This window comes from Oryx dammah, unplaced genomic scaffold (assembly GCF_014754425.2).
Source record: "Oryx dammah isolate SB20612 unplaced genomic scaffold, SCBI_Odam_1.1 HiC_scaffold_6, whole genome shotgun sequence".
Taxonomy (NCBI): Eukaryota; Metazoa; Chordata; class Mammalia; order Artiodactyla; family Bovidae; genus Oryx; species Oryx dammah.
In genome coordinates this window covers 16,876,399-17,359,073 of record NW_024070190.1, presented here as the reverse complement: position 1 = coordinate 17,359,073, position 482,675 = coordinate 16,876,399, and the positions used below count along the sequence as shown (strand labels likewise).

Below are 482,675 nucleotides of genomic sequence, written 5' to 3'. Positions count from 1 at the left end.
GAGCACGTGTCCCAGTGGGCAGCTCCAACCGTGCGCTCTGTAAGCACACACGAGAGACGGATGACGTCACAGAGCACATGTCCCAGTGGGCAGCTTCTGCCGAGTGATACTCAGTGGCTCCACCCCCAGCAGGACTCCAGTCCCAGTTATCTCACACTGAAGCTGAGAACTGGATCTGGGGGCTTCTAATTCAACAACTGGGGAGCAGACTCTGCCCTAATGGGCAAAGAGGAGGCCCCACTCAATATCCAGTGCAAACTCTGTTCACCAAAACACCAATCGTATCCCCCGCCAAGGGGACAAAGACCAGCACACCCTAAGGAAAAGACATGGCAAGCATCCATACCAAAAACAGCCCTTACACCAAAAATATTAGACTCATGCAGGCGACACTCCCATATAAAAATAGCCCTTCAAGACCACAGTGGATAACTGTTTTTCCTAAGTTCAGAGTCAGAGAAATATAAGAAAAATAAAGAAGGAGAGGAAGTACCCCAATAAAAGAACAAGAAAATCCCCTGAAAGAAACAATGAAATAGACCTTTCCAGTCTACCAGGACTTGAGTTCAAAAGAGGGTAATAAAAATACTGAAAGGATTAAGAAAAGCTATTGATAGAAATGTTGATCACTGTAACAAGAAACTAGGAACTATAAAGAGGAGCCAATCAGAGTTAGAAAATACAACTGCTAAGATAAAAACCAAGCTAAAGACAACCAATAGAAAGCTAAATAATGCAGAATAAGTGATCTGAAAGACAGAATGGAAATCACCCATTCAGAATGGCAGCTAGAAAGACAAATTAAAAACACACACAATACATGAAACTTGTGGGACTATATAAAGTGTGCCAATCTACGCATAATAAGGGGTTTCAGAAGGAGGAGAGAGAGAAAGGGGACTGAAAGCAGCAGAAGTTAAGACAAAGGGAGGATTCTAAAGGCAGCAAAAGAAAAACAAAGAGTAACAAGGACGTTATCAGCTGATTTCTCTGCTGCAGGACAGAAGGGTGTGGCAAGATGTATTCAAAGTCTTGAAAGGGAAAAACCTGCAACCTATATTGTCAGGATACTCTAACCAGCAAGATTATCCTTTAGAACAGAAGAAGAAGAAATAAAGAATTTCTCAGGTAAGCAAAAACTAAAAGAATACAGCAATACTAAACCCGTTGTATTAATAAAAGAAATATTGAAAGTTCTTCTCTAAATAGAAAATAAGCAAAAATCTTTAGGAAAGAGAAAAATCAAATCAGGAAAAGCAAATATAAAAAAAAGATTGTATAGAGATCACTTAAAAAGAAAGTACAGTACATAGATTTAAAAATTAAGAAATTTTATGAAAGTGATTATAACTACAATGAACAGCAAAAGGATAACATGAAGATGTAAAATAGGACATTAAAATCATAAAATGTGGGGAAGGAGAGTAAGAAAATTAAATTTTTTTAAAGAATGTGTTTGAGCTTATATGACTACCAGCCTAAGCCAAATAGATATAGTAATGTGTTAACATACTTGAAAACCAGGATAACCATAAATAAAAAACATATAATAGATTCACAAAACTAAAAAGAACAGAACTCAAGCATAATGGAAAATAAAACCATTAAACCACAAAGGGAAAACAGAAAAGGGAAGGAACAAAAAAGAAATACAAAATCAGCTGGAAAGCAAGCTTTAAACTGGCAATAAACACATACCTATCAATAATTACCTTAAGTGTCAATGAACTGAATGCTCCAAACAAAAGACAGAGTAGCAGTTGTGGTTTAGTCGATAAGTTGTTTTCTGATTCTTTTGGGACCCTATGGACTGCAGCCCGCCAGGCTCCTCTGTCCATGCGATCTCCCAGGCAAGTGGGACCCCATGGACTGCAGCCTGCCAGGCTCCTCTGTCCATGCGATCTCCCAGGCAAGAATACTGGAGTGGGTTGCATTTCATTTTCCAGGGGAGCTTCCTGACCCAGGGATCGAAACCATGTCTCCTGCGTCGGCAGGCAGATTCTTTACCACTGAGCTACCTTGCATTTCTTTACACTAACAATAAAATAGAGAAAGAAAAAGGAAGAAAATAAAAACCCTTTTAAAATTGCATAAAAAGTACTTAGGAATAACCCTGACCAAGGAGGTGAAAGACTTACATGCTGAAGCTATAAAACATCGATAAAGGAAACTGCAGATGACTCAAAGAAATGGAAAAATAGCCCATGCTCTTGGACTGGAAGAATTAATATAGCTTAAATGGCCAGATTACCCAAAGCACTTTACAGATTTAAAGAGATCCGTATCAAATTACCCATGAAATTTTTCACAGAACTAGAACAAATAATCCTAAAATGTATACTGAGTCACAAAAGACCCTGAATTACCAAAGCAATTCTGAGGAAAAAGAGCTGAGCTGGAGGCATAACCCTCCCAGACTTCAGAGAACATTACAAAGCTACAGTAAGCAAAACAGCACAGTATTGGCACAAAAACAGACATATGGATCAATGGAACAGGACCCAGAGCCCAGAAATAAACCCACACACCTACCGACAACTGATCTTTCACAAGGAGGCAAGAATATGCAGTGGAGAAAAGACAGTCTCTTCAGTAAGAGGTTCTGGTAAAATGGGGCAGCTACATGTAAATGAACAATATTAAAACAATCTAACACCATACACAAAAATAAACTCAAGATAGATTAAAGACCTACATGTAATACCAGACATTATAAACTCCTTGAGGAAAACTCAGACCACTCTTTGAAAGAAATTGCAGCAAGATTTTTTGATCTGTCTCCTACAGCAATGGAAGTAAAAGGAAAAATAAACAAGTTGGACCTAATTAAACTTAAAAGCTTTTGTATAGCAAAGGAAACAAAAAGACAACCTACAGAACAGGAGAAAATATTTGCAAATGATGAGACCAACAAAGGATCAATTTCCAAAATATACAAACAGCTCACATATCTCAGTATTAAAGAAAACAAAACCCCAAATCTTAAAGATGGGCAGAAGATCTAAATAGACATTTCTCCAAAGAAGACACACGGATGGCTGGCAGGCACATCAAAAGGTGCTCAACATCACTAACTATTAGAGAAATGCAAATCAGAACGACAGTGAGACACCAGCCCACACTGGTCAGAAAGGCCATCATCCAAAAGTCTATAGATAATAAATGCTGGAGAGAGTGTGAAGAAAAGGGAACCCTCCTACATTGTGTGTGGGAATGTAAATTGGTACAGCCACCATGGAGAACAGTGCAGAGATTCCTTAAAAAGCTAAAAATAGAGCTAGCATATGGTCCAGCAATCTCATTCCTCAACAAATATCTGGAGAGAACTCTAACTGAAAAAGATATATGCTCTCTAACGTTCATAGCACCACTATTTACAATAGCCAAGACATGGAAGTGACCTAAACACCCAATTACAGATGAATGGATAAAGAAAGCAGACAGGACTGTAAGCCTCTGCCTCCTCGGTGCCAAGTCCCCTGGGCAGGCCCCTGCCTCTCCCTGCCCACCTGCATCATGAGTACAGGGGCACGATTGTACCATATATAATATATATGTACCTCTATACACATATATATATGACGGAATATTACTCAGCCGTAAAAATGAGTGACACAGTATCATCTGCAGCAACATGGATGGGCCTAGAGATTATCGTATCAGACGAAGTCAGGCAGAAAGAGAAACGTAATTTCATATGATATCACTTATATGTGGAATCTAAAATGATGCAAATGAATTTATATACAAAATAAAAACAGACACAGAAAACACACTTATGGTTATTACCAAAAGGGAAAAGGTGGGGGGAAGGATAAATTAGAAATTTGGGAATAAGAGATACACACTGCTATATACAAAGCAGATAAACAACAAGGTCCTACTGTATAGCACAGGGAACTAGATTTGATATATTGTATTAATCTATAATGGAAAAGAATCTGAAAAAGAATATATATGTATACATGTGTGTATATTCATATACATAAAACTAGATCACTTTGCTGTACACCAGACACTGAGACAACACTGTAAGTCAAGTATACTTCAATTTTAAAAGATGTCAAGGCAATTCAGCAGGAAAAGGATAGTCTTTTTCATAAATGACATTGGAAAAAAATAGACACAAGGAAAAGAATGAATATCATACACAAAAACTAACACAAAATGAAGCCTAGCCCTGACATCTACTTCTGCTTTGTTGACTACACCAAAGCCTTTGATTGTGTGGATCACAACAAACTGGAAAATTCTTGAAGAGATGGGAATACCAGACCACCTGACCCGCCTCCTGAGAAATCTGTATGCAGGTCAGGAAGCAACAGTTAGAACCAAAGATGGAACAACGGACTGGTTCCAATTTGGGAAAGGACTACGTCAAGGCTGCATATTGCCACCCTGTTAATGTAACTTATATGCAGAGTACATCATGCAAAATGCAAGGCTGGATGAGGCACCAGCTGGGATCAAGATTGCCGGGAGAAATATCAGTAACTTTAGATATGCAGATGACACCACCCTTATGGCAAAAAGCAAAGAGGAACTGAAGAGCCTCTTGATGAAAGTGAAAGAGGAGAGTGAGAAAGTTGGCTTGAAACCCAGCATTCAAAAACAAAGATCATGGCATCTGGTCCCATCACTTCATGGCAAATAGATGGGGAAACAATGGAAACAGTGAGAGATTATTTTCTGGGCTCCAAAATCACTGCAGATGGTGATTGCAGCCATGAAATTAAAAGACGCTTACTCCTTGGAAGAAAAGCTATGACCAACCTAGACAGCATATTAAAAAGCAGAGACATTACTTTGCCAACAAAGATCCGTCTAGTTAAAGCCATGGCTTTTCCAGTGGTCATGTATGGATGTGAGAGTTGGACCATAAAGGAGGCTGAGCACCGAAGAACTGATGCATTTGAACTGTGGTGTTGGAGAAGACTCTTGAGAGTCCGTTGGAGTGCAGGAGATCAAGCCAGTCAATCCTAAAGGAGATCAGTCCTGAATTAGAAGGACTGATGCTAAAGTTGAAGCTCCAATACTTTGGCTACCTGATGAGAAGGACTGACTCATTGGAAAATTCCCTGATACTGGGAAAGACTGAAGGTGGGAGGAGAAGGGGATGACAGGATGAGATGGTTGGATGGCATCACCGACTCGATGGACATGAGTTTTAGCAAGCTCCAGGAGTTGGTGATGGATGGGAAGCCTGGCATGCTGCAGTCCATCGGGTCTCAAAGAGTCAGACACGACTGAGTAGCTAACACTTTCACTTTACTTTTTCTTCAAAATATTGTAATTTCAGCACATAACCAATAAAAGATTATTGATGAGAAAAAAAATTGCTGGACACCAACTTCAGGAGCTAATACTTCCTCCTTCATGTGTAGCGGGAAGAAGAAATATATCCCCTAGTGAGTCTCTCAGAAGTGCTGGGAAGCTCTCCCTCTCTATTTCTTCAAACATCTCTTCCCTCATGACCTTGACTGAGCAAACAATCCATCCCTGAAACAATCCTGATGGTTGTGGAAAGTGGTGCGTGGATTACCTAAAGCCACCTGGTCTCATCTGCTGGGTGGCGCTGGCTCGCACCATGCCTCTGGGCTGGTACAGAATAGAGGAAGATGCTAAAAGAGATGCCAGGGCGCTGTGATCAAGAAGAGGGGAGAAGTGCTCTAAAAATACAATGTCCCCTGCAGGGTGCTCGAAGGGTAACGGAAATGAGACTGACCCCTGTGTGTGTGTGTGTGTGTGTGTGTATGTGAGAGAGAGAGAGCATGTGTGTGTGTGTGATAACGTTAGTTCTTCCTCTTGGATGTGTTGATGGCCCTTCTTACCTTTCCCAACCCCTGCCCTTCTCCTGGCCAAGTCTATGTCCCAATCTCAGCTCTGCTATCTCAGATCAGAGGCCTCCCTGGGAGACTGCAGTGGGGCCTCTGACCTACCTATGCCAGGCGCCCTGGGCAGGTCCCTGCCCCTCACTGCCCCCTTGCACCATGGGGGAATGTATCCATGTATGAGTGTGGGGGCAATGATTTGCATCACGAGGGTTCTGGTTGGAGGCGTGACCTTCACTGACCTCAGCCTGCAGCAGAATGACAAGGGGCATGGGCAGCTGCTTTGAGGAAAACGTGGGTGGAAGGGCTGGCGCGGTGGGCTCTGCCCTCCAGCTGGGGGAGAGGGCCAAGAGAACTGCTCTCTAACCACCCACCCCAGCCCTGGCCTGCCCCTCACCTAACTTTCTTGGCAGCTGTGTTCCAGGGCAGGCAACAGCCCAGTTAAGCTTAGCACAGAAGGGGCACAGCTCCCCTGCCCGCGGCATTGTGCCCTGAAGAACAGTCCTGGAGAGCAAGCTGGGGGATGTCTCAGCCAGGAGCAGCTCTGGTTGGCACCGGCCACATAGCCAACGGGCTCACTGTAGGGGTGGGTCTGGGAGCACCAGGTCTTCCTGGATTCAGGCCACTGTGCCCTGTACCTGGGCATCACCTCACCCACAGGCATTACTAATGACAGCTAGCACTTAGTAGGCAGTGGCTATAGACCAAACAGTAAACATTTCAGTGGGACTGTGGCAGAGTTTAACACGGTGAAGGTGTGGGGATTCAAACCCAGACTGCTCTTGCATTGCCTGCCCTCCCATCCTTCGTGGTCCTAGACTGGCCTCCCCATGGGTTCACCCTGTGGCTCCTCATTCATCTCCTAGCGGGCTCCCTGCTGCCAGCGGGTGTGAGCACAGGGCCCACGACACCCATCACCGGGAGGACATCTGGGCCCAGGAGGCAAGGGGCTGGCCCAGGTTTCCAGGAAAGCTGCCTGGGTGTTGCCAGGCCAGGGTCTGCTCACCTGGTATGGGGGAGCTGGACGCCTCCATTTCCCAGAACCTGTTCGGAGTTCCCTCTTTTTAAGACACTGCCTGGAGGAAGCGCCGGCTCCCTGCCCCCTCTCGTCACCCCGGAGGCCCTCGGTGGCCTTGGCCCTGCCCCCAGGCCCCATGTGACCAGCGGGCAGGGGAGGCGGGCAGGACCAGGAGGAAGCTGCCCAGGACGAACATCGTCAGTCGGATCCAGGCTTCCCGGCTCCTCAGGGCCTCTGGGGATGGCGCGCTGATGGCCGTCCTTGGCCTGCTAAGAGGCTGCCGCAGCCTCGGCTCAGGAAATATTCCACGGGTGCGGCTGACCTCTGCCAGGAAAGGATGGGGCACGGCGGCTCGCAGTCGCGAGCCTGGGGGTTGACTTGGTGCAGCGCGCCCCCTGGTGGCCACCCTCACGCACTGCTTCCCACGCCCCTGGACCTCTCCCTCGCAGCCCCATCTCTGCATCCCTCCCGGCCTCTGGACCCGCAAACGCCGACTCGCCCCACCCTCGTCTGTAGCCTCACCTTTCCTGGGGCCAGGGGCGGCTCGCAGGGCATACGGGCTTCCTGGGGCTTCCTGTGCAGGCTTCCTCCGAGCAGAGCCCCTGAACTGCGCAGAGCTGATCCAGTTCTGTCTGGCGTGAGGGGAGGAAGTTGGAGCTGGAGAAGTCATTAGCAGGGGAGGAGCCCGCAGGTTGCAGAGGGAGGAGCTGGGCCACTTTTCGAAGTTCCAGCATCACCCAGATCTCCCCAGTCTGTGGATTGGGAAGCAGGTCAGAAACATTCCGTCCATTTCCCAAGGTGACAGTTGCATCTCTGAGACTTGAAACTAAGGTCTGCAGCTGATTGCGAAGCTTTTGAAAATCAAGGCTGAGGAAGGAAGTAGGCGGGTGGCCCTCCGTCTCCTGCCTCCTGTGGGGCTCTGGTCGGCAAAGAGCCCCCTTTGCCGAGAGTGGATTCAGAGTGGCCCCTCACTCTTGTCTTCCCTGACCAAGGCAGGGGGAGCTGGCCATGGACTGGTAGCCCTGGAAAGCCTGATTCGGCATCTGGGCAGAGTGGGGGCTGGGGTGGCGGCTCCATCATTCCAGGCTCAGGGAGGGGACGATGGCCAAGGCGGGTGATCTCTCACCCTAATCACTGCGATAACCTCTTGCCAGCCCTCGGGGACTGCTGTGAGTGGGGTGGGCTGGGCCATGGTGGAGACGCACCTCTGGCACAGGTAAGCAGGCCCATGACCTGGGCAAGGGCCAGAGCTCAGGGATCCTGAGGAGCAAGAGGTCATGGCCTGCTCTTGGCCTTCCTGGGGGGACTCAGCTGGAAAGCAGCGGACCGGGCCTTCTCTGTGCTTGCACCGAGGCGGGGTAATGCTCTGTCCAGGCCTTCTGGGAGAGGCTGGAGCTGGCATGGAAAGAACGAGGCTGTAGGGGTCAAGCAGCATTGAATTTGAGTCCTGTCATGGACACTTCCCAGCTGGGTTAGTCACACTGTCTCTCTGCACCCCATTCCCAATCTGTAAAACAAGAATAATAACATAGCTGACTCCAGGGTCTGTTGTGGGGATTGAGGATGTAAGTCATGCAGAGAACTTGGTGCTAGTTCTCACAGCCGGGAGGCCTCAGCACTGAACAGGGACCCATGAAGGGCTGGTTTCCTCCATATTCCTCCATCTTCAGTGGCAGCATTAATTAAGGCAATGTTTAGTTCTTAAATTGGGTTTCCTGCACAGTTTAATAAACTCCGTATTGTAATTTAACACAATAAATGAAAAAGTAAGCCCTTTTTGGAAGGTGGGATTACCACTTTAAAGTCAAACTCTCCCAAGTAATTTTAATGCCTGAGTTTGAATTTGTATTTAAAATCAAATTGGCAGCAGGTGGCACAGAATGTGTCTGTAATGTTTAGCATGCTGGGCCCTGTGAAGCAGATCTCTGAGGGAGCCAGCAGCCACAGTGTGGGACTGTTCTGAGACCTCCTGGGTGACTGGGCGAGGACCCACACCCTCAACAGGAATCTGTGCCCATCACTGAGTTAACTGGCTTCCATGAAAGGAAAGGTTCTGTGTAGGGGCTCTGTGGGCCTGAAAAGCCCCAGAAATCAGGGTGACCACACAACAGTCCCCTGGAGGCCTCTGTTCAGTGAGCCAGTGAACTCCAGCAGTCACAAATTCACCTATAAAGACACTGTAAGTCACATTTCATTAAAAGTTTCTAGGGGATTTTTGTTTGTTTGTTTTTTACCCAGCAAAGTTGTTTGGTTTTTCTAGTTGCTATAAGTTATAAGCATAGGAAGGCTACGTATTGTTTTATGAGTTTAAGTATTGAAGTTGATGCTGGAGCCCAGAGATTGCTTCCCCCTTCTTTTGAAGAGGTTTCCCACTATTAGGTAGAAGAAACACTGGAACAAGGGGCCTTAGTGCCCCAACCAAGAGGGTCACCTGAGAATTATGGTAAAGCATCTTCCTCTCTCGTAAGGTTTTGGGGACCATTCCCCAGTGCTCACGTTGCCACTCACATGCACATCCCAGCTTAGGAGTCGGTGGTGGTTCAGTGGCTAAGACTCTGTGCTCCCAATGCACGGGGCCCAGGTTCAACCCCTGGTTAGGGAACTAGGTCCCCCATGCCACAGCTGAGAGTTCATGTGCCGCAATGGAGGCTGAAGATCTCATGCGCCTCAACTGGAACCCAGTGCAGTGAAACAAACAAGCAAATACTAAAAAGAAAAGAAACACCAAGCCAGTTATAATGTGAAAGTGTTCGTTGCTAGCCCACCAGGCCCCTCTGCCCATGGAGTTCTCCAGGCAAGAATCCTGGAGTGGGTAGCCATTCCTTTCTCCAGGGGACCTTCCTGACCCAGGGATCAAACCCGGGTCTCCTGCACTGCAGGCAGATTCTTGACCGACTGATCCACCAGGGAAGCCCAGTTATAATACGGGTACCGAGTAATCCTGACTGTAATTGGCAACTGTGGCCACGAGGTGGCGGTCTCCACACACGGCTTCCAGCACTCCTGGGCTTTTCGGCTCAGCCGCCGCCAACCTGAGGAGGCCCTTCTGCGGGGGTGGGGAGGCTCTGTGGCCTCAGGGAGCTGAGGGCTCACCTGCATAGCCCCTATGCTGCAGGGAGACGCGTGCTCCTGGGGGAGTTCAGGGCTGGGACTAGGGGAAGGCGCGTGAGGCGTGTAGGGTACACATTTTCAGGAGGCTGTGTGTGCCTCCCTTGCTTCATCCAGGCCCCGGGTCCACGGAGCTGGGATGGGTATGGGAGAAGCCACATGGGCACCGGGAAATGGTCCCCAAGACCACAGCGCAGAGGAAGAGCTTTCCTGTAGCTCTTGTAGCTGGGCACTGAGGCCTGCTGCCCTCGGGGTGCGGCCAGCACCGTCAGCTGTGCTTTCTGGGAGGGATAGCAGGAGGCGCAGGGTGCGGCCCCACCCCAGTCCCGCTCGAGTCGGCGCCAGGGGAGGCGGGCAGGCGGAGGCGGGCAGGCTGCGGCGGCTGCGCACAGCGCCGCCCTGGAGGCCCCTCTGCTGGCTTGCAGCCCTCCGCGGCTCCGCCGAGATAGAGGACGAGCGGCTGTGTTCCAGCAGAAGCACCGTGGCGCTGGCAGCTGTGGCGAAGCTGGGTGAGAAGAGCTGATCAGCGAAGGAAGCACGGGATGTTGGCTATACCGGTGGAGGAAGAAGTCAGCGAACATCTTGGTAAGTCTAAATCATCCTTATGTATAAAAGAAATGAGAGTAGCGAATCAAGGTGGGGGTGTGAGGAACAGGGTGGAAACAAAAATCACATAAGACACGGTAGCCAATTCTGAGCACCCGCAACAAGACGGGGAGAGTCGGAGCGCTGAGACTCCGGGTCCTTGGGCTTTGCTCTGATGAGCACTGTCCAATATGGATACAGGTGAGCCACCCATGTAATTAAAACTTTGTTAGCAGCCACCTTCAAAAGAGAAGGAGGTGGAATTAGTTTATTTTATTTTATTTAATGCAATATATGCCAAGTTTTATAATTTCAATATCTAATCAATATAAGTATTACTACTGAAAGATTTTATATTCTTTATATACTAAGTTTTCCGAGATCTGGTATGTTATTTACGTTTATAATGTAAATCTCAGTTTAGATGCTAAATTTCCATTGGAAATATTTCACCTATATTTAGATTTCACAAAATTTAGTGTTGAAAGAGGTGATTCATCTATCCAAATTGCTTCAAACCTTTGTAAAAGCTTTTCAATAACTGTATTGTATATCAATTTTAAAATTGTGAGTTAAACTAATTAAAATAAAAGTAAATGGTTTGGTTGATCCCGTTCCAACTGCTAAATAGCCAAAGGAGGCTAAGCCCTACTGTATTACACAATGAGGCACTAGACATTTTAAAGTCAAATACGAATTTGAAGAGTAACAAGTGAACGAGCAGAATGTATAACTTCTAAACCAGTAGAGGGAGATAAAGACAGAAAAAAGGACTAATACATTCAACAGGAGGAAGAAAGGGAGGAAAAAAACTTGAAAGGACAATCATGGCAAATGAAAACCCCAAAGAAGAAAGTAAAATACAGGTGTAACTATCAGTATCATAGTAGATGTAAATAGATTAAGCTCACATATTAAAAGCTACAGATACTTAGGTTTGATTTTAAAATTATAGCTGTATGCAAAAGACTTACACTATAAGAACACAGAAATACTGAAAATAAATGAATTAAAAATGATACACCAGCCAAATACTAGCTACAAGAAAACTTTGTAGTAATACTAATAGAAATAAAATAGAATAAGGAAAGAGCTTTATTGAGGACAAAGATTGTCAACACAAGATGATTAGAGGAACAAGTCTCAGAGATGCAAAAGTCTTGAACCTATAAACACCTAATAGCAAAGCCTGGGAGGTAGAAAAGCAATCAGATGAGCCAGTTTCCTGGTTTTGATATAGTAGTATATTTACTTGAGATGTAGTCACTGGGGGAGACCAGGGGAAAGGTATTGGGAACTCTGGATAATTTTTACAACTTCCTGTGAATCTATTATCATTTCAAAATGAAAAGTTTAAAAAGTAGAATATAAAATAGTGAATACTCACTAAAAGCAACTATATACATTCCTAATCTATTATGTATGCACATAGAAAGGTCATCTTAGGATGTTAAAACTTTGCTAATGTATATTGTTTATCATCCTTTTAAAGATTTCTCTAAAGATCAAAAGGCAAAATGCATATGATAATTAGTGTATATAATTCCCCTTCTCCCATCAAGAGGTGGGACATGATGCTCTGAAATTTCTGCACATAGCCTCTAAGAAATCTGTCATCTTCATTTTCTCTCCCTGGGAGTTCAGCTGCCCTGTGGTTTAAAGCGTGTGTTCTAGTCCAGTGAGTGATGAGAGGCCATGTGGGGAAGGAAAAGTTGTCAGGAGCACCGAGGTAGCAGTCTTGTGAATAAAGATTTTTGGATATTCCAGCCCCTCCCAGCCCCCGAGTGAATGCAGGCGGTGGCCCCCAGCCCGCACTATGTGGAGTGAAAGAGCTGCCCAGCTGAGCCCTGGCTGCTTCCTGTCCCATGGAATCGTGAGAGGCAATAAACAGCTACCATTTTAAGTCATTATATTTTGTCACACACCAGTAGATATCTGAGACACTCTTCAATAAAACTTGGAAACATTGACAATTAAATGTTTGACTGAGCACCTACTGTTTGCCAGGTTCTGTGCTCCAGGCAGGGGGCACAGAATGAGCAAGAAAGAGTCCCTGACTCAAGAGCTCACAAACTGGAAAAGCAAGGAGGCAACGCTAACAGCGATTTGCAGAACAGACGCAGTGGGGCAAGTGTAAGGTGCTATAGGGGCAGGGGAGGAGAGAGAATCCTACCCCAGAAAGGCAGGAATGGGGATAAGACACCTCTCCCTGTTGCTCCACCCTGCAATAACTGCTAGGGGCATTCTGTGACATGTCCCTTCAGTATATTCTGTGGACAGATTTTGCCACGAAGGCAACAATAATGCCGGTTATAAATCATGCTGAAGACTTGCCATATCCCAGGTGCTGAGAATCCCCACTGTCCTCACACCCACCCATGAAGAAGGGTGTGGCTGGGGTCCCTCGTGCCGATGAGAAAGCTGAGGCTTAAGGAGCTGAAGTGACTTGCCCAAGGTCAGGCAGCTAACGAGGTGTGGAGGCAGGACTCAACCCAGGTGCTCTGACCCCAGGGCCGCTCTCACAGCCATAACGCTGCCAACCTGCTCCTCCTTGTTCAGTCACTGTGTGTGTGCTAAGCCACTCAGTCGTGTCTGACGCTTTGTGACCCCGTGGACTGTAGCCCTCCAGGCTCCTCTGCCCATGGGATTCTCCAGGCAAGGATACTGGAGTGGGTGGCCATGCCCTCCTCCAGGGGATCTTCCTGGCCCAGGGATTGAACCTGTGTCTCCTGATTGACAGGTGGATTCTTTACCACTGAACCACCTAGGAAGCCCCAGTCTGCTCCTTAGGTAAACATATAAATCAAGCATTTCATCATGGTACCAGAAATAACTTCTGAAATGGCATGTTAATGACTGTATAACAGGTTGTTTTAACGTCTCCTATAGTCAAACAGTTTGCATCATCTCCAGCATACAGAGAGTATTTGCACGCAGATGTTTGCTTTTGCGTTCATTTATGTCCCCACTTTTACTCCATTATTTTTAGAAAGATTTGAGGTAGATATATAAGAAATGTTTTCTGAATAGTGGGTCATTTCCTTAGGAAAGATTCACAGAAGGGTAACTAAACTGAAGTTTGGAGTTTTCTGAAAAGAGGATCTGAAGGAAAAGGGCAGTCTCTATGGGTCCTAGCCACACAGCCATGTCCACCCCAAGCAGCGAGCGATCATTCCCACATTTCATGGTCTCCAGAAGGACAGAAGGGTGCCTCTTCAGAGGATCCTGCCATAGAGAGCTGTAATGAAACTGCCTGTCAGTGTTCCTTCAGAACCTGGTGAACCTGCAGCTGAGGTTTGAGAATTCAAATGTGCTCCCTGGGCTGGTGCCTCACTGGGTGTGAACAGTAAGCAGAAGCGGCCTTGCCTCCCGTCCCGTCCTCATACTTCAGGGTCAGGCCAGCCTCTGCAACGGCTCTGGCACTGGCAGCTTCCCGTGGTCTCTAGGGGAGCCTGGCAGTGGGGGACCCTGTGCTGTCTGGGCTACAGGTTCTGTTGGTAGTTGGTGGTGGGGGGGCAGGGACCTGCCTTCAGAAGCAAGCCCTTCCACCACGCCTGCACATGCTCACAGGTGCCCCAGCGGGCCAAGGGGGAGGGACCGGCAGTCCCGATTTAGAGATGTGTGGGTGAAGGCTCAGAGAGGCGTGCCCTGCCCGGCCAGCACTGCTGTTTCCCAGCCTTTATTTCCCTGTCCTCCATGAAGAGCCCTGGCTGTCCTGATGAGTGCTATGGTCCCTGGGACCACGCTAGCCCTGGAGCATGGGAGGAGAAGGCGTTTCTCTCCATTTTCTCCTAATTTCCTATGTGATATAACGGTGGAATCAGCGAGCCTCTGAGATAGTGGTGTGCTGGTAAACGCTAACAACTGGCTCTTGAACAATCTATCTGCCTAAGTTTATTATAAATTTTACTGATTACCACATAATTTAGAAATAATAAGGAAATATATGATTTTCTATTGCAAATTCTATATGGCCAATTGATTCTTATAGAAAACACTCATTAATTTTTGCCAAACTCTTGACTATGTAGCCAAGGTATGGTCTCAGTTTAAGCTTATTTGGCAAATGGAGTTGCATCCTGATACACAAGGCTTTACCAGATAATTTCTAGTCATTAAATGTAATATGTACATTTCTCATCCTCATACAGATTATATTCCTTAAACAATTTTCAGATTTAGCACTATGTACATCAGAACTTTTCTCCATTGCCAATGTTCTGAGTGACTTTATTGAATTGGATAATTATTTTCAGATGCTGGAAAAAAATATTTTCTCAGTTTTTTAAGTGCTATTCACAACACGATAGCTATTGACTCAGCACAATTTAAATTTAATCTACATTACTAATACAGAATGCTGAGCTGGATGAAGCACAAGCTGGAATCAAGATTGTGGGGAGAAATATCCATAACCTCATATAGGCAGATGACACCACCCTTATGGCAGAAAGCAAAGAAGAACTGAAGAGCCTCTTGATGAAGGTGAAACAGCAGAGTAAAAAAACTGGCTTAAAACTCAACATCCAAAACTAAGATCGTGGCATCTGGTCCCATCTCTTCATGGCAAATAGTTGGGGAAACAATGGAAACAGTGAGCGACTTTATTTTGGGGGGCTCCAGAATCACTGCAAATAGTGATTGCAGCCATGAAATTAAAAGACGCTTGCTCCTTGGAAGAAAAGCTATGACAAACTTAGTGTATTTAAAAGCAGAGACATTACTTTTCTGACAAAGGTCCATCTAGTCAAGGCTATGGTTTTTCCAGTAGTCATGTATGGATGTGAGAGTTGGACCATAAAGAAAGCTGAACGCCAAAGAATTAATGCTTTTGAACTATGGTGTTGGACAAGACTCTTGAGAGTCTCTTGGACAACAAGGAGATCCAACCAGTCCATCCTAAACGAAATCACCCTTGAATATTCATTAGAAGGACTGATGCTGAACCTGAAGCTCCAATACTTTGGCTACTTGATACGAAGAGCTGACTCATTGAAAAAGACCCTGATGCTGGAAAAGATTGAGCAGGAGGAGAAGGGGGTGACAGAGGATGAGATGGTTGGATGGCATCACCGACTCAATGGACATGAGTTTGAACAAACCCCGGGAGATGGTGAAGGACAGGGAAGCCTGGTGTGCTGCGGTCCACGGGGCCACAAAGAGACACGACTTAGCACAACATTACTAAGGCTTTCTCCACTACTGTCTTAAGGTCGGTCAACAAAATAATAACTTAAGCACTTGTTGGCAGCATTTTCCAGTTTCCACAGAGTAAATTCTCCCACTGTGACCAGTTTAAAAAATACCAGCGTGACATCACTAAGTGCAGAGTTGGGAGGTGTGCCTCAGGCACCATCACAGAGCATGTCCAGCACGCAGCTGTGGGAGGCGCTGGTGGCCTCAACATAACCAAAGCAGATGTCACTAAATGAGCTGACTCTGAGTACTTACTACCTTTGTTTTAAATATAATTGTCCATTGATAAGTTTCTGTAACATGTAGTTAACTGTGAAGTTTTAATAACACAGGAATATGTTCCTTCTCTCTGAGTCAACCATGTTTTTTTTGGTTCTAGAGTGAATATTTGAAACCACAATATTGTCAATGTGGTTTATTCATTTTCTAGTTTTTAGAGTCCGTGTATTGATAAAGCAAGGAAGATTCTTTTAGTTAGCTAACAGAAATATTTTAAACCATGATGATATGAAAACAATGATATAAGAAGCAAAAATAAGGGGAGGAGGAAAGAAAGAAGACTAGGTCAGCTAGTATCCTTGTCTTGCAGAGCACCAACCAGTGTTAATGTAGATCACGGAAAAGTGAACATACTGTTCAAAGTCAGAAAGGAGATTATAGAGGGAATCGTAAAAATTCAGTGAACAAAGCTGGAAAGGCAACATTTAGAGGAATAAAATAAATATATAATTACAAATCAGGAAGGCATATAGGAGAGGGAGAAAATAGTGTAAGCATGCTAATTTTCTTATTTTTCAAGTCTGCAGGTCTAAAGTTACAGTCTAAAATTAATCCTAAAGGCAAAGTGTTAAAGTTGTAATGGTAACCATCAGAAGATCGAAAAGCAACTGCTTTTAGTCATTATTTGGGCAAAGGGGAGAACGATCATAGACAAAAGGGAAAGTACTTTTTATGTTCTTATAGACTGAATTTTACTTCCGTGTGTAGGTATAATTTTACAAGTAAAAATTACAAAAAAACCCCACATAAGTACTGTTAAAAGCAGTGGCTCAGATGGTAAACAACCGGCCTGCAGTGCAGGAGACCCGGGTTCCATCCCCTGGAGAAGGGAAGGGCAACCCGCTCCAGTATTCTTGCCGGGAAATCTCGTGGACCGAGAAGCCTGGCAGGCTCTAGACCACGGGGTTGCAAAGAGTCAGACTCGACTAAATGACTTTCACCTTCACTTTGCACTGTTAAAAAAAAAAAAAAAAAAGCAACTTCTGGCCTGGCCTATATATTTTGCGGTAATCCCTTTTACAGTATAGTTTGCTTTCGACCAATATGCAAACATCCCGAAAGGCCTGAAGTCATGTTCAATCCCTCTTTCCAGTCTCCAGGGGCTCCACCTCTGCTCACCAGCCACGGGGATTCTCTTGTGACACAGGGGAGTGGCCACGCATGTTCACAACGTTCTGCACATTTCACCTAGCCATGTGATGCAATCTTATAAATTATTCTTCATGACCCTGAATTCGTGTGCATGGAAAGTCCAGGGTTGTTAGACTCCTTATTCAGAGCCCTACGTTTTGGTGGCTTATTATGGCAAGTTCCTGTTTTGCTCGTCTCTCCTCCCCTCCGGGAAACGCTGTGCTTCCCCGAGAAGTCCATGCCTAAGGCTCCCACCTTAGAGAACCCCACGGATCCCAGTACCTCCAGCAGGGGCAGTATACAGCCTGGAGGAGGGGGGGCGGTTTCCCAGAGATTTAGGGGCAGGGTGGGGCGAGGAAGGACCCCCTCCCCACCACCCCGCCCCTTGTTAGTTCCCTGAGGTCCCTCGAATTGTTCTCTGTAGTCACCCCAAGCAGGGCCCTAGTGAGAAGGGGAAGGTGCCCTGACCCGCCAGCTTTATACAGTGACGCCCATTTAATTCGCATCAACACACAATCCCTAGGACATTGCTTTAATTGTCTTCATCTTCAGATGAGGAAACAGTCCCAGCGCAGTTAAGGAACGAGCCTGCGAGCCTGCGGTAGTATCTTCCCTCCTGCTCCTCCCTATGCGCTCCCCAGCATGGTGTGGCTGGTCCTGGACCCGTCCCTTCCCCCAGGCAGGCCTCATGGCCGCTCTGGGAGTGGGGGTGGGGGTGGGGGAGAGCACAGGTCCATGTGAGCCCAGAGCCTCTGGTGGGAAATGTGGCCGCCCTGCTCCTGCTGGTGCGTGGCGCTCACGTTGATCTCTTGCGCAAGGTCTTGATCTGCAGGGCACGTCCGGAGCTGCGCCTGAGCGGAGGCCCACAGGGGCTGCAGACCGCCTGGCAAGGTGGCTGCTGAAGCGTGCAGCCAGCCCCACCTGCAGTACCCTGTGCCCGCCTCTTCCACTGTAACCGAAAGTTCCTATCTGGAGGGGGCTGTGCCAAAGCAGAGGGGCCCCCAGCAAGGCTGTGGAAGCATTGGAGTCTGCGCCCTGTGACAGAGGACACAGGACCCCAGGACTGGCCCTGGGACGTGATAAAGCTGCTTCCCTTCCTTTACATCATCTCATCAATCTTGGCAGGAGCTAGGAGGGAGGCTCCTCCACAGAGAGGCATCCGACCTTGACAGACAGAGTTCACACCTCCAAGAACGGAAGCTCGCTCACTCTGCCCTTTCTGCTCCACCGCCCTGCCTCTCAGTGATGTTCTTGGGGAAGGGTGGGGAGGTGCTGGTAAGCTCACCCAGCCCTTCCGAACCCGCCAGCCTCAGCCTCCCGGGCCTGGGGCTCTCGCTCCCTCCAGAGTCAGACATGGGAGCATGTTACTCAGCATCCCCTCCAGCTCAAGGACAAAATATGCTTGGCTGTCTCGGCAGTGACGGCTGCAGATGACCGCTTTGGGGTGTGAGCGTCTAGCTGGCGTGCAGACAGTAAGACTCACAGATGAAACAGCCTCTCCTGCACCCCTTCTCCCACCCAGCCTCCATGCCATTGTAGCTGGGCAGCCAGGTTTGCCCAGTGTGAGATGGGTGGGCATTTCACCACCAGTGATTGTTCAGACCAGGGGCCTGACCCACTGGCCCAAGGGACCTACTCACAGTCACTTCCCAGGTCCCATCTGGGCCACATGTGGTTGGTCCAGGTGTTCACTGATCCAAACAGAGATGGGGAGTAGAGAGCATCTCTGTGAGGCTGGACCTCTTGTGAGGAGGACCTGGGGCTGTGTTCTGCTGTGCGTGCTGTGAGCCAGGGAGGGAGCCAGCCAGTCCCTCATGTGGAAAGATGCACAGGGTGGGGAGTAGAGAACAGCACCTCCTGCTTGCGAGGACCAAGCCAGCCACTTGCTTTCTGTGCCCCCCACCAAAAACCTACCCAGTAAGTTGTATAGAAGAAGCACCAAGAGTCCAGGTAGCTGGGTGGGGGTTGGGGGGCCAGGGTGTCGAGGACACACCTCCCATCCAGACCGTTCCTAAGGCTTCACTAAGGAGAGTGGAGCAAAGTCTTATCTCTGGAAACTGTCTCTTCGTTCTCTGCTCCAGCCTCCCTCCAAGATGTCCGCGCCCCCATGCCCAGGCACCACCGCCCACCAGCATCCTCATGTGGCACATGCCCATGGAGTCAGTCCTAGCTCTCAGCCTGGCCTCTGAGGGGGCATATCAGACGCTTGGACGCCCCTGCTCTGTCTCATCCTACGGCTCACCACCCGGAAGAGCTGAGCATGCTTCCATCCCGGGCTTCCCCTCCTGTACATCCCCAGCACCCTTCCTCAGGGTGTCTCCCCCTTCCTGCCCGTCTGCTTCTGGGGGAAGGGGGGCCTCCAGTGCCATCTCCCAGCAGTCTGTCCTCTCGGTGGAAACCTCCGGGAGGTGTTTCTGACTACTTTGATGTGCTTGGAACTTTATTCTCAGGTTACCTAGATACCCTCTTAGGAGCATTAGAATTTTAGGTTTTCCTTCTTTTGATTGTGGTCCATTTTTCAAGTCTTTATTGAATTTGTTACAATATTACTTCAGTTTTATTGTTTAGTTTTTTTGGTCATGAGACATGTGGTATCTTAGCTCCCCAACCAGGGATCAAACCCACACCCCCCGCATTGGATGGCAAAGTCTCAGTCTCTGGACCACCAGGGACGTCTGTAGCCTTTTCATTCCATCTAAGAAACACCTTGATTTTTTTTCCCATGTGGGATGAGGTAGGAATGAGACTGATTTACTTTTGTCATGGAGATTCATGTTGTTTCTGTACTATTTCTTGAATAAGTTTCTCATGAATCTTTTCAAAAAACAGTATTTCACTTTCCTTATTGCCAGAAGCTGCAGTCTACTCCAATTTCAAGTCTGGTTCTTCCTGATGTTCTCACTGTGGTCCCATGAGATCTCCCCAAAACGAGAATCTTTGGGAAGGGCCTGATTTCTATTAGTGGCACATTAATGGTGTGAGGGCATAAAGTCACTCAGAATTAAACTGAAGTTTCAGCCCTCTATTCCTACTTCCCCAAAATAAAACCGTTTTGGCGTGACAGATGTGTGGCTATACATAGTGGCTGAGATCTGTATGGTGTGTGTGTGTGACATCTGTAAATTCCCTAAATCTATCAGGCTGAATCTTATCAGCTCAACAGCTTGCACAGTGTCAGTGATACGGTGGTGCTGAGGAGACAGAGGTGGAATAAGGGAAGTGTCAACCATGAGAGGCCTTAACCAATGCCTTACAGAAGCTCACATCCACAGTGATGCAATATCTTCTCATCCGCCAAAGATAAGTAAGCTTACAAATGCGGCAGCATGAATGGGACTAGAGAGGATCATACCAAATGAAGTAAGTTAGAAAGAGGATAAATACCAGGTGATACACTTTTACGTGGAATCTAAAATATGACGCAAATGAACAAACCTACGTTAACAGAAACAGACCCACAGAGAGAACAGGCTTGTGGTTCCAAGAAGGAAGGCAAGTGGGGCAGGAATGGATTGAGAGTCTGGGATTAGCGGATCCAAGCTGTTATATACAGAATGGATAAACAGTAAGATCCTACTGGATATCACAGGGAACCATATTCAATATCCTATGATAAACCATAATGGAAAAAAAATTAATGTATATGTGTATAACTCAGTCACTTTGCTGTACAGCAGAAATTAACACAAAGTTGTAAATCAACTATACTTCAAAAAAAAAAATTTTTTTTTTAAATAAGTAAGTTTAGCCTAAAAGTTGTTCTTGGTTTGAAGCCTCCTTGGGGAAGCCATTGCTACCTATCATTTGTGCCTGTAGAACTTAATCTAGTTTAGGACTTAACCCTGGCAAATTGTTATGCTGATTGAAGCACATTGAATAGCCTGCATTTAACTGAATTGTATCTTACAGTTTTTCTTTATCTTTTTGATGGGCTCCTTTTGAGTTTTATGCCAGTACTACCTTTGCAGGAAGGATTTATAGATTCCAATCTCCAACTGTTTTGGAAAATTAGAAAATTATTTGCCCATTTGTAGGTTTCCAATCCTCTCTGCCTTCTCCAAGTCTCCCCATGTCAGCAGGAGTTAGCTGGCATTGTTCCCACGGGCTCCTGGTGTCCCATGGTGGAGTTTTCCAGTCATTCCAGGACTCATACCCTCCATCTTGGAGAAAATACCCTCTTTTTCTGGAGTTCATCATAGTCCTCACGGGGAATGTGGAAATACAACTAGTTCCAAGAAAGTTGCTTTCTCTCCAGGTTTTTTAAAAAACACCCATCTGCTGTATAAACAGCCTTCCTTCTTCTTGATCCTAACTTGGTGTAAAAAATACATTGTAATAATGAAATGGCAGAGAGTTTATGATGAATTAAGTGAAAAAAGACCAAATAGGCTATGAAGTAAAATTTATGACAGAATTTTAAAGAAAAAATTAAGATCAAAGAAGTACATTAATTAATTATTAATATTAAGAAGTACGTTATTAATTTTTTTGTACATTGTTCAGAGTATAGATCATAATGTCTTTGAAAAGAGTATGACAGAGTATGACAGAGACTGATAGCCCACCAAAATGCATTCTCCCTTAATAACAGGTTAGGGCTGGCAGATTACTGGGCTGCCCCTTGAACAACTGTTGCAAGTTTGCCTCATTCAAGATTGCTTTACCCGTCTCTGTTTCTCTAGGATCTAGCTGGGATCTGGCTCAGAATAGATGCTCACTGTGAGTTTGTTGATTAGAACTGGACTTTGACTTTCTTGACATCTTCATGACAAAGTTATAAATACCACGATTTTGTTACTACTTAGAGCTTTAAATAAAGTAGTATTTCGTGTAAAATGTGAAAACCTCACAACAGCTTGTTTCCATTCATCCCATCTTTTGTGCAATTGTTGTCATCTATGTTTCACCTACAATTTGTATGAACTGGAGGTGGTATAAATTCCAAAGTACAGTGTTACACTTTTTGATGTAAACAGTTACAGTCTTTTGAAGAAGTTAAGAAAAAGGTACACAGTTTTTATTTGCTCACGGATTCGCCATTAGGAGTGTTCTCCTTTTCTTCTGCAGATCCATGTTTCCATCTGGTGTCTTTAGCCTCAACAACTTCCTTTAGAATTTCTTGCAGTGCAAACCTTTCGGAGATGAATGGTTTCAGCTGTCATAGATCTGGAAATAACTTTGTTTCATCCTCATTTCTTTTAAGGATGATTGGGTTAACAATTTTTTCCCTCTAGTATACAAGAGATAGCTATCCATTGTTTTATGACTTCCATTGTTTCTGATAAAACATATGCCTAATATTGTTTTTGTTCCCCACTGTGTGATTTCTTTTCTCTGATTGTTAAGATAATTTCTTTTTATTTCTGATTTTCAGGAACTATCCATTTTGTTCTTCTTGGAGTTTGCTAAGCTTATTATATCTGCAAGTTGCTGTTTTTCAACAAACGGAAATTTTCAAATATTTTTCTTCAATTTTTTTTTGGGTTCTGTTCTCTCTCTTCTTTCTCTCTGGGACTCGCGTATATTATATTTGATATTGTCCCGAAGACAACTGAGTGTGTGTTTATTTTTCTTCAACCTTTTTTCTCTCTGTTCAGATTGTTTGCTCAAATATTTGTTCAGATAGTCATGTTCAAATAATTTCTGTTCATCAGTCTTCAATTTCTTTAACTTTTCTTTTTTAAAATTTTTACTCACGGATCTACTCTTGGGCTATTAGTAAAATATCCATTTCAGATATGTTTTTCACTTCCAGAATTTACATCCAAATCTTCTTATTATACCTTCCATCTACTTCCTGAGATATCCCACCTTTCAATTATCATGGCCATCTTTTAAGTCATTGAATATATTTGCAGCGGCTGCTTTACAGTCCTTATGTGGTAATTCCAACATCTGATTCATCTTGGGGTCTGTTTCTACTGACGGTTGTTTCTCTCCTTGTGAGCACATTTTTCTGATCTTTCAGATCTCTGCTAGTTTCCGTTGTTTGCTGGACAGCGTGGAAGCCACAAGCAAGGATGCTGCACTGCTTTCCTCCTTTAAAGAGTGATGAGTTTTTTCCTGGTTGACAGTTGAATAACTGGAATATCCTTTTGGTTCTGCCAGACTTGCTTTTATTCTCTGTTAGTGCTCTTTTAGGCTTCCCTGATAGCTCAGTTGGTAAAGAATCTGCCTGCATTGCAGGAGACCCTAGTTCAGTTTCTGGGTCAGGAAGATCTGCTGGAGAAGGGACAGGCTACCCACTCCAGTATTCTTGGGCTTCTCTTGTGGCTCAGCTGGTAAAGAATCCACCTGCAACATGGGAGACCTGGGTTCAATCCCTGGGCTGGGAAGATCCCCTGGAGAAGGGAAAGGCTACCTGCTCCAGTGTTCTGGCCTGGAGAGTTCCATAGTCCATGGGGTCACAAACAGTCGGCCACGACTCTGTGACTTTCACTTTCACCTTTCTTTTCAGTGCGCTTTTGCTTTAGGTAAGAACCTGTTCTAGTTCACCCCTCCTATTCTAGGCTCTAGTTCTTAGTTTTCAGATTGGCTTCTCTGGAGTATGAGATGAAATCCCAAGATGCTCAGGGAGGTCTTGCCACTCTGGATGGTATGGAACTCCAATGTTGCCAACAGTGCCCAATCTCTGTTATCTCATTCCTCAGCCTTGGAGCAGGCAATCTCCTCTGGTTTTTGATGTCTCACCCCATGCATGTATAAACAACCCTTGGTCGAGGACATACACAATGAATTCCCATAAAACACACTCTTCTCAGGCCCCTGCTCTGAAAATTCTAGCTTCTTAAGAAACCTGGAACTCTCTGACTCACATCTTTTTAGTTCAAGGATACTACTGCCCCTGGGGCTTCACCTCCCTGCACCGTGGCAGAGAAGCACTCGTAAGAAGAAAGCCAAAGCAACAGGCTCACCTCGTGGGGCTCCCCTTTTATGTTTTTCTTATTTCAAGGATTAGCCTTATGATGCCTGCTATTCAATGTCTGAAAACAATTGTCTCATATATTTGTCCTATTTTAGAGTAGCCTTCAATGGGAGGTTATCTCTTGTCATAACTGGGAGCAGAATATCCTTCCTATTTTTACACATTTTTTAAAAACTACAGAATCTCACATTTCCTCTCAACACAAATGCATATTTACATGTATGTACATGTTCAGCTCATGGTTGTCCTGGCAGCTTCAGTGTCTAACTAAGCACAGGTAACTCTCTCAGTAATAATAATAACTCGTATTTTACAGCCATTTTTATTTACTTACTTGCTTTTGGCTATGTGGCATGTGGGATCTTAGTTCCCCAACTAGGGCTTGAACCTACACCCCCTTCATTGTAAGAGTGGAGTCTTAACCTCTGGACCAACAGGGAAGTCTCCAGTACAGCCATATTTAGCATGTAAAAAATCCTCTTACAAATATTACTTCAATTGTTCCGTACATTGAATTGGTTCCATTCCACAAATAAGAACCACACTTAAAGATGTTAATTCCTTTTGGGTAGCGATGAGAATTTCAACCCAGATTTTTCACCCAGAAGCCTAGATTCTCCTTATCATTTTGGTCAACAAAAGCAGACATCTCCCTAGGAAAGGGTCTTGCACCAGATGCTGAAAAACTTAACACTTTTCTTCATAATGGTGCACACTATAACACAATGGCTCTTGCATATAGTATAACCACGGATCTTAATTGGTTGCTAAAAAAAATTGGAGCCCATTCTGGCTTGACACAATGATACTTGAGCTGCTCCACACACCTCTTGCATGTCTCAGGGTCATCTGTGATGCCCCCTCCTATCTACACCCCTTGCAGTCGTCATTCTAGCTTCCTTTCTGCTCGTGAATGGTGGAATGAGAAATGAGAACTTGAGCAGAGATGTTGTACCTATGACTCCTGTTGGGGAATGGGGATGAGGTGAACACGGGCACGTGACTAGGACTTAAGCTGGACAAGTCTCCTAGTTTGGTTACTGCTGCTGCTGCTAAGTCACTTCAGTCGTGTCCGACTCTGTGCGACCCCGTAGACTGCAGCCCACCAGGCTCCCCCCTCCCTGGATTCTCCAGGCAAGAACACTGGAGTGGGTTGCCGTTTCCTTCTCCAATGCATGAAAGGGAAAAGTGAAAGTGAAGTCGCTCAGTGGTGTCCGACCCTCAGCGACCCCATGAACTGCAGCCTTCCAGGCTCCTCCGTCCATGGGATTTTCCAGGCAAGAGGACTGGAGTGGGGTGCCATTGCCTTCTCCAAGTTTGATTACTATCTACTGTCAATTCTTTACCGGCATGAGTTGAGATATTACTACAAATGTTTTCATTCTTTTAACCCATCCCAAAGCCTTTTTGCCTCTCATAAAAGATGATGTTGCCTCACTAATAGTCATAAATGGTCAGTTCGTTGTGAACTAGAATCAGGTGATGCGCTAGCTTTAAGGATCAGGCATTCATGCTAACCACTGCTTTTGCCCATGTGGCTCAGAGAGACATTGTGTTTGAATGGACACACTGGCTGGCCCTACATGGATGATGCTATGGAGGGATGATATGGGATGATTCAACATAATAATCCGAAAGGAATAAGAATCTTGATGCTGAATCCTAGAGAATGTTATTCTACTACTTAAACTTTTCTTTCATCATCGCTTTAATGTTACTCACTGTTGGTCATCTGAGGACTCCCTTAATGGGTGGTCCAAGTTAGTCCTGAGGATGGAGGAGGAGGGAATCCAAGTAAGAAGGTCCTTCTGGGCCTTAGGGAGGAAGATGATGAATTCATGCAATGTCCACAGATGTATTCTAGACACACTTCTAATTAAATTCACCTAAACATCATTATTTGGAGAAAGAAATGGCAACCCACTCCAGTATTCTCGCCTGGAGAATCCTTCCAGGCTCCTCTGTCCGTGGGGTCGCAAAGAGTCGGACATGGCTGAGTGGCTAAGCATGAGCATGAAGCACCATTATTATCTTTATTTTCCCAGAGGCTCAGAGAGAAGTGGCACTAAGCAAAGGAGGAAAAGTGCAGCTCCACAGCGCAGGGCTGGATGAACTCTAACTCTGTGTCTACTCTTACTAGCTTTCTCTTTTCACCCCTGGCCCCACCCAGCACTGCTTACCACACTGCCCCAAGTGGCCTTTCTGCAGGGCCTAAGTCACCAGTCAGAACTCAGGCAACTCTGCTGATGGCTGGGAAGTGGGCAGAGTCAGGCATCTGCCGACCCTCCACTTCTGCTTTCTCCAGGAAATGAGCAGAAACCCAGTGATTCATAGTGAAACACGGTGGAAGACTGAAGGTTCTGAGCTGGGTCCTCTTCCCCCAAGCCTGAGGGGGAGGTATGGGGGTGCCCATGCCATCTGACATCTGCAGGCCCTGACGGACACACTCCAGGTAGGCAATCCTGTCCTTGGCCATGCCAGGCCAGCATAGAAGTGGGCTTGTGTGTCCTGCCTTCCAGGTCGAGCCGACGGGCCGCCTCCTGGAAAGCTGAGCATGGGCGCCCATGTGACCGCCGTGCCTGATCTGAGTTTGTGGATGGGGGAGAGGGGATAAGCTGAGGAGCAGAAGTGTGTGTAGGACAGGTGGCACATATGCTTAGGGCTCCTCCGGTGTCTGAGTCTACTGGGGTGTCCCACTGCTGGGATGTCTTACTGTTGGGGTGCCTGTCACTGTTGGGCTTTGCTGAGCTGGGCCAGGCTCCAGCACTGTTCCTCACCTTCCTACCTCAGGTCAAGCTCTTTCTTGGGGTTCTGCTAAAGAACATGACCTACCACACCTAGGAGAGGCTGGGTACGGGCCTGTGTGGGCCAAATTTGGAGTGAGAGGGCTGGCCACAAGACTCCTCTGTCCACCTGCTGTGTGGGCCTCTGAAAGGTGCTGAACGGGGGGGTCACTTCAGACTGGTCACCGAGAGAGATGGCTCCGACCTGGCCCCGTGCTTACTCCTAGGGGTCTGACAAGTAGGTGCTCCTTGGGGTTGTCTTTCCCTCACCTGATTTACCAATTAAAGCCTTAGGAACATCAGTAGTTTTGAATCAACAGGACCACGGGGATTCAAGAATTAACTCTTATCTTTTCACCTAAAATTGCATCTTATAGAACACACAACCAATCCTTTGTCCCAACCTCTCTGAACCATGAGGAGTTACTCTGGTAACTAAGAAGTTCATGTGTTACCTTTGCCATAAAGTTTCAACCTTAATATGATTTTCTGCATAGTCATCCATTTAATTGGTCAACAAATAAATATTTATGGAGAGCCTCTTCCTGCCAGGCTGTGCTCAAGACGGCTAGGTCAGTGGTCAGGGTGGGTGGTGCTTGGTGCTGCGGGCTCCAGTGGGTTGGAGAGCAGAGGGGAGGGAGAGGGGGTCGGGAAGCCCAGGAAGGCATGTGTCTTCTAAGTGGAGGCCTGAAGGAAGGGAAGGCCTGAGCCAAGTGTGTTTCTGAGCTGTGTTCTTGGCAGGGGGACCCGAGAAGGCCAAGGTGCAGAGGACTGGTGGAGGCCAGAGTGGCAGAGGTGGGTAAGGAATATGCCACGTGACCTGGCCAGAGAGGGCTGGGGCGGGGTCAGGCCCAGGAGGGCCTTCCTGCCCAGGGTAGACTCGGAAAGCCGTGAAATAGTGAGCAGATACAAAGGAGAATGTAGAGGACGTATGTAAGCTGTAAGGAGTGAAGATGGCTCTGAGTGCTGTCACCTCGGTTTCGTTTCAAAGCACCAGCCTCTGTGCAGCCCTCTGTGTGCTCATCCTTCTCTGTCTCTTCAGGGAAAACTGCCTCAATTTTGAGCTTATTGTCCTCCTGCTTTTCCTTTCAATTTGACCTTGTATATTCAAGCTGCTAAATATGTTATTTGCTTTCTCATGGTTTTGAACTTTATCAATAGTAATTAAATATCCCTTTAAGATTTACTAATTTCATCAGAATTATGTGCCTGAGTAATATTTGAATAATGAAGAAGAGTATTTCTCCACATCATTGAATGTGTCTCTAATGCATTCCTGTTTGTTGCTGGATGTGCTAAGTCGCTCAGTCGTGTCTGACTCTTTGCGACCCCGTGGGCTGCAGCCCACCAGGCTCCTCTGTCCGTGGGATTCTCCAGGCAAGGATACTGGAGTGGTCTTCTATGTCCTCCTCCAGGGGATCTTCCTGACCCCAGGGATCAAGCCTGCGACTCGTGTCTCTTGCACTGGCAGGTGGGTTCTTTTACCACTACCACCACCTGGGGAGCTCTCTAATACTCTGTCATACACGAATATACCTCAGTATACTCTCCCGATATGCTGCCAGTGGGCGCTGGGATACTCCTGGGGTTTGTTTGTTTCGTTTATAAGTTGCTTGGTCCTGTCAGCGCCAGTGAGCGCTGCTGGGAGACCCCTTTGTGCATAGGCCCTGTGGCGCACAGCAGTCTCTGGGGTGCCTGTCCCAGAAGCAGCGTTGGCGGGCTGTAGGGTACACAAATCTTCAGCCTTATTGGGTAATAGCGAAACCTCTTTCAAGTCCATTGTAACACTACCCACCCATCAGCAATACGTAAAATTTCTCTTGCTTTACATCTTCCCCAACATTTGATCTTGTTGGAGTTTTATACCAATTCCGAGCAAATGAAAAGCCTTCTGTGTTTTAAATGTGCATTTTCTGAAATACTGAGTTTGGTCATCTGTTTATATCCTCCTTGCCCATTCTAAATTCTTTTTCCTGTTCAAATCTTTTTCTCTATGGGGTCGTCTGTCTTTTATCTTATTGGTTTTCTGTAATGCAGCACATATTCTGATGTTAATTCTTTTTATTTATGTATATTGTAAATACTTTTCTCTTGTTTGTGCCTTGTCTCCTTCTGTTATTTGTGATTTCTGTTAATGATTGAATTTCTTAGTTTCACACAAGCTTAATTTGCCCACCATGTGCCTTCATGACATATACTTGATATACTTGAATATCATCCAAGAGATTCTCCTGCACTGTAAAGTCATAGAATTATTCTCTTTTATTATTAAATTTAAAAAGTAATTTTCCATTCATATTTAGTCTTTAGTCCTACTTAGAAATGATTGTTCTGTAAGGTGTGAGGTAGTGGGTAATGTTTTATTTCACGTAGTCTTTTCCATATGGATAACCAAGAGGGTTAGCTCCATAAATCAAAAAGGCCTTTCTTTAGTCACTAATCTATGACAACTTTGTTGTAAATCAAGTTGGTATGTGTAGTGGGTCTGTTCTCGGGCTGTCTTCTGTCAATTTGTTTTTCTACACTTTGCCAACACTAAATAATATTATTAACCAGAAGCTTATAATAAGTTCTGTTATCTGGAAAGTGTCTCCTCATTTTTTCTTATTCTTTCATTCTGTCTTGACATATTGTTTCCTTCTTTATTAATATGAATTTTAGAAACAGCTTCTCAATTTCAACAAAAAAGTTCTGTTCAGATTTATTAGAAATATAATTTGAAGAGAAGTGATGTCTTTATGAAAATGACTCTGCCAATTCATGAATACGGTTAGTCTCTTTTATAAAATTAGTGCATACTTTGCCTAGATTTATTCCTGATTGGTTTGATTTTTATATCATTGCCTTTGTCTTCAAAGATATGTTTTTTTGACTCTTGCTGATACATGCTGCCTTAAAGAAAAATCACTTTCTGTGGGTAACAAAGGAAGAAGAAATATTATCAGTTAAGAGGCTGTTGTTATAACCCAGGCCGGAGGTAACAGTGGTTTGTCCCAAAGTGATAGTAACAGAGATAACGAGTAGCAGTGATGCTGAAGCTGAAGCTCCAGTACTTTGGCCGCCTCATGCGAAGAGCTGACTCACTGCAAAAGACTCTGATGCTGGCAGGGATTGGGGGCAGGAGGAGAAGGGGACGACAGAGGATGAGATGGCTGGATGGCATCACCGACTCGACGGACATGAGTTTAGGTAAACTCCGGGAGGTGGTGATGGACAGGGAGGCCTGGCGTGATGCGACTCATGGGGTCACAAAGAGTCGGACACGACTGAGCGACTGAACTGAACTGAACTGAGAGTGGTGAGAGTCTGGATATTTTTTGAGAGAGATTTGACAGTGTTGCAAGTGTTGGGTGTAGGAGAGAGAAATTAAAGATGAGTCTAGAGCAACAGAGAGAATTGAATTGTCAAGGAACATATTTGTAAGGTGATGATTATTCCAGAATATCGATTTGAACATATAAAGATGGAGATGCCTATTAGACATCCAGTGGAGGAATGAGTTCTTGGCACCCTCTCCCTCAAGTGGCCTTTTGGTAGAAAAGCAAGGCCATGTGGCCACTTGGGAGAGGGGTTGTTGTTACATCAAACAAACAAACATTGGAGTTTAGTGCAGAGAAAGATTTATTCATCAAGGAGGTGCTGACTCAGAAGATAGGAGTTCTAGACTTGTCTCAAATTCATCTTGCTAGCTGGCTGGGGCACAAGGTTTTTAAAAGCAAGAAAAGGTCAAAGGGAGAGGGTAGTAGGCTATGTGACCAGCTCATGAACCTTCTTCTGATTGGCTGGTGGTGAGGTAACGAGTGATGTTTGGAACATCTCAGTCATCAGCTTTCTAGTTCCAACCAGTCTGGGGTCTACATGCCCAGCATGTGGTTACCATCCTTCACCTGGGGGTGGGGGCGGTCCTTAGTTGCTACAGAGCAACTCAAAGAGAGGCATCAGATTGTTATCTATTTCTCTGCGGGGGAGCTTGGAGTCCTGTGACTCTGTTTTTCCTAATCATTAACTGTGTGAGTCTGCTTTTTGGAACACGCAGAAGCCTTAGGAGACTAAAGCCTATTTTTCTTGCTATAAAGAAGAAATGAGGGACGTGGAGGGTCTTCTTTACCCATGAGGGTCCCGTAGGGTCCTGCTTGGTTTCAATTCCCCTTTTCATGTGTTAGTCTTCAATCCTGAGGGGAACAGGTGCTGGACAAAATCTTTCTTATTTTCTTTCAAATAAAGTTTTGGATAAAGGGGTTAATGGTAAACTCATCAGAGGAACTTGATGTTAAGGGGACTCAGCTTCAGGAGGAGAGATATTTTGTGCAGGAGAGGAAGGGGGAAGGTGAGCACCTCAGAGGTCCTTGAGCCTCACTGTAGAGCTCACATCCATTTTATTTACAACTAAGGCCTTACTTTGGTTGTCTCCCTCCAAGGGTCCTGCAAACTATCAAAATGCCCCTGCATTTTACATGGGAAATGATGTCTCTGAGTAACATTTCTAAGCCCTTCATACACCTGTTAAACACTTAAGTCTCAAAGTCCGGACCTATGTTATACAATACAATAGCCTGCAGTCATCCCTGAAAAGTGGCCAGTCTGAGCTGTGTTGTAATTTATAAAATGCACCTTGGATTTCAAATATATTAAAAACAAACAACAAAAGGAATATGGACTATCTTTACTTGAAAATATTGATAACATATTGAAATGATAATACTTTGGATATATTGCCTTAAATAAAATATATTTTAAAATATATTTAAATAAAGAGATTTATTTAATTTAACCTATTTATTTTTACTTTCTAAATGTGGTTGCCCCCAAATTTAAAATTACACATGTGGCTTGAATTTGTGGTTGGTTTTATATTTCTGCTGGGAAGCACTCCTCTGAGAAATGACACTTCTTGTTCCATGGCTAAGACTTTCATGAGGAAAATGGTTCAAGAAGGATGGGAAATTAGAAAAGTGAAAAGTCCCTCATCCTAGATAACTGCAAGGAGAAAGTATGGAGGATAAGAAGAATGGATTTAGTACTTACAATAAGCCAGACATTGGGCAGCGCACTGGTATTTCCAATCTCATTTGATCCCCACAGTGAGATCAGTTTCATCACTCCCATTTTACAGATGAGAAAATGGAGGCTCAGAGAGGTAAAGTCCTTTACCCTCAGATACTAAATGCCTTGACTGGAATTAGAACCTAGTTCCACCAGATGTTAAAGTCTGTGTGCTTTGCATTAGCTACCACCAAAAAGCTGATGGAACACTTCTAGAAAGATGCAGTCAGTGTGTGGCAGAAGTGTGAAAACTGCTCTTGTCTCTTGGCCAATGGCTAATCCTTCTTTTGAAAATTCATCTTCATAGATAATTTACAGCAGACGAAAAGATTGTGAGGGGATCTTTCCTCTCAGCCCTGCCCATAGCAACAGTGGAGATGCCCTGAGCATCCTGTTCATAGAGAGTAAGAGAATCAGTTATGGGCAATCGACCAAGAATCTTTCTCCATTATTGAATCTCATAATTTAAGGAGAAGGCCAACATAGAATATATTTATGGTATGATGACAGGCATTTACTACAGTAAGACTTTGTACGTCAATTGCAAGTAATGCACGCTTGGATGTGAAAAGTAGTATACAAAAAAAGGGCAGGAAACACTTGTTGATTTTTGTATTTTCAACAATAAGAATATAGCCCAAGTAGCACCCCAATGTCAGTTTTTTAAAGGATATGCACAAAATACAGTAAAAAGAGATCTGCCGTCAAAGACAAAAAACAGAGACACACGGAGAAACTGTTAGAGGATGGTCAGAGCACATCAGAGGTTAACAATGTCGAAACGCTACAGTGAGCGCACAGGGCTTTCCCCCGACCTCTTTGAGCATGGACCAGATGAAGTTGAGAGTGGCCCCAGGTGCAGAAACCAGGTGGTCCTGGGGGCGGGGTAGCAGGGATGGGGCAGCTGGGAGACAAGTGTATTAAAGGCAGGGCCTAATAACATGCTGCGTCCTTTAGAAGCTGGTGGAAGGCAGTTATGGGAGAGGGCGCAGCAGCTCAAGCTGGGGAGGATGGAGCCACGCAGCTCCTGGCTCCTCCGCCGGTGCCGGAGCGCGGGGCGTCCTGCGCAGGCGCAGCAGCCGTGCGCGCTGCTGCCCCTGCCGCTGGGTAGAGCGAAGGGGGGGGGAAAGAAGCAGGGCAATGCAGGTGGGCAAATATCCAGACCTTCAAAGGAGTTTAAAAGGTCAGAGCACACAGTCTGTTATTTTACTGCAGCTTTTCCTCGCATGCACCTGTCTCCCGGAAGCATTCCATTATATAAGTGACACAGTTACCACATCAGGGGAACTGAAATGGGTCCAGGGTTCCGTCTGGGGTCTGGGGCGAGAGTGGGAGGGGAGTTACCCTGAAGAGTGATTCTACTGCTTCCCCTTGTGGGAAGGGACCCGTCTCCCGAAACCTGGCTACAATACCGCCTCCCTCCCCAGAAAAAATGTCTTTCCTCACACGATTTACAGTGTCTGAATAGTATCAATTTTGATGTGTGTATTTAATACCACCCCAACATGAATTAAATAAGTATGGCATTTTATATGAATAAAAATTTAAAATAGAGGAAATGCAGGAATGAGTAGTGTGTTCATGAATAAGGTCAACACAAGGAGAAAAGTGCTAAGTGCAGCAGTTCTAGGCAAAAGGTCCTGAGTGAGAATGTTGGGTCTGGGAATCACAAAATGTGGACTTTTACCGTCTGACTCCGCAAATCCTGTCTGCTCACAGTGACTTTCACTCTCAGGCTCCCCTTCTTCTGTAGGTCATCTCTTCTCCGTTGTGTGGCCTTGCTTCCTGCATCACAGATGAATTGACCATAGGTGCATGAGTATATTTCTGGGCTTTCTATCGTGTTCTGTTCATCTATATTTCTGTTCCTGTGCCGTACCATGCTGTTTCTTCCCAGGCGGCACAGTGGTCAAGAATTCACCTGCCAATGCAGGAGACGCAAGAGATGTGGGTTCAGTCCCTGAGCTGGGAAGATCCTCTGAAGTAGGAAATGGCAATCCACTCCAGTATTCTTGTCTGGAAAATTCCACGGACAGAGGAGCCTGGTGGGCTACGGTCCATGGGGTTGTGAAGAGTTGGACATGACTAAAGTGACTTAGCACACACAGACGCATTGAATCTGTAGATTGCCTTGGCTACTATAGTCATTTTGACAATATTGATTCTTCCAATCCAAGAACATGGTATATATCTTTCCGTCTGTTTGTGTAATCCTTGAAAGAATTTCTTTAGTAAATGAATTCCATGAGAATTAAGAGCTGCTTAATTTCTTACAGGTCAGAAATGCATACCTCAAGGTATGTTTGAAAGTTTAACGAGCTGTTTTTGTATTTATTTTCTGACCAAATAATACTTGAAATTTAATAAGCTAAACAGGCCGATTGCATGAGCTAACCAATCCTGGAAACCTTTCATCTCTTTCACCTGAACAAGTGGCCTGAGAAGAACAAGGATGCCGCGAAGTCCCCAGAGATGTCACTCCCCCAGGGAGTCCAGAGGGTGAGGAATGGGATGGGGGAGCTCAGGATCGGGAGAACTTTGTGCCCTGGCCTCTGCCCACACTCTCCACCCTGCTCCTGCCCTGCATCCCCCTCAGTGGCACAAACCACCCACGTTTCAGCCTCACGTCTCGTCCCTCGTCCCTTTGTGTGCTCTTCCCAGGAACAGTTCTTTCCAGCCTGTTGCAGTCTTGCTCCTCCTTCCCTTATGCTGTCTCTCCCAAGACTCTGTTTCTGAGAGCGCTCTCTTCTCCCAGCTTCACCGCCTGTCCATCATCCCCAGTACCAGCCCCTTCCCTCTGTGGCCTTCGTGCTGGACTCCTGCTCCAGAGGTGCATGTCAGACATTGTATTGTAGCACCCTTCTCCCTGCCTCCTGTTCCCCACAGGCTCTGTGATGCTCCCTGCTGAGAGCCCCACAGGGCCGCCCACAACACTGTGTGGGAGGAGGGCCATGTCCATGTCCACCCTTACCCCATTCCTGCTCCCTGTGCCCCAGCCTTGAACCCTACCCACATCTCTGAACACACGTGCTGCCTGGAGTGTCCATCTGCTTTGCTTCAGATACACCTCCTCCTTATCCCTCATTGCCCAGCCCGGGTATAGTCCATTCTGAGACACCCTCCCAGACCACCACACCCCTCTCTGGGCTGGGTCATGAGCCTCTTCTGCTCCCCACAGCCAGGCACCTCCCTGCCCAGCACCTACCCTACTGTGTCTGCTTCCCCAGTGCTTCCTTGATTGGGAGGTGGACCAGGGTGTGGACCAGGGGATGATTCTGCCTCTTGTATGTTTAACAGTCAAACAGAGCACCATGCAGAGAAAGCTGAGTAGAGCTGCAGCTCTGGTGGCTAGCCTGGGGGCGAGTGATCAACACTCAGTGTGCTGCTGGTGTCAGTCCGGGAGTGACTGGTCAGTGGGTGCCCACCCTGTGCCAGGGCTAATGAACCCTGGGAACTGTGGCTCCCAGAGAGCAGCTCTACCTTGGGGGGATGGCAAAACCAGAGGGTCCTCTCCTGGGCCTGCTTCCCTGCAATGTGAGGGGGCCAGATGGCAGTGTGGTGCTAAACCTCCTATTCCCAAGGGTCAGTGGCAACTCTGCAAGACCAGCCAGAGCACCCCTGCAGTGTTGGCAGTAAGAGTGTCCAGCTAGTACCTGAGCTGCCCCTGAGGTCTGTTTTTACCACTGTTAACCACTGTGTCAAGCCAAGCTAGAGTGAGGAAAGGAGGTGAGGACTTTGGAGTGAAAAAAGTCTGCATTTCACTTTGGTCCTAACACTTATTAGCAGATTGATTTCAGATAAGCTACCTGTTTTTCTCTGAGTCTTGCCCTCCCTATCTGTATAATGGACATAATAATACTTCCTTTACAAATTTTCTAAGATTAGGGAACTCTGATGGCAAGTTAGACGCTCATTCACTTATGGCCCTTCTTACTTAGGCAGCATCTCCTTACGTTTCAGTGGATGTCAAGCCACAGATAAACCCCCTCACTGAGGAGGCTCCTAGTTACAGGAACTGGGCTGCTTGTTCACCAGCCCACATCTTTATGTTGACAGTGATTACTGTCACAACTAAACTTTGAGGGTATGGCCAGGGGAACTGCTCCCTGGCCATTTTTGGCAATGTGGAAGTCAGTACACATACCGAGATATAAAACTGGGTCCCTTCCCCAGCACACTGTGAGTTCCTATATTTTATTGCTGTTGCAAAAACCACAGAGGTGTGTGCTGGCCAGGAGTGCACGGAGTGGAATCAAAAAAAGGAAGTGTTGAGAGCCACGGGAGGTGTTGCCCCACTTGCCTGATTCCTGCCAATCGAGTCCCCATCTTAGTCTTCAGGGGAATTCTTGAACTTCTGGAAATAACCTGAGTGGCCTCCTTTTCTTCTTGACTCATATGAGACGGGAGATAGGGCCCACGGTTCGCTGTTTCACACCTGCTGGTACTCTTCACCCTTGGCTGATGTAGGAGGTGGGGACTCTTGCTAACTGGACAGGGTGGGGGCCACACCAAGGTGATCGCTAGGCCTTGCTGCGAGATCATCTTTTCTCTTGTCTTTCCCTGCTCCAAGCCTGGCTTATGCCAGCTGGGAGTAACCATTCTAGATTCACGTTACTCTTCCCCTTTTCTAGACGTGTAAGATCTATTATTTAGAGCTCCACATCTGTGTCAGCCACTAGAACTTGGCTGAAACATGATTTTCCCATCATGCCTGATTCAGCCCTCTCCTGTCTGGAGACCCTCTGTTGCTCTCATGGAGCTTGGGGAGCCCGGGGTTCTGGTCGGGTGTTTTAGTCTGGTTTCTGCAGATCAGATTGGGATGCTGGTGAAACCCTCTTTGAGCAGCAGCCTCAGGAGGAGGAGCAGGTGAAGGGCCTAAACCGTTAGCCTCTAGCTTCTCTATTGGTGTTCCTTTTACCTCCGTATTTATTATTTTGGGCTCCAAAATCACTGCAGATGGTGAGTGCAGTCATGAAATTAAAAGATGCTTGCTTCTTGGAAGAAAAGTTATGACCAATCTAGATAGCATATTAAAAAGCAGAGGCATTACTTTGCCAACAAAAGTCCCTCTCAGTTCAGTTCAGTTCAGTCGCTCAGTCATGTCCGACTCTTTGCGACCCCATGGACCACAGCATGCCAGGCCTCCCTGTCTATTACCAACTCCTGGAGTTTACCCAAACTCATGTCCGTTGAGTCGGTGATGCCATCCAACCATCTCATCCTCTGTTGTCCCCTTCTCCTCCTGCCCTCAATCTTTCCCAGCATCAGGGTCTTTTCAAATGAGTCAGCTCTTCACATCAGGTGGCCAAAATATTCGAGCTTCAGCTTCAACATCAGTCCTTCCAATGAACACTCAGGACTGGTCTCCTTTAGGATGGACTGGTTGGATCTCCAAGGGACTCTCAAGAGTCTTCTCCAACACCACAGTTCAAAAGCATCAATTCTTCTGTGCTCAGCTTTCTGTATAGTCCAATTCTCACATCCATACATGACTACTGGAAAAACCATAGCCTTAACTAGGTGGACCTTTGTTGGCAAAGTAATGTCTCTGCTTTTTAATATACTGTCTAGGTTGGTCATAACTTTCCTTCCAAGGAGTGAGCGTCTTTTAATTTCATGGCTGCAATCACAATCTGCAGTGATTTTGGAGCCCCCCAAAATAAATTCTGACACTGTTTCCATTGTTTCCCCATCTATTAGCCATGAAGTGATGGGACCAGATGCCATGATCTTCGTTTTTTGAATGTTGAGCTTTAAGCCAACTTTTTCACTCTCCTCTTTCACTTGCATCAAGAGGCTCTTTAGTTCTTCTTCACTTTCTGCCATAAGGGTGGTGTCATCTGCATATCTGAGGTTATTGATATTTCTCCTGGCAATCTTGATTCCAGCTTGTGCTTCTTCCAGCCCAGCATTTCTCATGATGTACTCTGCATATAAGTTAAATAAGCAGGGTGGCAATATACAGCCTTGACATACTCCTTTTCCCTGTGGAACCAGTCTGTTGTTCCATGTCCAGTTCTAACTGTTGCTTCCTGACCTGCATACAGATTTCTCAAGAGGCAGGTTAGGTGGTCTGGTATTCCCATCTCTCTCAGAATTTTCCACAGTTTATTGTGATCCACACAGTCAAAGGCTTTGGCATAGTCAATAAAGCAGAAATAGATGTTTTGTTTGGATTTTTCATGCTTTTTTGATGATCCAGCGGATGTTGGCAATTTGACCTCTGGTTCCTCTGCCTTTTCTAAAACCAGCTTGAACATCCGGAAGTTCACGGTTCATGTATTGCTCAAGCTGTCTAGTCAAAGCTATGATTTTTCCAGTAGTCATGTATGGATATGAGAGCTGGACTATAAAGAAAGCTGAGTGCCGAAGATTCGATGCTTTTGAACTGTGGTGTTGGAGAAGACTCTCGAGAATCCCTTGGACTGCAAGGAGATTAAACCAGTCCATTCTAAAGGAAACCAGTCCTGAATATTCATTGAAAGGACTGATGCTGAAACTGAAAACTCCAATACTTTGGCCACTTGATGCGAAGAACTGATTCATTTGAAAAGACCCTGATGCTGGGAAAGATTGAAGGTGGGAGGAGAAGGGGACGACAGAGGATGAGACGGTTGGATGGCATCACCGACTCGATGGACATGAGTTTGAGTAAGCTCTGGGAGTTGGTGATGGACAGGGAAGCCTGGGGTGCTGCAGTCTATGGGGTCACAAAGAGTTGGACACGACTGAGCGACTGAACTGAACAGAACACCTCCACATATGTGTTTTTTCATGTCAGTTTGGTGGACATGTGATTTATATACAATATTTTACCCCTTGCAGTGTGCCCTTTTGGACACACATACTTAGTTGTGTGACCACCCCCGAGGTCAAAATATAGAATTTTCTCCCACCACAGACATTCCCGTTGCCCTTTGGAGCCACCCTCCGATCTGAAATCCCTGGCAAGCACTGATCTGTCTTCTGTACTTGTAATTTTGCCTTTTCCAAAGTGGCGTGTAAATGAGGTTAGGCAGTGTATAGGGTTCTGGCTCCTGTTACTCGGCATAAGGTCTTCAAGACCCATCCAGGTTGCTGTGGGTCTAAAGTGTGTTCCTTTCTACTGCAGAGAAGTATCCCACCATATGGAGATACGTGTTCCTTTATTCATTCACCCCTTGATAAACATTTTGCAGTATTTCCAGGTTTTGGCAGCTATGAATAGACCTACTATAAACATTCATGTATAGGTTTTTATATAAACATAAATTTTCATTCCTCTGGGGTAAATACCCAGGAAGGTAAGGGGCGAGTATACATTTAACTTCCTCAGAAATTGGTGAACTGTCTTCCAAACTGGCCGCACCATTTGCATTCACAGCAGCGAGAGTGATAGTTGTGGTTGCTCTCCATCCTTGTCAGCACTTACAGATTTTGTTTGTTTTTTAAAGACATTCTCACAGACGCGTCCTGGAATCTCAGTGTGCTCTCAGTCTACCGTTCTCTACTGCTAGTGTTCTTATCCACCTCAGTGCTTTTGATTAACAGTAGGCTGTGGAGTGAACAGAGCGTCCATGTAATTGTAACTTCCGTCCACCCCTCCCCATTTTCATTTGCTTGTAAGCTCTCCTGTTAACATGAAATGGTGGGGAAGGAAGTGAGGCTGAGCCCCACCCCGCACTTGTTTTTGGAACAAGATTGGTTTTGTGATTTCTCCCCCCACCCGCCCCGAGAGCTCCAGGTTGAGGCCAGGCTCTTGTGGACTCAGGAGCAACAGCATTTGGATCTGCTGACATACAACGAGGACCTGACTTTTGAATGGAAAGGAACGCAGGTCGTTTGCAGCAGTTACATGGAAAGGTGCTGTTCTGCTCTCTGTCACCTGATTTAGAGGCTCCCCCGGCGCCGGGGCCTGGGAACCATGCCCCTCATGTGGATGGTAAATACATATGTCTCTGCCCTGAGGGGGGTGCAATCCAGAAAGGGTTAACAGTTATACAGGCTGACAAGAAATGGAGGGGGCACTTCCATCTTGAATTTTATCATAGCAACTCTTTGCCACTAGGTCTGAGCTTCCCCGTAGGATGCAGTGAGTCCCAGGTTTCTTCTGACATACCCTATTGGAGGGTGGCTCCACACACCTCCACACATTTCCTCCAGAATAGCTTCCTGACATTTTAACTCCAAGGGTTGCTAAATCATATATAACATCCTGAGACTTCTACCCATTGGCAAATCATCCCACAGGAAGTCAGGGATGAAGCAGTCAGCTGAAGGTGGGTTTAGCAGTCCAAACATCAGTCACCCAGATGATTCTTCAGGCTGCAGATGTTGGCCTCCTGCATAGCAGCTGTGAGCAGGATGCCCTGGATGTTTTGCTTCTGAGACATTATAAAGCTCCGATAGTGCTAGGGATCCGTGCAGGGTAGATGGACGTTCCCAGCCCCAGTGTCCCTGAGGTCATAGGGAGTTCCCCTTCTCAGGTCACTGCAGACTTGTCATCTGGCTCCCACACAGCAGCTGGTCTGCACCCTTCACAACACACACCCACAGGCTCTCAGCCCACTCAAGCACCTCTCCAGCCCTTCTGCACTGACTCACTGGCCTGCATCTCTTCTGTGGTCAGTGTGTAAAGGCCAGAAGGTGGAACTGAGATCACCAGGGCCAGTTCAACAAGGAGAAACCTCAACTCAGAGAGGGGAAGTAGCTTGCTTGAGGCAGCACAGCACCAAGCTGGGACTGGGCTCTAGGCTTTGACTCCCATCTCAGCCCTGCAGGCCCCTCTACCTGGGGGCAGCGTGAGTGGGCAGGTACTTGTACAGTTGCCTGTCTCTCACAGCCACATCCAGGCTTCAGAAAGGCAGGGCCTCTAGTCTGCCTGGTGACATGACAAAGCTGGGCTGCGTGTCACATGCCCTGAGCCTGACCTGAACTGGGAAATAATTTGCTGGCACAGAGTGGGGTCTTGTGTTTCCCTGGAGTCTCCTGGGACCCCTTGTAGCCTCCAGGCTTCTCATCCTGCCAGGTCATCTTTCCTCTCATCCCTCTCCAAACTTGTACTTCTCCAAAACACTTTCTAGCATGGTACCTGGCCAAGCCCCTCTCTCTTCCCTGTGCCCTAAGTGAGCCCTTGTTTGAGCTCAGCCTCTGGTTTGCAGAGCTGTCTATAGACCCAGGGTGGACCCTTCTTGGGCTACTGACTCACAATGGGACCTCGGGCAGGTCACTTCTCTGCTCTGAGCCTTAGTACCATCTGCAAACAAATGCTGATAGCTGTGACATTGCCAGATGGCAGGAAGATTACGTGAAGGGAGGCAGGTAAATCCTGTACCAAGAAGGCTCTAAGAAATGCCATGCTAGAGCTCTGACTCCATTCCCTCTGAGGGGTCCTATTATTATCCCATTTCACAGATGAAGACACTGAGCCTGGGACAGGTTTCACTTGGTCTAAGCCCATGAGATTCAAAATGGAGCAGCCTGGCTCCAGAGTCTGTGCTGGTGCCTGCATCTGTTTACAGAGGAAAGAAGACACTCCTGATAACAAAGTGGATTAGAATGGTTTCTTCTTGCTATGCTTCATACGGCCTTGACAGGCTACTCCCCAGTTCTTTCCCTTTACAAACAAAACTGAAGCAGACCCACAGGACAGGAGAGAAGGCCACAACTTGATGTTTGAGTCAGATAACTTCTCCACACGATTCCCGGATCCCGTTTTGTTAGAAATTCTTGTTTTTTTGAAAATCTCAGTCTTTTCAAGGGAACACTTTAGTAAACATGGCTTCTTAACTTCAGAGGGGATCTGGGGCGCTCTGATATTTCCCCTGGGTGTCCAGCTTTGTTTCCCAGGATCACATTTTCACAGTTTGAAACTCACTGTTTCTTCTTACCTGCTTATCCTAGAAACGTGGTGGGTCAGCAGGGCCTCTGATACCTTTCAGTGAATGAATCATTTAGTAGCACCTGCAGATGCAGCCCCAAGATGACGTTTAAGTGGTACAGCCAAGCCTAGACCGACTGTAGCCTCGTCCTGCGTACTGCAATGTCTGTGCTGGACTTAGGCTGGTTTTGTTGATGATGAGAATGTCTGTTTGATTGAGATATAACGGCTTTCAGAGTCTGGGGGAAATCCAAGTAGAAAAAGGACTTATTAGAAGCGAGGTCTGGGCTGTATACAGAGAGGTTGGCTGCCACCAGCATGCAGGTTCATTCATTCATTTGTTCATATAGTAACATTTTATGAGCTTCTACTTCATGCCAACCCCTGATGAAGGTTGGAGAAGGAAATGGCAACCCACTCTGTATTCTTTTTTTTTTAAATTTATTAATTAATTTATTTTTTATTTTACTTTACAATTCTGTATTGGTTTTGCCATACATTGACATGAATCCACCACAGGAGTACATGTATTCTTGCCTGGAGCATCCCAGGGATGGTGGAGCCTGATGGGCTGCTGTCTACGGGGTTGCACAGAGTCAGACACGACTGAAGCAACTTAGCATGCATGCATGCTTTGGAGAAGGAAATGGCAACCCACTCCAGTATTCTTGCCTGGAGAACCCCAGGGACAGAGGAGCCTGGTGGGCTGCTGTCCTTGGGGTCGCACAGAGTCCGGCATGACTGAAGCGACTCAGCAGCAGCAGCAGCAGCTGATGAAGGTGCAGCGGTCTTCTTTCCCAAAGCTGACGTTTAGTGGATATGCGGCTCTTGGGGGTAATTAATGCCAGGGGAACAGTTGGGATTCCCCTATAGGGAACTTTTGAAATGAGAACATGTGGCATTGATCTGACACCAGAAAACCACCACAAGGAGCTTGAAAGGACACTGAATAGCAGGCAGACAAAAATACATCTAACAAAATACATAGTGAGGTACAACAGAGAGATACAGAGATTCACAGTGTTTGAGGGTTATACTCCCTTTATACCTATTATAAAATGCTGGTTATATTCCCCATGCTGTGCAACCTATCTTTATAGCTTGCTGCTGCTGCTAAAGCTTCAGTCATGTCCGACTCTCTGCGACCCCATGGGCTGTAGCCCATCAGGCTCCTCTGTCCGTGGGATTCTCCAGGCAAGAACAGTAGAGTGGGCTGCCATGCCCTCCTCCAGGGGATCTTCCCGACCCAGGGATCAAACCCACGTTTCTTCTGTCTCCTGCATTGGCAGGTGGGTTCTTTACCACTAGCTCTGCCAGGGAAGCCCCATCTTCACAGCTTATTTTATGCCTAATATTTTATGCTTCTTTTTCTCCTACCACAATATTGTCTTCCTTTCTTCCGCTCCCTCCTGGTAGCCGCCAGTTTTTTCCCTGTATCTGTGAGTCTATTTCTTGTTGTTGTTGTTATATTGACTAGTTCCTTTTATTTTTTAGCTTCTACATATAAGTGATACCATACAGGATTTGTCTTTCTCTGTATGCCTTTCTTCACTTAGTGTAATGCCTTCCAGGGTCACCCATGTTGACGTAAATGCCGAATGTTCGTTCTTTCTTATGGCTGAGTCGTATAGCTGTACATATGTACCACATCTTCTTTACCTGTGGACCTGTTGATAGATACTTAGGTTGCTCCCGTATCTTGGCAATTGTAAATGATACTGCTATGAACATTGGGTTGCATCTATCTTTTCAAATTATTGTTTTGTTTTTTGATATATACTCAGCAGTGGAATTTCTGGCTTATAAGGTAGCTCTATTTTCAGGGTTTTGGGAAACCTCCATACTGTTTTCCATGGAGGTTACACCAATTTACTTTTCTATTAACAGTCTACAAGGGTTTGCTTGTCTCTAAACCTTGTCAATATTTGTTATTTGTGTTCATTTTGATGATAGCCATCCCGACAGGTGTGAGCTGATAGTTTATTGTGGATTTGATTTGCATTTCCGTGATGATTAGCGATGGTGAGCCTCTTCTCATGTGCCTGTTGGATGCCATTTAATCAGCTTTTAAACTAAATCAGCAAGAATTGAAAAAAAAAAGTGGTAACTAAGGAAGTGTCAAATCCAGCACATGCTTGGTAGGAAGACTGTACATTGATGAGGTGTTTTGGGAAAAGCTGTTTGGAAATATGTGTCAAGAGCCTAAAAATTTTACCTGTCTTTAAATCCAGCTATTTCCTTTTAGGAATGTAAACCATTTCCTTTTAGGAATGTAAACTGTTGTTTAACCATGAATAGATGAAAAGGCTTAGACATCAGTGTTACCGGCACAGTGTTGCTTACAGCGGTGAATGATTAGAAATGACTTACATGCCTACATGTAGGGGATAAGTTTGATGAAGGATCAGCACGGTTCTACAGGCGCCACACACCATTAAGAATGAAGATGTAGGGGATTTTCAACAACATAGGAGGTAGTCATGATACTTTTTTGTGACATAAAAAAGTCATGAACTAATTTATGAGGAAATGGATTGAGAGAAGATATTAGCTATTTTTAAAGGCAACATGAGATCTATTTTTAGAATATACTGTCTCAAAGCAACAAGAAAAAGATAGGCCAAGACAAATAAGCAAAGGTTTTGAGTGGTCATTTTTCAGAAGAGGAAATCCGAAAGACTGTGAGTCATATAAAGAGATGCTCAGACTCATTGGTGAGAGAGACACAGATTAACATGTGGGGTCACTTTACTTCAATCTCATCGGCAAATATTAGAAAGCAGGGTGATGTCCAGCAGGAGGAGATGGCAAGGTGATGTCCAGTGGAGGAGATGGCAGAGGACCCTTTGGAGGTGGGGGAGTGTGGCTCGGCACCAGCTTTCTGGAGGCATCTTAGTCGACCGTACTTGGTTGAATCAAGAGACATACATTCTTGACTCAGCACTCCTGCCTAGGTGTATGTACCCAGAGCCAGTCACAAGCAGCCCCGTGAGGGGAGCCTGGTGGGAATGTCCAGCACAGGATGGAGGCAGGACAGGAAGTCTCAGGCAATCGAACCACCCACTGTGGAGTGAACAAGTCAGTCACATGATGCCCAGTGTGTAACATGGAGCAACAGTTAGAGGAAACGAGGTTGGCAAATACAGAGCCACATGCTTGGGTCTGAAGTCATAACGTTGAGTGAGAAAGTAAGTTGAGGAAAGATGCAAAAAGTCATTGGGGGAAATTAAAATGATGCCCTCAGAAATCATGCCGTGTTTTATAAGGACCCATGCTATCATGGAGGTGGGCTGGGTGGGGTGGGGTAGACAGGAATGGGGGATGAAGAGTCTAGGGAAAAGTGAATAAACAATCAGCGCCAGAGAGGAACCTGGGCCTGGTCAGGAAGGAGACGGTGCTGAGACTAAGAAACGTGAGGCAACTGCCACCTGCCCCTGAGGTGCTGAGTGCTTGGTACCTCAGTCCCGTCCATCTCTCTGCGACCCCGCGGACTAGAGCCCGCCAGGTTCCTCTGTCCATGGGATTTCCCAGGTAAGATTACTGGAGTGGGTTGCCATTTCCTCTGCCAGGGGATCTTCCTGACCCAGTGATTTAACCCTCATCTCCTGTGTCTCCTGCTTGGCCGGCGGTTTCTATACCATTTAGCCACCTGGGAAGCTCTGCAACTGAGGGTCAAGCCCCAAATGGAAATAAATAAACCCCAATGAGGTCCCAGCCAACCAACCAATGAAAGCAAAAGTACAAATAAAAAGTTTGGGTGGGAGGGGGGTTCATGTTTGGGAAGGCATGTACACCCGTGGTGGATTCATGTCAATGTATGGCAAAACCAATACAGTATTGTAAAGTAAAATAAAGTAAAAATAAAAATTAAAAAAAAAGGAAGAAAAAAAAAGTTTGTTTCAATGATATAATTAAACAATATATTTGTAAGAAAAGCTTCAATATCAATGGTCAACTTTCTGGATGTAGGCCTGCTTAATATTCTTCCTGATATTTTTTTCCTTCCCAATTTTTGATGCTGAATGTACATGACTTTTATATAAGAAAATGACTTCTGCAAATGAAGTGTGAGAGTATGTTTGATAGAAGAAGAGCAGGGGCTCAAGAAGCTTTAACATTTCAAAAAAGGATAGCTCATTTGGCCATGTGATCTTTAGTTAGTGGGAATTCTAGGCTGCAAGGATTCTGTGTTTGGGCTCAGAATAAAGCACGATGTGCCTCCTCAGCTTCTTAGCCCAGAGAAAAACGCTGTGGACCCACCTGTGTCCATCTGTCTGGTCGCCATCCCTTGGTTGGCGGCTGTCAGTTGCTGGCTGGATTCCAGAATGGGCACCTATGTGCCCATCATGGTGACATCATGGTTGGGAAGGGCGTCTTGCAGGGAACCTTGACACTCTGGTCTCTGCTTGGAGTTTCCTACACTCCTGACAAACAAACAACAAACAAGCTTCTATTGTGCTGTGAGCCTGTCCTGCCTCAGCAGCAGAGTATGGCAATTGAAAAGTCACAGACACAAATAGCAATACTTTCTCAAGGCTACCGATCTGGTAAATAAGCCTTTGGCTAGTTTTATGGGCTTCCCAGTGGCCCTAGTGGTAAAGAATCTGCCTGTCGATGCAGGAGACACAAGAGACACGGGTTCAATTCCTTGGTTGGGAAGATCCCTTGGAGGAGGGCATGGCAACCCATGCCAGTATTCTTGCCTGGAGAATCCCATGGACAGAAGAGCCGGGAGGACTACAGTCCACGGGCATGCAGAGAGTCAGACAGGACTGAGCGACTGGGCACACACAGCCTATGTTCCTGTCCGCAGGCCTGCTGACCCCGGCTTCCCAGCTTGTAAACATCGGCTGTGTGTGTACTGACAGCGAGGTTCTTTAAAGTTAACTTGGGGAGTTCAAGAGTCATCTTGAGGGTAAAGTTCTCTAAAAATATTGAGTGTGAAGCTAATAATGCTGAGAATGAAGAACTTGCACCCTTTTAGTTTCACGTGATGGAGTTAAAATAGAAGATATGGAATTACATGCCTCTGCAAATATTGAGAGACATTTACATGCTTTTTCTATTTACTCAGCATTCTTAAAGAGGAGTAGTGTCAGATAAAAAAAAAAAAAGGTTTGGTATTAAAGGTTTACATTTCAGCTGGATGTCTCATTGCCTGGGTGCCTTTTGGATCATCAGTTTCCTTACTTAAACAGAGAAAATAAGAGTACCCATGTCTCTTGTGAGAGAGTCTGTGTAAACAGCCCAGGATGGTGCCTGGCAAATGTTAGACTGTCAATATGAGCCACATCTAGGTTGGAATCTGTTTCTTCAGAAGTGTTCCTTATTTTAGTCAGTTTCAGATTCTTAGAGGAACCATCTGCTATAGGAACTGGGCTAAATGAGGATGATATTTCGTTCCACAATCAGCTTCATCAGAAAGTGTTGTGATGGGACTGTTCAGTTTTCTCTTCTGTTCTTAATTCAGATTTGCTTTGCTGAGGCATGGAGGCGAAAGATGTCTCAGAGGCTGAAGATAGAGCTGAGGATCCAGGTTCCAAAAATAAAGGCCAGCCTGATGCTGCGCAGCCTGATTTCCCACCAGGAAGGCAGACCCCCGGCCCCACTGCCCTCTGGGAGATGCTAGAAAGGAAGTTTCTGGAATACCAGCAGTTGGCTCCCAGGAGCCCGGCTGAACAACAGAAGAGCCTGTTGAATCTTCTCCCACTGTTCCTAAAGGTTGGTATTCTAATTTTTGAAACTGTAAAAAGATGATACAGCACTCTGGGGACCCTTCTGGGATGATTGGAAGCTGGAGTAAGTGGTTTTAATATCATCACGAGTGGTTTCTGATTGGTTGCTTAGAGGATAGTGTTGTGCTATTTAATAAAGATAGCAACAAGGCTTATCTCCAGGGTGAGGATGGACTTGGAAAGGATGGACAGTTGGCTCTTGAGTATTACTGTCTCTTTAGTTAAAAAAGGACATTGTTCAACAGTGATATTGTTCAATCCCTGCTTAGGAGCCAGAGGAGAAACCTGCTCCTTTGGAAGCCAAGAAAAGAATCCATGTCCTGACATGTGAGTGGCACGGTGGCTGGTGACTCAACACCAGGGCCTGGGAGAGTCAGAACCTAAGCTGCGTCAACAACGCAAACTGAGATGTAATCAGTGGGGAGCAGCAGAGCAGTAGTCCCTTCCTTGGCTGTAGACACACAGGAAAAGCCCAGCTTGTCCACTGGGTTGGCACTCTGGCTGGTGGCAGCTGAGAACAGTTTGGGTACAAGGAATTTCCTTTATTGTCTTGAAATAAAGTTCCTGCCAGTGAGGTCTGCCTTGGAGTTGAGTGTGTTAAAGTCTAATTGTAGAGTTAGACAAGCATCTTTTTATGAAGACTTAGTTTTTGCTTGACCATTGATTTTGGGATATTATTGCAAAATCCAGTACTTACATTCAAAGTATGGAGAAAATGAGATACTTTCACATTTGAAAATAGACTTGGATATCCAGGTGGAGGCTTTGGTAGATTTTTATTGGGAAATCCCTTTGCTAATATGTTTCCTCTAACCTATTAACCAGAAATACTTAATGATTTACAAAGATGACTCAGAATTTTCTTGGGACCATATTTATAAGATGCACTGAATACTTAGGCATGCCTTTCTGTAAAAAATTGCCAAGTAACTTACTGTCTAGGAATTCATAATTTTCTCCATGTTTTGGACTAGTATGTTCCATATACCCCATTTTGCAGATTGGATAACTGGTGTATAGGGAACATACTGGAAAAGAGCAACTAGATAAAGAGAGGCCACTTAGGTTTCTCATTCCCAGCCCTTCCTGTTTTGATGACTCCAACTCCTGGGAGGCAATTTTACCCAGTTCTCAGATCAACTTTGTCTTATAAAAGGAAAAATGTGAGAATTGCTGCCTCTCACCCACCGAGTCGCTGGGAAAGCGTATGGGTTCGGCCATAGCACTGTATCATTCCCACCCCTCTGAGCAGCCCTAGCTCTGATGAAAGGCTCTGCACCTGGGAGCCAGGGCTTCATACCTCTTTGCCTCTCTCCAGATTGTTGATTTGAGAATTCATTCTTTTGTTGTACAAATATCTGGGCTTCCCTAGTAGCCCAGATGGTAAAGAATCTGCCTGCAATGCAGGAGACCCAGGTTTGATCCCTGAGTTGGGAAGACCCCCTGGAGAAGGGAATGGCTATCCACTCTAATATTCTTGCTTGGAGAATTCCATGGACAGAGGAGCTATTTATTGAGTTCCTATAATCTCTTTTGGGCCTGGTGCTATGAAAGTAAGGAAGACCAATAGAGGTTTTACCTGTAACTGTCCAGAACAGAGGATACTGAGTAGGACCTAAAATGGTTTGTTTGGCTTCTAGGAATTAAAAATGAATTCAGTTCAGTCACTCAGTCATGTCCAACTCTTTTGGACTGCAGCACGCCAGGCTTTCCTGTCCATCACCAACTCCCAGAGCTTGCTCAAACTCATGTCCATCGAGTCAGTGATGCCATCCAACCATCTCGTCCTCTGTCGTCCCCTTCTCCTCCTGCCTTTAATCTTTCCCAGCATCAGGGGCTTTTCCAAGGAGTCAGTTCTTCACTTCAGGTGGCCAAAGTCTTGTAGTTTCAGCTTCAGCTTCAGTCCTTCCAATGAATAGTCAGGACTGATTTCCTTTAGGATTGACTGGTTTAATCTCCTTGCAGTCCAAGGGACTCTCAAAATTGAATTCATTCAAAAATGAATTGGTGCCATTTCTTCAAAGTGGAAAGTTTTCACGTGAGACTCAGATTTCAAATTCCTCTAAAAATATTTGTAGCTCCAATAGTGATAATTGGATGGAGACGGTTGGGGCACCTCTTTAAACAGAAAATGGTCTTGGTCTCTTAGTTTACCCTAGTCCCTCACTCTCTAGTTACACCCAAGCCGCATCACTGATCTATGTTACCTGACCCTATATACACACTGACCTCATGGATAGCAAGCGGTCCCTATTATAACCTAACATCAATATTGGTTCCTGTTTCCCAAACCCTTTCCTAATTACAGGAAGAACGATGGCCCTCTTGTTGAATACATGGGATTTTGAGTCAAACAGCAGGGCTCCAGACCCAGCTCCATCGCTTATTAGCTGAGCATCCTTGAGCAAGCTACTAAATTTTACTGAGCCTTCGTTTCCTCATCTGTAAAGTGGAATCAGTACCACTTTGCTGGGATACTGTGAGGGTGAGATCAGATGAGGATTGTAAAGTCCACAGCACATGGAAGGTAGACATGATGCCCATTCCCTTTCCACCAGTCTCCCGGAAACTGACTACACATGTGCGGTTTGAAATCCCATTAGTTACCATGATCCCCACAACTGCTGACAAAATCTGCTACGTTTTGGATCTCTGGAGCGCACCTCTGATGAGCCCTGTAGAGGCAGACTATCACCAGCTTTTTCTTTCTTTCTTTCTTTCTTTTTTTTTATCATTTTCTTAAAATCTATATTCTTTTAAGGCTCATATGTTTACAAACCTGTTGTTCCTATTAAGTTCTGACCAATAAAACCCTGCCAGAACTATAGCTCTCAAGCTTCTTAATTAAGAATTGGTAGCAGAAAGGAACATGGGGAAGGTGGGAAGTTGGGTTTTTTTGAGGGGGAGGGGTTGTAGTGCAGATAAAATCTAAGCTGTAGATGAAGCCCGAGTATGGCCATTGGATTACAATGTAGGAAGTCAAGCTTGTAAACACTTTCTTCTGAACTGTATATCCATAAAACAGAGTTCTTAAGTTTGTTTGCAAAGAACCCTCTTAGCAGCATCAGGACTTAAAAGCCATCTCCCATGGCAAGTGGCCAGTCAGGACTTTCCTATGTCTCCTTGAGTTCAGAAAGACTGCTGCTCCTCGCACTTGTGTTGTTTAGGGAGTTGGCTCCAGAATGTTGCAGACAAGAAGGTGGTTTTATTGGATCACGCAGGCAGCAGCACAGAGCCAGTGACTTCCCAGGGTGCAGAGTGGTGCTGGCAGGAAGGATTAAATGGACCATTGTTCTTTCCCTGCCAAGAGCCTTGGGCTTTGGTCTTTCTGAAACCTTCCTATCACAAGCTTTTAGAGCAAGAGAAGGCCTTCCTCTGGCAAGTATGGGCAGGTCCTGTTGGCCTTCAGTTGACTTTGCTTTAGGGAAAAGGGAACCATTCGCATCCTCTCATTGCATATAGACATTGGGTAATAATAGATGGGGAAACTAGAGTTACAGGTGTAGCTGTAGAAGATTGTCCTTAGAATATGTACTTTGAGAGAAAGCAGGCAGCTAGACGATGGGGAATCCTTGGCAATTAGCGTAAAATTCCTCCCTGTCTGGGACAGACAATCTCAGGGGTGGGATGACATGGGGAAAAAGGCAACTCTGTGCATTTGGTAGATTAGGGATACTGATAATAGGTTCACACTGCTCCCTTCAAGAGGTGACATCTGTGTTCCCTGCCTTGGAACCTGGATGGGTTTGTGATGGCTTGACTAATTGAATAGGGCAAAAATGACATTTCTGGGCTCAGGTCTCAAGAGAAATGTAGCTTCTCCCTGTTACTTGGAATACTTGCTCTTAGACCCCAGCTGCCATGCTGTGAGGAAGCCCAGGCAGCCCTGAGTAAAAGCCCATGTGGAGAGAACCGAAGTTCCTGACATTGCGGCTGCGCTGCTGCTGACAGCCAGCACAGCTTTCCAGGCATGTGAGTGTGCTGTCTTGGGTCTCTTAGCCCTTGTTCGCCACCCCAGCCGAGGGAAGCAGAGGAAAGCTGTTCCTGCTGAGCTCTGCCTGAACTGCAGGTCCATGAGAAAAATAAATGATTCTGTTATTTTAAGCCACTCAATTTGGGCTTGTTTGTTATACAGCAATAGATAATCAGAACAGTGGGTAACACAAGCAGGAATCCATTTATTTCCTAGTGCTGGGGGATTGGAATTAAAACTAAGTCAGTTGTATTTGTGTGTGTGTGTGTGTGTGTGTGTGTGCGTGCGTAGGTACTCTTAGGCTAACTGCCCAACCAGTGGTACAGAGTTCATACTGTTGGATGTGGTCAGTTATTCTTATATAAACCCAGCATGGACTCAGCTGACTATGGAAGAGAGAGAAGTGACGTTAAATATAATGACAAGGGTGACCAAGAGTTATTTCTGAGTGTGGCATCCAGAGGGGAGGGTGAGGATAAATACGCCTTCTTGTTCATCTCTGGCTCTAATCCACTTCAGAGTGGGGCCTGCCACATGGTTTATTCCCTTCTCAGGGGAACACTATTTTTGTTATGTTAATAAACTTTTGATACTTCATTTTTTTTCTGCTTACAAAGGAGAGAGTTAGCAGGGGAAACTCATGTAAAGTATCTGAAATGTTTTGAGTTTACTTAAAGGCCAAGTCATCAAACTTTGCAGCAACGAAGAAATAGCAATATGGCAGTCACGCTTGAAAACTAACCAGGTTCTCTGTCTTTCAAAGCCAAGGTTTTCTCTCATTTCCTCTAGAGCTGCTGTCATTCCTTATGCTCTGGAGATCAGAGCATCATTTTCTTCTTCTTTTTTCCATGGGAGGGGACAGCCACAAGACATGATGGTGCAGCGCAGAGAATGTAAGTGAATAAAAATTTTTTAAAATATTGAGCAATATTCTCCCAGCATGCAAATCCCAATTTGGGGAAAAAATTAGTTCCTTTTGAAAGTCGCCTTAACTCTTTGGGGTCTCCACGGTACCATTCAGTAAATGATTGCCTCTGTGCATTAAATAGCACCCCGATGGCCCGAAAGAGTTCCTGGGGCCTCCAGAAGTAGCCATCATGGTCCCAGGAAGGAGTGTGAGCCTTGGGAGATTCTGGCTGAGTGTACAATTACTGTTCAACTCACAGTGGTCCAGTTTGCTTTATTGTAGAGTGCCTCCTGGAGTCCCACTGCTCAAAGACAATCTCAATGCATCTGAGTCAACTGCCTGCAAATCAGCCTTTTGAGGGTTTGCCAGTGCTGGGAGGAGGCACAGACATTTGTTAGGAAGATATCATAGAGTTCTTAGGCCTGGGGAAGGAAATAATGTTACCACTGAAATTCCCAGCCAGGAGGACTGACTTTTCTCTCCAGAGATGAACTTTTCCAGGTGATAGCTGGTTTCCAGGTGGTAGCCATACATTTCTTAGACATGCACATGCTATCTCGGTACGTGTGAGATAATTCAGCTCTACTCTGCTGCTTAACTGGTTATCTCAGCTTACCACCTGGTTCTGCCTCAGTTTCTGTGAAGTGGGAATAATAATAATACCAATCCCAAAGGTATGTTACGTGGATTAGTGAAAACGATGCATGTCAGTGCTTGGCACAGCATTTGGCACAAAACCAGCAACACATTTGGCCATTATTCTGCATAATGTGGGTCCCATCATCATATATTCACGTATCAAATATTTATTGGAGGTCTACTATGTAAAAGAGTGCTTGAAATTCACCTAGTTTTTGTAGTTTTAGCAAAGTTCTGATATACTGTTTATTTACTTTATTTTATTTACAAAGGAAAGGTGTGACTATGTTCATTTATAGGGCTGAAAATTTTTTAACTATTTCAGATACAAAGTTTTGTTCAAATCAAAATAAATAGCCAGGTACTCACCACCCATATGGGCTTCCCAGGTAGTGCTAGTGGTAAAGAACCTGCTTGTCAAGGCAGGAGAAGTAAAATGCAAGTTTGATCCCTGGGTCAGGAAAATCTCCTGAAGGCGGGCATGGCAACCCACTTCAGTATTATTGCCTGGAGAATCCCATGGACAGAGGAGCCTGAAGGGCTATAGTCCACAGGGTCACAAAGAGTCAGACATGACTGAAGCAACTTAGCATGCACGCATGCACCAGCCATATAAAAGAAATAAAGCATTTCAGATTAACTAAAGCCACCTGTGTATAAATTCAAGAACTTTTTCCCCTTCTGCTCACTCCCAATGGTAACTCCCAACCTGCTGAATTAACAGGCCCTGTGCGAAATGATATATAAAGAGACAGCAAGTTGTAAAAGTATATTATGGTATCATTCTAAGATACCTATAAAACTGTATGTAAATTATACAATAATATGGGTGTATTTTTATAACCATAAGTAATAATATCATGTAATTTATGTATAGTCTCACAAGTTTTTGTAGACTCAAACTGTAATATACTTTCACAATTTGCTTTTTCCACAACATTCTATTTCTGGGATTTATCTGGATTGATACAGCTCTATTTCTTTTTTCTTTTTCAGTTCTATGTGATATCCTTATATAAATTTGTCACACATCATTCATTATCCTATTGATGAACATTAAATTTTTCCCAATCAAAAATAACATTGCATAAATATTTCTTGTTCATATCACCTGTGCACACACGCCAGCCTGTTTAGGGATATGCTTAGAGACTTCTCTCTAGTACTGGAATTGCTGGGTGGTTGGACATGTGCCCCCTTAGCTTTATTTAATCATGTTAGATGCTTCTTCAAAGAGGTTCTTTCAAGTAACTCTGCAGCATAGGGTACGGGGTTCCTCACTTTCCCTACATTTGGTATGGTCAGAGTTTTCATCTCTGCTAACCAGAAAAGTACAAAATGTCTTCTTGCAGTTGTAGTTTGCACTCCCCTGATTGCCAGTGATTTTCTATTTATCTGTCAATAAGTTGCTTGTTGCTTCATTTGCCTGCTTTTAAAAACTCAGCCTTTAAAAAATTAATTTATAAGGGTCTAAATACCGGCCTTTTGTCAGTTACACGCATTCCAAATATTTTCTCCCCATCTGTAGTCTGTGTTCTTGTTTTGTGTATAGTGTCTTTTGATATCAAGAAGAGTTTTAAAGGTTTTTGCTTTTAAACAAACATAGTATCTGTTGCAAGGAAACACACAGAATGATTTCCCTTTGGGAATTTTATGTCTTTCTCACCCTTTCTAGAAGAAGGATCTCAGCTTTAAAAAAAAATTGGTCAGGCCTTTGGGAAGGAATAGAGTTTCACATGGCTGGTGAGTGGGGGCAGTGGACGACAGTCTAGCACACTGCATTTCAGAGTGGCCGCTAATTGCCAGGAATGGGCACAACAGCTGACTCCCTGCTGGGAACCTGGGGTCAGGGGTTGCCAGGAACTCAAGTTCGGGGCCAAGGACAGTCACTCTGCTCTGTACTCAGCCTGTGACGCCACGGGAGAGAGAACAAAGGGGAAGGCCTCGCATGCAGAGCAGACCAAGGAACAGGGTTACTATGGAAACTGGAGGAAATTCTGGAGCGAGTCTGGCGTCCCAGGCAGAATTGTAAGACTTCTATTAAATAGTATTTTAAACAATAATCAGGGAAAGTCTGAGGAAAAAGAAGACCAGATGGGATAGAGATGAAAGGGACAGATAAGAGAGGATTTTAAGGATAAAAGCAATGGGAGACTAAAACCAATGACAGCAACAACTTGGACCGGGAAAAGGATTTCCTAAGCTTGGAACTAAATCCAGAAAGTAAAGGAATGGACTGAGAAATTTCATTTCATAGGCATTTCAGATTTCTGTACAGTTTACCAAGCAATACCACATTTAAAGATGAAACGACAGATTCAGAAAAATTGAGATAATGTTATAGACCAAAGGTTAATGATTTCTGTACATAAAAAGATTTTAAAAATAAATAAGAAAATAATGAAAAACCCAACAGAATAATAGGCTAAGAGTAAGAACAGACAATTCAAAAGGCATTAAAAGTGTTCATCCACTCTAGTTACCCAAAGATTGCAACTGAAATGAGATATTTTTTCTTCTGTAAGTTTTCTTATTTAGGATGAAAAAGCACCACAGTGCTCAATGTTGGTGTGGGTGGAGAGAAATCAGCCCTTTTCCAGGGAGCCCTTGGAGGCCAATCTGGTAAACTTTTTCTGGAGAGTGAGTTAGTAGTTATTAATAGTAATAGGTACCAAATCACTTTAAAAAAGGGAAAAAAACCACTCTTTTAATTGGATAGTATCACTGGCTCAATGGACATGAGTTTGAACAAGTTCCAGGATATAGGGAACAACAGGGAAGCCTAGTGTGTTGCGGTCCATGGGGTTGCATGAAAAGAGTCGGACACGACTGAGTGACTGAACAGCAATTGAAGATCCCACTTTTTAAAATCTACAATTCTATCTTTTAGAATTTATCTGAAAGAAATACTTGCACTACCAAACTAAAATATTTGCATGAGGTTTGACAAGAGTGTAAGAGGAGAATCAGTGAGACCCAGCAGTTGATGGTGAGGAAGGGGAGGGAGGAGGGACCTAGAGAGTTACTCTGGGAATTTCCTACGAGAGCAGGTGAGTGGTCGGTGGGGCCATTCCCTGAGACAAGATACACTGGGTTTGGGGGGAAGGCAACGGGTTCAGTAAAGCATGTTTGGTATTTCAGGAGCGTGAGTTCAGGGGAGATGTCCAGAGTCAAAGCTGGGTGTGTTTGGATTTCAGCATGAGTTGAAGAATTCCTAGGCACTAGTGTAGGGAGACAGTGGGAGCTGGAGGGTGGGTGATTCAGCGGCTTTCCGTGAACTTGAGAAAGCGACTTAGGCTGGCAGGGCGGTGATTCTGATGCCTGGCTTTGTAGCTTTGACATCACTGAGTGAATCCTGCGTGTTGCACTTCAGGCCTGGGAACACTCCGTGGGGATCATCTGCTTTCCCAGTCTTCAAAGGCTGGCTGAAGATGTTTCCAACCAGTTTGCCCAAGAAATACAGAAGGCACTTGTGGGAAAGCCTGCAGGTAAGAGAAGAGCTGTCCTGGAGAACTTCATGGAGCGCAAAACAGCTCTGCGGGCCCCTACCTGGCCTCTGGCTAAGCCCCTCTCTGCTTTCTAGGGGAGTTAGAGGAGAGCCTTTGAACATGTACAGCAGGCCAGGTTCTGACACTGAGGACCCTGGAGAACAAAGGAAAAGGCCAGAAGAGAGAAGAGAAGGGGAACTTGGGAAAATTTGCTGCTCTTGGGAGGGACACACAGATGCACACACTCACACCACTGACCCTACCCTATATATGTGTGATATATACACACACATACACACACACACGCTGCTCCCCCCAACACACACCCACATGCACACAAAACCAAAGCCAAGCAGGTTTCCTGCTGTAGGTCTCCTGACTCACATGCTTTCCTTCATGGAGGTGGACCCCCAGAGCCTGGGCTATGAGGCTGAGAGCAGAAGGAGATTCCAGGGGGAAGGAATAGCTTGAGCATGGTGTAGATGGAGGAATCCCTGTGACAAAAGGGGCTGTGTGGCATAGGAAGTGGGGAGAAGACACTGGATTGTGGCAAGTCCAACTGCTGAGGAGCGTGTTCTTATTATTTAGCAATAGGGAGCCACTGATGGTTGTTGAACAGGGATGGTGGCATAATAAAAGCAGCCCTCCAAGGAGATTAATGCTGACGGAGTATGAAATGTTCAGTATAGATACAGGCATCACTGTTGGGCGTGCAAGAGGTGGACGTGCCGTGAGGGTGTTGAGGCAAACCTCAGGGGGAGAGGGGCCCGAGTGGGGGGAGCCGGGTGACCTGGCCACTGCACCGCCCTGCTGGTGACCTTTCTCTCCTCCCCACTGTTGCCAGAGCAAGCACGGGTAGCAGCGGGGAAGCTGCTGCAATGGAAGGGAGACGCGGACGTGGATCAGGATGGTTACCTACTTCTGAAGTCGGTGTACGTGCTCACGGGGACAGATTCCGTAAGTTCCAGGCCCCACTGGCCCTGCCTTGCTGGCTGGGCACTTCTCACCAATGTCCCAGCACAGGGCAGTGGAATTTCTCAAGGGTGCTTTCTTTCCACGAAACTGACTGATTGCTTTTCCTCCTCTGCACCCCTTGGATAAAGAACATGGGCTTCAGAGTCTGAAATCCCAACTATTCACATCCTGCCTTTTCACCTCGTGTGCGCCTTGAACAAATGATTTGATTTCTTTGCATCTCTGTTGTGCTGTTACTTTTAAAATTAGAGATAATAATGCTTCCGCTCTAGGCTTAGTGTGAGGATCAATGACGGGTGATGTGTGTAGACTCTATTTCCTGTGTGTCAGGGAGGAGCTGGGTGCATGCCATGCTTTGTACAGTTAATCCTCCCAGGACCCCGGGAATCAGATTACAGTGAGGCTGCACTGGTGACAGCAATCAGGTTTGCCTGTGATGTGCAGCCTCGCTGACTCCATGCTGTGAGCCACTGCTCTTTACTGCCTCCTGCTGAACTCAGACTAAAGGAGCCAGGCCTGTGGGCACCTGCCCTGTGCCGCACCAGAGATGAGAACGGCTGCTATTCCTTCTTACCATCCAGGCCCCATCCTGGCTGTGTTCATCCCGCCACGAAGTGGGGACCTGGAGTGGTCTGCTGATGACTGGTGGCCTCTCGGGCAGAAGCAGCCCCCAGAAGCTGTGGCCATCAGCATAAATGACCCAAAGTCCTGTGCAGGGCAGGTCCAGAGGCTCCTCTGTCTAGTGAGAGTGCCCACTCTGAGTGTCCTGGCGCCCAGACTAGCAACAGCAGGGAACCAGGCTGGAGTGGTGGCTGCCCTCTGTCTAATGGTGAACACGGGCATCTGACGGGCATTTGGAGATAGTACCAGGAAGCAGGAGAGGAGCACGGCAAACAGTTGCTCACCAGCGGGAGAACCACCCACCTGACATTTCCTCTCTGTGAACCGCCGGGACCACCATCTGGGACAGTGTTCTGGAGCACAGGGTGGGGGCTCGTCACCCCCTGAGGAAGGCCTATTTTCAGCGTGAGCAGTAAAAATTAACCTAAAGCCCTGCTTTCTGCTGGGAGGAGTCTGCCTCCAAAGCAGCGAGAGTAAGCAGTTGGCTTTCTGGGGAGATGGTGCAGTTCAGAGCACAGGGAGAGATACCCTGAGTGCGGCCACGCAAGGGCATGTGCCCAATACAGGGGGCAGACCCTCCCTGCAGTGAAACCTTTAGGCGGCAGCAGCCTGGTGCTGGCCCGGCCTGTACAGTCTTCCTTTCTCTAACGTACCCACCGTGTCTGTCAGCTTAGCCCATAGGGTGGGATATTGTGTGCTTTATATTAGCCACACACGTGCTCTCTCACGCTCACGTATGTGTGCGCACACATTGCAGAGGTTACAGCGCGGTAATGGCGGAGCTGCAGGCAGAGCCCGTGGGGAGAGGCCCTGTGGCGCTGCACACTCGGGCTGATCCCTCCGTTCTGACTCCTTGTCTCCTCTCTGGCTGTAGCCCTGGGGCTGTTGAGGTGCGTGGCTCTCTGGGTTATTGGTCCTCACCTACAGGGCTGTTTGGGTCAAGCTGCGGTCTTGGATCTGAGCAAGGGGAGGGAAAGGGCCCGGGTCATGCCCTTAATTTGGATGCCTGAACTTGTTCTCTGCCACCTCTTCCTGACTGAGTTTCCAGTTCCCTCATCAGGAGGAAACCTGTCAGAATCAGCGGTGTGATTGCCAGGAATGCCCTTGATTTCTGCTCTGCAGCAGCCCTCCCCCCTCCTTCCTATCATCTATCACCTAAAAGATACGCCTAATACCCAGCACATAATATACACGCTTTATGTCAACTGAATCTTCACAGCTGTCCCACTGGCCCTAAAATTGTCTCCATTCCTAATTGAGAATGTGTCGCCCAGAGAGAGGAAGTGACTTCCCCAAGTTCGGGGCTGAAAGGAGCGAGGTGGATGGCCTCTCCGGTCTGGGTCTGGAGCTGCGCTCTGCAGCCCTGGTCACGTCTGAACCTCCCTTGCAGGAGACGCTGGGCAGAGTCGCTGCGTCTGGGCTCCCAGCCCTGCTCCTCCAGTGCCTCTACCTGTTCTTTGTCTTTCCTCTGGAAAAGGATGAGCTTCTTGAGAGTGATGTTCAAGTTCAGAGGATGTTTGTGCAGGTGAGTGCGGGGAGGGCTGGACTTCTTCTTGGTCCTCCAACCTGCTTCTCCAACCTCCTCTGGTCTCTCTCTTCCCCTAGCTCTGAGCCTCCTCTGTTCTCCTGGAGGGCCCAGCTCACCCCTTCGCCCCTAGGCTCTGCAAATGCTGTGGAATCCCGTGCATTTGGAAGACAGAGTTTCTCTCCACCTTCTTGTATCTCTGTGTTGCCCTTGTTCTCTTTCAGAACACTGTGCTTCTCTTCCTCCTCTGCTTGGCTGCACCAACTTCTTGTCCTCCAGTCTGTGGTCTAGGATCCTGCCCACCCTCCTGGGCACCTGGTACCTCCTGTCTCTGGCCCCTGCACCTCTGAGAACAAACTCACTAAGCCCCCTTGTGTAACTCTGTAAGTACTTGCTATGTACCAGCCTTGTACCATAACCTCACACCCATCACCTCCCTGAGTCCTGTCTTTCATCACAGGATGTGTGTGGATTGTCATCTCTATTCAATGTCATCTAAAGTACGGTGAGTAAACACGAGTCCAGAGTCCAAGTGTGGCTCAGTGGTAAAGAATCCACCTGCCGAGCAGGAGACGTGGGTTCAGCCCTGGGTCGGGACGATCCCCTTGGAGGAAGAAATGGAAGTTTACTCGAGTATTCTTGCCCGGGAAATCCCGTGGACAGAGGAGCCTGGCAGGCTGTGGTCCGTGGGGTCACAAGACAGTGGGACATAACTTAGCGACTCAACAACAATAAGGGTCATAGAGGAGGCGGGTGGGGGCAGGGATTGGAGCCTGGGAATCTGGCTTCTGAGACTGCATTTAACCACTCTGTGGGGTCACCTCCATCTCTCCTCTCAGACACCATCTCAGGCCACTATGCCCTGTGGTGTGCTCATGTCATGACCCATCTTTCCTATCTTCTCCAACTGGCAGAGATTTTTCATGCAACTTCTCTCCTCTCTCCCCTTTACTGACGAGTTCTGCTTTCTCAGCTGCTGGCATGCTGTGTTCTCCAGAAAACTCCTCTGGCCTCTCCAGCGGAGGCGGGGTACTGTCTGTCTTCTTCTCTTTGTATCACACGGAGCAGGTACACAGGACCATTTGGGAACTGCCAGTGCAGCTGTCCCCTGAACATGCATGCTCACAGCCGTGCCCATTTTAGACCAATGCCCAAGCCAGAATCCTCATTACCAGTGGGCATCTCATGAGTTCTGCCAGATTCCACTTATGCAGGGGGTGTCCCCTAAGCTTCTCTTGTTAGAAATTTAGGCCTCATTTGCCTACATATAAATCATATTTTCAGTGGTGGTCAGGACACAGGACTGGGTACGTAAACAAGTCTTCACTGTGTGGTTTCCAAGTGCTCTGCAGGCAATTAATGCAGCCCTGTCTTCAGATGTCCTCTCTACGTATGGACAGAATGTGACCCACAGCGATACCACCTCAAGGTTCTTCAGTTTCCTTATTTCATTCTGCAAAAATGTACAGAGCTCCTCTTGGATGCATCTGTATACTAGACCCGCACCCTCTCATAGAGACGACAGAGAGATGGCGAAGCCGACTGGGGAGACCAATCTCATGAATGAAGGAGCAGGGTCCAGTTTTTTAAATGCTCTGATGGAAAACTGAGAGATGTGCTGGGAAATGAGAGCCAGGGGACCTGACTTATGGTTGAGCAGAAATGGAGACACTTCTGAGGAAATGGCATGAACCAGGGAGCTGAAGGTTGGGATGGAGATGTGAAGGGGGAGGAGACAGGAGAGGAGAAGAAACGGCTGGCCAAGTGAAGGGTCGCGTGGCCACAATCACCGGCCATCTTCAGGGGAGACCAGAAAAGGGGGTCCGTCCCCAGTTCCATGAGTATCCAGCTGAGATTCCGTCACTGTGCAAAAAGGGGCTCAAGGATTTGGACAGAAAGAGCTTTCCATGTTCGCCAAAGTGGAAGAGGGTCCCCGCAAGACCACCAAGAGCCAAAAGGAGAGTGCACAGGATAACGTGAGGGAAGAGGCAGGGCTGGGCCATGCAGAACTCTGGGAGCCACATTAGAGTGTCTGGTTTCCATGCCAGTGCACAGTAGGTTTTCAGGAGGTAACCATAGGAACATGGGATGGGTGGGGCAAGAAGTCCAGCTAGGAGGTTACAGGATAATGCTCGTGATCTTAGAGAGAAGCAGAGGTTGAGTGCCAGCCAGGGATTCAGGAACACAACTCTCTTTTTAAATTGCACTGTTAATTCTGTATTTTAATCACAGGTGGCGTTTTCTGCATTCCTATGTAATAAGACACCTCTCTAAGTCAAGCACTCTTGTGCTATTCTGACGTGGAAAGGATAACCACTGCTCGTACTGTGTTAGGAGTCCACATTTTAGCCCTCCACCTTTTTATAGGTGGCTGTTGACCATGCTAGACTCAGGCAGAGGGTGATCAGCCACAATTCTATCTCTCCTGCTGAGACAAGGAAAAGTAAGGAACAAATTCATTACAGGAAGGAGGCTTCCTAACCAGAGACTTTGTATTCTCCCCTCCTCAGATGTTGCTCAACATTTGCGGTGAGGCTCAGGGTCTGGAGGGACTTCTCTCAGGAAATGAACTCCAGTCTCTCATGATTGCCACAACATGTCTTCGGGAGCACAGCTGCTACTTTTGGAAGGAGCCCACCTTCTGTGTGCTGAAGACCATCTCCAAGGCCCAGAACGTCGGCGTCATCCAATACCTGCAGGGTATGACCCTGGGAGATCAGGGATGGTCTGTGGGCACACTTTCTAGAATAAGACCCTGGCGTGCCCTGGCAGCATTAGCATAGATCCCAGGGATCCAAAAAGAGATGAACAAACAGGGTTTTCACTGATGTCCACTTATGCCTAGTAGGTGACCCTATGTTACTTGGGTCCATTAGTGACAGGGCTTTTACTGTTCATTTCAATGATCCATTGGAAGAGAGAGGGAAAGGGCAGCTTATTTATGACACATACTGTCAAACACATACTATGCTGAGCTCATTTGTATATTATCTATTTTTTTGAGCTAGATATTGATGATTAATGCCATTTTGTAGTGAGGAAACAGATGATTAAGCGTGATAGAAGAATTTGCCAAGGCTCCCCAGCTAGTGAAGAAGAGAATCACATATTAAACCCAAGCTGCCAATTCCGGTGCCTTAGGCTCTGCTCTGGACAGTGTGTGTAAAAGTTAAGGACTTCGATTCTGAGGTTAGACAGCCAGGCTGTGGGCTCCTGCCCTGTCCCTCTAGCTGAGTGACCTTGAGCACATTACTGCCTGTGTGCTCAAGTTCCTTTGTCTATAAAATGGAGATAACAATCCCGCTGATCTCACTGGATTGCTGGGATGCATTAATGAGTTGGCATGTTTGAAGCCCTCAGATAGTACCTGGCAGTGGGCACCCCATTGGTCAGCATCCCAGCGTCATTACTTGGCTGTGATCCAAGGTTATACCTTGAGGGAATCACTTCTTCTAGCTGTCCCAGGCCTTCCCTTCGCATCGTCTGTCTCCCAAGGACTCGAGCAATGCTGGGAAGCCCGGACACCACTGTGGCCTGCAGAATCTTGGGGAAATGTATCGGCCCCCTCTCAGGTGCTGGCCCACCGTGGGAGGGAGGGAGGCTCTGCAAAGATAACCTGGATGAGTAGGTTCTGACAAAAGTCTTCAGCTGACCTTCCCACCACTGTTGTTCAGCTTCACCAGCTGAAGTGCCTCTTAGGAACACAACCGTCCATCTCCTGGGTTAACTCCAAGGGATCTGAGCCTGCCAATGTGACCTGCTGGTCCCCAAGCACTTGTCCCGTGACTTGTCTTCTTTCTGGGACCCCTTATAATAGAGGGTGTCAGGGGCTGAGAGCTGGGCACATACAAGTCCCGCCTCTTAATGTAACTGAGCCCTGGGATAAAACATCATCCCCAGTTCCATGACTGGGAATTTCCGATGAAGCTATGGTCCAGTGGTAATAGTGTAGGGCTGAGCCAGGCCTGAGGAGCTCAGCAACCCAGGCACCCCTCACAGACTAGAGTCAGAGACTCCTGAGGAAAAGCTGCCTGCCTTGGTGCCAGGGGTCTCTCACTGTAGTCATTATTCTCAGCTGGAAAAAAAAAAAAGTGCCATGTTATGGAGATCTAGTCACCTAGAGTCCTGTGCCCAGGGCCCCTGCAGGGGAATGAGTATTTTCCATGGGCCTATAGGCTGAGGAGAAGGTCAGGAAGTGAGCACTATGTTGGTGTCTCCCTGCCAAGCTGGCAACTCTCAGTGCATGCCCAGCATGCGGTCTTGGGATTGTGTCCTTGGCCTCGCAGGTGAGGGACTGAACATGCCTTATCTCAAATTTTGAGAGACACTTTTCCTGAACACTGGTGTGGCTTTCCTGGCATTCAGAAGAGGCTTCTCCTAACAAAAGAGCCCTACAAACAGTGATCCATCAAAATGCAAACCCAATGGCATCTTTCTGCTGACTCAGTTCTTCCCCTGGCTTCTCACAGCTCTGGGGTAAACAGTGCGTCCCGTAGCAGGCCGCACACCAGATGGACCGTCTTCCTCCCTCTACCTGCGGATCACACTTCCAGGCGCCAACCCTCTGGATTCTTTAGTAGCTGGAACACACCCTCTTTTTGCCCTTCGTCTTCCCACGTGTTCATACATCCTTCCCTGCACTTTTCATCAAGCTAATTTCTGCACAGCATTGCTTCCTTAAGGTCTCCTGTGACACTCAGGTCTTGTGTCTTGCCTCTTGTTATCTAAAGGACCTGGATCCCTGTGCATGCTGGGAATTAGGGGCAGAGGGCTAAGAGATTTTCATCCTCTCCCTTTTTACTTACTCTCGATCTGGGCCCCAGAGCGTGGCTCTCAGGATGACACGTCTCAGAGAGGAAGCTTCTTCTTGATCCAAGAGTCAGCAGAAGCGTTTTAGATGAATTCTTATTCTCATCTTGACATGCAATTTACAGTCAGGTGGGGAGGGAATGACCACGGCAGCAAAGCTATTGTCTCTGAGCTCAGCATGGGTGTGTTTCCTCCTGCAGCCATGGATTGCATCAAGATCTCCCTCCAGAACCTCTCGAGGCTTGTCGACACCCTCCCCGCTCCTGAGGTGAGCGAGGTAGTGAGCCTCGTCTTGGGCTTTGTGAAGGACTCCTATCCCATCTCCTCAGCTCTGTTCCTGGAGTTTGAGACCGGGGAGGGCTACCCTCTGCTGCTCAAAGTGTTACTTCGGTAAGTGGCTGTGCTTGGTGGGAAGAAACAGTGGAAGCTGAGGTCCTCAGAATCATATATGGTGCTCTGGAGAAAGATATTGAGGCTTCTCAGAATGTCTTCTGAAATACAAATCTCCATAGAGCACGTCCAGAGAGACTTTTATTGCTAAAGTAATTCAATGTGCAGCTGAGTTTGAAGTTACTTCTTTAAGAAACCAATGGGTGAGCTCGATAACCGTTGTACCAAGTCCATTTGGTGGCATACACTGCCGGCACGCCTGCTAGTCTGACAGTTCCCTGTCAGAGTCCACATCCTCTGTTGGAAGGCTGTGACAAGCTCTGCCTGTATGCTGTGGGGCTGGAAGTGCCCACAGGTCAGCAAACCCCAGGACTAGCCCCCTACCAATGACTGGTAGAAGCTGATGGATATACACCCAGCAAAGGTGACTGCTACCATGGATGTCTCTGTCGTAGCAGTTCCTAAATATCTCTTTGCCCCTTGGGTGGGCTAGCTCTACTTTGCCTTCCAGAGTCCCCAGGAGGACTAAGCTCCAACTGCCCTTGCTCGGTAATGTTCTGGCTTCCTTCCATCCCCTGTCTCAGAGGGCCTTCCCCCTACTGTTATTCTCAAATTATTCTTCCACGGGAAACATACAAAGATGTGACTCAGCAAAATCTGGACTAATTTCCTCCACTCGGAATTGCTATGTCATCTTCACATTGAGTCCAGGGATTGGATAAACCAAGGGATGGAAGTGAAAGAAGCTTGCTGATGGCCCGAACCCTTCGGCTGGTTATGGGGAAGCTCTATAAGGGCACAGCCACAAACATTCCCTTGGCTTAGCTCTGGATATGAGCAGCGCTGCTCATCTGTAGGATGCAGATTACCACTGCGCTTCACAGATTTTGCTACAGAGTGAGGCTTTTAGTCTAGAGGGATGACTCGGATAAGGGGACTGACATCCCAAAGGAATGGGATTGGATGACAACATCAGAGGACCTTCCTCCAAAGGCGCACACAGAATGGACATCCCTACGTGGTTAGTCTTAGACTCAGTCGTGTCTGCCTCTTTGTGACCCCATGGACTACAGCTCACTGTAGCTGTCCATGGGATTTCCCAGGCAAGAGTACTGGAGTGGGCTGCCATTCCTTTCTCCAACGGATTTTACCAATCCAGGGATGGAACCCAGGTCTCCCGCATTGCAGGCGGATTCCTTGCTGTCTGAGCCACCAGGGAAGCCCAAGGAATGTCGCTACGAGAATGCTGTGTTTTACACGAGTCTGGACCCCACTGACTGGTGACTGCTACCATGGATGTCTCTGTCACAGCAGTTCCTAAATATCTCTTTGGTTAAATGGCTGGTTGGTTTGCCCCAGACTTCTTGTGGAAGGCAGGAGGGAAAATAAACTGTTCAGGGAATGTCAGAAAGGACCCATATCGGCTCATTTGTTTTCCTTTAATGGGAGTCACACTGCCAGTACTTTTACCCTTGACATGACAATGAGACTTAAGAGACCATTCTCCATGAGAAGAGCAAGGCAGCCCACTACACATAAGTAGCTGAAAACCCACCCTTGAAATAAGCATGAAGAAATCTAATAAAGCCCAATTATTTCCCATGATGTTTGTATTGTTGCTCTTCTGAAATATCAAATCTCTCATTTTGGGGGTGCTCCTGCCCTGTTGGTGCCTGAAGCCCATACACTTTGGGTGTCCTTCCACGGAAAGCAGCTCTCCTGTGAGCTGGTGCTGTGGCTCTGCCCACAGGCTCCTCTGCATACAGGGATATTTCAGATACCTGAAAGACAGGTTTCCCTGTATCCTATCTGTGCAAGTCCTTAGACCTAGGGCTGATGCTTGCAAACAGAGTGACTTTTACCACCCCCCCCCACCCCCCACCCCATGCCTTTCAGTGCTAAACTGGTGGAGATCTTTGGGGTCATGCCAAGCACTGTGATCTTCATTGCCTCTGCCTCCCTGTGACCAGCACCTTGGGCAAACCTGGCTGTTCTGTCCAAGACATCCAGGGAGCTGGTCTTGTCTGTCCCCACAGGTACGATGGACTGACCCAGAGCGAGGTTGACCCCCACCTGGAGGAGCTCCTCGGGCTGGTGGTGTGGCTGACAACCTGTGGGAGGTCAGAGCTGAAGGTGTTCGACAGCATCACTTACCCGCAGCTTGAAGGCTTCAAGTTCCATCACGAGGCTTCTGGTGGGTCTCTGGGTGTCCCTGGGTGCTTTGTGCCCTGAAGAGGCAGTGCAGGTCATTTCCCGCTTCTCTGTGCAGAAACAGACATGTGGCAGCTGTCAGTGACTCAGTAGGGCCTGATTCTGTCATGCCTTTGGGGGATTACCTATATATTGAGAATCTCTCCTTAATACATTTTTCCAAACGCCCTGGGTGAGACTTAGAGGAAATGTTTGCTCAAATAATGGAGACAACCTGTGATTTCCACTCTCACCTCTGATGTGACTTACTTGGTGCCATCTGCTTGTCTAACAGGGGCTGATGGCCCTGAAACAGCAACCCAGGCTCAGAGTCAGTGCCTCCTTAGTTCTATGATATATTGATTGATTGATTGACTGATGAATTCAATCCGCATGTACTGACACTTCTGTCCAGCAGCCACTCTGCACCGTGCTGGGAACCACTGTGAGCAGGCCAGGTGTCTGTGCCTTAGAGATGCTTTACAGAGACGCCACATAAAGCCCGAGCTACAACCTGCTCAATAGCTGGCTGATAAGTAGGAACAGTGGTGACACGAAGGGTGGGGTTTAGCTCTGCCTGGGTCAGTTGGGAAACTGCACAGAGAGTCTCATTCAAGACAGGTGTCAAGGCAAACGATGGTGGGCCAGGAAGGAAGGAAGGGGACGGAGTGGAGGGGGGAAAGCTGTGAGGCCAGTAGAGGAAAAGCCACTGGATGCGACTCCAGCAGACACACAGGGCAGTGTGAGGATTAGACAGGGGTTTCAGAAGCATTTTGAGTGTCTGAGGCAGAGAGAGCTGCAAGTAGAGTTCTGTGAGGAAGTGTCTCAAGGGCAGGATAGAATGAGGCTTTTTCTGGAGACAAAAAGGGGGGATGGGCTCAGATGGTCTTTTTATTTAATAGCTTGTCTAGAAATGAAACTGACTTTGCTTAGTAATCTTTAGCATCATTTGATTTTAACTAAGTGAAACCAGTCCTCCAGCCCCATGCTGCCCAATGGAAATATAATGTGAGCCACATTCCATAATTTTAAATGTTCTAATTACAAAATTTTAACAAGAAGAAACAGGTTAAATTATTTTTCATAATATATTTTATTTAACTCTGTATAGCCAAGATATTACCATCAAAAATGTGATCATACAAATAACCGTTAATGATTTTTGTTTCATCGTGTTCATTTCTTTGTGCTATGTCTTAGAAATCTGGCGTGTATTTTTCTCATGGCACGCCTGGGTTCACAGCAGCCACATTTCAGTGCTTAATCAGCCAGCACGTCTTGGGCAATGCAGCTCTAACCTTACTCGTAGCCTAGGCAGGTGGCTTCTCTGGACTTCCGATGGATATTTACGACAGGAATTAGAAAGTAGAAACTTTAAATGGCACATCCTCATGATAATTCAACTACATATTTCTGGGCATAGTCAGGAGAAATGGCTTGCAGGATGACTCCTTTCTTCATCTTCAGGGGTCACTGTGAAGAATCTTCAGGCCTTTCAAGTCCTGCAGAATGTTTTCCACAAAGTCAGCGACCCCATCCTCTGCACCAAAGTCCTGTCATCCATCAGGACCATGTGGACCTGGAACGCCCGCAACTTCTTCCTGCTGGAGTGGACCCTGCAGCCCGTCTCGCAGTTTGTGGAGATCATGCCCCTGAAGCCGACCCTGGTGCAGAGGCACTTCTTCCAGATGCTGGAGGCCCTGGTGTTCGAGCTGCATTACGTGCCCCATGAGATCCTGCGGAAGGTGCAGCGTCTGATCCAGGAGAGCCCGGAGTCACTCTGTACCCTCGTGGCCCTGCAGAGCATCCTCAGGATTGCTGGTGGCGACCCGCTCTTCCCTGACATCTTCCGGGACTCGGGGCTCCTGGGTCTGCTGCTGGCCCAGCTGCGGAAGCACGCCAAGATCCTGAGGAAGTCAGGTGCCTCCCTGGAGCGTCAGGAGGGGAAGTGGGGAATGGGCCGGGGTCAGTGTTAGCTGGGCCTGGTCTGTGTGCCAGTCCCAGCACCCATCAACATAACAGAGAGAAGTGAGCATGCAAGGGTCGCCTGGTGCCATGAAGCTTAGAGAGAGCACCCTTGGGATCCGTGGCTTCACAGAGCAGGCAGACTCCCTGTTTTCTGTAACTTGCTTGCTCCTCCCCATGATAAGTTGAGAGGCATAGGTGTAACTTTAAGCCAACTCATGGGACTAACTCAGGCCTGATGAGTTCTAAGCTATGAGATACCTCCTGAGCCAGTTATTGTCTGAGTATGTAGATGGGTAGATAGGGAGACAGGGCCTCAGGAGTGCAAAAGGGAAAGGGCTTTCAGAGAGGCCTGAGCGCTGGGTGGGGGAAAGGTGTGGGGTCACCTCTGGGCTCTACTGGAACATGGCCACCTTGCTCACATGGGGCCGTAGGGCCCAGGGGTCTCCCACTTGGAACAGAGGTCAATAACCAGGGCCTTGCTGGCCCAGCTTGCCCCTCTAAGCTAGGCCACACTTCTGTGCGCCCTGCTGGGTTGTATGCCCATGGCTTCTTGGCAGTATCCCCTCGCCTCTGCTTCAGGACTGCTGGCCTGAGAGCTCTTCCTGCCTAACCATGCTCCATGCACATGCCTTGGATTTTTCTATAAGCCTTCCAGGGGATTCTGATGCAATTTAAGTTGGAGAGCTTCTGATGCAGGGATTGTGGGGTCACATCTTAAAGTTGGGATGCACACTCCTTTATAATGGAAGCATGATATTCATCTTTCTTTAAGAAGATAGATATTGGACATGTCAATGGACACGAGTTTGAGCAAACTCCAGGAGACAGTGAAGAACAGGGAAACCTGGTGTGCTGCAGTCCATGGGATCGCAAAGAGCTGGGCTGAGCAACGACAACAAAGAGGGTAGAAAAGTGACGGAATTGGAGGTTTGGGGCCATAGCACATGTGCTTAAAATTTTCTTTTCATTGTTTCTTAAATATGGCAGGAAAAAAAGAAATCAATCCTGGAATTCAAGACACTGAAAGAGAACTGACTTGTGTGATGCTGAAAACTGTGGTCACGCTTCTGAAAGGGTCAGTTAGGAATGCAGGTGAGAAGGGCACCAAATTCACATTGTGACTGCTTGGGGAAACACTGGCTATTTCCTGATGACTTATGTCAGTGTTCAAAGGCTGTATCCAAAGAATAGCCAACGCCATGGCTGTGGCTGACGTCCATTTACTGCTTTATGTCTGGTGGTCATCAGTAAATTGGTAGACACATCAGTTGACACTTTTTACTGTTTAGGTTGCTAAATAAGGTTGTGAGTCAAAGAGCTATCTTAAATTTATGAGACCACAGAAACCCCATTTCCCTCAAGTAAAGTCTTTTAATATCCTGCTGCACTGACTATAGATGCTTTTATAAAAAGATTCAAATTGTAAAATATTGTCATCATTTTTAAGGGATATAATTTGATGTGCTTCTAGCCCATGATGGGTTTAATAGCTTCATTCATTAAAAAAAATTTTTTTAGCTTCCTGAGATCACGTGGCTCCCATGTTTAAAAAGACATGCATAAAATATATGCATGTATGTTATACTATAACGCAGATGCATCAACAAAGTGACATGAATGGCTTTGGTGATCTGGTGCATCTTTACTTGGGGCCTCAGAGGTCATCTATGCCAAACGTGAATGACCATTTCATTATGGTGGAGCATCTCTCATGTGAGACTATAAAAGATTTCCTGGAGGTTCTGGTTAAAAGGGAGATACGTATTCCTAGGTTCCCTCCCAGAGATCTAATTATCAGGTCAAGGTAGAGCCCAGAAATCTACTTTTAAAAGGCCCTCTAGGCGATTCCATGTAAGGAATACCTGGCTCATAATTGGGAAATTCTGCTTCCTGGAGTTGACCAGCTCAAATCCACATCATGCCATTTGAATGATCCAGTTACTTCCTGGTTCTTATTCTACATGTAATTACTCCAAAGATCAGTCCCGGGGAAGAAATTCTTAGGATTACTTTTAAACAAAAAACATACCGTTAGCCAAATTTCTTTGATTCTGCTCCCCCACCATCCCAAGAAACTGCTTATGAATTAAATACATTCTTAAATTCTGGCTTGCTTTGAACAAGACTTTAGGCAGAAATAAGAAGTGATAAGATAAGAATTGCCATTGGCCCTGGATTAGGGAATTATGTGGAAATAAATGTCAGAGGTACATCCAATTAAAGTTTATATTACTTAGAAAAGGGGGAAGGTGGTTTCAAAAGCAGAATTCTCACTGGAGAAGAAAGCAGTTTTCTTTTTAATTCTCAGCTCCATAGTTTCTCTATTCCTCTTCTTATTTTAACAGTAAGTATTGATTTTGAAAAAAACGTTTCTAATGGGTGGAAAAAACATATACATATGTAGCCAAACAAACTTGGAAATTGTAAAGAAAAGCTGTCCTTATAATTGAAACTAAGGTCCCAAGATACCCATCACTCTAGCAATACTGTCTGTCTGGTCCCCAGTTGTCCTGAAAGACCACGGCATGGTGCCCTTCATCAAGATCTTCCTGGACGACGAGTGCTACCGGGGACCCTCCCTCGGCATCTTGGAGCAGCTCTCAGTCATCAACACCGAGGAGTACATGAGCATCATCGTGGGCGCTTTGTGCTCGTCCACTCAGGGGGAAATACAGCTGAAACTGGATCTCCTGAAGGTGATGTCAAGCCCTCCTTTGTGACGGGCTTCCCTATGGACACGCAGCGAGCCATCGGCATTTGCCCATGCCTTCATTCCTTCACGTGGCCACTTACCCTACAGGTGGAGTAGTGCTAGCTGCTGTCACAAATAAATCCCACCTGCTCAATAGCCTGGCACATTAGAGGTTTCTTACATATGGTCCAGTCAGTAATCGGGAGGAATGTCATTCAGGGACAACTGTCACCTAGGCATCTAACCCAGCCAGCAGACAAGGGAAGGGAGAGCAAAGAAAATGGTGCACGTTCTTTTTCTGGCCTAGAACTGGTACATATCCAATTTTCTTTGGGCAGGATTCATCCGGATGCATGAAGTGCCAGGAACTGTAGTCCTCGGTTGGGCAGTTACTTCCCAGCCACACTGCAAACTATGGAAGTGGCGCCCGAATTGGTGGTGGCCAAGCTGCTGCCTTGTTTAGCCACCCAGCCTTTAGTGAGCGAGGCCTGATGCAGAGTGCCCGGGACACACAGTTGAATGAAACTCAGCCCTTGCTAACTGGTAGCTCTAGACTAGGACTAATATTAAGTAAGCAATCATGGAGTCGGACACGACTGAGGTGACTTAGCAGCAGCATAGTGGTGTAGCATGGTGATGCCCTGGTAGATGCTGAAAGCAGGCTGCCATGGGGACAGAGAAGTAGAAACCAGTCTTGCAAGTTTGAGGAAGGGTCACGGAGGAGGGAACGTCTGAACTGGGAAGAGGAAGCCAAAGGCAGTCAAAGGGATAGGAACAGTGGTTACACAGGGAAAAGTCAAACTAGGGTGTCACCTTTGGACAACAAAGAAAAGCGTATGTATATGTTTTTATAATATTGTTAACCATCACCAAATTGTCTTAAAATAGTTAAAGATGATAATAACTATCATCAGCCTTATAACTCTCACAATTTTGTTTCTGTTCCTGCTTTTCCATTTCTTTTGTCTGTGGGGGCTTATACCTTTAACAAAAATCCTCTATCTTTCATTTATGGCTGTTTAAGAGAAGAGCAGACTGAAATGCAAATATCCCCCAGGGAACTGACTTGGGGACCTGCCATGCCTGTGTGCAAAAGAACCCTGTGTGCAAAAGAACCCTGCATTCAAAACACACTCCTGTTTCATTACCATGTTATCCTGGACCACCGGTGAATTTTGTATAATACAAAGTTGCTCTCACTTCCAAATTAAAACCCTCAACCATAGTTAGCCATGAGATGACACGACCCTTATGGGAGAAAGTAAAGAGGAACTAAAAAGCCTCTTGATGAAAGTGAAAGAGGAGAGTGAAAAAGTTGGCTTAAAGCTCAACATTCAGAAAACGAAGATCATGGCATCTGGTCCCATCACTTCATGGGAAATAGATGGGGAAACAGTTCAAACAGTGTCAGACTTTATTTTGGGGGGCTCCAGAATCACTGCAGATGGTGACTGCAGCCATGAAATTAAAAGATGCTTACTCCTTGGAAGGAAAGTTATGACCAACCTAGATGGCATATTCAAAAGCAGAGACATTACTTTGCCAACAAAGGTCTGTCTAGTCAAGACTATGGTTTTTCCAGTGGTCATGTTATGGATGTGAGAGTTGGACTGTGAAGAAAGCTGAGAGCTGAAGAATTGATGCTTTTGAACTGTGGTGTTGGAGAAGACTCTTGAGAGTCCCTTGGACTGCAAGGAGATCCAACCAGTCCATCCTAAAGGAGATCAGTCCTGGGTGTTCATTGGAAGGCCTGATGCTAAAGCTGAAACTCCAATACTTTGGCCACCTGATGTGAAGAGTTGACTCATTGGAGAAGACCCTGATGCTGGGAGGGATTGGGGGCAGGAGGAAAAGGGGATGACCGAGGATGAGATGGCTGGATGGCATCACTGACTCGATGGATGTGAGTCTGAGTCAACTCCGGGAGACGGTGATGGACAGGGAGGCCTGGCGTGCTGCGATTCATGGGGTCGCAGAGTCGGACACGACTGAGCGACTGAACTGACCTGAACTGAGCTGATCTCAGTATAAAACCATTTAAACAGTTAGAGAACGACATTCAGTTTATTTTACCAACTTAATTTCTCGGCAAAGCCAGTGTTGGGCTCTGATGTCGCGGTCCTCGTGTCGTCTGATGACCTAGGCCTGTGGAGCTCAGCAGAGCCAGTGTGTCATGAGAAGCCCGTCCGAAAGTGGCATTTTGACTGCAGTTATCGTGCATTTCATAGATGACAAGAACCAAAACAGTGACTTCATCACAGAGTCAAAAAATCAGTGAAGGTGATGGAACAAAAAAGGAAAGTTAAAGGTCTTTTGAAAGATACTGGAGTTCCATGGTTATGTGAGGTAACAGGTCTGAAGGGAGCATGTAGAGGGGAGATGAAGGGGGAGGGACAGCAAGAATTAATGAGAGTTTATAGCTGGAAAGCGCCTTGGCTTCATGTGGCCCAGTCCTGATGTGGCAGTAGAGACAGGCCTGGAGAGATTCTAATACTCAAAGGTGAAGTTGAATTTGAATCTAAGACGAGTGACTAAAAATTGGGTGATCTTTTCTCTTCACCATGCCCTTTGTTGAATTTTTTTCTCATATGTCTCTCTTCGACTTAATTCGAATGAGGGACAGGGAAGGCAGGGAGCAAGGCAGTCCGGACTTTGATTTTCTCTTGGATGAATAATTGGAATCCCTAACTGTACCTGGCATTTTCACATTTATAGTCAAACAGATCCACGGAGAGGAAAGTTTTGGAGAGTACAGTATTTTCGTGTCTATTACAGAAAAGCTCTCTGCTTTGCTCCAAAGTTCCTTTTGTTTACCCGATAGCCCAGAGGCACCATACTGGAGTGTCAGACCTTGGGTAATAGGACTGAATTTCCAGAATTAGCCATGTGAAGCCATGGTGTTTTACAGATTCAATATCATTTCAGTATCACACTATCAAGAGAGTACATCAGGGATGAATACTGTGTGAGCTTTTTTAACACAGTCATACTCTGGGCTCCCTCATAGCTCAGTTGGTAAAGAATCCACCTGCAATGCGGGAGAGCCCGGTTCGATTCTTGGGTCGGGAAGAACCTCTTGAGAAGGGATAGGCTACCCACTCCAGTATTCTGGCCTGGAGAATTCCATGGACTGCATAGTCCTTGGGGTTGCAGAGAGTCAGACACGGCTGAGCGACTTTCACTTTCACCCTGTGCTCAACGTGCTGTCTCCTTCCTGGGTACCAAGTTACTGCTGGGCAGTGAGGAGGGTGCCTGGCGCCACCGTGGCTTTTCCCAGACCAGGCTGATAACTCAGTGAAGCTCTGGTGGGTTGTGGGGAAGGATTGGGGCCCCAGAGCCTGTTCCAGCCTTGCCCACCATCGAGTCCTATGAGCAACTAGCCAACATTTGCTGGAATCTGATGTGAGATAGGCCTTTGTTTTAAATCACTTTGGGAACCCCTTGGGAAACAAGGATATAAAATTAGTTCTGGCTAGACTTCCCATTTTGGTAGTTGAGAGTATGCCTGCACTGTGCCTGCAAAGTGGGTCAGATGTAGAATGAAGGGGAAGTGATGGAATGTGGGAGCCTCAAAGGCAGGACCCTCCACCCCACCACCTGGCCAAGGTTTGCCATCTCTGAAGTAAATTCACATCATGATGCCACCCTCACTTCCCTTCCCTGAGAATCAGCCAGCTGCTCTGGAGGAGAAAATTCCTCCAGAAACATGTGACTTCAGGCAATTGCTTCCAAAAATCCAATGGTGCTTCCATACCAATACAGAAGCACATGTGACTTCACCACCTAATTCTGGCAAATGATAACCAAGTTAAAGAATAATGTAAGCAAATGAATTTCCTTTCCACGGCCAGTGGGACCATGATTGGGTTAGGCACAAATTCAGATTGATTTGCTAATATACATTTAGCTGTTCAACTCTGAGCTTAATTGCGTTACCTCACCCGTCTTCCAGCATGACACATGGAAAATTATGAGGAATAACAAATAATAGAATGTGAAATAAATCCTGTTAGTCTTAACATAGTTAGCGCTTTGCAGCAGACATCCATTTTATAGATTCAAGCTGGAGGAATACTAACTCAGAGACGATGACATGGTAACTGAGTTAAGGAGGAGAAAATGTGCTTAACGCTGACCTTTCTTGAAATGTGTCAACCCTAGCCTGATTACTTTGACTTCAGCTGATTAAATTTACTCCCTTCCGCAGACTTGCAAGCTAGGTGATGCATTATCAGGCAAAGTTGAATGACAGTAATGGAGACCCTCCTCCTAGGCCCCCAGTTCCTGACAAATCGTTTCCCGAAGTAGCGCAGTATTTATTTTCCTTTATGATAGAAATGTTTCTCTTTAGTTGCTATGAAATTAAGTCTTTGTAATTAGATTTTGGACTCTTTACTTTATGACTCTGCAAATATGAAATTAACCCCATCCCAAGAAATAATAGAGAAGCCTGAGGTCTAATGGCATTACCCCCATTTTAGATAATGACTCTGTATTCAATAAATCAAACAAAGCAACAATTAAGGACAGCCATTTCTTCCCCCCTCCCTATAGGAGGAGAGAAGTGCCATCTAGGAATTAAGGGGATAGACCCTCTGAGAGACACAGATCATAAGGATGGCTATGATTGTGTGGCTCTCTTTTTAAAATATCTGCCCTCAGCACTCGGAATGACGGAGATCTGACGAGCAATATTTGGTATAAAACTGGACAACTGGAAGGTGGTTTCTTAAGGGAAGAGGGGAGTTTTAGTGGTCATCTAGCACTCAGACAATTGCTTATAATCTGATTAGTTTTATTTGTTAATCATTCTCTCCTTTCGGTGTTTATTTTGTCACGTGTCATGTGATAAACAGAAGACTTCCATTCATTCCATTTGCCCTGAATAACATAATAGTGGTTTTCAGAGCTATTGAAAGCACTCACATAAACTTAGATAGTTTAACACCCTAGAGCCTCAGATTTCTTGATGTACCGGTACTTTATTTATTTTTCATGGCACGAGTCACATTGAGACAGGTTGAGACAGACAATGCTGAACCACACTGACCAACGCTAATGGTCAGTCAGCCTTTCACGTGGATTATCAGATGGCAGGGAGAGACCACCGCCACTCAGCATGCTTGAAGGTTAGAGCGCATTTCCACCTCGGTAAAGAAGCACTAATTCTGTCCAGAGTGAGTTGCTCATACAAGGCAGGCACAGAGGACTGGCCCCAGAGTCCCAGGGTTGGGGGTGGGATTTTGGGAAGGCAGCTGTGGTGATGCTGTGTATTCAGAGAAAGTCCCTGCCTAGTCTAGGGGAACTCTGTGCTGCTAAACCTTAAGCTTTTACATTCACCAACAACTATCCTGGAGAATCTGTTCTGCATATAATCTTCTCTTAAAGAACCTGTCTATAAATGCAATCTTTCCTGAGTTTTGAGCCAAATACAGAAGTAGCTGGACTTCCCTGTTGGCTCAGTGGTAGAGAATCTGCCTGCTAATGCAGCAGACACAGGTTTGATCCCTGAGTCAGGAAGCTCCCCTGGAAAAGGGAATGGCCACCTGCTCCAGTATTCTTGCCTGAGAAATCCCATGGATGGAGGAGCATGTCAGGCTACAGCCCATGGGGTTGCAAAAAGAGTTGGACATGTCTTAGTGACTAAATAGCAACAGAAATAGTTAAGTCATATCCTCACTTAGGAGGAGAAAGCAGCTGTCACTAAAAACACTAGTCCTTCGTGCTTCAATTTGCCTCTATCTGTCAGACAGTCTGGAGAGCCCATTTCCCTGAACCATATCCCATGACTCTGATTTGATCCCCTATTAGTGGGTGACCCTGATGCTGAGTTTCTTTTAAAGAACAAAATAATTCAATTTCCCCACAGCCATCCCCCAGAGCTGTGGAGGGCAATCATTGATCTAACCACCATAAGTCATGCATTTCCTTTTCCTATAACTGGGAAAAGATCAATCGACCCATATTGGTACGGATGAATCTTTCTACCTCACTCTATATGATAATTTGTCCATTTTGAGCATAATCATGACCTTTGGCTTTGTATAGATTCTCTTAGTTTCTACAATGTTTGTTTTGTTTACTTGAAATGTCATTGACGGGGCAGTGGGAACACTTTAAGCAGCTTCTAGGTCATCATTTCTCTCCATCTTTGAAAGAGTCCTTGCTTGTGGGCGTTAGCTTCGTTCTGGCTCATTTCCTACCCCATGCCTGGGTTCACCGTCCACCAAGCAGTTCAAGCTTCTTGTAGCAGAATATAATCTTAGGTAACAAAATCTGGGTTCTAGTGGTACACAGCATAGTGTTTCAGGTAAACACTAGTGTTAGGTTGGAGTCACCAGCATTTTAGAGATAGAACTAGAAACTTACTTTCCCCCGCAAAGTGCATGACTTCATATTTCATATTTACCTGTAACTTTACTGAGTTTCTATTTGACTTTCTCTATATGAGAATTTAGGAGTCTAATCCCTTTGCTCCCTTTTCTGACCCATCAGTTTTCTCTTTGTCGTTGGATTTTCAGGTATTATGCCACAGACCATCACCCTAAACCACGCATTTAAGACACAGCTTCACCCATCTCTCCCAAATTAGGAACTTTTTCCCCCTTACTTCTTCCTCTTTGCACCTTGTTTCAAGCATCCTGAAATTGACTCTAAGCTATGCCTGCGAAGAAAAGTCTCTTCCCTGTGTCACTAGAGCACTAACCATCATAAAGGATGAAACAGCTCAAATGTTCCTCCCGCAGCTGCTAGCAAAACTACAGGGCCTAGTCATTTTCTGGGAAACATGCTTAAGAAACCCGGGTTTGATGGAGTCCCATTCAATTTTCACGAATTGTAAACAACTAAATGCCCAAATCTAGAGGCTTTTGATATTTATCTAAAATCATCCATCCATTCTTCACTGTTAGGTGTGAGACTTTAGCCCAGAATGAGAACTTCTTAAGTCCAGTCCTTCTTTCCTTCTAAAACATTTACTGAATACCTAGGGTATATCATGGGTACTAGGACCAAATAATGGTGCTTTGGAAGTGCTTAGTGTTTGATTCCAGAGGGAATTAAAAGTCTCGCTGTCCAGAAAGACCTCAGCAGTCTTGCAAAGGTAGATTCTAGAGTGTGCATTGTAACAGCCTAAAGTCCACACATGGTCTATAGTATATGTTATACCTCTATGTCTCCCTCCATGAAGGATTGCCCTTCACCTTAATTCCCTTTTGAAAATTGGCGCAGCCTTCCTCTAGTTTGAAGTAACATGAAATCAGGCTTGTTCGCTGCTGTGGATTGTGGTACACCAGCCTTTAAGTAGATTTGTTTGACTACCTTCCATTTATTAAAAATACCTGTGCTTGCACACAGAGGAAGATAAGTAGTAATAAACTGCTTTGTATAGATTTCACTGTTTCCTTTTGCAATATAGAAAATGGTTTATTCCATGAGTTTAGCAAGTATTTATTAAGTAGGTACCACAATCCACAGCAGCGAACAAGCCTGATTTCATGTCACTTCAAACTAGAGGAAGGCTGCGACAATTTTCAAATAGCTTCCATGCAGGATGGTGAGAGTTCTGATTGGGGAGTTAGAGGTATGAGCACTCAGCCTGGGATGAGCATAAGTGAGGGGTCAGAGAAAGGTTTGTGGAGAGAGATGCACTTGAGATATAAGACAGTAAATCAACCCTATAAAGCAGCATAGGCTTTAAGAGCAACCATTTGAACAAAGACACAGAGGGGCAACTCGAAACTAAAATAAAGAGGAACAGTATAGACCTCCCAGTATTTCAGAATTGCCCGCAGGTAGCTTGCTATTCCTCTGGCATGGATCCTGGAGGAGCATCAGGAGCGCTCTGGCAATGCCGGGCTGGAGCTCAGCGTTAAAGTTCTGCTGCCTGGACCTCACTCACTTTTATCTCATTGGTTTCAGTCTCTGCTCCGGATCCTGGAGACCCCCAAAGGCCGCGCTGCTTTCAGAGTCTCCAGTGGGTTCAACGGGCTGCTGTCCCTTCTTTCTGACCTGGAGGGGTCTCTCCAGGAGCCCCCACTGCAGACGTGGGGGGCAGTGTCCCCCAGCCAGACCCTGGACCTGGTCCTGCACAGCCTCTGTGCTTTGTCAGCTGCACTGTACCTGGACCCTGTCAACGGTGACTTCTTTAGGAGGACCGGGCTCTTTGAGAAGCTGGCCGAGGACCTCTGCTTGCTGGGCTGTTTTGGGGCCCTGGAGGAAGAGGACGCCCCTCCGCCCTCCTGGGAGGACACCAAGGCCAGGCCATTTGCTGATCTGCTGAGTGAGGCCTTTTCCTCCGCCAGCCTGCTCCCACCCAAGATCCAGAGCTCCCTGCAGATCCTCAGCTTTCTGGACAGCATGGCCCGAGGCACCCTCCACCTGCGCAGGGACCTGAAGGACGCTCCGAGGACCAGGCAGGAGCTGGCGGTGGACCCGTGGAGGGCAGAACCTGGCAGTGAGCCCCAGGGAAGCTTCAAGCAGTGGCCAGACCTGGAAGAGAGGTAAAGCTTTGCTGCCTGCTGCCCTGACCTGTCCTCGGTGTGTCTGTCTCCTGTGTCCCGGGCACATATCCCGCACATGTGCAGTACAAAGTGGGTGTGCGGAAAGTTACGCTGCTACTCACCCTCCTGAGTCCATTCCCAGCAAGCGCCCTCCTATCTGATGTTTAAGCCCACAGGAGACCGAACTGGATTCAGAAGCAAAGGAAACCTTCTTTTCACAGAGAATGGAGAGGTGCAAGCTCTCTTGCTCTCTGGACAAGCCTGGGGTGGGGCTGCCTTTAGGGATCCTGTGTAGACGGGAGGGGTGGAGACCGCAGGGCTGGGCGCACCACCTCCGCACACGGCCCACGGCCACCGTCTGGAATGGAGGACCGTGCACCTCGCTTCTGCACCGGATCTGCGCCTTGCCGCGTCCTGCGCAGCCGTTTTGCACTGGGAACTCCGGTCTGAAGTGCCTGCCCGGGGCAGGGCCTCTGCATGCAGTAACCAGTGAACAAGTGAGACTAGACTAGGCACAAAGGAAGAGGGTAGACCTTATCTTATCACCCAGATTCCACCTTATGTTTCCTGGGATCCCAGTGGGCTTTGCTGGTGACAGCGTGATTTTCTTTCCTTTAAATCAAGTTAACTTTGTCTTGGTTAACTTTGCCTTTTCTTTTCTTTAAATCAAGTTAACGCCACCCCCCTTCCCTGAGAGCTGGCAGAAAACCAGTCTGACTCAATTCAGGGTCGGGGGATGCTGATGAGTCGCCGAGAACCAGGGAGGCTTACCTGATCTTGGAAACTGAGGGCAGAGCTCTGCTGCGCACAGGCTCCCTTTCTCCTTTCGCTTCTTTGCTGTGCCTCGGAGCCTAGGTGCCTGGACCCAGCCTCTTTGGTGCGCTGAGTAGCCTTTGCCTTCCTAGATGGCATCTCCTGCCTGTCAGGGCACTGCCAGGGAGTGGGTGATGTCCTTGACTTGTGAGACACAAACCAAAGCGTCCTTCCCAATCATGGGACTTGTTCTCTCTTGCTGCTTCCATTTCCCCTAACAAGGACATCTCTTCTGCAGCCTAATCTTCTCAAGGGCCTGACTTTGATAAACAACTTTTTACTTTCATTCCTATAACACAGAATTCCACTAAAGTGAGGGAGCACAAAGAACCGCCCACCCGCCTTGGATCAGGAGGGGGTAAATGAAAGAACAAAGCAACAGAATAGTTGGTATCTTTTTTTTTTTTTCATTCCTCTGAAGTGTCGATGATAAGACGAAAATTAATATTGCAGTAAACTATCCTGCCTGCCACCTCTCCAGGTCACGTGGCCCTTAACACCACAGGATTCTCTTTTGAAAGACATTGCACGTGTTTACCATAGTGAGCACCCAATGTGTCAGCCAGACATTGGTACTGGGAGCTGGTAGTGAGAGGGTTGGATGTCAATTCTCCAACCACTGTGATAATCATGATTGTTCTTGTTGCATTGGTTAATCTGGTAAATCAGTTTGTTTTCTGACCTTCCATTCCTTCAGAATTTGCTCATGATATAATTATTGCTAGATTTGATTTGCTGACTTTTTAAAAATATTTTTTTTGTTTGTGAGAAAGTTCAGCCTTTCACACTTTCTTTACTATTTTTACTGTCAAATTTCTGCTGGCCTAATCATTTGGGTGGTGTTCCCTCTTAGCTATGTAATAGAACTTGCCAGTAAAACCTCAGGACCCTGATGTTTTCTTGTGAGAAAATTTATTCTTTTTTCTCTTATCTTTTTTTTTAAGAGCAGCTTCTTTATTGAGACATAACACCATAAAATTCACCCATTTAAAATGTACAATTGAATGTTTTTCTTGTATATTCACAGAATTATATGATCATTACCACAATTGATTAGAACATTTTTTCACACAAAAAAGAAACTCCATTATCCATTATTTCCCATTTCTTCCACCCCTGCCTCCAGTCCCAGGCAACCATTCACTTATTTCCTGTCTTTCCTGACTTGTCTATTCTAGATATATCACATAAACAGAATAGTAGGGTATGTGGTTTCTTTGTTTCTGGTTCTTTCATTTAGCATAATGTTTTCAAGGTTCATCCATGCGGTAGCATGTATCAGAACTTAATTCTTTTTATTGACAAGTAACATTCCAGTGTGAATACCACAGTTAACGTCCGCATAACGGCTGATGGGTGTTTGCGTTGTTTTCACTTCAGGGCTATTATGAATAACAGTGCTATGAACATTCATGAACAAGATTTTTGTGGATACGTGTTTGTGTATCTCTTGTCTGGATACCCAACAGTAGAGTGACTAAATCGTATGGTAACTCGATGTTTAACATTTTGATGAACTACAAATCATTGTCCAGAGTGACTGCACCGTCTTATGTTCTTTCTAGTAGTGTGTGAGGGTTTAGTTTGAACATCTTTTTGTCAACTCTTGTCATTATCTCTTTGACGGTAGCCCTCCTCATGGGGATGATGTGCTGTCTTACTGGGCTTTTGATTTTCATTTCCTTGAAGGCTATTGATATTGAGCATCTTTTCACGTGCTTGTTGGCTACTTGTGTGTCTTCTTTGGACAAAGGTCCATTAGACTCTGCACCTTTTAAAATTGCGGTGACATCGGTTTATAGCTGTATGTTTCATAGGTGCAGCGTTATAATTCGATTTCTGCATATACTGTAGTTGTTTCCATTCGTCACCATACAGTTGATCCATCTTACCCATTTTGTCCCCCTGCAACCCTCCTTCCCTTCCTCTGACCACTAGTCTGTTATCTGTATCTATGCTTTTATTTTGTTTCCTTTTTTTTTTTTTTTGGCTGCACAGCATATGCGATCTTAGTTCCCCAACCAGGGAAAGTGAGATTCCTGCAGTGGAAGCATGGAGTCTAACCACTGGGCAGCCAGGGAGTTTCTTCTATGGGTTTGTTTTTGTTTTGTTCTATTTATTCACTTATTTTTGTACTTTTTATATTCCACATATGAGTGAAATCATACACTATCTTTTCCATCTGACATTTCAAGTAACATAATACCCTCGAGGTCCATTTATATTGTAAATGGCAAGATCTCGCATTTTTCTGGCTGTGTGGTATCCCACTGTGTGTGCGCCTGTGTATCACATCTTCTTATCCATTAATCTGTTGATGGGCACTTAGATCATTTCCTTATCTTGGCTATTGCAAATAAAGTTGCAGTGAGCGTAACTGTGTATATATCTCTTTGAATTAATGTTTTCATATCCTTTGGATAAATACCCAAGCGCAGAATAGTTGGACCATATGGTGGTTCTGTTCTTAATTTTTTGCAGAAGCTCCATGATGTTTATTTACATTCTCACCGTATGAGGGTTCCTTTTCTCTGTACCCTCGCAGATACTCGTTATTGCCTATCTTTTTTTTTTAAATAATAGCCACCCTATTGGGCATGAGGTTATATCTTATTGTGATTTTGCTTTGCATTTTCCTAATAATTAGTAATGTTGAACATTTTTTCAGGTGCCTATTGACCATCTGTGTGTAATCTTTGAAATGTCTACTCAGAGTTCTGTCCATTTAAAAAAAACTGTTCTTTTGTTGTTGAGTTGCATGAGTTCTTTATATATGTTTTGATTACTATAGCTTTGTAGTGTAATTTGAAATTAGAGAGTGTGACACCTTCAGCTTTGTCCTTTCTTTCTCAGAATTGCTTTGGGTATTCAAGGCCTTCTGCAGTTCCATACAGATTTTAGAACTTTTACATTCTGTTTCTGTGAAAAATATTGTTGAAATTTTGATAGGAATTGCACTGAAGCTGTAGATTGCTTTTGGTAATATGGGGATTTTAACAATGTTAATTCTTCCAATACTGTAGTAAATAAGAGCGGTGAGAGTGGGTATAATTGTTTCTAACCTAAGAGAACATGCTTTGTCTTTCACTGTGCAGTAAGATGTTAGCTGGATTTGACATATAAGTTATTTATGACCTTTATTCATTTTATTGAAAGCTTTAAAAATCATAAATGGATGTTGAATCTTGTCAGATGCTTTTCCTGCATCTGTTGAGATACTCATATGATTTGTATCCTTTTGTTTGTATGGTGTATCATATTGACTGGTTTGTGGATGTTGACTCACACTTGTATCCTCAGAATAAATCCCACATGCTGATGGCGTATGATCCTTTCAGTATACTGTTGCCTTTAGTTTGCTACTATTTTGTTGAGAATTTTTGCATCTACGTTTTCCAAAGACATTGGCCTGTAATTTTCTTTTTTTGTTTTGTTCTTGTCTGGTTTTGGTATCAAGGTAGTGCTGGCCTCATAAAGTGAGTTAGGAAGCATGCCCCTGTCTTCAATTTTTTTGCTTGATATCCTTCTTTTAATGTTTGGTAGAAGTTGCCAGTTGTCTGGTCCTGGGCTTCTGTTTTCTGGGATATTTTTGATTACTGTTTCAGTCATCAATAGTGATCAATCTATTCAGATTTTCTGTTTCTCCATGAATCAGTCTTAGGAAGTTGTTTGTTCTAAGATTTTAACCATTTCCTTTAGGCTGTCCAATTTGTTGATGTGAAGCAGTTCAGAGTACTCTCTTACAATCCTTTGTATTTCTGTGATATCTGTTATAATTTCTCTTGTTTCTGATTTTATGTGAGCCTTCTCTCTTTTTATCTTGGTGAGTCTAGCTAAAAATTTGTCAATTTTTCTTGTCTTTTCAAAGAACCAGGTTTTAGTTTCATTCTATTATCTTTTTAGTCTCTAATTTATTTCCACCAGGTTTTTTATTTCCTTCCTTCTACTGACTTAGGGCTTTGTTTCTTCTTTTCTGCTTCTTCAGGGGTAAGCTTAGACTGTTTTTGAGATTTTCCTTATTCCCTGGGGTAAGCCTGTGTTGCTGTCAACCCCTCTCTTGGAGCTGCTTCTGCTGTATCACATAGACTTTGGTGTGGCATATTTTCACTTGAATTTGTCTTCAGGTAGTTTTTTATTTCTCCTTTGATTTCTTCAGTACCATGTTGTTTAGTCTCTACATATTGTGATTTTTCCATCCTTTCGCTTATAATTGGTCTGTCTAGTCAAGGCTATGGTTTTTCCTGTGGTCATGTATGGGTGTGAGAGTTGGACTGTGAAGAAGGCTGAGCACCGAAGAATTGATGCTTTTGAACTGTGGTGTTGAAGAAGACTCTTGAGAGTCCCTTGGACTGCAAGGAGATCCAACCAGTCCATTCTGAAGGAGATCAGCCCTGGGATTTCTTTGGAAGAAATGATGCTAAAGCTGAAACTCCAGTACTTTGGCCACCTCATGCAAAGAGTTGACTCATTGGAAAAGACTTTGATGCTGGGAGGGATTGGGGGCAGGAGGAAAAGGGGACGACCGAGGATGAGATGGCTCGATGGCATCACAGACTCGATGGACGTGAGTCTGAGTGAACTCCAGGAGTTGGTGATGGACAGGGAGGCCTGGTGTGCTGCGATTCATGGGGTCGCGAAGAGTTGGACACGACTGAGCGACTGAACTGAACTGAACTGATAGTTTCATACAGGTGGTTGGAAATATGCTTGATATGATTTCATTCTTAAAGTTATTAAGACTTGTGTCCCAACATATAGTCCATCCTGGAGAATTTCTATGTGCACCTGAAAAGAATGTGTGTTCTGCTGATTTTGGATGGAATGTTCTATATTTATTTAAGTCTGTCTACTCTAATGTTTCCCTTAAGCCCTGTGTTTCCTTATTGAATTTCTGTCTAAATAATCTAACTGTTGATGTAAGTGGGGGTATTAAAGTCCCCTAATATTCTTATGTTGCTGTCAATTTCTGCCCTTAGGTTAATTAGAATTGCTTCATATATGCTGGTATTCCTTTGTTAGGTCCGTATATATTAACACATGCTATGTCTCCTTGAGGGATTATCCCCATTTTTTCTCTTGTCATCTTCTTTGGCTTGAAGTCTATTTTGTTGGCTGTGAGTATGGCTATACCTGGTTTTACGTTTGTTTGTTTTTGCTGCCATTTGCCTAGAGTATAATTTTCCATATCTTCACTTTGAACCTATATTTGTCTTTAGAGCTGAGATGAGTCTCCTGGAGACAGCATATAGTTGGGTCTTGCGTTTTAATCCACCCAGCCACTCTGTCTTTCAATTGGTGGATTCCATACATTTACATTTAGGGTGATTATTGACACACAGTCTCAATATTGCCATTCACCTTTTGTTTTCTGGTTGCTCTATACCTCCATAGTTTCTTTCCCCTTGCTTCTCTGTCATTTCCCTTTGGTGGTTTTATGTGGCATTTTCCTAAGTTTCCTGTTGCTTACGTTTCACGTCTCTGCTCTGGATTTTAGTGTCATGGTTACCTCATGGTTTGCATAAACGGTTCCGTAGGTTGCTGTGTTATGTGTGTGCTCAGTCGCTCAGTGGTATCTGACTCTGTGATCCTATGGACGGTGGCCCTCCACGCTCCTCTGTGCATGGAATTTTCCAGGCAAGAATACTGGAATGGGTTGCCATTTTCCCATTCCAGGGGATCTTCCCGACCCAGGGGTTGAACCTGTGTCCCTTGCATCTCCTGCACTGGCAGGCAAATTCCTCACCAATGTGCCACCTGGGAAACCCATTTCATAGGTTACATAGTTCTTTTTCTACTGAAAAGTTGTCATCTTCATTTGCTTATACAGATTTTATCTTTTTATTCTTCCCTTTTAGTTTTGTTGCCAGAAATTATCCCCTTTTGTGTTGTGAGTTTATTACCAAATTGAAGTAGCCATTTTTTTTTAATGCTTTTATCCCCTTTTGACCTGTATGCTCTAATTGCTTAACAACTTATTCTGATACAGAGTTGCAGCTTTCTGATTCTGTCTATTATCTATTCAAAGTTTTGGGGACTTTTGCTCCTTTGTTTCAGGTAGAAGAGCTCCTTTCAACATTTCTTACCAGGCAGGTCTAGTAGTGATGAACTCTCTCTGCTTTTGTTTGTCTAGGAAAGACTATTTCTTCCTCATATCTGAAGGATAACTTTTCTGGGTAGAGTATTCTTGGTTGACAGTTTTAATCTTTCTATATATTGAGTATATTATTCCACTCTCTCCTGGCCTATAGCATTTCTGCTGAGAAATATAATAGCCTAAAGGGGGTAACTTGTAGGTTACTGTCTTTTTTTCTTCCCGATCATCTTTAAAATTCTTTATCACTGACTTTTGACATTTTTAATATAATGTGCCTTGGAGAAGATCTTTTTGCATTGAAATAATTGGGAGTTCTATTAGTTTCATGGACTTATATATCCAGTTTCTTCCCAGATTTGGAAGGTTCTCAGCTGTTGTTCCTTTAAGTAATCTCTCTTCTCCTTCAGGGATACCCATTATCTCTAAGTTGCCTTTTCTAATCAAATTGGATAATTCTTGTAGAGTTTCTTCATTAAAAAAAATGTTATCTTCCTACTTCTTTTACCAAATCATCTCTAGATTCTAACTGTGAGCTGATCCTCCCTTCCATATGGTCTGCTCCACTTCCAGTGCCTTCTACTCCACCTTCATCTCATTTATCGAGTTTCTCAGGTCCGGAATGTCCACTGGTTCTTTTTAAGAGCTGCAATCTCTTTGGTAAAGTATTCCTTTATTAATACGTTTAATTATTAATTTACTCTTGACTCATTGAGTTGCCTTTCTGAGTATTCTGCTCCATTTCTAGTGCCTTCTATTCCACCTTCATCTCATTTATTGAGTTTCTCAGCTCCAGAATGTCCACTGGTTCTTTTTAAGAGCTGCAATCTCTTTGGTAAAGTACTCCTTCTGCTTATTAATTTTACTCTTGGCTCATTGAGTTGCCTTCCTGAGTATTCTGCTCTGTTTCTAGTGCTTTCTACTCCATTCTTCATCTCATTTATTGAGCTTTTCAGCTCCAGAATTTCCATTGGTTCTTTTTAAGAGTTGCAATATCTTTGGTAAAGTACTCCTTCTGCTTATTAATTTTACTCTTGACTCATTGAGTTGCCTTCCTGACTATTCTCGTAGTTAATTGAGTTTTCTCCATGACAGCTATTCTGAATTCTGTGTTAGATCACGATCTTCTGAGGCTTTAAGTTTAGTTTCTAGAGAGTTGTTATTTTCTTCCTGTGATGCTGTGTTATCCTGGTTTTTCGTGGTGCTTGATGAGTTGTTCCTCTGCCAGTGCATTTGAAGGAGGAAATGTCTTTCTTACTCAGGTGAAGCTTTGTTTACTTTGAGTCTAACAATTAAAGTTCCCAATTAAAAGGCCTTTCTTTTGCTTTTCAGTAGGTGGTGCTGTAGCCCAAGTTTTGGGCTTCTCTTGGTGGCCTCTGGCTGTATTTGAAGACCAGCCCTTTCCCCTGCAGCAGCTCTGCCAGGGGTGCCCCCGGTCTCCCTGTCCCTGCTCGTCCTCCAGGCCGCTGGCGCCTTAGTGCTGCCAGGGCTGCTGCCGTCACTGGCCCTTCTGCCTGGGGCACTGGCGCGGCAGGCACCCCACGTCTGGGGTCACCTGGGTCGTGGGCGCTGCTGCTGCTGTGGGGAAGCGGGGGACCAGGGTCGCTGGTGTCATCACGGCTCCAGGGTTGCCGCATTCATAGGCGCTGCTGCTGGGAGCGGGGAGCCTGGGGCTGCGGGCGCCGCCCTGGCTGGGGGGACTAGCATCGGGGGCCCCGCCGCCGTGGCTGCCCAGCTCCCCATGGCTGCGGGCGCCGCTGTGGCTGGAGGCCTATGACCTTTGTGTCACCTCTGTCGCGGCAGCCAGCTGAAGCTATGGGCTCCGCGGCTGTGGCTGTGGTGGGGCCAGGGCCCCAGCACTGCCTGTGGCCCTGGTTCGGGCTCCTCTCCCTGGAGTATTCTTGCCTGCAGAATCGCATGGACAGAGGAGCCTGGTGGGCTGTGGTCCATGGAGTCAGAGTTGGACACGACTGAGTGACTAACCCTGCCTCCTCTACGTGATCCCATTCACCCGCCTTCAGATACACAGATGTGTGGGTCTCTCCAGCATCCTGGTGGGGTGAGCACGGGAAGCTTTGTGCAGGCATGAATGTTGTACGGAAGCAAGAGAAACAAAGGGAGCGTTTCACAGCACCATGGCGCTGGTGTCTGCCTCCAGAGCCTCTGCGCGCGTGTGTGGGTGTGGGTGTCTGTGGCCTCCAGAGCCTCTGCGCATGTGTGGGTGTGGGTGTCTGTGGCCTCCAGAGCCTCTGCGCGTGTGTGTGGGTGTGGGGTTCTGTGGCCTCCAGAGCCTCTGCGCGCGTGTGGGTGTGGGTGTCTGTGGCCTCCAGAGCCTCTGCGCATGTGTGGGTGTGGGTGTGGGTGTGGGTGTGTATTTGCCCTGCTTTTTCTGGATACTCCCACAATAATAGTGACGATCTACTAAATGTTCTGACACAATAGCCTGCAATTTAAGGTTTGGGCACTAACTTGTAGATGGCATCAGGCCTGATTCTTTATAGATAACTCCTGTGTCAAATGTCATCCTGATTTTACAATGAGTAATTTTTAGATGTATGAGAGTCAGATTTCGTAAATAGAACAATTTTTTCTCATTAAAATAAATGCATCACCCTTGACCTTCCCTAATGGTTAGAAAAGAGGAAGTGCAACCCCCAGCCTCTTCTGAGAGTCTGTGGGGTAAAGGACAGGGCAGTGGGCTGGACACGGGGGACAGGATGCTCACCTGTGCCCTCCACCAACGCTTGGCATCCCCCTTGGCAAGCGACTGGGCTCAGCTGTGTCTATACAGTGGGCCCCGGTCTCCAGGAGGAAGACGAAAGCTGTGGGCCTTAGACTCAGGCCTGTGTATTCTACACCTCAGTGGCCGTGCTCCTTGAGACTTTGACTTCCTCGCGCTGTGCCTTGATTTCTCAGTTTGAATGAGGGATAGTAAGAGGGTCCGCTGGAGGGCTGTTGTGAGGTGAGCACTGGAGAGGATGCTGCCTTTAGGCGCAGTGATCACAGCTGCTGTTTTCTGAGCGCGTGTGCCCAGGGACTGTGCTTTGCTCCTCAGAAGCATTGTGGGGATGTGTGTCAGTCGCTCAGTCATGTCCGACGCTTTGCCACCCCATGAACTGTAGCTCACCAGGTTCCTCTGTCCAAGGAGCTCTCCAGGCAAGAATACTGGAGGGGGCTGCCGTTTCCTTCTCCAGGGGGTTGTCCCAACTCAGGGATCGAGCCCCGATCCCCCCTCTGCAGACAGATTCTTTTCCATCTGAACCACCAGGGAAGCCCTCAGCAGCGTTAGCTAATCCGTGTAACTGTGATGTGGTGATATGTTCACAAAAAAGAGGATACATATATAAATACCAAATATGTACCGTGACTTCCAAAATACAGAATATGTATTACCCATGAAGCACACCCCCCCCATAGCGTGCATCACACACACACACACACACTGCAGTAGAGCTCAATAAATGGCAGCTGCCATGGTGATGAGTCATGCTGAACGTCTCTGGTGGTCCCCAGATCCTTCCATCCGGGATGGATGACGTACTTCTAGGCCAGCCAGTCCACAGTGTGGGTCTGGAGAAGGTGGACAGGACATTGGGTCAGGTGTCTTTTTAAATCATGAAAGGGTATTGAATATAGTCAAATGGTTTTTCTCTATCATTTGAGGTGATCCTTTTTTTCCTTTGTTTATTAATGTGGTGTGCAGCACTGATTGTTTTTTTAGTGTTGAACCACTCTTGCTTTCCTGGGATGAATCCCACTAAATCATGGTATATAGTCCTAGGCTGTTGGATTTGTTTTGCTAGTTTTTTGTTGAGGGTTTTTTGCATGTATATTAATGAGGGGTATTGGTCTGTAATTTTCTTTTCTTTGTGTGGCTTTAGTATCGGAGGAATAATGCAGGCTTCCTTGCTGCTCCTCGAACAGATCAGACATACCCTCACTTTGGGGGCTTTTGCTCTGGCTATCCTCTTTGCTTAAAATGCTTTTCCTCTGGATATCTGCATCCCCTTTGTCAAGGCCATCCAAATGTTACCTTTCCAAAGAAGCCAACTCTACCACCCAAGTTAAAATTGTAAATTTTTTCCCTCTTACACCCAATGTTCTAAATTCTCTTTTCTGTTTTTTCCATAACATTTATCATCTTTCTTCATAATATGTAATTTCTTTTTTATTATTCTATTACATTATTAAATATACCATATAATAATATATGACATGTATTTAGTATATATTTTACAATACTACTTATAGTAAAACTTATATAGCAATAGTAATTTTTATTATTTGTCATTTAGCTATTTATTATGTTTACCTTTATTGTCTATACCCTTCTCACTTATCAGGTATGGGTTTTACTTTGTTTAGCTTATAGATGTATCCAGCATGCCAGGAAGATACTTAGCTCAACAAATATTTGTTCAATACTGAACTGGATAAATTAACACCAAGTGTTAGAAGCACTCCTGGCACCTTAGCCATTCTTGGGGGTTGGTGGTGCCAAGAACAATATCATTGTGGGTTGTAAAAGCAACGCTAGAGGCAAGATGTTTGAAAATCAAGTGTTTGTGATTCAGGATTCGTCTTGTGATTTTTTTCCTTTGTTTTTCTTTGTATTGCTATTTTCCCAATTAGCATGCAGTCCAAGTCTTTTTCTTGGTGTAGAGCCCTGTGGGTCTTAAGTCATGTGTAGCGTCCTGTGACCGCCACCACAATCAGGATACGAACAAACAGTCCCACCCCTTCAGATAGTTCTGAGTGCTGTCTCTTAAACCCTTTTGCAACCCCTAACCCCAGACAGCCACTAATCTATTCCTTTAGCTTCATCTTTTTCAGAATAACATGTAAACACAAGCACAAGTGTGTAGCCTTTTGAAGCTAGCTTTTTAAACTCAGCACAAGGCCTTTGAGATCTATCCAGCTTGTATCAGTAGTTCTTATATTTTTATTACTGAGTAGTATTCCATTGTGTGGATGAAAATATTTTCTCCCAGTCTATAACTTTTCGTTTCATTTTTAAAGTGTCTTTCACAGGTTGAAATTTAACAATCAGTTTGCCTATGCCTACAAAAATCCTGCTGGGATTCTGATTGGAATTGTATTAAACAGCATCTATAGATGAATTTGGAGTGGATTAAGACCTTAACTACATTGAGTATTCCAATCCATAAACAGACTGTTTTTCCATTTATATAAATCTATGATTTTTTTAAAAAATCAAGGTCTATAGTATTCAGCATACAGAGCAAGCACATTTTTAAAATTAGATTTATTCTTATGTTTTAGGAGCATGATTTTAAATGATATTTTAAATGTTTTGTATCCCAACTGTTTACTTCTAGTAGGAATGTGATCAATTTCTGTATGTCACTGTGCATCCATGCTAATTCATTTATTTTTTTCTAGAAACTTTTATTTTTTTTAGATTGCTTGGGATTTTTTTTTCTATGTGACAATCATATTGTCTGTGAATAGTGACAGTTTTATACCTTCCTTTCCAATCCATTGTTTCAGCATGATGTTGCATACGAATGGTGAGAGAGGACGTACTTACCTTGTCTTTAAGCTTGAAGAGAATGTCTTCAGTCTTTCGGTATCAAATATTCCATTAGCTGAATTTCTTTGGTAGATGTCCATTGCCAAGTTATGGATGATTCCTTCTATGTCTATTTTACTGAGAGTTTTTTTTTTTTTTCAATCATGAACAGATGTTGAATTTTTAAAATGTTTTTTCTGCCTATGATCATATTTTTTCTTCTTTAATTTATTAATATAATAGATTATATTGACTCATTTTTGACCAGTGAACCAGCCTTGCAGGATAAGGCAAATTGGCCACAATGCCTTGTTTATTTGTGTATGGTTATATTTGTTTTCGCAATAATTTGTAGAGATTTTGCACCTGTTTTTATAAGCGATGTTGGCAGATAGTTTTCTTTTCTTGCACTGGCTTTGTCTGCTTTTGATATCAGAGTCATACTGGTCTCACAAAATGCGTTCGAAGGTGTTCTCTTATATATTTTGAAGGCAGTTGTATAGAACTGGTGTTGTTTATCTTTTAAATGTATGGTAAAATTCACCAGTGGAAACATCTGGGCCTGGAGTTTTCTTTGTGGAAAGGGTTTTAAACTACATATTCAGTTTCTGTAATGGTGTTAAAACTGTTCTGCTTATTTATTTCTTCTTGCTTACTTTTGGTATTTTGTAGCTTTGAAGGACTTGGTCTGTTTTCTCTAGGTTGTCAGATTTGTGTGCACAGAGTTATTTGTGATGTTTTCTTATTCTTTTAATGTCTGTGGGGTCTGTAATGGTAGTCTCTCTTTCACTTATAATATTGGTAATTTGTATCTTTTTTCCTTCTTTGCTAACTTAGCTGGTGGTTTTTCAGTTTTTAAAACTTTTTCAAATAACTAGACCTTTACTTCATTTTTCCTCTATTGTTTTTCAGTTTATAGTTTCACTGATTTTTGCTGTTTTCTGATAATTCCAACCACTGTGTCATCTCCAACTTGGCATCTGTTATATTTTTCCATGTGAGATATTGTGATTTCCCTCCTTTGTTCTAAGCTGAGTAACTTCAGATTATATCCTGGACATTTTTGATGTTATGAATTCTGGCCCTCATTGCCATCTTCTGGAGAATGTTGATTATTTTGTTTTAGCAGGCAACTGACCCAATGAGGTTCAAGCTGCAAATTCTTATCCATCTTTCTTGGACCATGTGTCCAGTATCAGTCTGGTTTTCAGAGATTTTACTGGGCAAGCTGATGTGCCTTCTCATTGTCCCCTGCCAGTCTTGGGTGGTAGTTTACCCCTGAGTTCAGTTCTCAAAGTCTTTGGAATGTGGTTTAGGGTCAGATCCACTCATGTGCAGCTCAGAATTGAGCCCAGAGGTTGATACACAACTTAATGATTTCACTTTCTTAAATTTCTTCTTCTTCATCATTTTCCCAACACTTTCTGGCTCCTTGGGGTCCCTTCCTTCCTCCTCTGTCTAGAAAGCTAGAGCTTTAGTTTATCTGCTCTGCCGCGCACTTCCCACTGCTGTATCTGTCTCTGGGGCCGAGTAGGGAGAGGAAATAGACAAAAGCAATGGAGATTCTTGCCTGATTCTTGGGACCAGAACTCCTCTGATCAGAGAGAAGGTTTCCCCTCCCCAAGAACTTCAAATACCAGTCTGACTGCTGCTGCTGCTGCTGTGAGATTTCTTGAAGGATGGGTGAGAAAGAATGGATGGAGAAGTCCAACAGAGAAAATTCCAGGGATTCCCCTCCGTGGTCTGTGACCTGTTGGGGCCTCCTTTCCTGCTCCTTAGACCAGAAATAGAGCCTTCTCTTAGAGGTCAGTCTGTCCTGTCCATGCTTCCTACACAGTTCTCACTCCCTATAAGCCCATTCCGGAGGATGCTGGGTGGGGAAGCCCCAGGATGCTTTTGGTTTGGTTTCCTTCTCTGCTGCAGTTTACTTTTCAGATTGGAGAGCTGCTCGTGCTTTCTATGTGGGTTTTAAGTTGCATTCAGTGGGTGGGACAGTGCTTACACCATCTCGAAGGAAGCCAGAAGTGTCCTGTGTGTGTGTGTTTAATAAAGAATGAGAGCCTCTCCATTTCCCACCTATGTGGAAAGAGGATAGGGGTCCAGGAAACTGACTTCAGTTGAACGTCAGCTCTGTGCTGGGCTCTGTGTCTTGGTGCACAATGGCATTGTTCTGCGACTCTATGCAGAAAGTATGGTGTTGCACAGCTCTTGTACAGTTAGGGGGAGTTAGGCTCAGATTAATTAGTTCAAGACCATATAGACAGGCTTCCCCGGTAGCTCAGCCGGTAAAGAACCCACCTGCAATGCAGAAGACCTTGGTTTGATTCCTGGGTCAGGAAGATCCCCTGGAGAAGGGATAGGCTCCCCAGTCGAGAATTCTTCAGCTTCCCTGGTGGCTCAGATGGTAAAGAATCAGCCTGCAATGCAGAACACCTGGGTTCAATCCCTGGGTTGCAAAGATCCCCTGGAGAAGGGCATGGAAACCCACTCCAGTATTCTTGCCTGGAGAATCCCCAAGGACAGAGGAGCCTGGTGGGTTAAAGTCCGTGGGGTCGCAAAGAGTTGGACACTGCTGAGCAGCTAAGCACACCACACCATAGCATATAGATAGTAAGTGGCAGGCTGCAAATGGCCTGTCTTAGAGAGATCCAGAAAGTTGTGTGGAAAGCAAGAGGGACTATAAAGCTCGCGTCTGATGTCCTGCTTCCCTCTCTCTGCAGGACAGACGACAGTGATGCTGTGATCATGCACCCCGGGGTCCTGTGCATCATGGTGAGGCTGCTGCCTCGCTTGTACCACGAAGATCACCCTCAGGTACTTGTTGATGAACACACGGGCTTGTCCTTTTCACACGACTGATCTCTTAGGCTCCCCTGGCCAGAGGCTCCCTTTCCCTTTTTTGCCTTTGCCCCCGGTCCTCTGTATGAGCAGAGCCCCCCTCACGACGTGTCCCTGCAGGGGAATATCAGTGGTTTCGAGACCTTTGATTGAGTGCTGCCCACCCTTCCACGGCCCCTCCAAACAGACTGTCCTGTTGATGAAGTGACCGTATAAAAACAACAACCAGGCAAAACTTGAATGGAATCATGTCCCTGCATGAGGCAAGCCCAGGATAGCTGAGGCAGATAGCACTGGCCGTTGGTGGGACCAGGAGCCCTTCAATTCCCATTCAGTGCTTCATCTCTTGGATACTGCCTGTTGCCCTGGCTCAGTGCTGCGTAGGACGTGCAGGGCTAATGGGATGAGCACTGAGCGCTCTCCAAGGAGCCTGCATCTGTGCTGGGGACTGGGAGGTGGTGGCGAGGCAGACAGGCTAAGTACTAAGCTCACAAATGAATATATAATTAAAATTCGTCACAAGTGATATTAAGGGGGGGGGAAGTGGGATGCTGAGAGTAAATAATGGGCATGGAAGTGGGGGGAAGACCTAATTAAAGATAGGAAGAACTGACTCATTTGAAAAGACCCTGATGCTGGGGAAAATTGAAGGCAGGAGGAGAAGGGGACAATAGAGGATGAGATGGTTGGATGGCATCACCGACTCGATGGACAGGAGTTTGAGCAAGCTCCGGGAGTTGGTGATGGACAGGGAAGCCTGGCGTGCTGCAGCCCATGGGATCGCAGAGTCAGACACGACTGAGCAACTGAATTAGATGAAGGGGTGGAGGTCAGGAAAGCCATCTTTCAGACAGTGACATTTCAGCAGAGCCCTGAAAAATGAGTAGCAATTAACCAGGTGGGGATGAGCCTGCTGAAGGGAGCTGGGGTGAGAGCAGAGCAGAACTGAAAACGGGCCGGATGGGGTGGGCGGAGGAAGGTGCAGGCCTGCCAGGGGTGGGTTTTATCCCACGGGCAACACGAAGTCTCTCTCGCGTGGAGGGGTACGCCATCAGGTTTTTGTATTATAATCTCTCTTGCTGCCTGGAGGGTGGCCTGGGGAGGTAGAGAGCCTTGTCCGCAGTCTGGTGACACATGATGGTAGCCCAATTAAGGTGGCATCTGTGGGAAAGTGTGAAGAGCAAGGAGTCAGGAGACCTATTGTGAGATCGACTCAAGGCCCTGAGATGAGCAGGATTCAGGGAGTGGGAAGATGGGGAAGGCAAGGCATCTCTCAGCTCCTGACCCAGCAGCACCAATGGCCCGAGACTGTATGAGCGAGAGTGTCAAGCCTCAGAACAAGACAGATTCTCAGGAAGTGCTTGCCATTTTTAAAACACGTTCTCTAGAGGTTCTAAGAAAGAACCTGGAAGCTGAGGAAACCCTGGAAAACGTACATTTGAATTAGCAGCAGGTGAAAGGAAATGACTTGAGCAACTACCACGCAGCAGGCCCAGTGTTACCCCCTTTCCCTGACTGCTGCTGCTAAGTCGCTTCAGTCGTGTCTGACTCTGCGACCCCATGGACTGAAACCCCCCCAGGCTCCTCTGTCCATAGGATTCTCCAAGCAAGAATACTGGAGTGGGTTGCCATGCCCTCCTCCAGGGGATCTCCCCGATCCAGGGATCGAACCTGCATCTCTCCTGCTTTGGCAGGCGGGTTCTTTACCCCTAGCGCCACAGTGGGGAGTATCATTGTTCCAACTTTATCCAGTGGCAAACTGAGTCTCAGACAACATACCTGCCGTTTGACAATTCTGAGTTGGTGGCCTGGTGTTAAATGCGGGCCTCCCTGCTGCCAGGGCTCCTGGTCTTTCCCTGCACAGCTGCGGATTCTATGGGAGAACGGGAGTTCACGGGGATGCAGGTCCAGCCTTGCCTTGTCCTTCATTTAAGCCGTTGGAAGGATCCAGACTTCTTCTCCATGTAGCCCTCTCCATCTGGCTTCTACCTGTATCCCTACACCTGATTTTCTAGCAGGTCACACAGCAGCAGCTCAGGGTTCCCAAAGCACAAACACAGAAGCTGCCAGGCCTTCCAGAGACCCCTGCCTGGAACAGGCCAGCATTGCTTCCATGGCATTCTATTGGTCAAAGTGAATCAGAGGTTCAGCTTGGATTCAGCAGGAAGGGACATATGTCTCTTCTACTGATGTGAGGGGTGGTTTGTGTGTCCTAAAGGAGGAATTACTGGGGGGCATCTTTAAAGACCAGCCACCATGCTTGCCTCAGACATCTAACTGATGGGTAAAATTATTTGAGCCCTAAATCAAATGTCTTTGAGTCATTTAGTTATCTAAAGCCCAGGACCTCACTTTCTTTACATTAGTGTTCAGGACAGAGTCTGCCTGGAGCGTGTTGGAAACTAACACTCAGGGAGGGTTACCTCTGTTCCAGGAACATTATTTAATCAATATTCATAACAAGTCATTAAAGTACATGAAATTCTCCCCAGTTTGTAGGTGCTTGAAGCTCAAGAAAGTTGTGCAACTTCCTAAAATCATCGGAGTGGTGAGAGGAGAACTAAAACTCACTTCAGGCCCAAAGTCAAGTTGTGTTTGATGAATAAACCTCTCTTCTCTGCAGCTCTCGATGTGAGGTTATGCATCTTGGCACTGAACACTTTCCCAGTGGCAGTTGCCTTACTGTGAGGATGTCTGGCTTCCTTAGCTGTATTTCATACCATGCAATGCAATTGCAAAGGGAGTGACCAAGCCTGTGGTTTGGGTGGTTAGCAATCAAACTGATTACTGGTGAGCATGTTACTGCAAGTCTCCACCGGTGACTGATGAAGTGAGGCAGAGCAGACAGTGGCCTGTGCTTCTGTCTCCTAGTATCTGAAGACTCTGTGGATGAGCCTGGGCTCCCGATAAACACCCTGAGTTGTCACATCAGTGTGTGGGGAAGAACTTTCTCTCACCCTGCGATGGTAATTGGCCAAATTAAGTATGCAAATGAGACTTCCACTTGGTAGGATACTTTTTCTCTATTCAGGTCACAGTAAGTAATTTAGGAAAATTCTAATTCTCACGCACTGTCTCTCAAATATGCAAATGAAATGTAGCGGTGCATTTTCTCAAAAATGTCCTGCAGATGCCAAATCAGCAGCTATTAAAAGTTGGATAATTGCAGTAATTAATTTCTGGAAGGAGGGTGGGAAACCTCACGGCAACAAATAGAATAGTAAATTAGATGTGAAATGAGACCCAGGCAAGAGAATGCCGAGATGAAACTGACCGTGGGACCGCAGGTGTGGGAGACAGAGAGGAGCTGGAGGTTTCAGTAGATGGCAGTGTCACGAGAAAGATGAACTGTGAGTTCCCACTCATCTCTCGTTAGATGGGCCTGGTGGGTCCCTATAATTTTACCCACTGTCCATTCCTCCTAGGCTCTTCCTACCTTATGGGTGAGAAACTGATAGCTCTCCAAGGTACAGGCATCATTTTAGAAAGCAATTGCTTAACTACTTATATGGGTTGTCTTGTTTATTTCTAATTGTGGCCACATTGCATGTGTTCTGATCAAGACCAAAAGGGTTTTTTTCCCCCCTCTCCAAAATGCTAGCTCTGTGCATTGCTCTTGGAAACAGATAATCCAGCTAATTTTTTTCTTGCCTCTTGTAGCATTACCAGTGTTAAAATTAGACTGTAGGAATGTTATTGTGACTGTTGCTGTCCTAAGCATAAGGCAGAAATGGAGTCCAGCTCAGTTCTCTTGGAGCTGAGTTGGCCCCGGGCAGAAACAACTCATTGAGAAGAAAAGCCTTTACTCTTTCATGATGCTCAACAGCCACGTGGGCCTTGCCATAGGGATGTAGCTCTGGACTAGAACTCTGACTAATATTGGAGGCCTCTCCGCTCCCCAGCAATCACTGCACTTCCATTCGGGTCTTAGCAGAGGGTTATTTGCTGTGTACAACAGGAACTCAGAGGCTGGGTAGCCAGATCCAGTTTTCCAGAGGTGGAGCTCAGCCTGTGTTGGGGTAGCCAACGCTGTGCATGAATGTCTGTGAATAATTACTCAACACTTGTTAGGTTCCACTGGGGATTCAGAGACAAATGTCACTGGAATGCATAGTCTGAATTTGATGGTGGGCACTCAGAGGAATGGAGAAGATAGACAACACTCTAACTGCAAGAAAAGTTTGCCCACAGGGTCTTGGGAGAGAGGAAAGGGAAAGCCACACAGAGATGGTAACACTGGAGCCAGGCTTTAAAGAAAAGACTTGTCTGTGTTAGATCAGATAGAGGAGGGACAGAGAGGACAGTCAGACACAGAGGCACACATAAGGATGCCCATTTGAGGACGGAGTTCAGCTGGACTAGGACTAACCATGTGGCTAGACAGGCTGTGCGTGGGGCAGGGGAGGGAGGTTGAAGCCACATTGTGAGGGCCCTTGAGAGCCACGCTGAGACATGGGTCTCATGGGCCCTTGAGAGCCGCGCTGAGACGTGGGTCTCCTGGGCCCGTGAGAGCCGCGCTGTGACGTGGGTTTCCTGGGCCCATGAGAGCTACGCTGAGACGTGGGTTTCATGGGCCCGTGGGAGCCGTGCTGAGACATGGATTTCATGGGCCCGTGGGAGCCGTGCTGAGACATGGGTTTCATGGGCCTTTGAGAGCCGTGCTGAGACGTGGGTCTCATGGGCTCGTGAGAGCCGCGCTGAGACATGGGTTTTGTTGGACTTTGAGAGCCACGCTGAGATGTGGGTCTCATGGGCCCGTGGGAGCCGTGCTGAGACATGGGTTTCATAGGCCTTTGAGAGCTGCGCTGAGAAGTGGGTCTCATGGGCTTGTAAGAGCCGCGCTGAGACATGGGTTTTGTTGGACTTTGAGAGCCGTGCCAAGACGTGGGTCTCATGGGCCCGTGAGAGCCGTGCTGAGACATGGGTCTCCTGAGCCCGTGAGAGCCGTGCTGAGACATGGGTCTCCTGGGCCCATGAGAGCTGCGCTGAGACGTGGGTTTCATGGGCCCGTGAGAGCCATGCTGAGACGTGGGTCTCCTGGGCCCGTGAGAGCCGTGCTGGGACCTGGGTTTTGTTGGGTCACCACCCTTTATTATTGCGGTTGTCATCATATCCGCTGCGTTTCCCTAAGCCCCTCTACGAGGCTCTGAGGATGACAGATTTGGGTCAGACCTCAGCTCTACCACTTAACAGTCCCAGAACCATGGGGAATCATCTAGTCTCTGGGATCCTTTGCTTCCTTGCTGTAGTATGGGGAGAACAGTATCGTCTTCCCCTGGCATGACTGTGAGGACCAGCTGAAGCAGTACAGGAGGACTCAGGGCAGTGAGCAGAGCATCCGTAGCCCTGCGGGAAGCACTTGCTGACTGGTGCAGTTACTGCTATTAGTTTCCAAAACTCCACAAGCGTTCTATCACTTGATCTTCATAATAACCCAGAGAGGTAGATATCAATAGTCCCATTTTGCAGATGAGGAAGCTCGTAGCAGTGAACTGACCGAGTTAACATCCTAGGCAGGTGGTGGGTGTGCCTGATGGAAGGCCCTGGGACCTCCTGCCGTTGGACCGCGTTGCCGTCCCTGTAGATAAGCGGTAGCCATGGGCGCGAGGCAACTGGACAGAAGGACAAGATCAGACATTAGAGAGACTCTCGTCTGGCACCAGTCTGCACCGCCCCCCGTTGCTGGGTGTGTTCCAGTTTCTACCGTGACGGACGGAAGCCTCCTGCACAGAGTGAGGACAGAAAGGAGATCAGGCTTGGGCTGCATTCATCTGTCAACTGATTTGTGCCTCAGTTTGGAAAGGGCACCATTTTCTGGAATTGCCTGTATTTCAGACACTTTGAACTAATCATACAGGTTTCAGATAACTAAAGTATTGACAGCATTAATAGCCCTGGGTAGGACTGTGTAAGGGCAAGCTATTTGAAAAGAGTCATTTCCTTCAACAAGGAAATTGGCAAAGTAGGAGTCTTGTTTTGTCAAATTACAACACATTAGAAATTTCAACTATTTTGAATTTCTATATTTCTTATGCTTTTTCATTTTGAACCCCACCCTCAAGTATTTCTGTTGTTCCTGAGTGGAAAAAATGTCATATTCTAGTCAAAATCCAGGATACTTCTTAGGGTTATCTCTTAAATAGAGCAAATAGACATAATCTTGCATGGAGATGAAAAGCTTCAAAAGCAAGCTACAGTGGACATAGGATGATGGAGTGCAAGTGAAGTTGATAGCTGAGCTCTGGTCCAATTATCTGGTAACTTTGCTTCTAGTCCTTTACATCATTATTTATATGATTTATATGGGCCACCTCCCTTCTCTGCACATCAATTTCAGCTACGCAGATATGGCCTAGATCATAGGGGTTGCAGACACAGTGTCTTGGGGCCAGAAGTGTAAAGTAAATGCGTGGGTGTAAATAATAGGGAATGGTGAGGCCTGTGGCCATTGGGAAGGGCACTTGCCCAGCCTAAAGGCACTCACCTCTAGCTAGGAGGAAGTCAAACAGAGGCCAGGCCAAACTACCCCACCAATGAAACACTTCTACAGACCCTCAGTGTATGCCTCTTGCGAGATAGTGAGTCCCCTTCCTTGTAATGAGTGCATTGCACAGTGTTAAAACCATGGGCTCTGAAGTAAGACCAGGGTTGCGGTGCCAGTTCTGCCACTCTGTCCACATCGCTTGAGGAGTCTGATGTAACCTTTTCAGTGGGGGATGTGGTTGGAGAGTATTTAGAACCTTAGAGTATTTAGAATCCTGGAACACAACAGGTGCTATCATACCTTCTCTCTCTTCTGGTTTTTGTGACTTTGTGCTTCTAGGGCTCTAAGTCACAGTATATAACATTTTGGAAATATTAAGTGAAAGATAACATATTTCACATACGTTTTAGGTATGTTTCCAGCTTCCATTACACAATTGATAAAGTAATTGAATAGTACGATTGATAACTAATCAGGGCTTTTACTGATAGACTGCAAGCAAAAGGGGTCAATGTTTTGAAAACACTTGCATCCTATAAGAAAAAGTACTTTCACAGATGCAGTTCATGTTGACTCTCACCAAAGCCACAACAGACCTCGAGGGAGGTATTTTCAATATTCTTATTTTAAAGCTAAGGAAACTGAGGCTTAAGGGAAGCAAGTAACTAGCCCAAGTTTCCCATTAGTTAGTATCAAATCAACATGAGTCCCTGCTTCCGGGTAGGTATTTGAGTGCCCTATGCCAAGATGATGTAGGAAGGGTGAATGTTTGTTTGGAAGCTCAAAAGCAACAGACCAGGGCCAGAGCCCCAGGTTGCTTGGAAATGGATCCCTCATCTTTACAAAAGACTGTGTAATCTGCAGTCTTGTTTGAGGAATCTTCGCCAGGCAATCACGTGTGGAAATCTATTAACAATAGCAACAACAAGAAATCTGTTTTAAAAGTACATCTTGAAAGAGTTGTGTCGGTAATTACTTTGGCCAAAGCTATAGAGATCTTCAGGGTAAGTTAATTACTCCTTTCCTGAACTCCTTGAGGATGTAGCAGCCAAAGGGGGACGGGTTCTGGCACAAAGCTGATGCTGGGTCTCACGGAGCCCTGTTGGGCTCCTCTGCTTGCCTGACCTGGCTATTGTAGGGTGAGGGTGTGTGTGTCCAGGGTGATGGAAACTCTTCACAAATGTTTCAGGTTTCAGACTCTGCAGGCATCTTCCCAGATGGATGTTTATCCGCTGGTTCCCCTGGTAATGGTCTCATGCCCCATCTCAGGGCTGACCACAGGCTCACTGTTGGGGAGGGATTTGGGGACAGAGGGTGATCAAGCCTGGCTGGCAACTGTCTGTGATCCCCAGGTTTTCCTTGAAAGGCCAGTCTCACTCTCTCCCCTTGGCCTTTGCACCCACTGTTTCCTCTCCTGGGGGGTCATTCCCTTGTTGACCTGGCTCTGTCCTCGTCCTTCAACCCTCAGTTGGCTCATCGCCTTTCTGACCACCTTCTCAGCGCCCTGGGTCTGGTGCACCTGCTGAGTTCTAGTATACCTCGTGCCCTGTGCTTGTGCTTACTCGGTGGCTATTGAGACACAGAGAGATGTGCCAAGGAAACGAGGATGAAAAGCCATTGTCTCAGGCATCAATTCACAGTTCTTGATAAACAGAAGACAGATACGTAGGTGGCCTGTCATAGTGTGATGTTTATGATGATTCAAATGTGGACACAGTGCTGGTTTGGATAGCCAGAAAAGCTTTATTAAGTGAAAGAACGTGTGAATTGTCTCTTGAAAAATAATTAGGGCCTCATCAAAGGGATGGGAGTAGAAAGGACAGTCTCAACTTTGGGCATTAGTCAAAAAAGTATTCAAGGGTGAGGATGTTACTGGCATGGAGTACAGGGTAGACCAAAGGGGATGTTGGGAAGTAAAGTTGGAAAGAAGCTAATACTTTCTAAATATAAAATCCCAGGCTCCTGTTATCTGGAAATATTGGCCACCGTATGGATGTAATTCGTAAAAGAAACAGAAGATTTAGAGCAGGTGGCCACATGCAGCTTGGTCTTTGTTGCAAATTTATGCAGGTGCATCCAGGAAGCCAGGCCTTTAGACATGGATCCTACGGATTCTTTGGAATTTGGACCCTCTTACACCTAAACCAAGATCACAGCCTCCCATACCTACAAGGCTTTGTGGACACCACAAATGAGTGTATCAGGCTGATGGGGACTGTGCAAAATGGAAAGTTTATGCCCATGTAAAGAGAGAGCTAATTCTAAGCAAACAAAGACAAAAAGTGCAACAACTTGTCAAATAAACACATCTGTGGGTCCTATTTACCTGTGATATCCCTGAAGAGCTGAGGTCACTTAAAGTGTATCACCTCTCTCCCAAAATTATCAAATAAAGAACACTACAACCAAATTGGAATAAGCGACTAATCCACATTTAAGTAACTCAGTAGAAGTCCCTAGTTCTAAGTGTCTCGGGGAAGCAGACGCTGGTCATCTGGTGGTTTTTAGTCTGCGTCAGGACTGTGTGGTTAATGTCCAGAAGACATCCTCTGGACTAAGGTACTCAGAGCCCACACCTCCTTGGAGGGACCGACTCCATCAGGACCCAGCCCTCACTGGGCTCTGGAACCGCTGTATCAATCTAGACCAGGAAAGAGGCAGGTGGGAGAAAGGTAAAGGCTAAACGTCCACAACTGGACAAGGACAGACGTGAAGACTCAGCTGCTAAGTGGAGGAAGCAGAAAACTCCTACAGGCAGCCCCGCACATCTCTCTGTGATAATTTGCCTTGCGGGTCCAGTCCGCTGGTGACCCTAAGCGCTTACCACTGAGTCCTAATTGAACCACCATCCCCTTCCTGCATTGGAAGTAATGCGCTTTAGGAAAATCAATCCATTTGTAGGGGGAGAAACCAGACTGGTTTCCTGCTACTGCTCATATTTTCACTAAAACTCCATTTTACTGGAAACAACATTGAAAAAAACAGCACATTTTATTCAAAATAAGGCAATATTGGTATTGACAGCGCTGCAGCGATAATGAGGACGATCAATTTTCCCTTCTCCATTATGGGGTATTGAGCAATTTTGGAATAAAGTTGTGGCATCGCTGAGACAACATCAGCATTTCTGTTTTTCCCTTTTGAAAACTTTTTATTTCTTGCATGTTTAGATTTTCAGTGTTCCTGCTCTGGTGGGGGACAAAAAAAAAGCAAAAACAACAACAAAAAAGCCAAAAGTCCCCAAAGCAATAAGTGAAGTGCTGGTAATAAAAATTGGAGATTGTAGACATTTGTTTTTAATTCTTATTAATAATACATTGTGTTGTTATTTTTGCATCTTGCTTCATCCAGACTGTCTCCCCAACTCTCACCCCAAATTAAAAGACTGCAGTTACCAAATAATCAAGTTCTTGGAGAGGGAGGGTTCTAGGCAAGAGGATGGAAGCAGCTCTTCTGTTTCGAGCAGAGGAGAAGGAAAGCAGAGGCTCAGGCTCCATGGATGCAGGAAGGGATGTTCAGAGCATCAGAAGGAAGATCTGGGGAAGGGAGTCAAGGAGGTTGGGTCGATTTCCACATAGAATCGTGTCTTAAAGTAAAAGTCATGGAATCGTTTAGTGTAACTTGGATCTGGCATTTCTTCCTTCCGTTTCTGGCCTCTGTTGGCTTACGTGTCCCTCTAGAGTTCACACTGGCTGTGCAGATACCACAGTTATAGAGAAGGGGATTGTCTTCGTCCATCCAGGCTGCTATAACAAAATGCCATAGACCAGGGGCTTACAGACGACAGAAATTCATTTCTCACAGTTCTGGAGGGTGGCAAGTCCAGGATCATGGTACTGGCAGAGTCAGTGTTTGGTGAGGAACCGTTTCCTCACTCATGGTACTCTTCTCGCTGTATCCTCACAGCGTGCAAGGGAGAAAGAAGTTTTCTGGGGTCTCTTTCCTAAGGCCACTAATCCCCGTCATGAGGGCTCTACCCTCAGGGTCTTCCTAGGTGGCGCAGTGGCAAAGAATCCAACTGCCAATGCAGGGGACACAGGAGGTGTGAGTGTGATTCCTGGGTCAGGAAGATCTCCCGGAGGAGGAAATGGCAACCCACTCCAGTATTCTTGCATGGGATACCCCATGGACAGAGGAGCCTGGTGGGCTACAGTCCACGGGGTCTCAAAGAGTTGGACATGAGTGAGCATATAAGCAATACCCTCAAAGGCCCCTCCTCCAAATGCTGTCACACTGGGCGTTAGGTTTCAACGTCTGAATTTGAGAGGTGATGGGGGAGGCATAAAGATTTCATTGCAAGGACCATCTTCTTCGAGTAATGAGATCTCTCCTTGATATCAGTGATGTTAGCAGAGTGATGAAATCCTACCTGGAAGCACTCCCCTTGAAAACCCATTCTACTGTAGTTTGCATTTGAAACTAAAAGTAGTCTAAATTTTTAAGTTGAAAATATTACTGGAGATATTGTAACAATGGGAATTTCACCAGATGCCATCAGTTTGAGGAAAAAGCTATAGATGTCATGCTTCTGAAAGGCATGGAAGGGTGGGAGGGTGAGCTGTGTGACGCCTTCATTTAAAAAAAAAAATCTAGAAACGGATGATTAACAGTGTATATGTTTCGCCATACATTGTAATCCTTGAAACATATATACTACAAAACTGTGTTCACAGTCTAAGGAAGAATGCCATCTTATTAAACTCTGTCCCTTGGTGATGCAGACATGCCCTGAACCATCTCTGGGCAGGGTGGCCTTGAATGACTACGTGCACAGGGAGGTGATGATAGAGGAAGGTGATTCTGAATGTTGGGTTCAGAGTCCTAAAGTAAGTGCCTCATGGTGACTGCTGGCTTTACATTGGTGGACTAACCTAGACATCACCTACTTCATCATAGATCCCTCTTCTTGAAACCAGAGTCTAGGGCAGAGGTGTGCAGTATGCAGAGCAAGCCACAGCCTTTAGCTGTGTTCCTCACAGTAGAGTCCAGACAGGGTACCAGTGTATGAGGTTTGTGGAGGGGGCTCAGGAGAAGGGAGGTGAGGGAAGCAGGGTGATGCAGGAGAAGGACTGAGTGAGGATGAGCCCGCAGGGCAGGGGTCTCAAGTGTGAGGGGTCTCAACCACAGGGGCTGAGGCAGGGCCCCACTGGCTATCGTCTGGGGGTGGAGTATACGTGTGTGTGTGTGCGCGCACGTGCCGCTTTTATGTATGTGTGCAGGTGTCCATCTATACACGTGTATGCACACACGAAGATACACGTGGGGCTACATAGCAGGGCAGCAACCACCCAGGGGAGCTGACGTCCACAGGAGGGGCAGCTGTGACAGGTCCCCTCACCTGCAGAAGAAGGCCCCCGTAGCCTCTGCTGCAGGAAACTGCCTTTAAGATCAAACTGGTATCCTGGTGATTTCAGACAATCTCATACAAAGTAAAAGAAAAGGACACTCTTTGGAGATTTTCTGAAGGAAATTCCCTTTCAGTGGAGGCTGGGAATGCCAAGGGGTTATCTTTTTATGAAGAGAGGAAGATTACGAAAATAATGTAATGTATTTGGCTGAAATGCTGACGAGGCTGACTCTATGCCTCTATCCTGTGGGCTTCAAGGGCATAAAGACAGTAAAGTGAGTTGAAATCCAGCAAGGGGAAGATAAGAGGGCAGCTGTCTGTGGGTCTGAATGCACTTAGCCCAGACAGACAGACAGAGGAAGTGGGTTGGAGGGGAGGCTTCTCCACAGCAGCTGTGACTTCAGAAGCTTGTGCAGGCTGGGTGGTTTGACCTGAGGAGATGGAGCAGGCTGCAGCTGCCACAGGATTCCACCTTCTGGGCCAGGGCGCAAACTGAAACCCGGGACTGTCCAGCGAGAGATGCTGGTGGTTGGAGGGTAAGGTATGGGACCCTCCAGAGGGCCCAGCCGCTGCCCAGCTCCAGCTACTTCTCAACGAACACCCAATGGCAAAGTGGCCTGACCAGGTCTTTCCACCTTTTAAGAGAGGCCACATGTCTGGACTTCTGTGTGGAATCTCCAGTATTTTAACTGTTAGCAATTCAGAAATGTCGTATGGCTCAACCACCACATATTTCAGACTGAAGTAGGCTCCCACCTGCCGGTTTGCAGTCTGTTTTAAGCTGTCTTCCTATTTGGCAGCTTGTGTGAGGAGGGTACCTCTGAGGGTGTCCAAGACAGACTGTGCTCAGTGAGAACAGGCTGTGGGGCGCTCAGCCTCCTCACCTTCCCACCAGCTCAGGTCCTAGCTGGGAGCTGACCAAAGTGGCCCCTGAAACATGCTGACCTCAAGGGCTCACCACTTGCTTGCTTTGGTTACTCTAAGCTTTCCAGGGAGATCCAGTGCTCCGTGGCCGGTCACATCCAGTCCATGGTGAAGTCGGAGAAGAACCGTCAGGTCATGTGTGAGGCGGGGATGCTCAGGACCCTCATGACTTCTTGCCACAAGGCCCTGGCCACCAGCAACAGCCCCTTGCACTCAGGCCTCATCAGGATTTTTGAAAAGCTTGCTTCCCAAGCCATCGAACCAGACGTGTTAAGGTACCTTGTGCTGCCCGTTAAATCTTGCTGAGCCCCTGGTAGCCGAGCTTGTGCACAGTGGACAGTAAGAGTATCCCCGTGCTCCTCCTGCCTTCCCAGCATTGGCCACTGCAAGCCCAGGTGGGAGTCTTGGGTCCTCGTGCAGTGTGCAGCCCGCAGAGGGGACGTAGCTCCTCTTATGGAGCTGATGGTCTGGGGGTGAAGCAATAAGCCAGGGGTCCTGGAGAATTCAGAAAGTGGTGGAGGGGATGCTAGTGCAGTGTGAGAGCTCTGTGGAGCTGCGAGGACCACAGCTGGGAGACTGGGTGTAAAGAGGGGGCTTCAAGGGGACAGTGGTGGCTGAGGTCTACGGCCTGTGCAGATGGTCACCAGACGAGGAGAGGAGGGAACCAGGCATGTGAAGACACCCTGATGAAAGGGGTGGGGGGAGCAGTGGTGGGAGCGATGAAGGCTTGGCGGCCAAGAGAGACTAGGCCACAGGGAGCCTGACTGGCATCAGGGGCCGTGGCTGGGACACGTGACGTGAGGGGGACAGAGGCAGCACCTCTGTGTCCTGTGGGCCTTCCCAGTGGCCCCTGCGCGGAGCCACATGTTTTCTGGAGAGTCACAGTGGCGAGCGAAGGTGCACAAGGAGGAGCAGACACAGAAGACAGAGCCGAGGAAGGAAGGCAGGAGGGAGGTCAAGGGTCTCTCCGGGGCCTGTGGCCCTAAAGGGTGTGGGTAGAGGGAGGGTGGTGCTCAGGCCCACAAGCTGCTGGACCCCGGGAGGCATACAGGACCAAGTGCAGGGGGGCCAAAGGCAGCCCCTCCAGCCAGCAGGCGGGGGACCCAGGGGCCAGGCCAGCCTCTTCCACCTCTATTCATGGGGCTGTCAGCCAAGGCCCCCGTGCCTAGCCCAGCGGATCAGTCAGGTCCACTAGCATCTTAGAAACAACGTATGGCAAAGTTATTTCCCTACAAAATCCTTTCCCTCTCCAGGTCCAGTCTGGGGCTTTTAGCTGGTCACTGGTTAAGTCAAAAGCACCTACATTCACCAGCTCTCTTGTCTGAATGCCAGGTCAGGGACACCCTGGTTCTGTATGGCCTGAGGAAAAGGATTCCAGGCCGAGAGGGGAAGGCATGCTGGGGGAACCAGCAGGCTCTGGGATCTAGGGCAAGTGTTCAGATGGAACTGGAGGAAACTTTTGGCTAAAAATGTCATCATTTGGCTCTCTTGTTTTTTATGATATTCAGACAGTTTCTAGGCCTTGGAATTGCTTCACCTCCATCGGCTGCAACGAAAAAACTCAGTTCATCTCATGTGCATGGCGGGGACTCTGGATGCCCAGGTGAGGACAGAGAGAATACGGGCCGGATAAAGGGATTTAAAAGAGAACATGCGTTTCCTGTAAGGAAGCTTTTGTGGAATATGGGAAGCAGAGAGATTTAAAAATGGTTTTGCCTGCTGCTCAATGGAGCAAATGAGGAGAAACAGAAAGATCAGATCCGTGGTCCCCAGGTAAAGACCAGATCTGGAAGGAGGAGGACTCCTAGCCCCATATAAGATGGTGATGGTGAGCATGTACTTGGCCCCTTTCTGTGCCTGGAGCACAGCAACCTTCATGTCACAGCATATGCAGGGGTACCCAGCATGGCCCCTGGACAGAAGAACAGTGTCAGCTTCACACAGCTCACAGTTCAGCAAGGAGTTAGGGCGTCTGGAGGACAAAGCATTGGCCTGGTTCCTGGCATAATGCTGGTCCAGGGAACCAGCTTGGAGAAAAGAAAGTCATGGACTGCATAGGATGTTAAGGCTAGGAGGCCCAGTTGAAAAGTAAGGATGGAGAGTCAGGAGTGGGCCAGGAGTTGGAGGTGGGAAACAGAGCTTTTGAGGAGACAGGCTGTTGTGGAAAAGAGTTGGAGGTCAGAGAGCCAGGACGAAGCCCCAGTGAGGGACAGCTAATGGGGCAAGCCAATGACAGCAAGAGAAAACGTGTAGTAGAAAGGAGTGTGGCTTCCCCGGTGGCTCAGAGGATAAAGCATCTGCCTGCAATGCAGGAGACCCAGGTTTGATCCCTGGGTTGGGAAGATCCCCTGGAGAAGGAAATGGCAACCCACTCCAGTATTCTTTGCCTGGAGAATCCCATGGACGGAAAGGAGTAGTGGCAATGATAGAATTAAAGGGAGAAGAAGCTTCCAGGAGGAGCAGGTTGTCACCACTGATTCAATGTTATCAGCATCAGCAGAGGTCTCAGGCAAGAGGGTGAGTGGGAGGGCCCGGAAGGCCACCCTTGGGGCTGGGAATCCCTGGGGCTCTGCAGAGCCCTCCCTGGGGACTGCGCAGAACAGGAGTGGAAGTGCTTTGAGCAAAGACACAGCTCTTCTCCTGCTTGCGGCCCTAGGGTCACAGGCAGCGATGCCAGTGCCTGCTGAGGGCTCTGCAGTGGCCCCCGGGGATGCCGGCCCTCTTCCAGCAAGCACACAGGCCCTCAGGCCCATGGGGCCGTCCCAGACCTCGACCACCACCCTTCAGACAGCACTGAGCCTCATCTCCATGACCTCCCCCCGAAACCTGCAGCCTCAGAGGGCGGCCCTGGCTCCATCCTTCGTGGAATTCGACATGTCCGTGGAAGGTTACGGGTATGACCGGCTTTCATACACTTGAAATACACTTCACTGATTTCCCAGTGCCTTGGGTGAATTATAATATTGATTACAAAACTGTAGTTTCTATCAGCTCTCACAGTCAGCTGTGGAAAATATTTGGGTCACAAACACCCCATCTTCAAGGGCAGCATCCCTAGCCATCTAAGGCCAGGACTGTCTCCTTCTGATGTCTGCATTCCAGACTGCCCTCCCCTCCAGCCTCCAGCCAGATTCCTTTCTTACCGCTGCGGTGCCAGCATCAATCACTTTGTGTCCTGGGGGCCCCATGATCTAGGAGGGAGTGAGGCCCCTGAAGTCAGGCAGAGGGGCAGACGTCACATCAGAGGTTGGCTTGCGGTTCAGTGATCTGAGACCCTTTCCTATTCCAGCTGTTTGTTTGTTCCGACTCTGGCTACGGTGATGGGAACCAGCACCGAGTATTCAGTCTCTGGAGGGATTGGGACAGGTATGTGTTTCCCTGGGGGCTTAGCTTGCTGAGGTCCCCTCCCCCTGACCTGGGAGTGAGTCCTTGGGGAGTCTCGATTTCAGATTTCCTTTTGGCATTTCCAGAAAGCATGAGTCTTCCTCTTGGTTCCACATGTCTGTAGAGGACTCATCCTTCCCTTTGGTCGTTTCTGTCTTGAGCCAGGGGGGTCCTGTTCACTGTGCATCCCAAGGGCCCAGCCCACAGCTCTGCACATACTGGGGCTCGGGGAACACTGATGGGCTCGCTGGCTGACTGGGAAGCTGAGCCTGGGTTTGATGCCCTTTGTCAATGGCTAACAGAGGCCAACATGAACACCTCACCCCACCTGATGGTTCTAGAAAAGAGTGTGAGCCCAGTGCCGACGGCCACTCAGGAGCAAGCCTGCCCTTGGCTCATGTGGGGGTCAGCTGGGCCTTGGCATGCTTTGTACAGAGCTGCTCTCGGCTGAAGACCAGGCACCCACTGTCAGCAGAGCCAGAGTCTGGGCTTCTGTGGGAGGGTGGGTGCTGAGGAGCCGTGGCATTTACAGCTCATCAGGGCAGAGCTCCAAGCCTGATTCTGCCCATTCAGTGAGGACAGTGGACCCCACCTGTACTGCCAGCCTGGGTATCCCTAGAGTGAGTGCTCCCCAGGCAAGGTTTGGCCTAGCTAGTCCAGCTTCCTCTGCCCCACATAGCACACAGGCCGGCTTTAGACCAGCTGACCAGTGGGCCACGTGGTGATGGATCTCAGGGATGTGCTCTCTCTCTACTCCCTTAGCAACGCAGCATAATAGGTGGGTCAGAACTGGAGAGAGGCTCTGAAGATCTAGGCTCTAGTCCTGGAGGAAATATGACTTATTCCTGCGAGTATGATTAAGGAAGGAGACAGACACGAGCGTCGTGCTGCACGGGTCACTGTGAAGTGGGTGTGGGTCAGGCAGGGCCCAGTACTGGCACACAGCAGGGCCACCCCTGGGCCGAATCAGAGCCACAGTGAGTCTAGACAGGCTTGCACAGCAGGACAAAGCCTCAGGGCATGCTTGTGTTCTGACCCCAGGCGCTGCCAGGCCCTTCCCTCCGCCCGGCGGCCTGACCTTCTCCTGCTGGTTCCTGATCGGCAGGCACAGCGCAGCCACGGAGGGCCATCCACTGCGCTTCCTGACCCTGGTGCGCCACCTGGCCAGGACCGAGCAGCCTTTCATCTGCCTCTCCGTCAGCCTCTGCCCGGAAGACCTCGCCCTGGTTGTGTCCACAGAAGAGAAAGAGTTTCAGCCCCTGGGTGAGGTTTCACCCCGACCTGGGGGATGTGGGACTGAGTCAGCAGCTCTTGACCCAAGAGCCTGGGGTGCCTGCCTGCCCTCAGCTGTGTAGGTAGCTGGCTGATTCTGATTCTGCTGCCTAGAGCTCAGCCTGGATCTCAAGCTCACCTGCCTGCAGTGGCCCAAATTGGACTGTGATGGCCAAGTCCAGGGTGTTATGGCCATGCCTGTTTTTGTGCCCCGTTTCATAGTGAGACCTCGACTTTGGAAGGCCCAGGATTTGGCCTGGTGTCCTTCACACACAGCCCAGCCGCCTAAGCTCCTTCCCTTCTGGGACTTTGCCAGCCCATGTGTGTCCCTATGGAGGCAGTCTAGTGGTGGGTAGACCCCCAGCCTGACTTCTGGGTCTGAACTCCAGCTATGCAACCTTAGGCAAGTTGCCCCTCCTCGCTGTGCCTCAGGATGGGAGCCTGGGGATCGTGATAGCACCTGCCTCAGTGTCTGGCCCAGAGCAAGGGCTCCGGCAGCGAACGCTCCTGCTGCTGTTAGGATTCGGAGGGCGGCTCGGTGCTCGCGCGGCTGGCACTGGGGGCCCTGGGGCTGGGCTGCCGCTCCCTGACGCGGCAGGTGAGCCTGGGGCTCGTGTTCTCGTGCAGATGTCATGGAACCCGAGGACGACCCTGAGCCTTCTGCGGGACGCCAGCTGCGGGTCAGGTGTGGCCAGCTGCTGGCTTGTGGTCAGTGGCACCACCTGGCTGTGGTCGTCACCAAGGAAATGAAAAGGAATTGTACAGTCTTGACCTACCTGGATGGACAGGTCATCGGCTCAGCCAAGGTGAGATGATGCCCCCAAGCTGTGCTTGTCCCATGGCCATGCCTCCTAGTCATAGAGGTAAGAAGCATTCACCAAGAGCACTAAAAAAAAAGTCCTCCAAAATGTGAACTTAACTTTTGACTTCAGTTGTTAACAATTCGTCTTACCTTGCGCCTTCCTGCCTTCCTTCCTTCCTTCCTTCCCACATTAAATATTTATTGAATACCTAATATATGTTAGGTATTGTTTTAGGTGTTAGGAACTGTCCATGCCCACCAGTCAAATACCTCTAGGAGCATCCATATAGTACAAAACAAGAGGTACATTTATGAAGCTTGCTGTAGCAAGAGCCTTCTTACCCTCCTTACCATGGAGTAATAAGGCGTTAGGAGGAACTAACAGGATTTGGGCTCACTTTAGGTGATTTTGGGAATGGTTGAAAAAAGTAGAGGTCAGTCAGTTCTGAATGGGGTGCTGTCAGATTGACAATTTAGTATCTATGTATGTTCAGAGCTTTTAATCAGGAAGCAGAAGGAAAGGGAGAGAGCTTAAACTGTCACTGGAGAAAGAGCAGTGGTCACTCACGTTAGCCAGGACGAAACGTGTGGTTACATTTGTGGTCACCCAAAGTCTTTTTTTTTTTAATCTCTTTAGGCATAATTACAGAGTGGGCTAGTTTTGGTCCTCTTTCACAGAGTATGTTGGCATCCAGTCTTGTTTCATAGAATAGATTGTGTTCTGTGAAGCAGAACATGTATTGTGAGGCTGAGAGCCTTGTCCTATTGATATCTGGACCTTGCTTCCACCTAGCACAGGACTGGCACACAGAAAGCAGGCTACACACACTTGATGAATCGTACTGAATCTATAGTTACAAGGCTGATGTGTCGTTTAGTGAATTGACACATAGATGGACATCCAACCTCAGGGGCCTGCTAAACCAGAGTGAGTCAGCATGGAGGTTAGAAGGTATGTGACGCCATGGGAATATGTCAAAATATGCAAAATATGGCGTGGAGAATGGCCAAGGGCCAAGACTGACAGAGATGACTTTCCAGCAAGTGAAATTTAAATGGGGTAAACATAAGGTCTGTGTTTAGATGCGGGTGTCTGTTGAGCAAGAAAAAAGATGAACTTAGGTTGGAGATGAAACAGCTGTTCTCAAATGTTAGAAGCTTATTCGCAACTGGTATATCCTCTTTAGTGAGGTCTGTATTTATGTTTCACTCATTTCTAATTGGATTCCTTACTGTTTTACTATTGAGTTTTAAGAGTTTTATCTAAATATTTTAGATAATGGTCCTTTGTTGGATGTGCAATTTTGTAAATAATTTCTCCTAATCTAGAGCTTTCTTTCATCCTCTTTCACATGGGATTTTGCAAAACAAAAAAGTATTTATTTTTCTTGGGAGCAATTGTAGTTTCTGCATGTTCTTTGTTAGTCTATAGAATGCAATTTATTTTTATGTGTTGATCATATATCCTGTGACTTTGATGAATTCACTTATTAGGTTTTTTTTTGTGTGTGGATTCCTTAGAAATTTCTACATGGATGTGCCATTTGCAAATAGGGACAGTTCTAGTTCTTCCTTTCTAGTCTGTAGCTATATTTAGTATGTAAAACTTAATGTGCCAACATTGGACTTTAAAGTTCTTTGTGAAATGACTGGAAAAAAAAAGATGAACCTTTTGGTGACACTTTATATTTTTTATCACATTTACTTCCAAAGGCACAATGTCAGTTTTTTACTCCCATGCGGCTTCCCAGGTGGGGCTGGTGGTAAAAAATCTGTGTGCTATTGCAGGAGACTCAGGTTCAGTCCGTGGGTTGGGAAGATCCCCTGGAGGAGGAAATAGCAACCCACTCCAGTATTCTTGCCTGGGAAATCCCGTGGACAGAGGAGCTTGGCGGGCTACAGTCCTTGGGGTCATAAAAGAGTTGGGCACAGCTGAGAGGACATACACACGGAATTTTTTTTATAAACTGTTTTATGCGGTGTTTCTCAGCTTTGAGAGTTATCTTTGCAATGTTTCTGAATAAAGTTTTTACTTTGAGAGATGAATAAGGTACATCATTTTTTGTTGTATGTATTTATTTGATTAATTCTGAGATTAAATACATCCCATCTACCCCTTTCCCCCACCTTTTTGTTTTAACAGATGTTATACATTCAGGCCTTACCAGGACCATTCCTTTCAATGGATCCATCCTCATTTGTGGATGTTTATGGATATGTTGGTACCCCTCGAGTCTGGAAACAAAAGTCATTACTAACATGGCGTCTGGGCCCCACGTACTTCTTTGAAGAAGCCATCTCAATGGAAACTCTGGAAGTTATTAACAAACTTGGCCCAAGATACTGCGGTAACTTCCAGGCTGTGCACATCCAAGGTATGGGGTGTTTTGATTTATAATAACCTTGCTGACTCTCATTTTTAAATAGACATCCAGTTATTTATAGGTTATTTATAAGGAAAAAACTCATCACAGGCCAGTCATTAAGGAAGTCCTCTGTAATTGGATTATTATATATTTACAAGCCAATAGAAAATGTTGCAGAAAAGGAAATGACAGTCTCCTGTAGGTTTCAATTCCAGAGTACGTAATAGAGAAAAGTAGGTAGGTAATATCATCAGCAAAGAAGGAGGGAAGAGAATGAGATAAATAAGTTACATTCCTTTTAATGAAGAAGCTTTTTAACTAAAGTATACTGTTGTCTTCAATTATTAAACAGGCAGACAAAACATCCACATTTTCATTATCGATTGTTGGCTGTTCAAGCAGGGAGTATTGCTCTCTGTGCTCTGCCAGGTCGAGGGGGTCAGCTCTCCTCTGGGAAGAACGGTAAACGAGTCTGTGTACTGACGCTTTCTTGCATGGTGAAGGGTGACCGGGCACAGTGGAGCATTGTGGTCTTCAGGCTTCATGTGTTCTTTGATCTTCATTTCCTCTAGCAGCGAGCACTGGCAAGAACAATGCGAGGAGGCCAGGTCAAGGGCCAAAGTTTCATCAACTCTTTGTGTACACCATGCTTCTCCAGTAGCACAGAGAGCTCTCCTTGCGTGAGCACTTGTGTGCTAAAACCAAGGGAGGTGTTTACCATGGACACGCAGCTCACTGAAAACCACAGGGCTTTCAGCCCAGCACTTTGGTTTTGGGGGTGAGGTTACACTCACAACAGATGTCTCAGGACTTAGTAGCTTCATACCTGGAGTGCTTCTATGTTATAGTAGGTTAGTATTGTGAGATTTCTATGTGTCAGAAATGACAGGCGGGGACAAAACATATAATATATGACATGCAATGTAAAAGCACATAACAGCTACAAACATTGCTCAGTGATGACTTTGCCAGGTGGCAGCAGATGCTCACTCTTCTGAGGGTTAATCTCCTACTCAGTAAAGCGAGAGTAGAAAGAACTGAAGATGTGTTGTTGTAGGAGAGGATCCTGGTGTGGAAGTGGCGCCCCTGGTTGCAGAGGAAAAGCTTTCCTTTGGCCTTCACATAGCCAGCTCCTCCGTGACCAGTGTTGCAGACATCAGAAGCACGTACAATGAGGTGGACAGCCGTCTGATTGCCAAAGAGGTACACCGGCTAACGCCCCTTGCTGCCCCTTTTCGGAATAAAGATCTCATGGCTTGCTGCAGCCTTCAGTGCTTAAATGAACACCAATTCACATTTGTGTGTGTGTGCTGACAGATGCACTTCATTTGTGAAAATATTCTATGACTCCGGCCCATTCACTCCTCAAGACCAAATCTCTTCTTTCAGAGAAGAAAGTAGGTGCTCTTCATTCTCTTCAGTAGAGCGAGAACAAACGGAATGTTTAAACAACGTTTGTGGCCCTGGGAACACTATTAAACTTCCTTTTCCTGGTGCTTCTAACCCCTAAGATTGTAAAGTGGTCTTTGAGTCATTGTGTTTAAGCAAAAATTTGCAAAGCAGCAAGCAGACAAGTTAGTTAGGTAAAGAGGCCATTAGATTTCCTATTTCCTAATCCCCTGCATAAAGAGCTCTTTTGCTTATGTTGATAAATTTGGGCTCATTTGTTTATATTCTGACAGACAGAGGGTCCCCTCCCTTTCCTGAGGAGGTGGGATCAGGGGTTAAGTCCTGTTGAGCACTAACATTGTGCCTTCCCAGCACAGTCTTCTGCTAGAAGAGGCCAGGGTCCCGTCTTCTGGCCCTTGGAGACCAGTGATGCCAGGACTTGCAGAGATGGATGCCCCTAGACTGGGAAGAAGGCAGCCCTGGGCATCTCAACACTGTTATGCCTCCAAGTGTCCTAAGGGCCTTCCTACTCTCATCAGCTCCTCGTTGTGAGCATTTGTTTAATTAGTGACCATGTGGGACATCGGTGGCACAACTGTATAATGAAAGGTTCTCCCTCCTGATTAAGCCAAAACTGAGAGGCAGGAAAGAACCTGAATTTTGACTTCAGTCCCTCTGATGTTGGTTTAGTTATTATTTATCCAATGGCTTACACTAACAGATATTATGGTGTAATATTCCCTGGGGGCTCAGAGGGTAAAGCGTCTGCCTGCAATGCAGGAGACCTGGGTTCGATCCCTGGGTCAGGAAGATCTCCTGGAGAAGGAAACAGCAACCCACTCCAGTACTCTTGCCTGGAAAATCCCATGGACAGAGAAGCCTGGTAGACTACAGTCCATGGGATCGCAAAGAGTCGGACACGACTGAGCAACTTCACTTTCTTTCACTTTCACACTAATGGAGTGCCAGGCCTCAGGATGCCTGCCCTCCAGGAGCTCCTGAACAAGACCTCCTCCTCTCCAGGAAAGTTGCTTAGGACTACTGCTGCTAAGTCACTTCATTCGTGTCTGACTCTGTGCGACCTGAGAGACGACAGCCCACCAGGCTCCCCCGTCCCTGGGATTCTCCAGGCAAGAACACTGGAGTGGGTTGCCATTTCCTTCTCCAATGCATGAAAGTGAAAAGTGAAAGTGAAGTCGCTCAGTCGTGTCTGACTGCAGCCTACCAGGCTCCTCCATCCATGGGATTTTCCAGGCAAGAGTACTGGAGTGGGGTGCCATTGCCTTCTCCTGCTTAGGACTAACTGTTGCCAATTTCTCTAGATGAACATTTCATCCCGTGACAGTGTCGTGCCTGTGTTCTTGCTAAGAAATTGTGCTGGTCACCTCTCGGGTTCTCTTCGAACCATTGGAGCTGTTGCTGTGGGCCAATTAGGTATGAACTTTTACTGCTATTTGGGAAGAAGAGCATGTGGCTGGCATCACTTGTGCAGCCTGGAATTCTGGGGGTGGTAGGAAGGAAATGGCAACCCACGCCAGTGTTCTTGCCTGGAGAATCCCAGGGATGGGGGAGCCTGGTGGGCTGCCGCCTATGGAGTTGCACAGAGTCGGACACGACTGAAGTGACTTAACAGCAGCAGCAGGCAAGACTGAGTGGGCTGAGAAGCTCAGCTGGTGAGAGTGAGAGTTGAGAGTTAACCCCCACCAGAGAGTCAGCTTCTCTGCAGAGATCAAATCACTCTGCTGTATCTGACAACTGGTAGTGAGCTTGCTACTAACCAAGCTGGCACCTATGCACAACGGAGCCTATCTAGTGAGTATCGCGGGGCCTCTGAGCAGAGGCAATTGTGGTGGTAGTTTGGGTGAAGAAAACAACCGGTGACCGTCCCTTGCAATCAGGCAAGAGTGAAACAGAGAGCTGGTGCCAGGGGCCGATGCCACAGGGTCTAGAGCCCAGACAAGAGCCAGAGGTTGTCAGAGCAGCCAGCTCAGAGGGCGGCTGGCTCAGTTGGCACTCTGGGCCAAGACAGAGGGTGGCGGTCTGAAATCCCCTGGGCTGTTTCAGCCTTCTGGGACCCAGAGAGGACTCAGCACAGGCTCTCTCAGTGACCTAAACTTTTAAAGCCCTTACTCTTCCTCCCAGCTTGTCCTGTGCACAGGCCCCACAGCTGTAAGTGGGTGATGTCCCTGACAGCTCTTGCGTGCTGCCAGAGGAGTTTCCACTGCTATGGAGCCGTGGTGTGCTCAGGGATGTCTTTGTCCCACACAGGGGTAAGGGTGTTCCACTCCAGCCCTGCTGCCAGCAGCCTGGACTTCATTGGCGGGCCCGCCATCCTCCTGGGCCTCATTTCCTTAGCAACGGACGACCACAGCATGTACGCGGCTGTGAAAGTCCTGCACTTGGTCCTGACCAGCAACGTCACGTGTGACCGCCTGATGCAGCACATCTGTGGGTACCAGGTACGGCCACCCTCCCACCTGAGTCTGCAAATGCCTCCCACCAGCCAGCAGGAAGCTGTCATCCCTGCGGAACAGGGCGGAGCCTTGGCGGCCCCAGTAGACTTTTGGAGAAAGCAAACTGAAAGTGCCTTGGTCCCTCAGCATCACCAGAGCAGAGGGCCAGGTGACAGCCAGCCGGAGAGGGGCTCTGATCAGGATGGGGATGCCCACCTGTCTGTGGCTGCCAACGTCTTTCACTGATGAATTCAAGCATCATTTGCGGTCCCCCTACTTTGCATCTAGCATGACAGCTAAGAGCCCAGACCTTGGAACCAGAGTGCTACGTTGGAATCGAGCCTCTTCCTCGCTTTCTATTAACTCTTCCTGAGCTACTTACCCTCTCTGTCTTGGTTTCCACATCCGTATAATATGATCTGTTGGGTCTCCTGTATCATCAAGTTGCAGTGACGACTAGATGATTTAATACAGGTAAAGGGCTTAGAATTATGTCTGGCCCAGATAAAATGCCTAGAAATGTTGGCCAACTTTAGTTCTTAACCTTTGTGCCTCAGTTCTCTTCTGTGTAAGACAGGAATAATAACAGCCCCTATTGTGTAGGATCGTGATCACAGAATTAATGTGTGCTGAGTGCTTAGAAGACTGGCTGCTCAGAGTAATTGCTGTGTGTGCACCATGATTATATGGCTATTTACTGTTCATAATGTCAGATGAGACGTGGACACTGCCCTCCAGGAGTGTCCTGCCTGGCTGAGAGGCAGCCAAGAAAGGAATCACGGAGGGCAGCAACTAGGGTCGGAGTCTAGACAAAGTCACTGGGGCACAACAGCTGCAGGCTCCTTCTGGGCCCAGTGAGGTCAGGAAAGAGCCTCCTTGTCTCTTGGGCACCCACGTCAGGGTCTTAGAAGAAAGCTGTCTGGTGTCATGTCAAGGACTGGCCGCAGCTGGACCACGGCCTGCGTCTCCTGCCTCCTCCATTTCAGGCACCTTTTCTTGCTTTTCCCTACTATCACACTCATTTGGCATGAGGTATATGTATTACTTCCTGGTGGCTCAGCAGTAGAGAATCCACCAGCAATGCAGAAGATGCTGGGAACTCAGGTTCTATCCCTGGATCAGGAAGGTCCCCTGGAGGAGGAAATGACAACCTGCTCCAGTATTCCTGAAAAATCCCATGGACAGAAGAGCTTGGTGGGCTACAGTCCGTGGGATGGCAGATTCGGACATGACTGAACAGCTGAACACAAACCCTATGTACTTGTTGCCGTGCTTATCAGGAACAAAGTGACAGAAAGGAGGAATACGGGTGAGGCTTGGACAGAAGCGTCACCCCAAGGAGCAGGCGAGGGGTGGGTTCCAGAGTGCAGGCGAGTGGAAACCGGCTCACGGCAGGAAGGGACGCGGTGCAGGCATTTGTGGATCTGGTGGTGAGGAGATGAGAGTGCTTGTGTCTTGGTTCTAAACTCTCAGCTGTGTACTGGGTTGGGTGGTGGTGGTGGGAAGTTGTGGAGAGAGGAGAAGAGTTGAGATCATCATCTGTAGGATGGGGAAAGCCAGCTTACAGAACAGCAGAGTTGCACTGCCAGGCCAAATTGAATACCAATTTGACATTTGATACTATTAATGTAGAGTGAAATCAGTCAACTTGGGTGATTTTTCTCATGCAACTTGCAGCCATTCTAATTATGTCCTGGTGGGGGAGTGGGGAATGGCCAGATCTGCCAAAGAAGCAACTGGAATAGACTGAAAAGAAACTATTTGCTGATCTAAATTGTCTCAGTTTGGGCTGCTATAACAGAATACCATAGACTGGGTGGTTTATTAGCAACAGAAGTAAGTTTTCTCCTAGTTCTGGAGGCTGGTAAGTCCATAGTCAGGACGCCAGCAGGGTCAGGTTGAGTGAGGCCCCTCCTGGATTGCAGATGGCCAACTTCTCATTGTATCCTCACACGGCAGAGTGGAGAGGGGAAGAATGCTCTCCTGTGACTCTTTCGAGAGCACTGGATGAAGGCATGAGGGTGGAACCCTCACAGATGGGATTAGTGCTTCCCTATTTCCCAAAAGACCTGCCTCCAAATACCATCACACTGGGGACTAGGGGTTCCTCATATGGAGTTTGGGAAGAACAAACAGCCAGTCCATAACAGCAAGCGAGACTTTTCAATGACATACTGGAGAGTGTCTGAGAGGACGGGGAGCAGGGCGGACTCCAGACCCAGGAGTGGGGAGCTGAGCTGTGAACGAGCTGGGCTGAGAATCTCAGTGAAGTGGGTGAGCACCCAGATACAAGTGGATGGTAGGGCAGCCTGACTTCCGTGCTGCTGAGGTCAGCAGAGACAGGAGGCTAGGCTAGATCCACCTGGTGAGTCTCTGAGATGAGTGTGGATCAATGGGCTCCAGTGCCTGGACCCTGTGTGTTGCCAGTTTCCCAGGGCCTGGCACGGCAGAGTGGCAGAATGGCACATCTGGTGGCAGCAGTGACATCTGTGTGGTGGGCATGAATGTAGGACCCCGTAAGGGAAAGTGAGAAAAGCACGGAAAGGTGGAAGGGAGCCAGCAGACAGTGGCATTCCGGAAATGTGGAAAATTCAGGAAGGAGCCGGGGCCCACAGGGAGAGGTGACGCCGCAGAAGCACAGAAAAGTGGGCACCGCCGGGGAAGCAGCTGCAGAAGCTGGTGTATGTTTTCCTTCTGAGAAAAAGGTGATGGAGGCGGTCGTCCCAGAGAGCAGAGTGTTTCCAGACTGGGCGGACAAAAGGTGCGGGCAGGAGCAGGCAGATGAGGGAGACAGAGCCCTGATGCCGCATTCACTAGGAAACTGCTTTGTGTTTTACCCTTTGCAGATAATGGCATTTCTCCTGAGGAAAAAGACCTCTTTTCTGAACCATCGCATTTTTCAGCTGATCCTGTCTATCACTGGCACTGCAGAACTGGGCTTTGGGCCCTCCGTAATCACCAACGTTGGTGTCTTTCAGCACATCCTCTGCAATTTCGAGGTAAACTAGAGGTTGGTCGCTAGCCCTAAAGATACAGAAAACCTGGAGCCTCCGCTAAACCCAGGGAATCCGCTTCCTCCATGGTCAAGGTGGTAGTGAGAGAGAAAACCACGAAGGCTTTGGAGCTCAGAGGCCCTGCTTTATAATTAACTCCTACCACCACTAGGCTGTGTGGCCTCAGACAAGTCTCTTGACTTCTCTGAGTCTGAGTCTCCTGTGTGAAAGGGAGACCATCGTCTCTCCCTCACAGGCTGGTGCGGGAGTCAAATCTGCTACTATCTGGGAAAAGATTTTAAAGCTGTAGGCTTCCATACATAGGATACTAAAGCATACCAATCCCTTCGGATGATGCTTTGCTGTTTAGAAATGCCCCTGTAAAGAAATGAGTGAGAGACCCTGAGGGCTGAGTGAGGAGCATCGGGCAGACCTTTGGGCAGATCCCTTCACAAAGCCTCATTTATTGAGTGATAGTCACACACTGCTATGTTCTGGAGGCATGGTGATAACCAGGACACGGCTCCCACACACAGCCATCTGGGCCCAGGACAGGACGTAGCTGGTGCTACAGTGTGCTGGGTGCCACTGAGTGGGGACAGGGCCTTTGGGGAGTGTGAAGAGGGGACAGTCAGCCCAGCTCGTGAATCAGGGCTCTGGGGCTGAGTTTGGCAGAACATATTCAGTGGGGGAATGTTCCAGGTGGAGCGGACGTCACTTGTTCACATGTAGGGGTGAGAACAACCTCAGGCCTTTGAGAGCAGGTGGCTTGGGGCACCTGCAGCGATGTTATTGCAGGTGGGGGTGACTCTTTGCAACCCCATGGACTGCAGCACTTGAGGCTTCCCTGTCCTTCACCATCTCCTGGAGCTTGCTCAAACTCACTTCCATTGAGTCAGTGATGCCATCCAAACATCTCATCCTCTGTCATCCCCTTCTCCTCCTGGATCTGGAGATTGATGCAAGGATTGTGGGGGACGTCAACCAGACCTGGGATATGGGCTCCCAGTGCACAGCAGGAAGCAACTATCCAAAATAGCCTTCAGTTCGGTTCAGTTGCTCAGTCGTGTCCGACTCTTTGCAACCCCATGAATCACAGCACGCCAGGCCTCCCTGTCCATCACAAACACCAGAGTTCACTCAAACTCATGTCCATCGAGTCGGTGATGCCATCCAGCCATCTCATCCTCTGTCATCACCTTCTCCTCCTGCCCCCAAACCCTGGTAAACAAGTCAGCCTGCCTTGACCACACTGCTGCCCCTTCTAAAATGCCGTAGCCATGCTCAGGCATCTTGGCTCCTCTGTATCATTGCCACCAGCCCAGCCCAGGAATTACCCAGACAGGAACCCACCGGGCCCCCACTGCTGTTCCTGGAACCACCTTGGGCACCACCCGTCCCCTCCCTGAATAAACTAACCCCTCAGCTAAGCTGGTGCATTTCACACTGGGGTTAAGAAAATAGGCAACTAATAAAAACAAGCAGAAAAGATGCTTAAAAAATCCAAAATACTGGAGCCGATTATACAGAGTGAAGTAAGCCAGAAAGAAAAACACCAATACAGTATACTAACACATATATATGGAATTTAGAAAGATGGTAATGATAACCCTATATACGAGACAGCAAAAGAGACACAGATGTAAAGAACAGACTTTGGACTCTGTGGGAGAGGGAGACGGTGGGATGATTTGAGAGAATGGCATTGAAACATGTATACTATCATGTAAGAAACGAATCGCTAGTCTAGGTTCGCTACAGGATACAGGATGCTTGGGGCTGGTGCACTGGGATGACCCAGAGAGATGATATGGGGAGGGTGGTGGGAGGGGGGGTTCAGGGTTGGGAACTCATGTACACCTGTGGTGGATTCATGTCAATGTATGGCAAAACCAATACAGTATGGTAAAGTAAAAAAATAAAATTTAAATTAAAAAAAATAAAATAAAGAAATAAATCAATAATTCAGATAAAAAAAATCCACAGTAAACCAATGAAATAACGTAACATTTTTAAAAGATTGAGAGGAGAGAATTTTTAAAAGAAGAAGGATTTCCCCAGAGCTGGCTACATCAAGTGAAGTCAGGGCAGGGATGTGTCTGTTGTGTTTGGAGGTCACTGACAGGCCCAGGGAAGAGTGAATGGTGGAGCTGGGCGTGAGGTGAAGAGCGGGGAGGAGGCTGGAAGGAGACAGTGGGTTTTTGAAGAAGAGAAAAAGAGTGTTTCAGAACTTAGGAGACTGGAGCAGTGGAAATACCAGTGTAAGAATCAGCTGTTGATGGGACAAGTCCTTCGAGGAGAGGGAAGGTTTGGGGAGTGGAGAGTAGGTCACAGTGGAAGCGGCAGACCCTTGGTGACTGGTTTGCGGCAGGGAGCGGCGGGACATCGAGAAGCTGAAAGGGACGGGAAGTTGACGTCATGCGAGCCTTAGGCCTGTGGCTTCAGCAAAGGCCACCCCTTTCTGAGAGTGAGGTCGTCCTAGGGGAGGGGAGAGAGCAGAGTCTGACACGATTCATTTGAAATTCAAACTACTTTAATGCAGACCTCTTAATACAGTCTTTAGTACAGGGGTTATGTACACAGAATAACAACCAGAAGGCTCAGTTATGCATGTTTTCCAAAATCCAGATGGTATTACGTAAAGCGATTCCTAAAAGAGCTGGGTGGCCTCAAGTGTGCTGGGACAACTTGTTACTTTTCTAAAGCTCTGGAGCAGAAGACATGGGGAGGCGTACGCTTCAGGGTGTCTGTCTTACTTTCTCAGCTCCCCCAGTTCCCTACACGGAGCCTGATGTATCATTTATTCAATGGCTGCCTTCATGAATGAATGCGTGAATTCAAGGATGCGAAGCTCTTGGCGTCCTCTTGAGTATGTTGGGGTGCCGTGTCTGCTTACCTCTACCTTCCCGGGGACCACATTTATCGACACCAACTCTCTCAAATGACAGCTGCCCTACCTCTGTGTGTAGCTGGCAGTGACTGTGCTTTCGGGGGCTGGAAATATGTCAGGCTGATTTTGGCTTAAGAGTAATCCACTTGTCTTATTTTGGTTTACTTTGTACTCACTGTTTTAAAAAAGGGAGTGGATCCTTATTAAGAGGTCACTACATGGCGTGTATGATGCTGAGCCTTGGGGATTGGAGAGGAACCGTCTCTGCCTTCATAATAAACTTATAGCCACTGAGGTTGTTCCACTTTCCCCCGTAAGTAAATGGATGGAGCCATGACTACTTGCTTGGTTCAAGTGAGGCTGATTATTGACTCTCTGAGTCACTGTCTGCAGGAGATGCCTGTGGGGGAACACAGCACGAAGGAAAGAGAATGGGCTGCATGGTCAGACAGACCAGGCTTGGAAGCCAGTCTCTGCCAATTAGAAACCGGGGGCGCCAGACAAGGTACTCAGTCTCTCTGAGCCTCACCGTTCTTATCTTCTAAATGCAGATAATGATTTGGTTTTAGGACTTCGGGGATGCTTCTTGCCTCCAGCAAATGGTGCCATTTGTAAGTGTGAGCTGTTTCTGGGACTTAGGAAATATCATCATTTAGATGAGAATAATGGAGCTCTCTAAAGGGAAGTGTTAATACAAATAAGATTGAAGACATGCTATCACCTTTGCCCCAGAAGAATGGGGGGCAACTGCATTTTGTTTACAATAAAGAAAATAACCCGAGTGATAAACTTCACTCTCAGAGTGAGTGCATTTCACAAGTGTGTGTCATTCAAATTCTGTTGCATAGGAGCTACAGGTTCTATAGACAGGGGACCTGAAGAAATTGCACGCACAAGCTGAATGCACCATTCAGATCAGTTCAGTTCAGTCACTCAGTCGTGTCCGACTCTTTGCAACTCCTTTTTTTTTTGCGACTCTTTGCATAGTCGCTGCAGTATAAAACCTGAGAGGGGAGACTCAGCTCCTAATTCCAGTTCAGTGACTTGTTGGTGATAAGAGACCTGTCTCTCAAAAGTCTGTCTTACCCTCTAGTGTCTCCTCTCTAAGCTGGGAACACCGGTATTTGCCTTGCGTAGTCGGATCCAGGGAGAATGAGATGCATTTGGTGTGTTGATGCACAGGCTGTGAGGCCCAGGGTGGGACACATGTAGAAGATGGTTACTGTAGGTGACCTTGGTTTGAATCAGGATCCACAGCAAAGCTCCAGACAGCAGCAGAGATGGGAAAGACAGGAATGGTGTTTGCACTTTCTCCTGGGCGTGGTGCCCACTATATTTTCTGGCAGTCAGGAGAACTGATATGATTCTGGAGCTGGTAAGCTGTGTTAGTGATTCCAAGCCAAAGAAGACCACACCCAGCACCTCACCAGCTCACACTGCCTGGCAACCCTTCCCTTCACATACTTGATTTCATTGTGTTCTGTCTTCCAGCTCTGGATGAATGCTGCCGACAATTTGGAGCTCTCTCTCTTTTCCCATCTACTGGAAATCCTTCAGTCAACAAGGTAGGCTGGGCTTTGGCAGCCTGGGGGTTACAGCTAAAGTTTCATGCCAGGAATAGGAACCAGGACAGGACAGTCAGTCGCTCAGTAACTGTGGGCTTCGCCCGTTCCCAGGGCATGAGGTCCCCAGGGGGCAGCGGGTCTGTCTTAGTCTATTCAGCTGCTATAACAAAAAATACCATAGGCCAGTTCAGTTCAGTTGCTATTCAGTCATGTCTGACTCTTTGTGATCCCATGGACTGTAGCATGCCAGGCTTCCCTGTCCATCACCAACTCCTGGCGTTTGCTCAAATTCATGTCCGTTGAGTCGGTGATGCCACCCAACCATCTCATCCTCTGTCGTCCGCTTCTCCTCCTGCCTTCAGTCCTTCCCAGCATCAGGGTCTTCTCCAGTGAGTCAGTTCTTCACATCAGCTGGCCAAAGTACTGGAGCTTCAGCTTCAGCATCAGACCTTCCAATGAACACCCAGGACTGATCTTTAGGATGGACTGGTTGGATTTCCTTGCAGTCCAAGGAACTCTCAAGAGTCTTCTCCAACCCCACAGTTCAAAAGCATCAATTCTTCAGCGCTCAGCTTTCTTCACGGTCCAGCTCTCACATCCATACATGACCACTGGAAAAGCCATAGCTTTGACTAGATGTGTCTTTGTTGGCCAAGTAATGTCTCTGCTTTTTAATATGCATCTAGGTTGGTCATAGCTTTGCTTCCAATGGAGGCCAGAGACTAGGGGACTGACAAACCACAGAAGTTTATTTCTCACAGTTTTGGAGGCTGGAAATCTAAGATCGGGCTCTGGCAGATCCAGTGTCTGGTGGGGACCTGCTTCCAGGTTCATAGTTTGCCATCTTCTCACTACAGCCTCAAGTGGCAGAGGGGTAAGGGAGCTCTCTGAGGTCTTTTATAAGGACACTAATTCCATTCATGAGGGCTTCACCCTCATAACCCAAGCATCTCTCAAAGGCCTCTCTCCAAACGCCATCACATTGCTACTTTTTGAACTAGTCAAGGCTCTTTTGATAGCAAATGGCAGAAATAGAACTCAAACCAAATTAAAGAAGGAAGAAATAGAGGGTGAAAAGGAAAGCAGAGAAAGGGAACATTTATTGGCTCCTACAGTTGACAGAGGCAGATCTTCACATGTTGTCTGGATGGTGCTTAGATTACTTTATCTGAGATCTATCCCTGGTCTTGTCTGTGCTTTCTTCCATGCTGGCTTCATTCTGGCTGGGCAGCTTCATAGAGTGTCCGCAGCTCTGCACAGTCAGCAGACAGGGCTTCTTTTCCACTCAATACTCCTAGCAGTAGGATAGAGTCTCACGGGCCATCTTAGGTCATGTGGCCAGGCCAGGAACATCTCTTGCCCTCTGGACCAGGTGGAGGAGAGTTAGAAAGAGGTAAGTCCCAAAGAAAACCAGGGATTGTGATCAGAATAAGGGAGAAGGGAGGCAGGGAAGCCAGTCTATCAACCCCCCTCCTTCCTTACACAGCGGGCTGTTCACATCCACCTCCACCTGACTCCTCACAGATCAGCTGTTCTAGTGATCATTAGCACCTTAGCGTTTGAAGGTGTTTGCAACCACCCTTTCCTTCATCCACTCCTGACTGACTGACTATTATCATCCACTCCATTCCACACCACTTCTTAGTGCTGGAGGTTCAGGGAAGGACAAGACACAGCCCCGTGGAGAAGGAATGCAGAAAGCAGGCTGCTCAGTGCTGTGAAGAGAGCACGAAGGACACGGGGGCTTACAGGTGCCGACCGCACATCTTTCCACTGAACCCACGAGTGCAAGCCACACGCAGAACTGGCGGGTTCTACCTCTTCTGTGTATCAGGGATATGGGGCTCTTGGCGGGTTCTACCTCTTCTGTGTATCAGGGATATGGGGCTTGGCAGAATTCAACACAGCAGTACTGAAAGACAGCTCAAGAAGGAGCGATCCATCCACATTCATTCTCTTTTCTTTCCCCCTTCCCACTGTCTTTCTGTACCTGTTGTTTCCTAAGAGACGGACATTCACCCTGGGAGCTGTTTTCTTTGAGGGAGCAGAATTTACAGGAAATTGTATTTGCGATTACCTGAGGAGGGGCTGCGGAGGCTTGAATCGCATCTCTCTCCCCTTTGACTCGCAGCGGCACGTTCATCCACTTTGTGGTTTGGGGCGAGCAGGAAGACACACGGGCTGACGGGCTGGCCGAGGCCGCGAGCCGGCTGTTGGGAAATGCTCCGTGGTCCTGCTCCAGGCTGCTCTCTTTGTTCGGCGTTTTTTGAGACCAGCATTCGTTTTCCCTGAGGCTTGGAATTTAAAAGTCGATAACTGGTGGTTGTCTTTGAAGGCAGTTTCCGGTGGGGGTGGGGGTGGAAGGGCATGAGAGGCTCATCCCCAAGCGACTGGGGCACTGGGCAGACGCATATTCGATGGATGTCTGGCAGCATTTTGACGAGTTGCCAGGAGGGCATGAGAGTCAGAGAGCCATGGCGCAAACCCAGACTGTGGAACCTTTTTAGCAGAAACACAGCAAGTTTGGTTCATTCCAGTAAAAGCTTTTGCTGCCTCTCTCCTGGGCTCACCAGGGAAGGACCCCGGAGTGCTGAAGTCGCTCACCAGGTACAGCTTATTCCCAAGCTCGTCTTCCTCTTCAACGAGCCAGGCCTCACCCCCTCCAAGATGTCCACCATCATTGACATCCTGGGCTGTCAGCTGAGGGGCCACTTCAGCCTCCAGGACTTGCTCAGGTATTGTGCCAGCTTCCCCGGGGAGAGGGCAGAGCATCAGGGCTGCTTCATGAGGGAACAAAGGCCCCAGCTCTCTCCTTATCACACTCAGCCCCGCAGCACTGCCCTTCAATGCAGCAGCGGGTTCTATTTCCCTGGAACCTCCTAGAAACATTTTCTCTGTTCATGGCTTGAAAAAAGGGGTGGGTCCCCTGGACTCCTCAACAGGGCTGTGGGCTCACTGCTCCCTGGTGCTCAGACACACCTACCAAGAACCCTAGAATTGCCGTGCGCCCAGCCACCCTCACCAGCCAGTGGCCCAACACACCTGCCTTCTGCAGACTTCGCAGCTGATGGGGCATTTCAGCCACGTCTGTCCTATTGACCTGGCAGAGCCAGAGTCCGCTTCTCTGATGAATCTGACAGATTGGAGAAGTCTCTGGAAAGATCACACTGACCGCACAGTGACACGATTCCCCCTCAAGTCCTCCCTTGACGTGCATGTGGGTGATTCTGTGCAGAAAACCTTCATGGGTGCTCGGGAGACGTGGGCCAAGCCCACAGCTGAGAGTGTCCTCTTTCTGCCTTCAGAATTGGGCTGTTTGTGGTGTACACCCTCCAGCCTTCGTCGGTGAACGAGAAACAGATCTGTGCGGACAGAGCCCCGGACCCTTCCCTGCCCGGTGAGAAGACCTTCCCAGGAGCCAGTCTGACGGCTGCAGGGCCACACCCACAACGGTCCTGACAGCACATGCCGCGGGGCCGGTTTGAGTGCAAGGCTGCGGGAAGGGGGGGGAAGGTGCCCCCCGAAAACCGAGTTTCTGTTCCCGGGTGCTGTCTTCCGAGGCCGCAGCTATATGAGCCACAAATAAAAACAAATCGTGTGTTCTTCCTGCACAACCTGGAATGGCTTCCAAGTCCTGCAGGACAACAGCTCCCTGGAGATGAGCAGGCGGGCGGGCGCCTTCTCGCCCCAGCCTCTGCCTCCCTTGGCGAGCCTCAGGTTCAATGCTCTGCAGCGCTGACCACATTCTAATGTGTGACGGTCTGCCATCCACCCGTGCTCAGCCCTGCTGGCCCTCTGCAGGGTCACCTCCCCTACCCCACCCCACCCCACCCCACCCCACCAGGCCAGCCATTCCCAGTCCCACAGAGCAGACCAGGTCACCTTCTCTAGGCTGCTGGAGTCCCTGTGCTTACTCTCATGCAAAGGCTGGTGATTTGATTCTTTGAGTCTCTCGCTCCTCAACCAGATTCAGAACAGCAGCTGCATCAGGTTCTGAATTCCCTCTGCTAGGGGCAGACGTGAAGGGGACCATTACTGACCACTTTGTCCTGGGCCTCCTCTGTCCAAGTTGGGAGCCTCTAACCACGTGTAGCCATTTAAATTAAATTTTTTGAAATGAAATGCAACTAAAAATTCAGTTCCTCAGTCACACTAGCCGTGTTCCAAGTGCTGAATAACCATGTGGAGCGAGTGGTTACTGCATTAGACAGGGCAGATAGAGAACACTCTTATCACAAAAGATTCTCTTGGCTGTCACTCAATCCAGATAAATTAGCTCTTATCCTTAGATCAAGCCTGAAAAGTAGGAATTGCTATTCCCATTTTGCAGATGAGAAAACAGAGACTCAGAGACTATGACCTTAAAGAGAGAAGGGGCCAGAATCCAAATAGAGGGTACTCTGACTCCATTTCCCCAAGCTGCCACATCACTTATGTTTCTACAGCATGCTGTGTGCCTTGAATTGGTGGTAAAATAACTGGCCAACCAAGGGGCTGAATGAGTGGATAATTAGCTAACAGTATACTATGTACTCCGGAGAAGGCAATGGCACCCCACTCCAGTACTCTTGCCTGGAAAATCTCATGGATGGAGGAGCCTGGTGGGCTGCAGTCCATGGGGTCACAAAGAGTCAGACACGACTGAGCGACTTCACTTTCCCTTTTCACTTTCATGCATTGGAGAAGGAAATGGCAACCAACTCCAGTGTTCTTGCCTGGAGAATCCCAGGGACAGGGGAGCCTGGTGGGCTGCCGTCTATGGGGTCACACTGAGCCGGACACGACTGAAGCAACTTAACAGCAGCAGCAGCAGCAGCAGCATACTATGTACTCAACCCTCCTTCTCATGGGGATTCCCTTCTAAAACTTGTATCTAGCTAAATATCTACAAAGACAGTATTTATTTGTCTTTCAAGGTCATAGTAACACTTCAGAAGTAGAGTTTCTTCTCCCATTGGATCCACATACCTCTCGCTGCAGTTCAAGCTCTATTTTTAGTGCAGCCTAGACATGCAAAAGCCTGGACTAGGGCAGAGACCCAGACTGAGCACCATAGTCTTCACCACTCGGCTGCCACTGCCTTGCATAATGCCCAGCACATAGTAGGTGCTCAGGAAATGTTACCATCCATGATAATTTTAAAACTCTTTCTACTGGAAGAAAAATTTGACCCTATCATTTGGGGGGGGGGTGGGCTATGGGGAACATCAAAAACATCTCTAGTTAAAGGAAACTTTAGAAACATTTCCAGAAATTCTTTTTAAGCATTAAATGGAAATCTAGAATTGAAAGCCAAAATTTCAAGTCCCATGCATGTCTCAACTCCTGGGAGAACTAAGCATTTGGTGAATATGATTGCCTACTGCAGCAAATATTATGTCTCTTTACATCCGTTTTCTCTCAAATCTGCATTTTCTTTTTTTTGTAGCTGGAAGCCAAACATCTGGAAAGACAATCTGGCTCAGAAACCAGTTGCTGGAGATGTTGCTCAGTGTAATATCTTCTTCCCAGCTTCATCTGTCCTCTGAGTAAGTAGTTCCAGAAAGAGTGATTTGCCACAAGGCTGCTTCATAAAGGGTGCAGTATTAAAACCTTTTCTTAATGAAAAGTTTAGCATCTCTGAGTTGGTTTTCTGCACTAGTCAGAAGGAAAATTATATTCTCTCCACCCAATAAAGCAGACCTTGCCCTAAGATATTCTGATGCAAATGTTAAATGGGCATGAGTGACTCAAAGCAGATTTGGTATCATTACAATAAACTCTTCTTGTCACCATCGCTATATTGTAATTGTTATTGTCTTGGCAGTTGTGATAATTACTGATTTTGATGTCCTATACTTGGCAGACAATAGAATGGAGAAATGGTTAGCCTAAATAACATCTATCAAGGAAAAGGCTTGCCAAATTCTTCTGCTATTTACTGTTAGTCATTCAGTTATTTTTCCAAGTTGGAAAAAGAAGTATCTGCCTTCAGTTAACTTTCAAAACAACACGCAGTCATGAAATTCCATTAACTCTCTTGGACTGCCTGCTTTATCTCGGCTCTGGGGTCACTAATTCAGTAGCTATTTGTTGAGTACCTACTGTGTGCCAGACACTGTCCTCCTTCCGAGAATGCCATCCTGAAAAAGTCAGTCCAGATCCTACCCTCACTAAGCTGAACTTTTAGTGTGTATGTGGTTTGGGCAGGGAGGCATCAGGGTGGGGAGTTACCCCTCAGTAAATCAGCCTTGTACATAGTGCTTTAACGGTCTCTAGATTTCTAGAATCAGTGCCTGGCAGAGCATGGAAGGTGCTTTGGAGGTGAGCTGCATGCGTGCTGACCCAGTGAATTGCAGCCTCCCAGGCTTCTGTGTGCATGGGATTCTCCAGGCAAGAATACTGGAGTGGGTTGCCATGCCCTCCTCCGGAGGATCTTCCTGACCCCGGGAGATGAGCTAGTCTCTACCTTTTCACCTTTTTGAAAAGGAATGTAACGTAGTGCTTAAGCACTTGGGCTCTGACAACTTCACCTCCTGGGTTCAGCTCTGCCCTCGGCGACCTTAGGGAGGTGACCTAAGCCCTCTATGTCTCTCTTCTACTCATCTTTGTGAAGATAAAAATAGTAGCAGCCATAGATAGAAATTAATAGATGGATAGCTCTGAGCATGGTGCCTGGGATACTATATAAACTCTTAACAGCTAACTACGCTCACCATCACCACCACCACAGTCACCTCCATCATCCTCTTCATCGTCATAATGAGGGAAGATGATCAGAGCTCACCAGTCATCCAATTACTAAATGAAGTCTTGGCTGAAAGAGAGGACCATCTCTTGACTCCTAGTTTCAGTGGCCATGCCCTCACCTCGCCTAATCTGGCAACTGGCGCTGAGACTGCTGCCCAGCCAGGATGGACCCTTTCCTGGCTCTCAGGAGACTCAGGTTTTGCTGAACAATTGCCCCGAGCATCGGCTCCCGTCTCTCTGTCCTCCACTTCCCTCTAGCAAGTCTGTATTCTCTAGACACATCGTTTTAAAGTTCATTATTGAAAGTGACAGTTAAACATTTTTTTTTGTCTAAACTAATAAAGATGCATAAATATGGAGCTATTCCATTAAGATTAATTCTGAACAATGTATTTTAAAAGGGAGTTAAGTAACCATGATGTGTTTTATGTGACTACATTGATGTAATTAGCAAGTGGCCAGACACTGTGTAAGTATGAATATTAGTGAGCAGGGCTTTATCATTTGGTACATGGTTTCCAGTTGCTTTCAAAAGCTTTGGCCAGCTTATGCTTCAGCCATTAATAGGCAAATTCACCTCTTTCACAGCAGCCTTGCCAACATTACCAATCTTTTAAAATGTAATATATACTTTGCTGAGTGATGTCCAGATGTTGACCTTAACCTGCCTCTTCTAGGTGACTAATGAAGCTGGATGTTATTTGTATTTTCTGGACATGTCATTTGCTTATGGGCTGAGAGATAATTTATAGCATTTATTGACCCCCTTCCCCACCCAGGACAAAAGAAGAGATGTTCCTGAACCTGGGGTCCGACTGGTTCCTGCTCTTCATGCAGGCCCACGTGCACCCCAGCACGGTGGTGTTGGGCTTGAAGCTGCTGCTGCACTTTCAGTCGAGCCCCTCCCTCCGAGGGCGATTTAAAGACGGCCTGCCTGCAGGCTCCTGGGTGGAGCGCAGCTCCGAGGGCACGGACATCGTGATGGGTGAGTGTGTGGCCCTCTCCAGGAGACAGGGTCCTGTGGATGAGGACCTGCCAGGACTAAGGCGCCTTCACATTGCCTGCTGTAGCGTCACCTTGACCTTGACCCCTTCCCCCACCTCTGACTTCCTTTTTCAGACTCCTCCCCACACGGCCTCACTGCTCTTCAGATGCTGGGGACTTCTTTCCACTCCTCAAAGTCTCCTTAACTCTTTCCTTCTTGCAGAGGTGCTTCCCCAACATTCAACACCAGCACAGCTCTCTGGGCTAGTGTGGATTCAGCCTTTAGGTCTCGATTTTATGTCACTTCCTCCAGGAGAGGAAGGTCCCATGGCAATTAGAGCACCCCTGTTACACTTTCTTTCTTTCTTTCTTTCTTTTTTGTGGGGGGAGGGGGTTTAATCATAGTTTACAAGCATATTTTTATTTAGGTATTTAATTCTGTAATGTCTGTTCCTCCCACCACATTGTAAGTAGTTGATGAAGGCCTGGGGTTCTGTATATTTTGTCAGAACACTACATTCTTATTGCCTATGCAAAGAGGGCTTGCTACCTCCATAAGCATCTGTGTTGAATGAATGAATGAGCACATCAGAAATGGGGGGAAAAGTTCTTATTGAGCACACTCTTGTGCTCTATATGTATGACGTATTTCCATCTGGCATGTCTGTAGGATGGGTTGGCGGAAGGGAATTCCTTCCTTGGGCCCAATCCCCATGTTGACCAGAAGCAATTGTTCTCAACCGGATTTTGTGCCCTTCTCCCTGATCAATAGATAACCTGAAGAGCCATCATCCAACGCCTGACCAGAGCCCCTGCCTGCTTCCTGGGTTCCGAGTCTTGAGTGACTTTTTGGCCCACCATGTTCATATTCCAGAAGTCTACCTCACCGTGTCCACCTTCTTCCTGCAGACACCACTCACGGAGCTGATGGACGGGCCCAAGGTAGGCTCCAGGGGCTCTCCGGATGGAGTGACACACCTGGGTTTCTGTGTCCCCCAAGTCTCTCCTCACCTCCCTCTATGCCTCCCAACTCTCATCCTGACCCGCTTCCTTCCCTGGCAGTCCCACCTCCTTGCTTGCTCTTTAGATATCCTCGACTTCCTCAGCCTCCGCCTCCCTTGTCCCTTCCAGCAGATCTCTGTTTCCTATCAGTCCCACTTTTAACTTTTTCTCCTTCTGGGTAGACAGATCACACGATGGTGGGGGCAACATGGGGAGGTTGGATTGCTGCCACCGCAGACATCGAGCCTCATCCTATCACCTTCAAAGAAGCATGTCCCTGTACCTTAGTAATGCCCCTGCTCCCCCGCAATCTAGTGTGAGCCTTACATGCCCCGAGTCTTCTAGCCCACAGGTACCCTTTGCTCAGATGACCTGCATCACAGTAGCATGGAGGCCCCCAGGAAGGAGCATTGCCTCAGGACTCCACCTTCCATCACTTGTGTATTCCAAGACCATCTTTATTACCTTCTCTCACTGTCGCTGGCAAAGGTCACCTTTTGAAGGCTGAACTGTGTTCCTTGCCATGCCTTTCCCAAGTGACTGCTTGCCTTATTGTCCTTTCTCTATATTTTCAGCATCTCCTTTTCTACTGATCCTTTCCTCATTGACCCTAAGTATGATAAATCATGTCCCACCTAAAACCGGAAGCTGCCCCCTTGGCTCACACTCTTGACCAACTGCTGTCCTGTTTATCGCTCCCCTGTTCCTCCTCCAAAGAGGAGTCTCCACTCACTGTGGGGACCTTCTCACTAGCTTCTTATTCACTAGCTCACTGACTTGCACCAAATCCAAGGTTTCATTGGCTCCTGTTCCTGTGGGATCAGGTTTGGAGTCCCCAGGCAGCATCAAGCCCCTCCCTGATTGGGATCTCACTTGTCTCCCAGCCCATCCTCCTTTCTTATTGGCCCTGTGTGCTGTGATCCTCAAGTCACCTCCCCAGTAAGACCACCTGCTTTGCGCTTGCCTGCCCTGGGCCTTTAAGGAGCCCTCTCCCATCTCACCTTCCTGGAAAGCTATCTTCCCTCATTTCTCCACTCAGATGCCACCTCGGGCTGAGAACCCCTAGACAGCGGGAACCTTTCTCTCTCAGGCCTCATCACGCCCTCACCTTGTATGGCACCAGCGCATTTACGGCTGCTTCTCTCCGTAGACGCTGAGCACGTCAGTTACAGACCCCGCCTCCTGCTCAGCCTCCTGAGCACCTGATAAACAGACCCAGAAATTGTTTCTTGGTCCTGATAGACTTGAGTTAAACTGCACTGTATAGACATCATTGAAGGGGCACGGTTTTGCCGAGGACTGAAAAATTCACCTCTTGCATATCCCTATCTCAATCTTGATATATGTTAATAGTATCACACGTCACACTTCAGAATCAAGTTCTTCACATACTTTGATAAATTCATCGAAAATGTGTGTTTTTTTCCTATACTGTGGCTCAGGAAACAAACATTTGCTGAATGTCAGGACTTGTGACAGATGTTTCACATATTTTATTTCACTTGATATTTATAACAATCCCATGGGGCAGATAATGGAAGTTTCCATTCACAGAGAAGGAAACTGAACTGCCAAGTGGCTAAAGAGCTTGCATAAGCCCAGCTTTTAAAGAAGCAAAGTCAGATCGTCCTGCTTGTCAACCCCATGCTCTCTCTGACTGCACTTGCCCAAAAGCCTTTGAATTTGTCATCTTTCCTGCAATCTCACTTACAAAAATTCATGAAAGTTGATTGGGAGATTGAGTATTGCTGATGGCAGACCCGATGCCAGTTGCTGGTGGGTCTTCAGCCTATCTTAGACATGTGTGTTTCCCTTACGCTCCATCAGTGGGCTGAAATTCCTCCAACGGACCAGCCACCTGGGCTGCTACTGTGATGTTTCGTCTTTCTCACTGGGGCCCCCAGAGAAGCATGGCATACTGGGTGGCAAGCCCGTGCCTTTGGTGTACAGCCCAGGTCTCTTACAGCGCTTGCCTCCTCTTTCAGGACAGCCTGGATGCCATGCTTCAGTGGCTCTTGCATAAACACCACCGGGAAGAAGTCCTCCGGGCAGGGCTGTGCACTGAAGGCGCCCTGCTGCTCCTAGAGATGCTGAAAGCCACCATGAAGCAGGTGAGACCCGCTCCCCACATGCTGAGAGGGGTTCTGCTGGGAAGACAGGCCCAGAACAGTCAACCTTGACTTTTCCCAGCAGCTTTCTGGTAGTGCTGATACTTTGCAGGTATTATTCAGAACTTTTGATAGAAGAGGCAAGGTGACAACTTAGGTGCTCAATGGGAAACCCAGCCTTAATGTCCCCAGTGGAGTTTATGTGTTCTTACCAGAAGACATCTGTTTTCCATAAACATTTGGCTTCCTTCACTGGGAGATTTAAGGCCTCCAGTCAAAGGGAACATTTCTGGGCAACTGCTTAGATTTGAGAGCTTCAGGGGCCCTGTGGTCCCTTCCCTTCAGGGGCCTCTTTGCTCAAGAAGCACACCTCGACCAGGACAGGTAGGCCTCTCATGAGTGACCCATCAGGAAAGACCTGTCTTAGAGAAGACATATGCCGGCCAGCTGCAGACGTGACGTGGACAGCCTTCGATTCAGGCCTTCCAGGTCCACCTTGAAGGTGGTGGAGAGGTTGTTTTAGAACTGCAGGAAAAGGCCGTGTGACTTGTGAGCAGGACTGATTGTGGACCAGGGAGCAAGAACACCCATGAAAAATTCTGGCTTCATTCTATAGACTCTAAAGACAACTGGAGGTTTGATATGTGTGGAAACCTAATTGCCTCTGTAAAATGATGCATGATTACCTTTAAAATAAGAAAACAAAAGTAGAATTAAAAATCACCTGAAGCACCCCCAACCAGAGATAACCACTGTGAACTTTAGTAGAATATTTTTCAGACACTTAAGAGTATACCCTGGCCTTAGGGAATCAGACCACATAAATTCGTGAAAGTGTTGGTCACCCTGCCATGTCTGACTCGTTGCGACCCCACGGACTGTAACCTGCCAGGCTCCTCTGTCCATGGGATTCTCTAGGCCAGAACACCGGAGTGGATACCCATTCCCTTCTCCAGGGGATCTTCCCCATCCAGAGACTGAACCCAGGTCTCCCCCATCGCAGGCAGATTCTTCACTGTCTGAGCCACCAGGGAAGCCACGTGTTTCCTATTGCCTTTCTTCCCCCAACATGTTGTTGGAAATCATCTCTATTTGTAGATGGAAATTTGTATTGTTTCTTGGAACATTCATTGTTATAAAAAGTCTGTAATGAGCTTTCTTGAGCAGACGTCTTCTCTTTCTAGTTCGATGGCCTCCTTGGTATAAATTCCAGGATGTGGGATACTGGGCCAAGGAGCACTTCGTGTGCTCTCCTTCTCAGGAAGGTCACAGTAGACATTATACGTATATATTCCTCTTGACATGCGTCCCACAGTCTTGTACAGATGTGCTTGGCCCAGTCCTCACAGCCTCAAGAGGGAGGGAACATATATATATATATATATATACTTAGGGCTGATTCATGTTGCTGTATGGTAGAAACCAACACCATAACATTGTAAAACAATTATCCTCCAGTTAAAAATAAATACAAAAATAAATACTCTTTTAACATGTATTTAGATGATTACATGTTTTTTTTTCTTTTAACCAGTTACCTCTGATGAATTATATCAATAGATTTCCTTACATTCTTGCACAGATCTCACTTTCTCACTCTGTTCTTATTCTCTCAGCATGCTTCCTTATTCTGCTTGTAAATATTTTATTTATGATTTTGCAGTCGTGTTCATAAATGATATTAGGTTTCAGTTTTCTTTTTTCACATGTTGTCAGGTTTCGATATCAGTATTATGCTAGTTTTATTAAAAAAAGATTCTTTCATTCAAGAAGATGCTAAATCCATGACTCATATTATTTAAATCATTCCTATAAAACAGCTTCGGCCTGAATTTTTTTCTATTATCACCTTGCTTAGGCTTTTAAATGTCTCCTTGACCTAGTTTAGGTAATTGATATTTTTAAAAAATCTTCCCAAGTATTCAGTTTGCATAGATGGTCTCCTTTAATTCATTTAATTTTCTTTGTGATTATTTTCCTCTTCTTATTCTTAATTTGTAAGTTCATGCTCTTTTTTTACCTTGCCCATCCTATTACTTAAGGAGCTGAAGATTTGTGGATTTATAAATAACAACTTTGAATATATATGTCATTCCCTTCATTTTTTTCTGGCTAGTTCTAAAATTTTGATATTTGACATCTTCAATTTTGTTGTTTTCTAGAGTTTCTGCAGTTGCAGATTTAAAGAAATTTTTTATTAAAAAAAGAGACCTTTTTGATTCATCTTTTTCAATGTCCGTGTAGTTAAACTTTTTTAAAAATTGCTGTTATTTATTTCCAGTTTATTTTTGTCCTAGTCAAAGCAAGTGATCTTTACACTTTCCATCTGTGGGAAATTTATTCATGGCTTTGTTGTAGACCTAATGTGCAGTTAATTTGAGGATAGCTGAAAAAAATTTGTTTTGCTGCATAGAAAGTTTGTTAGTTTTTAAATCAATGCGATTTAGAAAAAGCAAACCAATGAAATAATATGAAAGCATTTAAAATGAAGAAAATACCTAGTGTGCTGACAGAAGGAAAAACAAGCCCAAACATTCACTCTATAATAGCAAACATAAAACGGTTAACTGTTGTAAAACAGATGTGACCCTTGAACAGTCTTCTGGGATCTAACAAACACATAACAAAAGCGAAGTCAGAGGCAGACTTTGTTTCAGTGAAGCTGCTGCTGCTGCTGCTGCTAAGTCGCTTCAGTCGTGTCTGACTCTTCGTGACCCCATAGACAGCAGCCCGCCAGGCTCCCCCGTCCCTGGGATTCTCCAGGCAAGAACACTGGAGTGGAGTGCCATTTCCTTCTCCAATGCATGAAAGTGAAAATTGAAAGTGAAGTCTCTCAGTCGTGTCCGACTCTTCGAGACCCCGTGGACTGCAGCCTACCAGGCTCCTCCGTCCGTGGGATTTTCCAGTGAAGCTACCTGCCATGAAAGCATCATTTACCAAATATGTTAGACAAGCATCAAAAGCTAAAAGGCAAAAACTGAAAGGATAAGAGAAGATCAGAAATAGAATTGTAGTTAATATCTTTCTCAGTTTATCTATCATGCTTATAACTTTGCTTTGCTTGCTGTTATTCCCTTGCACGGTCGTAACCATAGGTTTGCTTGCTTCCTTAAGCTTGGTATCAGTGGAATCCTACAGTATGTACCCTTTTGCATCTCACTTCTTTCAGTCAGGGCTTCCCTTGTGGCTCAGCTGATAAAGAATCTGCCTGCATTGCAGGAGATCTGGGGTCGATCCCTGGGTTGGGAAGATCCCCCGGAGAAAGGAAAGGCTACCCACTCCAGTATTCTGGCCTGGAGAATTCCATGGACTGTATAGTCCATGGGGTCGCAAAGAGTCGGACACGACTGAGTTCACTCAACACGAGTGGAATTCACTTGTGTTTTATATGTTCGTAGTTCCCCCTTTTTTTTTTTTTTTTACTGTTCAGTAGTATTTTATTGTGATAATGGAGCAGCATTTATTCCTTCTGGGTTGTTTCCATTTGGAAATATTATGAATAAAGCACTATGTACATTACATATCTTTTGATGGACATACACACTTCTTTCTGTTAGAATATACCCAGCATGAAACTGTGGTTAAGCTGTACACATGATTTGTTTTGTTTTAGTAGATATTGCCAAGTAGTCTCCAAAATGAAGAGTCAGTTTACACTCACTAGCTCTTATTCTGGGAAGGTTCTAGTTGCTCCAGGTCCTTGTCGATGTTTAGCATTGTTGGTCTTGCAGATGTTAGCCATTCTGCTGTGTGTAACTCTCCTTGGGAGCAGACAGCGTTTTCTTCCTTGTGCAGATGCTGTGGAGGTTAACTCACTCAGGCAGGATCACAGAGCGAGAGCACCGTGGAAACACGTGTGTCCGGCATTAATATTTCATTCTGGGGCACCTACCCCCGGGATCCAGCCTGGTGCCTTGCCTAAGCACCTTCAGGGGATGCCTGATCAAATTCTTCCAAAAGTCCAAATCCTCTATATCTGACCTTATCTCCCAGCTTCTTCTATATTTACTCTGTACTAGTCACTGTGAAGGTAAGCTTGAAGCACTAAAATGTCTCATTTAATTCTCACGACAATCTTGAGAAATAGGTCATATTATTACTAGGAGTCTTGCAATAAGGCGTTTTCTTGAGAGGCTCAGAAAGGAGGTCTTCTCTTTAGATCTCAAGTCCTCTGGCTCCTATGCAGCCCCCACGTGCTGCCTCTCACGAAGCATGTCCTCAGCCCTCGACAGGTTCCGGAGACAGCGCCTGGGAACGGACATTCCCGGCCAGTGTGCTGCAGTTTCTTGGCCTTGTGCACAGCACCTACCCCCAGGATCCAGCCTGGCGGGCCCCGGAGTTCCTCCAGACCTTGGCTGCAGTCACCTTCCCCCTGGGAACCCAGAAGGTAAGACACACCTCTGCCTTGCCCCGGTCGAGAACAAAATGCCTTCACACCCCTCCCCAAATGAAAATGCATTTTAAGTCAACCTGGCCAAAACCCTAAGTAAACAGCTCCAGTAGTTTTCCTTCTCTTTATGAGGTCCAGCTTCAGGTCATTTTCGGCTTTGAGATTCAATAAGTTTTTGAGTTGTCGGGAATCTCAGTAATGAGAAATTTGATGGTAGATTAAGTCCAGATCTACGCAGAATACCCACACATGGAGCATGAGGAAACCACAGAATCCATTCCAGGAAGGGGAGGGGTGGAACTGCCATAGGGCCCAGTCTTCTTTGCAGGACCCTTGTTCTATTTGCAGGCCATGGCACCTTTCAATCAGAGGGCTTGCTGAGGCCCAGCTGGGAGGGCAGAGGGACCAACTGGGTCTTGAGGAGAAGGTGTCAGTGTCGGGGTAGAGGCCACTATGGGAAGAGACATGAGTGAGTTTGAGAGCAAGATCCAGTCCCAGCCGGTCAAGGGGACTCATGAGTGCGGAGCATCTGGGAACTAAGAGAAGCAAGTGAGGACCAGCGTGAAGGGAGGTGCTGGAGGAGGAAGGGCAGAAATCTGCTCGTTACCTGCCTTGGTGGAATAGAAGCTGAGACCCAACCAAGGAGAGTGAATTATCGATTCCTGTCTGCAAATCAGTAACTATAACCAAAGGAATATGTTAGGCATATTGGCAAGTAGAGGATCCAGAAGTCATACCAAGCACAATGAGGGCAAGTAATGTTTGCTCCATAATTATTTGCTAAATGGCCAAGTGGATGAATATGTTCTTTTAGCGAAGCTTTTCTAGAAGTGCATTCATGGTGCCAGCCTCCATCTCCTGAGCCTGGTGCTTCACATCCCCTAACAGGCCCCAGTGCAGGAGGTGTTAAAGGTGGACGCGAGATTCAGGGAGGTGAAGCTCCCCTGACCAGCTCCCTCCCAGGTTAGTGGGGCCATGAGACCCATCTCACGAAAGGGTGGAAAGGGTCGAGGAGATGAAACAGGCCGCAGCTTATGTGATTCATAGGTGACTAAGCCAAGATTTACCCCTCGTCTCTCACCCCGAACCCATTAGTTTCCATCAGTCAGTTTAAAATAACAATAAATGACCTAATAAAATTTAAGTGTTTAGTTTTAATAAAAAGACTACCTATAAAGACCAGAAAATTTGCAAAAAGATAAAATGTTTTGATGGGTTAATATCAACTAAAGCAACATACTGGAAAAGTAAGTAAAAAAAAAAAAAAAAGATGTAAAAAAGATCAAAGGCAGCACTGGAGGGGGTGGGGAATGGGACCTCTGCCCAGAAGCTAGGTGTCCCCGGCCAGGCAGGGAGGAAGCACGGCTCTACAGACTGCCCCTCACCATTCCCTCACCTGGAGGAGGACAGGGCCTTAAGTTGGTGGGCTGCCATTCTGAGTTAGGGGCTGCCCATGTCAGCCCCTATGCCCACAGGCCAGGCTCGCCATCTGCTGAGTTGGGGTTCCAGCCAGCTCCCTGCCAGTAGCCACAGAGCATATCCTGACCCAGGGCTCTTCCTCCTCACACTCAGTAGTTCCCACCTGAGGGAGAGCCTGGCCCAAGGTCACCTCCCAGTCTACCTGGTGACCAGACAGGCCCTGGTGCCAGAACTCTTATCCCAGCACCTCCTTGCCTCCTTTCAGCTCCAAGTCAGCTCCAAAGTCCTTTGTTGCACAGACCATGTGACAGACCTGTTTTTGTGCAAAAGGCAAGTGGCCTAAAGGATTTCTATTTGCTACAATTTTATATAGCATCTTTCCAGCCAAGGCCGCGTGGAGCTAATTAATACAGTCACCACCTCCCTAGGTGCCATTAAGTTCATTTTACAGCTTAATTAAGAACGGCTGCATTAATTTTATGAATGAGCCAAGGGAGGTGCCAGCAGATGAACTTGCATGAAAAGTTCATGGGCCAGGAGTTAGGAGTCCCTGGCCGCATGTCCTTGGGTGTGTCATCTGGCCTCCCAGCATCTCCATGTCTTCCCAGACGTATCTGGGCCAATGACTCCCATCACATTTATCTCCCAATATTTTTGTAATGTAAAACTGAGAAAGTGAAGACCACGGACTTCCGGGTCTTGGATGTCAGACTGGCTCCAGCCCCACTTCTCTTTCCACCTGATGCCAACAGCATCAGAGCCTGGCAGGCAGTAAAGGTGAGGACCCCACAGAAAGGTGGGGACCAGCTCTCTTGACTGTACACCAGGGCCAGGCACGCTGCAGGCAAGATTTCTCATCTCACTCTCGCCCGTCTTTGTGTGTTCCTTTCCATCATTACCACTTGACTGATGGGGAGCCACGGCACCGAGGAGGGAAATGCCTTGCCCGGGACACATCCTGGGCTTCCTCGCTGAGTGCTGCCGGTCTCTCTAGCTCTGTGCCCAGCTTCTGCCCACCACAGGTTCAGAAGCCACAGCAGGCCACCTCTGAGCCCGCCTACCTCCTCGGAGCCTCCGTTTCCTTACGTGTCAGTGGTTTGATGAGAATCCCACCGTGCCCGTGTCAGATGTGAGAGTGCTTTGGGGCAGGGCAGGCAACTCATGCTGGTGTTCTCTTGTCTTTGAGGGGGCCGTGAGTGAGTCTGCCCAGAACACCAGCAGCCCCGAGGCCGAGGCTGAAGGTGACAACGCCGCGGAGGGTCTACCGGCTCCTGCTGAGTCACATCCCACCCGGAAGCAGCTGAAGGAATTCATGCAGCTGCTCTTGAGGGAGCTCTTGCTTGGGGCTCCAAACCCCAAGCAGTGGATGCCCCTGGAGGTGCTCCTGGAGGTGGGTTAGAAAGAGCATCATTCGGGCCTGTGTTGTGGGAACAGACCGGGGAGGGTGTGGGCACCAAGAGGGTGGGGTATGCCCAAAGAGCCCCGAGGGCCAGTCTCTTGAGAGAGCTCACCCAAGCATGTCCATGCCAGCCGGTGGGCGGTCAGGAGCGTCTCCTGGGACTTCGGTGATTGGGGGGAGGGCACCTTTGGGGAGCCGTGGTCCCCAGCAGAGGGAGCTCACCAAGCAGCAGGTGGAGAGAGAAATGACGGCGGGTCTTAGCCAGGTCTCTAGAAACGGAGTCTGAGGTGGAGATTTTCTGGAAGTGATATACTGGGGGCAGTGCTCTCAGGAAAGCAGAGAAGGGATGTAGAGGAGGATGAGGGAGAAACTAGGCGGACCTGGCTTCAGAAGTAGCTTGGTTCCAAGGGGAGCTGAGGTGTGCTCTATCCGCATCCCAGAGTTGCCCACCTTGAGGCACATGCAAGGTGGTCATTAACTGTTGCCCCCACCACCACCACTTGTCCTGGGAAGTGGGCATTGCCTCCTGGGTGAAGCAATTGGATCAGCAGAGGGCAATGCCCCAGAGAAGGGGCACCTGGGAGCTGCTGGCTGTGCACACCCCCAGCAGCTGCAGCGTTAGCATATGGACCAGGAGAGGGACTAAGTGGAAATGATGGCCATGTGGCTGGTGTCCAGTTCAGGGTTTGCTTCCAGGCTTCTCCAGACAATGCCACCAGTCAACAGAAGCGGGACTTTCAGTCTGAGATCTTGCTTTCCACCATGGAAATATTTCACGTGATGAATGGAGGTCATGCATCGACGCTGAGAGGTGAGTGCGGATGGATGACTTTTTCCTCCTGGTTTATGACACAAAGTTCCTGACAGCTGAGTAAGAAGCCACCTCCTGCCAACTGCTGATCCCAGAACCCTAGAGGAAGACTAGGCTGCAGGACTGAGGATGCTTTAGGAACCACAGCATCCTGCCCTCCACCTGTCTGCAATAAGAGCTCAGTGACTCTGCCCGGAGACCCCTGGAATGGCCTTCTTACTACTTTCCACGTCACCCCTGCCATCCTGATTCAATCAGAGCAGAAAGTCCTGTCCTCTGAGCTAACATCAGTTATCCTCTAGCTTCAGTATAAAGTTTTATTCTTATGAGGGGAGTCAAAATGTCCACCTGAATTGAACATTCTTTTGCTCCCCTGTGCCTGGGCACAGTAAACAATTCTTAAATGAATGAACCTGGATGAAGATGCTGCCATTGCCCCAAAGAAGTTCAAATTGAAACTTCATTCAGAACATTTGGGTCTGGGGCAGCTATAACTTCCCAACAAGATTGTACGAAAGTCCTTTCCGTGGTTCCTGAGCCATGGACTCCTTAGTGACATGACTGGTATCCCGGATTCCTCTTGCCCCACAGTGAGGAGACCCTGACGTTTGGTTTTCTGAGCTATCTGAGTGTGGTAGGGTAGTGGAGTGATGAAAAGTGTAAGCTTGGTGCCCAGTTCTGAGCGTGGCTCTATGACTGGACGGTGGCGTTACTCCAGGCAGAGGCCGGGCCATGTGAGTGAGGAGGACGGTCGTGGGTAACCTGGAGGGTTGTTACTGAGAATTAACTGAGATGCATCCATGTCTGAATGCGTGCTGTGTTGCTGAGCACAGATGGGTGATCTGACCTTACAGCGTCATCCTCTTCCCCACGTAACAGCAGGGACTTGGGTCACCATGACAGCATTCCCATTGCCTCTGCCTTAAATTCTCATCCTCTCTTCTTCCAAATGGTCACTGGAAGACGTGCTGCTCCTCACTTGCCTCCTCCCACTTGGTTCATATCACTGACTGTTCAATATCACTTTGAATAAACATGTATTCATTGGGTACCTACAGCGTATAAGATCCCGTTTTTGAAGCAACGGTTATACACAGATTACAATGAGATGTACAGAGGTGAGTAAGACCTGGCTGGTTCCCAAGAGGAGCTTGGAGACTGTTGTGCAAAGAGGGCAATTCAGACGGCTGATTTCTCAGCCTTGGTCTGTCGCCCTCCCCCCTCCTCCAGGCAGTAGAGAGCCTCAGCCGGATGCAGAAGCTGCAGCTGCTCCTTCACTTGCCAACATCTCCCACTTCATCCAGAAGCTGGTGGAGAAGCTGTACAGTGGGATGTTCTCAGCAGACCCCAGACACATCCTTCTCTTCATCACGGAGCACATCATGGCGGTAAGAGCCTCACACTGGCCGTGGTGGTAAGGCGCCTGCTGAGGAGGTGTCTGTATGGCACACTGCTGATTGCTGTCCACTTGGTCCAGACTGAGCTGCTGTCCTTCCTGGAAACAGAATCTGAGATGGGCGGGAGGAAGGGGAGGCCCTTTACCGCCCAGGTAGCGCTTAGTGGCTGGGTAGCACCCTGCAGTGTTCTCACCTTGGACCGCCTGAGACGCGTCTCAGTGCTCAGGGCCACAGCCTGCTGCACGGGCGCCTCAGCTCTGCCCTCGCCTAGACGCTGCACACCCGCTTGGGATTTTTACTGTGAATGTTAGTTTAATCTTTGTTGTTGCTGTTGTGCAGTTGGTAAGTCGTGTCTGACTCTTTGCGACCCCGTGGACTGTAGCATACCAGGCTCCTCTGTCCACTATCTCCCTGAGTTTGCTCAAATTCACGTCCATTGAGACGATGATGCTATCTAACCATCTCAGCCTGTCTCCCCTTTTTCCTGTAGCCTTCAGTCTTTCCCAGCATCAAGGTCTTTTCCAGTTAGTTAGCTCTTCACATCAGGTGGCCAAAGTATTGGATTTCAGCCTAATTATTGTTATTCCTCATCAACAAACGGTCAAAAAGGTCTTTACAGCCAAAAGTTCTACTTCATTTTCTCCTATAAAATCCAGTTCCGTTTGTCGTATTTGGGCCTTCCTGAAATTGAAGCCAGAGTCTGTTTTTATCTGGTCCTATTTTTCTTGTATGTGTTCTCTCTCGCTCTCTCTCGATCTACATACATACCCACGCATGTCGATGCATGCCTGCAGACACGTGCTTATATGTAAATCTGTGTGTGTGCGCATGTGTACACATTCTTTATTCTATGTGTGCACACATGCACACACACAGATTCATAAAATCTCAGAAGCCAGAGTTGAACTCTGTTTTGGTCCTTGCTGCTTCCTGTTTCATTCTGGACACCTTTCCTGACAAGTGGCCATTCACTTTTTTGTGAGGAGCTCTCTGTGGTGTAAGGGAGTTCAAGGCAGCAGGACAGCTGTGATGTTTGGAAAGCACTTTCTCTTGCAAGCTGAAATCTGCCTCCAGAAGCTCGTGCCCGCAGCTCCCGGTGTGTTCCCTGCAGCAGGATCCAGGACAGCCCCTCTCCTTCCTCTTCATGCCTGGTAGAGACAGTGGGGCCGATGCCCCCAGCACCTCCTGCCTGGGAGGCACCTGCATGCTCCAGGTCAGGGCCTCGGCACGGTTCCTAGAGTGGCATTCAGTCTGGCTGATGCTCAGTTCCAGGCAACCTGACAGGAAGGTACTCAGAGGCTTCTTCAAAAATAACTCCAGGAAGGGAGAAATATCCCTTGTCAGCTCCAAGGGGATTAAAATCGGATTCTTGGGAGGTTGTGTTGAGAATGAGAGCAACACCAAGTTCCTGTCTTAGTGAGTTTGGGACTGGGAAACTTAGCAGCAAACATTCATTTCTCAGAGTTCTAGAGGTTGGGAAGTCCAAGGTCACAGTGCCAGCTGACCTGCCAGGGCTCTTTTTCTGGTTTTAGGGACAGTCATCTTCTCATCGTGCCCTCAGCATAACAGAGAGAGAGAGAGATCATGCAGGCTCACCTGTCTCTTCCTGTAAAGGCATTAATCCCATCCTGAGGGCTCCATCCTCAGGACCTAGTCACCTCCAAGAGATCCCATCTCTGAATACATCCCATCCCATCTCTGAGTACATCACATTATAATACTAGGGTGTCAACACATGAATTTGGGGGTGGCACTAACAATCAATCCATAGCAGCTCCCTAGTGGTCAAAGCAAATACTCAGAGTTAATACCAAAGAGCTGGTGCCTCCTGGGGCAGATGTATGTTCAGCAGGGTGCCAGGCCCCAGGACTCTCACTACCCACACCCACCACCCTTCTCTCCTGCTCACCACCTGTGACTCTCACAACTCTTAACTTCAGTTTGAAAGATGTGACCCATCTTTCAAAGGAGGAGAGGATGATGATAAAAACATGAGCCCCACGTCCAGCATTTTAAAGTAACACTTAATTAGTATAAAACTTGCATTACCTATGAAATTTGAAGAGAGCAATCTAAAAGTAACAGAGGACCTTCCCAATCTACTGGAAGATTTTGCACGTGGCGTTTGTTCTGTGGATTCTTTTCAACGAAGCCAAACGGATGGATGGCTTCAATGTTCAGACCACAGATCAGGACCTTCTGCCTCAACCCTCTGAAATCCCTCACATGCTGAAGCCCATGGATATTTGAGCGCACCTCTCCTTTAGAAAATGCAGTGGTTAAGAGGATGACTCAAGTGTCTGGTGTAGCTTTTACTCTTGCTGAGCACCTATCTCTCCCATCTCTCAAACTCTCAGCCTTTTTATCCCTAAAGTGTGATAATCTTGGTGTCTACTTCATGGTGTTGTTATGATGTTTAAATGAAGCAATATGTGTAGACATATGCAAATAAATGCAAAACATACTTAGCATGGTAACTGGAATAGCATAACAATTCATGTCTGACAACAAGTATTAATAGTTAATAACATGTTTTTAAAACTAGATGCTATTAGTAGCTCGTTCTTGTATACAGAGTGTCGACTTTGTTACATTGGTAACACGGAAATCTCTGGTTCCCCATGGCTGCTTTGCATAATTTGACTGTGGTAAACTTTTAATTTTTATACCTATTTTTGGTAGACTTAAATGTTTGAATTCCCTTCATTGGTCACCTGCTTAAATAGAAGATCCAAGGTAGGGGAAGTAGTCCTTTTTTGATTTTAGAAATGTCACGTTTTGGAATACAGAAAGGACTCTGAGACTCTATCATTTTCATGACTAGCTGGGTAGGTGTCTAAACTTCAAAGTGTTCCCAAGTGTGTGTGTGTGTGTGTGTGTGTGTGTGTGTGTGTGTGTTTCATGACGCAGGCCATCGAGAACGTGTGTTTGTGTTTATTTCATGATGCAGGCCATCGAGAACGTGTGTGTGTGTGTTTATTTCATGACGCAGGTCATCGAGAATGCCTCTTCTCAGAAGGACACTGCCATCAGCGCTCTGTACAGCAGTTTGAATAAAGTCATCCTTTACAGCCTCTCCAAGCCCCACCAGTCCCTCTCCGAGTGCCTCAGCCTGCTCAGCACCCTGGGCTTTCTCCAGGAGCACTGGGACATCCTGTTCGCCACCTATAACTCCAACGCCAGCTTCCTCATGTGCCTCATGCACTGTCTGCTGCTGCTCAGCGCAAGAAGGTTAGAGCTGCTCTCCTCAAATCCCTCTACATGGCGAAGAGGCCTCCAAAACCCAAAGGGGCTTTATCCTAGAAATTTCAGTAATGGGCATTCTCATACACTGGTCTTTTTTCATATCCTTGTTTCTCAGTTTTGGTTCAATCCACAAACATGTACTGTCTTTTCTGCTTGGTTGGGTGATGGGCCCAGAGAAGAGGGTACTTGGACATGAATACCTCTAGGAATTCTGGAGCACGTGGCCCATAGGGAATGTAAGATGTGAACCACTGCACCCTATTTAGAACCAGCTATATGACGTGTGGGATTCCAGCAGAATATAAATACAGGGTTGTTGTTCAAAAATTACTAAGAATTTCAAGATTACGACAGCAGAGCCCAAGCATGGGACCCTTCCGAGTGAGGAGCGTATGCAATTGCACGAGTCACAGGCCCTTGAAGCTGGCCCTGGCCCCATTCCACAGGGAATGAGATTAGTGCCAAGCAAAGGCAGATTTCAGTGTTTCAGGAATCTGCAAAAAGAAATGATGGGGAAACCCAGAGAGGGTGGAGGGGGCCTGTTGGGAGCATAAGAAATAAAAAGACAGTTTTTTTTTTTCTAAAATGCATCTGTAAAATATCTGTCGTGGAAATTGTCATAGATGCTTGCTTTAACTTGATTAGACAAGTTTTTTTTTTCTTTTTTCATGTTGATGTGTACTGAGTTTGCAGGATAATTATTTGTAACAAGGAACAATGAAATGATCCCAAAGAAACTGGAGTTCATGATGAACAATCTCTTCTCTACTAGTTATCCAGAAGGATTTGGATTGGACCCCAAGCCTAGAATGACGCCTTATCATCAAGTCTTTCTTTCTCCAAACGAAGAAGTGAGAGAAAAAAGAGGGGAAGAATTCCCAAGCTTGAGTGATGGTACATTTTATTTGTTGTTTGTTTGTGGAGGAGTAGATGGATAGTGGTAATTGCTAGGGTTGCATTTTTCATTTTTTCCCCCTAAGACAAGGGAGCAAATACTATGAAGAAGATTCTTTAAAGCCAGAAGAGGTCCTAGAACAATGTAATAATATAGCAAGGTAATGTAGAGAATAAAATTGGAGTGATCTTTGTATACAAGAAATAGAACGGATGGACCTATGTGCGGATGGATAAAGGGAAAGTTCTGTGGGACTTGGTGAGGCTAAGAACTTGGTATACTAACTAAAGCCTGAGAACTTCACTGTAAGTTGATTTAACTTCTTATCTGATCTCTTGACTTTTCTTTGGACCACGAGATGTGGAAACAGGTATGCTATCTCACTCAGTTCAAGCTATAACCTAACCGTCTCTCAGCTTTATTCTCTAGAAAATGGAAATGAAGTAAAGCACCTCATTACCTTATAAGATATTTGGCTTACTGGATTTTATTCTTGGATTTGATAGCATCCAATCAAGTTACAGGGATTGGCGGTTTGCGGGGGGAAGAAAAGGCAGCCAGATCCATGTATCTGAGAAATTTCTCCCTCTTGATCCAGAATGCCTCAGCAGACCTTCTGCCACATTAGTTGGCTGACTGTGACACTTACCTTGTGATACCTTGTGATGCCAGGTGGAAAGGACAAGGGCCCTTATTTTCTGGGCAGACTTGTGCCCAAAGCCAGTGCTCAAAAATCTTGTGTGTTTAGAGTTTACTCTGCTGCAGTCTTAATTACAACATGAATACTTGCATTCTGGGATTTAACTAGTAGAGTGGACTGAACACTGTCCATTCCCCTGGCGTGAGAAAGACAAGCTATAGAGGCTGGTACTGAAGAGGGAGCCAAGTGACCCCAAATCAGAAGACAGGCACAGTTCAGAGTAGAAGGCTAGGCACAGAGCAGTTACAACTGGCTGGCTTTGCCCATCTCCCTGCAAGTCCTGGGCACGGGACAGGTTGGTAATTGGAAGTATGAACAGAGAAAACTGGCTTGGTGCCTGGGCCCCTGGGTCCATCCCCCTGAGGGGCTAACATGAAAGTCAAGGTTCGAAGGAGCTGTTTGCGGGGAGCTATTTTGTTACCTAGAGCTTACACAGGGTATCTCTCTGTTTGGTATCTGACAGGATTGAGGATGGGAGAAAGAGGCTCCTTGAGCCCATCAATCATGTTTCCCAGCTCTGGACACGTGAGGCAGGCAGGACTTGGTGGTGGAGATGGGGGAGAGGCCAGGTCACAAGGATGTTGGTAGCTATTATCCTTGTCCTATGGCTCTACATACTGACACCTTTCTGGCTGGAGCCTGCAAAGCTGAGGTGATGTTCAAGAAAGATGCACATAAAAGGAACATGATATGCCATCTCCTGGCTTTCTCTGGGGGAAGCACTGAGGCTGCTCTGATTGTGCGATGCACTCTCTCCATTAGTTCAGCACAATATCCAGAAGACCGTACGGATTCTCTGGCAGCAGCTCGTGGCACAGAGGCGGCAGGAACTGGAGGACACCTTCAAAATCGATCTTTCTGTGAAACCTGGAGAGAGTGATGTGAAGATCGAGGAGGTCACCCCGCTCTGGGAAGAGACGATGCTCAAGGCCTGGCAGCATTACCTAGGTCTCTGTCTCCTTGGCTTCAGGGAACAGAACTTCTGAGTCTCAAAGAGCCGGGCTCCCCCGGAGTTCCACTCAGGGCCCAGAGCCTTTTACACCACACCTTCTCTCTCATCCCTTTGGTGGGTGGGATTTACATCACCGAAGCCTCCTAAGTCTTTGCTCAAAGAACTAATGCTGCTCTGCATCTCAGCTGAAAGGAAGGCCAGAGGTGCCAAGCAAGCAAGCAGACTCTAGTAATCTCTTAGAGGAAAGGGCCTCATGTTGGAGCTCTAGCTTGGACTCTGGGACTTAGGGTTTTAGGTCCTGCCTTGATATTCACATATCCGGTTTGAAACCTTTTGCCAAGTCATGCAATGACCTGGAGTCTCAGGTTTTCAAGTTCCAAGTAAAAGTCTTCATCCCAAAGATATTAACAGCTTTTGCATTCTGTCAGTGACTCAACGTTTTTACTCTCATATTAGTCAATGCCTTTGTAGGAATGATGTCTTAAGTTTCATTTTAAAGAGGTCATTACTCACAATGGGCTCACATACTTGCTTTTAAGTTTCTCAGCATCAAAAAATTCATAATGATTCAAACTTTTAGGCTAGGTTGTTTCCCTTATTGGAGATGGGCATACTGGGCTTGTGCCCCTGGAAGGCCCTTTGAGAGCCAAGCAAACTATAGAAATCATGTGTGTCTCCCTCTTAACTTCACCTCTGATGTCTTTGCTTCTCTATCATCAGCATCTGAAAAGAAGGCACTGGCCAGTCGCTCAAATGTTGGACACCACGGCAAAGTTTCTTCATGGAGCGGCAGCTTGTCCTCAGCCATGAGGCTGATGCCTGGGCGGCAGACCAAGGACCCTGAGTACAAAGCGGAGGTGAGCCCAGGCTCCTTTGCCTTAGGAAACATCAGACATTTGCTTCAAATACCCATGTGTCATGGCTTCTCTCTCTTGTCCCTGGATAGGATCTGCTTCCGTGTTCTTCCAAACATTCAAGGGCAATACCTGTGGCTTCCCAGCAGAGCCTACATTTGGGGAGTCAGGTCTTAGGTTAGCTTTAGCTGGAAGTTAATACGGGCTCCACCTGAGTGCCGAGAGCAGCTGTTCCTTAAGGCGTTAAAACCCAAACCAATCCTCGTGCCCACTGGCTTTGAGCCAGGTGTACTACAAGAGCCCTACCCCACCGCTCAGCAGGAGCTGGGTGTGTGAGCGCAGCAAAGGGGGCTGAAGCGCTGTTGGGAGACACGGTGGTGGGGCCTCTTGACCACGTCGGGATGAGTTGTTGGGGGTTTCTCATTCATGTCTCTAAAACTGCATATCAAACCACCTAAAACTCAGTCATACCGACATGACTCTGTGTGTGTGTGTGATCGCGCATGCTGTGGTAAGGGATCTGGGGCACAGCAGGAGTTAGGGGCATCTCTCCTCCATGATGTCTGGGGTCTTAGGTGAGATCATGGGAGAACTCACTCACACATCTGGGGGCTGCTGCTGGCTCTGGCTGCGACTGTTGAGCATCTTAAGCTTCCTTACTACCTAGTGGCTGAGTTTCACATTTCCATAGTGAGGGAGAAGAAGAGAGAGAAAAATGGAAAAAGGGAGAGAGAAAGGTGGAGGCCCCATTGCCTTTCATTACCCAGCTTTGGAAGCTATGCAACATCACCTCTGCTGTGGTCCTTTTTGGTCCAGACAGGCACAAAACTCTTCCCAGGTTCATGGGGAGGGCAAAAACACTCTACCTCCTAGTAGGGAGGTGGCAAGGTTCTGCAAGAGCACATAGTATTAGAAATATTGCCGAGGCTCTCCTTGGAGAACACAGTCTGTCATATATTCTGATGCTGGGATCACTGACTTACCTTTAGAGGCAGAAGGTAGTCCTTCAATAGTCATAGCCTTAGGATCAAGAGACCTTGGGAAATTCACGTAACTCCTCTGAGTCATTTACCTCCTGACCTCCACAGTGGGACAAATACCTGTGGGAAACGGTGAGAAGGGGCTCCCCAGGGAGTGCGGGAGATGGTTGGCAGATACATTACACAGTTGGAGCTCTGCCCATATAACTTTGGAGAGTGAGGTTGACTCCACATGTGCTCAGAATCTAGGTCTTACTGTCACCACGGGTCTGTTATCCACTCTGGTCAATGCCTGATGGGGAGGGCACCATGGCTGGATGCTGGGAGAAGAGAGGAATGAGGGGCTGCCTGCAAGTGCCCAGACCTCCTGGGGAAGGGGAGCTTCTTCTTTCCAAGCTTCAGAAACAGTAGACTTCAGGACAAGCAGAGAAAGCCCAAGATGGAAAGGAAGATGGAAAATGAAATTGACTAGGCTGGCCGGTGGGGCCCATGAAATTGACTAGGCTGGCTGAGCCCTGGTGTTCAGAGCTGAAGGCAGGCTGTGTCCTCAGTGAATTGGCTTGTGGAAGACACTGCTCATTATATTTGTCTACAGACTTACTGGCTGACTGACTGAATAACTGAGGTTTCTGTGCCAGCTACACCACACAACTATTTTTAGTCTCATTTTATAGGTGTGTGATAAAATCTAAAAAAAAAAAAAAAGAAGAAGAAGAAAAAATCAAGGGCTTTGCAGCCAGGAAGTGGCAGAGTGGAAACAGGGTCTTCATTCATGGTCTCTGCACTGCTGAGCACACACTTAGACAGTTCCATAACCTCTCAGAGCTTCGATTCCTGGACTTCAAACCAGAAGTGTGCTCTGCTTCCACTAGACTGTGTGGAAGCACTTGGAATGTGTAAGTGCTTTAGAAATAGAACAATTTACAAAATTCCAATTTACTTTATAGCTCAAGGCGAAGACCATCCTGCCTGTGGTTCAGCTGCCCCCACCCTCGGAAGCAGGACTATCCCTGCTTGTACCCAAGCACTTGTTCCTCACCAGTGTCGTTTGTAGTAGCAAGGGTCCAGCCCCTCTTCCCTGGGCTTCTCTGAAGCTTCTAACTCCTTGACCAAGTTAGTGGTTGCTGTCCCCAGGAGGACAGCTGAGTCTGGCTGGGCAGCTGGGGAAGCGACGACTGGGCCCCTGTGTTTTATGGGAACCCCGGCACTGTTGAAACTGCCTCTTGCCAGGTTGCTACCACTAACACAGCTTAGCACCTCTGAGTCCTAGGGAGGTCTGCTGAGAACAACCCACCTGAAAGAAGCTTGAGTAGACAGCAGTGTTTGGGGCCATGTCAGTTTACAGATGACTTATATAATAGCAGTTTGCTTTTGGCTCACATGGAGAGACCTGAAAGGAAAAATATTTGAAGCTGGCTTTGTCTTTGGTGAAGGCAAACTGCTGAAGATGTCTTCTACAGCAGCTGAGGTCTCATCCATCCATTCGTTCACTCCACAAATTTTTATTGAGTGCTTATTCAGTACTCTGCTCTAAGTACTGAGATTACAGAAGGAGAAACCAGCATATTTTCTGCTTCCAAGGAGACTGCATTCTAGTAGGTGAAGATAGACAATAAGAAGATAAGTAAGTTTGTAATGTTGGGGTGCTAATTGCAACAAGGAAAAATGGAGCAGTAAGTGGGGTAGGGTGAAGAGAGAGGTGTTGGGCCACTTGGATGGAGGTGGCCAGAAGTCTTCTCTGGTGGGGAGGTGTGAGAGCAGAGAAATAAAGAAAGATAGAAGCCTGTGACCCTGGGAAAGAATGGTCAGGCAGGGAGGACCGCCGGGCAGAGGCGCCGAGGCAGGAGCGTGCTGGAGGTCCTAGCAGTGTGGCTGGATTGCAGTGGGGGCCAGACAGCCTCAGGGTACATGTCCCTCAGCTGTTAGTGCCAGGAAGGACTGTGCCTTTCTGCAGCAACTTATAAAAAGGAAAACTCCTGACACGGTTATGTTTTCCTCTTTCATTTGGGCACTTGGAAGCCAGAGAGATAAGCATGGCCCAACTGGGGTAACTGCACATGCCCAGTGGGATAAATTTTTGCAAACACATGTACAAGCCACGCATGTATTTGCATACACTTCTTGGTTGAGCCCCATTTTACCTCCAGCCTATCTTTTCTATAGCTTATTCTGTCTTGTGGAATTTTAAAAGACAAATCATTTTTGAAACAAATTAAACCATGCTTTAATTTAAAAAGAGTAACTGAATCTTTGCTGAGCAGCATCTCCTACCAGTAACTCAGTCTGGGGTGGGTACAGTGCCTGGCAGTACATGGAAGGTTCTTAAAGAATGTATGGGGAGGTGCCTCGGGCTGTCCCTCCTTTCTGTGGAAAGCAACTTGCCAGCCTGTAGAGACCATATCCGTCACCCCTCCACACTAGGTGCCTTTGTTGCTAACAGAAGGGGCAACTTCTCAGGTACGTATGTACACTGTGATGCCATAGGATAAGAACACAACTATTTGCCCTGGGGTCTGTTTAATTATTTTTAAAAATTAATTTTGATTATTACAGCTGATTACACCTCAGTGAGCAATGTAATTGATATTTTCTAATGTATCCCAAGGAACATTTTGTACAACACGCGTTTTGTTGTTGAAGGTTAAAGACTCCGTTATTGGTTTTTCCCTAAATATGCCCACATCATTAGTCCCTCCAGTGAGAAGGTCGCCATCTGGAAAAAGCAGCATGGAGACATTATTCAGGCACAAGTGCATGAAATTGGTGTTTCTGCATCTTCTGTCTCTCTTCTGGAAAGAAGAGGCTTGTAATTAAAGGAGTTGGGTTTGGAGGAAACATTATTCATTTGGTGTTATTCCTTATCATGTCAGCAGCTGACAGCTCTAGAGCACTGATAAATTGTTTCTTGGAGGGAGACACACAGCGTCCGATTCCTGATGCCTTTTACCTAGTTTCATTTTCAGTAGAAAATGCTCGCTTCTTGGCAGGTGAGCTGAACTTTGAGGCAAGACTGATATGATAGATGGTATTTCTTCTTTTTCTCCCCCTGACCTCCATCACAGTCCCTTCTGGGATCAGAACGTGAAGTCATGGTCTCTACCAGGGTGAAGGCTGTGGGAGTAAGTGTATGGGACAGAGGTTGGGACCCTGGGCTCCCTTGAGGTCACCAAAGGCCAACTGAGGGTGCCCAGGAAGTCACTTTATTATGCCTCTCTCAGCTTGGGGAGATCAGAGGGCACACTCTGGCCAGCCATCCCTCTTCACAGCAGGTGACACTGGTCACCTGCTCAGCTTCAGCCTTTCTTGTTTAAAAATAGGTTGGGAAAACACCAACAACAAATGTTGGCTTCCTAGTCTTGGCAGACACAGCTTGTTATGGGAAATTAGGTGACGGGTCGACAGGGATTCTGTGTACTATCTTTACTGCTTTTCTGTGGATCCAAAATTATTCCAAAACATAAAGCATGCCATCTTCTGTTTTTTGTGTATATTTTAAGCATCAGCAAAGAGGAAGTGGGCACATGGAGCATGGGAGCTGGGAGTCAGGTGGGAAGCGGTTGTGAGGACGAGTGGATGTGAGGAGGGGATGGGCATGGAGGCAGATCAGGGGGCCACTGGGGGTCAAGCAGGAGAATGGCCTATTTCTGTTCGTATAGGTTGTGTTGGAGTGTAGGACCCTTGGGAGAAGAGACAGGCTGGGGCTGTAGCATCGTTCACACGGGAGGTGTTGGAGGCTGCAGAGGCAGTGGCTGGAGTGGTGGAAACCAAAGAACACACGAGGAAAATTGTTTGCCCATGGCCGGGGTTAGCAAACCAAAATGCAGGGCCACGGAAGATGGGTCCTAGCTCCAGGCCTCTTGAATCAGCCAGGAGAACGGAATGCACCCACGGGTGGGAGGCGTGGGAGGTGTGTGATCCAGATGTTTCCTGGCGCTCTGCGGAGGAGGGGAAGGAACAAACCAGGGGACCAGCAGGTGGGTGTTGGGGGCCAATTCTATCCCATAAGGAGGTGGGAGCCCGTCTGGGTGGACGCAGGCCCCTGACCTGTGTCTTGTTCAGCAAAGCACAAGCTGGATTTCACCCCACTGTCTTCCGGTGATAAACTGTACCCGTGTGGACAGATGTCCCATGCAGGGGCCACGTACACCTCACCTGAGCAAACTTAGAAGATTTATAGTGAAGCAAAAGGCGGGGGAAGAGCTGGGCTTGTGTCCGCCACATTTCCCTGGTTTTGGTGATAGCTGAGCAAGTTTTCAGCTGCTGTTTCCAAAGTCTTATATTAAAATGCTGACATGACCCATGGAGGGAAGCTAGGGCCCTATTAGAATTAACAGAGAAGAGTGAGAACTCCCTGAGAGCCAGAGAAGGGCACACTGCAGCAGCTAAAACACCAAAGACAAGTTTTTCGCAAGAATTTAAGTCTGCCCTGGCAAGGACACGAAAGCACTAAGCATTTACTCCAAGGGCCCATGAGGTCTCCTGAAGGCTGCCCTGTGGGTGAGCCCCTGCCCACCCAGACGCAGCAGAGTTTCCTGCAAACTCAGCAGTGCCCATGCCTGGGGCCTTGATGGTCTCCGAGGCTGGTCACTTGTGTGGGTAGGACGACCATAGTCCTGCCGCTAGCTACTTCCCTGAATGTGTGCCCAGGTCCACTACATCCCATCCCTGGCCACGGAGCAGTCCTGTCCCTGGTGGAGGAGGAGATGCTGGCTGAGGCCAGCAATGGGGTGATAGCTCGGCTAAAAGCAATCTTGACTCAGGTCCCTAGCAGGGAAAATGACATTTGTGACCATCCACTCTGCGAATGTTACAAGTTTTCCTTTTTAAAATTCACTGTGGAAATTTTCAAACAGATATATAAGTAGAGAAAACAAAAAATGAATCCACATATATCTATTCATCCCTTAACTTACACAGTTTTCAATTCCTGGCCAATCTCGTCTCTTCACTATCCCCACTCACTTTCTCCATCTGCCCAGAATAATTCTGAAGCAACCTCTCAGACATCATATCATTTCGTGTGTAAATGTTCCTTTATACTTATTTTCTCTTCAAAGAAATCATGATGCCCAAATTAAATCTGCAGAAAAAGAAGGAAGAGTGCAGAATGGAAAGCTTGAGTGGTCGCTCTGGGAGTGATCAAGCCGCTCTCGGTCTTGCTTTCTGGCATGTTTGCCTTTGTCTCCTGCTGCTGAGAAATTTCAGTCTCGCTGATGCTGAAGGCACCGCGAGCCTCTGAGAACCCCGCTCCCCTGTTTCAGGAAGGAGGGTGAGGTCTGATGGGACGCAACGTTTTCCGGGTTACTGATTTGGCTCCTTCGTGTCCAGGGGTGAGCAGCCCTTGAGGTTGAAGCCTCAGATTTCACTCACCTATGAAATGTATCGTAAAGCAGGGGCGCCCCAGGACTGGGAAGAACTTTTTGATAATAGCAAAGAAAGGGCTTTGAAATGACGGAGAAGTTAAGTGGTAGAGTCCGGGGGACCAACCAAGGAAGTCAAAAAGCAATGCTGAACTCAGAAGTTAGAACTCCCAGAGATGTTCTACTGTAAATGAATAATGCCATAGTCTGCGGGCCAGAGCATTTCAGAAAGAGTGAGTTTATTAAGAACAAAGAGCAGAAATAAAGAGGGCGCCGCGAGCATAGCGGGCAGACCTCCTAACAGGCCAGGGAGAGCCGACTGTTAGAACAGCAGGCCGGCTCAAGGGAGAGAGAGCCTGTTTTTATGGCCTCAAGACAAAGGAAATTCCTGCTGGAAGGATGTGTTTAGGTAATTGGACGGGTTTTTACCTAATATGGGGTCAGGGAGCTGGATGGTTTAGATCAGGGGGGCTCGTGGCAACGGTTGCTATGGGGGTTCAGTCAGTTCCTGAGATGACCTTGGTGTGGGGCTCCGCATCTGTGTCCTCAGTACGAGGCCTTGCACCTATGACCTTCGTATAAGGCTTCACAAATTGTAGACAAAAGTCTTTAAGAGGGAGTGTGCACGTGTGCGTGCCAAGTCGCTCAGTCCTGCCCATTCTTTGCGACCTCGTGGACCACAGCTTCCCAGACTCCTCTGTCCATGGGATCCTCCAGGCAAGAATACTAGAGTGGATTGCCATTTCCTGTTCCAGAGAGTCTTCCTGACCCAGGAATCAAGCCCATGCCTCCTGGGTCTCCTGCACTGGCAGGTGGGTTCTCCAACACGGCAACACCTAGGAAGCCTTTTAAGAGGGTGTTGGAAATTTAAAAAATCTGAAATTCAGAAGGTTCTCATGGGGACTATTTTTACTTAAACTTGTCATAAATTCAACAAGATGTTCATGGGCAGGAGGAAAAGGACTTTCCCAGAGATGAATGTGCCTTTAAAGAGAGATATTTGGAAGGAGGGAGCCTAAATTCGCTTCCCAGGCAGTGCAGCCATAAAGAGTCTGCCTGCCAGTGCAGGAGGTGTAAGAGATGCGGGTTCTATCCCTGGGTTGGGAAGATCCCCTGGAGAAGGAAATGGCAACCCACTCCAGTATCGTTGCCTGGAGAATCCCATGGACAGAGGAGCCTGGCGGGCTACGGTCCATAGCATCACAAACAGTCAGACACAACTGGAGTGACTTAGCACAGCACAGCTTAAATTTGAGGGAAAATGAAGACACGTGAGGACTTCTGAAAGTGAAGGAGTGAGAGAACCCAGAGATTGGTGAGGTCTTGATAATACATTCTCCTGGTGGGGCAGGAGGTCAGAAAGATAGCCTGTGTCAGCACATCGGTGGAGGAATGGGCTGGAAGAACGAGCCCCTGAAACCATGGAGAAGAGAAGACCTGCAGACACAAGCTTCATGAGCAATCACAGTTGCTCGTAAGCCCTGCAATGCTCGGTAGGGGAAAAGCCTTGTGAGCCAGTAATTAAATGGGACTCTGTTAGAGGATGAAGGCAATGGCACCCCACTCCAGTATTCACTTTTCACTTTCACGCATTGGAGAAGGAAATGGCAACCCATTCCAGTGTTCTTGCCTGGAAAATCCCAGGGATGGCGGAGCCTGGTGGGCTGCTGTCTATGGGGTTGCAGAGAGTCGAACACCACTGAGGCGACTTAGCAGCAGCAGCAGCAGCTGTTAGAGGAATAAAAGCACTCAGAAATGAATGAAAGTGGGTCCAATCCCTGGGTCGGGAAGATCCCCCAGAGTAAGAAATGGCAACCCACTCCAGTATTCTTGCCTGGAAAATTCCATGAGCAAAGGAGCCTGGTGGGCTACGGTCTACGGGGTCACAAAGAGTCCGACCTGACTGCGGGACTAAGCACACAGCACTTGTCCTTTAAAAAAGACTTTGGAAAGTGTGCGTTGCTTCTACTGATGTGAACGTTGTTCCTGAGACCTTCTGTTAAATGGAATCTTGGTTTTCTTAATTGTGGTGGGTAAGGTTGCCAGTGACACTTTCTCTTGATGCTTTTCCCGAGATAACTGACCCTAAAAATAATGCCACCCTCCCCGGCCTGGTCTTAGGGCTCTTCGTGGTGTGTCTGGACTAGAATTACTTGCAGAAAGAACCTCCATTAAGTTCTGGCTGTGGCAGTATTCAGAGACAAGAAAGAGAAAACTGGTGAAATCCAGTACCTTATTGCTTAAATCTCTGAAGTGTCTTATTTCACTCCATCTGAAAGTGAAGTCCATGTATCATGTATCATAGCCCTTGGTCAGGCAGGCAGATGTTCCCACAGCATATGCAGAATGGGGTTGCCCAGGGCGGGAGAGCCTCCTGGTGATGGAGCTGGGGATACAGCAGTGCAGGCCCGTGGAAATTCACGAGGCCAGGGCTATGTGTGTGTGTGTGTGTGTGTGTGTGTGTGTGTGTGTGTGTGTGAGGATTAGCCCTTTAGGTTTTCTTCTAGTGGTCTGGGCACTCAACCAAGGCACCTCCTCTCTTAATTTCTCTTTTTGACACACACATGCACAGGCATTCATGCTCACACATGTATATGCGTCCCATTCTTTAATTTTTATTTTATTTTTTAAAATATTGTTTTATTTCAGTGCACCAGGTCTTAGCCATGGCCTGAGGGATCTTTGATCCACCATGCAGGTTCTTTACTTGCAGTATGCAAACACTTAGTCTCAGCATGTGGGGTCTACTCCCCCAACCAGGAATTAAACCCAGGCCCCATGCATTGGGCGCTCAGAATCTTAACCACTGGACCACCGGGGAAGTCCCCACATGACCCATTCTTAAAACAATAGATGTTAGAGCCCGCAGGAAGCATATGTTGTGAAGCAGAAACTCCGTACCACAACTGGCCACAGACTTAGGTCCCAACAACCGGGGGTTTGAAGCAGCAGTCCCGTCACCAATACACAGTATCCAGAATGAGGCGGAGGCACGATGTGAGGCTGATGGCAACAGTGGCTCTCCTTTCCAGTTTTAAGAGAGGCTGAAGTATTACCAGGCTATCACGAGTCCTTGTTACAGGAGTTTGAAAAATAGAAGTAAACGAACAAAGCAAACACTGATACCTTTAATGATGTTTCTTTACCAAGTGCATCATTTGTGAGACAGCTTTATCTTCATAATAGAAGGATAATTAACATCACTAATTATCTAATTAAGTTCATTAAGCATCCACCAACGTTGCACCGTGAAGCTGACATTATGTTCTTCTGTCAACAACTGCTTTTGATTTCTTAGGAAGTAATTAAAATGTAAATTAGCATGTGATTATATGCACAGGGGAAGTTTTGAATCAGATATTCATTTCAAAACTGCTTAGAGCAACATAGTTTTTAGGTTTTTTTTTTTCATCAGTAAAGCAGACATTTTGCTATTAATGGTATATATTAAAGTTGCCATTTGTTCAATGTTTGAATCATTGCGAGATTACAATGCTGTATGCAGAGACTTTAGTTGGTATATTTGCTACTGTGTTTTGTGCTTTTGCGCATATTTGATCATTTTATTTAACAGTTTATTTAACAATATCGCAACTGATTTTTTTTTTCCTGAAAACTTTCTGTTACTTAAATTCTCTAGCTGAGCTTGCCCTTTAAAGGCATTTTAGGTCAACTCTTTCAATGTATTTTTTCCATTTGGAAAACAATCAATGACTTGCTCAGAGCATGAGTCCCTACGCACACAGGGAAAAGGGAAGTTGCCCAGATCAGATGTGTGGTCTGGACTTCTTGTTTGCAGATTCACATTTTTCTGCTTTCTTAGGGCAACCCCTTCGTTTCTGATGAAATGGGCCTGTGGTCATGCTGAATACATAACCTTGTTGGATTAGGACCTTTCCTAAAACATCAGTCTCTAGACATTTGCTGGAAAAAGGCTCCCAAGACAGAAGCCACCTTGCCCAAAGCCCCAGGGCTTCCCTTCTTCAAATGATCCTGATGGAACCCTAGAATTGCTGTGCTTTACTAAAGCCTACAGTTTACTGTGAGCTCTCAGTGCCCATGATGCCACAATCACCATCTTCTCCCATGAAGACACTGGGCTGTCTTAGCATCTAGCTGATGTCATCAGTTCAGGGAGGAGGAAAAGTCTCTTCTCAGGATACTGAACCTTTTACACTACTTATTGGATAATTTTTTCCAGGGATGGATTTAGGTAGTGATCGATCCAGGCCCCTCAGTTATGTAGGTACAAGATTTCAGATAAATGCAGAGAGAAATACAGAGGCCTAAGAGAGACTGCCTCTTGTCCTCTTGAGATGATCAGTGTCAGAGCTTGGCCACGAGTAGAGCCCGAGGAACTGCTAGCTGGTCATCACTGTGGGTGCTGATATCCCTGTAGTCCAAGCAGAGAGAGGCTGGTGTCCTGGGGCCTGGGGCGGGACACATTGTGCAGCGACTGTCAGTGGATTGAGGCCAGCCAGACTACAGTGACACCAGCTGAGAAACTCACTGGCATGGGGCCAAGGACCCACTTGGAGATGGGCATTACTGGGACCGATCCCCAAGCTCTGCTGATAAGCTGTGAGCTGTGGTGTAGTCTATGTTGGCCTGGGAGAAGGGCCCCATCTTTCCAGAGAGGGCTTCTTTTTCCAATTCATGCAAAGGACAGTTGGCTAGGCTAGCAGAGACCCTGACCTGACCAGGGGATCCTTCTGCTAAAATTGCATGATGGTGACCTTCTCCTAACATGTAGCAAGCACCTATCTCAACTAGCACATAGAATTTCTCTATCAGTGTTATCGACTTTTTACTCTTAAAACTTAATGTGGTCTACTATATCATGACTTACTAAGAATGCAAAGGCCACAGAATAAGAGTATTTAATACTGACAATAACTTACTTGGTCCCATGGCTGGCTCATGGTCCTGCGTCCTGCTGATCACTGTAACTGGCACTAAGGAAAGGCTCCATTACCATGCTCCGCAGAAGGGGAGCACATCAAAGGCACTCAATACTTCATCATATGTAGTTCAACAGCACATGGATTTGTCGAAGATATACGAGTCCTCACTAAAAATATAGAGATGAATAACACAGGACCTTACGTTTAACAAATCCTTGAAGTCCAGGTATTTATCTCCCTAGCTAGATTATATCTAAGAAGAACTACAGTAGATGCGTTTCTGAAAAATATGTAGATAGGTCAATATTTTATAAATTAATAGATCCGAAATTTGCTTAGGAACTTGGCAACTTGAAAAATGCTGGGTTGAATCCTTTTGAAAACTAAATTCAGTCCTTTACTTTGGAGGCTAATTATACCTAGGAATCTATTTTGAGGTTCAGGTTTTTATAGATTAGATTTCCTAATGTGAGGTATGCCTGCCTTCCAGAAACTTATGTTGTGGTTGGGGTGGGGTAACATCATTACAGGAAAGGCTTTCAACTTTTAAAAATTATGATTTTGGCCGGGGAAAGCACATCTTTTGATTATTTATTCCTCTAAATTTGAATATTTAAAACTTAAACGTATTCACTGGTGCGGAATGCTTCAGAGTTCATAAGACAGAAATGTCCCAAACTATATAAATGTTAAAAAACGGCAGATGGCTATGGGGTGGAGAATCAGTCTGGGGCCCCCCGAGGCGCCGCTGCCATCACAGCCGCCAGCCCCTCACTCCCAGCTCGGCCGCGAGGCGCCTGCCGCATGAGTTACAGCCGCCTTCTCGCCCTGGGACCCATCTATTATGAGAAACCATTTTGGTTAATTAAAAAAGTCTTTCAAAGTCTCAGAACAGGAAGTTCTGAAATTTTCATCTCATCACTGTTGTCAATGGGGGTTGGTGCAAACTTGGCTCCAGGCCTGTCATGGAAGGAGATGGGCCTGGACGTGGAGGAGGGAGTGGAAACAGCCAGATAGCATGGAGTCCAGGCCTGGGGGTTCTCTCAGGGGTTCTTGGAGGCTAGAGTATCTACTGGTTTAATTAGGAATGATAGGAGGAGTAGCTGAGCTTGCGCATCAGATGGATTCTTCCAAATGGTTCCTGACTCATAGACTTCTTTGTCTGGGATCTGGTGTGCGGGCTAGGGGCAGACTCGTGAGTGCCATAGGTTGTGAGTGATAATAAAGCTGAGAGGGAAGAGTAGCTGTTGAACACCTGGGGAATGAAAACTCCCGAAAAGGACTCGGCTAGTGCCAAGGCCTGATGGCGGGCACGAGTTCATGTGTTTGAGAACAGAGGAAGATCAGTGTAAGTGGATCACAGAGATTGAAAGTGAGAGGTGCAGGAAGAGGGTGGCAGGGGCCAGTTGTCACGTGCCATTTCATTTTTCTAGGCATCACAAAGACGTCTATGTCTGTGACTCCATCCTCATATGCCTCTCTACCACCATCTTTCTCTCATCTATTGAACGCTCAGTTCTGATCTGGACCTTCCCTCCTTCAACCTTCCATGCACATTCATGGATCTTCTACCATATCCCAGGCCATTGGCTTAAGGCCAGAGGATACTGACAGTAACAAGTGTGTCCCTGACCTTCTAGGTGGGTGAAATAATTACAGTGTTAACAAGCTGAAGCTGAGCTGAGACTTGGACGAGGAGGAGGAGGATGAAAAGGAGGAGAAAGGATGGGAAGGAAGGTCAGTGGTGATGGAGGGGCCCCTCTAGACACAAAGGAACTGTCGTGGGCCAGCCGCTGCCTTTGCGTTGTTGCTGGAGTATCGTATCCTGTTTATGCTGATCCCGGGTATATGTTTATTTATATTCTGACTCAATCCCCAGAGGACTTATGGTATCTAATGTGATGCGTGCAATAAAATGAGGAAATGAGATCAGGAAAAATAAAACTCAAAGAAGAAAGTCAATTCCTAGGGAATTAAGATCATAAATATGTGGTCCATAATGGCTTACAGTCAAAGAGCTACAGCATGCCTGGGCTTTCTGGCTGTCCTTGTGGAGTGGGAGGCAAGATAGCTTACATACTTATTCCTCACCCAGCAACCATGCTTCTGCCAAGAGGCAGAGAACAGGGACCTAGGGAAAACCAAGCCGGCGGTCCCTCCCAGAAGCTCACTGTGCCTCATCACACCGTCATCACCCTCATGTGAGCTCCTGAAGATCAGGCCTCATGATGTCATGTTCCTGACTAACAGCCATCATTTGTTCCTACCCTGTCCAGGGGAGGCCTCAGACCCATGCCCATAGCAAGAAGCCTGGTCCTCACTGTTTTTCTGAGTTTCCTTCCTGTGACCATCTTGCAGTGTTCATGCCAAATGGGCCCACTTCCGTGTTTTATCATCATGCACCCTGTCTTCTCCCATCTCTACACTTGGGCAAATGTCATCCCATCTGCTTGGAAGAGCCTGCCCCTTCCATCGGACCAATTGCCTCTCCTGAACTTTAAAATCACTGTCCCTCCTGAAAGCCCTTTCCAGCCTGGCCATGACCCTTGTGGCCACAGTTATCTATTCTTCACTCACAATGGCTGCATCTACGCAGGACCAGCCTAAGGGAGAGGGAAGGGCTGGTGCTGGTTATGTTAACTGTGAGTCATATGCAGCTCAGCAGTGAACACCTACTGGCAAGTCCCGGTGTGGTCCCCAAGAGAGCCAAGGTGAGCGGACATGTGCGACGTCCTGGCACACGGGGATGTATAGTCAGGGCTGTCATCCGGAAGATGCTGGTGTGGGCCTAGATTGTATTCAGTCCTGTCTCAAGAGCTCAGGCTAAGGGTTCTGCTCTAGATGTGGCCTGTGATCGGCTGCTGCTGGTCAAAGTGGCCTTGTCTCTCTCCTTACAGCCTAAAGAGGGAGCCTTCTCCATAAGCTCCAGCTGACCTGTTACTTCTGTTTGCATTGCCAGTTCCAGCATCCAGACTGTCTCAGTGATAGGCATTATTTGGAGTCGAGGAAGCTGTGTTAGTTTGCCAGGGTTGCCTTAGCAAAGTACTGTGGACTAGGGGCTTCACCAACAGACATTTATTTTATCAGAGTTCTGGAGGCTAGAAATCCAAGATCAAGGCGTCTGTCTGCAGGTTGGGTTTCTCCCGAGGCCTTGCTCCTTGACTTGTAAATGGCCTTCTTCTCCTTGAGAGCATCCCTGGGAACCGCTCCTTTTCTTAGGAGGACACTGTCCAGATTGGAAAAGTGCTGCTCTAAAAGCCTTTGGTTCAATTAGCTCTTTAAATGCTCTATCTCTAAAGTATAGTCACACTCTGAGGTACTAGGAGTCAGGGCATCAACATACGGATTTGGGGGGAACATAATTCAGTCGATAACAGCAACCTCAATTTCACTATGTGTCCAGGGGGAAAGTGTTTCCATGGGTTGCGGTCTCCCAGGGTAGATCCTCACATTCATCTCTCACTCAGACCCTAAGTCATTCACAATTCCTAAGCTTCTGCTCCTGCCCAAGAAGGTTTGGGTCTCCATGAGCCTCCCCTCTGAGGATGAAGATGACAGAAACTTGCAAAGACCCAGCAGAGTTCAGGAAAGGTCAGCGTGCTGATGCTTCCCATCTGTCTGAGTCTCACAGAGGCTCTGATGCCCAAGGTAGAGACAAAGAAAAGGGAAGCTGGCTTCCTTGCAAAGACCCAGTGCCTGCAATTCCGAAGCTTTTGTCTTTTGCTACATGAGAGTTTTTTTTTTTTAAGTAGTCTGCACGTACTCATGATGATTGAATTTAATAAAAACATCACAGTTCAAAAAAGACAAATTAGAAACCTCCATTCATCTCAGAAATTAATATGTGAGTGAATCTAACAAGAGATGGATTGCGCCGTGGTAATCTGCTCCCTCTTCACCCACTCTGAGCACCAGTTGTTTGTCATTATTGCTGGAAATATGATTATTACTCTGGTATGGCTCGACATTTATTAAGAATCCAGGGGCTTTGTCTCCAGAGTAGAGAAAAGTGCAATTATCTGGGCATTTGGAGGAAAAAGCATTTCCTGGCCTGAGTCATCCAAATAACTTTCCTCCACAGACACCTTGACCACAGCTTGCTGCAGACCCAGGCCATTCTGTCCCTTGGTCCCTATTTGCCTCTTTCGTAACCAACTGCTAATGCTTGGCGGGTACACGTGTAGGCATTATACAGGATTTGCCGACAAACAGGGAAAGCATTTCATTGCTTTCTCATTAACTGCTTCTATCATCTAACTAAAACCAGGTCTCCACCAAGAACTTATTTTTGAAGGCAGACGATATATCAGCCTTTATGTAGAGAAGGAATAACAGAAAAGTTACATAGGTAATCTGTTTAATGAACATTTCACAACCAGGAAAATATAGGATTTCAGATGGGTTTAAACGTGGCGGGGGGAGTGAGTGCCAGAGCTGCCCAGCTCCTGCCTCTTGTTCTTTGCAGATCTGGCTGTCTTGTCGCCTGGCCCTCCTGGGCCTCATTAATCCTGACCACGAGGAGTGCTTCACTCCAGGCAGGAAGCGACCAGCTGCAGAGAATTTGTCTCAGAGAAGTGACAAATCTCACGAGCTTCATTTCAGTCTCTCAAACTTTTATCTATTGTTGTCTCCATCTGCCAGGCCGCTGGGGACAGAGACGGGCAGTGTCCTTGGGAAGTTTATTCTAGTGGGGATTCAGGTGAGCAACCCAGTCACTGTGAAGTGGAGTGACTGCCTCTGCAGGGCCCGCCACTCTGCGGTGGGGCCCTCGGGGGGTACTAGGAATGAGAAGAGTATTCCTGACACTTACTGGTTACACCATAATAACACAGGACGCACACAGACAGACTTTCCTTGGTTGCTCACTGCCACCCAGCTACTGGCACTGGTAATCCAACCCCTCGGCCTGTACCAGTGGAGGGGAGGTGGCCAACGTGTGGCCAGTGTGGCCAGTGAGAGCATGGGCCCTATGGTGGAGGAAGCCCCTTCCAGATCCACAGTTCACGCTTGCCAGGGTAAATGGGAGGGAGACCGCCTGAGTTCAACTCGAGCCTGTCACTTGTTTCTTTGGCCAGAAAAAGGAATCTGGATTTGACAGTAAAATCAAACAGTGTGGTTATTGCTTTTCTTTTATGGATCATTAGTGCATATTTAGAAATCTTAAACAATTATAAAGAAAACTGCCTGCAGTGGAATCATGTTATATGGAGTTAAGTTTTAAAGCCTATTAATAAAATGAAAATCAAGTTGGCAACGATACTTTTCAAAGTCCTTTTGATTATTGATAGAGAATAATAGCATCTGCGGTTTTGTGTATTCTGTACCATCCTTTTGCACATCCATCAGGCAACTTTCCCGCCATTTAGGGAATGAATTACTATTTCTCTGTTAAAGTGTCTGGTGAAATGATTGGCTTGTGCAGTCTGGGGGAAACAAGACTTACCAAAAATTATTTATCTTCAAGCACAAGAGTTATACTCATTGCAATGAATTGTTTACATCCAAGAAATATGTGGAACCATGTCCAACTGAGAAAACAGACTCATCTATTCCATCTCAGTTTCATCATGGGACTTAGGTGACCAGGTTGTGAGAATTCCAGTGTATTTTTAATACATTTTTTATTTTGGAATACTTTCCGTGTGCTTTTCGTATTTATATTCAACACCTGCCTACATCCTTTGCCCAGTTTCCCCTGTTGTCCCCATGATATGTTATCACAGTTCATTAATCAAAGTTGGTGCTGGTACATGAGCAGTGATGAATCTCTAGGCATGCTTTGTTTTCGCTGGTTTTCCCACTGATCCGGGAACCAGTGAAGGTAGCACACTGTACTTAGTCGTCACACCTTCTTAGTTTCCTCTGGATGCGGACAATTTCCCAGACTTTAATTATTTTTATGACCTTGACAGTTTTGAGCAGTACTGGTCAGATATTTTGTAGAGTGTACTTCAGTGTGGGTCTGGTAAACATTCTTCTCATAGTTACCCTGAGGTCATGACTTTCTGGAAGGAAGACCACAGAGGAGACACGTCCTTCTCCTCATACCGTATCAGGCCAGGGGCGCAGTATCATCGCTGGTGACGTCAGTTCTCATCATATGACCACGATGCGGTCTGCCAGATTTCTCCACTGTAAAGTTACTATTTTCCCTCCCATCCTCTATTCTTTGGCAGCAAGTCATTGAGACCAGCCCATTCTTAAGGCAATTAAGCTCTGCCTCCTGACAAGGGAAATATCTATACACAATATTCTAAATTCTTCTGTTTGAAAGGTTTGTCTCTTTCCCCCCTAATTCATTTATTCAATCTTTTATTTCTATCTGTAGAGACTCATCCATATTTATTTTATAATTTGGGTTATAGTCCACCAAGCTTGTTATTTATTTTGTTGCTCAAATTGTTTGAGCTTTTTGCTCATAACATTTAATTGATTTCACACTTGCTTTCACTTAGCTCTCTGATCTTTTTTCACTGATCACAAATACGTTTCAATGCAATTCTACTATAACCCTTCCTAACATATTTCATGGGTGTATTATTCAGGAAAAGTTATAGTACAGTAACAAACATTCCCCAAACTGACTGCCTTGAAATAGCAAAGGTTTATTTCTCACGTGTGCCACACTGAGTTGGTCACAAGTCTCCCATGCCTTAACCTCACCCAGCGACACCAGCTCAGGGAGCAATCATTTAGAACTTTGAGCACTGCCGTGACAGTTGAAAAAGAGCTTAGCAAATTGAGCCTGACCCCTTAAAGTTTCAGCCCGTCTCTCTGGCCTCACCTGGCTCAAAGGTGGCAGGAAAAGTGGTTATGCTATGTATCTGCAGGAGGAAAGAGCTCAAAATATTCAGCAAATAGCACTAATGATCAGCACCCTGTACTTTCTTTCTGTTTCCTTTTCCATGCAAATCTATACACATTTAATTGTTGTTAGCACGTTATTTTCTAACTTCATTTTTAAAAAATCTCAATATATCAAAAACCTGGTTCCATATCATCAGAACCTTTTTGACCCCAGGGCTGCAATGAACCGTTGTATAGGTTGTGCACAAAGGCCCTTGGCCAGAGTGGCGAAAGGAAGCTGGAATCCAGCCTCGGTCCCGCTGTTCAGCTACCCGTGCAGTTCCAGGGCAGCATCTGCTCAAAGGGGACACGAAGGTGCTGTGCGCACTAGTGGTGCCCCTGTGTGAACGCACTGTGTGCTGACTGCGCAATGCCTGGCAGCAAGGATGGATCACCCCTCCATGTGTTGATATTTAAACTGTTTTATTTTGTGCTGCTATAAACAGGATGGTGGAAAATGTTGTTCAGTGACTATCTGGGCATTTATTTTATGATTTCCTTGGAGTAAGTAACTGGCGGTGAAAACGGTGAGTCAGAGGATGAAAATGGCATGCATACATGTCAACACTGGTAGATACACTGGCATTTCTCAGTCCCAGACCATGCCATAGCTGGCTGGAGAGGCCAGGGCTTAACCATAATCGTGGTACTAAGTTTCTGAGCCGGCTCTGAGGGGCTGCGTTTCCATACTGGCTTTTCTCTTTTCTGGCTATACAGCTGTGATTACAGGACTAATGATGCTTTAAGCAAACAATGTAATGACTGTCATCAGTGACAGCAGGGACTTCCTACGGGAGAGCTTGAACAGGAGGGTCACCAGCAGCTGGCCAGCCCCAGGGGTGCTCCTGGCAAAGGTGGGTGCCGCCAAGCTGAGGTCGGCTCACTTACAGGTGACCTTCAGATAGGCTGGGTCTTGCTTTCCGTTCCAAGGTCTGATCTGTATCCTGTAGTCAAACCCTTCCCTAAGGAGGCACTGGGACAGCAAAGCACAGGCTCTTTAAACCAGACCTGCTTTGCCTTTCGCATCTCCAAACAGCCCTCTGAGACCCTTGGTTCTACTTCAGAGATTCTCAAACTCTTTAATACACAGGCAGTTGCTGAGCAAAGGCTATTTTGCTCCCATAAGCAATGCAGAGCTCTGCTCTGAATTTGTCCCCCATCCATGTGTCATATCCACTGCTGCCCAGGCAGATGAGCTTCTGCCCTTGAACCAACCCAAATCGTCCTCCTCCTGTCTCCACATCCTGAGTGTGACAACTTGCCAGGGCATGGACGTTCTTAGAAGTCACTAGCAAAGCAGTAATTTGGTTAGTACTGTGGTGACCCACAGGTGGAATCCATGCAGGAGGAAGTCTTGGGGTGGCCTGAGAAGTCATCCTCTGGTGCTGCCAGCCCCTGTATTGTTGGGGTCCCCTGTCCTCAGCTTCCTCTTCTGTAAAATGGGAATCATCATAATATAGATTTGTCAGGAGGCTAAATATTAAACGTGGTAATGCACATGGAAGCTCCTTTCTCAAGGGCTATGTGGACATTAGTTATTGGATGGAATGTTGAGCCAGCAGACCAAAGGATGACAAATATTTGGGCCACCGACACTGCTGTATACACCGTTCAGGTGCCATTGGTCAGGTCCCTCTCCCATCCCCCTAATCCACCATTCCAAGCCTTCACCTGCTCAGCACTCAAGGGAAGCAGAGCCCGATTCTCCTCGGCTTCTGCACTGAGAGAGCACGTTCCTGTTTGACAGAAGCTGCTCTACGTCCAAGTTCCCCCAAGAGTTCTCTTCTGCTGCACGTCTCCAAAGTAGCTATTAGGAAAAAGACTGGGCTTTTGCCTTAAATGTAAAATTAGTCAAATTTGTCAGCGTTTTATGTCATTTGCAGAGCTCATAATGATTGTACTTATAAATGCATAAACATGTAACAGCAATATTAAGGAAAATTTTGTAAACAAAAAAAGAGAGAAAGAAAGAAATCACCCTATTCCCACTACTCCAAAACATTAACTGGGGTTTTAAAATTATATTGTTTTCATAGTTTTGAGTCTTTGTTGATAAACACTTTTCTATTTTATGGAACTATGAGACACATAGAAAAAAGTGTTCAAGTCACAGATATACAGATTTAAGCATTTTCATGGAGTGAACATGTGACCACTACCCAGGTTAAAGAATACACCATTAATGGCTCTCTAGAAGCACCCCCAACTTCATGCCCCATTCTAGTCACTAGCACCTTCTACCCTCAAAGTAGACGATTTCCTGGCAGCTAACATACATCAGCTTTCTACGTTTTACTTTTATGTTTATGAAATAACATGTACACTCTTCTTTCTGTTTTTTTTTTTCACTCCAAACTCTGTGATTTATCCATGTGATTTATCCATGTCATTTCATGAAGCAGGAGTTCATTTATTTTCATAGTGACCAAACATTTTCATACTGTTCTCAAACTTTTTGGTCTCAAGATTTGTTTACCCTCTTAAAAATTATTGAGATTTCAAAGAGCTGTTGTGTCCTATAGACTGCATCTATTGATATTTACTGCGTAAGAAATTAAAACAGAATTTTTTAAATGACATTTATTAATTCATTTAAAAAAGCAGTAATAAATCTATATAATTTATATGTAAGCATAAATAACATTTTTTAAATTATATATTTTTTCAAAATTGTGAAAAGAGTAGTATTGTCTTATATTTTTGCAGATTCTTTAATATCTATCTGGCTTAGTAGAAGGCAGATGGATTTTCATATCTGCCTTTTATTCAACTAGTTGTAATTCTTTTTTTTTTTTTTGGATGAAATAAATGAAGAAAATCTGATCTTTAACAGATATGAAATTAGAAAATAAAGGAGTATTTTTGGGGGGGCCCTTGCTGTGTGGCCTTGTCGGATCTTAGTTCCCTGACCAGGATTTGAACCCACAGCCCCTGAATTGAAAGTGCAGAGTCATAACACTGAACCACCAGGGAAGTCCCAAGGAAGGAGTATTTTAATAAACTTTTCAGAAAATTATAGATATTATTCTTTGATACTACACCAAAGTTCAACAAGTAATAGCTTCTTGGAGGTTATCTGAAACTTTTATCAGTGAAATTTTTGTACTCTGTTACAGTAAAATGTATTTATTGTCTTGCAGTTTGAATGGATATTTTAACCCATACACGATTCGGAACATGTGTATAACAAATAGTGAAAATATTGGTTCCTTGAGTCGAAAGATCTCCCAAATATTGATATGTTTCATTATGTAATGTGGAAAAATCATATTTATATACCACCAAACTTATCAGAAAAATATTTATCTACTGAGAAACTGTCAAGCTCATAAAGGCAGTTACAAGTTTTCCAACATTCTAACATTCGAAATTTGAGAGCCCAGAATGTATTATAGGCAACAAATACTGTCAGTGGTTTTATTTTATATGACGGGTTCATTTTGTTCATTTTCAAGAAAACACCTGCCAAACGCCCAGGTCTTCATAACTTTAGTTTTTTGTCTGGCAGTCATTCTTTCAAGGGTTTCCCCGGTGGTTCAGCAGTAAAGAATCCACCTGCCAGTGCAGGAGACATGGGTTTGGTCCCTGGGTTGGGAAGACCCAGGAGAAGGAAATGGCAACCCACTCCAGTATCCTTGCCTGAGAAATCCCGTGGACAGAGGAGCCTGGTGGGCTACAGTCCTTGGAGTTGCAAAAGAGCTGGACTTGACTTAGCAGCTAAACAACATTCTTTCAAATAAAAATGATGTCCTATTACAAAAGTAGCTAGGTCAGCTCACAACTCTAACAATTATACAAATGCTTTTCCTTGAAATGACCACTATAGTTTTTGGTATTCAGAAGTGCTTTAGGTAGATTTCCCATTTTATCACATAGACTATTAAAAAGTGTATTCAAAGACTGAGATTTCATAAAATTAATCCTGTACTTTTTTATCAATGACATTCTTAAGTGAAGATTTTTTTTTTTCCTATGAATTCCTACTGATGAGGACCATGTACAATGATTACTATACAGTTGGTGCCAATGTCTTGGTTTGGACTATAAAAATTGTTTTACTCATCATGGCTTTTGGACCATCAGTGCACATATCAACACAGTGAAAAAAGGCAAAGGTGTTCTAGTATTCTGAAAATATTTTTGACTTCACAGATCCCCTGAAAGGGTACTAAAGAGCCACTATGGATTCATGGACCACATTTTAAGAACCGTTACCATAGAGGATATAATATATGACTATATCATAATTTATTTATCCAGTCTATTCTTGATGGAAGTTTGCATTGTTCCCACTTTGGGGCTACTTCAAACACTGCTGTTATGAACATTCTCACATGTCTTCTGAAATACACATGCATGAATTTCTGTTAAGTATACACCTAGAAATGAAATTATTGGTTCACTGGGTATGTGTATACTCATCTTTTAAGACACTACCAAACTATGTTCCAAAATGGTTGTACCAGTTCAGCAGTGTAAGAGAGTTCCAGTTGCTCCACGCGATAATCAAAACATGACATTATTAGTTATTTGAATTTAGATATTCTTATTGTCATTTTAGTTTATATCCTCCAGATGACAAATGAAATTGACCTCTTTGTTATATTTGTGTTGGTCATTGACATCTTTTTTGATGAAGTGCCTGTTCAATTTTTTCTTTTTAAAGATTTTCCATTGAATGTCTCTTTTTTTTTTGTCTTATTGATTTTTTTATCTTATCTGATTGATTTTGTTCTCTGAACTAATTTTTTTTTCAAATGGTGAAGCTAGAGCCCTCAATGACTTTTTTAAAAGGTAAACTTTCTATTTTAAGAATTGTAGAGTCACACGCAATTGTAAGAAATGATACAGAGAGATCTCATATAACTTTTACCCAACTTCCCCCAATGGTATCATCTTGCAAAACTGTAATATAGCATCACAGCAAGGAATATCTCCATCACTACAAGAAGCCCCCTTGTTGCCCTTTGGGGATTTTTTTCTCCCTCAGCATAATTCTGTGTGGATTCATTCATCCAGGTTGTTGTATGTATCAACAGTTCATGTTTTTTATTGTTGAGCAGCGTTCCACATTATGGATGTTACACATTTCTTTAATTATTCACCTATTTAAGGTCATCTGGGTTGTTTCCAGTTTTTGTCTCTTATGAATAAAGCTGCTATAAAAGTGCATGTACAGATTGGTTGTGTGAGTATAAGTTTTTCTTTCATGGGATAAATCCCCAGAAGTTACAACTTCTGGATCCTTTGGTGGTAGACTGGAGTTTTTAAAAAATCTACTGACTTGTTTTCCAGAATGTAGGCTGCACCCTACATTCCTACCAGCAATGATGAGTGATAACATTTCTCTGTATCCTCACCAGCATTCGTTGCTGTCATCTTTTAAATTTAACCATTCGGATAGAAGTGTAGTGATAGCTCATTCTGGCTTTTATTTTCATTTTCTTAATGGATATTGATGTAGAACATGGCCCTCATGTGCTTCGTTGCCATTTTCATATCCTCTTTATGTCTATTCATATCTTTTGCACATATTCTAGTAGACTTTTTTTGCACTGAAGTGTTAAATTTCTTCATATATTCCAGATATTTGTCCTTTGATGGATATGTGACTTGCAAATATTTTCTTCCAGATTGTAGCTAATTATTACATCATTTTTATATGAGTTTTGTCCAGCAAAAGTTTTAATGTTGATGAGATCAAATTCATTAATTTTTCCTTTTCTGAATTGTGTTTCTAGTATAAAATCTGAACACTTTAGCAATTTGTTGAATGAGAACAATAAAAGCATACATCTTTGTTTTCAGTCTTAGAGAGAAAGGATTTATTCTTTTGCATTAAATCTAATGTTAGTTGTGAGTTTTTGTAGATTATTTTTATCAGGTTCTCCTCTATTCCTAGCTTTCTGAGAGTTTTATAGTGAATGAGCGTTGAATTTTTTCAAATACTATTAAGCATCAATTGATATGATCATGGAGAAGGCAATGGCACCCCACTCCAGTCCTCTTGCCTGGAAAATCCCATGGACAGAGGATCCTGGTGGGCTGCAGTCCATGGGGTCGCTAAGAGTCGGACATGACTGAGCAACTTCCCTTTCACTTTTCACTTTCATGCACTGGAGAAGGAAACGGCAACCCACTCCAGTGTTCTTGCCTGGAGAATCCCAGGGACGGGGGAGCCTGGTGGGCTGCCGTCTATGGGGTCACACAGAGTCGGACACGATTGAAGTGACTTAGCAGCAGCAGCAGCAGATACAATCATGTCATTTTCTATTTTAACCTACTAATATGGTAGATTACAGTGATTGCTTTTTGGGTATGTACCAGCTGTGCATTCTTGAAATAAACTCCATTCTGTCATTGTATGTGATTATTTTTATGTATTGCTAAGTTCTATTTGCTAATATTTTGTTGAAAATTTTTGCATGTCTATTTGTGAAAGTTAGGTTTATTTTCCTGTAGTATTTTTGTCTGGTTGTGATATAAAGTTATAAAGGTACTGCTAGCTGCATAAAACAAATTGGGAAATGTACCCATCTTTTCTATTTTCTGGAAGACATTTTGTAAAATATATGTTAATTATTGCTTAAATATTTTGTAAAATCCTCAGGTGAAGTCATCTGGACCTGGAAATTTACTTGGGGAGAGTATTTAAATTATGAATTCAATTTCCTTAACTGTTACATGCTATTCCAAGGATCTATTTTATGTTGGTTGAGATTTGGTAGCTTGTGCTTTTGTAAAGAATTTGTCCATTTAATCTCAGTTATCACATTTATATGTATCTAGTTGTTTGTGATATTCTCTTGCTATCTTTTTAATCAATTTGCATACATTGAACCATCCTTGCATCCCAAGGATACATTCCGTTTCATCATGGTATCCGATTCTTGTGCTGTTGAATTGTTTGCCAGTATTTTATAGAGGACTTTTGTATCTGTGTTTATCATGGATATTGGTCTTTAGTGTTCTTTTTTGTGTCGTATTTTTGCCTGGCTTTGGTATGAGTGATGCTGGCCTCTTATGATGAGTTGAAAAGTATTCCCTCTTCTATTTTTTAAAAAAATATAATTAGGTTTGGTATTAATTCTTCTTTGAATGTTTGATAGAAATCTCTGGTGAAGCCATCTAGTCCTGGGCATTTTGGTGTGTGGAGGGGAAATATTTGATTACTAGTTAGTCTCCCTATTTGTTATTGATCTGTTCAGATTTTCTAAAACTTAACTCTTTTCTAATGTATGCATTTGGTGACATATATTTCCCTCTCAGCATTGTTTTAGCTATGCAACACAAATTTTGATATGTTCTACTTTCAATTTTATTTAATACAATATATTTTGTAAAATTTCCCTTGAGACTTACTTTTTGATCCATGGATTATTTAGAAGCATACTGTTTGTTTCCAAGTGTTTGGAGATTTCCTGTTACTGACTTCAGATTGATTCTGTTATGATCAGAAAATGTATTTTGCACATTTCAATTTTTTATACATTTGATGAAGTTTGTTTTACGGTCTGGCATGTAGTTTGTCTCAGTATATATTTTGGGGGGGCTTGTGTATTCTACTATTGTTGGGTGTCTTATTCCATAAATAGGTTACTTGAACATTTTTAGAATTCCCTTTTGATTGAAGCATTATGTTCTAGCTTTTCTAGTTATTCTTGGGAGGAAGATTTATCTGTTATAACCTGGTTCAATGTAGTAAGAGGTAAAAGTAACCCGTAAACATGTATGTGAGTCTGAATGTGTTTGCAGCAGCATAGGAGATTCATGTATTCATGAGGTTGTGAATGATTTGACCAACAAGCCCCGTGACCGCTACTTCCTCTGGTGCTTGGCCAGAGCAGGAAGTTCTCATCTAAAATCACAACTGTTACCAGCTGTGACTTGTTCTCTCTCTTCTCCAGGACTTCGTGTCATGTATTGAGAACTACAGACGAAGAGGACAAGAACTATATGCATCTCTATACAAAGATCATGTACAGGTGAGAAGCAAGACAGTACCCTTCTCTGCACAGAAGACTGGAATCCACCTTGAACGTGAAATAAAGATTCACGAGAGCTTTTGGCTTAAACTCTAAATTGGCTCAGACAATAGTTGATCATCAGTGAGTCAGTTCTACCTGCAAGACCTATGCCATGGAATTTGGATCCACAGTGACAGCAGCTGAGGAGATAGGCAGTGTGCCCATTCACGTATCTACTCATTCATCTGCTAGTAAATAGGCATCAAGAGCCCAGGGCGCCTCGGACCTTGTGCTGGGAGCTCGGGGCATGACTCTGTTATCTGTGCCCCTGGACAGGCCCTTGCATGTCAGTGTCTCACTATCTGAGTTCACCAACTTCATTCAGAACTAGCAATACAATTAATTCAGTTGCCATTGGGGGAAAAATAAGATGAGTCATTTAGGATTGCATCCTTTCTTTAGGAATATCCCTCATCACACTTGTTCCATTTTAAGACAGACAACATTGTTCATCTAAACTTTCAAATCAGCATCTAGTCAAGACCAGTGACCATTTCTCTTCCTGTGGTTGGAAATGCTTGGAAGATTTGTTCATGGCTAGGAGAGTTGTGCTCTGTGGTACTTGGTGGATTTCTGCTGAAATGTGAAAGATGGAAAGTTCATGGGAAAAGACGGAACCTCAGTAGAGGCTCTGAGCCCAGAAGGCAAGGGTCCAGTCTCCTGGAACATCAGCCGGGCTCATTTTCAGCATGGGGCCTGTCTGGGGCTCAGAGAGTGCTTGAGAAAGTTGTGTAGAGCTTTACTGTTGATTGAGGTATTTTTGAGAAAATCAACATTTTGAGGCTAATCCATAAGGACACTTTCCAAGTGTTTAAATATTTAAGACAGATTGTTTTGATGTTTTAAAGGATGCAGATGTTATCACTGTCTGACGGAGATGATGGGGTCTGGAGCGTTCACCCTTTCTTTTAAGCAACAGCACACTTTCCCAATGTAGCCTCGCTCCACTTCCTGAGAAGTCAAGTCCAAGGTCTGAAAAGAAATCAGGCCCATGAAATATGCCATGGTGTTCAAGGACAGCTTCTCCTAATTACACTCCGTGAGGTCCTCCCAAGAGGGTGGAGATAATGAGATTCAGGCCCTCACCCACACGGCTCTCAGTAACAGGTCACATAAAACTTCTCCAACTGGGCATTTTACCTGCACCCACGAGGTCACTGGAGATGCAGGTGCTCACGACATGACGAGAGTGACCTGCCTATAAGCTGTGTCTGCCCCAGCTGCGGATACATCCTGTGCTTTCTCCTGATGGACATAAGGTTGCCAAGAGCAGGGGTGTGGCCTTGAGTATGTACACATCCACCTCTTTGCAGTCTGCTCTGTATGGGCTCTCGAGACCCTAACAGTTCCAATCTCAATAAATGACACTCACTAGCCCATCCTATAACCATTCATCACCCACCAAAGTCAGGTCAGCCATGCACCAGCACTGGGACTGGAAGTAGACAAGGGCTGGTTGCCAAGAGGAAAGCCTCAATGAAGCTACCCAAGAGTTTCTATTTAGCTAAGAATCATAGCTGCCTCTAATTCACCAGCATCCCTGCCTCTGGGCCTGATGTGGCATTTGGCCTATTCGAGGCTTGAACTGAAAGAGGGCTTTACCCTGTGCACAAACATGGGCATTACGAACACCTTGCAGGTGTAGAAACTCAGGACTTGTGCTTCTTTAGTCACGTCATGTTCTCAGTCCTGGGACCACATATAGCCTTCTATTATGGATTAAACAATTGCTCATCTCTGGGGGATGAATGAGGGATCCTATCACCGACACTGACTGCAGATATTCAAAAAAACACATCTGCCCTGCAATGAAGACTCAGGCGGACAGGAACCTCCAGGGTGCACATATGGAGCCTTAAGGTGGAAGGGATGACCTTAAAAGAGTAATTTGCAATGCCAGATGGACAACGCAGGAGCTTGGGATCGTTCATCCTCTATGAAGCTCAATATGGAACTACAGATGTAACAGTAGTCTCCAAGGAGCTGAAATATTCTCCCCAAACAAGCGTTCATTTCACATAACTAAATCCATACAAAAGACTTTGGATAGTCATTACTTTCCTGGAGTCTTTTATTTAAAAATTGGAGTACTTGTAAAATGCTACGATCATTTTGGGTATGAATTTAAGAACTGTGGAGAAACAAAGTAATCTTGTTTTGAAATAAGATTTGCTTTATTCACAATAATAATACTAACTGCTTAAGTTTGTGAGGCACCATATTAAACTCTTGAAAATATTGTCTCATTCGATCCTTATATAATCCCATGGTTTTATTCTTGCCGTAATATTACTAACCAAATTTGACTGATGAAGATTCTGAGTCTCCTTCAGATTTAGCGGCTAGTGAAAAGCAGAAATATTGGGACAACCCAAGTTCATCTGACACCAAATACCATGTGCTTAGAACTATACCATCTGTCTTGTTTTTGAGACAGTTTGCAAGCTCTGAGAATGATTTTCCCATTTAAAGTGGTCCAGATTTTCAGGGTCTACCTCTAAGCCTGCCAGTCTTTGAAGTAATACTCGCAGAAAGTAGGATTTAATAAAATGACACCAGGGCCCTAGGAAAGGACTCAGGCACGCAGGCTGAAGCTAAAGGCTGTGCAATCAGACAGACTGGGTTTCAGTCCTAGCTTGGCCAGCTGTTGGTCACCTTGGGGAAATCACTTCTCCTCTTCTAGACTTCGTTCCTTCATGAGGATAATAGAAATTACTTACAAGTTCCCGCATTCACTTTCGGTGTCACTGTGTGGAGGAGATGAAATAGAGCAGGTAAGGGGCTCAGCCTGATATATGACAATGAGTTTCTTCTCTATGTTGCATTTGTAAGGTCTGTGCTTCTTGTCATTAACACTGTCACCTTTCAGCTTTCTGAAAAATTAAAATGTAGGGTGCATGACAGCAAATATGTGAATAGTTGCAAAAGTTCGCCCTGCAGACAAAGGTGATTCTGCTGTCCAAACTGAATTGAAATGTTTTTGAAAGATGATGTAGGAGACTTCAGTGTGGCATACAAAAGCGGTCTGGGGCGTTGATGTATTTTGTTAAAGGCTTGAGTTATACTCTAGCAGAAGATGCGGGCTGTCCCGGTGGCTCAGTGGTAAAGAATCTGCCTGCAATGCAGGAGACATAAGAGATGTGGGTTCGATCCCTGGGTCAGCAAGATCCCCTGGAGGAGGAAATGGCAACCCACTCCAGTATTCTTGCCAGGAGAATCTCATGGACAGAGGAGCCTGGTGGGCTGCAGTCCGTAGCGTTGCAAAGAGTCGGACACGACGGGGAGACTGAGCACAGCAGAGCCCCAGCAGAAAGGACAACAGTCCAGGTGCTACATTTGCAAACTACGAGGGCTTCACAGGTGTCCGGTGGGGTTATGTTCACTAATGCCAAAGGTTCGGGCTTCCGTGAACAGCCTCATCGCACCTTCAGTCCAGACACAAGAGGGAGTGCTTTCAGTAGGAGTGGGGAGGGACCATGGTAAAATCCCCCGTCTACTTTGAAGGGCAGGGGCTATGGCGGGCTGCTGTGTCTGTTCTGTCAAATAGCTCCCCAGTCCTCTGATGAGTAGTATGGGGACCTTTGGACAGCGCAGCACACAGCAGTCACGAGGCTCTATGGGCCAAAGGGCAGAGGATTTTTCTCCTCCTTGAACCTGAGTTAAATAGTCTCAAAGCTGGACAAACTGATTTCTTCTCCTGACCTGGTCCTGGCTCCAGAGATTTCACCACACACCCTGGAGGTGCTTGCGGCTGCCTTTAGAGGTTATTTTCTTCAGGCAGTTACGAGGGGCTTGGTCTGCTCATCCCAGGAGGTTTGGGGCCAGGCTGATAAGGAGCTGTGTCCAGGAGTGATGCTATACTTCTGCTTCACAGAGACGGAGATGTGGCAACATCAAGGCGGCCAAAGCGTGGACCAGAATCCAGGAGCAGCTTTTTGGGGAGCTGGGCTTGTGGAATCAGATGGCAGAAGCCACACCCTGCTCCCAGTGGGAACTGGATTGGAGAGAAGGACCGGCTCGTATGCGGAAACGCATCAGACGCTTATCTCCATGGGAGGCCCTGAATCAAGAAAGGCTCAAGGTAAGAATCAGATGCAACAAGAGAGGATGCTTCCAGACAGGAAATGTGTAGGGAGGTGTCTCCTTAGCTTTTCCATCTGATGTTTCCATCAGGAGTGCTTTCGCATGAACAGGGAGGAAAGAGAATGTCCGCAGTTAACTGTAGGAGTGCTGTGACGTATTCTTGATGCTGTTTGACAGAAGAATCACTAATTCCCCAAGTACATAGAAGGGGCTCTAACTACAGTCTGAATGAATGTAGATATGAGTGGTTCATATCTACAGCACCAACCCCACCAACCTAATACCATGCTGACATCCATAAAAGTCCATTGGAATGGTCTGGATGCCAGCTTTTGGAAAGAGCAGTGTGACGGACACAGTCTGCGTGCCCAAGTTATGTGTCTTGGAGCAGTCATAACCAGCCCTCGTACGGGCGTTACTGCGCAGGCAAATCGCGTATCAAGTCTTACAGTGGAAATAGCTGGAACTCAGCTGTTTATGCAAGTTCGAGCCAGTGACCCATTTAGTCCAAATGACACTGAAACTGGATTAGATTCTCAGGCAAGAAAATCTGGACAGTCCCTGGGACTTGGCTGCAATGAAGCTTGGACTCTCGGTCAAACTTATGTTTTTGCCTTTTAAATGATGAAGAATTATCCTTCGATTGGTAGTGAATATAGGAAGAACCTGTTAACAGCATTTCATGTTCTCACTGAATGATCCTGGTTTAAAAGATTCTAAAAAGCTGTCTTTCCAAACCCTGGAACTCAAGATGTTTTCTTCTGCATTCACCAGAAGTTACAGTGTTGGGTTTATTCTCTAGTCCATCACCTCAGAATCTTTTACCCATGTTAAATCCTTTGTAAAACCTAATGAAAAATTATATTTAATTTATTCCATAGACATTTTAAGTTTTAATGTATTGTCAATAAACATCTGGTGGTATATAGTATTTTTCCCTCAAATACATTCCTTAGGAGATGGAGGCAGGAAAAATCAGCCTACCCATGGTGCTGATGGCAAGGCTAAAGGCTGGCTGTGGAACCTGGCCTCTGGTCTCTTGGGCTGCCCCAGACCCTGTCTCTGGTACCCCCTCCAGGGTGGCCCATACCACAGACAGCCAGGATGCTCTCTACTCCCACCTGGCATATCTTTGGTGATTACTGTAAATCTGACTTAATGGAAAATTGTGGGTTTTTTCCCCTTTGACTCAGGAACATTAATATTTGCATTCATCGTGGTCCTTTAGGATTTGGTACTTTGCTCCTCTTGTATCTGAGTCTTAAGTGTATGAGTGATTTGAAGGGGTCAGATGTGTGTGTGTGTCTGTGCAAATCTTTGGAATGGGGACTGGGGCACATAGGTATCCAAATCTAATTTCTGTTTCTCTGGTTTTATTTTAGGAAAGCCAAGACAGAAATGGCAATGTTTCTCAAATAAACACTGAACACCAAGGTATTCAGTTTATCTCTTTTTTAATTTAATAGTTAAAGCAATTTCTTGCTTTATTTAACATCTTCTTAAAGGTATCAAGTTAATATATTGTAGGAAAAGAATGCTGCAAGTCTAGAGAGTGCAAAGCCTTTCATCTCTGTGCTCTTGCAGACATGAGTACTCATTAAGGGAAGGATTTGGGGTTTATGTTGCAACAATAAGAACTTTTCTCAGGAAAATTATCTTGTCAATTTTCTCTGTGAGGGAAATCTTAAAAGTGCCCTGCCCAATACAAATACATGTTCAATATGCGACCTAAAACACCTCGGAGGAAAATGGGAAAATGTTTTAGAGCAAAAGTGGATGGAAGAGATATTTAATACTTTCACTGAATTCTCTGGTTATAAAGATGACAGATATAGTGGTCATTTTATTTCTCCAGTTTGAAAATGTACTTTGGATTCCTTATATTTATTTCTTAGGTAATATTCATGGAGGAACATGGTTGAATTGATATGTTGATAATCTAGTTTGTTTTCAGAGATCATTTTGCCCCGTACACTTCCAAGTGAAAGTGAAAGTCGCCCAGTCAGGTCCAGCTCTTTGCGACCCCATGGAATTCTCCAGGCCAGAATACTGGAGTGGGTAGCCTTCCTTTCTCCAGGGGATCTGCCCAACCCAGGGACTGAACCCACGTCTCCCGCATTGCAGGCAGATTCTTCACCTGCTGAGCCATCAGGGAAGGCCCGGACACATCCAAACGCACACAAATACACACTCAGGCACACGCGCTGTATTTCAGCTTTGTGTTTCCACCAAGGATGTGCCTTTTGTTTCAAACACTCCCTGTCTGTAAGTTTCACTGTATCCTAGGCTGCAGCTAACGTCACCTCCCTAACCAAGTGACAACTTCCTGGAGCTGATTAAACTTGCCTCATTCCGTGCCTCAGCACCGGAGTTTGTGTGGAGCTTGCTATCTTGCCAGTCTGCAGTCACAAAGCCCAGAAATAAGGCTCTTGAACCCTGACCCTGTGTTGATCTGGGGGTCCCACTGTAGCGCAGGACTTGGGATGACATTGTAACACCCCTTTTTTGGTTTCTCTTCTTTTCGGCCCAAGCGCCATTGCCCTAAGGTTAGAGGGACAGTCTGCCTGCTCTCTTTCTCAGAATGGGTGGCTGCAGAGGGTGCAGGGGCAGAAAGCAGGGGCTGAGGCCACGGGCTGCTGAGTCCCCTCGCTCACCACACAGAGGGTCCCCCTGGTCACCTAGGACTCCAGGTCTTCTCTGCGTTTCCAGCATGGACCCCCAATTCCCAGTAGGGAGCTGAGGAAGGGGAAGAGAGAGGGGTGTGACTGTCTGGGGTGCCCGTGCCTGCACAGTGTTCTGTTTGCCTGGGGAAAGCCCGTGATGACTGTCGCTGTGAGCGGCAGGCACTGTCACACAGTTAGATATGATACGCCCAGGTGGGGAGGAGTTCAAAGAGATGAGCATCCTGGCACAAAGAAAAGGACCAGAAGCCCCCTGGACCTGGCTGCCATGTGCAACGTGCCGCTCAAGGCAGGCGGCCCCCAGGACAGGGTGGAGGAGCAAGATCTAGAGATACACGGAGGTCTGTGCTTAGCTGGTACCCAGATGCACGTGTCCAGGAGTACGTCCTCAGGAAATAAGTCTGTATGTACACACACTGATTGCAGCACAGTAGATTTTGGTAGTACAGAAATAGATAATAGTTGTATCTCTAAAAAATAGGAAACAGGTTGAGTGTTTATGAAAGTCACACAATAGATTATTACACAGCCACTTAAGTTGCTTTCTAAGAACTTTTAATGGAATAAGAAAGTATTCATGGCATAACATTTTTTGAGCAAAAATTTAGAAAAGAAAAGCTATAAATTCAATATAATTCTCATCATGTCCAAAATTACATGTGTGCGTACATATACGTGGGGCTTTCCAGGTCACTCGGTGGTAAAGAATCAGCCTGCCAATGAGGAGAGGCATGAGACACAGGTTTGACCCCTGGGTCAGGAAGATCCCCTGGAGGCAGAAATGACAACCGACCTCAGTATTCTTGCCTGAAAAATCCCATTGACAAAGGAGCCTGGCGGGTACAGTCCATGGGATTGCAAACAGACAGACACAACTGAGCATGAACATACGTGTATTCCTGCACATATACATATGTGTACGGAAACGATATAGAAGTACAGCAAAGTATGGCCAGTGAGGGCAAACAGCCCAGAGATGAAAGGGACTCTAGCAAGGGACTTGGTGCAGCTCCTGCCTCAGATGTTAGCAGCTGCCTGACCTTGAGTCAAATAATTAGCCTCTGTCAGTATCTTCATTAGTCAATTGACGATGGAGTGGGGTCTACAGCCCAGGTAAGGAGTGGAGGGAAGTGTCATTCAAGGATCCGGCACAGAGAGAAGTGCTCGCTAAATGAAAGCTGCAGAATTTTGTTATTTGCACTCTCTCTGGGCTCATGGGCAATATTTGTTTTATTTTTCACAATTTTTGTATTTCTCCCAATTTCATGAGTTTTCCAAGGATACTGTCCATAATTAGGAGGAAAAAGGTCACTTTTTAAAAAGAGTGAACAAAGTGAAGTTGAGAAAAAGCAAATCCTGGTGACCCTCTAGGGAACTGCTTTACTGATTAATGAAGGCAAATTTTGAAATGTCGCCCTGTGATCACTGGAGACGCTAGAGCAACCGGGCTTAGATACACTTTCTGGAGTAAATCAACCTGCAGGCATGATCACCTCACACTGAGGTCAGAGGGGTATGTCCACTTTCAGAAACAGTGAGGGACACCCTGGGATCCACACCGTTCACGGCCGCTCTGAGACTTTGCAGTTCCTCCCAGGGTCTCGGGCCTAGGCTGCACACTTCCCTCACGATGCAAGGTGGCCCATGTCCAAACCACGAGTCCCCTTTTTGCTGTTTCAGATGAGCTGACACTGAAGGAAGGCGAGAGCGAGAGAGACGAGGTGGTGGACTGCACCCAGCTGACCTTCTTCCCCGCCTTGCATGAAAGCCTGCACTCCGAAGATTTCTTAGAACTATGTCGGGAAAGACAAGTCATCTTACAAGAGCTTCTTGATCATGAAAAGGTAACACAGACTGTCACGATTACTCTTTAAAGATTATCAGACATGAGAGAACTCAACTTTTTGCATTCACGTGGGAGGTGATATTTCTATTCACCATAAAAAAGTGAAGGAGCAAAAAAACCCAGCATACTCCTAAATTTATGGGCCCAGAGCAAGTGTGTAAATGCCCAATACATCTTGCATCAAAATGTTTAGATATAAATCATGTTGCTAATCTGTTACATGAAATATGTTCTAATGTCCTACATTGACCTTCATAATAATCTGGGAGGCCAATTTCAACTTAGAATTCTTGACCTTCTTGTGGTTCAGCATCTTGGTCCCCTGCTCACAGCCTGACCACCCTGAGGCTTGATCCCACACCTTCATAAGAGGCCTTGGTGGATGTGTTTGGACACTGACCCCTTTGTCCCAGCTGTCCCCACACTCCTCACTCTGAAATCAGCTCCCCTTGGCCACCACTCAAGCCTAGAGGAAGCACACTCATGGCACCATGAGCCCTGGAACGGTGGGCCTGTGCATGGTGTACGCAGCCAGGAGGCAGGCTGGGCAGTTAGCAGGGAACCCCGTGGTTGGGAATGCCTGGAGCTGGGCTGTGGGATCCCAGGCTCTTGGTGTGCGTGACCTCTGGGTATGCCTGGAGGAGGGTTAGGGGTTCTCCCTGAAGTACAGGCACAGAGGTGGGCTCTCTTACACACATCTAAGTATGGAAGATGAAGCACATGTCTTAAAGTAACACAGAACTGAACTGAAATCCCATCATGGCCACATACTACATAAATGGCCGGTTACCTCATCTTTGTGAGCCTCAGTTACTCTCATCTTTAATATCGCAGCCATAGCAACCATTTCACAACATACTCAGAAGGCTTAAATGGAATAATGGAAGCAAAGTGACTAGTGCAGAGCCCAGCTCATGTGAGGTGGCTTATTAAAGACCACTTCTCTTCCCCTTTCAAAGGCCGTCTATCTCATCTATCAACACTTCTGTCTGGGTTACTATGCATGTAAGTGAAGAAGAGGCCCCAGCAAAGCAGAGGAGTGGGCAGGGCAGGGCCAGAAAGTCATGCAGGGTCTACGCAGAGGTGAATGCATGAGAGCTGAAGGCTAGCCTGGCCACAGGGTAGAGAAGGGCAGAGCAGAGCTACAGGCCACTGAGTAAGCAGCCTGGATTTCCAGGCACAGGTGACAAGCTCAGAGAGTCTGTGATGGGTGTCAGCAAGGAGCAGAAATTGAAGCCTGTCCTTTCCAGGGGCAGGTTCCTGGGAGAGACTCCTGGAGGATGTCAGATTGGGATTTGCTCTTTCGAGGCATTGGGTAAAAGAGCTGGCTTCAGGTGCATTGGCCAAAGGGATGACTGCAGAGCTTCTACCACGTTGCTTAGTTGCTTTCAGATGTGGGTAACAGTTCAGTCAACACAGTCCTGGAAGAACAAGGTCCTTATATGTGCTTAACCCACAGCTTTCAGCCAGAGAGCACATTTGCACGCCCCCATCATATCTGGCCACCGCGCCTCTGCTCATGCTGGTTCATCTGCCTGCAGTGTCTGCGTGCTAGACTCCTGGCAGCTGACTCGCCGAGGCCCATCTTGACCGGTCCCCAGTCTGAGACCTAGAGAGCTGTCTCTCCCTCCTTCCCTGTGTCCCCTGCCCACTACCTCTCCTCCTACCTTTGCCCCTGGCATACAAGCTAACCTTCACCACTCCACCTGTCTCTCTCTCTCACTGTACTGATGCTCATTTATGGAGGGACCCCCATTTCTTCCTGAGGTGCCCAACTAGGGGCATGCCTAGAGAAGCCAGCGAGTGAACACTGGCGAATGAATATTTATTATGAGTGTGTGTGTGCTAAGTCGCTTCAGTTGCGTCTGACTCTTTGTGACCCATGGGCTGTAGCCCACCAGGCTCCTCTGTTCATGGAATTATCCAGGCAAGATACTAGAGTAGGTTGCCATGCCCTCCTGCAGGAGATCTTCCCTACCCAGGGATCAAACCCACATTTCTTACATCTCCTGCACTGGTAGATGGGTGCTTTACCACTAACGCCACCTGGGAAGCCCCAAAGATTTATTATATTTACATTCCTTTTATTTTGGCTATGGAAGTAGTGTTAGTCTACTGTATTAAGTTTAAAAAATGGATATTAAAATATATATGTAGCATATATATGTTTATATGTGTGTATACATATTCATAATATCCAGCTGCTGAGTGCTAACAGCTGATAACAGTTTGAACACATCATCTGTTAATATGTTCATATAGGTAAATGGATGTTTAGTAACTGCCTAGTCAGTTGAAAACAGCTAGGAGATCAATGCTTTCTTACTTTAAAACCCTTTCTTTGCTTTATGCTCTTAAAGGCTCTTGTGAAGCAGTGATTCTCAGCATGGGGCAGCTTTACTCCCAGGGGCCATTGCTAATGTCAGCAGACACATGGAGTTGTCATGACTTGGTGGGGAAGGGTTGCTACCGGCCTCTCGTGGGCAGAGGCCGAGGATGCTGCTTCACATCCTCCAATGCTCAGGAGAGAAGAGACTAATTATTCGGCCCCAAATGCCCATAGTGCCAAGGTGAGAAATCTTGATATGAAGGAGGCATATTGCCCAGATTATTGAGCCCCAGCCATCCCTCCCTACCTCCCTCATAGGGTAAGGAAGTAGGGAATTATATGTTGTCTCCATATTGGCATGTAATTCTTTATATTGTGTTGATAAGAAGAGAGCAATGGCAACACTTTGTCTTCATTGGGCATATTAATTTTCTATTGCTGCCATAACAAATTACCAAAATGTGGTGACTTAAAACAATACACATTTATTATCTCAAAGCTCTGAGCACAGCATAGCTCAGCTGGTTTTCTGCCTAAGAGTCTCACATGGGCTGAAACTGAGGTGCTGGCAGGGCTGCGGGTCTCTCTAGAGACTCTGAGAATGAATGCATTTCCGAGCTCGTTCAGGTGTTGGCAGAATCCAGTTCTACGATTCTGTAGGACTGAGGTCCCTGTTCCTGGCTGGCTGTTAGCCAGGGGTTATTCTGAGCTGCTGGAGGTAGCCCACATCCCTCCCTTGTGGGCCCCTTCCTGCATCTTCAAAGCCAGCTGCAGTGGCCTTCTCACCCTGCACATCTCTCCAACCCCCTTCTGCCTCATCTGCCCTCTCCTTCATCTCCACTCTGCCTCCCTCCTCCACTGAATCTATCCCACCAACTGTCCCACCTTCCTCTTCAGCTGCTAAGGTCTCATGGGAATTGGACCCACTAGGTAATCCAGGGTAATTTCAATATTTTAAGGTCTACTGATTTGCAATCTTGATTTCATCTGAAATGAGTAATTATTTCCAGCCCTTCAAGTAGCACCTGGGTTAGTGTTTGATAGGATAATCAGGGACAAGGCTCTTGGGGGACATCTTTGTCCCCAAATACTGCCTGCCACATTTGGTACCACTGAGGGTCCGCATCTCACCTAATCCATGTTCCCACCTTCCAAGAAGAGCTTCTGTGAACAGCGTGACTCCCAGGTGCTTGCCAAGACTGGCCAGGTATCTGCAGCCCTGGCTGGGCTGGGCTGAGGGCAAGGTCTGAAGTTTATAGTCACAGTCGGTGCTTGTGGAGGAGCTGGAAGGCTTTGAGCAAATACTGAAAATGTCTTTGCTCCACTCATGACGAAGGTTGGAAGCTGGAATGAGCATAACAAAGGGTTACGAGCATTCACCAAGTGCCTGAGGCTGGGAACGGATATCGAAGGGTTATACGCCCGGCCTTGAGGCGTTCGAAGGCTTCCTTCTGACCACCTGTTTCTGAGAGCAAGACTGTTGTTTCATGATAAGACTCCCTTTAGAGTTTTCACCAAAGCTGTGTTATGGCTTGGGCGGTGGGAACTGTATTTTATGCTTAAGTGTTTTGATGTTTATCTGAAATGGCTACGAGCAAGTCTGTCATATGCTCTAGTCCCTGAAAATTATAAAACTACACAATTGGATAATAAACTTTGTCAGTCCACTAGATGCTGTCCCTGAGTGTCCTTTTCAGAGTGCGGTTCTCCGAGCCTTACAGGTGCTGATACCAGCCTGGCCTGTGCAGCGAGTACTTGCTTTCAGTATTTTTGCTAATTGTCTCACGCTGCAGCACTTCACTCTGGGATCTCGGTGGGGGAGCCAGAGCCTGAAGCCCCCAGGTGGCCAACTTTCCCAGCCTCTGAGAGGCAGGCCAGGACTAGCAAGATGCTGTTCTCCTCTCCTCCCCTGCCTGTACTTAAACTTCAGTCTTTCTGGGTCTCCATCTCGCACAGCAGGAAGCTGTCAGAATGCTTCACGTGGCTGGTGACTCCAGGCTGTGCAGACAGGAGTGTGTGGGGGCCAAAGGAACGTGAGGTGCTGAGCAGCTGCAAGCAAGGTGGTTCTGAACATTATCAAGACATTTGTTCTTTGCACAAGTTGTTTTGATCCATTTTGTTGGGTTGTGCTCATTGCCTCTGGCTTTATGGTTAGTTGTGGAAGAGACTGTTTTCTGATTCAGCTGAATTCCTGCAGGGTCAGTGGACCAAACCACCAGATACAGCCGCTCCCTGGAGAAGCTCTAGGAGACAGGCGAGGGCCCCACAGGGAAAGGCTCCCTGGAGGCAGAGTCGGCACGGGTTCTAGTCGGGCCCCAGCTCCACCGCCACCACTTATGTTGCATGTCCCCACCCTAGACTCTGTGCCAGGCACAAGGAGCTCTCGGTGGCTTGTACCTGCTATTATTACTGTGGCTGTGGCTCTTCCTTTAGCAGAATCTTAGGATCTGTTCTTTCAGTCCAAGAAAAAGGGGGAAATGGGGTATGTACTCTGAACACCAAGCAGTGACCTTGAGGAAGCAGGGAAGGGCCTGTCAGTGCAAACGAAGAAGGGCTCCTCTATGGACAGCTTAGAACCCCAGATGGGCCTCCTTCCAGCAGGTCAGGGTTCTCTTGGGTTCTGCTCTGACCCTCCGTTCCATCCTGCATCATCTCAGCAGGAAAGAGATCCACTCAGACCTGGATTCTCTCAATCTGTCCCAGCTCTGCACTTGCCCAGTCGAGGAAGGGAGACTTGTTGCCCTGACTCTAGAACCGTGGTGCAAATGGTGAAGAATCTGCCCGCCAGTGCAGGAGATTCAAGAGACGCAGCTTTGATCTCTGTGTTGGGAAGACCCCTGGAGAAGGAAATGGCAACCCACTCCAGTATTCTTGCCTGGAAAATGCCATGGACAGAGGAACCTGGTAGGCTACACAGCCCATGGGGTGGCAAAGAGTTGGACATGACTGAGTGCGCGCACACACACACTAGAACCATGAAAGTGTTCAAGCAAAGATACAGGAAGTGTGCCCACAGCAGGGGTGTGTGTGTGTGTGTGTGTGTGTATGGTTATTTTCTGCATTTCCTCAGACTAATATTTTCTGCGTGTGTTGAGACATTTTGTATCAAGTATTGTGATTCTAATTCAGCATTGTTGAGACAATGTCAGCATCGTTGAGAATTCTCCCAACTCAGATGTCTCCATAAGACCTCGTGGGCCTCGTGTGTTTTCTAAGTGAAGGCACACCCAGGCAGGGTGTATGTGGCAGGTGTGTGCCCACACTCAGAAAAACCAGAGCCCCCGCCTTCAGTGGCCATCACAGAAAGTGGGCAGGCAGCCTCGCGGAGAGTCCTGCCCCTTCTCCCCTGCCATCGCAGAAGCACTTGCTTCTAGGGCCTTTGCAAGACCCAGCCCCAGGAGACTGCAAGGCACATCTCCTCGCGCACTTCCGGATGGCTTGTCCCCACGGAGGCCTCTGGGGGAAGCCAGCAGACCGGAGCTCAGAATGGCAGCAGCTTAATTCATTTCTGTGTGAGAACACTGGAGCTCTGATCGCCTCCAGCGATACCTGGGACAGTAATTATTCTATGCCACTTTTGTGCCATTGATTAATGATTCCCAGAACCGCAAACACATTTCTCTGCAAACAGCTCCATTTGATGCGAGGAGTGGTTTATTTAATGCATGTTAACCGTGGGCCTGTGTCAGCTGCTGTGTCCCTTGCACCTCCTCCACTGAGCTACTTGCAAAACTGTCTCCACTTAAAAAATGTGCTTCCAGACCCATTCCAGAGTCGGAACTCCCATGGGAGTTGTTTTTACTGTTGCTTGAAAATTACAGGAAATTAATTAATTTCATGAAAATTAATTGATTACATGAATTAATTATTTAATCCATGTAATTACATGTAATTAACTAATTAATTACATGAAAAACTAAGCATTTATTTTTTTCATTTACATTTTTTACTCAATGTAAAATATTAGTATGACTTTGTTAGAAATGAAATCAGCTTAAAGGGAGATCTTTTTGTGCTGAACAGCAGAGAGCAGCATCAAGCTCTTCATGGGTATTTTTAGCTGAAGTCATCTGTAGAAAGTGAAGCAGTGTGTTAAACTTCTCGTGTAGAATCTTCCCCCTAGGTGAGTCACCATGACTGACTTTCTAAAATGCAGAGCTACACATGTGGTCCCTACTGAAAACCTTCTGAGACTCTCTTTGGCACACTTCGTGCCCTTCTGAGCTGGCCCTGTGCTTCCCTGGACTTGCTTCTCTCACCCTTACACGAGTGTGCAAGTGTGCACACACATACACCTGCCTTTTTACTCCAATTATACAGAATTGTTTACATTCTCTAAACATGTCCTACTGTCTCAAGACTTTGTGCCTTGGAAATTTTCTTCTCTGTTTTTAATCTTCTGAACTCATAGCCACAGCCTTGGGGCCTCCACCTCGAGACCCCCTGCTCTGATGTCCCCTCTGCTCCCTCTCCGGGCTCTGTCTGGGCCAGGCGCTCTCCTCTGTGCCCCAAGGTATGTGTGCTTCCCTCCAACATTATGCTCTTTGAGGACAGTTGATATTCTCCTCTCTTTCCTGTCAAACCACAAGCACCACAAAAATGTGCTTTATCTCCCCTTATGTCTGCATGGGGGCACAGGCTAAAACATCTAATACGTCTCTATTAAATGAAAGTATGAGCAAATAAGTGAGCGGTAGCCATAGGTTTGCATAAGACAGAACCTCAGCTTTCGCAGCCTGGCTGGTGTCCCTGGCTCAGTTTCTAAGTATGGTCTTCAGGAATCATCTGGCCTGCCTATTCAAATGCAGATTCCAGGGTCCACTCTGTACCTGCTGAATCAGAACAACTGGAATGTACCCTGGGAATATGAACTTTAACAAGCTGCCCGGGAGACTCTGCTACCTAAGCTTTTCAAATAAATGCTGAGATTCATGGGTCTGGGTTTTACAATATACAGAGCTGCCCTAGCTAGAAACACGTTCCAACTTTAACCACTGATGTGTGGATCCTCAGGAAATGCAGTTAGTGCCATGCACTGTGCTTTGAACAGTCTTCAGAACTTGTAAACCTTTTCAGTTTCCATCCTTTTCCATTTGATCTCCTCAGAGCCAGCAGAGAAAGGCCGAAGGTTTGGTTGTTTGCAGGCTCGCTTGTGGAAGTGGCAAATGCAGGCAGACAGGGGTCATCCCAGCTCCTTGTCTCCATCTGAAAAGACGAGCTGCCATCAACAGATCCTTGTGTTATATTTCTTCCCAGATTTGCCAAGTTGACATATAAAAAATAGTGTCTCCTTATTGTTTTAATATACATTTCTTTGACTATGAGTGTGACAGAATGTTCCATCTAAAAGTCATCCTGAGTTCATAGGTAGTCAGTGTAAATGGAGTTGAATAGCCTCTTTCCCTTTGGATGCTTAACTTTTTCTCAGCAATCTGTGCTTTAAAAAAAAAAAAAAAAAGAGGATACTTATTCCAGACACCAGTGTAGCAGAATTTATTATTAACAAGGTCTAGGTGAGCAGATACATGGAAAGAGAAGCGTGAATGGAGCTGAAGCTTTCTTTGCAGCAGATTTTGCAGACAAGTATAACAGAACATGGGCTTCCCAGGTGGCTCAGGGGTAAGGAGTCCGCCTGCAGTGCAGGAGACGCTGGTTTGATCCCTGAGTCGAGAAGATCCCCTGGAGAAGTGAATGGCAGCCCACTCCAGTACACTTGCTTGGGAAATCCTTGGACAGAGGAGCCTGGCAGGCTACAGTCCGTGGGGTCTCAAAGAGTCAGGCACGACTGAGGACTAAACAGCAGCAAGAATGAGGGAACGTACGCATCAGCTCTGTCACCGGGTGCCTCACGTGATAGTGCTGAGTCTTACGTTTTCTACCTGTAAAATTAAGGTGTTGCATTAAGTTGCAGACGAATAGTGCTGGAAGAAATCTTGAGAGAGCCTCCAGCTGAACTTCCCCTTTTGTAGACATTTGACTGAGGCCTGCTTCTAGGAGAATGTGCTGGCATGGGCTTCCACAGAATGTCCCAGCACGTTGTTGCCCCTCTAACTTTAACTCTGGTGGTTTTGGACTTCCAGACAATCTATTCCTTATCATACCTGGGCCAGGTGTGGCTGTGTGCTTACTAATCCACCCATTAGGAGTGAAAATATGTCACTTAACCGATCTTAAAAATGTTCTACTTATGGAGCTGAAGTTCCACTCTTTTTAAAGTGATTGATAGAATCGTGGCAGGAGGGATTTCTTCATCACGAGTGAACTTGGTGATGGAGCTCTCTTAGGGTTAATTTAAATGGAAGAGCAGGGAACAGTTCCCTTGGGCTCATTTTCCAGTTTTTAGAATGTTATTCTTTTCTAGCAGAATCCGCTTTTAAGCTATTGACCCAGCTCTCACCAGACATCCTTTTTGTGGTTTGCTTTATTCGGGTTATTACTGAATTCTCTCCAAAGGAAAACACCAGGAGATCACGAGAACATGCTGCAGCCTCTTCTGGTGGCACCACAGAGTCTGGGCAAGGGTGGGGCCTCAGAGGGACGGGAGAGGCCAGGGAGGTACACAGGCTTGTGTACTCGGGCCCCACATCCGACTCTGTGAACTTGAGGATGAAGTCTCCTCTGTACAAAGGCATAAGAGAAGAAGCTTCAACAGTTTGGCCAAGGAAGCATAAACACCCTCCAGCAATGCTGGTGGGAGTGTGAATTAGCGACGCCTTGCCGGACAGCAATCTGGCACTAGATCAGAATATAAAATGCCCACATCCTGGGCCTACAGTTCTGCTTCTAGGAATTTAGAAGATTTACTACAGATTTACGTGTGTTCAAAGTGGTCTGTGCACAGGGATTGTCACTGCAGTGTCACTTGTAATGTTGAAACATTTGAAAACAAATCAGTAGAGGGTTGTACCACATCCGTGCAAACTAACCATCTGTATCTTTTAATAAAAGTGAGACAACTCTGTAAGAAGTGATTTGGAAAGGGCTCCTAGACGGCCTATTAAGGAAGACAACTAGATGCAGACCAGTAGCTGTATGAATATGCTATTTGTGTAAAAAAAATAAAAAAGATAATATGTATAAAACAAACTACATAGGCACAGAATCTCTTCGGAAGATTATACAGCAGGAGAGACAAAACTTTTCCTCTACCTCCTTAGAGTCTCTATTTAGGCTGCAACATTGAGTTGACAGACGACAGATTTACAGAAGTGTAGACAGATTTTATTCTTACGGGTACATGGGGGAAATGAAGACACCTAAGGCCCTCAGGACCTGAGCATGCCTGCTTTCCAGCTTCACCAGCCACACTGACCTCTCTTCTGCTCCCCAGATCTGCCATTCCTACCTCTATGCTCTGAGATGGATATTCCTGTTCCATGAAATTTCTTCTCCCAGCCTTGCCATGACTACTCATTTCCATCCTTCAGGTCTCAGAATTTGTCTGAGATCATGTCCTCTCCAAGTTTTTCTCTGCCTTATATCATTATCAACCTGTATTTTTTTCTTCTTTCAATGCATATCACAGTTTTTGATAATGTATTGGTGGACGTGTCTTCCCCCACTGGATTTTAAGTCCCACGAGGGTAGGGTTCTGTTTATCACGTCTGTCCCTCACTTTGGCTAAATCCCATGTGAAGTAGGGTGTGAGAACGGGTATGCAGGCAGCTTTCCAGGTTTCACCGCTGCTGCCCCATTGTTGCTCCCAATGGTGAGCAGGGAGCTTAGCTTCAACCTCAGGCTCTTCACCATCTGAGCCACCAGGGAAGCCCAATGGTTATATACTAGGTTTTTTTTTTTTTTTTTTTAAGTCAGTTCTTTTGCATAGCTGGAATTAGCACAGAATTATCCTGAGAAAATGTTGGCCTTGGTCTTACTCTGGTTCCTTTGAGCTGCCGTCACCAAGAATTCATGTATTCTCCCACTCATTCCTTCAGAGATTTATTCTATGTAAGGACCTAACTAGTCCTTATTTAATGTGGGACTCTGTTTCATACCAAGACATCATCCCAGATCAGCCTCCCCAGAAAGCCAACACGGAGCCAGAGCTGTGCGTGCGGCATGTTGGTTGGGGTTCGGGTTGCTGGGTGGGGTGCAGGATGTGCGACCTCACTGCGGTCTCAGCCAGGCCGCGTCTGAGCCCAAGGGAGCTCAAGTGAATGGAGGCAAAGGGCCAGTCCCTCTGCCTCTGTGCTGGCCCGTGCTGGGGACAGATGACCACTGAGACGGGGACCTGACCCATGACAGGCACCCTCTTTAGCGGAGGGGATTCTGGGAAACTGCCAGCGTCTTCAGCTGCTGAGAGAATGTGCTTGAGCCAGAAGGGAGGGATCTGGGCACAGCCGGTGCCTCCTCTGACACACCTGGGGGCAGCCTTGGCCTTTGCAGACAGCAGGGCCAGTCTTGCACTTGTGGTCCTAGGCAGACCTGGTTCTGGTCCTGTCCTGGTCACGTTCCAGCTGTTTCCTTGACAAGTTTCTTCACGTCTGTAACTGAGTGATGCCTCAGTCCTCAAAAACTTCCCTCATTGTTTACCGAGGAGCGTTTTGCATGGTTGTAGAGGAGCTTAAAGTGAGAGGGAAAATGGCAGCATGTTCAGAAGAGCAATAAACACTCACCCGCGTGCCTCGGTGCGACACGGTGGCCTTGGGTCGGTGAAATAATGAAGCAGGGGGCTGGGCGTAGAAATCCCGCTTAGTGCAGAGCAGTGCAGCCGGGGGGCAGCAGCTCCGTCATTGACAGGGTGCTACCCTCACTTCCCAGAGCGCAGCGGGCGACCAGACACCGCCCTCCCGCCCTCCTGAAGAAGCTGGGTCCTGACTCTGGCACTCTCCCCCTGCAGGTGACGCAGAAGTTCTCCCTCGTCGTCGTGCGGGGCCACCTGGTCTGCGAAGGGCTCCTGCTCTTCGGCCAGCAGCACTTCTACGTCTGCGAGAACTTCACGCTCTCTCCCGTGGGTGACGTCTACTGCACCCGCCACTGCTTGTCCAAGTGAGTGCCCCCCGACCCTGGCAGATTCTGCCCTGACCCCAGGCTGCCTTCTCAGCCACCCCACGCCTACGCCTCCCACCTTGTTCTTTCTATGGGCTCGGGTTTGGGCCTGAAACTGAGCCATGAGATAAAACGGAAGAACCTTAAGGCACAGGCATCCATGACTAGGATTCCCCAAAGCTAAAATCTGGAGCAGTTAACCAGACAGCAGCTCCTCGGGCTCTCCTGCTGTGAAATGCACCACAGGACAAAAGGGATCGCTCTTTAGGTTATTTGCATAATAGAATCCAGTCCCATCAGCGTACTTATTCAACAACATTTTTTTTTAATTGGAGTATAGTTGATTTTACAATTTTGTGTTAAACACTGCTGAAAAATAATGTATATATATATGTGTAACTGAGTCAACAACTTCTTGCTTGTTCATCCTTATGCAAGACGTCAGGCACTGCCTCGTTATGCCCGCAAGGCCCATGATGCAGTCAGCAGCATATCCAGGTTCTTCTGGAAAGAGTTTGGAGCACACTAGCATCAAGCGACAAGATACAGGTTATGCGAGGACTCTTCGGGGTTCACACTTGGAGAGATGACATGTGGCTGGTATGGTGAGGGACAGCTACTTGGAGAAGGCAGCTAAGGTTTGGGTCTTGAAGGATGAGTGAGATTTGGGTAGAAATTTGGAGTCATTTTTATACCAACTAATACCAGAGATCTTTGGCAGGAAATTCTGAGGTTCTTCTCTAGGATCAAATGTATTGATAGTTGGTGTACTTGGGTTCAATCAGCCCTTATTGAATAATTCTCTAGTGTTTCTGAAGTGCTGCCATTCAAAATCAAATTGATTGTGTTTGCACTTTTGCTAGTTATTGTCAGCTGTATGTTTTCATCACTTGTGAAGAAATTTAGATGCCAATTTCTTTTCTAGTTATCCAAGGCTCAAGTGATGACAAGATAACCTCAGCCCAGTGGCTCTCAAGCTAAATTACATTGACTCACCTGGAGGACTTGATAAAATAGACTTCTGGGGCCCACCATCATCCCAGCTTCTAAGTTGGCAGATCTGGGTTAGGGCCTGAGATTTTACCAAATTTGCAGCTAATGCTCATGCTACTGTCTGGGACCACACTTTGATAACCACTATTTAAGACTATTGATGGAGGAACCAGTCTTACCTGCCCATAAGCAAGAATTTTAACTCCCAGGTGTCATAGTATTTCCAGCCTATGTGAAGAAACAAGAATTTAAGGATTGTGGAAGGATAGATGTGAACCCACCCTCCTTTGATTTAAGTTTGTTTTAAAATGCTTGGCCTTCTTCTCTCTGCTAACTTCCATCTTTTATCCATATCAAATGTTCACCGATTGCAGTGAATCTTCTATGCTTTTGCAGGGCAGGCACATAATTAATATTTGGCACACTCATCTCATTTTATTGCTCATGTTTTATTGATACTGATCAATATGGACAATGGGTCTGCAGACTCGCCTTTCTGAGAGCTGATGAAAGCTTTCTACTCCACCTATATGCATGGAGTGCCCATGTGACTCGCATAATCCATTGCTTCCCTCTCCACCTCTGGTTAGTGTTGGATAAGATCTTATTGATTAGCTAAATTGTGTTTATGAGGTGCATGTAATCATGATCCAATTGACTATAGCTGCACTTTTAATAGAAACCCAGTTGTTAGGTTGGGTGTACTCAAGTCTGGAAATGTCCTTTTCTAGAATGTAAGTAGGAGAGTAGCGAGAATATTTAACTACCTTAGAATTGCATAGGTAATTGTAGTCACCATACTTCAAAGAAGTGTTTGTTAACCAGACAGTGTTTTCTCTCTGAGCCCTTGTCTGCTACCTGAAGAAAAACTTGTGGAGATGTGGTTCTCAGAGATGGGCCATTAGATCATGTGAGATCAATGGAGATTAAGTCTTATTTTGATCATGGAGACCAAGGAAGATACATAAATAAGCCAGTGAAAAATAAAGCTAAGTCAACTCTGAAATGTTTCTCTAAAAGACTGCCATCAATCTGAGTATAGTTGAGCCTTAGACCTTGAAAGAGACTCCCTGATGTACCATAAAAACATCCCAAATAAAACTCAAGAACACTGCCAATCCTCTAGCAGTTATTGGACTCAGGTACTTTGTAACTTTCCTCAGAAAGCAAGACCCTTTCTCGAAGGTTATATTTTGCTTTGAGGGAGATTCCTTCTTGGCTGAATAGGGTAACTGTGTTTTCTGTGTAACCAGTTTTCTGGGCTGTTGTACAAAGTATCAAAAACTGGGCAGCTTCTTAAAAAAGAGAAACTTATTATCCCTCAATTCCGGAAGCTAGAAGTCTGAAATCAAGGTGACAGCAGGGCTGTGCTCCCTCTCCAGCTTTAGGGGAGGATCCTTCCTCTCCTCTTCAAGCTGCTAGTGTTTCCCGGCCACCCCTGATGGTCCAAGGCTTGTAGACGCATCTCTCCAGTCACACGGCCATCTTCTCCCTATGTGTGTCTGTCTCCGTGTCTAAGTGTCCCTTTTATTGGGGGAATACTAGAAGGACATGGCAACCCACTCCAGTGTTCTTGCCTGGAGAATCCCAGGGACGGGAGAGCCTGGTGGGCTGCCGTCTGTGGGGTCGCACAGAGTCGGACACGACTGAAGCGACTTAGCAGCAGCAGCAGCAGTCTTACTGGATTGGGATCTATCTTCATGACCTCACTTTATTACCTCTGCTATTTACCTGTTTCTAAGTAAAGTTACATTCTGAGGTACTGGGGATTACGACGTCAACCTACATCTTCTGGGGGACACAATTCAACCCATAACAGTGGCGGCCAAGCTCACAAGATGTAGCGTTTGATTCATTTGGTGGGAATCCAAACCATCCAACTGGCTTTTTATGATCGGTGCTTTCAGTCAGCAGTTTTAAGGCATCAGCTCTCTGTTTAATTTCATTCAACAAATGAAAGTCTGTCTTATACAAGCAATGGGGTAGACTCCACAGATACACAGCTCAGTCGGACAAGGGCCGAGTCTGGTAAAGAGTTTGCTATCTAGCAGATGATTTGGGTGCAAATTCCAGGTATAAACTGGTAAGTGGATTTGTCCCGTACAAATGTGGGACAAATCACAGTATGTTTTAATCTGAATCCACTTCTATTACCAAAGGCCCAGTCAATCAATATCATGATTAGCATTTAGTGTCCTTTGATTTCCCTAGTTAAGAACATCACATTAAAAGTTACCCTATGGCCATGTTGTCCGAGACCATGTTAAACAGGGACTGTTTAGTGGAGGCTCTCCATCTTTCTGCCTCATGTTTCGGGAACTTGAAAGTTGTCCATACCTAACTACACATCTCTCACTTTTCCCCACCGCATCACCAACCCGTTTCTGACCCCAATACCCAGAAAGTCTTCTCACACTTACGCTCTGCACCCAGTGTCACCGTCGGCCTGAAGGTGATCCCTTTGCTTTGTGTCCCCCACTCTGGTTAAGCCAATGTCCCCTATTACTCCTCAGTGCAGGGCTGACACAGACAAGGGTTATCAGGTAAGAGGGTGCTGGCCCATCTCCCGATGTGTTCCAGAAATGCAGGTTCAGGCAGGTGAGCAAGCCCCCACTGGGTACCCTCTCACTGCACGTATTGCTTTCTTTCCAGCATTAGCGACCCATTTATCTTCAACATGTGCAGCAAAGACAGGTCCTCTGACCATTACTCATGCCAGCGCCACAGCTACGGTGATCTCAGGGAGCTCCGGCAGGCACGTTTCCTCCTGCAGGTGAGACTGGGAGGGGCCTGGAGGAAGGACCACCCCTTCCCTAACCCTCACCCTAAGACCTGATGGCGGTTCAGGTGTCATCGAGGCCCCATCTGAACAGGAGGGGCACACCTCCTTGACCCCTTCACCCATGCCCAGCCCAGGGCCCTTTGGGACACCTGTGAATTCCCCAGCTTGTGTTGGGCTGGTCCCCTGGCTGGGACAGAGTTCTGCTCTCTGCTTCACCCTCTCCCCAGTCCCTGCCATTTGGCCACTGGGCCCTTCTCCCTCTTACCATGTCACTTAGGATCCAGCCTCTTTGCTTTATTTTCCCCCTGACATGCCCCAGAGCTGCCCGGAGACTCAGGAATACAGGGCGGGGCAGCTCCATTGCCTGATGGCAGAGCTGACGACTGAGAGTTGAGTGCCAGTCTCCCCTGTTCAGACCACAGGGACACCTCTCAGGCTGCTGCCTCTACCCTCTGCCCTCCTCAAATCTTCATCTACCTTCATGCTCCGTCATTTCCTGGGCCAAGTGGTTTAGAGATCTCCTAATTGTCCCCTCCAAGCAGGATCTCAGAACCTTGTTTGGTATTTTCAAGGGCTCATCCGGCTGCTAAACAGAGCGGACTCCTTCCAGAGGCAGGGTTCTGTTGTCACTGAGTCACAACCAAATACTTCTCATGCCCTACCTTGGAGGCACACCATCTGGTTTAGAAGCATCACCTCAGTAGCAAAGGGAGGAACAGCTCTGGGGTTCTCGTTGGCCTCAAACACATCTTGCCCTCAACAGTCCAACCTCTCCAATAGCAAAGCTGCAACTGTGCCCAAGGGCCTCCCAACACCTGGCTGAGGAAGAGATGAGGGACCACCTTGTGGGAAGGGAGGGGCCCAGGCCCCTCCCCCCTTCTCTGCAGGGTCTCTATTCTGCATAGGCCCACAAAACAGTGCTTGGCCTCCTGGGACAGAATAAGTTACCTTTCTTTTGTAAACTTCTTTGTCTTGTGACCCTCCTGCTGGAGGCCTCATTGTTATTTATATTATTATTATTCTCTGAAGCGAAAGCTCAAGGGAGGCTTTCAGAGGGACTCATTCTAGGGAGGATCAGCTGCCCCCACAGACAAGGATCCAGCAAGCTGCTGGCTCTGACTGGCTCTTTCCCTCTCCTTCCTTCTCTGCTGCTTTTGCCCACAAAGCGTTGGTTCTCATTTTGCCAGCCCTCAGTGCTCTTCTCAGAGTGAGCCAGAAAGAGGTGGGTGGAAGAGGCCTTGAGCTGATGGTTCTGACCAGGGCCAGCTTGGGCCCAGTCCTGAGCAGAGCAGTGAGCCAGAAAGGGGCGGGTGGAGGAGGCCCTGAGCTGATGGTTCTGACCAGGGCCAGCGTGGGCCCAGTCCTGAGCATGGCTCTGCAGTCGGGCACCTCTGGGCTCTCATTTCTCACCGTGAACAGGCCACCACCTCTTGTCTTTTCCACTGTTACATAATATAGCACTTAGCACATTTTGAGCATATAGCAAGTACTCAAAAATTATTTTTTTTAGTAATTGTATGTCTATTTACATGTTATACATAGTAGCAACTAGGTATCAGTAAGTGAGTGTCTTTCTCCCCGGTACAAAGAGATTGTTTCCAGATGGTTGGTTAGCATGACGGTGGTGGAAACCAGAGTGGGAGGGTGTGTGAGCATGTCCAGTTGGGGGTGGGAGATCTTCGTGTGCAAGGCCCCCATTTGCCCAGCCCTAGATTCTCCCAGGAGGAAGTCAGAGCCTGGGCACTCGCGGTTGCTGGGGCAAGTCATGGGCTCCACAGATTCTATGCTCATCATCTATTTGCACGTTATTTATACTTCTGTATGTAGGGAAAAAATCTGAGGCTCTTATATACATCTGCAGAGGAGAAGGGTGCCGCATTATCATTACAGATACTTTCGCTCTGCTCAGAAGTCTAATGACCTGGACGTGGAGAACTCACTTCCCGCCAGGAAGGGGCAGGGCCTGACTGCCGTTGGATGCAGCATGCCATCTCTGAGTCTGACCCTCACCCTCCCTATCTCTCCCTCCATCCTCGGACCTCACTTCTCCCAGGCCCTTCCTCAAGCACTGAGTATTCTCTCCCTGACCCCACCTCATGCCTGAGCTTCATCCTTTATGTGGGCTCACTATTCCAAGTCTAAGAAAGGAAAACAGAAGGCAGGCAGGTTCATTTAGGTGTTAGCAAAATACCCTTGAAGTGACATTGCTATGTCAGTGTGGCCACATCAAAACGGCTCAGCAAAGTGGGTGTGGCCAAACCCCTGTGCCTCAAGTCTGCAGGTCAGCGCAGGATGCTGCCCAGATTAAAGCTTGCATCCGCTCATGCAACCAGCTCCCCTAGTGTTTCTGGTAAGATGATCCTTCGGTTCCGGAAGTGAAGCCCTTGACTCAGGAGTAGAAGTGTCTGAAGATGTCACTGGGCACTTTCCTCTCTTTGTCCCCTCCTCGCTTTTCCTGTGAGTTGGGCTCTTGTTTCCTTCTTCAGTCAAAGGGACTCTGAGATCTCCTGCCTGCCTACTTACTCTGTGAAGACTCCAATTCATCACTGTTACCAAAGTCTTCTTATCCCCTGTAGGAGGTTGGAAGGACTAACTAGGAAGGGTTGCCTTTGTCAGCCTAAATAAAGAGGTAACTGAGGCAAGCTTGAATCTACTGGAAATTGAGTTGATTCAAAAATAACAGGGGAATAACCACTGAGGAAAGGCAGGCTTTTGTGAGCTACAGGCTAATGGGTTGAGGGTTTGAGGTTGGCTGTATCTATCTACTGGCAAAGAGTACAAGATGGGTTTGTCCACTCAGAGTCCAAGCAATAAGTTCATTGGTTTGTGGATGGGAGAGATTCTTTGTGGATGTTCATTACTTCAGAGGTAAGTCTCCATCTTCCGCCAATTAAGCATCTATGGGAAATCAGTCTCTCAGTTCTGAAGTTCTGTTTTCCAGAGGACACATACCTGAGATTTGCCCTTTCATGTCTCTGGGTCCATTTTAGACTGAAATCCTTCCACACCTGACATAGAGTCCCAGATGGCCCACACCATGGCTCTGTGGCGTCGGCTGTGGAGTCGGGGAGCAGGGCAGGGGGTGGGGGAGGGAGGTCTCCATCCATCCTAGGAAACTTCAGAGCAGTAAAAGGGGTTTCTCTTTACAGGACATTGCCCTGGAGATCTTTTTCCAAAACGGATATTCCCAGTTTCTTGTCTTCCACAACAGTGATCGGAGTAAGGTCTTCAAAAGGTAAGAGTTCGGAAATTCTCTGCTAAGGAAACTGATCACGAACCAACAGCAGAAGAATAGCTTTGTTCTCAGGAGATTGTTCTCCACCCACAGTGAGCAGGATTTAGGTTAGACTCGAGGAAGAACTTACCTGCAGAACTCTTGAGGTATGGAACAGAGTAAAGAGAAAACCACAGAAGCTCCTTCTCTCGATCCTGGGAAACAGGTTCCATTTCATGAACTAAAGTAATTTGGGCCAGTAAAAACTGAAGGAAGGGAAAAAAGTGTGCAGCCACAACATAGTTAATGCATTTTCCAGAACTTTCTGGCTTTATTTTTTAATTTTCCAAGTAATTTTTTTTGGCTTAATCTTACTTTTTGATCCCAGTTGCCAATTTTAGTTGCTCTGACTTCATATTTCATTGGAAAGAATTCCTAACAACTGATTTCCCACTTCTGCATGGAACAGCTTTTTTTTCTTAAAGAGAGAAGCTTACTGTCTTGGTTTAACTGAACGTTCTCCAAAGAGATTAATCAATCTAAGAAATTTAAGCTAGATCTTAAATTTTATACTTATATTATTAAAGTTAGAGATATGTGAATGTGCAAAGAATCTAGAAGGGGTCAAAAGGCAGATTCCTAGCCATGAGCAGATGACGTAGAAGCTGGGTTAATAGAGGAGTGGACGTATTCAGCTCCACTTGGGGCTAAAAGTCCTGAGGTGAGATTTGACATCCCTGGCCTGCGTGTCCCAGGCCATTTTGTGCTCAGAGACTCTAGCCTTATCTTCCTGCTGGCCCTGGCCTATCACTGGCACTAGGACCAGCTGCTGGGTCCCAAGGACAGGGCCAGAGTGGAGAAAACAACTCTTGCAGAGAGGCCATCTGAGCCAGCTCTGGGCACATCTCCATTGACTGTGATTCTCCCTTTGAGGCTCTTCCAAGGACTGCTGTTATATCACCTCCTAAAACAAGTTCCATTTCAAACGAAACTGAAGAAGTAGACAGGCAACGCTGAACCTCACGTTCAGGTTCCCTTATGATTTCTATGTCCTGCACGAAGTTTTTCACAGTTGAGCTAGAAGTCTTCTACATCCATAGCTCAGGCAGTGAACGGTACCAACCATGCCCCACCCTTGTTCAAGGAGCATTAAAGCAAGATGGCATCTGTCCCTGGAGTACTGCAGTGGTGGCTGAAATCGGCAATGGAAATGCATGTGCCCAGCCCAGAAGAGGTCTCTAAAACACGTAATTTTGATTGCAACTATTGTTTTATCATTATCATTGCTGTTATTTAGGCCAGAGCATCTAATGGCAGAGGGTGCCAATGGGGTGCCTCAGAGGTACACCCAGATCTGGGGACAGATGGGGTTCACTGGAAGGGCAAGAATGAACCTGATCTCTAGCCTGCTTCCCGGTGGTGGAAGGGTCCTGACTCTGCTGATGGAATAATCCTTTCCCTTTTTGTCTAGCTTCTGCTCTTTCCAACCCAGCTTGAAAGGAAAAGGCTTCACGGAGGACACGCTCAATCTAAGGTAACAGATACAGAGAGGAGGCCAGCCATGCATTCTGGGCAAGGTGTTGGCCTTGCTCTGATTTTCTTTATTTTCCTGATCCTCCTTAAGAAGGCATGCAGAGAGCACGGCAGTCTGCCTGCCACTTAATTTTTCACCCTCCCTTCCCCATGCAACCCGCATCCTCCTGTGGTTCCCCTCTGCCAGTGAAACTTTCAGAGACTTGAGGTCCCTGGTGCTCTGTGGCTTGTTCCAACCAAAGGGGCAGGAAGCTGCCCTCCGCCTGCAGTAGGTGTGGGCAAGTTGCCCATAGAAGTGTCAACCTAGGCCCAACCTCGGTGTCAGGGCTGCCTATTGGGGTGTGAGCAGTCCCAGCTCTATCCTTTCTATCCAAGACTCTGAAATCTCAGAAGGTAAATAAATACATGTATGGTGATATGTGAATCAGACACTATGAGATGGAGCATCTTTAAATGCTTACAGCCCCTTCCCCAGGCCCCCCTTACAAGTACCACATTCTCTGGAAGCCAGTGCTGGATTGGTAGGTGCTTTTATTTCAGTTAGGAAGGCGAATAGGAAAAGGTTGGTGGCTGCTGGTTTTCTCTAAGATTATGTAGGCTTCGGGCCAAGGGGAGTTGTGTTCAGAATGTTTATAATGACTATGGAATGGGTGCCGTCGAGTCATTCACAATCATGTGTCCATGGCTTGTTATGTCTGCTGCCTGTTGCTTGACAGAGGAGCATGGGAAATACCCAAAACCTCCCCATTATTGTGTTTGCTTTCTTATGAGAAAGAAAGCAAAACGAGTGAAATGTAAAGCATGTTAGAGAGTGATATGTATAAAAACTAGTAGGTTTTGAAAGCGGAGGAGGGTTTGAAATCTTAGGAGGATAGGGAAAGCCCTCTTCAAGAAAGTTAATATTTGAATTAAGACTTGAATGAAGTGGGGAGACAAGTTATTCAGATAACTGGAGAAAACATTGTAGGCCAAAGGAAGGGCAGAGCAAGGATCTCAAGGGTGGAGAAGGGGGCTTGGCTGGGGCCACAGTGGCTGGGGTGTAGAGTCCGTGGGAACAGAGATGGGAGAGGGGACAGAGCTCGTGTAAGCCTTGGGGGCTCATGCGAATGGTGTCAGCTTTTACTCTGAGTAAATGGGAAGCATTGGCGGGATCTTGTGGCCTAACTTATATTTTCAAAGACTCATTTTGTCTGCTCTGTTGAGAACAGAACACAATAGGTCAAAGGCAGAAGCTGAAAGATTGGTTAGGAAACTCTTGTAGTAACGCAGATAAGAGAGAGTGATGCCATACACAAAAATAAACTCAAAATGGATTAAAGATCTAAGTGTAAGACCAGAAACTATAAAACTCCTAGAGGAAAACATAGGCAAAACCCTCTCTGACATAAATCACAGCAGGATCCTCTAAGACCCACCTCCCAGAGTAATGGAAATAAAAGCAAAAATAAACAAATGGGACCTAATTAAACTTAAAACCTTTTTCACAATGAAGGAAACTATAAGCAAGGTGAAAAGACAGCCTTCAGAATGGGAGAAAATAATAGCAAACGAAGCAACTGACAAAGAATTAATCTCAAAAATATATAAGCAACTCTGCAGCTCAATTCCAGAAAAATAAAGGACCCAATCAAAAAATGGGCCAAAGAACCTAACAGACATTTCTCCAAAGAAGACATACAGATGGCTAACAAACACATGAAAAGATGCTCAACATCACTCATTATCAGAGAAATGCAAATCAAAACCACAATGAGGTACCACCTCATGCTGGTCAGAATGGCTGCAATTCAAAAGTCTACAAACAATAAATGCTGGAGAGGGTGTGGAGAAAAGGGAACCCTCTTACACTGTTGGTGGGAATGCAAACTAGTACAGCCACTATGGAGAACAGTGTGGAGATTCCTTAAAAAACTGGAAATAGAACTGCCTTATGACCTAGCAATCCCACTGCTGGGCATACACACCGAGGAAACCAGAATTGAAAGAGACACGTGTACCCCAATGTTCATCGCAGCGCTGTTTATAATAGCCAGGACATGGAAGCAACCTAGATGTCCATCAGCAGACGAATGGATAAGAAAGGTGTGGTACATATACACAATGGAGTATTACTCAGCCATTAAAAAGAGTACATTTGAATCAGTTCTAATGAGGTGGATGAAACTATAATACACAGAGTGAAGTAAGCCAGAAAGAAAAACACCAATACAGTATATTAAGGCATATATATGGAATTTAGAAAGATGGTAACAATAATCCTATATGTGAGACAGCAAAAGAGACACAGATGTACAGAAGTCTTTCATACATCTGTGAGGGCAAGGGCGAGGGTGGGATGATTTGAGAGAATAGCACTGAAACATGTATATTATCATATGTGAAATAGATTGCCAGTCCAGGTTCAATGCATGAGACAGGATGCTCAGGGCTGGTGCACTGGGAGGACCCTGAGGGATGGGATGGGGAGGGAGGTAGGAGGGGGGTTCAGGATGGGGAACATGTGTACACCCGTGGCAGATTCATGTCAATGTATGGCAAAACCACTACAATATTGTAAAATAATTAGCCTCGGGTTAAAATTAATAAATTCAAAAAAAGAGAGAGATGGTGATGGCTTGGATTGGGGTGGGTGGCAGTAAAGATGATGTGAAGTGCTCAGCCTTTGGACATATTTGGATGTGATTGAAGGTACATCTGGTGGGACTTGTTGACAAGTCGATTGTGGGTGGCTTATATGTAGATGAGAGAAAGTGCTTAAGGATAAGACCAAGCACTGGGGCTTGAGCAATTGGAAGGTGAATAGGGAAGACCACAGGAAGAGCTACTTTGGGAGAGTAGTAGATATCAGGGGCTCAATTTTGGATGTGTTAGTTTTGAGATGCCTGTCAGCTATCCAGGTGGAGATGTCATTCAGGTCGTTGGATATAAGCTTTGAAATTCAAGGCAGAGATGCCCCGGAGAGATACATACCTAAGCTCATGGAAGACAAACTTTGACAAAATGAGGAAGCTGGAGAGTGGGTCCTAGGCTCTGGGACCACCCAAACAGATAGGGCACATGGTGAGGCCATGCTGCTAAGGCCAGCCATGGGCTTAAGGATCAACCTAATTTGGGCTCATAGGAAGTGTTCGATAAATTGTAATTCCTTTGCTTAGTTTTAGAATCAACTGCTGTGTATTTTGGGCATGTGTACAGAGCAATTGGTTAAATACAGGCATCTGTGTTCTCAACTCTTTTGAGTCTTTCCCAGCCCTTCTCCTACAGCCAAAGGGTGCTTTCATGAGTTTCAAATGGGAAGGCAGTGGTGGCCCCCAGCCTTAGAAAGCTATGGCTAGCCATTGCCTTATGCCTGGAATGGACTTGGCTATTTTTTATTTGGATTACCAAGGATAATGCCCAGTCTCCACACTGAGTCTTTGAAAATGCCTGGCTGTACTGTGGACGCTTTAGTGAGTGTGAGCTTCTCTTCTCTGAAGGAGGTGCATGGTCCATTCTGTGGGGTTTCACCTGGTCCAGGATGCTTGGCTATCCTATAGGTTTTTATATCTTCAACCCCCAGCTCTTCAAAACTGGCTTGGATATATGCTTTGGATATATGCTCTCTAGAGACCATCTCCCATGTATAGGAAACCAGATCATTTGGGTACCAGAATTTTGCCTGGAATTTCAGTGACAATGGCTGCCTCCATATCTGAATTCCAAGGAGGGTCTACAGACCTGGATCCCAAATGGAAAATATTGTATTGGCCAAAACATTCGTTCAAGTTTTTCCTTAAGATGGTGCAAAAAGCCCAAATGAACTTTTTGGCCAACCTGCCAAACCTAGGGTAGCCTGGGACCCATAATCCATCTATGTCTCCCCATTGTAGAAGAGTAGACCGTTCTGAAGGCAGCATGGTGGCATAATCAGACATCCGCAGGGGCCAAGGCTCTGCAAGCATACAGGAGTTTCCAACATAAAGCCAACGGGACCCCCCTGGACATGTGTCTGATGGCCAGAAAGCTCCATGATGTGAGAACAGCTGAAGTTACAGAGAAAGGGAAGCTAGTAGGAAATAGACATGTGAAGAAACACACATCTTTATATTTAAAGGCATCTGCATCCTTCCACAAAGGGCTGGAAATAGTTTCAAAACAAAATATGGGGCACAATGATCCTTTATGAGTTACCCCTAAAGTCCTTTAAAGGACAAAAACATAGATGTGATATTAGGTACCCAAAGTGATCTAGCTTCTCTAATTGTCCGGAAACTAAGAAAACCCAAGCAGCTGTGCTAGGTTGCAACATTTCCCAGTGACAGATAATAAGAAACAGATGGTGTGAAGGACATCTTTTTTTTCTGGAACATACTTTCCTTTCGCACTGATAAATAGGGTCACGGATAACAGAGAAGTTAATTCCCTTGTTTATAAAAAATGAACAAAAAGCACTGAAGAATACAATTTTCTATATCGATTCACTGAAAAATAGAGCCCTAACATTTGAACTTTTTTCTGTACAGACATTTCTCTGGGATGCTAACATGATCTGGCCCAGCTCCATTCCTTTCTGGTGATCTCAGCTCCTACTGAGCTCAGAGTTTACAAAGCTCAGAGAAATACAAGGCCCAGATGCCTATCCGGCTCTTCCTCTTTCTCAAATCTCTGTTGCACATTGCACACATCTTTGAATGAGCTAGAGGCATCCTTCCACAGCCATGGTCCCCGTGGTCTGAAATATTCACTTGCCGTATCATTCAGACAAAAATGTCCCTGGGCTGGAGGAAATTGTTGGTTGTAAGGCAGGGCTTGTATTCGGGGCCTTACTGTATTCGTACGTTCTAAAAGGTTTTCTCAATTTTATAGCTAACTTAAATGTAATGGTTAGGATGAAATTCAGTTTTTGGCACGAAGTTCTGCAGTTGAGTAAGTAGTGTCCTGTATGGATTTCCTTTAATGAGTGAGTTTCCTTCGTAGAATATCTTTGAAACATAATGAAAGGAAAAGAACTTAGAAAACCAAACCTAACAAGCTATAAATCCCCATAAGAAGAGGGTCTTCCGTGATAATCAGGGCATCACTGTTGGCCTCATGGAGGCTAAATTTCAAGTACTCCATCTTCCCCTTCCTGCCTCTTCAGTCACTACTCTCCAGAGGTTGTCACTGACGACGGACTGGGAGGCTGAGACTGTAACGTGCATGGTTACTTTGATAAAGAGAACGTCAGCCCCATCACTGAATGGAGGAGCGTCCTCCGTGGGTGTGCTGGCGAAGCACAGCCCTAGGAGGGCAGTAGTAGGGGCTGCACAACTCAGACCCTGGGGTTAGAGCAGAACCGCTAGAACCAGAGGTGAGCTAAACACCACGCGGGAACAGCCGGCACCCTGGCACCGTGGAGCTTCTCACAAGGTTGGCTCAATAGGCAATGGGCCGTGGAGTCCGGTGCCCAGCGGTGAGCTCTGCCTGGGTCCTGGTCCCACCTTGTTTTGGACCCCATTTGTGTTGCTCCTTGTCTTTATTGACACATTTCCTCTTAGCTGTATTCTTATCCGTGCATGCATGTGTGCTAAGATGCTTCAGTCATGTCCGACTCTTGCGACCCTATGGCCCATAGCCCGCCAGGCTCCTCTGTCTATGGGGTTCTCCAGGCAAGAATACTGGAGTGGGTTGCCATGCCCTCCTCCTGGGGATCTTCCCAACTCAAGGATCAAACCCAGGTCCTGTGTGTCTCCAGCAGTGGCAGGTCGGCTCTTTACCACTCCTGCCACCTGGGAAGCCCTGTCCTGATCCATGACCTCAGACCTGTTTTGAGGCAGAGGTCTAACTGAAGTCCTTCTCTCTGCACCAAGCCCGGCCCCTTTCTCCAACCAGCTTCGCCTGGTCAGCTGCTCACATGGGGTAGTGGACAGGTATATTAAAGTCCAGAACTGTGACAGGAACACTTGCGGACTCATGGTCCCCCCGCCCCATTTGCTGCTTGTGCCTAACCAGCACCAGAAAATCTGGAGCACAGATCAAGAAGCCATTCTTTGTCTTTTTATTACTTTAACATCTTTCTCAGGAATATCCAAGGATAAGATCAACATGGATAATTTCACATTAGTCCAGTGAATGCCTTAACTCTTTGGGATGGTTAACTCTTTGGGATGGTTAACTCTTTGGGATGGTTGAGGAACTTTAAGCTTGCCATAGTTTCTCATAAGTTAGCACTTGGCAGATACAGAAAGATCTGTTTATCACTTCATATAGGCGGTAAGATTTTTTGTTTTTTAATTTTAATTTTTTAATACCAATAATATTTGGGGGCTTCCCTGGTGGCTCAGAGGGTACAGGGTCTGCCTGCAATGCAGGAGACCCAGGTTCAATCCCTGGGTTGGGAAGATCCCCTGGAGAAGGAAATGGCAACCCTCTCCAGTATTCTTGCCTGGAGAATCCCATGGACAGAGGAGCCTGGTGGGCTACAGTCCACGGGGCCATAAAGAGTCGGACACGACTGAGCGACTTCACTATAGCTGATTAACCATGTTGTGGTGGCTTCAGGTGAACAGTGACGGGACCCAGCCATCCACATACATGCATCCATCCTCCCCCAAAGCCCCTCCCATCCAGACTGGAACGTAACGTGGAGCAGAGCTGTTGGTTATCTGTTGGTTATCTGTTTTAAATATAGCAGTGTGTACATGGTCTTTAAAATGCTTTTATTTTAAAAGAGCTATAGACTCACAGGAAGTTGCAAAAGTAATACAGAGAGACAATGGTTAAACCTTATGAAACTCTAGTACAGTTTCAACATCAGGAAGCTGACGGTAGTACAGTATGTTCGCATAGTTCTTTGTCACTTTATCATATGAGTAATTGTGGGTGTTGACAGTGGTGGTGGTTACAAGAATCTACACAAAGGCATCTCTTATGCTGCCCTTCATGTCGACGCCCGCCCTCTAATGCCCGACATCATCCTTAACCCCTGGCAACTGCTGGTCTCTTTTCCACCTCTACATTTTGTCATTTAGAGAATTTTGTATAAATGGAGTCGTAGAGTATGTGACCTGTGGAACTAGGCCTTTTTTTTTAAACTCAGAATAATGCCACTGAGACCCACCAAGCTTTGTGTATGTCGCATGCTCCTTTTATCGCTGAGTAGTATTCCGTGATGTGGAGTAAACCTTTCCCTGGCAGAAAGGAAAGAGGAATAAAATGTAGCTGCTTCATAACCAGAGCTGGTTTAACCACTTGCCTATTGAGGGAAATGTGCTTGTTTCTAGTTTGCAGCGGCTACAAATAAAGAAACTGACATTTAATGTAATTATTAAGACGTTCAGTTCCATTCAGTTGCTCAGTCGTGTCCAACTCTTTGCGACCCCATGAATCGCAGCACGCCAGGCCTCCCTGTCCATCACCAACTCCCGGAGTTCACTCAGACTTATGTCCATCGAGTTAGTGATGGCATCCAGCCATCTCATCCTCTGTCATCCCCTTATCCTCCTGCGCCCAATCCCTCCCAGCATCAGAGTCTTTTCCAATGAGTCAACTCTTCACATGAGGTGGCCAAAGTACTGGAGTTTCAGCTTCAGCATGTTAGGTCTGCCAAATTTTATTTTTTGTTTCCTATTTTTCTCTCTATTGGACATTTCTGTCTATTTTTCCTGCCTACCTCTGCATTACTGAAAGATTTATTAAAATTCTGCATTGATTTATCTATAACATTTTTGAAGATTTTTGGTATAAATTCTTTGTACAGATTTTAGTTGCTTTTGGTATTACATTATATATACTTAATTATCAGAGGCAATTGGTGTTGGGATCTTACCAGTTAAAGTGAAGTGTAAAGTCTATAAATATTTTAAGTCTTAAAGTCTTCTTTTAAATCTTTAATTGTCTATAATTTATATCTATCATTTTCTTAAATATTTCCTCTATATACATTAAAAAGAAACCACACACCAAGTATTTCCCAAAGTCATTTTCACACACAGGTAATCTAACGCAAGAGAAGCAAAATTAATTTAAAAAACAAGTCAGTGGTTTGGCCAGCACTGGAGAGCCTGGCTTCCGGAGTGTTCCCCTTGCCACTCTCTCTCTCTTCTCCTAACTGAGGGCTTTTCTTCTTCAGAGCTGTTTACTCTCATTAGATGGTTAGTCTTCAAGTTTTTGCCATAAGCTACTCTAGGGTGATGTTGAGCGTATCCTGGGGATGAAGACACAAGAGGCCAAGGCAATTACTCCAAATCATGGAGGAAAAACACAGCAAGGGCAGAGGTCACACAAGGGTCACCTACGTCATGCCTGGCTTTCAGAGATGGTGGTTACTGGGTTAGCAGGAATGAGGGTTTTGTTCTGTTTGAGGAAAAGAGAAACCCCTTGGTTTTCCTATCAAGTATTTTGGGGCCTAATATACTCTCTAGGAAGTAAAGGTGACTGTGGTGTTTTAGGACATGAGGGAGCATCAGCATTAAACCTTTCCCCGACAGAAAGAGGAATAAAATGTAGAAGCTTCATAACTGAGCTCTGTCTTCCAACTTCACTCATAATATTGCCAGGGTCTCCTGATGAACCGGAGGTCTAAGGTGAATGTATCCTGGGGCATATCAAAGGCCCCTGCCCCTTTATTTCTCAATCCTGGTGACGTTCAATGCACTTGAAACCCCTTCCTGAGACACGGCTATAAGAACAAAAGTAGCATAAAGCACCTAGAAACCAAAGATGGCAAAAGGTGTCAGTTGGAGGTAAACCCAGGAGAGGTGCTAGAGAGAGGTTTTGCAAACCAAGCACAGTGGGGGAAGTTGTCACAACAGAGCAGGAGAAGGGTTAAAGGAGAAATCTGTGTTCCAGACTAAGACCCTTTGTAGGGGGAGCAGGCAGATCTGTCTCCTTAACTCACGGATTCTAAAGAAACAGTGTCCCAAGTGGGAGGAATAGAAATGGGCAGCATCCATGTAACTAGCCATCACCTCTTGTTTGGACCGAATGCCCTTGCATGGCCTCTGTACTTCTTGGGTCAGAGATAGCTAACCTAGCAGGAAGCTGCTTAGGAACGTGTTCAAGGCCTGACATTCTAGTGGGGTCTCCTGGGCCTAAGCCATGACATCTCACTATTCATTTCACAGTCATGTGTCCTCTACTCATGGATAGATGGGATTTTCAGAAATCATTTTGGACTTTAATTGAAGAAGAAAATATAAAGCGTGACATTCAGAACTCACAAGGATGCAATGAAATGAGTTCTCTAATATATTACTGGTAGATTGATAAATGGGTGCAAACATTCTGTAAGCTGCTTAGCAGCATATATCAAAAATTGCTTTAAAAACATACGCTTTAGTACAATATGTGCAATAATGAAGATATATCAAGGAAATAATGCAAAATATTTTAAATATTTTAATCATGCAGGCTTTATCACGAAATGATTTGGGAAATGACCTAAATGTCCAACAAGAACTTAGTTATGTATATCTATGTTTGACTCTCTTGCAGATGTTTTAAATTAGGGTTATTAAGACCATGCAGCCATATGTGTTTCAAGGAAGGATAAAAATGGTGTGAATGTTATTATTTTAACTATGCATAAAAATATACACAGAAAAATAACTAGTAAGGAAATCTGTCAATATTATAGTTGACTTACACTGTAGAGCTGTGGATACTTTAAGCTGCTCTATTTAAACCTATGCTGTGGTATTGTTACTTTTATAATAGACAACATTTAATAAACAAGAAAAACTAGAAAGGGAATTTTGAATCTGTATCTTCAGAGATTTTAGAAGTATAATAGAGTAGTCAAGCATTTCTAAGGAAAATAAGCAGTGAGGAGTGAAGAAATGAAATATGCTGTCTGCTATGGTATATATAACATGAAAAAGAAATACATCAGTCATAACAAACTAATTGATATCTATTAATATCTCTCAGTGCTTTTCCGCTGATGACTACAAAACTTGCTGCCAACACAGGAAACCCTTGATTTAAAACAACAAACTTTTCTAAAGTTATCTGCCTTGATCCCTTGCTTTTAGGCAGTGTAAAAGTGTCAGTGAGTGGTACAGAGAAAGTCCTCAGCTATTGTGAGTTCTGCGAGCAGCTCTAGAGTGACTCAATGCACTGTCCAAAGTGGGATCTCAGCTGTGAGATGCACTGAGCTCTAGTTCCTAGAGATAACTGACTTATACTGAGTACTCACTCTTGTGAGCTATCTGCTTGAGACGCATGACAACCCTGGGAGTTGGGCTGGTGTCATTTCCACTTGCAGACGAAGGAGCCAAAGCTAAGTAAAATGCCCAGGGAGGTAGCATGCAAAAAGCAAAGCTTCCCTGGGCCCAGATCTGTCCAACTGCAGAAACTTCGTCTTTTCTCTGTGCCAGGTTAGCCCTGCATACCACTAGGCTCTGATCCCTTAACTTCCTCAAACAATGACATCATGCCCTGTCTTCTTTCTACCTGCCTTTCCTACAGGTTGCAAAGGGCAGGACAGGCTTTCCCCCACAGCACAGTCCCTGCACTCACTAGCACAGTACCTAGTAAGGTATTTATCTATTGACTGCAGCAACCCATATTTGCACCCATCCTTTCCTTATTCCACGAAGGTATGGAAAAGCATTGCACATAATTAGATGAGAGTGAACCTCATTCATTCACAGACAGTCAAGGGCTTGCTGGTTTAGTCTAAAAGCTACTAGAGCAAATTATGCAAATGTAGAAAAGGGAAAAGAATAGGACGGCTTTGAGCGCAAAATGTTAATGCAAATAATTAATGATAATATCTGCCCAACTCTGTGGCCCAGTTTTGTCTCCTCCCCAGGACTAAATGTCCATCTTCCCTGCTACCAACCAACGCTTAGAGATGCCTGACTTTTGAAGCCCTGGCCCAAAGCATTCTAGCAGAAAAAGCTCCACACTGGGGAACTGGGAGTTGATCCTGAAACCTGTGATAATGAGACAAGATTGTGTCAGCTGCCCGGCCACAGGCTGTAGGCAAGAGAGGTCTGGGGGAAAAATGAGATGGATGGCCCTTTCCAGATTTATTGTGCCTGTATGTGTGAGTTTGTGCATGGAGAGAAGACAGAAGTGTATGAAATGGCAAAGAACTAAAAGCCCTTTGATCAACAAAATCACAAGCCAAGGAGGTAGGGAAAGGTATTTTATGGGCTTGACTGGAGAAGCTATTGCAGTAATGGCAGAATCCCTGTTTTCTGAGGATGCAGCCCATTGCCACCTTCCCTCCCCCTCCCTTTTCCCTTACTGCCTTAGGGTCGGGGTCCCAGGTCACCTCCAATCTTCCTGGGATTCCTTGGCCATGGAGTTGGGTGAGACCAAAGTGGAAAAGATGGCCTTTCTTGGTACCGCCGTGGCCATGCTCTTGATTTTGTTCAGCTTGTCCCGGGCCTGCTGGCATTTTTTCAGGCAAGCCCCACACAGATCCTTGTCTTCCACCAGATATAGACTGTCCAGCCTCTTGATGGAATCCATGAGCATATCCGATGACTCTGCCTTGGGAAAGGGATTTCGCTTGGTGTTGAGCTTTTTCAGCTTGGGCAGCTTGGAGATGCTGTTGGGAATGTTGCTCAGCAGGTTGTCATGGAGCCCTACCTCATGGAGCTCCCTCAGAGCCCCCAGTGTGGTGGGCACATTGTCCAGATGGTTCAGGCCCAAATTCACGGTGCGGATGTTCTTGAGTTGATTGAGCTCTACGGGCAGCCCGTTGGTGGTCAGCCTGTTGTTGCTGACATTGAGGTAGAGCAGAGAAGTCATCTGGCCGATGGTCTCGGGGAGCTTGTCAATGTAGTTGCTGTGCAAGTCCAGCCACCGCAGGTTCTGGAACTTGGAGATGGCGTCAGGAATCTTCTTGATCAAATTCCGGCTAAGGTCGAGCTCGTCCACATCAGTGAGTCGCAAGATACTCTTGGGAAAGGTGGTAATTCCCATCTTGCTCAAGTCAAGGCGTTTCTTTCCGTCAAACGTGATCTTGATACAGTTCTTGGCCACAGCGAGGGTGATCTTTTTGCCCTTGGGGCCCTTCGCTCCCTTGGCCATGTTCTTTTTAGTAACGGAGTATGTTTAATATGTTGTTCTGATCGACTGGTGTTCAGTTAGAGGCAATGTCTCATGAAACTGCTAGAAGATAGACTCTGGTCAAAAGAGAAAAAAGTGTCCAGTCAGATGACGTAAGGATACTGGGCTGCCCCCAAATCATAATGCTTTACTTCTGATGGTTTACAAGGAGAGAAAGAGGAGAGTGGAGAGAAATTAGGCCATTAGCAGAAGGAACCTAGCCGAAGACCTTCAGCAAACTGAATGCCCTCCTCACGCCTCGTGCTCCCGGATGTAAAATGGGAGGTTCAAGGGTCGCTTGAAGGATGTTCAGTGCCCCTCTGGCTAGGCCATTCCCTGACTTAGGTCCTGGATTATTACATACACCCCCTTCTGGGTGAGTGTTGGGGGTGGAGTAATGTCCTCGATATGTGCCCTTTCGCCAATCCTCATATGAATCTAGTCTTTTCTTAGAGTTATCCTATGAATCCCTAGGGTGGGACTGCTGAGTTCTCAGAAGCAATATAGCCTTGATATAAGGGAATAAGGTGGGAGGAGTTAATAGTGACTTACATGTTACATCTCTCTTCACCTGTGGACCCAGAGGAGCTAGTCACTGCTACCGTAATTGCAGTGTAATAAATGTGGCACAGAAAAGCCCCCAAGTAGCAGAATGTGTATACCCCATGCCCATGAGCACAGAGGAGATGGGCAGGGTGGAGCCTGGAAGAGCAGAAGGCAATGCTGCCTTTTTCCACCTCCAACCCCCTTGTCTTCTGCCCCTCACGTCCTTCACGCTGTAATTCAACTGTGGACACCTCTGCACCAGTAGATGGGATAGGACGGCCAGGACAGTTAGGACTGCCACACAGTTAGGGCTTCCTCCATCAGGAAAGGAGCACATACACAGTGACAGATTGATTCTAGCCTCAGAGGACTTGCCTAGAAGTCCAGTTCTACCACAAAGAATTTTCTTGAATTTTCGGTGCCTCAGTTTCCTCATTTGTGAAAACAGCCCCCTTTAAGAACTCTTGAAAGTGAAAGTGAAGTCGCGAAGTCGTGTCTGACTCTTCATGACCCCATGGACTGTAGCCTACCAGGCTCCTCTGTCCATGGGATTTTCCAGGCAATAGTACTGGGGTGGATTGCCATTTCCTTCTCCAGGGGATCTTCCCAACCCAGGGATGGAACCCAGGTCTCCCACACTGTAGACAGACGGTTTACCGTCTGAGCCACCAGGGAAGTATGGAGTATAAATGAAACTCTAAAGTGCTACAACAGTGCTTGGTACATAAGAAAAGCCTGATTTATGTTAACTATTAAATATTATTGTCAGGACCTTTGCACATACTGATTTTAATTCTCAACAATCAAGTAAGAGCCATAGGCTTATCCCCATTATAAAGTGAAGAAGACTGAGGCTCAGGAGTGAGGAAGGTCTACAGTTAGGAAGAGGATGCAACTGGCCTGCCTATTCTAGAAGCTCTTTTCTTTTCTACAACTTGATGTCTCTTGCTTGCTGATTGTCTGTTTTGGATCAAGTTCCCCCTGAGAAGCATGCTGTCAGGAGACAAAGGCACTGCCTCCATTTCCCTGCAGGGATGGGTGGGGAGGTGCTCTGCACTTTCTCTGCTTCATCATCCAGGCCCTTGATCGGGAGCTGTGTTTGTGTAACACGTGGAGGGCATGCATGCTCAGTTGCTCAGTCGTGACTGACTCTTTGTGGCCCCACGAGCTGTAGCCCACCAGGCTCCACTGTCCGTGCGATTTCCCAGGCAGGGGTATTGGAGTGGGTTGCCATTGCCTCTTCCCAGGAGGAAATCCACATTCAGACAGAACCAAACTACTCAAAATTAAAAAGAAAAAAACAACATGTTGCCTACTGGGAAACAGCAATATGAATTATTACACGTTTCTCACTAGAAACTGTGGAGGCCAGAGATAACTGGAAAAAATATTTTCTAAATAATGCTGAGAAAAAGAAGTGTCAAACAGACTGTTAATGAAGACATCCTTTATGAATAAGGCAAAATAGATAATCTCAGATGAATGAAAAATAAAGGAATCTTTAGATGAAAGAGAAACTAGAGAGAAGCTTGAACTTTGAGAATAAGGGAAGAGCAATGGAAATGATAAATATCTGATAAATGTAATAGGCTGTGTTTTTTATCCTTTTACAATTTTTAAAATGCAAGTGATGGCTGAAAGCAAAAATTTTAACTGTCAATATATGTAGACGGAATACATATGACAACTACAACATAATGGGAGAAGTTAATGAGACCTAGACGGTAGGTAAGATTTTTAAGTTGTTTTGGAAATAGTAAAATTTAATTCTCAGTAAGCTATAGAAAGATAAGTATGTATATTTTAATCTCCAGAACAATCAGGTGGATTATAAAAGATTCAGTTATATGCCATCTCAGTTTAAATAAACAAAAGTAAGTTAAACTAAAAGAATGGGGAAATAAACTCACTATGCAGAGACTAAAGGAAAAGTGGAGTAAAACTTTTCATGACTTTGAATTTGGCAAAAGTATAACCCATAAAAGGAAATACTGACAATTTGGACTTCAACAAAATTTGAAATCCTTGCTCTGAAAGACAAACAAAACCCCATAGCCATCAAAGAACTAGTATCCAGAATTTATAAAGAACTCAAGGTCAGCAATAAGAAAATAACAATACAATTATTTTTAAATGCCCAAGAGATTTAATGAAACATTTCACCATAGAAGTTGCATGGATGGTTAATAAGCCACAAAACCCCAAAGCATTGCTCAGCGTCATTAGTCACTAGGGAAATGTTGGTGAAAATCACAGTCAGATGCCACTGCACAGTTACTAAGATGCCTAAAACAGAAACAAACAGACACACAGACACACGGAAAAACCAGTAATACAAAGATTTGGTGAGGGTGTGGAGCCACGAGAATGCTCACATATTGTTGATGGGGATTCAAAATGGTAATATCACCACTAAAAAAACAGTTTGGCAATTTCTGATAAAATTAACCATACACTTATTATATGACCCAGCATTTCCCCAACTAAATACTTAACCCCTACCCACCAAAGCCAGAAACTCAGGTTCCCATGAAAACTTGTGTTTATAATTGCTCTATTCACATTTATCACAAAGGGAAACAAAAAATCTGAAGGTCTTTCAGTGCATGGATGGATAAGAAGTTGTGGCTTATCCTTATAATCAGTGCTATTAAGCATAAAGAGAACAAGTCTATTGATATATGCAACAACTTGGATGACTCTCAAAATCATCCTTCTAAGTAAAAGAAGACAGTCTTAAAAGTCTACATAATGAATGAGACCATTTATATAACTTTCTGGAAATGTCACAACCATAGGTGCAGAAACCAGATTGGTGGTTGGTTGCCAGGGACTAGGGATGGGGAAGGTTTGACAACAGACCAGCACAAGTGAGTTTTCTGGAGTGCTAGAGCTGCCTGTACCCCGACTACGGCGGTGGTTACATGAAGCTGTACGTCCTAGAACTCAGAGAACTAGATACAAAAGAACTGTATACTAACTTTATTGCAGGTAAATTTAAATTAAAAAAAAAAACCTCAATAGACTATTTCTGTCATAATCTACTTCCCATTCTCAGCCTGACTAGGAAGTCTGATTTTTTTTCATGCCCCAATGTTTTGCCTTTGACTGTGTGAATCACAACAAACTGTGGAAAATTCTGAGAGAGATGGGAATACCAGGCCACCTGACCTGCCTCCTGAGAAATCTGTATGGAGGTCAAGAAGCAACAATTAGATCTGGACATGGAACAGACTGGTTCCAAATCAGGAAAGAAGTATGTCAAGGCTGTATATTGTCACCCTGCTTATTTAACTTATATGCATAGTACATCATGAGAAATGCTGGACTGGATGAAGCACAAGCTGGAATCAAGATTGCTGGGAGAAATATCAATAACCTCAGATATGCAGATAACATCACACTTATGGCAGAAAGCAAAGAAGAACTAAAGAGCCTCTTGATGAAAGTGAAAGAGGAGAGTGAAAAAGTTGGCTTAAAGCTCAACATCCAGAAAACTAAGATCATGGCATCTGGTCCCATCACTTCATGGCAAATAGATGGGGAAACAGTGGAAACAGTGACAGACTTTATTCTTTTGGTCTCCAAAGTCACTGCAGATGGTGATTGCAGCAATGAAATTAAAAGACGCTTACTCCTTGGAAGAAAAGTTATGACCAACCTAGACAGCATATCCGGAGAAGGCAATGGCACCCCACTCCAGTACTCTTGCCTGGAATCCCATGGATGGAGGAGCCTGGTAGGCTGCAGTCCATGGGGTCACTAAGAGTCGGACACGACTGAGTGACTTCACTTTCACTTTCATGCATTGGAGAAGGAAATGGCAACCCACTCCAGCGTTCTTGCCTGGAGAATCCCAGGGATGGGGGAGCCTGGTGGGCTGCCGTCTGTGGGGTTGCACAGAGTCGGACACGACTGAAGCGACTTAGCAGCAGCAGCGGTCTTACTGGATTGGGATCTATCTTCATGACCTCACTTTATTACCTCTGCTATTTACCTATTTCTAAGTAAAGTTACATTCTGAGGTACTGGGGATTACGACGTCAACCTACATCTTCTGGGGGACACAATTCAACCCATATTAAAAAACAAAGACGTTACTTTGTCAACAAAGGTCTGTCTCGTCAAGGCTATGGTTTTTCCAGTAGTCATGTATGGATGTGAAAGTTGGACTATAAAGAAAGCTGAGCACCGAAGAATTGATGCTTTTGAACTGTGGTGTTGGAGAAGACTCTTGAGAGTCCCTTGGACAGCAAGGAAATCTAACCAGTCCTTCCTAAAGGAAATCAGCCCTGAATATTCACTGGAAGGACTGATGCTGAAGCTGAAGCTCCAATACTTTGGCTACCTGATGCGAAGAGCTGACTCATTGGAAAAGACCCTGATGCTGAGAAAGATTGAGGGCAGGAGGAGAAGGGGATGACAGAGGATGAGATGGTTGGACGGCATCACTGACTCAATGGACACGAGTTTGAGTGAACTCCGGGAGTTGGTGATGGACAGGGAAGCCTGGCGTGCTGCAGTCCATGGGGTCACAAATAGACACCACTGAGCAACTGAACTGAACTGAATGTTTTGCTTGTAAAGGGCATCCACGTGTGTATCGAGTGGGCACTGCCGGGGTACGTACGCATGCAACCATGCATATGGACAGGCACACTGTGGGGAACAGCGTATCAGAAGAGCGGGCCTACTGCCCTTGAGTGAAAACCGTAATTACACAAACACGGACTGAGATAGGGGAGCCTGTGCTCTAGTCATGCTCGTCAATGCCTTCTCATGGTGAGGTTGCCAGATTTAGCAAATAAAATTGCAAGATACCCCATCAAATCTGGGCTCCAGATAAACAATGGACAGTTTTGAGTAAACATATGTCCCAAACACTGCATAGTTCTGTATTTTATTTGGCAGCTCTGAAAGTATAGTTGGGTCTGAAAGCATAGCAGAGTTTCCTCTGTCCATGATTCTCGTTACTTCTTCGGGTCTAATCTGAGCCAAGTCCATGTGCTTATCCCTGCATTCAGTCATTGATACACTCATTCAGCAAGTTTATTGAGAGCCTACTAGGTACCAAGTCTCTGTGTTATTTATACAGGTAAACAATAAACAGGGCCAGTTTCTAAACTCAAAAAGTTAAAATCTAGATTGTTACTGATTCTGGCCACTGGATTCTCCTGAGCCCCCAAAAGCCCAGGCTGTCTTTTGTATTTCTTACATTTTTAATTAAGACAAAGATCAGCTCAGAGAGGACAAGCACAGCAAGCAAGGGCAGAAGGCCCTAGTTGGGAAGAATGCTTCTCATAGACTGGAGTTAACCAGTTAAGCCCAGCTGTGCCTGCTCCCCAAAGCCCACGTGCACCGTGGTAAGAAGCCTCTCACTCTGATGACTGATGGGGAGGAAGCAGCATGGAGCTGTCCACAAGGACTTCTCCAAATGGGCCCTTTGACTCAGAGCCTGCTCAGTCATTCATCACTTGCAGGCAAAGAAGGGGCTAGCTGGGATAACGCATTTCTCCTCTTTCTTAGCACCTTTGGGCCCCCAGGCAGCCCAGGCTGGAAGAAGCCTGCTGAGTCCCCACCCGCTTCGTGTTTCTCCTACTCTGTCTGTCTGGGACGCTTGCTCTTGGCTAGGGAAGGCAGGGTGTATTGCTCAGGGTCCATTCTGATCCCTCTAAGCTGTGAGAGCTGCTGGAAGCACACCAGTGCCAGGAACCCCCAGAGCCCAGGGACATCCATCCCTTGTTTTATTCAGCTCTGAATGGTCAGCATCCTGCCTAGGTCTGCCCACTGGGTAGGAGAATACATATTGGCAAAAGAAGTGTGAAACAGGTGATCTTTCAGTACAGCTAAATCTCACTGGTGACCTGTCTTTATCAATTCGTAGAATCTTCAAATATCAGTGTAGGGTCAGTCCATACAAGGGCAATTATAGGGAGAAAGAAATGTAAATAGATAATCAGGCAGATGGGTAGGAAGATAGATAGACAGATGGATAAACAGACAGAATGATGGTCAGAGAAACAGGTGAAGGGTAGTCGAATAATAGATTTCATTTCACATGAGCAGCTTAGAAACGCAAATAGAAGTCTCTAAATGTACTGTCTTTTTGTTTTATACAGTTGGTTTTTATACTTTATTAAAACTGGTCCAGTTGGTTTGACTTTAATTTCTAATTAATTTTTCTATCTAGTCATTGTGAATCAACCAGCATGGTGGGACACCCCATGGATATCTAAATTAAAAATGTAATGGCAACTTATATTTTAAAACCATCAGAATATCTACAAGCATTTTCAGTTGTAAGATCATTACCTTTCACTAGAATACTAGAATTTATCTGATGCTTCACACTCATGTATCTTTATATTTTTAAGAACAATTATATATATATATGTGTGCGTGATATCTTTAAACATTTTGCTAACACGATCTCATAATTATTTTACCCTTTTCATTGATGCAGTGAGACCAGGACAGACATCTTGTGGAACGGGAATCCCCAAAGTCACCACTGTTTCACAGCCCGTGTTTGGGACTAACTTAGGAAGCTTTGTGTCATGTAGGGGAGAAATCTCTTTTGCTTGTGGGACATCTCTTAAGAGGAAGTAATGCAAATTTTCCTCAGTGAAGTCAGTCGTTCAAAAGTCATTCATTATTCTCTCTCCTGACTCTAATAAGACACATTCACAGATATTAAGAGGAGAGCCTCGCCTCTGCTGTGACGTCCCGTGAGCCTTCAGATCGCTCCCCACGTCCCCCACCCCTTCCCAGCCTGAGCTGTTCCTTCACATGAGAAGCTCTGCGGCAGGTGGACATGCGGGTGGTCACCTTGGTGCTGTCTGTCAATGGGATGTCTAGAACCTTGGCCAGACCTCTAAAACAGGCACGGATGTTTGTCTCAAGAGTCATCTGAGCTGGGGGAAAGAATTACTATTTGTCCAGAACCCACTCTGGGCCAGGAGCTGTGTTTTCTACAACTAGATCTGCCTTTTGGAGTATAGACTCACTGGAGGTATAGACATGAAGTGCTTTTATTTATTTTTTTTTTCACTTCTGCCCCCAGCTATATTGAGCTCTGCTTTCCTGTGGACAGAAGGACAGATTGCTAGGAAACTGACAGACTAGAGGGAGAAAGATTTCCGTGCAGTTCCCAGCAGTACCCCCAGCAGACGCTTGGTGGAGTTGTTGGAGGGAAATGAGGGTGACAGGCAGGAGGGGTGAAATCCCACAGGGACCCCATGATTGTGAGGGCTTTCTGGAATCAGGTTTGGAAATGCTTCGCGATGTCAAGAGCCACTTACTACTCCTCATTCAGGTGATATGTACCAAAGTAACTATTGCCAGCACGCTGCTGGGCCCTTTCTGTGTCTCTGATCTCTACAGCAATCATACAAGTGTCCATCCTATTTTTAATATAACAGAGTTAAGGCTCGGAGAAGTGAACTGACTTCCCAAAGTTCACAAGACAACACAGCTCAGCTAAGCCTCGGTTCCCCAGGTGTTACACACCCACAAGCCTGGGTGGGTAACACCAAGGTGCATGGGCTTCCCGGGTCCTGCCTCCCTTTTCCCCCAGTTGCCTTTGCTCTAGGCGTGTAGCCTGTCGTTCCACTGTCTGGGGGCCAGCGTGTGGGGTCCTTGTCTTCACAGAGGCATGTATATGTGTATAGATCTGAATGTGGTTGAATAATATGAATTTCAAGTTATTTTAATAGCATTAGTGGAGTCACTTAAATGTAAGAGCTTGAAGATCAACAATGAGAGGGGGCGGGGAAACAGTCTAATGCTACCAGCCAGTTCATTTAATAGGTGTGTGCCCCCTCAGTCCATGGGATTCTCCAGCCAAGAATACTGGAGTGGGTTGCCATTTCCTTCTCCAGGAGATCTTCCCAACCCAGGGATTGAACCCGGGTCTCCCGCATTGTAGGCAGACGCTTTACCATCTAAGCCACCAGGGAAGTCTAAATAAATTTTATACATATCCTTTTTAAAAAAAAAAAGGAAAGCATATATTAAAATTTTAAAAATTATTGTATTACTATTCTACTTGTATATCTTCTTAGAATTTTACCAATATTCCCATAACATGTTGTATAAAAATAAACTGAAATAATTGGACCTCTTAAGAAAAATGAGGACAAGAGAGTGATGCTAGAGACAGAAATCTGTTGTTCCTGAGTCCCTCCGGTACCCGGGCTCCCGGGATGTGGGCCTCCTTAAAGATTCCGTTCGTCACCCAGCACGGCCTCAGAACGCTAGCCCACTGCGTTCCCACATGCCCCGGAGAAGCTGGCCCCCTGCTGCCCTGGGCGCGGGGGGGGGGGGGGGGGGGGGGGGGGGGGGTTGTCTGCCTGCGTGCAGGGCCCTGAGGCGCTGTGTGCGGTCACCAGAAGTGCATTCCATGGCGTGGCCCCGCCTGAAAAGCCAACACTTGCAAGACACGCTTCCGCGAGTCCCAGCCTGCAGCCTCTGTCCGACCCACGGTCTGTCCATCCCTCCGCGGCTCCAGCACACACACAGTCTCCCACGCACACCCAGCCTTCAGAGCCCTTCACGCCACCTTCACGAAGCAAGTGCCCCCCGCTGTGCCATTCCTTTAGTCCGCATGACTTTCTGAGGTAGGAATATTCCTGCTACCCAAAGATGAGGACCTGGGGGTGAGATGGGTGTAAAGCAATTTATCCAAGCTCACTCCACTCAACTTAATCCAGGGCTTCTGGGCGGGACGTTCCTCCTATGGCATCAGAGCTGCGGCAGACAGAGTGTCTGTACGGAAGGTTCACTTCATTTGGTGACTATCTGGTTAATTTGACCAACACAGCGCTAAGGATTTTATATTACACATGTACAGGTTCCTCTACCTCTAGTATTATTTACTTTTCTATCCTCAGCACCTATGTGGGGCTGCACAAGGCCTGCCTGGGAAGCCATTATCTGTCAAACGGGCCTCTTCCCCCTGGAGGGTAATAAGAATTCAACTTTTATTTGAAGCAAAAGTTCCCAGGGGGTCACATGGCCCAATAGCAAAAGATTATGATTTCTTATTGGTTTAATAGCATCTATTTTGTAATTCTGAAAGTACTTTGTTTTAATTGGATTTGTTAAAGGAACAAAAGGGAATAGGTGCCTTACAATTAAAATAAAATATTAAGATTATTAGTTTAACAGCCTAGAAATGCCTTGTTCATCAACCAACATGTTCAAAGTACACGAAGCAACCTTGACACCCAGAAAGCAAAGAACCAAAGTCAGTGCTGGTGCCTTTAAACCCCAAGAGGTGAGCATTAATTCAGTTTCAATCAACTAATTCAGTTTCAATCAACATGGTTTAAACACTGCTATTGCCAGACAGACACAATTGCATTTTCTCACAGCCAGGCCCTCCCTTGCAGATAAAGAAACTGGGCTCAGAGAAGCAGCTTGGCAGGGAGAAAGGACCTGCCAGCTAAGGCAGCTAAGGCAGGGCCTTAGAGCCGCATGGGTGACCCTAGACAGTCTGAGGAGCCTCGCTGAGCTTCGGCCTCCACTTCTGTAGATAGACTTATAAAAGTGGCTGCTTCTGAAGGGCGAGGTAAGGGTGAGTGAGGACCGTGAAGACCTTTGTTGTGGCTGTGGGGGACGGGGTGCAGGGAGGAGCCATGGCTGGACAGGGCCGCACATTGATGACCGTGAAGCCAGGACACCAGGATTCCAACTGGGTAGAAACCTGATTCAGACCCCGCCACTCAGCATCCTCCTTGCTGGGGCATCCCTGCCTCCCAGGGGCAGACTTTGGGTTACTCTGTCTGAAAGACAGACAGCTCCTCTGAGGCACAGTGCCTCACACCCCAACCAGGACCCCAGAGTCGGGGGCAGTTCTCAAGTGTCCAACAATACCTGCATTTTTTCTGCACCATGCCCCATCTGGCCCCGGTGAGAACTTGCTGAGGGGTGGACACGGTGCAGATTCAGGTATACCCCAGCGGTGTGCACTGGCAGGCACCCCCGTGTGGTACCCCCATCTGCTGTAGGACAAGCCCCAGCATTGAGAAAGCCTTGCTATAAACCTGCCCACCTGTGAGGCTGCGAGATACCTTGAAGGGGAATGTGGAAGCTTGGAGGCCAGTAGAACCGGGCTCCATCCCTACCCTCACTGACAATCTGACTTTAATCATGAGCTCAGTTTACTAATCTGCAAAATGGGTTAGAAAATTGCAGGTTTTTGTGAAAATTGAGGTGATGACTGTATGCTAAGTGATTGTATGTCAAATGGTACTCCATGAATGGTAATGTGGTTCCTAGCACCTTTGTGATGGCAAATAATGCTGATAAATTCACCCACCAGCACCATATTGACCGCCTCCTTCAAATTACTTCACAGAGGCCAGGCATTTTACAGACACTATAACTAATTCTTACACCTGCCTGATGGATGTACTGATTTTGATCTCCACTGGACAGATATGGCACCTGAGGCTCAGAGAGGCTAAGTGGCTCATCCAAACTCCTGGAGACTCGAAGTAGCAGCACCTGCCTTTGCCTGTGGTAGAAATAGGGACGTGGAGTGTAGTCTAGTGTTCCATGCTGAGTACCTCCTTGCACGGCCCAGCCTGAGACTCAACCATGTGTTTGTGGGTTCCAGGGTTCAGGATCACTCAAAGAAAGGGTTTGCCTCTAGACTTCTCAAAAGACAGACTGTGCTCTAAACCCCAGCACAGTCAGCAGTCATCAGGGTCCCTTCGCAGGCTCCAGCCTCCAGACTGAGTTTCCTTAGCGGGTGATTGGCCGGGTGAGGAGTGGTACACACACTCATCTCCACCTGCTTGTGGAGCGGGAAACAACACTCAAGGGGACCCCAACTCTGAAAGATCGTCAAGGTGACCCCAACTCTGAAAGATCATCAGGGTGACCCCAAAAGCCCACGGGTCCCCACACTACCCTCCCAAGCTTGTCCATGGCCCAGGTGCCTGAGGACGCCCCAAGGTGCCCTCCCTGCCTGGGGCTCAGGGCCGGCTTCCTCCCCTGCTATGTAATGAATCAGCTGGCATCTGGGGTTTGTAAATAAAGCACACCAGGGAAGCCTGCATTTCCAAAGTTGCTTGCTTAGAGGAGAAGAGAAAAAGAGTTTAAAGAGGTGTTGTTTGGCAGAATTAGAGTAAAATAAGTACAACCAGAGGAAAGCTTACCCTGCTGTCCCGGTTCTTCCTCCTCAGCTGTGAAACTTTGTCACCAGGCAACAAGCGACCTGGCATTAATTAGCATAATCTTGACGCCAGCCTGCAAGGAAGGCAGGGTTGAAAGGGTCTCCAGGACAGGGTCTGGGGTCCCAGGGGCTTGTAGAGGGCTTCCTCCTGGTTTCCCCCAGCAGTGCCCTGGGGGTTACAGTACAGGACAGCTGCTTTCCATGGCGACCACCGGAAGTGCACGTTGCTAACAGAAGGGAAAGAGCCATGCTTGCCTCTTTGAAGGGACAGACATCTTACTGTGGCTCAGGAAATATCATTTGACTTCCTTGTAATTTGCCTCAGTATTTCTTTCTGCTCTTTTGGACTTATCTGTTTGTTTATTTGTTTGGCAAAAAGGTTAAATGTTAAAATTATTTTGCAAATAATAAAATAACATTATAGGAAAATTTGAAAATGCAAATGGCAACCCACTCCAATATTCTTGCCTGGAGAATCCCAGGGACGGGGGAGCCTGGTGGGCTTCTGTCTATGGGGTTGCACAGAGTCGGACATGACTGAAATGACTTAGCATATAGAAACAAAAAAATAAAAATATTTTAAACTGTATTACCCAGGTTGAATTAAAAAATAAATAAAATAATTTTCAAATAAATCATTTGAAATGCAAAATTAACCCAAGCAATGAAAATTTTGGAAGGTATGAAAAAGGAAAATGGAAAAGTTCAAATTAAAAAATAAAAATATGGTAAGCCATTAAGTTAGAAATACAGTTAACTATAAAACTTCTTAAATATGTGAATACTAATATCGATCCAAAATGAAATAAAATTGATCATTTAATTTAGACAATAAATGGATTTAACATAATGAGCAAATGAAGACTAGAAAATTTAAAGTTACCTGAACTTCTAAAACTTAGTGCCTTTCTAATTAGAATTTTCTAAAAGCATATAATTTAAATTAGAAAATAAGTAATCTGAAAGTTATAAAACATAGATGAACAAAAATAAAATTAATATTTTAAGGGAGAAAATATATGAAAACAATACATTAATTTTTAATTTTTAAAAAGTTTATTGAACTATAGTTGATTTACAATGTTGTGTTAATTTCTTCTGTACAGAAAAGTGGATCAGTTATGTCCACACACACACATATATATATGCACACACATACGGCTTCCCATGTGGCTCAGTGGTAAAAGAACCTGCCTGCCAATGCAGGGGCACAGGTTTGATCCCTGGGCTGGGAAGATCCCCTGGAGAAGGAAATGGCAACCACTCCAGCATTCTTGCCGGGGAAATCCCACGGACAGAGGAGCCTGGAGGGCTACAGTCCACCGGGTCACCAGAGGCGCACACGACTTAGCAACTAAACAACAACAAATAACACACCTATATTTATATATTCTTTGTCATACTCTTTTCCATATGCTTTGTCACAGAATATTGAGAACAGTTCTCTGAGCTGCACAGTGGAACCTTGCTGCTCATTCGTTCCATATATAAGAGTTTGCTTTTGCTAACTCCAAACTCCCATTGCTTTCCATCCCTACCAGCACCCCACCGCCCCTACCTTGGCGACCAAACTCTGCTTTCTATACTGTGAGTCTGTTTCTGGTTTGTAGACATGCTGACTTGGATCATATTTTAGATTCCATGTGTGAGTGATATCATGGTGTTTGTCTTTCTCTTTCTGACATTTCACTTAGTACCATAATCTCTCGGTCCATCTGTGTTGCTGAAATGGCGTTATTACATTCTTCTTGTGGCTAAGTACGATTTCGTTGTGTAAATATAAAATATATCACTACATCTTTATTCATTCACCTATCAATAGACATTTAGATTGTTTCCTTGTCTTGGCTATTGCGAATAGTGCTGCTATGAACATAGGGGTCCGTCTGTCTTCTCAAATTACAATTTTGTCTGGGTATATGCCCAAGAATCAAATTGCTGGATCATATGCCAACTTATTTTTAGTTTTTTTGAGGAACCTCTTTACTGTTTTCCATGCTGGCTGTACCGATTTACATTCCCACCAATGGTGTAAGAGGGTTCCCTTTTCTTCACACCCTTTCCAGCATTTGTTATTTGTAGACTTCTAATGATGGCCACTCCGACTGGTGTGATGTATCTCATTGCAGTTTTGATTTTCACTTCTCTAATAATTAGCGATGTTGAGAATCTTTTCATGTGCCTGTTGGCCATCTGTATGTCTCTTCTGGAGAAATGTCTATGTAAGTCTTCTGCCTGGTGTTCAATTGGGTTGTTTGGGTTTTTTTGTTGTTGTTGCTCTTGAGTTGTATGAACTGTATATTTTGTAAATTAAGCCCTTATTGGTTGCACTGTTTGTAAATATTTTTTCCCATTCCTTAGGTTGTCTTTTCATTTTGTTTATGGTTTCCTTTGCTGTGTAAAAGCTTCTACTCTTGATTAGGTACCACTTGTTTAGATAAATGCATTTTAAATTGAAGACATGTAAAACTTTGTAAAAATTAGAGCCACTTGGTTTCAGCATCTAGAGGTAATTTGAAGTTATATACACCTCCAGACTTTCCATGCATCAGCAGCATCAGGTTTACAGCATAGCTGTGCGATAATAATTCAGTAATTTTGCTAATGTTCAGTTTTAACTCCAAATATACCCAAGTTGACAATCAGATAACTGCCCTCTAATCCAGCCAGAACAAAGATTTTTGTTGTCATTTTGGGGGGTTTTTTGTTGTGTTTTTGCTTTTGTTTTCTTTTCCCCTTCCGAGGAAAGCAGTTGTCTGCAGAGTCAGGGCCTGGAGCCAAGGTGTGGTCAAGGTATGGTCCAATAGGTGCTCTGCAAAGCCTGGTATGCTGGAACCCATGGGTGCCTGCACTAGGCTCTAGCAAACCCTAGTGAAGTTCCCTAGTCTGCGCACCATATCTTACCCCACCTCCATTTCCACACCTGAAGACAGAGATCACGGCTATCTCACTGAGTCCCTGTGAAAACTAGACAACAAACAAAAAGTCTTTACAGCTTCTAATGCATTAGATAAATATTATTATTGTTTAATAATAGATTCATACTTGTTAAGACAGGAAGTTACAATAAAAGGGGTCAATATCCTTTAATTCAGGAGGATATCTCTATTTTCCAAGAATGCCTCTCCATTATTGGATTTCTATTGACCGACAGGGAAGCACAGTGGTAAAGAATCTGCCTGCCCGTGCAGGAGATACAAGAGATGCAGGTTCAATCCCTGGCCAGGAAGATTCCCTGGAGTAGAAAATGGCAACCCACTCTAGTATTCTTGCCTGGAAAATTCCATGGACAGAGGAGCCTAGTGGGCTACAGTCCCTGAGGTTGCAAAAAGTTGGACACAACTGAGCAACGAGTATGCAAGCATTGACCTACAATCTAGATTTGAAAACTAGACTAAACCCAAATTTGCTTCTGAGAAAGGAAAATGAGGAGGGAGTATGTTTCTATTAGCAGTCTCTCAGCTTCTCATGGAAAACTCTGCCTACCCCACAGACTGCTTCCCCAGCATGCTCCTCCAGAGCTACACCCAGGCAAAAGATGCTGCCCTGAGGCACAGCCCAGACCATTAGTAGACGCACTTCCAGTTTGACAAGATGAGTGAGTTTTCTTCTCATTGTGGGTTGTATTTTCTTGACACCTCTTAGTTACTCACTAACCCGTTTCACCGTGGCCTCATATCTGTTTTGTGAATAGAATAGATACAGGAGAATTTGGAGAGGCATCAGTCTTTATGTCTACTTTAGCTCTGGAGGCTCAGTTTCCCTGTAACCAGGCTCCTCCTGGTTATTTTCTTAGTGTCTAAGGACTAGCCATAGCCTCCTAATCCCAGAGGTGAGAAGAAGGACAGGCAGGGACACCTCAGATCCCATCCTTTCCTGGGCTGAGAGGGTGTAGCCTCCAGCCAGATGAGTCCATTGGCAGAGACCATTCTGGCCTGGGCTAGCCTACCCTCTGAAGGCCACTGGCAGGCTTCTCTACCAGCCTCCTAGGAGAGATGTGAGTTCCTGGGCTATGCCTCTGGCTCATTCTGAGAGACAGGCTCAGGGTAGACTGGAGGTGCCAGTCAGGTGGCGCTGGACTAAAGGGACTGGAGTCAAAGGCAAGACAGTGAGAAGCCATGGGCACTGGGGTTCTGGGGTAGAGAACGCCCCAGTACCGTGTGGCAGCAGTACTCAAGCTTTGACCACTTCTAGGGCTTCACGGACACAGATTTGATTAAAGTGAAGCAGCACAGGTAAAAATCACCCTCAAAAGAGGAAAGAATTTGAACCCAGCCTAGCTGTTGACCGGCCACAAAGTTCTACTTGAAGATAGTGTCCCACCTATGGGAGTCTTCCGGAGGAGTTTAGACACCTGTCTTGGGGTGAGGGTGAGTTGGTAAGATGTCCTCTGTGAGCCCACCATGAGAGGCCGCCTTCAGATTAAGCAGAGTGACCTACCTAGGCCTCAGTGACTTTAAACTCTTCCATTCTTCTCAACGCCATCCCAGGTGGCCTGAAGGCCTGGGCTCTTGCCCCACAGACTCCATGGCAACCTGAGTTGGCAAAGCAGGAGGTCTGACTCGCAGGTGGCACAGTTATTCCAAGAGCTCTCAGAATGGTATTGGCAGAACAATATTCAGAATGGTACTGGCAGAACAAGGCAGGGCTTGACCAGAAACAAATCTTCACTTGTTTTCCACACTCTTCTTCCTCCCAGAGTAAAAAGAATCATTCCTGCTCTAGGATACCATCCACATCCACGAGAGCTATACCCACCGAAGGAGCCCTATGCGCACCTGTGCTAACCTGTCCCAGACCCATAGCCACACCTGCCCCCCAGCACTTCTGGGTCAGCCATGTTTGAAGGATGAGGTAACAGCAGTTCAGAGCAAGCAAGTGGTGGGGGCAGAATTTGAGCCCAGGTTCTAGTGACTCCAACGATGATGCTTTTTCCCATGTGGGCTCCCTCCAACCTTAGATGAGCTTTAGAAAGCCAAGAGTGATCTCTGGCATCTTGTTTAATCTACAGCTTATGCTATAATTATGGGATAGTATCAGTTCTGAAAGAAGTACTTTAATGATGAGATATTCATAAAATTCACATAGACCATTCCAAAAGTTCTATAATTGCCTTCAGATGAACATAATTTTTTGAAAAAAAGAAATCTTTCAGGGAGAACTCACCTTTGGTTAGGTGAGCTTCTGGGCACTGCTGGTAACGGTGTCTTTTTTTGATGGTAAGGAAATGATGGATCTTCCTTGGAGCTCATAGCCGGTGAAATGCGCAGCAGGATGGTAAACTGCCTTTATCTTCTGCGTGCCATTCCACATGACGGCAATGTCACAAAAGACCACAGGCAAAATTCTAGAACTCTTTCTGGAAGAGGAAAAACAGAGGCCCTCTCTTTTCCTGGACTTTTGCTCGCCTATTCCTCGTCCACTGTCAGATTTCTAAAAGTACCAAGTTCAGCAGGCTTTGCTGTACTAACTCCACACCCTTGAGGCTCAGCCCCACATCCTCAGAAAGGCTCAGAACACATTCTTTTCAAGGTCAAGACCTTCGCTGTCTCCAGCCTGGGCTCTAAAGCTTTCTGAAACTGGGGGCTTCCGGTTTATAGACTGGGTAGAAAAGCTTGTCTCCACTTGGGTCTTTGCAAGCTAATGCAATAAATGTGACCATGTTTTGTCTGTTTGCTGTTGTTACTGTTTGCCTGAATAAAATGGACGGAAATGATGATTTCTCCACTCGGGGGAAGAGGTGAATCCCAGCAAGGGAGCTGCTTTCTGTTTGTAGAAAATCTGCCAAGGAAGGTACTGAACGAGGAAGGGTGGGGAGCCTGGACAGACACCACAGCAGTGCTGTGCTGGAAGATGAAGAGGTGCTGGCCTCTGGGGCACTCGGGCAGCAGGCCTTGTCCACACGAAGGTCCAGTCCCTGTAGGCTGAGCGTCCCTGTAGGATGTGTGCGGAAGCAGAGTCCATGGGTACCTGAACAGGACTGAGGCAGAGGTCATGGCTGGAGAGTGGCGGATCTTGATTTGGCTTGGAGGAACATGCGGAACAAAAACCTGGTTTGGGGAGCAGAAGGGGCATCTCAGGGAAACAGAGGAGAAAAGAAATAGAGCTGGAAAAGGAACCACAGAACCTCAGAGGCCAAGGAACTGGGGTCTGTACATTCTTGCTGAGCAGAAGCAGCATGTCACATGGAGAGGCTCCTTCCCTACACCCTCCCCAACACTGCATCCGACACGCTTTGACACTCTTCCCTACCACATGGCTTAAGATGGTGTTTCTTTGGTTTGATTTGTATTCCTTCATTATATATGTGGTCATATGAATCGGTACAACTTCCTAAGAGGACAGTTTGGCCATATGTAGCACACTAGATAATTCTCATAGTTTTTAGCCTAGCAGTACTGTTGCCAAAAATGTATCTCGTGGATACATTCAGAGATTCAAATCATGAAATCATTACAAGATTCAAGTCTCATAAATCACAGAGATTGATGTCCAAAGGTGATCACACAAACATCATTCGTGAGGACCAAGCCCAGCACAGGGGAAGCTCCCACTAGGTCCCATCCCTCTGTGCCAGGCTGCCCCGCTACTGTGGCCACAGGACAATGTGGGCACCTCTAGAAGCAGGGTGGAGACCCCCATGGATAAGATGATCCCACATACCAAGAACAATTCCTTTTAAATTGTGTGAGCAAATAGACTGCCATATGGCTAAAACTCTTTTGGAAATTAACTAGATATTTCTTGGGTGGGAACAGTAGTTTGCAGACTATTGTTTTATACCGCATGACTTTCTGTAGCGTTGCACTTTTTAGCCATACATCCACGTGTCGGTATATTATATTCACAAATAATGTACTGTAGTCCCATGTATTTTGTTCACATGGGCAAAGGCCAAGCTGTGGTTATGGGAAATCCAGTGTAGAGTGTGAGACTCCAGACCTTCTCCTGCATGGCCCTGGGGCTTTCCGGCAGCAGTATATTCTGGAATCATATAATAGCAAGGGGGATGGCAAGAACCCAGCCTTCAGTAAGGCAGTGTGGGAGCAAGAAGAGCTTGGGAAATAACCTTGCTGCCCTGGGAAGCTGATGGCCATTCTGGATGCCCCAACCCCACAAAGCCCCAGGAAGTTCCAGCCCTCCCTCCATTTGTGCCTGAGACATTTGGTCACCGCCCTCATTTTCTTTCCCACAGGAGGTACCCCAGCTCCGACAGGACCATGCTGCAGAAGTGGCAGGTACAGTGACCCCTCAGAACACTGTGGGTTCAAGGAAACCCTCAGGAAAGCAAATCAGCAAATAGCTTAGGCCCCAGGAATGAAGAGAGAAAGCACACTGGTGAATCGGGAGGGATCTTGTTTTATTAATTTGTTCAAATGTCTCAAGTATTTCCCTGAAAAGATCTCAGTGATGAAAGGCAATTCTTGAGTCAGGGCTGGGGAGTTCGTGTGAGCGTGTGTGTACACGTACATAAGCCCTGTGTGCACACACACGCTCCATCCGTGGAGGTGTACACGTATGTATAAATGAACACACAACTCAGGAAGGTACAACATTCACTTCACTTCCTAGAAAGTCCTATGTGGCTCACAGCCTGGATGAACTGACACTCTGCCTCGGGTTCTCAGTGGAAGGAAAGGACCCCAAGACAGCCATACAGAGCCCATGGCAACAGGAAAGTAAATCTTGGTCACTCATGTCCAAAATCCTTTCCCAAGGAGCAGGCCAAGGAAAGGAAAGACCGACCACAGCATGCAGGTCCCAGCAGAGATGTTGTCTCTACTGGCTGCTCATTAGCCAAGTGGCCTTGGTGAATTTTTCCCAAATATACTCCCTGCCTCCATTCATGACTATACATCTTGAAACAGAGGGCCCTAAGAATATGGAGTATCCTAACTGGCAGAGTCAGAAGAAAGAAAGTTCAAGTTCCTAAGAAAGCAGATCATTGAGCCTGTTGGTGAGGGCCTCTTTCCTGGTGACTGCAAAGAAACCCTAGCTTATATTTTCAATCATAAAGCAGTCAGCAGTAAGAAGGTCTGGCATTTGTGCTATTATTTGAATCAATTTTTGAGTATCACCCAACAGTTAACACATAAGAATGCTTTAGCCTTGGCTTGCACCTCGGAGCTGTGTTTTTTTCCGAGTCAACTTCGCTTCCTGACTATATTTGCTTCAGCTCATCTTGGAATTAGCGTCGCTGCCCCGAGTCGCCCGGCCCAGCCGCAAGGCTCACTGGGAGCGGAGTCGCCTGGCTCCAGGCGCAAGGCTCACTGGGAGCAGCACAGCTACGTGCCTTCCCACCTGCACAGCTTGGGCCCCCTGCGCAAGTCTAGGAGTTAGACCCCTGTGGTTCTCAGGAGGAAACCAGTGGTGTTGGGCTTATCCCAGCCTTGTCTCTTCTGGCAGAAAAGAGACATCAGCAACTTCGAGTACCTCATGTACCTCAACACCCTGGCTGGGAGGACCTACAATGACTACATGCAGTATCCAGTCTTCCCCTGGGTCCTGGCCGACTACACCTCCCAGGTACGTGTTCACGTGGGTGGTATGCAGGTGCCCTGTGACTCTTTGACCCTGATGTCCAGAGCACCTGAGGTCATGCAGAGCCTCTGCAACGGGCTCAGTCCACCTGGGCCTGAGGGCTGACCCAGGCTTGGCCCCTCACCTGGCCTTTGGAGTCTGGGTGCCTGGGTTCCTGTCCCAGCCCCCATGACTAGGACAGTAGCTGACATGTGCCCAGAGGGTTTCCTGGCTCACGGCTACCATGAAGGCAAGAGATGCCCATCTGCTGAGATACTGCCAAGGGCCAACACTGGTCCGTCAAGTGCAGAGGGCCATACGATGTGTTCCTAGAGCCAACGTGTAGAGAGGAACAGGGAGGGAGAGGGAGAGAGCGAGAGACACAGAGATCCAGTGAGAACAGACTCTTCCCCTGTAACCTGACTTCAGTAACTGAGATGACAGTATGTGGAGGTGATGATATCACCCTGGATCTGGACCGAGACATGCAGCCCTAATGGAGGCTGATGGCAAGACTGGCTCATTGCTCTTTTGCCCTCTGTCCCTGGACCTCAGCAAGCAGAGGAGGGAGGAGCAGAAAAGTGACAAGCTTGGCCAAGGTGATGCCGCTGGGGGACAGCCAGGCTACGGAGCAGTGTCCTGACTGCCTGGGCTCCGGCCATAAGGAGACGTGTGGGGCTGTGTATGTAAATAACCAGTACAGATAAGCCCTGCCCAGTGCTGCCTCGAGCTGTTTAGACAGCTCACCCCCAGAATTTGGGAAAGAGGCCTCAGTCCTTTGTGAGCTCCCATCCCAACGTGAGACGCGACACAGCAAGCCTTTTCTCACAAGCCATACATTGCTTCTCATTGCGTGACCATCTGGGACTAAGGTGTTTCAGAAAGGAAACTTGCCAATCTTTCAACTCACATATCACAAATGGGTGGGTCCCCAGCCCATTTTGTTTAGCCCATATCCTGTATTAAAATTTAATTTCTTATCAGTGTTTAAAAAGTGGGAGATTTCTTCTAAAAAGCTGGTATTCCAATACCTTTCAGAGAATTAGGAGCTGTGGCAATGGGGAAGCCCCATTCTGCCCTGGCAGCATCAGCTGTAGCCGAGGGGGTTTCCACGGTGCTGTCACTCAAGGGGTCTCAGGAGCTTCACTCCTGCCCCCTTTCCTCACCAGCCGTGGTGGCAGGCCCTGCCTCCCCAGGAGAGCTGATGACCCACTACTAGTGGGAAGCAAGAGGCATGTAAAGAAACGCCTCCGTCTATAAAGACAAGCAAACCCAGAGGACACCCAGCCCTGAAAACTCTTCACGGTGCTACTGTTGTGTATTCCAAGGGCAGGGGGTGGGGCGTCAAGACTGCTTTCACCACCCCCAAAGGGAGGTGCCTCCCAAAACACAAGGCCATTGCTCTCATTTCCTCCCCAAACGGATGCCTTCTGACTGCCTACAAAATCAGTTTGAGTTCTAAGCAGGAACCCTGAACCACAAACTGCTCAGCGAGGGCAGAAGCCAGGTATCCATTGAGAACAGGAATTCTTTTGAAAGTCTCTTGGGTAACTGGTGGCGATGTTCTGATTTGGGTCAACTTGGAAGAGTTCAGTGTGAAATCAATCTTCCCCTCCTCTCATTTTCCATCTCTCCCCTATTAAGTCTTTGTGGATCACTGGCTGTGGGGCCATAAAACCCTACCAGGCCTGCTAATCACCAGAGGAGGGGGGTCAGACCGAACGACAATAAACCAATAAAGAGAACCATAAAACTAAAGACCGTGGCTCCTGCAGTCTCGCGGGGCACAAGAGGGTCCAGGGGAGTTAACTCCAGCTGCACATTTACTTTCTAGACATTGAACCTGATGAATCCCAAGACTTTCCGTGATCTTTCTAAGCCCATGGGAGCTCAGACCAAGGAAAGGAAGCTGAAATTCATCCAGAGGTTTAAAGAGGTTGAGAAGACTGAAGGTGAGTAGATCCCAGCTTGATTTTTTTCTGCAATGCTCTATCTGAATGCTTTGAAGTGAGAGTTGATAATGATTTAGGTGTCATCCAGCCTATAGACAATTGCATTTGGATAGAGAACTCCCTGGAGAAGGCAATGGCACCCCACTCCGGTACTCTTGCCTGGAAAATCCCATGGACAGAGGAGCCTAGAAGGCTGCAAGTCCATGGGGTCACAGAGGGTCGGACACGACTGAGCGACTTCACTTTCACTTTTCACTTTCATGCATTGGAGAAGGAAATGGCAACCCACTCCAGTGTTCTTGCCTGGAGAATCCCAGGGATGGGGGAGCCTGGTGGGCTGCCGTCTCTGGGATCGCACAGAGTCGGACATGACTGAAGCGACTTAACAGCAGCAGCAAAGAACTCCCAAACCCAGAGGTCTGCACCCTGGTTGCCTGTGAGAATCACCTGAGAAGCTCGTTAAAAATGTTAATGTCCAGGTCCCACCCCCGGAAATCATGATTTAAATAAGTCTGTGCGCTCCAGGAGATTCCAACAGGGAATCAGGACTGAGAACTTCGGTGCTAAGTGCCAAAACACCTCCATTCCCGGGCGCAGGGAGATGACATCCGCTCAGCGCTTTCCGTGTGCCAGGGTAGACCAGCCTGCATTCGCACACACAATGGCCCATTGTAAAGAGAAGGAAATTGGAACTCAGACGCCAAGCAACTCACTCAGGGTCTCAGCCTCTAAACTGCAGAGCCTGCATCCACCCGGCTCTAGAACCCGGTTCCCAGATGCATCCTCCCCGTGCTCCCTTTACAGTCTGTGCCACTTTCACACGCCAGCTGCACTCTCAGAGGCTTTCTGTTTGTCTTTGGATCTGTTCACCTTTTAAACATCACTGGATGTATTTTAAAGAGAAAATTTTCTGTCATATATATGATGCCAGCTATACTGGTTTGCTCAAACACTTTGAAATAAAACATGAAACTACCAAAATAAGGAATGTCTACTCGTGAGCCATAAATGAATACATGTACCGGAGGCAGCAGGTTTCAAAAGGCTCACTCAGCCCCGAAGCCCTGCCTTTGGTGAGCAGGTTCTCTGCAGGCTGAGGAGCTCTTCTGCATCCCACACTGCCCCGAAGGCCCCTGCCCACTTGCTAGGACCCGCGCGATGTGCAGGACTGATACTCAAGCTCTGGGGGGAGGGGGATGGGAGGGGCGGGCAGGCCACGGGCGAGGATACGACCCAGGCCTGTGCTTTCATTGCAGGAGACACGGCTGCCACCCACTGCCACTGCCACTCAAGCTCTGGGGGGAGATGGGAGGGGCGGGCAGGCCATGGGCAGGGATGTGACCCAGGCCTGTGCTTTCATTGCAGGAGACATGGCCGCCCAGTGCCATTACTGCACCCACTATTCCTCGGCCATCATTGTCGCCTCCTTCCTGGTCCGGATGCCACCCTTCACCCAGGCCTTCTGCTCTCTGCAGGTGAGCGTCCCTGACCCCCTACACACACACACACACACACGCACGCACACACATGCACACACACAAACACGTGCATGCACATACACATCCATGCACACACACGCACATGCACACACCCACACACACACAGAGCTAGCTCTTGCAGGCTAAGAGCAGGCTTGGACGAGGCAGGGACCCCCCGTGCTAGAAATCCAGCCTTGAGCCCATGTTCTGCACTTACCACCGCTCCCAGGACCCTGGACCATCCAGCTGAGGCAAGCTACTCTTCACGGACACACCGCCATGTCTACCCAACAGTCTCACCAAAAAACTGAAAAATACAGAATGAGATATGGTAGTAACATACTCAACATAAATAGGTTTTAGTGGGAAAGGAGACACAGGAAGCTTGAAGACCTCCTTGCAGGTAAGGTAGGTGGTCACAGGCTAGAAAAATAAACACAAAGAAGGAAAAATGAAAAGAATATCACTTGTGATGTCAGAATGCATAAAACTATGCTAAGTACAAGTCTGAAGGCTTAAAAGGACAAACAAATTACTTTTAATACTGAAATGAACAGCTAAACTGGAGAAGAAAACTCACCAGTTTCCCTACCCATAAATTAACAGAATATCATGCCAGCTTAAGATTGCCAGATTTCACAAATAAAAATGCACGATGCCCAGGTAAATTTGAATTTCAGATAAACAGTGGTTTATACTAAAAAATTATTTGCTATTTATCTGAGATTTAAATTTAGCTGGACATCCTATATTTTACCTGGCAGTCCAATACAGGCTGGAAACAGGCCAGTATGACCCTGAGTGGATGCTAGTGTCAAGACATGTGGAACAGCCGGGACAAAGTGCCTCATGGGAGGCTGGCGTGCTTCTCTCTCTCCCTCTAATGCCACCCCCAGGATCTTGAATGAAGGTTATCCAGGGACACAAGGTTTGACTGGGGAGAGCCATGGGTATCCCAGTTGCGGATGGCTGGCTCAGCCAACTCCAAAGAGAACACAGCACAGCATCCAAGCTTAGGGACTCTCTTGATCGAGGCCTTTTAAGGGTCCTACAGATAGGAAGACGTGGCCACGGAGGGTAACAGGCTGCTGAACTTTCAGGGACTCACTCTGACAGCCAAGCTTCACCAAAGGAAAAGCACGAGCATCCCAGGAATTGTGTGTTTTAGTCTGACTTCACCAGCAAGTTCACTCCTTACAGTTACTCAGATGACCTTGACCCCAAGACAAAAGGCCACTCTGAGTCAGACCTAAAGCAATCATCTGGGCCCTGGGTAGGTACAAATAGGCAATGTCAAGGCTCTCTCTCCAACCAGCAGCAGACCCCTCCTGTCTTGTTTCTTGGCGCAGTCCTCTCTCTCCTTGAAGGCATGGATTGTCTAGACGTTATATAACGCCCCCCTCCCTGGAAATTAACTCAAAAATAACAAGCGTGCTTCCCCTGAGTCCTTCTCAGGCAACAAGCATTTTAAGTAAGTTTGGTTTGGAGGACAAACGGCCCCTGAGCTGTTCCCCATGCCAGGAGTCCCATCCAGCTGTTCAGCATCAACCCACGTGGAGTGATGAGCCCACCTACCATGAGGCGCTGCCTCCCGTGATGGCTTTCCACCCTGGGAGCTCCGGGTGCTTCAGAAGTTTCCCCTTGCCCCTTCTGTCTCACCAAGTTCAGCCCCATCTCTACCTGTTGCCAAGGGTCCTCTCACAGAGAGACGAGGCAGACTGAACTAGAAACATCGAACTGTGAGATTTACACCCCAGGTATTTTATTTTATTTCTGCGTATTATTTTACTCTGGAAATGAGGGTTAATTACGCACATCTCACTGAGCCACTGAGACTAAAGGAGGAAATGTGGGCAAAGCCCCTAGCTCAGGGCTGATGCCATGAAAGGGGTCAATCGCCCTTGTTCCTGTCTTCCCCCCGCTGTCAACCAGATCTCATCTGAGCCAGCCTGAACTGGTGCAAGCTGCCCCTCTCTGGTTTAAGCTAATTCAGGACAGTCTGGACTGTGTCAAAGCATTCCACATGGCGTGAGCCAGATGAAACGGCTGTGCTGCCAACCTACTGGGTTAAAGCCACTTTGAAGCTAGTCACACAGGTCTGAGCTTATTCTAACCAGTTTGGTCCAATGGCGACCAGCCCAAACTGGTTTGAGATGGTCTAAGGCCATGTGAGATGGTCTAAACCAGTGTGAGATGGTCAAAGGCAATTTCACTTGCTTTTACGTGGCACCAACGCAGTCATATTAGCTTGAGTTCTTTTGACTCCAGTGCTGACGTCTGATGTGACTCCTGGTTTTTCTGGGTTCAACTCTATCTGGGACACATTGGCTCATCCAAGTTGACATGTCCATGATGCTTCTGAATTGGTTTCTCCTTCCGACTTTGATCTGCCTCTTCTAATGGGTCACTACTAGTCCAAGCCTTGGAACCAGCCAAAGAACCGACTGACTCTGCTTTTCCCTTATCATAAAAAAGAAACTGTAGTCTCTAGGGAATGAAGACAACAGCTACATCTGAGGGGAATGTGTGGCCCTGTGCAGACCTCCCTAGGAATGATCTGGTGTCTTCCTGGAGTCAGGCTTCTCCCTCCATTCCACTCTGCCTCCTGGGGGTAGACTCGTTTCTTCTCAAAAGACTTCTGCTTCACCTTTGTATGGGGACAAGGAAAGGAGCCTCCCGAGACTTCCAGCCCCCATCCCCAGCGCGGATCCCAGAGTGGAAAAGCGGAAGAAAGGTGAAGAGGTGCAGAATCCAGGCAGCGAAGCTGTTCTCACTCATCTGGAGAGCAGGGATGTGAGTACGTCCAGCATCTCCAGAGCAGGAGCAGAGGCAAGAGTCAGCAGAAGAAAGTGCAGGCTCTTGCTCTGGATGAGGCCGAGTCTGCCTCTGAGCGACTGCGTGACTGTGCGGCCGGGCGCCTGTGCACTCCCGCTGTGGTCCGGAGGAGCGCAGGCGGCATTCTTTGGGCTGTAGCCTGCCCAGTGTGCACGCTGCAGAGGGGTTTGGACAGCTTAAGAGTGGCAGTGTGGCATATTCTGATTCCTAGGAATAAGGTTTCCTTTATTCTTTTCACAGTTAAATCTTATTAAGTCTTATTAAATTTTATTAGGCTGGTCTTAGAATTGATGTCTACCTCTACTGTTGCTGTGTTTGTTTTTCTGCCTCAAACCTGTTATTACAATTATCAGCTCAGTTCAGTTCAGTTGCTCAGTCGTGTCCGACTCTTCATGACCCCATGGACCACAGCATGCCAGGCCTCCCTGTCCATCACCAACTTCCGCAGTCTACTCAAACTCATCTCCATTGAGTCAGTGATGCCGTCCAACCATCTCATCCTTTGTTGCTCCTTTCTCCTCCTGCCTTCAATCTTCCCCAGCATCAGGGTCTTTTCAAATGAGTCAGCTCTTCACATCAGGTGGCCAAAGGATTGGAGTTCAGCTTCAATATCAGTCCTTCCAATGACCACCCAGGACTGATCTTCAGAATGGACTGGTTGGATCTCCTTGCAGTCCAAGGGACTCTCAAGAGTCTTCTCCAACACCACAGTTCAAAAGCATCAATTCTTCGGCTCTCAGCTTTCCTTATAGTCCAACTCTCACATCCATACATGACTACTGGAAAAATCATAGCCTTGATGAGACAGACCTTTGTTGACAAAGTAATGTCTCTGCTTTTTAATATGCTCTCTAGGTTGGTCATAACTTTCCTTCTAAGGAGTAGCTGTCTTTTAACTTCATGGCTGCAGTCACCATCTGCAGTGATTTTGGAGCCAAAAAAAAATAAAGTCAGCCACTGTTTCCACTGTTTCCCCAACGATAGCCTCTTATAATTGAGATAATGCCGCACATGAGCAGTGTGGCCTGGGTGGGTGCACATGCAAGCCGTGTGACTCCGGCTTCCGCTGGTGCTGTGCTTATCCCCACCCCTTGGGGTGTGAGACTGCTGTCTGCCAAGCTTGCCTCCCTGGATGCTGTGATCTTGGGAATCTTGCCTACAGGGACCCAGTGTCTGTGAGCCTTCAGACAGTTGAGCAACCAGGAGGCCCCGCCAGGCTGGGGCCACAGCACAGGCCCCCATTTCCACCCTGGCAAGAGTACCAATTGCTCTCAGGCCTGCGCTGGGATCCAGCCCGGGCAGGGCAGAGCAAGGCAGCCAGCGCCCCAGCAAGGGCACAGTGCCGCCTCCGCTGCCACTGCTGCATTTAATAAGAAACCGAAATCAAGTGCTGTGTTAATTAAGTCACAGCCCATGTGAAGTCAGCTGTTACCAGCAGTGGGGAAGAGTTTTCTGAACCACCTGAGGCGAGGCGACTGGTTTTGTGTAAGACATATGCCAACTGCAGAGAGAACCAAGGGCTCTGGGCAGCAGTGGACACAGACCTCTCGCCTGGGGGCTCCGTGAATGCCAGCCCCTCATGGAGTTGTGTCCATAATAAAGGTGTCATCATTATTACCATTGAAATGCCCATCCAGGGACGCAGGTGCACATAGATTCTGTGTCCTCATACAAAAGGAATAGCTCCTTCAGTACAAAAACTCCTTTCAAGGTGTTTGCAGTTTTAACCAATGCACTGTAATCATGCACTTTACTCTGATTTTAACTCCTGTCAAATATTCAGCAACAGTTCAAAGTGGCCTTGTCACTCACTTCTTCCTGCATTACTTGCTTTTAATTTTGACTCACCTCTTAGTAAAATTGAGCACCTCTTATTAAAGCATTTTAATTGAGACAGATATTTAGGATTGTATTATATCTGACCCCTTCAATTTTGGGAATATTCTTCTGATGTCTTTACATATGCGTGATGTTGGCTGGGCATAGACTGTAAGCTTCTGCCTCAGAAACCTTACGGACTTAGCTGCCTTGTCTTTTGGCTTTAATGCCACCTGGGAAACCTTCTGCCAGTAAGAAGCAGCTCCTCTGTTGATAAGAGTAACCTTGCTATTAATTTTTTTGGTCTGTTTGGATACTCGGAGGATTCGTTAATCTTGATATTCAGAAATATCTGCAGGCTAGATTTAGGAGCAGATCTGGGCCCAGAAATTCTCTCTGACCACCCTGTTTCCATCCAATCTCTAGACCCAATTTGGTTGTTGCTTGATTTTGTTTTGAACTTTCCTTATGGGGACGCTCTGTAAACCCTGACTCTGTTTCTCTGCCTCGCTTCTTCGCTCCTTTCCTCCTTCTGCCTTCTCTTCGTTATCTCCTTCCTTCCCTTCCTGAGACTCAAGCTCTGATGGAACTCCTTGCTGGCAGCCACCAGAGTCTGTGTCAACCCACAGACTTTGTAACTAATATGAGTTGCAAAGCAGCTCCACTTTTCCTTCCAGGGGATTCGGCGTTTCTTTTGTATTGCAAAAGTGAGCAAACCCATTAATTTTGAAACAAATGTATGCAAATACTTTTATTAATATAGGAAATAGGAAAATCAGTTATTGCTTCCTTTATAAATAATACAGGCTTAAGTTTTAAAGATATTACTTTTGCTAAAATGCATTAGACAGCTGTGAAAAAAATAACGTTTTTCTTTGTGGTAATATCTTTAACCAGATTTGTAGCACTAACAATATTCCCCATGTATATATTATTTTTATTTAATACAGGTAATCTTTTTATTACAAATCATATTGTTTCTCAGGAGATTATCATCAGCACTCATAAAAGCTGCAAAAGGAAAGTGGGACGACGAGACAGCATCAATCTCCGGCCGGTGTAAGGCTCGGGCTGCAGATTAAACACACAAAGCTCTTAATACATTTCAGTGAGCCACTTGTTAGGAGCAGATTTATTTAGAAACACCCCCCCCCCACCATTTTGTTTCCATTTCAGTTTGAATATGAGAGTGGGCTTCATCTCCTAATTTTGCCATTGTTTAGTCGCTAAACAGCCTGTCCGACTCTTTTGTGACCCCGTGGGCTGCAGCCTGCCAGGCTCCTCTGATCATGGAATTTCCTAGGCAAGAATACTGAAGTGGCTTTCCATTTCCTTCTCCAGGGAATCTTCCTGACCCGGGATCAAACCCGCACCTCCTGCATTGGCAGGCAGGTTCTTTACCAATGAGCCACCCAGGAAGCTCTTGCCTAATTGGTTAAAAAAAACCAAGAACAAAACGATCTTGGAGAAAAGCCAGATCTTTCAGCTGCCCAAATACTGGGTTTGGCTGAAACCCCGGGGGTAACTGGGTTTCTTGGTGTCCCTGACCCTGTGCAGAGAATGCTAGCATATTCTTTATACTTCGTCTGCCACTGATGGTGGGAAACCTTGGTCCCTGAAGAGAGAAGGGAACTGGTAGAGCAAAGGAGGGCACTGGCAATTTGAGTTCTATCCCTTTGTTCTTTCGGCCACATGTGCCCTCTGCAGAGGTTGGCAAAAGAAAGGCTAGTTCTGGCTGAACAAAAAAGGCCCAGTTACAATGGGGACAATTGAATTACTGAATCCCAGAGAGGAGGTGTCCCTTGGGCATCCCTAAACTTAAGCCAACAGACCCAAATCCCAGCTTCAAAACCTCTCTTTTGAAGCCCCTCTGCCCACAGCATCCTCAGTCCTCCAACTGGGACCCCTCTGCCTCCTCCCAATGCCCAAGATCACATGATGAATAAGGGTAGTGTCAACTGAAGAGATATGACAATTCAAATGAGAGGCACAGAGAATCCAAGGAAGGAATTCGAGCTTGGCTCAGCTGTCAATCTCAGGACTGCATGGACCCATCTGTGGCAGTGGGCCTATCTGTGGCAGTGGGCCTTGGAACAAGGTTGACCTCATGGAGCACCACATGTGACCCTCATGAGCACTCCATCCTCAGATCGGTCCCCTCTCGTCAAGGCCGCTGTGTTACATGTCACCAGGGCCCTACCTGATCTGCTTTCCAGGCCTGCCCTCAGCTCAGAACATCACCGTTTTCTCCATCACCAGGCCTGCCGTCTCAGCAGGGGTTGACTTCTCCAGGAAACTTTCCCGCACGTAGACTGTCTGACCGACTCCTTGTACTTTGACTCAGAGCTGACCCTCAGTGAGTGTGTCAAGTGGTCACACGAATGACTGTGGTTTTCCTGTCTCTGATCTGAACTCCAGTTTCTAAACTGGGGAAACATTGCTCCCTTAATCACAGTGGACCATGCATCCTCCATGGAAGCTCTGGTGCAGGGTTCCAGCGAACCGTCAAGGTGATTAGATGCCTGAAGAAACAATTGCCCACGTGTGTGGACTGATGTGTGCACATGTGTTGGGGAGTGAGTGGAAGGGTCTAATGGTAGAACCCGTGTCTGGGGGACAGAGTGGATGAAGAGGGCCCACTCTAGTGAAGCCTGTGCACCCCAAGTTATCACCACACAGTTGATCATGTCACCTCTTTTCTGCTTAGGGTGGAAGCTTCGATGTGGCAGATAGAATGTTCCACAGTGTGAAGGGCGCGTGGGAATCGGCCTCCAGAGAGAACATGAGTGATGTCAGAGAGCTGACCCCGGAGTTCTTCTACCTGCCTGAGTTCCTGACCAATTGCAACGCCCTGGAGTTTGGTGAGCGGAGCAAGGCTCCGGGGCTGGACGGCTTGTGGGTCATGACATCAGTATCTTTGCTAAGCAACCCACCCCCTACAGGCCCACACCAGACCAGTATGGTGGGCAGATTAGAGTGAGGCCTCCACTGGGTGGTGTCACTTGATGAGGAGGTGGGAGCCAAGGAAATACATAGCCCCAGGGTGCAGACCACCAACCACAGTTCTACCCAGGGCCTCCTGCCAAGAGTCCCCAAGGCCCCAGGCTGCAGCAAGACGGCAGCTCGGGAGCAGGAGCCCTTGCTGACAGCCAGGCCTGGCACTGCCCTGCTGAACGCCGCAGGCAAGCCCGGCCCTTCTCTGCTCCACTTTCCTCCGAGTCCCACAAGTGGGTTAACCTGCGAGCAGGACCCAGACGTGCTGCCTCTCCCAGCGCAGGCTGCCGGGGTGCCCACGGGCACCTTGGTGGCTCCTTCTCTTTCCTACCCCCAGACCCCACAGCAGGGTGAGCCATGCTTTCTCATCCACTGCTTTAGAGGAGGGACACAAATTTCAGGAAACCCCGGAGGGCAGGCCCCCTGGCAACTGCATGTACTTTGGGAGCCTCCACTGGGAACTTGTGGAAGGGATGTGGTCGGAACCCCCTGAAGGGCATGGTTCTCCCCACCCAGAGGTGCGGGGTGAATCACCCCCTCTGAGGAGGCCTTTGTGAGCCAGCACGGTGCACCCCCGTGCTCCAGAGCCCCTCTTCCTCAGGGCCCTCCTTCCTCTAAACCGCGCAGATGGGCCTGCACCTCAAGCCAGACCAGGGGCAGGCCCAAGAGAGCTGCCTCAGGCACTCGCCTCCTGTGCGGTGGTGTGCAGACAGATCACCAGCGGGGCATTTAAAGCATCCCCAGGCCCAGCCCATCGGCTCTGAGCTCGTGGAGCTTGGTGGCCTTGGCAATGCTCACGTTCTCAGATGCGTCACTTGTCTCAGATGAGAACCTAACAGATATGAAGGGCGGTTCCCACAAGGTGTGATGAGACCACGAGAGGAGCTAGTCTGAACCAAGGAAGCTGAGAGGAGGGTCCCAACCGGCCTGGGGTGAAGGAGGCACAGCGAGGAGGGCGCCGCTTCTCCTTGGCAGTGGAGGCTGGTTCTCTGCTGGAGGGGCTCAGCGGCAAATAGAGCCTTCACGCCCGGGGCCAGGGATCCTCAGGGAGGTCAGGAAAACAAGTGAGGCTATTATGCACCTACTGTATGCAGGCCCTTTTTAGGCACTGAGGATTCAGTTGGGTGTCCTGGGCAGATCGCCTGGAAGGTGTTAATATTTTGTGTGTGGGGTGGGGGAGGAGGGACAGAAAAGAACAGACAAGTAAGTGAAATACTTGTCAATGCTGAGGAAGTCCTATAAGGAAAGAAGGCAGGAAAATGGTTTGAGGTGACTCAGTGGCCATGTGTGGAGAAGGACCTGCCTGAGGAGGTAACAGGTGTGAGCTGAGACTGAATGATGGGAAAGGCCAAGCCAGCCCTGCGGCCAGAGAGAGGCAGAAAGGATGCTTCCCCCCAGTTGCACCTGTGGGCTCTGGAGGGTTTCAGAAAGGCGATAGCTAGTATTTCCTGCTGCTGCTAAGTCGCTTCAGTTGTGTCCGACTCTGTGTGACCCTATAGACAGCAGCCCACCAGGCTCCCCCGTCCCTGGGATTCTCCAGGTAAGAACACTGGAGTCGATTGCCATTTCCTTCTCCAATGCATGAAAGTGAAAAGTGAAAGTGAAGTCACTTAGTCGTGTCCGACTCTTAGCGACCCCATGGACTGTAGCCTACCAGGCTCCTCCGCCCATGGAATTTTCCAGGCTAGAGTACTGGAGTGGGGTGCCATTGCCTTCTCTGAGTATTTCTTGAGCAGCCATCATATGCCTGGAACTATTCTAAGCATGTTATGTGTATTTTCTCTTCTGATCCTTACGCCAGCTTAAGAGGTAATAGGTAGGAAAGTGACTCCCTGAGAGGTTAAGCAACTTGCCCAAGGTTGTGTGGCTAATGGGGAGGACGGAGACGCGGGCTTGAATCCAGGCTCTTCTTCATGGTGTCTGGGGAAGCTCCCTCTGCAAACCTTCTGTCTTCACTTTAAAAGTGGAGAGAAAATGCGTAAATTATCGAGTTGAATGAAGAGTCAATAAGACGATGTGTGCCAAGCACCTAGCGCGGTGCCCTGGCATAGAGCGAGATGCTGAAAATGCAATAGCTTCTCCTGTTACCGTCATTATCTTATGGTTTTAGCGCTGTATAGAAAAGCACCTCCGTGAAAAGGCACAGAGTGAGGGGAGGGAAATTTACCAACAACGGCAACCCAACCATTTTATGCACGGGCACTGCTTGGAAGCAAGGAGGCTCTTATGGAGGCCCAAAGGCTTAAAATCCGAGGAGTATTTCAGGCAGATAGGATGGGGTCACTTACAACAGAGGAGACAGGAAGCAGTGCGGTCTATGCAGGAATCCCAGTACCGGCCAGCACAGCGTTTACACACCCCCGACTCCTAACCAGTCTGGTTTCCCATTTACCCAAAGACCTGCTGTCTCTCACCCTATTCAGGCTGCATGCAGGACGGAACGGCACTGGGAGACGTCCAGCTCCCTCCCTGGGCTGACGGAGACCCCCGGAAATTCATCAGCCTGCACAGACAAGTGAGTTGAGTGGGGTCATGGCAGAGTCCCTGGTATCCTGACTGAGGGCCTCGGTATGCCCTCCATGTCCATAGAGGCTTTCTGGCTGAGTGGAGGGCTGTGATGAATACTTCTAAGTCTCGTACATCTAGAGAACTCGGAGAAGGGACTAGGCCCCAGGTGCTGGGTCGGCGGGAAAGAGCTTGGTTCTGGGCTCTCTTAAGGGCTCCATTAGGCTTTGCCCTTGTGCCAATTTACTGTGGGACTTATGAGGGGAGCAAATTCAGATTCTTATTAGATGGAGGGCAAGTCAGTGCCCTTAGCCAAGCCCTGGACTGTATTGCCCAGTTTAGATCAGAGAGGGGCTGGAGGCCTCAAGGGGTTCCCACTGGCCAAAATATTTGCCAGGACCAGAGAGGACTTGGTTTATGACTCAGAAAGACTGATGTGGGTACAGGTCACAGGTCAACTGGGGACACATATTCTGTATCAAATATCTGGGTTAGCACAAACACATGACAATATGTTCAGCATCATTAGTCATCAGGGAAACATACCCTAAACCATGAGATGCTACTATGTAGTCACAAGAATGGCTAAATTTTAAAATATTGCAAAATCCAAGGGCCAAGCAAAGATGTGGAGTGACCAGAATTCATCATGCTTTGCTGGTGGAGAAAAATGGCACAACCACTCGGAATAAGAACTTCTTGTAAAGTTGAAGATGCGTTTACCACGTTGCTCAGCGATTCCACCTGTATGCATTTGCCCAGGAGAGATGGAAACATGTCCACAGAAGAGTTTGTACACAAATATTCATCAGTTTCATTTATACTAGTCAAAAACAACCCAAATGCCTATAACCATAAATGGCTAAACAAATGATACACCCACATGATGAAATATTACTTAGCAATAAAAAGGGACAGATAATGGATACATGAAGCAACATGAATAAATCTCAAAAGCAGTGTCCTAAACAAAAGAAGCCAAGCCCAAAGATATATACTATGGGATTCTATTTTTGTGAGATGTTGGAAAAGGTAAAATAGAGGGACAGAAAGCAGATCAGATCAGGAATCACTAAGTTCTGAAGTAAGAGATAAACGAGGAGAAGAAAGCTTTGTCAGTTGATATGAACATTCTATTTCTTGATTATAGTGTTGATTCCATCACTGCATGCAATTTTCAGGACACATTAAGTTGCATGTTTATGGAAAATTTTATTGTATGTAAATTATACCTAAAAAAGAAAAAAGCCCTGGGGGCAGGCTGACTAGTAACAAAGCTGTGTCTTCTCCTCTGTCCTTCTCCCTCGGCAAGGAGAAAGTTCTTCCTGGTTCATCCTTGCCTCTGGAAACTCAGCACAGCAGTCGTCACACCTCCTATGGCATTGCCCGCGTGTGGCATTGCCCGCGTGTGGCCTTCCCAAGCATTATGGTCACGTGCATCAGAAAACTAACCCAGCCCAGTTGACCTGACTTTCCCAAGCCAGCATCAGCAGGGAGCCCAGCCAATTCCCAATGACTGTCTCTGGGTTCTGGAGACCAAGCTTTGGATTTGGGCTCTACTCAGCAGAAACGAATGATGAACCAGAAATCCAAACACTGGCCCACATTTCCTCTTGCTTAAGGTTATTTTATGGGCTGGATGGGCCACCAGCTTGAGGCAGGATTGCGTGGTCCTTAGAGGGGCTCGCATCTTGCTTAGTGCTCATCCAGCCCAGGGAGGCGTCGCTTATATTTCCTGTGCCGAGAGCATCCTGAACCACACGCCCCCTCCTGATCTGGGCAGAGGGCGCATGAGCCCATGAGCCCCCGTTTTTCATGCTCTTTGGGTTTTGGTTCCAGGCTTTGGAAAGTGAGTTTGTCAGTACCAACCTGCACCACTGGATAGACCTCATTTTTGGGTACAAGCAGCAGGGGTCAGCCGCCGTGGAGGCTGTTAATACCTTCCATCCCTACTTCTATGGTGACAAAATGGACCTCAGCAGCATCAGTGACCCCCTGATCAGAAGCACCATCCTGGGCTTCGTCAGCAACTTTGGACAGGTGCCCAAACAGGTACAACATACCATGATTTTTGTCTTACTTTCTCAAAAGAGTGTGTGCTGGGTGAGCTTGGACGGAAGAGAGAGTGAGAAGTGGGTGAGGACTGGAGGACGAATGGCCTGCAGTCGCCCCCCTGTGCCTTTGGTTGTTGTCGTTCACTCACTCAGTTGTGTCCGACTCTTTGCAAGCCCTCAGGCTACAGCACGCCAGGCCTCCCTGTCCTCCACTCTCTCCAGGAATTTGCTTAAGTTCATGTCCACTGAGTCCATGATGCTATCTAACCATCTCATCCCCTGCCACCCTCTTCTTCTGGGACTTTAATATCAAGGTTTCACTCTCCGTAACCCACTGATGTCAAGGGAGGTGGTGATATCATTAACAATGTGGAAGGCTACCTCCATCTGTGACCCATGTGATAGACACTGATAAATACACAGTATTTAATTCTTATATAGGTTTGTTGTGAAGATTCACCAAGTGCATGAAAGTGTCTGAACTATGATTAACATTCAAAAAATGTTACTTGTGTGATTCCCTCACTGAATCCTCTCTTAAGTTCTGAGTACGGGGATTATACAGATCAGGAAACTGAGGCGCCGAGAGGCTAAATAAATAACTGGCCTACACTTGCACCGTTAGCAGATGTCAGGTGAGACCTTGCCGCATCTGGCCGGCTCCAAAAACTACAGCATATTGGCCCCACTGTGAAAGCACCCAAGCTCTGCCCCCAGGGTCCCCGGGCCTTTTGCTCCACCAGCTCTCTCTGCATCAGGACAGTCCCGTAGAGATGTGAGACTGTGTGTTCACAGTGACATCGTGAGGCCTGTTTAGCTGATCCCAGCCCTGTTCATCTTCAAGCTCCCATTTGGTGTAGAGATGTTTTTTCCCTGAACACAACCATTTGGAGGCAGAAGGATGGCCCCACAGACTGTGGGGTCCCAGCCTAAGCAGTCAGGAACCACACCAGAGAATGAATACATAGGCCCAGCCAACTCAAGACCATCTTGGGTAACAGCCTTCCCCATCTGTAACCACGAGGCTTGGGTGGGCTCACCTAATAACATCGCTTCTGTCTGGCCTTATTGTGACATGCTCAGGCTCACGCAGCTCCTAGGTAAGGGGAATGTGGAAAGGCCAGACGGTGACTTGGAGAATGGACCATATATGCAAATGTAGGTTTGGCCAAGGAAGGCCTTGTAGACAGGAGAGAATTTCAGGAAAAAAGCTAGAGTAGCTAAACGGTTTCATTTCTTTAATTTTAAAAATATTATACTAGAAATAAATAATCCGAAGTAGTAGTCCACAAGCAAAAATATGTTAATATCAGTAGGATCATGGAATGTATACTCTTTAAATTCTGATTTTAAGTAATGAGATATTATATTCCATAATGTCTTATGGAAAAACTTGAAGGAATTTTTTGACCAACCCAATATGTGCTTCTAAAAAATATTTCTAAAACAATCATCAGAATTGGAATTCCCCAGGTGGTCCCAGCTTGAAGACAAGATCAAATGCTTTGGGACCATGCACTGTTCCAACAAGGGGCTGTGCCTGCGAAAGCCATTACGAGGGTCCAGCCCTGGTGCTTTGGTTAGTCTAATATGCATGAAGAACGTTCTTTAATGCTCAGTTAAAAATCATCACTTTGATTTCTGTTTGTATTGATCACCCACCCGACTTTTCTAGATAGCCTAGCATCTGGTCCAGGGGTGTAACCAAGGCTCCTCTGAGATCGCGGGGCTGCCTGCTGAGCCCCACCTCTGTCCTTGAGCCCAGCCACAGCCAGTTCCACCCCTATCACGGCGTGCAGTGGATGTTTCCATCTGGAAGCAGAGCTCTGTGCTGCTGGCTGAAGAAACCAGCCTAGCACGAGCCCAGCCGGGGAGGGAGGGTGGAGAGCTGGAGCAGGCCTCAGCTGCGTTCTGAGCCCAGCACCAAGGATTCTGCCAGGCAGCCTGGCCTTGCACTTCAGACTGTGTCCAGTTATGCAAAAGTTTGGCATGAAGGACAATTTGAGAGATCTAAGAAAAATGAAAATAAGAAAGGCCGCTAACGGGGTTTGCCTGTGCTCTTTAGAATACTTGAATGGTTACTATTAAAGAATTTTGTGTTGATGCCCAGATGGATGGGCCTGCAGAGAATTTATAAAGAAAAAGAGAAAATATGAGAAATAGCTCAAGCAAATGAATAAAGACATGATCTAGGGAGGAAAGGGGGTTATTCTGACCCTTTGGCATGAAAGGTAGCTCTCCCAGGGACCAGAGGCTCCTCAGGGGCTCATCATTTGCTCAGGCAGCTGGGAGAAGAGGACAGATTTGGCTTCTAAGAGCATTCTCCGCCCCCCGCCGCACCATGGCCTTGAGAAAGTAGCTGCCCCTGACAGAGCCCCAGGCCCCTCTCCTGCAACATCCAAAGGTAGAACCAGATGATGCTGTTTCAGCTCACCTCGGTCAGGAGCAAGCTCAGCCCCAGCAGCACCCAGGGCAGAGGTACAGCTGGGACTTGCCCAAGGATGACTCCCCTTCTGTCCATCTGTTCTAACGACCGGGATGGTGTGTGTCTGTCTGCTTGCCTCTGCAGCTTTTTACTAAACCCCATCCATCCAGGACTGCCGCAGGGAAGCCTTCCCCTGGGAAGGATGTCTCCACACCTGCCAGCCTGCCTGGGCACCCGCAGCCCTTCTTCTACAGCCTGCAGTCGCTGAGACCTTCCCAGGTCACAGTCAAAGGTGAGCACCTGGTCCTGCTTTGGGTGGTGTCCTGTCCCGGAGCCGTCCCTCCAATGACTGGTGTTCCTCTGGAGGCTCCGGGGTGCAGGCTGGGGCAAAGGCTTGGGGTCTGACTGCCCAACTGTGTCTCCAGTCATATCAGGAGTCTGGGGAGGCCTCTGCTCTGGAAGTGTCTGGGGCCACCTCTGTTACACCCTGACTTCTGAAGACCCACCTGTCTGTCTGTTGAGACAAACACTCCTCTCTCATGTACACACACACACACACACACACACACACACATGCACAGACCCCTCCTCACCTCCAGAAAAATGAAAGTAAGAAGGGCTGCTAAAGGGGTTTGCTCTTTGAAATACTCAAATGGCTGCTATTAAATAATTCTGTGTTGATGCCCAGATGGATGGGCCTGCAGAGAATTTATAAAGAAAAAGGGAAACTATTAGAAGAAATAGCTCAAGACTGCAGCCCCTGCTCTGGGTCCCACAGTCACTGTGGCTCCTGACCACCCAGGTGGGCCTGCAGCCACTGGCTAGGGACACGCGCCTGAAGCAGACAGCCCCCATGCAGGTCCCAGCCCGGCTCCCTAGAGGAGCTGGGTGTGTATGAAGTCCACCCGGGGTCTCACTGCTGTGGGGAAGTCTACCTGGAACAGCTTTCTGGTCCCAAGGAGTATAAGGCCAGGCTTGTCAGGGTTTTTTCTCTTGAATCGAAGAACAGTGTCCTTGGCACCTCTAGCCCTGCTAGACCTGAGGCCTGGAAGGTGCAGGAAGGACAGAGCCCCGCCCCTGGCTCCTCTGGCTTTGTGCTGTCTGCCCTGACAGCCTCGGTTCCTCTTCCCTGGCATCAGCCCATAAGAGACACTAAAGACCTGCATGGCCACACTCTTCATGTACGTGCTAAGTCTGGGGACAGACCCAGGGCCCGGGGGCCCAGCTTGGGGCCAGAGTGTAACACGGCCCCTAGCTCTGCATGGCTCCTCTCTGGGCCCAGCTAAAGCAGGTATTGTCCTTTGACAGATAAGCTCCTCCCTACTGACTGGGGAGCAGATATGTACCTCTTCTCTCTAGGCTCGGAATCCCCCAAAGGAGCCATCGGCCACATTGTTCCTACGGAGAAGACCATCCTGGCCGTGGAGAAAAACAAGATGTTGTTGCCTCCACACTGGAGCAGGACCTTCAGCTGGGGCTTTGACGACTTCAGCTGCTGCCTGGGCAACTACGGCTCTGACAAGGCGAGTGGTGCCGGGGTGCAGGGTGGCCCCAGGGCCTCAGCCTGCTGCTGGTTGGGGCAGAGGTGGTCAGGAGCCCAAAGCAGCTACAGCTGCCCATACCCCCACTTCCTCCATGCGCCTGTGCCCGAGCCTGGGGAGGAGAGGGTAAGCCCGATGGGCTGAGCCTTCCCCCGGGTTGCCGGCAGTCGCGCTTGTAATAGACATGCCGTCACGTGGGCAGGGCTCTGCGCTGCCGGCCGCTCACTTGGCTGCACTGAGAAGGCCCAGACTACTCAGTTTGGGTGGAAAGTCTTAGGGGCCCCTCTGGCCCCTCCTCTGGCTTAGACTCAGAGGGACAAACTGAACATTCTACAGGCCACCAGGAGCAAGCCACTGGGCTACTGGTCCTCCACGCCTGTGCGAGGCCATCCGCTCCTCTCTACCTTCTTGACGTGGCCTCTGGCCCTGTTTTCTGCCCTTGCTCCTCTCCCACCCTAGCACGTGGCACGAATTCCCTGCTCACCAAGCTTCCCCTCCCCTCCCTAGCCTTCCCCCACCTCCTGCAGGCGGCCGCCAGCGAAACTGGCCCCAGATGTCCCCACTTCCTGAAAGTGGGCTCTGCCTTTCCCAAGCTTACAAGGCATTTCTGCTGTGTCCCCAAACCCTCCTGATTTCTTGCCTCTTCCCACCTGTTCCTGGGGTGCCGGCGCTCTCTGGAGACATACCTGGGCAGCCTGTCACCAGGGCTTTTCTTGAACAAATGACCTGTCCCTCGGTTCCCACAGCACACAAGCAGGCCGGTGGAAGCAGCCAGGTCTGCCCGCCTCCCCCTGTCGCCCTGTTCCAGCTCCCGGCCCGGTGCAGGCCCTGGCGCCAGTGTTCATCTCACTTGCCTCATCTCCCACAGATCTTGGTGACGTTCGAGAACCTGGCCGCCTGGGGCCGCTGTCTGTGTGCCGCGTGCCCGTCCCCAGCGACCATCATCACCTCCGGGACCAGCGCCGTGGTGTGTGTTTGGGAGCTCAGCATGACCAAAGGCCGCGCCACAGGCCTGCGCCTCAAGCAGGTGCGGAGTCTCCACAGGGGTGTTGGCTCAGGGCAGGTGTAGCACCTCTGGCAGGTTCAGTGTCTACAGGCTCCAGCTCCCAAGCGCTGAGAGTGCTGCCTCTCTCGGGAGCTGAGAGCGCAGAGGGCACGTGGGTCCCTGTCATTCACGGGCGGTTTCATGTCTGGGTGGATTTGACAAGCACACAGGGCTGGTGCTTCCACAGACACCTGCGCTTCAGTGAGAGATGCTGCTTACACATCAGTGCCAGTGAGATCGGGAGCTTTTTGCACTAGGAGACATTTTTTAGGATTTTTCATGGCACTTTTACATGAACAGCCTCATTTTACCTCCTCATTTTACCCTGTCATAGGAATCATTATCATCCCCACTTCACTGGTGAAAAATCAGATCAAAGAAGTTAAGTGCCTTGTCCAAGAGCATAGAGTCAGAAAATAAAAGACTGTCTCAGAATAGGGGTGACTGTGGCAGACACAGGAGGAAGAGACCAGGAGGCAAAAAACTCGTCTGGTCTTACCTCGCAAACCACAGCTGCTTGGAATAATTAAACAGAGTGAAACTGACCGCTTACTTAAGGTTCTGCATGTTAACTGTATTCTTGGAAAGCAATTACCCTTAGTCCCACTTTCAGATGAGAAACGCGAGGCTCAGAAAGGTCAGATGTGCATTTAAATCTAACTCTAAGCCTTGTGCTTTCCCCTGCATACACTTGAAGTTGCTGGAGAATATCTCTAGGAGCACTTCCATCTCCAAATGCAATTCATGTTTCCATCTGTGTTTTAGTGATCCATACAGCCCCAAAGTGACAAAAAAAAAAAAAAAAGCTAACCATACGAGGCTTGCCACTGACCAGATTTCCCGAACTGGATGTGTTACACTCGAACCGATGCTGGGTTTCTCTGAATGCTTTACTAGTCAGTGGAGTCTCCCCAGACAGAGCCTGCCCTTATTCCCTGGCACCACCCTGGCACATGCGTGGTACACAGCAGTGGACGTTCAACAAACGTGAGGTGAGGGAACCCATGGGTCAGTGCTGAGGGAGCTGGTTAATCCTGCAGAGGCCATGGAACCTACCGAGAGGCAGCTGTGCAGGTCGAGTATGGGCTGCCTTCCCCCAGACTCTCCAGGGAAGTCCTCCCAAGCCAGGCTTAGAGCCTTCTGTCTTTTCACATCTTCACTTTCCTGACCTGCGTGGAGAGACCGTGCACCATTATGGGGGTGGAGAATCCGCCTCTCCCAGGCATCACTCCAGGGATAAGGGGATCCAGCCAAGTCCCAAAGACACCTTGGGGAGCCAGGGAAGTGACCCCCTCCATCGCCCTTCCAAGGTCCTGGTTAGTGGTGAAGACAGTGTAAAAGCCCCAGTATCCACAGTATAAAGTATAATTCATCATCCTCTCCTAGCTCTAAATCAAGACAAAAAGGTGGGGGAATCCCGCATGCTCTTATTTCCTAAGTGAAATAAAGCACTTTATCATTTACCTAAAGAGGCTAACACAGCCTTGGGGATCCCCCAGACTGGAAGCTGCTCAGAGAAAGGGGTCCCTCCCTTACTTATAGACTTGTAGACAGAGAGTCATCATTAAATAGCTTCATTAACAGTTTTCTTAAGTGTTTTATATCTAAATATTACAACATGAAAGACATATTTCAAAGTCAAATGATTATCTGTAATCCATATAAAAACTTTCATCCTTACATGCTCTGATCCCCAGATACACATATTTATATCCTTCTGATCATCGTGTAGATTTGTTGATGCCATTTTCACCCAGCCTATCAAACTGTTTCCGCTTTTCTACAGTTTCTATAATTTACATTTCAATTGTTCCATATTATTCCATCTCCATAAAATAACATTTCAATTGTTTTATGTCAATGTACCACAGCTTAATAAACCGTTTCTTCTAAAACTAGACAATTACATTGCTTCCAATTTTAACTATTTTAAATAGTGCTGCAGAAAACATCTTAGATTGCTGTTTGCTTCTGATTAATCATTTCCTTATAGCAAATTTCAAGAAGCAGAATTACAGAACAGTGACATAATGCTTCCTGAAATGGCTCTGTAGTTTTACAGGGCTACCACAATCAGGAATGCCCATTTCACCACAACATATCCAGAACAGGGAATTACTTTCAGAGGTTATTTTATTTCATCTTTTGCTCCTTTAGTAGGTATAAGGTGATATAGTGGAGCTATTTTAATTGGCCATGATGAGAGGTATTATTCTGAGAACAGAAGAGCCAATGGACAATGTTTAAAATTGCTGTCCTCCTTCATTTTTTCCCCAGGCCTTTCCAAATAGGGAGTGGTGTTGACTGCCTCCAGGCGTTTAGTTTCCAGGCTGGTGAGAGGCTTACAGAGGTGGGCGGTGCCCATGCACACACTGGTCCCTCCCTCTCCAATGCTTCCCCCAAGAAAGCAGAGGCCCCGCTCCAGTAACAGACGGCTCACACAGGCACTGGGCTCCCAGCCGATGTCTCTGCATCCCCCGTCCTCATACCTGGGTCCCCAGCCTGCACGCTCTGGAGTTGTCCTGTCCCTGGAAGTCAGAACTTAGCCATTAGACGGAGTTCATTCTGGGAAGACCACCAGAAAGCTCCTGTCAAGCCCTCTGCTTTCCTCTCTTCTTTCAGACAGTTTGCACTTCCCCTAAGGTGACCCTAAGGTGACCCCACTTCTTCCATGGGTCACATTCATCAGCTGGTGCCATGTTAGGATCCATGCAGCACAGATGGAAATCTGCAGCTGAACTGTTAATTCTTGTGACCAGGCCAGGTGACCGCTTTGGAACATGATGCTCAACCTCATTGACTCAAATGAGTGAGTGGCAGACAGTCCTGAGGGTGGAGCGCTACCGCCAGACGAGGGGAGAGTCAGGCTTCAGAAAGCCGCCTCTGCACTTCTCAGGCTGATTGCAGAGGACAGCAGGCACATGTGTGCATTCCAGCTCTCACGCCAGGCTGGCCTGGCAGCTGTAATGGAAACCACACTGCAGCCAGCAGCAGCAGCCCAGGGATCCCAGTATGCCTGGGAGGCATCCCTAGTTCCCCAGGGACACGTCCGTGGGAAGCAAGGCCTCTGGCCAGGTCGGGACACATGACTGTCCATCAGCCAAGCCAGACCCTCCTGGGCCAACCTGAGAGCGAAGATGAGGCCCCGAGTCACCGGCTGCCGGGCAGCCAGACTGGACATGAACGTGGATCCTCTGGACTTGAAAAGTCAACCCTTTTAAACTATGACCTGACCTGACCTCCCTGCCTTCTTCCCAGTTTAGCTTCCAGGGGCACATGTGTTTCGGAGTTGCCTTAGTGTGATGCTCAAATTTGAGCATGCATGAAATTCTCCGGACAGCTTGTGAAAACCCAGGTTTGGGGGCCCCACTCCCCGAGTTTCTGATTCAGTAGACCTGGGAGGGGCCCAAGAATGTGCGTTTCTGACAAGTTCCCAGCTGATACTTGAGCCACTGGTTGGGAGACCACACGTGACAGACCAGCAACGTTGCATGTTAATAGTGTTGTGCGCCGCTTCAGATCTCAAGACGGCATGGGAGGGCAGAGGCATGAGGGAGTTGCTGGGGTCTCCGTTTGAGTGTGATAAAAAGGACTACTGACTTTCCCCATCTGGATTTCAACCCTGGAAAGGGATGGTTCTGAGAAGCCAGCCACACACCCGTGAATACACATGCACGCGCGTGCACGCACACACACACACACACACCCCTGACAAACGCTGGAGTCCCTGGATCAGTCTGAATCTCTGTTCTCTCATCTGGGGCCCAACAGTAAAAGGCAGAGTGCAGTATCTCCCCAAGTAACTGGATTAAGGGCCCCTCTCATAACCTGCACTTTCATCCCATGTCCCCAGGCCTTGTACGGACACACACAGGCTGTCACATGCCTGGCAGCATCAGTCACCTTCAACCTCCTGGTGAGTGGCTCACAAGACCACACATGCATCCTGTGGGACCTGGACCGCCTCACCCATGTAGCCCGCCTGCCTGCCCACAGGGACGGCATATCTGCAGTTGCCATCAGTGACGTCTCGGTGAGGCTCCTCTTTCTCAGTGTCTGTATCCTCAACACGTCCATGATTCTTCATGGTGGACAGCCCCCTGACAGGAAACCCGGGGGCAAAGACCACCCCAGAGTGTGTGAAAGTGAAGGTGAAGTCGCTCAGTCGTGTCCGACTCTTTGCGACCCCATAGACTATAGCCTACCAGGCTCCTCCGTCCATGGGATTTTCCAGGCAAGAGTACTGGAGTGGGGTGCCATTTCCTTCTCCAGAGGGTCTTCCCGACCCGGGGATCGAACCCGGGTCTCCCACATTGTAGACAGACGCTTTACCGTCTAAGCCACCGGGGAAGCCTGGTGCTGGGGAGAGCAGTACCCAAATGCCAGATTTCAGTACAAAAAGAAGCAGGAACGTGCCATTCTGTGGAAGCACAGCAGGCCTGTGGGTCCCTGGGAAAAAGTGGATGTCTTAGGAGGCCTGGGAGTGCCTTGGTTACCCTTCAGAAGACGGCAAGTGGAGGGTGCTTGGGTGTGCAAACTGAGTGAGTGGACAGATGGACAGGCAGTGATCCCAGCCTGAAGTAAAGCCCCGTCTCACTGCCACAGGGCACCATCGTCTCCTGTGCGGGAGCCCACTTGTCCCTGTGGGACGTCAACGGACAACCACTGGCCAGAATTACCACGGCCTGGGGCCCAGGAGGAGCCATAACCTGCTGCCACGTGGTGGAGGGGCCAGCGTGGGACACAGGCCACGTCATCATCACTGGGAGTCGGGATGGCATGGTCCGGGTAGGTGTGCCTCGGTGGGATGAGGGCATGCTACAAGAAATGTGTTCATCTCCATCTGTCCGCTTCTTCTAAGGGTCAAATCTGCAGACTGCCAGTCCCCAAATGCAGACTGCAGAATTCAAACATTCCAGACCAGGTCCCTGCAGCATGTGAGGGCAAAGGCAAGGGGTTTTTTATATTAATATAAATACATAAAATTTTATATAACATACTTCAACAATCAAAAAATGCTTATTGTCACGTTATGAAAGCTGAATGGTCAAATGCATCAGAACATAATTCAGTACTGACGAGAAACATATTGGGCCATCCTTTCATCCACCCACCCACTGGTCTATCCATCCACCCATTAATCCATCCACCCATCTCCAGCTCCTCATCTCCCTATCGGCTGCTATCCATTCACTGTCCCATTCACCCACCCATTCTTTCCTTATTGCATTCATCCTTCCAGCTACTCATCTGTCCACGTATTTGTCCCTCCAGCTATCCTCCCACCTAACATTCACTGAACTCTGCCTCTGTACCAAGCACCTCATACATAAGGCATCCAAAGATTAATGATAAGCAAGTCCTTGTCCTCAAGATGTCATATTCTAGAAAAAAAAGACAAACAGAAAATGTCCGTATGTGTCTCATGCTATGAGTGGGATAATCAAAGAGCACCATGCATGCTCTGAGGAAGGCCTTGGGGAGAGAAACCATCAAGAAACCAGGAAGAAAATAAAGGAGAGACATTGAGGTGGGAGGAACAGTGTGGGAAGAGCAAGGCGCAGGTGACGTTTCTGAGACTGACAGCAAGGAGGGAGGGATAAATAAGATGAGGAACGATTAAGAGCTTTACTCAAGAAACTGTCATTTGAATCCCACAATTTTTGAAAGGAAGTGTCAGTTGCATGCCTCGACGTATTCAAGAAAATGTGCTTTGAATTCTACACGCATCTGTGAAAGCTCACTGTGGGCCAGCCAGCATGGCTGAAACGCAGCCCTATCCTGCAGGAGCCTCCATTCCCAAAGTCTGAGAATCATCACAGAGGTGATGCCTCAGGAAGCAGAATGAATAACAGGGTGGGGGGCCAAGTGGAGAGTGGATTTATTTCCAGCAGAGGAAGTGGCATTTCAGCCGAGCCCTGAGGGTGAGAAGTCAGGGCGTACAGAGAGGGCCGTGCAGGCTAAGGGGTCAGGGTGCGTGGACAGGAGAGACGACACCGAGAGGAGCCCGCCGGGACGTCCCCTTGCAGGGCCTCGTCTGTGGGCTAGAGGAGCACAGGGTCTCTGCTGAGGGAAGCGCGTCCTGGGCTGGCTACAACACGAGGAGGTCATGAGGGTAAGGGCTGGGTGGGTCGCGGTCTGCCCTGTGGGCCATCAGAGGAGCCCGGCTGGCTGGGGGCAGCTGCGCTTCCTTCGTGGGCCCCCAGAACAGGAGCACGATCTTCAGGCCCTCTGCTGTTGTCCACTCGGTGCACTACCTGAGCTCCCGGGGCAGCCGAGCGCTGGGCTAGACCCGGTGCGGAGCTCACAGAAGCCTGCACGTGGAGGCTGCTCATTGTCCTGCGGGGAAAGAAAGTCCAGGCTCAGCAAGTGAGATGCCATGTGTGGTCAGCCTGAGGGCGCTCGCCGCAGATCTGGCACCATACGTAGAGGACGGGAAGTCGTGCTGCTGGGTGGTGAGGGAGGCCTCTGGGAACGGTGGCAGACCAAGCGGGCACTAGCTGAGTAAAATGACAACGAGCTGAGTGCTGAGTCTCGTCCCTGCAGGTAAGGGGTCAGGGAAGTTGCCCTACGACCCAGGGGTGGGGAGGGAACTCATCCCATCTACATCCGTCTATGGCAGCCAAACTTGCCCGCAGGCAAACTGAAACCTAAGCAGGCTTTTATGCTGACAATATGTCAACATCAGAAGTGAAATGGGGCCATGCCGCCTTCCGTCAGGGTCCCCCAGGTGTGGAGGAAAGGACGGCCCCAAGCCTGCAGACAGGTTCATTGCCCCAGCCCATGGCACGTTCTCTGTTCTGGACAGATCTGGAAGACTGAAGACGTGAAGATGTCTGTTCCTGGGCAGGCAGCGCCAGAGGAGCCCTGGGCTCCATCATCTCCAAGCCCCAGAGGTAACTGCTATGCTCCTGGTTCCTGGGGGCACCCTTGCCTCGCTCAGCCCTCCCTCTCCTCTCCTCTCCTCTGGCAAGGGATGCAGCTCCAGCCAGGCCTGCAGAGACCAGGGAAGACAGTGAGTTTCTTGGGATGTTGACAGATCTCAGGTCAGGAGCACAGTTTTCTGTGAGCTGGTAGTGGAGCATGAATCCATGTTTATAAGCCCCACTGAGGCCCAGCCTCACCCTTCAGGGACCAGCTGGCTCAGGGATGCTCCTCGGGCCTGTGAACAGTACTGGTGGTGGTTGTCAGGGGCTCCCGAGCTCCCGAAGGGGCCACACCCAGCCGAGCTTGGTTTGATGCTATCCATCTTCCTGGGTGACTCTTAAGTGCCAAACTCCCCAGCCCAGGACCTGGGTCCATCCAACTGGCCACTGGCCTGGACTGTCAGGCTGCAGACAGGAGCACGGATGGCTTTGCTGCATTCCCGGGGAGAGGAAGTGGCTCCATCGGCCCCAGTCTGCCTTGTTGTCCCTGACTCAGCACCCCCTAATCTGCACGGAAAGTTCCTCAAAGTAGGTCTGAGGGTGGTCTGCATCAGCATGGCCCAGAAGGCTCATGAAACATTTAGATGTGGGTCCTAACCTCAAGGAAAAGATTGGAGAAGGGTAGAGTTCCCATATCTAACAAGTCCCCGGGTGACTGCTGGTATCAGCAGAGTGAAAGAGCCGCCACTCTGCAGCAGAGCCCTCTTCGGGGTGTAGCATTGGGCCTGGAGTAGGATAATCTGACCTCACGCCTGTCACCGTGGCCTCCGGCATCAGCGTCACCAGGACCACCGTCACAGAGCTGGGAGGGACACGGCTGACTGGGAGCAGTCTCCACCACTCACCCCTCCCGTGTGTTCTCGTACTTCTCACGGCAACCCCACGAAGAAGATACTGCAATGAGGCCTGGGTGAGAAGGGGACTGAGGCACGGAGCGGCTCAGCAACTTGCCTGAAGTGGCCCGAAGCTGTTAGAGTTCTCATTTCTGCCCCCAGAGTAGACACGCCCACTCCCAGAGCAAGCTCCTTGGCCAGGGCCAGACCATCCCTGCAGGAGGAGCGCAGACACAAGCCTCACTCCTGGGAGTCCTGCGTGGCCTCACTGTTGGCATCATGGGTTCTTCTGGTTCGTTCTGCGTCCCGGGACCCATGAGCACCCACTAGAGAGAGTTCTCCAGATCGTGGAGGCTTGTCTCCCACAGGGAATACCCGTTTTTAGTTCATTTCTAAAGTGTGCTCCATGCCTCCTTGATTCAGTCCCTGACGCACGGATTCTTCATCCACACCAGCAGACACGGGCATTGGCTGAGCCCCTGCCAGGTCCTGGAATCTACATGGGAGTCCCTTCCTTCATCACAATGCCATCAGACGATGCCCTCGTCAGCAGCATAGACTGGCCCAGAATGGTGACCTTACAAGAAGCCACAGCCACTGGGGATTCAGTTCACTGGTCCTAAGATCTCTAGGGTCCTTTGGGACCACAGGGAATCAGCCCGTCACAGTGTAAAAAGAGTCCTGTGCGTTCTTGGGAGCTCACAGTTCTTCTTTGGAGGACAGGGGCCCCCACCCATTTGGAGGAGAGCTAGAACAGAGTTCTTATTCTCCCCCTGCTCATGACATGTTCTGTGGGCTCATGACGTGTTCTCAGTCTCGGGCTCAGCTGACCACTTCTGAAGCTACTGAGCTCTGATAAGCTAAAGGCACTAGCTCAGCCCATGGTTGATAAGTGGGTGTCTGAGCCAGAATGTCAGCTGCGTGGGTAGGTAGATGGATGAAGGGACAGATGAGCAAAGGGTGTCTCAGAGCCGTTCTGTTGGTTCTGGAAGTGCCAATGGCTTTGTGGGTTCTACTCAGGGTCGACGAGGTTGTGCTCATTGGGAAAGGGCTCTAGTGAGGTGAGAAGCAAGATGAACACCAGGAAACCAAGTTCTAGACCCAGCTCCGTCTCCTGCAGCGTCTTCGGTCCTCAGTTTCCCTCTCTGCCAGTAGAGGTGCTCCCTGTACACCCTAACGTGTAGGAAGCAGATGACAGACAAGTAATACCGTAGACAAAGATCTCCTCAACAAAATGCGGGTCATGATTATCATTTGCTCGGATTACTAGGAGACGTCTCCCCTAACACACCGGCCGATGTCACGAGGGGACTTACCTGATGGTGTCCGGCAGACAGGAGCCTCAGGCCCATGTCCGTCCTCTGCTGTTTGTCCTGACCAGCCTGAGGTCACCACTGCCAAGTAGAATCAATTGCTCTGCTTGTGGTTGCCGTTCAAAGGAGGCTTTGGATGAAATGACACAAGGACACAGACATACTCGTGAAAATCAGGCTAGGCCACTGCTGAGAGTCAGCAAACCCATGTGCAGGTTTACAGACCTAAGCCACTGCAGGGCTCGCTCTGCTCAGAATATTGCTTAGAACTGTTTTGTTGGAAGGGGACTAGTCCTCGGCCTGACACACAGATATTTGCGCATGTCTCTTGGGGTGTATATTACTGCGTTCCTTGAATGCCTTGAGAGGCAAGAAAGGAGTTCGTTGAGGGTACTGAGGATGGGGGGTTGCTGCATTTGTCTGCAGATGTCATCTAATTTCTGCCTGGAATTCATTTATTTGTCATTTGCAGCCAAGACCAACCCAACTGAGTTCAGTTTATTTTAGGAATCACTCTGTAGACTTGGGCTCAATCCGGTACACAAAAGGTCCATGGGAAAAGCTTGGTTTGGGAACTTATGCACAAACACAAAACACACGTCCATTTCCTGGAGCACAGAGCTGTCTGCCACCCTGGGTCAGCTGGGACAGCTGCGTCGCTCCTGCCCTGATGGCACCCAAGTGACCTCACAGTGGCAGGCCCAACTGAGGTCTCTCCCCCTCACCCTCCATGAAGGAACTACCCTCTGTCCCCAAATACAGTCCTTAAAATGAGTGAAGTAGCAATCATTGAGTTCTATTTTTTGAAAACAAACATTCTCACCATTTAATTATTGGTCATGGCGTGAGCGGATCTGGGTAAGTTGATAATGCCGACTTTATGTAATTTATTTTTACTAGGCAATTATAGGCTGTGTTACATCCTGGCAGCAAGGTATTGTGGAGTATCTTATTAAGCATAAAGCCAGTAAACACTGATGAACAATTTTGCTGAACTAGGCATGCAATTTAGAAAGCAATAATACACAAATCCAATTTGGTACACAATGGATACCGCAGCACGTCAGCACATGTAACTATCACAGCCTGCAAATTAAATTGGGACGGCCCTTTTTGCAACAGCATAGGCCAAGATTAAATATATTTTCCCCCTCAATTTAACAAGTTGCTGACCACAAATATAAATATATGTGTATGTGTTTGTGGCCCTGCGTGTGGATGTATACACGCATATGTGTGAAACCGTTCGGCTTTTCTAACTATCCTCTTGCACGTTCCTCATAGTTCACCGGTGGGAGAAGAATCTTGCCCTTTGCAGAGAGCTGGATGTCAGCGTGGCTTTGACAGGGAAACCCAGCAAGGCCAGCTCTGCAGTGACGGCTCTGGCCGTGTCCAGGTAACAACAGCTGGCTGCGCCAGCCTCCAGCAGAGGGCGCTGTGCTGCCCCTAGGAAGCCCTGGCTGTTACCCTCAGGACTCTGGGTCCCGGGAGGTAGCCTCACTTCAGGGACCCAGGAACCCAGGGGGCCCCAGCATGTACAGTAGCAAGATGGCCATGCAGGGCCCAGGAAATGGTTCTTAACACACATATTCTTGCTGTCTCTTTCTCCCTCTCACTCTCTTGAATATCTATGAATTCATAAAGAAATCCAGAAGGTAAAAGTATATTGACTTGTAAGTTTATCCTAAGAGGGACTTTTCTCCTGAGGTCCCTTGATGACTGTAACGTTTGGTATGATGCTTATCCTACATTACAGAAATGCCTTTCCATGGCTCGAAGCCAACGCGGAATGGACGGGTGTCAGATACTACCCTTGGCAGCATTGTTCTATTCTTTACAATTACTCGATGGTAGAACTTAGAATCATTAGCCGGTTCTCCACACTAGGCGTGTTAGTCTCAGGGGACCAGATCTCCAGGAACCCTGTCCTTCTCCCCTCCTGCCCTGAAGTGGGGCACCCGAGTCCTGCTGTGGTGGGAAGGCCAGACTGAGGCGGGTGGCTTAGGGTGGGGTGTATGGGAAGGGACAGAAGGCCCTGAGCCCTCATTCTTTGCTGAAGAACTTGCCCTTCCTTCTGCCTACCAGCCTGGCTACATAGCTCAAAGGATAGGAGATACCCCCAAAGATGCTGGAGGGAAAATGTCAGGGTCTTGCCCTGCTCCCCAGGGCCCCAGCACCTGGGAGCATCCCCTCAGTGCTTCCAAAGCCATAACCCTCCTAGGTCAGAACTCTCCCTGAGTCGCAAGACTCTCCCCTGCTTCAGGGGGAGGCCAGGTGCAGGCTTTCCTGGGGTCCTGGCCTGAACCCCCTCCCCCATGTTGTAATGTCCTGCATGCAGTCTGGGATAAGCAGGGTACACAGGTTTTCTTTAATACGCCTCTTTATTTTTTCTTTTCCCAAGAAACCAGACCAAACTCCTGGTCGGCGATGAGAAGGGAAGAATATTCTGCTGGTCCGCAGAGGGGTAGGAGGCAGGAGCCAGTGGAGGCTCTGGCACGGCAGCCATGTGCCCCAACAGGCAGCAGTACCAACTGGAGGGCTCAGACGCAGTGCCTGGGATGCAGAAGAAACCCCCAAGGCCTCCCTTCCAACAGGTCCCCAAAGAGGAGGCCACAGGCCGCTGGAACGCCATACCCTGAACTTTGGCCTTGGATTACACAGGATATGCCTCAATAAAACGGATACGCATGTGCATTGGGACCCGTAAGCAGCAGGCTGGAAACTGTGGCTCAAGGGGGCCAGCCAGCACTCGCTATTACACATGACTCACCTTTCAAAGGGCTTATTGCACTGAAAAACCACGGGGTTGCTTACTGGGAACTAATGGGGAATATGGTATTATTTTATTAAAACAACTATTTTCCAGATACAAGAGGGCTCTTGAATTTAAACTGCCAGCCTTTCCCACCGAGGTGTTTGTGACTCCACACTTAGGAAGGCAGGAAGGCCTCAGGGACACACAGCCCACTTCTGGAGTGCTTCTCAGTCCTCCATTTCCCTCAGTGGGATCTGGCTCCTCTTGCGGTCTTGCTGTGTGTGCAGGGGACCTTGGGGAGCAAGAGAGCACATTCAGGAGGCCCGGCTTCCATGACTGGGCTCAGAACACAGACACGATGGCTGCCCACCGCAGGTGGAAGCAAGTCAGCTGGGAGGACGCACCCTGCCCGGGGTGCCTGGCCCTACTCTGCATGCCACAGCAGGCAGTGGGTCCTGGCTGGGCTCGGGCTTAGCAGGCTTTTCTGGGGACCTGTCTTTACAAGGTCAAGGGCCCCAGTTCACATACTGGTTTTAAGCTGCAGCTTATCCCTGGAGAATCTGGACTGCCATGTGACTTTTTTCTCCATCTGAAACTACATGGCAGGGGGCAAGTAGTGAGCCCCTCTGAGAAATTCCAGCACCTTAAGATTCAGGCATTAGACCATGAAGGCAGCACCCTCATTCTTACATCTCCCCACCTCCAGCCTTCCAGAAGCCTTGAAAGGGAATTCACCTGCCTCTTCAATGAAATCCAGCTAAGGTGAACACCCAGGGATTTGGGGTGGCAACGCTCCTCAGCTTTAACTTCCTCCCTGCGATTTCCCTTCTAGAGAATACCAATCCTTCACATATTTCTCTAAGCCCTGCAGCTGCCCTGGTGAGTGGCCCATCCCAATATAGCTCAGGCCTGGGGCTAACAGAAAAAAGAACTCAGTGTCTCATGGCCCAGGTTATCTGGCCTCCAGGGGGTAGCGAGTCCATGTAAAGATAAATATTAAGAAAGCGATGGTGGTATGAACTGTGTCAAAAATAGTGAGTGACTGAAGGGTGATTAGGAAATAGTGGTCTGCCTGTCAACCTCGAGTTCTTTTCAAACGGAAAGATGGTGGAGGAGACTTAGCTCAGGCCCAGAGCACCCCTCTCTGGGTGAGAAGAGCATGTGTCTGACCCCGGGGCCAAGGACCATGCCTTCGCCCATACTGTCTGCATGTGCTATTAGTAGACTGCCCGTTTCCAATCCCCTAGTCAGTCTGGAGCTGCAGCAGAAGATCGTAAACTAAAGTGCAGAGAGCACGCTCCCCGGGAAGGCCAACAAGCAAGGTCATAAATACCAAGGGCTGTTGTCATGTTTCAAAACACAGCTTTTGTTTTGTTTTAATCTCTTGGATGATGCTGATGTGGGAGTCTAAGTTTCTGTTATTTACCCCAGGCTGAGAGGTCTGCTGGCCCAAAGGCTGTCTGGGGCTCATTCATTCAACAAGCATTTCCTGAGCTCTGCATTTTGGTTCCCCGGGTCACAGGAAAAAATGGGAGGATGGGGGTGGCTCTTGTTGCTGGGGTTTTGGAGCTAAGATGCTTGGGCAAACAAATGTGACGTGAGGTGGCAAGGCTAAAGAGAGATCTCTCGTGTTCTGGGGCACGTCACTCTGGCTGGGGTCACTTGCTAGGACTGCCAGAACGAAGTACCGCAGGCTGGGGGCTTAAACCACAGAAAACTTTCTCACAGTTCTGGAGGCCAGAAGTCTGGAGGAGTGTGTCCTCAGGGTTGACATCTTCTGAGTCCTCTCTCCTTGGCTTGTGCACAGTCAGCTTCTCCCCGTTTATCTTCACACGGGATGGGGCAGGGAGGAAAGCCCCAGGCAGAGGGATCCAGAGTCAGAGGTCCTTGGCAGCCTGGGTGGGAAGAGACTCCTGCTGGTCTCAGTATTTCAGAAGCAGCCAGCCTGGGGTCCCTGACAGTCGTCAGTGGTGGAGGGAAGTCCAGGACAGAGGCCTGAGGAAGGAGGAGAGAGCAGGCACTAGGCCCCCAACAGCCAGGGCAGAGGCCAGGAACACGGGCAGATTGGGCCAAAGCGCGAATAAGGGCCGCATGGACGCAGGCCTGCTGACACCCCAAATCCAGCAGAGATGAGGGGCCTACGAGAAGGAGCTGTGTGCAAAGCTGTGCAGCCACAAGTCAGCATCCAGAGACCAGAATCTGGGGCCAGTGGTGATCACAGACGAGAGAAGCTCCCCAGCGCTGGGCTAGGGAGCCCGAGCCCCATTCCCAGGGTCCCCACTACCGGCTGACTTCGGCCTCAGTTTCTGTATCTGGAATATGAGACTCCAGCAACTACATGATGACCGGTCCTGAGAGTGAAGCCATACCTGTTTATCTGATGGTGGGATGAAGCAGACGACAGACCTCTCGTCCTTGACATGATGTCATCTTTCAGTGCACCACTTGTCCACTCACTCACTGGTATCTTCTCTTGTTGAGCCAGGCCTTGTGCCAGGGTCCTGGTAGAGAGCCCTTTCACCCCTGTCCAGGAAGCCCTCTGCCCAGGCTGGAAAGAGGCACAAACCCGGCAGGAAGCAGGTCACTCTCACACCCAGAGGTGCATCGGGCTGGAGCCCGCGCATACGGGGACAGCATTGCTGCAGGGGTCTCCTGGAATGCGAGTCTGACTCGCAGGCTCTGGGTCTCAGCTAGAGCAGAAGCCATAGTCTGTCTGTTCTGTTTTGTTTTAATCTCTTGGATGCTGCTGATGTGGGAGTCTAGAGTCACCACAGGGAGGCCTTCCGGAGTAGTCAGAGACTCTGGAGGTGTTTGCCCACTGCTGCTCAGCCTGCAGTGTTAGAATTGGTAGCTTGTGAGGGGCCTCTGGGGTCAGGGACCCCCACATGCTACCCACATTGACCAGGTCAGCCTGAGACAGCAGTCATGCTCAGCTCTCACCCAGCTGAGCTCCTCCCATGACAGGTTCTTAATCACTGAGAGACCAGCACCCAGCCCACCTCCACCAGCAAGGCAGCAGCCCCTGCTCCTGCCCTGGGAAAATCTCAGCTCTGTTACCAGCAGATAAAGACTGCTCTCCTACCCATCCCTCATAGTAAGGCCCCACCTCCTCTGAGAGGTGGGAAAGAGGAGCCAAGGCAACAGACATTCCTCTAGTTGCACAGAGGAAAGGAGGGCTCTCTGGTGGGGCTGCAAAAACACCAGACCAGGGGCTGCACCTGGGACCGCCCTCGGGAAGATGGTTCTGCCTCCTGGGGCCCTGGGGCCGCCCTCGGGAAGATGGTTCTGCCTCCTGGGGCCCTGGGACCGCCCTCGGGAAGATGGTTCTGCCTCCTGGGGCCCCAGGAGGGCTCAGGATGCACCCGTCTGGCCATCTGGACAGGTTTAGGGTCACATGGACATAAATACTTACAAGAAAAAAGTATTAACTGGGCGTCTTGTATTTGTATTTGCTAAATCTGGGCAACCTGCTCCCTGGATCCCTTAGAGTCCACAAAGGACAGTGCCCTGCCCAAGGGCCCGATGCACCCCACAGGTCCTCAGTATGTGACGGGTGAATCGCTTCTTCTGAGCAGACTGACATTCTGAGCCCCCCACGTGGGGCTCTCAGTGCCACCAGTCAAGCTTCCAGGGCCTCGGCATCTCCCTGGCTCTCACTCCTGGTGACAGAGCCTCTCGCCCCTTGCTGGCCCTCTGCTTTCATTGCTGTTTTCCCTGAGCTCTAAGGGCAGCCCAGGGCCTTGGAAGCCACTAGTGACAGCAACTGCCTCCCCCAGTCTCAGCAAGCAGCCAGGAGCTGAGTCCTGAGAACCCAGTTCCAGGGCCTGCAGAGAACTCAGAGATTGGATTTGACCACATTAACATGCAGCCAAGCAGGGCACATTTGGGGAGGAACAAACCCTTCATATGAAAATCCTGATGAAATTTGTTTAGCATGAAATCAAATCTCTTAAACCAAAATCAGTTTTGCTTTAGTAAGTTCCTGGGTGTATAACACATGCCCAGGTGGGGTGGGTTGTGTTTATGAGTGAGTGTGGGCATGTGCACACGCATTCACCATCTTATGGGCTGCTACCTGCAGCACCTTCCTGGCTTCTTAGTAAATAGAAGGATTCTCCCAGTTGTCTCCTTCCTCCAAATCTCGAAATCTCAGGGAACATTGTTTCCCTGGCTGTGGTCTCTGCCCCACAAACTGGTAGATAGAGACACACCCCTTGTCCAAGACCATTTCCCACCATTTATCAGGAGAGCATCATGAGAGATACAGCACTCCGCAATGACTGGGAAGTGGGCCATGCCCCAAGAATGTCTGGTGCTGAGGGAGGCTGAGAACAAGTGAGAGGCTTAGGCAGCAGGGCCAGTGGAGGGGGGTGCCCCCAAGGGGCTAGAGGTGAAACTCACAGGGAAGCTGGAGCATGCAGAGTCCTTAGGGATCAGACCTTAAGGGCAGGCAGTACCTTCCAGGCACCTTCCTAAAATAACAGAAGGGGTGACATCCCAAGTGGATGGCATGCTCCTGTGCAGTGAGGAACACAGCTCTTGAAAGCAGGGCACTCCACTCTTGAACCACAAGCTGGAGAAGCCGGGGGACCTTGTCGTCCATGGTACAGAGGGAGCAGAACCTTCGCTGGCATGAGAGGCCTCAGCTCTTCAGAAGCCTGTAGTGACCAGGGGATTGGCCCCTCGTGTACCCGGCCCGTTTAGTACCCGGCCCGTTTAGTCCTCAGCGGACCCAATAATGACACTCCCATCAGCCTAGGGGAAGGGATGTCCAGCCCCTCAGTCTCCACACTGGTAATCTTTGAGGCCTTGAGACTGCAACAAAGTTACAAACTGGTGGTTTGGGGGCCCAGGTAGAGCCTATAGGTAGCTTCGGTTTGGGCCATGAAGTGCTAATCATTATTGAATTAAATGCCTTGAAGAGGCTGGTTTAGCGTTCCCAGTCTGCAGCAGGCCCCTCCTCTGCCCGCTGCTTTGCTTCTGCAGGCTGTTTACAGCATTCACAGCGGTAGACTGGCCCAGTAGACTGACCACTGGGCCAGCACCTCGCGGTGGAGGCATGGCTTGGGAAATGTACAGACATTCCATCTTGCTACATGCAAGGCAAAAGCACACACACTTTCCCACTGAGCCCAGCGCCTTAGAGTCCCTAAGCATTCCGCTGAGGGTAGCACCCTCTGCCGGGCACCCTCCAATTCAGTCATGCGGGCATTCCTGCTCAGCCGCCTGTCATATTCGACTCATTGCGACCCCATGGACTGTAGCCCACCAGGCTCCTCTGTCCATGGGATGGATTCTCCAGGCAAGAATACTGGAGTGGGTTGCCATCTCTTCTCCAGGGGATCCTCCCAAACCTGGAATCAAACCCGCTTCTCTCATATCTGCTGCTTTGGCAGGGGGGTTCTTTACCACTAGCATCACCTGCGAGGCCCAATTCAACACATTTATTCACAATTATTTCTCAAGCTCCTGCTCTCCTCGGGGCCAGGATACAGTGATGAACGAGACGGATGGGGTTCAAGAATGGAGTGCCCTCAGGGAGCTTACAGTCCACTCAGGGAGGAAGACAAAGGGAAAACAAGAAGATCGTGGCTCGTGAGGAAGGCTGTGAAGGAGCGCTGTCCTGCCAGACAGGACACCAGGGGGCACAGGGCAGGGGCGTGAGGGGCGTCCTGCAGAGACCTGGGAGCTGAAGCGTAAAGGATCCAGACCCTGCCTGCGTGTAATGCTCACATCTCACCGTCTGTGAAGCTGAGGCTTGGGGAGCTCAGTTTGAGTGCCCTGTCCCAGCTGAGGTGGCCTCTATGGGGATGAGTCTAGCTCTACACCCTTCCCCCCTGCTGCAGGAGAGCCCTGTCAGGGAACCTCCGACCTCACTGAGCCCTTCGGCTGTCTTCAGCCTCCATTCCTTGGCTCCAGAACAAGGCCTGCCCTGCCCCTCCCTGTCCTTCCAGGGTGAACTGTGGCTGACTCTCCGCCGAGCTCCTGCCTTCCGCAGTCAGGTCATCTGGGAAAAGGGAAGCGCTTTTCTACTTGCTGTCTGCCTCCCCCGGGCAGGCCCTGCACCAAGACAGAGGTCCCTGGTTGCCTCCTCTGATAGCTAGTGCAAAGCCAGGGCCTGCTGCAGGGGAGCAGGGACCCCAAAGCACCAGCCGGCCTGGTAGTGGGATGCCCCCTTGGTTCCTTTCACTCCACACTGCCTCTTTCCCAGCCCAACACTCTGGGTTGAAATTCCCCATTTTACAGCCAATCCTCTAAGCATCTGTGAGTTACTCAAGGGTGGAGATAATGTCCTATTTATGTCTATACTGCCCAGAGCGGGGCTTCCCTGGGGGCTCAGATGATAAAGAAGCTGCCTGCAATGCAAGAAACCTGGGTTTGATCCCTGGGTCGGGAAGATCCCCTGGAGAAGGGAATGGCTACCCACTCCAATATTCTTGCCTGGAGAATCCCATGTACAGAGGACCCATGTACCGTCCATGGGGTCGAAAAGAATCAGACATGACTGAGTGACTAACTTTTCACTTTTTCACTTGTTTCATACTTCCCAGGGATCAGGAGCGCTGGTCCTACCTGGGTGCTGCATAAAGGTGGGAATGAATGAGTGTATGGATAAGTGAGTGACTGATGAATGGAAAGGAGCCCTTTAAAGTTCTGCAAACATTTTCTCTCAGTGTCTTGCCAAGGACATAATAAAGGGAGCATCGAGCATCACTGTGAATGGGGAGACAGGAAAGAAGCTCGGGCCAGAGAGCCACCGCCTACGCTGTGCTGAGGCTGCCTCAGCCTGGGTGCCAGCAGACAGTTGGCAGAGAACAGAAAGAGTGAGAGTTGGAGACAGGAAAACAGAGGCTAAAAGGCAAAGAGAGCAGCAAAGAGATAGGAGCAGGGGCTGCCCACTGGCCACTGGCATGGGGCCCCCTCTGGGGACAGGGGCTGGGCAGACGCAGGAGGCCTGGTCTTCAGCTACACACAGCTGGACCTTCCCAGACTGGTAGCCCCACCACAGCTGCCATCATCTGGGAACACTGAACTGTGGTCAAGACATGGCTTTGAAGGAAGACAGATTGTGGGCCACATCCCCGCTCTGCCCAAGCCCAGCTGAGGGGCTCTAGGAGCCTTGCACAACTTCCTGAGCCTCAGTTTCCAGATCCATAAGATGTCACCAGTTACACCCAGTCCTGGCAGAGGGTTAAACGTACAGCAGTACGTAACACAACATTGTGAATCAACTATACTTCAATTAAAAATAGTCGCAGTGGAACACACCATGTACAATGGATGCATTCTCTGAGCCAAGCTCCTGGCATAACTGGAAAGTGGAGAGGCTGGCCTCAGAGCCTGCTTGTCGAGCAGCCTAGAGCCAAGAGCCGCCCTCCCTAGACCTTCCTACCTGGCACTGGCCTGCTCCCCGGCCTTCCACCCGGCCACTCATTCACTGCCCACTAGTCATGGACCAATCACCGTGTGTCAAAGGGCTGAGATGGAGCGGTGACTCCTAAAGACCTCAGCCTGCAGGGAGCTTGCATTCTACTTTGAGACACAAGCAATAGTTATGTAAGAAAAATCCCAATTCAATAAGGTACCTCTCTAAGAAGAAAGAAAAAAAGACAAATGAGGAAGGGGCAAAGAAGTACAGGAGGAGAAACGTGGGTCGTGCTGGGCAGGATGGACTTCCCAATAAGATGGCATCTGAGAGCCGAGGCAGCAGGGCAGCGAGCACTGGGGGTCTGGGGGGGAACGTCCCAGCCCGGGGATGAGCAGGTGCAGAAGCGCTCTGCTCAGAGACACAGCAGGGAGGCGACTGCGATTCGGAGCCATGATGGAGAGTACCAGGGACAGTCAGAGCAGAGATGAAGGGAGGACCTTAGGAGCTTGTCACTCAGGGTGGCCGGGGGCTTCTGGGATCCCCAGAGTGGAGAAGGCAACAGCCTTCTGAAAAATGGCAAGAGAAGGTACCAGTCTGGCCAGGCCTGGCCAGATGACGCTGGCTCACACCACCCACATCCGGGGAAGGCACCTCCTGCCTTTGCCCTAGGAGGCAGAGGGCCTACCCCCCGCTCCCAGTGACCCGCTTCTGGCCATTCTTTCCACTCCCAGTGGCCTGGGGATCTCACATTCATGGAAGCTATCCCCTGAGTCCGGGCGCATGGCTGTGCCTACTAACCAACCGGGGAGCCCACAGCAAACCTCCTCTCCGCACCTGGCTGAGATCAGGCCCCTTGGCAGAAACCCAACCCTGCCTCCTCCCAGAACAGCGCATCCTCAGCCAGGGAGAGATTCCCATTGCAAGACTCCAGGCTGAGCCCAGGGCCGTGCGCGGGGATCAGTGTAAAAAATAATAGAGATGGTGAGCTTGGCCATTTCCTGTACAACACATAATTAGGTTAGATAAGAAACTAGCTGTGTCTAAGTGCTATAAATGTCTATATTAAGCTATTTTGAAAGTGCCGAGCACTTTGACATTTGAGAGTTCAGAGTAATTGAGGTATTGAAATAAAATTGCTTCTGTTATTTAAAAGGTCATTATCGTCTTCAGCTAGATATATGAGGACTATTTTCCACTCTAGTGAGCCGTTCTCCCTGGCACAATTAGTATCGCTTCAGCAGAGGCCGCTGGGGGACTCCCACCCGCAGCCCCCGCCAGAAGCCCGAGGTAGCTGCTAAGACGCACGGAGCCAAGGAAAGCAGAGGAAAGCCTCCGTCACACAGCATCACCACCGGCTCCCGGAGAGCCATCCCTGTCGACTCAGCACCTACTGAGTACCAGTCTCTCCACGATGCTTTCTGTGTGATTTTGTCTCATCCTGACAAAAGGGCCTAAAGAATGCCATTCGTGTCAGAACATCGCAGGGGAAGACGCGGCTATCTGGAGTGCAGGGGCAGGCCGGTGGGCCGGGTGGGAGGTTCGCAGTGTCCCTCGTTTCCTGGGCACAGAGGGTGCCCTGGGAGGCTGCTCGCCCTTCCCTGTCGTGGCTTCTTTAAGCCCCGTAACCATCCCCGGGGGAAACAGCTCCATTTCATAGATGAGAAAACTGGAACGTTGAGAAGTGAAGTAATGAAACAGCAAGAAAGTGGCTGGAAAATGCTTCAGGACTCGAGATTTTTTTTTTTTTTTTTAACGTAGACCATTTACTTTACTTCATTTACCGTTTACTTCATTGACGGACTTCCCTGGTGATCCAGTGTCTAAGAATCTTCCCTCGCAATGCAGGGAGCCTGGGTTTAATCCCTGGTCAAGGAGCTAGATTCCATATGCTACAACTAAAGATCCCATATGCTGCAACTAAGATCCTGTGCAGCCAAATAAATTTTTAAAATATTAAAAAAGTCTTTATTGAATTTGTTACAGTATCGTTTCTGTTTTATGTTTTGGTTTTTGGAGCTCAATGCACGTGGAATCTTAGCTCCCTGACCAGGGATTGAACCTACACACCCTGCATTGGAAGGCAAAGTCTTAACCATTGGACTGCTAGGGAAGTCTCAAGACTCAAGAATTTTAAGAATGTCACCCAGTGTCTAACCCTTCTACACTTCACCCACAATGGCTCAGACAATTCCGGCTCTTTCTTTAACGTCCTGCTGCTCTCCCATGCATTTAGCGTTCCTCCCAAGGAACAGAAACAAGCGTGGCCCCAGCTGGACTAGTTGGATAAGTGGGTTTAGACCAAAGGTTTCTAGGATAGAGATTCTGCGGGGGCTGGCCTGTGGTGAGCACGCCACTGGCCTGAGAACTTCACGAGGCCCCTGAGTCTCTGTCCTCATCGGTCACATGGTTTCCTAAGTAGAACCGTTAGATATCAGACTATACTCTGAAAACATGACTACTAGAACATTCCACTATTTTTAAAAAATTGCAATTTATCTCCAGTTCTCACTCAAGACAATTCACCCCCTTCCCCAATTGTTAAGGTAAATAAATAGAATGTTCTTAACTACAAAATAGATATCTAATTTAGTACTAAATTATATCCATATTGTTGATTTAATATATCACAATTTTTCCATGTTCCTTAAACAGAACCTTGACTTCCAAAGGCATCTTCATCTCAGTAGCAGGGACCTACTTCTCCAGGGAGGTGATAAATAGCAATAAGTCAACACTGTATAAGGCCCTGTCCTGGGCAATGGTGAACAGCCTCTTAAAAAAATGCATCCTTTGAAAGCATGATCTGTGCTTTTATATCCAAATTTATAGCATCACTATTCACAGTAGTCCAGAGGTAGAGATAATCCAAGTGTCCACTGATGGATGAGTAGGTAAACAAACTGGTCTATACATACAACAAACTATTATTCAGCCTTAGAAAGGAAAAATATTCTGATATATGCTATGATATGAATGAAAATTTAGGACTTCATGACGAGTGAAGTAAGCCAGTACACAACATCCTGGACTGTCTCAGTCACCAGCATCACAACTTTGGTGCTCTGAGACCATTATTAAGTAAAACAAGGGTGACCTGAACACAAATACCACAGAACAGACACTGCAACTGCTCATCTGATAACCAGACGGCTACTGCACGACTCGCAGGCACGCTCTGGACAAAAGGGTGCTTCACACGCCGAGTGGGACGCAGCAGGACGGTATGGGATTTCATCACACTATTCCCGCTCGGGACAGCGTTCCATTTAAAACTTACAAAATGTTTGCTTCTGGAATTTTCCACTTAATATTTTTGGACCACTCTGACCACAGGTAACTGAGACTGCAGGAAGCAAAGCTCCTGGTACGTGGGGTGATGGCTCTGAGCCATTAGACGCTTGTCTTACTTGGGTTCAGCACCAGTTCTGTTTCTCTCTGTTGCAAGATTTTTGTGACTTGCAGAATCCCACTGGTTTACTCAGAGGCGAACTGAGCCAGGCTGGATGTGACACACGGCAGGGCGGGCAGTGATGTGGCGTCACTGGGGTCGGAGAGGCGATTTAACAGGGGCAAGAGACAGGAGGGTGAATGGGCATTGGGTATGGGGGCAGCAGGATACACCCCTGCTTCTGTTAAGTAGCAGGATACACCCCTGCTTCTGTTAAGTAGCAAGAAAGGTCTAGAGTGGCCGGAAATTAGACCGACCCATGGGCCTTCCTCAAAGAAAATACTAAAAGACATAAGTGTTGAGTTTGGGGGAGAAATACAACACACCAGAAACACCCTTTGGAAAGTGGAAGCAACTTACAAACATAAGCTATTCTCATCGCCTTGCTCCAGAGTTGGGATTTCACCTGAGGAAGTCAACTATTGTTGAAGCCTCTATACACACTAGCCTGACACGGAGCCCAGGTGTCTTCCTAGGAAGTCCAGGACATTTTCCCCAGGCCAAGACCTCAGCTGTGGTCCTCCGATGGAGGGGGTTTCAGATGCTGCTGCGGGTTCTGAGACGCATTGATCCTGGTCCCAGAACTTCTCTGGGAAAATATCCCAGCTCTTTCTTGTCCTACAGAAGAGGCACCCCTGCAGGTCCCCGAGGCGGCAGATATCCCAGTATCCCCATCAAGCCCGCTTCCGCCCCAGGCTGGGCCAGACCACAGCCAGAGTGGCTGGGCCTGGGGGCTTTGTCACCACTCCTTCCCCAGCCCCAGACAAGTGTGTTATTTCAGGCAGTTCCTTGAGGGAAAGTGGCAGAGGGGGCTGCCAATGGGATAAATATAGCAGAGCCTTTTTGCTGAGTTGTGGAAGCTCTGGATGGTGTGGTTTGAGGCACAGGATTTGGATGCCTCCAGGGAGGAACAAAATCTATAGGGAAAAAAAATCCCTTCCACGTGAGTTGTGTTTGATGTTTGCTTGTTTTTTTGTTTTTGTTTTCAAAACACTTCCCGGTCCTTCACTGTTTGCTTTCTGAGTAATGAGAAGCAGGTGGGTACCAGGCTCTGTGACAGGCTGCAGCCACAGCATGGTGAGAAAACAGAGATCTGCCCTGAGTGGCGTTATTTAATTGCTTTGCTCAGAAGGGAATGCAGTCCGAGGAAGCACAAGCAGGAGATGGAGATTGATTGCAGGGCTCAGGGAAGGTTCCGGAAAGCTTTCTCTGCACCAGGTCTAGTGTTCACAGGGGTCAGATAAATATTAGCAGATGTTTTTATTCCCAGCTAAGCTGAGAACAAGCTGATGGGGGAGCCAGTCCTGGGGGCCGAGCCTCCCAGCCTGAGCACTCCCAGTCCTGGGCCTCTGGAGCGGCCCCTCCCTGGGGGGCAGTCCCTCCTCTGCACCCTCCACACCGGCCCACCCCTCCCCTGCTGTCACCCAGGCACACACTGAGGGCTGGTGGTGGCAAGGCCAGCCCTGCCCTTTTCCCCAGAGAACTTATTGCACACAGAGAAGCCACGCAGGCGGCTCTTTAAATCCTGTTACCGCTGGCTATTGTCCGCATGAGGACACTGAAGGTCAGAGAGCTCAGAGGGTTTCTCAGAGACACACAGCGATTCCAGAGCAGGCTCGGGCTTCGGGTCCCATCTTCTGACTCTAAATCCCATAATGACACTGCTGAGTGAGAAAAGCCAGGACGCCAGCAAAGGAAGGCAAACCGTGTGAGGAGAGAGCGCGCCAGACACGGAGCTCATCTGGAGGGTCTGACCCTGATGGAGGGTCTGACCCTGACTCTGGCGCCCAAGCCGGAGAGACGGCTTGGATGGACTTGCCCCGATCAGGCAGCCTCCTTGTGGCACGGCAGGCACATGGTCTCTTGTAAATGGAATGCAGGGGCAGGGCGCGAGAGAGACAGAGAAGATAAACAGGAGAGCAAGGGAGCCGTTCGGGCCAAGTCTGGATGGGAATGGCATGTGTGAGCATGTGGAGGAGGGAGCGGAGGCGCAGGGAAGGAGAGGGCCGGGGAGGACCCGGGGGCGTAAGCGAAGGCAGTAGTTCCGCACGTTCTCAGAGATGGCCACCAGGTGGCGCTGGTAGCAGGGCTACCAGGGTTGACCTCAGACGGGCGAGAAGCTTGGGTGTGGCCAGGGAGGGGCAAAGGAGACTGTCCCCACCTCCCCCGACCCCACGTCTGCTAACTCAGAAAGTCCCAAACCCTGGATGACTCCCTCACGACGTCCCTTCTTGCCAGCATATGCTGTCAGTGGTGAAGCCGCCTATGAAACAGAAAGAGCTGGTAAACTAGCAAAGGTCTCTTTATTCATATATCCATAAACCACGTGGACAAGTAATGTGCATAAATCCCCAAACTGTCAAAATCAAGAGAAAAGTCAGAGCAAAAGTAACCAGGCTCCAAGCCACCTTCATCAGAGACTAAAGTGGGGAAGAATTCCAGAACTACAGACTTGAAGGTGCAGAGCTTCTTGCAGGGTGTCAGCCATCCCTTGGGGGCTGCCCCGATGGCTCAGGCGGTAAAGAATCTGCCTGCAATGCAGGAAACGTGGGTTTGATTTCTGGGTTGGAAAGATCCCCTAGAGGGAATGACAGGCCACTCAAACACTCAGTATTCTTGCCTAGGAAATTCCATGGACAAAGGAGCCTGGCAAGCTACAGTCCATGGGGTTGCAAAGAGTCAGACATGACTTAGCATGTATGCATGCTATCCCTTGGGCATTCGTTTTATCATCCCAGTTTCTGATGATAAATTATCTCAACTGCTGGACAGCATGGTGGGGTGGGGCACCCATGATTGTGGTCAGGATGGGACAGTGGCTTCTGAGAGGTTTGAGGGATGCTCGAGGGGGCAGCTGGTGTGTAGACATGGAGTCAGGAGAGGGGTCCAGCTGGAGATGTGGATGCGGAGTCCTCAGGCTGCAGCTCGAGCGTGGAGACACAGGTGTGCATGTACAGAGAGCAGATGGCAACTTAGAGAAAGGCACCCCTGAAGTGGAGTGGAGAGGTGATTACGGGGTGGCCTAGCGTGTGCAACTGGATATGTCAGGGAAAGGACCTGTGTCACACGGCGCGGAGAACGATAGAACCCACGCTTACCACGGCCCCCACAGGCCTGAAGCAGAGCTGAGGGCAGGGATGGGGCTGAGGACAGCAGGCAGAGGCTGAGACCAGAGGGGTAGTGCAGGAAGCAGAGGCTCCTGACGGGGGTTAGGGGGGCGGCGGTGCAGGGGGTGGGGGGGAGCAGCAGGAGAGATGGCTTGGGGCTGGTCCACCCAGCCTGACAGCTGTGTCACTCTGGAGACTGAGGGATACTTAGTGAAGGAGACTCCCCGAAGAACCGGAAACGGAATCTGGAAGAGGTGGGAGGATGAGACGTGGAGCAGAGTGAGACATCTTAAATGACTTCAAGTGGGCCACTCTCTGGGCCAGGTGCAGCCATGAAGTTCCTAGAGCCTGGGATCCCTGAGAACCAGGAATTCACAGGAGGGACTGAGGAAGGACAGGGACAGGGGAGATCCTGCAAGGCGAGGCTGGGCAGCCCTTATCCTCAGCAAGGCCAAGACCAGCCCCTCAGGCCAGAGTGGGAACAGGAAGGCTTCTTGAAGCCAGAGCCCATGGGTGTGGGGCTTTGGATTGGGCTGCATGGAGGTCACCGGGTTGGGAGTCAAGAGCTCTTTTCCAACTGGTTCTGCCCACCAACTAGCAGGCCCCTTCCTGCCTCTTAGTTTCCCCAGCTGCAAAGTGACCAACTTCATCAGGCTGCTGTGGGAGATCTGGCAGCTAGGATCCTGGCACAGTCTCGAAAAGAGGACCGTGGACGCCTTTAGCAACACCAAAGACAGCATCAGTCTCTCAGGCACACAGTACAAACTTCTGCATAAACTGTTGAGATTCTAATCGTACCCGTAAACAAGGAACAATCACACCCAACGCCCCACCAATTAAAAAGCCTTAATAAACGGAAATAGGACGCCAGCTCTTCAATAGCAACCATGGCCCCCACATACACCAGCTCCTAATGAGTTTTTCTCCTGGTTGCTGAGGGAGGGCATTTGTAATAAACTTTAATGTGGAAGAGCAAGGTGCATTTAACCAAAGCTGCAAACATCTCTAATTCTATTTAAACTATAGGACATAGTACATTAGCATTTAACAAGCAGACACTCCGTCAGCGTGAAGCTAGTGGAGCTGTGTTTTCTAGAAAGCAGACACCAAGTCATCTCTTATCAATGACCACAGAAGGAGCAGAAACCTGCCAAGGCTGCCCTCCACCCCCACCCTGTGCATTAATTGAGAGTCTGCTCCAAATCCTTCACCCCGTGGAGTGACACTGATGGCTTTGGAGAAAATCAGCTGAGTAGGGCAGACACACTCAGTGCCAAAGTCTGTTAGGCTTGTGCGTTTAGGGAATTATTTATCCCAGAAAAATAAATCTTTTAATAAATAAAAAAAAAATTTTAAGTGTGTAGTGTTAGTCGCTCAGTCGTGACCCCATGGACAGAGGGCTGCCAGGCTCCTCTATCCATGGGATTTCCCAGGCAAGAATACTGGAATGGGTTGCCATTTCCTTCTCCAGGAGATCTTCCCAACCCAGGGACTGAACCCATGTCTCCCACATTGCAGGCTGACTCTTTACTGCCTGAGCCGCCAGGGAAGCCCAAAAGCAAAAATGTGAAATGAGCAAGTAATTCAGAATGAGCAGAGCTTTAACCTCTATTCTACTTGACCACTACAGAGTACACACTGCTGAGCCCCTTCTCCTTCCAGAAACTCCCAGACCCAGCTTTCTCCAGCTCCTCTCTGACTCCTCTGAAAGTTTGCTCTGCTCTGGTACCCCTCAGGCACCTCGCCTGCTTTCTGGACCAGACCTGTGGGCAGAGGAGCTCCCATGGTGCCTGGCTGCCCTGCCTCCCCTGGGGGAGTTAGCTCACTGTTAGGGCTTCAGCTGTGCCTTATACTCTGAGGCCACTCCCATCATCTCCCCAGGGGGTCCAGATCTGCATTTTCCAACAGTCCCAGGAACCAGAAGCATGGGCGTCCCCTGGGAGCTTGTTAGGAACATAGACACCCAGGCCCCTCCCAGGCTTCCTGAACACAAGCCACTGTTTCCCACGATCCGGGTGACGCGTGCACGTTAGAGTTTAGGGAACACCAGTCTATCCAATCCATCTGGACACTCCCCAGAGCTTAGCACACCCAGGCTGAAGGCAGATCCTTCCTCCAAAACATGAAATTCTTCTTTGTTTCCCAACCTGGTGAATAGCTTCTGTCTGATGTGTGGGGCGGGCTTCGGGGGTTATGCTGGGTGAGGGGGAACGTCAACATCCCCACCACGTGGCTGCCTTATCTTAACAGGCTCCCTCCTGACCGAGGATGCTGGGTCAGGGGGTGCTGGGTCAGGGATACTGGAAAGACAGCGTACTGTGTGTGGAAGCCAGCCTCAACTTCAGAGCCAGCCAGCACAGAAAGGCTCCCTCCACATGCGTGTGACACGGTGCTCACTCGTGCTCACTCTAGCAGAGCGGCTTCCTGCAGAGTGGCTCAGTACCGCCAGAGTCCCTACTCTAAACCCAAGAGGCCCTGCCTTAGGAGAGCGTCGGACCTGAAGCCAGCCGGTCCCTCTCCACGTGAGGGGCCTGTGGGTTTCCACTGAGTGAGAAGCAGATTTTGGCACAGGCTCATGGTTACAATTCTCGATGCTGGATATGGTGGAAGTGGGCTCCTTGCATGGTGCCCTCAGCGTAATTCTTTTGCTTCCTGGTTTGGGAAGCAGCTTTGATGAATAGTGTTTTAGCTAGAATTCTGTTGACTGCAACCTGACCAGCTTGAGCAAAACCAGGAGTTAGATAGTAGGAGAAGGGGCTAGTTTATTGAATCAAAAGAAGATCTAAAGGGAAAAGAAGAGCCTGGGGGATCTTAGTGGCTGCAGGCTGGGCTTCTCTCTGCGTTCCCAAGACCTACTGCTTTCTCAGCATCTTTGTGTTCACCGAGGCTTCACCCCTTGGCAGATGTTGCTGTAGGTGGCTCTGACAGGTGGCCTCCCAGCTTAGCTGCCTTCTAAGATGCTCTTTCTCCTAAGAATTCTGCTCAGCCCAGACCAGGCCTCATGCATGCTTTGGCCCGTTTTTTGTGGCCTGGAGCGTGAGTCCCATTCTTGGACCAGCCTAGGTTGTAGTCATGCATGTCAGAAACAGGGGTGAACTAAGCCATGGGCAGTCCCTAAAAGCATCAGCTGCTTTAGTGTTTTTGTCCTGAGTGAGTCTTTGGGCTCATCCACGTGTGGGCTGATGACTATGTACTGAAAATATATAGTGCCCAGGGTCATTTTCACACCAATGAATATGAGAGGGAGGGTTAGGCTTAGCTTTTTCTTCTCTGCCCTGTGAGTTGATGGAGACATGATGATTCAATGAAAATGTGACCTAAAAGAAATCCCAGCCCTGTATCCCCATCACAACTGCTTTAGCTCAGGGTCCAGGGCTGTGATTTGGCAAGGCAGTCTCATTTGGGGATACCCCTTCCCCATCCTTGCTCCCTGAGATGATTCCGCCACGCATGACCAAAACCAAATCCCCACCAAATCTGAGAGTCGGTGCACTCTGCCTGCAAGAGCCACTGCATTCCATTCTGAGCAATGGGTTCTTTGTCCTTCATTTAAATGTATAAGCCATTGCCCATGTTGAAAACTGCTTACCTACAGTTGTTCCCACAGATGTGTTAGAGCAAAAACACAGTGAAGAACTTTTCCTAACTTCCATTTGAATGATATATATTCCTTATCTTTAGAAATGACAACATAGGCGTAGTGGTGTATTTGATAGAACACAAATAAGGAGACATTTTTAAGTTTATTCTGATAATAACATCAAGATTTATCATCCCAAAGAAGCACTAGGTACAAATCATCCATCGCTCCCAGCTCTGGGCAGAGTTTGGACAGCTTGCTTCTAGATAATAGTGGGGCAAGCTGTGCTCCGATGTTGCCAAGAGCTTCCATGATTCCCTTAGGAAGCACGTTCAGTAGGAGCTGTTGGTCTCGAAGCCTCTTCTTAGACCCTATGTCAGTGGATCCCTTACTCACACACCTCAGCGTGGATTCATGCAAAGATGACCAGAGTTTTGGAGCAAGAGTCTGAATTGAATCCATAACAATGACTTGTTGGATTTTAACCTACAGAGACTTCAGAACTCGCTCTCTTCTTAGTGGGATGTATTCATTTCCATATGTTATGACACAGAGCTCCCACTGACTTTAACACATGGGTCTGCAGGTGATTGAAGTTCGATTCAGTTCTGCAGAGGCCCAGAGGCCTCCTCTCCATCGCCCTCTCTCCATCACCTCTTCAGACGCCCCACTCCCCACTCCCACCTGCTACCCCCAGGGCCCCACCCATCTACATTTTAATAGCTCCTTGTGCAAATCAGGAAATCACTTTCCTTCCTCACAGCACCATGTAACTATGTCCTGCTGAAGAAGGGTACTAATGATAGGAAAGATGTTCTAACTGTATATTCTCCTGTTCTAAACGATGTCCTCCTGTCTGGAAAGTTCTAGTGAGTTCTTCTTCAAAAACTGCATAGCTTCCTCACTACCTTGGAAACTTGGCAAGAAGGAGAGTACGAGATGCAGGCAGAGGCAGTGGAGAATAGCTTCCTTTTCGTAAAGTCAGGATATTTTCGCTTCTGGAAAATCGTCACCTGCTCCTGACTTGGACCCTTTCCAGGAAACCACGAGAGGCACTCATAAGCCATCCTGGGGCTTTGGGAAAGTTACCATAGAGCTAAGGTCATGGACAAATATTTACTTTTTAAAGTTAACACAATGAGAGCTTTAAATAGTAAAGGCACTTCATTTTAAAAATATGGACTGGTTTTAGCATGCATGTTAATAGAGTGTATTTGTGTAGCAATTTCTAGCATCCAGAATCTTCCAAGTCATTATCCCATTATAAGAATTCTATGAGAGGTTAACTCACCTTTGTATAAATAGAGAGTCTGAGATTAGTAGGGGATAAGAACCTCAACCAAGTTCACATGGCTGTACAGAGGGGCACAACTCACATTCAGATTGTGTTTAAAATATATAATTTAACATATATACATGGTCCATTACAAAGCCAAACAATTTTTGTAGTGTGCAGTAAAAACCCACCCATAGTACACTCACACATTAAGTGTCCTTAACAACACAGATGATAGCCTGGCCTGTTCCAGAACAGTGAGGTCATGGATGTCATACAGGTCCACAGAGCAACTTTCTCATAGATCTATTTGCCAGGCTTCCCTGCGTCTCTCCCACTCAAGTCCATTCGAATCAACATGCAAAGTTGAGTCAGCAAGGCACGTTGTAGTGGGCCAGCACGGCGGGAGGGTGTGAGGGGGTGTCCAGGACACGTTTTTCCAGCTTGGCTTAAACTTCCTACTCTCCTACCATTAGGGAAGCAGTCAGAAGACTTTGCTCTTACACGAATGGATGTTCAATTAGAGTTGGTAACCTTGGCACACTTCCAAGAGGCCCCCTTCTTCCATTCTGGCAATCAAAAGCACACCACCCTGCTCCTTTTGGAAAAGGGTAAGTGAGAGTTTCTTGGAGAATAGTCTCCATACAGGGAAAAGCCCCCCTGCCAAAAGCACTTCAGAATGAAGAGTGCTCTACTTGTCCTGTGGCTGTGGACCGTAATGGGTGGGGAAATGGGCGCTGGGGTATCCAGACCGTTCATTGTCGGCGGAGACCTCAGACGGCCCCACAATCTGTCTCTCTGCCCTTGAGTCAGCAGGGTCAGTGCATCTATTTAAAACAAGAGATGCTATCTTGAATGACTGCTCACAATAGCACTTTATGCCGCTCTGGGTGCTCTGGCAATGTTATCTGATCCTTTGAAAACCAATTAGTGCATCTCGACCATCTCACACTGGGGCCCATAATGGTATTTCCTCTAGCTATATACTATGAGCTTGATATCACAGATACAGGAAGGGTAGAAGATTAAAATTCAGATTTAAAAAAAAACAGATAAAGAAGGAAAAAAAACATAAAGGGGTTTGGCTCAGCAGAAAATCCTCTTGAATGGTCTCAGAGTCAGAGTCCTCACCCTTCAGGGCTCAGACCCAGAAAATCTTGTCCTGGTAGATTTATCCAAAGGGCTGCGGCCCCTGCTCTTCACAGAAAGGAGCTTCACGCCTCTCTGAAGGCACCCGAGATGCCGCTGGAAAGGGGCTCCCACCACACAGAAGGCACGAGTGAGAATACAAAAGTAAGGACTTTGTATCCAAAGTTTCATAAATAACTGGAGTGGCAGAGGTTAAATAGGACGGAGTCACAGCCTGTTCTCCTCGAAGAGGATCTGCGCGTAGACTGTGCTGGTGGGGATGCCCTTGGCTGCCCGGTGGGGCTTGATCAGCTCCAGCTCAGCGTAGGTCAAGTTCTCCTCGGCAATCTTTGGCTACAAGACAAAACACAACACAACTGGAGGCTACCACAGGGAGCTCAGCATCACACATCCATTCATCAGGCATGTATTTCCATAGCACTTTGGGGATTCAAAGGGAAATAAACGGACAAAAAATTTTAAGGCATATGTAAAACTTAAATACGGAGAAGGCAATGGCACCCCACTCCAGTACTCTTGCCTGGAGAATCCCATGGACGGAGGAGCCTGGTAGGCTGCAGTCCATGGGGTCGCTGGGTCAGACACGACTGAGCGACTTCCCTTTCACTTTTCACTTTCCTGCATTGGAGAAGGAAATGGCAACCCACTCCAGTCTTCTTGCCTGGAGAATCCCAGGGACAGGGGAGCCTGGTGGGCTGCGGTCTCTGGGGTCGCACAGAGTCGGACACGACTGAAGCGACTTAGCAGCAACAAAACTTAAATAACCCAAAGCTACATCTTGTCATCTTGTACAGAACACGGTGTCCTGCAGGAAACACCATATGATTTAAGTTGTCATGGAACACTTACAAAAAATGATTCAACGTGAGGCCACAAAGTCAACTTTAATTCCAAAGTAAAAGTAATGTGACTGACAGTCTCTGCTGGAAAGAATAAAACAGAGACAGACAGGAAGTCCTAGAGATTAACAACAAAACTGGAATGCCGTTACCTAGAAATTTTAACGACTTAATCTATATAAAACTAAAATTTCAGCATATGATGAAAATAATGGCAAAGAAAATAAATATTACATGCCAGAGCCTAAGAATGTAGTACTTGTTGAAAAGTCATAACGTTAACTATTTATATCAAACAATATGGATGAAATGGATCAAACACCCAATTTAAGAAGTTAGAAAAAAAAAACCAGAATAAACAAAAGCAGGAGGAAGAACCAAAAAAAACTAACACTTGATATATAAGTCAGAGGATAGAAAAATCAGAGAATAAAAAAAATATCCAAAAGTCTAAGCTTAAAAAACACCAGTGAAACAAACAAAAACTTAATCAAGACAGGAAGGGAAAGAGCAGAAATGAATGGAATGGGAAATGCAAAAACCTTGAAATACAAGGTAAAGTGAGTGATATTCTAGAAAAATATAAATTACAAACTCTAGCACATGAATGTACTAATTCCATCAAAGAAAAGAAAGAAAGGAACAGAGGAGGAAAGGAAGAAGAGAGAAATGCTGTCAAGAGCGCCCGGCACAGGCAGGAGAACTTCCAAAGAAACCCCTGTGAGGAGCAGACACTCCCAATATAATTGAACTGACTCAGAGCATTACAAGAAAGGAAAAACGCCACGTACTTTAGAACACTCTCATCCATTAGTGTATAAGTTAGCCTAAGTCAGATTTACTCAGCACCAACAAAGCACACTCAGAGATAATCAAGCTCAAATGGATCTTACTCTGGGAGTGGGATAAATGGAATAAATAAATGAATGGGATGAGTGGTTCAGTATTAGGAAAATCTATTAATATAATTCATATCAGTAATACAGAGAAAAACCATATGGTTATCTCTATAGATACTGGGAAGGCACTTAAAATTTTAAATTTTTGTTAAAAATAATTGTTGATAATATAATACAGTCATAGATTTTTTTCTTAACATAATTAAGGAAAATTATTAAAATAAAGAATAATTTGTGATCCAACTCCAGTGTCATTAAACATATAAAGCTACTATAATTAAAACTCTGTGATACCAACGAATGAACAGCCATCAGTGGGACTGATGAAAACGCGCTGCTGCTGCTGCTGAGTCGCTTCAGTCGTGCCCGACTCAGTGCGACCCCATAGACGGCAGCCCACCAGGCTCCCCCGTCCCTGGGAGTCTCCAGGCAAGAACACTGGAGTGGGCTGCCATTGCCTTCTCCAGAAAACATGCATAAATTAACCCCAATATAATTTTTCAGTAAATGGTGTTGGGATACCTGGGTAGCCAACTGAAAAAAGTCATATTGCTCACATCCTTCTTGACATTAGATAAATTCCAGATAAACCAAAACTTTTAAATTTTAACATGGAAAATAAACTCAAAAATGCTAGAAGACTGTGTGGGGAAATTTTTAAAAAATAATCTCAGCAATTATTTTAAAAATTATTAAATTATTTAAAAATCATTTTTTAAAAATCTTACCAATTTAAAACACGTGTTTTAAAGTCTTACACAAAACCCAGGGACAATAGAAAAATGACATGCAGCTTTCCATGCGGTATATTGCAGAATATTCTCTAAATAAAGTCAAAAGACAATTGAAAAAAATGAGCAAAACATTCACAACTCAGATCAAAGCGTCTTACAAGTGAATAACAATAATGGCCAACAGTCCATTAGAAAATTAAGCAAAGAATAAGAGACAGGATCAGAGACTTCACAGGAAGGGAAGTACAAAGGTTCTCACACGTATTAAATGAGACTACACCTCTCTCAAAATAAGACAAGAATGATTTAGAATCACTTAGACATCAGTGCTTGTCTTTCAAGCTGACAAGCTAGAAGTTTTCGAAAAGAAACAGCAAGAAACAAGTCCTCTTGTATGTTGTTGGTGGAAACGTTATTGGTACAAGCGGAAAACGGGAAACACTTCAGTGGACATCAGCAGGAGTCCGATGCATTCTTAATGAAGTATTCGGCACAGTCTTTAAAAAGGATGATGAAGCCATATGACTACTGTGTGTTTTACCATCGTGTAAATCTGTGTGTATGGGAGTAAACACACATGTATATATTTTATGTGCTCAGAAAACCCTTAAAACTCACCTGGAAATCAAGAACTTGGTCTTCAAGGTTCCCTCTGGGGAAGTAAACCATGTGGTTGGGGAGAGACTCACCCTTTATGGTATATATTTGTTGAATCTTGTAGATGGTACATTATTTAAATAGCAGATTAATTAATTTTAATTCACAATTAGAAAAATAAAAGTTAGTCACTGATTTATAGTTGTAAAAGACACCTCACTTTTACTTACGCACCTCGGCTTTCACTTTTTGGTTTTGGTTGGGTTGTCATAGTTTTATTTTCATTTTTCTGTGCTATGCCTTCATTAACTCACCAAAATTCAGGACAAATAAATTGTATACATTCACATTAAGTTTCTTAAAATGTGTGCCAAAAGCAAAACCCCTCTTTTCTTTTGAGATGAAGCATCATACTAAGGTAGAGGGAGGAGAATGTAAAGAACTACTTATAGCCAGTACCTGCTAGTGAGGGACACCACCAAGCGACCTTCACAGTTATTTGGCTCTTTTTAAATTTCAGTGGTAAGGACAGTTACATGGATCAGAGCCTCCTGCTTATCTTTTTACACCAAAAATCTTTACAGTTCTTCTTAGTCATTCACATCTCACCAGCCAACAAAAATGCCATTTACCTCTTGTCTTTCGGTTTAGTTACATTTCACGTTATAATGATTCCATTTAGAAATGTCATGTGTCCTCAAATAAGCACACAAAACCCAACTCATGTAAATTTTAGAACCAAGATTTATGAAATCATATTGTCCAGGTGTTTTATTACATTACTCTGAAACTGCATTGTTTTCTAGCATAGATTATCTGTTTATTCTTAAGTTATTCCATTATGTTTGGATATGAAAAATAACACTAGCTTTCTCAATACAGGTCACCAGGCTGGCTTGGCTGATGCGTTGTTTTCATACATTTTTATGATGTTCCTATAGTAAACATAATTTAATAAAGCCAAAGCACACTAAATAAATAATTGCATCTAGAAAAGCAATAAAAACAAATAAAATTAGTAGTTTCATAAGTGGAAAGGTACTTCAATTACTGCTACAAGCAACAACCCACCATAAAATGTGTCGAATCATTTCCCTTATGCATATTTCCGGAATATAATAATTTGATTGAAGATATGAGGCAGCACACAAGAGGCTCTGAATCGGGACGTGTATACAGTTTCCAACAGGAGATGCATAATACCAGTCCTTGGCACCTTTAAAGAACCTATTGTTTTTCTGGCATGCATCCTCGGCTGTCCCCATCAACCATGCGCTTAATTACATCTCGCAGCTTGTTTAACTAGAAATAAATTTCTTACCGCCACCAAAAGGGAGGAAATGCAGACTTCTCACCGGTTTTCACTCAGCTACCTTTCTCTGCACTGATGCTTTAGGGGAAGGCTGAGGTGCCTTAAGAAGTAGCTTAGAGAATAATATTGGCATATCAGTGAGAGTGGGTAAGACTCAGCTTCCCTGTTGGCTCAGCGGTAAGGAATCTGCCTGCCAGTGCAGGAGATGCGGGTTTGATCCCTGGGTTGGAAAGATCCCCTGGAGGAGGAAATGGCAGCCTGCTCCAGTATTCTTGCCTGGAGAATCCCAAGGACAGAGAAGCCTGGCAGGCTACAGTCCATGGGGTCACAGAGAGTCAGACTTGACTTAGTGACTAAAACAACAAACAGCAACAAGAGGGAAGACTACAGAGCTGGGAGCGGAACTGGGAGCCAGGAGCGGAAGGTCAAGGTCAAGGGGGCAAAACCGCACCGGCGCAGAGCCAGGGTGAGGGCCGCTATAGGGCCCACCTGCATTTCAGGTGACCTCTTGCCAACACGAAAGTGTTTAGATGTAAGATAAAGAAGTACTCCTAATACGTATGGCAGTTCAAGAACTGGAGTGCAGAGAGTGGCTCTCTGAAAGTGCATCAAGACACACTTCAGTTAGTTCCATGATGGCTTCTGGCCCTCAAATGGCCCTCTTCAAGCCCCTGTCCTCGTCCTGGTGGTGCAGCAGGTACACGGGACGTCAGCACTCAAGAAAACAAGCTTAAACACTCTTGAACTGGCTGTTCACAAACACTCCGACAGCAGCTCTCGCCTGCACTTGGAAACACAAAGTGTGAAGGCAGGACTTCTAGGCCGCGGACATGAGCCTGACACCTGGGTCTGCCGTTGCTGCGTTTCCCAGAAACAGGATGGGGCTGGGGACCAACAGCCAGAAGTCCTGGTAGCGTCCTTTAGAAGAAGCCCCAGAACTTTCTCAACATGTGAGAAGCAACAGGCCTCTTTCCCAGGACTGTTTGGTTTTACTTTCTTTTTCCTTTCTCCAGGCCTGAAAGACTTTTAGCCCATTTTTCTTTCTTTTCCTCCAACAGAGGCCTGGTATTTGTGTCAACTGCTTGGTGTCTTGTAGGTTCTAAACCCCTTTGTTTTATGTGTTCTTAACCTCACTTTTCATCCGTTTCCTCCCAGTCATGAAGAACCCACTCCCCTGGTCTGGAGTGGAATTCTATGAGCAGGAGGGCATGGAGGCTCAGATGTAGACACGTGTCAGTGCACCCAAGGAAGGCAAGAATGAAAGGAAATTTTCTCAGTTCAGTGAACGTGTTCATGGGGAGGAGGTGAGGAGCGTGGCCCCGACGCCGTCACCCAGTAGCTGCCTGCAGAGCATGGGAGCAGGGGCAAACTGCTCCCTGGCCAAAGGATGAGGAGATTTTTATCATAAATTTTTATTAATTTATTTTTTTGCATATATACTTAAATCTTTCTAGCCATGCCCCTGAGCTATGCTCTCCAATGCGGGTGACACCTCCTGCCCCTCCACCCCACAGGTTCACCCAGGCATGGTGCACCCCCCGAGCTCAGATTAAAGATCTATTCTCACCTCCTACTATGTCTTCCAGGGACACCAAGAATTTTGTTTCACTTCTTAATTTAGAGACTTCCCTGGCAGCTCATATGGTCAAGCGTCTGCCTACAATGTGGGAGACCTGGGTTCAGTCCCTGGGTTGGGAAGATCTCCTGGAGAAGGAAATAGCATCCCACTCCAGTGTTCTTGCCTGGAAAATCCCAGGGATAGGGGAGCCTGGTGGGCTGCCGTCTATGGGGTCGCACAGAGTCGGACACAACTGAAGCGACGCAGCAGCAGCAGCAGCCAGTATTCTTGCCTGGAAAATCCCATAGACAGAGGAGCCTGGAAGGCTACAGTCCAAGGGGTCGCAAAGAGTCGGACATGACTGAGTGGCTTCACTTTCTTTCTTTCTTAATTTAATTTTCTTAAAAGACATGTAGTAAAAGTGACTTTCTAATGGATCATTGCATGCATCCAAACACAAGAACAGGTTTCTGGGCCCACTGCCCCCACAGGACTCAGGACAGTCCCATCACATGCCTTCATGTTATCTCTGCAGTCCCGTCCTCCCTCTAACAAGACCCTCCGGCAACCCTGACCTGTGTGCTGTCACTGAGGCTGTCTCTCTTAAAGCATGTCATGTGAAAGGCATCATATGGTATGTAACCTTGTGGGGCCAGCATTCTTCTCTCAGAATAATTCCCTCATGTGTCATCCAGGTGGCTGCACGTATCAACAGTTTGCTCCCTTGGATTACTAAGTGTTCCGCGGTGTGTCACAAGCCACATTTTGCTTATCCATTCACCTCCTGAAGGACATTTGAGTCATTCTAAGTTTTTGGTGATTATGAACGGAGTTGCTATAAATATACATTGCAGGTTTGTGTGGGAGATTTTCGTTACTCTAGGGTAGACGCCCAGGAATGGACCTGCTGGGTTGTATGGAAAGTATGTTTAACTTCAAAAGAAACTGCCAAACTATCCACTCAGAGTGTCCACAGCATCCTTGCCTCCCTCCAGCAACACTGAGAGTTTTCACTGCATACATGATGGCACTTGGTACTGTCCTCACTTTTTATTTTAGCCGTTCAAGTAGATGCTAGTGGTCCAGTAAGTACCTTCTCACTGTTCCCAGGGGACTCAGCAATTCCAGACTTGCACTCAAATTCTCACTGATGCTGTGCCCAATTAAACTCCCACACTGCATGACGTCCGCTCAGAAGAACTGGGAAAGGATGATCACCCAGACCAGTTTTCAAATACAGTAATGGAATCTTCTGGACTCCAGGTGTAACAGAGTGATTCTGCAAGCATCAGAGTTTGGAATGCCATGTCTCCTTTCTGCCAGTGGTGAGATGTTGCTACTGCAGACGACAGCTTCCAGGCTGGATCTCCCACTTTCCATTTAAGCCCCACTTACCCTCAGTTTTAGAGTGATGATTATGGAACATGTGTCAATGGGGAAGGATTTACTGGCTAAAGCTAACACCAGAAAAGTCAGCTTCAAAAAATTCAGAAGTCGTGTACCTCTTGGAAACACACCTCACTTCAAGCTCCTCACTGGAAGTTTCTAAGTGCTTCATTCTGTAGGTATGTTTTTCGGGAATCAAGCCAAGAAATAACTTTCCTACCAGGAAAGAGAGAGGTTTAACATTCTATGCAGACTCCTGCAAAGCAACACCTTTTCATAGAGATCACAGATGGATGTGCAAGTTGAATTAAGCTTCAGGAATAAAAGAAAAATGCAATTGCAGCCACTGCAAGTTCTCCAATGTCAGGAGTTCAATTGGGTAATACCATTATTGCAGCAACAGATCAATAACTAGGACATGGGATGTTTACGCTAACGTCACCTCAGAGTTTAAAAATGTGATTGCCGTTCTACCGAGCTGCACGATCAGGAGTCTATTTACCCAAGAGAGAATTACATATTATCCATATTATCGAGGGCAGACTTCCTCTTCCCCTTTTGAGATAAGTGCTCATTTTTTATTCAACAGAGGAGTACCTGGTAAAACAAACGCTCCCCTCCTAACATCCACACATGCGCAGCTATGGGCACTCGGCGGGGAGGTGCTGTACATTCAGAGAAGCTCAATTCGATGGAAAGCCTTTAGTGGAAACTTGTAGGTCCCAACTCCTTAAATGTCCTGTAAGAATCAACTTGCCTTGGAAATGAACTTGACTTAATTTTGAGTTCCACGGGTCTGTCAAATGGCCTATTCATTTATAGTTAAACATATTATGGAAGGAAAAAGTAGAGTTCCCTGGTGTGCACATTAAATGAAAATAAAGGCTCAAAATGAACAAAATAAACACATTTCCAAGACAGATATGCTAAATGATGGTACAAAGGACGCAAGCCAGAAGTGACTTTGAGAGGCGACAGACAGCGGGGTTTGAGAAGTGGTCCTTCTGAGACAGAACTCAGGGACTGTTAACTGATCTTCATTAACTCACTCACTCCTCACGTATCAGTCCTGGGAGGTGGGGCCAGTGCTCATGGCCACTTCACAGAAGAGCAAACAGGCTCTAAAAGGCAGGTTCATGGCTCCAGGTCCTGCAGCCATTGGTAGGCAGAGCCTGGACTCTGAGTCAGGCGGTCCTGCCTGGAATCCACCCTCTGCTCAGGAGCGGTCCCCTGACCTTACAAGGGCAGGGTCAGCAGCAGTGACTAGGACTCTGATGCGGACGCACTGCACCCAGGTGAGCCAGCCAGGCAGAGAGCAGACCCTGAAATCCCAAAGGGGAAGAGTGACCTTCCAAGACAACAGGGAAGCTTTGCTGGTACGAATCTCTGGAGAGCGTGTTTTCAGAACAGGCCTGCACTGCTCACGGGCAGGTGAGCCCCAGATAAAAGGGAAACAGGACAAGGAGAGCTGCCCACCCCCACCCCCATGCTCATTCTAGGCCTGGCTTGGTGTGGGGGTACAGAGGCTCTGAGGGCAGACACGTGGGGCTGACACCGATCGGAGGACGACGGATGAGGAGGGGAATCTTGTTGGAATCCCTTCAGGCGACGCCTTGTCTCTCTCCATAGTCTTATCCCCAAAGGACTCTTAGCCCCCAAGAAAGGAGCAAGTGTGCCTCTAACCAGTACGGGAAGATGAAAAGCGTACAGGTTCTGCTTTGACCAGGCAGCATGTGGGCAACAGACTCTTGATTAGAGGTGCGCACTGAACAGGTAGAAATATGCAGCCAAGGAAGGACTAGGGATAGGACTGGAAAATCCAGGGGAGTTTTCCGGGGTACCCTGCAGCGAGAGCCACATGCCAGGGCTGAACTCACCATCTCCTTGGAGCTGAGGTCAGTGGCACACTGGGACCTCTGGCTGTAGCAGCATCCTCCTTGGCTGGGGCTGGGACCCAGCTGCACTCCCAAGCCCAGCAGGCAGCCGTGACTGCAGACCTAGGCACACCGTGACAAGCTGAACCTAGAGAACAGGACTCTCCGCTGCTGTGCGTGGAGGCAGGGGAGCTCTCTGAGGCCCACGTCCTTTGTTCCAGCCATCTATAAGCCTTGCAGAGTCCGACCTCACACCTGGCTTCCCCTCTTCGTGGTTACCCAGTGACTAACGGTCAACACCCAGCGTTCTGTAGGACTGTGGAAGGATTAGAAAGCCTCTGTAACTCAGCAGCGAAGCCTGGGATGGAGATAAAGGGTTAAGGTTTTATCCAGGGGTGTTGGCACCTTGGGTTGGATGAAATCATTCAGAAACCATGAGCAGAGCAAATTCACATCATGCTCCTGAGTCTAGAGAATTCAAAGGATGTTTAGCAAAGCGCATTCCCTGAATGAATCTGACATGATGGAAAGTCACATGCCCTTGGCTAATTGCTCTGAGGACAGGCAGAAGTGACTGGCTTTAGAGGGTGACGACGCTCTGCCCTGAAAGGCCCGAGGCTTACGAGTCATCAGACAGATGGATATCTCTAGATTTCACCAACATATGTTTTGGAAGCTGAAATGTAATTATGGACAACGCTCCTGGGGACGGTCCTGATACGTGACCCTTCTCACAGTGTCACAGTGAGAGCTCCGTGATCTAATACAGTCACTTATTTTCTCTTCCCCATGGACCGCAGATGTATGTTTCCCAGCTGTCTTCCAAAAGTACTTTTCCTGGCAGTATTATCCAAGAGAACGCTTATGCTTTGAATAAGACAGTGTTTGGTTACGTACTTCCACATAGAAGTCCACTTTAAAAATCTTCATTCTTGCATCCCAATCTTCTAATCAACTTCAATCTTTCACACTTAGATTCATCGGTTCGAGCAAGGGTCTGCCTGGTGGTACTTAAGAGCAAGGACTCTTGGAGACTGACATATTTACTGTCTGTGTGACCTTGGGTAAGTTGCGTAACCTTTCTGTACCTCTGTTTCTTTATCTGTAAAGTGGGACCCATACTAGTACCTATCCCACAGGGTTAGTTTGAGGATTAAAGGCATTAATAAATGTAATGTACTTAGAAAATTACCTGGCAGCTAACCAGCAAATGCTACACAAGTGCTCAATTATTCTTATGACTATGATTTTTATCATAGAAATGAACAAGTGTTGCTTTAACAATCGGTCCCTTTGAAATATTTAGAAGCAGAGAAAAGAAGATCGTCAGAGATTATTTGGAAAACATCATGTACCAGATACTGCTGGATGCCACTGGAGCTCAGACAATTGCCCAGAAAAAAATCAGGTAATTTTTTAATAGTGGGACAGATAGTTGTTCTAAAAAGATAAGTTGAATCATGCCATTCACTGCTCTGCACAAAATTCTCCGTTGTTTCTCTTCATACGTGGAATAAAATCCAGTGTCCTTTTCAAGATCCTCATCCTTCCAGATCTTGCCCTGGGACTCCTCTGTCCCCAGCTCACATCATAGGTCCCCCCTGCTGACCAGCGCTCCAGCCATGCTGGTCTCCTTGTGTTTCTTGGACACACCTGGGCAGCACTTCCTGTGTGGGGCCTTTGCCTGGGCTATGCTCTCCGCTTGGAATGTTCTTTCCCCACATGGCTGCGCGGCTTGCTTCCTCACTTTCTCAGGTCTTCGCTCCAAGGCAGCCCCCACCCCATCGAACACGCCCCTGCTCGGCTCCCTACTCCGCCCTCTCGCTCTGCAGAGCACGTATCACCCCTTGGCACTAAGGAGCGCTGTACATTTCAGGGTCCTGCACATCACCTGTACACTGTACACTGTACATCCTCTGTCTTCTCACACTGGAGCGCAACGATGGCACTTTGTGCTTACTTAGTGCACCAATAGCTCTTTGCATACAGTCCTCTTACTGCCATCCTTATTTCACAAGAAATGGCAAGCTTGGGGCCAATAGCTAGCAAGCACCAAAGCCAGGACAAGAACCAGCCTCTCACCACATCACTCAGCTCAGTGGGAGCAGCGGCTCTGTCAAATGTATCCACTTCTGCAACCCATGACATGCAGGGAAGCTGCTGAGCAGCTGACCCCCCCAGAAGAAAATTCATTTGTAGCATTTGCTGACTTACATGTGTAAATCCTCCCACAGTGGCTGATTTCAAGATGCCAGAGAGATTTCCTGTCTCTAGTAGACAGGAGTGGGCTGGAGCATGCCACTACAACTTAGCTCCTAGAAAGATAGCCGACCCACGTGCTGCCTGGCACATAGGAGCTACTCGATGTTTGTATCAGTAAGCCCTGGGGGAGTCCCTGCATGGGCACATGCCATCAAAGTGAAGTGTGTGTGCCACCACTACCAAACCATCATCATCACCACCACCATCACCAGCAGCACCAGCACCACTACCAGCACCAGCAGTGTGTTAGTTTATTGGCTGGGTTTACGTGTAACACGGGCAACGGGCACCTATGCCTGAATTCATCGTTTGCACTCTTCATCTTTCCATGCATGCTCTATAATCTTAACTCACAGGACTGTGTCTTATTGCCGCACATGCGCTTATTAGAATTTATCAATTCAGCTTTAAGAAATTATAATAATAAATGAGCGTTGAATGTGGCTAGGGAAACAAATATTAGTTTGTCACTGACTGAGCTTCACGTAGAAGTTTTCTTCCTGACGTTCTGGATGCCTAGCTTGATGCTACAGATATTATAGGGTGATGACGCTTTATTACTCTCTTTTTCCCCCAAAATGGTACTTCATTTCTCGTATTCTCTATTTGAGATGGAAAAAAATCTTCTAATAACAACTTTGAAGTGCTCTGCATTCAAAACTGAAGTTTTCAATGAAATAGGCTTTAAAAAAAAATCAAATATGAATACAAATGATATTGCTCCATGAGATTACAAAAATAAAACAGAATGAAAAAGTTTTTTAAAAAATTTCCTGGCAGTGCAACGATCCCAACAATGAAGTGCCCAATAAAGGCAGCAAATTAGCTGAGCTGAGATGGAAAGCAAGCTGCCTCTCACAGAGACATTCCCTGTAGACACAGAGGGATGGGCCTGCCCCAGAGTGGGTTCAAGACCCCTAAAGGCAGGGTGGGTCTGTAGTCACTCAGCGGACTGGCCCTGCTGGACTTCCAGGCCTGCTTTCAGCCTGGGCTGTCCTTGGCCCCAGCTCACCTCTATGACACCTATTCACCTTTGTCAGGGGCCAACGCTGCAACCCCTAGAGCAACTCGTACACTCCCTGTCAACACTGAATGTAAGACAGCAAAACAATTCCAGTGAACCTATGATGCAGCAAATGAGAGAGACACGTTTCCGAGGTGGTCAGTCCCGAAGGCAGCTGCCTCCTGAAAGCACACAGCTGCACTGCCCTTCGAGAACAGAACGGGAAAGACTCCCTCTGTATCACTTCTAGACGATTCTCATTGTCTCCCAAAAAAGGGTCCCCGTGAGTGTTTAGGGCGCTATCAGTCTTAAAAGACTCCTGAAAGTAATGGCTTCACTTGGGCCATCCTTAAGAACGTCAGAGTCTTGACCAAGCTCCACTGGTCTGTGATGCAGTTGGGAGGCCTCCAGCCCAGCAGCTGTTGGGAGACAGCACAAGGCAGCAGAGAGACATCAGAACCAACCTCTTGGCCCACAGGGAAGTGACAACTCGGCCTCAGGGCTGAGTCCCTAATCCAGGATGTTCCCACTGCCACTTCTGGGACACCTGGTCTTGCCTCCTTGGTGACCACGTCTCATTCATGAAAGACCCAGCTGCTCGCCCCTCCCTCTCTGACTGAAGAAAGCCCATGAAATGAAACGACTTCTGTTTTCCCCACTCGCATCCATTCCGAAGCCCCGGCATCTCTTCTTCCCTCCAGTCGACATACATAACTCCCCGTGACAATAATGGGATGCGCATGTGTACCGAGGGGGCCATAGAGTTTTTATCTCTCCAAAAATGGGACTAGTGTGGTACAAGCAGAGTTTTTGTTTTTTTCCCAAGGCTTTTACTTCGGGCGATATATTGTTCATGTGGTTCTGGGTCTTTTCCTTCTTTTTAATTTTAAATCGAGATTATGATCATATATTATGTAGGTTAATATATCCTTTTCATGTAGAATTCAACTGAAACCAGTGCTAGCACATTTAACGACAACAAGAGAAATTTTCCAGCTTATTATAAACATCCTTCAAGAAACCTGAATGCATGTCCTCTGGAAATAATTTTGCTGGAGTTTGGGTTATTATTAAAATCTTCTCAGAATTCCATCACTGGAGTCTAATGGGCCTCAAAGCCCTTTTCCACTACTGATCAGAGAAAAACTCTTTTTGGTCTTAGAAGTACATTCTGGATAGTGAAAACTAAGCTGGAAGAATACGGGTTCTTTCCAGACACCAGGGGAACACTGACCAGAGCTGGCATCTCAGTCCTGGGCTGACACTGGGCGGAAGGAAGGCCCTCTCCTAAGACAGGTTCCCTTCAACAATGATGGAATGAACCTCATCCTCTGGCAGTTTTAAGTTCTCTGATCTTTCAGATTCCACGAGAGGAGGTAGGTTTACTGCAGACTTTATAAACCCAAGGGAATCCCAGGCAAATGGGTCTTGGCTACACATTCCCTACATGTCAGAATTCTCTACCTGTGACTGTGAGGAGTCCTAGAAGGCCACAGGACAGGGCTACACCAAGTTGAGATGGGGAAGAGCTATCCAGGAAAGGTTTTCAGGAATGACGGAGAGTCACAATACCCTCTAGAAGCAGTTTCTCAAGCTTAATTATCTCTGTTGATAACGAGAAAATTCACCATTCTCCCAAGTGGGCTGACCCGTCGTACTAAAGTGTTAGTGTAGCTATTTCTGGAGGAGGCCAGTGATGACTCGGTCTTGCCAGCAATAACCCAACCAGAGCTGGCTACTGTTGGTTAAGTTACGCAGAACTGTACTTCTTAAACTTCAAGGTGCATCGGATTCATCTGGGACCCCGCTGAACTGCAGATTCTAATTCAGTAGATCTAGGCTGGGGCCTGAGCCCCTGTTTTCCCAACAAGCCTCCAGGTGATGCCCAGGTTGCTGGTCCCTGGACCTCACATTGAGCACTGAGGACTTAGAGCTGCAGTCTCAGATCTTTGTGCTCGATTCACTCACTCCACATACAGTCTGCAGATCCCAGGTCCCCCACTGAGGACACAGTGATGGACAAGTTGTCTATGACTTTAAAACTAGTGTTAATCAAAATTTAAAACTTCTGGGCATTAAAGGACATAGTCAACAGAGTGCAAAGGCAACCTACAGGATGGATGAAAACATGTGCAAATTATATATATGAAAAGAGTTAACATCCAGAATATATAAAGGAACATCTACAAACACACACACAAAAATCTGATTTAAAAATGGGGAAAGACTTGAACAGACATTTCTACAAAGAAGATATACAAATGGCCAAAACACATGAAAAAGACACTCAACATCACTAATCATTATGAAAATGTAACTCAAAACCACGAGATACCACCTCACACCCATTAGGAAGGCTACAAAAAAATACACAGAAAATAAGTGTTGGCAAGGATGCAGAGAAAAGGAAACCCTTGTGCACTGTTGGTGAGAACACATATCCATGTTCATCGTAGCATGTGGCAGCACCCCAAGAGTCCATCCACAGATGCATGGATAAACAAAATGTGATAAAGATACATAAATCAAAATATTATTCAGCTTTAAAAACGAAGGCAATGTTGACACGTGTTGCAACATAAATGATCCTTGACAACATTATGCTAAGTAAAGCAAGCCAATCACAAAAAGATAAATACCAAATGATTCTCTTGAAAGGAGGTACCCAGAGTGGTCAAATTTATAGACAAAGTAGAAGGGTAGCTCTCAGGGACTGGGGGAGGGGAGAGAGGAGAGTTATTTAATGAGTACAGGCATTTGTAAGATGAAAAGAGTTCTGGAAATTGTTTGTCAACAATGTAAATATACTTAGCACCACTGAACTGTATACTTAAAAATGGCTAAGATGCTAAGTTTTATTTATGTGTATTAAAAAATTTTTTTAAACAATTAAAATTTTTTAAACAATTTTTAAAAACTTAAAAAAAATATTTTCAGTGTCTAAGGTGTCTACCTTTATCGAGCCCATCTTTGCATGAAATGTTCCCTTGGTGTCTCTAATTTTCTTGAAGAGATCTCTAGTCTTTCCCATTCTGTTGTTTTCCTCTATTTCTTTGCAGTGATTGCTGAGGAAGGCTTTCTTATCTCTTCTTGCTATTCTTTGGAACTCTGCATTCAGATGCTTGTATCTTTCCTTTTCTCCTTTGCTTTTCACTTCTCTTCTTTTCACAGCTATTTGTAAGGCCTCCCCAGGTAGCCATTTTGCCTTTTTGCATTTCTTTTCCATGGGGATGGTCTTGATCCCTGTCTCCTGTACAATGTCATGAACTTCCATCCATAGTTCATCAGGCACTCTATCTATCAGATCTAGTCCCTTAAATCTATTTCTCACTTCCACTGTATAATCATAAGGCATTTGATTTAGGTCATAGCTGAATGGTCTAGTGGTTTTCACTACTTTCTTCAATTTAAGTCTGAATTTGGCAATAAGGAGTTCATGATCTGAGCCACAGTCAGCTCCTGGTCTTGTTTTTATTGACTGCATAGAGCTTCTCCATCTTTGGCTGCAAAGAATATAATCAATCTGATTTCGGTGTTGACCATCTGGTGATGCCAAGGGAATATTTCATGCAAAGATGGGCTCTATAAAGGACAGAAATGGTATGGACCTAATAGAAGCAGAAGATATTAAGAAGATGTGGCAAGAATACACAGAAGAACTGTACAAAAAAAGATCTTCACGATCAAGATAATCACGATGGTGTGATCACTCACCTAGAGCCAGACATCCTGGAATGTGAAGTCAAGTGGGCCTTAGAAAGCATCACTACGAACAAAGCTAGTGGAGGTCATGGAATTCCAGTTGAGCTATTTCAAATCCTGAAAGATGATGCTGCGAAAGTGCTGCACTCAATATGCCAGCAAATTTGGAAAACTCAGCAGTGACCACAGGACTGGACAAAGTCAGTTTTCATTCCAATTCCAAAGAAAGGCAATGCCAAAGAATGCTCAAACTACTGCACAATTACACTCATCTCACATGCTAGTAAAGTAATGCTCAAAATTCTCCAAGCCAGGCTTCAGCAATAAGTGAGCCATGAACTTCCTGATGTTCAAGCTGGTTTTAGAAAAGGCAGAGGAACCAGAGATCAAATTGCCATCTGCTGGATCATGGAAAAAGCAAGAGAGTTCCAGAAAAAAAACATCTATTTCTGCTTTATTGACTATGCCAAAGCCTTTGACTGTGTGGATCACAATAAACTGTGGGGAATTCTGAGAGAGATGGGAATACCACACCACCTGACCTGCCTCTTGAGAAACCTACATGCAGGTCAGGAAGCAACAGTTAGAACTGGACATGGAACAACAGACTGGTTCCAAATAGGAAAAGGAGTCTGTCAAGGCTGTATATTGTCAGCCTGCTTATTTAACTTCTATGCAGAGTACATCATGAGAAACGCTGGACTGGAAGAAGCACAAGCTGGAATCAAGATGTCCGGGAGAAATATCAATCACCTCAGATATGCAGATGACACCACCCTTATGGCAGAAAGTGAAGAGGAACTAAAAAGCCTCTAGATAAAAGTGAAAATGGAGAGTGAAAAAGTTGGCTTAAAGCTCAACATTCAGAAAACAAAGATCATGGCATCAGGTCCCATCACTTCATGGGAAATAGATGGGGAAACAGTGGAAACAGTGTCAGACTTTATTTCTTTGGGCTCCAAAATCACTGCAGATGGTGATTGCAGCCATGAAATTAAAAGACGCTTACTCCTTGGAAGAAAAGTTACGACCAACCTAGATAGCATATTCAAAAGCAGAGACATTACTTTGCGGACTAAGGTCCGTCTAGTCAAGGCTATGGTTTTTCCAGTGGTCATGTATGGATGTGAGAGTTGGACTGTGAAGAAGGCTGAGCGCCGAAGAATTGGTGCTTTTGAACTGTGGTGTTGGAGAAGATTCTTGAGAGTCCCTTGGGCTGCAAGGAGATCCAACCAGTCCATTCTGAAGGAGATCAGCCCCGGGATTTCTTTGGAAGGAATGATGCTAAAGCTGAAACTCCAGTACTTTGGACACCTCATGCGAAAAGTTAACTCATTGGAAAAGACTCTGATGCTGGGAGGGATTGGGGGCAGGAGGAGAAGGGGACGACAGAGGATGAGATGGCTGGATGGCATCACGGACTCGATGGACGTGAGTCTGAGTGAACTCCAGGAGATGGTGATGGACAGGGAGGCCTGGCGTGCTGCGATTCATGGGGTCGCAAAGAGTCGGACACGACTGAGCGACTGAACTGAACTGAACTGAACTGATGGTGTCTACCACATACAGCCTTCACAGTAAGAAAAACATAAAGGTCACTTTGTAAAAAGGCACAATGTAGTTCTAGTGAGGAAGAAAGTTGAGTCAGGCATGAGAAGTGCTGAGATACAGGTGAGGCCAGGTGCTGAAGGAACCCTCAGGGGGTGGGGGTGCGTCCTGAAGTCAGATGGATGGGGGCATGGTGGGCATGGGGGCCAGCTGTGGCCGGGGAGGAGGAAAGGATAAGCCAGGGACCTGAGAAGTAACAGACAACCTTCGGTCAGCAATGAACATGCGGATGAGGGAGAAGAAGGCACCTAGAGTTTGGACAGCGGGGATATCCTAGGTGAGGCAGGACCCGGGGAAGGGGATGAATTCCGTGCGCCCAGGTTTGGGGTACATGTGGAGCGCCCTGGGGAATGTTTCGTAAGCAGTCAGAAGAACCACCGTGGAACTGGCTTGAAGACTGAGATTAGAAAACCAATGTGCTGCACAGGTGGCTGTTGCGCCTGTGAGAGTGTTGAGCCTCCCAGGCAATGTGTTCAAGGAGAAGAGGACCCAGAGACAGGTGACACTCTGAGGAGGTGGAGGAGCAGAAGCCAGCCTCACCGTCTGGGGATGGGTGACAGCCGAGATGGAAAGCAGTCAGCTGGGGTGACGGCCGGCCACCCGTGTTTACTCCCAGGGACAAGGGCATCAGTGCCTTGCAGCATCAGGTAGAACAGATTAACTAAAATGTGCCACGAGTTGGCATTGGCAAGTCCCCGACATACAGAGGGTAGCACCGATGCCTAGGAGAGTCCAGATATCTGAAGAAGTGGGGCTGAAGGAGCAGGAGGCCTCAAAAAGAAAGTGGTGTGTGAGCTACCTCCTGGAGGCGAGAGGCAGCCCTGTGGGAGGATGGGCCAGGCAGCAGGTGCAGGACAGAGCCCATGGGGCCAGCAGTGAGGGGACCTGGACCGCACAGGGTGGTGGGTGGCGGAGTGGAGCGGGAGACCAGCGAAGACAGCTGCCGCGCGCAGGAAGCCGTGCCTCATCCTGGAGGCAAGGGGGAGCCACGAGAGTGTTTTAAGCAGGGAAATGACATGAGAAAGAGCCCTAGGCACTACTGCAGGAAATGAATCCGAGGGGGAGGCGGGATACAAGAGACCCACTGGGAAACTTGTAATTAAGCCCCTGATGTTCCTGACTTCCCCGTGTCTTCAGCCTTCTGCTTGCAAGGGATAGTCTCTCCTTAGAGAACAAGGGTAGTCTGATCTCTCTAGCTACAGAGCGCTACAGGCGAGTGACTTGGTTCTAGAGAGAGGAGACAGAGGTGACCCGCTGAGGGAGCCTCAGTGAGGAGGCGTGACCCTGAGGCAGAAGCCCCCGGGCCTGCACCCTCTGTGAGTCGTTCTGGGGATGCTGCCAACCCGACCCTCCAGCTCACGGTCCCTGTTGCTATCGAGGTCTCGTCTCCCCATCACAGAGACTGTTTTCTCTTCCTCCACGAGGTCTCTGGATCAGTAAATGGCCTAGGGCAAGAAAAGGAAATCAAAGGCACTCTGCTCCTTCTCAAACAAGGAGGCGATGACAGCCTTTTCTGGAAGTCTACGAATTATCTCAGTGGGTTCAGGGATCCCAAGACCACGGGGAGGAAACAGGGGTCCCCTGAAGGCCGTGTCCATCCCCCCACCGCCACCTGGAAGGATACACATTTTGAGTTTTGGGAAAGTACGTCCTGGCCCCCTAAGGATGAAGAACCATTGATATATTGGAATAATGATTCATTGTCAGCATTCCAGGTTGTTAGACAAAAGGAACACACTGTCCATCAGAAAGACCCTTGGTGATGAGGCGCGGCTTCATAAGCTAATTTTGAGAACAGGTTGCTGTGTTTGGTTGTTTTGTTAAAATAGGGGAAGGCAGTTTTGACACCTCGATTATAAAACGTCTAAAATGCCTTTCTCACCTCTTTTTTCTTCTTGAGTCCTAACATTTTTTCTTTCAAACCAGTATTAGTCTCTGGTATATATACTTCTTGCAAAATGCCATGTTATCTTGGAAACATAAGAAAAGATGTTAAGCTTTGAGGATGAAAACGCAAGGACCCAGGCCTGTCATTTTTGCCTGGAGTCCAAGGGTCTGCTGGGAGTCAGCGTGTGTGGTTGAGATGAGGGAGATGGAGCCTGCAAAGCTAATGCTCAATAAATGGAGGCTCTTCCTTCTTGCCAATGAGCCAGTGGAGGCAGTGGGCAGGGTGCTTTCTTGGGGTGAACATGTGTCAACATCACTCTGGAAAGAGGGGCTGGGGGGCTGGAGAGCTCTGTGGCCCCTGACCTCTCCAGGAAGCACTGTATTATGGACTTTGTGGCAAAATGCAGCAGTTATAGAATTAAACACCTAAACTGGTACCCGATCCCAAAGAAAAGATGTTGCTAAATTATTTTCTAAATTACCCACCAAGGCCTGTGTGAGTCAACAGGTAGCTATTGACTGTAGTTTCAGCTGCCATCAAGACTTATTGATCTGAGAGATAAATATCGACCAAATTGAGACTGAGGTCAATGCTGGCCTACTGGGAAAATAAATCTTAATATTAACCAAAACCTATAGACGCTAGGCCTGGCATTTTTGACTCTAAACTGCTGATCAGGCAGAGGTACGCTCAAAGTCAGTTCTTTCCTTTACTGTGTATTGGTGTAGGTGCTTCAGATGGACTCATTTCTGGAAAATTTGGTTTAAAACATTTTAAGTCTTTTCATATCTTAAATGATCAAAGGACAGGAAAATTGGTATTTAATAACAGCATTATGGATATTTCCATAAAACAAAGAATCCATTTTGAACTGCATATATGACTGCCCTGACTTATTTTCTGTGCAAATCAAGAAGGATCTCTGTCCCAGAGGAGCACAGCAGCTCAAACAAACAAACAAAAAAGTCCACAACGTTGGGAAGGAGGTGGGAGAGGGGTTCAAGATGCAGGGGACACATGTACACCTGTGGCCGATTTATGCTGATGCGTGGTAAAAACATCACAATATTGCAAAGTAATTATTCTCCAATTAAATTAATTGAAAAAATAAAATTTGATAAAAAATGAAAATAAAAAAACCTCACGTGGGGCCAATTTAGATGTGAAGGGGGTTTTAACCACCCCTCCCAAAAAAGTCCACAACAAAAAAACGTGTGATTGGGACCAGTTACTTTTGAAAATGCTATTGAATCTACTTCATTTATAAGTGGCCCCAAACTGCTGAAGGAGGCCGCACTGTGTCGCTGTGAACTAGAGAGCTGCCCATTCAAGGCTGCTGACATTGCTCCATCCGGGGAAGCAGCCTTTCCTTCATGAGAGATGCAACGCTACCCCCCCGGGGGTTGTAGGAACTCGCTTTCCTTAAGCAGAGTGTTTGTGTGTCCCCACAGGCAAGTCTAGCACTGGGGGGACTTACTGTGAGAATTAAATACAATGACATGCAAAAAAGCACTTTTTCTTATATATCCCTGGCTTGTATCAATGGAACGTCAATAAAGAGCAGTTTCTGTTTTCACAAGGGGTAAGAGATTAGATTAGAAACAACAGGCTCGGAACAACCTAGAATGTAAAAAGGGAAGAATTTACAAAACTATAACCAGTCTTGAGGTTGTTGATAGATACATGGGTTAGGATAAAAGATCTGGAAAAATGCACTCACACGTACACACGTGTGCAGTGGCACGCACAGCTGGGAGACTGAGCCAGGCTATCGGGGGAGTCTGCTTCTCATGGGTAGGATGCAGGATGCCCTGAGAAAAGTGGATCGCTTCAGCCTCTGTGCTCAGCTGAGTTTCCCGAAGTCCACTGAATGACTATAGATCTATCGAAATTAGCAAAACCTTTGCTGCTGCATTTGAGGGCAAGACCGGTATAGTCACCAGAGCAGAAATGGTGAGGAATGTCTGATGACATGAACCAGACGGAATCACACTGCATGAAAACAGAAGCCACAGTTCACGGCAGGGAAAAGGAGGTTCTCTCTTGGAAAACAGAGGAGCCGTCCTGTCCAGAGGAACAGCGGGCAACCTGGGCACAGAAGAGGCCAGGGGCAAGGCTGAGCCAGGAGAAGATGTCCGAGTCCTGCACAGAAATCCAGGTCTCCCTCCGAGACAAAGCTCTGAGTAAGCTGGTTAGAACCTTACGCTCTGGATTCAGAAGGACACAGGTGCTGACTGTAACCATCAAGCTCGCAACATTACAGATTTGAAAATCTTTGCTTGCCCTGACCTTGTGTAGATATACTATGCTTAGGAAGCTTTATTTTTACCTTTCAATACTAATTAATTTTTTGTGTGGTATGAAGTACCACATATATCTGGTACCATATGCAGAAAAGATTATCACCATATACGGAAAAGATAATCCCTTCTTCACTGTGCTGCAAAGTCACTTTTGTCATAAAATCAAGTGACAATACATATGCAGATAAGTTTGGGGCTCTTTATTATGTTCTTTTGGTTTATATGTCTATTCTTGTGCTAATACCATTACTTGAAAGCTACGTGAAAGTGTTAGCCGCTCAGTAGTGTCCAACTCTTTGTGACCCCATGCACTGCAGCCCGCCAGGCTCCTCTGTCCGTGGAATTCTCTAGGCGAGAATACTGGAATGGGTCGCCATGTCCTCCTCCAGGGCATCTTCCCGACCCAGGGATTGAACCTGGGTCTCCTGCATTGCAGGCAAATTCTTTACTGTCTGAGCCACCAGGGAAGCCCAATTACTTACTACATGGCTCAATTACTATGGTTTTAATGTAAATTTTGTGAACTGGCATATATAAACTCTCCACTTTTCTGTTCTTTTGCTTTGCAATACATACACATTTTAGAATAAGCTTGCCCGTTTCTCCACCCCTCTCTCCCTCTCTCTTTCTCTCTCTCTCTCTCTCTCACACACAAATATACAACTGCTGAACAAAATTAGCAACAAAACGAATAACAATACAAGCACACATTTAAAAGAAATTAAGTCTCCATGTATGCACACGGATGTAAAGAAATTACTGAATAACTCAATGAGAGAAGGGAGCCAGTTCTCGCTTGTAGAAGAATTTTAAGTAGTAAACAGAGGCGGGTTGAGGGAAACAGAAAATCACCATTAACTCACCATAGTAATAAGTGCTGCAAGCAAAACCCACTGACAAACATGCAAATGAGTAGATGAAAGTTCAAGGGAAAACAGACTATTTGCATGGGCTAGATGCATCTCCCCTAAAACACCTATGACTGTGGTGGTTTTCATATGTATCCAAAGTCTTTGATCTCCCTCCCTTCACTCTCCTTTGCAGCTCACTCTCCTCCTCTTGAGTGTGACCGGGACTTAGTGACTGACTTCTAACAAATAGAGGACGGAGAGGAAAAAGTAGTGATTTTATAGGAAGGAGTCTGGCAGACTCACCCTCGCTAAGCGCTCAAGGTGAGCGTCACAGCAGGTCCCCGCCGTGGGATGCAACGAGAAAGGCATACCCCTTCTGTGTTGCTCTTCCCTCAAATCCATAACCTCATTTCTAATCATTAGAAAACCTCAGAGAAACCCCAATCAAGGGACATTCTAAAAAATGCAGCTACTACTCTTTAAAGTGTCAAGGCCACAGAAGTGAGGCACTGGTCCTGACTGGGAGAGGTTAAGGAGGCAGGACCATGACGTCCACGTGCTGGCCTGGATGGGATCCTGCACCAGAAAAAGAACATTCGCGGAAAAACTCCTGAAATCTGACCCGAATCTGGAGTGCAGTTAATGGTAATATGCTGAGGCTAAATTCTTAGTTTTGACAAATACACCACAGCTTTGTGAGATGTTAACCTTAGGAAAAGCTGGGCGCAGAGTTGACAGGAACTTTCTGTATCATCTTTCTAACACTTCTGTAAATCTAAAAAGCATTTCAAAATAAAAAGTACATGTATTCTGGAAGGTTCTTTCGCAGTCTCTTCAGAGTGGTTATCAAGACAAATTTATATAAGCTGGTCCACTTTATATTTCACACATTCCAGAGTGTGATTTTTTTCCTTCTTTTCAAAAAGGAGCATAGATGATAAAAAGCAATCCCATGCGTATTTTTAAAAAGCCATTCTGGGAACTAGGTATGGAGAAAAATTGGCTCAAAAGCTGACCCAAGAAGAGAGAATGGCTTTGCTTGGGGACGAAGCACCAAAACTTGGAGCGTGTTTTGAATCAATTAAGGTGCTCCTCAGACCAGAGTGTGTGTGGGGCTTGAGGAACAACACAGAGAATGTGGTTACTCACCAGGGTGACCTTCCTTTGTGGCTTTAACAGCTTCGGTTTATGGAACGTGGTGACAATGGGAGCTGTAGAAAACAGTCAAGCGTTTAGTTTGCAGTCCCTCCCAAGACCCTTAAAGTCCACATACCATGAGCACCACAGACACAGAGTCTTCTGGGCCCCTTCCTGCCTTCGGGGAAGAACTCTAGTTTCTGATCCAGGTAACAGCTGGGCTGCTGCCCTTTGGGGAACGGTGATCCCCTCCGAGCCTTTGGACATGTCATCCTCTCTCCTCAACAAGGTCAATAAAACACCACCAGCTACAAACAGGTCAGATGTGCAGGTGAGAACCAAGTATCCTTGGTTAAGGCTGAGGCTGGAACTTTCCCTGGGGCTTCCTCCTAGCTGCACACTAACCCTGACAGTGGTGACCTTTGACCCTCACAGCCACCCTGTGAGGTCATTAGGGAAGGTCTTATTGTCCCCATTTAACGGAGGAGCAAACCGAGGCTCTTCCTGTAATGTCATGTAACTGACTAGTATTTAAATGATTTGGGACTTGAACCCAAAGTCAGCCTCTGCCACGTGGTTCTCTGAGTCTCACTTTCGTCTTTCGTTAGACAAGGCACTGGCCACCCTGATAGAATGAGACTCTACAGCAGTACACTGCCCAGCCCAGAGCAGGGACCCCCTTCCCTCCCAGACCCACACGTGTCATGCCTCCCAGGAGGCCTGTGCCTCCCAGCCTCTCTGTCCACTGATGTATGTTCACACTCAGCACCACTGCCTTCTGCCACAGGGCTCAACGGGCACTTAGGGGATACCCTAGAGCCCCAGCTGAGGGATACAATGGATCTTGTCTTGCTATTAAATTACTCACTGTGGCAACCCTTGTATTCCCAACTCTATATCAAAGCCTGTGAGGTATGACCTAAATCAGCCACCGTTATTTTAGGAACTATTTAAAGACACCTGTAGTTCTTGCCTCAGGAAATGCCCATCTCCCTCATTTGTGCTGCTCCGTCATGATTCCTTGGAATCAAGGAGTAACCCTCATTTTATCCCTAGAACAAATCCAAACTAAATACTCACCCAGTTTTTATCCTTAGAAAAATCAGAGAAACGTTTTCCCTTAAATGAACAGACACCTTTTTGCCCCATCCTGCTTTGCGCAGATCACATTAGTAGTTCAGAAGGAAATACACTTTAAAATAGTCTGTAGAGGTTGACCCCACTCCACAACCCCCGCAGCTCCCTGCTAAAGCCGTGTGTGGCCAACGGCACCACCCCCCACCAGCCCACCTCAGGGACAGGGCTCAGATTCGATGAGAATCTAGGTGGCGTTTTCCAGGCCATATAATCAGGGCTGCCGCGCCCCATCTGCCCATCTCCCGCCCTAAACTCACGTCAGGCCCCAGGTGCTGTGCTCGCACGCGGCGACCACGGGCTAGCTCCCTACCTTTGGCAGGGACTGCGGGAGGGACGTCAGCTTTCTCCTTCCGTCTCTTGCCCCTCTTGGGCTGCAGTGGAGCCAAGCTGGTCACGCTCGTGACAGTCTCCCCCGAGCTGGAGAGGAAAAAGGTCCAGGTGAAGGCAAAGGCAGGTTTCTTCCCAGGAAAGGAAGCAACAGTTTCTGAGAACCCAGACGGACCTCTGTAAGGCAGGAGCTTTTTAGAGCTGAAATGAGGTGGCTCTCTGCTTATCTCCAGGCATGCTTGGTTCTGACCCTTGGCTAAGGATGATGAGACGAGCTAGTTAGAACTATGTGCTGTGCTGTACAAAGTTCCAAAGTCTCTGGAGAGACCCAGGGCCAGCTTGCTTACATTGTTCGGGGATGTATAGATTAGTGGTTTACACGTAGTTAATGGGTCTACTCAGTCTGGCTTGGCTATATCACCAGTAGGGTGTTAAGACAGCACTAAAAACTTCTCCTTGAGCCCCCCTAACACCAGCATGCCTTGCACATGTCTTTGTGGTTCACGATCCAGAGACAGAGCAGCCCCTGGGCCAGTGAGAAAGGACCCTGGGGAACGGCAGCTGGGAGCCCCAGGGGCTGCAGCGATTAGCCATATCCTGCTGCACCTTCACCTATAAGGCAGAGGCGGAAATGATCCTCAGGGGTGTGGCGAGTGTTTTCACTTATCTGGGTGGTTCCTATATAATCACCGTAGTATCATATTCTACGTGTTATCCATTATAACCCAAAGTAATGGGTAAGCCTTATATTACAGGTAAGAATACCAAGACTCAGAGATGCCAAGTGGCTTGCCCTAAGCCACAGTTGGTAAGCACGCAACACAGAAACTGCACACCCAGACTGGCCTGATGTGAGACCTGTTGCCAGGGCTATCGGCGTGACAGAGTGCACACACTTCCTTGAACAGCCATCAGTCTCCTTTCAGATGCATCCGATTGGCTCCAGCAACCCAGAGGAGCGTGCCTCTCCTGCCCTCAGACACATAATCGGCCAGGTAAGTACAGTTACCGAGAGAGGCTATCTCCATGATACACAGGGCTTCTAGAAATCCATCAAAATATGACCCAATAACCAAAATGAACGAAGGTGGTAAACAGTTTCACCCAAGAGGAAAGGCTCATACCTAGGAAAACGTGCTAAAACTTCCTCAAGAAAGAGGAATCCAAATAAAAATGTACTGCACTTCCTTTCTGCACACACCAGAATGGCAACAATCAGACTTAAGGCAAAACACCCTTTTGGCAAGGGTGTGAAGAGTCAGGCACTCAGAAGTATTGGGGGTACAAGTGGAAACCCTTCCTGATGCAGAATAATTCAGCAATCAGGATCACAGGGCTATCAGAATTAGAAAGGTTTATATTCTATGACCTGGCAGTTTCACTTCTGGGAATTGATTCTGTGGATATTCTTGCATGGGTACAACAGGTCCATATAAGACATTATCGTGCTATTGGTAACAGCAATAGATTAGAGACAACCCAACTGTCCACCAGCACGGGACTGGGGAAGGGAATTATGGCAGATCCATAAACGCATACAGAGGGTCCTTTGAAACTGGAATGAGGAAGCTATTTATACCAGGATAAGGAAAGACCCACTGTTAAGTGAAAAGGCTAGGTGTTGGACAATGTGTAAAACGTGTCACTTTTTGTATTAAAAAAAGGAGAAAATGATATATATTAGTATTTATGTACACAAGCATAGAGAAACTTTGGAAATATTCACTTTGGAAATATTCATTAGAGAATTTAAAAAGTATTCCTTCGAATGTGGGTGCTGAAGATCTAAAGAGATAGAAGACTGGACAGGGAGAATTATCACTGCACATATATTGTTTAAATTAATTATTTAACTTTTAAATTTAAATTACTAAACCATGTGATTGTATAGGGGCTTCCCAGGTGGTGCTAGTGGTAAAGAACCCCCCTGACCATGCAGGAGACATAAGAGATGCGGGTTTGATCCCTGGGTTGGGAAGATCCCCCTGGAGGAGGGCGTGGCAACCCACTCCAGTATTCTTGCCTGGAGAATCCCAGGGACAGAGGAGCCTGGTGGGCTACGGTTCACAGGGTCATAAAGAGTCGGACACGACCGAAGCGACTTAGCATGCACACATGTGATAGAATAATCTTTGAAAAACAGTAAATTAAACACAAATACCTATCTAATATGTATACATTTAATGAAAGAAAATAGGCTATTTTAACAGAGTCCTGCAATGGCACCCCACTCCAGTGCTCTTGCCTGGAAAATCCCATGGATGGAGGAGCCTGGTGGGCTGCAGCCCATGGGGTCGCTAAGAGTCGGACACAACCGAGCGACTTCACTTTCACTTTTCCCTTTCATGCATTGGAGAAGGAAATGGCAACCGACTCCAGTGCTCTTGCCTGGAGAATCCCAGGGACGGGGGAGCCTGGTGGGCTGCCGTCTATGGGGTAGCATGGAGTCAGACATGACTGAAGCGACTTAGCAGCAGCAGCAGCAGCAGAGTTACTGAGTCACACAGTGACTAGTGGGGAAATTTCTAAGAATATAGTTCACACCAAGAGTCCCCAGAGATAGCTTATTTTTATCGGGCAAAAACTCTAATTGGCCATGCCTTTAAGTATAAGGTCAGCTGTGTAAACTCACAAATAGCCAAAAGGAATGTGTGTTTACAAAACCCTGGCCACTAAGAGGCAAAAAGGGGTCAGACACCCTCGGGATTGTTTAAATACACAACCACATGAACAGCTCCATTTTCTAGCATCTTAAACTCTTGAAATGTTTTCTTTTTCTTTCCATTATAAATTAATGCATGTTCATGTTTTAAAATGGTAATTACAGACATGAAAACAAAAACAATAAGTCTGTCGTAACCTTTGTAAATATTTCCAGTCTTTTCCCTCTTCTGTGTTTTATTTCTTTTTTTGAGCAGTTCTGTGTTCACAACAAAACCGAGCAAAAGGTACAGAGATTTCAGACAGACCACTGCCCAGCCACATCATGAACTTCTTCCACCAGAATGGTATATTTGCGATAATTAATGAAACTACTTTGACACATCATTATCGCCCAAAGGTCACTGTTTAATTAGGGTTCACTCTTGGTGGTATACATCCTATGGGTTTGGACAAATTTATAGTGTATCCGTTCCTAGAGCAAGGTACAGAATAGTTTCCATGCCCCCAGATTCCTCTGTGCTCCACCTAGTCATCCCTCTCCCCCCTCTCGGGCAGCCACTATTTACTGTCTCCGTAGCTTTGCCTTTTCCAGAACACCGTACATTGTCTGAACCTTTTCAGACTGGCTTCACTCACTTAGAAATATGCATTTAAGTTTTCTCCATGTCTTTTCATAGCTTGATAGCTCATCTCTCTTTAATGTCAAATAATATTCCATTGTTTGAATGCCCCAGAGTTTCTGTATTCATTCATCTGCTGAAGGACATCTGTGTTGCTCCCAAGTTTTGGAGATTATGAATAAACAGCTGCTAGCAACATCCATGGGCAAGCTTTTGCGTGGATTTAAATTTCAACTCTTCCCTAGCTCTTATACACTGTTTTTTAAAAAATAAAACTGTATTACAATCTTGCATCCTTCTTTTTACTTAACCTACATTTTCCAAATTGATATACCCTACTATTCTAATGACAAGACATGCTGAAATTTACTTAGCCTTTCCCCAGCATCTAAACATCTGTTTCCCAACTTGATGTATAAATAACATTGCTATAAATATATTTGTGCATAATGGTTTTCCATTCTTAGACTTTTGTTTTTTGAATTCTTAGACCCAGAAATATTAGTTCAGAAAAAAAGGATCATTTTAAAGGCTATTCAATACCCACTGTCAAAATGATTTCTGACAAGTTAGTACTATTTTATAGCCACTTGGTCAATGGGTAAGCATATTTATGTTTTCATCCTTTTTAACACCAGATTTATCAGTTTAAAAAATTTCTCTCATTTAATAAAGAAAAATGTGATATCTCCTTTTATTTGCATTTATCAGTCTACCCTACGCAGGGCACTGTGAAAAGTACCTGATAGCCACAATCTGTGACCCTCCCAGATGGGAAAACGAAGCCTCAGAGGGGTCAAGACAGGTGCACTGGGATCTGAACCAGTTCCATCTGCCGCCAGGCCCTGAAGCAAGGACTCTGGGCCCAGCCCAGACAACAGAGAACAAGAAAACTAGGGCAGGAAGAAGGTCAATAGAGGCAGATCCACAAAGGCTGCTCTGGGCTTAAACCAGCTTCCTAAAGAGAAGGTAGCAGAAGGCGTTATCAGCATTTCACTGCATTTTCAGTCTATACTAAACGCAGCTGCTGAGAGCTCTGTCCTGGTAAGAGAGGTCGGACTGAGTGCTGGGGTCTGTAGGGGGCTATGGGTCACAACAGCTATGTTAGCAACTCACTGTCATTTGCAGTTACAGGTCCCCCCTCACCAAGGTCAACCAAGGACTAGCATAAACAGGGTGAGTTTCTTGACATCTGGCTCAAGGTTTCTGAAAGCGCTCCATAGGCTTCCACGACCACACAAAGTCATCCACAGTCCATGCCAGGAGCTCTGTACAGCCTGGAGAACTTCACTCTCAAGGTGGAAGAATGGTGCTTCCCTTGAAAAGACTTTTTCTCATAAATACGTCACATTCTGTCAAGCACACACCTCTGGTAAGTAGAAGCACTAAATGGGTGTCGCCTACGACTATCCTACCAGCACTGGTATCGTCATCACTATGGGATCTGCTCTCCTTGAACAGGGAGCTGGCTGGACTTGGCAGAATTCTCAGAAACCTGCACGGGGAGGAGCGCGTACAAAGGCCCTGCAGACCCCTGGGGGTCCTGATGGTCACTTTCTGCATGCGACCTTCTTGCATGCATTTTGCGAAGAGCATCAGGATAAGAGCTGCTCCTTTGTGAGGTAATTGCCAAGGCACCTTCCTGTCCACAGCCGCCCCGTGGCCTTTCATCATAAACGGTTTAGATCACCTCAGAGGTTCTGCTGGGCTTGTCATGAGAGCTCGTCCTTTGCAGTCCCGGCCAGGTCTCACTGAGTCTCCAGAAGGGCTTAGGTTTAGTTGGTAAAGTTTAAAATCTCTGAACACCAACTGGTAAGACTGGGAGGTGCTTCCTTAATATTCAGCGGTTCCATGCAGTGTTGGCCTTGGGTCATAAGAATTATGGCAAAAAGGGATCCCTGGGGTTCTCTGCCCAGCATCCACTCACTGCCTTCTAGGGCTGAAGGGACCCATTTGGGTGGCACTGACCCCCAACCCCTGCTCAGCACAATCTCACGCTCTGGCCATAGAGCATGGTTCAGGTTGGTCCCACAGCAGTGAGTGCAATTGTGTTTGCTTCCTGGGGAAGCAAGACGAGTCCTTCATGAGGCCTGGGTGAAGGCTCCTGAGCCACCTCTCCTTTCCTGAGGGGGGCAGGACTGGCTGGAGTCGCATCAAAACCTGGAGGCAGCGCTGCCTGGAGGGAGGCTGGGGACAGAAGTCACGGCCCCGAGGGCCCAGTGTCCCCTGGTGGAGGCCCACACCCTGCAGCACCCCGGCCAGGAGCCAGCTGAGCCTTCTCTTGGATAAGACCATCTGCGCTTGCAAACCAAAGGTCTATAAATAGTATAGAGGGCTAGCTATTCATCTAAGAGTTGGCAGTTTTATTCATGCTCTTAGTCTGGGGAGATTAATTTGTACCTAGCAAGCTTTTTATGAGGATTAGAAATATACCGCATCAAGTGTTCAGCCACAGAGGTACACGAGCACTTGATGAGTAATTATGAGGAATTAGTCCACAGCCGGCATTATCCCATCGAGCCCTCATGACAACCCTGAGCTACAGGACAAAGGCAAGCTGATGCCCATTTGGTGGAGAGTGGCCTAGTCCCACAGAAGCTGAGAGACTGCTCCCACACCACCACGAAGCAGGTGGCATAGTTCCAGCTGATGCCAAAACCAGGTGGAGGCTTTTCGTGTTATTCCAGGAATAACCAGATCCCATCACCACGGCCGTCTTCCCCTTGCATGCCTCTGCCTGGGGCTCTGAAAGGAGGGAGGTGAGCCTGAGCCCCAGGGTGGGCCAGCATAAGACAGCACAGCGATGTCCTCCGGGATGCAGGAGTGAGACCAGGAGACACACACCGGGAGCCTGTCGTCCCAGCCCTCACCCACTGGCTTGCTCAGCTGACTGTGGTCACAAGGGAAGACGCCTACAAATCGATGCCTATGACGAGAGCTCACTGGACTTTTCAGAGTCCGCAAGAGGCAGAGCCGCCGCATCATCTCCAGCCAAGTCCCTCCCGCTTCCCCTTCCGTTGCCCTGACTCTTCTGCAGCACCCACTTCTTGACTGCCAATACCAAAGCTCTCACAGTCAGACCCAAGCCCCCAGAACGCCTGGGCTAGCGTGTGAGCCCCAGAGCCAGGTGGCCTGGGCTGGTAGCCCTACTGTTCCTGCTCTCACTGGTCAGGAGACCTCACCAACATCCACACTCTTTGGGGACTGGTTTCTCATCTGTAGGATGGGGATAATCACAGCAGCCACTCATGGGGTTGTTGTGAGGCCAGAGGAAGATGGTGTGTGTCCCGTGCTTAGCACCGCGCCAGGCATTTAATAAATGAGGCTTTGTCATTACTTTTAATATGATGACTGCCATCCTCTGGAATCTGCCCTGCCACCATCTCCACAATCTGCCTGCTGTTCTGCCCTGAATCTCCAAGATTCCTCACCCCAGGGACGAAACCCCTTCCCCAGCTGTGCTCTTCTCGCCCCACTTCTATGTGTTGCTGCCCCCATCCCTCTTCTCCTGGAATGCTCTAACTCAACCTCCAAGACCCGGCCCAGACCTCAGCCCCAGGAGACCGCTGAGACAGGCTTGGGAGCGCCCCCGCTGGGTGCCCGCGACGGCGCTGTGGCCACGGCTCCGCCACCGCCTGGCTCCTCTGGGTCTCCCAGACCTCAAGGCGTGGGCTGGTGTTATTTCATCCTCACTCAATGGGCCTTACAAGCCTACAGAAGAAACACTCCTACGTATTGACTGAATAATAACAGGACTATTTGCACAGAGCTCACCACTTACCTGTTGGAAGCACTTTATACAGACTAACTCATGAAATCCTTCCAACTCCTTACATGCTAGAGCTATGATTGCTCTCATTTTATCAGAGAGGTTGAAAAATTAGCCAAAGGCACACAGCAGTCTATGGTAGAGCTGGCATGTGAACTGAGGCAGCCTGGCCACAGAATCTTTAACCATCACAGCAGACGGCCCTTCACAGAAGGAATAAACATTTTGTAACACTGCTCCTATTCACTATGCTTCAATACACACGAAGCAAGTAGTCACGTACCTCAGTTTGGAGCACATATCTTTATATTCTCTTTGAAATCACATCTCTGCCTTCTCTCCAAGACCCTAAACAAATCACTTAGTAATCCCAAACTTCGATTGTGAAGTATGTTTTAAAATGTTTATAAAACTCTGATGTTTCAGAAAAGACTGAAAAATGCTTTAACCTAAGCTCATGAAACACAGTAAAGCTGTGCCTATAATTTATCCAACATGTAAAGAGTCTGTTGACCTGACTGTCTATCCTTGAGAAAGTGTTTGCACCAGAAAACATAAAGAAAGCTTGGACGACTTCAGCTGTAACTGTTATCGGCACAGATAACATAATGCCCACCTTAATTTCTTCCACTTGGAGATACTTTATTATCTCAAGTGCATAAGATGAGTTCAAGCAAAAGGTCAGGAAATGTGCTGGCTGGGAACTACCTTTCTGTGCCCCGTCCGCCCTCTTGACAGCTTGACTGAACTTGAAGAGAGGCCCTTGAGTGCGCCGGGGAGGAGTCATGGTGTGGGAGCACATCACCAACCCACGAAATCGGTGGCCTTGCACTTCCAGTCTGATTTTCTGGAGCTTTGGGTACAGTTTCACAGTCATCAGCTGAGCTGCTCTCCAGAGAGCTGAAATCTTGCAGCGCCCTGAGATGCTCTCTAAGGCCCAGTGTCTGGTCCGGGAGAGGGCGATCCGCCACGGGAAAGGAACAGTCCTCCAGCTCTGCAGGTCAAGGCCACCCTCCCAGGAGACGGCAGTTTCCGACTTCAGGGCCGGCACACATGAAGATGAGACTTGTTTTCCTCCTGTTTGAACTTCTCTCAAAAAGTCAAGGAATCCCCTAGCGTCCCCAAGTTCTGCCCCAGTCACTTGGCAAGGCCCCGCTCTCGGTGACCAGGGCCAGCACGTGGCCTCTTCCTGAGGGCCCCTCCCCTGCCTGTGCTCTCTGCCCATTCTCCCTTAGGAGGAAGTGGCCAGAGGACAAAGACAGACATTCATCCCAGTCATGGCTTGAGGGGCCCGGGGGCCCGCTGCCATAGCAGTGATTATGGAGCCCAGAGGTGGGAGCTCCCTGGCACAACAGGGACAGGAAAAAGAAATGCTTGGGCTACAGAGGCAGAGCACAATTCAGGTCAAGGCCAGTTAAAATGGCAAGGACGGACCGGTTCACAAGAGGGGCCCCGTGGCAGAGAACAGCCTGCATTAAGCAAATCAGCATGAGGTTCTTAACAGAAAGCTGCGTGCAAGCCAGGAGGGCGCCCAGGTTTGAGAGGGCAGACCCAGTCCCTGCAGGGTCCTGGGGTACGGTGAGAGAGGCAGGTTTTCCAGAGGCAGATCTGTGGACTGGCCCGACAGGAGACAGGTCGTGGGACAAGCTTAGCTCAGGCACCCAGTCTAGTTCACAGCACCAGCGGGTCAAGGCGGCAGCAGTTAAGCGGGACTTTGTGCTCATCTCTGACCTCTGGCTTTGCAGGACTGAGGGGAGACCAAGCTCTAATGCCCACGGGGCTGGGGTGACATCCTCACTGTACTTATAACATCAGCACCAGCTCAGAATAGATGCAACTGAGGGGAAACGAGGGAAGGGAAGGAAGCACAGTCTCACAGTCAGACCCAAGCCCCCCTCAGCAAGCAGACTCCCGCACCGCTTGCTAAGGATTTAAGGCCAGACGCTAGATGCAAGTTCCAAGAAACACTGGCAGGCTGACCTCTCCACAGCCTATGGCGTCCCCCGAGCCATAACCTCTTCCAGTGTCTGAAATGCCAATACTGGAGGCTTTTCAGGGCATATGCTTAAAAAATATTTTTTTTTTCCTAAGGCATAATTTCAGTTCAGTTCAGTTGCTCAGTCATGTCCGACTCTTTGTGACCCCATGAATCGCAGCACGCCAGGCCTCCCTGTTCATCACCGTCTCCCGGAGTTCACTCAGACTCACGTCCATCGAGTCCGTGATACCATCCAGCCATCTCATCCTCTGTCGTCCCCTTCTCCTCCTGCCCCCAATCCCTCCCAGCATCAGAGTCTTTTCCAATGAGTCAACTCTTCTCATGAGGTGGCCAAAGTACTGGAGTTTCAGCTTTAGCATCATTCCTTCCAAAGAAATCCCAGGGCTGATCTCCTTTAGAATGGACTGGTTGGATCTCCTTGCAGTCCAAGGGACTCTCAAGAGTCTTCTCCAACACCACAGTTCAAAAGCATCAATTCTTCGGCGCTCAGCCTTCTTCACAGTCCAACTCTCACATCCATACATGACCACTGGAAAAACCATAGCCTTGACTAGACAGACCTTAGTCGGCAAAGTAATGTCTCTGCTTTTGAATATACTATCTAGGTTGGTCATAACTTTTCTTCCAAGGAGTAAGCGTCTTTGAATCTCATGGCTGCAATCACCATCTGCAGTGATTCTGGAGCCCCCCAAAATAAAGTCTGACACTGTTTCCACTGTTTCCCCATCTATTTCCCATGAAGTGATGGGACCAGATGCCATGATCTTCATTTTCTGAATGTTGAGCTTTAAGCCAACTTTTTCACTCTCCTCTTTCACTTTCATCAAGAGGCTTTTTAGTTCCTCTTCACTTTCTGCCATAAGGGTGGTGTCATCTGCATATCTAAGGTTATTGATATTTCTCCCAGCAATCTTGATTCCAGCTTGTTTCTTCCAGTCCAGTGTTTCTCATGATGTTCTCTGCATATAAGTTAAATAAGCAGGGTGACAATATCCAGCCTTGATGTACTCCTTTTCCTATTTGGAACCAGTCTGTTGTTCCATATCCAGTTCTAAGTGTTGCTTCCTGACCTGCATACAGATTTCTCAAGAGGCAGGTCAGGTGGTCTGGTATTCCCATCTCTTTCAGAATTTTCCAGTTTCTTGTGATCCACACAGTCAAAGGCTTTGGCATAGTCCATAAAGCAGAAATAGATGTTTTTTTCCTGGAACTCTCTTGCTTTTTCCATGATCCAGCAGATGTTGACAATTTGATCTCTGGTTACTCTGCCTTTTCTAAAACCAGCTTGAACATCAGGGAGTTCACGGTTCACATATTGCTGAAGCCTGGCTTGGAGAATTTTGAGCATTACTTTACTAGCATGTGAGATGATTGTAATTGTGCAGTAGTTTGAGCATTCTTTGGCATTTCCTTTCTTTGGAATTGGAATGAAAACTGACCTTTTCCAGTCCTGTGGCCACTGCTGAGTTTTCCAAATTTGCTGGCATATTGAGTGCAGCACTTTAACAGCATCATCTTTCAGGATTTGAAACAGCTCAACTGGAATTCCATGACCTCCACTAGCTTTGTTTGTAGTGATGCTTTCTAAGGCCCACTTGTGGCAAAATTTACTCCCCATAAAATTCCCTGATCATAAGCATACGATTCAATAATTTTAGTAGATTTATGAAGTTGTACAACCATTGCCTCAATACAGGTTTAGAACATCTCTGTCACCCTACAAAAGTTTCCTCTTGCCAAATAAATAATAGTGAATATGGCTGAGTCTATATCTACTGTGTTAACCAAAGCGGCTACACCATTTTACACGCTCCCCAGCAATACACAGTCTCACCACACCCCGGCCAGCCTTGGACACTGTCTTTTTTACCACAGTCATCGTAGCGGGCGTTTGGTGGCATAATGGCATTGTGGTTTTAATTACACTTGCTTGATACTAATGATATGGAGCACATTTTCATGAGCTTGTTAGCCTTTTACATATCTTCTTTAGGGAACTATCTATTCAAATCTTTTTGCTCATTTTAAAAACTGAGGTACAGTTGCTGTACGATATTAACCAAGTTTCGGGCATATGACATAGTGATACACATTTTTAAAGGTTATATCCCATATATACTTATTATAAAATATTGGAAAAAAAATATTGGGGAAAAATACTGGTTATATCCCCTGTGTTGTTCCATATATCCTTGTGGTATACCTATTTTATACAGAACAGTTTCTGCCTTTTAATCCTTTACCCCTATCTTGCCCCTCCTCCTTCCCTCTCCACACTGACTACCACCAGTTTGCTCTCTACATCTGTGAATGTACTCATTTTCATTACTATTATATTTACTAGTTTTTTAGTGTTTTGCTAACAATTTAATTTCTTGACTTATTACAGGTTATTCAGATTATGCTACTGCTGCTGCTGCTGCTAAGTCGCTTCAGTCGTGTCCGACTCTGTGCGACCCCATAGATGGCAGCCCACCAGGCTCCCCCATCCCTGGGATTCTCTAGGCAAGAACACTGGAGTGGGGTGCCATTTCCTTCTCCAATGCATGAAAGTGAAAACTGAAAGTGAAGTCGCTCAGTCGTGTCCAACTCCCAGCAACCCCATGGACTGCAGCCCACCAGGCTCCTCCATCCATGGGATTTTCCAGGCAAGAGGACTGGAGTGGGGTGCCATTGCCTTCTCCGTATTCAGATTATAGCTTTATTTTAAAATCAGTTTTGGAAAATTTTTGTTTTTCTAGGAATTTTTCCATTTCATCTATGTTGTCTAATTTGTTAGAATACATTTAGATTATAAGGATTATAACCTTTTAATTTTTATAGGGTTTGTAGGAACTCCTTTTTTCCTTCCTAATTTTGCTAATTGGTTTTTTTCTTTCTTTTTTATTTTCGTGGACAATCTAACTTAAGGTTTGTCGGGTCCACTGACCTTTACAAAGAACCAAGTCTGATTTCACTGATACTTCTGTGTGTGTGTGTGTGCGCGCGCGCACATGCATGCGTTTTCCATGCTATTGATTTCTGTACTAATCTCTACTATGTTCTTTCTTCTGCTTACTCCAGATTTCACTCACACTTCTTTTCCTAGTTTCTTATGGTGAAAGCTTACTGCACTGACTTTAGGCCTTTCTTCTTGTCTGGTCTCGGCACCTAAGGGCCATGAATTCTTATGTGAGCACTGCTCTAGCTGCATCCTATGAGGTTTGATATGCTGTGTTTTCATTTTTATTTAATTCAAAATATTTTCTAACTTCTCTTTTGACTTCTTCTTTGACCCACACAGTATTTAAAAGTATGTTGTTTGAACTTTCAAAACATTGAGGAATTTCCCAGATTTCTTTCTGTCACGAATTTCTATTTAATTCTGTTGTGGTCAGAGGACAGACTTGGTATGATTTCTTACATAAATAAAATACCCAATTTTATAAAGATATGTTTTATGACCTAGTATATGATCTATCCCAGAGAATGTTCCTAACACTTGAGAAGAATATATTATGCGATCACTGGGCAAATTATTGTTACTTGTCCGGCAAAACTGCTTCATCTTCTGTGTCCTGGTTGATTTTCTGCCTAGGTACTCTATCAATTACTGAGAGTGGAGCATTGGCACTTCCAGCTGTTGCTCTAGAATAATTGAAAATCTTTCAATTTTCTGTTTTTTGCTTTCCTATGTTGAGGCTCTGTAGCTAGGCCCAGGCAATGTATCATATCATCCTGATGAGTTCATCTTTTATAATTAAAAAAATTTCTTCTTCGTCTTTAGTAATATTTCTTGTCTTACATGATATCTTATTTGATATTAACTACCACCTCTCTTGTTACTGTTTGTATAGAAAAATGTGCTGCTTCTTTCTGCCCTCCACAGATTTAGATGAAAAAATGCACTGTCATTCAAATCTGTGTTTCCCTGTAGGTAATAAATTGTTTCTCTTTGGTTGTTTTTAAGATTTTTTTCTTTGCCTTTGTCTTTCATAATTTTCTTCTTACTACCTTTCCGAGTCCTTCTTTGTTGGTCTCTTATTTTATTTCCAGAATTGATAGTTATGCTTATTGGCAGGGAAGAAGAGCAGGGAGAAATTGATCTTACTCATCCTGTCCGGGAAAAAAGTCTCAAATTTCTAAATACTCTTGAGTTTGCAATATCTACTATAACTATTGTTACCTGCAAGGTGTGTCCCATCTGCTAAAAGGCCAGCCTCTTAGCACATCCGTCACTAATGGACACATTCTGTAGAGTAGGGCACAGGACAAGTAGGCATTGGTGGAAGGGGGTCAGGAGTGTTTGTGGTCAGAAGGCATCAGGTGGTTCAGTCCATCTGCCAGTCCCTTCCCACACGGGGAACAGTCCTCCAGGAGCAGGTTCCAGGCCTCCTCCAGCAGGCACATTGGGCCAGCATGAGTCACATGCTCACTGGCCCCTCTGGGAGTGAGAACCAGAATCTGAAATCTGGAAACATGCAAGTGCATGCAGAATACATGTTTTTAGGTCGATCTGTAAACTAATATGCAGACCTTAAGATAAAGATACGAATTTAAGCAATTTCTTGGTAATATCAGAAGAAAGTAAAATAGCGAAGATTTTACATGGAAAAAGGAAGAAAATATTCCTACCTGTTCTGAGGGCATTTCACCAAATAGTGTCTCACTGTGAAAGGAAGAAGAAACAGAAGATGGTAAATAAACTACCTTAGACATGTGTGCCCCGGAACTGCAGATGGTAAATACACTGCCTTAGACACGTGTGCCCTGGAACTACTAGGAAATGCGGGTGGCCAGGGGTCGTCCAGTGTTTGCACTAACCGCCTCTCCAGGTTATCTTTGGGTGAATACAGTAGACTCACAGCAAGGATGCCATGGACACTTGATATCGTTCAACACCTGGATCAAGCCAGGCATGTAGCCGTAAACCTCGGACTTTCTGGTTACATAGCCCCCAGTATTCTTTTTTTTTTTTTGGCAAGCCAGGTTGAGTCCTGGAATGAGAGTCCTGGAATGAGAGCCACCCAATCTCAGAGCTCTGCCTTAGTTATGAGAAAGCGTTCTCAGGGCAGCTTGTTTCCACCTAGATGCTCCTCTCTGTAAAGCAGGTTTTCATTCTATGATCACAGCTCTTCCAGGACTGAAAGGAGGCCCTGGGAAAGACAATCTTTTTTTTTTTTTTTTTTGCAATGACATTCTCCATAGTAGGTAGCCTTCAGGGGGAAAAAAAAATTCTAGCTGCAGAGGAAAAATAAGAATACCTAGGCAGTTACCTTATAAGTGTCCAATCTAAGCTCACTGTTGAACTTACCTCAAATAGAAGGAAAGCTGAAACAGCCACAGGGCCCTGGAGTTGTGCAGTAGAGTGTTACATCAATGGCCCCAGTGAATCACACATGAATATTTTCTATCTCTCCACGTCCTTATGTAACTCCCTCCTACCCTGACACCGAGCTTGGCCATGCGATGAGCTTTGGCCAATGGAACATTAGCCAAAGAATCACAAGCAGAAGCATAAAAGGCCCTGTGCTTTGAGGTTTGTGCTCTCTCTCTCTCTCTCATTGCAGGGAACTCTTCTGTTACCACACAGACAAGCCTGGCTAGCCTACGGGAAGGTGAAACCACATGAAACAGACATAAGACGTCCCATCTGAGGCCCCACAGCAGCCAGGCCCCAGTGCCCACCAGCAGGCTGAGGCTGCGTAAGTGATCCAGTTGAGGCCAGAAGAACTGTTCAGCTGAGTCCAGGTCACCTTCCTGATCTGCAAACAAAACAGTTGTTCCAAACTCCTGCACTTGAAGTGATCTGTGACGGAGGTGACCCGTGCAGGCTCCAGACCAGGATGACAGAGTCTCAGCTTTGGGGAGTTCTTTTGGTTTATCTGATCCAACCCCTTGTTAGTGACTGAACTCTTTCTGCACTGTGTTCACTAAATACCTACTATTTGCTGGCTAATTTATAGTTGCAATAACAATAAAATCATAGTTCATATTTATTGAACTCACCATGTCTTCCTGGCACTATCCTAAGCTTACTATATAGGTCAGTGGTCTTTAGTCTGGGGTTGGCATACCCCTGGAAAGAACAGTTTTAAGGACATCATTTTCTGCATCCTCACCTCCCATGGTAGTCTTTTCCTTAGAATTCATTCCCCTGGAACTTGCCCTAGGTCTGGCTGTATTCCTTTCCCTCCCTCCCTGTTAAATGAGCCTTTCTACTTCATGAAATTAAGGCATTCCTCTCACCCATCCTGACATGTTCTACAGAGACCTGTCCTGGGGCTTAAAGCCACTGGGCACATCAACGGCCTCAATGAATCAATAAATGATTTGGACTATCGGTGTCAGTGTTGAGAAAGCAAGTGACTAATGCCTGGGCACATACACTTTTCACCAGAGGAGAGGTTTCCAATGTTTTGCTTTCAACAAGGATTGAAATATGAGCTAATCCAGTTGTCAGCTGGTAGAGAATTAAAATCATTTTCCATGATAGATCATTACGACTTTTGACATATAACTTGAAAGCAGTTTAAAGTATTGAGTAGTGTAAGGAAACTTCATCCATTCCTGCCTCTTTTCATCCTGAGGTTTTGCAGAGCTAACATCTATTTACAATATAGGAGTAGAAATGATGTTCAATTCTATTACTATGTAAATCCATACAAGGCTATACGAAGTAAAATAAAAATCCATTTCCAATAACATTTTACTTCTTGTGTTATTAATTATCTAAAATTATAATACATTTATGTGATTTTGATTAATTTTATATTCATTTTCTAAATCTTTACTAATCGTGCAATATTTACTGAAAACTCAATCCAAAAAACAATTTAATACCTAGAGACTTGTGGAATAAGGACATTTTTAAAACCTTAATGCAAAATTTTACACGCATTTTTACAGAGAAATATAACTAGACCTCACTTGGAATCTCCCTTACACATGCATAGCATAATCACTGCTGATGACATAACTGCGTCACCTGTGTTAGCTGGGGGTCCCCAGAAGCAGAGTTTGTCCATAAGACAAGGATTCAAGTGCAGAGTTTATGTGGGAAGCAATCCTGGGAAACTGACTGGCGAGTGAGGAAGGGAGGCCAGGAAGAGAAGAAAAGCAATAAAGGGTGGTTCTGGAGCCAGTCTCCACCATGGGTCATAGCTTAGTACCCAGGGCTCTTGACTCAAAGGCTCTCAGTGCCACACAAGGCAACCGCTGTACATAGAAGCATAGAAGCAGAAATTCAGGATGTGGTGCTTTTAAATGGTAACTTGTGATCTTCTGCACTTTGAGGACTCTAAAAGGAAGGGCTGTTTCTCTCACCTCTTCTAATAGGAAGGTACATGGGAGCCCAAGGTTCTGGCCACCTTTCTCAGCCTGGGCCACACTATACCCACTGCATGGCTAAGGGTCCCAGATAACACACCCAGGCTGAAGGCCGTCATCCCCCCGAGCCTGTCCCTGTCACAGCCATGCCCCCATCCTGCCAGTGCCTGTAGCAGTGTTAGGGCCTCTGAGGTCTATTCCTGAAGGTTTGGCCAATCTACTCTAAGGCTACCATGTCCAGGTAAGGGCTAACCCCAGCCTGGACATGGTTTTGCTTGGGCTACAGGATGCCAGCCTGCAGGTGGCAGTTGTACCAAACTGATGCCAAGCCCCAAGTTGCTGCGGGAGGTATGAGTTGCTATTTAGGAAGGACCTCAGCAACAACCACATGGAAGGCTGAAGGAAAATTCCTCGGCAAGGTCACTTCCCAGATGGCTGAGATTTTCTTGAACAGAAACACGAAGGCTGAGGATGGGGCTGGGCTTGGGCTCTCCCACTCCCTTGTTTGGGGACTTGGACAAGCTCTCCAGCTGTGTCCTTGGTCAAAAGGGAGCAACAAAGGCTGTTGTTTGGGCTGGCAGTAAGGATTCGTGAGAATGTGGAGGGACCAACAAGGGGTCTAGCCTGCAGTGGGCACGGGTTTCAGACGCTGTGTGCAGGTACACATGAGGCCATCTGGGCCCACTCCCAGGGGGTTGAAGGCAGCTAAGACCTGGGTTCCCAGTGGCTCTTGGGGAGGCCTGGAGTATGTGTCCTGGTCTGCCGTGTTGACTCTGGAAAAGGACTTCGACTGAGCTCCCTGTGTGGCTCTGTTTCCCTGCTCCTGCCCACAGCCTAACAGTCTTGCAGCTCCGGGCATATTTCTCCATCACGCCCCTGAGCCCAGGCAGAGACGCCTTTACAGCAAGACAGGCTTGGGGGCTGCTCGTGTGGCATCCAAACTCCAGCAGCTGGGAGCAAAGCAGCTGGGAGACGAAGCCGTTTGCCCAGCATTTGGTGAGCAGCTGTCATCTGCCAAATTCCAAGGAGAATAGGTCAGAGGCGCGGTCCCTGCCTTGCACACTATCCGCCTGGAGGGAGGCAAATACATTTGCACGTGTGCAACACGCTCCACGAGCTCATCAACGTCATCGAGGGTTTGCGACAGGAGAAAAGCTTGCACACCGTGGAGAAGGTGGGCACAGGCGTGGAGGGGGGCGCCTGGAGCGCCGCACACACGCACCAAGCAGAGTGGGCAGGGAGCGGGCTGCAGAAGACGGATCTGCCTATAGCTCTGGCTCTGTCTCCAGTGCTTCAGGCTCCATGCTCCCATCCGGGTCATCATCACTCTTCTCCACTCTACTCAGGCCCTGGAGGCTGACCTCTATGCGCTTTCCGCTGGCTTCAGGTCTATGTGGCAGGACCAAAGGAAAGCATCCCTGGGACATGTGAAGGAGGAGGGCAGGAAGGGGCTGAGTAGAAGCTCCTGGCTCACTCCCTGCTCCCGCCTGGTTTGGCCTGGCTGGGTTCTTCCAAGGCTCCTAGTGGTGACTGCTTTCTGAAAGCTGCAGCTCTCACAAGTTCCAGAACCTCTCCTCCTCTTGTCCCCTAAGGTCTGGGGTGGGAACAGCATCCCATGGGTGTTGGTTCCTGAGGGCCTCCCTCTCCATCTCTCCCTGGCTCCCTTAGCCCTGCCTCTGCAGAGAATCCCCTCTAGAAATGTGCTCAGTGTCCCTGTTCTTTTGCCCCCTAAGCCACGAGCTCCAAATGGAATACTTGCCAGCTTTACGAACTTAGGCTAACAGTGACCATTATATATATTAATAACTAACCCACATGTCATCATAAATACAGGACACTTACAGGGAAGCAGAATGTGTTCAGGGTTTCATTTGTGTTTTGTTTACCTTAATCCTCACAACAGTCCTGTGAGACAGATACACTGCTGTACTTCTCACTGTTTAGATGGAGAAGGTGAGGCATGGCAGGTAAGTCATCAGATAGGACATGAAGAGTTGTCACTGAACTGAGTTATTTTAATTCCAAAGCCCAGCTATTACCCAGGTCATCTCCGGGAGCTGCAGTGTCCCCATCTATTTCAGAAATTCCTAAGTGGAAGGGCACAGGAAGGGTATTTCAGAGGAAACACACAGGAGCTGATGGAAACGTGTCGTGGAGGCTTGGTGAGAGGAGAGGGCTAGGGAGAGAAAGCAGGCAGTATTCATAGGGAGATAAGAGTCAGAGTCGCAATTACTGCAATCACTAAGGAAGAAAGATTAAAGCAGGAAGGGGCTGAAGACAGAATCCAGGGGGGACATGGATATCAACAAGGAAGGAGGCAGAATGAAGTGAACGCTCAGACTGGACAGAAGGGGAGGGAACCCTTTCTATGCCTGCCGGGCACAGTGTCCGATGCTGTAACAAAATTAAGAGCACACAGCAATATTCAGTCTAAAGAAGGTGGTGTCCATTCCATGTTATTTAATAAATAAGAAAGCCAAAGTTCAGAGTGCGTAAGGAACGTGTCTAAAAACCCAGTCTTAAGCAGCAGAACCAGAATCAAAGCCTGGGTCATCGGACCCCACAGACTCTTCTGGGAGGAAGAGAGAGGTTAAGGGCACTCAGAAACCGCAGGAGGAAGGGATTTAAGAAAAGGCGGGGGGGACTGCAATGATGTCAACAGTGGTTACGGTTGACTGTAGCAGAGTCTAAGGGAGACATATCTCCCCCACTCACTTTGCTTACCAGTCACAGGTAAATAATCCCCGACGCAGGATGCGTTTTTCAACCAAAGTGATACTTTGCCCGGCCGCCTTCCGTCTGTCTGTGGTTTGCTTCCGCTCCCACTCCAGACATGACTTTATCCATGCTCTTACCTCTGGATTTCCTCTTGCTAAACACAGACTGCCAGATGATGGTCAGGGTGAAGAGCAGGACGCTAAGAATCCCCACACAGCACACGAGGACAGCATACACGTAGAGATCTGAAAGGCAGGGGCATGAGGGTCACTGCCAGGACAGGCCGCCCAGAGCAGGCACCCCAGATAAAGAGCTCCACACAGCATCAGAATGCAACTCGGAACGACCCACACGCCTACATGTGAAGGAGGCACAGGAAAACCGCTGGGAAAACAGAAGTGGAACTTTTGAGATCAAGAACTAAGCAGAGAATATTTAGACTTAACACCAAAGCATTACTCAAATAAGGAACACTTATTGAACTGGATTTATCAAAACGTAAGACTTGTGTTCTATAAGTATCCATATGAAGAATGAGATGTCCCATGCACACATCAGAATAACCAAAATAAAACTAGGACGATAACAGATGCGGACGAGGATATGAATAAACTGGGTCACTCGAACCTTGCTGGTGAGAATGTAAAATGGTACAGCCACTTCTGAAAACAGTATGGCAGTTTCTAAAAGGACACACCAATAACTACCATGCAGCTCAGCAGTCGCTCTCTGGGGGCACTTGTTCAGAGCAATGAAAACTTCAGTTCACACAAAAACCCAGCTGTGCATGTTTGTAGCAGTTTTATTCATAACAGCCCCAAATTGGAAACCGCCCAGGTCTTCTTCAGTGGGTGAATGGTGAAACAGCACTCCATCCACACTATGAAACACCTCTCAGTGATAAAAGGGAACAACTCTTAGCACAGACTTATACTAAGTGAGGAAAAAATCCCCCCATTACATACTGTATCCTCATTACATATAGTATGATTTTATTTACACAAAGTATTTTGAAGTGACAAAAATGGTAGTAATGGAGAACAGATTAGTGGTTCCCAGGGGTTAAGGAGGGAGTGGGTGGGAAAAGAGTGGGCCTTGCTATCAGGAGCCTTCTAGTGAATATTCTGTATCTTAGCTGTATCACTGTCAATATCCTGGTTGTAATGTCATACTGCAGTCTTTCCAGATGATGCCTTGAGAGAAACTGGATAAAAGGGTGAAACTGGTACAAGGAATCTCTGTATTACTTATTAGAAATATACGTCAATCTACAAATGTCTCAAAATAAGTTTGCTTTACAGTCCAAAGTTTAAATCATGTTCATATCTATCTTAAAACCAGGCTGCTATAAAAAAAAAATACCAAAGGCCAGGTGAATTAGATGACAAAAATTTATTTCTCACTGTTCCAGCGACTAGAAAGCCCAAGATCAAGGCACTGGTAGGTGCAGTGTCTGATAAGGACTCTCTTCCTGGTTTGGAGACTTCTTCTCCTGGTATCCTCACGTGGAGAAGAACAGAAAGAGAGCAAGCAAGCTCTCACAGGTCCCCTCGTATAAAGACACTCATCCCATTCACGAGGGCTCAATGCTCATGACCTCATTACCCCCTGTACCCCCACCCCCGCCCGCCGCCACAATCCCTACCTCCTGATACCATCACATTAAGGGTTAGGATTTCAATAAACAGATTTTAGGGGACACAAACACTTAGCCCATAACAATATATACAGCCATTTCTTAAACTCCAGTGATCAACTTATTAATCCAATTGATAAAATGCCCAAACTGCCCAAAAACTGAAAGGGAAACCAGAAGCATTATCTAAAGCTTCTGCGAAGCAAAGATAAAGTGAAAGTGAAAGTGTGAGTCACTCAGTCCTGCCCGGCTCATGTCTGGTCTCTGCTACAGACCCCATGGTCTGTAGCCCGCCAGGTTCCTCTGAGTCCACTCCAGTGAGTGGGCTGCTGAAAGAAACTAAAGAAGACATAAATAAATGGCAAGATATACCATGTTTATGAATTGTATGTCTCCACAGTTTGTGATGTCAACGTTTCCAAACTGATCAGTAAGTTTGGTGGTGGTGGTGGTTTAGTTGCTAAGTCATTTCTGACTTTTGCAACCCCATGAACTGTAGCCCATCAGGCTCCCCTGTTCATGGGATTTCCCAGGTTGCCATTTCCTTCTCCAGGAGATCTTCCCAACTCAAGGATCGAACCCCAAGTCTTCCATACTGCAGGCAGCTTCTTTACCATCTGAGCTACCAGGAAAGCTCACAAACCAAAAAGCCACAGATATTTGAACTTAGTAAATGCTTTAACTTATCAAAAATGCTTCTCTGCTGACTTGAATGTTTTTAGCCAACAGACATATTCAGCCTGGAATCAAGATTGGAATTAAGCTGGAATCAAGATTGCAGGGAGAAATATCAATAACCTCAGATATGCAGATGACACCACCCTAATGGCAGAAAGTGAAGAGGAACTAAAGAGCCTCTTGATAAAAGTAAAAGAGGATAATGAAAAAGCTGGCTTAAAACTCAACATTCAAAAAACTAAGATCATGGCATCTGGTCCCATCACTTCATGGCAAATAGACGGGAAACAATGGAAACAATGACAGACTTTATTTTCTTGGGCTCTAAAATCACTGCAGATGGTGACTGCAGCCATGAAATTAAAAGATGCTTACTCCTTGGAAGAAAAGTTATGACCAACCTAGACAGCATATTCAAAAGCAGAGACATTACTTTGCTGACTAAGGTCCGTCTAGTCAAGGCTATGGTTTTTCCAGTAGTCACGTATGGATGTGAGAGTTGGACCATAAAGAAAGCTGAGTGTTGAAGAATTGATGCTTTTGAACTTGCAGTGTTGGAGAAGACTCTTGAGAGTCCCTTAGACTGCAAGGAGATCAAACCAGTCAATTCTAAAGGAAATCAGTCCTGAATATTCATTGGAAGGACTGATGCCAAAGCTCCAATACTTTGGCCACCTGATGCAAAGAACTGACTCATTGGGAAAGACCCTGATCCTGGGAAAGATGAAGGCAGGAGGAGAAGGGGACAACAGAGGATGAGATGATTAGATGGCCTCACCGACTCAATGGGCATGGGTCTGAGAAAGCACCAGGAATTGGTGATGGACAAGGAGACCTGGTGTGCTGCAGTCCATGGGGTTGCAAAGAGTGACATGACTGAGTGACTGAACTGAACTGATATTCAGTTTGCTCCCTAGTACAGAAATATAATAATGAATATCCAAATGTCTTCTTGTCAAGAAATCAGAGGGCTACATGGTACCCAAACCACAGAAATATGTGTCCAGTACCAGAAACACACGCAAGAGGCACCCATCCAGCTTGGGGAGGTCTGGAGGGGCTTCCCAGAAGACTGGACCACTGTGGTAAGCTGTAGCTAAAATAACACAGAAAATGCAAAAATGCAGAGAGAGAATAAAAGCAGAAAAAGAAAGAGAGAAACAAGTCATCAGCCATCCGTCACTCTGAGGAGCTATCATCAGCCATCCATCACTCTGAGGAGCTACACTTTATGATGTATATGCATATGGTTTTAAGATCGTTAACTGTTTTATACCTTGTTTTTTATTTTTTCTCATTAGGGTCTCTTCAAAGAGTTATTTTAATTTTGAAAAATATGATAAAAGTTTCTGCCATGAATGCATCATCATGAGTGACTTAGTGTCTTATCATTGGCTACTCAAAGTGTTTCTAACTTCCCTATAAGAAATGATTCTAAAGATGAGTATTCATAACCTTAAAGTTTAATGACTCTCTCACATTGTGTTCTCAAGATTTAAGTTCCTGGATGTGGAATTGCTGAGTTGGCAAGAATGCACATTTGTAAAGCCATCAGGACAAGGAGAAGCAGCTGGTTGAGTGCTGAAGCTGAAAAAGCAAGCAGTAGGCCTCCTGGGGTGGCTGGCTTGCAGGGAAGCCTGGAGAAGCAATGGCACAGAACCACACATCTCAGGGTCCCCTGGGAGGCCCTAGGTAGTCCCATCCCTGGAGAGCCTCCCTTGTTCCCAGGCTCAGCCAGCATATTCACCTAAGCTAGCTTGAGTTAGCTTCTTAGAAGGCAACTTCGAAGCCTAGACTAAAAATAAGCTAAGTATCAATAAAAAGGGGCTTTCCTGGTGGCTCAAAGGGTAAAGAATCTGCTTGCAATACAGGAGAGCTGGGTTCAATCAACAGAAAGCACAGCAGGACAAGGTTGCTGGGGACGGGAGCACTTCCAGCAACATTTAGGGAGCAGGGCAGCTGGGTGCGATAGAGAGAGAACCTACAAATGGCACAGGAGCCGAGGAGGACCGAGGGAGAGCCGTGGAAGCCGAGACAGTAGAATGTCACAAGAAAGCTTCCCCAGTCGCGTCCAGTGCTATTGGAAACCACCATTGGGTTTTCCCACTAGGAAATTATTGGAAAAGTCCTGGAGGAAAGCCCCTTTAGTAGGATGGTGGGGACAAAGCCAGATAACTGGAGTCAAGGAGCTCAATGGGGTATGAGGAGACACAGAGAAAACCGTCTCCTGCAAGTGAGATCAGAACTGCCTTTCTAAAGAGATGCCTGTGTCTCAGATGTGTGGGCTCTGCAGCTTAATGCAGCAGAGAACTCTGGAAGTGGGCAGTTAGGGGGACAAGCTTGGGCTTCCATTTAACATGAAGTTCCAAGGGACAGAGCAGAGGTCGCAGCCTGGGGCCCATGACAGGATACCGGACAGGCCAGAACACGAATGACATACGGCCAGCCCTGGATTCACACACTGCTGAGCAAACTATTCCGGGAACAGGACCACAGAGCCATTTCTGGCCCTAGAGGCTGAGAAACAACACAAAGTGCCAGGCAGGCAGAACGCAGGCAGGTGGGTACAGCAGCTGTCTCAAAAGGATTCTGAGACTCAGGCCCCGGGAGCAAAAGGCAATGGCAACTGGGCTTCAGGATTGGGATGGAGAGAAGAACTCTCTTCCTTAAGTGTCTGTGTCGATGGCTCCCCTCTTCATCCGATGGCGTCTCTGGTTTCAGGACTGCAGGAACCAAAGAGGGATGAGGTCGCAGGGTTCCACCAGTGTCCCCCCAAAACCTCCTTCAGACATCTGTGGCACACTCTCAGGCAGGAGGCAAAGGGCTCCAGGCGGCCCACATGACAGTTCAGATCACAGCCTGCTCAACGTGCACAGAGGGGCTCTCCACAGGCAGCCACGGCTACAGAGTCATAAAACATCTGGCCAGTCCGGAAGGCTCAGCTGCACCGCCAAGCACACAGGCCCTCCGGGCTGTGGATGCTGGCCAGCAGGCACCAGCCACCCTCACATGGGTCCCCACAGGCTTAGCACGGATCAGGCCTGCTCTATTGTACTCTCAAAGCCACAGGAACATTAAACAATATCACCTTGCAGGAGGAGATAAAGCTCAGGAACACCTGAGGTTTCCCTGGATTGGGTAGCACCCCGGTTGCTCGTTTTTCCCTCTGTTTTCAAGCATCCCTTTGCTGCAGAAAGGCTATCTCCCTGCTGAAACTACTCAGAACACTAACACCACCTCCCCTGTCTTTCTCAGAAAACAAAGGTTAAACCCTGAGCCGTCAGAAATGCCAGCACAAATCACTGAGACTCCAGGATGGTCTTTGCCAGCAAGCTGGAGCCAGTGTTCCCCGGGTGACACAGTATGGCTCCAGATGCCGTTCTCAGGCTGGATACTGGCCCACAGTTGCCCAATCTTTCACCTTTTCCATTACTTTTTATATAAACGCCTCTTTCATTATAAATGTTAGCTCAGAGGTTGTAAAACTCGGGCCAGGCCAAACAATGCTTGTTCGGAAGCTGAATCCTTACCTTCAGGTTCCAGCGGAACAAAAACATCTACACTTAACCAAATCCGGGCTTAGCTTTTCAAATACCACATACACCTGAACACTCAAAATAATTCTAAAAATCTTGCTATGTTCTCTGAAATCACTTGCAGTTTCATTTTCTGCTGCTGGACTTCCAAAGACACCAACGTCTTTGTTAGATTCAACTGCAAGCCTCCATGCAGAAAGTTGTCTCCCCACCGCCCCCAGCCCAGGCTTCCCTGAAGCAGATGGCAGGGCCGGCAGGCTGGAGTGATGTGCATGCGCCAGGGAAGCCAAGATGTGGTGCGCTATGCCTGCATGCCAGCTCCCATCCGTTCAGAGAGCCAGGCCACACCAGGCCAGGCCAGGCAGAGCAGTCCCCATGAGAGGCAGCCTGAGCACCTGTTGCTGGGCAACCATGAGCCTGGCTGGAGAATTCAGCACTGCTTTGAAACCCAGTGACCCCAGCATTCCTCAGCACAGGGAAGAAGCTCAACTCCCCCTGGGCCACTGAATCCAGAAAATTAATGTCCATCCTCAATATTTCCAAGGCAACTACAAATCCCTATTTTGCAGTTCTGTGGAGAAAACCAGGTACTTCTACTTATGTTTTTATCCAGCCGTGTAATAATATCTTGCTTGGGGAGAAATACCTGAGCTATAGCCCGGAGGGATTTTAACTTACTCCAGCATCTCACCAAGAGGCCTGACAATGCTTTTTTTGTGGTGCAGGCATGCAGCCAGGCCGAGCTGAGTCCCAGGAGGACAGATATCCGTCCTCAAGCGCTGCCGCTGCTCTCCCATCCAAGAACGAAAGGGCAAAGGCCTGGGATCAGATGCCAGCGAGTTTCAACTGTACCCCTGACCTCGTCAACACTGTGGCTGGGTTAAAAAAGCAAAACCCACAGATGCTGCTGCTGCTGAAATCACAAGGAAAGAGCACTTTGGACACAGCTGCTCTGAGGCAGGATATACACTGAGAATTCCAGTCCTGTTTTTCTGTAGAAACCGAATTCTCTGTGTGGAGAAGACCATGGGCTACAGATTTTGTGTAGAGTTAGATTGAGAGTAACCCTGATATTCTGTAGTTATACATGAACTAAAAAGTAATCATTAATTATACAAAATGTTTTAGAGACTGGGATTGTGCAGCAAGGTGTGTGTGTACAGACTTTTAAATGCTACAGTCTTTCCAAATATATAAAGTCTTGGTTTTGGGACCATAGTATTTTCAAACAGTCCTCGGATCACTTGCACCAGAAACACCTCAAGCCCTGATGAAGTGCAAATTCTTTGATCTCTTCCTAAATGTAATAATCAGATTATTGGCAGGGGTGGGAGTAGGGGGCAACCCAAAGTCTGGGTTACTAACAACACCCCCCAGGATATCCTTATGCATCGGGTGATAAACAGGGCTCCTCCTGTCACGTCTGCCAGTGACCTGTCTTAGAGAGCCCCCAGGATATCTCCAGACGCGCCCCCCTTCTCAGCGCCTGGGTTATAGGGCAGCCTCAGAATATGGGCACATCCACTGCTCTGCCTACTGCCTCACTCTGTGAGGATGAAAGTCACACATCTTTTTGCTAACAAATGGGCATTCACTGAACGAAAGGCTAAGGGAGGGAATTGTGGATTATTTTACTTGGAGAAGATCATTAAATACAGAAAAAGCCATCTACAAAATGTGCAGAAGAAAAGGCAGGGAATACAAAGAATCACTGTTGCAGTAAAGTGCAACCTGAGCAATGCAATATTTATGACTTCAAAACGACACAGTCCTAATGGCCTACCTGAACGACACTTTATGGCTTGCAGACCAGGTTCATAATTATGGTTACGTTTTTTCTTAGGGAGACAGTTCCTCAAGTCACTGTTACTAACTAGCTACTGGAAGAGGCAGGTTTGAATCCAAGTGCAGTCTGCCATGAACATGGTCTCATATCCACTGAATTAACACAAGGTGATGGTGAAGCCCTAGGGAACACAGGTCTCCTTAGATCCTTTTCGCAAGGTCCATACATCATCAAAAAATGCAATGCCTTCACAAAACAAGATGTAATCCTTCACAATTTCCTGATCACATCTTAACATTAATCTTTTTTTTTTTTAACTGATCAAAGGTTCAGCCTGAGAACTCACAAAGTACATTCTTTCATTGCTTATGGTCATAATCTTCAACCAGTTTACAATAATTTCTGTGAGTTGTCCATACTCTAAGGCCATATACTTTCTCAACCTTGGCACTCTTGAACTTTGGGGCCAGATAATTCTTTGCTGTCAGGGCTGACCTGTGCATTGTAAGACCCAATAGATGCCAGTAGCACCAAAATGTTATTGTGGCAACCAAAACTACCCAGACATTGGAAAATGTCCCCTAGAGGGACAAAATTACCTCCTGTTGAGAATCACTGCTCTAAAGCTCCAGTCTGAGTATACATCAGCATCACCTGAAGGTCTTATTAAAACCGAGATTTCCGTGGGTAACACCCCCAGAGACTCTGATTCCATGAGCATGGTGGCACAGCACAGTGCGTCTGTAACAGGCTCCCAAGGGTGCTGCTGCTGACGCGATGCTGACGCTGCTGGTCTGGAACCAGTTTGGGGAAACGTCTCTCTAGGGCCATGGCTGCAGGCTGGCATCTCATAAAGAACTTCTAACAAGTTCCAACTTAACCAGAATCTCTAGAGATGCGGTTCAGGCAACAGTGTTTTTAAAGCTCCCAGGTGACTCTAACATGGGTTGAAAATCACTGGCTTAAGGTTTACAAATGTTTCCAGAATCCCAAATTCTTAAGACACCTGAGATAAAATTAGTCACAGTAGATGTAATTTGCCTTTTTATATTGCTTAAAGGTCTCTCCTTAATATCACTTAGGAGGAGGAATCGTAAAGAAAAACAAACAACGCCAAATTATGCAGATCGGAGCTTTCAGCTCTATTCTTTCAAAATCTGTGGACTGATACCTCCAGGGATTCCCATTCTACTCCTGACTACGTTTAAAGCAAGAAAACCGTTCAATGTCAGGAAAAAACTAAGAAGCCAGGGTCCTTTCTTCTTATTCTACTCATTTCCTATTATCTAAAAGTGAGGCTGCATCTTATAATAAAGAAATAAGTAAGAATTACCTTCAAAAAATGCCCAGGTCTCTTTCTTTTTCTCAAAGGATGAATCTTCAGAAGATTTGAGGGAAATCACTGTAAGATGAAAAAAACAAAACAAAACGAAATTGCATAGCATGAAGGGAAGTAGTTTGTGAACCTGGTCCATCTCAGTCCAAAAGGTTATCTCATATGGGACACATGGCACTCACATTTATACAGTAATTTTCACATTTGCAAAAACCACATTTAATTGTCGCAACTCACATGCCAGGGGAAGGTGCAATGACTTATATATAATAAGTAAGAGACTAGAGAAGGGAATTAAGTTTTTGGGACTCAGTTCGGTAGAAATCCTACTCACCCCATATGTTAATACTTACTACATCTTTCCAAAATGCAGTGCACTTGCTGAGTATCTCTAGAGAAGCCTGAGGTCTTCTGATGACTCCGGGTCGGTGCTCTGAGCACCATTCTCCATGTAAGACAGTCACACAGTAGCATGCATCTGATTTTGAGATTATTTTGTCTGCTTTCAGTGAGTGGTTAAGCACTGAATTCACTGTGCCTGCTTTCAATCATCAGGAAGCACAACTGAGTTACAGGACTTCCCTGGGGGCTCAGACAGTAAAGAATCTGCCTGCAATGCAGGAGACCTGGGTTCGATCCCTGTATTGAGATCCCCTGGAGAAGGGAATGGCTCCCCACTCCAGTATTCTTGCCTGGAGAATTCCATGGACAGAGGAGCCTGGTGGGCTACAGTCCCTGTGGTTGCAAAGAGCTGGACATGACTGAGCAACTATCACTTTCACTACTTTTTCAAACCTTGAATGTAATACTAAAGCGTCTAGAACCCGGGAAAGCTTCCATGTACAGGGGTAATCTAAAAATTAACCTAATGGGAAAATGTGAGTGTCACGGTATGAAAGCGCTGTCTACTGGAACTTTCTGAGGTGAGGGAAGTGCTCAGCGCCTGCACAGCTGCCACTGCACATTTGTTGAGCAAGTGAGACGCGACTTGTCTGCATGGGACTAAGGAGCTGAATTTGTAACTGTATTTCAATTTAATTGATTTACATGAAATAGTTACATGTGGTCATCGGTTACTGCACTGAAGAGTTCTGGAGAAGAGAATCTAGGACCCAAATAATATGAGAGGAAAGGAATACGGCAAGGATGGTCTAAAATTTTAACACTATTTATTGCCCCTCCCTCAAACTTTTATATTATTATTGCCGTGGGTTCCAAATCTGACTTTTCCATCTTTATTTTTCTCCAGGTCTTGGATGGGTATTTCCTATTGGTCTACCACACAGATGACTAATCTTCTCTTCACCTGTGTCTAAGCTGCTCTTAAACCCATCTACTAAGCTTAACATTTCATTTATGGTATTTTTCTTCAGTTATAGATCATTCACTTAACTCTTTTTTTTTATAAAGCCTACACTCTCTGATGAATTTCTCCAGCATGTCATCTAATTTTTCAACCATATTAATCATACTATTTTACATACATGCCTGATAGCTTTCATAATCTGCATCACCCATAAGCTTATTTCTATTGTCTGTTTTTCTTTAAGATTGTTTAAATTGTTATTTATTTTTTTATTTTTTAATTGAAGGATAATTGCTTTACAGAACTTTGTTGTTTCCTGTCATACATCAAGAATGAGCCACAGGTACACTCATGTCCCCTCTCTCTCTTGAATGTCCCTCCCATCTCCCTCCCCACCCACCCTTCAGCCTATCACAGAGCCCCTGTTTGAGTTCCCCGAGCCACACAGCAAATCCCCAGTGGCTATCTATCCTACATATGGTCTCGTAAACTTCCACACTACTCTTTCCACACATCTCCCCTTCTCGCTCCTCCCCTCTCCCATGTCCACAGGTCTGTTCTCTATGTCTGTTTCTCCACTGCTGCCCTGAAAATAAACTCATCAGAGCCATCTTTTTAGATTTCACATATATGTGTCAGTACACAATATTTGCTGTTTCTCTGACTTACTATTACTCTGTATAATAGGCTCTAGGTTCATCCACCTCATTAGACTGATTTAAACGTGTTCCTTTTTATGCCGAGTAGTATTTCATTGTATATGTGCACCACAACTTCTTTATCCATTCATCTGTCAGTGGACGTCTAGGTTGCTTCCATGTTCTAGCTATTGTAAACAGTGCTGCAACGAGCATCAGGGTATATGTGTCTTTTTCAATTTTGGTTTCCTCAGGGTATATGCCTAGGAGTGGGATTTCTGGGTCAGACGGTAGTTTTATTCCTAGCTTTTTAAGGAATCTCCATACCGTCTTCCATAGTGGCTGTATTCATTTACATTCCCACCAGCAAGGCAAGAGTATTCCCTGTTATCTGTTTTTTATTTTGATCTTGTCCTTTGATGTGCCTGATAATTTTTTAACCCGAATGCCAGACATTGTATATGGAAAGTCATGGAGACTCTAGATGAAATTTTATTCTTCCTCATAGAAAATTAGAGTAGGAGGATGCTCTCCTAATCCAATGAGAGTGTGAACTGTTCAGAAGCTGAGTTTCAGTTTTTATAGGATATGGTCTATTTCTGGTTTTGCCCTTACTTCAAGGATCCCCAGTAGAAAGTCTCAAGTAATTCTCATAGACCTTCCAATTTTCATCTCACAGTTAGAACTGCCAAAAGCTGTTTGCCTCATAAACAACCTGATTGTCACTTTCTGCATAACTTTTGTAAACAAGCACTGCATAGTTCCATTCAGCTGCTCAGTCGTGTCCGACTCTTTGGAACCCCATGGGCTGCAGCACGCCAGGCCACCCTGTCCATCACCAACTCCCGGAGCTTTCTCAAACTCATGTCCATCAAGTTGGTGATGCCAGCCAACCATCTCATCTCTATCGTCTCCATCTCCTCCTGCCTTCAATCTTTCCCAGAATCAGAGTCTTTCCCAATGAATCAGTTCTTTGCATCAGGTGGCCAAAGTACTGGAGCTTCAGCTTCAGCATCAGTCCTTCCAATGAATATTCAGGACTGATTTCTTTTAGGATGGACTGGTTGGATCTCCTTGCGGTCAAGCACTGCATAAGAATGGTTGAATTTCTTATAAATGACTCTGACAATTAGGCTCCATCAGTGCTCTCCTCTGCAGTCAATCTATCTGTCCTTCAGAGAACAATTAGGATAGCTGAAATACATAGGTACATATGTAATTGTGTAATTACGTCACACAAATATATCTATGAAATTAAAAATAAATTTAGGAAAAAAATCCTAATAAATTAAGAAAACTGAAATGCAGACTACTTTTTCAGCTTTTCTAATTGTTCTCAGAAGGAAGGTTTTGTCCTGTGGGAAACAACTCCCCTCCCTGTAGATCCTAAATTCTTCAAAACCAAAAACCAAAAAGGTGATACCTCCATATCACCATCTTGAGGCGCACTGCCTGGCAGCTGGTAGGCGTCCAATAAATAAATGACCTACTTCTTTCTGATGGCCCCTGAAAGAAAGCAATTTGGACATCCGGGAATGAACCCTTAATGGACATTTGGTCTTTCATGCATTATTAGATATGTCAGACAATTCATCTAACATCCTTCCTGCTTAATTTGCCCCACCCACAGCCCATATAATCTACTCACTGTCAGAGCAACTGATCAGATTCCCCCTTCAAGAATTTAAACAGAGTACATCAGTACTTTGGCCACCTCATGCGAAGAGTTGACTCATTGGAAAAGACTCTGATGCTGGGAGGGATTGGGGGCAGGAGGAGAAGGGGACGACAGAGGATGAGATGGCTGGATGGCATCACCAACTCGATGGACATGGGTTTGGGTGAACTCCGGGAGGTGGTGATGGACAGGGAGGCCTGGCATGCTGCGATTCATGGGGTCGCAAAGAGTCGGACACGACTGAGCGACTGAACTGAACGTATGGTGGTTGAAGGTCCTGGGGTTGAAAAAGTCTACGGACTCTGGGGTGGCAGCCGTTTTGGAAAACAGGAAAGCAAATGGAGCAAGGGTGGAGGCTACAGAAGGAAGGTAGAGGATAGAGAACGTGACCTTGATGGATTCTGGGCACCAAGAGGCCAATGTGTCATTTTCTAACCTTGCATCCCATCAGTCCTGTATCCTTAAACCATTCCCACCTCTCTCCTGAATTAGCTTGAATGAGTTTTCATCTTCAACGAATTGAAGGCTAGGATAACCACAGAGTCTTAATAAAGACAATGCTGCTGCTAAGTCACTTCAGTCGTGTCCGACTCTGTGCGACCTCGTAGACGGCAGCCCACCAGGCTCCCCTGTCCCTGGGATTCTCCAAGCAAGAACACTGGAGTGGGTTGCCATTTCCTTCTCCAATAATAAAGACAATACTAAAAGGAAAATAAATGGACCTCTGAGGACCTCAGATTTCAGGAGATCAGTGACGCCCATCATGGTCTGGAGCCTCACTACTCTAAGCACCAATGTCACCTGAGAACTTGTCAGACTACAGCGTTGCAGGGGCCCCAGCCCAGATCTACTGGATCAGAATCCGCTTTTAAACCCAAACTTCTCGGGTGAATCATAGGCACTTTGAAGTGTGGGACGCACTGACGTGCACTGGGTTGAAATACTAAGTTGCCATTTGCTAGTTATGCGACCTTGGGCAAGTCACTTAACTTCCCCATTTGTTATCCTGAGTTTTCCCACTTGTTATACAGGATGATAATAAGTTCAGGACAAGTGTGAAGCCAGAAGGGTTAATATATGCAAAGTACTCAGAACAGTGCCTGAGACCTAATGAGCCATTTTTATCCGTAAGACAGCTCCATAAGAGCTTAGCTCCTTAGCCCCATAAGACAGCATGGTCTCTCTTATTCCCTGCTCTAATTCCCACACCTAATTATAGCATGGCCCTTCACCGGTGCCTCAGAGTGTGACTCTTCAGATGTCCAAATGTTCCATAAGAAAGAGTTCCTTGCCCTTGTGGCTTAATGTCTGCAGTCCCTTTGCCTCATTTGAGATTAAAGGTAATAAATAAGGTCTCCCCAGTGGACTTGTAGAGATGGGTATTGAAAGAACCAACAAGCTGGGATTCAAAGCTAAGGGACTCTAAGCAAGGAGTTTGTGGAGGTTCCTCATTTCTCTCCAGTGCGGCTATTTTATGGGAAAGTACAGCAACCTTGTTTGGCATATGAAGATCAGCAACATTGGTCATAATCTTATCTGTTCCTACAAAAAAGCAAATTTTTACATCAATTCTGCCAGAGCTTTTGAAATTTTCCCAAGGTTCGGCATGGCTATCTTATTTCAGCTGCTAATCCTTTGCTATCTCAAAGTGAATGGGATACATTGTCCAGCCACACATGTCTGAGTCCAGAGATTCAGGCCAATGCCCTGCTCAAGGTGGCCTCTGTCTTGCCCCGTGCTTGGAGCCCAGCCTCTCAGCCAAGAGCTAATGTGGGGCTGGGCAGCGTGCCCTCCTGGAGCAGGTTCATTACTCTAGATGCTAGGAATGGTGCCAGCCCAGCCTCCCAGGGAGGCTTGCCTCTTCCATCCTTCCTGCATCCCAAAGTCTTGTGAGGGAGAGCTGTAGAAGGACTACCTCCTCCCACAGGGTATGGGGCCTGGAAAGAGGATAGTAAGACTGATCACAGAAGCAAAAGGAAGCCCAGTTTGGCCTCAGCACCAAGCTACTCTTCTCAATACAGCTTTATCAGAAACATACTGGGCATTTCGAGTTCTGACTCCTGTGCCCATTCATCAATGGGTCTGCAGGATACTCTGATAAAGAGCACAGGATAAAGAGAAAGCAAAGAGCATTCAAAAGCTAAGTCATCAGCTGACCTCTTGACGGCTCTGTAACTTTCTGGGGACCCCAGCACTTGGTGGGCTGCCCTTCTGGTGAGGTGGTGGCCTGATAACGGTGACAGGCCATTCTGGGCTCCTCCCCAAGACAGCAGAATCAGATGAAATTTAAGAGGGGTGGGTTGTGAGAGCCACCAAGTCCTGGCCCTCTGGTTGAAAGCGGCCGCAGGATCAAACTGTCTGGAAGAACACAGCCCAGAGGCACCAAGACAAGACGATCCTATCAGCTTCGTGTCTGGAGGAAGCAGATTTGGAGAGAAAGAATCTTAAGCAAGCATCCTTTGCTGGGACCTGCGGGGCGACCACCACACAGAGAGGTGTGAAATCTGAGACCCTTGATCTCTGACTCGGACAGGGCATCCTGCAGACTCCTTGGGGAGGGCGGATTTCACAGGCTGTGGCAGACTGTGTCCCCCTGAGTTCACGCCAAGACCATGTGACAGAGTCCTTCAACTGAGGACTTTCTGTTCCCTTCCTAGTCTCCTGTTCACCAGTGATACAGACACCTTTATCTGAGCCTGCTTTGAAGGACTGACCCACCGCCTGCCCCCACCCCAACCCCGTCATTCATGGAATGGCAGACTCAGGATTGTTAGAGGCCCTGAGAAAGCCCCCTTTCTCCCAGTATTCTTTCCTACCTGCTTACCTGTGCCTCCAATTCCTTTCACAAAGAATCCTATGATTAAAGGAGCTTAAATTACAACCAGGGGCTACCTCCAAAGTGAGGAGCACATTTCTGACACAGAGCACCTTCTGGGAGGCAGGAGTTGGTAGAGAGAAGTGCGGGGAGGGCCTGGGTGCAGCTGGGGGGGTGAGGAGGCCGGGAAACAGCAGCCCGGATGCAGGGAGCACTGGTCCCAGATTTGTGAGAAGCGCCTTTACCTTCCTGTTTATACCACCTTCGCTGGGCGCCCGAAGATCAAGGTTTTTAAAACATTAGTGTACAGGGGAAGTAATTAGGCCTCTTGAGGATTCCCAGGCATGAGCCCTGAACTTCTGGTTTAAGTATCTGGGGGGAGGGATTAGGGAGCACAAAGTTGTGGAAATTCGGAGGCTCGAGGTCCCAGGAAGCCTCATGGAGAAGCCCTGCCTCACACACTCCGAGGACAGAAAGGGTGAGTCCCAAGAGACATGGGAGAGGGGATTCAGGTCACGAGGAGCCAGACCCTAGGCCTCAATCTCCCATCCAGTCCAGGTTAGGGTCTAGAATTCAAAACTCAACCAAGGCTCTTCAGTTTAACCCAGGGAAAACAAGAGTAACAGCATGACCTAAAGAACAAGACTATCACACAAGTGTTGTTTACAAGGGACTCCAAAAGAACCCTTTAATAACATGTCTCGGTGCAGGGAAATATAAGGTGAAGAACACAGCTTTCAAGGAAGTTATTTTCAAAAGAGCAGACCGTCTATAAAGTATGATGTGTCTCCCAAAAGGCAGACTCAAACTTGGAGAGAATTTGAGTCAGAGAGGCCTTCCTCCAGTGATTACCTAATATTTCACACCCTCTCTCCTGCTGAATGCATTGCCTTAGAATGCATCGCTACACTTTGCTCATTGGTCTGGTTCATCATCCCCCTCCTCCAGCTGAAGGGAAGTTCCATGCAGGCTGGAACTGCATCTGTTTTCACGTCCCAGGACCCTTCTTAGTCCATAACAAGTCATGGTTACTCTGAATGAATGAATGGGATGACTATGATGCTGTATTGGTGGGTCAAGGTTTCCCAGAGAAAGCTTGGTCCTGGGACCGACGTACACTGTAGAAGAGAGGCCGAGAGGAGAGCCCAGGGCAGGGAGCCAGGCCTACCCCGCACCTTGCTTCCCATGGAAGATCCGCGTCAGAAGCAGGGGGATCGCACCAGCTCACCAGGCCTCTGAAGCTGACTTCTCTGGAGGGCTCTAACCTTGGAGCTGCTGGCTCTGGGTCTATCATGATCACTTTATGGCCACAGAGTTCTTAGTTTCTTATAGAATGGAGGCAGGAAGCCCTCAGACCTTAAGCTGACAACATTCTGCACGGAGTAATAGGAGAGAAAAATCTGCAAGGACCGGAGAAAGCTGTATTCTTCGCCCTGTATTTCTGCGCAGAGACAGGTTATTAAGGGGCTCTTTTGGAGTTCTTTGCATCAACACTTGTGTAATATGTTTATTCTGTAGGACTTGCTGTTACTCTTGTTTTCCCTGGATTAAACTGAATGACATAGGTTGAGTTATGAGCTCTAATGATACGAAATATGCACAAGACTCTAAAATAAAAAAAAAAAAAGAGGAGGCAATACCTTTGCTCAAATTCAAAAATTAATACAGTCATCTCACTGACCTTTCTTATTCAATGATGAGATGGTTTCCCAAGGAAAAAACTAAATGTAGCTGTTTCCTCACTATTTATAACTGACTCGGTGTTCTCAAGAAAGGCAACTAAAACCCAGAGAGACACAGAGACCGCCTCTGTTTCTGCTCTCTGAAGTTTGCCTATTGCTTCCTTTCTCCCCTGACCCTCCAAGCCTCAGGCTGAAGGCAGTCTCTCTTGGGGCTTGGACAAAGCCATGTATGGACCTTTGGGTGACCTGCACTGATGGAGCAGCTGATGAGAAAGGAAAAGCTCCAACTCTGTCTATTTTAAGCCACTCTTTCCTTTGCATTCACTCTAAGATAAATTCTAGAAAATACAACAATAGAGCAAACAAAAACTCATATTAAATAGACTTCCCATTGTGACAAGGCAGTGGGCTAAGAACCGTGCATTCTGGGATGGAATCAGCTACAGAATACAAAGGCCATGTGTATTTAGAAAATATTAAAACTTAGGGCTTGGTAAGTTTTACCAAGCCCTCTCCAGGCACGACCCTGGGATAGATCTATATACTATCCTCTTTTTATTTACTTTTGGCTGTGATGGATCTCTGTTGCTGCGTGGGGGCTTTCTCTGGTGGCGGCAAGTGGCGGCTACTCTCAAGTTGTGGCGTTTGGGATTCTCTTGTGGGCACACGCTCCAGGCACATGGGCTCAGTAATTGAGGTTGCACGGGCTTAGTTTCCCCCTCACTCAGCATATGGATCTGCCCGGAGGAGGGACTGAACCCACGTCCCCTGAACTGGCAGGCAGATTCTTACCCACTGGACCAGCAGGACGTCCCTATATCTTATCTTCTTGCTACCACCTTCCACTCCTTGTTACTATTAATTAAAATGGCATTTTATTCAAAACCATGAGTGATCTGGATCACTCATTCAGTCCTTCATCTAAAAAGTCCGTTATACCATGCACCGTGTCAGGCATGTGGGGGCATCTAAGAATTTCACAGGGCACCTGGAGTCAAGGTCCCTGACCAGGGCCACCGTGGAAACCCTTCCTCTTATCACCGTCCACCTCAGCCCTCACCAACCACAAACATGCGTCCACCTCCATTCAGTTGTTTGCAAATCCCTCTTCTCCCTCATCCACGCCTTTGCTCTGGCTGTTTCCTCTCCTGACGGGGCGTGGCCCACAGTCGCAGAGCCCTCCTCACCCTGCGGCCCCAGCGGAATGCCACATCCTCCACGTGAACCTCTCCCGTTCCCCCAAGTATGTGACCTTGTCTTTTCCTTACTCTCATGCAAGTGTCAGCCTCCTCTATGGCCTTTTCAGACTTTCTATTAGCTATATCAGTAAAGTCTATCAAATATATACCCAGATCGACATACTTCTTCTCCTCTAGATTATGAGGTTGGGTCCCAGGACAGTGGGGATCAAACGTCCCCACATGTACCTCTCTTTGGGCAAAGCACAGGGATCACAGGCTTATAAACTGGAGCTTCATACACGCTCCTGAGTGTGTTCCAATCTCTTAAATTCTTCCAAGACCATGGCAGTTAGAATGAGGATAGACACAATGAAGGATTGTTTGAAGTTGTGTTTAAATTACACTCTGGTTGTCAATTTGTTCCCTTTGAATATCTGGACCTGTTGACACTTTAAACATCATGATGTGAGCTTGCTTAATTAAGCAGTCACACTAAATGTTTAGTTAATCTCATTCCTAATTATCTGCTCTGTGTCTCTGGAGAAAAAGGAATTATTTAATTTCTTCCACTGAAACTTGAAATATCGGTTCCCTGTGGTGGTAGTTTCAGATCCAATTATTAAATTATCTCTAATCTTTCAGGGTTAAATAGATAAGAAATTATAATTTCATCTTTTCCCCTAAATACATTTAGAGTAAACACAGTTTTCCATGTTCTTTGTCCACTTGTAACATTTAAAGCTCGCTTATATAATCTGAAGTCAAATAACAATGTGGTGTGTTAAAATACGTTATTTGGGGTTAGACTGAAATACTGTTTAAATTACAGGAGCCCTTACAAGTTGCTTCCATTTTTAGCATTTTCACCGTTAATGAAAACAGCTCCATCTGAAAGGAAGGAGATTCAATTCTGCTTAGACTATCAGACTGCTTCTGAATCTGTGGGTGGCAGAACCAGGCTGAAAAGCCGTCGACGATAATTCTATACAAAGCCTGGAGAACCAGGAGTGGAAGCTGCTCTATCCCTAAGAGCAGAAGCCGAAATGGACGGCAGCAGCACTCTTGAGACCCTGGGGCCCACCCTCACGCAGAGCCCCTAACCAGCCCGTGTCAACAACTGTTAGGGACACGTGGCACCCAGGACTCTGCCAGAGCCTGTCGTTGACCAGGAGCCCCAGGGATCTTCAGGCTTCATCTGGGAAACTCTCCTGAAGAAAACCCAGGCTTAGGAGCTGGTCTACCCGCTCAGGGCTGTCCTCGTGATTAGAACTATCCAGGGTCTGCGTGTCCTGAGAGAGACCAGGCTGATCAGTGCAGAAAGGAGGACAGATGTGGGGGGCTGCTGAGGCATCAGGCAGGACGGTAAAGGCACAGAGGCAGAGACGCTGCCAAAGCCTGGGGAGCAGAGGCAGAAGAGGGGGGCCAAGGACGATCAGAGAAAGCAGGCCCAAAGCCCACCAGCAGGCACCTGGATGAAGCGAGGCGGGGCAGGCCGGGCGAAGGCTGTGCGGAAAGGCTTAAGGAAGACAGGCAGCTTCCTTTATAAACTGCACGCCTGAGGCGCTACAAGTACCAGTCAGCGCTGGGGGCACAGGACAAACGCAGGGTCAGACGCTATAACACCTTTGTGTCGACAGGGACAGTGTAATGTAAATGTCAGAAAGTATCACAATGTGTGAAAAAACTGATTACAAGTAGTTAAAGTCATTCTTTTGCACCTAGAGGACAGATGGTGGCCCCCTAAAATAGCAAATCTTCACCTCGATTTGTAAGCGATCTTTGAATCTACCCAAAAGAGAACAACAGCTCGTCTCCATGCCTAGGGATACATTATGCTCTGTGTTTAGAACAGAAATCCTTTTTAAGGCTGTTGGACCCAACTACTTAAAAAGCAAACTTATTATTTATTTCTTTTGCCTAAAGGAACCAAGAACATTTGGAAAACTTTGCATTCATCAATCTATGAAGCCTCCAACTCAGAAAACCCTGACCCTCCCAACCATCAATAAGGCTCCCCTTAAGAGACCGTGCTGAACAGCTTCATCTCCCTGTTGGAAATTACCCCAAATCACTGCCCATGCTCCCTCTGTCCCCATCCTGACTTCCCTGTTCCATCAACTGCAGCCTCGCTGGGCCTGTTCCATGCTGGGCGTGCAGCACTCCAGACTGGGCCTCCCCATATTCTGGTGTCGGCCAGGGCAGGGCTGTGTTGTTCACTTCCTCCGGTCTCACCTGCAGTGAGGTCTGCCCCTGCATCTGACCTGCTCATGATGAATGAGCCAGAAGCTGTTTCCTAGAGATCTTTTTTTTTTTTTCCCCCACCATCAAAATATTTATTGGAACTAAAGCAGAGGGAACAGAGCTGTTAAGATGGCAAATCAAAGTGCAGATTGGAAAGCGGGTAGAGCAAGATGTGGGGTGGAGGGGACACTTCAAATGCCACACGAGGGGTCCCTGTGGTCTGGGCTGGAGAGAGGCTCTTCACCCCACCCTGGCAGAGAAGACCCACTCACCTCTCCCATCTCATATCCATCCTAGGGGCAGCTGGGGCCCTGCAGTGACCCCATAGGGAGGGACCGCCCCTTCGATCCATCCACGGCTATCAGTCAGTCTCCCTTCCTCATTTTCCCAATAAAGAGGACACAGGGCTTACCTGGCAGCCAGAATCAAGCCAATGCACCTCCTTCCTGCCTGGAGCATCTCTGAATTTCCCAGTCTGTGGGACTGTCTGCGACTGGGGAAGAAGCCGCTGCGTCCTTACCCTCCGCTGGTGCTCTCCTACTGAAAAGACTTTGCCCTTTCCAGACAGCCATGGGGTTGGCCCAGAGGAGCCCATTCCAGACACCAAGCCAAGCTAGCTCCATCTGCTGCCCCAAACACTGGTGTTTCCCGGGGCTCCTCGCCTTGGCCCCTGCCCCTGGGAAATCAGCTCACCCCCTGGTGACTTCACCTGCCTAACTCAGATTCAGTTCTCACAAGCTAGATCAGACGGGCCCTGAGATCCACATTTCTGCGTACTTCCTGGCCATCAGTGGGTGGCCTCCCCCCAGCTCACTCTCAGGGTCCCTGTGGACGAGCTCCGTCTCTCACGCTCCCTCTGTCAGTCTTGGCAACCTCCCTGGGCACACTGCTCTACTCTCCTGGGTATCACCCCAGAGCTTTCTCCCTTGCCGCATCCAGTTATTAAAGTCTTCTTACTTGACCTCTAATGTCTCTCCATTCCTACTACCCAATTGAGCATCATTTAAAGCCTGTGCAATGGGCTTCCCTGGCGGCTCAGATAGTAAAGAACTTGCCTGCTACGCAGGAGATCAGGGTTCAGTCCCTGGGTTGGGAAGATTCCCTGGAGAAGGGAATGGCAACCCATTCCAGTATTTTGCCTGGAGAACTCCATGGACAGAGGAGCCTGGCCAGCTACAATACATAGGGTCTAAAAGAATCGGACATGACTGAGCAACTAACTTTCACAAAGCCCACGCAACCACAAAAGACCGCCTCTTCACTCTGTAGCCTGGTCCTCCAGAGGGCTCTGTCAAAAGACTTTATATGCTTCTCAGACTCGCCAAGGACTAAAGAAAAGATTCTCCAGAAAACGCCTGATGGTAAAGCCACCTAGTGTGCTGAGTCAGCTCATTTGTGCCCTGCTCTTTGCAACGCTGTGGACTGTAGCCCTCCATGGAGTTCTCCCTGCCACGCCCTCCTGCAGGGGGTCCTCTCGACCCAGGGATCAAACCTGCACCTCGTACATCTCCTGCATTGACATCACCAGCACCACCTAAGAAGCCCCGAAAATCACCTAGACTGGATGTTAAATATTCAAATTCCAACCCAGGCTGAACAGACTACAATCTCTAGGGCAGATTCTTCAGAATCTGGCTTTGGTGATACTGATCATTAGGTAAGGTTGAGAACACTAGCTTACAAAATCAAGTGTAAATTCCTTGCCATCAGCCCAGCCTGCTTCCCCTACACCCACTGCCAACTCCACCTCCCAGTTCGGACTCCAGCAGTCCTGATTCACTGCTGTGGGACACCCTACCCACCAAGACGCCGCTCATCTCATCCACTGCCCCACATAAACAGCCAACGGCAGCTCAAGCACTGCCTGCTCCTCATCCTTAGGGGCCTCCTAGGCATTCACACAATGCTCCAAGTATACCTTTATCACTGCACCGGACACCATGACATCATATCTGTTTCTGTATCTGCTACCGTATAGACAGATCTGCCCTGTGTCCCCAAGTTTCCGGCACAGCGAGGTACAGAGCAGGTGCTCCATAAAATAAATCCTCACTGAGTGAGGAATAAATGAATCCACCAAGCACTCTAGTCCATATGCGATTCCCTGAGCCCGGCAAAGCTTCCTCAGCTAAACCGATCGTCCTCTGAAGGCTGCCACTCACTCCATTATCATGCCTGCTACTCTTTTCTAGATCGAATCTGTCTTTCTACAAGAGGCTCCCCAAATAGACTGTGCAGTGCACACTAGTGTCTCCCCAGCAGAGTCCACATAACACAGCCGACTTCCTTCTTAGGGACACCAGCCAGTTTGTACATGGATGGAAATAACACGGGCTGTCTGCTCTGCTGTATCACCCTGCAGTGGTGATTTAGTCGCTAAGTTGTATCCAACTCTTGTGATCCCAAGGACTGTAGCCCATCAGGCTCCTCTGTCCATGGGACTTTCCAGGCAAGAATGCTGGAGTGGGTAGCTATTTCCTTCTCCAGGGAATTTTCCCAACTCAGGGATCAAACCCAGGTCTCCTGCATTAGAGGCGGATTCTTTACCTACTGAGCCACAGGGGAGCCCCCTGTCACCCTAGAGCTGAGCATCTAATTTGCCACTGACACCAGCAAAGTCCCTGCACGGACAGCCTCCTGCTGACTCTCCACCACTGCCTGCGAGCTGTCCCCTAGATGTACATCACTGCCGTTTTCCAAACTGAATCTCATTCTGTTATATCCTGCTTGTATTACTCAGCTCTCTGGATTCCCATTTCTCATGTTTTATTCCTTGTTGATGTTAAGAACATTTCCCAGTTTCGTATTTTATGTAAAGTTCATTAAGGTGATATGTGCCCCCTTTTCAAATCACTCATGAAACAATTAAATGAAATCAGACCTAACATCCACCCTCCTGGAAACCTCTCCAGAGGGTTCCCACACCACGCGGCACTTAGGGCTCTTGGATCCAGGTTCTCTGCAGGCAGGGCTTCGGGCTCACTGAAATGGTCACGTGGCACAAGCAACTGAGGAAACTGCGCAGCACCCTTTGCCTTGCCTCCTGCCTCCGTACAGTAAACTGACGCTGGCAAGTTCATGGGATATGGCAGATTCTCTAAAAAAAGGCAAGCATGACTCCAGTAACCTAGAGGGTCACACATGTTCATTCTTCATTGTGATGATAACTATCATCTCCTAGAATCAGGAGCTCGCCCCCTCCATGGTCTCGTATATAAGTGGTTTTCACACAGACCCCACTTTAAATCTTTCCCATTCTTCAAAATCCCCGATTCTCCATCATACTTTAATGATTTGTTCAGTTAAAACATAAAATGACAACTTAATACAGCCTATATTTTTTAGCCACACCCTTTCAGAGATGTCCCCAGGGAAAAACCCAGGACAAACTCATTTATTAACATAGATTTTTTTCCCAGTAATTTGTTACTTATTTTTTTAGTCACCTCAACAGACATGCTCAAGGACTTATTCCAATTTTAGAGAAACTCAAAAACACACACGGACAAAATAAAGCAAATAAAATTGCAATTGTTGGGGTAGATTGGTTACTTGGTCTGTTTTTTAATTTTTGTCCAGATTTCTCGTTTTGCATGACACTGGGAAAGTACTCTGCAAGCACATGGCTACGGAGCTGGACTGTGTCAGGAGACACCATCTTAGGGACGCGGCAGGAATGTGACCGGTTGCAGTTTATACACAATTCCCTGGACACCCCCTTGTAACTCCACCCCTTCCTCTCACACTCACAAGAGCGGATCAAAGTACCGAGAAGTGGGGGAAAGAGATTAGTTTCAGTGTAGCTGCACAAACCACCTTAAGTTGTGGTAACATGTAACCAAATAAATGTTCTAGAAGGAACCCAACTTCACTCACTGACGGGGACACACCTGAAATAATGGACAGTGCCGACAGCACTCACTTGAATGCGAGGAACCTTTTTCTCTCCTCTAATTGGCAGAGAGTCATTACTGCCCAGAGATTTACCACAGGGCTCCAGAATACATCGGGGCATAAAAATTAAAAGGGTATACGTAAGACCATACGTTTTAGAGCCAAGGGATATCCAGAGTGGATTCTCTCCTCAGCCTGTGGTCATCTGACTTTTCTATTTTCTGTGCCAAAATACATACTTATATTAATAGTATAATGTTGTCTTAAATGAATTTGCTTAAAGAGAAAAAGTGCACAACATTTCAGATACTACATCATTCCGTGCTTAAGAACACGAAGATAAGCAAACTCCAAAGACAAATGGAGCTGGACTATCCGTGTGAATTATTTACTTTGACATATGCGTGCTCAGTTGCTCAGTCGTGTTCTGACTCTTGCGACCCATGGACTGTAGCCCACCAGGCTCCTCTCTCCGTGGGATTTTTCAGGCAAGAATACTGGGGTGGGTTGCCATTTCCTCCTTCAGGGGATCGTCCTGACCCAGGGATCGAACCTGAGTCTCCTGTGTCTCCTGCTTGGCAGGCAGATTCTTCACCACTAAGCCATCAGGGAAGCCACTGGATAACACACAGGATATTAAAATGCCTGTTCACAACTGAGTTCTGTCCCTTTAACAGCATCACTATTGCTTTTAATTTAATGACACGTATAAAATAAAATTAGATTTATCATCAGGTTTATTTTGTGGTCCTCCTGCCAAATTCACGTGCAAAGCAATCAAAGATGTAATTTTAGCAACAATAACAAGTCTCATTAAAATTGCGATAGGTGGCTTCTTGAATGGAACATCAGTGGTAAAAAATGATAACCATTGGGAAACTCCCTGGTGATCCAGTGGTAAGCACTTGATGCTTTCACTGCCTGGGTCCAGGTTCAATCCTTGGTCAGGGAACTAGGATCCTACAAGCCACAAGTGGAACTCCACCAAAAAATAGGGATAACCCTTAAATATAGCATTTGGTAGCTAAGATGTTCCAGAACACGGCCCATGCCTCTTATCTGTTTCCAGAAAGGGAGGGCCACCCCTGGTCCCTTGCTCACTTTTGGATGAATCTCTGAGTGAGCTGTTCCCTGAGGCTTGGATCAGTTCCTCTGGGCAATGGATCAGAGCCACCAGGCTGCCCTGCTCTGAGGCCTGGCAATTCACATCAAGGCACTCCCAATGTGTGCCTCCTCTCAAAGGCTCTCCCATCCCCAGGCAAAGCAATCAAGGCAGCGCAGACCTGAGCAAGAGGCAAATGAACCACACAGCCAGTCCCCTTTCAGGTACAAAACAAGTTTGCCCAGGGGCAGGTTGGCTGGCATGAGGCCAGACACCTTCTTTCCTGACTTTATATCTATAGCAAAGGTCAGCGCCAGCATCCCCATAAAGATCTACCCTCATTCTCATGGCCTGGCTCATACAGCCTGGCCCTTAGAGTCCAGAAGATGTATTCTAGCTCAGTAGGACTGGCCTGGAGGCCACTGTTTGGCCAGCTGGAGGGAGACCCTCTGACTTGCCCCCTTCCCCTCTCCCCAGAGAGAAGACGTATTCTTACCTCTCATTTCTGTCCCTGAGGAACCATTGGACCAAGCTGTCCACTTATTCCTGTGCTTGCTGATTTCCTGGACTTTGCAGACATAATGCCCTTGATCTGCTGGCTGCAGGGTCAAGACAGAGAGCGTGTAGAGCGCCCCACGCCGCTCCTCAAGGAGGCGCAGCCTCTGCCGGTAGGCGCTGCGGCTGAAATTCCCGTAGTACTGCACCATCCGGAGCTTGGTCATCTTAACCATCAGGGCTTCCTGGGAGTCTGGCCTCGCGAAGAACCAGCGCACAGCCAGCAAGCTGTCCTTTCGCCTCTTCTGGGAGACGTGGCAGAGAAGCGTGGCATTTTCCCCCTCCAGGTAGTCAACCACGGGCCCCGGGGACACGGTGACGTTGAGGGCTCCACAGACCTCTGCAGAGAAAAAAAGGAGGAAGAGAATGAGGAAGGCCACCGCCACTCCCCGGGTGCGCACACACAGCCTCTTCTCTCAAGGAGCCAGAGGGATGTGCAGGCCAGAGAGGCGGGCCACCTCCACCCCTTCTACGCGCACGCTGCCTTCACAAAGGAGCCCTCCTTGGGGCATGGAGTGGGTCTCTGTGGGCCCCCATGTCCTCAGCCTGTGAGATGGTCCCCTGCAAGTGGGACGCCACTGATCACCTGGCCTAGATGCTTTTCTCTTTTTTTAGTTAGTTGCTGATATTTAAAATTCAGGAGATTTCACATAAAGATTTAAATTTGGGGAAGCTCTTAAAACTATCCAGCTGACATCAAATCCACCTTTCCTACCTGCCTCCCCAAGGCCCGCTTCAATCAGTTTCATCACCTCCCTGAGGAGGCAACGCTGTGGTCCCCATTCCCTGTCTCAGCTATTTCTGCTGCAACCAAGGCCGATTGTCAGTACTGATCCAGTGAGTGGTAAACTAGCACCAGGGAGCTGGAATGACAGAGGCGCCTTGGTGTCTCACTCCAAGCCTCCTAGGACCATGATCCACGGTCTAACAGCTGAAGTGCAGGGAAAAGAGCCAATGAGCCCAGGAGCAGAGAGGGGCCCCAGACTAGCTCAGCAACCCGAAATGTGCCCCAGGAAACCAGGCCCAGGTCGAAGTCCTGTCCTTTGGTCTCAGGGCTGACTCTCACCAGCCACGGTTCTACTCCAAGCTGACATTTAAGGGTGCCACTCCCTGTCCACCCAAGATCAGCCAGCCCAGCTACCCTCGCCAAGGTCTTCTCCCAGTAGACACACTGCACGGCGTCTGCAGGGATTACATATTGCAGCCATGCAGCCCGGGAGCTCATGAGTGCAGCCTCCCCCTGGCAGGCAGAGCCCAGGAAGGACAGGATGCCCAGAGCCTGCTACTGTCCAAGCAGGGCTGTATTCTCACCAGATCCCACATCATCATCCCTGCGCTGCCCAGCAAGCAACTCCAGGAAGCATGACGCCCTACTGCACGAGCAGGTGTCCCCAAGGTCATCCCAAACTAAGAGCCCTGAAATACCACCTCCTGGTCACACGAGGGGACTTGGGGGCCTGGATGGCAGAGTTGCCCAAGACTTTGAACCCTGGTCAGTGCTACAGTAAGCAAGGAGGAAGGATGAAAAAGAGAGTAAAGATTTGGACCTTCCACCGTGAACAGGCTGTGAGTCAACAAGGTGAGGCCCTGTGTGTGCTGGGGGTGACAGGGAGAGTTTAACACAAACAGTATCCTTCATGGTAAAAATTCAGGCAGTAAGCTCCTTACATATCGTTTCCACACAGTTTCCCCTGTTCATTTAATAAACTGAACACCTCCAGAGATACAACTTGAGAGTCAATTTTCTTCTGCTTCTCAACTCTTAAAAGCCAGGCTACCAGGACACTCCAGGATACTCCAAGATCCTTAACTTAATCACATCCATAAAGTGCCTTTTAAACTGCATTCACAGTTCCAGGGATCAGGATGCAGACATCTTTGGGGGTCTTTATTCAGCTAACAGCACTGTGATAGTCTTTTGTCACCATTAAAAAAAAATAGATGGAAGTGAATTCAGAAGGAAAAGATGGATGCTTGGCTGGACTCAGCTCATCGTGAACGAGAATGAGGTCTTGTATGTTTACAGTGACAAAGAGAAAGCCACCCAGGGAGACAGACACTCGGGAATGCAGATCAACAGGTACCCAAGGAAGGCACACGCCCCCTAGTAACAACCTCACCATCTACGCAAGTCACTCCCACAGGACAAAGGAGGGACTGCCCTCACCGTTTCCCTGCAGCTTGCCCACCAGCCCGCACACCACGGTATAGTAGACCAAAAGCATTTTCCCCAAAGTCCGCTCAGGCCCCATGGTGGGAGCCCCCTGAAGAGCACAGAAATGCCAGGCTGACCCCACTTCAACAGCTGCCCAAGAGTTTGGCAGGCAGAGAGCAGCAGAGATGGAGCAGCTGGCTTCCAGAACTGAAGTCCTGCTCTGCCCGCCCCCAAGGTCTCCCCAGTGGAGGCAAGGAGAGCTGGGGAAGGCAGGAAATTGAAACAGCATGGATGGGATGAGCACACAGCCGGGACCCCACACCCTCGTCTCCTCCTATTAACGCTGCAGGAAGGAGGGATTATTTATAGTGGCTGAAACCAGGAGAACATGCCAAGTGCTCCAGTCCTCATGGGAGGCCAGATTCCATCCTGGAGGCAAACTAGTAACTCTTCCACTTCTGCAGCTCAGGCCGAGTTAGCAGCTCCCAGGAAAGGGAGCACAGTGCACCATCTTCCCCAGTTAAAGACGGAAACGCCTCTCTGTCTTCAGTTAGCCCCTCTCTTACAAATGGCCCAAACACGTCACTCCCACTGACGTGCAAAGACCCTTGCTATGAGCTGAACAGTGTCCCCCACAAATTCCTATACTGAAGCCCTAATCCCCAGGAACTCCAAATGGGACTGTATTGGAGAGTGCACCTTTAATGAGACGACGAAGTTAAAATGAGGCCCTCAGGAAGGACCCCAATCCAGCATGTTGTCGTTGATTAGTCTCTCTTTTGCGAGCCCATGGACTGTAACCCACCAGGTTCCTCTGTCCATGGGATTTCCCAGGCAAGAATACTAGAGTGAGTTGCCATTTCCTTTTCCAATCCAACATGACTGGTGTCCTTAAAGGAGGAGATTAGGAAGCAGGCACAGACGGAGGAAAGATCACGTAGACACACAAGGAGAAGACGGCCGACTACAGCCCAAGGAGAGAGGGCTCAGCAGACAGCGACCCTGCAGACTCCTGGCCCCTGGGGCTGGGAGAAACTAAACTCTGTTGGCGAAGCCCCCAGTCTGTGGCACTTTGTGACGGTGGCCCCAGTGAAGCAATACAACCTTCCTCCCAGGAAGGCTTATTTCGGCCCTAGTCTTACCACCAGCCCAGATATTTACACCTACTTTCAACACGAGAGTATGGGGGTGGGTGACTGGAACGATAATGCCCACAGGTTCCTCGGGGCATTTAGCTTTGTTAAAAGACACAGGCTCTCAGGTTGTATGGTCCCCCACACATACAGTGACCTTCTCAGAAGGCCACTGCCCCAGGTAACGCCCTCCACTCTACACTGGAAATGACTACCTCAAGCCTAGGGAACACAACTCAGCCCAAAGGCAAACAGCTGTAAGAAGCGGCATTGCTTGAGGGAGGGAGAAAACACAGGTAGAGGACCCAGTGCCTTGCAGATGTTTGCTGAGCTGGATGTTTAAACACTAGAGAAGAGCATCACACAGCTTCTGCCCATGGCAATTATCAGGCCCCACATGGCTCAACCGACTTCCCTTCCACTTTACTTTCAGGCATTGGAGAAGGAAATGGCAACCCACTCCAGTATTCTTGCCTGGAGAATCCCAGGGATGGGGGAGCCTGGTGGGCTGCCGTCTATGGGGTCACACAGAGTCAGACACGACTGAAGCGACTTAGCAGCAGCAGCAGCAATAGCAGCAGCATATGAGAAACTGCAGAGCGGCCCAGAGGCACGCAGTAGAGACAGGCTGGCTAGAGTGTGGTGCTAGGGAGGGCTCCTAGCCTTTCCCCTCTGGGTCTCATTCTGAACAACAGAGCATCCACACCCTGCAGGGCAGAGGGGCAAAGCAGGCAAGATGGACCAACCCAGCTACCAGACAGGAGAGTCAGGTGTCAAGAGACCCTTTGAAACCATATAAGGTAAGGGAGTAGCCCCGGGCAGGGCAGAGTCTCCCCTCTGCAGCTGAGGAGGAAGAAGCACTGAAGTCACTCGTGCTGGAGAACTAAATTGCTTGCCTTCTGGTCCTGCACCGCCGGGAAGTGAGGTGGGAGGTAGACCCCCACCGACCCCACCCCAGCCACCTCCACACGCAGCAATCCGCTTCCTCCAGCTCACACCCGAGCTTATGCTTTGCTCACTTAATCACTTGGCAACTAGTTGCTGAGAACAGCCATGTGCCGAGCACTGTGAGAAGAGGCACCCCGACCTCAAGGAGCTGAGAGGCCAGTGGACACGGCACCGCACCGGCCACAGGAGAACGTGACTACAAAGTGTCTTGACCACACAGAAATGACGAGGGGCTTACAAAACCGAGAGTGAGACTCTGATCTCCGTGTGTCAGGGAGGAAAGAAACCCTGGGGCGGTGAGGGTGAGCGGAAGGCTGAGGTGGAGCGCATGACACAAATTCAGGGCAGCAGCGAGCCAATGATCCCTGTGGAAGACGGTTCTGCCTGTGCAAAGGGCCTGAGGCAGGAGGAGCCTAGTGCAGGCTGGAAATGGGAAGATCAGTATCCTCCAGTGAAGTGCACCGCACCATTGCCCAGGCAGCCACCTAGTCTGCAGACAGACCTCAGGAGGGGCCACTGCACCCCAGTCAGGGCCCCCAGGACCAGTTCTTAAAGGAGGAATATGACAACATGGGCAAGAAAGAGACTGACCCAAAACAGACGGTCAGGCTTCCTGTTGCAGAGAACCTTATTTCTTCAACAAGCACATGTACCATGACCTGGTAGGCAGATATGCCCTCCACTCATGGGCTGGGTGCCAGGATGCTCAAGGCCCAGGGCCTTGCCAGCGGTGTGGCAGGACTGGGCAGAGAGCCAGGGGTTGGAATCCAAGAAAGCCAGGCTAGAAACCTGGTTCTACTAGGAGTGAGGTCCTCAGGGCCTCAGTTCCCTCATTTCAAAAGCAGGAAGATGATGCCTTGCACCTTTAGGGACTTCCCTGGTGGCCCAGCAGCTAAGACTCTGTGCTCCCGAGGCAGGGGGCCTGGGTTCAATCCCTGGTCAGGGAACCAGATCCTACATGCAGCAACTGAGAGTTCATACGCCACAACTAAGACCCAGCACAAACAAATACTTTTTTAAAATAAATAAAAATGCTACTTTTTAAAAGCACCTTTAAAATACTGACAAATGTTTGCATGCTCTGAGAACAGGGCAGGTGGAAATAACAGAAAGTGACACACACAGCGATCTATAGGAAGAAGGCTGGGCTTCTCGGGGACACGATCAGCAGTCATGCAGGGCCCTAAGCTTGGAGGGTCGCCATTTGATTTCATCTCTGCTGTTGCTCTTTTAAAAGCCTAAAAAGTTTAAAATGAAGGACCCTGCATTTCCATTTTGCACTGAATCCCACAAATTACATAGCTGATTCCCCCTGTAAACAAATGTTAAATTCCTGTAGATAAGATTTATGGGGTCTAATCCTCTTGTTCCCATTTGGATAATGTTATGAAAAGAACTAAAGCTCAGAAAACAGCCTAAAAGGACTTCAGTATAGCCAAATAGTACAGAACCTATTCATCTAGTACTCAACCACCTTCTCTCCCTTACCCCCACTTACCCGCTCCCTACACTTATGAAGTGAGAAATAGCAGCTTCCAGGTACAGGGGAGTATAGAACCTCTAACAGAAACAGAGTGCCTGCCTCGCCTGGGACACAGAGGTGGCAAGGCTAGGGTCCCTTTGTTCCAACTGGGCAAGCTAAGCACTAATGACTCTGTGCCCCACACTTGTCTGTCTAGAAGAAACGTCCCCTCTCCTTTCAGGAAGCCAGGAGCCTCTGCATTGATAAGGAATGCACACTGTGGGTACCAGTTGGCAGTAATCTCACTCTTACTAAAAGGATAGTCTGAATTCGTGACAAATAAATCTCTGAAAGAAATATAACTGTATCACTTTAAAACCCATGGCACTAGAAGCCCGTGTTGACCGAATACCAAGCAGAGATCCAGCCTACAGGGTAATGCCTTCATATTAAGGTGGTCACCTTAAAACAGCTCTGATCCAGGATGGACACAAGGCCCTGACCCGTGATGAACACTAACATTTACTGGATGTGAACTCTAGACCAAGGACGGTTCTAAGCACTTTAGTCGTGTTTTCTTAATTTATCCTCATAGTTATGTTTATCCCCATTTTACAGACAAGAGGGTTAAGGCCCAGAGAAGCAAAGACACTTGTTCAAGCTCACACAGAACATGACAGGGCTGGAATTAGCAACGAGGCCATCTGGCATCAGAGACAGTTCTCAACCACCAATCTGGACTACAGCGTGGCTTTGAGTAAATATTCTGCCCCCTCAGTTTGCTGTAAAATGACGGGTGGGACCAGGTAATCCCTCAGGCCCCACTTTTCCCCAAAGGAAAATGTAGAAAAGTGCAGCAGTTAAGAGCCCAGACGTAGGTATAAAGTGGATCTGCCAGGCCTTCTCTTGAGGTGCCGCAACCAGGGGCTGTGGATGGAAAGCTTAAAAGAATGACTGGCATTCTGGGTGCAGCACAAGCAGAAGCTCCCATCATCACACAGCCTTGGGCACAGCCAGGCCTGACTAAAGGTTCTCAAATTCCAGGGGACTTCCCTGGCGGTCCGCAGTTAGGATTCTGCACTTCCAGTGTAGAGGGCGTGGGTTTGATCCCTGGTCGGAGAACTAAAATCCCACATGCCACACAACGCGGCCAAATAAATAAAGGTCCCCTAATTCCAGTCCTCAAAGCTCCCGAGGTTTCCTGGAAAAAGCCCCTCTCTGGGGACACCACTGCTGACAGCACCTGGGATTAAAGGTCGTGGAGCCCAGGGAACAAACACCCTTGCGCCCCCCTCTTGCATCTTGCTGGCTGCTGGCCACTAGAGCTGCCCTGGCCCAACTCTCTCAGTCGAACCTCCAGGAACTGCGAGCCAAGACAGCAACAACTGTGAAGAACATTTCCCACAGGGCCGATTTCAAGTTCACTGGAAACCCCGCTGCACTGGTAGCCAGGGGACAAGGGGTAAATTTCTTCCCACTGGGAACCAAGTCCCCCCCCCCCCATCAGACTCGATCTATGCTGGCTCAAACGCTGGGCCACCCACCCAAATGCTGGAAAATTACTTTACTCTGTTCATCAGCCCCCTTACTTAAAAAACACTGGCAACACAGCCTAGCCAGTAAAAGCGGTCTAGACCCAGGATTCTTGCGTTCAAATCCCAGCTAAAGCAGGTATAAGCCTTGTGACTTAAAGCAAGTCAACTCATGGACAAGGCCTGTTTCCTCATCTATAAAATAAGGGATAACAATACGCATTTCCCTCAGAGACAAGTTTAAGTGAATTAATGTTTGCAAAGCACTTGGGTATATATTTACTCTTGTCATTATTACTTTGAAGCACTGTGTGATTAAAGGAGACAACTGTAACACCCAATGGGCACCCAGGAAATGTGAGTGCCATCCATATATTTATTATTACTATTATTCTAGCCAACACTGCCCTTTCAGCCTTGGGAAATAAAAGTCTTCAGCACCTTAGAAGTGGGAAGCAGAAACCCCAGATGAAAGCCCGTAGTGCGGGTAGAGGCTGCCCCGAAAGTCGGGTGCTCAGGGCAAGGGGAAAGGGCCCGGCTTCATCCAGCCGAGGATCCCCTAGCTCCCCAGGCCGGGTCATCGCAAAATGCCCGCGATCAAGTCCCCAGACCCCACGGCCGGCGGCCGATGCGGCCCCTTCGGACCGGTCCTCCAAAGAACTCTCCGAAGAGAATTCAAGGGAAGTCGCTGCCCACTAACCTGCCAACAGTTGTTGGCGCTGACTGTTGGGAAGAAAACAGAAAACACGCCAAAACTAGGACTCGCACAGCCCTGCTCGCATCTTCCACTTGGAGGCCTGGCCCCTGGAAGAGAACCGGGCTGCGGAGGGTCCGGCGGAGCGCTGGGGTCCCAGCCGAGCGGGAGGGGAGGAGGGGACGCGGCAGCCCCGACCCTCCAGAGGCTCCGCTGGGCTCCGCCGCCCGGACCGACAGACCGCGGCTCGCGGGCGCCGACCGGGACCGGGAGGGGGCGGCCCGGAGGCGTCAGGGCCTCCCGGCCAGGCCCGAGTCCCGGGTCCCCAGCCCCGGCCTCCCCGGGCCCCGCCACCCGAGCCCCACCCAGGGTCCCCGAGCCACCCGGTCCCGCCGCGCTTACCCGGGGCCGGAGCCCGCGCCAGCAGCACGGCCACCGCCAGCGCCAGGAGCCGCATCTCCCCGCCGCGCCCGGCGCTGTGACGCGGGAGCAGCGCCACCGCCTGCCCGCCACCCGCCCCCCTCTCCTCCCCCGACCCCGCCGCCGCGCAGCCCGCCCCGCGCCCGCCCCCCGCCCGGCTCCGGCCCCCGCCCCTCCGGCCGCCTGCCCCACGCCCGGCCAGGGCTTCTGGGCTGAGGGCGTGAGCGAGGCCCCGCCGGCGATCCTCTACCAAAACCTGCAGGCGGCTCATTTCACCACTCCCATTTCACAGATGTGAACACTGAGGTTCTGGGAGGCAATGGGTCGGACACAGGGCATACGTGGCTGCAATGATATTGGAGGCCAGTTTGCATCACAGGCCAGTTATTGCTACGGGGACGGTGTCTGGAAGCTTGGGTGAAAGTTGGGGGGGACAACTACCAAATGCGGGGATTTCCTGGACCTAAGGCTAACCTGTTGCCCAGCGAACCTCCTGCTGTCTCTACAGAGACCTTTGGGAGCCAAGGAGCAGCTGAATTCGAATGGGGGTGGGGAATGTCGTGCATGGGGATGCTTGGAAAACGGAGAGTCACACACGAAAGTTCAGAGTGTGCGGACGCTATAAACTGTGATGACCGCTTAGGGCGCCCCAGCCACAGACATTGGCTAGACACTCTGCAGTACGCCACTAAACCCTGCCACTGGGAGACCCTGGGGCAGCTCCCCAGCCTCCATGCGCCTCGGTTTCCTCCATCTGTACAGTGGGGAAGTGGGCATGTCCCTCACTGGGTGCTTGAGAAGATCAGGTGGGACGATTCCAGTTACTGTTCCAGGCATCGCTCCTGGTCCCCGGCCCGTGAATGTCACCTGTCTTTACTATTACTGCTGCAGATAAGGAAGCAGAGGCAGGGAGATGAAAGGGCTGTCCCTGGTCGCACAGCCAGGATGTGGTGAGAAGGCCATTCAGCCCATCTCACCCTGAGTCAGTGCCTGATCTCTTCCCCATGCTTCTAAATTTGGGGCCAGAGCCTGACTAATGTGTTAGCCCAGCACTTCTGGGGCATGTGTGTTAGATATGCTTTGCATGTGCATGTGTCTGTCAAAGGAGGGCTGTGTGGGGTTCCAGGAAAGGTGGGCCCTCACTTGGAGTGGGATCCCTGCAGGAAGGAGAGAACATGGGCCCTGTCTCCTTCCCTCTAAGACCAGTGAATGAGGGTGCGGAAGGCATGGGACAGAGGTGGTACTGCCCGCTGGCTGCTTTTAGCCCCAGGTCATGTCCCAGAGGACAAGTCCACCCTGCAGCCCAGGCCAGTGGGTGCACAGCACTTGTGATGTCTCCAAATGCCAGGTATTCCCTGCGGTCCTAGGGCCAAGCGTCCATAGGACTCTTCTAGCTGAGGGCGCTCACAAGGAGCAGGGCTCTACAGAGACTGGGCTGACCGGCCAGGCAGCCTGACTGCAGGGAGCGGCCCCGCCTCTTCTCCCCAGGGGTGACAGAACTGAGGAGTCCGTGGGGAACTGGCTGCAAGGGTGCTGGGTCTGATGCCAAGAACAAGAAGTGAGGGCAAGAACTGGTGTCAAACGGGATCCTACCACCCAGGAATACAGACATTTCTGGGAGACTTCCAGACCAGAGCTGGGAAACCACTTTGCACGTATGAGCAACTAAACCTCACACCCCACCCCTGTGAGGTCCCAGGGTCCATTTTACAAGTTAGTAACCTTAGGCTCAAAGAGGTCTCCTATCCAGGGCTCTTGGGCCACAGAGTGTCTGGAAGGAGAACTTGGATACTGACTGTGGAAGACAGTGCTTGGTGAGACAGGGGGAGGATGCCGAGGAGTGGTGCTGATTCGGAAAGCTGACCAGCCTCCCACCCTGGGCACCACTGTGGGTCCTTGGGCAACATAAGCAATCTGAACCTCATTGTCCAGAAGATGGTGGCATGTGTTAAATGGCATGTCAGCATGACTGCACGTAGGCAGGAAGCCAAGGAAGTGGCAGGACTGTGTGGTGTCCTCGGTGACCTCCCACCTCAACCTCTGTGCTTGCGATTTACTCCCCGTGGGGGGAGAGTAGAAAGAGCCCTTTACACAGGTGGGGCACACTCAGGGGAGCCAGTTATCGCTTTAGTATCATTTCTAAATATCTTTCCCTGAAGAAGTGAGCAGATATTCAATCCAAAATCAGACCTAAGGGCCCACCCTTTGCCTCGCCTTCTCTTTGCCAAAATTGATGTTGTGCTGGAGATTTAGGGGCTGAAAAGTGTTTTTCTTATAGTTCTGTGACACCTAACAGTATTCCCTTTTCAGTATTCTCTTTGCAGCTATCTCTCTCAGTCCTTTTCAGCTTCTGAAATAATCTACCAGAATACCTTGGCCTTTGCTGCCTGACATAGGAACAGGGAAACACACCCAGTCTCCAGGGCAGACACCATCAGTGAGCCAGATGAGATTCAGGATTTCAGTTATTCTGGATACAATAGCAAAGGCCTTCCCGATCATTCCTTTCACCTTGCTGCCTGCTAACTCACTCACAACCTTAAGACAATTTGAAAATCCTCCACCAACTTATTCGTCCCACCCCTGGCTCCATCAGGTCTGACTGTGTTCTGAATTAGAAGAATAATACAATCCAATTATTTTTAAAAGTTATCTCTTCCAAAAATCCCCCTGTCTGGAGTTTCTGGATGAGTGTTCAGACTGTTCTGAACTTGATCCAGATCCCTGTGGACACTAAGCTATGCTGAGGCCCTACTCAACTAATCCTGAATCTATACCAGTCACTACTGAAAGAATCTTAGAAATCCAAGTGCCCTTAAAATAAATTACGTGGCAGGCTACGAAGTGGAGGTCTCCTTTTCTTCTTCCGTTATGCAGTTGTCTGCTAAAGCCGAGTGTGAGATAAAAGAGGATGGCATGGTTTTATAATCAGCTTGACTTTGTGTATAGCAAGTATATCCTTAAGCTAAAAGCACCAAGGAAAAGTAAACACCCCCATCTAAGGTGCTCAGCGGATTTCTGTGTTGCTTTTTCAGTCTGGATTTATACAAGTAATTTTTAAGATCTCCTCCTTCTTGCTGTTCATGGGCATTTTGGAGCCAAAGGCACTTAGTTGCATGCTTGAATTATCACCAATAGGGAGTGAACAAAGAGTAAACTTTGGACAAAAGAGGTTTCAGCTGTGGCTGATGAGAGAGAGGATAGGAGAGAAGAGATCGTGGTTACAGAGGACGCATTTATCCAATCAGAAGAAGAAATCATGAGCCAGCAATGGTGGAATTTGGACAAAAATTGCAGCATCTTTCCCCTGCACAAATAGGGAAGGGGTGGGGAATGCACTGGTCTTTCCCTAAAGGTAAGGAGATGTGAAGCTATAAGGCTGACAGTACAGCTTGATACGAAGAGCTTCTCCAAACAGAGCTGTAAGATACAAATTCAGGTCATTCCTTGACCTTCGCAGTGATTGTTAGCTTGGTTGTCAGGCTCTGCAGGCTGGTTGGATGCAAGAAGAAAAAAAAAACGGCCTCTAGGTTCTAGAACTGGAGAAGGAAATGGCAACACATTCCAGAGTTCTTGCCAGGAGAATCCCAGGAACAGAGGAGCCTGGTGGGCTGCCGTCTATGGGGTCGCACAGAGTCGGACACGACTGAAGCGACTTAGCAGCAACAGAAGCAGATTCTAGAAGGCTCCAGATAGAAGAGATTGGAATGAGGGCAGGTCATCTGTATCACTAATCACAACAGAGGCCATGCCTGCTTCCTCTTCCTCGTCTTGCTGGAACCCTCGACTGTGGAAGCAGCCCTTGAACTGAACCTTCTAGTGTCCTGGGAGAGTCCCACCAGCAGAGGGTAAGGGACCGTTCCAGAGGAGGGAGCAGATTGCCAAGCACAGTGACCGGAGGCCACAGGAGGGGCATCAGCACTTCTGCCGCAGGGACAAGGGTTCAATCTGTGGTTGAGGAACTAAGATCCCACATGTTACCGGCCAAAGATATTAAAGGTAACAATAACAATTAAAAGACACAGACATTTCAAGTCTTGCTCCTGAGAGCTTAATAGACAAATTGCATCTTGGGAGTAAGATGTGGGCAGAGGTACAAACAGGAACAAAGCCCTAGAGGCTCCCGAATGCCAGATCCAGGAATTTGTACTTCATCCCAACGACGGTGGGTGATGTCAGTGAAGGAGGGGAGATGTCACAAGGGTCCTCCAGGCATCACAGAGAGGGCACCACTAGGTTTGGAAGCAGGGACTTCACTGAGTCTAATATCTCCAACGTTACTGACAGTAATCCAAGGAAAGTGTTGAATTTTAGAGTCTGTGACTCACAACGAGGGTACAGAAAAAGGAAAGACAGTTGACTCATCCTCAAGCCAAAACGAGATGCCTTGGAAAACAGTGTCGTTGTCTGGGATCGGAGGCAGGGGCAGGGCTGAGTGCTGAGCCCTAGAAAGCGCATTCTTGCATGGTGCCCAGTGCATGGTGGGCATCAGTGAACATCTCGGGGGTGCATGGGTGCACTAGTAAATGGAGAAAGGAAGCTGTTTCTCGGGTTCCCATAACAAAGTGCCACAAACTGAGGGACTAAAGCACAGAAATAAATTGTTCTAACCGTTCTGGAAGCTAAAGACCTGAGAGCAAGGTCTCAGCACGTTTGGTTTCCACTGGAGCGTCTCTCTTCGGCTTGTGTGTGGGCATTTTCCCCCTGTGTCTTCACCTGCTCTTTCTTCTCTGGGTGTCTGGGTCCTAATCTCCTCTTATAAGGGCACCAGCTATATGGGATTAGGGCCCAGCCTAATGACCTTATTTTAATTTAACTACTTCCTTAAAGGGCCCATTTCCAAATACAGTCACTCTCTGTGATACTAAGGTTTAGGACTTCAGCATGTGAACTCTGGGAGAGATTCAATTCAGCCCGTAATAGTAGGGAAGAAGGGAGGAGGAGGCAAGAGGAAGGCAGACAAAGAGGGAGCAGATAAAGGGAGCTGAGAAACAGAGATGGGGGTGGGAGCTCGAAGACTGAAGACTCTGTCACCAAGGCCAGCTAACAAGGAGAGGGATGGCTAATCCCGAAGCAAAAGTAACAAAAGAATCAACAAGATCACTCACCCTAACCTGGGATTGAAAAACGGAGAGTCTAGCAGAAGAGCCTTCTTTCCTCTCACACATTCAGATGTCCGTGAGTAGCAGCCTTTTTCGTCGGTGTTCAATTGCTTTACAGTGCTGTGTTAGTCTCTGCTGCCCAGCAAAGTGAAGCAGCAATGTGTATACACATATCCCCTCTTTGTCACCACAGAGCGCTGAGTGGAATTCCCTGTGCTAAAGAGTAGGCTTTCATTAATTTTCTTTTTTATACGTGTGTGTGTGTGTGAAGTCGCTCAGTCATGTCCGACTCTTTGCGACCCCATGGACTGGAGCCTACCAGGCTCCTCTATCCATGGGATTTTCCAGGCAAGAGTACTGGAGTGGGGTGCCACCTCCTCCAGGGAATCTTCCTGACCCAGGGATCGAACCCCGGTCTCCTGCAGTGTAGGCAGACCCTTTACCCTCTGAGCCACCAGGGAAACCTATACATATGGGCTTCCCTGGCGGCTCAGATGGTGAGAGAATCTGCCTGCCAATGCAGGAGGCCTGGGTTCAGTCCTTGGTTTGGGAAGATCCCCTGGAGGAGGAAATGCTGTATATATGTCATTCCTAACCTGCCAGTTCATCTCACTCCACTTTTCCCCAGTTGGTGTCCATATATTTGTTCTAAATAGCAGCCTTTCCTGGACCACAGCAATCCAGAGCTAGGAGCAGCTTTCATACCACACGCACCCGCTTCAGTTCTCCATCAGCCCCGCTTTGATGAACCCAGCCTGGTCTCCCTGCTCCACCTTCACTGTCTGCTGTGGGCACTTATCACTTTGTGTTTAATTAAACAAGGAAGGATCAGTGCTCAAGGCTGGCAGAGCCTGTCCTTGGAGAAGCAGCCTTCGATGGGCAGCATGGACCCCCCAGGGGTGTTTTGAAATGTGTGGAACAGTTTTGTCACAATGATTTGAGGGGCAGATGCACAGCTAACATTCAGAGACCATGACGTGAACGCCCTGGATTGCAGTGGGCAGTCCTGCAAGGGAACCAACAGTGCACACAAAATGCCAACCATGCCCACGTTAGACGCTGGAGAGAGTGATGGCAGGTCACTGACTCAGGCAAGCAAAGGCTTCTGGAGTGTGTAGGAAGTGTGCGCACAAGATTCAGAGTCATGCGCAAGTACAAGCTGGCTGTTGACTGTCTTCCGTCAGCTACAGGTCAGCATGCTGCTCTCAGACGAGGCATCTCCAAGCCGAGTCTCTCACCGCCAGTCTGGCTTTTCTCTCTGCTTCTACGAAGGAGTGCTAAGTCCAGCTCTCAGCTCCCCTGGGCCAGGAAAATCAGAGACAGGGCTGCTCAGCTGCCTCCCAAACACTGGCCTAAACAGAGCCAGGGCTGGTCAAAAGCGAAGCCTGGCTGATAGCTCAGCCTCCACCACAGCCAGGCCAGGTTGCTCCTCCCAGCCTTCCTGGCTAGATGAGGACAAGATGCAGGAAGCTAGTGCTTTGTGCAGCGTCCAGAGTGACCTCTTCTTGAGTGAGAAAAGTCCCACTCACTCCCCTAAGGACACACACACGTACCCCCCTCCACACACGGATGGATGAGAGATGAGACTTCTTCGGGGTATGTTTCCCTCTCCCTAGTACCCACCCTCCCACCCCTGCACAGATGAGTTATCAGACCTGGTCCTAACTCTTCTCCGTGGTCACTCCCTAACTCCATTTCCATTCCCTCAGGGACTTCCTCTATGGCTAACTAATGAATTAATTCATGTAAAAGGCTGAAATTAGTATGTGAGCTTTCCGAGCGAGGATATTATTATCAAAATAGAGAAGGACAAGTCTTAAGTCAGTGAATGGCTCTCCGATGATGAAATTGCTGAACCATTAATTGACTGAAGAGAAGATTGTGGGGACAAAGGAGCGAGCTCTCTAGAGGACAAAACAAACCTTTTCCCTCTTTATAACGATAGCCTTTGTTCTAGAAGTTCAGAGTCCCAGTCCCTATCTCAGTTTGGGATATCTGGACTAATTGCCTCGTCAGGGAGGTGCTGGGTTTCTAATCCTCTCAAGACTCTGCTTGAAGAGGTACTACCTCTTCCAGGAAGCCTTCCAAGCCCCGAAGACTGAGTTAGCTTCCCTCTTCAGAGCTCGCACATGTTCCTATACAAACCTCTACACAGAGCATCGTAAATGTGCCTATTGGACTCTCTGATCCCCAAGACCAGACGCTGGCCGTCATCATCTCTGTGTCCTTCCTGCTTGAGCCCAGGCCCTGGCTGTGGAGGAAGCAGTGGGTGAGTGTCTGTGGAATAAATGGGGGTGTTCCACACGAGCGCTCCTTGGTTTCATTTCTCAATCAGGGTTCCAGGGCTCCTCATGTTCCCTAATGGAATTCTTAAAACTTTAAGGCAAAAATTTAAAGCACATGGATTTTCTGCTTGCACGCTTTATAAACGTTTTGTGGCACATGATTTCTGTGCCCTTGTTTGCATGTAGGTTGGCAACCGGGATGACCTTAGATGATACAGCTTTACATACTGTCCACACTGGGAGACTGTGTCATCTGACTGTGCTGCAGTTAGGACCCATCAGCCCCAGAAGAATCTGCCTTGCATTCAATCCCATACTCACTTAGGAGGCAACTTGGTTTTGCAAGCACCAAGCTCAACAGTGACGTAAAACTAATGTTGTCAATTTGAGTTTTATTGCTGATGTAATTGCTTTGTATTTAATGTATAAATTTGTTTTTATTTTAGAGTTATCAAGGAACTATAAGCTAGAATATTTGTTATTTAAGTCATTGTGTAAGCAGCAAAAAATAAGTCAATGTGGGCCCGGTAAGAAAGTTCTTGGCATTTGAAAGAACAGTAGTCAAGTTTGCAAAAATAGTGCTGTCAGTAATTCTCTCTCTTCCTAAGATGATGGTAACTGGCACTGCAGTTCCTGGATATGCTCTGGGAGGGGCTGCGGGAAGTCCAGCAACGAAGCATCAGTAAGCCCCAACAAGCCCATTAGAGGATCATTCACGGACCTTCTTTCTAGGTCCTTCTTTCTAGCTCCACCACAGCCAGGCACAGCACAGCCCAGCACACACATACGTACACACCCAGTCACACTCATCCACACCCACACATGCACACACGTGTGTACACACACATGTGCTTGTCACCAAGGCATTTTCAGGAACTGCTTGCTCCATCTTCCCTACAGCTCAGGGTGCCCTGGTGCTCATCAGCCCTGACCCAGCTCATTTCCAGGTGGGCCCTTCCAGTCTATCTCCCTGAAAGGGGGAGCAGTAGAGGCTTAGAGTAGAAAGGAGGGGAACATACCGTATTCTCTTACCCAACCTCCAGACCACCACATACTCACATGCAGAATCCCTCCAACCCCAGCCCAAAGCATTCTGCATGCTCAGGACCGGTAAGCCATTCTGTATTTGCCAAAAGTCAACCTCTTGGTTTCAAATGCCTTCGTGCCATTCCGGGTATATCACTCATCAAGCACTGACTGAGCACTCACTGTGTGGTCACTCTCCTGAGGACCTGGGACCCAGAAGGCTCCCCACCAGAAATATGGACCTGCTTGCTGGGCTCTGGCCCTTGTTCTTCAGCATCTATAGTTGTTTGTCAGGGCTGCCTTGACAAGACACTCAGACTGGGGACTTGGCCAGCAGACATGAATCGTGTCCCAGCTTTGGAGGACAAGTTCAAGATTCTGCAGGGTTGTCTGCTGAAGCCTGCCTCCTTGGCTTGCCGATGGCTGTCTTCTCCCTGTGTCTACACGTGGTCTTTCTTCTGTGTATATGTGCCCTAATTTCCTCCTTTCATAAAGACATCGATCACAATGGAGTAGGTCCCATGCTAATAATGACCTCATTTTACTTACTTCTTTAAAGATCTTATCTCCAAATAAGATTGCATTCTGAGGTTCTAGAGGTTAGGACTTTGACCTTGAAATTTGGGAGCAAAGGACACAATTCAACCCATGGCAGCATCCATAACTGAACACCTCAGAGACTCCCGTGGAAAGGTCAGTGAGGATCCCACCATCTGTGATGGACCCTCATCCTTTCCCACCAGCCTCACACCTGGACCACCTGGGTGATGTCACATTCCCCCGTCAACGCATCCTCCATAGCGCCTGCCATTTCTCTCTTCCTGCTTCTCTCTCCCTTCTCCAACTTCATTTCTCCTTCATCCTGCTGCACTGCCTATGGCACCCCACTCCAGTCCTCTCACCTGGAAAATCCCATGGATGGAGGAGCCTGGTGGGCTGCAGTCCTTGGGTCGCTAAGAGTCGGACACGACCGAGCGACTTCCCTTTCACTTTTCACTTTCATGCACAGGAGAAGGAAATGGCAACCCACTCCAGTGTTCTTGCCTGGAGAATCCCAGGGACGGGGGAGCCTGGTGGGCTGCCGTCTATGGGGTCGCACAGAGTCGGACCCGACTGAAGCGACTCAGCAGCAGCAGCAGCAGCAGCTGCAATGCCTTCCCCTTCTTTCCCTGCAGAGCCCCCTTTCATGATCTTGTTCTCTTCCCAGTGTCGCCGTCTTTCACCCTTTCTCTCAGTTGACCTCCCGCCAGTTTTCTCTCAAGATCTCCCTCTCACTCACAGCTCTCAACCTTTATCAGAAGTGAGGACACACCACAAAAAGAGCTTTGCAATTTAACTCTTGAGTTGGCTGCATTCTCATTCATTATAATGTGCTCTTAAAATCAAAGCTAATTTAATTCAGAAGAGCCAAAGTTTAAGATGTCAAGAGCTGGCTTTTCAAAGTGGGGTCTGTAGACCACAAATGTGGAGGCTGAAGGTCCCTTGTGTCACTTCTAACCTCAGGTTATGTTTGATTAAATGTTTTATTGCCTTTTTATTATAAAATCCATACTTCCTCAAATAGGAAACAGAGAATAATGCATGTTACAGGAAAACTAAAATTTATTGACAATTATCAACTGGAAATAATCACTGATATTTCATTGCACCTGCAGTATTTCCATGAATTTCTATTTATCTAGTAAATGGACAATTTTCCATGTTATTTCTTAATTAGTCACATTTAATACACATGAAACTTTTGATATCCATTTTGTCTCAATCTTTCAGTTACCTCTTTTTTTTTAATTTATTTGAGCTTCCAAGGTAAATATATCCTTTTTCTAAAAAAAGAACAGAATTTTCTGTCCACTATATATAACATTTGTTTCATGTTTTATTGAATTGGTTGTAACTTTCAGAACAATGTTGAATAAAAATTATGATAAATTACATATTCTAACTGATTTCATGATCCAGTGGATGCTGGCAATCTGATCTCTGGTTCCTCTGCCTTTTTTAAATCCAGTTTGAACGTGTGGAATTTCATGGTTCGTGTACTGTTGAAGCCTGGCTTGGAGGATTTTGAGCATTACTTTATTAGTGTGTGAGATGAGTGCAATTGTGCGGTAGTGTGAACTTTCTTTGGCATTGCCTTTCTTTGGGATTGGAATGAAAACCGACCTTTTCCAGTCCTGTGGCCACTGCTGAGTTTTCCAAATTTGCTGGCATATTGAGTGCAGCACTTGCACAGCATCATCTTTTAGGATTTGAAACAGCTCAGCTGGAATTCCATCACCTCCACCAGCTTTGTTCATAGTAACGTTTCCTAGAGGTGAGGTGAAGTGAAGTCGCTCAGCCGTGTCTGACTCTTTGCGACCCTGTGGACTGTAGCCTACCAGGCTCCTCCGTCCAGGGGATTCTCCAGGCAAGAATACTGGAGTGGGTTGCCATTTCCTTCTCCAGGTAATCTTCCCGACCCAGGGATTGAACCCAGGTCTCCCGCATTGGAGGCAGACGCTTTAACCTCTGAGCCACCAGGAAGCCCCTAAGGCCCTCTTAACCTCACATTCCCAGGATGTCTGGCTCTAGGTGAGTGATCACACCATCGTGGTTATCTGGGTCATGAAGATCTTTTTGGTATAGTTCTTCTGTGTATTCTTGCTACCTCTTTGTATTATCTTCTGCTTCTATTAGGTCCATACCATTTCTGTCCTTTATTGAGCCCATCTTTGCATGAAATGTTCCCTTGGTATCTCTAATTTTCTTGAAGAGATCTCTAGTCTTTCCCATTCTATTATTTTCCTCTATTTCTTTTCATTGACCACTGAGGAAGGCTTTCTTATCTCTTCTTGCTATTCTTTGGAACTCTGCATTCAAATGGGTATACTTAGCAACTGAAAAACCACAGCAATCATCTGAAGAAATTTTCTATCCTCAGTTCAGAACATAATATAGGAATTATTGTTGTATATAATATTTTAATTGCTATATAATTTGCATACTATAACATTCAGGGTTTTAAGCATAAAATTCAGTGGTTTCTAGGATATTCACAAAGTTGTGTAATCACCACTGCTAAGAATGCTTTCCTCACCCCAAGAAGAAACCCCAAATCCATTAGCAATCACTTCCCATTCCTCTTCTTCCCTGGAATCCCAAGCAATCATCAATCTGCTTTCCATCACTATAGATTTGCCTGTTTGGAAATTTCACATAAATAGAACAATGTATTTGTAGCCCTTTGTGTCTAGCTTCTTTCACTTAGAATAGTATCTTCAAGGTTCATCCCTGTTGTAGAATAGATTGGTACTGAACTCTTTTTATGGTTGAATAACTGTGTTTATCCATTCATCACTAGATTGCTATTTTCACTTTTTTGTATTAGAAATAATGTTGCTATGAATATTCATGTACAAGTTTTTGCACAGACATTTGTTTTCAATTATCAGAATTCTAGGCCATATGCTAACTTTATTTTTAGCTTTTTGAGGAACTGCCAGAATATTTTCTGAAGTGGCTGCATCATTTTACATTCCTACCACCAATGTATGAGGTTCCAATTTCTCCACATTCTCACCAATGCTTCTTATTATATCTTTATCTTTTATTTTTATTATAGGCAAGTCACTGTAGTTTTGCATTTCTCTAAAGACTAATGATTTGAGTATATTTTCATATGTTTCTTAGTCATTTGTATACCTCCTTTGAAGAAATGCTTCTCAAATTTTTCCCATTTTTTAATTGAGATGCTTGTTTTTTATTGAGTTATAAGAATCTTTATATATTTTGTATAATACTAGATCTTTATCAGATATGTGACGTGCAACTACTTCTCCCATTTTTTGGATTGTTTTTCACTTTCTTAATAATATTTTATGAACACAAAAGTCTTTAACTTTCATGAAGTCCAATTTATATATTTTTCGTTTGCTTGTGCTTTTGGTGTCATATCTAAGAGAAATCACTGCTTAATCCAAGATCATGAAGACCTACACCTCTGTTTTCCTCTACGAATTTTATAGTTTTAACTCTTACATTTAGATCTTTTTTATTTTAACTTTTATATATGGTGTGAGGTATCATACCAGCTTCACTCTTTGGCATACAGTTATTCAGTTGCTTCGGCTGAAAGGGTTATTCTTTCCCCGGTTGAATTATCTAGGCACCATAGGTGAAAAACAATTGACAATAAATATATGGGTTTTTTAATTTTTCTCTTTTTAATATCTACTGAGACTATCACAAGATCCTTCTCTCCATATGAAGTATTGTTAGATTTAATTTTGTGTTTACAGTCATGAGATGACCCAAACTCATGTCTTGGTGAACTGTTCTTCTCATACTATCAATTTGATTTGATATCATTTTGTGTTTCTAAGTGAGATCAATATATTTTTCACTCTTTCAGCACCGTTTTTGTCAGGCTTTGTTATCACGTTTCTGTACATTTCATAAAACAAGTTCCATTTCTTTTTATAGTCTGGGAAAATAAAGGGTGTAAAGTGGTTCAAGATGTAGGACGTTTGAGACCCCACGATCCTCTGGAAAGCTTCCCCTTACTCACCCTGATTCTCGTCTTATTTGATGGAGGTCCCAGGTCTCTACAAAATGATAAGTTTAAACCACAAATGAATACTTACCTGAGCTGAGTTTAAGATACACTTTAAAAATAAGTCATTATCTTAAGAAAAATTTTGCCCCATCCTTCCTTCATCCATGTCAGCTAAAATTATCCCCTACATTAGAAATTTACTTCCCCAAGGTTCTTGTCATCTTTTGTTGGTCCTAAACACCCATTATTTTTGCCCTGATCTCCAGCTGCTACTATTTAATCCAAAGAAAATACAACCTGTGGAGTTGACATGTTTGCTTTTATAAATACCTTGCATCTGTCTTTATGTTAAAATTTGGCTTCTCCGTGTGACGGTTAGAGTGCAGGCTCTGGAGACAGACTGCCTGAGTTTGAAAACTGATTCTGCTGTGCACCAGCCCTATGACCTTGGCAAGTTCTCAGCTTACTCACCTATAGGACAGGACTAATCACAGGACCTACGCCTCACTGGATTGTGGAGAGCATTGCATGACTTAATATTCATGTGTTTAGAACAATGCTTGGCTCTTAGAATAATCTGTGTTTAACCCACTCCAGTGGTCTTGCCTGGAGAATCCCAGGGACAGGGGAGACTGGTGGGCTGCCGCCTATGGGGTTGCACAGAGTCGGACACGACTGAAGCACCTTAGCAGCAGCAGCAGCAGCAACACAAAAATACACTTGTCTTTTAAAGGCTGAAATTCCAGAGCTTAGATGCTATGCCTCATTTTATTTCCTTTGCAACTAACTTCTAAATAGAAAAGTCCTCCTCCTTGCCAGTGCTCGCTCTGGCTCAGCTTCTTCCTCCCAGATTGTCCTTGGATTCTACCTGCTCACTGCTGCTGCTGCTTAGTCACTCAGTCGTGTCCGGCTCTGTGTGACCCTACGGACTACAGCCCTCCATGCTCCTCTGTCCATGGGGTCTTCTAGGCAAGAGAACTGGCATGGGTTGCCACGCCCTCCTCCAGGGGATCTTCCCGATCCAGGGATCAAACCTGGGTCTCCTGCACTGCTGGTGGATTCTTTACAGCTGAGCCACAGGAAGCCCCCCTGCCCACTAGACGCCCTCAAACACCGCGCAGTTCTTCTGATAAGAGCTTGACAAAGTTTGGACCACTGTCCTGTCCCTTTCTTCTTCCTGGGGATCCTCCAACCTCTTTCAAAGCGGATTGAGAAAGCCTGTGCCCACATCTTGAAAATGGTGCTGAGATACCATTCCCCTGGTGGACATCTGTTCCAAAATGACCTCATGGCTCCTGTTGCGCTGGGACCTGTGGAGAATGCGTCCAACACTAGGCCACACAAAGCACCACAGTAACCACACATGCACGGATGACCACACGTCCACCTCCATCTCATTTAACATTCTTCCCAGCCCCGGATTCTTCCAGCTAGCTCCCTTCCAAAGGTTTCTATCACAGACTGAACTTATTCAAAAGTGGGCTCATGGGCATCCCAGCAAACCTTGTCCTTTGGTGTTCCAAAATAGAACCTACACTCACCAACCACTCAGGCGAAAAAGCACAAAACTTGGAAGTCATTGTGGACAACTTCCTCTCACCACCCTCATCAAACACTTACCCAAACCCATGATTCCCATCTCCTGTCTCGTGAACTCACACGAGAGCCTCCAACTCTTCAACAGCACCCCTTGTCACCAGTGATGTTCTCTCATCCATTCTTGACCCTGCTCACCAGAAAGATCTTTCACAGAGGCCAACCTGATTTGCTTAAAATTCCTCAAGAGCTCTTTGCAGTTTCCAGAGGAAAAAAAAAGTTAAGCTCTATCATTTTGGCTGCCAAGCCTTACCTGACCTGACTGCCCATGTGCCTATGCCAGGGGACATGAGGGGACTGTCCTCAGGCGCTGGTCTCTGTATCTGCTCGGATCCAGTCTCCTCTCACTTACGTGACCCCTCTTTTCTCATTTTCCCGGCATTCTCAGCCTCCCCTCTCCTCTGCATCATTCCCGCCAGCGTATAAACTCTCTCTCTCCCCATCTTTGCCTTTTTGCAGATTCTTTTCATCCAGCTAAACTACCATCGCTTTCCTTTTTAGACAAACTCGCTAGCAGGGCTGTCTGATGTTTGTGTCCAGTGCTGTGTGTGTGTGTGTGTGTGTGTGTGTGTGTGCCCGTCTGGCTTCTGCCCCCCTCAGTCCCCAACACTGCTCTCCTATAGCCGTCAGCAATCTCCATGTACAAATGATAGGAAATGCTTTAGTCTCAGCTCAATACCACTTGCTCTCACTGTTAACAAGGCTCACCCACTCCTAGAAACCATCTTTCTTAGTTTTGTTGATCTAAAGAAAACTCCTGGTCTCACTAATTCTACCTGTCCTCCAAATCTTTGTGAGCATCAATCTCTTTGGAAAGTTTTCTTTTTCCCTATCAACCAGCATGAGCTTGGGAGCCTTCCGCTAGGAGCCTTCCCCTTCCCTTTGCAATTGCCTGTCCTAGCTGCCTCTCACTGCAAGTTGAAGTGCGTGCCCACCAGCATGCCCAACACACAGCGGGCCACTGAGTATTTTCTTGAAAGAACACGTGAAAAGGCAAAGGCAAATTTTGCAGCAATATTTTAAAACAGGTGGCATAGCTGAGCTTAGGCTCAGCAGGACTTATCCAGCCCCATCTCTACCTCTGGGAACCTGCCATTCTCAAGATGTCTGTGCCAGTGGGTAACCTGCAGAAATGGCAATGTCCTGTGGGTCCAACCCAATAACATGATTCACTCCATTAGCCATTGCCTTAAACTTTGGGCTATTCAAGTTTAATTCCAATAAAATAAGATATAGAATTAGGGCCTATGATGCGTTCCTAACAATGAAAAAAATAGGGCTGAAGTTTCGTTCGTAGTTGTCTCTCCTGCGAGTCGTGACCTGCTTGGCCCGCCAGCAGAAGCCACAAGCTTGCGGGCTTTCGGGTCTTGCATCCACTGTAAGAAACACTTGATTCATGTTTTGAAATGGATTCTGTTGAAATGCGGTGCCCTTTGGGAGGGTGACTTCCCCGACGTCTTCACGGCCCTCCCAACTCTACACTGCGTTCGCCTCCTTCCCCGGCCCTCATCCTTTCTCCCTGCCCTGGTGGCTCTGGTCCTGATGGCCAGGAAAGGAGCGACTGAGGCGCCGGAGGTGAGGACAGGGCAGGGCACACACCTCCGGCTCAATGCTTCTGCATCTGTGACTGTGGCGAAGGCACCTCGACACGGGGCCTTGGACGTTCACTGCTGTCCAAAGCGCTCTCTTGCTCCTCCTCTGGCTCTTGTTCCTGCCCTTGGTCTCGGGCCCTCCTTCTCTCCAGCATCTCCTCGAAAAAGATCTGGCAGCTGAAGCCCTCTTGGACGCCGTACTGGGCGTGCTCCAGCAGGGCCTCCAGCGTGGGGAAGACGCGGCAGCAGGCCATGCAGCGCAGCCCGTGGTTGGTGGTGGCCAGCCAGTCGGGGGTGTCCCGCAGCTCCTGCAGGCAGCCCTCCAGGGGTGCCAGCAGCTCCGCGTCCTCTGGCTCTGAGCTGCTGCTGTTCTTGCTGGCTTCCAGTTCCCAGCGCAGGTCCGTATTGGAAGCCATCTCAAAGGAGGAGCCTTTCCGCCTCTGCCTCTTGATGAACTCGGCTTCGTGGATGCGGGGCTGCCGGGTGGCCGGCTCGAAGCCACTGTCGGTCTCCCAGGCCACAGCCACACCCTGCACGGTCTGCACGTGGGTGTAGAGGGCACACAAGCTCTGCTGGGCAGCGTCCTGGTCCCCATAAGTGCAGGAATAGCAAGACTGGTACTGGGAATAGGACTGGTACTCAGAGGATGACCGGGATGATGGCGAGCTGCTCCAGCTCAACATCCGCCGACCCTTGCCTGAGAAGTAGGTGTTCTCCGCCTGGGGACTGGCTGGGCCTGGCCGTGGAGACAGCTGCTCTCTCTTCATGGGCCCTGGAAAGTGGAAGGACATTTTCATCAGGTCTCTGAAAGGATGCAAGCTCTGGGGGTCGCAGGCAGGTACTTTTGCTCTCCGTGCCTGTTTTCCCATAAATTAAGGATGATATACTTTCCTTTTGGGGTGATGATAAGGATCAAATGTAGAGATGTAGCTGCGCCTTATGGATGTGATGACAAAGATCAAATAGTGTATGAATGTGATATCTAAGCCCTTGACTAAACTCCAAAAGGCCACCACCTGAATAGAGATTGCGGGACACCCCTCCATACAGCACGATCTTCTTCACTGATAAGGAGGAATGAACCACCATTGCGTGCCAAACGTTGATAAGTCCCTAAGGCACTCCGCTAAATGAAAGAACTTAGGGTGAAAGGTCATAGAGTACTTGATTCCATTTGGCTGACATGCTAGAAAAGGCAAGACTGTAGGGAGAGAGAACAGAACAGGGGTTACCTGAAGCTAAGGGCAGCAGGGGAGCTCACTGCGAAGGGTCACTAGAACTTCTGGAGGGCGATGAACAGATTCTGCATCACGGTGCTGACAGTGGTCAAGCAAATGTGTACCTGCCAAAATTCTTCAAATTGTGCACAGAATCGATGTGGTTTGTATATGCGAATCACAGCTCAATAAGGCCTGACAGGGGGAGTACTTTGGCCAGACCAGTCAGCCCTGCCTTCCCCCCTGGCATCTGCGGGACATGTCTCATCTTCCTCCAGGGGAATCTCACACCTTCCTTGAAACCCTCATTGGATCCCATCACCATATGAACGCTAAGTGCTTGTCATATTTTAACTCTTTCAGTATTCAAGAAACCTTAAGAAATTGCATTGTTCTGATTTTTGACTAGTTAGAAAACTGAAGCACAGAGCATTGAAATATGGATAAGAGCCGGTGCCAGTCACTTGGCCCCAAGATGGTGTGACCCTTGGGCGCCACCCACGGCCACTTCAAAACGATGTTACAGGTTAATTTTCATCCATTTATTATAAAGGAACTTTCTATATCACTGCTGAAATCACAGAATCGACACATCAATTCTGGTTTTTTCAAAGCAAGTTAAAAGATACGACTAACATTTCAGGATGTCGTCCTCATACCTCCTGAAATCACCTTGTGTGCTCACAACAGCGGCCCCGGGGAACCCATGGTCCATGCTCACGGCCCACGCAGGACTGTGGTGACCACACGGAGGGGTGAGCCGGTGCCTCCCCTTCCCCTCCAGGACCCCGTCCTCTCAAGGACACACCAGCGACACCCTTCCTTTCGACCGACCTGTCCGATGCGCTTGTACGCTCTCCTCCGTGGACTCCGGGCTGGCCAGGCTGAGGGTGGACTGGTCCGTGGGTGACTGTTCTCCCCTTCGGTCTGTGAAGTGGTGCTTCATGATGGCCCGAGCGCCCGGGGGCACAGAGCTCCCGCTGTTGGGTGAGAGTTGGCTCGGCCAGTGCTGAAGCCTCCGCTGGCCTCCGTCCAGGTGGCTGCCAGGGGCCCACAGTCACTAGGCTCCTGGCTTTATTCTGTGACCTCATCAGTGACTTTGGTCTGTTCTGTGAGCCGTGGCCAGGACGCAGCCCCAGCCAGGCTGCCAGGAGAGGCTCCCCATCAGGATCGCCTTCCCTCCAGGACCTTCCCTGCTTTGTGTGTTGTCAGAGATGCAATCATAAAGTGTGTACGCATGCACACACACACACACACACACACACATGTACATACACAGAGACACAAATGCCTAAAAACACATGCAGACACTTATACACACGTGAACACACGTACACTCATGCTGACACACACAGCCACTCAGGCACACATACACTCAAACATACACAAACACTCACACACACACACATTCAGACCACGTTCCCTTAACCGCACACACGCTCGCATACACGCGATCATCACCCAGCCTCAAAGGGGCCCACCTTGAACTGTGGCTGCTGCGGGTGGCCGCAGTCCTGCCTCCCGCTCACTGCTCCAGAGGCCCCACCGCTGTCTCATCACGGCTTCTGGTGCTCCGTGGCCTGAGGACCCAGGTGCCTCCTCGCGTGTCCCCGCTCAGGCCTAGGGACTCAAGCACACCAGGGTGCTCCTGCCCCCGGCCTTGCATTTACCCTTCCTTCTGCCAGGAGTGCCCACCCCTAGGCCCACATGGCTCATGCTTCTCTGCAGTCTCTGAAACGACTCCTGTCCGAGCCGCCTGGAATCCGTTCCCCTCAGACTCTATGACGTGTGCATGTACAGGCTTAAGCACTCGTCTGCTGCTGCTTAAATGTCAGCTCCATGAGGAGAGAGACGTCATTCATTCATTTCCCCCATCATATCTCCAGCATCTAGTAGAATACATGGACACATCCACAAGGATTCCAGAGATTATTGTCAAATTGATGAATAAATAGCGGGTGAACACGTCGGACGTGTATTTGGACGGAGCGACAAGGACGAGTCAGTCTAGGGGAGGTGCCTTCTCTCTGTTCCTCAGATCCCTGCAGCCCCAAGGCAGGCTGCTTCTCACCCCACAGCTCTGAGTCCCCTCCTGCTTCTCCACCTGTACAAACCTCACCCCACACTCAGTCGCTCTGGCACCTCTTCCAGCTTGCCCTCTCTCTCTGCTCCAGGATGTCCTGAGCACACTTCTCCCAAAACATTCCTCCCCATATCCCCCCAACCCCTGCTCAGTCTCACCAACTCAGGTCCTCTGGATCCCAAATTCTCAACAGCTCAAAAGACGATTGGTTGAAAATAATCCCCAAAGCAACACAACCACCGCCAGCACAGACAGCACCTAGGAATAGTCTCCTCTCCAGAACTAGAAGCCACCATGTAAAGGAAAATGCCGCAGAGCTTTACTGAGTGATGGAGTCACTCTCGCACCTGTAAAGAGAGAGAGCTTCCTGCAGGAAGAGGAAGCGCTGTGTGTTCTTTCTCCCTTAATAAATTGAGAGACTTGCCTTATAAAAATAACAGTAAGAGCACAAAAATTAAATAGATCAATGGAAGACAAAGGTAGTCCAGAGAAAGATCACGTTATGTATTAATATTTGAATTTTTAAGAGATAAAGTAAATAAAGGTCTAGGAGGGAAAAAAACACTCAATCAATAAATGATCCTGAACATTTTTATTCACTTGTAAAAAAATCAACTTTGGCCTTACCTCATAAAAAACAACTAAGACTAATTTCATGTGACTCTGGGGTAACTTTCTAATGTAAAATATTTAGAAAGAAAATATAAATTAGCATTTATTATTGTAGGGTGGCTTTTCTAAACTCAAATGCATCAGTCAACACGAGCATTGAGAATCTTTTTAATTTCATTGCTAAAAAACCCCAAAAAACTCACTGTTTCAGTTTCCACTTCTCTGCTTTTTAGTAAAATTGAAATGAATAGTTCAGTAAAGGAAATGAATAAGCAATCCCCAGGAGAAGAAGGGCAGATGGCTGATAAACATATGGAAAGATGTTCAACCTAATTCTAGGAAGGAAACAACAAATTAAAAACACATGCTATATAAGTATATTGTTTTCACCCACAAGGCAAACAAGAATTTAAAAGATTGACAGTTGTTAAGTGCTGGTGAGAACAAAATGAAATGAATATGTTTATATTCTACCTGTAAGTGCATGGCTTGCCTTTCTCAAGGGAAATTTGGTAGCACCCATTACAATGAAAAGCGGGCTCTTTCAACTCAGCAATTAACCTCACTTCCTGGGAAGCATTCACATTTTGTGCTAAGTGCATAAAATAGCACAGCAAGAAATATTTATTACAGTAGTATTCATAATAGAAAATAAAAAGAAACTTGTCAAAGAGCCATCAACATAAAGAAGTAGTTAACTAAATGGCACCATAACCAAATTGTGGTATACGTTCAATTTCACTTTCATGCATTGGAGAAGGAAATGGCAACCCACTCCAGTGTTCCTGCCTGGAGAATCCCAGGGATGGGGGAGCCTGGTGGGCTGCTCTATGGGGTCGCACAGAGTCGGACACGACTGAAGCGACTTAGCAGCTGCAGCAGCAGCAGCAGCATACTGCAATAAAGAGATCTACATGTATAGTAAGTAAATTCATGTTAAGTGAAAAAAGCAAGAGATAAGTGAATCCCACATATGTAAACACTGTAACAAAAACCCGAAACCAAGCCTATATTGTGTATGAATGCGGGGGCACAGAGGAAGCAATCACACCCCAGTGGGAGCAGTGGTGACTTCAAGGAAAGTGAAAAAGATTCAGTGGAGCTATGGGTGACTGGAGGTATTTTCCCCACATGACCACACCTGTGCTCCCATCCCACAGGCTCTTCTTACAATGTGAAGCTGACAGACCTCCCCTGACAGAGTCCCTCTTCCTGAACCGGAGGGGACTTTGTAACAGCCTCCAGCAACTGAGTGCAGAGGGGTGATGCTTGGAGACTTTGCTCGGTGGTAGAAAACAATATCACTTCCTCTGGGTTCTCTCTGTCTCTCTCTCTGCTCTCCTCTGGACCCAGCTGCCATGTTGTAAGGAAGCCTAGGCCACGTGGAGGTGTTCCAGCCAACAGTTCTGGCAAAAAATCCCAGCCAGCCACCAGACATGTGAATGAATGTGCCATTAGATGATTCTGACTTCCAGCCTTTGAATCTTCCAGCTGGGGTCCCAGACTTCTCAGGGCAGAGAGATCCACCACCTCTGAATCAGCCTTCTTCTGCCTGAATTCCTGACCCTCAGAAACTGTGAGCAGCTTCACACACTGAGTTTTGGGGTGATGTGTTACTCAGCCATAGTGATTCAGTAGACTGATTTTCCACGCACTGCTTATGTATGTTCTGGTGAAATGGCTCATTGAACAGCATCAGGACTACAGTGTACCCAGCTGATCACTGTGGCACCCCCAGCACAACTTGGGAGGAAGGTTGCCACCACCTACCATCTATTTTCATACTTGTTCAACCCCAGCATTCAGGTAGAGCAGCTTCAAAGTTGTTAACCCATGGGAAGCTACTTTAACACCTAGAGTACAATGCTTACACACAGTTCCTTTTGTATTTAGCCATTCAGTTTCTAGTTGAAAACACCATTTTCAAAGGTACTTGGGTCAGTTCCTTTATTGCCCTAGAATCTACCTATGTTCCTGCTAAACCTCCTAACAGTCCTACCAGCGAGACACTATTAACTACACGTTACAGATGGAGGTTGGGACTCCAAGTACATGTAGGAAACAGGAGGATGGACCGCTGACCCCTCAAGCCCAGAGGCAGGACTGCTTTGTCAGGCTGCCCGACGCTCTTCCTCTTGGTCTGCTTAATGGGGGCGAGGTGGAAGTGGGGTGTGTGCTTAAAGCAAAGCTGCACCAAAACGTGCCACTGTCCTTCATTTTTACGTGGGCTCTGAGCAGCGTTTGGCCATGGGCCAGCTCTCTGTCATGGCCCCACCTTCTGCTCCAAGTAGATACTCATTGGAGGCCACCCATACAGGGTTCCTGCCCTCCCCGGGCAGGGGGAGGGGGACAGTGGAAGGGGAGGATGGTAACAGACCAGGCCCACCCAGCCCCATAATGTCTCAGCCCCCGCAGTTTTCCAGCTGGATCTCCAAGCTCGCCAAGAACTTCGTGCTCCACTGCCGGGGCCGGCAGGGTTGGTGTGCGAAACCCCAGAAGGGCCAGCACAGCACTTTCTCGGAGCTCTGACTCCTGGCCAACTCATTTCACACATCACATGCGAGTCTTAAACCTCATCAAGAAGGCCTGGAGGATTTTCCAGTCTCCACTTTTCTTCCAAAACCTCCTCTTCTCAGCCCCCCTCCCTTTTCTTTCTCCACTGAGAAGAAACTAACAGGAAGCGAACCAGCCACAGCCCCAGCAGGAAACAGAGACTCCACTCCTCGCTTCCCTTCACTTTTAATTCTAGAGATGGGCTTGTGCCACACTTTAGGCTACAGGGAGAATCAGATCATTCATCCTGGAGCCAGTGGGCCTCCAGAAATAGCCTGTCCACTTGGCCAAGGAGCCTGACGTTACCCGGGTTGGTGTACCGGATGCAACATTTCTGACGCTGAGCCGATCGCTGTGTAAAACGCTTTAAGTGGACAACACTCCTCCCTTCAACTAAAAATTAGGGTCACCTTGTCACTGCTCCTCTCAAAACACTTCTATTGTCAGACTGAACACCAAGGGAGGCGGGGAAGTGCTGAGTTGCCTTAGACGCTGCTTGCCAGGTATAAGGCAGGCTCCAGACTGGGAGTTCATCCCAGTGAAAGCCAATTTCCCAGGAATTGTTTATGACCTTAGCCTGTGCTAACTCTGCAGAGAAAGTGCCAGAAGATAAGTTGAGGATCAGAGTAGAGAAGTATCATCTTTTGAGTTCATTTTCTGTTGCTTCTTGTCACTATTTAAAAAGAAGTGAGTCAGTGGACCACGTAAGGGAAAACTCAGCCGCAGAGAAATGTGATACGAAGAGTTCTCCCTCAGCCTCCCCGAGTGAATGAGGAAGGGACTTTTGCTTTTGTTTTCCTTCAGACTTAATAACAGGCTGCTGCTTCTCTGTGGTTTGTTTGGGGCTGTCTCCCTGACCTTAACCTCAGGGCGCCCACACAAATAGCCTAGGGCTTCTCTGTCATTAGGCAGCAGGGAGGGGGGACACCCCTGTGGGCCTCTCGGGCACATCTCTGGCTGTGTCCCAGAGCCCCAACCTGGCCCAGAGCCCCCCCCGACCCCAGCTCTGGCTCCATGAGACTGCAAAGATTCAACAAGTTTTGAGGGTTCAGAAGTGTCTTTCCAAATTGTATTTCCTTGAAAAGGTGACCTCAGCTGGGAGGAAGGGCACTCCAGCTGAAGGCCACGCGTGTACCCAGGAGCTCTGGGACCCCAGCTGCTGGGCCCTCCCCTTGATGGTTCTTAGCCACATGGAGAGCTCTGGGGAAAGGGCTGGCTCTTGCTCCCCTCTGTGTCTAAAATGTGCTGGCCAGAGGCCACCTCGGATACAGCGCTGAGGACATCAGCTGCTAACTTGTTCTGAGAGAACTTCCTGGAAGCATGGCTTCTGCATGGAAGGGGAGATCCCAGGACCCTAAAGACCATCAGTGAAACAGCACAATTTCTAAATGCGCTGGGCTGACTTCCTGTGCAGCCTTCAGCTCACATCCAAGGTATCTGCAACCAGACAATCAGAACTGGGACGATTTCTTTTTATCCCCGGGATCAGAATGGCTATTGCAGACTCCTCTCTTAAGACTGTCTTTTTCCTATCCCAGTCCTTCAGAAACAATGTCTCTTTTGTAAGTTGATGGGCTTACTTACTGGATGGTAGAGGTGTCCCAGGGGAAACAGCCACTGTCCCTCCCCAGCCTGCCACCCACAGCCTTGCAGGTGGTCCCACGCCTTCCAGGAATGTAAGGGAGTAAGGTGGGAGGACTTCCAGGAAGGCTGGGTCAGGCTGTGTTTTCCTTGAGAACAGGAAAGTTCCCAAGAAAGGAACCCAAGGCCAAGACTGAGGGGCCAGCAGGTAAGGTAGTCCATGGGCCACACCAGCCCGCTGCTGGCTGCGCTCCTGCGGTGAGTGAGACTGATTCCAGCAACGCCTCCACAGTGGGGTTTGCATGTGTGTATTTTCAATGTACAAAACCTGCCCTCCTCGATTAAAGTTGATTTCTAGGTATTTTATTCTTTTGGATGCTGTGTAAGTGGATCCATTTTCTTAATGTATTTTTTGGATTGTTCGTTGCTATTGTATAGAAATACAACTTTAAAATTCAGTTTTGTTGAATGTGCTTACTCAAACAGATTTTTTTTGCAGAGGTGTGGATTCTTTAGGGTTTTCATACATAAGATCATGTCATCAGCAAACAGAGATAGCTTTACTTCTTCCTTTTCTATTCGGATGTCTTTTCTTTCCCTTGCCTAATTGTTCTGGCAAGAACTTGAGTATTCTGTTGAATTGAAAGCTGGCATCCTTGTCTTATTCCTTATCTTCAGGGAAAGCATTAAATCTTTTACTATTGACAATGTCGCTGGGTTTTGTACATGGCCTTTTTCGTGTTGAGGAAGTTCCCTTCTAATCCTAATTCGTCATTGTTGTTTAGTGGCTAAATTGTGTCCGACTCTTTGTGATCCCATCGACTGTAGCCCCCCAGGCTCCACTATCCAGTTAGATTTCCCAGGCAAGGATACTGGAGAGGGTTGCCATCTCCATCTCCAGGTGGCCTTCCCTACTTAGGGGTCAAATCCATGTCTCCTGCCCTAGCAGGAGGATTCTTCACCACTGAGCCACCACATCCTAATTTACCGAGTGCTTCAATCATGAAAGGACGTTGATTTTTTTTAGATGCTTTTCATGTATCTATTGACATGATTTTACCCCTTCTTGGCTTGATTTTTCAGTGGGTGGACAACCCTTGCCTTCCTAGGAGAAATCTCAGTTGGTTTTGCTGCGGTGGGCAGGCTGCTCCATGTGATCAGCACGTCCAGACGGCTGAAGTGGAGGACCCCAGGGTCAAGGAGGCAGCCCTAGGCTGTAGCCCACCCCCCAGTGCACAGAGAATGGGCAGAAAGCAGTGAGCAGTGCACCTCGCCCCTGACCACCCGAGCCAGCCAGCATTCTGGGCAGTATGGCACCAGTCCTGGAAAGGATAGATAAGCCCTGCCAGCGTTGGTGAGAAGATCAGTGTTGATTCACATCACAAGGGACAGACAGGTCTCCTCAAACGCTGTCCCAAGTCCACTCTGGCTGTCAGAAATTCGATAAATATGCTAAAGATCAGAAGGGAACATAAGTGAATTATTTATTATTTACAAGAGAAGACTAAAAGCATCTGTATATTATTTAAATTTTGGTTTATAGCTTTAAAATGGTTCCCTAAAACTTGAAGTTAACTCAGTAAATATATTATTACTTTATTAGCTACAAAATACAATAAGCTATTGATACAGCACAAAATCACAGGCAGTGGTACTTAACAGTGAAACAGCAGTATAGAGATCTCAAAATAATTTTTTATATTATTTACCTGCCTTTGTGAAAAGAGTATGACTAGCTGGCATTTGGACCACAATATACATACAAATCAGGTCAGCTTTTTGGAAAATGACAGTCCATAAGCACGATAAGGAGCATCACTCCATAGGATTCACCTCCCAACCCACAACAAATTAAATTGATCGCGATAAAGCTAAACGAAGAAAATTAAAAGGCAAGAATGGCAGCAGTTGAAAAACACATCTTTCAAGACCTCACTGTTGAGGTTCTGGAAACAAAGCCTACTTCCTCCACATTGCTGGGTTTCTCTCTACACCATCAGTGTGTGCAGGAGGAGCTTGGCAGCCATGCACGCGAGCCGGACGTCTTAGGAGGACCCCAGACCCCAGTCCTTGCAAAGGCTAACATTAGATTATTTTATATATAAATGTCAAAGGTTTGGAACCCAAATCATTCAGATTGCCAGTGTTTTGCCCACAGCCAAATGTTAAAAAATGAAGTTGGCATAACCAGGCGTTATTCTTCCAGAAAGTGACTTGCATTTTTAATGAGTTTATAACCAAGAGGGGAAGCCAGTGGTGATCTGGGGCCAGCTAGGACTGGCTTACGAAAAGCAATTGTTAAATCTTTCAAGAATTTTTGAAAGCCAGTTGTGAAACAGCTTTTATCAAAATCAGAATCATATCAACTTATAATTAGATTATATAATGCACAAAAGTAACAAATATTCAAAACTCCTCAATTTCCAATTATTTTACCACATTTCATGACACGTTGGCAGCTTGTAAGAGGATTCGGAGGGAGGATTTACATCATGGTAATTGGCAAAGTCTAAAATCAAGGTCTTTCTTGCTTGTCCCACTACCACCCCAGGGAGGGGACAGGATGTTAAACACGTACTGTCCCACCATTAGGGCCTCCTGCATGCAGTTAATGGAGCCCACAGTTCTGGCTGGGAAGACAAGCCTTTTAGGCAAATTTCTCCTGGTAATTCTAACTTTCGGGAAGTTTCCACAAGAGGGGCTGCTTCTTAATTCTTCCGGGAAGTGCTCAGACGCTCCCATCTGCAAGTGAGTCACAGTGTACAAAGGGCACTCAATCCTGCCATCATTTTATGATTCTCACAGCAATCTAAAAATGTGATCAAAGGAGGATTCTTTCTCCATTAACATGAAAAAACAGCCTCTGTGCAGTTAGTGTGGTTTCCTGGGTTCACACAGCCTGTGGGAGGGGGAATTTAGCTTTCTATATAGATTAGCTAGATCAGATGGATACATTTTATTAAAAAAAAAAAAAAGAATTAAACACAAGGTCCAGGACCAGCATACTGTGGTAGAAATATAGATTGAAACAATGTTCTGGTAATATGCAGCAACAACTTTAAACCTGTGATACCCTCACTCTCAGCAATCTCACTTCTAGAAATTTATCTTTAAGGAAATTAACAGTATGCTGAGATTTTTCTGACCTATTTTCAATACAGCGCTATTTTTACTCACAAATTCAAAAGCAACCAGTGTCCCAGGAAAGGAATTTTGGTTGATTGGGTTGCATCCTTGACACCTGGGAATTTGTTAGAAATAAAGATTCTTGGGTTCAACCCCAGTACATCCAGCCCTCTGAGTTTAAGTAAATCCTCTGTGTGACTGATTTGAGTTTGATAACCCCTGGGTTGAATAAAATATGGGATAACTAAACAAAGAGATGGCATGCTGTTCCTGAAGAACTTGGGAAAATATGTTCACAGCATAGTAAGTACAGCCATATATAACTGACCCTTGAACAACTCTGGTGGTTGGGGTACCCATCCTCAACACAGCTGAAATAGGAATATAACTTCTAGTATCCAAGGTTCCTCATCCATGGATTCAACCTACTGTTGTACTTACTATTGAAAAAAACCCACGTATACGTGGACTTGCGAAGTTCAAACCCAGGTTGTTCAGGGTCCACTGTACCGTACAAACCCAGTTATGGAAACCTAGCACGTATGTATATATATAACTGACTGACTGACATGCTCAGATATGTAAAGTTGAGAATGATAAACACCAAAAAGTGAGCAGCATTTATCTTTGGAAAAGGAGTTCCCCCATCCTTTTATTTATCCTTCTTTTTTTTTTAATTTTTGTACAATAAACATGTAAGAAAATAAGCAAAATATTGTTGTTGTTTAGTTGCTAAGTTGTGTCTGACTCTTTGTGACCCCATGGTCTATAGCCCATGGGCTCCTCTGTCTATGGGATTTCCCACTGGAGTAAGTATTGCCATTTCCTTCTTTAGGGGAATCTTCCGGATCCAGGGATTGAACCCACATCTGCTGCATTAGCAGGCAGATTCTCTACCACTGAGCCCCCATGGAAGCCCAGGCAATAAATTACCTCTAGTTTTATTTAAATACTACTGAATTTTTAAATTACATACATATATATACACATATAAAGCCAAGATTTTGTAAAACTCCATGCCTCCTGCCCATCCATCCCCGGGATGCTTCATATCACGTTTTACAGACACATCCCTCAGCCCAGGACCTGGGACAGATGTCAAAAGGCAGCATTTGGCTCACTGGGTGCGGGAAATAGGGCTGGGGTGAAGAGCAGAAATCTGGCCCTGTCTCAGTTCAGTTGAGTTCAGTCGCTCAGTCGTGTTCAACTCTTTGTGACCACACAGACCGCAGCGCGCCAGGCCTCCCTGTCTATCACCAACTCCTGCAGCTTACTCAGACTCATGTCCATCAAGTAGGAGGTGCCATCCAGCCATCTCATCCCGTCTCATCCGGCCCTGTCTACACAGGGTTAAAATATAAACTGGTTAGAGAGAAGCCCGTGGGAAAGGCATGACATTTGTTTGCAAGGAAACATAAACAAGGACAAATGAAGACAGAAAAGTGGCCCAGTGAGAGGCTGATCAAAGCCAGCTGGGCGAGCAAGCTCCCGCCTTCAGGAGAGACAGGGAACCAGGGGCGGGCTGGGGCGAGGAGGGGCGGGCAGGGGCGCGGCGGGGTGGGGCGGGGCAGCCTCTCTAGCCCTGAACTGCCCCAAGGAGCCAGCATGGGGAAATGGAGCTTCAGGCACTTTGGGACCAGAATTGGCTGTTCCAGTTGCCTGGATGGGAGGAAGAACTACCCAGATTCCGTCTTCTCAGCTCCAAGTTCATATACAGAAAAGAATCCACATCTATCTACCACCAGCCACAGGCCAGTTACAAAGCAAAACATTTCATCATGTTATTTGATCCCTGTGATGGTCCTGGAGTGCCCTCATCCCCCTCCACTCCTGCCATTTGCCCATCTAACTTGCCCAAGGTCAAGTAGCTCCTGAATTGTGGACCAGGTATCCAAACCAGGACCCGTGTCCATCTGTAGAGTACAGGCTTTCCCCATCACCGCAAGCCAGGTGGTCCTCAGTGGCTGCCTGAGTGCTTCCAGAGCTCTCGCCATGTCCCTTCCTGCCCCTTCTGGACACCTGCCCCAGTCCACCGCTCCTCCATCCACCACCATCCACCAGCTCTGAGCATCTGAGCCCCTTAGAGAGCTGAGCCCTGGCCTTGGTATCATTTCTTGAAATGACACATATCTTGTAAAGAACACGTAATGATACATATCTTGTAAAGAAATGATTACATATCTTGTTAAGGCTAAGGCAGCTTTACAATGCTTCTTTTCAACCATGCCAGGCAAATGCTCAGAAGTAGGGTAAATTACCATTAATTTGAAGAGATATTTCCCTTTGAAAGACAAAATGGCTCACCGATTTCATGAATGATAGTTGAAGCTTAGAAGTTACACTGAAGTTTTCTCCCTCCTCCTTGGCCTAAATCTGACCTTTTATTCCTTCTCCTCATTGCTTTCAGAGCAAAGACACAGGAACACCCCCCAGCGGGAGGCGGTGGAGGGGTTCCCTCAAGACCAAACAATGTCCGAGAGCGTAACCAGCCCCCAGCTGCAGGGCCCAGCTGTCAGCCACGTGCTGGCACCACCCTGTTCCTCCTCTCTCTCCTCACCCCTCTTTCCTCATCTGGGTGAGTCATTGCCACCCTCCAAATGAGCTGAAGCTGATGAAAGGAGACAATCTCAGCCTGCTTGAGGTCAAATCCATCTTGATTGGTGCCCATTATTCCTTACGGGGACTTCAAGCGTTTTACATAACTCAGCTTCTGATAAAGCTTCTTTAGATATTATTTCCTCTCTAAGGAGTTTCATTCACACAGGAAAAACTCTTTTTTTTTTTTTAAGGGTAAACTCCCTTCCTGTCATTCTGCTCACCTCCCCTTCTGGGGGAATGGAGTTAGCCCCTTTTGCCCAGACTTTCTTAGGAGGGGCTGCTGCTGCTGCTAAGTCGCTTCAGTCGTGACTGACTCTGTGCGACCCCATAGACGGCAGCCCACCAGGCTCCCCCGTCCCTGGGATTCTCCAGGCAAGAACACTGGAGTGGGTGACTTGCAACTGAGGTACACAAAACCTTCTACATGTCCTCTGCGCCACTGATGGTTTTCTCAGGGCTGAGCCATTAGAAAGGCATGGTCACCATGACAGCTGAGAGTGTCTGGGTCAGGTGGCTCTTGTCACGCCGGAGAATCCCGTACTGACTGAAGGCCTGTCCATATCCGCTCATCCAACTGATGGAAATAACAGCCATTATGTCTAGGCAAGTTACTCCTCCCAAACTAGAGGAGAGACATCAGTGTAGCCTTGCCCCTCCTCTTGCTTATTCTATTGCTCCTGACTATTTTTCTGGTCTCCAAAATCACTGCAGATGGTGACTGCAGCCATAAAATTAAAAGACGCTTACTCCTTAGAAGGAAAGTTATGACCAACCTAGATAGCATATTAAAAAGCAGAGACATTACTTTGCCAACAAAGGTCCGTCTAGTTAAGGCTATGGTTTTTCCAGTGGTCATGTATGGATGTGAGAGTTGGACTGTGAAGAAAGCTGAGTGCCAAAGAATTGATGCTTTTGAACTGTGGTGTTGGAGAAGACTCTTGAGAGTCCCTTGGACTGCAAGGAGATCCATCCAGTCCATCCTAAAGGAGATCAGTCCTGGGTGTTCATTGGAAGGACTGATGTTGAAGCTGAAACTCCAATACTTTGGCCACCTGATGCTAAGCGCTGACTCATTTGAAAAGACCCTGATGCTGGGAAAGATTGAGGGCAGGAGGAGAAGGGGACGACAGAAGATGAGATGACTGGATGGCATCACAAACTCGACGGACATGTGTTTGGGTAGACTCTGGGAGTTGGTGATGGACAAGGAGGCCTGGCGTGCTACGGTTCATGGGGTTGCAAAGAGTCAGACACGACTGAGCGACTGAACTGAACTGAACTGACACCCACAGGTACCCCGCGGCCTGACTCAGCCTGCGCCCGCAGCTGTCCTCACAGCATCCCCACCCTCTGCCTCACCAGGCAATGGGCTGTCCTGTCCTCTACTAATTGTTTTTACCGTGTTGCTCCCTTTTAGATAAAGTGGTCTTGCAGTTTATTCCATCAGCTTCCCTCCCTGAGGACTTCCCAAGACCACTGGAGGCCACCCACTCAGGCTGGCAGAAGCAGCACTTATTTCCCTTACTCTTGCCCATGGCCATCTGGCACTGAAGCCAAGTCTGAGGTGCAAACTAGGATAAGGAGTCCAGAGAGGGATGTACTTTCCTTATAATATCTAGGTCCAGCAACCTTGGAGACCAGGCTTCTCAAAATACTGGCGGATAATATCATTATCCATAATACTGTTCCTCGGGCCATTTTCACACTGGTCATGCCACCTACGCTTTGCAGTTTTAGGAATAAAAATTGTATCTGGCCCAGAGAAATTCTTATTTCTCTCCCAAAAGCATATACACAAGAATTTCCATTCTCACTCTTCCCCTCCTCCTCTTCCTCCTGCTGCTGCTTCTTTTTCTCCTTTAGAGCTGACTCACTGGGAAAGACCCTGATGCTGGGTAAGACTGAGGGCAGAAGGAGAAGGGGGCGACAGAGGACGGGACTGCTGGATGGCATCAACGACACAACGGACATGAGTTTGAGCGAACTCCGGGAGTTGGTGATGGACAGGGAAGCCTGGCGTACTGCAGTCCATGGGGTCTCAAAGAGTCAGACACAACTGGGTGACTGAACTGAAGGCTTATAATTCTTTAGATGTTTTCTATCCCTCCACTGTTTTTTTATTCTAGCGGTTCTTCTTGAATTTACATTATGCAAATTCAATAATGTATTTTTCTAATATCATTATTGAAAGCTAATCAATATTCTATATTATGTCCCTGAACAACTTAATGCTTTTATACCTGTCATTTCTCTTTCTCCCACACAACCTCCCATATTGAAATCATGCAAGATTTTAATGTATTAAAATGGCACCACAATTTTTAAAAATAATAGTTGCTCATGTAAACTTAAGTATGAATTTTGCTGGTTCTTTTGCCTACTGACACTTCTTTTATCTCACACAGTGCTCTTAAAGTCATTTTTCATTTTGCTAATGTCCATCTTCTGGTCATTTTTTTTTTCCAGAAAGAATTTTGGGAGTAGTAAATTTTCTGATTTTTTTTTCTTTTTCACTTGATTGATAGTTTATTAGGTATAGAATACTATGGGGCATAGTCATATCCCCTGAGAATTTTGAAGATATTGGTTCTTTATCTTCTTCTATTCAGTTCCACCAGCAAGAAGTCTAATTTCTCTCAGTCTCCTATTTTTATGGGCCGTTTGCTTTTCTTTGTTCCTGATGCTCTCAGGTTGACTTTGGCTCTGCTGTATATAGATGGCTTTTCATGTCTCACTACAGCCTTCCTTTTAAGCTGTTGTCCAGTCCCTTTCTGAAATTCCGCTCACTTTTATTCTCTCTCTTTGGATATGTCTTTCTTTTTGTGCTATTTGTTCGTTCCTCCCAGAACACCTAACAAATGAACACTAGGACTTCTGGGATCTTTCCATGCCCCTGAACTTCTATTTCACATATTCACTTACTGTCTTTCTGAAACTGGCTTCATGAAACAGAAATTAGACGTCACATATCCAGACAACCAAATGGCAGCAGACGGTGTGTCAGTGTATCAGGACACTGTGCTTCAGGAACTGATTTTTCCTGACCGCCCCTCCTGTGCAGCCTACCCCCAAGCACAGTGATTGCTTTGCCCTTTCTTCACTTTGTCCTGGTCTTTTATCCACCTGGTATTGGCATCGCCAGAGCCAGTGAAAGTCACTCAGTTCAGTTCAGTTCAGTCGCTCAGTCGTGTCTGACTGTTTGCGACCCCATGAATCGCAGCACGCCAGGCCTCCCTGTCCATCACCAACTCCCGGAGTTCACTCAGACTCACGTCCATCGAGTCCGTGATGCCATCCAGCCATCTCATCCTCGGTCGTCCCCTTCTCCTCCTGCCCCCAATCCCTCCCAGCATCAGAGTCTTCTCCAATGAGTCAATTCTTCGCATGAGGTGGCCAAAGTACTGGAGTTTCAGCTTTAGCATCATTCCTTCCAAAGAAATCCCAGGGTTGATCTCCTTTAGGATGGACCGGTTGGACCTCTTTGCTGTCCAAGGAACTCTCAAGCGTCTTCTCCAACACCACAGTTCAAAAGCATCAATTCTTTGGTGCTCAGCCTTCTTCACAGTCCAACTCTCACACCCATACATGACCACTGGAAAAACCATAGCCTTGACTAGACAGACCTTAGTTGGCAAAGTAATGTCTCTGCTTTTGAATATGCCATCTAGGTTGGTCATAACTTTTCTTCCAAGGAGTAAGCGTCTTTGAATCTCATGGCTGCAATCACCATTTGCTGTGATTTTGAAGCCCAAAAAAAGAAAGTCTGACACTGTTTCTACTGTTTGCCCATCTATTTCCCATGGAGTGATGGGACCGGATGCCATGATCTTCGTTTTCTGAATGTTGAGCTTTAAGCCAACTTTTTCACTCTCCTCTTTTACTTTCATCAAGAGGCTTTTTAGTTCCTCTTCACTTTCTGCCATAAGGGTGGTGTCATCTGCATATCTGAGGTGATTGATATTTCTCCCAGCAATCTTGATTCGAGCTTGTGTTTCTTCCAGTCCAGCATTTCTCATGATGTACTCTGCATATAAGTTAAATAAGCAGGGTGACAATATACAGCCTTGACGTACTCCTTTTCCTATTTGGAAAAGTCACTCAGTCGTGTCCAACTCTTTGTGACTCCATGGACTACACAGTCCGTGGAATTCTCCAGGCCTGAATACTGGAGTGGGTAGCCTTTCCCTTCTCCAGGGGATCTTCCCAACCCAGGGATTGAAGCAGGTCTCCCATATTGCACGTGGATTCTTTACCAGCTGAGCCACAAGGGAAGCAGGTATTGGCATAGCAGGTTCCAAAACAGTCTGCCCTCCTCCCTGACTCATAAACTCCTCATGTGCAGGCGTGAGTGACCTCACTTCACTCTGCACACACAGCCTGGGAGAGACCTATTTGTCATCCATTGATAACATCCATGTGAAATGTCATATTTTTGAAGGATGCTTAATTTATCTGACAAGCCCTGGAATTATGACAAATAACTCAGAAGAGAACCGATCGGGGGTGGGCCCTGAGCACAGGCTGGCCCTGGCCCTTCTAGAGTTCATATCACAGGTACCAGCCCCTTGGCTTGCATCTTCAGCTCAGCTCAGCTTCCCTCTGTCTAAACAACCCCTCTGCACACTCCACCTCACTGTTAAAGAGCCTTACAGCTCCTCAAGGCCGATTCTTCCCTGCTTTTCTCATGGATCTCGGAGCACATTCTAGAACAGTCTCTGACATGTGTGCTTTTTAACCCCAGTTTACAAGCTTGAACTCCCATAGGAGAACATGGGATTCACTCTCTCTCCAAGTGCAGCCCATCTTTTGGCTCGCCAAGAGCTGACCCAAGAAACCTGAGAACTGCTGCAGACCCTTCCTAAGGTTAGCACTCCCCGGGGCTTCCTTCCACGTCCTTCTCCATAGGCACCAGACTCTGGGACTGAGGCTGAGTCACTCTTTCCTCCACACCCAAATCTACGTCTACAAGCCCTGAGTTGAAACCCCTACCACTAAACCCCATCCAAAACCCATCCATCCTCTGCATCTTTGCTGCCGACACTCCAACCCCAGCCACACCAACCTCTTGCTTAGACTGGGGCAAGGACCAAGCAGGACTCTAGAGCCTGTGGAGTGATATTAATGTGTCATGACTCATTTGAAGATCAGAATAACTCTGATACTTTCATCTCCATCTGTTTAACTTGTTCATCTACCTCTCGGCTATTTCCAAATTTGGATGGTGAAAAGGGCTGTTCTTCACTTACTTATTCAAATGCCCATACATTCTATGATAGAATATAATTCCACCATATGCATACTTCTAACACACAGAGAAGAATATATGCACATATTTATTTTATTTTTATGCTTATTTTAATTTCTAGATTCTATGTAAAATATATTTTTAGCTTGAAGATACAGAGATTGATGTGTGCCTGTTTAGTCGCCGAGTCGTGTCTGACTCTTTGTGGCCTCATGGACCATAGCCGGCCAGGCTCCTTTGTCTGTGGGCTTATTCTGGCAAGAATGCTGGAGCGGGTTGCCATTTCTTCCTCCAGGGGATCTTCCTGACCCAGGGGTAGAACCCGTAACCACTGAGGCACCTGAGAAGCCCATAGAGATGGATACATATTTGTAATTTGTTGATTTTGCCAGATAACTCTTTCCCATCTTACCTTCTCCTCCAGGTACTGAGTCTCACAGGCAGCAAACCACAGCTGTGCCTTTAGGTCCTGTCTGGTTGCTGAGATCTGCAGCTCACTCCACCCACAGGTATGTGAGTCTTATCTGTCGCTTCTCCTTTGGGCAGGATGTTCTGCCTGTTGAGATGGGCCATCTGGAATCTGCATGTGTTCTGGGGGACTCAGAGCCTACTGGGCTGGGAGGGCAGAGTTTATCCTAGTCCTTGGCCTCTGGTCCCAAACCACAGCATAGGACAAGAGAAATGGCTCTCACTCAGGACATTGGGCCTACAGACACGATAACTTCCTGTGGCTGCTTCAAAAACATATCCAAGAGTTTCTGCCCATTGGCACCTCTATCCCCAGGAGCTGCTTCCATGAAGAGGGGCTGTCAAAAACGGCTTCCAGTAGGACTGCTACAGAAGGAAGTCACTGAGCTTGGAATTGGGGTATAAGCCAAGGAAACCAATTGCCTGGAACCCCCACCCCATCTGCTTCCCACAGCATGTCTGCCATTAGAAGACGAGGAGAAAGCACCAGTCTTCAGCATACTTCTCTGTGTTCCTCACACAGGACACTCTGGGTGGGACTCAAACAAAACTGGAGGCTGGGAGTGGTGCTAGGAAAATATGTCCTGATGTGGGCTGAGGGGAAGGACCCGACATTCTATTGAGTTTATAGATATTACAATGATTACTGAGAATCTAGACGCATTCACCTTCAGTTCCCAACCAGCTGTCTTAATTAAAATGCTGCTAAAAGAAGCAAATCAATTATCAGATACCTTACAAGATGGTTTATTCTAACACACAGAAAATTGCTTATGAGTATCGCATTACCGCTTTAGGTTATCAGTTAACCAAGGCTGCTAATGAACTACATTGTTATCAAGTCAGATAAAAGATGCCCTGGGAGTTCAGGCAAATTATTACAACACAGCGCTTTGTTTTGAAATATAACTCATCTTTTACCACACACAAAGTGAGTAACCTAATCTAAGGAGAACCCATCCATGTAGCCACCTGGATTTCTACTGAATGAAAAGGCAAAGAGTATTCCTTAATGCAGCCCAGAAACCCAGGGTTAATATTAAGGGGAGAGAAATGTGAATGGGGCCTGCGTCATGCAGCCTTGGCTTTATGTCTCTTCCAGCTGTGTCCTCCATGATGAGGTACAGACATTGGCATAGTCACTGCAAACAATTCTATAAGCATAACGCTAATCACTTGCTTTGGTATAGCTCGCTACTAGCCATGGCAGCTGCTTTCTCTCTCCATCTTTTCTTGGTACCATCATTTGAAAGCTGCAGAGCTGTGGGGCCATTCCACAGCTGTCAGACCCCTTTCTCCCACTCCAGCCCAGCCTGCATCCCTTCTTTTGGAAGGTCTCCCAGTCATTTATAGAAATGGAGCCTGCCCCAAGGTTTTCACCTTTCAGTTCCCTTGAATGTTGACAGATGGATTCTTCTGACAGCTAAGAAGTTGAGGCCAACAGTTTTAGACAAGGCTGTTCACCTCTTGGCAGACTGTGGTGCTAAGAAGCTGTGTCTTGAGTTCGGTTCTCATTCCATGAGCCGCTTGCTACTGGTAGGAGCCACGGACACAATGTCATCATGAAGCGTGAACAACTCTGACAACGGAAACAAGGACAGGCAGGGAGCGTGTATCGACTTTCAAACTTTCTTACTGCTCAAAAGTGTGCTCTTACGTCCCTTTAGGCAGCCAGCTCCTTGCAGAAGAGAAGCACTGTTTTCTTTCAGGACAGAGGCGCTGTAGATTCTGTAAGTCTATTTGCTCTGTATTCTGAGTTCCATGTGAAGGTCCATCACCAGCTTTGGATGCTCAAACTCAAGCTGTCTCCAATGAGTAGCTGTCCAGAGTGCCCTCCTGAAGAGGCTGCTCACTCAGAGCTCAATCACATGTGCATTTCTGGAAAGAAAAAGAGCCATCTGGAAGACTCATTAATACCCAGACCTGAGCTAGGTACCAAAAGAAAGACAAGGAGACTTTTGGAGACTCTAGGATTATTAGTGGCTGCCTAAATCCAATTTTCCACCCCATCCTCCAAAACCATACAGATCGACAAGGAGAGACGCAAAAAAGTGAAGTAGTAACAAGGGTGCCTCTGTGTCCTCGTTTTCCTGGGACCATCCCAGAGAATGTCTCCTGAGGATAAGTTAATGGCTGCTAATGCTGAAAAGTCTTTTAAGCAAACGCCACACAAACTCCTGGGGTGTGGGGGAAGACTCAGTAAAATAGGAACTGGTGCGCTTCCTTAAGGTGATAAAACGTGTACTTTAGCCCTGAATCTAACATCTTACTCAATGAAAACCACTAGAGAACTTCTCACAAAGGTCAGGCAAAAGACAAAGATACTCACTGTTTCCACTATTATTTAACCCTGGTGATTTTAGCCAGTACAATCAGAGAGGAGAAAACAATTAGAGGCTTGTTGGAAGAGAAGATCTCCATTTTGGCAGGTGACATAATATGATGAAAACTCAAGGAGATCAAGAGTAAAATAAAAAAAACAATAAAAGCATTCAATATGTCAGCTGCTATCATGTTAATATCCCAAATCAATGGCCAAGTAGGAGACATGATGGGAAATTCCGTTTACTAAAGCAACAAAAACATGAAATATTTAGAAGTAAACTTAATAAGAAATGTGGAAAATCCATAAGAGTAAAATCTGAAAACTCTCCTGAGATGCACAAAAACAGACTTGTGAAAAGCATATATTTGTGTCAGTGAAGGATAATATCCTCAAAAAGTCAATTGTCTTCAATTTAATGTGTAAACATAATGCAAGTCCAATAAAAATAGCAAGATGTTTGTTTCTGTAGCTGAATTCTGAAGCTGGCTGCAAAGGTTATATGGAAAACACATACTCAGGAATAGCTAGACTGAAATAGCAAGGTGTGTGGGGACCGGCCACATCAGGAGATACGCGAAGTAGCCACAAGAAAGAGTGTGATGATGGCACAAGAATAATCACAGACGCCACTGAGAATAATGTGAGTCTAGAGACAGTGCAGCTCTGCGTGAGAGCTTTGAACGTGATAAAGGAGGCAAATAAAATACTGGGGAAAAGACAGTGATTTTGAAAATTGATATTGAGATAACTAGATTGCCACTTGGGTAAAAGATATAATTGGGTCATATCTCATACCATGCACCATACCAGATGAATCAGAGCTCCAAATAAAAATAAACAAGAACCAGAACAATATATATATGCATATATAAATATTTATCCAATTTTATAAAAATTGTACATATGCACATCTTTTAATTAAACATAATTTTGTAAAAGGAACACAGGGAAGGTAAAACAGGAACTGTTGAAATGAATTACCTCAAAGCAGTGGGTAGGAGCAGGGTGCAGTGGACAGGAGAGCAGAACGTCTCTAAGTTTACCTATTTACACGTTTTTAGTTTAAAACTATACATGTGTTTCACATACTCAAAAAATAAAATTAAAATACAAAGATTAAGAAATTAAAAACCAGCATATACACTGAAACAAATATCTCTAACTATATATCAAATTGATAGCATAACCACACTGAGAAAATAATTAATTCAACTTGAACACAATGCTCTGTACACATGGAGGGCTAAATTCTAAGAACAAAGAACAGCAAAGAAGTTTTTAAGTGAGTTTGTAGTTGTACAGTATTGTAATTCTTAAAGTACGTATTTTGTGTGTATTATAGGATAGAGCAAATGGATAAAACATATTTATATGGTTGGGAAACAGGGCTTTCACTTTAGAGGAGGCAAAATAGAAATATGGAATGAGGAAACCTTAAGAAGAATGTTGTGATGCTGAGTTCTTGATGTATCCTGGTAAATAGGCATGTGCTGACTGTCCACTGAGAAGGTCTCCAAGTGACGATGCCTCAGGAGTCAGAAACGCCCGTTGTGCTCAGATCTTGGTTTCTAAAAACGACGCCATGTTAAAGAAAAGCAGGAGGGTGCGGGAGGGGGTAGGAAAACCTGAATCCAGGGGAAATGCGTGATTCCAAGTCTGAGCAGGAACAGTGTAAGGTGAGCCCGGAACACTGTGTAATTTCAGAAGTCTATGACATTCTCAGTGACTACTGGAATCTGGTCTAAAGCCACCAGGAATTGATTTTTACTGATAACTTGGGACAGTTTAAACATCAAAGAGATTCATGACGGTGATGAATTACAATGCATTGAAATCCTTAGGAATAACGTTCAAGAAATGAGAAGAATGCCAGCTATTAAATGTAGAAGGAATGCTGGAATTAGAAACTCAGTACTTTATGATGCTCAATGCAATAACTATTCAAACACAGGCCACAAACAAATGTAAAACCACTGGGTGAAGAATTACTTGGGTCAGGGTGTTCCCACGGTCTCAAAGTCCCACCCCTTAGATGATTTACTCATTGCAAACGAGGGATTTCTCTCTACCAGGAGAGATCTAGCTGTCACTTCCTTAGCCAACCACTTAAAAGCAGTGTCACTAACAGAGAGCCTGGAGTCACATGACTCCTGAGCAGCACACTGAAAGATATGTGCCCAATATCACCTCTGCAGTGATCATGACAAAATTCTCAATCTGAACCTGCTCAGGAGGAAACAAACCCAGGAAATAGACCGCGATTTGAGAAGCTTGAGTACTTCAAGACTGACAGTGCCGTGGGGAGAGAAAGCAACATCGAGGAAAACCAGAAAGGGACAAAATCAAGTACGGTGGCTCCTGGCTTGGAAAAATAGAGCTTTAAGAGATATCTGGGAAACAATCAGAGAATTTTGAATACAGGCTGTGAAAGAGATGATACTATTGAATTACTACCCATTTCCATTCATTTCTTACCGTTCCTACCATTGTGCTTATGCAGGAGATACATGACATGATGCGTAAATATTATGATATCTACACTATTTTTTAAGTGAATCAGAAAAAATTATGCATGCAGAGTTAAATCAAACAGAGTAAAATGTTAATTCATGGATCTAGGTGGAGGTTGCAGATGGTTTTATTGCACTGCTCTTTCAACATATCTGTGGCTTTGAAGATTTTTCCAGAAGGACAGTGAGAACACGTGGGTGGTACACGAGGTGTGGGAAGGCAGGACTAGGGGAAGTGAGCTGTGAACCAACCATCAGATAAACCTGAAGGAGATGCCTTCCTTCCTGGGAACAGAGCTCCTTTAGCCATAACCTCGGATCCTGTCCCCCCTTCCTGAAAGGCTGCCCTATATGCTCAGGCACAGTCTATTCTGAGACTTCACAGCAGCATCAAAAATCTGACACCTCAGCCAAACTGATGGCTTGATGACACCAAGAAAATTCTGGATTTTTTTTTTTCATCAAATGGTTTAAGCTGGCTACAGCTGACTGGCTTCTGTCAAAGAGAAGGTCTTGGAAAACCAAATCAAATAAGATAAAAATTTAACCATCTTGCTGTTAAAACCCAGTTTTCTCAGCTCTAATGAGGCAAATGCCCCCACAACTTCATTTAAAATCTTGCCAAAGTACTGCCAGATTAGGACTTGCCACAAGTGTCCCAAAGACATGCTGATTCCTGACCTCACAGCCAGCCTGACACCACGACTTCCGGCCCATGCCTAGCAATCCCCCTCCCATCCTGCAGGGGTCATGCAGGAGACCCTCCAGCCTGCACAGGACAGGAAGGGGACTGCCTTCCCTCCTTTCGGTATGAGCCATCCCTCACTCTTACAACTCACCTTTCAGAGAAATTGAGGTTCAACCTGCAAAACAGGAAGACAGGATGTTTACTAAGTCATTCCTAGACAACCAAAAGCAGGGGCAAAATTCTGCTGCAGGAGAATGGCTTGCACGTCCTCTGCGTTTCCATCCTCGGGTCTATTGGCTTCCCGACTAAGGCTGACTCCATCTAGTGTCAGTTTGGGAAATTTGAATTGTGTCTTCCTTCTCAGTAGAAGAGCTCTGGTGTGATAATGCTGAGGCCAGTTCCCTGAGCGTGGTGGGGAACAGATGCAGGGGAACCCCCATCCAGCCATTAACTCCCAACCACCCATCTCCCCCCATCTTTCATCTCTTCCCTGCCTTCCTCCTGCACCCTTCACACCCCTTCTCCTCTACTTCACTCCCACACTGTTTATTGTGAAATGACTATGGCAGCCACCTCCCCTGGGTTATGGAAATTTCCCCCTACAGCTCCAATGTATCAAAATAATTCAGAACATCCAAATGTACAAAAGGGCTTCCTGGTGGCTCAGTGGTCACGAATCCACCTGCTAATGCAGGAGATGCGGGTTCAATCCCTGGATTGGGGAAAACTCCTGGAGAAGGAGATGACAATCCACTGGAAAATCCCATGGACAAAGGAGCCTGGTGGGCTATGGTCCATGGGGTCTCAAAAGAGTCAGACTCAACTGAGCAACTAAACAACAAATACACCAAACAGATGCTCCTCCGACCTGATCATAGGAAGGAACATGAAACCGTAGTAAGTGTCCATTCAATGCTCTTGAACTGGTGTGTGATGTGCTGTTCACAGCAGCATCTTCGCACAGTGGCATCTGTGTGTCAGACCTTCACTGTGAGTCATCACAGCCCGTCACATTTCCTCCTCAGGCACGCACATATGCATGTACAAAGCCACCAGGATTAAGAATTGGGTATTGTGAAATCTTTCCATTTTGTGAATCCCATGACTAAGAGGTCCCTGAATCAGAGTTTACACCAGTTCTGGGAACTTCCAAGGGGCACTGGAGCTTCCAAAGCATGATGCCTTAACCCAAAGTGTCCCCCGATGAGTGTGAGCTGTTTGAATGATCAAGATAGCATGGCTCATGGGTGGTTAAGAAGATCACTCTGTTAGAACCTCCACCAGCCCACTCGATCATCCTGACACGGGGCCAGAGCTGGCCACTGCAGCCTGCAGCCGCATGCCAGGGTGCCTCAGCCACCCAGTAGAGGACCCCTGAGACCATGCTGTGGACAGAGTCCACCGTCACGGGCACAGCTCACCCATCCAAAACTGACCCCATCCTACACTTCCCACCACAGAGACGAGCTGGGCCCCAAAGGCAACGTAGATTCTGGGTCTGGGGTTCATCTATACATTCCCAGGTCCCCTCACCCCCACCATCAAGAGCTTTAAGGTGAGGTAAGGTGAAGTCGCTCAATCATGTCTGACTCTTTGCGACCCCGTGGACTGTAGCCTACCAGGCTCCTCTGTCCATGGGATTCTCCAGGCAAGAATACTGGAGTGGGCTTTAGGTCCTCAGAAGTTATTGACAGACACCATAACATCTGAAGGAGAGCAGAGCCTCAAGAAAGTGAAACTATTGAGAAAATCCATTTCCAGCTCATCTCCAGGGCATCCCCCTGACTGCGGCCACACATCCATCTCTCCTTCACCCATAGATCCACACATTTCGTCAAGAGATGCTGCCTTGTACTTACCAAGCCCCAGGTCCCAGGGAAGAACTAGGGGGGTACTGTGGTTTGCATCTCTCTAAAAGCCCACCAGCCCATCTCAACTCAGATTCTGCCCTGAATACCAGTCACTCACTGAACATCTCCTCCACGAGGAAGTCTCCAGAAGCCTCAGACTTACCATATTCAAAAAAGGTAGTCACCAACATACCCCACTCCACCCAGCCCACTGTCCACCCCTGCTCTACTGCCTGCTTCCCAAAGGGCATCTCCAGCTAGGGCCTCCCCACTCCAACAAATGCTACTGAGTCTTGATTCTGGCCTGCACCTTCACCCCGCCCCAAGAGACTGGCTGCCTCCTTGGTCTCACTCAGGGCCTCATCCCAGAGGGCTTCACAGTAGCTTGTTGCTACCTGAGTGAAGAGCATTCCATACGATACAAAGCAGCAAGCGCAAAGGTCCTGAGTTAGGATTGTCTTTGGAGGACAAGGGCTCTATACAGAAGAGCAATGTGGCTGGGTGGCGGCAGGGAAGCTGGAAGCAGAATATATGTAGTTTCCCAGCTGGGGCATGGCAGGAGCCGGGGACATGGTCACGGGGCTGGGCGATCCGCTGGGGGCACTCTGTGCAAGAGATAAGGCAAAGTCTTACCCAACAAGTGCAGAAAAGAGCCCAAGCTTACCTTGACTACTTAATACCCTGTGGGATCCCCACTCTCATGACACTTGAGGGCTGCCCAAAGGAGGGGAGTGTGAGAAGAGGGAGCCCAGGGTGCATCCTGGTCCCCTAGGAAGCATTTCAAAGTGGGAAGAGGGGCAGGGATGTCAGGCAAGGGCGAGGGATGGGTGAAACAGGAGGGAATATGAGGAGGACACAAGTTGGTAATGACCTTACCTTGCAGTTCTCTTCTTTAGTGCAATGGTCTCTAAACAGAGAAAGCAGGCTGTTAGGACGGGGGAACGGTGATGGTGGTGCCACTCTCTCGGTGCCAGGCCAGCAGGAGGGGGTCAGAGCCCACCGGACTCGGGTAACGCTGAGAGGTTCCTGGGGTTGAGGCCACTGAGGGGGTGGTCTTGGGCTGAGGGCTCTGCCCCCTCCCCATTAGCACTGTCAAAGCTTCTCTACCCAGTCCCTCCCTGAGCCCCCTAGCTCAGCACCCGGGGAGGACTGCGGTTTCCCAAATAGACCCTCCAGTCCCCTGCCAGTGGTTCTTCCCCTTCTCCCTCCCTGAGGATGCTGGGCCCTCTCACCCGCAGGAGATCTAGGATACCTCTCAGTGTGCTGAAGACACTATTTTCTCTTTCCCCTTATTCCTAGGGATACAAAATCAATGGCGAGCGAACCATGACCAATTAAGTTCCCTGTGCAGCTGGACGCACTGGAAGCCCCCAGATACAGTCTCCTCCTTGCCCTGTCTCCCCTTTTGGATATCTTTACAGATAATGATCACATTTTCAAGAGGCAGGGTGAGAGTCCTTCCTCCCTATCCTCTGGGGGCTGCATTACCATCCCATTAAGCAGCCATATGGGCGATGGATTTTGCAGGTCCCCCCTTGAGAGACAAGGGTGCAAATCAACGCTGTATTTTGCTACTGAAACTTACTGAGTGTTCAGCATCTACCCAAGAACACAGATCTCCACAGCTGCGACAGGGTGTGGAGAACCATGCTGGGCGCTCATAAGCCCAGCTCTGCTCGGGTCATGAGCAGACACTCAGCATCACTCAGTGCAGGGCCTGCGCGATTTATGGGGGAAAAAATGCAATCTGGCTCAGGTCATCAGTGCTGGCCACACCTCCCACCACCCACCCACGCCAGGAGCAGCCTCACCACTTCCTGGGATTGATTCCATCTCATCACATCATTCGGGTAAAAGAAAAGAAATTTCTGTCAGAAGCCAGCTCAGCTCCCTTCCCCACATTTCTCCAAGAAAACTGATTCTTAAGAATATCAAGAATGAGTAAATGGAAAAGTACAGAGAGACAGAAGCAGAGAGAGACACAGAGAGGTCACTGGATTTCTTTTTGATCCATGATTTTTATTCTCTCTATAGCCAGTTTTACCCTCAGAGCCTCACACCAGATAACCGGCCAGAATGTGTCTTGTCTCAGGAAAGGGCAGAGCCAGGCCTGAGCATCACTGTTTCCTTACCGCTGAAGCCCACGTTTGCGCTTCTCAGGTCAGAGGAATCGTCATCAAACATGTGCTTCCTGACCATGCAGAACTTCAGGGCCAGGAAGCCGGCCGATATGGCGATGCCCACAGCCGTCCCGATGATGGCGTATTTGATATCTGGAGGGCGGGGAGGAATTGAACAAGGGGCTTTAATCAGTCATCACCCAGCAAAAGCCTTCCACAGCTCCCTTTACGTCACAGTGAAGTCCAGAGTCACATGCTTGGACCTTTACATCACGTAGTCCAACCTGCTGCGTGCATGTATGTTCCGTTGCCCAGGTGTCTCCAACTCTTTTACAGCTTCTCGAAAGGCAGCCCTCCAGCCTCCTCTGTCCATGGGATTTCCCAGGCAAGAACACTGGAGTGGGTTGCCATTTCCTCCTCCAAGGTACCTTCATGACCCAGGGGTTGGACCTACGTCTCCTACATTAGCAGGCGGATTCTTTACCACTGAGCCACCTGGGAAGTCCCAACCCACTGAGGCCAGCCCTATTTTCCAGTCTCCTGGGAGCATGCTCCTTCCCTACCCCTCCAGCCACGCTGCACCTCCTCCTCCTGGAACTCCAGCCCTGGTCCCTTCAGCGGTGGGAATCGTTCCCAAGTGGCTGGTGGCTCCTTTCTCTGTCTTCCTGCAGCCATCCTCCCTTATCCCTGCATCCACAGTTCTTCCGTGTGCATGTCGACTGCCTACTCTGGTGAGTGTGCTGACGGCAAGTGAATGAGTCCCTGACCCCATCCTGAGGGGCCTGCAGTCAGCAGCGGAAGACAAGAGCTCACTCGAGTGCCAAGTGACGAGGTAGGCTGATGTGGAAACTGACAGTCTTCCCAGAGGAGATGACATGGAAGGCATGCCATGCATGGGGAGCTGAGCTCGGGTGGAGAGAGGCTGGGATGGGGCAAGTGGAGGGAGGCGCTGGCCAGGGCAAAGCCTGCTATCTGGGGGCTCACGGCTGCAGTGCAGGGCTGCCCATCTCATAGAGAGTGGACAGAGGTGGCCCTGATGACTCATGTCCCCTTGGAGGACAGGCTCCCATTCAGTACCACACTCCCAGGATAAAGCCATGTTAGCCACTCAGACAGGTCTCGGGGTGAGCACTGCCCCAGTGCCGTGATGACGGAGGAAACAGGCACCAGGATGCCCAACCTGTCCATGCATTTTCAGTCCCTCCTCCTGCCCCTCAGCCCTGCATCCAGAATCCACTGGGCAGCCACCTACCAGTTTCAGCTCTAGCAGGCTTGCCTGTTGCTAACACTTGAGCGGCCCCAACATCTGCAAAGACAAAAGCCCCAAATTCTGGTTAGAACAGAACTGCTGGCCAAGATCAGGCCGGGGGTCTCAGGCCAAGGCCCTGCCCCAGCCGTCCACTCCAGTAGGTCTGGGGAAGTCTGCCACAGGAAGCCTCCTGCTCGGTCACCACACTCTGGAGCAACAGAGGTGGTTCCTGGTTGCCGCAGTGTCCAGGAGCTTTGCTGGGAGGTCAGAACCTCTGCCAAAGCAGGAGTGAGAGTGCACTGAGTTCAGTTAAACCAGATCCTTTTAATCCCATCAGAAGACTGCTTTTTATTTCATTCATTTTATAAAAGATCTTTTTTTTTAGGTTAACAGGTTTTTTTTAGCTGTACGTTAAACCAGCTCTTCAACATGGTTTCTAAGACCCACACTGGGATCCCCGCCTGCCTCTCTAGTTTCTTCCTCACTCCCAAGAACCCTCTCTCTCTGGCCAGACTGATTGATTGCAGCTCCCTACCCAGGCCGGGACCAGCTGCCCTTGACCCATACCCTTTGCCCAGCTCCGTCTTCTCCCCTATTCCTTCTTCACCTCATCTTGTTCTGTGTCATTTTCTCCTGACACCCCACACCTGGCTTAGCTGCCCCTCTGGGTGCTTCACAGCGGCTGTACCTACCTACCCATTGTAACTGACCACACCATTTATTTAAGAACATTACATAGCATTGCTGTGAGCCGGGTACTGTCCCCAGATCTTCTCAGCTGTTCACCCACTGATGGGTCTTCTGGCTGGTCTTCCCCCTAGGCTGAGTGGCGCCCTGTGGAGTGCTTAACCCCCAGCATTTGACACGGTGTCTGGCCCACAGGAGGCATTAATAGACATTTGATGAACGAATGAATGATGATAACAGAGCGTGCTGCAGGGGGGCTCACTCTTCTAGTCTATACCTGAAACCTTAAGATAGGAGATGTGACTCACAAGCTGGACCTTGGTCCCTGAAGATGGGCTCTAGAAGACTAAGATGGACCCACGGGCCTTGTAAAGGAAAGTAACGGCCACTTACTCTGAGGCAGACATTGAGGGCAGCACCTGCATTAATACATTCAATATTCAGAGCAAGAGCTCTGTGAGACAGGCACTGCCATCCCCACCATTTGCTGAATGAGGAATGCACCGAGAACTTGAGGATGTGCCCAAGGGACAAAGACAAGTGGAAAGTGGCAGCCCTGCCACCTTCACCCAAAGCCCCGTGATGCCTTGAGAACTCAGATCCCAGGCAGCTAACTGATAGAATGATGCCAGGACCGTCAAGACCGAGGACTGGAGGGCTGAGACACGGGCAGGTGAGTGGTGAGACCCAAGCTTGATTCTTAGGCTCGAATTTCCAGGCAAGGCAGAAGTCCCTGTTGGTCCTAAAAGGGGGCAGCTGACTTCATTGAGAGGGACCACATCTTCCCCAGCTTAGCTCCAGGAGAAGCCCACCTCCTGAGTTCTGACCTCATGGAGGGCAAACGGTGGCCACTCGGTCACCAAAGTGACAAGATGTCCATGTGACCACGCTCAGAGCTGCCCAGGGGTTGGGCAGACACTCCACAGAGGACATCTTTGCTGAGTGCCCTGGTGGGGAAGGGACCATTGTAATAGACTTTAGGGGTTTTCTGATGGCCTCACCTGGTGATGAAAAAGCTGGAGGACTCTGAAGCAAAAGCACACAGCCTTGTTCTAGTCACTAGTCTTCTTGGAAATCCAGTGACTTCTGTTACTGATGGACCCACATGGGGCCCATCCACTCACTCACACACCACAGACGCCACAGAGCGCAGCATGGCCTGGTCCCACCAGTTCTTAGGAGTCCCCACTGAGCTTTCTTCTTTCTCTACATTTATTCTTCACGTCAATCCTGCCACTCTAGCCAGGTTGAAAACCTTTCCAGGGATTGGACAACGCCTTGTATTTCACACATGGTAGGGCTAGGCTGCTAGAGTCACTGAATGGAACTGGCTTCTGGGCTGATGCTGGAAACCCTGATGTGTGTGCTGCTTGCTCACGAGGGGGCCTTTCCAGCACCAGTCTACCCCATGTGGCCTTTACTGGACAGAAGACAAGGGACAGGGAAGGCAGGCGTCAGTGAGTGGGGCCAAGGCCACTGAGGGCCAGCCTCTCCCCCTGCCCGCTCACACACAGAAACTTCTCCTGGCTCCCCGCTCAGGGGTCTTCTCCCAGTGGCCACGGCTCTGCATGACCATCACACAGCATAAAATCCTTATATGAGCCTGAAATGAAACTTGAACAGGGAAAGAAGAAAGGACATAGATCAGAAAGCATGGAAAGGTGGAAAGAGTCAGAGAGACGCAAGGAGGGACACACACAAGCACTCTGCCAGAGAAGCTCAGGCTGCGGACGAGCAGGCGGAGAAGGGAAGAGAGACAGAATGTCTAGCATCCAAGAAAGCCTGGCCCTGGCCTTCCCAGCAGCACCAGGCCCCCAGTCCTCACCAGGCTGCCCAGCAAATGCATCCTCCTGAATGCTCCACTCTTCCTGCCCCTCCCAGGCAGGGGTCCCTGGCTCAGCTCAGCTCCCATTCTCACCCCCACAGGCTCAGGTGCCTTAGACCCCTCCCTCCATGCTCTCTCCTGGGTCCACCCCAGGAGAGGAGGCTGCTCCTAGTCCCTGACCCCAAACAGGTTCCCTGGGCTTCAGGGACTGAGTGAAGTCCAAGGCTAGAGACTGAGAGAGTGCCCTCCCTGGGGCTGCAGATCAGACAGCTGCAGGCGCCAAGCCCCAAGAGTGGGCCACTCTGTGCACTCCGTCAGTCATCTCCCATCTCAATGATTTCTGCTAGCCATCCAGACAGCCACTTGGCGGCAGCCTTTTCCCTCCTCAGGGAGGGAAATCCTCCAAGCCACCCTCCTGTGCTCAGCATCTTGGCCTTGCCTGCTAAGAGCCCTTGGTGAGGGCCTGTCAGAACCACACATCGGCCCCCCCACCCCCACCTCCTGCCAAGATCATCACCTCCTGCACTGCAGACCCTTGCAAGCCCCCAGGGGCGATTTCCCCTGGCTCTGCAAAGTAGCTGGAGGATGGCTTGCTGGTCTGCGAGCATAGCCAGAGGCCTCCTGACTGCTCCTGCTTCAGGTCTCTCAGAGACACAAGAGGAAGCCACGCCACATTTTATGTACTGAAATTCTCTGGGTTCTCACACGCAAACATGAATTGGCAGCTTAGTACCCAGAAAACAGTCTCTCAAAACCTGGGGATAGTTCAAGGGCGTTGAGCAGGGGCTGACTGAACCGAGGCTGGTGTCCCAGGGGGGACGTGGGGACCCTCTAACTGATAAATTCACATGGCTGTAGTAGGCACATGCGTGCATACATGCTAAGTCGCTTCAGTCGCGTCCAACTCCTTGCACCCCTATGGACTGTAGCCCGCCAGGCTCCTCTGTCCTTGGGATTCTCCAGGAAAGAATACTGGAGTGGGTTGCCACGCCCTCCTCCAGGGGATCTTCCTGACCAGTGATTGAACCCACGTCGCTGATGTCTCTTGCATTGGCAGGCACAGTGCTGCCCAAATCTGGCTTGACAGTCACCGCTACACTAGGACTGTCTACACTGAGCCAGGTGCAGAGTGCACGAGCCACGGTCCTGGGGCACAGCTTTTGCTGGTGTGCAGAGTCGGACATGACTTAGGGACTAGACAGAAGCAGCAGCAGAGCAGAGAGTAGGGGTGCTGCCTCCGGATGGGCCTGCTGAGGTTCCAGGGCCTCTACCCGCACGGTCTCCATGCGTGCTCAGGTCCAGCCCCGCGCCCCGGCACTCTCACCAAACCACTCACCTGAGGCTACGCCTGCCCAGAAGATGGTGCTTTTTTCTAAGATGTACTAAGACACCATTACAGCTCTGAGTCTAGACTGGCCCTTCCTCCCAAGCCCCCTTTGGAAAGGCAACTGACAGAGACCTGACACCCCAGCCCTCCCTGCAAAATAGCCAGTGCCCCGCCCCCTCTCTGCAGCCGTTCCCCCCTCCAGAGCACAGTCTGCTCTCTGCAAGTGGTTTCCCAACAGGAAGGAATCTCCTTCAAGAGTAAATAGTCCTGAATCCTGGAGGCTCCCTGGGTGCCCCTCCTCCAGGACTGGGAGGTTAGCCTCAGAGGAAGATGGAGGCAAGGCTGCTCCGGGGAGTGAGTGGAAGGCACAGGGTGGCCTGCCCCACCTCAGCTGGAATCTGACCCTGAGAGCCCATCCCCACCATCCAGACCTCCCGAGCTGCCCACACCTGTTGGGTCCTCCCTTCCTGGGAGCTGGCCCTCTTCACCACCCTTATTTGGGCAGAATCAGGCTGTGTGTTTCCAGTTGTGGGGCAGTGGGCGTGCATGCAAGCAGATGTCGTTCTATAAGTATCTGGACTAAAAATAGGGAGAGGCTGCCCTAAGTGTTTGTCAATTGATGCCTGGCCATTTTCATCTTGAAACTTAAATATTACAGAATGGCTCCTAACTTTAGATCACATAAATTCCAATGTTCTCAGATCAAGGAAGGAGTCTCCAATAACTAGAAAAGACATCTATCCTCTCCTAACAAACTACACACATAGGAATGAAGTACGTTTGGTGTGCTCCGCATGGCCCTGGTGACCAGGGGGATCCAAGTGCTCTTGGACAAAAGACCCTGGCGCCCCATGAAGGAGCTCGCACAGTGATGGAGAGACAAGAGTGACACAAGAAAAGATCAGAGTGCTGCGGGAGATGCTCGGCATGGTACTGCGAATCTGCATCCCCAGGAGCTGGAGGCAGTTTGAACAGGGGTGTGTGGGGTGAACGTGCCGTGTGGCCTCCACATTTCCTGGCCCCTTGGCTGCCCGCAGCACCTCAGTTTTCTTTGGGGAAATACCTCCCTTTGATTCCCTTGAGGTCGGTCCCAGGATGGACGTGTGAACCATCCTGAGTAGTGAGATGTGACATCTTCCAGTCAGCGGTGACCCTACTCAGGCCGGTAAGACTCAACTCTGGGACTTTGTGGGAAATACTGAGAAAGAAGAATGTCTTCTGAAATTGGTAACTGTGGGGTTGAGGGAGACCCACAGGCTAGAGGGAACCTGCTGAGGCTGAAACCCCCACTGACTAGGGTCACACTAGGTTTAGGTCCGGAGAAGGCGATGGCACCCCACTCCAGTACTCTGGCCTGGAAAGTCCCATGGACAGAGGAGCATGGTGGGCTGCAATCCATGGGGTTGCTAAGAGTCAGACACGACTGAGCAACTTCACTTTCACTTTTCACTTTCATGCATTGGAGAAGGACGTGGCAACCCACTCCAGTGTTTTTGCCTGGAGAATCTCAGGGACAGGGGAGCCTGGTGGGCTGCCGTCTATGGGGTCGCACAGAGTCAGACACGACTGAAGCGACTTAGCAGCAGCAGCAGGAGGTTTAGGTTTAGTCGTTAAGTCGTGTCCGACTCCTGTGACACCATGGACTATACAGCCCACCAGGTTCTTCTGTCCATGGGATTTCCCAGGCACAGTGGGTTGCCATTTCCTTCTCCAGGGGATCTTCCCAACCCAGCGATTGAACTCTGGTCTCCTGCACTGCAGGCACTCTTACTGCCTGAGCCACCAGGAAGGTCAGGCTAAGACCAAATCTAAGACAAGTTTTGAGCCCCTGAATCCAGCTGCGCCTAAAGCACCTCTTCTTGACTTCTCTGCCACCTCAGTAAGGAAACACCTCTTTTATCTTATAGTCTAACCTGAGCTAAGTGTCACCTGCCAGCATCCTGATGACTTAGGTGGCAGGTCCTTCACACAGCAGAGAGTGCAGGCTGTGAACCTGGAGCTCACAGCACAGCCTCAGATAAACTCAACTATGATCCACCAGCTAAGCAAACCTATGTGCCTCTGGGCCTTTGCACAAGCTGCCATTTGATGCAATACCTTTCTTGTCTCCATGGAAAGCTCTTACTTATCCTCCAAGACTTAGCACAAAGTCACCTCCTCTGGAAGTCCCCTGCTCTCTGCTGGCTCAGGACCCCTCTGCAACCTCCTCACATATCTGCACCTGCTCTGTCTGCACTGTCCTGCAGAATGTTCTAGGGCATGAAGGACACACTTCCTAGCCCCAGTTCCTCCCCAGGCCCAGGATGATATGTGAGACTCCTCGGAGCTTAGTTTCTCCTCCAGGGAGGTGCAAGAGGAAGGTGAAAGGGGAGAATCTTGAACTGACAGGAAAGATTCCCCGAAATTACTGGTAAACCAGAAGTGGCTTGTGTGATAAGATCAAGTTCATAGCACTGAGCGATAAAATACGGGCCCGGGAGGAAGTAAAGTTCAGCCACGGAGAAATAGGGAACAGCATTGCTCCCATGATCAGACCAGGAGGTAACAGCATTGCTCCTACGATCAGACCAGGAGCACCGTGGGCCGTGTGTGAACACAGATGGGACACGTGGCTGCTGCCGTGGATAGGCTGAGGCCCTGGTGCAAGCACCACACAGCCAGATCCCACTAGGAGGGAGGATTAGAAAGGAGAGTGGACATGCAGAGTGAGCGGGGAGGCCCTCATCATGCTTCACATCAAGAAAAGAGCCTGGACCTCCCTCTTCTTGCCTGAACGTGGGCCCTGACACACAGGATGGACTCACTCAGACAGCTTTCTGTCATCCGTTTGTCCCAAACCCTTCCTGCAATGGAAGCTGACCCTGGGGTCCCAGCAGGATTCAGGCACACTTCTCTAACTGGGCTGGTTTGGGGGCTTTGGGTGCTGGCAATCCTGTCCCTCCTCAGAGCTCACAGATGATGGGTCTGCTTCTCAGAAAAATCCAGGTCAGTGGCCCTGGCCCTTTTGCCCCTCCCCGGGGCTGTTAGATGCTAGAAATTAGACATGTGAACCCCTAACAGGATGGAGGCTCTCGTCCTCTCCTGAGCAGGGTGCCAGGGGACTGTGAGTTGGTCTGGGTTATGCAGTGGCTCCTGCTCCCAGTGGCTGCTGGCATTGCACTGGGGTCCACGGCCTTCTCCTGACATCCTGTGACTTACAGGAACCTCAGGTTCCCGGCTCACAAACCTAGAAACCACCTTGAAATTGCTCTTCTTCAATACCCTTTTCCTGTCTCTGTAAAGAGGCCGCAGCTGCCAAACTTCAAGTAAACAGGACCTTGTCATTCCTATCCCATAGCTGTGGGCGTTCCTTTCTTCCTATGAAAGCACCTAGACTTTGGGCGGAACACAAACCTGCAAAGCTGCACGGGTTTGAGAGACGAAAGCAGAAGGAATGCAGAGGGTCTAGGAGAACAAAGCAAAGATGGTTCCACCATGGGCCATGGAGACTGGGGACGCCGCCTTGGTTTCCAGGGATCCCCATTCAGGGCAAGAGCATGCTGAACCAGACAGACCTTTCGCTCCCAAACCCAGCTCAGGCCCTCCCAGGCCCTGGACTGCAGTGGGCCCTGACTCCTGGAAGATGGGCAGTGAGTAAGGAATTCCATGCAAGGGGTTCTTCCTAACACAGAGAAGCATGCAGCCGTTAGCATCCAGAGGACTTAGGGGGCCCTAACCCAGCCTGGGGCATCCGTGAAGGTCCCCAGGAGTGAGCACTATTTAAAAACAGAAAGAAAAGTGGGACGAGGCCTTGGGAATAAAGAAAGTGGCTCAGTGGGTCAGAGCATGAGGGGGGCATGGGTAAACTGAGGCTCCGAGTGCTTCCCAGAGGACGCGGACAGGACAGGCAGCTGGGCAGGACCTGGAAGCAGGAGTCCACAGAGGGCCACCAGAAGGATGGAGGAGCCCATCTGAGGCAACAGAACACGAGGGGAAACGCCTCCAGCTTCCAGAAATAGCCTCATAATTAAGAGGAAAACATTAATGGCAGGTGACCAGACAGTATCAAAACTTGTGACCACTTTGTTTTTTCCTGAGCGATCTTCGCTAATTAATTCTTAAAGATTCACACACTGGGATTAAAACACTCAGCTGCAGAAGCCAAACTGATCAATACCTTTCCAGGCTAATGGAGGGGCTGGAGGCAGGGAGCCGGCTCTGGCCCAGGGTGGAACCAAGGGTGCTCCAGGCCCTCAGAGTGCTCCCGAAGGGGTAGGAGGCCACAGGGAGCTCCAGCCATGCTCAGTGAGGGTGGTGATGCATAAATGCTATCACACCCATCAGAAGACCTGCTGAATTCTCAAGGGGGTCAGAGGTGCTTGGAAGCTGGGAGGAGCTTGAGGCTGTCCTGGTGGGGTGGGCAGTGATGTCCAGGAAAGCCTGGGTCAGAAGACCCCCCAGTTGGAACACCCAATCAATTCTGCACTCACCAGTGGTTGGGTTCACCCCATCTTTGAATGTCTCTGGTGCGGGGGGGGGGGGACATGAAACCTACCTATGCCCCCACGGTGGATGGGAAGGTGTGACGCTTGGAACCAGAGCATCTGTGTCCCCTTTCTGCCTCTGCTCAGCCGGTGGCCATGCGTCCCTCGTGGCTCCCATCTCAGGGGCCCCTGTGCAGTGTGCTACCACAGGAAGCCTCCCTGGCCACACAAGGGCTGTGACTGCAAGGATCCCCTCACAGGTGGGTGGTGTAGACTGAAGTGTGGGCAGGAACCATCCTCCACTGGCACTTGGCCACTGCTTGACACGGCCTCAGCTTGCCAGAGGGCTGCGGGACAGGCGGGGACAGAGCATATCCGGGGGGCTCTGGAGAGGCACTTGGATCAGAGAGGAGCAGGCCCTCCCCATCAAGGTCTCAGCTCCCTGCTGTGGCCTCTGAGAGACTGGGGGGTCCCAGGTGGGGGACCGCCCACCCCCTCAACACAAGAGCTTCAGACCAGAGAAAGCCTGTCTTCAGGAGCGATCTCAGGGCCTGCCTTTGCAGACAGAGCAGGGGAGGCTGGAAGTAGAGCAGAATAACTAATTAATGATGGTAAAGTATTGTGGAAGAGGAAAGCGTTGCATAACCGCTAAGTGGTGGGGTTATTATTATTCATGCAATATTCATAGTGTGCTCTTCAGCCTCTGGGAAGCTTTGCTCTGGAGTCCTCGGGGACTTGGTGGAAGGGGGCCTGTGCCCAGGGGGCGGAGCTGTGGGATGACAGCTGGCCTAGCCCTCAGGGAAGGGGTCACGAAGCTGCAGAGGAAACAGCCACACCCAGCCAATGAACGTCCAGGGAGCTTGGCAACTCCGAGCCGTCTGTCGCCATCATTGGGCAGCACTGTGTGCCAAGGTCTGTGTCAGGCATTTCCACCATAGTTATCTTTTTAAAGGCTGCTTCTAACACTTGCAGAAACCAGGGCACACCACAGATCTAAATATTTAAAGATTAGAGATCAAGCCACACACAGGGCTCAACCCACTTCCTCCAGCATGGCCCTGTGGTCCACTCTCGAGGTCACCTTCTGGAAAGGGAAGCTCAGCCCTGCTGATGGCCCCAAGGGCTGCCAAGGTCTTCTGAACAGAGCAGGGTGATGTCAGGCTTGACCTGGACCTCCTGGAAAGACCAGATCCCCAGGATTCTGGATGGAGCCTGGCTCAGTCTGACACCCCCAAGGGCCTCACACCAACCAACACCCTGCTTTTGCCATTGGACTCTTGGGCAACATTAAGACATCATCCCACACTGGACCACCAAGTAGAGGGAGGGAGGTAGTGGAGCTACCTGGGACTTGGGTCTGCACAGGAACGCCCTCGACCATTGAAATAAAAGCAGCAGCCCTCCCTCAGTCTGTAGTTCACAGCTCCCCACCAAGCTGTGGTCCCTGTCCCCTAACGCTCCACTGCCCAGCACACACACACAGGTCCCTCCCTTACGTCTCTGTGCTGACCCAGTTCTGGAACTTCCAAGGATTTTCTAACATAACCAAAAAAAAAGAAAAGATCTTGCATCTGTATGTGTGTGGATTTGGGGGGTGGGGGTGGGGAGCTCCAAAGCCAGGTGGGGGCAGGGGTCTCTCTCGGGGACCGCGGTCCTCCCTTCACCGGGAAGCCCCAGGAGGCGAGTGCCGTGTCGTGTCAGGCCGCTGAAGGAGAGTGCCCCGGGATCGGGCCTGAGCCAGCCCGGCTCCTCAGGGTCTCCGGCCACGCACAGTGAGGACTGGGGCTCCAGGCTGAGCACGGGTTCTTAGCGTGTCCTGTGTGGCTCAGCTTGGAGGGCTCACCTGCAGCTCTGTAAGCCGGGGCTCTGGTCTTTGTACCCAAGTGTCACCTCAGGGGCCCTCTCTGAGCATCTCCAGAACCTTCTCTGGGTCAGCGTCGCTGCCCAGGGCTATCTCCACACAGCCGCAAGCCAGTTGGTCCTACAGTGTCTTCTGCAGTACAAGACACCTTGACAGACAAGGCACCTTGGCCACACCCTGACCTCAGGCCACATGCAGTGGGAAAGCTGGTGTGAGTGTATAATGGGGCCTCAGAAGCCAGCATAGACCCTCCTGGTGAGGCCCTAGACACATCCAGCCTGTCTTCTCTCCTAGGTGGTCTCACTACTAGCTCACCTGCCACACTGCTGGGGAGGGGGCGGGGCGGCCCTCCTTCCAGGGATGCTGAAACACCCTCAGGGTAAGGCCTGCTTCCTCCCGAGGCTCACACTCCTCCCCCAGCTAACCCCTCCATCATCCCCAGCTGCAGCTCACACTCCCCCCTAACCCACACTGCCTTCCCGCAGTCCTCTCAGGCCAACCAGATCCGTCCCTGCTCACGGTTTCTGCAGACTGGCTCCTGGAAGCCAAGCTTCTATTTCATGCAGTAACCACCTCAAACAAGTGCAGCTGCTTGGCATGAGCTGAGCGGTGGCTGGCAAGACTGGATCCCCGACCTGACCGAGGTGACAGTGTGGCAGTGAGCAAGATCCCAAACAGGTATGGAAACAGCACTGGGAGAGAGCATCTCTGGGGCCCTGGGGCTGGGGCGGTGGGGGCGGTGGGGGCGGTGGGGGCGGTGGGGGCGGTGGGCACACACCTTACACAGCAGAGGCAATACGAGCAGGGGACTGGACTGGAACCTGAAGGCTGTTCCTGGGGCTGGGGAGCAGGAGCCCCGGGATGGGCTGCATGGTGGGCCAGAGAGGCCCAGTGACCACACAGACGCTTGGCAGTCCTGGCAACAGCAGGAAGCTGCCGAAGGAGTTTAGGCAGGCAGTTCAGTTCAGTCGCTCAGTCGTGTCCGACTCTTTGCGACCCCATGAATCGCAGCACGCCAGGCCTCCCTGTCCATCACCAACTCCCAGAGTTCACTCAGACTCACGTCCATTGAGTCCATGATGCCATCCAGCCATCTCATCCTCGGTCGTCCCCTTCTCCTCCTGCCCCCAATCCCTCCCAGCATCAGAGTCTTTTCCAATGAGTCAACTCTTCACATGAGGTGGCCAAAGTACTGGAGTTTCAGCTTTAGCATCATTCCTTCCAAAGAAAGCCCAGGGCTGATCTCCTTCAGAATGGACTGGTTGGATCTCCTTGCAGTCCAAGGGACTCGCAAGAGTCTTCTCCAACACCACAGTTCAAAAGCACCAATTCTTTGGTGCTCAGCCTTCTTCACAGTCCAATTCTCACATCCATACATGACCACAGGAAAAACCATAGTCTTGACTAGATGGACCTTTGTTGGCAAAGTAATGTCTCTGCTTTTCAACATGGTATCTAGGTTGGTCATAACTTTCCTTCCATCTGGTCCCATCACTTCATGGGAAATAGATGGGGAAACAGTGGAAACAGTGTCAGACTTTATTTTTTGGGCTCCAAAATCACTGCAGATAGTGACTGCAGCCATGAAAGTAAAAGACACTTACTCCTTGGAATTGAGGCAGAGATATAATCAAATTGTTCTCAGGAAAACTCCTTTTCCAGGAAGCCCTCCTGGATACTCTAGTTTGGCTCAAGGTCTCCTCTCTGTTCCCTTCCTGTTCGTTCATCTCAGCACTTAACAAACACACTGCAACTGCCGTCTCCATGGACTGTCAACTGCTTCAGGTTTGGGCCTGAAATCATGTACTTTTTGTGTCCTGGCAGAGTCTGGTGAAAATCACTGTTTGGTTACCATAAGGGACAGCCCTGGTGTCCATGTGTCCAGCCCCTTGGTATAGCCCATGGGTCCAGTTCTAGGTCCTTCACCGCAAACCCCGGACAACTCCTTGATGACGTGGCCCACAGATCTGCACAGCTCTCTGAGGTGGGTGCAGTCAGCTTCCAGGCAAAAACTCCCCCAGCTGCTCATCTGCTTCATTCAGACAACAGGGAGAGCGCAAGCCCAGTTCGTCTTACTGAGAACCATTAGCCGCTTATCGAATGGAATCAAATTTAATAAAAGGAGCAGTTGAAGCAATTCTGGTGGATAAGTGGGGGTGTGGGTGTGACAGAGACGCTGACGTGACTTTGCAGAGGAGGCATGCATGGTTTAATTTGAGAGCAAGTGAAGAAGTCTGCTGATCAGTGTGTTGTTAGCCAGGTCAGCAACAGCTCTGAGCCTCTCGGCTGTGGCTCCCACCCGGGGTGCAAGGCACAGGGGAATGTCCTATAGACAGACAGTCTGCTGAGGTCGCTCCTCCTGCCTTCACCTCACAGGGCACTTCCCTTCAGGAGTCTCTAGGATCAGGGACGTGTGTCTGAGAGACTGCAAACAAAAAGAGTAGAGAAAGTCACTGAAACAAACCCTGGTTCTTTGAAAAGATCGAGCAAACTGACAAACCTCTAGCAAGACTGACAAAGGAAAAGAGAGAGAATACACCAGGTACCAAGAGCAGAAATGAAACAGGAAATCATATAGATCTTTCAGACCTCAGAAGGGTAGTAAGAGAACACCATGAAAATCCTGATGTCTTGGATAAAACGAACCAAGTCCTCAAAAAGTGCAAATATCACAACTCAACCAAATGAAATAGGATGAATAGCCTTGTAGCTATGAAGGAAATTAAATTCATAATCTACAAATTCCCAGAAATATGCAAGACCAATTTCATGAGAGAATTCCAGCAAGTGTTTGAAGAAAATATTCACACCAGTTCTGCACAGTTCCGTCCAGAAAATGGAAAGGAAACACTTCTTAATTGATTTTATGAAGCCATTACTATGACATTAAAACCAGACAAAATTAAACGTAAAAAAACAAAAGAAAACTTCAAACCAGTATCCCTCATGAATATAGATTCAAATATTATCAAATAGAATCCAGCAAGATAAAAGAATTATACATCATGAACATATGGAGTCTATTTAGGGATGCAAGACTGGTTTGATATTCAAAAATCCATCAATATAATCCACCATAACTACAAGTTGGTGAAGGAAAAATTGCCTGACTATATAAAGTGATGCAGGAAAAGCATTTGACAAAATTCTACATCCACTCATGATAGAAACTCTCAGGAACTAGGAATAGAGGAGAATTCCCTCAACTTGATAAAGAATATCTACCCCAATCCCTACAGCTAATATTATATTGAATACTTAATGGTGAAAAATGAGATATTTTTCAATTAAGATAGAGAATATGCCTGTTACATACTACTAGAAGTTCCTGCCAATCTAATAAAGCAAGAAAAGGAAATATAAGGCACACTTTTCAGAAAAAAATAAACTGTCTCTGCAGATGATATTATGGTCTATGTAGGAAAATCTAAAAGTTAAATCCTAGAACTAATAAGTCAGTTCAGCAAGAGGGCAGGATAAAAGATGGACAGACACAAATCAATTATACTTCTATATACTAACAACTTTGGAGAAGGCAATGGCACCCCACTCCAGTACTCCTGCCTGGAAAATCCCATGGGCGGAGGAGCCTGGTGGGCTGCAGTCCATGGGGTCGCGAAGAGTCGGACGCGACTAAGCAACTTCACTTTCACTTTTCACTTTCATGCATTGGAGAAGGAAATGGCAACCCTCTCCAGTGTTCTTGCCTGGAAAATCCCAGGGACGGGGAAGCCTGGTGGGCTGCCGTCTATGGGGTCGCACAGAGTCGAACACGACTGAAGCGACTTAGCAGCAGCAGCAGCAGCATATATTACCAGACTTGCACCTAAGTATTGTTTTGAGTGATTATAAATTGTATGGTATTTAAAGTTCCTCTTTCTATATGTAGTCGCTTCAGTCGTGTCCAACTCTGTGCGACCCCATAGACGGCAGCCCACTAGGCTCCCCCGTCCCTGGGATTCTCCAGGCAAGAACACTGGAGTGAGTTGCCATTTCCTTCTCCAATGCGTGAAAGTGAAAGTGAAAGAGAAGTCGCTGGTATATACAATGTCTAACATGTTAAACATTCCACAGTGCTGACAGAAAGTTAAAAGCATCCTAAATAATTAGAAATACATACTGACTTCATGAAAAACTCAACATAATAAAGATGCCAGAGTCCTCAAATTAATCTATAGATTTAATGTAATTTCTATCAAAATTCCAGAAAGGTTTTGGTTGATATAGATAAGATTATTCTAATACTTACATAGAAAGGTGAAGGAACTATACTTGCTAATTTTTTTTTTCGAAAAGGAAGAGTAAAGTAGGAATGATCACTCTCCCATTTTGGAACCTGTATGCTTACAGAAATCAGTACTGTGTGGTCCTGGCAGAGTGACAGACACATACATCAACGGAAAAGAGAAGATAGCACAGAGATATTTCACACAAGTGCGACCAACAGATTTCTGAGGAGCAAGCAAAATCAGTTCAACAGAGGGACAACCTTTGTGTCAACCAATGGTGCTGGAGCAACTGGATATCCATAAGAGGCAGAGAGGGAGAGTGGTAGGCAGGGAGGGGGGGGAAAGAAAGAAGAGTAAAGAAGAAAGAAAGGAAGAAAAAGAAAAAAGTTACCTTGACTTAAATTCTCAAATGAGTTCAAAATGGATCATAGATTTAAACATAAAATGTAAAACTATATAACTTTTAAAAGAAAATGTAAGATAAAATTTTTGAGATTTAGGGTTTGGTGAAAACTCAACTACCAAAAGCATGACACATTAAAGAAAAAAAATCAGTAAATTAGGCAGTTACAATTAACTGGCTTTGTTTTATGAAAGACCCTGTGACAAGGACGAAGAGACAAGCTAGTCGCTGAGAGAAACTACTTGCAGATCACATATTTGACAAAGAACTCCAACCCCAAATATGTTAAGAACTTTTCAACAAACAAAAAAGCAGTCACATTAGAAAACTGATAAACGTCATGAAGAGAATGCTTACGGTGTCGGGAAATTTCTCCTTGCCTCCCTGGGGTCCCGGCCCCTTCCTCCACCCTCTGCTGACTTTGAGAAAGACTCTAACGCATGTTTCTTCTGGTTTATTTACGATCATTTGTTACCTAGTCAAAGAGAACTAATACAGCAGGAATTCTTTCTCACTGGAATGCACACACCGAACCATTGTCTTGGCAAGAATCTGGAACAGGGGAAAAGCTGTCAGGAAAGATTTTTACAAAGATCTCAGGGAGTAAGAGCCAAGGCATAAAGTGATGACTTTGACTTGTAAGATAAAAACGAATTTAATTCTCTTTACCCTGGCCTTTGCCATCTTTTCATTATAAATTAAGGGGTAGAAAAGCTTCTGCTCTCTTCAATAACTCTGCCTCCTCCAGTGAAGAATGTTTTAGGCACTGGAATGTAATTAAAGTGATATTGTATTTCTTTTATTATCATGATTATAATAATACATAGATTTCAGCAGGTACTTTCCAACAGAATTAAAACGAAGACAGATGGCTGACATTTGGGTGGGAATTAGAGTCTACAGGAATATTTTATACAGCAGCTTTCTAAAAAGGAAGGTGCAAACCTCTAATAAAATGCCTAGAAATTTCACTGGATATTGAGCTCTTCTTAGGGCAATATTTCAACAAAATTTTAAAATATTGATTGGTTGGTAGTTAAGTGGCAAATTATTTAGAATTGTGACAGCTATTATCCAAAACCTGGTTGTAAGTCTTTTATCATTATGTCAAAAGTACATCAGCCTCTCTCAGGAAACCGTCCTACACTTCCCAATGTGAAACCCTAAGGACGAAAGATCAGTTACAGATTTTCTGATGGGGAATGGACCCCTGGAATCTAGGACAAACTCCCAGTTGAGGAATGTTCTATGAAAATAAGGGGACAGAAACCCTCGAACATCAGTATCATAAACAATGAACAAAATTTGTAGAGATGTTCCAGATTAACGAAGGTTAAAGAGACATGGCACCCAAACACAACACCAGGTCCTCGCCACCGGCTTCTTGCCTGAGACCCGGTAAAAGCTGCAAAGATCATTGTGAGGTCCCTGAAATATTGGACTATGATAGATTACATGAAAAATTTCGTCAGTGCTACCTTTCCTGGAGTTGATAACTGTCCTGTGACTGTAGTTTTGTGAGAGATTGTGCATTCTCAGTTGCTCAGTGGTGTGTTTCTGACTCTCTGCGACCCCATGGACTATTATAACCCACGAGACTCCTCAGTCTATGGAGTTTTTCAGGCCAGTATGTAAGAGTGAGTTGCCATCTCATACTCCAGGGGATCTTCCTGACCCAGAGATTGAACCTCATCTCCTTCATCTCTTGCATTGAGAGGAGGATTCTTTACCACTGAACCTTATCTTCAGTTTTAAAAAATACACATTAATGTATTTAGGGTTTTTTTGAAAGTGATGTATATAAATTAATCTCAAGTGGCTCAGGAAAAAAATCTGCCTGCGTATGCATCTCTCTCTGTATATCTGTATATGTATAAATATATATACTATATATAATAGGTATTTTCTGTTTCATAAAAACATAGCTATTATCTACATAAAGATCGCTAGAGATTATAAATGCAAATATGCACATAACCACGTTTGTTTCATCACGCATTCTCCCTATTTACAGAGAGAGAGCATATGATAAAGCAAGCGAGGTAATTTGTTAAAGAAATCAGCAAATCGTACAACTGTTCTTTGTACTATTCTAATTCCTGCAACTGTTCTTAGGCTTGATATTATTTTAAAATAAAAAATTGAAAGGATAGTTTGAAAAATCTTGTCAGTTTTTGCCTGATGAGCCATTTTCTATTCTTGACTGATGGGCCAAAAATATAGTCTCTGGGCATCGAAACGCTTCCACTCGAATCCCAGCATTCTCGCTTACCTTGCCCTCTGGTAAATTAGCAATCATGCAATCATGCTCTATTTCTCAGTTTCCTCATCTGCGAAGTGGGCATAATGATGCTGCTCATGAACAGTTCAGACACGTATTAGATGAGGACAGAAGCATTGAAAAGTAGGAGAAATAAAAAAATAAAAGTAAATAAATAAATTTTAAAAAAAAAGAAAAGTAGGAGAAAAAGGAACGATGATTAAATAAATGATAGGGCAATTAATATTCCATAAAGAAAAAAAACTAAAATTAGCCCTTACACAAAAAGAAATTCCAAATAAATTAAAGACCTAATCATGAAAAATTCAACCACTTTAAAGGTTAAAAAAAGGTTTCTTAGGCGAGACAGAAAAACAAAACATACAAAAAAGGAAAGAAAGAAATTTGACTGTATCACATCTAGAGACTTCTGCAAAGAACACCACAAATATAAAAGAAAGGCAGTAATACAAGACAAACAATAGTGAGAGAAAATATTTGCAATGCATGTCATAAACAAAAACTTAATATCCAGAAAATAATTACATAAAAAGCCAGTAACCAAGTAAAACTAGCAAGAAGTTTAGAGAAAAAGAAACCTGTCTGATAAGTACATGGAAGATGGTTCTTCACACTAGAATCAGAAACATAACCTAAACCCTTGTAGGTAATATTTCACAACTCTGGCAAAAAAAATTTAGAAATGTGACAATATCAAGTTTTACTGAATCAGTAGCAGGATAGACAATCCAGACCTCCCTGGTGGAGAGCAACTCCGGTAAGAGGAGAATCACGCGTACAAATAACAGGAAGTCCTTCCAGGCGCGCCTCCTCAGGGGCACACCGCTCATAGGCCCTAGGAGACAGGCCCCAGAAGGCTCACTGCAGCGACAGCTGTCATGAGAAGCATTAGCAACAACCCGAACTGGGTCCGTCCTGGAACAGACAATGAAATTACCGTGCAGTATTTCAACAGACTCATACAGACAGTTAAGGTGAAGACGCCTGATTCCCAGGCTCAGCATGGGTGGATGACACAGATGTTACCCATGCTGTGGGGCATTCAGGTCAACATTTAACACCCAGAATACAACTCAGGAAGGAAGCCCAGTCAAAGCAGGCGCGCCGCTTCCTCTGGAGAGAGAGGGAGGTAAACAAGACAGAGGAAGGGAGACAAAGGGCTCAGCTTCATCTCTGATGCCCGCTTCTTTGATGGATGTGTTCATTCATCCATCTCCTTTCAAACACGGATATCTTAAAAAAAAAATTTTTTTTGGAAATGTGTTAATTTAGGGTGTTGTGTCCATGAATGTTTGTCACCTCGATCTAAGTTTTAGAAATAGTTTCAAAATGTTTGAGGACTGGTTCTTCAAAAGCTCTCCAGCTACTCCATGTGTGGGAAACAGTGGACCTGGTCTCTCTTCCCTGGCCCCAGGCAAGCCTGGATGCCACCAAGGTGACAAGGTGGAGATGCCACTCTGCCCCTCTGCATCCCTAAAAGCCTTCTCGTGTGCAGTTCTCACATATACCCTGGGAGGACCAGCCCGGTCACTTGCCTTCACAAGCCATCTGTTCATGGGTCACACTAGGTAATCCTTAGCTCACTTTCACCAGTCCATAATGGGAAAGTGCAGTTTGTCTTTTAATTTTCAATAGGTTGGTAGTTATTTTTCTCTTCATATAAACATATTTATTGGAATGAAGAATATATATAAACATTATGAAATTTTCCAACACAGAAACTAAAAGATGACCTATAACCCTATTTCCTAAAAAGAGTTGAAGGGTACTTTTAACCGCTTGCTATATTTCCTCCCCGTCAATTTTTGGAAAGGTAAGAAAACATATGCAAAATACGACGACGTAACTAGAACCCTGTAACTATGACTTTGTCTCGCCTCTTCTACCCAGATCAGTTCTGAGAAGGTTAAGTCTTTCATTGACACGTACTGGATTCATCGGAAATTTTACAGCATAATTGATTTAGCCGGATTCTGACTGCAAATCATTAGTTTCTGGTTTTTGCTGTGATCATCAGTGCTGAATAGCATCCTGCTAAATATTTTAGGGAGCTTTTAACCTATTAGTTTATTAGGATGAGCTCCTGGAAGTGGAATTTTGGGGCAGAAGGCTGCAAACAGCTTACATTTTGCTACAAATTACCAAATTGTGATTACAGAATCTGGTACTCAATAACGAATGGTCCCCTCACCTTAGATACTGGCTAAATGCTTTAAATATGATAACAGATTGAATTCTCTCAACCTGTGGGGTCGGTACTATCTTCATCCCCAAGTTACAGATGAGAAATCTGAGCACAGTGAGGATGAATATCCTACCCATGCTCTCTGGCCTCGTGAGGAGCAGAGCAAGGAATCACATGCAGTGTGTTTAGAGCTGGATGGACAAGGCTAATCACTGCTATCTCTACAAGCAGTGTTTGAAAGCCCTAGGTAGCTGTGATGCTTTGGCCAAGTATCACAACGCAAACCTCATCCAGAAAACTCAGATAATAGGGAGCCTAATTTCAGAGTTGTCACGGGGACAGAATGAGCTAATGTAAAGTATTGAGCAGAATATATATGACTATGCAGCTTATCAGATGCACTCCAAAATGTTTGACGTTATTATTTCTTCTGTTACTTGTGAGTGTGAGCATTTTAAAGGTTTATTCTATTTGTCATTCTTCAGTGAATTGCCTGTTTGTATAATTTGCACCTTTTTTCATGAGGTTCCTTAAATTTGACTTTTTCCTCCTGGGCTTGTGTATCTACATAAGTCAAAAGCAGAAACGAGGGTTAACATGTGGACTGCCTTCTGTCGCTCTTACCAGGCACACCTCCCATGGGCTGCCCTGTGCACCCTTAGTTCTGGCTGCCTGGGTTTCACCATCCTTTCATTGCCACCAACACTTGTTTCACATGCCATTTCCACGTGTAAACCGGCAGAGGCCGAGGCTGCTGTCTGTCTGATGTGCTGACTCCTGGAGGTCAAGGACTTTATTCTCTCCTGGGCTTAGTGCAGGCTTTAGACAAAGTCCTGCCCATGAGAATAATTTTGCCTGCGTCCAGGATACAGGCTGTTATTCGAGAGACAGAACATTAAATCGAGACAGACTGCTTGCCTCTGAGTCTTGACTCAGTGCAAGTTTTGGCAAAGAGCTTCTTTGTGGAGATGACAGACATCCATTGCCTTTTTAAGAAATAAAAGGTGACGTTAAAGAGGATTTTGCAAAAAGTCTCAAGACTCTTTCCTTTCCTGTTATCTGTGCATTTTTCTAACCATCACCCTGTCTTGATCACTGTCTCTTTTGGGTTTTTCCTGTCTGTTTCTCTGGCCCAATTTTTCTCCTTCTATATCATCTCCCTCTTTTTCTATTAGTCTCTGCCTCTCTCCCTTTTCCTCTTTTGATCACAGGATTAAAAACAACTTTAGAAAACAAATACCTCTGAGTAAATAAGAGCATGCTTTATAGCATAATAAGACTGATTCACCATTAACAATAGAAAAGCATCTACATATCTATATTTTCTCATTTTACGTAATTATTTTCATTTGACTTAATTAAATTTAACTTAATTTTCACACAATGCTAGATGGTAAACATTATTATTCTCCCTTTTATTGGCTCAGAAACTGAGACTCTAAGGAGCTCTGCTTTGTCAGCAATGGAGCCACAGTTTAAAGCTGGATTTGTCTAGGTCCCACCCCCACTCCAGTCCTCTTTCCTGGAAAATCCCAGGGAAGGAGGAGCCTGGTGGGCTGCAGTCCATGGGGTCACGAAGAGTCGGACTCAATTGAGTGACTTCACTTTCACTTTTCACTTTCATGCATTGGAGAAGGAAATGGCAACCCACTCCAGTGTTCTTGCCTGGAGAATCCCAGGGATGCGGGAGCCTGGTGGGCTGCCGTCTATGGGGTGGCACAGAATCAGACATGACTGAAACGACTTAGCAGCAGCAGCAGCAGCAGCCCCAAAGCTTTTTCTACCACAGGAAACTTCTTGTCCTCTGCACTCCCAGAAGCGTTAGTCAGCTGCAGCTGGAGTGAAACAGCTCAAAAGCTTTTCTCACTGTCCCATCAAAGTGAGAAAAGCCATCTGTCCAAAGCGACACGTGTTCTTGAGGGACTGAGCTCCAGTGGGCTAGCAAGCCCCAGTTTCTGACTTACTGAAGCACCCCCGCCCCAGCCAAGAAAGGGGGACGTGAGCCCCCTTTCCACACACCACTTACCAAGGAGAAGCAGGAGGCCTGTCAGCATTCTGGCCGCAGAGCGCATGCTGGCGTTCTGCTCAGGGCTTCTTAAAGGGCAGAGAAGGGGACCTATGTGACCAAAGCTCCGGGGAACGGGAGCCCTGTCCCACGTGACAGATGGGGAAGGAAGCTGCCGCCACAGCCCAGCACTGCTCAGTCCCCCTCAGCCCTGTCATCTCAGCAAGTGCAGGCAGCCAAAGGGGGCTGGTCCACAATGAGGGCATCTAGGGTAAGAGGGGGGCACCAGGGGAACAGTGCTGGTCATTACCCAGTATTATCTCCTATGATATTCCCCACACAAGTGTGACTGCATGCAGATGCTTCCTCAGAGACCCCAGCTGGTCAGTCTCAGAGAGGGATGTGGGCAAAGCTGGGCTGCCTGGAGGCGCAACTCCTGCAGTAGCCCCCAGCCCCCCAGCCTTGAGGCAAGGGCAGGAAGTTCCCCCAAGCCCACAGCGTGGCCAGTCACTGTTTTAGGACCACAGACTCCTTTAGGTCCCAGCAGCCTATGGATTTCTCCCCAGAATAACATTCTTCAGGGCCCCCAGTAAGGTACTTAGGGACCCTTTCCAGGTGGTGTCAGTGGTAAAGAACCCGCCTGCCAGCGCAGGAGACAAAAGCGATACGGGGTCAGCCCCTGGGTCAGACGATCCCCTGCAGAAGAGAATGGCCACCCGCTCCAGTGTTCTTGCCTGGAGAATCCCAGGGCCGGCGGAGCCTGGGGGGCTGCAGTCCCTGGGAGCACAAAGAGTCAGATGCGACTGAGTGATTAGCACAGGATTTAGCCCATGCACACACACACAAGGATTATAAAAGAAACCATTATTTTGAAATACAACTATCCAAATATCTAGAAAACAGACTTGTGATACAGAAATATATGTACTTCTTTCCCCACACAGTGAATAACAAGGTGTAGCATCAAGTGAAATAACTACCACCATCTTGATGCCATGATATTGAGAGACGTCTAACAACTGAAATATGGATGGACATATTCGCTGCTCCTGCTAGTAATAAAATCACCTGTGTGGTAACGGCACTGTGGCTTACTGGCTGCACTCACATTAGCAGGAAAGGCTAAGTTTCCATTAGAGGTTAGAGGACAGAGATGGAATTTTTTCCCATCCAAGTTCACAGATCCCAGGTCAAGCGTCCAACCTCGGAAGACCCTTGGTTGTTAACACAGACTCAGCCCGCAAATTTGGGGTCACATGTTTCCATACTTCTCCTTGACATATACTTAACTGTCAAGGCACCACCTCCAGGTGGTCACTTGCAAAAACATAAATCAACTTAATGACAGTTGTAGAGCTCCATTTAAATGAGTGGGCAGAAACTGAACACTTTTTTTCTTGGGATCCCTCAGCCAAATCTCCAACACAGCTCACTCGGTGAGCGCTTGCACTCTTAGAATGTGAGTTTATTTGACCCCCATCCTAACCCTCTGAGTCAGGTGTTAGCACTGGCCTTCCTTTGATGGAGGAGGGAACGACATCACTGAGGTGTGTGGTACCCGAGGTCCACTCAGCTGGGTGTTGAGCCCAAGCCTTTGGCTGGCAGTCTGTGCCTCTCACACCGCACTGTGCCATCCATGGGTGGGCACCACCCACTGCCAAGGTCCATCTGTCCAGCCAGAGGCCATCAGGTTGCACTGGCGGCCACTGACACCCACCGACGGGACCCCTTCAGAACAGCCGTGTTTGCTTCTCTGAGTCTCCTCATGAGTGGAGCAGATCGTTTCTGGGGAATGCAGTTTTCTTTATTTTGGTGACTTTTACGTTCCACCCTTTTACCCAGATACACTTTATTTCATTTTAAACACTCTGCCTCACTCTACACTTGCACCAGGAAACACACTGTCTCTTGCTTCTCCTGAAACATGTGGACTTTTAAAATCTTTATCCCTTTTAATGGAGACATTTGTAGGAGAGATATTTCCGTTTCCCCTAAGCGATCTGAAAGAAAATGCCAGTGCAGACACAATAATCTATGGGCAGTGGCTGTCGGCTGCAGAAAACACACCAGGAGAGCTTCAGGTGGGCCCAAGGTTTCAGGTACACAAAGAGGTCCCAAGCTGATGTGACATCAGACTTTGCAATTTTTGGCAACTAATTTTGAAATGTCTTCACACGCAGTGTGCATGCTGAGTAGCTTGAGTCGTCTGTGACTCTGTGACCCCATGGACTGTGGCCCTCCAGGCACCTCTGTCTATGGGATTTTCCTGTCAAGAATACTGGCGTGGGTAGTCACTCTCTTCTCCAGGGGTTTTCCTGACCCAGGGATCTAACCCGTGTCTCCTGAATCTCCCGCACTGCAGGTGAATTCTTTACCGCTGAGCCACAGGGGAAGCCCTCACATGTGGCAAGTCAAACCGGATAGCAGTGTGTAACTTCTGCTCTAGAATACCTCTCGTGATCTCTTCCAGGGCTCAGGCATTCATATTTAAACCCACAAAAGGAAGTTTCTGCAGCAACTTCTTCATTTTCACCCAGCCACAACTCCTAAGATCAGAAAATGCTGCCTCTGCTACCCACCTGAGCAGAAGAGTGGAGAATACAGAGACCCAAAATGGTCCCATACGCTGGAATCTGAAAAGACAGCCTGCCATCGTCTAGCCAGGGGACCTGGGGGTGACTGGGGTCTCAGTGTGGTGCCCTCCCGGCCAGAACAGGCTGCCCCACCCCATGCCCCTGTCATAACTGCCCAGCTCTTAACCGGAGGCTGCTCTTTCATAGGTGTTGGGATGCCTTCCACTAGACCGGGAGCTGGTGAGGTCAGGGGCCAGAGCACTGAGCCCCACACCCGACACAGCAGAGGGTCTCAAGAGCTTTTACTGAATAAAGGAATCACTTTACTTTGCTCACACACAGGTTGAGGCAGCCCAGCCTCCAGCCTAGAGCACAGTTGTGGACCTCACCTGCGGTAGGGAGGTAACCTGCTCTGCCAACCAACAGAGAAAGAGCTCTGCAGCTCTGATATTCTGCAGGCTCTGTCCCTTCTCCAGCGTGGTCCCCTCATGTCCAGGAAGCGTCTGTCCTCTCCCAGCAGCTTAGCGCCAGCCACAGTGCATGCTACAGACACACGTGTGTATAGTATTAGTCTAGCTGCTGCTGCTGCTTGGTTATTTCTGACTCTCTGCAGCCCCACAGACTGTAGCTGCCAGGCTCCTCAGTCCATGGCATTCTTCAGACAAGAATAGTGGAGTGGGTTGCCATTTCCTACTTCAGAGGGTCTTCCCAACCCAGAGATCGAACCTGCGTCTCTTGCATCTCCTCATTGGCAGGCAGATTCTTTACCAGTAGCACCACCTGCAAAGCTCAGTACTAGTCGGGAAAAACCGTCACATCTGCCAAGACTGTGGGAGACTTTGTAAAAAACTAAGTATAGGGAAGATTTTTAATCACATATTGATGTACCACACTTAAATAGAAGGCTGGTCCAAAAAAATAGAAAATTGCCTTTTCAACCCTACATACAATATTTACAAAAAAATACGAACCAGGAAACCATTCTCAAAAATTTCAAAGAATAGGTGCCCATCAGCGCATATTTCTTACCATGGCGCAACTGAATTGAGTAACAGTGGCCAAAACTACATTTACGTTTCCATGTTTAGACATTTAAAAATGCATTTCTAAGCAACTGATAAGCCAAAGAAAAAGTTACAATGAAAATTAAAAACAGCTAGCACGGAATGATAATGAAAACGTCTTGTATCAGATTTGTGGACTGCACGTAAAATAATAATTAAAAGGAAATGAGTAGATATAAATGCTTGGAAATGAAGGACTTAAAAAGGCACGAGTTACATGAATAAGTCTGGTTATCCAATGCATAGTAATGCAAATACAGTTAACAATACTTTATTCTGTACTTAAAATCTGTTTAGAGGGGAAATCTTAATTGTTCTCGATACACATGCCCACACACGCTGAGGGGACAGATATGTTAACTCACCTGACTGTTATTTCACAATGTATACATACATTGGAACACCAAGTTGTACACTTTAAATGTATCACATTTTTATTTGTTGATGAATATTTTAATGAGGATGGGTGAAAATATTGGGTAATGGTTAAGTTAAGCTGAGAATGTGAAAAAATATGCTATAACATTTTTGGAAGCAATTTTTCTTCTTTGGTGAAGTTAAAGATTTATCATGTGATTCAACAAGTCTACTCCTGAAGATATAACCAGATATACTCTTACACCCGTACATTCAGAGACATAGAAAAGAATATTCACAGAGCCTAATTTGTGATAGCCAAAAATATCTTGAAAGAACTACAAAATCCATCCACAAGAGAGTGGGTAAATAATTCATGATGAATTTTACAATGGAATATTATATAACTATTAATAAACTGGAAAAGACCCTGATGCTGGAAAAAACTGAGGGTAAGCGGAGAAGGGGGTGCCAGAGGATGAGATGGTTGGATGGCATCATTGACTCAATGGACTTGAGTTTGAGCAAACTCAGGCAGAGAGTGATGGACAGAGAAGCCTGGCGTGCTGCAGTCCATGGGGTCGCGAAGAGTCGGACACGACTGAGCAACTGAACAACCACAGGTAATAAACGGACTACAGTGAGACACAACTTAGATAAAACTCCAAAACGTGTGAGAACATCAGATTGCAAAAGGTGACAGGCAGAATGATGCCATTTTCATGAAGTACAGAAGCAAGCAAGCTAACAATAAAGAATCCGGAGAATACATGCATATTTTCCATTGAATAGTATTTCTAAAAATCATTAAAATTATAAACACAAAGTTCAGGAGATGAGGTATAAGGGAAGGAGTATGAAGGTGGGCAGTAGAGGCAACATTCTAGCTCTTTAATTTCGACTCAGGTGCATGGGTTATTACGCTTCACTAGTAGGAAGGCCAGATGCTGAGTTTTGCCCAGGTAAGTCCTGATAATGTCCATTATCTTTGTGTAGTTATAATAGCATCTCTTCCACTCCCCAAAGTTTGACAAGGACCAAAAGATTTGAGTCATAATTATATAGTCTATTTCTTCGTAATCCACAGATGTTAAAGAGAATTTTTTATTTATTAAAGATTGCATTATTAAAATAAATGTAGATACTGGCACAGTTGTTTGATAAGTTTTAAATTGTTCCAACCATTCTAGTCATAAGTATCTACAGCTTTAAAAGTTTGCACAAGTTTTGACCCATTAATCCCACTGTAAGAAACATAGTTTATGGCAAGAATTGAACAAATGTACAAGGATGCATATATAGCTTCCCCAGTGGCTCAGCAGTAAAGAATCCGCCTGCAATGAAAGAGACATGGGTTCAATCCCTGAGTCAGGAAGATCCCCTGGAGAAGGAAATGGCAACCCACTCTGCGATTCTTGCCGGGAAATCCCATGGACAGTGGAGCCCAGCAGGCTACAGTCCATAGAGTCGCAAGAGTCAAGCACGACTTGGTGACTAAACCGCCACCACCACCCAAGAGGATGTATATACAAAAAGCGCTCACCATGCAATTAACAAAAATTGAAAATAAGAACATGGCAAGTAGGAAATAGTAGCCAACCTAAACTGGCTCATGTCCTTAATGAAATGGTAAGAGGACAGGGGGGTCTCTACCAGTAACTGTGTGCCTTCACCATCGTCATCTTGCTTGAGTTTCATGAGGAAATTGGTGTACATACCTGTTGCCAGGGAAAGAAAGGCAAAGACTGTAGGGAAGCATGGTCAGTAGGGCAGCCCTCTGGTCCAAAACCTTTTACAACTAAAGAGTGGTTCAGCTCAGTAACAAAAAATCAAACAACTCAGTCAAGAAACGGTCAGAACACCTACACAGGCATTCCTCCAAAGAAGACACGCAGACAGCTAATAAACACACACAAAATGCTCAGCACTGCTCACTGTTCAGTTCAGCCCAGTTCAGGCGCTCAGTCGTGTCCGACTCTTTGCGACCCCATGAATCGCAGCACACCAGGCCTCCCTGTTCATCACCATCTCCCAGAGTTCACTCAGACTCACGTCCATTGAGTCCGTGATGCCATCCAGCCATCTCATCCTCGGTCGTCCCCTTCTCCTCCTGCCCACAATCCCTCCCAGCATCAGAGTCTTTTCCAATGAGTCAGCTCTCCGCATGAGGTGGCCAAAGTACTGGAGTTTCAGCTTTAGCATCATTCCTTCCAAAGAAATCCCAGGGCCGATCTCCTTCAGAATGGACTGGTTGGATCTCCTTGCAGTCCAAGGGACTCTCAAGCATCTTCTCCAACACCACAGTTCAAAAGCATCAATTCTTCGGTGCTCAGCTTTATTCACAGTCCAACTCTCACATCCACACATGACCACTGGAAAAACCATAGCCTTGACTAGACAGACCTTAGTTGGCAAAGTAATGTCTCTGCTTTTCAATATGCCTTCTAGGTTGGTCATAACTTTTCTTCCAAGGAGTAAACATCTTTTAATTTCATGGCTGCAATCACCATCTGCAGTGATTTTGGAGCCCAGAAAAACAGTCAGCCACTGTTTCCACTGTTTCCCCATCTATTTCCCATGAAGTGATGGGACCAGATGCCATGATCTTCGTTTTCTGAATGTTGAGCTTTAAGCCAACTTTTTCACTCTCCTCTTTCACTTTCATCAAGAGGCTTTTTAGCTCCTCTTCACTTTCTGCCATAAGGGTGGTGTCATCTGCATATCTGAGGTTATCGATATTTCTCCCGGCAAACTTGATTCCAGCTTGTGCTTCTTCCAGCCCAGCATTTCTCATGATGTACTCTGCATAGAAGTTAAATAAGCAGGGTGACAATATACAGCCTTGACGTACTCCTTTTCCTATTTGGAAACAGTCTGTTGTTCCATGTCCAGTTCTAACTGTTGCTTCCTGACCTGCATACAGGTTTCTCAAGAGCCAGGTCAGGTGGTCTGGTATTCCCATCTCTTTCAGAATTTTCCACAGTTTACTGTGATCCACACAGTCAAAGGCTTTGGCATAGTCAATAAAGCAGAAATAGATGTTTTCCTGGAACTCTCTTGCTTTTTCCATGATCCAGCAGATGTTGGCAATTTGATCTCTGGTTCCTCTGCTTAGAGAAATGCAAATCAAAACTACAATAAGGTATCACCTCACACCAGTCAGAATGACCATCATCAAAAGAGTCTACAAACAATGAACACTGGAAAAGATGTGGAGAAAAAGGAGCTCTCTTGCACTGTTGGTACGACTGTAAATTGATACAGCCACTGTGGAGAACAATGAATGGGGATATTTCTTTAAAAACTGGGAATAAAACTAGCACATGACCCAGTAATCTCAATACTGGGCATGTACCCTGAGAACCACAACTGTGAAAGACGTGTGTACGCTGATGTCTATCACGGCACTGTTTACAATAGCAGGGACATGGAAGCCACCTAGATGTCCATCGACAGAGGAACGGACAAAGAAGCAGTGGTGTATATACACAAGGGAATATTACTCGGCCGTGAAAAGGAACACATTTGAGTTAGTTCTAGCGAGCTGGATGAAGCTAGTGCCTATCATACAGAGTGGAGCAAGCCAGAAATACGGTAATAAGTAAGGATATGTGTATATCTGGGGATGATCCACAGAGAATCTTATATATAAATGTGATCCATAAATCTTACCATACATGTGATGTGGTTTCAATATTATTTTCTGATTATAAAAATTTGGGATCCCTGGTGGTCCAGTGTTTAAGACTCTATACAAGGACCTGGGTTCAATTCCTGCTCAGGGAACTAAGATCCCAAAAACCATGTGGCACAGCCAAATATATATATATATATATATATATATACACATATATGTACAATTATGCCTTAACTTACACATGGCTTAATTTCTTCCCCTATCTCTGCATGGCTGTATACAGTTCTGTTACTGATCCAAGAATAATATTGCAATTCTAAATTTTCTCAAATATGGCCAGGTCATCATAAAAAGGATAAAGTCCATTAAGGTACTAATGCGAAATTCATTATTAAAGTAATCAATCTTGAAAAAATGAAATCACCAAAACCAAAAAGGAATTTTCATTCTCAAATTTTTTCCAGCGCTTCAGGGAAGCTAAGGAGCTGGATATCTACCAGTGAGACTTTGAAGAAGCTGTGGACACCATAAAACCCCCTTGGCTCAGGGGCTCCTGGTCAAAGAAACACAGGCATGGCTTGCTCAGAGCCCAGTTCAAAGGGAGTTCTAGGGACAGAGCATCTTTCTCAGGGTGGGCTTTCAATTTTACCCATGCTTAGCCGTCTGCATGCTGTGTGACAATTAGGAAGCTATGGTGTGTGCAGCATTTCCCTCACTATCAAAAAGAAGAACTCCATTCTCAGCCACATCTTTTAGAAGGTTGCAAAAGTTGGCATTTATCAAATTTGAAGACTGGTAAAAACACAAACAACCCAGACGCCTGTTTCTTAACTTCAATCTTGAGTAAAAGACTGTCGGCTATCTGGACATATTCGGTGATGCAAGAAGCTTAGAGAATGCTAGCAAACATCAGAAGTCTCCCATTCCACCTTATTTTCTCAGAAGGAATTAAAATCGTTCCTGGCTTCTCTGCCTAGGAAGTAAGCCTTGAGTTATCTACAAATTCTCAATTTGCGGCTAAGATTCTGCCCTGGAATCACAAGAAATTAGCATAAACACCAATTTCTTTGGTGTTAAAAGATATCATCATATAAATAAATATTTTGAAAATGGAATATCTCCTTCCTTACACAAACTCAAAGATCTAACTCCATGGGTAATATTCCTGCTAAGATACTGCTTACTAAACAGTATGACTTGAGACGGGGAAAAAGACAAAGATATTGGAGGGAGAAACAGTGCTGGGGATGAGCCATGCTTTTTAAAAATTCTTTTAGCTCTCTGTATTTTTATATGCACATTTTCTGTACGCATATTGAACTTCAATAAAAATTTAAATATGTAAGTAGGAATAACTATAAGATGAACATTAAATTTTTTAAAAATTCGGCAATATGTTGTCTATTTGTTGCTAAATAAAGATCTATTTTAGAAAGAAATTCATGAAAAGTTGAAAATTAGAAACAAAAAATTTAGCAGAAAAACACAAAAAATAGGGAAGTGATTTTAACATTGAATAAAGCAGAATTTAAGGTGCAAAATCACCTAAGTGAAAAGATGGATATTACACATAATGGTAAAAATGATGAAAGAAAGTAAAGTAATCATGAATATGCAGGCACCTAAAAATATAATCTTAAAACATATAAAGGAACAGCTGAAAGAGTTGCAGAGAGAAATAAGCAATTATACTTGGAGAATGCCATCTATCTATTCTAGAAACTGAGACATCAAATAGACAAAATTAAGCAAGAAGCAAACAGTTTGAATGAAGTAAGTTCATACTAATGCATTTACACTCAAAAAAGAAAGAATACAAATTTTGTAGCACATTTCATCTTATGTCATATTGGCAAGAAATTAATCATGATCAGACTTAAATGCAAAAAGACTGGGAGTAAAATCTTTCATCTATGTGCCCTGCATAAAGTTTAGGGATTTGTTACTAAGATAGGAAGCGGGGGAAACCCTGAAACACTGAGCCTTTACAAATGCTGATACAATAGACCCCTAGCAAGGCTTAGCAGAGGGGAAAGAGAAACAGCATAAAAATAAACGAGATGTGATAACAAGGAGTCACCCATGACTGAGCAACTGAACTGAGCTGATTACATGATTGAGAGGTTTTAAAAATTTTATAAAGATCTACAAAAGCAAGTTAGAAATCTCAAAGAATGGACAAAAATTGGTAAAAATATAAAATGCCAAAATTAACATAAGAAAAACAGACAAATTAAAGGTACCCTAGCCATCCAGAAAACTGAGACGTTGATCAAAGACATCCCACCTTTATAAACCCATGCTTACATGTGTTTATGAGTTCTACCGAATTCTACAGGAACAAATAATTCTTACACAAACTTTCACAGAAAAAATTGACTAAAATCTGTCCTACTCAGTTTAATAAAAGTTCATATTAATGATGCTAAAATCAGATAAGGACAGTATTAAAACAAATATTCACATATAAATGTAGATAAAAGATTTTTGTAAAGTATTAACAAATCAACTACTTACTTTTAAACTAATAAATTGTAATGAAATAGAGTTTATTCAAAGAATTCAAGAATGACTTAAAACCAGAAAAATCTATCAATTTAATTCACTATATTTATTTTTCTTGTTTTTATTTTCTTTCCAATGTGTTTTATCTTTTCACATACCTGATTGTATTATTGAATCCCTGGTATTACATATGAACATTAAGGAAACAAAATAATTTTCAGCTTAGGATGATATTATATTCCTTCGAGTAGATCTGTGTTTCTTTCGACAGTCCCCTGTGCTTCACTAGCAGAAACTGCAGTACTGAATGCCATGCCAGAGACTAACATGAATAAATCTGGACTTTCCTCCTTTTGAGGGACAGTTTATTTCCGGTCCACTGTTTCTACTAGGAACTAGCCCTTTAGCATCCAGACCCAAAGCTAGGAGGGTTTCCAAGGGTCCTCTTTCTTAATAGGTTCTGGTTTTATCCCCTCAAAGTTATTGACAGCTCTCCTCCCTTCTCAGCCTCCCAGTCACCTCTTCTGGATTTGAAAGATGCCTCCAGGAGAAAAAATTGTCAAGTTCCACCCATATTTGGAGTTTCTTCTCCCAGATCTTGTTCTCATACTTCGTTGCCTGCTAGCTCTCTGACAACTTTCAACAGATGTTTTAAAATTAATTTTTTGTCTAGCATTTCCAGTCATTCTTAATAAGAAGAAAGACCTGAATTACTTAGTCTATATTCCCAGAAATCCAAGTCCACCATAGCCCAAGTTGTCGCAATACAAGGTAATACTTTATCTATGGAGGCACCTTCAAAACTCCCTATTCACAGAAATTTAAAAAAAAAATAAACTGAGCAGATGCATTCCTGGAAATTGCTAATCAGCTGCTAAAGACTCAAAAGCATCTGGTTAATGATATTAGCCTGAATGGATCACATTACTGAGCCCTTTTAAAACGGAAATTCAGGCCACCATCCCTAAGCAAACTTCTGGTAGCAAGGTCTTCACTTACCTGCAGAAAAATAAGCTAAAGATTCTCAAAGCCAAACGTAACTTAAAAGAACATCCTACACCCTAGGCTCATCTTCTAAAGCTTTGCGATGTTTCTGCTCCCAAGAGATCCCAGACTCTGAGCATCTTCTCCTTTAGACAGAATCTAGTGTCAGTCATTACTCACCCAATCCCAGCCTTTCTTGCATAAGAAAATCTCAGCCCATTTCTCTTCTGGACTCCCTCCCCACCTATCTGTTGCCGTTCAGGATATATACATTTAATTAATTCAGCTTTACCTCCAACCTGTAAATAGTGAGACAAGTGTCAGATTTAGATGGTGGATAAATAAATAACAAGGGTTTTCCCAGGAGACTCCATCCTGGTGAAAGAGGGTAACTGTAATTTTCAGCTGTGAGTAATTGTACATAATATAATCCTAAATGATTTTTCTTCTGTAATTTCATTAGAGTTTAGAAATTTAATTAGATTTTGAATCACTCTGAAATAAAGTAGCAAAACACTGAGAGACTGAGAGCGGTGGTTATTTTGTCCTTAGAGGCCACATTCTTGGTCTCAAATTGGCATGTCTTCATTAGGAGGAAGTTTGCAGAACTTCTTGATATTTTATTGTCTTTCAGAATGGACTCTGAATAGGTCTTTGGAGAGCATTAGAAGAGTACACAATTATTGTGCACACTCTTCTCGAGGTTTAAGATCATCTGCCTTGCATATACTTAATAAAAATATGTCTCTAAAGTTGTTTAAGAAACTGTGGAGATAGGAAAGATGTTCCTTGAATGCCCCAATGCTGTTCCTGGATTATTAGCAACTACCTGTACCTTATGATGCAGTGAGGGGCTGTTTGCTTAACTTTAATGATTATGTGAGGTTTATGGTTATTTTTATTGCTACAACATATGAACTGTCATGGTGGCTGTGATTAGAGGCAAGCTAAAGTGTTGCTGTTACAGTCCTCCGGGACTGAGAAGAAACTACTTCCTTCTCATCAACTTTACCTCTGTGCAAGAGTCGGGGGAAAAAAAGAGGGGAATCAAACTAAATGAACAGTTCTTACCTCAAAGCAGGTTGTGACACAGAAAAATTGAAGAGAACATTAAAACTCCAGGCTAGCAGCTTGCACCTAACGAAGCTGCAAGGAAACAACCTTCTTTTCCCCAAAATACACGAATTTGTTTAATTCTCTGAAAGGCCATTGTCCACATCTTTTCCCAAAGGCCATCTGAGAAGCATGGTGATGGTGGAATTGCTCCAAGGGGCTTCTGTACATCCCTGCCACGCTGCTGCAGCCGCTATGCAAATATCCTCTCTGCACTCCAGGCTGGGGATTAAGAAACTCAAGATGGCCTAAGACATATGGAGAAAACAGCTCAGAGGCTCTGGGAGCCCATGAAAGGGTCCCTGGGATGCAGAGAAAAAAATCAGAAGCCCCAGGAAATAAAACAAATTAGGCAATTTGACTACCTGGTCAATCTGAAGAAGGTAGAATGGTTTGGGTAAGAAGCTGAAAGCACATTATGAACTCGAGAGTTGAGAGTTCTGTGATGTGAATACAAGGGTCCTTTAAGAGGCGCTGGGAAGGAGGTGGGAGGAGAGGGAACGAGGGGAAAGCAGGAGCCTGGGAGGAGCTCCCCGGGTGTGGTGGGAGCGAGACCACGGACGCCTCCACAAAGGCAGCCTAGCTCTGTGCTGGACTCTGGGCAGCCGCAGACACGGGGCACACGGCGCCTGACTGCGGCTGCACCGTCTGCCCTCTCGTCTAGACTGTGTGTTCTCTGAGCAACAGGGATGTCAGATTCATTTTTGTTTGCACTGCACACACAGAAATTCCTGTTCTATAGCAGGGGCTCGATGAATATTGAATAAATGAATGGGGTCAGAAAGTAACAAAGAGAAGACAAAGCCTCTGCTGTAAGGGGCCCCCAATGGCAACTTCATGGTTGCCCAGGGATGGTAACCAACTAAAAAAGGGCCTCCTTGAGAAGGTCAGATGGTCATTTTCAACAAAAGCTTTCAAAATGACTGTGTTCTTTGCCGTCTGAACAGTACTGGGGATCTTTTCCAAGGAAATAATCTCAAAGATGGCAAACAGCCCAATGTACAAAATATACCTTTAATAGTGAAAAATTAGAAATAACCCAAATGTTCAAAGAAGAACACACCAAATCAGGAGACACAGACATTTGATAGGCTAGAGTACAATTGATAACAGTAAGTTTCACAAAAGGCTAACATGGAGAAGGCCATCTGAGGGGAAAACAGTATACAAAATCTGTTTACACCGGATGGTCACAAAAATTCATGGGAAAGACGATGGTAATGAAGCAGCGACATGACAAAAAATAGCTTTGTTTGGGTTATTAACCTGTGGGAAAGTCAGCATCTCCTCCACTCAACGTTTCTGTGTTTTCCAGACTGCTACTGATGTCAGAGTAGTGGCCTCACTCCTAAAAGAGCCCTCAGTCCAATCCACCTTCTTGCTGTTGTTGTTTGTGGCTAAGTCGTGTCTGACTCTTTTGCGACCCCAGGGACTGTAGCCCTTCAGGCTCCTCTGTCCATAGGATTTCCCAGGCAAGAATACTGGAGTGGGTTGCCATTTACTTCTCCAGGGGATCTTCCCGACCCAGGGATCGAACCCACGTCTCCCACACTGGCAGGCAGATTCCTACCTCAGTCCCCAACAAATGCCAGCCAATCGTGGCCAGACTGGCGAGTGGGCTTTGTAGTGAGATTTCCCCGGGAGATTTTTCTAGTAAGAGTTTCATGGGAGAATCACTTCCTGCGTTCGACCAACCCCCTGGTGACTTCTGCTCACAAAACCTAAATCCAACCTTGTTGAAAATGCACAGCAACCTAAGTCATGGAACTGAGCAATGTTTTATGTATTTTTCCTTTGCTTTCAAGACTTCATTCCATTTTATTTTATGCAAGTCACTAAGGCGCCGTTTGTGTCAAGCTTCTGCGTTAGGTCTCAATTGGGACAAATATCTACCGTTTATCGACAGCCTTCTGTCATTTCCACTGGAATTCAGTGTTCTCATCGCATCCTGTTCTGAGCTTTGCCTGCTTTGGAGCAGCTGGGAAGAGCTTTCTCCAGGGTCAGACGTCGTCTCTTGTGCAGCTTTTGTGGTTCTGGGGACGGCATCATCTTCTCCTCTCCTCAGAGGCCCATCCTGCTGATTACCTGTGCTCTAAGCCACCCCTCATATCCTCGGGTCATTCTCTCTGGAAAGAGCCGAGGACAGGCAGAGGGAGTGTCAGGGGAGTCGACGCCAGGAACGAGGCTGTGAGTCAATTGTGCTCTCTAATTAAAGTTGGGAGTTGGGGGGATATGAGGAAAATATGCGGAGCCCATGTTCAAAAACAGACAGGCAGGAGGATGTGAGCAGTACTGGGCTGGAGAAATAGTTCTCTGATTAAAACTAAACAACAGCAACAGAGAAAACTGAGCCGTATCCTAGCATCTGGGGCTGAGACCCTATGGGTCCAGGCCATTCTTGAGCCCTAAACAGGAATTCTGAGCTTCGGAGCAGTAAGTGCCGACTCTGCCCATCACTGACTGTGTCTAGAAGCAGGGCTCGCACGGAAGCAGGATGAGCTGTGGTCCCACAAGGCTGTCATCCAGCAGGGCGAGCCCAAGAAAGCAGCAGGGCTGTGCATGGTTAGGAACCCACCCTGCACCCAGACGGTCTGAGTCCCAGGATCCACGTCCCCAGGTATGCACGGTGTCATCTAAGCAAGTCACATGACCTCTCTGGGCTGCAGATGCTTCGTCTGTCAGATCAGGACGATACTCACAGCAAGGCCTGCCTGGCATAGTGTGAGCCGATGCCCTAGGTGGCAAGGACCACCTGCCCACACTGAAGTGCCCTCACTGACCCTGTACAGGGCCTGCACGCCGTAGGAAGGCCTCATGCTGATCCCGCGTGCCCCGACCATGGCCCTCACCAACGTCCTGGCTGCCTCAGAAGCAGAATATGTCTGTGCTTCTGTGCTCCTTGGGCCACCCAGAAGGGTCTGGCCCCAAATCCACCTGTGCCTGGGTTAGGCCCACTCCTGTGCTCCCACTTCCTTAAGCTGGGCAGCTCCCTGGCCTGGCCCTCATCTCACCTCCACCTCCACCCCTCAATGGCCAGAAAAGGGGGTTCATGGACACTCTGCACCAGAGCTGGCTCAGCCAATTGCTGGTGACAAAGACCCCCCCAAGGGATAGCTCCTCCGCATCCTCCCTGCCTACCTCACCTCTCATCCCAGGGGTCATGCAGTCACAGCAGCACCAGAGGCTGGCAGTTGGCTCCTCCTGGCCACTGATCACCCCCAGGCCACACAGGCACAGAGTTCCTCCTTGGCCCTTCGTCTCCCACCTCCTGAGAGCTGAAGACAGCCTCCAGCTCATCCATCATTGCTCCTGGTGTCAGCACGGGGCAACTCATGCCCTCCACCATGTTTCGTAGGGTAGGGAAGTGGAATCCCAGGATAAGAGAGAGCCATGGCTGGAATCCAGGCGTGGTCAGCATCTCATGATGAGCAAACTGTATGAAGGGGTAGGGGGTGTAAGGTAGGGAAGTGGAATCCCAGGATAAGAGAGAGCCATGGCTGGAGTCCAGGTGTGGTCAGCATCTCATGATGAGTCAACTGTATGAAGGGTCAGGGGACGGGCAGGGGAGAGGGGAGGAAGAGCCGCTGAGCTATTGCACGTGCTCCACTCTGCAGAAGATGCCACCAGCGTCTTGCTCCACATGGACCTGGCCACCTCCACTTTCAGCCACAGCAGACGGACAGTTCCAAGCATGCGTGCCTTGGATCTCTTTGCCTCTGCTTCTGAGCTTTCTCTGTGGATGTGGCATCCCATTTAGCTCATAAGCAGTCTGGAAATGTAGGGGGGAGGGTAACTACTTTCTGGGCAACTCAAATGATGAGGGACAGGAACACACATCCTCCAGCCTCTTGAGTTTTAAACAGACAATTCTGACTGGCAATGCTTCACGGAGATTCCTGCAGAGATCAGCCTCTGCTGAACACATAGATATCACCATGCTGTACACGTTTTATGAGTTTTTTCCCAGTCTCACCTTCCTTCCTCCTTCTTTCCTGCTCCTGGGCCTCACCTCCCAGAGGAGTTCCTTGCACCCAAGGATTTGTGTGAGATTCATCTTGGGAGGGAAACACAAACAAAAGCCACTCAAACAACAGAATAAAAAACTTTGTCACTTATATCCTTAGCTGTCTTCTCTCAAAGGTGAATGCCATTTAATAAAAGGGCATCTTGCTTGCTGAGCGCCCAGACGACTCGGATACAACTCCGGGGAGAAGGACTTGGAGTTCGTGTGTTTTCTAGTGCAGACGGGAGGAGGGAGGTGTGGCAGGAAAAGCGGAGTGAGAAGCCAGCGGGGGCCCCTGAGGGACGAGCCAAGAGGTGCACAGAGTGCAAGGCGTCTGGAGAGAAACTTCCGAGGAAAGGAAACTCAGTAAGTGACCTCAGCTTTTTGCAGGGTGGTGCTCCATGTGAGTCTCCCCTGAGCTGTCTCAACAGCGTGTGTGTGAGTGGGTTGTCTGAAGCTCAGCTCAGGGATGGGTCTCACCCCTGCATCAGTGTTACACTTGGAAAGAGTCCCACCCCCAGGAGATCAGGGTCTCTGGGCACAGTGGTCAAAAGATGCGAGGCCTTGGGACGGTGGAATCAGGCACCATGCAAGGCTCTCTTGGCATCTGGTGTTGGTGGACGAGGCCTCTGGCCCAGAGCGTGAGGGGCGATGAACTCCGCTTCCCCACACGGCCCAGCTGAAGTCATTCCAACAGAGTGGGAGGCCCAAATGGAAGATATCAGGGTTGGTTGGAGAGAGCTGGGGGCTTTCTCAAAGTTAATATAAAGGGGAACCAGAATCCAAACCTGGGCTTGTCTCTCTAAAACCTGTGCCTTTTATAACACCTGATGAGACAAAGGAAAGTCATCCTTGGTCAAGTCAGTGCGAGGGTGACCCTGCTTCCTGGGCGCTCACTGGCCTCAGTGACCCTGAAGGCAGGGACACACTCTCGCACAGAATAAGCACAATGTGTGACAACTATGCGGAGCTTCACCCCAGACCCTGTGCTAACAGCTTCTTATTAACTAATTTACTTTCTCAAGAGAGAAAAAACACACCCACGCTACACGTACTGCCTTTGCGTTAGAAGTGCGGCTGCCCTGGAATGAAGCCTTATTGCTATGTTGTATTTCCAAGCAAATTGTTGACTGCTAACAATTTGGCCACTTTGAGTGGCTCCTCATGTTCCCTGAAATAGCTCTAGCTGCCTCCTCTATTAATTGTTGGAAGGGAAAATGAGAGCTGTAGTGTCTGGTAAATGTAGAAACGAAGCCAAATGGCTGTTGAGACTGTTCGCGTAGAGACAGTGAGCAGCTCACACCTCTGGTCCTGTGATCGCCTTTGGACAAAACAGAATTCTCCTTCCTTGGATGTGTGTCACCAACATGCTTGACAAGCTGGCTTAGTGGCCTGGCATTCCACACAGGCTGCATCCCTGTGCTGGCAGGACAGACCACACGCTGGACTCGGGTCACAGAGAGCCTGAGGATGCTTCGCCTTGAAACTTTGCCGCTCGGCTTCCCTGCATGGTCATTGCCTGTCATTATGCCTGGCCACCAGCCCCGATGACAGTGAACCCTAGAGGGAGGGGCACGCTCTTGCACATAATAAGCACAACAAGGCAACTGCCAGGAGAGATCTGAGGCAATAAACACCCCGACCTCACGCTCCTTCTTTGATGCCTCTGATCTCCTTCCAGAACACTTTCAGCTCTCACTTTATTGTGTGTCTCAGGAACCCAAAATAAACAAACATACAAACAAATAAGTCCGAACAGATCATAATGAATCTGAATTTAGAAAGTTTCATTGATGAGCTTGAATGCGTATCTCCAAATACATGTAGCAAATGCAGTTACTTTATCGTTTCAGTTTCAGTCAGCCAAACCTTAACAAATATTAACACTGGCATCAAGTGTCATAAAATTAAAGATAAAAGAGGTGCTTTCAAGTTGTGATCACACTGACCCTCAGATTTTCTCCTACAAGGCAGGTATCTGTGTGGCAGCTATGACATGTCAGGATACGTTGGAAAGTCGAGGCTGAGAGACAAAGGAACTTGCCCAAGGACACAGCTGACATGTGGAGAGAGCTGGGACATACCCTCAGGTCCTCTGGACTCTAAAGCCTCTTTGCCCTTCTCCAGGAGACCGCAAGTGTCTGAGGCCAGTGTTAAAACCCGCCGCAGTCACTGGGTTCCACACTGTGCAGCAGGCACCACGCCCTGGGCTGCACATTCGTCTCCCCATTTAGCCCCCACGACATGTGTAATGAACTCTAATGATCACCGTTTGCACACAGGGGGACCAAGTCAAACCGAGCTACACAGTGGGGCCTGGATTTGAATCCGGTCTATGTGATACTACGTGGGCTTCCCAGGTGGTGCCAGGGTAAAGAACCCGCCTGCCAGAGCAGGAGACGTAAGAGACATGGGTCCAATCCCTGGGTTGGAACGATCCCCTGGAGGGGGAAATGGCAACCGACTCCAGGATTCTTGCCTGGAGACGCCCACGCACAGAGGAGCCTGGCGGGCTGCAGTCCACGGGGCCGCAAAGAGCAGGACATGCCTGAGCGACTTGGTGTTCATGTGGCGTGTACGCCATAACCTACGCTAACAGTCGTGCCGTCGTCCTGCCCCCATATACACAGCTCTGGAACCTGAAAAGCAACAAATTTGGCTGCCTAGGAGTAAGAAAGGGTGTCAGGAATACAGAGGGACTGGTACGTGGGACAGACTCTGGCCAATAAATTAAGGGATGAGTTCAGCCAGCCTGAGGATGGATTGCAGCTCCACACACTCACTCACCCCCATCAGAGGAGAGAGGTCCAGGTGGGAAGCTGGGACCAGAATCTCAATGGTTCAAGATTTTCTTTCTCATAGCTCTAGCTTCCAGAGTTTTCTGCAGTATCCTGTGGACTGGGGCAAAACATGAAGTCATTGATTCTCAGCCCTCCCCCGAGGTACCCATCCATCTGTTCTTACTTATGCCTGCCTCCGTGATGCAGCGGCCGCCAATCAGAATCCCAAACCCCACTGCCTGCTGAGTAGCTCCAGACAGGTCAATGTCCCTCTCTGAGCTCTGTTACTGTTAGGAGATTTTTATTAAAAAAGGAGGCCCTTCCAGTCTTAAGATTAGGTGACCAATGAAACATTCATTTGAGAACATAATACTTCTGTTCTTCTACTCAAAGAGCTTCATCAGTAGACCTAAAAGCTGTTGCCTATGGGGTATGACCATCTCCCAGAGGGGAGAGTTGGAATGCTTTGGCTCCCAGATATACACCAGGGGAAAATTCCAGTCAGCCCGCTATGTTATTGCTGCTCGCTGATAACACCCCGTGACTCTTAAAATAGTTGTCGAGTGGATGGCTAGGACCCTCAAATATTTCAAGACAAAGGGTAAAGAGGGTGATGTGATCAGACCCTGGGAGGCTGCTTCTGTATTCTGCTCTCTTTCAGAGGAAAGGCTCTGCACTGTGAAGGTCAGAGAGGAACAGTCAAGGCAGCGGGATGCCCTTGCCACCGGCGTGGGTGCAGCCCCGCCCACTCTGAGGGCAGGTCAGGCAGCATGTGCACACATGGCTGACTGACCCACACGTGGTACCCGGGCACAGCCAGGACCCCCTGCTCCTCAGGGAAAGCTCAGTGTCACCTCAGTGCACAGCCCAGACCCTCCCCAAGGAGGCCCATCGCTGCCACCCACATAGCTTCTCACCATCTCCCACTGGGCCTCCCATGGAGGTTGAGAGAGTATCAGCTCTGCAGTGACCCTTCCTCTTTATCAGCCCTGTATCTCCTGCCCTCTTGCTGACCAAGACACATTCTTCCTGCTGACTGTGATGCATTCGTGAAGATCCACTGATCTCTGCTGTTTCATTACATTCTATTTCTACCAACCCACATGGCAGGCAAAATGCTTCCAAACATGTGTGCCTGTAGACGGAACTTCTTACAAGATTTGTTTCTGGGCATATTTCTTAACCTAACAAGGCCAACCCCTTTCTTTGCTAGGACTGGACCTTGCCCTCTCAGTGACATTCTGCCTCCCACCTCTGGGCTGCAGAGGCAAGTTGGTGAGGCTGGGATCTGGCAGCCAGTGGCTCCAGTGTGGCCAGCTCCTATGGGTCAGTGAGATAAACAGCAGAGTCCCGTGACACGCTGCACGTCAGGGGACACATACGGAGCCCACTTCCCAGGCAAGCGAGCAGGGGCTCAGTGATTGGCAACCATGAGACACCTTCTGAGTCCAAGCCTTTACGGGGACCCCAGTTCTCCTCCACTCCCTGAGCTTGCCCTAGGCTCACTCTTAGAAGCTACCTTGCAGGGTGTTTAGGGTGAGGTGATTCGCATGTAAATACTTATTTTCGAGTAACACAGAGGGCATCTCTGTCTATACGTGTACCCATATCTCAGGAAATCTGAGAAAGACATGAACAGCCAAGAAGCAGGAGGCAGGAGAATGCGCGGCAGTAGCATCTGGGACTTCAGACCTCACTGGCCCTCCCTGTGGGACCCAGCCTCTGCCCGTCTCCAGGTTCCTAGGACAAACGTGACTAGGCAGTTGCTCAGGAGCCTACCCACAGACCAGGGAAGCAAGGTTGCACCGGGGTGTCAGCTCTGTGCTCCTGGAGTGCGGCGATTTGTGGGGAGCCTAGTTGACCTGCCTACCTCAGCTCCCAAGCAGGGTCTTCCAGAGTCAGAGGAAATTATTTCTAAAAGGTAATAGCAGGTGGGAGGGGAAAGGGCAGCTCAGGGAGAGACTTTCAGGACGTGCTAAGCAGAGGCATTTGGACTTCCCCTGGGCACGATGAGGAGCCACTGGTGGGTTCTGGCAGGGCAGCGACTGAACGTGCTGGTGTCAAGCCGGCCCTTGACAGCTCAGAGGCACTCAAGGCAGGGGCCTGGAGGACCAGCTGCCACCCCAGACCTCTGTCCCACCCAGACACCTGTGCTGCTGTACCCCAACCCTTCTCCCATGATGGCTGGCACGCTGATCTGTGCCACTTAGCCTCCACCACCGGTCGGTGGTTTCTGTTGCTTCAATAAAAGAAATGTAACTAATTTGGCCACCAACCTGGCATAGTCTAAGTGCCCCTCGTGTCCCAGCTCCACCTCTTTCCTCCTGCAGCTTCTTCTGCTTGGAATATCATCCCTGGAAACCAGCTCCTCGAAGGGGAATTGTATCTGACCTTTAAGATCGCAAATGCTGCCTCCTTCCTGAAGGTTTCCTTCATCCTCCCAAATGGGCATGATTGCCTCTCTAGACCACTTTCTACCTATCACTTGGTACTCATCTCAGCCTGGGTGTCTTCAGTTAATTATCTGTTACCATTTCTCTAAACTAGAAGTGCAGGTTCTGTGTAGGTAGAATCTGGGCTTCATTCTTCTGCGAATCTGCCACTGGACCTCACCAGACCTGATCCATGGAGAGCGCCCCTTGCTGGAGTAATGAGATGGAACTACGTGAAGAGAGGGTGGAACCTAGGAGGAGACGTGAATCTGAAGCTCTTGTAGATTTTCCCATGGCCTGGGCCAACCCTGGCTGGTGCTGTTGCAGAGAAGCAGATGTGGAACCAGGGTCCTGTGGGAGATGAGTGCTCAGCTCACATACAAGTGGAGGTACAGTCCTGCACATAATCCCCTAGTGTCTGCCAGGGTAGGGGGTGGGGCCATCTCTCTGCTGCAGAGATAATGCCCGTGGGTGAGACCCCAAAGCAGCTGCCTCTCCCAGAAGGACAGAGGGATGGATGGCCCCGCCTATCCCCCAGAGGGCCTAGGTATAGCCCTCTGAGAGCTGTGTGGATGTCAGACTAAGGGGCACATTGAACAAGGCACAGAGAGTCTTGGCTGGGGTTGACATTTGCAAGCTGAGGAAGTTCTGGGCTAGGGACACTCTGCTTCTGGAGAATGTGCAGAATGCCCAGCTGCTAAAGGCTGAGATAAAGCAGAGCACGCAGCCAGTGGCTGCCAGGAAGACCTCAGTGCGGAAGAGAGGAGTGCCCCCAGACCACCGCCTGAAGAGCCTGCCTGGTCACGCACAGCGAGGCTGAGTGCTGGGCCCTCTCCTCACCCAGGGTTCTGTCCCCAGGCCCTCTCCCGGGCATTCCCCTCTTCCTCTCGAGAAAGGTCTTCCCAGAGGAACAAGGAGCCATTTTCCAAAGTGTCTGAATTACAGGCAGCCTGGAGCAGCCCACCAGGCTTCTTGGGAGCAACTCCTTCAGTCACCGGAGCAGAGCCATTTGGTTTAAAATCCCCATAAAAGCAGCAATGCTCATTTCCTATATTGGGTCATATTTCCTAATTACTGTCCCACAGGAAGACCTAGGGAGGAGGGGAGGGGAGCCGGCCCCGCAGCCTTCATTTGTACATTTAAATAAAGTGTGATTAAGAAGCACACCCTGCACACTTGCCTAGAACACACCTTCCTTCGGTGAACGTTTCTGAAGAACACCGAATGGAATCACTTGGAAAAATTATTAGTTCAGCTTGAAAGTAATTGCCACTTATTTTGTTGATAAGGCAAGCTCTGCTGGTGACATCAGATTAGACTTAACTGCATCCTGTTTTGATGCTAACTAATATTTGCCCTAATACTAAGCATAAATAAGTAGGAATTTCTCCTGAGACACCAGAGATATTACATCTTTAATGGGACCTAATAGTCGGAGGCGAGCCAATTGCCCTGCTGTGGGATTATAATTACGTGTGTTCTTGTTCCCCCTTTTAAATTTCACGAGCAGAGAGAGGCACTTGAAGCCATTAGGCTTTCTCCAGAAACATGGAGTAAAAATAAAACGGCCACGTGCAAACTCCGCGTCATCCATTCTGGAAGCTGATGGCATTCCGAATGCCCCGCAAATGCTTTGCCTTTCCCAAAGCTTCCGGGTAAGTGGCTGATGCCCCCGGTGGCTGGCAGGAGGCTGGGCATTTGAAAGGGGCCACGTCCACACGGAGGCCAGAAGTCTGCTCTTCGAATGTCCTCTGCCTCCAGGACAGACTCCTGCAGCCTCCTTGAGTGTCTCTGGCTTAGGTCCCTGGTCTATTCAGGGAAAATTCCCCTGGCTCTATCTGGAAATCAGGTTGTTGCTTTTTTTCTCTAAGGATGTTTGGTGTTAAGGACTCAGAGCCCTATCTTGAAGGACATATAGGCCATCTGGACAAATAGGCAAAGCCCTAAATAAAAGCTTATTCAGGCCACTAGCCCAGGGCCTGTGCCTCCATCCTGTCCCTTCAAGCTGATGAGAATCTGGGGCCCTGAGACAAGAAGCACAGTGACCACTTTGAGCAAAGGACTAGAGACAGCTAGATGCTGGAGGCAGAAGACGGGCTGTAGACTGTAGAGAGAGAATCTTACGGCCTGGACAGCTGAGGAGCTCACCCACCTCAGCTTCAAGTAACGGGCGAAGGAGCAGTGTGCCCATAGGACCAGAAGGGTGAGCAGACCCTTAGGTGGGGCAGGAGGGGCCAGAGCCAGGCAGCTGGACTCCAGGGCTCTTTGCTTTTCAGAGCCTGCCATGTAGGCAGGGGAGTGGAGCCGAGTGAGGAGAGTTGGGGTGAAGGCCTCTGTTCCTTTCCCTGTTGCTAGAGTCCTAGACCCTCTGTGGGTCAGCACGGAAGTTGTTCTCAAGGGGGCAGTTACCACAGCCAGTTACAGCAGCTGGGTGTATCCCGAACCTAGCCCTTTCTTGACATCAGAGAAAATAGCCTCTTCACATATTGCCCATCTCGGCTCCCCCAAATGATTTCAAGTAGACTCTCCTGTGTTTGACTCTCTTGTGCCCAAGGAATTCTCTAGGCCGAGAAAGTCCATCTCCAGCCACAGCCTGGATGGCTGGGACCCTGCCAGCGCTTTCCTGGGCTCTCATCTCTCTGGCCCTCCATCGAACTAATGGCTTTGGTTAATAACTCTGTGTGCACCTGATGTGGAGGTACTCAATAAGCAGTAGCTATTACTTTATTATTATTTCATAGTAGGGATGAAAGGAATGCATGAGGACATGGATAATACAGGATGAGAGGGCTCGGCGGGGAGACTGATTACTGGGAGCGGATCCCAGAGGGGCCAGTGAGGGCCAGGCAGGAGGGAAGGGCATTCCAGGCCAGCCAGGGGAAGCGGGGCCATAGGTTTCAGAAACACCACGTGGACTATTTGGGTCTAGTGAGATTCTTGTTCGCAGATTGGAGGAAAGGAGTCTGTGGAGGAAGGGAAGGAGAAGGGGATGAAGAAGAAATGAAGGCCGGAGTCAGACTGAAAAGAGGACCACAAGTGTTAGGCTAAGTTATTGAGATTCTGTCCCAGCCTCAATAAGGGGCTACCAGGAATCTTTACAGCTGGGAGACAGACATGTGCCGTGGGATTTATTTATTTATTTATTTATTTAATCTTTCTTTTTTTTTTTTTTAATTTATTTATTTATTTATTTATTTTTAATTTTTACTTTACAATTCTGTATTGGTTTTGGCATAGATTGACATGAATCCACCACAGGTGTACATGCCGTGGGATTTAGGAAGGCCAGTCTGGAATCTACACAAGAGGGATGAGAGAGAGGGGGCAGTGCTGGGGGCGGGGCAAGCTGCGAGGAAGGCGGGACTTCGGCTCTTGGCGACTGTTTGCCTGTGGGGAGGGAGGGAGAAGAAAAGAAGCCAGTGAGAGGATCCAGGGTTTTCCTCTGAGAAAAGGGCAGACAGGTTTTTATTAGAAGACATGGCTTTCCGATGGTCCCAGACTGCAAGAGCCCACTGGGTCTTGGGAGACACCACAGTTCCAGGCCTGGCACCCACTCCAGTGAGATCTGCCAGTTCAGATGGACCCACCACGTCACAGTCCAGGGACGGTTTTGGATAACTATTGCTGCTGCAGAGCAAGGTTCTGCCCTTTTATAATCTTTGGAAATTAAAAAGTATCAAAAAACAATGGGGGAAGAAAAAGAAACAATGACCCATATGGGAGACAGTGAAACACTGCCTACTTTGGGATATTGCCTCTCCATCTTTTTCTGTGCTTATACTCTTCTAAAAAACAATCCCGTAAGTGTGATATTCTGTTTTAAAAAAGTGTTAGAACATGTCAGTTAAATGTAAGGTCCTTTGCCCTCTCCTCAACCCAGTGGCTACCTGTATTATATTTCATTTTGCCTTCAACTCACGTCTTATGGGAGAAGGCGATGGCACCCCACTCCAGTACTCTTGTCTGGAAAATCCCATGGACGGAGGAGCCTGGTGGGCTGCAGTCCATGGAGTCGCTAGGAGTCGGACACAACTGAGCGACTTCACTTTCACTTTTCACTTTCATGCATTGGAGAAGGAAATGGCAACCCACTCCAGTGTTCTTGCCTGGAGAATCCCAGGGACGGGGGAGCCTGGTGGGCTGCCGTCTATGGGGTCTCACAGAGTCGGACACGACTGAAGCGACTTAGCAGCAGCAGCAGCATGTCTTACAGTCATATATACATAGATTCATATCTATCCATAAAAATAAATATTATTTGGTATATTTTTATTTTCATAACTGACATAAAAATGAATTTTTCTGTACTTCATTTTCTCACTCAACAGTGAGTTTCTGAGATTTATCCTCTAGATTCAGACAGCTCAAATGCCTTTCACCTGCTGTACCTTGTCCTGTTTGCATGTTCTGTTCTGTTACCTTTAACTTATCCCTTCCTCCATTCACATTGAGGTTGTTACACCTTGTTATTATTGCAAACATTGCTATAATGAGGTTCCTGGTACTCTCTCCTGGTTTCTGTCTTTAAGCTGGCCCCCCAGAACCCTTCTCTCATAAGGTTACAGAAGCCATTACCCTGAGAAAGATGGCCGTTTCGCTGGTGTTAATATCAACATAGAATCGTTGAGTGACAGGGTGTGTGCATTTTAATTCCTTTTCTATGAAGGGATTTAACTGGTCACACACTTTCCCAAAATAAGCCGTCAGCCTCTGGAAACGGTAGTGCACTCTCAAGAGGCATGGTAACGAGACTATCTGGGAAACTAGATTAAAAATCTTCTGTATGGATAATGCCATTTGGCCTCAGCTTACTACTGATACTGATATAAACTTTCATTCTTATGTATTTATATTTTTAATTACAAGTACATTACAGCATTAAATAAAGTGTAGGAGCAGATAAAAGGCCAGGGAATTAGAAAACTACAGTTTTGCCACCTCAAGACAACGAATCTAGATGATATTCATCAGTGGCTGAAGGTCCACTGGGAAAAGATTGACAGGGATTCTGTAATAAGAGAGACTTACATCACCTATCAGTGAGTCATCAGTAACCACTCAGAGTGGTCTCACCAGATACCATGCTCCTTATGATACGATACAATAGAAGAACAGAACACCACCTAACAAAATTCCCTTTCAAAACAAAACTGAACCTGAACATAACCAAGTAACCGGGTCTAACTGCCTGTTAAAGGAAATCTGACGTGTTCAATGACACTTGCAAGATAAAATCAGCCAACCCAAAATGTGAAGGATTCATAGGATAGATGTTCAGTTCTTACAAAGGTAAATGGCATGAAAAATGGGTGCTATTATAGCACCCCTTTAAGAGACTTACCACCAAATAAGAAGTGTAAAGTTTGTTTGGACTCTGATTTGAACAAATTAACTGTAAGCAACTTTACAGAGAATCAGGGAAAATTGGACACAGATAGGGTAACAGATGGCGTTAAGTTATTGTCGGTAACCAAGATGATGGTTACCACAGGAGTGGCGGTGGCTGTGTGGCGCAGGAGTGCCAAGAGGAGCTACCCCCACATCCAAGGTCAGAAGCAGCGGCTGCATTTCCTGGAGCAGCCGTGAAGAGATACCCCACGTCCAAGGTAAGAGAAACCCAAGTAAGACAGTAGGCATTGAGAGAGGGCATCAGAGGGCAGACAGACTGAAACCACAATCACAGACAACTAGCCAATCTGATCACACGGACCACAGCCTTGTCTAACTCAGTGAAACTAAGCCATGTTACGTGGGGCCCACCCAAGACGGACAGGTCATGGTGGAGAGGTCTGACAGAATGTGGTCCACTGGAGAAGGGAATGGCAAATCACTTCAGTACTCTTGCCTTGAGAACCCCATGAACAGTATGAAAAAGCAAAAAGACAGGATACTGAAAGAGGAACTCCCCAGGTCAGCAGGTGCCCAATATGCTACTGGAGATCAGTGGAGAAATAACTCCAGAAAGAATGAAGGGATGGAGCCAGAGCAACACACAGTTATGGATGTGACTGGTGATAGAAGCAAGGTCCGATGCTGTAAAGAGCAATATTGCATAGCAACTTGGAATATTAGGTCCATGAATCAAGGCAAATTGGAAGTGATCAAACAGGAGATGGCAAGAGTGAACATCGACATTCTAGGAATCAGCGAACTAAAATGGACTGGAATGGGTGAATTTCACTCAGATGACCATTACATCTACTACTGTGGGCAGGAATCCCTCAGAAGAAATGGAGTAGCCATTATGGTCAGCAAAAGAGTCCAAAATGCAGTACTTGGATGCAATCTCAAAAACAACAGAATGATCTCTGTTCGTTTCCAAGGCAAACCATTCAATATCACGGTAATCCAAGTCTATGCCTCGAAAGTAATGCTGAAGAAGCTGAAGTTGAACGGTTCTATGAAGACCTACGATGCCTTTTAGAACTAAAACCCAAAAAAGACGTCCTTTTCATTATAGGGGACTGGAATGCAAAAGTAGGAAATCAAGAAACACCTGGAGTAACAGGCAAATTTGCCCTTGGAGTACAGAATGAAGCAGGGCAAAGACTAATAGATCTTGCCAAGAGAACACACTGGTCATAGCAAACACCCTTTTCCAACAACACAAGAGAAGACTCTACACATGGACATCACCAGATGGCCAACAACGAAATCAGATTGACTATATTCTTTGCAGCCAAAGATGGAGAAGCTCTACACAGTCAGCAAAAACAAGACTAGGAGCTGACTGTGGCTCAGATCATGAACTCCTTATTACCAAATTCAGACTTAAATTGAATAAAGTAGGGAAAACCACTAGACCAGGTATGACCTAAATTAAATTCCTTATGATTATATAATGGAAATGAGAAATATATTTAAGGAACTAGATCTGATAGACAGAGTGTCTGATGAACTATGGACGGAGGTTCAGGACATTGTACAGGAGACAGGGATCAAGACCATCCCCAGGAAAAAGAAATGCAAAAAGGAAAAATGGCTGTCTGATGAAGCCTTACATAGATGTGAAAAAGAGAAGAAGCTAAAACAAAGGAGAAAAGGAAAGATATAAGCATATGAATGCAGAGTTCCAAAGAACAGCAAGGAGAGATAAAAAAGCCTTCCTCAGTGATCAATGCAAAGAAATAGAGGAAAACAATAGAATGGGAAAGATGAGATCTTTTCAAGAAAATTGGAGATACCAAGGGAACATTTCATGCAAAGATGTGCTCAATAAAGGACAAAATAGTATGGACCTAACAGAAGCAGAAGATATTAAGAAGACGTGGCAAGAATACACAGAAAAACTGTACAAAAAAGATCTTCATGACCCAGATAATCATGATGGTGTGATCACTCACCTAGAGCCAGACACCCTGGAATGTGAAGTCAAGTGGGGCTTAGGAACCACCACTACGAACAAAACTAGTGGAGGTGATGGAATTCCAGTTGAGCTATTTCAAATCCTAAAGGATGATGCTGTGCAAGTGCTGCACTCAATATGTCAGCAAATTTGGAAAACTCAGCAGTGGCCACAGGACTGGAAAAGGTCAGTGTTCATTCCAATCCCAAAGAAAGGCAATGCCAAAGAATGCTCAACCTACCGCACAATTGTACTCATCTCACATGCTATCAAAGTAAAGCTCAAAATTCTCCAAGCCAGGCCTCAGCAATACGTGAACAGTGAACTTGCAGATGTTCAAGCTGGATTTAGAAAAGGCAGAGGAATCAGAGATCAAATTGTCAACATCTGCTGGATCATGGAAAAATCAAGAGAGTTCCAGAAAAACATCTATTTCTGCTTTATTGACTATGCCAAAGCCTTTGTCTGTGTGGATCACAGTAAACTGTGGAAAATTCTGAAAGAGATGGGAATACCAGACCACCTGACCTGCCTCTTGAGAAACCTGTATGCAGGTCAGGAAGCAACACTTAGAACTGGACATGGAACAACAGATTGTTTCCAAATAGGAAAAGGAGTACGTCAAGTCTGTATATTGTCACCCTGCTTATTTAACTTATACGCAGAGTACATCATGAGAAATGCTGGGTGGAAGAAGCACAAGCTGGAATCAAGATTGCCGGGAGAAATATCAATCACCTCAGATATGCAGATGACACCAGCCTTATGGCAGAAAGTGAAGAGGAACTAAAAAGCCTCTTGATGAAAGTGAAAGAGGTTAGTGAAAAACTTGTCCTAAAACTCAACATTCAGAAAACTAAGATCATGGCATCTGGTCCTATCACTCATGGCAAATAGACGGGGAAAAAATGGAAACAGTGGCAGACTTTATTTTTTTGGGCTCCAAAATCACTGCAGATGGTGACTGCAGCCATGAAACTGAAAGACATTTACTCCTTGGAAGGAAAGTTATGACCAACCTAGACAGCATATTGAAAAGCAGAGACATTACTTTGCCAACAAAGGTCCGTCTAGTCAAGGCTATGACTTTTCCTGTGGTCATGTATGGACGTGAGAGTTGGACTATACAGAAAGCTGAGTGCCAAAGAATTGATGCTTTTGAACTGTGGTGCTGGAGAAGACTCTTGAGAGTCCCTTGGACTGCAAGGAGATCCAACCAGTCCATCCTAAAGGAGATCAGTCCTGGGTGTTCATTGGAAGGACTGATGTTGAAGCTGAAACTCCAATACTTTGGCCACCTGATGCGAAGAGCTGACTCATTTGAAAAGACCCTGATGCTGGGAAAGATTGAGGGCAGGAGGAGAAGGGGACGACAGAGGATGAGATGGCTGGATGGCATCACCAACTCAATGGACGTGGGTTTCGGTGGACTCTGGGAGTTGGTGATGGACAGGGAGGCCTGGCGTGCTGCAGTCCTTGGGGTCACAAGGAGTCGGACACGACTGAGCGACTGGTCTGAACTGAAGATGATGGTAATGACTAAATCCAAATCCTTCCACATAACCTCCAGAAGGAAGGAGAAAAGGAAGGAAGATAAAAGTACAAAAACTCACACTCTCCACTTAAACAGAGGACAGAAAATATTCAAATTTCAAATTATTTCATTGAACAAATAAACACATTGTGGATAATGAGAGCTAAATCTACTATTAAATAGACAGGAGCGGGGAGGGGGCTTCAGGATGGGAAACGTGTATACCTGTGGCGGATTCATGTTGATGTATGGCAAAACCAATACAATATTGTGCCTCCAATTAAAATAAATAAATTTATACTTAAAAAATAAAAGAAAAAGAAAAAAAGTAGACAGACAGGAGTTACAAATATTGAAGTGAAAAGGATAAGTAAAATGTGGGGTGTTATATTGAAATTAGAGACATCAATGTCAATTTCAGTCACTCAGTCGTGTCCGACTCTTTGCAGCCCTATGGACTGTGCCTACCAGGCTCCTCTGTTCATGGGATTTTCCAGGCAAGAATACCAGAGTGAGTTGCTGTCTCCTTCTCCAAGGACTCTTCCCAAATATGAGTATATAGAAATTCTATTGTTCCTCCAACTTTTTGTCAATTTAAAAAAAAAAAAGACACACACAAAAGAAATTATGTTGCTTGTTGTGACAACATGTGGATTATGCATTTTAAAAAATTATTGTTTATTGAAGATTTTTTAACTTACATGAAGCAAATATTGCAAAAGTTTACTAATTGTGAAATCTAGGTGATGGGTTTATCAGCATTTTTTCCCTTCTCTCCATGTATGTTAGAAATTTTTTATAATGAAAAGCTCTTTTTTTTTAAAAAGTTATTCTTAACTCCACATCATTCCGAAGACTGGAAAGAAACATTACTTTTGTATATTTCCTCTGGACTTTGGAATGATGTGTATATTTTGTTGTACAGACCACTGAAATTCTGCCCATTTTACTTTTCATGTTATCTAAGTCTTCATAACTGACTCTTGGATGGCTGCCTATTAGTTTGTCAGATAATTAACTCATTTCACTAATGTTGAACTTGTATTGATAGCTTGCTTATGCAGTGAAGTCAAAAATATAAGGATTTTTTCCCTATTTTGGAATCTTGATTTCCAGAAATGAGATTTCTGAATCATAAACATGAATCTTGAAGCATTTTGCCAGATTGCTCTCCAAAAAGGAGTACCAATTTACACCATATGAGACTAACCATAGGGAGTTAGCATTAATTTTTTAGCTGGTGGTGGGGTTGTGTTAATTGCATCTTTCTGATTCCTCTTTTGTGAATTGTTCTGTCTCCATGCCTTTGTTGGGGTCTTAATGTTCTTCAACATTTGCATGAGCTCTTTGAGTAATAAAGATATTACCCTTTATACCATGTTTGCATCAAATGTTTTTCCTGGAAAGCTCACTTTAAACGAAGGGGAATGCGTAAAAATGTCTTGCTGCTGCTGCTAAGTCGCTTCGGTCGTGTCCGACTCTGTGCGACCCCATAGACGGTGGTAACCAGACGATCCATGCGCCTGCTGCCCTCACATTCTGAGAAAAGCACCACACCCTGGTGAGGCAATCAATTGTTTAGGAAACAGGATATTTATATTTTTTAAAAATATAAATTAATGTGAGAAAAATTGTCTCTTGAGATAATTTGCCAAAGAAAACGAAGATTCTGGCTCTGTCTTCATGACCAAAATAACCGGCTTTAAAAACGGCTGATGTGGTTTTTGTACTGTTTCCTTAACAACCAAGTCAGCAGTCTCATGGCTGGAAAGCAGGACATGATGGCAGCCAAATAAAGCTAATTCATAGAAAAAGGTGACGTGACTTCTATTTTTACAGGGAAAAATGCAGATGTATTTCTCCAAGAACAGATTTCCAAATAAACTAACCTGCCAGGGGCTGATACCCACATTGTCCCCATAAGCGGTCCATGCTCACCAGGTAGGTGAGATACGGTTACGCCACACTGATATCCACTGGGTGGCCCTCCTTTTAAAGGCACGTAGGTCTCCCATGCCAGAGGCCATCTGCCTCAGTCTTGCCTCTTCTTCCCCATTTCTCATCTCTCCAATACTTTCTAAGCAATCACGTACCAAGTGTGCTAAAGTTAGCACTGATGGGGAAAGCAGAGTTTTCATGTGGAAAGGTGTCCCCGATGGGGTTTTGCAACAGATAGATGAGCAGGCTTGTAAACCAAACAAGCTCTCCACCAACAACAGGGTCTTCTAGAGACACAGTCAGACCCCTGCCATTTGGATCACGGTGTTGGTTCTGGTCGGGATCATCTTAATATTATACTAAGAGTTTCCCGGGCATCAAGAACTGAGCTGAGAACTACTTTCTGGTAGGGACCCTTTTGTTGGTGCTCTGGATACGGCTTCTGTGTTCACCCCTCCCTCACCAGCCACAAGGCAATACTCAGCACTCTTTTGCATTCATCATAAAGAACCTGTCTGCTACAAAGGTGGGGTGTGTGGAGCCACAGCTGGAGAGTTCCTGTTAGTTATATCTCTTTTGCCAAGTGTTCCATTTCAACTGCTAGTCATGAGCTCTCAGTCTCTCCCTCCCTCCCTTCCCTACCCATCTTCCATCCTGTCCCTGCAACCTTTCCAAGGGTTAGCAGACTACAGACACCCGCTTTACTGAAACAGCCTACCCATTTAGGTTCCATCTAGGACTTGCTGTTGTGCTACAGCTACGGAGCTGAGTAGCCAGGACAAACTGAATGGACCTCAGAGCCTAAAATATTTACTATCTGGCCTTTAAGAAAACATGTGCCAACCTCTGCTCTAAATCTCCTCTATTACTGCCTCCTGTCTCTAGATTTTCCCCAGGACCACTCAATTTGCCACTCCTTTCTTATTAAGGAAGACAATTTACAATTTCCTGGTTTCTGCCTTTAAACTTACACACCCAAATCAATACTGTATTCAGGCCTATGGAAGCCATTACATAGAGCATGATAACTGCATTCAGCAAACAGAAGACTTCCAATTAGCACACCCACGCTTCTTAGAAGGCAGTAAGGGGCTTACATAAGAAGAGAACACTTAGATTTTCTACAACATACACTATCACATATAATTTGCTACAACATACGTTATCACATATAATCCATTTACAGCCACACTCAGCCCCTCTGGGAATGACCTTCATAGCCTAACTGTGTGGAATCAGATCCCTGAATTCTCCTCAGCCATTCTGACATCAACCAACAGGCTCTGGCCATCCTGAGGTATTGAAGGAGGTCTGGGGAGGCCTGGTTGGGATGCAGGCGGGGAGAAAGCCTAAAACAAGTGAAAGAGAGAACCAGAGGAGAGCTGGTTGGCTGGCCACTGAAACTTTGGGCGATTCCTACCCAAGTGAGTCAAGCTTCTAAATGAATTAAGGTCACAGGAAACACAATGACAGGAAGAGTTGTCTCTGACACTTGAACCTGACCTTCAACCCCAGCCACTAGCTGTACTCTTGACTTTTCTAGCAGAGCTGAGTAGAATTTGGCTGCAGTCAAACCCCCCAACCCAGGTTTCATCAGTAACAAACATGAAAATATCATGGTCATCCTGGAAATGCAAATCAAAACCACAATGAGATACTACTTCATATCCATTAGGACAGCTAGAAACACAACCCCAGAAAGCAACAATCATTGTCAAGGAAATTGCAGAGAAAATGGAATCCTCATACACTGCTAGGGGAAATGTAAGGTGATGCAGCCGCTTCAGAAACCTTTTCCCTTAACCTTCTTCTTTGTCCCAATCCTAAAAGAAGTAGATCCAAAAGAGAATGGGAGAGGAGAGGTGAAAGACAGCAGACCATTCCTTCCTACCAAGATGGAACCTGGGCATGTGTTGGGTATATGTGGCCTCATGGCAACAGTGGGGAGGGGGCCGCAGACACAGGCTAATTCTCCACCCACCTCGGCCACAGCCTGACTGATCAGGTTTCTACCTGCGGCTGCGCTCCATCAGATAGCCTCTCACTGTAGTTGGCCCCAGGGCATCCTGTGGCACCCAGGGCAGAGCCCTGAATTCCTCCACTGACACTTGGATATAGAGTGCCTGCTCAAGCCATCTCTTGGAACTCCTCCACCCCATGCTGCCACTGTGTCCTCTCACCAAGGCACACAACACATCTGCACCCTTGGTATGGGACAGGAACTTTGTTAGGCATTCCTTTTCTTTCTAGGGACACGGCCAAACTACACCATCCAGACTCCCCTGCGGTTAGGGATGCCATGTGGTTTGGTTCTGGTCAGAGACGCGATGGAAGTGGTGCTCACTGCTTGCCGGCCAAACCCCTGCAGTTTCCTGTGCCATCCTGCATGGCTCTCCTTCCTCTTTTTACTTCCTTGTTTTGACCGGTCAGACAGAGAGGATATAGTAGGGAACTGAGAGCTGAGGAGGCCACCGAGCCAGCAGATGGAAGAGCCTGGGAGGCTCCCCAGGCACCCTCCCTGTGGCTTATCTACCAGCCTCCTCTTCTGCCAGTGGTACACCATTGCTCCCACTGCAGGGGAACCATGGTGATGAAATGTCACCTCTCTCCTCCTAAGGCTCATAGCCTTTCATGATAAGATGCAGGAAGTGATATTGGGGGGTGGGGCGGGTATAGAAATCTTTCTAAGCACCCCAACCCCACCAAACTGTATCCCCCAGAAGGGGAAGATGAAGATTCTCCTCTTGGCCAGTGTTTCCTGGCTCTTTCTCTCTTCTCTTTTCATAGCTCTCTAGAGTAGAAGTGCCTGGAGAATCCCAGGGATGCGGGAACCTGGTGGGCTGCCATCTATGGGGTCGCACAGAGTTGGACACGACTGAAGCGACTCAGCAGCAGCAGAGTGGAAGGGGTAAGCTTTCTGCTTTGATTTCGCATGTAGCAGGGTCTATGATTATACTATATCCTGAATTCCTCTACCCAATATGTTACTGTAACCTTGATGTTCCTGTTGGCCAGGCCTGGCTGGTAACAGGTTCATGGGAGCTTTAAGAACTTAGAAGAAGCTTTCTCTCTCTACAAATCCTGACTCTTCAGATCATTGTCCTGTTAGGGACTCAAAAAAGCATTTACTTTGTAAAGTCAGAGCTGAATCATGACATGGTGTTCTAGTTAATATCTGCCTTCTGCCTGAAGCACTGAAAACTATTGCTACCATGGGGGGCTGGCTGGTCCTGTTAGTTGCCCCCCACCCACCCACGAGCTTCCTGTTCTGGGCTAGACACTATATTTTCAGAGAGAGATCCACATACCACCGAGCGTCCGCCAGGCTGACACACCGACTTAGAAAATGAAGTGAACAACGAGACTTTCTGGCCACCCAACAGCACATGGTATCTTCCAGAAGTCTGACTGAAGAAACAACTGACTCTTCTCAACAGCTGAAATGGGATTTTGAGAGCCTGGTGTCATAGGTGTCAAGCAGGGGGTGGCAGCGGCTGTGGTGTTCTACTAGAATAGTCCTGTGTGAGCTTGGGCGATTTTCCCGACTGTGTGGCAGCCACGATCATCTCCCGGTTGCCCAGGAGGTCCTGTAAGCAAACAAACATGATTTTAAAATCCCCTTTCTGATGAAACTAACTAGGACAGATTTTGTTGTCTCCTGGTAAGAACTCTGTCCAACACAGGTGGGGAGCCCAGGGCAAGAAGAGTTACCAGATAGGAAAATGCTTCAAAAATATTATCCCCTTTAAACATGTTCTCTGAATGCATGCCAAGTGAATTTATAAACATCTTGCTGAAACTGTGAGGAAGAGATACCTAAAGATTTTAAGGGAGGATGGAATGGTAAATGGAAATTAATTATAAACTTGCTGCTATTACAAATGTATGACGTGTAAGAGGCCAATGCTTCTGTCTTTATTTAGTATGCTGTCTTTGTTTTATTATATTAAAGGTTAAAAAATAAATAGATGTATAGTGCTTCATGACTTCGTTTATGATCTCAGGCCTCAGCCCTATTTTTCTCAAAAGCTTCTCAACAATGGGTTCCCCTACTACTGAGGTTTCAAGGAAACTCACCATTAGGCTGGGCATAGATTTCTAGCCACACATTGTTGGGATGACATACTCAGTAATTAATTAAGTATGACCTGGTAACTGCAGACTTTATCTTGAGCGACCAGAAGATGCTCAGGTTTTTTCCAGCCACAACACTTTACAACTCACTCAATCTAGTTTCTAAGACACTAAAGTCTTATTTCTCCAACAAGACTGAAAGCCTCTTGCTGGTCAGGACATCCTTCCTAGAAAGCTCAGTGATTCCCACACAGATTGCCCTGCATGACGTAACAGTCTATGCCAGTGCCCTAGGAAGGGGATCTGGGACCCACTAGCATCTGCCTGATCTCTGAGATGAAGGAGTGCTTTGATGGGCAGCAGGTTTCCCCAGACCACCAAGAAGAGAAGAAAGATGGAATAGCCTTCTACAGCCAATCTGTGAACAATCTCACAAAAGAAGGCAGAAAAAGATGCTGAGTACAGTAAGGCAGAGCATCTCAGTCAACCCTGGACTGGCAGGTGGGAACCAAGGAGCCATGTGGTTGCTTCATCTCACTGAGACTGGTGGACTTTTATGAGAACTCCTCCACCAGCTGTCATGGATATGAGAGTACTGGGGCTTCCCTCACTGGGCTGTGATTCAGACCTGCTCTAAGTGGCTTGGTCCATTCAGATTGTGTGGTTTATAAAAAACAAATGTGTACTTCTCACATTTCTGGAGGCTGGGAAATCCAAGATTAAGGCATCATCAGATCTGATGTCTGATGAAGGCCTGCCTCTTGGTCCATAGACAGTCATATTCTCACTGTGCCCATACATGGTAGGAGAGGGAAGGGAGCTCCCTAGGGTCTCTTTTATAAGGACACTGATCTTATTCATGAGGGCTCCACCCTCATGACCTAATCATCTCCCAAAGGCCCCACCCTCAAATACCATCACATTGAGGATAAGGTTTGGAGGGGGAGAGGGCGGGAGACAAACATCCCATCTCTGTCACTAAGTAAACACACTTTGGAGTTCTGGGAGCTGAGAGATTAACAGTCTGGCAGAGATGAGTGCTCAGATTCCTGTCTGCTGAAGATGTAATGATAAAGCAACCTGAAGGATCATATTGCCTCCTTGCTTACAGCCCCTCAGAGGTGTTGCACAGGGAAGAAAATTCCACCCCTCACCCTGAGATTCAGGACCCCATGGGAGCTGCTTCTGAATCCTCACCCAGTCCACCTCCTCACCGCTTCCTCCCTGACTGTAGTCACAGGGCCCTTCTCTCTGTTGCTTGGGCATCCTGAAGGCTTCCCTTCCTCAGGGCATTTCATGTACCATCCCCTCCCTCTCCTACATGATCCCCTACTCACTCCCCAGTCAGCATTCTGTGGCTCCCTAGGTCACTGCCAAATCCTTCACTCCTCAAACTGTGTCTAGCTCATAGTAGGTGCTTAGTTCAGTTCAGTTCAGTTCAGTCCAATTGCTCAGTCATGTCCAACTCTTTGCAACCCATGAATTGTAGCACGCCAGGCCTCCCCGTCCATCACCAACTCCCGGAGTTCACTCAGAGTCACGTCCATCGAGTCAGTGATGCCATCCAGCCATCTCATCCTCGGTCGTCCCCTTCTCCTCCTGCCCCCAATCCCTCCCAGCATCAGAGTCTTTTCCAATGAGTCAACTCTTTGCATGAGGTGGCCAAAGTATTGGAGTTTCAGCTTTAGCATCAGTCCTTCCAATGAACACCAAGGACTGATCTCCTTTAGGATGGACTGGTTGGATCCCCTTGCAGTCCAAGGGACTCTCAAGAGTCTTCTCCAACACCACAGTTCAAAAGCATCAATTCTTCGGTGCTCAGCCTTCTTCACAGTCCAACTTTCACATCCATACATGACCACTGGAAAAACCATAGCCTTGACTAGACGGACCTTTGTTGGCAAAGTAATGTCTCTGCTTTTGAATATGCTATCTAGGTTGGTCATAACTTTCCTTCCGAGGAGTAAGCGTCTTTTAATTTCATGGCTGCAATCACCATCTGCAGTGATTTTGGAGGCTAAAAAATTAAAGTCTGACACTGTTTCCACTGTTTCCCCATCTATTTCCCATGAAGTGATGGGACCAGATGCCATGATCTTTGTTTTCTGAATGTTGAGCTTTAAGCCAACTTTTTCAATAACCTCTCACTTTCATCAAGAGGCTTTTTAGTTCCTCTTCACTTTCTGCCATAAGGCTGGTGTCATCTGCATATCTGAGGTTATTGATATTTCTCCTGGCAATCTTGATTCCAGCTTGTGTTTCTTCCAGTCCAGCGTTTCTCATGATGTACTCTGCATATAAGTTGAATAAGCAGGGTGACAATATACAGCCTTGACGTACTCCTTTTCCTATTTGGAACCAGTCTGTTGTTCCATGTCCAGTTCTAACGGTTGCTTCCTGACCTGCATGTAGGTTTCTCAAGAGGCAGGTCAGGTGGTCTGGTATTCCCATCTCTTTCAGAATTTTCCACAGTTTATTGTGATCCATACAGTCAAAGGCTTTGGCATAGTCAATAAAGCAAAAATTAACTGGTTAGTTAATATTTGTTAACTAATGAAAAAACTCATTGGGTTTTGACTAGCATAGGTTCTAACTAGCATGATGCATTAATGTGCAATGGAAGCAGTGGTAGCTCCAGCTTTGCCCTTTTCCTTACCTTTCTACTCTTAGGGTCCCAAGCTGAAGGCAAGAATTTGATAGAGTCCCGTGGATTTCTTGGATCCAAAGCTTTCCTTTATAGCATTTCCCAAGGGCCAGCCTGTGCCGTATTTGAAGCTGAAGTCTGGCTGTGCCATGACAGTACTTAGAGGCTTGGCCTAACAAGTATGAAGCCTTTGACTTATACTGGGTCCTCTTTTGTGTAACACTTTCGATCTTCATAACAACCTCTTTGGTTTTTCTATTCTTACTTAATAATCAAGGATCCCAAGTCCCGGGAGCATTAAGAAATGTGTTCATAATCACCCATCTTACAAATTATACAACCAGATTTTGACTCTGAAGCCAGTGTTCATCCCTTCAGGAGGTTGTAAATTGAGAGCAGTCTCTGGCGTGTCACTGAGGTCATACATACCAGCCATCCAATCCGCCTGCCAGTTCAGGAGATGGAGGAGACGCAGGCTAGATCCCTGGGTCAGGAAGATCCCCCAGAGTAGGAAATGGCAACCCACTCCAATATCCTTGCCTGGGAAATCCCACGGACAGAGAAGCCTGGCGGCCTGCAGACCATGAGGTCACAGAAGAGCTGGACGTGACGGAGCAACTGAGCATCCGCTTGGAGGGGACCTCGCTGGAGATGAGGGTGGGTTGCCAGCAAGACTGTAAGCCGTGAAACTTGCAGGTAGCTCAAGGGCCACAGGCAGAGCCAGTGACTCAGGCCACCTGAGCCAGGTGACCCTGCACAAGGCCCCTGGCCTGGCCTGGCCTGACCTCAGCAACCTCGTTTCCAGATTGGAGAACATGGCAGCCCGAGTCCACTGACGGCTCCAGAGTGCTGGGAGAATTAACTAATAAATGATTGGGAAGCACTTGGCCAATGTAAAGTGCTATATAAATGCTTAATAGTAACAACCACCCTGTCAGGCATCCAGGGTTGCTTTTGAGCCCTGTGGTCCCTGTGTAATGATCCTGAACCCTACAAAGTGCTTTACAAATAGTAAATAATTCATTCTCAGGGCACCCCAGGGAAGCGAGAAAGGATTCCTCTTACTTTAGAGGAATTGAGATCCAACATTTGCTGGGGCTGCTCAGCCAGGAGTCCTCTCAAAGCCAAGTTTGGGTCTCCATGGCCCTCTGCGTCGGGCCAGGCTGTGCCCAGCTGCTCACGGATGAGAACGAGCTGAGCCTTCCCCCGACTCCCATCCCGGGGCTCTGGTCAGGCATTTGTCTGTCAGGCTCTGGAGCTCAAGGCCACAGATGGGAAGGGTGAGCAGCATGGGAAGATGAATGAACGTAGCTGGAAGTAGGAACACACAGCGGCTTCTTGTTGGTCAGGCACTTGGCCTTTGAGGAGAGTGGACCTCTCCAGGGCCTTGGAGAGGAAGTTGCCGGGGAAGGGAGATGACAGGGCAGGATGGCTGGAGGAAAGAGACACTGAACTCAGGCCTTGAGGGGGGGTTCTCCTTGAGCCGGAGCCATAACCCGACCTTGGCCAGAGAGACGGAACCTAGGGAAGCTGGAGGGGCCTAACTTCCCAGTGACTGGGCAGGAGCCCACTGTTCAGAGAGCTAATGTGGAGGGTTCAAGTCCAGGGGCCTGAGCTCAGGGTGTCAGGACAGGGGTGGGTTGGGCCCTGAAGGATGGGACTGGAAGGTCACCAGCAAAGCATCAACTTTGTGTGGGGTCAGTGCCCAACGCTGCATGGATGGATGTGAGAGTTGCCCCATAAAGAAAGCTGAGCACCAAAGAATTGATGCTTTTGAACTGTGTTGTTGGAGAAGACTCTTGAGAGTCCCTTGGACTGCAAGGAGATCCAACCAGTCCATCCTAAAGGAGATCAGTCCTGGGTGTTCATCAGAAGGACTGATGTTGAGGCTGAAGAACCCCCTTTTTCATGCCATTTATCTTTGTAAGAACTGAACAGGGATTGAACCCACATCTCTTATTTCTCCTGTACCGGTAGTCAGGTTCCTTACCACAGGGTCCCATAGATAGGCAGAAACAAAGAAAGAAAGAAAGAGAGGGAGGGAGGGAGGGAAGAAGGAAGAAAGGAAGAAAGAAGAAAGTTAATTGCTTTCCAATTAAATTGTTAAGACAATTACTATCAATAGAGTGGTAGAATTTTTTAATGAAACAAATATTTACAAAATAATTCTAAACATCTAAAAAATAAACAACTGGGAAATGTTGGAAGCAGTTCTTAAAAGAACAGAGAGCTGTTCTGCCAAATTTTAAAATGTGTACTAAAGTTCCAACAATTAAGTGTTTTATTGGCGGAAGAATTTGCAAACAGATCAATGGAGGAGACTAAGTAAGCACAGAAAGAAATCTCCAAAACATGTAAGATCTGAGAAGACGATAAAAGGAACATCACACCCAAGGGGAAAGGAAATATGTTAGTCATCAAATAGAACTTGTGTTTATAATGAAACCTTAGAAAATAGAAGTAAATATATGTCAATAATTACTAATATCAGGATGGTGGAGGCACTTCTAAGATCAGCAATAAAAATTACTACAGAAGAAAATGTGATGGATTAAGCTGCACAATCTATATCTATATATATATATATCTTATACATGCTGTATCAAAAATACCACATTTAAAAACTAAAAGGATAAGACAAACTAAAAAAAAGTAGTTTCAACAAATATGACAACGAGTTAATATCCTTATCATTTAAGAGACCCTTACAAGTCAGAATGGTATGAATGGAGCACAGTTTTGTTTAACTCTTCACCAGAGGAGCCTGGCTTCAGTCCATAGGGTAGCAAAGAGTCGGACGTGATTTAGTGACTAAGCAACAAAGTGAAATTTACTATAAAGTTTCATTCTTTCCTTAAACCGGTGTCTCTCAGAGTGTTCCTGACAGGATAGCGGCAGCAGCATCTTGACAAGAGCTGGGCTGGACACTGTTCTCATGATGGTCCTCCAGGTATGGGGCATTATCCCCATCGCCCAGACCAGGAACCAGGCTCACCACGTTGACAGCCAGCATCAGCATCACTGTGGGATCCGAGGCCAGATGTCTCCGGCTCCCAACCTGCACCATTCCCACCAAACCATGCTGCCTAGCATGAACATCCCCTTTAAGCAGCCCCCAAAACATTCTTAATGCATTAGAACCCTAGAAGACCCTAGGCAACCCCCACAAACCTTGGCTGACCGGATCTGCAGGCCCATGTTCTGAAAACCACAAGGATGCCACTGATATGAAGCACATCCATCACAGAGGCTACGTCTACTTGGAGAATGCCATGCCTCTGTTGCTGGCTGAGCCCTGGATCAAGAATTCCCTGAGGGTAGGGACAACCTCTGCGCTAAGACGTAGAGGCGCTGCACAAATGATTGCTAAATAAATAAAAACTGAACCACGTTCCAGGCACTGGCTGAAGACTTGGCGCCCATTATCTCCTGGAATCTCATGGCAGAGACAGTGATTATCTACACCAACCACGACCCTCCTTTCCTCCCTAGTTATAGAACCCTGGTTTTTAGTTAAGAGAAAATATACCAGCTAAAATCTTTATTCACCTTCCTCCTTTGCAGTTAAAGGTAGTCTGACTGTTTCTGGCCAATGGAATGAAAAGGAGTTGCTCTATGGGAATGCCAGAAAATGTATTTAACTGGGAAGAGAAAGCTCTGTCTCCCCAGCATCCCTACCTTCTTTCTGGCTGCCAGCCTGGAATGCTGACATGATGGCTG

General features: G+C 47.1%; 6 protein-coding genes across 7 annotated transcripts in view; 1 reads left to right on the top strand and 5 right to left on the bottom strand.

The window, feature by feature from the left end:
• Positions 1-7,470, bottom strand: part of ARHGAP22 (Rho GTPase activating protein 22) — a 179,168-nt gene extending 171,698 nt beyond the window's left edge. The window contains exon 1 of the mRNA XM_040242856.1: positions 7,372-7,470. The gene's annotated coding sequence lies outside the window, so the exon portion shown is untranslated. The remainder of the gene's footprint in view (positions 1-7,371) is intronic.
• Positions 7,471-26,432: 18,962 nt separating this feature from the next.
• WDFY4 (WDFY family member 4) lies at positions 26,433-273,627 on the top strand. Of its 2 annotated transcripts, none has more exons than XM_040242853.1 (62): positions 26,433-26,525; positions 47,229-47,479; positions 56,386-56,500; positions 57,345-57,457; positions 59,487-59,621; positions 62,132-62,321; positions 64,631-64,820; positions 66,857-67,014; positions 68,478-68,930; positions 69,966-70,070; positions 71,484-71,674; positions 79,591-80,171; positions 95,329-95,422; positions 108,262-108,476; positions 109,710-109,804; positions 110,858-111,095; positions 111,491-111,567; positions 112,627-112,848; positions 113,485-113,663; positions 115,803-116,034; positions 117,083-117,228; positions 118,737-118,848; positions 119,683-119,873; positions 122,714-122,866; positions 127,242-127,315; positions 129,889-130,050; positions 130,621-130,712; positions 132,744-132,843; positions 134,824-135,029; positions 135,801-135,970; positions 138,016-138,141; positions 142,361-142,525; positions 145,134-145,337; positions 146,043-146,157; positions 147,388-147,545; positions 150,547-150,785; positions 151,573-151,694; positions 153,158-153,343; positions 154,068-154,204; positions 180,199-180,276; positions 184,193-184,399; positions 185,784-185,835; positions 188,763-188,926; positions 200,097-200,245; positions 203,891-204,011; positions 207,170-207,255; positions 208,706-208,768; positions 239,715-239,757; positions 240,926-241,045; positions 242,874-242,991; positions 244,357-244,466; positions 251,830-251,983; positions 254,540-254,631; positions 256,461-256,673; positions 259,245-259,392; positions 260,460-260,623; positions 261,510-261,668; positions 265,540-265,719; positions 266,292-266,474; positions 268,495-268,582; positions 272,043-272,154; positions 273,160-273,627. In XM_040242853.1, exons 2-62 carry the CDS (start codon positions 47,246-47,248, stop codon positions 273,224-273,226), a joined length of 9,546 nt encoding a protein of 3,181 aa, XP_040098787.1. In that variant the 5' UTR covers positions 26,433-26,525; positions 47,229-47,245; the 3' UTR covers positions 273,227-273,627. The 2 variants fall into 2 exon arrangements, with proteins under 2 accessions (XP_040098787.1, XP_040098786.1); XM_040242852.1 differs by having other exon boundaries at positions 260,439-260,623.
• LRRC18 (leucine rich repeat containing 18) lies at positions 215,419-220,863 on the bottom strand. The gene is made up of 2 exons (XM_040242854.1): positions 220,010-220,863; positions 215,419-216,931 (listed from the first exon to the last, which is right to left on the bottom strand). Exons 1-2 carry the CDS (start codon positions 220,771-220,773, stop codon positions 216,910-216,912), a joined length of 786 nt encoding a protein of 261 aa, XP_040098788.1. The 5' UTR covers positions 220,774-220,863; the 3' UTR covers positions 215,419-216,909.
• A 17,538-nt stretch (positions 273,628-291,165) lies between the features above and the next one.
• On the bottom strand, positions 291,166-372,416 carry VSTM4 (V-set and transmembrane domain containing 4). The gene is made up of 8 exons (XM_040242851.1): positions 372,328-372,416; positions 363,943-364,341; positions 346,907-346,975; positions 338,075-338,182; positions 332,526-332,559; positions 318,843-318,949; positions 317,408-317,469; positions 291,166-293,775 (listed from the first exon to the last, which is right to left on the bottom strand). The coding sequence occupies exons 1-8, from the start codon at positions 372,380-372,382 to the stop codon at positions 293,650-293,652; spliced, it is 960 nt and encodes a 319-aa protein (XP_040098785.1). The 5' UTR covers positions 372,383-372,416; the 3' UTR covers positions 291,166-293,649.
• Positions 372,417-388,494: 16,078 nt separating this feature from the next.
• On the bottom strand, positions 388,495-390,643 carry FAM170B (family with sequence similarity 170 member B). Its single transcript, XM_040242130.1, has 2 exons — positions 390,532-390,643; positions 388,495-389,252 (listed from the first exon to the last, which is right to left on the bottom strand). The coding sequence occupies exons 1-2, from the start codon at positions 390,641-390,643 to the stop codon at positions 388,495-388,497; spliced, it is 870 nt and encodes a 289-aa protein (XP_040098064.1).
• An 18,046-nt stretch (positions 390,644-408,689) lies between these two features.
• Positions 408,690-419,406, bottom strand: TMEM273 (transmembrane protein 273). The gene is made up of 6 exons (XM_040242129.1): positions 419,403-419,406; positions 418,710-418,763; positions 417,470-417,610; positions 416,214-416,244; positions 413,639-413,662; positions 408,690-409,841 (listed from the first exon to the last, which is right to left on the bottom strand). Exons 1-6 carry the CDS (start codon positions 419,404-419,406, stop codon positions 409,817-409,819), a joined length of 279 nt encoding a protein of 92 aa, XP_040098063.1. The 3' UTR covers positions 408,690-409,816.
• Positions 419,407-482,675: the final 63,269 nt, after the last annotated feature.

Bases quoted from the DNA above. Each gene is read 5' to 3' on its own strand.
- TMEM273 (XM_040242129.1), bottom strand. The intron at 417,611-418,709 runs GTAGGTGGCTGC...CCCGCCCTCCAG, and splicing joins GCCTGCTAGAGCTGAAACTG to ATATCAAATACGCCATCATC. The intron at 416,245-417,469 runs GTAAGGAAACAG...TTCTCTGTTTAG, and splicing joins CGCAAACGTGGGCTTCAGCG to AGACCATTGCACTAAAGAAG.
- WDFY4 (XM_040242852.1), top strand. From the start codon at position 47,246: ATGGAGGCGAAAGATGTCTCAGAGGCTGAAGATAGAGCTGAGGATCCA. The intron at 47,480-56,385 runs GTTGGTATTCTA...GTTGCACTTCAG, and splicing joins TTCTCCCACTGTTCCTAAAG to GCCTGGGAACACTCCGTGGG. The intron at 254,632-256,460 runs GTGAGTTGAGTG...TTTTGGTTCCAG, and splicing joins TCATCAGCCTGCACAGACAA to GCTTTGGAAAGTGAGTTTGT.
- FAM170B (XM_040242130.1), bottom strand. From the start codon at position 390,643: ATGAAGCACCACTTCACAGACCGAAGGGGAGAACAGTCACCCACGGAC. The intron at 389,253-390,531 runs GTCGGTCGAAAG...TCCACTTTCCAG, and splicing joins CGTACAAGCGCATCGGACAG to GGCCCATGAAGAGAGAGCAG.
- LRRC18 (XM_040242854.1), bottom strand. From the start codon at position 220,773: ATGGCCAAGGGAGCGAAGGGCCCCAAGGGCAAAAAGATCACCCTCGCT. The intron at 216,932-220,009 runs GTGACCTGGGAC...CTTCATCCCCAG, and splicing joins GAATCCCAGGAAGATTGGAG to GATACGCTCAACATCACCCT.
- VSTM4 (XM_040242851.1), bottom strand. From the start codon at position 372,382: ATGCGGCTCCTGGCGCTGGCGGTGGCCGTGCTGCTGGCGCGGGCTCCG. The intron at 364,342-372,327 runs GTAAGCGCGGCG...TTTTCTCTGCAG, and splicing joins GGCGCGGGCTCCGGCCCCGG to AGGTCTGTGGAGCCCTCAAC. The intron at 293,776-317,407 runs GTGAGTAACCAC...TTTGTCTTGTAG, and splicing joins CACAAAGGAAGGTCACCCTG to CCAAAGATTGCCGAGGAGAA.